Below are 569,675 nucleotides of genomic sequence, written 5' to 3' on the forward strand. Positions count from 1 at the left end.
TCCAGAACAGAACACTTTCCTCTAGGAGTCTCTGGACTAGGACATGGCTAGGGGAAGGGGGACAGGTGAGAGCCTCCTGGCTAGTAGTGCAGCTGGAAAAAAAAGTTCTGTCAGAGTTGCACTTGTTTCTTTCTCTTCAAATTCACAGACAGTGAATATCATTCTCCACATTTATATAGGTTTTAGAGTTCAGAAAGTATGTTCACTTACTGCGTTTGTGTTTTTTTCTCTCTGGAGAGACAGTCACCCTGAGAGGTGCAATTGCTAGATAACTAATTGCAGAGAATAGACCAGAGGCTACTGAAGGGTGAGTTACTCCTTTGGGCAGGAGATGAGTTGATACCTGTGACCATTACAGAGCCCAGGGCAATGATTTGTCTGTCAAAGCTTGGAAGCATAAATGCAGTTATCAAAATAAGCACCAGCCCATATGCATGGGACCAAAAATAAATTAGGACAGGCCTAAAAGAAATCAGGCTGGCTGCCAACTGAAAATCCAGGAGGCCTAAAAGAGAAGTCTATAAATGTGATCCTATTTGTTTTTATGAGGTCCTCAAGGGAAACATTTTTTTTTAGTTGAATTCCGGGTGTTTGTTCTTGATATTTCTTAAAACTAAATCAAATCAACAAATGTGTATTGTGCCTCTATAATGAGTAAGGTGGTGTACTGGGTGCTGTAATTTGGGGGCAAGGAAGAAAAAGAAGGTTTCAGTGATTACTGTGCATGCAACCTAAGTGGAGTCAGGAGGGGGGAGAAGAGGAATGTGAACTACAAGGCTGATAACGGGAGCTATGAAAATGCTAAGAGCCACAGGGGCTAGTAAGCTGGTCTAACACACCTCGGGCATTCCAGAAGAGAAGAGAGCCAATAGGCAGAGCCGATGCCTGAGAATTTTACAGAACTGATGAAAGATATACATTCTGGGATTCAGAAAACGTAACTCCCAAGCAAGATGCATAAAAATAAATCAACACCTCAACACATGGTAGTGAAAAACCATAGTTTACGGAAGACTGAGAGACAATCTTGCGAGCTGTCATCGACCAAAAAACCTGGCTACCTACCATAGAGTGACGGTGACAGCAGACTTCCCAACTGCATGGGAGAATCAAGATGTACGGAATGGCATCTTCAACATGCTGAGTGAAAGGAAAGATCAAAGCACCACTGTTTACTTCGCTAAACCATCGTAAGGAGCAATAATGACATATGGGCATGTTCAAACGGGAACATTTGCCACTAGCAGACCCTTGGCAAAGGAACTAGGAAAGAAGGAAATTCCAAATGGAAGAAATGACAGTCAAAACACGCTGGTGAAAATAAAAAGGTCAATTGCATGAAATTTAATAATACAGAAAACTTATTGGGCAGTTTAAAATCAAGACAGAAACAGAATTCTGGGTGGTGATAACATGTCACATGGGCAATGGGCATTGAAATGGAAGCCATCTAAGGTTAGGAACAGGATGAAGATTCTGGTTAACTTTAGACTTTGTTAATTCAAATATATGTGTTAAAAATTCAATACTCTTAACAAACTACCAGTGTAATTGTACAGTTTACAATTGATTTATGGTTTCATTTTAAGTAACTTTGAGTTAAAAGAAATTGGCTGAGAGACCTAAGCAAATCACAGAGAAACCTCAGCAAGCACAGGTGTTCTGATCTGGGGACAGAGCAGTGAAAGGGATGTGTGAACAACTGGAACTTGGGGGAACCCCACTGCAAGTGACATATCTCAGAGCTTGATTCCAGTTGGAGAAAGACATTGAAGATATTCTCATTTGCATGTTTGGGATATCATCTTTAGTTCTCGTTCTAATATCCCAATAGTACTGAAATCTGTGGGCAGTATTTAAATTGAAGCTACTGTTTAGTGTCCTGGAGATCATCTGACTTTTCTAAACCAAAATGCACAGTTGGGTGCTCCTGTTGCTGCGCTGTTCCCTCACCCAGGCTGCAGGCCATCACTCTAAATGAGCACAGGCAACAAGGGCCTGAGTCCCAGGGGGTGCCACCCTAACCCCATAGAGCCTGACAACACTCAGGAATTCTTGAAAATACTTACTAATTTGAAGCTTGCCAAAACAAACACTGGGCTCATCACCTAGCCCTGCTCCCTAACCAGAGCTTACCTTTATCTGTAGAATCAGAGAGAGCGAGAACTTCATTGTTCCCTGACATGCTTGGCCAGGACGTTGTACACACTGCTCCCCTGGCTGGGGTATGGACATGCCCGAGGGGCATTTGTTCAGCACCCCCTGGCCTGGAAGACTGGGGTCTAAAGCAGAAACAGAGTAGAGTTCTACCTCTGGGTAGGCAGACTGCTCTCCCCTGGGGCTCTGGCTGACCTGATGGCATTTGCTCCATGTTTTATTTATTATTTTGGAGTTCAGAGCAAATTATTTGATTATCTGATATTAAAGCAAATTCAGTCAGCCCAAATAGCTATCAGTGGTACCCACTGTTTTTCTCCCTCATTCTGTGTTATCAGAAAGCATTTATGAGCATTGTAAAATCCAAATTTGATAGGTTTTCCATATATCTGTTCTTTACTGTAACTCGCATAGTCATATTTCATGGTCCCTGTCCCCTTGGATCTAAAGAACAGGTTTTCAGCCCTGGAAAGATAAAAGGCTGCCCCCTTTAGGTTAAATGTCATTTGGCTTCTTTCTGTTGGACATCCCCTTTTGCACAAAACTGTCTAATTTAAATGTTCACATATTAATTAACCATTTTCAGTGGCTCGTCAAGTCAACTTGCAGTAAGTGAAAGCCATTTTACTTTGGTAATTGCACAGTATAAACTCTTTTTCTAGGGTTCCACAAATTTGCATTCTCACCATTGCTAAAAATAAGAAAACCAGGGATCCTCTGTTTTAACTATTTTCTGCACAATGCTACTATTGGGGGCCAGGATGGGGCAGAGAAGCGTGAGCTTCCGTCAACTGGTGCCTCTCAGACCACTGGATCCCCACCCACCACTGCAGCATGAAAGGTCGTGGGCTTTGACGGTGGCAAGGGCAGCAAATCACACTTGCTGAGAGGCCCGTGTGGCGGCCCCACATACAAGGCCCCCTCTAGCTGGACAGACTCGCTGACACAAAGCCAAGACGCCAGTGGACAACCCCACAACCTTTGTTCCCCAAGGCCTCTGTCCCTGACTCCCCAGCAGTAATGACTGATGGAGCCAGGGAGCTTCTGTGCAGGGAGGTTTGTGGCAGTTTCCAGAGGAGAGGTGAGCAAGTGTTATAGCCTGTGTGCTACACTGCTGCAGCCTCTCTTTTGCCAGTATCAGTTGCAAATCTTTTGCTGCAACATCTTTGCACGGAAAGGTTTGTTTGTTTGTTTTTGTCAGTTGACATTAAAAACTAATCTTAAATAGCTGCAAAGTGAAAGGACTCTGAAGTGTGTGGTTGGTATGGAGGTTCTGCATGCGCTGGTGGGGAGGTTTCCTTCGAGCAGGGCCTCCCTGGGAATGGGAGATTGGCAGATTGGGAGCCCTGTGGGACAGACCCACTTCGCGTCTTTACCTTAATTGCTTCCATGTGCCATATGTATCTGGAGCGCTGTATAAACAACAACCCAAAACAACAGGAGGGGGACCACACTTCTTACAGGGAATCTGTGGCAAGTGGGAAAGCCGCCAGCGAAACTCAAGACCCGTGCTCCAGCTTTGGGGCTCCTGGCTGAGTGGGCAGGCCCTCCCCCAGTGCACTCCCACCCTCCTGGCACCCTAAGGCACCACAAACCAGTGCAGCTAGAGGCAAGCAGAGGCTTCTCCTGGTGGGAGGCTACAAGGGAGCAGAGTTCAATGGGGCAGGACCTTTCAAGATCATCAAGCCAGACAAATTAGGTAGGTAAGGAACAGAAGTTAAGCACCTTGAGCCAAATTCACTTTAGAAATACTACTTTTCTAGAATGAAGCTTGACTACTACCTAACACCATGCACAAAAACCAACTCAAAATGGATTGAAGAACTAGACATAAGACCTGAAACCATAAAATACATAGAAGGAAATATAGGCGAAACACTACATGATATGCACATCAAAGACATCTTTACAGACACATCACCCAAAGCAGTGATAGTGAAGGCAAAGATCAACAGCTGGGACTACATCAAACTAAAGAGCTTCTGCACAGCAAAAGAGACAATAACCAAAACAAAGAGAAACCCCACCAACTGGGAGAACATTTTTGCACCCAACACTAATGATAAAGGACTGATCACAAAAATCTACAAAGAGCTGATGAGACTCAACAACAACAAAGAAAATAATCCAGTCAAAAAATGGGCAGAAGAGCTAAAAGAAACTTCTCTGAAGAGGAAATGCAAATGGCCAACAGGCATATGAAAAAAGTTCAACATCACTTGTCATCAGGGAAATGCAAATCAAAACTACCATGAGATACCATCTTACACCAGTGAGAATGGCACATATTAAAAAAACTAGCAACAACAAATGTTGGCGAGGTTGTGGAGAAAAAGGAACTCTCCTGCACTGCTGGTGGGAGTGCAAACTGGTCCAACCACTATGGAGAGCTGTGTGGAGATTTCTGGACCTACTAAACATAGAGCTTCCATATGATCCAGCAATTCCACTCCTAGGTATTTACCCAAAGGACACAGAAACATCAATTCCAAAGGGCACCTGCACCCCTATGTTTATAGCAGCACTGTTTACAATAGCTAAGCTTTGGAAACAACCCAAATGCCCAAAAATAGATGACTGGATCAAGAAGATGTGGTACATATACACCATGGAATATTACTCAGCATTCAAAAAAGATAAACACATGCAATTTGCAGCAACATGGATGGCGCTGGAAGGGATCATGCTCAGCGAAATAAGCCAAAAAGAAAAAGAAAAATACCGGATGGTCTCACTCATAGCAGGAATCTAGAAAACTTAAATAAGGAACCAGGAAAAAGAATAACTATAAGAAAGAAAATATGAAAATCAACAAACAACTATGAACCAGAGACACTCTATGGAGGATGGGGGGGCGGGAAAAGGAGGTATGGGGTCAAAATAAGGGGGTTGTAATTGTATGGGGAATATAAAAATAAAATTTAAATAAAAAAAAGAAATACTACTTTTCTTTGTTCAAAAAAAAGAAAAACCCACAAACACACACACACACACACACACACACACACACAAATACCAACTTGTCTCCGGATTGAAATATCTAGTCTGTAATTTCAGACTCGGCAGCAGATGTCCTGTGTATTACGCCTAAGAAGCTGCTGCTACCCCATAAATATTTATGGGACACCATAATCCTCCCACATTACAAGGATTTCTGTACTCATTTTACTGCCCTAGTTGTGCTCTAGTTTGGGTTAGAAGTCATTTTTCCAAAGTGCATTTGTAACACCGAGAAGCCCTGTTCCTGCCCCGCCTCTGCACGAAGACCAGACGACAGCGGGTTTTGGTAAAAATGCTTAAGCCTGTAGGACACCAGCACCGGCCATGTGGCTGCCCAGCACACTGCGCGGATCTGGTGCCCATCCAGGTGTGTCTGGTAGCCTTTCTTTGTGGGTGAGATTTTTATAAGAAAGTTTGGGATTTCTAGTTCATCCAAACTGGCTGCAGATCTAAGACTGTAGGACAAATCAAGCTGTTTATGTAGCCTCACTACATGTTGAAAGGAATAGAAATATGCACTTAAATTTTAGCCCTGTCTTTAAAGCTGTCAGCATGCATTCCCTCCTTTGCAAGTTGTGAGGTCTCTCCTATATTTTTCATTAGTTGATTTGAGAATAGCTAATTTAATAATTTAACAGCTTTCTACTGGTGAGAGGAATGGGACAAAGTTTCTGACCACATGGAACTTTAGCGGGTAAAAGGTAGAAAGTAAATGTCACTTAAGAAGAGATTGAATGGTATAAACTATGACAAAAATTAAAATACGGTGCTCTGATGGAAAAAAGAAAGGGCTGCAAGCACAGTCGCACTGGGGCAGTGGCCTGAAACTTGATTTCTGCCAGGCAGGGCAGGGGGTCCTGAGGTATCCCTGTGCACACCAACGCGGGCAGGAGAACTAGGGGAGAGCCCGGACCCGAGGGAAGAATGCAGTTCCAACTTTCGATGTGACTGCAGTTTGTACAGCGTTGAGCCTCCTGCTGCTGTCCCACCCCACTGTTCCTAATCACCCTTACATTCACTCTCTAGCCCGGGAGGGCAGCTCATTGAGAAGGTGGATTGGGAAATGTCAGCCACAGTGCTAGTCTCCTCGGAGCAGTGGAAGTCACCAGCCAGAGCTGGAGACCAGATCCGGAGCCTTCAGGAAAGGTGTGTGAGGCTGGAAGGCCACTCCCCTCTGCCGCCGGCCATGTGCTGGAAAAACGCAGGTATTGGACCCGCACCCAATACTGGGCTCTGGCTCCGACATTTCCTAGATGAGACACTGGGGAGAGGCAGGAGGCAACTTGGTGCCTTGGTGCCCCTTCGCCTGAAGACCTTGTGGCTGTAGAATCCTGATGAGGATCTTAAAGTCAGGTACCAGGCTCACAGGGGCCAGGCAGCTAATGAATGTTTGATAAAAGGTAAAAATTGCTGGTATTAGCCAAGTGTGAGTGTTTAAATAAACCATTAGTCATCAGATGCATTTCTTCCCCAAAACTGACACTGTCCAGACTATGCATCTAAACTGAAATTCTCTCTCCATGAACTAGGAAACTCCACAGTGCACACAGGTACTGTAGGTCCTGGGGCAGGTGGGACGTGGCCTGTCTCGGCATCTGGGGGAGGAGTGTGCCCGCCCCCTACATCCTCCCCAGGAAACCCAACTCAGTTCGAATGTGTTCCAGAATACCACTTGGTTTTTATCACATTGCATGCATTTCCAAACACAGATGAATGAAACTGACTAAATAAAAGATTTCAAAATGATCTCCTCTATATCCAGCTGGGCTCCTGGAAGAAATTTCTAACTTATGTAGTCAAGCTTTAACAACGTGATTTTTAGATTTAAAAATCTGTGTTAATCAGCACACAGTTACCTGGGAGGACCCGTGTCCAGGCAAAGTGCCTGCAGGATGCTGAGCCAACGGCTAGCAAACAGTGCCACCCCATGGCACCCGGCTCTGCAACGCTTCGCACGCGGGCTCTGCAAAGCCAGATGTCCTGAGTGAGGGGGAAGGAAGAACACTCCAGAGCTTCCTTGGGTCCCACACAATGTTGCCCAGACCATAGCAGTGCTCATTGGAAATTCAGCTGCTCCCAAGGTACAAGTGACCCCTGCTGTCCATCTTACAGTTATTCTGTGCTGCCTCATTGCTGTGCTGAGACTAAATACTGGGTGCCCTGCAGAACACCCAGCATGGAGCCTTGATACTGGACAGTGGGCACCCTAGGGACCCTTCACACCAAGGCTATGAGGCAGCCACTATTATTGTGATCCCTCTTTTACCAGTGAGGAAACAGGAGCAAAACAATCTCCTAGAGCTGGGAAGTGGCAGAGTCAGGATTCGAATGCAAGCATGTCTGATACCAGAGAGAGGACTCTGATGTGGAGGCTACAAAGATCATGGGCAGAGACTCTGGGGGGACGTGCCACTGCCTAAGGAAAGTGATAAGTACTATGGAGCCCCTTCTTAACACATGCAAGATGTCTAGAAAGGAATGCTTCATGGGAAATTCAATTCACTCATCTATCCGTCCGTCCGTCCATCCATCCATCCATATTTCTACCCATCCATTCAACATTCACAAGTGCCTGTGTATAGGCCTTGGTCAAGGGATGGGGCTGCAGTGATCATGGTAAGGAATTTGGACGATCCTTAGAGCCACTCTGCTTCCTCCTTAATCCCTCCTGTCTAGAGGCGCAAAGGGTTCCTGCTGATGTTATCTGAGTTGCCTCTAGGTTGCCTCACCTCTGTGTAAACAACTCCCTGCCTTAAACTCCCTTGGTTATACACATTTGAAGTTGGGCCTGTTTTCTTGGTTAGACCTTGACTAACGTAAAGCCACTGGGAAGTTATAAATAGGTAAATGACCTGATCTTATTTCTGGTTTTGGTGACTACTGTATAAAAAGATTTTATTAAGGAAAAGTAGAAGCAGGAAGTCCAATGAGGAGGTCTGGGAGAGAGAATGGTGGCGTGGACCAGGGCCACAGTGGGAGGGAGCCTAGGGAGAAGAATTGATTCTTCCTATAAAATTCAGAAGTGTCTTTGAGCAGGGGTCTCCCTCACAGTGGCGACAGAGATGGAGTGGCAGGTTCAGGAGATATGGGGATATTGTCAGTAGGATGTGCTGGCAGATGGACTTAGGGTTTAGTGAGAAAAAGACTCCATATCTCCCGGTATTGGCGAGAGCAGTTGGGCAAATGGGCTACCATTTACTGAGATAGGTTAGAATGGTCAAGAACAGCTTTCAGGAGGAAAACTGAGAATTCTAGTTTGGACATGCTTGGTCCTGGATGCCAAGGAAGCAGCTGGTAATTTGGAACGACTGCTGCCCAAAGGGGAGGGAAGGCCAGCCATGGAAAGCTCACACCCCCACCACATCTGGGATGAAAGCAGACCTCTGCTCAAAGACACTTCTGAATTTTATAGGAAGAATCAGTTCTTCTCCCTAGGCTCCCTCCTGCTGTGGGAGAGATACAGAGGGGGAAAGGGTGTGCTCACTGTTCCCCAGTGGATGCCGAGTCTGCCCAGGCAGTAGAGCCTTTGGAAGTCAAGAAGATTTTGTTGAAAACTTAAAACTAATATATTTCATTCCATCATAAGTACCAGGAAGAATATGACAGGCAGAAAAGACTACTCTATCATATGCATATAGTTCTCTGCACTTAAAAAAAGGCAATGTTTCAAGAAACCACATTTTAACTAGACAGGAATAAATTTCTTAAGTCCATTTCCTAATTGAATGTGCAGGCTAAGGTATGGAAGGCATGACGTGGAACATGGACTAAGATGGGACTGGGATTTGGCATCTGGATGTTCCTCACCAGCAGCAAGTGATGACAACAGACCCATGAGCTCAGAACACACCACGGGGCAAAGCTGGAAGTGAACGCATCATACTGTAACTTACTCTTCTCTCCTCTGGGAATCAGTCTTACTTTGACTTGGTAGCACCTTGACTGGGTTCCCCAAGCACTAGCATTCCACTTGGGTCCCTGCAGGGACAGGTGATGGGGCACTGCAGAACCTTCCAGGGGGTCCGAGGGCCCACCCCAGGCTCTGGAGAGCCCCAGGAACCTGTTCTTTCTCTAGTAAAAACTCCAACCTACTTCTTGTACACCTTGCTGCATTTCAGAAAATTAAGATTTATCCCCTGTGACTACAGGCATCTTTTCCCATTATTCAAAGTAACATATTCATGAAGGAAAAATGGCCCAGAAGAACTTTAAAGAAATGCAGCAGTACTCTGTTCCCCCACCCTTGCTTGTCCCCCCACCCCCGGCCCATCTTCCCACAGTCAACCATTTTTGTGTGCTTCTGTTTCCAGTCTGTGGGGTTCCTGGTCAAAGGGATTCCACCGCTGCCTGGTGACCTGGTGTGACTGCTGACATGGCCAGTGCCTCTCCTGACCATTTGGCGAAGCCATAAAAACCCTGGCACACTCAGGGCCATCAGTTAAGACAAAGAGATTGTGCCAAGAGATTGTTAAAAAAAATAACTTCTTAAAACCCAGGTGGAGTTCAAAGACCCAAGTCATTCCTTTCCCTGCAAAGAGAAGTTTTGCGTGAACATTCCCACTTTCATGCATAAAACTGAGCCAAGCAGCAGCAAAAAAATAAAACTTATTAGGTAGTGCTGTGCTTATTCGATGGAAAAGGAAATCTCTGAGGATTTACTACAGGGTGGTGCCTCCAGAAGATTCTGAAATGAACAGCCAAAAAGTCCATCAAGAGAGTGAAAGGGGGTTGTTTCAATAGCGTTTGTATCGTCATATGCAATAATATTAAGGGGTTATAAGTCATGCTTTCTCATTAGGCCAGGGAAAAAAATTCATAATGAAATGCTAAGTAAGAAATGTGGGAATCAAAGCAGAATATTGCTCTCACCTACACACTTTTTTTAAAGGCAAGGAAATACTCCAAAGTGTTAACCATGGATTTCTTTGGGCAATGGGATACCGAGTGCTTTTCATTTTTATTTTCTTCCATCTGTGTCTCTGAATTTCCAAAATCTCTACGGTACTGAGTGTTTACTACGGCTCCTGTGAGCCAGCCCCTGAGCTGAGAGCTGGGAATACAAGCGAGAGGAGAAACACACACTGGGAGCTGCGGGTCTCCTGAGGGAAGCAGGCTCCGCCCAACACCACATTGTTCCTGGACAACCCAGTATCTCCCCTCCCTCCTCTCCTCTCCTCCCCTCCCCTCCCTCAGGTGAGAGTTCAGCCCTGGCTTTTGATATTCACAACTTCCTCCTTTAGTACTGAAATACAAAACCCAACAAGGAAACAAGAGCAACAGCAGCAACAAATTAACAGTAACAAAACTGGAAATGCTGGCCAAAAATGCTCCCCAAAGTCAGCACTAGAAACATCAGGGAGCTGAGGGAAGGCAGCCTGGGCCCCTGACAGACTTGAAGAAGTTTGCTTGGGTGAGCCAGCAGCCTAGAGAGCGGGTCTCAGGGCACACATAGGACTGCTGTGTCTCAGGTACCATCCCCTCCCCCGAGGGTGCACCCAGAGCAGAACCTGTAGGACCCCGCTCACACGACCTTTTTACCCGGGACGCCCGCTTGATGTGGGTGCCCAAGAGAACTTGGCTCAGAGGTGTTAGTCAGTCATGCCTTTTTAAAATGAAACTTTTTAATGTGAGATAATTGTAGGCTTACATTCAATTTTAAGGACTAATATGGAGAGCTCCACCTCCCATTTACTGAGTTCCCTCAAGAGTAGTATCTTGTAAGACCACAGCATGATACTGTTAGGGGGAAAGGATGTCCTGAGCTAATCCCATGCAGGCTTTGTGGACTCCACCCCCACTCCAGACCAGAGCCATCAAGACATTGGGAAAGACAAATCCCATCACCACCAAAGGGAAGGTGGCTGGGACCTGAGGGTGGAGTTAAGCAGCCAGGTTGGGTATAAAACCAGACACGTGGGTCGTGGGGTCTCTCTCTCGCTGGCCTCCTGGCCTCATGCCTAGTGGCTCGCGGCCAGCTCTCAGAGCGCCATTTGGGATTCCAGATCGGGGGATCGGGTAGGACGCACTTAAGACTTTATCTCCCACTTTTCTCCCTGAGTTGTACATTTCCTCATTTCCCCTTCCCTTGTGAATAAATCTTTTATTCACCTTTTGTGTGTTCCTGCAGCGGAGTATTAAGTCCCTTTTAAGCGCGCGGGTGAGGACACACAGTCAGGCAACCCGTTTTACATCGGGGCTGCCCTGTAACAACACCATGCCTGTGGGACTGACACACAGACATTGAGATGGTCATCTGACATTGACACAATTCACTGATCTTATTCCCACCTGCCCAGTCTCACATCTGCTGTGTGTGTGTGTGTGTGTGTGTGTGTGTGTGTGTGTGTGTGTGTGTGTGTGTGTATGAGAGAGAGAGAGAGAGTGCTCACTGGCACACAACACATGAGGGCTTAGTTCTTTGGATTTTGTCATGTAAGTCCACGCATTTGTCACCACTGCCAAGACTCAAAACATCCCTCACCACCAGGACCTCTTCTTTTATAACCTCCAACCTCCCTCCCTCAAATGCCTAACCCCTGGCAACCACTAATCCATCTCCATTTCTGTAACTTTACCATTTCAAGGATGGTATATAAAAGGTATGTAGCCTTTGGGGATTGGCTTTTTTTTCACTTGGCATAATTCCCTGAAGATTCATGCAAGTTGTTGTGCATATCAATACTTAGTTTTTATTGCTAAATAGTATTTTGTTTGACAAGATTTTAAAGGAAGTTTTTTTTCTTTTTTTTTTTTTTTTGTAAGATTTATTTATTTATACAAGAACCGGGGTATAGGCCAGATGTGTGGGAGGGTGAGAGGATTCACCAAAGACAGAGCGGGGAACAGAACAGGCAGACTGACAAAATACACTGCTGAGGGGAGCAGCAGGCAAGACAGGAGAGGTCTGCTGTGCCATATGGGATTCTCGCCAGCCAGCCAGGATCGATCCTGCCCTGCAGAGGCTGCGGACAGCTTCAGGGTGCTCGGCACTCAACCACCTGCACCACCAGGGAGGCCCTAAAGGAAGTTTTAAAGAGCACTTGCCACCTTTCAGATGAAGGTGGGCATTCAGAGGGCATTGTCCATTGCCCTCTGAAATCAACTGCGTTCAACTGAAAAGAAACTGCTTATCTCCAGAATCTTAAAAATCCTGTAAGATGGTGCTGGCCTATTATGACTTTCTTGAGAAACTCACAGTCCTGATCATGTAAAACTTCAGCTAAACTTATATCACCTCTTATTTTACTGCAATTAAATAATCTTTCCCCAAATATATTAAAAGTTATAGAAGTCATCTTTATTATTTCTCTTTAAAGTTATTTATGCACAGAATATAACTTATATCTTATTTCTATTTTATTTTATTTTCCCCTTGGCTAAAATAATGTTCATTTGTCTCTTATATTGGCTTGTTTTTTATTGTGCTACTGCCATAATATATGGTCTTTAGCTTATTAGTTTATGCCTTATATTAAATTATGCTCACCTAAGATTTGCAAGAAAAATGGTTTTTCAGCTTACTCAGGAATTTAGGTGACTTAATTTGGGGAGGGTGATTCTCAAGAAAAAAAATACAGTCTGAAGTGTAAGTGTCTGAGAAAAATAGGAGGGTCTTTGAAGAGGCCAGCCAGAGCAGCGGGGGACACTGACCTCACTCTTCTCTGAAGACACTGTTTTCCTCCAAGAAAATGGGGGAGACCCAGAGAGCTCCTCTGAGGACCCCAGACCTCCCTCGTGGGGATCTTTGACACGCTTCTGTGTCTGTGTATAGTCTCTCTCTCACAACCGTAAGACTTAGCCATTTGTCCAGACTGGCGCAGGCCCACTCTGGATCTAGGACTGAAAATCTAATCGCTTCTGCGCTCCTCATGGGACCCCTGCCAAGCTTGCAGACTGGCTGCCCATGCCTTGGGGGCCCCCTTAGCTAGTCTATTGCTCTGGGGACAGAGGTTGGGATGGAGAAAGTCAAGACCACGTCAATAGGCTGCAGGTACCAATGAGTGTACATATTGGGAGGCACTATCAGTGCTTGTGGCAGGGAGAGAGATGGAGGCAGGAGAGATGTGAGGCAGGAGAGATGTGCACCTTGAGATGACAGCCTCAGAGGCCTGTGGCCCTCACTTGCAATTTTGCATTTGTTGTTCCCTGCTCTATCCCCCAGGACAGGACCTTGGGTGGCGTGTATTCCCAGTAACAGTGTTGGGTGAGCGAATGCCTGCGTGTGTACTGGTAGGAAGGAGTGAACATGACCACCACCACCAAGGCCGTGGAGCCCACTGGGGAGCAGCAATGGGAAATAACCCAGCTTTTCATCCTTGGTAGGACTGTGACTTGGCTGTGCACTGGAATACTATACAACAATGAAAGAAAGCAAAGCATGCTGTAAGCAGTCAGGGAGATGAAAGGCATAATGTTCAACAAAAGAAGTCACTCAAAAGCTCCACACTGACAGGTCCATTTATGAGAAGTCCAGATATGGAGGATGACTGAGGTCAGACCAATGGTTTCCTCTGGGGGTGGAACTGACCAGACAAGGATCTGGAGTCATCTTGGTTGGGATGGGGAGAGAGAGCTGCAGTGCCAATATGATTGGAGTAGGATTAATGGGTGTATGCATATGTTAAATTTCACTAAGCTGTATATTTAAGATCTGTGTATACTTCATTGTATATAATTTGCTTAAATTCCCAATTGTCTGGTGTTTCAGGGCCCAATACCCACAGGAGTCCTAAGACAAGGGGAGACAAGGGTAAATACTTTCTTTATTCTACAAAGGGCTCAGAAAATCTTCTGGGGTTTTCCTGTGACCTTATTTTTTTTTCCACATTTAAAAAAATATTTATTTGTTTATTTACAAGCACTGGGTACAGTCAGAAGCGTGGGAGGGTGAGAGAATTCACCAGAGCCAGAGTGTAGGGAACAGAACAGGCAGACTGACGAAATACACCGCTGAAGGGAGCAGTGGGCATGGCAGGAGAGGTCGCTGATAGCTTGGGATTGAACCAGCGCTGCAGAGGCTGCGGGCAGCTTCGCAGCCCAGTGCTCAACCGCTGCGCCACCAGGGGAGGCCCACCTGTGACCTTCTTATTAATAGGGTTTTGGATTTGGGGGCCAAGAGTGTTGGCTCACACGCCTGTAAGCAGCAACCTGCCACCATCACCCTTACCCCACCATACTGGAGGCAGGTGGTTGGTATGATATGAACCCCACAGAGATACTAAGATCCTGCAAAGTTTCCCTAGGTGCTGCCAGGATGTGGTGACTCAGCACTTCAAGGCAGTCCAAGGTGAGTGCTCACTGGCAAGACATGGGGGACAAGTGGGTGTTTAGCCCTTTCAAGAAGGATCCTGGACTAGAGTAGGGTTTTGAGGCTAAAATCAAAGCAATTGGAAAAGCTTCAGACAAACAGAGCTTTCTGAAAAGATGTGGGGCCTTTCTCAGGAGCTATATAGCTGAGATTAACTTCTGTATTTCCATAAGCATCACACACTGCCACACATGCTCTTTTATGTCAAACAAAAAACCCTGTGTAGGCTAGATGAGAGTACCCTAGAATGAGCGAGAAAGTCCTTGCCAGATTTGTGCAGAACAAGTCAGTTAACAATCTTGTGTGGCAAATCCTCATTAGTTGACTTTACAGAAGCAGTTGGCACTAAAACTGTTTCACATGTCTGTCCACCAACAGAGGAACAGACAAGCAAATGTGGCCCATTCACACAACAGAATAGTATTCAGGCGAAAAAAGGAGTTGTGAATGTGCAAAATTGAATTGCTCACTTTAAGATGGTGAATTTTATTTTAAAGATTTATGTATTTATGCATACAAGAAATGGGGTGCAGGCCAGAGGTGTGTGTGGGTGTGTGTGTGTGGGAGGATTCACCAGAGACAGAGTGGGGAGCAAAACAGGGGGATCTACTGAAATACACTGCTGAGGGGAGCAGCAGGAGAGACAGGAGAGGTCTGCTGTGCCATGTGGGTCACTTCCCTGGCTGGGGATTGAACTCATGCTGCAGTGGCTGCTGATAGCTTCATAGTGCTGAGACTTAACCTCTTGCACCACCAGGGAGGTCCTAAGATGGTGAATTTTATGTGAACTTCACACCGGTTCTAAAAATTATTTAATAAGCATCTTTACAGTAACAGCCATTCATTTATTCACCAAATCCATTTATTCATTCATCCAACACAGGTACTTTTCATGCGAGGCCTGTGCCAGGAGCAGGCACTACTATGATGAGCAAGACCCACAGAGTCCCATCCCCCTGCACCTTACAGTGCAGCCTGGTGGTTCTTAGCCTGCTGAGATTCTTAAAGTACAGAGGCCTGGCTCAAAAACCCAGAAGTTTTGATTCAGAAGGCTGAGATGGGGCCCTGGTATCTGCATTTTTACTCACAGGTAATTTTGGTGACCAGCAGGTCTAGATTTGAGTAAGTGCCACCTCCAACCAAGCTTATAAAGAGTCCAACTCTAGGTTCTGAAATACCCTAAGCAAAAGCAGGCATAGCAGGCTGAAGAGGAGGTCAGTCTGCTCTACACACAGAAACAGCAGAGCACAGAGTCAGTTTCCTCATCCTTCAGAAGTCTGGTGTCTTGAATTGGTGTCATGCTTGCCTTTTACCACTTGGTGGCGGAAATAAAATGGGTTTGCCTCTAGGTACGTTTGCTCAGAGATTTAGTTCCACTTCCCCAATGTTTTCCAAGAGCAAATCAAAATGGAAAATCAACAACCCTAGTAAAAGAAAACTAGGAGTGACAGCAGCTGGAGAGTAAGTACTTTAGTCTTACAATTTATTGAGAAAGTAGAGCATCAACAGCAAGCCAGGTGTCTATTTCTGAAATAGCAATGAGGTCCTGTCCTTGGATCTTGGTGCCCCAAGTCTGGGGAGAATTAACAAAGGAGGCAAACTTTGATCTGGGTTGGATAAAAGATGGCTCACAGAACCAAATGGAAAGTTGAGGGAGAGAAAGAAATGAAAGACAGATATATTCTTCATGGATGAACTTTGAAAATATTATGCTAAGTGAAGAAGCCAGGCACAAAGGCTACATATTATATGATTCCATTTACATGAATCTAAACAGACAGAAAGTAGATTAGTGGTTGCCTGGGGCTGGGGAACGTGGGATGATACGGGGAGTGACTGCTAATGGATAGGGGATTTCTTTCTGAAATAATAAAATTGTTCTGGAATTAGACAGTGGTGATGGTTGCACAGTCTTGAAAATAAACTAAAAATCACCGAATTACATACTTCAAATGGGTGAAGTGCATGGTGTGTAACTTACATCTCAATAAAACGATAATGAACTAACATTATTTTTGCACATCTCTCTGCCAGGATGTTCAAGGGGCTGGGGATATAGCCGTGAACAAAACAATCAGTCCTATCCTACATTCTGGGGTGGGCGTGGGGGGAGGCCATTCCAGTACACAAGATAAACAAGCACAGGAGACAGTATATTAAGTAGTAAGAAATAGTAGGGGTAAAAATAAAGGGAGAGAGGGAATACTTTGAGGATGGTGATCTATATAGGAAGGCCAAGGGGAATTAGGGTTAGTGTTTAATGGGGACAGAATTTTAGTTTTACAAGAGGTAGAAGATCTGGAGGTGGGTAGTAGCGATGGTTGTATAAAATTATGCATGTATACATTACCATTTATGTGGAGATACAGATCCCTAGTGTTTTCCACTCCACCATCTTCTCAGAATTCTTGAGAAGATAGATTTTTGAGAGAAGACCTGAGGGTGTGAAGGAATGAGTAAGGAGAAAATCCTTCTAGGTAAAGGGAACAGCAAATTCAAAAGCTTGAGGTGGGAATTACAGAATCAGCAACCTGGTTCACTTTCTAAATGGCACTACACTTCTAACTTCAAGTTCTAAATGCTCATTGCTGGTATACAGGAAAGCAGTTAACCTGTGTATATTAACCTTGTATCTTGCAACCCTGCTATAAATGTTCATTAGTTCCAGCGGGTTTTTTGTCAGTTCTTCAGATTTTCTACAATTATGTCATCTACCAACAAAGAGTTCTTATTTCTTCCTTCCCAAACTGTGCCCCTTATAATTTTCTTTTCCTATCTGATTGCTTTAGGACTTCCAGTGTGATGTTGAATAAAAGTGATAAAAGGAGGGATTCTTGTTCCTGATTATGGTTCACTTGGGTGATACAAATTTCTCTTCCATTTCTGACAGTGGGGCCACCTGACTATGCTCACAGGAAGATATGGATCTACTCCTGTGCCCCCTAACAGGACCTCCTACAACTTGTCTTTTTACCATCACTCCCCTGCGTCCTGACTTAGAGAATCTTGGCCACCTGCTGAGTATTCCTGCTCCTATAAACCTAGATCCTGAGGTGCTATCTCCATTCACCCACAGGATCACAGTCCTGCCTCCTGCCACCTCATCTCTACTTTCTACATCTTCATATGCTCCTTGATGAAGGTTTCTTTTGCCCATCAGTGGCTTCAGTGGCTTTGTCTACCCAGGAACATGCACGAGCTACCTCTCCGAAAACCTCACCCCTCAACTAAGGTTTTAACCAAGTTGGTTCTCCTTCATGGAAAGAATTCCTTGCTCTTTCCAATTAAAAGGAAGGATAAGTAGAGTTATTTTATTTTAGTGACATGTCAGAGCTTTCCATTCTTCACTGCTAAGAATTTCTGTTTAAATAGGTGTTGGTGAAACAAGATTAATCCATCCACTCATGCACATGTTAATCAACAACCAAACCCCCTTCGGTGCTAGTTTTCATGCATGGCATGGAGGATAACTAATGAGTCATTTTCACTTTGCTGCCAACATAGCTAGAATGGGCATCTTCGTGAAGATATAGTACTTTGGGAATGCAGTATTTCTTTTTACATCTTTTTCCACTTCTTACCTTCAGAATAAATCTTTAAGCATTATCAAATTCTTCACAGGGCATGGAGGCTACCCAAAACATTCTCATTGTCTTGTCATTAATATCTCAAAAAATCTCCAACACACACACACACAAATAAAATCTCCAACACAACTTTACAGGCATGTTTCCTTTCATAAATCTAAGCTGCCTGTCTCAGATCAAATTCTGCTTTTCAAGCAATTTTACAGCTAAATCCTTCATATAACTTACAATGGTTTCTTTACAAAGGATATGAAGTTGACTATGATCCTTTACTGAATTATGTAGCATTTACCACTTTCCCATTTTTAGAACCCTGATCCCTTTTAAGTGTAATTCTAAATATATCAGTTAAGCCACCAACTAATTTCTAATCCTCAGTTCTGTGAATATTGACAGATGGGCAGTTCATCTCCTAGCCTTTGTTCTTACTTGAATAAGCAGTTTTCATCTTTACCTGACAATCTGACTGTTGACAACATGACCGAGTTTGACCAGAATACCAGACAAGAAGGAATTTTGCCTCCAGAGGTCCTGAGGTTAGTTGAGCCATAGAAAGCCCTGCAGGTAACTCTTCTATCTATTCTTCTACCTTTCCCATTCTCTCTTTGGCCAAGGAAGGAACCACAATTACTATTCTAACTGCTGGGTTATATTTTAGCTCCACAGTGCAGAGATATACCTCCTAATTTTATTAATTTAAAAGGTCTTCTAACTGTGAGGTGACCTGGGTAAACCACATGATCTCAAACTTCATCTATCAATGGAGAAGGCTTTTCTGATAAGTAATGTTTCTGCTGAGATCTGAAAGACAGTGTGGCTGAGGCTGTGGGTACATTGCCCAGAACCGTTCAAGACAGAGGTTTGTCTACTGTGCTGTGTCCCTCTCCAAGAGAACTGCCTTGGGTTAGGAGAACCTCCTCATGTGAGGTCACATTGCTCAAAGGAGCCTAAACAGTGAGTTCATGCAAGGGTACGATGGCCCAGCTCCTTTGCCTCAACTTGGGACTCCTATTAAGGGCTCTGGATGCATACTCTGCTGCCATTATACTGTATTCCGTCTTCTCCCTCTGCCCTGTCCTAATTCCATCACAGTCTTACAGGTGTTGTTCATGGATACACCCCTTAACAGGCGCCTACATAAAACATCTTACAGTCTGTTTCCAAGGAACACCAGTTGGTCCCAGGAGTAAACTCCAATATGGGAACTCAGAGCTGGATCACGTGCCAACAATGAACACCCACTAGTGGTTGCAGGTTGAGCTCTGACAACCCCGGTTTGTAGCAAAAACAATTGTTAAAGCTTTTTTAATATTACCCACTTTAAGACCATAAAGCTACTTTCATCACGACAGAGTGGTATTAACACACGAATAGACTAAAATCCGAAACATGGACAACACTAAATGCTGGTGAAGATACTGAGTGGGAACTCCCATTCATTGCTGGTGGAAGAGAGTTGGCAGTTTCTTACAAAGCTAAACATAATCTTACCAAGTGATCCAGCAATTGCATTCCTAAGTATTTACACAATTGAAATGAAAACATATATCCACATGAAAATCTGCGTACAAATGTTTATAAGGGCTTTGTTCATAATTACCAAGACTTGGAAGCAACCCAGATGTCTTTCAACAGGCAAATGGATAAACAAACTGTGGACAGCAGGTCCTGGCATAATGCTGTTGTTAGTTATCATGTTGATGAGGAATGAAACTGATTCTGGGGGTAGGGAGACCTGTGTGTGTGAAGTGTACATGCTTTCCCTGTGTCTCTGTGGGTTTTCTCCAGATATTCCGATTTCTCCCCACCTCCCAAAGTGCACATTAGGTTAGTCAGCATGTCCACAGTGCTCCGGTCATAGTGAGCATGGGCACGTGTGTATGGGAGTGAGGTCTGCTATGGGAAGGTGTCCTGTCCAGGGTTGTGTCCCACCTGGCATTGTGCGCTTCAGGGATGAGCTCCAGCCATCTGAAATGCAGAAATGAAATAAGCAGATTGGAAAATGAATGAATGAATGAATACAAATGATTGTTTAATATTAGAACTATTTGGGATTCTTCACTTGGGAGTTTATTGGTTTTTGTGAACAGAAATATGCCATAGGAACTTAACTCTTGTTGATATGCTAAAGCTGGTTTCATTATATGTCATTTTACTTAGTGTTACAGTTTCCAAGAACCTATCAACAACATTAAATGAGGATTTACTCTACTTCCAGACAATGAAATATCCAACAATAAAAAGAAATAAGCTTCAAGCCATGAAAAGACACTGAGGAGCCTTAAATGCATATTGCTTTGTGAAAGAAACCAATCTGAAAGTCCACACACTGTATAATTACAACTAGATGACATTCTGGGAAAGGCCATCCTGTCCCATTGTCCTGACAGCAGTGGAATGGGCTCTTAAAGACACAGGCTTGGGGCTGATCCAATAACGTGCCCTTTGCTCTGGAGGGGATGCCACTAGACCACTAGACACGTCTTGGATTATCCTGGAGTATGTAAGAAGTACACTAATAGAGGTATGATCGGTCTTTAGGAAAAGAGCATTAGCTAAATAGAAAGAGAGGTGGAGATATTCCAGAGGGGAGAATAAGTACGGAGGGCCCAGAGGGAACTCCTGCAAGGGCAGTGCCCTGAGCCCCACAATAAACGAGAGAGAGTTCCTACTACTCCAGTGACAGCATGGATCCTCTCTGCTCTGCACCAGGGAATTCTTTATAAAACCAACACTCAAAATTCCAGCCCACCCTATCTTGGCATGTGTTGTGAGCTGGCTGTTTGCTAACGTGGTAGAATTGGCTATAATCCATTATATAACTGCATTTCACTAAATTTGAGATCTCATGAAGCACATAGGAACAAAAAAGGAAAATATGAAAGTAGTTAGTGAGAATCTGGGCTGCAATTAACACTGTGTATTGACTTAGATGAGTCATTTTCCTAGGGCAGCCTGCCACGGTCCCTGGGCCATTTGCTCTAACTTTGGGCCAGAAGAATACTATACATCAAATCAGATGGGCCCTTGCCTTGTATAAACAAGCTGCTTACCAGCTGAGGGTGTTGAGACCCTAGATTCTGGCTGGGGCCCAGAAGTGGACCAGGAGACTCAAGGCTGGGGGGTTCAGCTGAATTTGACAGGGAAGAAGATGAGATGAGATCAGGTTGCTGAGCTGTACCCCCCTGGCCACGCTAGGGTGTTGTGGGCAACATTTGTTCCCTGAATGAAAAGTCCCATGTGCGACACGTCACCTAATAACAGGAGTGCACTAAGCAGGGCAAGTGCGGGGCCCACAGGCTCCAGGCTTACCTCGGCCAGGACCCCTCCCTGCCTCTCCTCCCCTCAGCCTCCTTGAGGACCTGTACCCCAGGAAGGTGCAGCAGGCACAACAACGGGCAACGCTTGCTTCTCTTTTCATCAAATCACCTGCCTACAAGGTTGCTTTTAGGTTCTCAGGAACAAAACTCTTGTCCATTCTTGAGGCCACTGAGAATTTAAAACATGGTTGCCCGAAGCAGTTTATTCTACTTGTCCTGAGTCTAACAGAGGAGACTCTTGTTTTATCTAAAACCACAATAGCATTACCCTGACAAAGTGTTAAAAACATCAGGGGCACGAATGTTGGGTGCCCTCCTTTTACATGTGAGTAATAAAATATTATTACTTAAGAAAGTTCTTACTCAGCTGAGGTTTTTCTTTTAAAAACAAGCAAGTGCGATTTGCACACCCATGTTCAAGCAGCATTACTCACCACAGCTGGGTGGTAGAAGCAACCACAAATGTCCATTTGTGGATGAATAAGCAAAACATGGTCCATGCACACCATGGAATATTATTTGGCCTTGAAAAGGAAGTACTGGGCCTCCCTGGTGGCACAGCAGTTGAGCACTGGGCTGCGAAGCTGCCTGCAGCCTCTGCAGCGCCAGTTCGATTCCTGGCCGCCGGGTGAGGGTCCCACATTGTGCACATACCTCTCCTGCCACCCGCTGCTCCCCTCAGCAGTGTACTTTGTTACTCTGCCTGTTCTGCTCCTGCGCTGGCTCTGGTGAATTCTCTCACTCTCCCGTGCCTCTGACTGTACTCAGTGCTTGTATAAATAAATAAATAAATCTTAAAAAAAAAAGGAAGTACTGACTCGCCTAAGACATGATTGAAACTTGAGATCATTTTGCTAAGAGAAGAGAGTCACCACAAAGGACACACATTTATGATTCTACTCATACGAGGTTCCTAGAAGGGTCAGATTCATCAAGATAGGAAGTAGAACAGTGAGTAGCTGGGAAGGGTGGTTTAATGGGGACAGCATTTCAGTTTTGCCAAATGAAAAAGTTCTAGAGCACTGTGGCTCAACAATGTGCATGTAGTCAGCACTAGTACACTGTACACTTAAACATGTTTAAGATGATAAATTTATGTTATTTTTTTTAACCACAACAAAACAACAGCAAAACCCCAAGTAACTGTGTGCTATTGGTATAAATTCCACGGCCTATAAGATAACGGACAAGCCATCACGTATTGATCTGCTCCCCATATCTACCATCTAGTGAGCTGTGTATCACAGCAACTCTCGACATTCATAACGAGGCCCAGGGTCAGTGCGATCCCACACCGTGGATGCACCCCTCTGAGCACACACATTCCAATTGCCTGTTCAGGAGAAACACGGTTTTTCCACTGTGTGACCAAAATTCAGGTCTAAAGTGGGGGTGATTTTGTCAAGGGCACCCCATTTTATTCTTCACAGTGTCTGTTGATGGTGATGCAGCTAAAGCCAGGGCTTTCTAATGATGGTAACCGAGTCTCCTGGTATGCTCCTTATTTATGACACCCACGGGAGTTGAGTAACTGCCAATTATTATTGCGGGGGAGAAAGTAAAAACCTTAAATGTGTTTTATACCTCTACCCTGAAGCAGCATATCAGGCAAAATGGAAAGGAATGGGATCCTGCGAGCACAGCACTCTATTTCAATGCACTTGTTCACACAGCACCGAAGACCTGTATCCGCCTAATTCCTGCCCGGCGCTGGCGGGTTAGGAAGACTTACAGCTGCTCGTTGAAGTCTGCGCCTGAAGCGCCGGGGGCATAATTACTCATTTCCCTTGTTTGTGCCCGTTCTTACTGAGATCCATGCTCCTCTTGCTGGATCTGTTTACATTCTGTAAAGCTATGCTGCTTCTTTATGGGTCTTGCCATCCTGGCATCTTTGTCCCCTTTCCTGCTCAGAATCATCGGGAATGGATTTCCATCGTGGGGGTTTTAAGGTGTGGGCTGGGCATGCTCCCAGGAGGGCACTCTGGACGCACCAAGTCAATGACAGCGGATGTGACACGTGAAGAGAAGCACGAGGCACACTTGAGCACCGACGTTCTCCGAGAAGAGACAGGTGGTGAGGTCTGGCACTGAGACTGGCCATGCCGCTGACTCTGTCGACCTTAGTGACTGAGTCTTCCGCCCCTACCTGCTGGCGTGCATTTAGGACTGTAAATACCACCATGGACAGAATTTCAGCTCAGGGAAAACCCTACAGAGCCCAGCTGTCTCTCGCTGACGGAAGTTAGCCCACTGGATACACATAGCCACACTCAGGTAGCTGCACGCAGACAACAGCCCTGTCAGGTTTCATGCTTGTAGCACTAAATAGCTCATGCTCACCACTAAATGCTCAAAAGCTTTCAGCGAGCCCCCTCTGCCCTCTCTGGTAGAGAATGAACGGCCTAACGATAACTAGAAAGAAAAGGAACTTGGCCTATGCAGCCAACGAGGAGGAGGTGGTTGGACCATATGGCATTTCCCAACCCACACCCCACCCTGGCCCACTGGCCCATGAAAAAGAAGCAGTGGCACAGAAAGGGGAGATTCCACACGTTCCCTTCAGCTTAATCTGAAGCCACTACAGAAAAGAGTCCAAATTCCTAATCAAATCTGTCTGGTTTGGGAGCATGGTGGGGAGAGGGGAGAGCTCCTCCCTGTGGCTCAGAAGCCTCAGTCAGTCCATTCCCAAAGCAAAAGCCAAGGAGATAAGGTGACGTCGGAGCCCCCATATTCGCACCCATTGTAGGACTCCGGCTGACTCAGCTGGCTGTCCAGATGGATCTGAATGTGTCAGGGATGTGGCACAGGTCACCCTGGTCAACATGGTCCCACACCCTGGCTCTTGCCAGCGGTTCAGGAGAAAACTCGGCAGCTAACTGGCTGGAAATGGCCAGCTGAGCGAGTTGGAGGCCCCTTACAGAACTCTCCTGCCAGGTGAAGTCCAGCCCTTGCTGCCTGGGACGAGAGGCCCGTAGTGAAGGGCCTGGTAATTTATCTCCACAATTATGTCTGTTTTTATCGTTTTAGTTGCTGGCAGAGAAGGACACAGAAGTCCTTTCCAAAGGATAATCTGGAGGGTACTGCTAGGGCCTTGGGGGGCTGGCAGGGGCTGCTGCCTAGGAGGTTTGCACCTGCCTCCCTGCCCTCTCTCCTTGAGTATGTGCTTAGCCCTTCTCTTCCCTTTAAAAGAAATTCCCTTCAGGCAGAACTCTTTAGATCTAATCATAGTGTCATCAGAATGACTAAACTATGTGGTTCAGCTCCATGTGGGGCTTAACTGTCAGCAACAAAAAAGGAGAATGTCTGGCCTTAAAAGAACACGGAAAATGAACCCCAGTCCTTCTGGGAAAGGGTTGAGGGTCAGCCCCTTCATATGAATCTCAGACTCATGATGATTGTTTTCCTCAAAGCTTCCAGTGCCCTGACGACAATAGGTCCCCCGCAGTGAACACCGATGGCTGGCCACACCTACGGCTGGCCACGGACACGGCAAGCTCTGCTAACAGCAGTGTGCCCCTCCCTCTGTCAAGCCCCGCCTACCACTCACGTTCAAGTCCTGTGTCCTTCCAAACACCAACCTCATTCACTCCTCATCCCACAGACAAGCTCTCTGGTGACTCCAGTCAAATATGAGCTCCCCCCTGCAAACAGTTGTTCTCTGTCACTCACCCGTTCTGCCTTTTCAGCACTGGGAAATGCTTGTTTCTTTTAAATATACATGTTTTCACTCACCATATAACTAATACAATAAAGTCTTATGCTTCTTTAGCCCCATCCCCACAGCACCACAGCCAAGTATGTTGCATAAAGCAGGCCTTCCTCTGGCTAGGAAAGCCAGCAAACTGGCTGGGATGTCCCAAATGTCCCTGCTGGGTGGAAGAGAGAAAAAGACATGGGCTGATTTAAAGATCATCTGTCGTGGGTGTCCCCCACTCAGTGTACCATCAAAGAGCCCTCCTCTTCTTCCCTGCTGCATGGGAAATGAAGTCTCCATTTCAAACTAATATCTTTGGGAAAAAGAAACAATAATGCAACGCTAGCCAATATGCATAGATTAAAATAATGAACAGACCTAGCAGCCAACCAATAGGAGTTATTCCACAAAAACTCTGTCTCTGCGTCCAGGATGCAGCCGCCAGGGTACATGGGGCTTTAATATTTAATGCAGAGATTTGAGGGGGTAACAAAGGGGTCTGGCCAGGAATGGAATCTCCAGTCACTGGGAAATCAGAATTCGTATTACTTATTTAGAACCCACTCAAGACCAACACAAAACAGAATAAACTGATGTCTTTGCATTGTTGTTACTTTGTAATGAACTAGATTCTTCACCTAGAGTTCTCACAGATGCAGGTCTAGGAGTCCTGCAGCAGGGATAGGTGGTGGCTCAGGTCAGAACAACATTTTAAAATCAAGAACAACATTTTTGATGTGGAAGTAAAATAAGTGATATAGAGTGAGTATAATCATTCTGAATGGCAAGGGGGCATTTAAATAGACTTCTAAGCCAAAGCAAGAGTAACTGTCCATCCTGGACAAAGATTTACAGGGCAGGAAGACAGTCTCACATCCCATGAGGAAAAAGGTAGCTGCCCTGGCTGCTCTGCTCCAAGATATGACCACTGGGTGCTTTGTCAACAGGCAGGCTTTCAAAACAAATAAAAATAAAAATCCTTGATCACTAGCCAACAGAGCAACTTCTTTTTGAACTTTTTATATTGAAGTCATTTCAGATGGGCAGAGTTGTAAAGGCAGTTCAGAGAATCCCTATGACTAACTTTCCTGAAAACTACGAAATGTGTCAGTCAACACTGCCGACTACTCTACGGATTATGTTTGAAATTCCCAGTTTTTCCACTCAGGGACATCCTCGTGAGGCTCCCCAGGGGCCTGGCACTGCACCCCTGCTTGTCTTCTACTGTCACCGATTCAAGGAGACATGCAGTCTACATCTGAGTCTGCAGGGGATGGAATATGTTTTCTAGAGACTTCCAACTTTGACCGCCCACTGGGCTGAAGCTTCCTCTTGGTGGGAAGAGCACGTTGGATCTATTTCACATCGGTGACCGAGCACCACATGTATAGGATGATACAAAGGCTAAAGGAAATCAATGCACAACCTTGGCTGCTCAGAGTCAATGGAGGAATAGTTCTGACGGGTTTAAAAGTGCTTCCCAGGACGAGTGTTTTCACCATGTCCTCCATGCCATCTCATTTTCCTCTTTTTCTAATTTGGCATTTGCATTTCAGGCTGTAGACAAAACTTTAAATGGACAGTTATCAACAACGAGTGCATCTTATTGTTGGGGACTCAATAGGCGCCGAACAAAGGATTCTCCGAGATTGCCTTTGCTGACAATATTTGGAAGGATATTGAAGCAGAAGCCCCTGCACTGGTTCATTATCAAGTGATGGAGTAAGCAAGAGTCACATGACCCAGATTCTGGGATAAAGGGAGTCCTGTCTACTAGATAACCTCTCATCTCAAAATTAAGAGATGGAAAAAGAAAACATTAGGTCATCTCTACTCCATTCAGCTGCTCCCCGTTCACTTGGGAACCTGAGTACATTTATTTTTATTCCACAGGGCATTGGCTTAGTTAAAAATGTGTTGTGAGGCAAATCATATGCTGCATCTCCTGTAGTTTATCTTATAATCACTTTCCGGAATTAAAATCTCTGTCTTGCTGACTTTGTGTCAATGAAATATTTATGTTATGCATCACACGAGGACACCGTGGAGTCTGAGGGAATACAGTGTTTGATTTCTATTGGCGTCGTCTACTCAGATTTAGAACCCCAAAGCCATGCAGCAAACCAAAGAAGACGTCAGTAAGAGGACACAGTGCTTCATGGGCCGTGGTAGCAGCACAGGGCTGGTAGGGGTTAGTATCCCACCTAACAGGCCTTTGTCCATTAGCAAACAAGTGCTCTCAGGAAGATTCCAGTAGGAAAATTGGCCTATCTAGAGTTTACACTCATCATTATAATCATTAGGAGGCCATAATAGGCAAACTTCTATGGCCACTCAGAATTTAAAGAGACACTTTCCTTCCTTGGAAGCCTGCACTGAAACACTTCTGGTTTTATTGTTCTTCCTGAGCGTCCCTGTGGTAAATCCCTGATGTCCCCTCAGCATCTCTCTCTGTTTCATCACCTGAAGGAGCCTAGCGATCACACGAAGCATAAGCACCCACCTCAAAGGGTTAAAGGCACAGTCTGCATCCTCAGGGACCTTACTACCTAACAGTAAGAATTATGTTACTAAGAGAACAGCTACTGCAACCGAGCATTAAATGAGCAGGTCCTATTTTGTCCTCTTCAGCCTGATGTCCATCCTCCACTACTACTCACATTGAACTTTTCCTGTTCAGCAACTACACATTTCAGTGGGCTTTCTAGCCCCCTTGTGGTTGGGTGTGGAACCTGCAGGCAGGAGGATTTACTTGCCAGTGTGAAGGGCCATTCAGAGGCAACCAGCAACGCTTCTAGAGTGATTGCATTACCTTCCCAGGTCTGAGTGGAGAGGACAACGTGGAGCAGGGCCTGTCTACCTATCATGGACATGAAGAGAGCAAGAAATAAACCTTAACTGTTTTCTGCCACTTTAACTTTGGGGCTATCTGTTACACAGCATAACCCAGCCTATCTTGCATGCTGCGTAATTATACGGAAATCAAAGATACTAAATAGCCTCCTAGTCAAACTTCTTTAAGGACTGTCTGTTCCCATTAGAATTCATCAGAGCACTTGACACTGCATCTTGATACCACAACGGCATTCTTTTTTTTTTTAAGATTTATTTATTTATTTGTTTGTTTATTTATTTATTTATTTATTATTTATACAAGCAGTGGGTACAGTCAGAAGCGCGGGAGGCTGAGAAGATTCACCAGAGCCAGAGTGGGGAACAGAACAGGCAGAGTGACGAAATACACTGCTGAGGGGAGCAGTGGCGCAACAGGAGAGGTCTGCGCACCGTGTGGGACCCTCACCGGTGGCTGGGGATCAAGGCGGCGCTGCAGAGGCTGCGGGCAGCTTCCCAGTCCAGTGCTCAACCGCTGAGCCACCAGGGGAGGCCCCAACGGCATTCTTTTTTAATCTCCTTTTTCTGCTTTGGCTTCCTCCCACTCATCTGCAGACTCAATTGTGACCATCTCCCCATTTCTGGGGAGACTTTGTCCAGTGTTTTGGCTTTAAATATTATTCCAACTCTACTGTGTTTTCTTTATGTATACAACTTCACTAAAACTCAACAGAAGCCCACACTTACCTCATTTCCAAAGAGCTCATCTTAGTAACCTCCTATTCTTTTCAGTTCTTCTGATCCACCAAGCTAGAAATTTGATAAATCCTTCTTCTTCTCTGCCCAATGAGCCAAGAAGTACTACTGAATATATCTCTATCTCCACTGTATTGGTGGAGATTAATACATTCTTATTAATTAATAAGAGATTCTATTAATACATTCTTAGCTTCTCTTTGAACACATCCCCAGATTTGACTCCCAGGCTTATATAGCAATTTCTTGAACAATATCCTGTCTTCTTTACCAATCGAATGAAGTTCTGATTTCCTTGTGTCACATTCTTCTGTCTTTGTCCAGTTAGTTTGTCTTCAAACTTTGTGCTTTATTTACTTTTTGGTCTTCTTCTTTCCTTTTCCCTGAATTGCCAACTGACAGTTTTATGATCCCATCATTTTTAATCCCTCTTTCACCTAATGGAAAACTCTCATTTTGGAAAACTTTCTCTCCCAAATTTGATGTGATTCTGGTAGAGTTCTCGAATACTGGCCAAAGAGAGTAGGTATATGATTATGGTGATCTTATATCCTAGTGTTCTGGAAAAGTCACATTATAACTGTTATCCTAGCAAAATTTACAGCACCCCATTTTCATTCTCAACTGTTTTCAGCTGGGATCATGTGCAGCCACATTACATGGGTTCCCCCAAAAGACCATCAGAGTCCCTCTGTGGGATTATGAAATAAATGCTGGGAAAGAGACACTCTGTTAGTCAACTATGGCCCTGGCTGCTAGCAGCTACTTTTCAGAGGCTGCTCTGCAGTAGAACAGAGAGGTCAGCATTCAGAGAAAAAGCTTTCCAGAACAGCACAGGAGCTCCTGGATCCAGGGATATCTGAAGTCTGAGGGCCAATAAATTTTGGGAAAATCTTTTGGGAAAATCTATTTTGAGGTAAGTTCTTGTCATTTGCAATCAAGAGTTCTGACTGACACATTGTGGGTTCCCATAAGCTGGCTACTAGCTGGCCACTTCCGGGCAACTGTAACCTATTTGCTATCTACAAATCACAGAAGAACATTCCTTGACTACATAGCCCATATCACGAGGCAGGCCCTGAGACACCTCGGCCGCTGATGACCTGATTACGTGACTATCTCCATGGTGGTCTCAGGATAACTGTGCCTGTGAGAACATCAAATACTTTGCTGACGCAAATGTCTTTTTTTTTCTTAAAGTTTTGTTTTTTTTTTTTAAAAAAACATTTTTATGTTTTTTAATGAAAATATTTATTTATTTATTTATACAAGCACTGGGTACAGTCAGATGCGCGGGAAGATGAGAGAATTCACCAGAGCCAGAGCGGGGAACAGAACAGGCAGATTGACGAAATGCACTGCTGAGGGGAGCAGAGGGCGGCAGGAGAGGTCTGCGTGCCATGTGGGACCCTCGCCCAGTGGCCGGGCATCGAACCAGCACCGCAGAGGCTGCGGGCAGCTTTGCAGCCCAGCGCTCAACCTCTGTGCCATTGGGGAGGCCCGCAAATGTCTCTTGATGTATGGTCAAGTTGTCCTCTTCCCTGTCTCTCATAAAACTTTGTCCCCCATTCCTATCCCACCCTCTGGACTCTATCCCTCATACCACTGTCACATGATCAGCTTTTACTAGCCTGTATGGTTTCAATAAATGTCGCAAGAACTTCTGTTCAAGTGTCAGAGTCTTGCCTGGCAAACCTGCTCCACGACTGCTGTGGTCCTCATCACATTCCCGCTGCAAAGTGGCAGCACAATTCTTGTCACAACAACACACAACTTTGGTTTCTGCAGTGCTGCCCTTCTTTAGTCCAAGACCCCCATCTCTAAAGGCCTGCTGGAGCCTTTCTTCACAGTGAAACCTTCATAGATGCTCCAGGGCAACTTTCTCAGACTTGACCTGTGAAATTTTGATAGCTTGAGTTCCAGCAGTGATTACAGTCTCTGCCCCACAATGTTCACACTTCATGTCCAGTTATTTCAGGATGTGGTCTCTTTTGTCTCCAAGAACAAGATGATAAACTCCTGGCAAGAGACGGGGACTCGGTTTAATCTTTTCTTATGGTTTCTCGAGACCTAACAGGATGCTGTCCACACAGCAAGCACCCAATAAATATTTGTTAAGGACATGAATTATAAATGTAAAGATAACATTGACTACGTGTCCAAGCAGAAGAGAGAGAGTGCCCTGAGACATGGGGGGTGGGAAGTCACCTGTTTAACCAGACTGGACAAGGAGGGTGGAGAGGGAAAACACATCTGATCACCTTTCTTTAGTTATAAAGCTTCTCCTGCTTATGTCCCAATTTCTTTCACTCTGGCTTTGTTTCTTCACCCATTTCAGTCTGACTCTGCCCACCTTGGGTACCATTCTAAAGGCAACAGTAATCTCCCTGCCACTAATTCCAGCAGAAACCTTCAGTCTTCATCTTGTTCTCTTAAAGGCAGTAGGCAATTAACCAGCTTTCCCTCTTGAAATCTCTCTATCCTTGACTGAGTGCTGCTCCTCTCTCCTTATTTCCCTCCTAAGTTCTTTGGTTGCTCATTCTCAGTTGAATAGGTCACTTCATCTTTTGCTGATCTTTAAGCGTTGGATTTCCCTGAAGCACAGGCCTGGGTTCTCTTCCCCTTCACATTATAGCCTTTCCCTAGGTGAGCTCATCAACAATTCAATTGCCATCTTTGCGCTGACATTTTCCAACTTTATGTCTCACAGCCACCACAGCAGCAGCTCTGGTCAGCTCTCCTAGTTTCTGCTCCTGCCTGTCTCCACATATTGCAGCAGAACAAATGTTTTATTTTATTTTTTTAAAGATTTATTTATTTATGCATACAAGAGCTGGGGCACAGGCCAGAGATGCAAGGGGGTGAGAGGATTCACCAGAGACAGAGTGGGGAACAGAACAGGCAGACAGACTGAAACATACTGCTGAGGGGAGCAGCAGGCGAGACAGGAGAGGTCTGCTGTGCAATGTGGGTTGCTCCCTGGCCGGACTGGGATTGAACTTGTGCTGCAGAGGCTGCAGATTGCTTCATAGTGCGGTGCTTAACCCCTTGCACTACCAGGGAGGCCCAGAACAAATGTTTTAAAGTACAATGTATGTAGCAGGCATAATGTCAATGTATTTCCTCTTCTCCATAATGGAGAAGCTTTCCACCATCAAGACTAAGCCATGAAATGATATTTGCAGCTGCAGGGAAAAGGAGAGCATGAGAAGGAGTGTCTAGACCAAATAAGTTGTCATTTAGTTTTGAGTTTTAAACTTAAACTTTTAGAGTTCATAGCAGCCCCCTGGACTGGCTCCTCTTGGGCATGTTTCTTAACTGTACCTCGTATATAGACTAGGGGTCCTAGCAGTGGTGAAGAGCACCATGACTTCTTGATAAAGAGTGAAGATACTGCTGGACACAGCCTCTCTCTTTCAAGTGGACTTCTCCAGGTTTGCTAACGAAGGTCTGCCTCCCTGCATGGCAGAGTGTCACAATTGTCATAAGGTCCTTCCATTGTTGATCACAAGGCAATGCTGAGGAAATCTTAGAAGTCCTTAATCTTGACACAGTAAGAAAAGTAGGTGCATGGTGGCCACCTAATTTATGCTATGTGGCACCACACTCTGATTGCAAATGTTCAGTTAATGACCAAAAGTTTCATTTTAAAATTCTGACCAAATAGTCTTTTGTTCCCACAACAACTTGGTGTGGTCTTGGTCAGGACCAAGGACAGCAGATGTGACCCATAGGTGGTGGACCTGTTCCAGCTGGGAGGAGAATGTACTTGCAACCACGGGTAGGATCCTGTAGCGTAAAGGAAAATTACACTTTGTTGACATAGTTGGAAAAATTCAAGTGGGGTCTGCAGATTGGATCTTTACATTGTTTCACTGAGGATTTCTTCACCTGCATGGCTAAAGAGGGGTGTGTCTGCTTTAGGGACATACACACTGAGTATGTGGGCGTGTTGGGGCATTCAACATGTCTGCAAATGGTTCAGAACATGACTAATGAAATGGACACATACATATATAAACACACACAGTCCCTGGACAAGCAGGAGCCCAGGAGTCCTTTATAGACTCCACATTTGTGAATTTACCTACTTGCTAAATTCATTTGTAACTCCAAAATCAATCTTGGGTACTTCCTCGGTTATTCTAAGATGTGTGTAGTGTGGAGAAATACTTCAGTTGCCTGAGGAACACACTTCCTGCAGTGGTCAAACGATATGATGCCTGCCTTTGAAACAGAGCAACCTCGCGCAGGGGAGGGGGATGGACCTGTTGGTGGGTCCTTGACCGAACACTTAACAACTGCAGGACGTGACTCAAAAACAGACTTGCAGGAGAAACAACAGTAACAGGGTTTACTAACAGGGAGTGAGAAAGGGGAGAGCAAAGTGAGACAGAGTGTTTATCCTTTCCAGACAGTGTCCACATTGTAGAGTCCAAGCCAAAAGCCACATGTGGAAGATGGCAGCTGCCCCTGAGCAGAGGTGGGGAGGGCAAGAAAGAACCCAGCTGCACGGAGGAGGTGGCAGCTGGTCCTCCAAAGAGAGCCTGGAGCCAGTTGCACAAATGAAGGAAGAAGGGACAGCCCAAGATCCGCAGTCATGCCAACACCAGATAAAGGCAAAGGGGGAAGAGAGGAGATCAGAATGCAGGGACAAAATGCCAAGCCAATGCCATTCATCGAGACAGATGCCAAAAAGAGAGAAGCAGGTCCAGACACATTGCAGTCCTGCCCCTGTGCCTTCTGACTCTAAACTCCCAAGGGGGCTTGACTCAGCCCCCTTCCCAGAAGTCATCCATCTACCCCCCTCGACACATCAGAGGGAGAGCGCCACCCTTCCTCTAGCGGGAAAAAGTGGAGCAGGGCAGACCTTCCTGCCCCTGCAGGAAGGCTGTGCAGGCTGCCTCCAGGGCCCATGGGTGCAAGGCTTACTCACACTGGGGGCTCCAACACCTTGTTTCATCTCTGAGATTTTAAACAAGGGCCCTTCTCTCACCTACTCAGAGTCATGGTTTGCAAGTTTGCATTTTTGTGCTTTCTGTGCTATTAAAAATGTCCCCCAAGCTGTTGCTCCAGTCAAATCTAGTTTCCTAAGCACAAGAAGTGATGTATCTTATGGAGAAAATACAAGTATCAGGTAAGCTGAGTTCAAGCATGGTTTGCTGGCCATGAGTTCAATAATGAATGAATAATACATATAAGAGGGGCTTCCCTGGTGGCGCAAGGGGTTAAGATGCAACCTATGAAGCTCACCAAAGCCACCACAGCACAAGTTCAATCCCTAGCCAGGGAGGTGACCCACATGGCACACAGACCTCTCCTGACTCACCCGCTGCTCCCCTCAGCAGTGTATTTCAGTCAATCTGCCTGTTCTGCTCCCCACTCTGTCTCTGGTGAATCCTCTCACCCCCCCCCCAAAAAAAAACCAACTCTGGCCTGTACCTCGGTTCATGTATGTATAAATAAATCTTTTAAAAAATTATAATACATATTAAGTAGATGCCGTAAACAGGACACATAAAGTAGGGTTAACAACTGATCACTCGATGAAAAGGTGGGAGTGGCTCTCGAGAAAGGACCTGTATTTGCCAGGGAATATTCCCAATTTGGTGTTGCCTGGGACTTTGTAAGCAGAGAAGGCACAGCACATACATGTACAGAGCAGGGGAGGGTGTGATAAGGTAAATACGGTGGTTATCAATAACTGGGGTACCTAAGAGACGGTGAATAGGAATTTCTGGTATGGTCTTGCAAACTTTCTTAAGTTTTCGAATCACTGCTGTAAAATTTGTTCTTTCTGGGCAGAAAGGGCTTTCAGGCTTCGGAAAGCACCAGAGGGGCGCAGGGGGCCCCTCAACCTCCCTCCTGCTCACTCACCATCTGACAATGCAGGGCGCGACCAGGACGGTCCCTACTTTGCTGAGCCCTTCTCCTGAGGGCCTCCACCTCGCTACCTGGCGCCCCACCCCCTGGCGTCCCACTACCTGGCGCCCCACCCCCTGGCGCCCCACCCCCTGGCGCCCCACCCCCTGGCGCCCCACCCCCTGGCGCCCCACCAGCGGCCAGGCGGCGACCCGGGCCTCTTTGGTCTGGACTCAAATATTCCCGGCCTCGCAGGGGGCCGAGTGCGCCTGCGCAGGGCCGCCTCACCGTGACCAAGCGACTCAGAGAAGCCGCAGGACGGTTCGAGAAGGCCGCGGAGGAGCTAGGAGTGGGCGGGCCGATGGGGCCGCGGCGGAGCGGGATTGGCCGGCTCGGCGATGACGTCGTCGGGCGTCCCGGGCACGCCCGGCGGCGGCGGCGCTCGGATCCCGCGGCTGCGAATAAATGGCCGGGAGCTGCTCGTGGCGCGATGCCGCGCGCTCCCGCCGACTCGGAGGGGCTTCGGCTGCCTCCGGGGTCTGGAGCCCCTCGGCCTTGCCGGCGTGCCCCCCGCGCTGACCACCGCCCGGGAGACCCAGCTTCCTGTCTCCCGCACCTTCTGCTCGCCCCCGCGCCTGCCCGGCTGTCCGTGGCGCGCCAGGTACAGCTTGACCCCGCGGAGCCTGCGGGGTCAGGGTCAGGGTCAGGGGCGGGGGCGGGCGCCTACGGCCGAGGCGGGGAAGTGGGGGGCCGGGTCGGACAGGTCTCAGAGCCCCCCCCCCCACGCCGGGCAGCAGCCCCGCGAGTCCGCCGCCTGCACGCGCGCGGAGAGCTCGAGTGTCCTCGCACAAGGACTGGGGATCCGGGGTGCTCTCGTCTCGCTGGGGTGTGCTTCGCCTCCCGTCAGTTCTGGGTAAGATTTCGGAACACCTGCTCGGGTCGTCGTGAGCTTGTTGGGCTCTCCTGAGGCAGCGGTGGGCGAGCCAGACGGGGCCTCTGTGCCTGCTGAACCCCATAGTAGAGGACGAGCCTGAGGTTGGAGACCAGGGGAGGCCTCGGTGCAGGGGAAGGAACTACGGGATCCTTTAAGGGGTGTGGATTGGTGATGGTGTTAGGAAAGGCCCCTAATTAAGACCCGAGGACAGGAGTAGTTGTTAGCTGGGGCCAGAGTGTGCCAGGCTTAGGGGACAGCGCAGGAGATGTTCCCAGGGCAGGGGATAGAGCTGATGGGAAGATTCGGATAGATGGTGGGGACTCGGATTCTGGGAGGAACTAGAGTTTTGAGGGGTTCAGTGGGTACCAGAACGAGGGGACTTTGTGAGGCGTGCTTTGAACTTAAATTTTCTCTCAAGTGCAGTAGTGATACTGTTATAGGGCAGCCCCGATATTGAACGGGTTGCCTGGCTGTGGGTCCTCACCCGCGCTTAAAAGGGACTTATGAATACTCCACTACAGACACACACAAAAGGTTAATAAAAGGTTTATTTACAAGGGAAAAGGAAATAAGGAAAATGTACAACTCAGGGAGAAAATAGGGAAATAAAGTCTTTAATGCGTCCTACCCTATCCACCAACCTGGAAACCCAAAGGCACTCTCAGAGCTGGCAGGACCCTGCGAGCTGGCGGAGAGCCAAAATGGGGGACCCCTCCAAAGCCCACATGTCTGGCTTTATACCAGCCTGGCTGCTTAACCCCACCCTCAGGTCCCAGCCACCTTCCCTTTGGTGGTGATGGGATTTGGAGTTCCCAGTGTCTTTGGCTTTGGCCTGGGGTGGGGGTGGAGTCCACAAAGCCTGTATGGAATTAGCTTTAGGACATCCTTTTCCCCCTAACAATACCACCTTGTCTATCTGTTTTCTACGGTGAGTTAACATGTTGTGCTTCTCCCTGACCAGCTCCAGCTTGATTGTCATTAAGGAATAAGTTATAAGTGAAGCACAGCGCATAAGGGAGTTACATTAAGAGAGCAGCAAGGGACAGAGTTGAATCTCTGTGGGGTAGTACAGTCAACTAATATGACTCAGCACCTAGTAACAGTTTTGTTTTCATCCACAAGAGTATTCAGCAGATGAATTTGTGAGTTCGACTTCACTGAGACTGATTTTGACTGGTAGTTGTGTAAATTGAATATGGGAACTTTTGTTAATAAAAACCTGAATTGGGGGTGTCCTTTAATGCTGTTGCTTCTGAATAAGCTGGGTTTTGTACAAAAACTTCCATTTCTTTGCTGAAAGTCAAGAGTATGATGCTTTAGTCCCAGGGCCCGATGTGACATGGACATTTAGTGCTCCCTGCAGAGCAAGTGTTTATTTTCATTAGCTGTAAATTATAAATCCTGATGTCTGAAATTAGGGCTCTTATTGCTTTCCTCCTATTTTAATTCTTGTAGGTGATTCTTCATTCTGCCATCTGCATTTTGGACTCTTCTCATAATGGAGTTTCCTGATTTAGGGAAGCATTGTTCAGAAAAAACTTGTAAGCAGCTAGGTAAGCACTTTTAAATGGATATTAATTTTAAAAAATGAGTATTTGTTGCCTGTAAGTTGGGGAGACCTGCCATTATATTACTTAGCTATCTTTATCTGGGTCTTGACTTCAGTTTTGAGAATCTGAATCAGAGTTGTGGGTTCAGTTCAATGCTGTTGATTAGCCTCTAACAAAGGCCAGGTACCACGCTAGCAGCCAGGGCAAGAGGATATACGTAATGTGCTGCTTAAATACTCCTTATGGCCACATGACATGGGTCTCTTTTGAAAAGATAACTTTAAAGATTTTTCAGTGTTGTTGATACTGTGAAGACCATGACCCCCAAAATGTTTTTCTAGTGTGTTGTTCCTCAGGGATGTATTTATCTTGAAAGACATAAAGTGCTTAGTGCAGGTGAATAATTGTATATATGATCTATAGTTCTTTTGTTCTAGTATTTAAAAACACTTTATTCTTTTTTTTTTTAGATTTTCTTCCATTAAAATGTGATTCATGTAAACAAGATTTCTGTAAAGATCATTTCACATATGCTGCACATAAATGTCCTTTTGCATTCAAGAAGGTAATTTAGTATATGTTATTTAAAAGATTCTAATCCTCACCCTCTCAAGCTGCACTGTCTGAAATAGTGGATACAAGCTACATGTCACTTATAACTTAATTAAAATTAAGTTAGACATCAAATCAGTTTTGAAGTCACATTATTTTGAGAGCTCAGGTACTCTCGTGCATGGCTGACTTATTGAACGGGACAGGCGAGAAACCTTTATTTTTTTTTATTTTTTATTTTTTAAATATTTATTTATTTATTTATTTATTTATTTATACAAGCACTGGGTACAGTCAGAAGTGCAGGAGGGTGAGAGAATTCACCAGAGCCAGAGGGGAGAGCAAAGCAGGCAGACTGATGAAATACACTGCTGAGGGGAGCAGCGGGCGGCAGGAGAGGTCTGCGCACCATGTGGGACCCTCACCCGGTGGCCGGGGATCGAACTGGCGCTGCAGAGACTGCAGGCAGCTTCGCAGCCCAGCGCTCAACTGCTGCGCCACTGGGGAGGCCCGAGAAACCTTTACTTGGTCTCAGAAAGTTCTGGACAGCAAGTTTCTTAGATCATTATACTGAGGGAAAATACATGGGTGGAGGAAATAGTTTAATCCTTGACATGGAATCTATTCTGGAAAGTATTCAAAACACAGTGTACCCAGTGCTTGTATAAATAAATAAATAAATCTTTAAAAAAAAAAAAACCCCTGCTTAGTTGGGTAATTTCCCAACCTTGTCATGATAGGTGATTCAGATAGCACATGATACAAACTGGAAAATGACTTTCAGAAACTGAAAGAAAGTCCAAAGCTTTTAAGATGTTTGTTGTGGTGGTTCCCAGCCTGCATTCTTATTGTTTCAGGATGATTCACACATCATGAGTCAACGCTGTGTATCAGCAATCTATTCCTTTGCCATGGGGCAGTTAGAAGCGTGAATGACTTAGCATTCCATGCTTTGACCAGCATTGGCCTGGGTCTGACTTTCCAGCTTTTTCTAGATCATTGTAAGGTGTGGGGAAGGGTGACTCATCCCTTATGTTTACCAAGTACTGATGATTAGGCCAAATTGTCCGGCTTATTTGTTGAGTTGGACTTCCTGTATCCCTAGATAGGGAGAAGCTGCCTAGAGGTCATTTAGCAATACTTTAGTTCTTAAATTTGGCAGATTTGCCCAAGTCCTGGGTCACTTTCCCACTTGACCAGAACATTCTGTGATTACCTGTCATCTCACTTAGCTCATGAATTTCTTCAACTCCTACCCTCGCTAAGAGGTTGTTTTTTTTTTTTTAACTGTTTTGAGCATTCAGCTGCTGGTTTCCCTGTTTCTTCCTTCCCAAGCCCCTGCAGTCTGTCTGGATGATGGTTCTGGGAGTTCAGCCTAACTGTGTGCTGCTCCCTTCCTGGCTAATGAGCGAGTTTCAGTGTGTGGGAAGCCACAGGAGGATCAGAAAGACTACTGGCAATGCAAGTGAGCTGGAGTGTTTTCATGGCCAGTGTTTTCTTCGGCCATCTCCACTATGGAGCTGTCGGACCTAGACGGTGCCTGCCAAATAGCCCCCCTGTCCTGAGATCACGGAGGTTGATTTTCTCCACTCCCTTCCTTCTTGCCTTTTACTGACTGTCCCTGGGTCATTTCTGCAGTTGGCTAGTAGTCCCTGGTGTGTACATTCCCCTAGTCTACTAATCCATGGTACATACCACCAACACTGCCTTCTTGTGAGTGGTCAGAATATCAGTGTTTCTACTTTTATTTTCTTCTGTGAGTTTTGAATGTCTGCATTCTGAAATATCATCTTACATTCATTATTTTTAGGATGTTCGGGTCCCAGTTTGCCCACTTTGTAATAACCCAGTCCCAATAAAAAAGGGAGAGGTGCCGGATGTGGTGGTTGGTGAGCACATGGATAGAGACTGTAAATACCATCCTGGGAAGAAGAAAGAGAAGGTAAGGACAGATTCTGGTCTATTTTCTTTTCATTCTTGGTCCTTGTAGGTTTAGCCTTGTTCAGGAAGTCTCTTATCTACCATAGTCTTAGTTTTTTGGAGGGTCAGAGCCTTTATGTGTGCATAATCCCCTCATCCCCCGTAATCCCCTCACTTCTCCTGAGATAACAGTTTTTCAGAGCTTCTCAGCCCTCTCCCAAGCCCTCCCTGCTGCCTCCTCCCTGAAGGCCCCGTTCTCCCCATGGACCCTTCTGTTCTGTGCTGGTTGTTTTTCTGAGACTGGCTGCTTTCTCAGATGCACTGCTCCCCCATCCTGTCCTGATACTCTTCAAAATAAGTCAGGTGGGCTTTTTTTAAGAGAATTTGTCTGTGGAAAATTGTTTTTTGTCAGTTTAAATCACAACTTCTAGCCATGGATCCTGGTTTGTGGTTACCAATGACTTTACATTAAATACAGGATAGTTAGCTGTATTACAACTAATAAACGTGAGACCCATTGACTCTTCTTTCTGTTCTCCACCTCAAAGTGGAGTTAGCCTACACAGAACCCTTGGGGTAAGCTTACTCCATCCCCCATTCTTGACGCTACTCTTCCATGCTGCTGGTGCCATACATCCCTGCATTTTGCCTCCAAGCCTTCTGGAAATACCTTTAAAACCTCGTCTCTATACAAGACATGTTCCACCTGGCATGCTTCCCTACCAATTTGACACAGTCTTCCTCATTCTCAAGCCAACCCAGATTTACCACTCAGGCACCTTCCCATCCTTTTCACTCCAGAGTACTGACCCCCACACCCCCACCATGTTCCCCTGGAGCATTGCTCTCCACTCTTCGTGCACGCCCAGGTCATTCTGCCCATCTGCCAGAGGGCTGCCTGACTTTATTACCTTCTCAGAAGCCTTCCCCCACCAATAAACACCAGTAACTAGTGGGTGTAGGGGCTATAGATAGATGTTCTAGTTCTCTTGCTTCTGGTGGGGACAGTGTCCTCTGTCCCTGGATCCAGCTGCTCTCTGGAGCTATGTATGAAGCTGCTTGCCTGGCCGCCTCCTCCTCCCCTTCCACATCTCTGGTCCCCACTCCCCAGGTTTGGGGTTTGGTTCTAAGAACAAATTCCCAACTTACTGTGCTACTTTTGTATTTCTCACTTGCCAAAATCTTGCTTTGTCTCCTTAATCAGTATTCATCTCTTTACTGACACAAAACTGTTTAAATGAAACTTTGTGTCTCTGGTTTAAATGTTAATGGTTTTCTTGGGGGTTTGATAAATAATAAGCTTGCTCAAGCAGTTGAATTATCATTTAACTTTTGTATTCTCAGATTTTTTCATACCGGTGTTCCAAAGAAGGATGCAAGAGGAAAGAGATGTTGCAGGTGGCATGTGACCAGTGTCATGGCAATTTCTGTATTCTGCACAGACATCCTTTGGATCACAGCTGCCAACATGGGCTTCCCCCCATCAGCGCAGCCGGGTGAGAAGAATCTTAGCTATAGTGCCTTCAGACTTGAAGCAATAGAGTAGCCTTTGAGCATTGTTCCAGTCTACAGTTGTTAAATTTCTGCTATAGGAGTTTGGATGAATATAAGTTAAATTAAAACTGGATTCTAAATTAACATTGGATTTTAGTTGTATTGTTTCCTGTGTCTGCCATAACAAAGTACCACATTTGGGTGGAACTTAAACAACAGAAATTCATTCTTTCCGAACTTTGGTGGCCAAAAGTCCAAGATCAAGGTATCAGCAAGGTTCGTTCCCCCTGAACGAAGCCTCTCCCAGCTTCTGCTGGCTTGCTCTCTGTTTTTGGTGTTCCTTGGTTTGTAGACACATCGCCCTGATTTCTGCCTCCATGTTCACAAGGCCCCTCTCTCTCTCCCTGTGTGCATTTCTGTCCAAATGTCCCATGTTTATAAGGACCCCCATCGTATTAAACTGTCCTGATTTGCTCCACCCTGACCCCATTTGAACTAATCATGCCTGCAGTGGTCCTGTTTCCAAATGAGGTTACGTTCTCTGGTTTAGGTTTAGGTCTCCAACCTATCTTTTGTAGGGACACAATTCAGCCCCTTACATTAATGTTATTAAACAGGGGTACCTTTATCAACTTGAATAAAAATGGAAGCATAAGTTACTTTTTAATTATATTTGATTGTTTTTCTTGTCTGTATCTGAGTATCTGAGTAATTGTACAGTAACTCTATTTATGTGACTTTCTTGGTAAGCAAAGGAGTGGGTAGAAGTTGATCTAACCTTTCTGTGTAGGTGTTCAGCTGCAAGAGCCTCTGAATCCAAGTCTTCGGGAACTTTACGCAAGCGGACTTGTAGTTGGCTAGCTCAGCGACTCAGGTATTAGTCCACACAGAGTGCATGGATATAGCTGCTTTCGTGTGTGGTATGGTAGTAATCCCTGTTGAAAAGTTGCTACAGTGCAGTTAATAACTGGCCATCTGAGATTACAAGCTCCATTGGCATATAATGTAATCATGGGGGGAGGGCGATTCAGGACTTGAACTGTAGCATTCTCAAACCCCAAATTACAAAGGCAGTTAATTCTAGCATAAAGTGTAGTCAAGCAGTAGTAGTGTGTAGCTGATGGCTGAAATACTTTATTTGGCGTAGATCTGAACTACCACTGTTAGTTCAAGACAAACCTAAAAAAATAAGCTATTTTATTCTCTTTCAGGTGGAAAGTGAAGAGATGACAGGACTGTAGCTGTTCAAACTGACACATTAGCTAAGTTACATTTATTATTTTCACTTTATAGGTAATGTGTGCTATAGTGCTTTCATACTTCCACAGTTGAAAATTTTTTAAAGTGTTTCCAATAAAATGTACAAACTCATCTTGGTAAAATGGACAATCAAAAGGATAGTAATATTTTAAAGTGAGCTAGGCTACTAAAATAACCTTGCCACCCACCCCCCAAATTAGAGACAGTAGCTTGAAGAGCAAAGAATTAGCACCAGAGGCCAAACCTAGACTTCCAGAAGCTTCTTTCACTTAACATACAATAGACAGCTCTATCTTTATCATGTGGCTTGTATAGTGATTGGCCATCTGAGCCCAGAAAAGGGGGTCGTTCTTCTGCCTGTGTTGTCAAGGTTCCTTGTCCAAAGGTGGCCTCATCCGACCTCTCTCATTCGCTGACAGCAGTCCTGTTACCACACTGACACCACGTAGTGGACTTGGGTGGATGAACTCAGTGCAAGTCAGGAAAGCTTTCATTGCCTGGGCCTTGGTGTTAAGAAATGAGCTGAAACAAGGTGTCACACAGGTTGAGTCCTGATCTTAACCCATTGGTAACCCAGCAGTGCATTCCAAACTCTGCTGAGACCATTTATTATACCTGGACTAACAAAAATCTGATTTTATAACCTCAAAATACAATGGTGGGGGAATGAAGCTTGTAGTTTCTACAAACAGTCTTATTGGTCTTATTTGGTGATACTTGGTTTGGACATAGGAATCTGAAACTTGAGCTGCATCAGAGTCCTGTGAGGCCGGGGGGCTTCTTAAACCAGAGTGCAGGGTCCATGCCAGAGTTTCTGATCCTGTGGGTCTGGGGTGGACCCTGAGAATTTAGCTTCAAGGTGAAGCTGATAACTCCTGCTCTGGCCACCACATCTGGACAAACCTTTCTGCCTCTCTGCTGTGCAGTACAGCAGCTAGGAGCCATATGTTATGGAGCGTGAAAAACATAGCCAGCAGTGTGATTCAGTTATTAGAAAACTTTTAAGTATGTTAGGAACTTAGATATGTGAATCTATTGTTTCAACTATAAATTTTATAGACTGCAAATATAGATTAGGTCTTTCTCATGCAAATATAATGTCTAAGTTGAGATGTATCTAAAATGGGGATCTAAAACACCCTGGGCTTTGAAGACGCCAAGAAAAGGTGAAATATGTTTGTCATTGTCTACATGTTGAGATGATAATACTTTGGATATAACATGAAATAAAAACATTAAACTTTCGGGTTTTATTTTTAATTGTACTACTAGAAATTTTAAAAATAGGTAACTTGCATTATATGTTCATTAGATAATGCTGTTCTTGATCATACAACTAAAGGATAGAAAACATCCACATTTTATCAGCAAGGAAAATAATCAATTTAGGAATCTACTCAGATTTGATTGGGATATTTAAGTGTAGTACCTAACAGTCACAGCACTTGGTGTTTTACCATCAGTGCTGTGTTAATAAGCAAATAGTTCAAAGGTATGAAAGGTTAATAGACAAGTAGCTCAAAGGGATGAAAGGTATGAATAGTTCAGTGTCCCCTTGTTCCTGCCTCACACTCCCCAGTATGAAGTCACTGCCCACGATGTCACCTGTATCCAGAAGCTTCTGCATTTACAACAACCTACGTTCCCACACATCAGGGTCCTGCTTGAATGTTCTACTCACTCTACCTGCTTTTTCCTGCGTCTTTGTCACCAACATCTTTCTACACCAGCAGGAGTAGGTCTCATTCATAAGCAGCTACCTGCTCTTCCAGTAAGTTGGACATGCCCTTTCCCTGCAGTCTGCTGGTAATGAACACAGTGATTTCTAGTGTTAGTGTTGCTGTGCTGAAGAGTGCATATATTTTAACTTTTGATGGAAGGTCAGAGCTGCCATGTAGAAAATCATATATCTTCCTGTCCCTGTATTTCCCCATACCCTCATCAACTGTTTTATTGGTTTGTTTTTTTTTCCCCTAATATGATGAAAGCATGGGATTGCCTTACTTTGAATTAGTGCACCTTTAATAAATGAAGTTAAGTATCTCTTACTGATAATTGCACCTTTGAACTTCAACTAAAGGAGTCAGCTGGGATGGATCATGTTGAGGTACTCATGACACAGTTTGAACCTGGCGATGTGCCAGGAGATAGGGACACCACCAGAGTTTTTGAATTTTTTTTAATAGTTCTGAGGGCTTTTTTCATAGGAAATGCCAATATATTATTAGTAGGAATTTTGGAGAGTTGTTTTTAGTGTCAAAAATTTGTATGCAATTTTGAGAGAAGATTGAGCAGCAAGTTTTGTATTCCCCATCTGTCCAGGTAGGAAGGGGGTCACTTCCTTAGCTGCTGGAGTGCTTCAGTGGAAATGTTTGGGAAGCACTGGCAGAAGCAGGAGCATCCATGTTGTGAAACAGAATTAAGTTAGGTCTCACATTTTGGGAGTCCCTTGGAGCTTGCTGTGTGACTGTGGGCTTTCTTTACCCACAAACAGCACCAGAGGGTGTGGCTGAGGCTAATATGCTCCAACAAAATGTGAGCTGATAAAACCTGTCTTTTCCCACCTTCCCTGGCTGCCTGCCTTCCTGGGGCAGAGAAGCCTCCAAACATAGTAAAGTCAGACAAGCCCAAAGCTTCATTGCAAGATGACACAGGCATGTGTGTGGTACCAGGTGCCCAGTCTGTCACCTTCCAACTCCAGTGATGACTAGAGGCAACCTGATGGGGTTGTTGAATTGGGGATCATGGGAGCCCAGGAGAAGTTGAACATTCTCTCGCTGACTGGGACAGACTTGTCAGGTGCTTGTCCTCAGTGTTGCCACCTGACCTTCAGCTAGCAGGAGATGCACGGTTGCCGGGCTGCTTTCTTCCCTTGCTTAAGTTGGGCCCTGTTGGTAGTGCCCAGAGCCAGACTGTGCTTCCATGTTGCATCTCTTCGGACGGACTGCTGACTCTCTGGTTGTGGGCTGCAGTATCAAGACATGTTCACAAGATGTCACCCAAAGGCCTTCTTCTGAATCACCGAGAGGGTGGACTGCTGAGTCATAGTTCTGAGAGAGAAGCTGGGTGCAGAATCCCTAGAGGGGTGGCTCAGTCAGTGTGTGTAGGTTACATGGGATTGCAGAGATTTATAATTACTTTTCTCTTCTCAAGAGCAAAATCCTAGCCTTTTTATTGAGAGAGAAAACGGTGGGTCAAACTGAACACAGGATTTAGGGCTTTAGGGAGGGTTGAGTCTGATAATATCTCCTGACTCCCACCCTGGCTCCAAACTTATTAACAAGGCATTCCACAGATCAGTTCCTGGGATGCAAAGTACATCAGTCATCAGCCCCCTGGGCACTTCCGATCCTACTTTGTCATTAATACCTATTGCCCTGGGGCAGTCAGTCGTCCTGCTCTGGTCTAACTGTACACACACTAGTTATTATAAATAATGCTGCAATAAACATTGTGGAGCATACAGTTTTTTGAGTTGATGGTTTCTGGTTCTCTGAGTAGATACTCAAAAGTGGGATTGATGAGTCATATGGTATTTCCATTTTTCAGTTTTTTAGGATAAGTCCAGACTTCTTTCCAAAATAACTGCACTAGTTTACATTCTACCAACAATGCATTAGTGTTCATCTTTATCCACATCCTCCCTGGCACCTGTTGAGGTGTGAGATGATACCTCATTATGGTTTTGACTTGCATCTCCTTTATTAAAAGAGAATGTGAGCATGTTTCCATATATCTGTGGACCTTCTGTATATCCTTTTTGATAAATTATCTTTTCAGATCTTCCCTCCATTGGAGTTAATTTTTTTAATATGGTGTCACATTAGGGTCCAAGTTCCTCTTTTCCATGTGGACCTCCAGTAATCCTAGCACCATTTCTGTCTCCCTTTGATATATTGCTAACTTTTTTGTTGTAGTTAGCATTTTCTCATCAAATGGCCTGAGAATTCCAGATTTCATCTTGTCTTTTTCTGCCCCTGCCCTAGAATCAGACATATCTCCTCTAAACTCTAAGTTATTCTAATGGGAATGATATTTAGAAACCAGGTCTCTCTGGGTGCTAGAAGCGTTCAGTGCTTCTGAATGTCACTGCTTCTAGGCCCTTTTAACATGCAGAGCTATATTTATTTTCTGTATCCTCTATGACTTGAGATGACTTGAGGACTTGAACATGGTAATGACCTTCAGGAAAGAAGAAGAAGATGCCAAAACTGGCCTGATAGAGTATATAGGAAGGGAAGGGATGCATGCCTCCTAATCTGGTGTGTAATTTTCTGCAACAGAGGCATGGCTGCCCTTCAAACCCCAGGGTCCTGTGCCAGAGGTACCACACAGTCTTCATCTACTACACACATCTCAAAATCTCCTGGATCTTACATATTATGAGGCTCAGTACTACAAACTGCATCTGCTTCAGAGTCCTTTGCTTTGGGCCCCACTCTTCCCCTGCAGACTTCCAAGTTACCCAATAAATGAGTGGTGGCCATGTTAAACAGGATCTGCTGCCTCTCAAATCCCAGGGGCCAGACAAGGGAAGTAGAACTGTTTCTTCCTGACATAAGAATTGTGTTTGTTTTATGTTTATTCATAACAAATTAACATAAAAATTAGCATCTTAAAACATTTACTACCTCACAATCTCTGCTGGTTGGGAATGAGGGTGTGGCTTAGCTCGCTGACAAAACTATAATCAATGTACCTACTGGTGTTTTATGTTTCAACCCATTTCCAATCTTGATCACATGACTAGTAGGAGTCCCTTCTGGAAGGCCACTGGATTAAGGGACTCAGTTCCGGTTAACTGAAGGCCTCCCTCAGCTGCCTGGGCCTCCATGGGCCTCACCAAAGGGCAGTTCCCAACATAACAGCTGGCTTTCATCACGGTATTTGGGGTAGGACACAGAGTCTGAAGTCCAAGCCAAAGCCATATATGAGAAGCTGGTGTCTTCTCCACAGATACCCTCACCAGCAGTTTGCCAAAGCCCCAGTGGTTTAATTACCAAAAATCTTGGCAGCTTTTTTCCCCATAGATTCCTTGCCCCCCACCCCCCTTTTAGGGGGGTAGAGTTTGGAAAGCTCCACCTCCTACCTTATAGTTGGCTATGAGCGCCACCCACTGGCTCAGAGGTTGCTCCTTACTGTTCCTCTTACACTTGGTCCCATAATATTTCACTGTGAAATTAGCACTCTGATGCCATTAAGTTGATTTTTAAAAAATGATTATATTTGACCAGCATTTTAACTTCTCGATGGGAGGCGGAGCTGAATGCCTGACTAGTCATCGGAGCTAAAAGCAAAACTAAACAATATATTATAAATATACTTATATATATTTATTGCTGAAGCGAATGTGTGAATGAAAACTTTTTCTTCGTAAAGCCAGTTTGAAAGCAGTTTGAAAACTAGTTTTTCCCTTAGTGAATAAAATTGACACGCATATATATGTCTGTGGCCCTGCAAATCTGCCTGTACATGCCCACAGACTCGTATCTGTGCAGGATGTTGATTATACATAGTTTGTGATAGCATACAATTAGAAACAAGCTAATTAACCATAAATAATAAAATTAGAACACCGGCTTGTAATAATTCCCTCTTAAAAAGAATCTTCCCTTGATTCCACATTCTCATCTGGATGCCAGCCCAATTCAAGATTCCCTACCTTGAAAGTTAGTTACACAAGCTCCCTTACCGTCCCTTAAAACAAAATATTTCCAAGAACTGAAAAGTGATATAAATCATGAAACCACCCAGATGAATAATTGTACCGATTTTACTTCTGACTTTAAATACACACATTATCTTTTTAGTCTTTAGTACTCAGTGTTTAAAACCTGAGCCTTATGTGTGAGGGACTCAATACGCGGGTCGGGAGAGAGGCCACGGTTCATTCAACGCAGCAAATTCCACGCCCTAACAGGGAGTGCCACTAGCAAGCTGAGGGCCCAGCGTGGGGCAGATGCCTTGGCAACCCGCGGCGTCTACGGATGACGCCACAAGCTCGCGCCGGGACCTGACACTGAGCCTTCCCGATCGCCTCTTGCCATTGGCTAGCGGGTAGACCAGGGTGGGCCTCGGCCAGTGGGCGGCGCCATTGGGGAAGGCGGGACGTGTTACCTGGGCGCCGCGGCTGCCGGAAGCGAGTTCGCTGGCCGCGCGAAGGTAAGCTGGGTTGGGGGGCCAGCGGGGTGGTAGGGGCATTGCTGGTCAGGGGGGATTGGGAGGGCCGTGGAGTGGTGGGGGTCGGAGGTCGGGTATGGGGGCGTCCGGGAGTGCCAGGGTGGCGGGGAATCGCGGGGCTGCCGGGAGTTGAGGGGCCGTAGGGACCGCGGGGGCGGGCCTCCACGTGGGTGCGCGAGGCATGGGATGGCCAGGCGGTGGCGGGATGAGCTGGGGTGTGGGCCTTCGAATGGGCTCTGGGGACCAGGATCTCGGGATGGACGAGGGTCGCGGGGCAGTGGGTGGTGGGCGAATGCGAAAGGTGGCAACCCAATGCTGCCCTGCGGAGCGCGTGCGGATTCTTAGCCGGTTCCCTGTGTCTTGGCATGCGGGCATTGCCTCCCGGCCCTCATTCATTTGTAAAATGCCGGTGGAGTCGTCCTGCGGCCGCACTGTTCAGGACTGACCTCCGGCCTCATGAGCTGACCTTCCGTAGGGGAGGCGAGGGTAAATGAATAGAATGGTGACAAGTACCAGGGAGAAAAGTAGAACTGAGCAGATCGTGGAGAGTAAACCGCGTTGTAGCTGGGGAACCCCGGTAGAGGAAATAGAGTTTGGGGGAGCAGCCAGGAGCCCCGCGTGGCTGGAGCAAATTGAGAGCGGTAGAGATGGAAGATAAGGTTGGGAGTGGGGCCAGTGGCCCTCCGTAGGGCTCTATGACTGTTCAAGTCAACTGGGAAGCTTCCAGCACCACTCACACAGGTATCTTTTTTTTTTTTTAAGATTTATTTATTTTTGCATACAAGAGCTGGGGTACAGGCCAGAGGTGTGGGGGTGAGAAGATTCACCAGAGACAGAGTGGGGAACAGGACAGGCAGATTGATCAAAGTACACTGCTGAGGGGAGCAGCTGGTGAGTCAGAAGAGGTCTGCTGCGCCATGTGGGTAGCTCTCTGGCCGGCCAGGAATCAAACTTGTGCTGCGGAGGCTGTGGACAGCTTTATAGGTTGTGTCTTAACCCCTTGTGCCACCAGGGAGACCCGTCACTTAGAAATCTTAAAAGTCACTGTAGATGCTTTGTTGGATCTGGACTTGAGGGGCAGTGGTCAAGTGTGGAAGCAGATTTTATAATCCAGGTTGGAGAGCTATTTTATAGCTATTGGAAAGCTATTTTATAATCTAGGTTGGAGATGGCCCAGGACACCAATGGTAGAGATAGCGAAAAGTGGTTGGATTCTGGTTGTGTTTTGGAGACAGGACAGAGACAGAGGAGTTGTGGGTGACTCTTAGCAGTCACTGCTTCCTTCTTCCCTGGCCCAGCCCTAAGCAAATACTAATCTTTGTTTCTGTCTATCATTTATTTATATGTATGTTTTATATAATTGGAATTATACATTTTGTGATATTTCATGTTTCACTTTCACTCAACATAATGTCTCAATATTCATCTTTATAGCGTATGTCAGTACTTTATTCCTTTTTTTGACTAAGTAATATTCCATTGCATGGATTGACCACATTTTATTTATCTGTTCATCAGTTGATGGACATTTAAATTGTTTCCATCTTTTAGATGTTATGATTAATACTGCTGTAAACATTAATGTTCACATTTTTATGTGATGTATTTTCTAGAGTGTATATATAGGAGTGAATGCATTATTGGGTCACATGATAACTATATGGAACTCTTTAAGGAACTGCCAGACTGTTTACAAAATGAATGCATCATTCTATATTCCACCAGCAATGAATAAAGTTTCCAGTGTCTGCACATCCTCACAAATATTTATTATTATCTGTCTTTTGATTATTGACATCCAGTGAATATGAAGTGATATGTCATTTTATTTGCATTTCCCTACTGGTGAGCAGTGTCCTCTTTTCATGAGCTTATTGGTTATTTGTATATCTTTGGATATTTCTAAATAAAAAGCCTTGTCCATTTTTAAGTTGTATTATTTGGCCCTTTTTTGTTGAGTTGTAAGAGTTCCTCATATATTCTGAATACAAGTCTCTTGTCAAGATATATGACTTGCAGAGAGTTTCTCCAATTCTGTAGATTGTCATTTTACTTTCTTGCCTGCATCATTTGCAGCATAAAAAATTTTAATTTTGACAAGCACAATTTGTTTTTTCTTTTAATGTTTTCATTTTTGGTGTCATATCTAAGAAATTGTTGCCTGACCCAAGGTCATGAAGACTTTTATGCTTTCATTAAGAGTTATGTAATTTTAGCTCTTACATCTAGGGTTTTTTTTTTAAGATTTATTTATTTATGCATACAAGAACTGGGGTACAGGCTAGAGGTGTGGGGAGTAAGAGGATTCACCAGAGACAGTGGGGAGCAGAACAGGCAGATTGACTGAAATACATTGCTGAGGGGAGAAGCGGGCGAGTCAGGAGAGGTCTGCTGCACCCTGTAGGTAGCTCCCTGCCTGGGGATCGAAGTCATGCTGCAGAGGCTGAGGACAGCTTCATAGGTTGCGTGTTAACCCCTTGCGCCACCAGGGAGGCCCCATATACCTAGGTTTTTGATAAATTTTGAATCAGTTTTTGCATATGATGTGAGGTTGGGCTTAACATTCCTTCTTTCTCACGTGGACAGCCAGTTGTCCCAGCACCATTTGTTAAAAAGACTGTTCTTTCCCATTGAATTGTCTTGGTGTCTCGATAAGAACAATTGAGTATAAATGGGAGGAAATGTCATTTTCTATAACAAACATTCATTGTCTCAGTTATGAGTCGCCATCTCTTAGAATTATTCAAAGACATCTTTTTATAATATGGAAAAATTTTCCACCCTTTTTAGCAAATAGACTTAGTGATTAAACTTTTAATGATAACTTACAGGATGAATATAGATTTGGCTTAACTTTTATAGTACTTAGTATGTAAATATTTGCTAAACTTACTTTTTTTCTCCAACAAGGTAATTGCTGGCAGAGACTTTTGTCTTTCTAAAGCCCCTGTGTCAACAGTCTCTCATTCTTTCAAGATTTCTTATTATACTGCTAATTGAAATTTGTAGCCTCTGGCTTTGGATACTTTTTTTAGATAAGGCTTAATTAAAGAATATGGAACCTGGAACTTTCTGATTTCACAGTAGTAATATTCTCTCCTTGTGTAATCAGTCGCAGTCCCAAATGGGACAGAGGGAGGAGCTCTTCACACTGGCTCTGTGTCCTTTGGATACTACCCAGTGGTTGTCTGGCTTGGTTTCCAGCATAGTGTGATCATTTGCTAGATAGCAGTACCTTAAGTAATGATATTAAATAGAAGCTTAAAGTAATGGTATTAATTTTTTTTCAAGTATAAAACAACAAAAATGAGCTGTTAAAAAAAAGTCCCTTGTAATTTCACCCCTAAATATTAATAAAGGGGAAGGCTTTGTTTATATCTTTGGGCATTTTCTATATATATTTTTTTTTCAGATACACACACACATATATATATGAGCATGCTTTATTATTATTTTTAGTATTATTGTCTTAAAACAATTGTATAATACTACACATGATATCCTATATTTTCTATCCTATACCTGTAACACTATCTCATTTAATTATTGAATGGGATTCCCTTTTATTGGTTTATTCTGATTTATTCTTTTAGTCCTTTATTAATGTATGGTTGAGTTGATTCAACTACAAATGGGTCATGAAAAGCAGAATGTACATGTTTGCACTTGTAGTTACTAAATTAATGTCTCAGTTCTAAAAGCACCTTTTAAACTCCATTGTGATGCTTATAATACAGCTTCTGCCACTGCCAGAAATAACTGTTCTTTCTCAGCTTCTTTGTTGGCTCCATCCAAAGGTGCAATGGGGGTTGGGAGGGGTAGGAGAGGACTGGAGGCAGGTGGGGTTAGGTGGTGTGGGTTTCTTTTTGTTCTTGCTGTTACCTCAGTGCTGTCATGCAGCCTCCATGGCAGCAGTAGATGTTCAGTTCCCACTTCTCTAAGAATTAGCTTATTCTCCTTTCTACTGTCCCCTCAGTCTCCCCTCCACAGGTGAGTCTCATCAGATATCCCAGTCAGATGGCCTCCCCACAGATATTTTCCCTTTGACATCCCCCTTCAGAGATTCCCCTTTCTGATATTTCCCATCATCCTCCATCAGACAGCTCCTTCATCAGATGCCCTCTCAGACAGCCTTCATCAGATGCCCTCTCAGACAGCCTCCCTCAGATTTCTCCCTCAGATGCCACTCCAAGATATCTCCTCTTCAGATTCCCTTATCTAGATGCACCCCCCCCCGAAGGTTCCCTTTTTGAAGATTCACACTCAGATGTACCCCTCAGACTGTTCCCCTCAGGCCTTCCTACAGGAGCTGCAGCAGCCATGTCCCCCTGAGATGGGGCATCACCACCCCAACCCCTTGATATGCTTTCATATTCTGATACCTGGACCATTTCTCTGGTTCTCCATCTTATAATCTTAGAAAGAAAGCTGGCTTTAGAATTTTTGGACTTTTTCTATTGCTTTATGTAGTGTTCTAGATCCTACTGAGATGGAGATAGTAGACGTAATCAGATGCTTCTGGGATTCCTGTCATCCCCTCTATGTGACCCCAGTCAGCTGCTTTTTCAGCCTGTATCTCCACTGTGGGTGACTGAATGCTGTGGAGATGGTATGTGATGGAGCTTGTGTTGTGCTGGCACTTCCCTCATTGATGGCGAAGTCTGAGTACTTGATAGCAGAAAATAAAAATAACCCAGGATATTCAATAATTTGGGAATAGACAAAATTTCATAATTGTCACTTTTGCAAAATTTTGATACTATCACTAAAAATGGCATTTCTCTTAACTTTAAAAGCTTTGTATTCATGTTTGGTTTTGAAGACAGAATATACATTCTATAAATGATTGTGGCTATGTTAATACACTCAGAAAAAAGAAAGATATCAAAATGTTAATTTGCTTTTCTATAGGCAATAAAATAAGGGGAGTTGATGTTCAAAGCTTTGCTGTGCTTTCCATATTTTCTGAAATACCTTTGCATTTATTTTATAATGGTAAAGTATCTCCCACCTTTCTTTAAAAATATTATTTAGCCTAAGATCTTTTATTTCTTATATATTCAGCTATTTTCTCTGTTGCAGGATGGTGAAACGGAAGAGAAAATTTACCGAAGTGAGAGAGAAAAAGAACAAAAAGTTTAAGAAGGTGTCAGCAAAGGAGGCACCTGAGACCCCGCTGGGCACCGAGGAAGCATGCCCCAAGGTAGGTGTCTGCACTGTTTGGGAACCCAGATGGAAGAGAGCTGGATGTCAATTGCTGGCGTCTGGGTAGAGCAGAGAATGGAATAAGTTATATGAGGATGTGCTAGTGTCACTGGAGGCAGTGGTAGGAGAGATCAGAATTTCAGTTAATTTTAGGTCAGAACTGATTTTCTTCAGCCCCCAAACCTATAGATCGTGCTTTGGGGGTCCTGTGGCCAAGGGCACTAAGTGGACTAGATTGGTCCAGTGCAGACACCAGGCTGATGAGAGCCAAGCCTGTGAGCAGTGCTGTTGGGAATGGAACAGGGTATGCAGAGAGGCAGGGATGCGCTTCACACACAGGGGCTAAAAGTGTGTGTTTAAACGCTCACGTCTAAAAATGTTCACATCCAGCATACAGTAATGTATGGAAATGTACATATACTTTAAAAGTTGTTTTCTGTTACTACCAAGTTCTCAATGTTAAAATTTCTCTTCTTGATAGCTCCTACTATGCATTGATCAAATTGTAAAATGTATTACAAATTTTGACACATTCTTCAACCTAAAGTAGAATTTGACTAGGCATGCATCACATAATGGTGTGGCAGGGCTTCTTGTGTTTTGCAGTGAGTTCACAGGTCTGTGGGGGAATGCTGCTTATTGCTTGAGTGATTCTGGCTCTGTTCTGGTTTGTTCTGTTCCTCATGATTGGCTGAGTAACCTGGTTCACATGAATAAGCAAACAAGAACGGAAGTTCCCCTGCAAGGTGTTGCTTAATTCCTTAAGCTCTGAGACCTTTATGTGGGTTTTGGCATGTTACTAACATCTCTTTTTAAAGATCTACCATTAAATGGCAAATTGATTAGGTCCCTCTTCCATTCTTTTCAGAACAAAGAGTTGAAACCACCTGACTTGGTCAAGTGCTTATTGCTATCATTCACTCTAACCAGTACTTCAAACTCTGCCTCTGCTTAGTGCCCTAAAAAGTTTATGGGGCTGGGAGATGAAGGGTGGAGGGTGCAGAGTACCATAGTGCGGTTCAGGGTGACAGTGGCCTTCTATAAAATGGGGAAAGGGCATTGTGCAGAGGGAGGATTGGAAGGAGGGCCTATGTCAACCTTTGGCCATAGTCTAGTCTGAGCCTTTTTCTCAATAGTTTTCAGCAGGCGTGGCACTGGTGCCCTGGGAGTGGTTCCCTGCAAACCTCTGTGCTTCAAATGTCCTCAGGGTTTGATGGCCGGTCTAGTTATCCAGGACTCTGTCCAACTAGGTAGCTCTGTGCTCTTGAGGCCGTGAAGCCACTCATTTGTGTGTGGTGGGCAGTAGAAACAGGTTTTGGTGTGGAGGAAACAGATTGTGTGGCAGGGGGAGTGGGGTGCAATGAGCAGAGAGCAGATGCCCAGCTGAGTCTGGGGGCCATTTCTCAGCTTACATAGGGTGTGGGGGAGAGCTCTGCTGGTCCTGAGCACCCCTCTCCGTGGGTTCTCTGTGGCTCAGAACCCACATGCACTGGCAGTGCCTGGAGGACAAGGACCTTCTCCAGTCCGTGTGGGCTCCATGCAGGGTCCCCTATTCCCTGGCAGCTACTTCAGGGGGCTTCTCTGGACTGAATCTTGAATGTAGAGTCTAAAAATTCCTACAGAGCCTCAATTACATGTGTTTTTTCCAGGCCATTTCTATGGCCACTTCCTGCTCTTCTAGACTTCTCCAATTTCTCTAAAGTGAACTCTACACTGTAATTTTGGGATTTTCAAATTTCCAACTTTCTTTTCTTGATGATCTCCGTTTGCTGGCTGCTGGTCTCTGGCAGGACCCAGAACAGACTGAGTTAGGGTAAGCATTGGCACGGGTAGAAATTTCTGCCTAAGATCAATAGTGATATTCTTTTTGTTGAATTCTGGTAGGTTTTTAAAAGTATGTGATTGTTATTTGCTAGGTACATATTGATCAAAGGAAATTTGGAAAACAAAGGGGGAAAGAAGAAAGCCTTTTGGTATGTTTCTTTTCTGATATCTAGATTTGGTTTGCTTTATAACATAGTGTGCAAGCTTCCTGGTGACTTTTGTTTGGTTTCCGACCATGGGGATGGAGGAGCCAGTCACAGGCAGCGCAGCTGAGGACTGGAGGCAGGACTTCCAACACCTGTAGCCCTTGGAAGGGGTGGACCCTGATTAGTCAAGGGGGGCTGCTTGTGTGGGAATGCATCTGGGTGCTGAGCCAGGCCTGGCCAGCAGGGGTCGCAGCCCCTCTGCCAAAGCTGTTGGCCTTTTTGATTTTCCTGAAGGTGCTCGAAGCCTGGGCAGTTAGAGCACCTGGAGGACATTTGGTTGGTGCTGGGCAGCGGGTGCTGTGCTGGGGAGCATAGGTCCTGAAAACCTGTGGTATTTCTGAAGGCCAGTCTCCCTTGGAGATGGAGTCGTTTCTTCCTCAAGAATACATCCTGGTCTCTGCTAATAAAAACATGTCTTCCCTCACTCTCTGGTTCTCGTGGGAAACTATGAGAAAGAGGTGTGGGGCCTTTTGTTAAGGAAAGAGCATTGAATGCTGTACTGAAGTTGAAGAGGGGGTGTGGGCATCTGGGTCTGGAGAATGGCATTCCTGGGATCTGGTGGAAAAGTACCACATTGTCTAAACCCCCGACCTGACCTCCACTTCCCCTGGTCTCCTGGGTGGACCTCTGGGGTCCACAGGGAGTGGGGAGGACCACTGTATCATCTTCCCGGAAATGTCTGTCTGGGGCCGCCTGCGGGTCCCTGTGCAGTCTCTTCCCACAGCACAGTGCCTGAACCCATGCCAGGACAGCCGAAGTATCCCCAAGCCTGAAGCTTCATGGCCCTGGGGTGGTCTCCACAGAGACTGTGGGGCCGTATGTGTTCATCTCTGTTCTACCCTCCAGCATTGACCTTCCAGAGGCCTCCATTTGCCAAGGTAAAGACTCCTGTGCAGCTCCTGTTCCAGGCAGTTAGGACCTGTCACTTCTCATGCTTTGTTTGCCCAACCCTCTAGCCTGTTCACCTCCCACCTGAAATAACAGAGGGGGGTGGCTTATGATGTCCCCAAGACCAGAATCAGGCCCATGTTTTCCCAGTCCTGTCAGAGGGGCTCATAGTTCGGGGTGGAGTGGACAGGTCTTTCCTCTTGTGGGGATGGTGCTTGACACCCAGGATGGTCACACAGCATGAAACCTCCCCACCAGTCCAGACAGACCCAGGCTCCAATCATCTGCAGTGACTCTTCCAGGACTGATTCCCATGTGAAAAGGATCCCACAGATTAGCAGAGACTGCTGGCTCACTGTCCTCGGGGTTGGTTGACAGGGCAGGTGAGGAGAGTATTGGTCTGTAGCCCCCTCTCTGCCCTCACATGGGAGATACTGAGTGGTTCCCGCTGTCACGCCCAGAGCCAGTTGAGTTTCTGCACTGGTTGGAGGCCCCTAAGACCATTGGCCGCCACTCTGTTGCTGTACGTGTGACTGTGCTGCCTGGAGAGGGGAGCAGCATGCAGCAGGGCTTGGGGCTCTCAGTCCTATTCTGTCCTGTCAGTCAGAATCCTGTGTTTGCAAAGTACTTTTCCTTACAAAAGCACCTCGTACCTGATTCTCAGCAGCCACAAGACATCAGGGCTGAGAGCAGGGATGCCAGCTTCATGGACAAGTCAACCAGGGAGCTTGGGTCACTGGCCCAGTCACCAGTCACCTGGCCAGGTGGTAGTAGACCTCCTGGATAGACACTCACGCCGGGATTCTGTCTGGTAATCTTTCGAAGCTTGAGGAGAGATGAGTGTCACCTGTCCCTACGCCCTTAGTGTAACTGGACTGCGTTTGTTGGTCAGCGGTGTCTCAGCTGTGTAGCATCTGCCTTGCCAAGTTCCATGTAAGGAGGTACCCTGCTCTGTTTGGCATCCACTTTCACACTCACTGTTGATGGTGTTGATGGGAGAAGGCCTCAGTGTGTGGTCCAGACTGTCCTGCATTCAGAGTGCCTGTCTGGAGTGCAGTGACAAGTGACTGTGGAAGGATGACAGCCACTGTGTGCTGTCAGTGAGCTGGCTGTCTCCCAAGTTCCCAAGGGTGGCCTTGCATGTCCCGTGGAACGTGACCAGTGGAACAGCTGGGCTGCAAGTTCAGCCCTTTGCTCTACTTGCCCTCTTGGGGTCATGGAATGTTGTTTATGTGGAAAGGAAGCGCAGCTACTCAACATGGACCATCCTATTCCCATTGTAATCTTGAAAATCAGACAGGAATTACATGGGCATTGAGCCTACAGCACTTTAGAAAACCATCAAGTGAGGTTGTGAACTGCTCAGCCTTGAGAATTCGCTCAGAGCCAAAAGATCTTACTCCAGTGGTATTTGGCCTCAGAAAAACTGCTGACCCAGTGGTGGGTATTTGTTTTTAGACCACTGGGGACAAGGGTTTGCTAATCTTTGCTACCAGCTCCCTAGGAGCCTGAATTTGTTCTTTTGGGCAGAAGTTCCCTCTTCCATCATTTTTGTTTCTACCTTTAAAGTACTGAACGCTAGTTGTCAGCCAACTGGAATTATAAACTGGCAGATAGGTAGGATTAAAGGGGGGCTCAGAGATTGTCATCACCTCACATATGAGAAAGCTGAGGCCTGCAAAACTCAGAGACCTCCCTGAGCCATTTAAGTCTTTGAGACCACTGCTCTGTGTCAGTAAGTGACTGAACTCTGTTGCCCTCTGTGTTCTTTCCTTTTCATGGCTTAGTAATACTCCATAGGATTTATTTTTACATTGGCCACCACACATTTGTTTCCTTACCCCCACCTTTTGGACCTTTGGGTTGTGTCCAGTTTGCTGGGAACATTGTGTATGAGGCTTTCTGTTTTTGTTTCTCTTGGATAAATTACTAGGACTGGGATGGATCGAATGTTAAATGTTTACTTTTCAAAGACAGTGCTAAGCTATTTTCCAAAGTGACTGTACTACTCTGCATTCCCACCAGCAATGGATGAGGTTTCTAAGTGCCCTATGTGTTTGTCAGCATTTGGTGTTATGTTTATTTTAACTTTTGGTCATTCTCATTGGTATATTCATATGGTATGTGGGTTTTTAAAACAGTTTTATTAGGATATATCAGGGTCTACTAGGGAGTAAACTGCATGTATTTAAAACAGAATTTCTTATAGTTTTAATTAACATTTCTGTGGTGATAAATCATGGTGAATGGCTTGTATGCCTTTTGGCTGTTATTTTTGGTGAAGCATCTGTCAGTTCTTTTTCCCCTTCTTACTGGGTTGTTTTCTCAGTGTTGAGTTTTGAAAATTTGTTGCATATTTTGGTGTAAGTCCTTTTTATCCGATTTTTGGTGAAGTTCAATTTATCAGCTTTTCTTTTATGGCTTGCTCTTTTGTTGACATACCATTTTGGAGATATTTCCAAGTTTGCTTTTGGATCTGCCTTATTCATTTTAGCTCCTACTTAATATTTCACTGATGGATGTAACAGCTCATTTAGCCTCATAGTCATTTATCAACTTTTACCCAGTATTTTAATTTGTGTGTGTGAGTGTTTCTCTTGGACATTCCAAATAGAACGTTCTACTTTTGGGTCGTTGGGTAAACCTATAGGTGGATGTGTAAACTACATTTTATCTCTTCATTCATTGGTTTATGGACATTTGGGTTGCTCCTACTATTTGGATATCATGAATAATGCTGCTATGAACTCAAGTTTTTTTATAGGCATCTATGTTCATTTATATTCCCAGGAGAAGAATTTCTGGATCATAGTTCTTCCTCATCCTCACCATGAATGGTTGTTACCGTCTTAGCAGTGTCTCTTTTTGGCTTTGATTTGCATTTCCCCAGTAACTAATGACATTGAACATCTTTGCACACTTAGTGGCTTATTGACCACTTTAACTCTTTTTTGGAGAATTATCTATTCATAGCTCTTTTCCATTTTTAACTGGATTGTTTTTTTAATGTTCATTCGTTAAGACTGAAATGTCTTTTTGGCTTCTGTTTACCTCACTGTGACTCTTAACATCTCTTCATTCATCCTACTCATAACTTAGAGAGTCTCTTTCTAAAGAAGCTAGTCTTGTGTTCTTTCAGAGAAGTTTAGTTTTTTAATGTGCTGAGATTTATTTCATCTTTTTAAAAATCGAATGGAGTGATTGATGTGCAAAGACAGATGCAGCAGTACTTCATTCGTCTGTTTTTGCCTAATAAGACATTAAAGTTCAACTTGTTGATGAGGTTGGCCTGTAAGGAGCTATCATCATAATGTCCCATGGTGGGAAATTTCTTAGGGTTTTGATTCCAAACTCTGGCCTTGCCCTCTATTCTAACTCAGTCACATGGTGTGTCCCTATTCTCTTCTTCTGAACAAATTCTTTCTGCCTCAGATTACTTTTTGAAGTCTATTTTCTTGACTTGGCTAACCTTTAAGTTTCCTTCTACCCCTTATTTCTCACATCTGGACACCTCACATTTCTATAATGGATAAAAGTTAGCAGCAGCTCATTGGAATCAAACTAGGACATTTAATTTGTCCAGCAAATATGTATTAAAAATTGGGGTTTTGTGCTGCTAAAAGTAGAGGTTTTATTTAATGTCGCCTTAATTTATATGGTTAATATATAATAAGTTGTGAGAGTGTTAATTGTGATTTTTTTTTCAATGTATTAGCTTCCAACTTTTCAACTGTGGCTTAGAAGACCTGCACTTGAACTGAACACACAGTTCCCAGTGCTCTGGGAACAGCACGATGCTGCTTAGTACTTGCAGCAGAAAGACATCCAGGATAGGGAACGTGGTCGCGCTGCCAGAGCGGTTACACAGGCTGACTGAGGAGGTGCAGTGCCTCCTGGCTGGGCAGGCTATGCCCTCTATCTGGGAACTCAGGCCCTTCATTCCACCCTGGCCCTGGGAGACCTCCCAGGCCACAGCTCAATTGTCCAGGTACCTGTGAACTGCTTCAGGACAGAGGGCCCTCATCTTGTCATATTTCTGGGGACCCTGGAACCTGGTAATTCCTTACTTTCTTGTCAGATCTTTGATTTTTATGGAAGTGGTTGGTTTTTATCTCAATAAGGGTTTTTGGTCACCATCCCTCTCCCCACTCATCAGAGAGTTGGGCAAAATAGGGTTTGGTAAATTCCTTTGTCAGGGGCCAGCTAGGAAATACCTCAGCCTTTGTGGGCCATGCAGTGTTGTCTCCCGCTCAGCTCTGTCTTGTGGGGCAGACGCAGCTGCAGACATGTAAACTATGGGTGTGGCCACATCCAAATAAAGTTCACTTACCAAAATAGGCCGTGTGAGGATTTGGCCCAGAGTTTGCATTCCCCTGGTTTAAACAATCTAACCCAACAAAGCCAGAAAGTGATCCCTCGCATACACAGCTATGAGAGGTGTGGCCTCCACTGCAGCCTGGCCCCTGCCTTCCCTAACCCAGGTCTATGGCTTGGGCAGTAGGTCCTTCTGCCCCAGGTCCGAGGTAAGCACAGGATGTAAGGAAACCCCACAATTGCACCTCAAGCAAGGGCCATGGTTTTACTGATCTGTGATTGTCCCTGGGGAGGTGTGGGCAGGACCCTGGGTTTATTATGGGAAGTGATGAGGACAAGCCTGCAGCAGGAAGGTTGCCATGGCACACTGCACAAAGGGCTAATTAGGTAAAAATATTGCATTCATGAGCAGCAGGAAAACATTTGGTTTGAAATATAAAATTAGTATCTACATAGATGGAAAATTGAACTACCAGGAGATTTGTGCAAATGTCCCACTTATGCTAGGATCAGACACCTACATTCTCTCATGGGATGCATGCCCTGATAAGAACCTGAGTGGAGCCTCCAGCCTTCCCAGGCCCACTGACCTCTGACCTAGCATCTCTGTCTCATGGGGAGGGCATTGATGGAACCCTTGACTGTAACTTGCTGGGGTGAGTGAGCACAGACCCATGGAACAAAAGCCCTACTGGAAACCCCTGGGCATCTTGTCCCAGGATTTTAAAGGCTGTGGTGATACTGCAGACAAAACCTTTGCTGGTGTTTGGGGCATCTTGGCTCTTGTGTTTAGCCTCCATATGGAGATGATGGGGAGCAAATGTCCTGAGGGCCAGTAGGATGGGAAATTGACTTTAGGGTAGTGGAGGTGGTTGTGGAACAGCCTTTGGGACTATCTGGTCACAGGGGACTCTTTACTGCTCTGTCTTGAAAGGACAGAACTGGGAGATAGAGGTAGTTTTGGAAAAAAGTGGCACTTTTACATATCAGAGCTGGCCAATCGAAGGAGGCAGTGAATTTATCTGTCTTTGGAAACACTTGAGCTGAGATAGTGTAGGTGTTTTAAGGGTGTACTTGAAGGATTCCTGTGGGAAGAGGGACATAGAGTAGCTGACTCTGAACTCCCCTTCTAGCACTCCAGATCCTATGCCATCTACTTGACATCCTAGTGGAGTGTGGTAATTCAACAGCAGCGTTCTGCGAATGCTGCGGGATCTTTTAGTGGGACAGAAACAGATCTTTGCCAACCACTAGTTGAACATACATATTCCAAATGAGGTAACTTTCCTGCTGGAGGGACTCCTGGGTAGGTGGGCTCATAGCATTTTAGTAAATATGGTGGTGTTCCATAGAGGGCTTATAGGAACCATGCCATTGGAGTACTCGCTTATCTGCACACTCCCCCCTAGCTTTATTGAAATACAATTGATGCACAGCTAGTTTTTCTTAAAGAAACTCTATTTTTGTAGTTAGTGTAACTACACAGAAAGTTATAAAAATGTCTTGGGAGTGTCTGTGTGCCCTGCACCCAGTTCCCAAGTTGGTAACCTCTTGTATCCTAGACTCTGGTATCAAAATCTGGAAATACAATATCTGTGCAACCACAGAGCTTGCACAGATGTCCTAGTTTTGTGTTTTTGTGTGTGTGTGTGTGTGTGTGTATAGTTTTATCATAGGTGTAGATTTCTGTAACTACCACCACTGTCAAGATTAAGAAATATTCCATCTCACAAGGCTCCCATACCATACATCCATGAAGGACATGAAGTTTGTCTATGGGTCTTTGTTTCTATGAATGAGACTGCTATGAACCCCAGTTTTATTTCTTGAATAGCTGCCAAACTTTACCAGAGTGGCTGTCCCACCATTGTTCTCACCATCATCAAATGTCAGAGTCACCTTCCTGACATCTTCACCAGCATTTGGTGTCTCACTGTTTTTTTTATTTTAGTCATTCAGATCATGTTTTGAAGAGGGCAGCCAATATTGTCCTGTGACTTAGGAGAGGCAGAAATAAAAATGCTTGCTTTTCCAGGGCTTGGTGATGTGTTCTTGGCTCAATCAGTTCTAGAAACTGCTAGGTGGCCTGATGTTAGGGAGTTTTCCTGCTTGGTGCCAGTGGTCTTGCTGCAGTCATGTTTGATATGGTATTGTCTGCCCTGCCGATGTGTGGCATTCTTGTTTCTTTCTCCAGTGACTTTTTGGGGTTGGCTGCTCCAATTACCTCATTTGCCATCAATCAGAGGAAAAGATGGGGACTGAAATTCTAGGGCACAGGGCTTGTTGCTAGACTGGCCATGAGTGTGTGTTATCTTGCAGTCTCTAAAACGGGTTTTCGCAGCTCGTTTGTCAAATATGAAGAATTGCAGAAAGCTGGAAGCTGTTGAGCTTTTCCTGCTGCCATGGAGATCTGGCGGTCCTCATCTGGGCCAAAGAAAACAGGATCAAACACCACCACCACCATAACCCCCACCCTACCAAGGCTAGCTGTCCTCATGTCAGTATCTAATACTTTAATTGCTGCTGTGGTCAGCTGGGAGACGTTTATAAGCTTTGCTTCCTTGTGGTCTGTAGAAAATAACTCAGTAAAATGTAATTTTAAGAAAGCAGTGATGTTTATTATTTTTCCTGAGTTATACATGCCTGATACGAAAAAAGAGAGAGAGAGAGAGAGAGAGAGAGAGAGAGAGAAAATAAAGGAAAGTATACAGAAGAAACCAGAAAGATTTATTCTATCCCCCCAAGATAACGCTGCTATATTTTGGACTATGTCCTTGACAGTGCAGTAGATAAAGTCTTTTTTTCCTTGTTTGTGATTTCCTATGTCAGCCAGGGGTACTATAATTTTTTTCATGTTTTCCAGTATCACAGAGAGGAAAAGATGACTCTTGGCTGATTTAATTTCAGTTTCTTATGTTACTACTGTGAATGTCCATTTTCGAATACATGCTGGTCTTTTTTTTTTTTGAAAATTGCATGATTGGTTTTTACCATTCTGTTACAACATTTGTCTCTTCTTTGTATTGTGAAAATTCATCTTTTACAGTAAGAGTTCCCTGTCTTTCCTTTGTGTTTCAAATATGTTTCCAGCCCAGTTCCTTTTGTTTAGATGAGACATGGCTGAAGAGAGTGTTAGAAGCTGGAAGACAGAGGTGGGGAAATGACTCATGATATGCACAGTGAGGGGTGGAGAAGCTAGGAGAGATGAAAGTTGATAAAAGACCTAACTTTTATAGGAGTAGAGACTGAATAGAGAAGGTGAAGAAAAAATAGCTGTGCAGCATACTACGTGTGTTGAAGGAGCACGTCCAGTCCCAAACAGAACAAATAAAGACATCCACACCTATATTCATTGAAACAACAGAGTATCAAAGAGAAAGAGCAAAAAAAAAATCATGAGCAAGGCAAGACTGACTAACAGGGAAGGGAAAGACAGTCCTTGGGTTCTCCACTGCCCCCCAGCTATGCAGAGAGCCCCCTTCCATCCCATATGTGACCTGGGTGCTGGACTCTAGTTTATAACAAGAGGCTGGTGGAGGGTAGGACTGTGCCTTTCAGCATGGGGGTGGGGGTGGGGGCGGCTTTGCAAGGGAATAGTTTGCTTCTTAATGCAATTTGTACAAATTACCACAAATTTCAAATAGTGGTCTCTAAAGTTGGAGTGGGAAATGTGTTTAATGGAAAAGGAATATTTGATAATAGTGATTACTGGAAGATTTTAGGTATCTAATGTTTTTTTTTTTTTTTTATGGAAAGCTGAGCTGGGGAAAAGGATGAAAAAGAAAGCAAACCTCGGCATCATTTTTCTATGAGAATTCAATAGCACATACCATGGAAATAAAACAACACGATGTCACTTTCAGAGTCTGAAGTGTGGAAGCTGCTTCTTACACCCAAGCTTTCAGGTCCTTCTGGGGCTTGAGCTCCGGAGATGAACTCAGTGCTAGATGATTCTTCCTGGGACCCCAGGGTTAGAATAGCCTCACACCATGTCACAGAGGTTTTAATGGTCAGAAAACTTTTCCCCAGGCTGCTGATAGGATTCAGGGGAGAAAGCTGTCAGCTACGTGTCAGTGGGTGCTGACCGTCTGATGTTGGGAGCTGTCTCTGCGAGTTGTGTGAAGAATCAGAATAGCTCTCTAGTTGTGGGTCATGTGGGTCCTTGAAAGAGTAGCCCATTTTGTGGCAAGACTGAGTCCACAGTTTTAGCCTGTATATGGCAGGGGAGGAAGAGGTGGCACTCTCCTGTGTTGTGGGGGAGAGCTATGGAACAAGACCAGCAGTTTTGTGCCATAGTCTGTGTGGCAGTTTCTTGGGACATAGTAATTTCTTTCTTGTTGTGAATGGGGCCAGGAATGAGGGCAACATTCAGCCAACAACCAGCGATGGACTGAGTCCTCCAAATGACCGCTCCCTAGCCCAACCTCCAAGTAAGGCTGAAGATCCAGCCAATACCACTCTGCAGCTGCCAGCACGCTGCCACCTGCAAAGGCTTTGAATCTGAAGACTCAGCCAAGACTCAGCCTGATGCATGTAAGCTAGGTTACTTTGAGTCACCAGATTGTGTAGTTACTTGTAAACATCGACAGATAACTAATACAGAGGTTTTATCCAGTAGAGATGAAGATGCCCAAATCTAAGATCCTACCGCTGCACTCCTGGGTATCATGTGCACATGTATGACTGGACATAAGAGCGTTCACTGCAGCATGTTTACAGTTGCCAAAAACTGGGAACAACTCAGAAAACTGTCATAAGGGATAAATTATGACATACCCATATACCAGTAAAAAAATGAACAATCTGGAGTTATGCACAACAGCATGGATATTATTTAAAAAGTTCAGCCAAAAGAGCAAAGACAAAAACAAGATATACTCAAAGAAATATACTACACCATCCACATAAAATTCAAATACAAGAAAGTCAAACTGTTACTTAGGGATGCACGCATGGATACGCATGTAGAAAAGCAAGAGTAGTAAGAGCCAGCAGAGCTAATTTCTTGTAAGTTGTATGTTGTCCCATATTGGTGTATTTTAGAATGAAAAGGGGGAGGAGAGAAAAAGCATGCATCCACCACACATAATATCTGATGTAGCCTTGACAAAACTCTCCTTGTATAGTCACAGCTGTCTGGTCTCAAACTAGAATTTAATACCAAAGTCGCTACCATTTCCCAGATACAATGATCTTACTTCTTCAGTAAAACTGAAGGGCATTTCAAACACCACCCCATGGTCCATGAACCTGTTTATAAACTTAAGTTAAAAAAATGCTAGAAGTTAAAAATGGCTTTCGTAACTTGACACAGAATGAGACGCTTAGAGAGAGAAAGCACTTCTTCCTTGACTCATGGAGGAAGGACATCCCCCAAATGGGAAGGTTGAGAGAAGATGAATGTGAGATGGCTGGAAAGGGCGGGAACATGACAGGGGAGTGGAGGGAAGAAAAGAAACACAACTGCCCTGAAGGTACCTGTCTGTCCCTCAAAGCCCTGGGGATGACCTCCAGGGTGTGTGGTCAGGTGTGGGAGGGACTTTCCCTGTGACCCTCTGGTCCTACTACCACTGGCAACCCACAGGGCACTGGGTAAACGATGCCTCAGGATGGAGGCTGCCCATCAAGCTTATGTGAGTTCATCCCCTGTAAATAGCTTTTTGGCTTTCTGCTTCCCTGACACTTGAGAAGTATACAATTTTGCCTTAGAAATTCTCAAGTGAAGTTTAATCTGTCAGAATGTATATAAATAATCAGACTGAATTATGACTGAATTATCTACAAATAATTTATTCTGAAGCTGGACCTGCCTGCTGGAGATAAATAAATAAATTCCTGTCTACTTTCAGATACTGCCTCTCCGAGACACACTCAGGGCAGCTCCCTGCTGCCAGCTGCCCAGGGTGCCGGCGGGGCTCTTGGTTCCCTAGGTCTCCAATTCCACACAGCTGCAGGGCTCCTGGCTAATAATAAGCCACCCATTATTCAAGCAAGTGCCCCACTCTGAGGAGCACTCCGTGTCTGCTCTTTGGAAGTATAATTCCCTTTCTTTGTTTTTCTGCAATAAAGTTTTCTGTTTGAATCCAAATTCTACAAGGTTGTATAACCTCAGGACAGTTCACATTCTCAGCTTGCTTACTTAGATTGCGTGAGAGCTGTGGGGCTGTTTGTTTTGAGGAAGAGAACACAGGACAGGAAGAAACACAGAAAATGACACTTATGTGCATTTCTTACAAAACACAAGCTACAGGAGAACTCAATTTATATGCATGGGAACATCTCTAATCTCCATTCCTAGTTGTAAATCCATGCTCCCTCTTAGACATACTGGCGGCACCCAGGTCACCAGAGAACCAGATGAGAGCACCAGGCAGCCCACTTGTCCACACCAGCATTGTGGCCAGCAGAGCCAGATACACAGAACTGCTTAGCAGTTCCCACCTTTTCACTCAGCCAGGGGCTAACCTCACCTCTAGGAACAAGTGCAGCCCCAGTTCCCCAATCAGGAACAAGGTACCCGGACTAGGACAGAAGGCAAACCCATGCATAGGAATGACTGCCAAGTGCCAGGGTGCTCTATGAGCATGAGAACCTGTACCCACAAACCCCTAGTCCTGTATGTATCTGTACGTGCATGTTGATGTGTGCGTGCACACGCAGCATGTTCTCACAACCATGTGTATGCACATTCATGCATGTTTACATGTATAGAGACACATGCATGTGCCTATACATGCACTCACACCTGCTTGCACTTGCAAATTCAGACTCACACACAGCTTGCATACATGCAGCCTGCACGTTATCCACCTCCCGGCTGACCTGGGATCCCCTGAGCCTGCCCTCTAGGAGCATTCAACGCCAAGTCTAGCAAAGTATAGAGATGCATCTCCAGACACAAACACTCTGTGAGCAACATTCAGGGAGCTGCCAAAATAAAAGAGCATGGAACCCTCTCCTCTGGCCCTGAGGAGCGGAGCTCTGAACCTCATTCTAAAGGGTTCACCATCACAGAGGAGCCAACTCTGTACTTCGTGACTGCCAGGAATCAGCCATTAAGGCAACAACAACATCTAGCCCATCTGGCTAAAGTTGGCATCTGTGCTGGGCTTGGATGAACATGTCGTCCTCAGAGTGAAGTTTCCTTCAGTTGAAAGTATAAAAGCAGAAGCAGGTATTTATGAAGAAAAAAAAAAAAAACCAGCTGTTCGGTATTATTGGTAGTCATTAGCATGGCATTTTAGAGTGGTCCTCTCGGAACATCGTGGCTGAGAAGGCTGTCGTTGCACAAATCACCCTTTATTTGTGGTTCAGTCTCTAAAACCAGTTGTAATATCAGACATTTACTGATGAAACATCTGATGCAGCTTGACTTCTGGTGTGAGATCTAAGACATAAGAATTCAGGGCATGTTTCATTTATTATTCAAACAATGAATCACTGCAGTCCTTACCGAGTGCTCACCGTGGCCCAGTGCTGTGCCACCTTTCACAGGCGCTGCCTCATGTGTTCTTCCAGCTACTCTGTGATCCAAATTTCTACTCTGTTTTAGGTGCTATGTCAGGCTCCCCTGTCACAGTGGTGAGCCTAATCTTATCTGACACAGGTCTGTATAGCTCTGTATCACATCCTAATTTCTGATTTATTACAAAATACTTAAGAGCCCATCTTGCTTGCTGAGCCACATATTCCCTGGCATTCAGTCCAGACTGCTAGCTCCTACCCTGAACAGTGCTAGAAAAGGACTGGTTACACCAGTCTCATGTGTCCAGCCGGGTTAGTCTAGTGGGTACGTGTGCTTAGCTGCAGGAGCAGAGCTCTATCAGCCCACAGAGGCTTTGGGGATGTGGAGACAGCATCACTCAGACCAAACCTGATGGTCAACAGGGTGTCAGGACCTCAGCCTCCTGACTACAGATTAGCTTTTTAAAATGGTATCTGGGAGCACAAAGTAGTAAGAGCTGGTGGTCTCTGACATGTATACATCTGTTCTGATGTCCACACCTTCACATCTGCACCCAGATATGTATTTGGGCAAATGGAAGTAATGATTTCCTCCGAGTTTGTAAAAGCAGATTCCTGAAAGGGGACAGCGCAGCTTAGACGGGAAAGGCCATCCTAAAACCACTAAAAATTACCACAAGAATAGTAAGCTTAAACTAGACACTGTTTATGCTTCTAACAGCAGGAGACTTGAGCTCTGTGCCTGGGAAAACCATCTTCAAAGCAGCAACTGTTTTCCCAGCTGTGAATACTCCATCCTGGGAACTCTTTTCATACCACTACAAAAATAATTTTGAAAAGACTGAACAAATATTCTGCCCATTCTAGTCATTTTGGCATTTCAGACCCCAAACTAGAGAACTTTCTTGTATATATTGTCTCATTAGCCAGTGACTAATATTCCTTATAAACATTAGTGATGTTATAATGAAATAAGCTTCCTTAAATAAATGTGGTAGCAAGGCACTTAGCTGCACACAATAAATTTAGTGGCTTCCTTTGAATAGCCAGGAAGTGGAGATAATCTTGGCAGGAGAAAGGGCAGAGACAGGAAACTCTCAACTTCTGCGTGTTTTATTTTATTAATATGTACAGGCTAAGGGAAGAAAATGTTAAACAGTTATATTAAAGGGAGAAGACATGGCAGCCGCGGGCAATATTACCAGTGAAGGGACACACACGCACTACAAATAAGCTCTTGGTGCCTCTGGAACAAAATTTCCCTCAAGCTTTAAAATATCCAATTTAGCTATGAACAATAATTTCCAGAGACAGACTACATGACATCCCCTTTCTAAAGCCAGGCACTGGGGCAGAGACCCAGGTCTGGGTGGGCCCTGCCATCAACCATGGGAGGGATTTTCCACTCACCGGGACCACTCCTCCCGGGGCCTCCCTGGAGGGCTGGTACAGGGACAAGCTTGGGCCACCAGAAAGAGAAGGACGAGGCTGCCAAGCCCAGGTGGCCCTATGTTGCCTTGGCTGCTCAAAGTTGGTTCAAACTCAATAAGGGCAAAAGGATAAAGAAACAACAACAACAGTTTAATCACTATTTGTGCTTTATCACAGCTACTTGTGATAAAGCTATGTGGGAAAACCTAAACGCCAACTGTATTTTAAAATATACTTAGTAAAAAATTATAAATATGCCAATATAACAAACATTTCTCTTTCAGCTTCCATATTTCCTATGTTTTTCACAATGCATATGTTTTTTATAAAGAGGGAACGCTTTGGTTTTACGTGTTAAATTAAGGCTGTCATCAAAGATGACATCAAACCTGCATAGAGTTTACCCGCGTCAGAAAGCTGGGTCCTTATAAAAGGGACGGGAAGGACAGAGTGTGACTCTGAGAGAGCAGAAGGGGGTGGCGGGGATCCCTTCTTAAATCTTACTTTTTAATTGTTTTGATGCTATTTATTTGGCAAATAATCAGGCAAAACATTTCTGGGGTGTACTCTGTGTGCCCTTCATTTGACATAGGCTATCTTTTCATTCTGCCAATTCTTGGACACCAGGCATTACTGCTCCCTCACACTAGGAGCTGAGGGTTTTGAGCCCCCGCATGCAGCGTGGCCCCAGGGCTCAGGCCGTCCTGTGCCTGCACAGACAGGGGCTGTTGCAGAGGGGACCCGCTGCCACCTCTGCACACAGACAGGGTGCTGGGTTCTCCCCACAATTCACAGATGTGTCAGGGCATCAGCACACACTCCAGACCCCATCCAGATGGGTCCCCAGAGAGAGTGGGTCAAGAAATATCTAAGCATCTGCCATGCCAGGACAGGTGGGTGCTTCCCGGACAGAGCAGCACTCGGCTAAAGGGACAGGAGCGATGGTCTCTGTTCTACTTGCTGCCAAGTCTGGGTTGCAGGGAAGAGCGTGATCTGTAGTCAGTCCTGGGCCAAGCAGCTGAGTGAAGCTGAAACACCAGTGGCGCTCTTGGTAAAGATGGCGGGGCCTGGACCCACAGTGGTCAACTTGGGGTGTATGTCAGAGGCAGAGAATACAGGCATCCCTGCAAGCATGGAAGAATGAAGGGACTAGAAATGACACCCAGTTAGGGTGAAGGGGTTCAGGGCTGCAGCACAATGTGACACCCGAAGGCAGTGGCCCCTTTGAGTCTCGTATTGCATCTAACGGCAGCTGTGGTGAGTGACTAAGTACCTTCTCGGCCATCAGGGAAGCATCAAGATGTTACATCCTGATCCGGAACTAAATCCCTTTGCTCTGCCATTTCTGTAAGGGGGACAGACTATTCTGGAGAAGGAAGCTCCGGCCACCTCCATCTTGGGCCCCTGGAGGAAGCTGGTCTAACAAATTGCTAGGACAAAAGCAGGTGGTGTGTATGAGTGAGGGTCATGTCCACCCAGGAAAATGGCCCCTTCCCCTCTTCCCAGTCCACTGAAAACAGGCAGAGTGTGAGGGGTGTCCCGTACACATGGCTCTCTGGCGCCTGCCACGCGTGGAGCTTCATCAAAGTGAGAACGCACCAGCCAGCCCAGGAAGTGGGCTGCATCCCAGGGTGGGTTTTTGCCTTCAGCACAGTGTGAACATCAGGGGGCAGGGTCACTGGGGGCCCCTCTAAAGGTAGCCTTTAACCCCAAAGTGTCCCAGGGGTGGCTGCACCATCCACGTTCCCACCAGAGCCGTTGAGATTCCTGGCATGACCTTTTCCTGCTGGCGTCTCCTTGTCGGCTCTCAATTTTTTCTTCCTGTATTTTTTGAGGTAAAATTGCTGTGGCATATGAGGCAGAAGTCCTGGGTTTACAGACTGGAAGCACGTTGATAGATTTGTACGCATTGTGCCATCTCAGTGTCTGCTCCACCCGCACTTGCCCCGGGCACCTCAAGACCACTCAGATGACCTGGTTGCAGCAGACTCCTGCACCTCAGACCTAAATCCATTTGGTGCTCAGCACCCCCTGGATTGTCTATACGTCACTCAAATGTGGTTGTCCAGAATCCAAGTCCTTATTTTCCCCATGGTGTTCTTGCCACAGCCGTCCCCATGGGAATGACAGCAGCGTGCCACCACTGCACTTGCTCTGGCAAAAATCCTTCTATTTGCTCTCCTGTTACTGTGGTAAAACACACATGTATGAAGTAGCTTGGTCAGCCACCTCTGCACGTTACCGTCCAGTTTAGCGGCCTAAGCGCATTCACATGGCTGTGCCAGCACCCAGCGTGTCCGGCTCTAGTTCTTTTCCTCAAGCAAAACGAACTGTCCCCATTAACATCCCTCCCCAGCCCCTGCCCCCCATCTGCCTTCTCTCTCTGGCTCTGACTTCCTGGGACCTTACATGAGTGGGCCTCACGGTGTTAGTTTCTTCTGTCTATTCCTTCTCTCCCCTCCCTTATAACCTCCCCTCTCTCACACCCCATATCAAGCCCATCAGAGAATCCTGTTGACTGAGGACACCCCAGACTTCTCCCACTAAGATCACTCCTATCCTGCCCCCATCAGAGAGTAGCCTCGTCACTGAACTCCCTGTCCCTGCCTCCTTCAGGTTATTCTCACTTGAAGGTCAGATTCCTTCCTATGAACAATCTGGGCTCTCAGTGGGCCTTCCTGATTCAAATGAAAGTCAAGTCTAGAATGTTGATTACCCTTCATTCTTTTTTTTTTTTTTTAAAGATTTATTTATACGTACAAGAACTGGGGTGTCAGTCAGAGGTGTGGGGGTGAGAGGATTCACCAGAAAGAGTGGGAGCAGAACAGGTAGGTCTATTGAAATACACTGCTGATGGGAGCAGCAGGCGAGACAGGAGAGGTCTGGTGCGCCATGTGGGTCAGCTCCCTGGCCAGCCTGGGATCGAACTTGTGCTGCAGTGGCTCGAGATGGCTTGATAGCGCTGTCTTTAACCCCTGCACCACCAGGGAGGCCCTACGTTTATTCTGGAGTCCATATCCATTTTTTCCCACACTGAATAGCTGATCCTCATCAAGCTGAGAGAATTCTCTAGTTTTCCTTTGCTGAGAGTTTTCATCATGAATGGAGATTGAATGTTTGCCAGAACCTTCTCCCTTGTTCTGGTCATGGGATTTTTCTTCTTTAGCCAACAGTGTGTTGTGTTACAATGGTCATTAAAATTTGAGTATCAGTCAACCTTGCGTCCCTGGAGTAAACTACATGGTCCGGGATATAATGATCTGTATATAGTGCTGAATTCTGTTTGCCAATACTTTGTCAAGGATTTTTGTTATCTACATTTATGAAGGCTGTTGGTCTGTAGTTTTCTCTTTTTTGTACTGTCTGTTTTTTGTATAAGGGTAATTAGTGTTGATTCTTCTTTTCTTCTAATGTTTGGTAGAATTTGCCAGTGGAACCATCCGAACCTGGAGACTTCTTTTTTAGGGGCTTTTAAATTATAAGTTAGATTTCCTTAATAGCTATAGTCTATTCAAATTATTTCACATGAGCTGTGTTTTGGGAAGTTCTGTGCTTTTTGAGAATTTGATTCTGTCTTCAGTTTCTTTTTATAGTTTTATGTTCCCTGTAGACATTTTCAAGTTTGACATTTGTTTCTTTAAATGTGATAAGTAAGTTTGTTTCGGGATCCACATTTTATATTCCAACATGATGTCTGTGTGAGTTTGTTTTTGTGTCTGTTGTTTTCTGCTGTTTCTATTGGGTTGTCGGGTAAGTCATGATGCATTTTTGCTTGAAAAACACAGAAAAAAAATAACTTTTCTGACAACCCAATATTTGTGTAGTCTTTTACTGTTTACCTGCTTCTTTTGACTACTTCCTGGTCACTGCTTTTGAAAAAAACTTTGGGGGGTTTCTAAGGCTTGGGGTGACTTTTTCTTTAACAGGGAGCCTTTGTCAGTGCCTGAAGGCATCTGGGTGTAGCTAATGAGGAATCTTGTCCAAAGTGTGTGTGCCGCACCCTAGGACTTATGGGTGTCCACGTCATCGGAGACTATGTTCTCATTGTCACAGGTGACCTGTTTCTGAGCACTTCAGCATCTGTTCTGCTCTGGATGTGTGTGTGTGTGTGTGTGCGTGCACGCACACGCGTGCACATGAGTGCATGCCCACATGTATGTTTGGAGGGTTGGGGAGAAGGGTCACCTGAACATCAGGTGACAGCCCCATGCTGTTCTCTGAGCCCTCACTCACTGCGGCCCTCAGCCACTTATCACTTTCATTTCCAGCCTTACCCTAGAAATTGGTCCAGGAGGCTCCCATTGTTTCAGATGTGACATGCTTCTGAGGTGTTTCATTTTACATGTTGCCTGATGCAGCCATTTCCATTGTGGTCATAGTGAATGGATGGGGATCCTAAGTGACCTCAGTAGACTGTGTGATGGATTTTGGGTACTGCCTTGAAACTGGGTCTTCATGCCCAAGAAAGTTCTGTTGCTATTCTAGAGAGAGTTCTGTATTGAGACTTGAGGACCAGAACCTTCTGCTTTGTAACTGCTGAGGAACATGTAGGCATCGACCACTGTTTCTTGGAAGTAAAAGAATAAACTAATAATTTGAGACAGGTTGCGGTCATTTTCTTTATTTCTGGGCAATTTACATCTTTGAGTCGCAGCTATCTTATTTGCCACGGACTGTGTGGTCCAGCATGGCGGTGGCCAGAAAGGTGACCCTGCCTTTCTGGCTTGTGGAATTGTTTACTATGACTTCCCTGCAAGAGCCCAGGTCTCCAGGATTGATGGGACTCAACCTGTGTTCTCGGGGAAGCTCAGAACATAAGCCATGGTCCTCACCCACCCTGCGATGAGCACTCAGACAGTTGGCCCCACGCAGAGCCCTATTCTGGGACAGGTGGGAGCTGCAGATAAGTATAGTTGAGCACATTTTCTCAAGGAATCCAGCCTCCTCTGGGGAAGCCGGACACGCAGATGAGAAATTGGACCAGGTGGTAGGAGGTGCAAGAGCACTTAATAGCTGTCCTGGCTGGGGAGGGGAAATAGCAACTGTGCGTTAAAAGCTATTCCTTCCATTGTACCCCCCACACCCCTTAAGTGGCCTGTTATCAGTAGCTGTTGGTACTCAACAGCACCAAACCCCTTGAAGAGATTGGAGGAGGGGGCCATTGACTTTCCTAATAATAACTGAAATCTTTCCAGGACTCCTTGCAGATGATTTCTTGTGATAAGTGTTAGATTGATTCTTCCCCAGTTAAAGACTTGGAATTATAGGCAAGCTTGGGTGCATTTTTGTTTTGTGTTCCTTTGGCTTTTAAAACCTTTTTTCCCAGGCGAGACACCCACCCACTGGACAATGGTAAAAATCAGATTAGCTCAGAGCAGCGGACGTGTTTCTGACGACAGAACTGGGTGTGTGGAAACTTAGGGTGTGCACATGCTCCCTCCCACCCCCCTGTAGTTTGTGCAAGGGTCCAGGGCCGTTGAGGATGCCAGGAGCCTTTTGGGGGGCTCTCCCAAATCTCATGCTCCTGGAAGCTGATGCTATTTCAGGGCACCTGGAGCAGTTGTGCAAACCACACTTGATTTTTGAAGGACCTGCTCTGATGCATAGCGTAGACCTACTTCTCTGGGGTTCCCCACTCTTGGCCCTGGAGCCCATTCCCAGAGGACTTCTGAGTGACCATGGGCTGTGGTAGCTCTTTCAGGGGTGTGGTTTGTGCCTGTGGCCACAGTGGGCAAGGTGCTCTGACCAGAAGGCTGACTGTGCATTTGGGCTTGGGATGCTTTGGGTGTTTTACAGATAACACTAGCCCCTCCGGCTGGCAACCCACCAAACCACTGGGAATGCAAAGTGCCGAAATCTCACAGTCCCACACTGTTAGCCTCAGGAAGGGGCAGCAAACATTTCTCAGTGGTCAATCTTTTCAATAAGTAGAAGGTTTTCTTGACCGCATCTCAATTATAAGCTCCGATGGAGAAGATAATTTGGATCCCAAAGGTGTTCTGACCTCTCACTGGGCTGAGAGGAGAGGCACATACCCCTATGGCCAGTCACACCTTCCACTCCCCTTGAGTCTGATTTTTAGTATAAATCATGAAAAAGTGACTTGCAGAATAGCTCAAGTCATAAAGCTTCATTTCCCAGAGTTCTGAGCAAATTGCTCCCGGTAGAAGTGGTGACCTGAAGGTCAGCAGGGTCAACGGTGACAGGGGCCACTGGGCCCACCCTGGCCTGTCTGTGCAGACTCCGGGGTCCTACTGAAATCTCGGTGATGTGAGGAGATCCAAGAACATGATTTAGTAAATTCAGCTTTAATTTTCACTAATGTTCTTCTCTCGTTTTAATTTAAAAGCATATCAAAAGACATGCAGATAATTAGTTTCTCACTGTGGAAAAGAAAATAAAACTTGAATTACTAGGCAGTAAGTAAGATGATAGAACTTTAATTAGAAGAGTTACAGTAAAATTAGAGGACAGCTTCTAGGATTCCTGATGGCTGAAGGCTTTCCATTTTCAGGATATGTTGTGGCTGCTAATGAAGACTGGCAGAGTAGGGGCTGCTCGCTCCCCTTTGTGGGTTATAAACACACGAGTGCTGTCAGACAGGTCCCTTTACCTCAAAAGTAGTGAACTGTTGTGCAGAGACTAGCATGTTTCCACAGAAGGGAACCACCTGTAGGAAAAGTGACGCAGAGCTTGCCTCTTCTTTTTAAACAACATCTTTATTGAGATATAATTTACATGCCGTAAATTCATTCCTTTAAAGGGTCTAAGTCAGTGGTTTTTAGTACAACCATCATTACTATCTAATTTTGGAATTTTTTCTTCACTTCCAAAAGAAACCTGGTCCCCTTTAGCAGTCACCCCATCTCCTCCTCCCCAACTAGTGGAAACCACCATTTATTTCTGTCTCTGTGGATTTGCCTCTTCTGGACATTGCATATAAATGAGCCCTCCATATGCGTGTCTGGCTTCTTTCACTGAGTATCGTATTTTCAAAGTTCGCCCACTTTAAAGCATGTATCAACTCTTCATCCCCTTTTATGGCTGAATTATATTCCGCTGTGCGGATGGACCACATTTTGTCTGTCTGTTGATGGACACTTGGGTGTTTACTCATTGGTGGCTGTGAATCGAGCTACTGTCGACACTGGTGCACAAGTGTCTGTCTGAATGCCTGTTTTCAGTCCTTTTGGCACACACACGGCATGGAATTAGCATTCCACACATTTTGTTGTTGTGTGTGTGCTGACTGCCTTTGTGTGCACATCCCCAAGATGTAGATGCTGTCCCGTGCCTCTCCTAAGAAAAGGAGTCGCATCCTCTCCTAACCACAATACAGTTCTCAGTCTCAGCTTCTAGGGGTTCTGTTTCTGTCTGCTGACTCCTCTACCCTCATAGCTCTTTTCTTCTAGTAAGTCCCCCCATCTGGGGTTGATGCTGCAATTAACTGTGTATTGTTACCTCTCCTCGCTGTGAAGTGCTCCTGCTGCTTGTTCTTTAAGACTTTTATTTTTTGGATGGTTGCACTTTTTTTTCTGATGTTTCTCCCCATTAGACTAGGATGTGGAGACATACCCTTCCCAGGAGTCCTGTTCGGGCGGGCCGTGCTCCTGGCGAGTACTTGGTGTGTGGTCACTGTTTCCTGCTTTAAAGCAATTGGGGGGAGGGATAACAAGGGAGGCTCTGCGGAGCCCCTACCCTGCCCAGTGCCTCAGGCTTCCATTAGTAATTCCATTAGCTTAGTCTGCGCAGGCCAGAGGCAATGTCCCCACTCAGCCCTCCCTCACTGGCACCACAAGCAGTCAGTGCTTTGCCATAAGCCAGAATCCTCCCCATTTGTTCATTTATTAATTTATTCATTCTTTCAGTCCTTGTTATGTGTTTTGTTTATTTTAATATTATTTATATCTGTTTACTATTGGAATGGACTCATAGATCCTTAATTTTCAATAGTTTATAATTATTTACTCTTTCTAATTTTCTTGATGCTCAAATTGGCCCAGATTTGGCCAATGAGAACCCTTTAAGTAGGTCCCGTGTCCTGACATGATCCTGTCATTTTCTTGAAACTTTTCTTACCTTCTGGCAGGACACTATGTTCCTAGGCTCATCATGGGCCTTCCTGCCCCAGTGCCAATTGGCTATTTTTCCAAGGAGCCCTGTCTTTCTGGGGTAATAGTATTAGAGACCAAGTTCTGGTTGCTGGCAGGCCCGCAGCTGGTCAGACAGAGCTAGGGAATATATACATCTGTTCACACACATGTACCCTGTGCACATGTATGCTCACTGCATACACATACACACACAGATACACATGTACACACTGCACACATTCTTGCACATATTGTTATTTTAGAACTCTTGGGTTTAAACAGATACTTCCAGTTCCAGCCCATTCCCAGGGACTGGGCGAAGGGTTCGCAACCCTTGCTTGTATCTCTGTCTACTACTGTGAGAACTCAGACTTTGAGAACATGAGCACACTTACTGTTGCTCAGGTCATGGTACACTGAAGTAGTTTGAGAACTGCTTCCCGCGTCCCCCACCCTTCCTCCAAGGTGGCATGTCTGCACAGAGGAATTGAGTGCCTTAAAGCAGCTGAGTGCCTCTCCCCTCACCTAGGGGACTGTGGTCTGGGGAGGGAAGGACAGGCTGTGTAACCCTGATGATCAAGACTTAATTATTAAGCACAAAGAAAATGATAAAATTGTATTTGGTGCTAGCCCCAGTGTTGCCCATGTGCTTATGCCTCTGTACTTTTGAGCTCTGCGTGGGGTTTAAGGAGCATTAGTGCTCAGGAGAGTTGGGTAACTAGGAAACACAAAGCAATCAAACGCCTTGATTTTTATCTCATGGTGTTTCTGCCAAAAATAATTAAATCAGCCTCAGCTCTTATATAAATGCTTTTGAGAAGAGCCTGTGATTGAATGGGGCTGGCTGTGCACAGAGCCTCAGAGAAGACGCTGATCTTGACTGTGTCTCCCAGACAGGAGCTCTGGGGTCTCAAGGTAAAAAGAGACTTCAGAGGCACTGGTCCAACCTCTGGCCCAGTGAGAACCCCGCTGACAAGTCAGGACCTCTGCCCTGTACCCACATGTTCAGCAGCCCCATCCATTGATAGGACATTCAGTTCTATAGATCGGGATGTGGGTATTGAGAAGCTGGAGACAGGAGCTATGATCCAACCCCATTTGACCTGTGCCCACAGCGTGGGCAAATCGAGAAGGGCCCTGTGGTAGAAGCCCAGCAGCAAGCATGTGTGTGAGAGCCAGGCTGACATTTTCAGGCTTTCAAGGTGCTGTCTGTTATGTGCAAGGAGGGAAGGTTTATTCTGAATGGTTTGTTTGGGAACCCCTGGATGGTAGCTCTCTCAGCTGCAGTTTGGGGAGTGACTCTGCCATTCTCGGCAGCCCCCCGCGAGGAATTCTTCAGAGACTGGGGTCCTGTCCTCTATCCATGTATTGGGACTTTGATCAGATGCAATTCCTGCCCTGGCATCCTTGAAGGGATCTCTTTTCTGCCTCCCCTGAACATCCTGTCTCATGTGCTTTGGAAAAGGATTAGGCCCGTTGACCCTGCTTGACCTCTTGATGCCCCTGGTGCCCTGGCTTCATGTGGGTTGTACAGGATTTGCTTTTGTCTGTGAGATACCAGAGGTTGCCCATGCTATAGAGGAAGGAACATGGACTTTGGAGCTCGAGGCAGGCTTAGTTGCTTTCTGGCTGTGTTAAGATTTTGAGCAGTAATGAACTCTTAGGCATGAGTTTCTTTGTCTGAGTAATGATGGATATGCACCTCCTGCGCTGACTGGATGGATCAGAGATGAGGCTGAATTGCCTTATACATTGTCTCTGTTCCACCCACCCCTCCCCTATGGGAGCTAGAAGTTAAACATTTGGGGTCTCTAATCTCAGCATGTTTGGAAAGCATCTCCTGTCACCACTTTTCCAGCTGGGAGACAGTGAAGCATTTGCTGCTCCCCTTGTGCGTAGTTAGAGCTCCATGATGAAACTTCAGTCTGTGCTGACGTTCTGCGATTTGGAATTGCCAACATTGAGGTCAAAGGGGAACTTAGTAGCAAGCACTCATCCATAAGATGTCCCCCATGGGACTTAACAGATTGCACTGCTCTGGCACATCCTGCTGACCTGGTAGGGGCCTCCGCTGGGCAGAGCACTGTCTCTAGAAGCAGTTCTCAGGGGACAGTCGTTTCACTGGGTGCTCAGAGGACATGGATGGAAAAGCATCTCATTTACAAAGCAAGGCACATAAACGTGGCGTTGCTACCCTTCATGGACTTGGCAACTTTTGGGGGTCTGGAGAGATAAAAAAAAGACTTCTATTCAAGCATCTAAATCATACTCCCCCTCATTTCAGGGGGAGGGCAGATAATCTGCAGGATGCCACCACAGGCAAACCTGTTCAGCCACCCATGGGCACTTTAGACACGTCTCTAGTGGTGCGGAACCACCATCCTAGGAAGGCCATTTACCCTTTGAGTTGGGATGTTTATTTACAAAGTGAGTGTTAAGACTGCAGCCATTGGAGATGGTACCTCTTCAGATTCACAGTTTAGGAAATGCAAATATCTACTTGAGATAAATACTCTCTTTCTTGGAGGAGATTTGCACCCATAAAAATCTATAAAAAACTAAAAATGGCTCATATCCCTATTAGAGGACTGTTCCGGCTGCCTAGTTGATGGGGTGGCTACAATTAGATTAAAAATAAATGGTTCCTCTTTATCACCTAAGCATTATCTAACTGTCCTTCCGGAAGCCCTGCCCATGTAAAGACTCTTAAGGCCTTACCCAAGGTAGCCAGATCCTGTTCTCATTGCCCTTTTGGGGAGATGAACCCCACATGCAGAGCCTGTGCTAGAATCAGACAAGGGAACTCCTAGACTGCTGTTCCGTGAGACATCATTGCATATCCTGAAACAGAGTCTTCTGGAAAAGTGAGAGTTTGTGGGGCACTTCAGTAAAACTTGTGTTGGTGCCCAGTGGCTAGGCAGTAGAAGTTGCGGACATCCTAATCATGCCAGGTTGCATCCCATTGACTCGTTCAGGTATTGGCCTCAGACAGTACGAGGCTAGTGGGTGAGTTTTGGACTCTGGGAGGGTGAGTACCTTTTTTTGTGAGGTAGCAGTGAAAGTGACTGCTACTGAGGCCCCCATCCCCACCCTGTTTCTCACTTGCTTAGGGAACTTCTTAGAGCAGTTAGAAGAATCATCACAGAAGTCAATTTTATTGACAGAGGCTGTGTGCCTCCCAGTGTCCAGCTTACCTTTTTTACATTTTAATGAGAACTTTTTACATTGGCATTGCCACTGTTCCCACTATTATTTTATAGAGGCTAACTCTGCAGCCGCACAGTCTTATATTGTGGTGTCCCTGACCCGCACACTTAGGTCTCAACCTCACATGGAGCCAGAGACACCATGAGTGGACAGTGACCAGATAGGCCTCATGGAGAGGAGAGCAGGGCAGATGTCGTTAGAGACAGGTCATCAGCTAACACGGCTGAGGGCACAGGTATAGTCATGGGTGTCACTCTCAGATATTGGCACAGGTGTCACTCACAGGTGTCAGTGGCACGTGTCACTCAGGTGTTGGCATAGGTGTGGTGAGGTGGCTATTCTGGGAGGTGAAGAGTGCTCCGTGTGTGCATGGAAGAAGCTCTGCCTCACCTTCCTCTTTACCATGTGAGTACTTCTTCACTTGTACCAATGAGATAAGCCATAGATGTGGAAAACATGCCACATTCTGTCTCCAGATTTCATTTTCCTCAGGACTGCAGATCCATGTCAGATTCACCTTGAACTTAAATGCCCTCCTCCTTTTTGTATTTGTTGGCCAACATCAGAAGCGGCTGCTGCACCAGTGTGTGCAGAGGAGCGTGAGTGACGCACTGGTCCTGTGTTTTCCCGTCAATCACGTGATGCCGCTGGGAGCAGGTGGAGAGTTGCAGTCTGTGGAAATGGTGCACAATCATATGGCTCATGGTGAGGGTTCCCTGGAGCCCAGGTGTGGTCAAGGCTGCGGGCTCCCCAAACTTGGGTGTGGTTGTAGCTGAGGGTTCCCTGGAGCCAGGTATGGGCAAGGATGAGGGCTCCCCAGAACTGGGTGTGGTTGCAGCTGAGGGTTCCCCGGAGCCAGGTGTGGTCACAGCTGAAGGTTCTCTAGAGCCAGGTGTGGTTGCAGCTGAGGCACAGTGTCCATGGTGGTGATCCCAGCAAGACTTAGGACGTAACATGGCCGATTCTTTCTCCTACCAGCCTGGGGTGCGGTCCTGTGAGGAACATGATCTTAGCTCTCTGCTGGTGCTGCCCCGGTGGTCTCTACACTGCACTGCTGAACCTCACGTCAGATGGTTCTGTGCTGTCTGGAATGACAGCCTTTAGGGCAGCGTGGCAAAAGCGGTTCAGAGCTGACATGTTTGTCTTCTGCTCAATGTACAACCTCAGTTTGTCCCTGAAGGTCTCCCCAAGGAAGCTGTAGATAAGGGGGTTCAGACAGCTGTTGGAGAAAGCTGCAAGGTTGACAATGTGGCCGGTTAAGGGGTACGCATGGCGGAAAGATTGTTTGCAGGGTGCGGCCCCCGGCTGTGTGCGCTGGAGGAGATGGACACTGATGAAGATATTCTCGGGCAGCCAGCAGATGAAGAAGACAAGGACCACGGCAAAGATCATTCTCAGGGCCTTCTGCCTCCGGGGACGTAAGCCTCGGTGCCTGTGGGCTTTGACAAGAACCCGGATGATGAGTGAATAACAGAGGCCAATGATGGCGAAGGGGATGATGAAGCCCAAAGTAACTTCCAGCCACTGTATCTCCTTGACGTCAGCGAAGCAGAAGCAAACCTCTTCGGTGTGCTGCAGGTGCACAGCCGTGAAGGGCACGAGGGTGGCAGAGACAGAGGCCATCCAGATGAGGCCGCAACTTAGCCTGGCATGGTGTTTTGTGCGGAATAGGCCAGAGCGCATGGCCCTGGCCAAAGCAATGTACCGGTCAAAGCTCATCCATGTGAGGAAGAAGATGCTGCTGTACATGTTAATCTGAAGGAAGAGGGACATGAAGGTGCACAGAACAGTGATGTCATAGTACTGCTCGTCCAGGTTGAACACCTCAATGAGGGAGTCTGCCACCAAGATGAGGTCCGCCGCCGCCAGGTTGATGAAGTAGAGGTCAGGGATGGTCATCTTCTCTCGGAAGCTGATGTTTACCACCAGGATCAAAATGTTACCCACAAAGCCAATGGGGAAGAGGAAGATAGTATAGAGGCACGAGAGGAACAGGCCAATCACATACTGCTGGTGCTCAGAGAGGTCGCCTGAGTGGTTGGTCAGGATGGTGCCCGCCAGCACGTGTGATAGGTTGAACACCGGGAAGGTGCTGTTCTGGGCCACAGACTGTGCGGCGCCCGGGGACAGGGACGGCTCCATGCCAGACACAGGCTTGCAGAGCCACCCACGTCTCCACTGTGTGCCACTTTCAGGATTTGCCGAAAGGTTCACAGAAGTCTGTTTTAAGCAGTAAATCCATCTTTAGAAAGAAAGGCGACTGTCTTTGAAGTGAGCCAGACATCTGTGGAAGCAGAGCTGTCAGGAGCAGCACTCAAGGCAGGGCAGCCCCCGTGGGTTTGCAGAAAATTGAGCAAATGGTCAAGATACGCTTCTGCTGGTCTCGTGGGTATTGGCTGCTGCTCTTGGCACCCGATGCTGCCACACTGCCCAGCACCTGATGTTGCAGTGCCACCTGGGCACTTGATGCCGCTGCACGCCTTGTCTCTGATGTTGCTACACACTTGGGCACCTGGGAGACAAACACGGGACATTTAAGTCTTGTCTGGAAGCCTCAGCTGCTGCAACGCCAGATGCCTCAGCCCAGTCTCTCTGGTCACAGCTTGGCACAAGTATATAGGGGGAAGGCCAGAACTGAATTTTGTCCCCTGGAGAGATGTTGTCCCCGAGTTGAAGGAGAAATATTGTTTTCTCCCAAGGGCTCCCAGAGCTGCTTGGTTTTGTTGGAGGCCGGACATTGAGTCATGCTCATATGCAGGGACGCCTTTTTTTCCCCCCCTTTAGTCAAATAGCAGGCTAATGAAGTAACGGGGATCTTGGGCATGGAAAGCTTAGGAAAACTACTATTTGTCAGGAGAGGAAATCAAATTTATTTCAGCAGCTGTTGAACAGAGAAGTAAGATGGGAAGGGAAAAACCCAACTTTTAGGGAAGATAGTGCATCCAGACCCTTTGTGGAAGCAGGATCTCTTTTCTTACAATAAAATAGATAAATGAAGTCTAACTTTTATGCTACCCCTACTCGGACTATGTTTGGGTGCCGAAAATGAAACTTTTTCCATATTCTAAGATGAAAACGAGTAAATAAGGAATATAAGTGTCATGTGGTTGTTTTAGGAACTAATATGAAAGAGTTGTTTTGACAAATTATTATAAAACCTAAAATATTTTAGTGATACTCATTGAAACCCAGAAACTTGAAGGGGCGGTGTGTGTGGCTTGTCCATGTGGTATGGCTCATCTGCTGTGCTTTAGGCAGGGATCTCTGTCCCTGGCTGTTTCACCTCATGCCCTAGTCATTCCCAGTGGGAACATCCTTGCGGGGGGGAAGGTGCGCCTGGCATGGAATGGGTGGGGCCAGGGTGCTGCTCACCATCCTACAGTGCCCAGGACAGCCCCATGCGAGCAGTGTGAGGAGGCTAGAGAACACGGACTTGTCACATAAATATGGATTTGAGAGTTTTCATTTTACCCTGTGAGGTTATTCGGAATCTTTTTGAAGTGTTGCCAAACCAGACTAGGCATTTATTAACCTGTTGCTTGAAAATCCCACTTTAAAACTAAAACGAAAATAGAAATCATTGTCTTAGTGTCATTATTTAAACACAATTCAATTGCCCTTGCTTTGTTAGGATTGATAAATTTGATTTTATTAGCCTTTTTGGGTAGTCTTTAGTAGATAATCCCAATTTGTACCACATATTAAGTTATTGTTTTCAGATTCTATCTTTCAGGTATAAAGCTCTGTTTCATTTCTTTGTAAAAACTGCTCAGGGACCTCCCTGGTGGCGCAGGCGGTTGAGCGCAGCGCTGTGAAGCTGTCTGCACCTTCTGCAGTGCCAGTTTGATCCCCGCCGGCCATGGAGATACCCATGGTGAGCAGACCTCTCCTGTCTCACCCGCTGCTCCCCTCAGCAGTGTATTTGGGTCAGTCTGCCTGTTCTGTTCCCCACTCTGTCTCTGGTGAATCCTCTTACCCTCCTGCACATCTGGCTTGTACCCCGGTTCTTGTATAAATAAATCTTAAAAAAAAAAAAAGGCTGCTCAGACCATTGGCTTTGCTCTTTAAATGTGGAAATTTTGCAAGGTGTTAGGCTGCATATTTGGAGGAAAACAAAAGGATGAGCAGAGTTGTCCATTTACATGTGTTCTCTTACCTACGTTTGTTAAGGGGACCTGGGGGGAATTTTACTTTCACTTCTATCTCACATAAGTGGAGTCTTTCAATCCTTTACAAATACTTTTTTTTCCCTGACAAATACTTTTATTTTTGTAATGGTCTAACAAAAAGATCTGAAACCCTAATATTACCTTCACTGCGGATGCAGTATCCTCATGAAAGCTGGCCGTGAATTTATAAATATGGAGGTATTAAACAGCTTAATGTCATTTTGTTTCAAATTTCACTGCTTGTCCAGATCTAGAAAAGTAAGACCACATTTTTGGCAGCTCTATTGGGTATGTATCCTATAGAAGAATATTAATTCACCTATTATGTTTGCATTTGCATTGAGAAGGTTAAGCACTGTGATGTAAGATAGTGAGGAAGTATTTTCTTGACGTGAAGCATCACCTCACTTGAACAAATATGATAGAATACTGGATAGTATTTTTTTGACATGTGTTATAAAAAGACCCTTTGTGTAAAACCTCCCTTACTGTAGCCACCTTGAGACTATTAGAGCAAAGTTTGGGTTTTTCTGGAGAGTGGTTGGTGCCTGGCGCTTTTATAGAAACCAGAGGTGCCGTGTTTATGCACATCTGTATGCAGTGAACTAGCACACTGCCCCTTAGGCAAGACCACTGGGCTGTTCCCCTGGCCCATCTCCACTGGGGCATTGACCGAACACAGAACCAGGTCCCATGACTGAGACTTACCTGTGCTGCAGACGCCACCGACTTGGTGTCTCTCGTCCCTGGGAGGTCTCCTTGAGGTCTCCCTGGCCAGCTGAGGGGTTTGTGCTCACCGCAGACTGGAGGGGCAGTTGGAACTTTCCCAAAGGTGGTGGGGACTCTGGACTTGAGGGGTGGAACTCCACCTGTCCGGGAAGCCTGGAGCTCTTGTGGAAACAGGAGTCTGGTGGGAAGGCTGCCCCGAGAGAGCCCCTGTCATTGTCGCTGAGTTGCTGACAGCCAAGGCAAGGCGCCCAGCCAGCAGCAGCCAGCAGGCTTTATAGGCCTGGACTGCACTGGACAGCCTCCTTAGAAGGCTTGCATTAACCATTTTTTTGCTGGCCTTTTTTTCTCCCACCCTTTGGCATTGAACTTGGTACCACTGAATGTTTTTATGGAAGTTTCCAGTTTAACTGCTTTTCTTCACCCATGGATACAAATTTAAGTTTCAAGGGATTGTAATAAGTCTTGTTTATCTTTTAGATAATAACTGTCATCGTTTGTTGAAACTTAAATATTCTTGCCCTTTTTATACCTGACTGGCTTTAAAGCTAAACACTTAGTATCCTAAATTGAGAAAATGGCATGAGGATTGCACAGAGAATTGAACATGGCAATTTCAAAGACATTTGCAGAAAGAAATTGAACCCAACTAATAGCCGATATTTTGAGTAAGTAAATTAGGAATCAAAGAAAGTAGTTTTTCTGCTCCCCATGATAGCCATGCCCAGGTTCCCCCATTGTTGTGCTCCTGAAACCACCTGAGTGCACCTGTGCTACAGGTGTTGGTGACAACTGAAGACCCCTCCTCTCAGCCACCTCCTCCCAGCTGTATCTGAGTGCCTGCCCTGTGTGGTCAGATGAACTTGTCCTTCTGTCTGGCTGCAGGGCCACCTCTGAGCACCACCACCACCCCCACCCTGTGCTGGTGGTAGACTTTAACAGTCGGTTTGAAGAAAGACTGACGAGTTGTCGTGGGCCAGGAGCGCCCCCAAGGGTGCAGCTTAGGTCTAGAAGACCCGCATGGCCTGTGGTGCCTAGAGATGTGGTTTCCGTCATCAACATGACTTTTTAATTGATTTCATTTCTTCTTGGAGTCTTTTTACCTTTCTGCTTTTTTTTGAAGCTGTGGGATTGAACCCCAAGTGATGTTTTGTATTACTACATCTGAATAAAGCACATTGCTGCAGGGTTTGATCACAAGGTCACCCCCGCATGCTCCTGGAGGAGACACATTGATGACAAGTGTGACTAGGCCAAGGTCTGGTGTGACAAGGGCTGTGCCAGATGAGGAGCCTACCTCGCGGATAATAGCCCATGTCACCAGCGTGAATGTTGGTCAGCTTTCTGTTTGTTCCGAATGTTGCAAATGAACATCCAGGATTTCTGGAAGGTCATTTAATGATAAAGCTTCAGATATGTGTTTTGGGAGATGGACACATACTTTTCAACAGAGTACTGTCTTGAGCATTGTATGAAAAATATCTTCCAGCTCTAGAATCCAGCCATGATCTAATATTTTAGCCTTTTAAAACTTTGAGTGCCATGATAACATAAAAGAAGCTGTTTTGATTTTAGACATTTTCTTTGCCAACCTTGAACTCAAGATGATTTCAACAGTAAAAATGCCTGAGACACCATTTTGAAAGAAATGAGTCATGAGAAAGTACAACTTCCTCTTGAGTTAAATAAATAAATAAAGTAAAAATCCAAGCCTTGAAATAGCCGAGACGTATCACTTAAAAATAGCTGCTCCCCACTTGGCCATTCCCCACGGTGCATCCCCACCACTGCCAAGCTGAGAAGCTGAGGCTGGGAGCCATGGACATAGGTGACACCTGTGCATTTTCTGCAGAGTTCACTTCTCGGTGCTTGGTTCTATGGCTGCAAGTGTGGTTTTGTGTCAAAGATTTGAAATTGAAACCAAATTGGGGTTACAAGGTCACAGGCCATAACTGTCAGAGTGCTGGCTGGTTCAGTGATGTGTCAACCCTCACATAGACTGTCAGAACTGCAGTCCACTGAAGCCCATTGACTTTGCGGGGAGGGACTGAAAAGGGCTAAAGACCTCTGTGCATTTTAAACCCAACCTTTAGTGCTCATCCGGTGGCCCTGTGCTGCACTGGCTCTCAGTGGCCCTGGCATAGGGGCTACTCTCCTACTTCATTGATGGGAAAAATGACCTCTTGCGAATGCAGAGGTCTTGTGAATGCAGTCCAGCATGGAGGATGCCCCACAGACTGAGTCCTGCTGAAAGCCCCTACTCCTGGCCTGCTGCTTCCCTGGCTCCCTCATTTGCCGGGAAGTTGAACTTCCCCATTTTCTCCCTGTCTCCTTTTCCTCACTGTTACCCCAATTCTCTTCGGTGGCATGGATTGTCCTGTCACTGTCCACGAGTAACAGACCTTATGTGGGTGTCATCTCTTGGTCCCCCTCACCTCTCCTCAGATAAGATGCGGAGCCAGGATGGGAAGGAGCCTCGTCTACACAGAGCCAGGTTCCATAGTTGATTGCCCTCATGTCTCTTCCGCCTTTCTGAACCTCAGTGCTCATTGTAAAGGGAGTGCATGTATGGGACCATTGTGCTTATGAAGCTACGTGGTGTGTGTGGAGTGTCTGGCACATGGGGTATGCTGTAGTCAAGTGCTCTACCCCTGAGCTGTGCCCCCACTTTAGGTGTTCTGTGGAATTCCAAATACCCTATCTCTCCACTTTTGTGGGAGGTTTTCTCTTCCCACTGCCTCCAGGGCTGTGGAATGAGGCATCCCCTGCCTGAGACAATCCCAGTAGCTGGTGCTTCTCTTTTTGTCAGGCACATCCAGGAAGAGAGCCGGCTGACAGAAGTATGTGTGGGGTTGACTATGGGTGAGGCCTCAGGTCACATGAGTGAGAAGTTTTGAACCAATCCATTCTGGTGAGCACTGCTGCTGAGTGGTGGTCATGGACGGACAAAGGGATGGTGCTCCTGTACCACTCTTGTGAAGGTGGCACCTTGATTTTCTCTAATGACCCGAAATTTGGGGAGAAGCAGAGCATTCCTTTCAAACTGGAGGACGTTGTTTATGGACAGGCACAAAGCACCATCACTGTTTAATCCTCCCTGTAACCCTGCCTGTGAAGGCAAGCACCCACCTTTTATAAAGAACAGCCAAAGACATGGGGTGCTGCACACAGTCAGATGGGAAGCAGGATGTGAACTCCGACAGTGTGTGTGTGTGCACACATGTGTATACAGATGAACAGAAGTGTTGCTGTTTCTGGGGCTCTTCTGCGGTCCTTTTGTCTGGTCTTTTCCATGATGGGAAGTGATTGGAAGTGTATGGATGTTACCATCCAGGTCGGCCTCCAGCGTGGGATACATGCTCACACCCACTTGCCCAGGGTCTTTTAGGATACTCAGAAGGATAGGTGTCACTTTGGACATGTGGGCTTTTTTTGGTTCTTGCAGGGAGCTTTCTGGACATTCTCTAAAGTCCAGACAATGAGGTGCTGATGATACACCAATGTGAGCCAAATGGTGGTACACAGGGTTTTGCCCCAAAGCAGGGAATTTATGGTGGAATATTTAGAAGACTTGGGTGTTTGTCCAGTCCCACTTTAAGAATGATCTCCAGACTTTCCTAGGGAAAGGCTTGGATGCCCAGTTCATCTTCCCAGCTAGTTCTGACTTGTCTTTTCAAACTGAGGATACATATAGACTTTCTTTAAGATTAAGGCATCTACCTGCTGCTAGAAAACTGAAACCCTACATTTCCTTAGTTCTCTGTTGGCTGTAGATCTCTCCTGGTTTTGTCTTGGAAGCTCCTGACCCCAGTGCATCCAGTCTGTTGCAGAACGAAGGGCAGAGCAGAGTCAGGGGTGTGTCTCTACCAGCCTGTCCAGTGTGATTGCTGGGGCAGCTTTTCTCAGCCCCACCAGTCAGACCAGAGCTGCATTCCTGGTTCACATGTTGACACTCGGAGGATCCTACTGCTTAAAAGAAAACGCTTTCAAACCACCCATTTACATTCTTGTGGTTGAGTTTCTAAAATTATTCCTTTAGCAGAAATATGTTGAAACTCAGTAGAATAGAATTCTCTGGCTCCTCTTGTATATTTGCTCTTGCAGACCTAGACTCATCCATTCCTCCAAGGAGCCCAGACCACATGTGAACTTTCAATCACCTCACTGGTCTGAACTAACCAATCATGGCATCTGTTACTGTGTGTTTATAAATTAATTTAGGTCCTTGCACTCCTGGCTGTGAATGAGTAATGCAGGGGAGCTGTGCTCCTGCCAGAGACCATTACGAACCGGGTAAAATACGGGAAACGACTGTTTTCAGATGTTGGGGTGATCAGCAGTGCAGAACTCCAACACCTGAGAGAAGACCCTGCGCTCACCTGGCTCCTGTCTGGGGGCAGATGGGGCCACAGCACAAGGAGGGAGCCCAAGCAGGGCAGAGTGATGCCGCCAGAGTGATGCCACTTGACAGATGCTGGTTTCTGGGAGCGGAGGGTGCTGGAATTGGGGGTGCAGCGCTGAAGAGGACGGAGCCACATGGAGATATGCCTCCTGGTCTGGATAATGGTGCCCTGGAGATCTTAGTGCATCTACACATGTTGCCAAAAATTCTAGACTAACTGAGGACAACTGCTGTGAATTGTCTGCTGACAATGCCGGGAGCTCAGGAGGCTGGCGGTGTTCTGATTCTCCCCAGCCAAACTTCAGCAGCTTCTTTGGACATTTGTGACAATGATGGAGACCCTAGAAAGTGTACCCCTGAGTATTTACTGCCCTGAACACTGACTAACAAAGCTGAAAGTATCTCAAAAGAATCCTGCTGGTCTGCACGTAAAAATTCCTCCCAAAGTCAGCTTCAGTACTCTTTAGAATAAACAACACAACAGAATTAAACTCTCATCAAGGAAAATCTACAAAGTCCAGCAGCTAATAAAAATGACTGTATTGTGCAAGGAACAGCTTTACCTTGTTGGCCTGATGCTGTTTATCTTGCAGATCTTTCCAGGTAGAAGGGAACATGCTTCCTAATTCTCCCAGCTCGTCTGTCCTGTGTGCTCCCTGACAGGCCCTGTGGGTGCGCTGTCAGTCGATCTCTTGCACATACTCCACAATAAAGGCTTTAAGAATATGGGCAAATGAAGAAGAAATAGAAGGGGAGTTCTTGGGAAGGCATTTATCATTTTAATGGCATATTACTAAGCTACTTAAATGTATAAGATAAAAATCTTCTTTCTTCCAAAGAAATCATGGAGATATACAAACACTGAAAAGATAAACTCATAAAAGACATGCTTTTTGTTTAGTTTGCAGATTAACATTAAAATAGTCATTAAAACTGACAATTCAGACAACAGAATATTATTCAACACTAAAAAGAAATGAACTATCAAACTGTGAAAAGACTTGTATTACTAAGTGAAAAAAGCTAATCTGAAGAAGCTACACACTGTATGATTCCAGCTTTAGGACATTATAGGGGAGGTAACACTATCAAGCCAGTAAACAAGATCGGTGGTTGGAAGGAGGGAGGGAAGGAGGGGAGTGAGTGAGTGGTGCCCTGAGATTTTTAGGGCAGTCACACTACTCTGTATAATACTGTGTTGATGGATACATGTCATTATCCATTTGTCCAGATCCGCAGACTGCACAACACCGAGAGTGACTGTAAACTGTGGACTCTGAGTGACAGTGACATGTCGGTGTAGGCTCATCGCTTCTAACAAACATCCCACGATGGTGGGGATGTTAATGATGAGGGAGGCTAGGTGGGCATGGGCAGGGAACATCAGAGAAACCTGTGTCATCTGCTGAATTTTGTTGTGAATCTAAAACTGCCCTAAACAGGTAAATTTTTAAATTCAAAAATAAATGAAGCTGTCAAAGGTATAGCTTTCTGAAAGGCAGAGATATCTTTCCTTTGCATGTCTTTTTTCTCTATTCATCCAAGGAAATGTCAATAATAATTCAGCAAGGATGATGAGTGTAAATTTTGGAATAAGATTAATTACTATGTGTTGTGTTTTACAATTTTTTACAAATTTTTTTACTAATTTATATTTCACAAATATTTTCTGCAAATATTGTCAAAAAGAATAGATAGATAGGGCTTTTCACTGACATGCCCAGAGCCTCTGGAGAGCAGGTCCTAGGAGAGCAGCGCGTGCTATGATAGACTTAAGTCAGTATTTAGCGCATGTACGCATGTGAGTCTCAGACCTGCAATAACGGTGACAAATTTTAAAAAGACAAAACAAATCTTCTTAGCAAGATTTCTGTCACACCAAACTCCTTGTAGTCTTGAGGGTTTACCAACTATGACCATTTGGGACCATATTATAACATGGTCATAGGGTTATTTAAATGTCTTTATCTTCAAGAGTCCCTCTTTTTCTTAGTTGGGGTAGATGCCAACCAGCAGACAGACAAAGCCTAGAATTCCCTCATGGATGTGGATAGGGAATCGGGGCACGTTCTGTCAAAGCCAGGACCATGTCTAGCCAGCGCTGTTCCTACAGTGACCATATCCTTGACTTGCACGTTTTCCAGCAGGTGTAGATATGGGTTTGGGCCAAAATATTATTGTGCTTTGGCATAAATTGAGTTGAATGGCAGAAAGCTGGTTTTTAATAAGCACCTTGCAAACAATCACATAGCCCATTGGTTCTCACCAAGCAGACTTATGTGTTGGCAAACAGAGAGTGTTCCCTGACTGCCCAGGAGACTCCCACTCACTGTCAGGCTTGTCTCTGCAGGCAGGGGCTCCCATTCAACTCAAAGAAATGCTGTTGCCAGCCTCTCCTCTCCTGCACATTTGGGTGAGGCATTCTGGAATGTTCCGAAGGGCAAGCCTACAAGGTGTATGGAGGAGAAGGATGGCGAGAGAATTCATACAGCTCTCTCCAAACAGGACTATCTCTGCTAGGTTCATGAGCAGCTCATCACGCGGCGAGCCCAGGTCCCTCTGCAGCTTCAGCCTGGCCCGCTGTAGCAGTATGACGTTGTAGAAGAGCCGGCAGGCAAATGTGGTCAGGGCCACAGCCAGAACTACCAGATGAGCAGAGGCTGTATTCCTCTGGGGGGAAGTTGTCCGCCAGGCCAGCCTCATGACCAAGAGGATGAAGAAGGCCAGCTCCAGGACCAGGGAAAATCCGAAGCCCAGGCTAAACTTCACTATTTCATACTCTGGCCAGGCAATCAGGAGGTCTAGCTGGCACTGAGTAGTACTGTGCAGCTCCTTGGATATGCCCAGCAGGGCCACCACTGCCAGGGAGCTACAAAGGGCACAGCCCCAGATGGCCACCAGGCCTGCCGCAGGCCTTTGTACCCCCTTTGTGGCCATGCAGAGACAAAATGGGGAGCCTTGCAGCAGGAACACAAAGAGCATCGCCACCTGCACGTACTGAGTATTGAAGTAGCAGAGGTTGAAAAGAAAGGAGAGGACTGCGCAGCTCAGTTTGGTTGTGGCCAGGTAGTGTGGCCGGCTGACAATGGTGAGAGAGAGAAATGTCATCAACACGTTGGTGACAGTGAGGTCTAGGAGGAATGCATCCAAGGCCCCCAGCCTGGCACGGCTTCGGATGAAGGTGGTCAAGTTGAATAGTCCGGTCACCAAGCTCACTGGGGCACACAGAGCCATGTAGACGTGCATGCACCGGGCAATGATGCTCTGTGACGCTATGACATCCTCCACGGCCGTGGACACGTCGTTGGGGTATTGAATCCAGGACATGTTGTGAGAGGTCATCCTGGGCAGCGTCTGGTCTGGAAAAGAAACACATCCTCTGTGCTTACTGGGTCCCTTGTTGGGGGAACCAGCTCTTGCCAAAGGAATGAGGGCAGTGACTATGACCTTTGCCCCAGGTTTGGGAAGCACCTTTTCCCAGGGCCCAAGCCTATAAGTTGGGGCCACTCTGGGACTTTATAAAAGGGGAGGTTTCTAGGCTCAACCTTGATTCCCTGAGGGCAGGTAGTTATGGGAATTGATGTGGTCAACCAGATTCACCAAGAGGAGATTGTGGGACAACTGAGTGGGGTCCCACTGGAGTTTTGAGATTATTTTGCAGGGGTATAGAGGCGAGGGTTGATAAGGCCTTCCCACCCACCTCCTGGACATTCCACCTCTCCTCTTACTCCACACCACACACCACTTGAATCTTATCCCTCATAAAGGAAAACACATTCTGGGAGTGTAGTCATATCTACATGTACATGTGTGTACTGCACGCACCGGTCTTCCCACAGAGGTCAGTGGAAGAGTTCCGGGGAGCCAGTTCTAGGATCCCAAGTCTGAGCCCATTCAGTGCATCCTGCTTATTTCTCTGGGAGTCTCTACCCTCCCAGAGTGAGCTGCCTGGAATCTGCAGGCCCAGTTCCTTTTGCAAGTGCCATTGACTTTGCACCCAGAGAGTCTGACCAATGCTGTCCTATAGGAGGGTCTCTGAGGCCACGAACATACCTGCTGGCCCCAAGGACCCAGGCCTGAAACCGCTGCCCTCCCCAAGGTGCTTGATCACAGCTGAGGTGTGAATTCCTAAAGTTGGGGCTTTAAATACAGGGTGACAGATTTCCCATCTTTTGTCACAAAAATAATTTGTTTCCAAAAGACTGTCCTCTCCCCCATAAACCTTAACTAAGAAGCACTTCAAGCTGAGCGATAGCATTACTATTTTTTTTAAGAGGCATGTATTTTTATTTATTTATGATTTATTTATTTGTTTGTTTGTTTGTTTTGTTTATACATGCACTGGGTACAGTCAGAAGCGCAGGAGGGTGAGAGAATTCACCAGAGCCAGAGGGGGGAACAGAGCAGGCAGAAGGACCGAAGTACACTGCTGAGGGGAGCAGCGGGCGGCAGGAGAGGTCTGCGCGTCATGCAGGACCCTGCTCCGGTGGCCGGGGAGCAGCCTGGGATCGAACCGGAGCCGCAGAAGCCGCGGGCAGCTTCGCAACCCAGCGCTCAACCACTGCGCCACCGGGGAAGCCCTAGCATTACTATTTATTCAAAGGAAATTGAAGATCATATTGGGGACATCATTTTAATAAGAATGTTCCAAGGTGGGCCTGCTGCAAGATAGTTTTTGTTTTCTCCTTCGGGTAGAGATTCTCCCTTGTTCTCACAGGCATGCACACACACACAAGCCCTAGATACTGGCCAGGCTGGCAGTCACATGGCATGAACACAGATTGCAGACACATAATTCAGAAATAGAGAGCAAAAGTGAATGCCCTTTCTTCCAGACATAAAATGAGTGAAATAGTTGTCTGTGTATCCCCTGAGACTTTGCACTTGCCAACTGTTTTCTTTACATACATGGATACATACATGCATGCATACAAACACACACACAAATTTGTCATTGATTTCTCACTTACATATCCTCTACTGCACTGGGATGCTCCTTTCTCCTCAGTCTGACAGCTGTGTGATATGACGTCTCCTGATGTTACTTCTTTTTTTTTTTTTAAGATTTATTTTATTTATTTATACAAGAACCGGGGTACAGGCCAGATTCGCGGGAGGGTGAGAGGATTCACCAGAGACAGAGCGAGGAACAGAACAGGCAGAAGGACCGAAGCACACTGCTGAGGGGAGCAGCGAGCGGCAGGAGAGGTCTGTGCGCCATGCAGGACCCTCCTCCGGTGGCCGGGGAGCAGCAGGGGATGGAACCGGCGCTGCAGAGGCTGCGGGCAGCTTCACAACCCAGCGCTCAACCGCTGCGCCACCAGGGAGGCCCTATTATTACTAGTGTTTTGAACAATCAGGGTTTAGTTAGAGTCACCCAGTATTTACCACTTCCGTTGCTTTTTTTTATTATTATTTTATATATTATTTACATCATTTTTCATTTTTGCACAATGTGTGCATTTTCATCTTGGTTATAGTCCCCATACAATTCCACTCCCCTTGTTTTGATCCTACTCCCTTCTCCCCACCTCACCCCCCGCCCTGTAGTGTGTCTCTGGTTTATAGTTGCTTGTTGATAAGCAAAAATCAAAATCAACAAGCATTTATAAATCCTTCGCTTTTTTATTCTTTTGTGCAATTCTGAGTTTCTAGAATAATCTTCTGCCTTCTGCCTTATGTGCACTCTTAGAATTCTTTTTAATGAAAATCCTTTATATGTGCTGGTGGTGATGACTTAACGTTTGCTTGTCCATAGGTGTGACAGCCTCTTTGTTGGGACTAGAATTCTAGGATGGCTGTTTCTTCATCCCCCTCAGGATGATCAGACTTCTTGAACCTGTGTCTTAATGGCTTTCCTCAGTTATAGGAAAACCGAGCCTTGATGCCTTATTTAAAGGCTGTCCTTGCCTCTTTCCCTCTCCTTCCTTTTAGGATGTGATCAAGTGTGCTGTTGAACTTCCACATGACATGTTTGCCATGTCACCTTTTTTCTCTTTAGCTGTGCCTAATCAGCTCCTAAAGCCATCCCCTTTGTTTTTAAAATTAATTTCTGTGTTTCTTATTTCTAGCCATTCTGGTCTTTTCAAAATCTGGTGCCGTTTTTGTGGATTCCTATTTCTTGCAGATAGCTTCAAGCTTACCTTGTCATTTCTTCAAAGAGGGTGTAATTGTTTATAATCTGGTGATTTCTAGAGTCCAGTTTTCTTGTGTCTCTGGTTATCTTTGAGCTGCATATTGGGATTGTACTTGAAAATGTATATTTGGGGATAATTTCAGGCTCACAATGGGTTCCTGGAGGCTTCTCCATGCGAAGTGCCAAGGTCCTGAACGATGCAGACTCTGGGAACCATGGCTCTTGATGCCCCACTTCCCATCATCCCTCTGTGTGCCCACATCCCAATGTGGGCGATTGATGGACAGATGGATTGACTGAAATACACCGCTGAGGGGAGCAGCAGGCGAGTCAGGAGAGGTCTGCTGTGCCATGTGGGTCACCTCCCTGGCCGAGGATCGAACTCGTGCTGCAGTGGCTGTGAATAGCTTCATAGTGCTGCATCTTAACCCATTGTGCCACCAGGGAGGCCTATAATTCACCTCATTTTAATGAATGCAAGTTACTTGAGGCCAGGCTTCGGGAACTAGCAGACATGGATGCACCATGTCTATGTGGGCAAACACACGTCTGCCGGGATGTCCTGGCTTTATAGGGATGCATAAATGACATTCTGCCCTGCGCTAGCTCTGCAGACCTGCAAATAGAGGTCTCTACCTGCTGATAGAGACCCCTCCCACTTCAGGTGTTTGCCTGGTACTCTTGGTCTGAGAGACACTCTATGAATTGTGATGTTTTCCATCCACTGGTACCTAAGATGATGGGAAACTCCCAGGACACTCGGTGTCAACAAAATTGAGAAGTGTGACCAGACCAAGAAGAAGTGATTTGGAACATTTGTTCAATTAAGCAAATTGGACAGAAGATCTTGTGAGTATTGACCGTGCTCAGGAAATGGCCATAGACTGTCCAGGGCCCACTTCCTGCAGCTAGCCAGTGCTTCAGGCACTTCCTGGACACAGTGTCCTTGCTGGTGGCATGACCGCTCTGTTATGTGGGTTGTTGGCCAGGTCCCTGATCATGCAGCCAGGTGGAGGGGGGTCACGTGTCTGAACTTGGTTCTGTGAGCACAGCCTGGACCCCTCTGACTGAGAGAAGAGGCCGTGGCCTGCTTCTTGCCTTATTGTCTGTTTATAATCAGAGACCTCAGGTTGGAGGGAGCTCAGTTTTGCTGTGCTTTTCTTTCCTTGTGGCATGAACTGTGGCATGCATGAGCCTGTGGCATCTCTTGTGGGCCCACAGACAGGAGGTGGTGTTCTAACGCGCTCACTCATTAGTCGTGGGTGGCCGTGAAGTCTCTACTCTCAGCTCCCCACATGTGCTGGGCACTAGAACAACCCCTTCTAGGCTGGGGAGTGCTAGAGGAGGGGAGGGCCCAGCAGTGCTCCTCCCTGCCACGCTCCAGCACAGCCAGCGGTTCTGCTATGCTAAACCCCACTCTAATCTCCTGTATTCACCTGAGGATATGGCTCCCCTCCTTTTGCTACCTTGTTTCAGCCAAGTGTAGAATTCATAGGCTTAAATACTATGCAAGCGAGACAGCTTTCCCTCCTCCACCTTCCTCACCCTTCAGCAACGGGCAGAGACACCTGATGTTCTCTTGAATTCCTGGTCTTGGTGACCCTGTCTGGTGAAGAGTTGGTCCTGTGCAGATCAGAAGAACTCCAAGCCCTTCTCCCAGCGGTATTTCCTGGTCCACACCCCTTGATGCTTCAGGGTCTGTCACACAGGGCTCCACTCACCCCAGCCCTCAGTGGTGTGTACCCTGCTCCCTGACTCACAACGAGGCCGAGCCCTTCCTGGGAGCAGATGCCACACCTGGCTGGGCTCGCTGTCCACGTCGTCTGCTGTGCCAGGCCACCTCTCTCCTCACAGAGCTTGTGGGGTTTTTAATTGAGAAGATAATACAATAAAACATGAAAGATGTTTCCTTATGAAATTGCTCGTAGTTCCAACTTTCCCATCCAGTCTCCTTCCCCCTCACTGCAGTCAGGACCTTGACTGACAAATTGTTACCACTTACTGTTAACCATGTGGCAGACACTATTTGAAGCCCTTTATGTGTAATAATTTACTGGGACAGTGTGGTTTTTGTGTGGGGTAGGTACTGTTAGGATCCCACTTTGAGGGGGATGAGTGATTTGCTGTGACACTAGGAAATGCTGGCATTGACACCTGAACCTGGATGGTTTGGCCTGAGAACCTGTGCACTTTTAAATTTACGAGTAGTGGGCCTCCCTGGTGCCCAAGGGGTTACGCACAGCACTGTGAAGCTATCCGCAGCCTCTGCAGCACGAGTTCGATCCCCGGCTGGCCAGGGAGCTTCCCACATGGCGCAGCAGACCTCTCCTGTCTCTCCCGCTGCTCCCCTCAGCAGTGTATTTCAGTAGATCCACTGTTCTGCTCCCCACTCTGTCTCTGGTGAATCCTCTCACCTCCCACACCTCTGGCCTGTACCCCAGTTCTTATATGCATAAATAAATAAATCTTTAAAAAAAATAAATTTACAAGTAGTAATGTTTACTCTCTTTGTAAACATCATAGTAAGAATATATTTCATCATGTAAACATCACCATATCCATCACCATGCCTGCAAACCCCAAACTCCTTTGTCCTGGTCCTTGGTGGCAACCTCTCCCTCCATCCCAACTACTGACAGTCCTGTTGGTTTTGGTGCCTGTAATTATAACTTTTCCAGGACATCATGGGAGTGGAATTCATATGTGTGAGGCCTTTTGAATCCAGTGCATTTATCTCCATGTTGTGCCTTTGAGGTCACCTGTGATTGAGCATGCATCCTAGGTGCTACCATTTTAGTGCTGAGTAGCTTTCAACTAGCAATGTGCCAGTTTTGTTTATCCGTTCACCATAAGACTGGTATTTGGACTATTCCCAGGTTTGGACTATTATCAATAAAGATGCTCTAAGTATTTGCATCAGGTTTTTATCTAAGCTTACATTTTCCTTTTTCTTGGGATTGCTGAGTCTTATGATGTGTGTTTAACTTCAGTGAAGCTGCCAATGTTTTCCCGCATGGCTTGCCGTCTTGCATTCTTGCCAGATCCCATGCCATAGCTCTAGCAGAGGCTGAGATCCCCTGGGAGGGTGGGCACCCCTCCAAGGCATACCCCATGCCTTGTTCCGGTGGACAGTTTCAGACCAAGTGGGGCTTCTGAGTCCCTTCCTTGAGACATGCAAAAGGGCTGCCAAGTTCGACTCTGGGGCCCCCTGGGAACTCCCCAAGGCTAGGGCTTGAGAATTCTGTGTTCTTTATAGCTACTCTTGGTTGCAGTTCCTTAAATAGTCGTTCAGAATGGCCTTAGTAAGTGTGGGCCCCACCTTATCCAGGATCGCCTCCACGGAGTTGGAGTGGGGAGGTGACAGCAGCCCCTAATAACGGGGGCCCAGAGGGAAGAGTCAGTGCCTGGGAAGTGCCAGCTTCCTGCAGTTTAGGTGCTTCCTCTCTCCTTCCTAGGACCCTATGCCTTCCCAAGGTGCTCCACGTGGCCCCCAGCCAACTCCTCCCCAGCTCCACTGGCCCCGCCTTTTTCCTTTTTCTCACTAATTGCTTTCTCTTAACAGACCTGGTAAGAGTTCTGCTGATGCCCCTCAGCATGCTGGGTACTCAGTGTGTTCTGTGCTTCTGTGCAGTTTTTGGTTGCTTCTAAATGCATGAGTCATCACATAGTGCTGTGATGATGACGTTCTCTCCATCTCCTACTATTACTTCTGACTATCTGCTATCCTGGGACTTTCTGATTCCCCTTGTTTCACCTGGGACCCCAGGAAGACTCACAAATTATTTTTCTGTGAAAAAGAGCACAAACGTTTGAGGACAGGGTTCTCCCGGGTGCTTCTGCCTAGCCTCAATTTGCCCACCCTCTGCTCTAAGCACTGCCTCTGGGGTCTTGCTTTCTCAGATTTGAATCCTGTGATATTGACTGGGCTCCTTCATTTAGTCCTTCGCTCATTGCTGGTCCCTCGCCCAGTGTTGTTTTCTCCACCACAACTCACCGTGGACAGAGTATGAGAATGGTGGCAGCTAGTCTCTGTGCTGATCTGGTGGCAGGGAGGTGCCCGGGGCTGAGTTGCAGGCCGAGCACATGGAGAGTGTTCACACTCTTCCTGGTTCTGCTCTGTCCGTCTCCGCCAGCTTTCTCCTGCCCGCCGTCCTCTGGCAGGACTCGGCGTTTTTTAGCGCCTTCTGGTCTTTGCTGTGTAAATATTTCCATTCCAGTCTCCTTGTTCCCTGCAGACTGGGAGTCAGCAGCCTGATGAATCACCATGAGCCTCACACAGGACTGGGCCCTGTGCCATCGAGCCCTGGCCAATGTGATGGTGGTGTAGTGTGTAGGGCCTGAGGTTGTGTGGCTGCCAGGCATGGGGGGACAGCCTGGGTCTGGGTGGGGAAGGCAATGGGCAGTGTCATTGGCCTCTGCCTGTCCACACTGTCTTGCTTAGAGTCAGACCCCTTCTTTTCTGCCTGGTGGCCTGAAACAGATTCTTGGGCCTGTTCTGAACATCTTGAATGGGTATTGGGAAAATAACCTCATTGAAGGATAAGCACAAAGAGGCTCCCCATTTTTGCTCTATTTGAGTCTTTTAGAGTAGGCGTGCCTTCTCTCTCCTAGACACAGCATGTGCTCGCTTACACACATGTACTCACACACTTAGACATGTGTGCTTCCAGGAGCACAGCTTAGCCTGGTCTGACTACTTCGGAGCAGCCCGTCTTCACAGAGTGGATGGGACTGCTGTCGACTCCATCTGGCCAAAGGCTCCTGCCTTGCTGGCATCCCCCATAGCTTGCTTCCCTGGGAGGTGAGGAGACTCTGGCATTACTGTGCAAGGGCATACATAGCCTTCTGTGGGGACCTCTGTGTGCATATTCCATCCTCCTGTAACATGGACACGATTCCCAGACTCCCTGTTATAGAGACACAACATCATGTCAACCACATGTTTACTGAGTCCTTGAAGTGCCTGGCCCTGCTCTCTGGGTTGACACTGTCTGTTGAATGGGCTGTCAGGCAGAGGGCATGTGTAGTGGACACCCATGCTGGCTAGTTGTACTATGGTGAGGAAGACCGTGCTCCTTGGGAACATTGGGGCATCTCAGCGAAAAGAGTGTTAAGATAGCCTTGTCAAATTTGAGATTAGGTAGGGGATAGGAAGGGGACCTGAGAAAGTGGGGTTCGATGCTGTCAGAGCAGCTCATCCGTAAATTCACCTGTGGGAGGGTAAGTGGAAGGGGCCAAAGGGAGGGCAGGAGGGCTAGTGGAAGGGGGTGACTGATATAGTGGGTAGCCAGCCATGTGGGAAGTAAGGGAGGGCTAAGTGGGAGCAGCAGTAGCTGATCAGAAACCACCTGACCACAAAAATCAGCTGTCAGGGCCAAGTTAGGTCCAAGCCCTTCCATCTTGCTCCCTTACATAGCTATGGCCTCCTCGTGGTCAGGGGAAGCTATGTGCACCAGCTGGGCCCCCAGTGTCCAGGTTGCTGGCATGAGAAACTCAGCACCTCCCAGTGAAGGCAGGCTCAGAATCGTGTCCTCTTATAGGTCATGTGGTCCTGAGAACATTTGCTATGCTGTTCAGAATATCTTTTCCTCCCATGACACCTTCGGACTCCTGCCTGGCTCTCTACTGCTCTGACCCCCATCCTGGAAGTAGCTGACTCAGCCTCACTGTGTGTCAGTCTTTCACTCGGCCAGGTCTCACTGAACCATACTTAGGCAGGGCAGAGGACCGGCCTGCTCCAGGAAGGGTGTGTGCAGGGTCCACTGGGGACCATTCAGGGCAGCCAATGTGAAGCCCCACCAGGCCTGGGGTTTAATTGCAGGCCCACACATGGTGAGTGGCCAGCAGGTCCAGCCCCTTCTCCAGAGGATTGAAGGTCTGACTCCCACATTTCCCTTGGCAGGACTTCCTGCCAGACCCTTCATAGTCACTATCCATGTCCCAGTGGTAAGTGGGGAGGTAGGGGGAGGAAGGGCAGGTATGCACCCTAGCATGTCATCCTTGGGTCTGCTGCACAGAGGCTTCATTAGACTAGGGAGGCATTCACTTGGCTGTCTCCTGCTGACCAGAGGATTCAGGAGGTCACGGGGCCTTTCCTGCCAGCTCACCACTGCACGCCACACTGGGCTACACCAAGCATTACCTGAACACAGATTTGCCTGTACAGATGGCTGGTGGGACCCTGCATGGTTTGAAAACTGCCACCCCCTTGTTCCCACTTCCTTCCCAGACCCCCCCTAGCCCCCGTCCTCTGGGTGGAAAAAGGATGAGTCTGCACCCCCGCCCCCATCTGCTGTGGTCCTGGAAAGAACCCTTCGTGTTCAGGTTTTGTGCCCATGAAAATATCCACATTCCAGATGTGCCTACTATAAGACATCCATTGTTTCTACTGGACCGAAACCTTTCCGTGTTTGCGCTAGGACGAAAACCCAGCAGCAGTAATTCATCTGCAACTCAGTCAACACTGGCTGTGTTTCCTGACATTGACAAACTCCCCCGCTCCATCTTCAGGAGACAGAATTCCACTCCTATTCATCTTTTCTTAAAGAGGAAGACCTGAACCATCAGCCCAGTCATTTCAGTGAAAACACTAGAAAAATACATTTCATTTTTCGTTGGAGCCAACCCATAGTATAAACAAACTTTAGAATTCAAAGAGAAACTTCCCTCAGCTGTTAGACCGTTCCTGCTTCCCTGTTAGCTTTCAGCGCCTTGAGCCAGAGTGTCAGAGGGCAGACAGGGCCCACGGGGAAGGCAGGAGGATATGGGTAGCACTCACCAGTGGAGGCCCACGCTGAGGGTCTCAGGTCTCACCTGGAGGGCCGGCCTGCCGTGGAGCTGCTGTTTCTTGTTCCTCTCTTACCCTCTCTTTTAGCTGCTCTGTGAAGACTGAAAAGAAGCAAGCACGGAAACTTACAGTTCTGTATAGGAAATAAGAACTTGGTCTTAAGTCATTCAAACCACAAACACTGCATTTTAAACAGTGTATGGTTTAGTCATGTGACCCAGAAAAATTGAAGTGGACCTCGAAAAGAAGTAACTCAGGCTTGCAGACAGAAGTCGTTTCTGTGCTGCCCAGTGTCTGAGGGCACCCAGCCACTTTCCTGTGGATCCCACACACTGGCCCCTTTACAAAACAGCCCCTCCCAGAAAGCAGGCAATGTCTGCAACTTAAAATAGGACTTGAGCCCCACCCGTAAGACAGGAAAAAGTGCTGTTGACCTGTCTAAGCAAAAGAAAGTCCCCTGAGCCGTCCCACAGAGATTGTGGTGCCCCAGATCAGGCGTTGCTGCGCTCTGGTCCTGACGATGGGCTGGATGCCAGGTAGAGGGAGTCCTGGACGCAGAGCCGGTGGTTTCTCTCTCCCCTCACTCCGTGGACCTGTGCCTGGAATGTCACTTGCGTCCAGCGGCGTGGAGAATGGGTCCCCCGGTCGAGGCTGGCAGTGTCTGACACCCGTGCTGAGCGGGCAGGGGCACAGGCATAGAAGAGTTTTGGAGGGAGTGGCCGAGGACAGGTCAGCAAAGTCCTGAGTTGGGAGGGCTGGGAAGTTACTGAAGGAGACGCCTGCCAAAGCAGGGAAAGAAAGTGGAAGTCATTTCCTTGGGCTGGCCTCGTTGGAAGCTTTACAGGGGAAACCAGGAGGAAGTTTGCGCACCATTCCATAGGGGCCGGTCTCCCGTGGACACGGGACCACTGGAGGCACACAGCACTGGTGGGGGCTGGGAGGAGACCAGACTCTCCTGTTGCGAGACTCCTATGGCCACCCCTCAGCCTCAGAGCCTTGTTCCCAGGGAGCCGTGAGTCGTGGACCCTGACCGCAAACTCAGCCAGTATGGGAGGTACAGCCCTGCCGGCCACCGTGGAGCCCTGAGCTACCGTGGATCCCACTGGGAGAATCAGCTTGGATGGTCCCCAGAGGTTCACAGGCCCCTGCTGGCCCCTGAGTGAGCTGGAACAGGAGAGGCATGCGAGGCCCTGGTGAGCTCCCTGGGTTCCATGTCAGAAGATGTGGTCCTGGCCTTGCCTCCCACTTTCAGACTGGTGCAGGCTGCTCTCCCTTCTGCTGGGGCAGGTTGCTGAAATGATAAGAGTACCAGGCTCCATCAGCAGTGGGGCACTCTGGTGGCCACATAGTGGGACCGTGGCACTACTGGGGTGGGAAAGGACCCCCCCCCCCAGGGATGGAGATGCAACAGAGGGTTCACCCTCATAGACAGCCACCTTAAAGGGCACCGAGGCTCTGCTTTGGTACCATGGGACATTGTTCAGAGACATTTCCAAATGTCTGCAAGAGCAACAGTCCCAACTGGTCTGCCCTCCTGCCCTGACTGCTGGTCTTCTGGATCCCTTCAGCCACCTCTGTGGGAGACTTGCTGTGTGACGGGGCTCCTTCTCAGCATCCCGGAAGGAACTGAAAAGACATTCCCTGAGCACTGGCTGCTGTCACGTCTTGGGTTCACCAGCTTAGACTGCAAATGTTGGCTACCAAACCAGCTGGTCAGAACTAGACACAGGCCTGCCTCTGATCTCATGAGCCCCTGGTCTGTCCCCGTGGTCATGTAGCCCTGCCACCGTGACTGCAGCTTAGCTGGTATGTGTACAGGAACAAAGTACTAGACAGACAGCTGCTGGAAGAACCTTCAACTTGTATCTCCTGAATGTCTCATCTTCTCACGAAGGGGACGGGACGAGGGGTCAGGCTTCAGAATAGTGCAGCATTGGGCTAGTCATCCAGCCTCCCAGGGCTTCTGTTTCCCCCATTGCAGCAGCAATACCAGTGTTCATAGTGGTTGGGATTAAATGAACTGACGTAGCTATGAGTGCGGATACCAGGAGGCTTCCCACTAGGCATGTGAACACAGTCACAAAGAAGATCTAAGGTCTGGCCTCTTTAGCCCAGCTCCTGAGGCTGGCCTGGCCTGGCCTTCTCTCCCACCATCCATCCATCCACCATTCCAACATCCCCACCCCTCAGCATCTCCCGAGGTGTCCTGAGAACTCCTGCCACCTTCCGTCACATCCTGGCTTTCTACACTTACTTAGTGTTCATGTCTTCCATCTCCGCAATCTGACTGATTCCCCACTTGGATGTCTGCGCCCCGAGGCCACCTGTTCTGAATCAGGGGCAGGGTACAAGACCAGGGTCCCAGCAGTAGCATCACTGCTGGAGGAAGAGTTAGGTGGCAGGCCGGTAGAAAACTCTTTGTGCAAGGAGCACATGTGTGCACATGAGGGTGTGTACAGAGGTCTTGACATCACTGTCTCCCTCCCGCTTCAGAGCCAGGCTGCCGCAGGTGCTATCTCCCCCATGGGACGTCACCAAGACTGGTTGCCCCTCTGCATGTTCTCATGCCCCCTTGATGTTTGCTGGGGTCCTGTGCTGGGGAGGTAGCTGACAGTGACTCCTCCAGTGACTCCTCCTGTTCTTGGTCTCCAGGGTACTGTTGAGTGTTCTTGTGCTCAAGCTCTGGGCAGTCAGTCTTGATATTCTCTGTAGCAACTGCATCTACCCTTGGCTTTGTCCAGGGGTACCAGCTTATGGATAGCCGCTGGACTGGACCATCTCCCAAAAGGGCCCCTTTCCACATAAAAACTTTGCACCCCATGGTCAAATCTGCATTATTCACAATGGCCACAAAGTAGAAACCACCCAAATGCCCATCATTGGAGAAATGGATAAATAAGATGTACACCTGCACAATGGAACAGCAATCTGCCATAGCCAGGGAGGAAGCCCTGACACGCTGCAGCGTGGGTGAGCCTTGCAAACATGACGCTTGGTGGCAAAAACCATCACAAAGTACACATGTGTGATCCCACTTATGTGACATGTCCAGAAGAGGCAAATCCATAGGGACAGAAATAGATTAGTGGGTGCTGCTGGCTGGCAGCAGTCATGTGTGTGCCATTTCCTATAATACCACTAGTGACCCCCTGTCTTCTGTCACTTATAAGATACCTTTACATATTTAAGAACAACTTCATTTGAGGTATGCTTTACATTCCATATAATTCACTTGTTTTAAAAATGCAGTTCAGGGGCCTCTCTGGTGGTGGAAGGGGTTAAGTCTCAGCACTGTGAAGCTATCCACAGCTACTGCAGGCACAAGTTTCATCTCCAGCCAGGGAGCTACCCACATGGTGCAGCAGACCTTTCCTGTTCGCCCGCTGCTCCCCTCGGCAGTGTATTTCAGTAGATCCACCTGTTCTGCTCCCCACTCTGTCTCTGGTGAATCTTCTCACTCCTGCATCTCTGGCCTGTACCCCAGCTCTTGTATGCATAAATAAATAAATCTTTAAAAAACAATAATAATAAAATAAAAATAAAAATACAGTTCAGTGATTGCAGTAAATGTATGGACTTGTGCAGCCATCACTGCAGTATGCTTGAAGAGCATCTCAAAAGGATCCCCCTGCCCATTTGTCATAGATCCTTGTCCTCCACAACCCACTCCCCTGCCCCCCAGTGTCTGGAAGCCTCTGCTCCATTCTCAGTCTCTCTGTGGTTGTCTCAGCCCTCCTCTCTCTGTCAGTTCTCTGGCTGCTGTGCTGACATCATGCCCCAACCAACATCGCCACCCAAGGGTGCCACAGTGATTCCTGCAGTCAGTCAAATCGAAGTGCTCTGGTTCTAGGGCTGTCCTGACTTGTTGGGACACAGCTAACGTTGCTGGTGGTGGCGCAGGGTGGTAGAGAGGCTTCAATGTCTCCAACAATTTGTCATATGGCTTTGGTCAGCTTATCTGGAGCCAAGGAATGGTGGGCTTTAACAACTCTGTCATTGCTTTTTGGGAGAAGCTTTGCTGAGCTCCTCCCTCAGCTGTTCCAGGAGCTTTGCTCAACACCTTTGCATTTTTGACCCTCCCAAGGGTTCAGCAAGGTAGGGGGACAGGCCTCAGACAAACGGGAGTGAGATTGAGTACTAGGATGCCTTGCTTGTCAGCTTGTGTGGGCCCAGGGCTCAGTTCCTGGGTCCCTTGGTCCAACAGGCTTCCCTTTCCACAACACAAATGCCTCTGCTGCCAAAAGGACACCCCTGCTCCATGTGCATTTTCTGTTTAAAACAGGAAAGATGTCTGGTATGCCTGCTTCTTCTCTGCACTGCGACAGGCCTGGTCAGGAGGGAGCCCTGGGGTTTCTGTCACCACTCGGCATCAAGCATCTGTTGACCTTCCTTGGCCTGCTGCTGTTTAATCACAAGAGGCAGAAAGATTAAGCTGATTATGGACTTATTAATCTTGGTTCCTGCCCAGGCCACTACTTTGGTGTTTTGCTCTGTGGGTGATGTGGGAAAGAGGTGTTGACAGGACCGTGCCTGAGGGCACTCCTACTTACAGGGGATCAAATAAGTCCCCAATAGGAGGTCTTCCGGGTTCCTGCAGTGCTCCTGGCTGCCTCCTGATTTATCTCAGTAGTCTCCTGGCCTCCCATTCCAGTGGGATCTTAGAACACATGGACTCTTGGGAACATGCCATGGCCTTCAGTTGCCTCCTTCCTCAGTGATGGGGCCTGGTTGGACGCTAGAGGGAGTTTTGAGTTCATGGATAAATGATTTCCTGAGGAAAACACTTTAGGGTTTTTTTTCATGTCTCCAATCCCCATGTCTAATTCCCCCTCTTTCCTTTGTCTAAATACTAGTAGCCAAACTCCCCAAGCACTGTGGTTGCTGTGCTATGCGGTACTGCTCGCACAGCTCTTTCTGTGCAGCCCCATCTGGTGGCTCCACTGTGGTTACCCCTTTTTTTTCAGGCCACACAGAGTCATATCTGTTGCAGAAGAGTTTCTTGATCAGGTTCCTGTTTTGGGATTCAGGAGGGCATGAAAGAATTGGTAACCGCAGACCTTGCATCTGTGCTGCCTCACAGGAAGGTGTCAGTGACCTGTCCTGGCAGTGTCAAGCCTAAGAATCACTGTGTGGCCACTTCTTGGCCCCTAGGTGTCACCCCCAGCCTCAGAAACCTCCCTGAGTCATGGTCATACCGTAGTGGCTTCAGTTTTTTATGAGAAACTGAGCTACACATCCCTAATCTCTGAGGTTTTCTAAGGCCATCAGCTTCACCAGTGCCATGAATATTGTGACCACACAATTGAAAGTTAGATGGATATGTAGGCAAACATTAGCTGGCAGGTTGGCTTGACAGCTGGGAGAGTGTGGAAGGAAGCTTCCATAGGGCCCGGGCTCGTGTGGAGAGCCACTGGGGCCAAGAAGAAGGACTTGGAAAGCCCTGATGGCTTATTTCTTGGTTGTATCAACCTGCAATTTGCAAGGACAGAGGCTCACCAGACTGTGTTAGCAATGAGGGCTGTGGGACAGACACCTGTGGGGACACTTTGCCCAGATGCTAGGAATAGAGGCCCAGGCAGCAGGGATGGACTCCAGGTGGAATTCAGGAACTGAACTCGAGCCATTGGGATCTGAGATCAGGATGTCTGGCAGCACCAGCGGCTCACAGATTTCCCTGTGGAGCTCGGCCTCGCTCGTCTCCTTGATTGTGCCCATTGCCACCAATCAGTCATCTCACCCAGCAATCTGTCCTTTTTCCTTTTTTTGCTTAGTTGATGACATCTACCTCTTCTTCTTTCTGGCTTTCTCTGGATTCTGCCCCTAGCTATTCAGCTATGTTTTACATGTGCTTACACCCTATGTGGTTTCCTGGGCCCCCCACAAGGCACTGGCAGGCCTGTTCTTCACCTGCCAGTGGGCCAGGCCGCACTTTTCAGACATCAGCTATGGCCCTTCTGAGGGACCTGAGGCCCCACCTGCCCCAGGTGTAGGTGAGTGAGTGCTTCATGGGTGATGGTGTTCCAAGAGGGGCATGATGTCCGGTGTCTAGGGGACCTGGTTTAAACACTTGGTAAAGACAGCATCGCCCCATGCTCCTTCCTGTTGAGTTGGCAATGTGGGGGATCTTCTGACCACATGAATATCCCGATCTATTCACCCAGCAACCTCTGTCTCTTGATGCTCCTGTCCTGAGTCGTTAGTACACTGGGATTACAAAATAGCCATTTTCGGGCCTCCTCGGTAGCGCAGTGGTTGAGCGCTGGGCTGTGAAGCTGCCCGCAGCCTCTGCAGCGCCAGTTCGATCCCCGGCCGCCGGGCGAGGGTCCCACATGGCACGCAGACATCTTCTGCCTCCTGCTGCTCCCCTCAGCAGTGTATTTCGTCAGTCTCCCTGTTCTGTTCTCTGCTCTGGCTCTGGTGAATTCTCTCACCCTCCCACGCTTCTGACTGTACCCAGTGCTTGTATAAATAAATAAATAAATCTTTAAAACAACAACAAAATAGCCATTTTCTACTTCATTGTTGATCTCCCTCTCTGCCCTTCCTTCTGTTCCCTGCCTTTTTGATCATCACTGTGGACTCATTTTTTTTTTTGTTTTTGTTTTTAATTCAGTGTGTTTTAATTCTTCATTCACTGTCTACTTTAGGATCAAATTGTCCAAATTATGACCAAGAGGAGCTACTTAAATCACCTCCTGCGTCGTATTGAAACCACCCCTAGTCTGCTTGTGTTCTTGCCTGGTACAAGACACCTTTGGTCTGCCCCCAACCAGGAGTCTTTTTATAACTCATCTGTGGGTTTTTGAAACTTGTGTGTGCAGGGGTTAGACCTGTTGGGGTCTTCTCACTGCCCATTTGTGAGCAGACTCGAGGCCACAGCCTGAGCCCCCTCCATGCCACAACTCACCAGTCATCATTGCCCTTATTTGGTAAAAAAATTTTCAAAAACACTGATTTTTTTTAAAGCCATTATTTCTGGCCCTTGCATTCACTCTACTCCCTGACATGTACTGAATGTCTGACTTGATAGGAAATTTCAGTATGATGTCGTCCTACAAACAGCATTATGCTGAGCCTTACTGAACAGAAATCCAGGGTTGCCCCTCCTTGCCCTGGTAGCAGCTGGGCTATGTGATGCAGGCTCCATGGTGCTATCTGGGACTGCGGGCCATGTCGTGGCTAGTATGTGCATGCATGCATGCATGTGTGTGCATATATTCGTGTGTGTGTGCAAGCATGCATGTGCACACATGCACAGCAGCACCTGGTGGATTAAGCTCTTACCTCTGCTGTTGAGAATTTTTGTAAAAGCTGAATTGCTGTGATTTCATGAGCCACGTGGGTTCTGGGCCAGAGTGTCTACTGGGAATAGTTCTGAAGGAAACTCCCTCCCTCTTCTCAGCTGCTCAGGAGCACACGCTAGGCCACTCTGCTCCTCACAGCTGGCTAGGGGTGAAAGCTTCCATAGGAAGTCATTGAATTGTGTCATTTAGTGCAATGCACCTGACAACATGAGCGTAAACCCATTAGAAGCATCTCCTCTGTTCTTGCCAAGTCTGCTCTCCTGGCGGGCTGGGGCTCTCCCAGGGGTGCTCTTGTTCCTGTGGCTAAGGCTTGTCCTCCCAGAAAGCTGAAGGCCCTCTGGTGGCCGCTGGGTGGAGCTCCTTGAACATGCCTGCTCTTGGAGGCACAAATGGGCATTTAACCCTGGAAAGTATTTCTGAATCACAGTATCCTGCTTCTAACTTAACTCTCAGTTTTACTGCATTCTGGACATTAGCATAGGCCATAGGTCTATGGAATGCTAAAGGTGGAAGAGCTGTGAGAGCTCAGGATGGGTGCCTATTCTTGGAGCAATTATTGTGTTGACATAGTTTATACATAGTGCACAAACTTGAACTGTCCGGTTGAATGAGCTATGATAGATGTAAACTAACACCACAATCAAGATGCAGGACATTTCCACCTTACTGGAAAGTTCTGTATACTCACCTATTCTATTTCTGATCTGCTCTGTCACTGTGATTGTTTTCCAGGCCCCACCATGTCGCAGTTCTCTGGACTGCCAGGTGGAGCCTCCACAGTACCTCATTGCCTATTGGGGACACTTGGAACCCCAGCTGGGCTCTCATGAAAAGTGCTGCGTGCAGCTATGCACACGACTTCATTTCTCGTGGGTGATACCAAGGAGTGGACAGCCAGCACAGAGGGAATGTGTCTAATTTTGTAAGTAACCACCAGATGGCTGTCCCTAACACACCCCTCTTCCCTGCATGCAAAAGACTTTGTTCAGGAAGTGTTTCCTGGAAACTGAGTTGTCAGGCAATGCCAGGTGGGCAGGAGGCCTGGCCCCAAGTGTCCAGCACCCACCTGACCACCTTGTCTGCAGATAAGATGCTCAGGAGCAGGGCTTAAATGATGCCCATAGACCCAGAACCAGGCCGGGCAAAGCTGGTTGAAAGCCAGAATTCCTGTCTGTCTTGGACTTCAGTGATTGTCAGACTGATACCATGAAGAGCCTTTGTGGCCTGAGGTGGCCCACAGAGCGGTTGTGATAAGTAAGTTTGCGAATACCACGAGCACTTCCTTCTGGACTCTGCAGTACACGTAGCAAGTGGGAGTGCTGCCACTCCTGTTACGGTGTTTTTTGTGCTATCTCCATCCTTGTTTCTCTCCTTATTCACTTAGACTCACATTTGACCCATGCACCCGGACCTATGTGATGAGGAGAGACTGTGATCTAAATTGGGGCCCTGGTTCTCACACATAGTTATCCTAGGGGGCCACCACCATCAAGCCCCATGAGGACCTGGAGGTACAGAGATGGGGACTTCTTCGCATTAGGGCCCTCAGCAGGTATCCTCCCAGGGCTTCAGTGCTCCCACACACCATGGGGCTGGAAACGTCCCTATGGGCCCCACATGACCGTTCATACCCTGGGAGGGATGGCCAGGGTCCGAGTCCACGCTCTGACCAAGGTTAGAGTGGGCTGTGGGCAGTCCCTCAACTTTCAGCTTCATTTGCCTCCGTGGGGACAAGTTGGCTCTTCCCACATCTTAGAGTAGTGAGGAGTGCTGTTCTGCTTAGGCTCAGGCTGTTCTGCTCTCATGACGTTTGGAACATGTAGCCCATCGCGTTCCCATAACTCCCCTGCCTCCCAGAGCCCTGGCATGCACAGTGTCCTCTGGGGACATAAGGGACATTTCTCCAGGTAATTTAGTCTAGTGAGGAAGTACGTATGTGCCCTAGTGCTGGTCTGGGCACCAAGGTTCAATTCGCTGATTGAAATGATGGTTCCATCCCCTTGCAAGGCTCCCATTCTTGCAATGCGTTGGCATTACTACCACTCCCAACCCCAATCCAGAAGGAAGTGCAGAATGTTTTCTTTTTTCTTTTTATTTATTTTTGAAGAAATATCTGTGCCTTTATTGGCCCAGCAGGCTACTTAGGCAGGGGGGAGTGAAACTGGAGGAGTAAGTGACCCTGATCCTGGGCTGAACAGACTTGACAGGAGTGTAGATGACAAACAACTCACCCAGATGGTGACTGATGCTCTCAGGCTTGATTTCAGATGCCCACCATGCCACCCACCACCTGAGGCAGGTGATGTTGACCCACGGGTATGTCTTTACCACCTTGGGCTTCTCCGTGGTAGCACCTGCTTCTCAGCAGCAAGCACTGCTTTTGCTGCAGGCCCCAGGTCACCACCACTGCCAGTGACATCAGCTGCTCACAGGACCCACAGCTCAGTGAGTGACCCTGTGAGAGGGCTGCTTTTTCTATTGCTCCACGTGCCCATCTCTTTGGTTCTTCAGATTGTTTTCTGCAGTGTCTTTTAGGAACATTGCAGGGATCTTGCTGACTTTCCTACCATGTAACTTGGACTTATCCTTGTGTTGAAGAAGCCTCGAGAAGGGAGGACATGGGTCAGGAGCCAGGGGTGAAGGTTCATGTCCAGAATGGTCCAGAGAATTTCAAATCAATTAAAAAGCAGGCAGAGCACTTGAAGAGCACTTCAGGGAGTGGAAGTACAAATGGCCACAGATCATTGGAAAGGGCCTCAACCTCATGACTACTGGGAAACATTCTCAGCTGATCCCCTAATTTGGCAAAAATCCTAACAGACCAACAATGCCAGGAGTCGGTGAAGACACAAGGCAGCCCTAGGGACACAGCATGTAGCTGTGTTAGAAAGCAGTTTGGGGTATGTGCTGAGGTTGAAGGTGGATGCTGTGTGACTCTTTAGCTGTGCATGTGGGACAGCCCCCTCATACCAGCCTAAACGTCATCAGCAGTAGAAGCGACAACTTGTAAGAATCATTGTGGGCAAAGCAAGTGACAGGGGAAAGTGAGCTGCGTTTCTAGGGACACTTTGTTAGATGTAGATTGAACATCGCGAGCTGACAGCGTGGTTACCTGGCGTGTGCAGCTCAGCTGCCCCCACATCATCTTCACAGACTCTGCCCATTCCTGGTAACGTTGCCGAACCCAGAACACCTTTGCTGTTTGGGAGAACATTTTGCTAGAGGAGCCAGTGCCTTTTCTGGCTGGCTGGGCTCCCTTGGGAACATGTGGGCACTGCCTTCATGTCCCTGCATCAGCTTCTCAGGATGTGAAGAAACCAGACTGGTCAAGCAGGGTGCAGACTGGGTGGGCCTGTGGGTATCATAGCGGCACGAGATTAAAGGAACCCAAAAGGAGAGTGCCGAGCACCTGCCAGTGTTGCTTCCTGGCTCTGCCCACACTAACTGAGTCACGGGGGCAGTCAGTCCCAGTCAGCCCTCACCTGTGCATGCGATAACCTAGAACCTTCTTTCTGGGGAGGAGACAAGGCTGTGGAATGCACTTGGCACAGGTGTGACTGGTTGTCAGTGCCAGTGATGCAGCTGTTGCTGCTTCTGAGTTAACAGGAGCATCTCTGTGGGTCTTTAAAAGCACTGTGTGTGGACAGTGGGTCGCCTCTTTGGAACCCTGGAAACTGGCAGGTGGGAATTCGAAAGGGACAATCTAGCTCCCGGCCAGGGAGACTAGGAGTTAGCGCATGGGACTGATGATGGTTAAGCTCTGGGAGGAAGCCCCCGACCTAATGAAAAATTCTATAATTCCTGTGTTTGCCAGTTGTGAGGTGGGTAGAGAACCATCCCAGAACATATAGTCTTGTTTTGTTAGTCTCTACTTCATACACAGAGATAACCCTTGATAGAAAGTTTAAAAAAAACAAGTGAAGATTCTCTACATTGGAATGACCTTACGTTAAGCTGCATAGCAAGTGAAATTTAGTCCTGGCCTTACTTACCAAAGCACAGGTGGCATCATGGAAAAGGTCAAAAAGCAGGCACTCAACCAATCTCATTACACACATGCTCAAGAAAACAGGACAAATTCATACAAATTCCTTGACCTGCATGTGTTTTATTAATAGAAAATGGGCATGTTCCGATTATTTCATGCCTATTTTTAGCCATTTCTCCATTTATTGAACACTTACTGTGTGCAAAATGATATTAACAATTTGGTGAGACGGGCCCCTTTTGCAAGAGGTGAGGGGGCAGACAAATGGCTCCCACATTTGCTGGAAGCCAGAGTAGAGATGCTGGAGCAATCAGGATACTTGATGGAAGACCTGGGGTGTGGTCAGTAATTTTTTAATGACATCTGCTGAGTTGTGAGGCCTGTTCTCTTGCTTACCTCTGTGGTGAACTTAGGGAAGCATCCAAGTTCACTATTTAGGAACTGCTGGTTCGTCTGGCACCAACGCAGAACCACATGCGTGGAACTGCTTGTTACTCATGGTAACTAGTTAGTAGTGAACTATAGCTAGTAAAGGGGAGTTCTAAGAATGCTGAGATTTGTGTTACGTGGGGAAATGCCAAAGTGATGGTGCTTTCTGTGCTGTTTTCTGATATACGTCACACATCTCTGGGGATACACATTTTAAGAATCAGAAATTGGGCCTCCCTGGTGGCACAGGGGGTTGAGCGCAGCACTGTGAGGCTGTCCGCGGCCTTTGCAGCATGAGTTCGATCCCCAGCCAGCTGGGGAGCAGCCCACATGGCGCGGCAGACCTCTCCTGTCTCTCCTGCTGCTCCCCTCAGCATTGTATTTCAGTACATCTGCCTGTTCTGCTCCCCGCTCTCTCTGATGAATCTTCTCCCCCGCCCCGATTCTAGCCTGTACCCCACTTATTAGGAAAAAAATCAGAAATTGTATAGCAAGTGTCAAATAACATAATAGTCTTCAAATGTGTGGGTTTTTCCTTCAACAGTTTCTTCTTTCTTGTCTTTATAGGCAAACAGGTGCAGCCATTGGGGTGGATTTTACAAATTGGAACTGAGAAAGTCCCCAAATTTCCCAGTTTTAAATTCAAGAACATGACTTGTAAATTTAACTGATTCCTGGTTTATCCTTTGCTAAGCGCTTTTCTGAGTGAATGAATGTTGGTTGATTTCTTGATCTATCTGCCATACTTAGCAATAAATCTGGTTTCTTATAATAAACTTTATAAATACTTCCTGAAGTAAACCCAAAAGTAAACTAAAAATAATGAAGCACGCCAAGGTAGGTGAGTTTTTCTGGACTCACAAAAATATGATCATTTTTAAATTGTAATTGTCAAGAAGTTTTGATAGCAAAGTGATTGACTTTGAAACATAAATTTTGAAAAACTTGAATACTGGTAGCTTGGAAATTCATCCTGAAGAGTTATCATAGGACTGAGTTCACTGTCTCCCTTGACTTTTTCCAAGTAGTTCATTCTCTGAGTAGCTCAAAATTCTTTCCGTTTTTTGGCAGTGTGGTGGTAGTATTAGGACTCAAACATACTGGAGAATTCAGATATGCAAGTTACACCGGATTTAGCAAAGATGAATTTAGCACAAGCATGAGCAAATGTGGGATGGAAAGTAGGATCTGTTGTTGGTGGTGAAAGTGGGTGGGGGTGCGTGCAGTGTAGCAGTGGGGAGGGTCAGTTAGAGGAAAGGGTCTGACTCAGAGACAGGCCTGTGCTGGACTTGTGTTCCACCGAGGAGCACCGCCTGTGCCAGCAGTGTCCTGGGACCGGCCCTCCCCTGCAGACTGGGGGTGGGGGTGGGGGTCAGGATGGGGACGGACTGAGAAATGCATGGCTGCCCTGCTGTGACCCTGCCAGGAACTAGCCAATTTGCAACCAAAGCTACTGAGAAATCGAAAAGAAAACAAAAGTGATTTTAGGCCACCCCCTCTGTTTAGGGAAGGCCAGCTCTGGTGCGGGCCTGCCTCTCAGAGCCGTGCTTTCAGGATTAACCCCTTTCCCAGGATTCTTAGTCCTCCAGTGAAAAGTATAAGCAAGGAAACGGTCTTTTGTTCTAAACAAGAACACCAACACGCAAACCAGCCTCTCACCTGCATCCCGTTTCCCCTGACTGTGGCCCTGACTTCCTGATCCAGAGCCTGCAGGCTGCCTGGTGGACCTTGGCTTGACCTTGGCCCCTGGGCTTGCTAGATAGAAAAGAACTACAGACTGTTAACACAGCTGCCAACACCAGGGTGTCCAAAGGAAGTCAGGGACACAGCGCCCTGGCACAGCCTGGTGTGAGAGAGGGTCAAGCTGAGACTCTGAGGTTTGAAGAGACCAGAGTGGCAGAAGAGTTGCTGTGCCTTTAAGTAGAAATAGCACATTCACCAAAGGAAGCTGCCTGGAAACCTTTCTAGATCAGTCTGGTTTTCTGGCAAGGAAGCAGAGGCTCCACAGAACCTATTCAGGGTTTTGCAGCTGACAGGGTGGGTGGGTTCAGAGCCTCAGTGGCCAGCATATCTGCCTGGGCTGGCTCCGTCTTCTCCACTGGAGGGGACATGCATGTAGCAGGATAATGGCTAACTTTCCCAAGGGGCTGGGGTCAAACAGTGATTTCCCCATGTAGACTGCCCAAATTGGGCCCCACATACTTGTATGTTACAGAATGCCAGTAGGCTGCTGTAGCATCCAGAATCACATGCATCTTTCTTCAGAAAATCACCCTAGAGCACTTCAGGTCAGGGTTGGCTGCCAAATGAATTTGCTGCAAACTTGAAAAGACTTCCAGGGGTCTGTGGCCTGTAAGGTAATCATAAAAGATGTGGGGGGTATGTGGGGACGGTAAGGGGTGTCTGCTAGTTCCACTTTCATAAGTAAGCGTTTATAGAATGGGGCGGGGGCTGAAGGAGGGGCCCTCTGTGCTGGGCAGATGCCTGGTGGAAGGAAGGACTCCACACCCACCATGTTCCTCCGACAGCCAACATCCATGTGCAGCTACTTCTAATTAAGTCAGCCAGTCGGTTACCATGCAACACCAGCTAATGGGGACCTGAAGATCCTGTGGCCCATCCCTATGGCCGCTCCTCCTTGGGCGGTCTGTCAGCTTTGTTAGGTTAGGAGGACTAACAGCATTTTTTCTAATTCAGTTTATTTATATTCTTTAGTTCTGCACACACTTTGGGGGTTGATGTGTAAGGACAGATCTGTACTGAGACAATCAGCTGATGTGTGTGAGCACAGGAAGGAGAGACCTGGTGCTGCTGGACTGTTCCTGTACACCAGCTGCACCTCCCACCCCATCCTCCCTCTGAGGGTTTTAATAACACCCCCATGTGACACCCGCCTTCAGCTCGACGCCAAATGTGACTCTTCAGCCACAGAGTCCATCCACGCACCCTGATGTGTGTTCTTTGTATTGTTTCCTTCATTTTAATACTTTGTGATTTTTCTATCAAATACCTCTTTATAAACAAAAGGGGGAAAATCAAGTATTTTAACATTACAAAGTATAAATACTGGCTTTAGATTTCCATCACTTCATTTAGAGCGTTTATGTCGAGGAGGCTGCAGGTAATGGTTGTCAGGGGCTTGGACTGAGGGTGAGTCTGAAGAAGCAAAGGTCAGCATGGCCGACCTTCAACCAGGCACCTGGTGCTTCAGACAACACACCCGGGGCCTCAAATATCCCTTTTTTTAAAAAACCCAGGAAGCACTGAGAACACGCCTCATGTCACTCCAGCCTTGCTCGGCACATCTTGACATGTGGCAGAGCATGCAGGTGACAAAGTACTTGTACTCAGTTGAACTGTCGGCCACCTCGCCTTGGTCAGGACGTGAGACCCAGAAGGAGGGACGGACAGGCTCAGCATGGTCACTGCAGACTGCACCTAAGTCAGCTGCACAACTGACCTCCCCTCCCCTGTAGTAGGGAGACCTGCGCTTAGCACTGGTGTGGGCTGGCTGTTCATGCCATCACCTGCTGCACCCCTGCTTGGTCCTGGGGGCAGTGCCGGTGCCCACAGTGCATCTTCTTTATTAGCCGCCGGAGCTTGCTGGGGAAGTTCCTGTTGATGTAGCGGTAGAGGAGGGGTGTCACAGAACTACTGGAGAAGGCCAGGAACTTGGACAGATCCTTAGTGAAGAGCAATATCCCCAGGTAGTGCCCATCCACAGGCTTCCCCCGTGATGCAAGCAGTGTATGCCCCAGGAGGCTCAGGTAGTGGGGTGTCCAGAGCCCAAAATGAGTGCACACGGTGGCCACCAGAAGCCTGTGCACTGAGGGGTCCAGCCGCCCTGAGTCCCGGTCGAGAGGCGTGTCCTCCTTCTGCAGTCTTGAGATGAGCACCAGTGCATAGAGCACGGCCAGGGCGGGCACCAGGTACCCAATGAACACCAGGATGGCGTCAGCGGCCTCTGTGTCCTGCATCTTGGTGCACTCAACCATCCTTGCTGCCACGTGGCTGCAGATGTAGAACAGCAGGGAGGAGAAGCTGGTCAGCAGGGCCCCTCCCCAGACAAAGCCACACACGTGCCTGGTGTTGTAGACACTGGACATGTAGGTACGTGGCAGAGCCCGCTCGATGTAGTAATCCAGGCTGAGCAGGGCCGTGGAGTACATGGTCACCAGCGAGGAGACGTTGAACAGCACCAGCAGCGTCACGTGTGCCTCGCTGCTGAGGCCCCACAGGGCCCACCTAGAGGCGGTGGGGCCCAACAGATACACGGGGGCCAGGGCACTAAGGACCAGACCTGCCACGGCCATGTTCACAAAGTAGACATCAGGCATGGTCATGCTGCCCTTGTCACACAGGTTGACCAGGACCAGCAGGGCATTGTAGCTCAGGCCAACCGGAAAGCCAACCACCAGGTAGAGCAGGGAGAGAATGGACAGGACCAGGTGGAAGTGCTGACAGACGAGCGGGTCCTCGCCCCTGCCAGTGCCATTGAGCGGGCCACAGCTCCACATGGCGGGGCGGGCAGGCTGCGCCGGGCTCAGCAGGCTGTGGGGAAGAGCAACGAAAAGTCAGTTCCCTAGAACCCAAGTTGGCCTGTGAATTGCTGAGAAATGTACAGGTTGGTGCGGGAAGAGTGCCCAGCTCCTGGCACTGCACAGGAATAGCCAGAACTATCAACCTTTTAATAAAAGACCTTGTCCTGCATGTGTGCTTTCTGAAGATGAAGTTGTCATTTCAGGATGATGTCCTTAAGCTATGAGCATTGTACCCGGAGGCCTGTGGTGCTACAGTGATCTTCGAGGCAGGGATGGCAGCCACAACCCTCCCTGCACACACTGCTGATTTTCTGCACCTGTCTGGCCCCTTCCTGGCATTCACGGGCATCATACTACCCTTTGCCCTGCCCTTCATACCTGTGTCTGGTGGCCAGAAACTCAACCCTATCTCATGCTGCCTGGGTGACCCCAGAACGCTGCAGCCACCAGCCCTGTGAGCACAGCCCCAAAAACACATGCGCGTGTGCACGGATGTGTGCACACATGGGGGAGTAGAAGGTGTAAAGCCAGGGTGGCTGAGTACCTATTTCTGAAGAAGAGCCACACTGCTTTGGCAAGTCAGGTGACACTTGGGATTGGAGGCCAGAGGCAGGGCCCAGAAGTGTGTGTGAGGCTGTCATGGCACCTCACTTTGCATGGGCTCTCACAGGGCCCAAGTGATGTTAGGTAAAAGAGGGCTTTCAGGCCCTGGGGGCAGATGCTAGTGATGGGCACTGACCCTGCAGACATGGAGAGACCAGGGTACTGAGGCAGGAGTAGGCAGAGAGCCCTGGCCTGTCCCCTCCCCCTTATGGGGGACAGGGACAAAGTGGCCTGTTTGTTCTAGTGCAGGACACCAGGTATCTGGCTAGTCATTAAGCAGCAGAATGGCAACTGGCAGGTGGAGTGTGATATAAAGGACATTCTTCAGAAATGTCAAAATTCTTCAGAGCAAAGCCTACATTCAGAATGTAGTTTGGCCCAGCCAAACCTGCTCTCAGAATAAGAAGTCTTCTCAGGCAAACACAAAACACATGCTTCCCTGACTTAGGGACACAGCAGTGAGCCAGCCCCACTGATGTTGGTGAAGAAGAGGCTACAGTGAGCCTGGCGCAGAGAGGAAACTTGATGTGGAGAGAGGGGTCTCTGTCTTGTATCATCTCTTCAGTCATTTCCCACATTCCAGAACATTTATTGTCTACCCTGTCCTGCCCCTGAGCCAGTTGCTAGGATCATAGCATGAGCAAGAGGGGGCTCTTTGCACAAGGGGCATGCCCTAACATGGGGATTGATGAACAAGGGGAGGAGCCAGGAGCTCAGACACTCCCTCACAATAGGAGTGTCTCCATGTCTGCCCTCAGCATCAGACCACGATGGATGGGGTGATGCCCAAACACCTGTTCAGGTACACACAGGTGGACACTGAGTCTGTGGGAATGATGTGCAATCCTAAGGAAGCCACCCAGCAGGCTTGATGACAAATGTCATGTGGTAGCAAGGGTGACTGGAGTTAGGTGGCACTGGGCGGAGGTACTGGCCACCTCTGCCACCCACATGTCCTAGTTATGTCACTTTCAGAAGTGTTTGCTCTCCTTCACAGCATGACGAGTCCATGATGCTACACTGCTGCCCCTCAACCTCTGACCCTGGGCCCTGAGGGTCCACGGGGAGTGCCAGGCAGGGCACACAGCTCTCTGGGGACCAGATTCTGCCACAGAGATGTGAGCACTGGGCAGGCCCCACTTGATCCTGAGGCAGCCATGGGTCCTTCCCTAGCACCAGCTCCCGCAGGAAGCTGCTGGTTTCCCTGAGCTAAGAGGATTCCCTTTCATGTCACTTTCCAGCTGATTAGACAGCAGTTCCCTTCTGTCTCCTTCCATCCCCACTGGCCTCAGCCTCCTGAGTGCACGGAGCCGCACACAGTGTTGAGGTGCAGCCACCTCTCTGGTCTGCTCCTCCCTGCTTGAGGTCCGCCCTCCTCCTCAGATGGGACAGAGGTGTGGGTTGCAGCGCTCCTGAAAGAGGGCCCTCTGCCTTCTTTATGGCAAGTGCTGCCTTCTGCGGGGTATTTCCCACAGGCTTCTGCCTGCTGGGCTGTGGCTTTGGTGGTAAAGGGGGGCAGTGAGCCAGAGCCCACCTGGGCACACTCATCTGCCAGGCTTCCTAAAACTGTAAGTCTTGTGGCCTCTGTGGACATTTCTCCCCCAAGAGTGCCCTGTCCTTGCCATGCCCATCCACAGCCAAATCCTCTGCTGCTCTGGGGTCACCCCACTCTCATCATGTCCAGGACCCTAGGGTCTATCCAGGACAGACCCACCTCATCTTATTTCAAGCCCTCCTCCTCAGAAGGGACAGAGGCGAGGATTGCCGCACTCCTGAAAGATGCCCTCTGCCTTCCTTATGGCAGGTGCCGCTGTCTGTGGGGTATTTTCCACAGGAAAGAGTCACGAGCCACCAGAGTCTACCATGGCCCAGGATGACTCGCTCAGTCTGACAGACCCAGCTGAGGACCCGGTTCCTACACTCTGTGGGGCTGGGGCAGGTGGTGTGCCCCGTGGACCAGGGTCCTCTCTGCCAGCCCTCTCCCTATCATCATCTAATCCTTGGTCTGGCTCCAGCACACACTGGCAGCACCAGTCCCCCAGCTCCTTACCTTTACTCCGTGCCCCCATCTCTTTATGCCCTGGACACAACCCCATCTATGTCAGTCAGCGCTGCAGGGCAGGGACCCTGGAGAGGGTCTGTGTGTCTTTCCTGGAGACCCCATCTGCTTATCAGCAGTGGTGTGTGCAGGGCTCAGTGCCCAGCATGGAGAGGCGCACCTCTTGTTTTCCTGTAGTGAATTACTCATAGGACTTCTGCCTCCTTGGCAGGCGCAGTGGCTCCTCCCTATCTCTGTTGACAGCGTTTCAAGAAGTGAGAGGTCATGCCTGGATGGCCACACCATGGAGCAGGCGTGCTCCCGCCTTCTCCGTCTTGGTTTAGGGAAGGCCTCGGGTCCCCTGCTGGGCATGACAGCACTCTCCTCTCCTCCGCCGTTCTACCCCCTCTCCCCAGAGCAGTGGGACAAATCTGGTTAGACTTGTCCAGGGTCCATGTGGCTGCTCCTGGCACTGAGAGCAGAGAGGAGCTATATTTTTCCTGAAGGATCTAAACTGAACAGACAGTTGTCTCAAAAACCAAGGATGAAATAGTTGGCCCTCATGCAGAGTCCCATAGAGAATTCCTAGCGGCTGTCATGTCAGCATGGACGCCGGCAGCCCTGAAAGAGCAGCAGTGGTCAAGGGAGGGCTCAGAAGCGAAACAAGAGCAGGTCTAGGTGCATTAGCAGCAAGTAAAGGAGACACCTGCCTGTGTACCTGTGCCCAGCGGGGCCTGGCTCTGCTCTGAGGCCCCTGCCTTGGGTGATGTGTCCTCGGACTGAGCCCAGGGCAGGGACTGTGGATGCCCTGCCCTGGGGAGCCAGCTGGGCTCAGAATGCCTGGATTCTCGGGAAACTACCATGTGGAACAGTCTGTTTAGAATTTCCCGGCTGCGTTCACGTGCCTGGCTCCTCGTTAGAGGGCAGCTCTGTGTGAATGTGTGGGCTGCCCAGACTTGCAGGAGGGCAGCTGGTAACTGTCAGTGTGGCTTCCAGGTGAAAATACACCAAAGCAACTTGCAAAAAGAATCTACCATATAAACTTAAAATTTTTGCAGTTTTCTTGTCAATTGTAAGGATAATTTTGATTTCAAATGCAGATGATAAGTTAAATGATACTAGTTTTCATTTGCTCTCACTTCATTTTGTTTTCTTGTTCCACATTCTTCCTGGGAGGCACCTGGTGCCACCAAGAATTGCTTAGAGATCTCAGGGAAAATGACCAGTGAGACAAACAGCGTCGTTTCACAAACACAGGTGTCCGGCATTTTCTAAAGTTCCATAAAGTTGAAATCTCTTTTCTTTGTGGAAACGAAGGTGAGCAGTGTGGATGGAAAGAGACACCAGGGGAGGGACAGGGGCCACCTGTCAAAACACCCAGCAAAGGCACATACATCCCGTCCTCTCCAGACATTTACCTGCTTTTCTGTACCTGCTGTGGCCCAGGCCTGACACCCCCAGGTCAGCCCCTAAACCTGTCCTCCTGGCTGAAAGGGGCTCTGGGAGCTTGCTGGCCAAGGCAGAGGGCTGCAGAACCCCCTGCCCTCCTTCAGTCAGCTCCCTGCACCCGCCCCACTTCCCTCTATATACTTCCATTTTTTTTTCAAGTCAAGGAACCGAGACTTCCTGTCTGGCTGTTTGGGGAAGAGGGATGGGCCTGAGAACAATAGTTTGGCTTCTCTCTCCATACAAGCCTCAGGCCTGGCTGGCCCATCTTTCCAGTTAGCGCAGCTAACTGGAAACTTCCTTCATGAGAAAGAGGAACTTGGAACACAGATAGTGAGGCCAACAAGGGTTCTGGGAAGGGCCTCTTCTCTGCCCTTCTGCCCCTCTACAGACAGGAGAGAAGGAGCAAGTAGCCCCTGACCCTTTCTCTTGAGTGTCGATGGGCTGATGATCAAAGCCCACCATGTCCTGCCATTTTCATTTGGAAAGCTGCCACCCTTTCCTCAAAAAGCAGTGTTAATAATCCCACTTCTGGCGGCCCAGTCACTTGCTGCAGTGCCCTCAGTTGAGGGGCTGGGACATTGAGGACCACAGTCGGCCTCTGTGTAGGCTGGCAGTCTGTCACCACATCGTGACCCTAGGACCTTCCAGACTCCTACGCAGAGCCACCCATCCTGCCTTACTATACTGCCTCCCTCTTCCAGCCCAGTGGCAGCCTCCTCACCAGGTCTGCCCTTCCTGCCCCCGACCTGCCTCCAGGCTACTCTCCCTCCCATCACGGCCCAACTGCCGTTCCTGGGCCGGCCTGTGGACATACGCTGACTTGTTTGGCCACCTTCCCAGTCTTATCACTGTCTCTCCTACCCTCCGAAACCCTCCCTCAGGCTTCCTTTGGATTGCCACCCACTGCAGTTTCTGCTCCAGATCCCATGTCTGCCCCCAGTGATGGTGTTTCCACATCCTAGGCTCGCTTGGCCTTAGAAGGCCCCTCATCAGACAAGGTCAAGGACCTGGTCCCCATCTCCTGCTACACCACAGTACTGTACCCCAGACCCCTCCATGTCCTCATGACTCCCACCCCCGCTGCCAGCCCTGTTTCTGCCCATGAATCTCTCTCTCCTGCTGGTCGGGGTTTCTCCCTATTCCCTGGACAGGTTTTCTGAGCTGACACCCCTTCCTGACTTCACTCCAGGGGGACCAAGGAGCACACGAGTGTGTGCTGACTTGGGGTGCATATCTTCCCCGACTTGCTTCCCTCCCTGCCCCTCCAGATTCCTGTAAGGGAGAAACCTACTCACCCTCAGGCTCCTGGCTAAAATGCAGTTCGTGGTTGTCTCTCTTCTACACTGTGCATTCTGGCGAGCCAGGAGCTGCAAATCAGCCTTGGCCCACAGAGCAAAGGCACCTGGGTATGCAGATGCAGTGGCCACCTGCTTTGCAATAAAGGCAGTGGTGGGGCTGCCAAGCCCTGACCATCTACTCAGTTGAGAGCAGGGACAAGCCCCGACTGCTAGCCCAGCCAGGAACAAGCCAAGGGCAGGATGTGGTGACGAAGTGATATTTGCCCCAAGCCGGGTGGGGCTTCAGGGGCACCCCCCACTTAGGCCAGCCTCTTTCTGTCAGGCTCTGGATGTCTCTGTTGGAAAAGGAGAGAAGTAGCTATCCAGGTCAGAGGGCCACACATGTGCCTTGGATTGCCCAAGATGGTTCCAGTTTTCATGTTGTTCCTATGAAAGGATTCATTAATGGTCTAAAAGCTAACTCGCATACCTCTCTTTCCAAGAGTGATTGTTTTCTTACAATACTCATAAAGAAGAGCCCCTCCCCTTCTTGGTCCAGGGGTGGCTGGTGTGGAACCAATCTTGTTAGAATGGAACATCGAGGCCCTTACAGCTTCAGGCAGGTGGTTCCAGGCCTGCGGGGCTTGCAGCAGACAGGGAAGAGGAGAGCAGGTGAGTGGATTCATGTCTTTGGGCATAGAGACAGATCTTAGTATGTGAGCCGGCCCAAGACACCAGGAACTGGTGCGTTGACCCCAGTGAACCCCTCTGCTGCCTTGGAGTGCTGGTTCCCAAACACTAAGCAGTCCCACTTGGGTTTCTCTCTTTCTCCAGGCTTGATTATGTGTGTGCACATCACAGAGAGGACAACTTTTAGAGAGGCCCAGGAAGAAGGGGCTGACATCCTGAGGCACCAGGCTGGCCCCAGCCTTGAGGTTTGGAGGGATGTCTTTGTAAATGTGATGGAAAGTGCACAGACCTTCCTGCCACATACTGCTTCTGGGGCTCCGGCACTGTGGGGAGCCTTTACAGGAATTAGTGCTGTGGTTATTTCCTCTGCAGTGTGGAGGGGTTGCCTCCTGGGCCCCAGTAGTCTGGCCTTTTTTTTTTTTTTTTTTTTTTAAAGATTTATTTATTTATTTACACAAGCACTGGGTACAGTCAGAAGCGCGGGAGGGTGAGAGAATCCACCAGAGCCAGAGCGGGGAGCAGAGCAGGCAGAAGGACCGAAGCACACTGCTGAGGGGAGCAGTGGGCGGCAGGAGAGGTCTGCGCGCCATGTGGGACCCTCCTCCGGTGGCCGGGGAGCAGCCGGGGATCGAACCGGCGCTGCAGAGGCTGCGGGCAGCTTCGCAACCCAGCGCTCAACCGCTGCGCCACCGGGGAGGCCCTAGTCTGGCCTTTTAAAAGAAAGCTTGGCTGAAGTTCTTGAGGCCAGACTCCATGCTCAGAAAGCTGGCTCCCACGTGCAGCACTTGGTGCTATGGCATTGCTTGCCATCCAGGGGCAACCTCAATCCACCGCATCAGAGAATACGAAGATGTAGCAGCCACTGCCCAGAGGGCTGGCTGATGCTGAATGAATGCTGTTCAGGCTCGGGAGAGGCCTTAGGCTGCAGGTGGTGGTTTGTTTCTCTGCACCTCCTCTGGGAGGTCCTCAGAAATGGAACCCTTTGGGGATTTCCTGTCTCAGCCCAGTTTCAAAAGACTTAGTTCTTTCCAGGACCCTCTCTTTTCTTGGATCTTCAACTGGATGACAGTCATGCATCCTACATGTTCTTGTGCATAAAAGCATGTTTTCTTTTTCTTTGTTTCCTTCAGAGACCCTCTCTGAACTCCAAATAATTTCTCAAGATACTCTTGTATAATTTCCCAGTTACCCACCCTGCCTCCTAGTCAAACAGGTGTGCCTCCCTCTTCTTGGCTCCCTCCATCTGTGCTGGGTCAGGAGGCTCCTTGGCACATGGGTGCTAAAAAGCTATCTGCTCCCAGCTCAGAGTGGAGAAGGCAGAGAAGCCCAAAGTTGTCTGACTCCCACACGTCTTGGCACTGATTCAGGAGGTTCTTTGGCACATGCCTAGGCACCCTCTGGGCAGCTCTCCCTGCTGCTTGAGAATACCTGGAGGCCCCCTCCCAGGTTGAATGGTCCTTGAGCAAGCGCTGTGGCACTCTCTGGATCTTCTTTATGAATACTGAGCATGCCAGTTCTTAGGACTCACCCTCAGACAGCCAGGAGGCCTTGACCAGCATGCCTAGACCAGGTTTGCCAGCTGAGGAGTCCCTCCCAGGTCCAAGAGCAGGTGCAGGCCTGAGGAAAGCATAAGCTGGATGGGACATGTTTTAATGCAGTGGGCTGCAGAGACTGGGGGTGGCCAGACCACAGGAAAGATGAGCTGACCAGACAGCTGGCAGTACAGATAGGCCATGCCTCTGCTCAGCGGCCTGAGGAGTCCTGAGCAAAGGAGTCTCCTTAATCTTGGGGGAGCAGGGGATGCCTTGGTCAGTAGTTGCCAGGCGCAGGCGATGAGATGTACTAGCCTGGACAGGTGCACAACTGCCATCCTCCCAGCTCCATAGCAGGGACAGGAGAGCCAGGAGTGTGTGTGACATAGGACCCCCTGCAACAGATGACACTAGCCCTTGATAGTTTACTGTGAGAAAATGGTTGATTTTCTCCATGCTGGTCTGGTTCATTCTACCCTACACAAGGGAACCTTAACTCAGGAACTCCCTGACAAATGATGCTGTGGGCGTGAACTCATCTTCTGTAGGTTGCAGAGACAGGGCCGGTAAATGTGTGGGCTGCAGAAGATGCTGGAAGAAGCGCCATGCGGGGCCTCCCCGGTGGCACAGCAGGTTGAGCGCCGCGCTGTGAAGCTGTCCGCAGCCTCTGCGGTGCGGTTCGACCCCCAGCCTGCCAGGGAGCTACCCATATGGCGCGGCAGACCTCTCCTGTCTCAACAACCGCTCCCCTCAGCAGTGTCTTCGGTCTGTCTGCCTGTTCTGCTTCCCTCTCTGTCTCTGGTGAATTCTCTCACCCTCCCGTGCCTCTGACTGTACCCCGGTTCTTGTATAAAGAAATAAATCTTTAAAAAAAAAAAAAAGAAAGAAAAAGAAACGCCGTGCGCCTTAGCTGTGCAGTCTTTCTGTGGAAGTGGGTAGAATGCTGGGCTGCGGGGATGCACACCAGCCTCCCTGCGGACAAGTGGTATGGCTTTGGGCAGACAGGTGACCTGCTTTCTCACTCTCCCTGGGTTAGGGGAATCCTGATGAGGTTATAGGAAGGATGCTGTCTAGTCCACCACTAAAGCACAGACGATGAGTCTTGTTTTGTCCCAGTTATGGGGTCATGACGGGGCAGGTTTTATCTTCCTTCGCAGGGAAACTTATGTGAGAGGAAGCTGCTGTTGGGCTGTCGCTCAGAACCTCCGATAACTGACACGTAGAAAGGGGAACCCAAAAGGGCAAGAAGGGTAATAGCTAAGCACCGGTCACAGCCAAGTGCCAATTCTCATGGGAGGGAACACAAGCAGAACACTCCAGGCTGACCCAGTCGTCTATTTCCCCTCACCCCCTGCCCCAGCACTGCACACCCGGGTGGATCACAGAACCTCAAGTCTTTGTGATGGAGGTTAGGGCTCTGGTAACAACAGACAACGCATTTCCTGGTGCTGCCCCGGTATCTGATACCGGGAGTACAGAAACCCGCACGCCCGCCTACACTCACAGCCTCAGGGAAGCAGGGAATTGGAAGATACCATGCAGGCCTCAGCTCTTTGGGGTTCATAACTTACAACAATTTGAGCCTCCCACAGTAATGCTTGCTCTTGCTAGTCCACTCCTTGGGGACCCACTTCACTCAGTGCAGACAGGCTTTCCATGTCTGGCTAGCTGTTAGAAGCATTTTGAAACTAGATGTCACCACCTTTCTTCCTTTACCTTTTAAAAAAGAGCCCCAAGTGGTATAAACCAGCCGGTCAAAAGTGAATGTCTGTATGCAACTAAAATGAACTTTGCTAAAATCCAAGGCTAAAGTAAATAGTGATTTCCATGGAAAGAGGATGTGAGGACTCAGAGCAGCAGCTTGCAGGGTGAGGGGACGACTGAGGTCATTTGGAAGCATGCTGCTGTGGTGCTGGGCAGGGGCTGTGCCACCCAGATTCCTGGTGTGCATGTGAGAGAGAGAGAGAGAGAGAGAGAGAGAGAGAAAGAGAGCGAGACAGAGACAGAAACAGAGACATATACAGCACCAGCTGAGATGGGGAAAAAAAAAACAGCAGAGCGGAATCATCCTGCTCTAAGGTAGCTGAACTAGTTTCTCTAAAACCTTCCCTTTTTATTTCCCTGCCTCTGTTAATCAGGAAATCCTACCCGCGATGCTCAGGCCACCAGAGCTGGCCTGCTTCCTGCCTGCACCGGTGTGTCCTGCACACACTGGTTCGTTACCTAGAATGCCTTCCTCAATACCCCTCCTTCACCCAGCAAGCACTCACCCTTGAAGTACCAGCACCTTGGGGATCCTTCTCTGACCCTAATCTCTACACCCTGGGCCATGCTGCACCTTTTCCCCACCTACTGAGAGCTCTCAGCGTCGGGGGGCTCTCCTTAATCTGAGCCCCAAATCCTGGTGGGAAGAAGGTGAATTGATAATATCAGGGGCTTTTCCCCAAAGTGAGCGACAGAACCCCACAAGTAGAAAGGACAGAAGAGGAGTCTGGGACTCCATGGGGACTGGGAAGTGAGGGAAAAGGACAGGGAGGCCAGGTCCTTTGTCCTGGAGGCTAACCTGGGGCTGGCCCATGGTCTTGTGGTGGTTTCTATTTGAAACAGACCTGCTAGGCACCGTGAGCCTCCACTTCAGATGAATGTTCTGGAACAATCGAAATGCTTTGAAAATGACTCCTGAATGTTTATTTCCTTTTATAATAATGGGCAGAGGCTTTCGCTACAATTAACATGCAGCTGGCAGGAGCCAGACGCTCCGGAAAGGCTGCTGTTTTCATAGTTTTTCCATGTAGAGAGCTTGCACATACTGATTGCTATCACAAACGCTGTGCCTTCCCAGCTGTGATAAGAAACGGTTCATTATATAGATGGGTGGTTCTGATTTTTGTAGCCTTTTGCTTTTTACAGTTCTAAATTGCACAGTAGTGAGAGTAAACCGAGGAACCTGGCTCAGATGCATAAACAAACATGCTTCTCTCCATGGAACAGAGTAGTATGTTTGCAGCTCAGGAAGGGCCATAGGGCTGAGGTCCCACAGCTGGTTCCTGGCCAGCGGGGTGCCCGAGCCTGTCCACTTCCTCACGAGAAGATGAGACATGTTTTTTGGTTTCTGGAGCACTGGTTACTTTGGCTTTTTGTTTCCTGACTTGGCTTGACGTTAATACTCCTTCCAGGTACACTAGACCAGGGGAAAAGCACAAAGAGAACTCACTCAGAAGTTCAAGGGCCAGACTGAGAAGAGATAAAGTCTCCATTTCAGATTCCAGGCTACCTGGCAGCCTGCCTGGGCTTTCCATCTACCCAGCTCTTAGCTAGGTGTGCTCTTACCTGGGGCACTGCTCAGAGCCACGATCTTATCACCACTGCTTCTTTCTACTTGTCACTTTTGGTCTAATAGCCAACAGTTGCTTCCTTGGTTTGCTCAGTCCTAATTAAAACTAGGAGTCTCCTGGGTGTGCCCTGCTAGAGTGTGGGAGGGAAGGGATCCAGATGAGCCTGCTGGGGGGATGCACAGGATACCAGGCCCATTTCATCCTGTCCCTCTGCTATTCAAGGGGTATCTGTCTACATGGATATGCAAAGGCAACAGACTCTGAAGTTTGCTCCTGGATAGCATCACATTTTGGCATCTAGAGAAAAGTCACCTTTTAACTCTAGATTGAGTTCCCTCAGCTCTTTGATGCCTGGATGGTATTTTGAGGTCTTGGGTCTGTGAGACCCCGTGGACAGACACAGTCTATTGTGGCTCAGTCACACAGTGGCTTTAGCCTTGGAGAGTGGAAGAGACACAAACAAGGAGAAATAACTGAGAAACACTGTCTAAAGTAAAGGCAGCATGATCTTGTCATGTGTACTTACATAGTAGCCTGATTCTCTGGGAGAAGACATGGCCCTGGAGTATAGTTGGGTCCTCAAAGGCCAGGTGGCAGTTATTTTTTTTTTCAAGATCCCAAATGACATCCTAGCAGCTGTGAGTTGGTCGTGACTTTCCCAAGGAGCACCCTTCTCTCCCACCCCAGACACACCCTGTCCCTCTCTGTACCTAGAAATCACACAAGTGTATATTTCCAGCAGTGATGTTTGCAGACATGTCATCTTTTCATTATATAATAAGCATCCCCAGTTTTTACATGCCAACGTAAAACCCCGTATGTATTCACATTAGATAGATGAACATTATCTTTCTCTCATCCTCACCCTACCAGTGGCTTTTGAGTGACTGGGACAAGTCACTGTTGCCATTTACATTTTGCCCTAAAGCTGTGTTCCTTCCTCCTCAGGATATTTCCATACAGCCCAAGATGAAGAGCACAGACCCAAGCCAGATGGCCCCTTAGCAGTGTGACCCTGGGCAATGGGTTTCACTATCCAGCCCCAGTGTCCTATCTGTGGCACTGCACTGTAAGCACTCACCAAATATAAGCGACTATTTTTAAAAGCCAATGACCTTCCGAGGACTTCTGTCAAGACGGCAAAGGTTTGGTTTGGAGAGCTGGACCCAGTAGTTCCTGAGGGAGTTCTTCAGCCAGCAGGTCAGAGAGAGTGACGACACACTCAGTGTAATTATTAATAGTGCCTCTTTCCACTCTCCATTGCGCTCCGTTAGGATGATTGAGTATCTGGTCTCCCTTACGCAGGAGCAGCTGGGAGAACGTGGTCAGAGCTGTTTTAGTCATATTCTTGTATTTGCAGAGGCCTGTAGAGCAAGCTTCTTGCCACTTTGTTATCGAATGCTAGCCTCCACTAGATGCTGGTGATAGGGCAAAAGGTGTCATGCTCAGTTAAGAAATGGCTCTGGTTATTTAAAGGTGGAACAGAGATCTCAAGTGAGCATGCCTACAGGGACTACACTGGACAGTTAATGCAAAATAACCCCCAAGCTGTCACCTCCACGCACTGCAAATGCTAGTTAGATTACCACACTCAGATGAACACCCATTTTAGTGTGTTTATACCAACGAGTGCTGGGGTTTTGGCTGCTGGTAGAAAGGGTGTTTCAGAGGCTGGGGGCACAGCCATCCTCTGACGTTTCCAGGCAGCCTTTTCATGCCCAGAGAGTTTTATATTTTTATCAAGTATCCATACAACTAACAGCAGACTTGGTATCTCCATTTAGGCGCAGTTTCAGAACTGATCAAAAAATGTTGTAATCAAAGAGGACAAAAGTTATAACCATAGTGACCCAAGAGAACATGGTCAGTCCTCTGCAAGACTCACGAGGAACCAGAAGCGCTGCTCAAGCCTCCCAGGCAGGCAGCAGATTTCAGCTGCCCCTTGACAAGTTCATGACAGCGGGGCAGCGGCCATGGCCCCCGGCTGCGCGCCCCAGCTGCCCTGGCCCTTGGCTCAGCGTGGCCCAGAGGGCGATCCTCTACCGGGGACAGCACCCCCGCCCTGCACGGGGATGGTGCCACCGCACGGAGGACAGCGCCCCCACCCCCAACGGGACAGTGCCCCCACCCCGCAAGGGGCAGTGCCACCGTGCGGAGGACAGCGCCCCCACCCCCAGGGGACAGCGCCAGGGCGGGGCCAGGGACCCGAGAGTACAAGCTGGGCGCCCGGTCGCGCGCAGCCAACGCGGCTCCGGGCTGGCCCCCCGCGCGGCCCGAAACCCCGCGTTTGCCCGGCTGCCCCCGCCCCCGGCGGGTGCCCACTCACCGCTGGCTGGGCCGCAGGCCGCGCAGTGGCCGCCGGGCTGGAGTCGGGCTGGAGGAGGCGGCGGGGCTCACGGCGCGCACGCTGCCCGGGCGCTGTGTACACACGTGACCGCCCGCCCCGCCCCCGGGCAGGGCCCGCCCCCGCCTCGCCCCGCCCCCGCCTCGGACCCGCGCCTTCTGCGGCGCTGCTGGGCGGCTCGGTGGGAGCCAGTGGTCAGCCCCGCGCGAGGACGCAACCCCAGCGTTTCTCTGAGGCCCGGTTCGGCTCCTTTTAAAGGTCGTGCCAGTTGTGCTGAGTCAGAACCGAGTCTAATCTGCTGGCACGGCCCCCGCCACCGGAGGTTGTAATCATGGCTTCCAGGTGCACCTGCCTCGCTTCCTCAAGTTCACCCACTCCGCCTGGTTTTAGGAGTTTCTTTGTAAGGAGGAAAACCATTTAAAGAGACAGTGCAATGATGTGTGCAGCCTGATTAACTTTGTAGCTGTTGTTATAATTAAATGTTGGGAAAGTTTAAAGGAAAAGATCATTTACTGTAATTCTTGTGGCGTAATAGTACCTCCAGCAGCACCTTCTGGCCCAGGATCTAAGAACATTTTTCTCTGAAAATTGAAGTGGGCAGGTTGCAGAATTGAATGCACACTTGCTGTGTGACTAGAGCTGGAAGGAGGAACAGCAATAACAACCACCAAGGCTGACCCTCAGCGTGATGGTGTTGCCTCCCTACTCAGGGCTCCACCTGGGGTGTGCGGTTTGACAGATTGGAGGGGAAAGTTGGGACTTAGGAGCCAGGCTCCCTGTGGTAAGGAGCAGGGCAAAATCTCTTTCTGTCCAGGTCATTCATAACCCGGCTGCACCCCACCACTCCGATGCACGGGTGTCAGTATTTCAACCTGCTCCTCAGCGCAGCCCAGGTCCTTGGAGCAGTGTGCATCAGGCAACAGGCCACATCCTCACAAGGCCAAGACCAGTCACAGCCTTCTCTGGTATCTAACATCCAGGGAGGACTTACTCTGTACCAGCTTCTGATCCTCAGCCCTCAGAGCAACCCTTCAAGAATATACACCTGTTTTTCATCAAATCTGGACATTCTTGGTGCTGTGTACACCATTGTGTACATAGTGCCCACTGAAAAGAAAATCTGCCCCCTAAGTTCAGAGACCATTAATTTTAAGAAGCATCCTGATTTTAGAGCTGAAAAATGAGTGAGAGAAAAATGTTATTTTAACATCAATGAATTACAGTAGTCTCCTTATTTTAAGGTTTAGCAAGGCTCAAAAAATGAACAGCTTGCCCAAGGGTCACACAGAAATAGTGGAGCCAGGATTTGACTCCTGATGATCTTTGGCTTTCTAGATCAAAGTTTGGGACTTGGGTTCTTCTTTCAATCTGCCTAAGTAGGTATTGTCATCTTTTTATGAATGACCTCAGACTCTAGAATTCCTAGTCAGAGTCAACTGCACTGACTGCTCCCTGGAATGCCAGACTTCCCAAGATCTTCACAGAGGGCTCTCTGCAGCTCCAGCTCATTGTTACCGCCAGCTAAGCCACTTAGCCGTCCCTTGCCCCAGTTGCCTTATCTGCAAAGAAAGACTTCTACCAAGCAGGCACACAGTGCCAGAAGAATGAGAGTCTGGGTGTGCGTCAGGAAGATCTGCAAAGTAGGACCACCCTCCAGCTGAGCCAAGATCAGCATTTTACAGCTGGGGAATGTAAATATGCTCCAGAGAGCTGTAGCTTTATACCTCACTGCTAACTGCTCCCCAACCAATCCGGTCACCCCCTGCATAAGATACTAATATCTGCAGGGGCAGCCCCACCATCCCGAGTAGACATAGACTGGAGTGTGGGAGATATATGAACTTGAGTTTCTAGTAGCATCATGGTCTAGTATTGGCAGGCTCTTGAAGAGCAGGAATGTGTGCTCCTGGGTCAGGCTGTGCCTTTGTTAACTAGTGCCCTCTGTGCGCTGCATTCAGCAGCATAAGGGAGACCCTAGCCTGGTAACCTGGAGTAACAGAGATGTCTCTCCATGGACTGAAAACATCATAGTTCGTCCTCTGTTTACCACAGTCTTGAGATTTGGCAAGTTGTCTGGTATTTTGAAGTGGCAGTTGATGCAATCAGCTGCATTCCACACCAAGGGGATGCTGGGCTGCTGGGCTGGGACTTGAAAATGGCCCAGCTGGCTTGAGTCTCTTTGCAGTTAGTCTTTCTCTTGGAGGCGGGGTAGGGTGACATGGCGGGTGACAGCTATCTTGGTTGAAAGGCAGGTAAATTTCCCTTTTGAAGATCTACCTTCTTTTATTATTGATGCACTTAAAAGGCAAATGTGATCCTATGTGAAATGTTAATTGGAAGTAAGGGACACTTGAAATTTATCAGTTCATATCAATATATTTTGACTCGTAGATGACTATATTAATATGCTGAATGTCATTCAAGGCCAGTAAATTGTAGTAGGCTTTGATAGGAAGTATGAAAGACTTGGTGAGACCATGTCCTCCTGCCCTAGAGACTCAGTGAGTGATGAGAAGTGTGTGGCTTGTGTCTGTTGCCAGTGCAGAGTTGGGTCTTGTTCTATTTGACCATCACAGGTTATCACCTTTGTCGGTGCTGTTGCCTCCTACACAGTCTGTCCCTTCTTTTCAGATGCTGCCATCCCCCCCTTCTGTCCTGTGGGGGGGAAGACCTTCCTGCTGGTAATATGGCAAGTGCCCAGAATGGGTGTCTGACTATGTGTCAAGCCTTCTGGCCTAATGATGATACAGAGCAGCATTTTCAGCTGGCAGCTGAGGGCTGCCTTCAGGATGCGGGACCGGCCCCCAAGAGACACTCCCAGCCTCATGGAGAGCAGTTGTGTAGTCCTGTGTCTCACACAGAAAAACAGTTTCTTGGAAACACTGCTCTTGTCAGCTTGTCAGAGGGGTGGAAAAGATGTGGGCGTGGGGAGGGGGGGATTCTTCACATTTGTATCTCTCTTTCATCAAAGTGGTAGGGATCATCTCCACGAATTAGGTTAGTCTGATGATCTTTCTAACTCAGTTTAATTGCAGCCTTGGCTCCTGAGCCACATTGACTATTGTATCCAAGAGGTGCTAACTATTGACTGTTGTATCCAGGATAACATTTTCCTAGCCCCACTGGCTGTTGGTTGGCCACACTGGTATAGGTGAATCAGATTCCCCAGAGAACACTTGCTCAGTTAGTCTGGCTGGGGGCCTGGAATAGGACCCCTAATAACTAGCTTCGTGTTGTTTCTCTGAAGCACAATCTGAGCATCTTTAAGGTGTGAATCCTTCCACTTAGGTAGAATCCAAGTGGCTATAAGACTCCCTGACCAGAGCAAGCTCCTCTGGCTCACCTCGTAGGGCCTCTTGGGCAATGTCATCAAGTTTTCCAGCTCTCCCGGTGAAACTTAATAGTACCATTGTGCAGTTGGGGAAACTGAGACTAAAAGATGGCCACCCCAACAACATACAGCTGTCAAGTGTGGCACCTAGGTTGATAGTGTGGGCCTGGTGGACCCACCTGGCCCTGTTCTGGAGGTGAAGGGCAGCCCAGTCAGTGCCTCTATGCTCCACGCTGTGCTGCTGTCTGTAAGTGGACCCCAACCCTGTAGACTTCACCTGGGCCTCCCATACCCTTCATGACATTAATCAGGGGACTTATCCCCCATGGCCATCTGTGCATCTCTCTCAGTGTGAGTGATCATGGGATGAAGAGTTGGGGTGATAACAGGGGCACGTTTGAGCAGCTTTGTTTTCAAGAAGCCTGAGTTCACAATGCAGTGGTGTAAAGTTTGGCTATAGGAATCCAGTGAAACTGCAAGTTGGCCTTTGATCCTGGGAGGCAGCGTTTAATGCAGCAGACCCAGGGGCCTCCCATGATCAAGTTAACATCTTCCTATATAGTCAGAGAACAGGGCACAGCAGGTTGAACGCAGCGCTGTGAAGCTGTCCGCAGCCTCTGCAGCATGGGTTTGATTCCCAGCCAGCCAGGGAGAAACCCACATGGCGCGGAAGACCTCTCCTGTCTCGCCCGCTGCTCCCCTCAGCAGTGTTTTCAGTCCATCTGCCTGTTCTGCTGCCCGCTCTGTGTCTGGTGAATTCTATACCCTCCCATGCCTGTGGCCTGTACCCCAGTTCTTGTATAAATAAAATAAATCTTAAAAAAAAAGATTAGGATTAAAAAAAAAATAAAGTCAGAAAACAACTTGACATTTCGTTGAACTCATTTGGTCAAACTTTTCTGCCACATTTTTTCTTTTAAAGATTTATTTATTTATTTATACAAGCACTGGGTACAGTCAGAAGCACGGGAGGGTGAGAGAATTCACCAGAGCCAGAGCGGGGAGCAGAACAGGCAGAAGGACCCAAGTACACTGCGGAGGGGAGCAGCGGGCGGCAGGAGAGGTCTGCGCGCCATGTGAGACCCTTGCCCGATGGCCGGGGATCTAACCAGCAATGCAGAGGCTGCAGGGAGCTTCGCAGCCCAGCGCTCAACCGCTGTGCCACTAGGGGAGGCCCTCTGCCACATTTTTTAAAACTTTTTTTTTTAAAGATTTATTTATTGGGCCTCCCCTGGTGGCTCAGCAGTTGAGCGCTAGGTTGCGAAGCTGCCCACAGCCTCTGCAGCGCTGGTTCAATCCCCAGCCACCAGGTGAGGGTCCCACATGACGCACAGACCTCTCCTGCCGCCCGCTGCTCCCCTCAGCAGTGTACTTCGGTCCTTCTGCCTGTTCTGCTCCCCACTCTGGCTCTGGTGAATTCTCTTACCCTCCCGCACTTCTGACTGTAACCAATGCTTGTATAAATAAATAAATAAATCTTTTTTTTTAAGAAAAGATTTATTTATTTATGCATACAAGAGCTGGGTACAGGCCAGAGGGGCAGGGGGCGGCTGGATTCACCAGAGACAGAGTGGGGAACAGAACAGGCAGATTGACTGAAGTACACTGCTGAGGGGAGCAGCGGGTGAGCCAGGAGAGGTCTGCTGTGCCATGGTGGTTGCTCCCTGGCTGGTGGGTAATTGAACTCGTGCTGCAGTGGCTGTGGATAGCTTTAGAGGCTGTGTCCCAACCCTTGCGCCACCAGGGAGGCCCTTTTTCTGCCACATTTTTAACCAAGGACTCAGCTTCCAGAGAGTACAATTAAAGTATTCCACTCCTTAGAAAAAGCTGCCCTGCAGTAGTTATGTCCTTTTATTTACATGTATTTTGTATGTGTTTAGTATAAGAAATTGTGCTATAAGCTGATGTGTTTGAATCAAATGCTGAAGAAGTAATTGATGTCTGGGGTTTGCTTCCAAATCATGCAAGGTGAGGGAAGAGGGGAAGAAGGTCTGTACTGCTGAGCAGTTGTTTATTATATCCTCTGCTTTTGTGTATGATGAAATTTCTTCAGTAGCAAGCAGGCAGGCAGCCTGTCTCTTCCTCCCTAGAAATCCAGCTCACGTCACCAGGGAACCTCCCCAGGGGTCCAAGTGGAGCTAAGCTCCATATCTTCATCTCCCAGTTCCAGTAAAGAGAGCTTAGTTTTCCTTTCATTTGACTCATTTGTAAACTTGGTGCTCAGCCAGCTAATGGAGAGGTTGGTGGAGTGGGGTTTTGGTCAGCTCTCTTGACGTGCCTGGTGCCCTTGTTCCACGGAAACCCATGATCTCCCAGAATGAGTGGGGCTGTATTCTTTGAGTCCTCACACACGTGTGATGGGGAATGGATGTGTCAAAGCTATGGTTAGGAGGGGGAAGAACTAGACTCTTTATTCTGGGAGTTTGCCTGTTCTCTTCCCAAACCTTTAATCAAGGTTAAAAATAGTGTGCATGGAAGTGCTCTTTTGAGAGAGAGGGAGTGGGTCTCCAGCACTGTGTTCAGGAGCCGTGCCCATCCAGGTTTGCTTTGAACAGCTTGCTAATGTGCCTGCAGTTTCAGCCTCTTGCTCTTTCAGGCGTGTGCCCAGCTACCCTGGCAATCAAATGAGTGCTGCTATCTTTTCCCCACAAAGCCCTGGAGCTTGAAGCTAGTGGGGCAGCCGTCTCTATAACACCAAGGGATCACAGTCCCCAAGTCTGGCCGAGCTTCTGGGGAAGACAATCAGACGTTCCAGTATCCTCACAGGCCTGAGAGGAGAGTGGGCTTGTTTAACCCAGTGCAAACTGGGAATGTAGGCCAGGGGCCTGCTTGCCTGCACAGAAAACATGGGCTCAGGGCTGGACACTGGGTGTTTGTCCAGGTGATGTCTGAGTTGGCCAGTCCCACCCCGTGGTCTGGCTCCTTCTGCCTTGAGTATGAGGCTGTCACCAAGATAGGTGACTCCTGCTGGCCAGTCCCCTGGGCCACACCACCCACCCAGCTGTAGCCATTGCCCCACCCTCCAACCCCTCACCTTCCCATTAGGGCCACAAACAAGCCACAGTCTTTGCTCCTTAGGTTAGATTTCTGTTCTCTTGTCTTTTTTCCTTTAATTTTTTTTTTTTTTTACTTTTAAATAGAGATTCCCAGGAAGTTGCAAAAAATAGCCCAGAGTTCCCCTTACCCTTCACCCACTTTTCTGGTGGTTACATTTTATATAACTAGTGCTACAACAAACCAGGAAATAGCTTCACATCTAACACTTGAATCTATGATTCATTTGAGTTAATTTTGGGGGGTTTAGGTTGATTTTTTTAAAATAGATTTTATTTTTGTACAGCACTTTTAGGTTTTAGGTTGGCAGCAAAATTGAATGGAAAGTACAGAGATTTGCCTTATACCCCCAGCTCCCACACACATACAGCCGCCCCCATTAACTACATCCTCCACCAGAGTGGGACATTTGTTGTAATAGATGAACCTACATTGACACAGCATAATCACCCAAAGTCCGTGTTTCACTCTTGGTGGTGTACATTCCATGGGTTTTTGACAAATGCATGACATCTGTCCACTATTATAGTGTCAAACAGAGCCATTTCATTGTCTTGAAAATTCACTGCACTCTTCCTGTTCATCTCTCCCTTCCTCCTAACCCCAGGCAAGCATTGATCTTTACTGTCTCCATACTTTTGTCTTTTCCAAAAAGGAAAAGACAACTCATATGGTTGGAGTCATACCATCATACCTACTGAAAAGTATGTGCCTTTTCAGATTGGCTTCTTTTACTTAGTAATATCCATGTCTTTTTTGGAAAGATTTATTTATTTATGCATACAAGAACTGGGGTACAAGCCAGAGGTGCGGGGGCGGGAGCAGTGAGAGGATTCACCAGAGACAGAGTGGGGTGCAGAACAGACAAATCTACTGAAATACACTGCTGAGGGGAGCAGCAGGCAAGACAGGAGAGGTCTGCTGCGCCATGTGGGTAGCTCCCTGACCAGCTAGGGTTCAAACTCAAAGTCGTGCTGCAGAGGCAGCAGACAGCTTCACAGTGTTGTGCTTAACCCCTTGTGCCAACAGGGAGGCCTTTCTCCATGTCTTTTTTGTGGCTTGGTAGCTCATTTCTTTTTAGCACTGAATAATATTCCATTGTCTATTTTAATTTATCGATTCACTTACTGCAGGATATCATGGTTGCTTCCAAGTTTTGGCAGTTAGAAATAAAGCCACAGTCAATATTTGTGTGCAGGTTTTGTGTGGACATAAGCTTTCAGCTCCTTTGGGTGAATATCAGCAGTGTGGTAAGGGTGCTTGGTATTTTAAGAAACGGGCAAAAAGTCTTCCAAAGTGTCTGTACCATTTTGCATTCACACCAGCAACAAATGGAAATTCCTGTTGCTCCACCTTCTTGACAGCTCTTCCGTCTTTGGTGTTCTGGATTTTGGCCATCCTAGTAAATGTGCGGTGGTTTATCATTGTTTTAATTTGCATTTCCCTGATGATATGGTGTGAAACATCTTCTCATTTGCTTACATGCCATTTGTATATCTTCTTTGGTTCAAAGTTTTGTGGTGTTCATTGTTGTTTTGTCCTAGGGATGTCCTATTGCACTAGCACCATTTGTTAAGAGACTCTTCTCCATTGAATTGCTTTTATACCTTCATCAAAAATCAAATTACTGGGCCCCTCCTGGTGGCGCAGCGGTTGAGTGCTGGGCTGCGAGGCTGCCAACAGCCTCTGCAGCGCCAGTTCGATCCCCGGCCGCCAGCGAGGGTCCCACATGGTGCGGCAGACATCTCCTGTTGCGCCTGCTGCTCCCCTCAGCAGTGTATTTCATTAGTCTGCCTGATCTGTTCCCCGCTCTGGCTCTGATGAATTCTCTCACCACCACCCCCCACCCCCCGCACTTCTCACTGTACCCAGTGCTTGTATAAATAAATAAATAAATAAATAAATCTTTAAAAAAAAAATCAGATTACTAGTGTGAGGCAATTTGGGGGTTCTCTATTATTTTCCTGTATGTATCTCTCCCTCCATCAGTACCACACTGACTCGATTACTGTGGCTATATAATAAGTCTTGAAATCAGGTAGAATGGTTCTTTTTACCTATTCTTTTTCAAAAATTTTCTACTGGTTCTAGTTGCATTCTTTTCCATATAAATTTTAGAATAATCTTGTCTATATCTACAAAAAATCTTTTTTGAGATTTTAATGAGAATTGCTTAAACCTGTATGTCAACTTGGGGGAAATTAATGTTTTCACCACATGGTCTTCCAGTGTGTGAACCTGGCCTCTTGTCTCTCCATTTATTTAGATCATCTTTGATTTCTTTTGTAATTGTCGGCACACCCATCCTGTACATGCAATATTGGATATTCAGATACTTATCAACTGAGTATTTCTTAAGAAAAATTCAATGACCTTATATTTTATTTTATTAAGATCACTTTATTTATTTTTATTTTTTATTATTAGTATTTTTTAAAGAGCAGGGAGCAGAACAGGCAGAAGGACCAAAGTACACGGCTAAGGGGAGCAGCGGGTGAGACAGGAGAGGTCTGCCTCACCATGTGGGAATCTCCCTGGCCAGCCGGGAATTGAACCAGCACTGCAGAGGCTGCAGACAGCTTCACAGTGCTGCGCTCAACCCGCTGTGCCACCAGGGAGGCCCTGACCTTGTATTTTAAATTTCAGTTTCAAAGAATTTCTTACTGATGTACAGAAATACAATCGCCTTTTCTATGTTGATCTTGTGTCCTGTAATCTTGCTAAACTCACTCATGAGTTCTAGGAATTATTTTTGTGGATTCGTTAGAATTTTCTATGTTGGCCATCATGCCATACATAATTTTATGTCTTCCTTTTCAATCTGAATGCCTTTGATTAACTTTTCTTGCCTTCCTGCACTGGCTATAACCTCTACTGCTGTGCTAAACAGCAGTGTTAAGAGTGAAATCCTTGCTTTGTTTCTGGTCTTGTCAGGGAGGTGGGACTTGTAGATACTATTTATCAAGTTGAGGAAGCTCTCTCTATTACTAGTTTTGTGATATTCTGTATCATGAATGGGTTTTGAATTTTATTAAATGTTGCATCAATGTATATGAGCAGGTGATATTCTTGAACCTACTAATAGGGTAGATTATGTAGATTGATTCTTAAATGTTAAACCTTGCTTATGTAGAATAAACTCTACTTGGTCATGGTGTAAATTTGTTTATATGTTGCTGAATAGGATTTTTGTATTTATTTTTTGGAAGGATTTTGGTTTATAGTTTTCTTTTGTTTTTGCCTGGGTTTGGTTATCAGGGTAATACTGACTTCACAGAATGAATCAGGAAGTGACCCCCTTCTATTTTCTGGAAGAAATTGTGTAGAATTGCTGTTAATTCTTTAAATGTTTTTAAAATTCTAGTGAAACTATTGGGCTTGGACATGAGGTTTTAGAGTCAGTGACATTGGGGAGACCTCAGTTTACCAAGGTCTTCCACAATTTTAGTGATAACAAGGGCCCAGGATGTCAACGAAAGCAAGGGGTTGAGTTGGTGGAGAGATCTGGTGGGGCAGACAGGCCTGGCTCCTGAAGGCCTTGAGTGGGACTTTGCTTTGATTCTTCTTGTTTAGTGGCTAAAACAAACAGGCCCCACTTCCCTGGAGATGGGACTTTACCCCCCACCCCACACACATATTTTGCATCACAGAGCCCTTAGCTCCCCCAGGGCAGCAGGGCTGAATGGGAGGGAAGTGGGGATGCTATAGCATGGTAGCTGTGAGCAGCTGTCCTTGTCTACCTGGGGCTTTCCAAATTCCCTGTGGCACTTCCTGTGGATTTTACCAGAATGAGTTGGGCGGTGGTATGCTGGGGAAATGGGGCATACTGATCAGCCAAACATTCTGCTTTAAATTAGTCTGTTAGTTATGTTTACTCTTTTCTTAAGGACTCAGAATGAGCCACATGATCTTGGGGTGCCTGGCGCCCTAGTTTTGAAAGCTAACTCATTGCCTCAGGAGAATTGGGTAGAATTTTGTGCTTCTAGAATGCCATTCTGGCCAGGTTGCTCTATGCTTCCAGTCTCCCCCAATTACTCATACCCCCAGCCACTCTGACTGCTCATGTGGGCCTATCTGTGCCCCCTCCCCAGAACTTGGGTACCCTCTGCCTGTACCACCTGTCTCCAAAAAACCCAAGGGTTGTGCACTCACCTCTGAGTCTCCAATCAGGTACTGCCTTCCCAGAAACATATTCCTTGCCCTCCATCTTTCTGCAACCATTTTCAATTACAAAAGGTAAATCTACTCTCTGTGCATTCTATATATATTTTTCTCCTCAGTATTATAGTTGCTAATATAATCTTGCTGTGTGACGGTGTCTTAGTCTGCTCCAGTTGCTCTAACAAAATAGCACTGCCTAGGCGGCTTAAATAACAGATATTTACTTCTCACAATGTGGAGACTGGGAGTTCAAGGTCAAGATGCCAGTTCATAATGTCATCTTCTCACTGTGTCTGCACGTGTGAGTAGGGACAAGCCAGCTCTTTGGGGTCCCTTCTATAAAAGGGGTGATCCCATTCATGAGGACCCACCCCATGACTTAATCAGGTGAAAGGCCCATCTCCTAACACCATCACATTGGGGGTTAGGTTTCAGCATATGAATTTCAGGGGCACACATCACTCAGCCTGTGTCAGCAGGCGTTGTTTGTCTGCTTAGCTCCCCCAGGGCATACTAAACACTTAGAACAGTATCTAGTGTAAGGAAGTTGTGTAACAAGTATTTGTGGAATGCTAAGGTTCCTATCACACACTCCTCTTCCTGAGCTGCAGAGCAAGTTGCCAGGGGATGGTGTGGCTCTAGGGTCTCTCCCCCTGCAGTTCCTGCATGCCTGTCCCACCACCCCTACAGAGCAAGCTTGTTACAGGATATCAGAGAAATGGCCAAGAGCAAACACACACACACACACAAACCCGCATTCTTGGCTCTGGTACTTATGGGATCCTTATCAGATTGGGATGTTAGGACACCCACACCCTAAGCGGGAAGCCCACACCCACTAGCTTGCCGATGCATAGCGGGCGAATGAAGAATGGCTTCTACAGCAGCCAAGTACAGCATGTCCTGGGACGCCTGGCGTGTGGCCGCACCAGCCCTTTGCAACTAGCCCCGCCTCCAGAGCCTGCTGCAGGCCCTGGGGTGGATCTGGCAATCCCCTGGAAGCCAGAATGTGGGTTTTCCTTGGACCATAAAATTGATCTACAGCCTTGGGGGAGAGAACACAAGCCTTAAATTTCAGGTGTTGGCAAGGTGAGGAAAAAGCTGCGTGATTCATTAATGTATTCGGTGAGCCTTTACTGGGCAATGTTAGTGCAGTGGTGAGCACACAGTCCTACCATGGTGGACACCCTGGAGCCCACAGTATAGGAGGACGACTCAAGAGAACTCTAGCGGGTGTGTGTCCCCACTCGGAAGTGCCAGGGCTTTAGCAGTGGGAGGACACTCAGGGAGGGAAGCCAGCGAGGTTTCCCTGAAACTGAGGAGTGACTTGAGAACCGAAGTGAGGGAATGCCCCGAGCAAAGGCGTGCGCCTGTGCTAAGGTCCCGGGGAGAAGAGTGGCCAGCTTCAAGGGACCCACACACCCTTGCTGTGGGTGGAGCGTGGGAGCAGGGGCAGCACGGGAACAAAAACCAGCAGTTAAATAAAGGATCTGGCGCCACGGGCGCCCGACAGCTCGCGGCACCGCGGCAGCCCGCGCGGGTGGGGCCGGGCAGGGCCGGGGCCAGCGGCTGGGGTCGCGCAGCCGGGTGGGATCCGAAACCACGTGCGGCGGCCCGGCCCCGCCCACCGCTGGGGGCCCTGGAGGAGCTCCTCCCACTCGCTGCGCGCCGGCGTGCTTGCGTCACCGCCGAGCCGGCTAGATCTGGTTCCAGCCGAGGCGGGCCAGCCGGACATGCGCAGTGCGCTGGGACTGCGGCGGCGCGGGCGGGGCGGCGGGCCTAGGCAGACGTGGTCTGAAATGTGGGGCTGGTGTGCGAGGTCGGGTCGGGGCGTGTTCCGGGGGCTTCGGCTTTCCCACCTACACTCTAGACCCCGAGAGGACGGCGGGCCCCGAGGTGGCCCCACGCTGCTGCTGAGGTTACGGAAGGGCGCCCCGGCCCGCCTCACACCTGCTTCCCGGTGCCCCTGAGGCCTGGGCCCCCGTTTACAGGTGAGAGAGGGGCGAGCGCCCTGCCCCCGATCTGGGGGTACTGCTCCGTAGGGAAGGGCCTCTGACCCGTGCTGTCCAGCTTGGGGGGTCCTGCACCGTAGGGAGGGGACTTTGAACCTTCTTCCCCATTCTAGGGAGTGGGCTGTGAGCCGAGACCCTGGGGCTGGTGCCCCGGGCTGGAGCCTTTGGCAGTCACGGGTCCAGAGCCCAGGCTTTTGGTCGCAGCTCCACCACCTGTGGGTGCAGGCTCCTCATTGTGAAACCAGGGAGTGGTCTAATCCACGTGCTGCCCTTCCACCCTTCACCTCCCCCCAGACTAAGACTAGCCTGTCATGACTGTCCTACTGCTCTTGCGACCAGTAATTCCCATCACCACCATTCACCACCACCACCACCCCCCAACACACACACACAGAGCACATTAAATATCAATGCATGGGGCCCAAACCCACGCGGATATTTACCACTTTGCTTTTTAAAATTATGAGTAACTCATTACTTGGCTATGTGATTTTTTTTAAGTTCACAATATACATACACACAGGAAAGAAACCATAGTTTCCCAGTGCCTGAAATGTTTTTGAAAATGTCTTTTAACCATTAATGAAAGTGATACATTTTACGTAGACGTTTAATGAAGCATTTGTTTTGAGCTTGCTGCTGTTTCTTTATCTTCTAGTTTATAACTTGTTGTATCCCCCCCCCATTGCTCAGACGTTTTGTAGGCCCTGATCCATGCAGACACGGTGGTCTGACTGCAGGGCCCATAGGACAGGCGAATTTCTTAACCCTGGAGTATGTGGAATAGGAATGGTAACCTCAGATGAGAATTTAGTTTTGCTGTTTTCTCTGTAGGCAAAGTCACAGCAGTATTCCCTTCTAACAACGCAGCACCCAAAGTCATTTAAGAAAAGTAGGGTCCAGAGACTGCTAAATTGAAATGGGATGAAAAGTTCTTGCAAATCTTACTGTGCAAAATTGTTGAAGGACTGTCGGATGTTTCTGCTGGTGCTGCAGGAGACACTGCATTCTGTACAGACCCCCTCTGCGAGTGGAGAAAGTCTGCGGTCTTTGTAACATATTTTTCAAATATCGAGAATTTAATTTTCATTAAAATGGCAAGATCAGCACTGCCAAATTAGGAACACCTGTCAGCTGATTTTTTTTTTTTGCAAGTTGTTGAGAAACATTTTTATGTGTGTTAAATGTTATTTCTAGACTCATTTACAACTTTTATACTTAGCATTCCACTCATTTCTCCCCATGCTGGCCATCAGTCTGCCAGAATTGCATTTCCAAATTAAAAATGCAGCCTTAGATTGATTTCTAGTTAATGTTGCCACAGATTAAATGAAGGCATATTTGAATTTTAATAGGAAGGAAATGGACTTGGCTTGGGATCTGCAGAGCAGGCTGCATTCTGCTAACACACAGAAGCACTGGTGTATGACCTTTGCCTCCAGTCATTTGTGCCTAGAGACTGTAAGGACAATCCATGATAATTAACCATGCGGAGTGCATCTCTGTGGGCAGCAGGTCATGGAGAAAATGGGGAGTGTGAGAAATGATTAGTTAACATCCATATGCCTTAAACCAAGTAAGGGCACTAGGTAGTCCAGTGCTGCCATGTGAAGGGGGGGGGGGCTATCTGCTCCTTTTCTATTTGGGCAAAATTGACTCAAAGGCATAGTCCCAATTCTGGGAGGCAGTGAGGTGAAGGCTTAGCATCAGGGTTGACTGGGTCAGGATGGTCCCAGGGATCTGGACGTTCAGGATCTGGAGCCCCTACTTCTGCTGAGTAGTTAGCAATTGCCCTTAGGGTAGAGGGTCCCACACCATCTCTGTGCAGCTGTAAAGTGCTGTGGGGTCCATCCAGCACCCACATGCTGGACGCAGGCAAAGAAAGGACAGGCCCTGGTAGCCTGTGGGCTATGGACTGTCTCAGGAGGCAGTGAGGGGGTCCAGGCAGCTTCTTCCAGTGACTTGTCTTGTCTCAGAAGTCAAAGGCTGGGTGTGGATGAGCCAGTTTCCTGCTGAGACCCAGTAAGGAAGGTGGCTATCCCATCAATACCTCTTTAGAAGAAACACGATCCCTCAGCTCACCGGGTAAGTGGGACATCTTCTCAGGATGGAAATAATTGCCAAATGCAGCGGTTATCATCTGTTCTCCTCAGACTGGAAGTTTCCGTTGCACCTTCGCTCTCTCCTGCCCTCCTTTGTTTTTGTGTCCTGTGCTCGTGTCTGAAGACCTCATGATCCACAGACTATGTCCCCAAGCTGTGACAACATGTGGCCCTGGCATAATTAGTGCCAAGCTACACTGGGGCCCCCAGCCTAGGGGGACCTATGTTATATTTGTGCATGGTCCTATGAGGTGAGGTACCTGAACCAGTGCCCCCCACTCCTAACCTTTCCAGCACCATCAGTCACAACACAGCTTGTCCTGTTAGTCTCTGTCCTCTCCTGAAGTTCTTGAGGACAGACCTGCTCTTCACTTGTGTTCCCTGAGGGCAAGGCACATGCATTGCCCTAGAGACTTGTCCAGGCAATGATGTGGTGAAGGCTCTAGGATGGGCAGGTTCCACCATGCCAAGCACCTCTACCCACAGGAAAGGGCAGCCTATTCAGATTGCTTCCGGTCAAAGGCTGAGCTGTGTGGAGAAGGGTGGCTATGACTGGTTCCTCTCTAACTTGCAAGATCAAGGGGGAAAGATGATACATCCTAGTTTTCAACCACATTTCCATTTGGTCCTCTTGGCCAAGAATCTTGGCCAAGCATGCGGCCCCTTTCCTCGGGAGGGAGATTCCCCATAGCTCCTCTAGCTCATAGCCTCTGAGAGCCCAAGGGATCTTTCTCTGCCCATCCCTGCCTTTCTTTGCGTCTGTTCATGTGTCCATTTCACTGGGGAGTAAGCACTCGGACGATAGAGCTGGACGTGCTGTGACTGCACTGAGGGTGGATCGCCTTGTCGTAGTTCAGATGTGTCCCAAGTAAAAATAGCCGCTCACAGGATCTCAGGACTTGGTGTTTCCAGAAACCTAATCTGATCTTGTGGCGATCAGGGCCAGCAGGCCAGGCTCACTCTTGTCCTAGAACATTCCTCAGGACAAGACAGTGGGGCTCCTACTGTCTGCAAGCCAAGGGAGGGGCCAAACCCACAGAGCTTTGTGCAGGCACTTTGGTGGGGGAGGGTTGGGTAGAGGATCCAAGAGGGTCCAGTTTGCAGAGGCTGTTCTTGCTGACTCAGCCCGCCCTGTCTCCAGAGGGGCTGAAAAGTTAGTCTTGTCACAGTCCTGGGGGAAGCTAGATGGATTGGTCATCTGCCCCAGGCTGAAGCTCTGGGACATTTAAAGGTTTTGTAGAACTGGTGCCTGGCTTTGCTGCCCAGACCCATACTACTCTGTGTCATCTGGCTGTTCCATTATATGTTGGCATTTCGCAAACTCCGGCAACCACGGACACACTTTAATCCTTTGAGTAAAAGAGAAACAAGAAAAAAGTTCAGTCTTTAGTGTTTTTTCTGCACTTCACTCCCATCGCCAGTGGGCTTGTGCTGGTGTCTTCTGCTTTAGGAGGTGTTTGTAGCTCCCAGCCTGGGTCACAGAGCACAAAGTTGTCCTGGGGGACCACACACTCTGTGATGCTTGGTTCTGAAGCCCTGGCTCTGATAAATGCCAGCATCTCCCTTGCCCCGCCACCTCCAGGAACTGAGAGACTTGGAGTCTGGCTTTTGGGTCTCAACTCCTGGCCAGCTAGTATAGGGAGGCGGGTCCCACTGTTAGTGAAGGCCTCAGGATTTGAAGAAGGTTGGCATGGGAGGCCCTCCCCAGGTTGCTGACCTGGGCCACAAGAGGCAGTGTCCATTGGTGCTATGAGCATCCACAATCCTTTGCCCTTGAAATTCTCCTTATCTAGACCTAGGGAGGTAGTCACCATTGGGTTCTTGAGTGTAAGTGAAGCCTCTCGCTTGTGCTCCTGGGAAAGGGCCCGCAGGTTCTGTCTCACCAGGTGGAGTAAGATAGAGGACAGGTGTATCTGAAAGGGGTGGAATTCCCACCTGTAGAGCCTGGCTCCTGTGTGCTCTGAGCTGAGTCCTGAGGCCAGGCTCTGGATAAGAAAATGTTAACTTTTATTTTCACTACCTCTAACTGAAAATTAGTGTTTCCTTCCTCTATGAATGGCAGTAACAGGATCTGGGGAGGGCCCAGGCACTTTTATTCATGTTACGTTAGGTGGCATGTTTTGTTAGAGCAGTGTCACCTGCTCTCCCTGCCTCCCAGGAAGGGGGTGTCAGGCCTGCTGCGCTACATTAATGAAGCACATAGTCCTGTCTTAAATTCTTATGTCTTGTTTCAATGCATGTCCTCTGTTCCATTTCATGTATTTAAACACCTTTTTCTAAGAAGGGGCCCACAGGCTTCGTCCCACTGCATGGAAGTCTGGACCCAGGAGCCGTGCTTGGCCCGGTGGCCGCCCTGAACAGCCTCTGGACGGGGCAGCCGCGCTCCCTGTCCTCCAGGAGCTCACTCACATCAGCCGTGCGCTCCTTGAGGCCAGAGCCCGCGTCTGCCTCAGCGACAGCACCAGCGCCACCCCAAGACCCGCTCTGCATAGCCGCACTCGATGCCCACTGTGCTTGGTGGAGTCTCCAACGCAGGGGGACTTGACTTTCTTAGCAGTGGCTTACATGATTTATCAAAACAGCAGCTTCCTGGATTTTTGATATGCAAATTTTCTGAAATTATTTGTGTTAATCAGAATATTAACAAAATAAAAGGGGGAAATTGTATTATTGTTCTATTCATGTAGTACAAGGAAGTAACTCAGTAGTACTCTTCATGTTAGTTTAATCGAATATTTGGCAATGGTGAGAGGGAGTCTGGGAGAACTTGCCAACAGAATCCAAAGAATTGTACCTGCACCTGCTGTATCATTAACTGTAACTTAAGTCTGCGGAGTGTTGGCTTTGTCTTTCTTGGTCATCAGCAAGTGACTTTGTAGTTCTGCAAATGTCACTACCAGGGAAACAGTGGGGAAGCAGGATCTGTGGCCCTCAGCCACATGTGCCCAGTTATTTCAAAATAAAACTTCATTTAAAAAATTGTGGAAAACACTCCCTTATTCATTGTTTTTTAGAAAAGGAAAAAGTCATGAAATACTTTTATGAATTTTAACAATTGTGGGGCAGTAAGTCTGAAATCTTCAAATGGAAACAAAGTCTCTGGAGGTACGCGTGGGGGTGGGGGTGTATGTGACTTCCTGACCTCATGCTCCTGGGTTCAGAAGGAAGAGGGACTTCCTTTTAGGTGCATGTCCTTATGCTCTGGACCTTGAGGGCACTGTCCCAAGGGTGGTCTAGATGGTACCTACAGGGTCCCCACCTGTGCCTTGGGCTCTGAGTGGACTGGCTTCAGTATGCCAGTTAAGGAGTCATCAGACCCCACTGTGATTGAGGTGACAGCTGCCGCCGCCCCAGCTACCATTCTGGGTTATGAAAAGACACCCAGTTGTGAAAGTCGCTCCGCCCAAGGCACTCCAGGGCACAACTGCGGAGACCAGCACTTGGAGGACACCTGGATTCTGACCTGTGCCAGCAAGTTGCTATGCCCTTTGGGTTCCCAGGAGGCATCAAAAGGGGCCTACTGTTCTTGCACACCCCAGCACCCACTACCCTGCCTTTTGAGTAACTGTTCTGACAGGTGGTGAGGTGTCACCTGCGCTCCCTGTCTTGCATTTAGGGGGCCTCAGGGCTTGTGAGGATTGTGGAGAGAAGCTCCTCACCCATGTAACCAAAGCTCTATATTCAGTGAGTTTGGGGTTTCTATACAAGAGCTCACTGAGGGGAAAAAATATTGTTGGCTTTTTTAAAAACCTTGTAAGTATTGAGTCTTAGCAACCTGTTTCAGCTCCGGCAGTTTGCCCGGCTCTGCACTGGTGCCAGGGCTGGCCTGCGTGCCTCACTACCACCCTCCACGATTCCTAAATAGACACCTTCCAAGGCACTCAGCCTGTCCTGACGCTGACTGCCAGCTATGCCTTGGGCAGGTCCTGAGACAGCAGCTCCTTCCTATATGTCCTGTGAGCAGCCCCTCTTGAGGACAGGGCCTTGCAGGGGTTACTGGCCCCCTTTTCCCAACTCTGAGTAATGAGAGCATTTTATCTTCACTCCTGGCAGCTCTGGGGAAGACAATGGGCCCTTTCTCTTGGGCACAGAAAGCCGCTGTTGACCCTTATGGAGACGGGGCTCGGGGCAGCTGGGATGGCTGGTTGCCTGGGGTCGGCAGGCTGTAATTCCAGCAGTCTGGGGACCGTACTGCTTGAAGCCTCCCTCCCTCAGACCTGAGGTTTAGAGCACTTGAATGCTTTACCTCGCACCTGAGGCCCTTGGTAAGGGGCCCTTGTACAGTGACAGGAGATCCATAATGCACTATACAGCCTGAATCCCACCAGTGTGCATTTTGGATTTCAGCCTCTGACAGCACCTCTCCCCCCCAGCAAACACTTGTGCTCTCTCTCACTTGCGGAAGTCCCAAAGCCGGCAGTCTGGCTCCAAATGAGACAATGGTGCAGGGTCCCCTTGGAGGGGAGGCCTGGTAGGATTTTGGATGGTCCCTGACCCCTGGCCATGGTTCCCATAGCACCCAAGTTCCAGAGATGGGTCCCTCACTGTGCTGTGGCCTGTCTGCCCCTCAGCATGATCCATACCCTCTGGCTGACCACAAGGTTGAGAATGGATTGTGCCCCCCTGGAATGAATAGTCCTCATTAAAACCCTCACACTAATCCTGGCCTGCCCCCCGCTACCCCACCCCTTATCCTGCAGAGCGGGGACTGGAGGGTTCGCATGGCTACAGCAACCCTTGAGACTCCACTCACAACTCCCACTCTTGACAAGTGCAGAAGGCTTCTTAAGACTCCCTGTCCTGAAATCCACACAGAACCTTGAAAGCCTCATCCCACATGTCTGACACAATAGTTGGAGTGCAAAGTGAACACCAGAGAAAGTGATATCTCTAGTTGACCCCTTGGCTTCTGCATCTCTTGTAAGTTGCCATCCTTTTCCTGTTGGCCACTTGCTTGTTGTCTCATGAAAGTGAGCTGAAGCCAGAGGCATAATGCTATCCTCAACCTATAGCATAGCTCAGGCTTGACCCCCAACCTCTGTGCCACAAGCCCCACAAAGGGCAGAATTGGCCCCACCAGGAGCCATCAAAGAGGCCACTACTTGTTCTGTGGCTTAAAATGCCTCAAGCCCCTTGCAGCCAGCCCCTTGTTCACAACCCAAGTGCTCTATGCAGCTCCCAGAATCAGGGAGTGACTGAGAAAGGATGATCATGGTCAGAGAAGGGGTCAGGCAGATGTGGGGCCTCCCTAGTTTTCAAATCACCCTCAAGCATGTGAGCCCCAAGTGGGTGGCCAGGTGTCTAGGGCAGTGGGCCAGCTCAACTCCTGGTGGAGACAGCTCCTTGGTGCTCTCAGCAGACCAGAGAATGTGGCAGGGTGTCAGCTTCATGTTTTAGGTCTTTGGTGACCTGTAGGGGTAGTCCTTTGCCCAGCACAGTGGCCTTGGTTTCAGTGCTCAGGTGAGCCCTATGAGGCCCAAGACCCATCTACTTGTCTCCTCTGGGGAGATCTCTCCAGGTCCAGAGCCCCAGGTGAGGGTGTTGGCTCTCCCTGTAAAGGAAACAAGGCCCTTCTGGAACATCTCTTCCATTGTACACTGCAGCCCACCCTGGTAAAGGACAGCAGAGCTGGGACCTCAGGGGTGCCCAGTGCTTCCAGCAACCCGCCATTCCTTCCTGTTTGCCCTGACCTAGCTTGGTCTCCTAGAAGAAGTATCGGGAAGCAGTTTTAGATTGTGGGCCAAGGCCACAGACGTTCCAGAGCAGAGCATGTATGTGGGATGTGCCTGCCCAGGTGAGCTGCTTCTCCCTTCCCAAGACTGGAGGGAACAGGAAAAGTCTGGCTGGAATACAGGATCATTTGTAATCTGGAATCTTCAAAGCATGTGGCAATCTGGTTCACTTCTGGGAAGGTGGCCTGGTAGCCAGAGAGAGTATTTGCACAATGTCAAATCTCTGTTTCTTCCAAATCCCTGGTCTTGGAGCCAAGACTTGTTAACCCCGAGCCTGCAATTGGACAAGCCCCAGAGGAGGTGTCACCTGCTCCCACAACTGGGAGGCAGGATGCAGCCTCCATGCCTGTGGTGGCTTCTGTGTTCCTCTTAGCTTTCCAGCCCAGCACAGCTCACTCAGCAGGACCACTTTCCTACCTGGTGTGAGAGCAGAAATGACCTTGGACACCTCTGGCTCCAGTGGGGCTGTCTCTGGGAGTGGAGAGGGGTGGGCAGTGCTGTTGTCCTTCAGGAATGTCACAGCCCCAAAGCAGCCTGGCCAGGCCTAGTATGAGGAGCTGCCAAGATGGCCTTGATCTCAGGGCGAGCTGCTCTCCCCATGAGAGGGTTCCCCAAAAAGCTGCATGGGAGACAAGATTATGTGCAGGAAGTTGATTTGGGGAGATGATTCCAGGAACAGGAGGCGGGTGGGAAGGAATCAAATGTCATCCAGGGTGTGCCATCCCGGGGCGGGGCGGGGGAAGGGGGTGGCCCTCAGGGAACCTGTGGAGTGAGTCTCAGAATGTCCTCAGAAGCATGAGCAGGTGCCCCAGAGCCTGAAGCAAGGCCTCACAGTAGCCAGTGTCAACTCTGTTTCTAGTAGTCTGTTGGTGTCTGTATTCACAGTGGGTTCTTACTGAAGGAGAAATCAGGAAAGTGAAGTCCGCGGACCCAAGTGCCACCTAGGCTCACTTTGATAAGATCGAATGTTCACCAGAGGGAGAGAAATCCCACTGGTGTTTCTCCCATGTTTCCAGTTGGTTTGAATTTGCAAATCACTCCTGGGCTCCCTGGTATCATCCTGTTGGGAAATGATTGTGGGTTTCCACTTTCTAGGTCTGCTGGTTGGTTGTGTCTGGGGAGTATTGTCTTCCGTGGCTTCCTCAAGAAAACCTAGAGCTGTGTGATGAAATCTGGACTGGGGGTACAGAATCTAGCTCATGGACAGGCTGAAGGTGCTTTTCCTGAGTCTGAAAAAAATGCCTGAGTCTCTTCTTATTTAAAACAGTTTCCAGCAGATTTCCTTGGTGGTTTTTCCTGCCTAGCGTTGAATCTATGAATACCTTTCCAAATCAAACTCATGTAATTTCTTCTGTCTCCGAGAACTTTACCCTGAAGTGATCGGGGTAAAGGACAACAATTGTTTATTCTGTGCAGTTACATTTTCTCAGTGTCAACTTTCTGTAAGAAATATCACTGTTTCCTTTGGTTAATTGGCTCCACTCTTTCCAATCTGCAGGACCTGTTCTGGTTTGTTTTCAGTGCGTGCATTGAATATAATGAATGTTTCATTGCCCTGAAAGTTAGTAAGGATTTAATTTTAAAATGCATTTCTAATCATATAAATGCTATTGTACTTAGTATCATTCTTGAAAACATTCATGTTGAAAAATATTGGGACCATGTAGATGAAATCCGAAGTCCTGTGGCCACACCCCCACCCCAGTCCTCAAGGGCAGCTGTGGTTTCTCAGCTTGGAACAGGTCCTGCCTGAAGTTTTCCATGCACTTTGAATTGTTTTTGTGCCTTTTGAAATGTAATCCTGAAGCTATCCAACTGTAGAAGAGAACACACCGCTGGAAGTTTAATGCTGAACTCACTTAATATGAGAGTCTGTATTTCATCCAATTTAAAATGCCAGAGACTGAGTGGCACTATGATATGTCCATTACATTTCTTACAGTTTTGTGTTTGCATTGAGAATTCTGGTTAGAGACCCCATCTGTAAACTTCACATGCCTGTGATAAGCAGATAGGCAGCCAGTGTGGCGGCAGCCACAGCTTCCTTTCCCTCGCTTCTGATCCTATCTGTTTTGGAAAAGCTGCTTGTCTTGCTACCCACGCCTGATCAACTTTGGAGAATAGCCCTGACTGTTGGCGGGGGTCAATGGGGTGAGTGTCTCCAGAGGGACCTTGACCCTCCCCTCCACCCCACCTCACTTTCTCGAGTCCCCAGAGCTGTGGCTTAGCTCTCTACACACGCCTATGTCCTCTGAAATCTTAGTCCCCAGAAGGGACCCTAAACCTTTATGTCAGAATCTTGCATTCATTTTTATTGTCACAGGCTATTTACAAGTCCTTGGTTAACTTCTCTGTGAAATGATTTTGGTAGGTATATGCGATAGTGCAGGCAGGTGAAAACTATTACTTGCTGATTAAAGTCTCATAATTTGGGGGCCTCCCTGGTGGCGCAAGGGGTTAAGCAATGCACTATGAAGCAAACCGCGGCCTTTGCAGCACGAGTTCGATCCCCAGCTGGCCAGGGAGCAACCCACATGGCGCAGCAGACCTCTCCTGTCTCGCCCGCTGCTCCCCTCAGCAGTGTTTTTCAGTCAGTCTGCCTGTTCTGTTCCCCACTCTGTCTTTGGTGAATCCTCTCACCCCCCCACCCCGCATCTCTGACCTGTACCCCAGCTCTTGTATGCATAAATAAATGAATCTTTAAAAAAATAAAATAAAATAAAGTCTCATAATTTGGAGAGTTGTCAGATGAGTGTCAACTGGAGAAAGTTCCTTCCCAATCAGCAGAGAAATTACATTAAACGCTCTACCTCCAGGGGCAGTAGTTCTATAGTTCTTGTAGCTTGTGAGGGCAACTCAGGGTTGAGGTTCAGAAAGCGCTCTTCATGTCTCTGCTTCCTTAGCCCAGCCTACAGGAAGCGGGAGAGATGGGGGTGCCTCCCTCCCCTGTCCTCCTTTCTCCAACACTGGACACTCCCCCTCCTGGCTCCCACAAGGCTCCAACTCAACACCCTTGTAACACATCACTCCAAAATCACTGAAGCCTTTTACTTCCCCTCTTCCTGTAGCTGCTTTCAGTGTCAGGGTGAGCCCTATGTTTGAGGGATGTCCCCATCATGGGGGCAGATGCTTCCTAGACCTTCCCAACCTGCTGGCCTCCCTCATGGTCAGTGCTAACAGACCCTAGGCTGCCCACTGCAGCACCCCTGACCTCACCCCAAGACCTTGGCTGCAGAGGGGCAGAGGGTAGCCTTCACTGGGAAGGTTATTTGCTGCTTTCAGTGCTAGATCTTCTGTGGTTCCCCCCCACCCCCGGTCCTCTCAGCTGGCTCTGGACCCAGGGTGTGGGCACGGCATGGGTGGTCTAGTGGGTAGCTGGTAATGGACAGACTCCCTGGGTGATGTCCATCCCACACTCATCAACACACTCCTCTCCTGACCTCTGCAAACCCACTTAGAAACCAAATGCCCAGGCTTCTGAACCCCTCTGCCCAGGCCCTGGGACTACCCAAGCCTTTCTGACCCCCAGGCGCCACTTCCTCCCTGCCTAGAAGCCAAAGCCAAAGCACAGTGGCAGAGCTGTCTGTATGCACAGCAGCACCCCCTCCCCAAGGATCCTTCCCCAGGGCCCTGTGCTAGAAGCCCCTCCAGGGCAGTGGTCTGGAGGCTGGCATAGCAGGTCCTATAGCCTGCATTTCCCATGCGCATTTCAAATCCAGCAGCCCTCCCCTCAAGACAAGGCTGCCAGAAATGACCCCAGTGTGGGGCCCTGAAACTGCACTGCTGGTAAATTCCAGCTGGCTTTGTAGAGGAGGAAGAGGGAGGCGCTGGAGAGAGTAAGCTTTTGTTTTTAGAAGATTCCGGAAGGAGTGAGGAGTGGGGTGTTGAGTGGGAACACAAAGGTTGTCAAGGGATTGGCATTTTATGAGGGGACCCGTTGAACATCTAGTGAGCAGGGCAGAGGAAGGAAGGGCAGCCTAGCCACTTTACTTTACTTGCTTTCCAGAGCTGGCCGCGCAGGGCAGGAGAGGTCTGGGGGGCCACAGCCAGGTCCCTGACACCAGTCCCTTGCCGGCTCCAGCCTGAGTCAGTCAACACAGGAAAGATGAAATGTTTGGACAGCAGCCGAAACAGTCCTGCACGCAAGCTCCAAGAACACAGGCTGCCCCTTGGTTGTCTTGTTTGGTTTGTTAGTTTGGGCAAAGGGGAACTGCACTTTCTGGGTGAGAGCTCACTGGGAAATATTACATGCCTGCACCATGGCCCCTTTCAAGAGAAGGAGAGACCACCATGTCCTACCCTCTGCCCAGCACCTTAGCCCAGGAGCTGATTCCAGTGCCTCTGCTGTCCTAGTGTATACCAAAGGGGCTCAGTAAAGGCTTGTTGAGGGAAGATTGAATACCCCCATGAGCCAGTCTGTGTTATCCCAGAGGGTGGGGCCTCTTAGGAAAATTTCAAGTAGGGGGCCTGCCAAAACCCCAGAACTCCAGGTCTGAGCTCATGCATGCAGGCACCGGTTCACAAATGGGTCTGTGGTCAGTCAGTTTTGGGACGTGGAGGGGAGGGGGCTTTGAATAGAGTTACACTGAGTACATCCCCGCAGGACTCCCCTTCACCAAGGCCTGGGGTGCAGCTCATTTACCAAGGAAGCACCATCCATAGCCACATGGTCCTGGCAGCAAGGGAGGGCCGGGGAGCCCAGCTATTGTTGTGGGTGTAGCAGAGCCATGGGTCCTCCGGGTCAGAGCCCACCCCCAACCACGTGTCCAGCCCCCTGAGGCAGTAGAGTCCCTGCCAGCTGCACTGTGGCTGCAGCAGTGTACCCCACTGCAAGGAGACTCACCTATTCCTGAATCCCTAAGGTGAGTATTCCCTTGACTTTCAGGGAGAAGCAACTTTCGAGACCTTGCAGGAGTCAGATCCTGAGCTGTCCCCAGAGGAGAGGAGGATCCAAGAAAGGAAGCTGAAGAAGGAACGGAAGAAAGAGGAAAGGAAGCGCCTGCGGGAGGCAGGTATCAAAGCCCAGACCCCACCAGCCCAGCGCTCCGGGGCGGAGCTGGCTCTGGACTACCTCTGTAGGTGAGAAGCTACCCTCTGCGTGGGGAGGGTGGGGGGCTGACTGGGCTGCTCCATGGGTCTTTGGTGCCTGGGGGAGACTCAGCAGTAACATCAGGGGATCTGGTTCAATCCGTTCCCCTGCATCTGGTGTCGTGCTTATACTGCAGAAATGGCCAGCACCGCCAGTGAGCACAGCCAGCGTCACCAGCACAACAATGGCTCTCAGCAGCAGGAACCAGCCAGGTCTGCATTGACCAGCCTCCTGTAGGGTCTGTGTCCTTCTGAGGCCCCAGAAACAGCCTTCACCAGGACAGCGTCTTCTAGTCTGACTCGGGCTTAAGTGGTTCTGGGGCCTTCCGGGCTTCAGCTGCGTGACCTGGCCCTGCCCCACTCTGAGGCAGCCCTTTTTGCAGGAATCCTGTTTACAAGTGTCCATGGGCTCCAGGGAGGGGCCAGGCCAAGATGCTCTTCTCAGAGCTTTTTTTTTTTGTGGGAGAGAGATAGAGCACGTGTTAGAACAAAGGAGTCCCTGGAGAGAAATGCAGGTGGGGAAAAGGCAGACATGCCATGGACCTTGTCATTTTAATTCTGGAAAAGGTGACATCTGGGTGCAGACTATGGACCCAAGAAGAGCAGCCAGGGAGCCAGGAGAGGCCCAGGAGGGGTAGGGTCCATGCAGGGACCTGCAGGGTGGGCTCAGTAGGCCACTAAGACAGTGACTAAGAAGAATGGCAGGCTGAGCAGGACAGAGAAGATGGTGGGAGGGGGTGTACACTCTGCTACAGATAGCTGGCCATCAGCAGTTAAACTTGTTCCTCAATAAGGAGAAAAGCATTTATAAGTCTAAAGCAGAAAGTACTATTTCCACACCACCTGAAGCTTTGAGGTGGGTACAATGTAACTATAGTTACCTGGGTGGTGTGGGCTGCCCCTCCCAGGAGACCAGCACCCCACCTGGGCCACTTCTTGGTGGAGGCTGGGGGACTGTCATGGTGGGGACTTTGGCCAAATAGAATTCCCACTAGGATGAGGGGTTGGGAGTGAAGACTGTGACTGTGTGCTGTGTGACATGGAGCCAGTTAGCTTAGAGCCTCATCCAGAAGAGGGGGTAAAATTCACGCTCACTCAGGGCCATAGGCGTCAGGCATGGGACGTGACACATTGCCAAGGGCTTGAAATCCATGGCCTGTTCCTCTGGCTCCTGAGGTCACTAGCCAGGGTCTGCAGACAGCAGGACCCAACTCATGGGGTCAGGACCAGGTCCCTGCTGTGGGGAGCCAAGAGGAGACAAGGGACCAGCCCACAGACCACCTCTGAGCCCTTCAAAATACCACCTTTCCTGAATAGAAACCTGTTCCCACCCCACAGGATCACAGAGCCCAACCTTGTGAGCTGGGGACACCTCTATGCAACGCGAAGTGGGGCAGCAAGGGCAATAGTATTGTGTGCAGACCCACTGGGGGGGGCGGGGCGGGGATTGCTCCAGTCTTGGAGGGCCAATGAGCTGGTGAAGCAGCCAGAGACCTCCCTCTGACCCCACACCAGACTCAGCCCTCAGCTGTGGCCTGGCTCGCCCCAAACCCTGACTTGAAAGTCCCAGACACCCTCAGCAGGGTTCAGGAGATACTTCTGGGGCTCCCTGGCCAGCACCCAGATACAGGTGACAGGCCTGGGAGGTCAGGGCCCTTGCCCAGGGTCACCCAGCATGTTCCCAGTGAGGAGGACGTACCCTCTTGTCCTTCTCTGGTTTTTGGTGTGGCTCACCCCTAGTTGCAGTTTTTGTGAAGTGACACATTCTAGGCACTTGTGGCTTTGAGCTGGCTCTTAAATCATCTCCACACCAGAGGGTCATCTCCCTTACTTATTTTGGAGGAAGGAGGAATCCTTTTTCTTAAAATCAGAGGTTAAGCAGGATTCTGCTTCACACCCAGTTCATAAATCCCCCAGGAGGCCCTTTTCTCTGAGGACACAGGCATCACCTTATGATACCCCTTTCTCCCATCAAACCCAGGTAAAGGGCAAAGATGATCATGTCATGAGTCTGTTCATTGTCTACAGCTGCTCTGGGAAGATTGGAGGGAGGGGATGCACTGACTTACCCCACAAAACTGCAACTCATCCACTCTGGAGAGTAACATTCAGGGTAACAGTTGAGAGTGTGGCTCCCCACCAGGGTGGCTAGGGTGGTTTCCCTCCACTCTAAGTCCCCAGGGCTGAGAGTAGAATCTCTTCATAAGGATCTGAAGAGGAGAGAGCTGCTCCCCAAAAATGAGCTGCCCACCATGCTTCTTGTTATGGCGAGTACTGAGTACTGTTACTTCATGCTCACCTGTCCCCTCTGTGTGAACGCCGAGTGAGCAGCTGACTGTGTCCTGGACATACGGGTGAGGGGTTAAGATTGGTCACGCTCCAGCTAGGCCACTGTCACAGTAGGGACTGTCCAGCCCGGGAGCCCCTCAGTCAGGGTTCTGGTTCCTGCTCGCTGATGCTCCCTCATCCTCCATACACAGCTCATGTCTGAAGGCCGTGCCCCTGCAGGCAGACAGTCTGCCCCAGCACGCAGTGAATGCTTCTGGAATAGTCACTGCACTCACAAGTCAGAACTTCAAAGTCAAGGATTGTAAAGCACTGCTCATTCCATTCAGGTGCAGGTGTGGGGACAGGCCTGAGGTGGCTGCGACCCAGGACAGGTGTGCAGAGGTGAGGTGTCCTCCCAGCACATGACTCTGAGCCCTTTGCTCTGTCTGCTGCCTCAGGCTACAGAGGGTTCCCCCAGAGCCTGCACCCTCCCCCACCTGCCTACCTAGAAGAAATCACCCAGGCCAGTCAGTACAGATAGACCTGCTGCACCTGGGCTGCCTCTGATGAATGTCATGTCCTTGCTTCCCAGCTGGGCCCAAAAGTGTAAGAACTGGAAATTTCAGAAGACGAGGCAGACCTGGCTCCTACTGAACATGTACGACAGTGACAAGGTCTGTGGGGAGGGGAGAGAATGTCTGTGCACACCAGGTGTGGGGGGAACTGTGCATGCTGTGGGGGAGGATGGGAAGGTCTCTGCACACTAGAGGGCTAGGGAAGGGTCAGGTCCCAGCTCCTCGCCCCCAGCAGCCTGGCCTGGTCAAGCTTATGAAAGAGGCCACAGTATGTGTGGTAGAGATCCAGCACAGGCCTTAATTTTACAGAAATGAAATCTAGACTCAGATTTCAGCTAGTACTGAAATCCAGATCTAGCTTGGGGCTGGGGGAGCAAAAGCCCCTGCCAACCTGCCCCAGAGGGTCCTCCACAACCTCCCTGCTTGGTCCAATAGCCAGGCTCAGGCCTGTGGCTTCTGGGCTCCACAGACTGGGCTGTAAGCCTGCCCGCCCTGAGCACACCCTCCCGAGTAAGTGCCAGGAGTGTCTCAGTGCTTGTCCATCTTGACCCCTTCCCACCTGGGGGCACTGAACTGGTTTTGAGGGTGTGGGACTCCCCCATACCTAGAAGACTCCACATCACCCCCCAAATACCCCAGAGCACAATCCCTATAAACAGTAACCTCAGCAGCCTCAGAACCAACCAGAATCACACTCACTTGTGTGTCCCCTCTCACCTGACCTGTGTGGCCCTGACATGGAGAGGCAGTGGGGTCACGTATCAGGTGGCATGTGCTCCCAGCACAGCGTCCTGTAGCAGGACACGATGAAGGTTTGGTGTGGTGTGGATCTGTGATTCAGGTGTGTCACCGGAATTTCTGTCAAGTCACCTTTTAGTAACTAGCGTGTGACCGTGGAGCTGCTTTGAGATTATGGAAACACCAATTCTTGTCAGTCTTTTACCCTTTAATCTCAGCATCCCTGGTGTGTCTTGTCTGTCAGTTATTACCCAACAGGTTTAATTTTCATGCAGTCTGATCATTCTATGTTTTCCTTTGGTTGCGTGTGATCTTTGGTTTTATAGCTAAGAAATCATTGCCTAACCCAAGGTCATGAGTTACTCCTGGGTTTTCTTTGAAGACATTTGTAGTTTTTAGTTCTATGTGTAGGCCTTTGGTCCATTCCAAGTTCATTTTGTGTGTGGTGTGAGTAGGTTTCTTCTGCATGTGGACATCCAGGTGGGCCCCAGCACCATCTAACAGAAAGACCCGCTGTTCCCCCCAGGGGGGTCTGGGTACTCTTGTTGCATCCTAACACCCTACAGTTTATTATTCAGTCTGCCCCTGCCAGAATGTGAGCGCCATGAGAAGGGGGCTTGTCTCCTTCACTCACCCCTGGATCCTGGGCCTGACACATTGAGAAGGTGCTTCGGAGATCCCTCTGGGGGCCTCCTGTGCCTTCAGAGCCACCCTGGAAAACGGAGCATGTCTCTCTGAATGCCGGGGACAGGGGGCTGATGGAATCCAGCGGCTTTCCAGAGAGGGCACAGTTGCTGTTTTGGAAATGGATAAATGAGGGAATGGAGGAGAGGGCGCATGAAGGAATGGAGGAGGCATGGAGGAGGCAGTGGATGAATGAGGGAGTGGACAAGGGAATGTGTAGGTGTGAGCCTGTGAGCCAGGAATAGTGTCTCCTTTAGGGCCTAGCAGGCAGCGGCAGTTAGCTCTGGAACACAGACTACTCTGGGTCAGAGGGAATGACTGTGTGAGGGGCCCAGGGGAAGCCAGTAGGGGAGGGTGCTAGAAAGGAAGGGAAAGGCTATGCTGGCTGTTTTGGGTCTAAAGTCCTGGGACCTCTGTGTCCTGATAGCAAGAAGTCCCTCCTCCATTCAGCAAATATTTTCTGGCCCATGTGGTTCAGTGAGGTGGGGGGGGAGGCAGGACTGGAGTCTTAGTCAAGGGCTGGGAGGGTTTTAGCTGCTTTGCCCCTGGTCTTCAGGGAGGTGTTCCATGGTTTATACTTAGGGAGCCGTTTAAATAGAACTGGATGTGAGTGTGCGCTCCAAAGACTCTTCTGATCATCAAAACCTCTAGTGGTCTGACTGCCCTTGCATGTCTGCCCCTAATGTCTCTACGACCCACCCACTGGACGGAGGTACTTGGAGCTACTTCCTGGCCCCTTGAGTCTTTGTGGGAGGCCACAGCTCTCCCTTCTTGCCACTCTTGCCTCCCTTTGCACCACACCCACCCCAGATTCACAGCAACCTGCGCAGAGTAAATGTGGAGCTCTGACTGGAGATGGGAGAGCTTGGACTTGCCCCTCCCCACCCACCTCTCAGGAGCCTGGCTCTCTGGATGGCAAATTATAGGTCAGAGATTCTCAGGACCTTCTCCATACAACTCAGACTCTGACTAACAACCTTTGACTAAGACAGCCCAAACCTGTGGTCCCTTTCCAGCTCATCTGGGGAGACCCTGCATTGAGTGACCCCCTGTACATCTGCAGCAGTAATTGGGAACTCTGACTACACATGGCCTCTCTCTACCAGCTCCCTTCTGTTCCAGAGCAGTGATGGGGCTGGCCGCTGGGGCCAGGCAGCAGATCTGTCCTGGACATCCCCCTTCCTGCCATAGGGTCCTATCTTTGGCCTGTGTCCTCTGCCTCCTGGCCTTCTCCTGTGGCCCTGGACCTGCTCCCTTCAAGCATCTGGCCACCATGGAGAGGTGGTTAAGCCGGTCTCTTCAGCTATGTATGCCGCACACCTTGGCCTCTGTGAGTCTCTCCAGGATACCCATCTGGATCCTATAATGCAGCTGCCTGTGACAGCAGAGGCCATGGCCTGAAGCAGGACTGCTCCGGTGGTCTGATGCATGCAGTGCCCAGTCTTCCTATGCAGTTGTTTGAGGAAACTGAGCTGGCATCTGCAGGAGCCTTGCTTCCGTATTCTCAGGCAAAGGCAAACACCGGCGTGACCTCATGGCGGCCGTCTGCCTGTGCAGTGTGCACAAGCATGTGCATGTGTGCTTCTGTGTACCCGAGTGTTCAGAGCATTTCCTTTCAGGAGCAGAACATAAGATTGGGTTTCACAGTGTGAAGAAGGTCTGGAAGCAAAGCCCACAGCTGTGATGTCCTTGCCCAAGTTGCATTGGCCCTGTCCAGCTGAGTCTGCACATTTCTGCCAGGCCAGGTGGCCGTTCTGCTTCCCGCCTCACTGTCCCTTTTATGTCAACATTGGAAGATCCAGACTTATTGGTTGCTCTGTGGGTGTGCTGCTGGGGTGCAGGGGATGAACAGGACAAAGTTGCCTCCCATTTGCCCGTTCCTGCAGCCACAGCAGGTGGGGGGGCATGCCTATTGGTGCTCCCTTGGCCCTAACTCACTGAACCAAGGTGATCCAGGCACAGACCATGACCGCTCTTCTGGATTACGCTTCCTGCACTGGGGCCAAGTGCCAGCACCCAGAATAGCCACAGTCTTAAAATAGGAGAACAGAGTCAGAGGTCTCACACTTCCCAGGTTCAAAAGCCACCATAAAGCTGTATTAGTCAAGACAGTGGGTACTGACGTAAAGACAGACACACAGACCAACAGAGCAGAGTAGAGAGCCCAGAAGTAAAACTTCACATTCACATGAATTGGTCTTCAAGGTGAAAACCAAGACTGTCCAGGGGTAAGAAGTGTCCTCAATGAGTAGTGCTGGGGCAGCTGGTCATCCACACACAAAAGAATGAAAGTAGACCTCAGCCTCACACCTTAAGTGAAAGGGGTGAATCGTGAGTCACAGACCTAGATAGAAAAACTAAAACTAAATCTCTGAGAAGAGGATACAGGCGTGCATTTCATGACCTCAAGTCAGGCAGTGGTATCTCAAATACAACTCTAAAAGTACAGTGACAAAAGAAAATGAATAGGATTCCTTCAAAATTAAAAACTTTACTACAAGCAATACCATCAAGAAAGTGAGATGACAAACCCCTGCAACGGGGAAGATATTTATAAATCATGTGTCTAATAAGGGACTAATGTCTTGAATATACAAAAAACTTTGCTAACTAATAAAAGGATATTTAGTCCAATTTTAAAAGGCAAAGGAGCTAAATAGACATTTTTCCAAAGAAGAGATAAAAATGCCTAGTAAGCTCATGAAAAGATGCTCAAACCACAGCAAGAGATTCTCACATCTACCAAGGTGACCAAACCGGAAAGACAGATAATAAGTGTTGTTGCAGACAGGAAGCTTTTTATTCTCTGACTATACTTCTACTTTTTATTCTCTGAATATGCTTCTCTGAATATACCTCTTATTTTATAAATGCAATATATACCTTCCTATTTGAGGATATTAATAACACATTTTGGTGATTTACTTCTCCCCTATGACCTAAGTTTTATCCAGTTTGCTTTTGGTTTGTTGTTTGGCCTCTGGCTTCAAATATAGAAGCTTTCTTCAGATAGCTTAGTGCCCTATGGTGGCAGAACTTTGTGCTCTTAAGAATTAGAACGAAGGGGCCGTACTCCTCTGGCATCAGCTCAGTGTTGCACCTATGTTAGAAGTGTACAGATGGGAACTCCTGGATTCCTCCTGTAAGATCAGTCACCTAAGGCCACAAAGTAATACCTATGCTGAGCTGCTCTGTCCTAGGCAGTCAACAGAGTAGGTTCCTTTTTGTATATGTGGAAAGCCTTTAAATCTTGGATCCTTGGCGACCCTTAGAGCCACTAGATGCTTCCATCCCAATTTCTCAGCTTCAGCCATTAAACAGTACAAGGCACACACATGGCAGGCAGTTCATCACTGACTGCACTTTGGCAGAGAGTGGTGAGGGGTGCCCCGTTTTGTGTTTTTTGGAAGCATGAGCAGAAAGGGTATTAGGTGAGCTCTCTTTACTTAGGTGCATGGGCTCTTTATTTTCTTCCTTTCCTACATGCTTTTTTTTTTTTTTTTAATAGAGGCATGTTTTATTTATTTGTTTGTTTGTTTGTTTTGTTTATATATGCACTGGGTACAGTCAGAAGTGCGGGAGGGTGAGAGAATTCACCAGAGTCAGAGCAGGGAGCAGAACAGGCAGAAGGACCGAAGTACACTGCTGAGGGGAGCAGCGGGCGGCAGGAGAGGTCTGCGCGCCATGTGGGACCCTCCTCCGGTGGCCGGGGAGCAGCCGGGAATCGAACCGGCGCCGCAGATGCCGCGGGCAGCTTCGCAACCCAACGTTCAACCGCTGCACCACTGGGGAGGCCCTCCTACATGCTTTTTAATGGGCTTCTGACATTTTCACTGTCCTCACTCTTACTAGAAGTGGTTGGCACAGCCAGTACTGGAATTTTGGCGTGGGTAGGGGGATGATCTGCAGCATCATTTGGTTTCGCAGCTTAGGCCTCACCTTCCTCACTGGACTCCAGCAGGCTGGCTCCTCCCTTGTCTCCCTGTCCCTGTCCTGTCATCCAGTAGGACAGAGTGGGAGCAGATGCTTGCCCAGAGACTGGTGTGGTGCCCTCTGCTGCCTGGTTGCCTGAGCTCCTCCGGCCCTGGCAGCAGGATCCTGTGGGATGGACAAGTCTCCTTTCAGGCACAAGAGCAAAACCCGTAGCACTGGCTGCTGGGCCAGGAGCCCTGGGCCTCACACCACAGACATCTTGCTTTCCCACTGTGTCCATGTTTCCCCTGCTACCCCTGCCTGGCCCCAACCCACCCGCTTCTTCTCGTCCTTCCTGGGCAGGTTCCCAGTGAGCACTTTTCCACCCTGCTGGCCTACCTTGAGGGGCTGAAGGGCCAGGCCCGAGAGCTGACTGTGCAGAAGGCTGAAGCCATGATGCAGGAGCTGGACAAGGAGGGCGCCGGCGACCCAGAACCCCTGCTGCTGGAGAAGATGCAGCGCATCCGGCAGGTGCTGCAGCTGCTCTCCTAGGGGTGGCCAGCGGGCAAGGCCACTGCCTGCAGCAGAACCGGGTGGCCCTGGGCCTCTCAGGATTCAGCCCGAATGCCTTCTTCCAGCAGTGGCTAGTGGCCTGGGGGCCTCCAGGTTCAAAGTCATGTACCTCCTGGTCACCAGACACAGGAAGAACTGCCTTTCTCTCCCCTGACCTTCCTTAGCTGGAAACTGTGTATAGATCATGTTGGTTTTCGATGCCTCACTGAAGAACATGGTGACGTAACCTTGAGACACTAGTCCTGCCTCGGTGGCCTTCCATCGCCTGAGGAAACTGCTTTCTGACGGAAATGTTTCTTTCCACCAGGGACGCCTTAGTGATTGATCAGAGGTGGCCTTTCCCACCAACTGCAGTTCATCAATGTTGAGGTGTGAGGGGTCCCCAGAATTTGGGCCTTGCATTTGCCAAAGTGTCCTGACTGTGGCTTGTCCTTTCCCCGGCAACCTCCCCGGGCCATTCCACAGCCTCACTTGACAGGGAAAATCCGGCTGTATTTTCAATAAATCAAGCCTGAGTTGGCTGAGGCGCTTGTTCTATGCAATTCGTTCTCATATGCCTGCAGACTATGTAGCGCTTTTCCTGAGGGTGAGCATGTGTCGGGCCAGGAGGCCACCCACAGCTGTGGCCTCCCTGGGATGGCCCCCGGGCCAGCACCTCCCACACACTTTGGCTGTGGACTGACTGACCACTAACTCGGCAGGCCTGCCACTTCCAAGTATTGGCAGGGAGCATGTTCCAGCCCGGAAATGCCTGCTCTCTGCACAAAAATAGAAGAACACGTGGACCCAGAACCCCACAAGCCCAGGGCTCTGAGTTTCCCAGGCTGCACCAGGGAACAGTGGTCCTTGCTTGTCAGCCAGCAGCTAGGGCCTGAGACACCTTCAGGAAGGCGACCTGCATCATAAAATGGTGGATTTAAAACTGGGCCTTAGGGCCTTTGACACCTCCCCCCTGAGCTCAGGCCCCTCCCAGTGTGGCACAAAGCACAAGTGCCACTCGACTCTCATCACACTCATCCTGGGGATTCAGCCTCTCAACACCCCAGTTGGCACTCAGGCCATGGTAGGTCCTCTGATGGCTGCACTGTGTGCCCCTGCTGCCCCCTAGCAGAGTCAGTGTTATTGGGGTGCAGTAGGCGATCAGAACACTGTGCATCTTGGTTGGTTGGAACACATAGCATAATGTTGTTCACTGCAACGCTAACCATGTGGTACAGGCACAGGCTAGGGTCTCAGGCTTCCCTAGCCTGGCTGGGCCTCCCTGGCTGTGGTCCCCAGGGATACCACCCCAGCACAGTATCCCCAGCCTTGCTTTGGAACCATCGGTACCTGCCGTGACTTTAGCTCCAGTTACGATGAAAAACTTTGTGGACAGATGCTTCTGGTGACGGTAGGTCCCTGTGGTGGGGTGATCTGAGCTCGAGAGCTGGACCCACATGTCCAAAGGGGCTGGGCAGATCCCACCCGCTTCTCGCCTGTAAGAACAGACTCCGAAGATCACACACACACACACACACACAAACATGCTGCCTGTGAACAGGCGTACTGCTGTGTGGTTGTGCTGCTGTGTGGTTGTTTGCCGACCCCATCTCGCACTGCAGGTGCATCTGAAAGCCTCTTCTGTGTGGGAGTGACTGGACCAGCTTCTTCTTTGGCCCAAGGATGGCCATTAGAGACAGAGCGAGGAGGGCAGCTGAGGGCAGAGGAGCTTCTGGAGACCCCTGCCCCTGCCATGCTCTCCAGCCCTGTGTGTGTGCATGTGCCTGCACCCTATGGGTAGCAGCGACAGCGGGTGGCTCTGCTGACTTCCCAGTCCCCAGAAGAATGTCTCCTCTCGGGATGGAACCTGGTGTTCCATCAGGTGACATCATAAATGGGAAAGCACTTGTGAAGCACAAGTCAGTGCAAGTCTGTGAAGTGGGTCAGCAGCCCAGCAGGGCATCCTGGCTCCACGGGTAGTCCATGGACACTGGAGCAGTTGGGGTGCCGCCTCACTGTTCTTCAGCTGTGAAACATCTTAAAAATACACTGAGAATTAGGCATACAGAAGCCCCACAAGATACAAAGAACATGCCTTTGCAGTAATCAGCATCAAGAACCATGGTTCTGTGTTCCCCAGCACCCAAATCGAAAAGGGAAAGTTTCCCTTGTTTTTTCATGGAGAAGGGCCCTGGAGAGCTGGACTCACCCCCTCATTTGAGCACAGACTCCCCTAGACACCAGCTCAAGGAGGGCTCTTCCTCCCCAGGAGATCCCGACAGAACCGAGTACAGTTCCCTTGGTAAGGGGAGATGCTGCAGATGTATCCCATGGGGCAGAACTCAGGAAACAGGCAGCTCCTGGGGGTCCCTATGCCAGCCAGATGTGGCGCTCTGATGAGACCCCAGGGGCAGCCAAGGTGGAAGTATCTGAGGCCTGGGCCAAGCCATGGAAGGCAGGGCAGCGTGCCCAGACTTAGGGCTGGCAGTGAGTCCAACTCACCCAGGCCTGCCTGGGACCTCTGGCCAGCAGCTTCCTCATAATGGCTATTGTTTTTCCTCTCAACATGCCTCCCCAACTGGAAAGAACCCAGCTGCCCATCAGAAAGCGAAGGGATAAACAAAGTAAGCGCTACTGGGAAATAGGAGAGAACTATTGATTCAGGCGACGTCAAGGCTGCATCTCAAAAGCAGCGTGCTGAGAGAAAGGAAAGCAGGCTGCGCAAGAGCATGCGTGGGGTCCCACGTGAATGAAACCCTAAAAACAAGCTGCTCTTGATGACAGAGCACGGCAGTGGCTGGGTTCAGGGGACACAGAGACTCGGGAGGAAACAACTCATGTCTACACGGGTGTGCTGTTCCAGAACACACCACGCTGCACACTCGAGCGACTGTTAATAACAGCACCACAAGGCTGACCAAGGAATCCGGTCCCCAGAGGGGAGCAAGGCAAACCTTTCCCACAAAGCTGGAGGCCAAGCACTTTGCTCCAGAAGGAAAATGTTAAAACAGCATTTTATGTTAAAAACAGGCATGTTGTTGCTTCATGTCCATTCTCATCCTAGCTCTGTGTACCCCTCTCGTAGTCAGGAGTGCTGTTAGGAAGAATGGTGTTCTCTGTGGGGGCATGGGTGGGACAAATTAGGAACCTTCTGGACCGAGGGGCGGTGGGAAGCTCCTCAGCCCTTTGAGGCACAAATCTGAGGGAAGGTGGAAGCGTCCTGCTCAACCCATTGATATGTGCCTTTGTCCTCCAACCAGGAAAATGAGGATTCTTCTACCTCATTTCCCAGCATAGCTCTTCCCCTCAGTTCAGGCCCCCAGTAGAGTCGAGTCTATCTTTATATAAGCATGTATTCTGCCTTACATTCTTCTGGCTCTGTAATGCTTCTCCAGCCAGAATGTCTTTGGGTGGGGGTGAAGGGGTGGAGAGATGGAGGGGGTAGGGCGACCTGCCCTGCCCAGTGACAGGAGGGCGACTAAGAGCAGAGGGACCCCGAGGGCCTGCCCCGACATGATCTTCAGCCCTTGCGTGCATCTGTGTGTGCTTGAGCGCACAGGCACCTACACCCCGCGGGTAGCAGTTTCACTGGTGGCTCCACTGGCTTCCCAGAAGAATGTCTCCTCTTGGAGCCCCATGGGCCTTTGAGCTGAGGCCACAGCAGCCTGTGTTTGTTCAGCAGAGTTTGCTTATGGTTTGGGGGCTGCGTGGTTTTGTTTTTCTTTGACTTAGGAGAGATACTGCAAGGCACATGCGGTGTGGCTGGGGGCCAACCCTGGAGCCGGTGACAGATCTGGAGCCCAGAGCAGCCCCAGAAACTCCCTCCACTCCTGACCCAGTGCAGGATGCAGAAACAGACATCGAGAGAGCCCGTCGCCTCACAGCATCTGGGGAGCCTCGGGTGGATGCTGGCAGAGGCTTCTCCCAGAAGCTGTGCAGTGTGGGGCTGAGCTCACTGGAGGTGCAGCCAGCAGGAGACAGCATCCAGAACTTGGACGTGACCGTCATGGGATGAATGGATAAACACAACGTGGTCCATTCACATCACGGCAGATCATTCAGCCTTAAAAGGAAGGGAATGCCATTGCTACATTCCGGATGATCCTTGAGGACATATGCTGAGTGAAATAAGCCAGACACAAAAGGACAAACGCTGTGTGATTCCACGTATGTGAGGTCCTTAGAGCTGTCAGAGCCACAGAGGCAGAGAATAGACGGTGGGTGCCAGAGGCTGGGGGAGGAGATGGAATAGAACTCTAGATTGGAATGATGAGAAAGTTCTGGTGATGGATGGTGGGGATGACTGCCCGCCAGTGTGAATATTAATGCCCCAAATGGATACTTAAAAAAGGTTAAGATGGTAAATTTTATGCATGTAAATGCATTACAATAAGATATGATAATAGAATAGGAAAAATACAAAAACAGAAGCCACCCAAACCAACTAGGTGGTTGAAGCAGAAATGACAGGTGACCCATCACCACCCAGACTGGGTGTCTGACCCCCTGAAGTTCCGAACAACTGGTCTATGGGTGTGGGGGTGGGTCCTCGTGTGGAGGGCAGGCAGCCCCAGCGTGGGGCCCCCCCACACCCCACTGCTCCATCCTGATGTGTTAAATGCAGCTCTGATAGTTGCTCGCTCTGTTTTTATTAAATTATATTTTTATCACTTGAAGGTGGAGTGTTGATACTGCCTAGTTTGCAGGGGGTCTGGCTTTATCTCCTGTGGAAAGGCTAAGACCTCAGCCTCAGTTTCCTCATGTAAAATGGGATGAGAGGTGGTGAGTCAGGAGGTGGAGTGATGAGCGCGTTCATCTTGGTCTCGTGTGTCAGAAATCGCACACCTTCAGGTTGTTACATGATTTTTGCTTGTCAGCCTCAAGCAGGGAGAGGGATCAGTGCCTCCAGATTGTCTTGATTCTCTGGGAAGGCACCCAGGGCCCTGCTCCCCTCTGGAGCACAAACTCCCTGCCCAGCCTGCCTCAGGTCTTTGTCTGGACTTTGGTGACTGTCCACTGGGGTGGCAGGGGCCCTAGAAGCAGCTGGCATGGGGGGGACCTTGAACCAGATGACCAACATATGCATGCCCACTAGGGCATCAGGCTGTGGCCATCCTGTGGCAGGGACCAGAAGCTTCCTCAATGGGCCACCAGGACACTGAAGTCATTCGTGGACCTGGTTGGCCCAACCCCACCAGAATGTCAGACATGCCTCCTAAAGATCTACCAGAGCTCCCCACCCCAAAACAGGGTTCCTGAACTACACCCGGGTGTACCCCTCACCATGTATGTGGAGACCCTTCAGGGTCCTCCAAGTCTGACAGAGCCCTCACTGCTCAGCCCTGCCCCCGATGCGGTTCAGGGGCACCACTATCCGCTGGTTCTTGCTCTCACCTGCAGGACCTATGGGGATGGGGGGAATCCCAGCCACAAGGACCCAGAGCTGCACATTTTAAAAACTAAACTTTCCCACCAGGATCTCTACCTTCCAACTGAGCACAAAAGCTTTTTAAATTTGTGCTTGGCAAATTAAAACAAGTCCCATAAAATATCCACTAATTCATTGGATTCTTTTGAGAAAACTTAAAAGTCAGCTTTGAACGTAGTTCATTTGGACACCTGTTCTTACAAATTACAAAAGTGTATCTCAGTTTCTGCGTCTTGCTGTTCCGAATGAAGCTCACTCATCCCCAGAGGACCTGAACCTGGCTCCTACTGGGAAGTGACTTTCTTAAACAGGGTTGTGCTGGAATTACAACAAAGTGAAGGTCATTGGTAAAATCAACTCTTTTAAAAGTAATGATTTTAAAAAGGCCTCCACCTCCTCCCTTCAGAGCCCATACCCGGGAGGTGGACTGAGTCTCTTCAAACTACAGTTTCTTGGAAAAGGGTTTTCCGCTGCCATTCTGGAACGTTCCCCTGCATTCCAGGGTGTTCTGAGTTGTTCACCAGGATGAAGTTAGATCAGATTCCTGCCAATTTTGTAGTATGAATTTACCCAAAAGCACCCCCCTATCCAGTCCAGGTGGATCCCCAGCCTTGGGAGGTCCCCTGTGCCCCTTGGTGTTAAAATATTTCAGACAGATAGACGAGAGAAGAGAACAATAAAGCATATGCTTGCCACCCATCCCCACCCAGTTTCCCAGGAAATAAAAGATATATGCACAGTACCTCCTCTGCAGAGCCGCCTCCCCTTTCCCCCGTGGCAGGCCCCTGCCCATAATTACTAGGAAACCTGCCCCACCCCACACCCGACACTTGTCCCAGGTGTTGGAGAAGTCGTGTGTTGAGCAGTTCTGGGTCATTTCATTTTAACCTGTGGACACTGCCCCACCGCGGCGCATGGGTACTTCTCCCTGGATCCCTGGGCCCGAGGACCAACCCTGGCAGTGGCTGCCCTAGGTTTGTCTGTTCACCGATTAGTGCTCCCCTAAGTGCCTGCCCCGCTTCACCACCATGGTCAGGCTTTTCGCTAACCTGACGCTCCCTGAGTCCTCAGGAAGCACCCCAAAAGGGACCCCAACCCGTGCCTCCCTCCATGGAGAAGGCGAGGTATAATCTTAGGGGGCACCACTGTGCAGAATACATCAGCTTTGCTAACTGCTTGCCACACCCCAGCCCCTGCCCGTCGTGCCACCCTCCCACCCCTGTATGCTCTGCCCAGCGAGGACCCCTTTCTCCCACAATGACTCAGTTCTAGGCTTTTGACTGAAAAGCCAAGGCTTTGGTCATGGGAAGGGCCCAGGGGCAGACAAGAGATGTGCAAGAGGGGTGGGGTGGGGGTGGGGGATGTAAAAGTAAATCAGAGAAAAGGCACTCAGAGGCGGCATTTGGCCTGGCTGCTCTCAAAGTCCCCCTCTCCACCCCTAGAAGCTGTGCCAACCCATCTATGGGACAGACTGGCTCCAGGGAGGGCACCAGGACCGGAGGCCCAAGGCTGCAAGTCCCACGCTGGCTCAGGACAGTACCAACACTGCATGGCCAGGTTCCTAGGCCATCTGAGCAGAGGCAGGTTTCCAGGAGGATTGCCAGATACCAGGGACCAGGTAAGTTTCAATTTCAGATAAAAGAGTAGTGTGTATGCGTATGTCCCATGGAGGCCCATGTTGAAGAAACCCCACCACAGGGAGGCTGGCGTAGGTGGATCTTAACTTCCCTGAGTCCCAGCCCTGCACCCAAGCCCGGCCTCCTGGCCTCCCAGCATCTTTGAGTCTAAGGGAAACGTGCCCCTCGGGTATGGAGACTGGGTCTGCTCCCCGCAGGAGGCCCTGCCACAGTGGCAGCCATACATCTTGGGGGGTGGGGTGGATGGAAGCTGCTGAGCTTTGGGTGGCCAGGATCTCAGTTTCCTGGTTTGCATCAAGTCCTAAGAGGCGGACAAGGTCACACCTTGGGGGCTTCTCAGCACCCTCCCTGTAAACTCCCACATCCTTCACATCCAAATTCCACTGTCCACCCTGCAGATCCGAACCTACTGGCAGCTACCTCTCCATTGGCCATCTGCCAATAAGGGCATACCGATTCCCCCAGAGCTCAGGGTCCTGGCTTACAGGCAGAACACCCCTCCCCCAGGGCATGTGTCTTTCTTGAGCTCCAGGGACAGTGGGGTCTGCAGAAGACCTAGCAGATCCCAGAGCCCAGCATGGTGCAAATGGATGCTGCCTCTGGGTGGATATTGTCCCTGGACCCAGCGACCACCTGCTGTCTCCCTGCTCCCCCTACTGCAGGTCAGGAGCCCCCATGCCTGGTGGGAATGCTGGCTAATGCTGGTCCTGGTGGGGAGCTGAATGTGAGAGTGATGTGGAAGGAAAAAACAGGGAAAGGAAGCAGCAGGGGGTCCTGGCTGGGAGAAGGGGCACTGCACCAGTGGGCTGGTGGAGGCTGGGTGCAGTCAGAGCAGTGACTGACAGCTAAGGGTCAGGGTGAAGGGAAGAGGAAGATCAAGGAAGGGAGGTAAGCCCAACTTTGCATTTGGGGGAGGACCGGACCCATAATTCTCAGGGTACTGAGGACCTAGAGAAGATTATGGTGCCTTAGGAAGATGAATCAGACCCAGGTGGTGCTGTTGATTATGGAGAAAGGGAAGGGGTTCTCCTGCCACCCCATGGTGCCCAGATGAGGGTTGTTTTTCAATCCCCACAAGATGGGATTGCTCAGGCCCATAGTGGACACTGTCTCTGGAACGGTCTGTAGAGTCCAGCAAGGGGCTGATGAGGGGCTGTGCGCTGTCCATCCTGCCCCGAGGGGGCATAACTCAGACCCTCCAGGGGAGCTGGGAGCAGTGGCCTTGGGAGGCTGCCACAGTGCATGCTGTACCTCCCGCAGTCAGCACCCCTGGGACCTGGGCACGGCACACAGGGCTTGTGCTGGCGGCCGCATGGTGAAGGCAGGGGCAGGGGTGGTGTTCAGCATAGTGGAGCTGAGGCCAGGTGGGGGCAGCAGGCGGTATCTCTGGAGGAGGCCTGCGAACAGCAGGAACAGTTCCATCCTGGCCAGGCTTTCCCCGACGCATACGCGGCGGCCTGAGGGGGAAACCAAGGCAGGAGTGGGTTCTTCAGACCTGTCCCCTGAGGCAGAGGCATGGGCTGACCCACACGCCCTATGAGTAGGTGGGAGCAGGTCCTGGGACCCTCAGGTGAAGGTAGGGGAGGGGTCCTGCCCACCAGTCTGGAGTCCCTGCGTTCCCCAGGCCACCCATGTCTCCCCCACCTCAAAGCTTCAGGCACCTGCAGAGAAAGGCAAGAAGGCCGCCCGATTCACGAAGCGCCCATCAGCGTCCAGGAAGTGGCCCGGATTGAACTGGCCAGGGGTGTCCCACTGAGTCTTGTCCAGAAGTACAGAGCTCAGCAGAGGAACCACGGTTGTGCCCTGTGGCGGGGCAACAGGTGGGCCAAGCCTGGTTACCCCACCCACCCAGGTGTACTCCACACTGGGAGCACAGAGTGGAGGGGCCCCAAGGAGAAAAGGTAGTTGGGGTGCACCAGTTGTGTTCAGTGTTATCCCCATTTCACTTGTGGCACTCAGCAAGACCAGGTGACACCTTAGTCCTGCTTTGCTGAAGTCCCAGGTTTAAGGGACCTGAGGGGCCAAGGACAGACCCACCTACTCTGGAACCCCCTTTCCTGTTTCCCATGACATCAGGCACCCCAGGGTTCCCAAGACTACCAACCCATCCCTCCCACCCAAAAAAAGGTACGAGTGAGGAGTGCTAGCCCTGTGAGGGGGGTGCAGGGGACGGGCCAGGGCTGTAGGCCCCTCCCACCTTGGGAAGCAGATAGCCACCCAGCTGGGTGTCGGCCGCTGTGCATCGGGGCACATGGGGCAGAAGGGTGATGAATCGCTGGACCTCATGCAGCACAGCGTTGGTGTAAGGCAGTGACCGCTGGTCCTCCGGCCGGGGAAGCCTCCCAGGCCCCAACACACGGTCCAGCTCCTCCTGCACCCGACCTGCGGCAGAGGGTAGCACCAGCATCCCCGGGAACCTTCAGCCCCTCAACTGGGAGGACCCCACCCAGGGCCAGCCTCGGGGCATGGGGTCTTACCCTGCACACTTGGGTGCTTGCCCATCAGGAGGGCGGCCCACTGCAGCGTGGCTGAGGTAGTTTCCGTACCAGCCATGACCATGTCCAGGATACAGGCCACAACATTGGTCTCAGCAAATAGGCCATCTGGATCTTTCCCCTGCAGAAGTGGGTGGGGGGTGGCTCAGCGGGAGGTTGGGATCTGTGGGGCCCCACCCAGCCCTGGGCTTGAGAGGTAGGACCCTGAATTTTGACAGAAAGAACAATTAGGAGCACCCACTCCATCTGGGCTCATGGCATCCTCCCAACCAGGAGGCGGGCACTGTGAATGCCCGTTTCACAGATGAGACTGAGGCCCAGAGAGGTGCCTAGTCAGGAGGTGGAGGAACGAGGTGCAGGACCAACACAGACCCCTTCCCAGCCCAGCTCCTCCTGGGTGGGTCCCTGGGATGCTCCCAGGCCTCCTCAAGGTGGGGGTGGGTCTCCCCCACACCTGGCCCTTCTGCATCAGGGCGTCCATGTAGCTCTGCACAGGACCTCTGGTGGGTGTGGGTGACCGCCTGGCCTGCAGGAGCGTCCTCAAGATGACTCGAACCTCCTCAATCTTTCGCAGCACGGGCTGATGCAGCTGGAACAGGGCCCCAAGCCAGGGGTAGATGTTGAACAGCTGGGGGCAGAGGCGGGGTGGAGATGAGGGTGAGGCCCCGTTCCCCCCAGTGGAGTGAATCATTCCTTGGTTAGGTGTGTTCACATGTCCAGACCCCTCGCGCACCCCAGGCACTAGGCAGACATGCCAGGGGCCCCTCGCCCTCCTGGTGGGGCCAGTGAGACTTAGATGAAACCTTTGGGTGGGGTACGGGAAGGAGGACGCACACCTGCAGGTCCCCTGAAAACCTGGCCCTGCCTCCTCCACCAAAGTGGTGACATGGAGAAGGGAAAGGGTTGCTGCTACAGAAATAATTTTAAATTCTGCTGCAAGTCATTAAAAAAATGGAAGAATTTGCAAACTTCTGGCTCCAGCTCATGCCGCCATGAGCCAGGGTTCACAGCAGTCTGTCTGACACGTCTGCGCGCAGTCAGTGCTCAATAGATGCTACCTGCTATCCCAGCTCAGCCTAGCTCTGCTCTGGCCCCTGAACATTATCGACCCCTGGGAGCAAATCATGTGGAGCTGGTCACAGGAACGGAACAGGATGGAACATTCCCTGGCCCCAGGAGCTGACCCATCTGACTGCACCCTCCTAGTTTCCGCACCAGCCATGACCATATCCAGGACACAGGCCACCACGTTGGTGGCGGGGGCCCCTGGCTGGCCTTGGCAGGACTGGCTTTCTCGCGGAGGCTGAATATTCCTGCCCAGAGGACACCAGAGGTCCCCCACACACACTTGACTATGGCCAGAATTAGGACTCACTTCCTAGGTTCTTCTTATCAGGGGGCCAGCAGCAACCCCACCTGCCCACAGCTTCATGTCAGAGGATCAGGGTGAGAAGGCGTGTGAGCCACGAAGCCACCATAAAGACACAAACCACCCTGAGATGTGGGTGCCTAAGAGAACGGCAGAGTGATCGATGACGGAAGCTACAAAGATGCTTTTACCTTTTGGAAAAGAGTGAATCGCACGCAACCCCAGAGTCTGACAATAGGGGGAACTGGTTCTTATGATTTTCAAGACATCAAGGACTGATGTCGGATGGAAGACCCCTGGGTCCTAAGGACTAGGGAACTTGGGAGACCCGTGTCCCAGGAAGAAACGCCCAGTCTCCAACCCCCACCTTTGAGCATCTGTTGCTGATGGGGAGGTGCAGGAATGGGAGGCAGGACTCCTGCTTAGGCACCCTGCATTTCACAGAGCATGGGACACAGGCCTGAGGTCTCTGGTCAATTGGCGTCAGAGACAGGATGTGCTGCAGGCCCCCTGGATCCATTCCAAGGCTGCCCACCTCTCAAGGGTGTGGGGTGGTGCTGGGCCCCCCACCCAGCCTGTCTCAAGAAGCCAGGGGGCAGTACTCTCTCACCTGCAGGCCAGGGGTCCCCAGCAGGACCATGACCTCATCAATGAGTCCCAGTAGGGACACGAACACGGGGTCCCTGTAGTCGAACCGCTGGCCGAAGAGGAGTGTGAAGGTGATGTTGGAGGGAGCCCAGCCAAGCAGGGTCAGGGGGAAGGGCTGACCTGGGGGACGGGGGACAGAGACAGACTTCAGGGATGAAGACCATTGGGAAGAGGGTGTCCCCAGCCCTCACTCACCTCCATAGCCATCCAGCTGCCCCATGAGGCACCTCAGCTCCTGCAGAACCTTGTCAGCCACAGGCCCCCGCCCCACACCCAGGCTGTGGAGGGTGCGAACGGTGAACTGGCGGGCGGCCCTCCAGTGAGCCCCGGATGAGAAGAAGATGCCTGCAGGCCAGACCATGCCTAGTAAGCACCCACCAGGTGACACATGCAGGGAGCACACTGGGTGGAACCGGGTCAGGACCCTGGCTGGAGCCTCGCCATTCCCAAGATTCTTCTCCTAGAACGATCCTAGGAAATAGCCTCCATTCCTCTTGGTGGGTCCCCAGTTTGCTGCTCCCTGGGGTACTGCCTGCCCGTGGACACCCTGTATTTCCCTGAGAACCACACTTGCCAGGAGGAAAGGACCCTTCTCAGTGCCCCCACCGCTCCAGGGGTCCAGGGGCTCCCATGCCCAGCAGGCCTGCAGGAGCTGAGCCAGTTCCTGCCCCTGCCCTCAGCCAAAGCCACCACCGCCGGCAAATACCTACCCCTGCCGCCCTGTATGAGCTGGAAGATGGCGATGGGGGGCCGGTCAGCCAGCTCCTGTCCGGTGCCCACCAGGGCCTCCTTCACAGCCTCGTAGCCTGTCAGCACCACCATCTTCTGGCGCCCCAAGTGAACAGTGAACACCGGCCCATAGCGTTCTGAGAGCTGGGGGCACAGGCAGGGATCAAGGGGTGGCCCCTCCCTCTGGTTCTGGGATCTCCCCCAGCTGCCTTACCGGGGCAGGGTGAACAAATGCCCCGGTGCCACAGAGGGGAGGTCCATTTGGCCAGAGCAGGTCTGGGGAGCAATGTCTCCAGGAATGTGGGATATGGCTTTTTGGGGAAAAAGGTCTTTTTGGGGAAAAGGAAAGTTTTTCTCACCCTAGCCTGTCCCACCCAGTAGGAGGACAAGAGCCATAGCAGCCCAGTAAGAGCTGGCTGCTGTGGCCTCAGTGTGTGCCATCCCCTTTGCCCCAAAGTGGGGAGGGCTGTCGTGGCCCTGCATCACAGGTGAGGGAGCTGAAGTCTGGAGACAGGGAGTGAGTGGCTGTTCATCGTGTATACTGAGAAGCTGGGATTCAACCTGGCTCTGCCATCCTATCCACTGGCCACTTGCCACCAGCAAGAGAGTCAGTGGTCTCTGGTGCCAGCACTGGACACAGAGCCCTGAGCCCAGTGCCTGCAACTTGGTGGGGAAGTTGCTTCAGTCCAGGGCACTGTGTGGGTCCTCAGCTCCCCTGAGTAGCTGAACCACTGCCCCTCTTCTCCACCCACCTGCCTGGCAGCCCAGGGCAGTACTGGAAGCAGAGATCACAGCAAAGAGCTGGGAGGGGAAGGTTGGCTGGGTGGCCCTCAGGGGCCCAGGGGCTAGGCCTGCACCTCACTTCACCCTTAAGCCAGTAACTCCTAGCTGCGAAGCAAGGCAGCCTGCCTTTAACATGGGATGAGGACCTTCTAGCCTCCTGCCCGGGTCTAGCTACACTTGGACGGCATCTACCTGCCCCATGGTACCTCTGTGAGCAGGTCCTTTTTAGTTCATTGTCCAGCCTCTGCCACACAGGGATGTTCCCAGGAGTGCCTGCCCCTCCCTTCTGGTGCCACAAAGCCTGGCCCTGCAGGCTATCAGCAAATGCTGCCTCCTTCAGGGAGCCCTCCTAGCCTGTCCTTCCTGGCCCACTGCTCCTTGGATGGTGTATCTGCTTTCCTGTGGCCAGGGAGGTACTTGGGCCTTCTGTGTCCCCAGCCAGACCAGTGCCAGGCTCCTACCCCACAGGGGTCCCAGCCAACAGAGTTGGACTTCCCTTGAAATGGGTTAGAGGTGCCACAGTTCTTAAGACTGGGGCTGGTGGGGAGCCTGCTTGGGGCCCAGGATGAGGGAGAAGAGCTGTAGGACCTTTCCTCCCCAACTTACCTCCATCAGCGACCGGTCCTGCTGAGACACCCGCAGCAAGTGCAGGTTCCCGATGAGGGGCAGCGGGCGCGGCCCTGGGGGCCAGTGTGAGTCTGGGGAGGGGGCTCGGGTGCAGACATGGACTAGCCCCCACAGCCCCAGGAACAGCAGGAGCCCCAGGAGCAGCAAGGCCATGAGGACGCAGGCGCGAGGCCCCAGCTCCCTTTCCTGGGCCCACGTCCCCACCCTGTGCCTTATAGGCCTCTGGGCAGGAGGGCGTGCCAGCACCCCACCCACCCCCACCACCCCGAGAATGTGGAACGAGCGGTTTGCAGGGGACAGCCAGGCAGCTTAAAGCGACAGGCGTGTGTGGAATGTGGGGTCGAGCCTGTGGCAGCGAGCAGGGGTCCAGAGACTGTCTGGGGGTATGATGTCTGGGTCCTGTGCTTGGGGCATCCTCGTCCCTGGCCTTGTTGGAGAGAACACACTGTGCTCACTGCTTGCCCCTTCCTGCAGGTCATGGCCCTCTGCCTCAGTCTCCCCATCAGCACAGGGACCTCAGTGCTTTGCAACCCAGTCCTGGCTCTGCAGGGAGGAGCCCCTGCTCTCCCCATGCTCTGGGTCTGGGGCAGGACACCCTCAGCATAGCTCCTGTGTGGGGCAGGAGGATCACGGATCTCTCCCATGCTCACCACCACCTGTGTCTACAAGTGGGAGAATACCAGGTGTGGAGACCACGAGGGTCTGCACAGCAGACACCTCAAATCCCAGGGCCTTCTGAAGCCACCAACTGTTCCCCGCACTGTACAGAGGAGCTCACTCCCAGTGACAGTCTCTGTGGTTGGAACAGGGGTGGGGGGGGGGGTCAGGGCTGCTGCTCAGAGGGGCCCACTGAGGGTGGGGACTGGGCAGGCAGGGTGGGGACTGGGCCAGGCATGCTGGGTGACAGGTGGCCGAGTTTACAAGCCTCTGTCTGTCTGTGCCCCACTTGGGTCTCCAAAACCCTGGTGGTCGACTGGGAGGGGTGGAGGCATCACTTTGAGGGGCAGGCAGGCTGTTGGCACCAGAAGTGGCTGGGCCTGCTTTGCGCCACCTGCCCTGACATGAGGCAGCCGGAGCCCCATCCCTGCCGGCAGGGCCCCTTACCACAGGGCCTGTCTCTTGAGGTGTTGTCCATGTCCTTACACAGACCCCAGAGCTAAGGCAGCCTAAGGAACCTGACCGCCTCCCAGATCTGCACACCTCTTGCCGTGGGGTGCTCACCACCTCCAAGATTGATGTCCTGTTGCACAGCTAAGGGGTGCAGTGGGGTGATAGTTTTCTGACTATCTCCTGCTGAGTCACTTAAGCTGCCTTGGCTGCTCCTGAGTGCAGGGTGGGGGTCCTGTCAGCCCAGGGCAGTTCACGTGACTGATTGCACACGCTTTAATTGAGCACCTGTGTGCGTTGGGCTCTTCCATGGGCCAGGGTTACAGAAATGGATGCTGTAGGACCCTAGAAGGGCCCTCTCAGCCTGGCGGAGAGGTCAGTGTGGCAGAGGGTCACAGAGGAACATGTTAGCAGAGGGCACAGCCTGTGAAAAGCCTGGAAATATGAGCAAGCAAGGTGGGCGGCATGGGGAGAGCTGGGCAGGCTGGTCATCACCCCAGAGTTCGGTCAAGGGATCTCACTAGGAGGGATACCCCTGGCGGCAGGAAAGCATAATGTGGCTGGGGTGCTGGAGGCAAGAATTTGGGGTCCCTGAGGTGGGGGCTCTGTTTCCTCAACCTTCTCCTTGAGGTGGGTACGGCCTGGATGCCAGTAAGCCATGCTGGGCATGAAGCCCAGATCTCAGGGCTGCCAGATTGGGCACCTGCATAGACCCCTCCTTCTCAGGAGCAGGCGTGCCCCCTGTAGGGGTGGTGGTGCGGGTGGGGAGGATCTTCCAGAACTACCCCTGCTGAACCAGTTTCTGGCCTCTCATCTGCAGGACCCTTCATCTCCTTCCCACAGCATTGGGGGACTGCCCCCATTTCACGGAGGAGGAAGTAGGACATTCCAGCACCACAACACTCTGACTGGCATCCCACTGTTTAGCAAGTTGAGCTCAGTAGTGAAGAGCACATGCTGGGAACCATATTCAGGGCAGCCCTGGACTCTGCCCCTTGCTCACAGCCGGGTCCTAGGCAGTACTCCCCCTCTGGAAGCCCCAGATCGCCCAGTCTGCACAGGGGCACCCTATTCCTAGCCATTAGTTGGTGCCCAGGATTTAGTACAGACTGAACAAACAGTGTGTGACTGACAAGGTGGCAAACAGGCTCCCTGAGCACAGTAGGACCCAGCCCCATGGACCGGCCTGAGGAGGCAAGGCAGGCTCCAGAACTGCTCAGTGTCAGATGAGCAAACTTAAGCTCAGGGTTGTCAGGGGCATATCTAGCCAATGAGGGTGGAACTGGGGGCCATGAGCCTCTGCAACAACATGAGTGTCCAGGGCTCCCAATGACGGCTGAGAATCCAGCCTGGGACCTTTAACATGACAGAGCTTACTCTCTCAGAGGAGACCAGATGTCTGTATGATGGATGCAGGCAGAGCTGGCTCCTCCAAGGTGGGGAGGGCCCTTCCTGCCTCTCCCAGCTTCTGCCGGCCTCTTTCCTTGCTGGTGGCCGCATCCTCCATCTCTGCTGCTATTGCCTTGTGCCCTTTCCCTGCACGACCGGGTGCTTCGCTACTTCTGTCTCTTGGAAGCAACCAGCCTAGGATGTAGCTGCCTAGAACAGGAAGATTGCATCTTGAGTACTGACCTCGGTGATTAGATTGACAAAGACCAGTGGGCACATCCAACAGACTATTACATCAGTGCCAGCTTGGATATTTGTCCACTTGATAGACGACACACACCAGTAAGGCCCAGAAGTCCAGGAAAGGCCTTAGTGCAGAATGGGCTCCTTGCCAAATGCCACTTGCTCCAGTTCCTTCCAGGGATACGTGGCACCGTAATGTATGTGACTTTGTTCTTTTTAAAAAAAAAAAAAGATTTATTTATTCATGCAAACAAGAACTGGGGTACAGGCCAGAGGTGCAGGGGGTGAGAGGGTTCCCCAGAGACAGAGTGGGGAGCAGAACAGGCGGATTGACTGAAATATGCTACTGAGGGGAGCAGTGGGTGGGACAGGAGAGGTCTGCTGTGCCTTGTGGGTCACCTCCCTGGCTGGGGATTGAACTCATGCTGTAGTAGCTGCAGACAGCTTCATAGTGTTGCAACTTAACCCCCTGTGCCACCAGGGAGGCCCCTGTGACTTTGTTCTTACAACTTTCACATACAGTGAACTATGCAAGTTCAATTGGACAGTTGGATGAGTTTTGATATGTTTACATTCATGAAACTTTGCCCCATGCCGGACAGTGAGCCTCTCCATCAACTCCAGGTCCCTTCCTGCCCCTGCGCCCCTCCCTCCTCTAAGGTGACAATGTGACTGGGGTCATTCAGCAGCTTCCCATCCTCTGTATCACTTCTTCTCTGGCATGGCTGGCCTTCCCATTGTTTCTGATCTCACATTGTCACAAACATCCTGTTAAAAATATCTGTGTGTGTGTTCCTGTGTGCATAGTTGCAACAGATGATGTCAAATAAGTTCTTAGAAATGAGTCCCTGACCAGAGGATTGACTCCTTGTTAGGTTCCAGCAAACATTCTCAGATGCCCTGTGAAGTCCTTGTACCCACAGGCCCACAAAGGTGAGCCTCTTTCCTCCCACCTCTGGCCAGACATGGAGAAGTTGGCAGGAGCCTTTCACCTCCTGGCTCAATGTTCTCTGGGTGTTCCTGCCTCCCTACTGCTCTCTTTTCTTCCCCTCCCCAATATCTGATGCCAAAGTAGGAGCTTCAGGCTGTCCTGCCCTCTCTTCTCTGCCCACACCTCCTCTTGATGTCAGCACACCCATTTTCTTGGCATCAAGAACAATTTCCAAGGGCCTTCCCGGTGGCGCAGGGGTTGAGCACTGGGCTGCTGTAGCACCGGTTCGATCCCTGGCCACCGGGTAAGGGTCCCACATGGCGCACAGACCTCTCCTGCCGCCCGCTGCTCCCCTCAGCAGTGTTATTTCGTCAGTCTGCCTGCTCTGCTCTCCGCTCTGATTCTGGTGAATTCTCTCACCCTCCCGCGCTTCTGACTGTACCGAGTGTTTGTATAAATAAATAAATAAATCTTTAAAAAAAAAATTTCCAAGCATATAACCCCGAACTTCAGAACTTCAGGGTCCCCTACCTCTTCACTTCCTGAAGGTTCTTCCGGGCATGTATATGGGACTTCTTTCCCTGTCACATGGCATCTGAACCCAACTGCTTTATGCCAGTAGGCATTATTATTAAGGGAAAACCCCAAATTGACTGGAGCAGTACACTGGGTCAAATGGTGTTCATGTTCATCTACAACTTCAGGATATGACCTTATTAGGATATAGGGTCTTTGCAGGTGAAATGAAGTTTAGATGAAGTCATCCTGCATTAGGATGCCCCTAATGCAGTTGAAACAGGGTCAAAATGATCTCAGTTTTCTAAGTTACACAAAACTTGTCTAATTTTCCTTTGAGACTTGCTCACAGACACAGCAGAGACTTGACGCTTATCACCAGGTGATACAATGGGAGCACTCATAGACGTGAAGGACGTGGACCTAAACCCCAAGGAGGTCGAGATTCAGAGACCACCAACATGGGACCAAAAATAACAGGGGTGGAGGGAAGGAAGGGGGCCTACCCAGAGGCAGCAGAATTTATTAAAATGGAAATATGGGCAATACTTACTTTCAGACAAGGATTGATCCAGGGATGGGTGATGTCCTGAGAATCTGGAATAATTCCCCTGGATTCTTGGGTCCACTGGCTTTATTCTCTGTGGGTCCTCGTAAGAGGCTGTCTAGACTGAGCTTCAGTGCTGCCCATGATATGGCATAGGTCTTCTACGTCAAGGTCTGCCTGCTCTGCTCCTTCCTGAGTGCAACAATCACTGAAGCTTCACATACCTGTGTCTGGGCTGTTTGTTGCACGGTGGCAGGTCATTCACATCTCACACGCTGGCTATACAACTGGGCAAGGGACCTGACATCTTTGTGCTTCTCTGCGTGTGAGATGGGGCTGGCCTGCTCTCTGTGTCGGTATCCCTGGGGTGGAGGATGTGGCTGATAGTAATACCCCATAGCCAGGAAATAGAAAATGCTGGGACTTCTTGCTGGATTTGCTTTCCTCACAGGAGTTGGCTTGTGCCCTGCTCTGGCATCAGGCACAGCCACCAACCCCAGCCTCTTTCTCACCCCCGACCTTCCTGGGCACAGCAATGATCTTCACCTGCTTTACCAGAGTTAATCCAGGCCAGGTGCCACTGCTCCCTCCTTCAGGGAGGCATCTTGATGTCAGCCTGATGTGCTTTTCCCTGGGGAACCGTTTCTTTGGATCCATTTGGCTTTTCCAGGCGAACCTGTGCGTGGGACTGGTGCTATGTATGGCTTTGTCCTTTTTGATATTCAACTCATTATTGAAAAGGCTGAAAATGGAGATAAGGATTGTATCTGGCACTGGTTGACCTCTTCCTAGATTTTGTTACTTTCTTCACGATGATCCTGACTATGACTGAGAAGGATAAGAAGAAAGAATAAATGAAACGACCACCTAGCCTTTCCCAATTTGACTTCCCTCCACCCCTTATTTCCTCTTTGCACATATGACAAGCAATCATGTTCTGTCATCATGAAAAGCATCAGAAAAAAAGAACTGAACATCCGCACTGTGCATATAAAGAGGGTTCCAAAAATGTTAGTTCCTCATCCTGCTTTTCGTATATGTGTAAGGCCGATAAAAGTCCTTCCTTTCTCTCCCAGTGAAACATCTTGGATAAAGCAGTAATCATTTGCCAGGTACAGTGTGTCAGTTAAAAGCTGGCTGTCACCTCATGGTCATTGGTTCCTCAGGGCCCCTAGAGTGAGAGGCTGCCAGCAAGCTCTGGGGGTGGGGAGGGCCTGTCCCTTTTATTGCTAAGTGGCATGATCTAGTCAAGTGGAAAGTGCTATTTGCTGGGTAATAACAGCTTCTATTGTTCACAGCCCTGGAAACATATTAATGAATAACCCAGCACAAAGCCCTTGGTTCCAGCCATGTAAAATGGCTGTTTATTTGACAAGAACAAGGTACAGTTTTCCTTTTGTAGTTTTAAGTGGACCCAGAGCCTCAGGCTGATTGAGGCCCCAACAACTGGAATGGGCTTTCCCGGTAGCCCTGAACTCTCCCTGCTGACCCCTGCTGGATGGCCTACCAGCATTTGGTGCCAGCTCTGTGCTGGCACAGGACACACATAGCCCTCAGGCACAGAAACCCAATGGTATGAGCAGGCCTACAGGGATCCAACAAAGGAGGAGCTAGGTGCCTTCCAGATGAGGGTGGAGCCAGGTCTAAAAGAAGGGGCCCAGGGTAGGAACTATTAGGATTTGCTGGCCAGGCCCTTTTCTGCAAGATCCTGGATTGCTAGAATTGACTCGTTTTGACATTAGGAGCAGTGATGTTGGGTCACATCAGCAACCTGGGGCAAGAAGGCTTGACCAGAGGGGCCAGCTGGTGAGGACCCATCTGCTTCTTTCCAGGCCTGGCATGTGGTTGGAGGGTCAGATGAATGGACAGAGTTTGGAGCTCATGGCAACTCATGGCCCACAGTAAGGCCCCCACCTCCAGGCCAAAACCATGGCCTAGGGGTGGGGTACCCAGGCTACAGGGCTGGGAAGAGGCTTTGCCAGGGAGCTGGGGTCTCCACTGAGTCCTTTCACTGTTGTCCTCGATGCTGTAACAATAATAACAAGCACCTGCCAGGGGTATAACTGTTTATTATGCACTTTCACACCATTATGAGTTGAATTGTGTCCCCCCCAAATTCATATGTTGAAACCTTATCCCCAATACCTTAAAGTGTGTCCTTTTGGAAACAGGGTTATTGCAGATATAATTAAATTTAATTAGTTAAATTACAATTTATTAGGGTGTCCCTAACTCAATATGACTGTGCCCTTACACCAAGGAGGTATCTAGATACAGACATGAACACAGGGAGGAACCCAGTGCAGACAGGTAGAGATGGGGTGATGTATCTATAAGACGTGGATTGATGGCATACCAGCAGGAGCTGGGATGTAGCCTCTGGAGCAGCATCTCCCTCAGAGCCTCAGAGGGCACCAACCTACCTGCCCCTTGATCTGGGACTTCCACCTCCAGAAAACCAAGAGAGTACATTTCTGTTGTATTAAGCTGCCCAGTGTGTGGCAGCCCAAGAAAACTAACATCAGCTCCCTTGATGTATTTCTCAACAGGTAAGCACCTGTTGAGATTAGGCCATTGGTGTCCGTGGGGAAAAGCCCTGCAGACCCACTGAGGTGCAGAGACACCTGGACACAGTATTCCAAGAAGTTGGAGTCTGCCTGCCCTTGGTTTCACTGTGGATTGATGCTGTGTGGCCTTGGGTAAGTTGCTGGACCTCTCTGAGCTTCAGTTTCCTCATAAGGAAACAGTGGCTTGGCCGCTGCCGCTGAATGCCTGTGAGGGTCGACAGGGCAAGATTGGAAAGCAGGGAGAAATATGCCAGGTGGAGTCAGGGTTACTCAGAGCTCAGCTGTCGAGGGGGCGGGTTCCGTGGATCGGGGCGGGGCTTTGTGGGGGGGGGCGGGGGGCAGGGCTTTGTGTGGGGGGGCGGGGGGGCGGATCTTGCGGCGAACGGCCGCCCTCCGATCGACGCGCTCGGCGCTCCCAAGGTCGCGCTCGGCGCTCGGCCGGCCGCCTTGCGTATGGCGCGCATCCTGGACGGAGTAACCGGGCGTCGTTATCATGTCGACGGCCATGAATTTCGGGTCCAAGAGCTTCCAGCCACGGGCCCCCGACAAAGGCAGCTTCCCGCTGGATCACTTCGGTGAGCGGTGGGAGCCCCGAGCCGATCTCCGAGCCGCAGTGGTGGGAGGAGGCAGCCAAAACGGCTGCAGTCGGCGGTCACCGGGGACGGGGTCCGGGCCCGCCCCGCGCGGCCTTACCCTGGATTCCAGGCCCCAGCCCCAGCCCCCGGCCCCGGCTCCGGGACTCCTAACTCCCTGGGCCTAGACCTGGGCTGGGTTGGGGCCGCAGCGGCCTGGTGGGGCCACCGGCCTGTACTCTCTGGCTAGTGGAGAAACTGAGGCCCGGGCCCCCACTGTCTGAGCAGAGATGCCCGGGACCGAGAGAGCCTTATTTAGGGAGCAGGGTGTGCCGGGCGCTTTAAAGAAGACGCGGTTAAAAAAGCTCTTTTGCCAGTTACGAAGCTTGTGATTTGTTCAACTTGAGGCTTAAACGGCTCATTATTGGTATTTTAGGCAGAACTGGAAAATGCTCACCGCACGTTTGTGGGCAGACTTGTGGGTTTTGGGTAAACCACAGAGGTGATCTACCATGAATATAAAGATTTCGAAAATTTGAAGATCCCCGCCCCCCGCCCTCTCCCCATTTTACTATGAAAAATTCTGATCACACAGAGAGCGGAATCATAACATGAACACTCATGTATCCCGCCGTGTAGATTCTCCCCTTTTTATCATGTGCTTGCTTTACTACCGTCGTCGATTTGTTTTTCCTGTGTCGTTTTCAGCATGTGTCTGAGGAAACATGTTTCCAAAGGAAAAACAGCTGCTACTCGGGCTGCTGTGTGACCATGTCACGTTTCACTTTAAAAAGAAAACGCTGATTTTCTTTTTTTGTTCTAGGTGAATGTAAAAGCTTTAAAGAGAAATTCATGAAGTGCCTCCGTGACAAAAATTTTGAAAATGCTTTGTGCAGAAATGAATCAAAAGAATATTTAGAATGCAGAATGGAGAGGCAAGTACATGCTGACCATTGTGACTTCTCCCACCAAAACATTTTTTTCCCAAGAAGTCATTGTAATGTGCTTTGTTCAGGTCTTGGGTTCACCTGGTGTAGAATTATTTCACCGTGAAATTGAGGCTTATCAGATTAAGTTGTACTAAAAGTTGTTTAGCAATCATGAGAACCTTTTCTTGAGTGAGGGCATTTATATATGATTGCATATCTCACAGTATTTTCTTTCCAAATTTGGATGCTGCTCACCTGTCATTCAGGTTTCACGATCATACATCATAAAAATGCTGACAGAGTCAAAAGATTTGAAGATTGTGGGTATGCAGTTTATTTCTTTCACATTCTCAGACCATAAAAATATGCACTTTGCAGTTTGTTCCTCTCAGAGCTGCTGGGAATGTGACAGGGAAGACAATAGGCTGTTTAAGAAATGATGAAAGATGAATGATTCTTCCTGTCTTAACCAGAATTCACCAAAGCTGACTTTTCAACAAAGTAAAGTTATTTATAATTACAAGTCCTTGAAATTTTTCTTAAGAAAATAAATTCCAATCCTTAATGGAGAAAACTGTATAATATATAATTATAAGTGGTGGTGGAAATTTTTATTTCTGCCTCCTGAGCCCTTCATTAGCTCACTAAGGAGTCCAGGCTTCACACAGCCTTGTGCTGAAGAAGAACGAATCCAATTTGAGCCCCATTTCCTTTTTCCCATAACAAACTTAGACATTCCCCTCAGCACTGTTGTTTTCCAGGCAGAGGTGTGTTGCGGGCCTGTGGATGGTCATTGGGACTTTGGGGGGGAGCCTTTCTGGCAGTGGGCCTGCTGTGAGGCCCTTTGTGCTGCCATCTCGGGTTCTGGCTCACACAGACTTAAATTTGACAAAAAGCCACACTGAATCTAACTCTTGCCATCTTTATGTAGCACATTGGGCTCCACATGTTAAAGTCACTGTCTTTTTTTTTTTTTTTAATTTTTTTTTTTTTTTAATTTTCTAGAGGCATGTCTTTTTTATTTTTTTTTTATTTATTTATTTGTTTGTTTTTGTTTGGTTTATACATGCACTGGGTACAGTCAGAAGCGCGGGAGGGTGAGAGGATTCACCAGAGCCAGAGTGGGGAGCAGAACAGGCAGACTGACGAAGTACACTGCTGAGGGGAGCAGCGGGCGGCAGGAGAGGTCTGCGCGCCATGTGGGACCCTCCTCCGGTGGCCGGGGAGCAGCTGGGGATCGAACCGCTGCGCCGCAGAGGTCGCCGGCAGCTTCGCAACCCAGCGCTCAACCGCTGCGCCACCGGGGAGGCCCTAAAGTCACTGTCTTTTAATGCATCTTTAATAACTGGAACTAAGTGAGTTTCATGTTGGCACTGCCATACTTTGGAGATGATTTGAGGTTCTCTACCAGGTGAGGTGTGAGCAGGTCACTCACCTCTCTGATGACATTGTCCTTGCTCCAGAAGGTTTGCTCTTTTGGGTTTTCAGAGATTCCTGGCTTTTGAGGCAGAGTAAGCAGGAGGACCCTGTCTCTTCCTGTTTAACCCTGGGAGTGAGCTGCCCAGATGCCTGTGTGGTGCTGTCTTGCTTATCAGTTTCTGGAGACCAACTTGGCCTGCTGAGGATAGGGGGCCGCTGGACAGAGATGCCACTCTGTAGGTTTCATGATTTCAAGTGACTTCACTAGTTGGTCAGACGATGTTGAGGTGACTGCACAGTGTGTATTTGTCTTGGTCAGTTATTTTGATTAGACTTTTGGTTGGTTGGTTTTTAGTGAATATTCTCAAAGGTAGAACATGGTCCAACCTCCTTCACCCAGATTCTGTATCAAGATTTTGCTCTTATCACTCACCCTCTTATACCTTCTTACGATGTGTCCTCATGAGAGTGAGTAAGAACTATGTGTTTAGAAGCACAAAGAAGGAGCCAGGAGGGAAAGACAGTAAGACATGGTTCCAGATAGCCCTTCAACAGATCTGTGAGTCTTCCGTAAAATCTGGCTCCTTCACATGGTCACCAAAAACAACCACTGAGTCCTAAAGCCAAAAGGGAGATTTAAACATCTCCTTAGCATAAGGGAACCAACCATGGAAAACATTCATGGTCAGCATTCAGGACTGAGCCATTCAGATCATCCCAAAAAAATCAAGTGGCGTCTTTGTGGACTGCAGTATTACTCTCAACTTTTGCTGTACAGTACCATCATCTTAGGGGTATTAAATTCATGAATCAGGGCAACAAAGTTTTGATGTGTTTCATATTCATTAGGGCCACATTCCTAGCAATCTCTGTTATTAATCTCAGCCTGATCTGTCCAAGGTCTCCACAAGGATCACCTGCTACCTCTTCCACACCCCACTGAAGAGGTTCCCCATCATGTGTCAGCCCAGTGACCACCCACAGAGTGGAAACTGACATTTAAGTCATTACAGAGGCCATATGTGTATTGCTGTCAATTTTAAGGGCTATTGGCCAGCTCTTTTGTATTCTTTTGTTAAGTTTGCCTAATTTGAGTTTAAGGAGTGTCTTGTATGTTCCAGTGCTTGTAGAATTACTTTAATCTGCTAACTAGATTAAACTGCACTGAAGGTTTTGCAATTCTGGGGACATTTTCCTGAGTGGTAAGTGACAGATCTCTGCATGTGTTATCCTGGAGCTCTACCAACTTCCTGGACATTGTGGAGCCCAAGAAGTTGGGGTGCAGCAGGGGACTGCCTGCTGGGGGCGACCAGCTGCCTACAGCTGTCTGGGCTCTCTCCTGCCTATTGGGGTCTTCTGTTGACTCTTTACCCTGCTAGCATGGAGACTTCAGAGGCCATGTGACAGGGAGGCATTGACAGGAGGTCTCAGTGCACCCACCATCCCAGCCTCAGCCCAAGTGGGCTTTGAGTTGCCCCCCTGCAGGCACTGCTGGTAGGTTGAGTGTACCACGTGTAGGCTCATGCTGCTCTGGAGCCCTCACCTCTTGTCTTAGCTTTTCCTGGGCATTCTCTGCCTTCCTGCCTCCCCTCCCTTTCCTATTTCCCAGTTCCAGACCTAACTGGTGACCTTTTCCATGAAGTTTCCTGGTTTTCCAGACATGAAAGGGAAGCTTATGCAGCATTAGTGTGTGTGGGTCTTGAAGCTGGGGCCCTTGGACGCATCACATCTCCAGAATGTGGTAGCTGGGGAGTCTGTTTGAAGCTCTCCCTTCCTTTCCTGGTCCTGGTTTCTCCCTGAATTTAGAGTTGGGATGGGAGCAGACTTGGTGAATCCTGTGTGGATGCCCCAGTGTGCATGGCAGGCTCTGCCCACACCTTACCTCAGTGACTTGAGCTGAGAGGCACACAAATTACCCCAGGAGGAGCTCAGGTCTCAGGTTTCAGAGAGTGGCCGTTCCTGTTTGTCATGTTAATACCTGGCCTCATGAGTACAGGGGGAGAGTACAACAGGGGGCCCAGGTGTCAAGGTACTGCTGTCAGGGTCTGTCTCACAGACAGAGTGGTGTGAGGTGAGGTGGTAGCAGATGGACAGCTGGGCACCGCCCTTCCCTGGACAACGCTCTTCATATTCTTCCCCATCCACTTTGACAACTTTCCATTTTCTTTTAGGCAACTGATGGCACAAGAACCACTGGAAAAACTGGGATTTGGAGATTTGATAGATGGAAAGTCAGAGACAAAAAAATAAATTTTGATGGGAAGAAGAACACCGGGCTGTGTTGGGGGCTTCTGGGACAGAGCATTTACACTGATCCCCCCGCCGAGTGTACTTACTGGGCAGCGTGACTGGGCAGTGCCCTTGCCAGCCGCACATAGTCAGAGTAGAGAAACCCTGCCTCAGGTGTGTCCAGAGCTAGAGAATTGTTCATTTTCTGAAGCTTCCCACATTATTTTGAAAATTTATTAGTCCTTTGGATTCTCATTTTTCCCCAGGAGTGAGGCTTTCCCCTTAAAGCTGCATGTATAGTAGTTCTGGGGATGCCCCTGACAGAGGTGGTAAGAATGCCAGAGTGACACCTCCCTCAGTAGGTGGGTGCCTTGGGTCTTCTGTAAAACTGCCCTTTTATAGCATCTATAGCATTGTCTGTTTCTTCAGTATTAACTGTCCATGTTCGCAGATTTCGGTCAATTAGATGCTGTCAGAAAGCCATTTCCTTGCAAGATGGTTTCCTTTTTGTACTCAAATATATGCACAGTTTATTTCCTTTGCTTTTATTTGTCTCTTTACAAGGTAGGCTACATCCTAGGAAGTAAGAAATTCTGGCTTTTGACATGTTTGACTATTTTCCTGATGCTCACTGAACCACACACCTTTCTACCAGAGTGCTGTTGTTTGATTTGTACCAGGCCATATTTGTAAAACTAGGTGTTCGAGTTCAAGAACTCATTTATTGTACCTGAAGATTGAATACATTTGTAGTTTGACATTTAAGTGTCCGTTTTCCATGTTCTATAAGAACACACACAGGCATGTGGGCGAGCACTTGCTTCTGGGTTCCCTGAGCACATGCCTGTGCTGGCGCCATAGTGTCCTGTCTCCACCGCTGCCTCTAGAGTAGCTGTGCTCAGCCCCGCACTGCCACAATGGCCTCAGATCATTTCTTCTTCACATGGGTCCAAATCCTTTGCGGGATTTCTGAGCTGGTTTTAATATTTGGCCTGAGTTCAGAACCATGAACAGAACGCTGAGCGCTGTCTAAGTCTGGGCCTACTTGCCCTCTGCCCCTAGTGCTTTGGGGAGGGGCTGGCCCCTATATATTGCCTTCTCCATCAGCTGGCTTTTGTCATGGTGAGAGGAGAATCTGGGCTGTATCCCCACTCAAACCATAACCTAGTTAACTAAGCCTTCTCCAGGTCTTTGCAGATGAGGACCCAGTCCCAATTCCTACTTCTGCTGGGTGACCTAGGCCTGAGCCCCTTGCCAGCAGGAGGTAGAGGCATGTCCACTTCCCTGGCTTCAGTCCTGTATGGTGATTGTCTCCTGGTTAGGTCCTCCCTGAATCAAGTCCCTCTCATGCTGGTTTCATTTCCCTGGTGCCCAGACAGCACCAGTGACCACATGGTTTTGCACCACCGCTACAGTCTACACTTTGGCACTGTCAGTATTCTAAAAACTAGATTCTTTTATATTGCCTGGTTTGTAAAAAGTCTTGGTTTTGATCACCAAACCCAAACATCTGTCAAGATATTTTATATTTTCCAACAGTAAGCATGCAATGCACAGGTTGTTTATTGCAGTTTTGGTTGTAATTACAAAATAGCAAATTGACCCAGATGCCAGCATGTAGGAGTGTGTGAATAAGCCATGCTCATTCCCACAGTAAGCACAGTAAGCACAGCAGGGCCAGGAAAGGGTGGAGAAGCTCTGAGTTCATACCATTGTTACACTATTAGCTAAATAGAAGGAAGTCCAACAGCAACTGGAATATGTTTAAATAAAAGAGCTTTAAGAAGCTCTACACATCTGTACATTTGTACCAAAAAAAAAAAAAAAAAAAATCAAGGTATACACCAGAAACTAATCAGAATGGAGACTTGTGGGTCAGGTGGGCACGTGCAAATGTTTCCTGATGCTGAGCACTGAGGACCTAGAAGCCAGGCTCACGCCAGGCCCAGATCTTGGTTTCTAAGACCACTCTTTATCAGAAGAAATCAGGCTTCCTTGAAAAAATGGCTGTTGCTAGGCCAGGGTAGGGAAAGCCCAAGGTGAACCTGGAACATCTTGTGTCTGAAAGTATTGTTGGGGACTGCACAGCTCCTCCCATCAGTTCTGACTGATGTGGAAGGAATGTTGGGGACAGAACTCATTGGCACATACCACAGTGACAACGGCTGCAGACAGGACCCATGGTGGATTCTGAAATTAGGGGCAAAAGGGGATGTGAAACGGGATGCTCGTCTAGTCTTGAGGTCCCTGAGTCACTGCGTGATTACAGAGGCAACGGTGGAAATGTTATAGTGTGGTCACCCCAGCACATGGCCACCTCCTGGAGTGAAACATCCATACCGCTCTGGCCTTGCGTGATCTCTCGGAAGTACAGCATCACATCTTTGGATTTTGTTGCCAAAATACATATGCTCCATCAATGAGAAAACACAAGATAAATTCAAACCAAGGGACAGTCTGCAAATGAAGGCCAGTGATCAGAAAAGTCAGGGTCCTGGATCGGGCAGCATGGAGACAGGTGGTCCCAAATGGATGAACGTTCCTGGTTGGTGTTTTTGGGGGAATATGGGCATGCTAGCTCTTCTGTCTTATGTTTGCAACTTCCTGGATCTGAAATTATTTAAGAAAAGCTTAAAAACTGCATTAAATTCTCTACAGAAAGTTTACAGAGTTGAGTAAACTCTTGAAATATATATTCAGTGAATTTCAAATAGAGATGGTACAGACACATGACTTCAGCAAGCCAGGAAAAGAGTTGGAGGAGCAGTCCAGAAATAGGCCACAGTGTGGACAGTTCACAAAGCAACAGCATCTTCCAGTATTACCTCTGGTTTTCTGGATCTGAGTTACTGAAAATGCTCACTTAGGAAGATGGGGCCTGTCCTTGCCAAAGCGCCCATACACACTTTTGGTAATCCATCATTTGTCTCACACACATTTGCCATGATAATCCAGAAAAGGTGCCACGGATAAATTATATATTCTCCTTAGGAGAGAAGTCAGGCTTCCGTGGTCAGGTCTTGGGCCCTCAGTGCCTTCCAATCAGGTCTCTAAGCTGCCCTCAGGGGGAGTAGTAATTCATCACAGGTCCAAGCCCGAAGGAAGACCTAGTCTTGCCCCAGGGGACACAGGCACTCACAGACAACTGGGGTTTATCTCTTAATTATCTACAGCAACACAATCATGGCTAGAATTTCTCTCAGAAATGAATGTAAACCTGTATTTTTCTGAAATCCAGTGCTTGCCTCGTGTTACGTCTTGCTGGCTCAGGACAGAGATGGATATGCACTTAATACGCAGAATCAGAAAGTCAGAATCCAGCCAAACCAGCCATTGCGTGTGTGACATGATCCCCCGGCTTGTAAAATGTTGAAGACATTTCCTAATTTTATATAGACACGAGAGAGGTTTGAAATCCTGTACCGTTGAAGTCCGGGAGGCCTGCCCTGGGGCAGCATTGGCTGGTATGCCCCTCATTTTTCTTTGTGACTGTGTTTTATAACAAGCATGCATCCTTTTTACAGAAACAATAAAATCTTTACTTTTAAAAAGCTCATTGTGTGTGTTGTAATTTTATATCATCTATAAATTGTATGCCTGTGGTTATACTGTGTTACATGGGCCATAAATCTAGCTCAGTTTCTTTTTCCTGGTAAGCACTGTGCTGACTGTTTTTGGAATGTGACCCGCTGATGTTCTGCAAACTGCAGGGTTGGCCAAGGGCTGGGCCTGATGGCATGCAGGCCCCTCGATGGAGGGGCTGTTCTGCCGGCTCTCTTTCCTTTGCAGGCAGCCGCAGGCACAGTCCCTGTCCCGCCCTTGATGACCACCCTGGGGAGTAGACCTCCCCGCGCGGCTGCTTCTTCCCTGTGCTCCCTCTGTGTGTCTTCCTGGGAGGGGGAGAGCTGCCTCTGGATGTCATTCCACCCACCTGGCATTTGAAGTGAGTCTTTTAATGAGATAGATATTTATGGATGAGGAAGCAAGGGGGTTATTGCAAGAGGCATGAAAGAACTTTCTACTAAGTACTATAATGCTGTGAATAAATTTGCCAATGTCCCATCTTTTCTGGAGGATGGCTCTGATGACAGCTGCTGCTCATCAAGTTATGTTGGGCCCTAGATTTTGGGCCTTCTGCTCGCAGCCTGAGAAGATGATTTTGTGCCTGTTTCACTGGGCAAACACACTATGTTCCGCACCCGTGACACTTCATGCATTGTTCTGAGGCCATGCCACCATCTTCTAGGGATTTGTGGGCCCTCAGGTGGCGGTCATGGCAATATCTACCTCACTGTGGTGCTGCTCTCCTGCAGGCCCCCTCAGGTGGGCAGGGAGTTTGGATGATGCTCAGAGTGTTCCTGCCATGTCAGCTCTGCTCACAGTGCCCTTCTATGCTGGACTTTGGGGAGCCAGAGTGGTAAGGGTGAGTTTCTAGAGGAATCTCAGGTAGACTCATCTCCTATCTGGATGGCCCTTGCCTCCACCCCCACCCCCCTTGTGAACCAACCCTGCCAGGAGGTGTGAAGTAAAAGTTATGGTCATTGGAAAACCTGTGGACACATCCAACACCCTTCCTCCGGGATTGGATGGATCCCTGTTCCCTACTCTTGAGTTTGGGACTGTTGGTGACTGACCCACCAGGAAGATGGTGGAATCCTGAGGCTGATAGGGAGTGAGGAAATCCCCCCCCTCCACCCAGGAGTCCTGGACAGAAAGAGATAATGCCTGAAACTCCAGCCCCCAATATTACAGCTCCACCTGAAATCCCCTAACCTAGAGACTGCCCTGTCACAGTGTGGCTGTGTGCCTCCAAGACACTGGAGGGCAGTTAGTTGGCTGACAGGAGCAGGGGCTCTGCTGAGGTGGGTCAGGCAGAACAAGGGGAGAAAGGAGAATTCCTCCTTAAACAAGTACAGTAGGTCTATGGATAATTTTGAGTTGTCTTTATTCAAGGACCTGCTTTTACCCTGTATTTTGCTTCAAACCAGTCTCCAGGACCTAAGCTGATGTACCATGAGGACTTGCTGTATTTATAAAGCCCCACCCTCTGACACCTGTGTTCCAGTAGGATGGGTTCACTAGGGGGAGGTGGAGAGCACCTTACTTCTGGGCTGGAGATGCTTGTCCAACTCCCCGGAGAAAATTGAGGTTGGGATGAAACTGGACAACAGCCTGCCTGGCCTGCTCTCTGCAACCCTCTCCACTCAACAGGTGCCTTGCTAACCTTCCAGTGTCGGATCTGCAAATCTAACCATGACCGAGGACTGGGCTCTGAAGGCGCGTCTGCTGTAAAGGGAAGGATGACAGCAGCGTCAGATTACAGAGTGCAAGACAGCCGAGGTCCAGAAGGATGCAGTCCTGGCTGGTGTGGGGGCTGTGACACTCCCTGAGAGGGGCCCTCCACGCATGTGCACTGCCAGAAGCAAAGCCTTCTGAGGATGCTGGAATTGGGATGTCACCGTATTACAAAAGCTTAGTGGGGCTGGAGTAGGGCGGCGGCTCAGAGGAAACCAGCTGCTTTCCTCTTCTGGTTGGTCAGGAGAAGGTCAGGAGCACCTCAGGACAGAATGTGGTGGCATGTTGCCCCCTGCTGGATGGCAGTGGCACCACAGCACCTGGGGATCACCTGAAGGTGGGAGTCTCCTGGGGCACCAGAGGGTACTGTGTGTGCAGCAGCCCCACATTCGTGGAAGTAAAGATAAGGGCCAGGGCTATGTGTTCCTAACACCTCAGGTCTTCCTGACACTAGCCAGACTAGAGGGCTGGGACTCTGAGAGCAGGGTCTCCAACTGAAGACCATCACTACCCATGCCTACAAGCCCCCTGTCCACTATCCATCCACCACTACCCCATCTCAACACCCCAGTTCATGTCAGGGCAGGTGCCTGGCACCACAGGGGAGACAGTGACAGGCCAACAAGAAGCTTGCCGTCCACACCCACAGACCATGTACCCAAGGGATAGATATGGCAGCCAGGGACCTAAAGGTGCTCTATCCAGAAAGGACCTGGGTGGGGCTTACACCAAGTCTTGGGCCTCCCAGCCCTGGAGACCCAGTGTTTGAATGAGGGCACCTGCCTGGAACCACATGGGCTTGTGGGGCATGTGGCCCTTTGGCCCTTGTTTCTTCAGAGAGTGTCTCAAAGACTGAAGGGAGGACGGAGCCACGCGTTCTAGAGACCACCCTTCTGCCAGTTAACCCATTACGTGCTGCAAGCTGCCTCAAACAACAGCATCTCATGGCTACCATTTTCGGCTCTGCAATCGGCTGCGCTCAGCCTGCTGGGCTTGCCAGGCAGGGGTTGCTAGAAGCTGCTGCTCCAAGGCATTGTGCACTCAGGCCGTCTGTGTATCTTCTTCGTGGCACCCGAGCAGGTCAGCTAGGTGACAGCTGGCCTAGGCATCGCTGGTTCTGGGCTTTCTCCCTGTGTTCTCTGCAGTGTGACAGTTTCAGGAGAATCAAACTTCATTCCTGGGGGTTCAGGGTCTCAGAGGTGGGGGAAGGGAAAGATGGAAAGAGATGGGCACAGCCAGAATGATATGCCAGGTGGAAACTGTCATTTGATGACCTATTCTCAGATGTCACATGGCATCTCATAGTAGGACAGTCCCAGCCCACCAGGATTCAAGGTCAGGAGACAGATTTCACTTCCAGGTCACACTATCGGTCACAATCCAGGGAAGATAAAGTTAGGTGATGGATGGATGGATGGACTGATGGTAGATTAGATGGCTAGGAAGGGTGGGGGTGGGGGAGTTAGACAGAAGGACCCTCTCTGGGAATTCTGGCTCCCTCTCAAATGCCCTGTTGCACCTGTCTGAGTCCTGTCCTGACACACTGGTCCATAGTCTCTGTGAAAGCAGGCCCAGTTCAGAGGAAAACATCCTCTGCTTAGTGGAATCACACAACTAAATGCCCTTTGTGACTGGCTTCTGCCACAAACCTCAAGGTTCGTCCACATGTCAGCACTTCCTTTTATGGATGGAAAGCAGGGCCTTTTGCATGTACGCTATGCTTTACCCACCCAGTACTTGGGGTGTCTCTACTTTTGGCTACTGTGAAGAGTGGGGCTGCACATCAGCTCCAAGTTTTTGAGCTAATATATGTTTGTATTTCTCTTGGGTAAACCCCTCAGAGTGGGGTTGCTGGCTTCCATGGCAACTCTGGGTTTACTGAGGACCACCTAGACTGCTGTCCAGCATGGTTGCCCCATTCTACAGCCTGCCCCCCACACCCTAGCTGAAACGCTGGTCAGGGGTGCCAGAGGGGGAGAAGGGGAGATGAGTTGTGTTTCCTTGATAACCAGCACGTTGGCAATTGGTGTGTCTTCTTTGAGGAAACGTCCATTCAGGCCTTTTGCCCATTGTTTAATTGAGTCACTTGTCTTGTTACTATGACTTGAAAAATTTCCTCATAAGTGGATCTTTGTGAGTTGCACTCACTTGTATGTGACTTAAATTCCACGGTGATGGTCATTGGTGAAAGGGGCAGGGCCAAGGAAGGCGAACCAATCCCAGTGTCTGATTTCCAGTCTCTTCCTTCTCCCCAAACCATGTCTGGAGTGGCAGAAAGTATAGCCCTGAGGACCTTTCTCCCTGGTGTCCTGCCCTGTGAGGTGCTGCTTGGGGAAGCCTCAGCTGTGGTGGGGGTGTCCTGCTCAGGCGCGGTGCCAGGCGCTCTGCTTTAGTAGGCCCTTGGGCCTTGGGAACACTCCAAGCCTGAGAGACAGGCAGTGAGCGAAGGGGTGGGGGAGCAATGCTTAAAGATCTGCTCTCTTCTCCTCCTCCGTGTGCTAGATTCCGGTTCTCTTTGGGAAACTCAGAGAAAAATATTTTTATGTGTTCCCTAAACCAAACACAAACTTGAGCACACCCTCCATCTCCATGAAGAGGCCCCACCCAAAATCATCTTTGGGGATATCCCCTACCTTAACACGAGGGTTTGTGCAGCTAGTGCCACTCCCTGAAAAGGGTGACAAAACCCTCTTTGGTCCTCTCTTTGGTCTCTTGTGCTCACCTCTGCTCTTGGGAGCTGGCCTGTGAATTGCTGCTGCCTCTGGCTTTGGGGGCACCATATTTCCCTTCAATTTCTGTTTCTCTTAATGAGAAAAAAAATGATCCTTTTTGTTGGGGGTAGACCAGAGGCTATAGCAGTGGCTGCAGAAATTGCCCCTGGTGATACTGTTTTAAAATGGGAACTGGGGCCTCCCTGGTGGTGCAAGGGGTTAAGACACAGCCTATGAGGCTGTCCCACAGCAGCACGAGTTCGATCCCCAGCCAGGGAGCTACCCACATGGCACAGCAGACCTCTCCTGTCTCGCCCGCTGTTCCCCTCAGCAGTGTATTTCAGTACATCTACCTGTTCTGCTCCCCACTCTGTCTCTGTTGAATCTTCTCACCACCCACACCTCTGGCCTGTACCCCAGTTCTTGTATGCATAAATAAATAAATCTTTTTTAAAACAAAACAAAACAAAAACGGGAACTATTCCTGCCATACCAGGAAGCTGTCCTTGGCCTTGCCGTTTAGTAGCCTTCTCGGTGCAGATTCTGCCCTTCTGGGGCTGGCTCCCTGGCAACCGAGCCTGCCTTTCTTGGCCTTTACTTCTGTCCCTGGCACCTTGCCCATAGATGACACTCAGGCACCCAAGGAAGGCTAACTCCAGAGGACTGACACCAAGACCTCAGCGCCTGCCCCCGCCCCTGCCCATCCTGAGAATATCCATAGAGGTCCCCTTGGGCCAATGTGGCCTGGGTTCCTGCTCTTTCCCTAACATGCCCAGTGCTCAGACCCTGTGCTTGCTCAACCGAAGAGCTATGACTTGTCCAGGAGGAGGGGTCTGGTTCTGGAATGCAGTGTACCACCCCTATGCTGGAGTCGGGGCTAATCCAATCTAAACACATTGGTCTCGTGCCTGGCAGGTGCTGGTCCAGGAGGTGGATACCCTCTCCTCTGCTGGATGCCTTTGGGGTCTTCATCTCATCCCCTAATCAGACAGCAAGCCGCTCCAAGCTGCTAAGGGCTCTCTGCATGCCAGTGGCCATCACTGGGTGCTAGGGAAGGAAGGCCCTCCCTCTCTCTCCCTGCCCAGAAACTTCCTATATCCCTGGCAGCTGGCAGGCATGACTGGGCACCTACTGGGTGCTTGGGCTGTCTTGAGCCATGGGTGGGAGCCATCAGCATTTGCCAGCCACCTCCCTGGGGCTGGCTGTGTCCCTTATCCCAGCAGGGGTGCTAGCCCCACTCCTTTACAGAATTTCCCCAGAATCAGGACGCAGCAGGTATTCAGAGAGAAAAAGAACTGCTGGTGGAAGGCAGGTGCCCACACAGTCAATGCCCCACAGGGGCTCCAGGTGTCTAGGGGAAGGGACTGCCTCTTTGGGGAGGGCCCCCAATGTACCTGGGCCCTGTGCCTCTTCCTTTTCTTGAGGCTGTCCCTTTTCCCCTCATTAATCCCACACCTCCCCCTCTTCAACCTCCAGTTCTGCTCTCTGACCCTCATCTCTGCCTTCCCTGTACTCCCTCTGCCTAGGCTGTGGATGCCCAGGGGGCCCCTTTCTTCAGCCCCTTCAAAGCTCCTGCCCACCACAGCCTCCTTGCTGTCAGACTGCCCAAACTTTGTCCCCAGCCTCGGCCCCAAGTGCACCCTCTGGAATCTTCTGTGGGCTCTGCTGGACCCATGTTCCCTAACACCTCTAGGGGCTACACAGCCCTGAGGCCTGGGCGTTTCTCCCTCTCCCACATGCGTGTGCCTCCACACCCACTCCCCCAGACTCCTACTCCCAGAGCCCCCCAGGGCAAGCCTGACTGGTCATTCTCCTTACTCCTGATCCCCCTCAGGGGAAGGGACCCCAGGATCATATAAGACCTGGGGTCTGACCTTGAGAACCCTCTAGCTCCTCCCAGCAGCATGCTGTGCTCAGCTTTCTTTCTACCGGCTCCCACTCACCCTGGTGGGTTCATCTCCGTGGCCAGCTCCTAGAAGTGTGCGGCTGACCCCTGAGCCAGCTGGCCAGCTTGCCCCTCCCCAGACATGTTGGTTGTACCTCCTCCTGTCTTCCCAACCCCAATTATCAGGGACAGCTCTCCCAGGCACGTAGTAGGTGCTCAGTTTTTGTTGAATGAACAGATTGCCCTGTGGAAACTGTCCTGTCCAAGGTCATGGCAGGAAGGCTTCTGGAAAGGGGAATGGGCGGTCAAAAGTCACCAGGGGCCGCCCTGGGGATCCCTCGGGGTTGCAACCCTTTGGGACTTGGATCAAGGATGGGCAGGCTATTGGGCTAGGGCAGCGCGAGGGGAAGCTGAGGAGGGGGGCATGGGCCAGCCTCAGGGCAATAGGTTTCCTTTGGCTTTGGGGAGCTGAAAATCTGCCTAGACTCGGATGTGGGGCTTCGAGGCCATTGGACCCCACGTCCTTCACTCTCTTCCCTCCCCAAGTTAGACGGTTCCGGACAACCCAGCACCTCTCCTCTCTTGGGGCAGAACCCTCTGAGAATTGAGCTCTATGGGCCAGGAGGTGGCGAGGAGAGGGAAGAGAGACCCCATGTCCCTCTCATCAGTTTCCAGCCTGCTGATGCTCAAGGGGACCCGGTACCACTAGCCAGCAGCTGTGGTTTTCCTGATTGGTGTGAAAAACAGCCAAGAAAATCAATGTCAAACCATGCTAGTTTGCTCAGGCTGCTGTGACAAACCACCCCGCACAGGGAGCGGCGGGGCCGGGGGATGGGGGTGGTTTGGGGCGGAGGGGCCGTGTGGTGAGAACAACAAATACTTATTCTTTCAGTTCTGGAGGCTGGAGCCCAAGATCAAGGTGTCAGCAGCTTGGCCCCTCCTGAGGTTCTGAGGGAGAGTCGGCCCCGAGTCCCCCTCCCTTCTGTGGTCTGTTGGCTTCCTGGGCCTGGAGAGGCATCACCCCATATCTGCCTCCATCGCACAGCTCCTCCCTGTGTGTGCCCAGGTCTCTCTCTTACAAGGACACTGGTCATGGATTAGGGCCACCCTCCTGACCTCATTCTAACTTGCAAGGATCCTGTCTCCAGATAAGGCCACACTCATAGCTATGGAGCTTAGGACTCCGACATGTCTTTTGGGGGGAGGCAAGTCAACCCATATCCTAAACTAGGAAAAATCTCATCCAGCAGTACTGGGTGGGGAGTACTGCCCTTCAGGACTACTGGTGGTCCACAGGCTCTGCAGCGGCCCTCCCCTCTGCCTTGAATCCAGTGTGGCTCCCCTGCCCTGCAGGAAATCTCACTTCCTGTGGGGAGGTGCTCACAGCCCAATGTCCTGCTCTCCAGGTTTTGCTGTCCCTCACACCTACCTTCCCTCTATCAGCAGCCTCAGTTTCTCTATCCTGGTGGCCAGAGCTGTGGCTTCAGCCAAGCCATGCTTTTAGCTTTGGAGCACTGTCCTGTTTCCCAGGCCTGGCTGGGGGAGTCCCTGCTCAGTGCCCAAATTGCATCCTGTGACGACCCCCCTCCCCGGGAAGCCCAGTGGCCCCTCTCCATCAAAGGATTAGGGTGACAAGGCCTGAATGTCAAGCCTAGAGCATCCTGCCATCTCCCTAATCTGCCTCATGCCTGTGGCATGAACCTTGTCAGGCTGTTCGCGGCTGGAAGTATCTGCTGCACTGAGGAGAAATCTCAAGTCATGCTCCTACCTCAGAGTTGCTCACATCCACAGACTTGGAGGAGGAATTCCATGTACCACTCAGGCTTTTTAGGACTCCTACTAATTCTTGCTTTGAATGTCTTAAGAAATCTAGTTAGCAAGATGCCACCTTGTCATAAAAAGAAAGGAGATAATTGAGAGGCAATTTCTTTTGTATTCTCCTCAGGGAGGTATTGATACATGGAACTCTCTGGGCCTGATCATCTCAAGACTCTGACTGACAACTGGAGCTCTGGGGTTCTTGGACAAAGTCCTTACACTTGGAAGATTCTTTTTCCTCTTCTGAGGGCTTCCATCAGGGCAGTCTCCGAGGGCTTCCAGGAGGAGGTGGCAATGGGCTGTTTATGCCAGCAAGGAAGGGATCCTGGCAGTGTCCCTGTCGCTGGCCCATGGAAAGTGGTTGAGGGCAGCGTCTTCCCCTTCCAGTGGACCCAGGCCAACCATGGCTCTAGAAGCCTCAGTGTACTTTACTTCTTCCCTGAGAGAATCATGCCCTTCCTATGGTAAGATACTGCCCCATAGACTATTGGGGAGGGGCCCTGGTCTTACCTGGCAGCTGCAGGCCCATGGATCAATTGCCATCAGAGCTGCCTGTGCAAGTGCTATGTGTTTACTCCCCTGTCCACGCAGAGGTGGAGGAGACAGTGTATGTCCTCAGAACCTCGTCACCCAGGGACTGCTCACCATGGCCAAGTGGTCACCAGGAAGCAGGCACCAGGTCTTGTTTAAGTCCCCTCCAGGATCAGAAAATGTTTGAGTAATTTGGATTGGGAGACCTTTGGTGTGGCCTTGTAGGGATGGCTAGTGAGTGGCAGGAGGCAGTGGGAGCAGGAAGCTCAGAGGCCAGCAGGGCTTGCTGACAGGCCAACCATGAGCAAGAGTGGAGAGGCCACCTGTGCAGACTTCTGGTCAGCTCTCATTGACCCCAAACCGCACTTGACCTGCCCTGGTGTAGGTCTTGCTCATCCTGGGCCACACTCTCACTTTCTAGATTCTGTATGAGCTCTGACAGCAGCCTAGGGACACCACCAGGGAGCCCCTGGATGGCTGTGCTCCAACCTGGAAACCCCGATGGGGCTATAGATACGTGAGAATATTTCCTATCTCTGTATTTGTGTGACCTATACACCTGTATCTTGAACCCTTACTCCCTCCCAATCTCCTGGACAATGTTATTGCCTTGCACAGATGAAAAGACAAGAAAAGGGAAATGACCTTGCACCAAACAGGAGGAGGCTGTCTCTAATGCAGTTCTCTCCTGCTGGAAGCCTCTGCCTGCTGACAGCTGCTTAGATACCTGCCTAACATATCTCTTGTGGCCTTTCTGTCTCTGTGTGCTCTCTTTGCCCCCAGGATGACAATTTCTACCTCTGAGACCTCAGATAACTCTGTCCTGCTAGGGTATATGTCTCTGTTTGATGGTTATACTTCAATCCTGTGTATCAATATATAAGCCACTTATTGCCTTGGGCTAGTGATTGCGCTTCTCCATGCCTCAGTTTCCCCATCTGTAAATTAGGGGGTTAAATAAGAAAATATACATAAGGAATTTCACCTAATGCCTGGTACAGAGTAAGAATTGATGGGTGTTAAATGTTGTTACTAATGTTAGTCTGTCTTTGTTAAGTGACATTCTCCACACTCATGCTTTGTGATGGATTCTGACCCTGGCATGGGGACCCAGGGATGAAAATGCCCCTTATCCCTATTCACAAAGACTCCAGTTCAATGGGGGGAGAAATTCGTGTGACCAATTAAAGCACACAATGCCACAGGACTCATGACTTAGAAATGCAAACCCAAATACATTGTCATGATCTGCCTGAAGATGAAGAAAGCTCTGGAAGCTCCATGGTTCTAGTGTTGGCCAGAGGGCAGGGAAGCAGGCACTTGGTGGGAACAGTGTCAGTGCCGCTTGGATGGAGGGCAAGGTGGCAGGGTACATTGACCTTTCAATTGCCCTGCCCCTGAGATGCCAGTTCTGGATATGAGTCCACCTGAAACTTGCAAAAATGTTGGTTATGTTCAAGGGTTGGGATCCACCATTTTGACTGACCAAAACCACCCTTAATGGGCCCCAGTTGGTGACTGGGTGAATACGTTATGGTGTGACTAAACACAACCTTTATGAAAGAGGTTGAGCTATGTGTGTTGACTTGGAATGTATGTAAAATTTATTAAGTGAAAATAGCCAATCAAAATCCCCAGTGGTGGAACTGAAGGGATAGGGACTCCCTTTGTATTCTAACAGCCTTGGCTGATTCTGGAAGGATACTAAGATCTTTATAGTGGTTGGCTCAGAATTGCCTGGGGCAGGGCGCGATAAGGCTGGGAGGCACAGTTTTCGTTTGTTAGCAGGATGGATTTGTTGCATTCATAATTTGAGAAGAAATAGAGAGTTTGAAAATTGCAGGAGCTGAGGAGGAAGGCACAACATTTTTGTTACCTGTCACCTTCTCTCCCCATGTCACCTCATGCTGGGATTCCTGGCCTCCTGATGTGGGAAGGCTTTACCCAAAGCCCTGTCTTATCCTCACATGGAGGGTGGGGACCCCTATGCTGCCTTAGCACCTACAGACTCTGGGGCTTGTCACCTGCAGGCTGTCCCCTCCAGGGTAGGGACTGCTTGAGACCCCTGCCTCCAGGGCTGGGCAGTACCCCTTCCTTCAACATCACCAGAGTGCCCACTTGGTGTGACCCTCTGCCCGGCACACAGTAGGTGTTCAGGGGTGGTTCCCAGCCCCGCTGCTGCACAGACGACCCACCCAGGCTGCCAGTGTTTGTCTAGGTCAAGCACCTGCCGGTGTGGTTGGTGGTATTGCGCTGGGGCAGGCGGGAAGTTGCGCTGGGGATAGGGGTGTTTGTGGGTGGGCGGCGCCGACACCTCCCCGGGCGGGTCCCTGGGGTGCGCTGACAGGGCGGGTGCCGAGGCCGGCGCCGAAGGAGGCTGCCCGCCCGCCCGCGCCGCTGGGGGCCGCCCGCGGGCCGCCTCGGCCAGAGCGCGCCGTGCGCCCCGGGCCCCGCGCCGGCACACGCTTGGCGGCCGCGGCGGCGACACGCGCGGCGACGGCGGAGCCGGGCCGGGCAGCAGGAATGCGGAACCGGCGCGCGGGCTGAGGCCGCCGAGGATGGCGCAGGGGCGGCGGCGGCGGCGGGCGGCTCGCGCGGGGCCCTAGTGCGGCGGGGCTGACGCTCCCGGCCCCGGCATCGCCAGCGGGCGCATCGCGGCCATGGCCAAGGAGCGGCGGCGGGCTGTGCTGGAGCTGCTGCAGCGGCCGGGGAACGCTCGCTGCGCCGACTGCGGCGCCCCGGGTAGGTGCTGGCCCCGGGTGGGTTCAGTCTGGGGTGCGGCCCGGATGGGTGCAGGCTGGGGTGGGTGCAGGTGCGGGCTGGGTGCGCCCTGCATAGGTGCTGGCTCGTGTGGGTGTGGGACTAGGCTGGACGTGGCCCGGGTCGGTTGGGGCCGGTGCGTGCGCCCAGGGTGGATGCCCTTCTGGGTGGGTGCCGGCCTGGCCGCCAACCTCGGGGATGGGGAGGGGTGCGGCGGCGCCTGCGTGGCTGAGGGACTCGGGCCACACAGCTGGGTCCCTGCTCGGGTGGGGCGCAGGCCCAGCCGGAGTGCACCTGTAGGGACCCGAACGTCGCCCCTGGGCAAGGGCCGCACTGGAGGGCGCCTCCCAAGCCCCTGGCCTGCGTCTCTGTTGCGCTGTCCCCTCCCCCGCCGGGCTGCGTGTGTCGCTGTCACCCGCGGACCACCGCCGCGTTGCGAAACCTCGGACTCCGCAAAAAAAAAAAAAAAAAAAAAAAAGAGGAAATCGCGCAGAGCCTCTGGCTGCAGGGAGAGAACCACAGAGTTCCTGCCGGCTACAGACACTGGCCTGCAGGCTCTGTGCATGAGTGTGGGGGTCCACCTGGCTCGCCACCACCTGGAGGTGACGTCATAGGTCCCCAGCCTGGAGCTATCCTCCTGCACCACGCCCGCCATAGCAGGGAAGAGAGCCCCTGCCACCCACACGTGGACCCTGAGGGAGAGGACTCCCCTCCCCCTTCCCGCAGCTCTGGGGCAGGTGTGGCCAGTTCAGATGGGGGCGGGGTGGGGGGTGCGGGGAGGGCAGGTAGGACTCAGAACAGGCACGGAGCCCAGCTGCACCCTGTCTTCTTACAGGCATCCAGTGGACTTTGTTCTTGGGTGGCCGCTGCTCTGGTGTGATTTTTAGGGCGTTGCAGTGGCCAGGGTGCTTCCTCTCCGTCGGCGGGCTGCTAGTCCTGGGCTTGGCAGGAGGAGGGAAGCCCCAGCAGGCTGCTTCTGAGCTCTAGTTTCCCCTCCCCCAGCGTGTGGGTGGGGCAAGCACAACTTCTAAAGGACCCCTTGCTCAAGCTTCCCAGGGTGGAGGATGGCCCCTCTCAGCAGCTGTCCCCAAGGCGCTGCAGGGGGATATTGGACATACTACCTGGCATTTCTAAGTCTGAACCACTCAGAACGAACCTAACACACCACCGAGTGGTTCATGCCCCCTGAGAGGGTGGGGATATGGGTTTGAGATATGCATCTTCTGGACACCCCTAAAATAGGACCAAGTTCTCAGCTCCCCCTTCCCCCACTTCCTGGCCAAGGGGTCTCTAGCAGCCCCACTCTGGGGAATCTAATGGCCAGTGCAGTGTGGTGAGGAGAGGCCACACCAGGAGGTTGATTGTCTCAGAGGGAGGCAATGGCAGGCTTTCCTGGAGGTCAGGCAGGGCAGAGGTGGCCTCCCCTGGCCCCTGAGCAGGCCACTGCATGGTGCAGCGTCACCACCAGACCCGCACGCTGCTCTAGCTAGCTGGTGGGGCTCACCGCAGTTTCTCCCCCACCTCTTCAAGAGACCTGTATTTCCACTTCTTTACCAAAGCTGGTGGTATCAGGGAGAGGTTGGTGAGAAAGGGCAGTCAGCACTTACACTCTGCCGGGGGTGGGGATAGGCCTGTCCTTCACCTTTCTGGCCACACTGCTTATGGCTGACTTTTTTGGACACAGGGCCTCCCTCCAGCCTGACAGGTGAAAGAAGGTCTTCTTTGGTGTGTCTGGCCTCCAGTGTCTTCTCCCCTCCCATGGGCACTCCCTTCCCCAGCCCATTGGCTGATCCAGGGGCCTTTTCCCTCTCCATTGGCTCTTGAACAGAGCCCGGCACTCCCTGGCACCGGCTACGCTCCTGGTTTTTCAGAACTGCCCATGACATCACCATCATGCCTCAGCTGTCTGACAGTCCCATGGAGCAGGCAAGATATTGTCCCCATTTTACAACTAGGGAAACTGAGACTTTGAGAACTTGAACTGTCTTGGGGGACATGGTACTTCAAATCTGACCAGTCCTTTATACCCAATCTTTGTGCCCCTTTTTAGGCCTCCTGCCCTGCTCCTGGGGTGTCAAAGGCAGGAGATCTACTGCTCAGCTTTCCCCTTAGGGCCTCTGGAAATGCCCACCCAGGCTCTCTGCTTCTTGGCTGAAGCCTGCCTGGCCTCTTTATGTTCTGTGCCACTGTGGGGTGCAGCTGTGGCTTCCCATTCCTGGTGTGGTCCCAGTGGGCATCCAGGGACCACCCTCACATTGATGGGGGCACTGTGTTATGCTGTGGTCAGAATTTCTTCCTAATAGCTACTCTTTCTGACCGCAGCTGGACAGGAGGCCATTGCTGCAGTGAGGGTCCCCACAGCTCTGTCCAGCAGGACACAGGGTAGGCCTGGGCCACTTCTTACCACTAGGTATGGGGATTTGGGTACATATGGGCAGACCTGGTCAGGTGTCCATGCGAGGGCTGCTGGAAGCAAGGCAATCTGGTGGGGGACAGCAGCTCCCTCTGTATCTGGTCCCAGGCCCTTCCAGTAATAGGCTTCCCCTGCCCTGATATCTGGATGTGAGTGGCCTTTGGGGCTAATCCTAGCAGCTCAGCTTAGCCAGGACTGGAGGATGTGCCTGAAAGATAGGTGGCAAACTCAGAACAGGAATAATGTTCAACCCTGGAAGGCTTCAAGGCAGAGATGACTTTCCAGAAATTGCTGTAATTCAGGATAGAAGCACCTTGGTGGGGAGGAATGTAGGAATTGGGCCTAGTTTCAGACAGGGTCCCTTGTGGCAAGGTGGCTGGCAGGGGGCTGCTGAGGAGTGGGTTGGGCTGATAGCCCCTCTTCCTGGGATAGCAGGGACTTAAAAAAAACTTTTTCCTATGGTGTTAAAATATATATAACATACAAATTACCATTTTAACCATTTTTAATGTAGTGTGGTGACATTAAGTTCATTCACACTGCAACCATCAACACCTCTTTTCATCTTGTAAAACTGAAACTCTGTCCCTGTTAGACACTAACTCCCATCCCCTCCCCCAGGCCCTGGCAACCACGATCCACTTCTTGTCTCCAGGGGCCTCATAATTGGAATCACACAGTGTTTGTCCTTTTGTGTCTGGCTTATTTCACTCAGCATGTCTTCAATTATTTATCCATGTTGTAGCAGGTAGCAGAATTCCCTTCCTTTTAAAGTTTGAATAATATTCCCTTATGTGGATGGGCCACATTTTGTTTATCCCTTCATCCCTCGGTGGACACTTGGGTGGCTTCCACCTCTTGGCTGTTGTAAGTCATGCGGCTGTGAACATGGGTACACAAGTGTCTGAGTTCCCACTTTCAGTCTTGGGTTTATATCAAGGAGGGCCATTTTGGATCCATGGAGATGCCGTTTGACTGTTTGGGAAACCACCAGGTTTTCATTACCTGGTTTTGTGCTCGGGCTGCAAGCCAGCAGGACTCTCGTGCCTGCCCATCTGGTATGGAGGGCTGCTGCCAGCAACAAACACGTGCTCAGGGCTAAGGAGAAGCTGGAGACCTTTCCCTCTGCCCATGAACTTGGTGGCCCAGCACCTTTCCCTTCCTGCTCCCCAGCATAGAAGGTATGGTTACCCTGGTCTCAGATGCTGAGGGAGACTCACTCAGCTGAGCTTATCCCAGAGTGAATTCCCCAAGCTGCTGGGTTGACCGGAGGATGGGGTGGCTTCTCCCTGCACATGTGTGTGAGCTGGGCTTCTGCCCCAGATGCATTCTGGGTGGGGCGGTTATACTGCCCCATCCTCTAGCCCCTCACTCCTGGATTGCCACTAGCTTTAGACTCAGGCTAAACTGCCTGTGCCAGGAGCCTGCCAGTGGGTGCTTTACTTACCTGTTCGCTTTTTTCCACACCTGTGAGATGGTGCACCCCCTCCATTTCACAAATGAAAGAATTGGAAGGACTCTATTCCATGACGTCCCACTGTGTGGATGGACCATACTTTGTTTATCAATTCATCTGTTGACAGACACTTGGATCGCTTCCATGTTTGGCTATTGTGAATCATGCTGCACACGGGACAAACAAGTACAAATATCTGTTTGAGTTTCTGCTCCCAGTTCTTTTGGGCCTAGAATCAGAAGTGAATTGTTGGATTGTATGGTCATCTTGTCCTTTCCCCAGTACATATTCTTGGCTTTTTTGTCATAAATTAATTGACTTTCTATGTGGATTATTTCTAGATTCTCTCTTCTGCTGAATTATGTGCGTGTTTGTGCAAATACCATGTTGTTTTGATTACTATACTTTGTAGTACAGTTTGAAATCAGGGAGCATGATGCCTTCAGCTTTGCTTCTCCTTCTCAAAATTATTTTGGCTATTCGTTTTCAAGATTGTTTTGACTACATGAAATCCCTTGACAGTCCATTTGAATTTTAGTATGGATTTTTTTTTTTAATTTCTGCAGAAACTGACATTGGGATTTTTATAGGGATTACATTGAATCTGTAGATCACTTTGAGTATTTTAACAATAATATCAAAATTTTGGGACATTTTAACAATATTAACTTTTCCAATCCATGAACATATTTAATGTTTTTCCATTTATATATGTTTCCATTAATTTCTTCAGCCGTGTCTTATAGTTTTCATTGTACAAATCTTTCATTTCCTTGACTGAGTTAATTCCTTAGTATTTTATTCTTTTTGATGCCCTTTTAAATGGAATTATTTAATCTTCAGATTGTTTATTATTTCTACATAGAAATGCCACTGATTTTTGTGTGTTAACTTGCATGCTCCTACCTTGCTAGATTTGTTTTTAAATTCTAACAGTTATTTTGTGGAATATTTAGAGTTGTCTGCATTTAAGATCATATCGCAAACAGATAATTTTATTTCTTCCTTTCCAATTTGCATATCTTTATTTCTTTTTTTCTTGCCTTGTGCTCTGGCTATAATTTTCAGTACTATGCAGAATAGAAGTTGTGAAAGTGAGCATTCTAGGTTGTCCCTGATCTTAGTGGAAATTTTTTCAGTCTTTAACCATTTGCGTATGCTATTTGATCTGGGATTGCCATATATGGCTTTTTTTATATTAAGGTAGTGTCCTTATATTCCTAGATTCTTGGGTTTTTTTTTTTTAATCATGAAAGGATGTTGAATTTTGTTAAATGTTTTTTTCTGCATCAATTGAGATGGTCATGTGGTGTTTTCCCTTGCCTTTTTTAGGTAGCATATTACATTGATCCATCCTTATATGTTTCAACAGCTTTGCTTTCCCCTTGGTCTTGGCATATCATCCTTTTAACATGCTGCTGACTTCTGTTTCCTAGTATTTTTTTTTAGAGGATTTGCCCTCTCCGAGGTTATTTATTTTTATTTATTTATTTTTTAAAAAGATTTTATTTATTCATGCATACAAGAACTGGGGTACAGGTCAGAGGTATGGGGAGTGAGAGGATTCACCAGAGACAGAGCGGGGAGCAGAACAGGCAGACTGACTGAAATACACTGCTGAGGGGAGCAGTAGGTGAGTCAGGAGAGGTCTTCTGTGCCATATGGGTAGCTCCCTGGCTGGCCGGGGCTCAAACTCATGTTCAGAGGCTATGAATTGCTTCATTATGTGGTGCTTAACCCCTTGTGCCACCAGGGATGCCCTGTTTGCTAGTATTTTGTTGAGGATTTTGCATCAGTGTTCATAAAGGATCTTGATCTGTACTGTTCTCATCTGACTTTGGTATCAGGGTTATATTGGTTTATAGAATAATTTAGGATTTGTTATCTCCTCTGATTTCTTGGAAAAGTTTAAGAAGGATTTATATTGTCGATAGTTCTGAAAATGGTTTAGTAGAATTCACCAGTGAAGCAGTCACATCCAGAACATTTCTTTGTTTGGAGAATTTTGATTACTGATTTAATCTCCTTACTAGTTGTCCATCTATTCATATCGTCTTTTTTTTTTTTGTCATTTAATCTTGGTAGGTTTAGTTTTGATAAGATTTGTGTTTCTAGGAATTTGTCCATTTCCTCTAGGTTATACAATTATTCATAATACACTTGCATTGTCCTTTTTATTTCTATAGTATTCTCAGCCACCTTTTCCTTTCTATAGAATTGATAGTTACGTCTCTCCTTTCATTTTGATTTTGATAATCTGAGTCGTCTCTCCTTTTTTACTCAGTCCATCAATTTTCTTGTTATTTTTTTAAAAAGCAATTTTTGGTTCATTGATTTTTATTTTTTCTTTCTATTTCATTGATCTCTGCCCTAATCTTATTTCCTTCCTTTTGCTAGCTTTGGGTTTAGTTTGTTCTTTTTCTAGTTTCTTAAATTGTAAAGTTAGGTTGTTCGTTTGAGCTCTTTCTTGTTTTTGGATGACGGTATTTATAGTTATAAATTTCCCCTTTAGCACTGCTCTCACTGGGTCCTATAAGTTTGTATGTTATGTTTTCATTTCTTTTTGTCTCTGAGCATTTTCTAATCCCTTGTGGTTTCTCTTAGATTCATTGGTTGTTTAGCTTCCACAATTTTGTGAATTTTCCAGATTTTTTTATTGTTATTGATTTCTAACTTCATCCTGTTGAGGTCAAAGAAGATACTTTATGTGATTCTTTTTTTTAATCTACTGGGACTTAACTTGTGGCTTGACATATGATCTATCCTAGAAAATGTGCCATGTGCTTTAAGAGAAATTATATGTTGTTGCTGTTCAATGGAGTGTTCTATGTATCTCTGTTAGATCTAATTACTTATTGTGTTGTTTAGGTCTTCTAAGTCCTCACTTATTTTTCGTCTGGTTGTTCTGTCCATGTTGTGAGTAGGGTATAAAGTCTAGAAATGTCTGCTTCTCCCTTCAATTGTCAGTTTTTGCTTCTTATAGTTTATTTTATTTTTTAAAAAGATTTATTTATGCATACAAGAACTGGGGTACAGGCCAGAGGTGTGGGGGGGGGGTGAGAGGATTCACCAGAGAGAGTGGGGAACAGAACAGGCAGATTGACCGAAATACATTGGTGAGGGGAGCTGCAGGCGAGTCAGGAGAGATTTACTGTGCCATGTGGGTATCTCCCTGACCAGGGATCAAAATTGTGCTGCAGTGGCTACGGATAGCTTCATAGGCTGCGTCTTGACCCCTTGCGCCACCAGGGAGGCCCCAGCTTCATATAGTTTAATGACCTGTCATTTGGTGTGTAAATGTTGTAATTGTTATTATCTTCTTGCTTCATTGAGCCTTTACATATATCATATCCTTTGTATCTTGTAATTTCTTTTATTTCAAGTCTATTTTGCCTGATATTAGTATAACCAATAATATACTATTGTTATATGCTTTCTTTGGGTTACTATTTGTGTGGAATGTATTTTTCTATCCTTTAAATTGTAACCGTACGATATCTTTTGGATCTCTAGTCAGTCTCTTGAGGATAGCATGTAGTAGGGTTATATGTTTTTATCCATTCTTCTATTCTCTGTCTTTTGGAGAAGTTAATACATTTACATTTAATGTAATTAACTCTAAGAAAGGACTTATTTCTGTCACTGTGCTATTTATTTTCTATATGTGCTATACCTTTTTGTCCTTCATTTCATGCATTTCTGTCTGCTGGATTTAGCTGATTTTGGCAATGCTTATATTCCTTCTTCATTTCCCTTTGTGCATATTCTATAGCTGTTTTCATTGTGGTCATCATGTGGGAATTTCATTTAACATCCTTAAATTATATATTCTAATTTGAATTTATAGTAGCTTAATTTCAATAATATGCAAAGATTCTTCTTTCACAGCTCTACCTTCTCTCCTGCTGGTTGTTGATATCAAAATTATACCTTCATGGGCCTCCCCGGTGGCGCAGCTGTTGAGTGCTGGGTTGTGAAGCTGCCCGCAGCCTCTGCAGCGCCGGTTCGATCCCCGGCTGCTCCCTGGCCACCGGAGGAGGGTCCCACATGGCGCGCAGACCTCTCCTGTCGCCCGCTGCTCCCCTCAGCAGTGTACTTCGGTCCTTCTGCCTGCTCTGCTTCCCGCTCTGGCTCTGGTGAATTCTCTCACCCTCCCCCGCTTCTGACTGTACCCAGTGCTTGTAAAAATAAATAAATAAATCTTTAAAAAAAAAAAAAGTAACATACCATCGCTTTTAAAAAAAAATTATACCTTCATATATTGTATGCACCCAAAACATAAATTAATAATTCTTTTAAATTCATTAGTAATCTTAATTGTGTAGAAAACAAGATTTAGGGCTACAATCCAATGTTAGAGTAATAGTAGCTTTTACATTAATATATATTACAAATATATTAGTCTCTTTTTTAAACAAAGATTTATTTATTTATGCATACAAGAACTGGGGTAAAGGCCAGAGGTGTGGGGAGTAAGAAGATTCACCAGAGACAAAGTGGGGAACAGAACAGGCAGACTTACTGAAATACACTGCTGAGGGGAGCAGCGGGTGAGTCAGGAGAGGTCCGCTGCACCATCTGGGTAGCTCTCTGGCTGGGGATTGAACTCATGCTACAGTGGCTGCAGACAGCTTCATAGTTTGTGTCTTAACCCCTTGCGCCACCAGGGAGACCCTTAGTTTCTTAAATTATATAGAAAACCAAACAAAAAACCAAACCATTGTTTCAATAATACCAGTGCTTATAATTGCTTCTGTATTTACCTTTATTGAATTCTTTACTTCTCCACAAGCTTCAAGTTACTGTCAAGTGTCCTTTCATTTCACCTTGCAGACCTCCCTTGAGCATTTCTTATAAGGCAGTCTTTGTGGTTACAAACTCCCTCAGCTTTTTTTATCTGAGAATGTCTTGAGTTCTCCATCACACTGGAGGGCAGTTTTGCTGAATATAAGATTCTTGGCTGACATTTTTTTCTTTGAAAACTTTATTGTTTCCATCTTCTGATCTCCAGAGTTTCTGATGAGAAATCTGCTGATAATTTTATCGAGGATTGTCTTGTATGTGACTAGTTTCTCCTGTCTCACTGCTTTTAAGATTTGTTCTTTATCTTTTGAAAGCCAATTTTACTGTATCTTGGTGTGGGTCTCTTTGAGTTCATTTACCTGGGATTCATTGCATTTCTTGGATGTTATATAGTCATGTGTCACTTAATGACATCTTGGTCAATGATGGACTGCCTATACAGTGGTGGCGGCAGTAGGTTAAAGCATATTGCCTAGGTTTAGTCTTATTCCATGCAGATTTGTGTAGTTATAACTCTATGATGTTCATACGACGACAAGATCACCATTTCTCAGAATGTAAATTCATTGTTAAGTGACACGTGGCTGTATTCATATCACTCAACAAATTTGGGAAGCTTTCAGTCATTATTTCTTCAAATATCCCCTCTGTTCCTCGTGCCTCCTCCTCCTCCTCTTCCTCTTTCTCCTGGAACTCCTACACATACATACGTTAGTCTGCTTGTTGATATCTCACAGGTCCCTTAGGGTCTGTTCAGTTTTCTTCAAAATTTCATTTTCATTCCGTTCCTCAGACTTTTTGGTCTCCTATCTTTAAGTTCACTGATACTTTCTTCTGCCTGCTCAAATCTGTATTTGAATCCCTCTGTCAATCTTTCAGTTATTGTACTTTTCAGTTACAGAATTTCTTTCAGTTTCTTCCTAGACTTTCTCCCTCTGAATTGATATTTCCAATTTGTTTATGCATTATTTTCTTGGCTTTCTACACCTCTTCCATTCATCCTTTGAGCATCTTTAAGGCCATGTTTTAAAGTCTAATGTATCTGTCATTAAGTCTTTCAAGGACATATCCTGTTGAATTATTATTTTCCTCTGAAAGGGCCATTTCCCCTTTCCTTGTATGCCTTGTGATTTGTTGTTGTTGTTGTTGAACACTGGACATTTGAGTGTAATAATGTGGAAATTCTGGAAATCAGATTCTCCTCCTTTTCCTGGCAATGCTGATTTCTGTTACTTTTATTTATTTATATTTTTTAATATTGTAGGCTATCTTTGTGCTGAGGGTCAGCCTGAGGTATAAATAGTGTCTTCTGTCCTTTATGAATATACCTTTGGGCATGCTTTCTAATTTCCCCTGTATATGTGTCTGTGTTTTTTCAATGTCCCAGTCTTTAATGTCTGGTTCCCAAATAGGTAAAAGTTGAAAAAAAATTCAGGAGGCGGGAAAGGGTGCTAGGTCTTTAAATCCCCTGGAAGTCATGTTAGTTAGTGGGGAGGGATCTGAAACAGGTGAAAACGGTGGGTGCTGCCTCTTTATACCTCTGATCAGAAGTAGCCAGTGGGTGCTGCATTTTTGTACTCCTGATCAGAAGTAGCAATCAGCAATCAGAGCACAGTCCTTGATATTTGGAGAACAGGGTCTTTTTTCCCCACTCTAGTTCCTGCATGCTTGGTATTGGCTGTTCCTACAAACGTGTACATTTGCTTGCCATGTGGCTGGGAGGTGGAGGTGGGTGGTTGCCACTATTGTAGCTAATACTTACACTTGATATTGACCAAAATTAACTATAATTTACTGTCCAAACCTTCCCTTGGGCATCAGTAACCTTCAGCAGAATCCAGAGTTCCAAAATACTCACAGCTGAAAAATTCTGCCAGGGCACTTGTCTGGGTGGGGTGTGCTTCCTGCTCCACCATCTTCCCAGGATGACCAGTCAGTCCAGGCTATCAAGAGTAGTTTGATGGCCCAGAGATGAACAGCAGTGAGCTGGAATCAGGGTAGGGACTGGGACAGACTGGGCCTTCTAATACTGATCTGAAGTGCTTTCCTGGGGAGCATGGCAGCACGGTTGTGCTGATGTCTCTGAGGAACAGAGGTCGCAAGTGAAGAGCCTGCAGTGGGCTGCCCACCTCTTGACTCCAGCACAGGCATGGTGCCTTACTCTACCCCCACGGCAGTGTCCTAAGTGCCCTGTGTGAGCTTAGTAGGAATAAACCAGACCAGGCCTTTGCTCATGTGTGTGCATCCCAGTGAGGGAAGAGATAGGAGCAAGTGGCTGTGTCTAAGACAAAGCAGTGCTGTGATGGAAACAAACAGCGTGACAGTGGTGTGTGATGGCTACCCGGTCGAGCGCAGCCGGAGAAGGTAATGTTTCAGTTGACACCTGAATATGAAAGGAGTCGCATCCACAAAAATCTGGAGGAAGGACATTCCAAACTGATGGAATAGCTATCCAAACACCTCAGATTCAGGTCCAGCAGTTTAAGGAAAAGGAAGGCGTTAAATTGAATGTATAGAAGACTCTTGAACTTAGAGCACAGACAGCATCGAGGCCACCCAGGTTTAATGAAGTCTTGGATAGATAAGCACAGTAACTGGCAGCAGGGCCCAGAGTTGTCCCTCGAGAGGGAGCAGAGACCTGTAGTGAAAGCTGATAGGCACAAAGTGGTTGATGAGAGTGTTATGTTTGACTGTTGCTGTTTTCCTCATGAAGGGCAAGGCCAGATCATTAGCCAAGGGGTGTTGGAGAATACACAGGAGATTGGAGAGGAAGGAAGTACAAAAGGCCATTTTGAGGAGGATCAACATTCAGTGGCCGTGTGGCTCACCCTCTGCCTGCTGTGGCGTGCCCGTAGGATCTGTGGTCCTGGATTAAACAGGCATCTTCTATGTGGTGGGGTGTTTTTCTCTAACATTCAGCTGGCTGGGCACAGACTCAGTGTTGCATGACAGAGGAGGAGTTGGCAAAGTGGGGAGTGAGTGAAGACATGGGGGTGATGAGAGAAAGGTGGGGTAGGCAGCAATGCTGAGTTGGGGAGTATGGAGTTAACGAAGATGACAAGGGTAGGGCATGGCCTTGAGTATGGCTGTGGTCAGGGGAAGGGTCCTTGGAAGTGGGGATATTATTGAAATGTGACTGAGGAGAGGTGGGTAAGAAGTCAGGGTGCTGGGGTATCTGGGGTTGTCTATGGGGGTGGCAGGTGAGGTGACTCAGGGCCACGTGAGATTTTGTGTTGAAGGGAGAGGTCAGGAGGCCACTGTGTCCAGAGCAGAGCAGGGAGATGAGCTGCATGTTTATGCTGGGAAGCCCCCTCTGAGGGAGGAGCGTGAACAACATGGAAGCTTTGGAATCATCCAGAATCACATGGGCGGTTTAGGGTGGCGGTGGTATGGTGGGGAATGGTCAAATCCCGGCGCTGAGGACAGAGGGAGGATACTGGGATTTTAGCCAGTCCTGGAGGGAGGAGGATGACCCACAGAAACAGGCAGGCCGGGAGCAGTCGGAGTGAGGACCAAGCGCTCAGTTGGTGTGGCCTCTAAGTGGGGATGGGAGGGCTCAGGGGAGTCCTGGAGGAGAGAGGCTGGGGGTGGACACCAGGTGGAAAGCTGCTGCCAAGGTGTAAATGTTTATTTTCTTAATTGAGGTGAAATTCACATAAAATAAAATTTGTCCATAAAAATGAATAATTTCGGTGGCACTTAGAGCATTCCCAATGTTGTGTGACCACCTCCTGGATCTAGCCTAAAACAAGGGTGACAACCAGGAGAGCAGAGATCCTAGCAAGGAGAGGCTGCAGGTGCGCCCTGTCCAGGAAGGATGGTGGGGTGGTGGGGATGAAGCAGAAGGGGAGGGGCTGGGGGGCCAGGGCAGAGTCCTTGGGAGGCTACCTGGAAGCTACCTGGAAGGTAATGGGCTCCCGGTAATGGAAATCTGGCAGCATGAATGGGTGCTGACAGGAGTGACCCAGGAGAGGGCCACTGAAAGTGTGGGAGACAAGAAGGAATGTGCTGGAAGGAGGCCCTGGTCCAGGCAGGAGGTAAGGGGTCTGGAGAGCAAGCAGCGTGGGGTCAGGGTCATGTGCTCTCAGTGGAAAGGGAGCCAGGGACCCCTGCTGCGGGGGAGGCAGGTGGGGCGAGAGGGGAAGGTTTGTGCCTCAATCTTTGGGGCCCATCCAGTGTGCAGAGCATGTCTTCAGTGATGGGAACCCTTGGAGCACAGAAGCAAACTGCCCGCCCTGCTGGAGAGTAGCTTCCAGAGGAGGCAGGACTCACAGGCCAGTGAACACCCGCTGTGTTGTTGGGCAGTGATGACGGAGGAAAAGGAGAAAGTACAGGGGCACCCCACCTGGACTGCAGGGTTGGGTGGGTGGGGAAGGGTAACCTTTGGGATAAGTACTTTCTTTGAACCCTACGCCTGTGCCCCACTTCCCCACCATAGCTGTCCATCGGCCTCTGGCCTGGAGCCAGCAGACTGGCTGTCACCCCAGGATCTCAGCCCTGCTCAACACTGGGCCTCAGCCTTGGGAGGGGCAAAGGGCCACGGCACTCTGCCAGAGCTGCAGTTCTATCGCAAGTCCCCTCCACTGGACCTTGGCCGAGGGCACACCCTGACCTGCTGGCTTAGCCCCAGCGTGTTCCTCACCTGCCTGGTGGCTCAGTCCATCTCCCTCTCCCGGAAATGGTGAACGGCTGAGTCACCTCCGAGTGCCCTGGCAGAAGGCAGGACAGATGGAGAGCAGTGACAGCCCCAGGGGAGCCAGGGGGAAGCGAGAGGATGGATGAGGGGCAGGGGGAGGGGCACCCGGAGGGTCTGCCCTTGGGTGGCAGGGGCTGTCACCCCACCTCAGAGAAGGCGCTGCGCATTGATGTTGGTAGGGGCTGGGGCAGGAGTGAACATGGAGACCTGGAAGGAGAGATCTGGACGTGACCCTGAGCTATAGACCCCTTTAAAGTCAGGGTTCTTGATTGAGAAGCTTTCTAAGTCCCAGAGGCACAGGCCCAAGGGTGGCATTTCAGGCATGTAGTGTGTGAACAGTGAGTTCTGAGAGCAGGTGGACTGTGGGCCCAACTGGCGACCCAGGGTGGCCCTGGACTGGCTTCCATCCTTCCACCTTTAGTATTTTTGAAGCACCTTGAGTGGGCGAGACCTGTGGTCACCACATGACATTTGTGCGTTCGGTGCTGTTCTGTGCACTTCATGTGTACTGGGCATCTCAGTGTCCACTTTACAGGGGAGAGACTGGGCACAGAGCAGGTAAGTACTTGCCTTAGGACACACAGCTAGGAAGGATGAGAAAGCTAGGAAGGAATTGGCCCGTCTTCCCTTGCCTTGTTCTGGAAGCTACTGGCTTTCTGTACAGAAACCCATTTGGGGACCTCCTCAGTGGCGCAGCGATTGAGCGCTGGGTTGCGAAGCTGCCCGCAGCCTCTGCAGCGCCAGTTCGATCCCTGGCCACCGGGAGAGGGTCCCACATGGTGCGCAGACCTCTCCTGCTGCCTGCTGCTCCCCTCAGCAGTGTATTTCGTCATTCTGCCTGTTCTGTTCCCCGCTCTGGCTCTGGTGAGTTCTCTCACCCTCCCGCGCTTCTGACTGTACCCGGTGCTTGTATAAATAAATAAATAAATAAATAAATAAATAAATAAATAAATAAATAAATAAATAAATAAATAAAATCTTAAAAAAAAAAAAAAAACCCCATTTGGTTTATGGTCTACGCAGCTCTGGGGAGGAGAGGCTGGGTGGGAATCCTTCCAAGGGCCTCCCCTGTGAGTAAGCAGGGTCTGAGGCAGCTCAGGCTGAACGCGGGCTGGTGCCCAGAATGCTTCCTGTCCTCCCAGCACCCGCAGCCTGAGAGTCTCCAGTGCGGGTAAACACTCGGTCACAGTGGGGTGTTCACTGTCCTTGTCCTGCTGGAAGCCCTGGGCTGGAGGTTGGTCTGTGGCTCTCTGACCCCAGGGTCCTTCTGTCTCCTACCCCCAAGGAGGCTCAGAGCAGGGGATGTGGTCTTCACACCCAAGCCCCCATGCGGCCCGCCCTCCGGGGTCCCCCCCATGCACAGGCTCTGCCTTCTGTTAACCTCAATATGTCAGAGTCCTGACTTCCGGCCACGGCCAAGCCCACAGGTCAAAGTGCCTCCCCATGTCAACCCTCACGGTGGTGGGGGTGGAGGGACTGGTTGTTCCTTTGGTGTTCCTCAAGCAGCCCCCCTGAGTGGGGAGGGACCTTGGAGAAGAGGCTTGTGAAGCGGTGCCGCTGTCTGGGCACCGTGCGTGCATACCAGGTGGCGTACAGCGTGTGTGTGGGGCGGGTATCTTGGCGTTGCATGGTGATAGCAATCCAGCAAGTAAAGGAAAATGGCCAGGACCGGCAGGTGTGGTGAAGAAACATGAGGGGTCTTGTGAATGCGGGCACCTGGGGGGGGTCCCAAGTGAGGGTAACATTGGAGCATGGGAGGATGATGTGCATGGGAGGATGATGCCATGGTGGGGGGCGCCCCCCTGAGGCAGAGAAGTGTTGAGAAGCACTACTAGTTCCAAACAGAAAGTCAGTGTCATGTGCATCTGAAGGTCCTGCCTGGCTTCCGGGCCAGTGGCCTGTGGGCGGGCAGCAGAGGGGTGTGGAGAAAAGTGAGGAAGCCAGATGAACTCATCTGGCTGTGGTGGGCCCCTTCACTCACAGCTCTTCTATGTTGGAAAGGACCCCAAATCAAGGCTCTGAGGCCTCAGGGTCTGGACTGTTTGCCGCCCACCCCTGCTCTCCCTAGCTCTAACTGGGAGCCACTGAAGTCAACCAACGCCAGTGCAGGGAGGAGGCTGGGACGGGGCCTCCTGGTGACCTTGAGGACCAGCCTCCCTGTCCCTTGGCCAGGAACCTATACCTTGGGGGGTACACTCCCCCCCCACCACTAACCCAGACCCACCAGAAGCCTCTTCCTGTACCAGCCAATCTCCATAAATGGCCAGCATGACCCTCCCACACACACACATGGCCATTCACTGCAGGAGGTAGGGGCTTAGGGTGCCACAAGCCCACCACGGAGTTTGCCCGAGTGAGGGCTCAGGGGCCTGGGGAATGACACGGCTGTTTTTCTCCCCAAACTTCTCCATTCTGTGTGCCTCTCAGAAGCCATGTCCCTTTGCTTCCTCCCCTAGAGCCAGTTCCTGGTCCCTGCAGTTGCCACAGGGATGGGACAGTGTGAGCTGGGCTGTCAGGGCGGCAAGTGAGGAGCCTGTACATAGAACCACACACCTCTGCACACGGGTGTGGCCGGGTGCCCCTGGCTGGCTGCCAGTCAGGGAGTGGGAGCAAGGCCACCCCCCAGCCCCTTGGGTTCAGGACCCGGGGTGCTTGCCCCCACTACAGGCCCACACACCCACATATGCACATTCATACTCACATGCCCTTATACACACATGTGCACACTTACAGTGCATGTCCCTACACACTCACCATACACACCCTATATACAGAACCTACACATGTACCCTCTCACATGCACAACCCTCCAAACAGACACACCAGGCACAGCCTGTCTTAGTGTGCACACACTCATGTGTACCTCTGCACACTCACAATGCACCCCTACCTACATATCATGTGCCTGGCTCTACAAACATATCCAAACATACACACCCTAAACACACATTCATGCATGCACACTCCTACGTGCATGCCTCTGCACACATGTACACACTCCTCGCACACTCATGATGTACACACTTGTGCATGCACACCCCACAAACAGACATGCACACTCCAGTGTACACTCTCACAGTGGCCCACAGTGTACACTCTCACAGTTAGCTTCTGAGGAGCGGCTCTGACCTGCCTCGCACTGGGGTGACCTCTTTAGAGGTCCCCGAGGGAGGGGCAGGGCTCCGTTCTCAGGAGGGCAGGGGGCTGGGCTGAGCTGTCCCGCACTGGGACAAGCCACCTGGTAGCTCTGGCTTATCACAGAGGAAAGTTCAGACCCCAGACGGGGCATCCACACAACTGACATGTTCCAGGGTCTGAGGTTCCTGGGCACCTTGGGCTGGAGTGACTTGGGGGGATCAGCACTGTGCTTTTAGATGGATGGGGGGACTATTGGTGTTTTGGGGGTGGGCACAGCCCAGGCTCCCTGGGGCTCCCAGAGAACTCTCCTCAGCCAGAATCATGGGGCAGCCGGATCCAGGGAAACCTTTACTTACTGCGGAAAGTCTTCTGGAGGTGACGCACCCCTGCGGGAGGCTGCGCTCTTTGGGGCTTGTCCCAGCAGCTGCATTCCCCTTCCTTGCGCATCACCCTGGGATTTACAAAACGGGGAGAAAAATACCTCGGTGCCCCCCCCCCCCGCCTATCACCTCAGTTTATTAAGCTCTATCCTCCTCAATGCAAAACATTTCAAACCCGACGTCCCATTTAGATTCAAGATTGTTAGCGTCTTGTTGCGCTGCCACGTCTACAAGCACACAGGGATTTTTGTCGACCCTTTTCAAGTAAAGCCATCAAGATGTATCACCCCTAATTGTGTCCTTGTCACATGGGACAAACTCGACACTTGGGGCTGGCATCTAGCGCCCTGCCCTGTGCATGCTTAGATTTCTGTCATCTCCATTTGTTCCCTCAGGACGTCCAGGGGGCCTCCATCCCCAGGGGCAGCTGGGATGATGGGGTGGGGCTGGTCATTGGAAGCTTAGGGTCTACAGAGTGGAACTTAGTCTCCTGTTGCACAGATGGGGAGACTGAGGCCAGAAAGAGGCCTCTGTGGGGTTCGGGCTTCCCTGGTCCAGTGCTGTCTCCCTCTGGGGTTGACCCTCTGGGTTAGCCCTCTATGGACACCTGATCTTTGCCTTCCAGATCCTGACTGGGCCTCCTACACCCTGGGAGTGTTCATCTGCCTGAGCTGCTCCGGAATCCACCGGAACATCCCCCAGGTCAGCAAGGTGAAGTCTGTCCGCCTGGATGCCTGGGAAGAGGCCCAAGTGGAGGTACTGTGGGCGGGGTGGGGGGGCAGGGGTGGGAGGAGACCTGGCCAGTCCCACTGCCACCTTGGGTGACCTCATTTCTGGCCCTTCTTGGTGGGGGACACCTTGAGGCTCCCTTCATTCCCAGTGCTCCAGACTCACTCCTGACTAACCTCTAAGGGGTCAGCACTGCTCCAGAGGGGTTCAGGCTGGTGGGGACCTGAGGGGAGAGGTGGGCATTGGGAAGCCCAGGGCCAGCTGTCGGGACCTCAGCCCCTCCTATGTTAAACCCCCTGCACCCCATCCTCTGGCTGACTCCTTCCCTGACTCCCTCTTGGGGAGCTGCTGAGCGATAAGCAAGGGAAGGGTCACAGAGGGACGGCTCATCTGTCCTCGCTGGCGGTGCCTGGGGCTCCAGCGCCATCTCCCACACCTGGCATTCAGGGGCCACTGTGTGGAGAAGCGGTGCAGGGTGACAGCCCCTCTCAGTTTCAGGGTTTTATTGCAAATTGCTGTGGGAAGCCCACGGTCACACATGTCAAGCCCTCGCTTTCTACCCACGCGTTTATCCACCTACCCTTCCATCCATCAGCCCATCCTTCTATCCATCCATCCGTTCTTGCACCCTCTTCACTCAGCAGCCGTCCATTATCCATCATCCATCTCGCCCCTGTCTATCGAGCCTGTTTCAGGAGATTTGGTGGGGTCGTTGGCCCGAGAAGGCCGGAGGGAGGGAAGGGAATGAAGCAGACACCAGGTAGCAAGCCACTGGGCAGGGGGTGGTGACTCAGATTGGGGTGGCGGGTGAGGTCCCATGTCCTGAACAAAGTGGAGTGGGACCAGGGCACAGGCTGGGAGACAGCATTCCAAACTGGGGTGTCGCTGTGGAGAATGTGCAGTGGGTGAGTTGGGGAAATCCTGACCCCTGTTGGAGCTGTGGCAGGTGGGGCGAGCTGGGCCAGGAGCCAGCAGCAAAGCCCCCTGCTATTTGAGAGTCAAGGGCCTTAGGAGGCCTGTGGCCACCCAGTGAGACTGACACTGCTATGGAGGTGGGGGCCATTCCCAGGGGACTTGCTAGAATGCAGGGTCTGGCTGAGGCCGACTGCTGGGTCGGAATCCGCATTAACAAGCCACCCAAGCACACAAAACCTTCACTCTCTTGTTGTTGGGAACAGCCAGACTCAAGTGGTCAGGAAAGTGTTGGAGGCCCCCATGGTGGCACGATGGAGGTCCTGGGGCCAGGCTAAAAAAGGACATACCTGGTGTGAAGCCATGTAAGGAAGGGGGGGATGGGACCCCAATGGCATGTGTGGTAGGAAACCCCCCACTCTACCCGTGAACACTCATGAGGAGGTTTGCAGAGAGACTGGGGAGCTGGTGCCAGCAGTGGCTGTGTAGGGAACAGGGAGAAGGTGGGGTGCGGTGGAGGGAGGGCATGGGGACTAGAGCGGGAGAAAGTAGGGGGTGAGGTGGTGGGGCACAGATGGGGTAGGAGGGAGAAGGTAGGGGGAGAGGCAGGGAGGGAAAAGTGGAGCTGAAGGGAGGAGGTAATGGGGAGAGGAGATTGGCTTTGCTTCATTTCCTTTACATTATCAGTCCTTCTACTCTGTATTAAAACACAGGGCGCTCTCCAAGGGGCCTGAGGGTGCTAGACCGCCATGAGAGGCTGGGTCTCTCCCTGCCTTCTGAATGTGTGAAAGGGGGGATTGCTATTCCTGGACTGGGGGAGAGGGACTGTGAGCCCCCTGTGAGACCGGCCCAGGCCCCCACCTCCCCAGAGAGCACAGTGGGAGTGGCTGCAACACCCCGGGCCAAAGGGCTTGCTGGGCTGCACACATGGATTCATGTCTCTTCCCTTCCTGTTTCTTTTTCTTTTTTTAAAAAAAAGATTTATTTATTTATACAAGAACTGGGGTACAGATCAGAGGCGCGGGAGGGTGAGAGGATTCACCAGAGAGAGCGGGGAGCAGAACAGGCAGACGGACCGAAGGGGAGCAGCGGGTGAGACAGGAGAGGTCTGCCACGCCGTGTGGGAATCTCCCTGGCTGGCCGGGAATCGAACCTGCACTGCAGAGGCTGCGGACAGCTTCCCAGCGCTGCGCTCAACCCCCTGTGCCACCAGGGAGGCCCCTTCCTGTTTCTTTTTATGTATTTTTCCCCCCAGAATTTTACATTCTTCTCTAATCTCTTTTTAAAAACAAGCTTTATCGTGCTATAACCCATGTGCCATCCACTTTACCCAGAGTGCCCTACTCAGAGGCGTCCAGTCTCTTCTCTGACCTGCAACCACCCATCACGGTCACTGTGAGAGTTGTCATCCCCCTGGAAGAAGCCTGCCGCCCTCATCTGCCCAGTTTCTGTCCTGGGATCTGCTGGCGGTGGGTGTGAATGTAAACAGGGTTGTAGGATGTGTTTTTCCTGACCGCCCCTACACTGAGTGTTTTCCACATTCTTCCGTGTCATACACGTCAGAGCTCCATGCCTTTGCACACACCGTGCATGGTGGTGATGGAGCGCGTCTTTCTATCAATCACCTCCACCTTGCTCGTGTGTTGGGGTAATTCGGTCGCCTGCACACAGGAGTGGGTGGACAGGGTTGGGAGAGCAGCAGTGAGAGGGGGGTCCCCCGCCCCGGGTTTCCAGATGTGGGCTCCCCTGGGGAGCGAGGACTCTGCTGGTCATCAGCAATGCACAGTGACCTGGTGTGGACACTTCCTCACGGCCCCTCCGCAGCACACGGGCAGGTTAGTCTTTCCCCACCGTGACCTCCGAGCCGTGAGCAGCCTCGCAGATGCTTCATTTCGTCAAGTGGCATTTATTGGAAACCTAAATTCCTAGAAAGTGAAGTACAAGGTCACAGGCTACGAGCCGGTCACCCTTGAGAGTTTGCCAAACTTCCCAGCGGAGCTGCTTCTAGGTCCTCAGTGTGTGACACATGCTCAGGACTTTCTTTACGGACTGAGCGGCGAAAACCCGTGTCCTGTGGAGTCTTCATTCAGCACTTTCTCGTCTCGAATGGAGTCGAGTCTCTCGTGATGTCGGGGAACACTTGTGTTTTTTCCTCTGTGACGAGAAGGTGGCTCCGGGCCGCATTTCACTGAGTGTTAGTTGCTCTTTATCTACCAGGGGGTTTAACCTTTGGAGACAGTAGCTGAAGACTTTTTTTTCTAGATTATTTGTCTGTTGACTCTGGTCAGGGTGGCTTTTGCAATGGAAACTTTGTCACTTTGATGTACTCAAATTGATCAACCTTTTCTTTTGTGGTTTTAGGGGTTCTAGCATGCTCAGGCCTGCTGTACCCTAGGATTTTTTTTCAGACCAGCTTTATTGAGATTTAATTCACATACCATACAGTTCACCCTTTTGAGGAGGACAATTTTAGTATATTCACAGGCCAGCGACCATCACCGCTATCTAATTTCAGAACATTTTCATATCCCCAAATAAACCCTGTCCACGTCCCCAGCCACTCCCCATTTCCCCTCCACCCCAGCCCCGACTCAAGTAGAAAGACCAGTTTCTGTCGCTGTGGACCTGCCCATTCTGGACTTTTCATAGAAATGGGATCACACAACACAGGGCTGCCGTCGTTCACCCAGCGTGGCGTTGTCAAGGTTCCCTGTGCTGCACATGGGTCCTGCTTTGCTCCACTTTTTGGCTGAATAGTCTCTCTTGTGTACACACCAAGTTTTGTTGATCTACTCCGTTGTTTAGGGACATTTGGGTTGTCTTATTTTTTCAGCTATTGTGAATAATGCTGCTGTGAACATTCATTGTGATTTTTAAAGTGGGATTTGTGTTCCCATCGGTGGTATATGAGGATTCCAATTTCTCCACATCTACACTTATTACTGTCTGTCTTTGATTTTAGCCATCCTAGGGGGTGAAATGGTATCTCCTTGTGGTTTGATTTGCAGTTTCCTAATGACTAATGATGTTGAGCATCTTTTCATGTGCTCCTTGGCCTCTTGTATATCTTTGAAGATGTGTTCATTCAAATCCTTTACTCATTTTTAAAATGGCTTAGGTGTCTTTATTATTGAGTTAAGGGGTTTTTTTTAAGGGATATATATATATATATTTAATACATATATAATATATAGACTGGACACTGGTCCCTTATCAGTTACAGTATTTGCAATAGTTTTTCTCATTCTGTGGGTTGTCTTTTAACTTATTTTTTTAATGAAAGAGTACAGATTATATCCTTGTGTGCCCTCTATGTAATTTTCAAAAACATTGAGGTGAAAGTCACATAACATAAATTTACCATTTTAAAGTGAACAATCCAGTGGAATTTAGTGCATTCACAATGTAGTCAACCATCACTTGTATCTAGTTCCAGAACATTCCATTACCTCAGAGGAGACCTGTCCCTACTAGTGTCCCCCCAGCCTGTGGCACTCACCACTCTGCCTCTTCTTTGTGGATTTGCCTGTTCTGGACACATCACAGAGTCACAACTTTTGTGTCTGACTTTTCTCATTGAACATTATGGCTCAGCACACTGCCTTGATGGTATCTTTTCTCTGAAGCACAAAAGTTTTTAATCTTAATGAAGTCCCATGTGTTTCTTTTGTTCTTATGCTTCTGCTTTTGGTGTCATTATCTGAGAATCCATTTCCTAATCTAAAGCCATGAAAACATGCTATTTTTTTTAATGTTATTTAAGATGCTCTATGATTTTTATCAACTGTTTTTATTGTTTAATTTTAGAGATTAAATATTTGATTCAATCGGAATTAATTTTACTGAAAGGCATATCCCACTCAGCTTTTTCTCTGAGGGGGTACCTGTTGTGCCAACCCCACTGATAATCTACAGATGTCCTCCCCTTGATTCGAGACGCAGCATCACTGTGTATGACCCCGCCCATGTCTTTGGAGCCATATCTAGACCTCTGTTTGCTTCACTGAGTTAGGTTTTCTAGTCGGTATCCATTTTATTTGTGATGCCATTCTACCGTGTTGTAATATCTGATGGGGAGTCTTCATTTTTCAGAATTTTCTGGTGTGTATTTTTACTTGTTAGTTTACAATTGAACTTTAAAATCACTGTTAGCTTTCAAATATTCTATTCCTTTTTTTTTTTTTTTTTGAGGACTGCAAGTACATATATAGATTAACATGAGATGACGTATTTCCCATCTCCCCACCAAGAATGTACCAGGTCTTTGAGGTATCTTAGCAATCTTTAGGAGCACATGAAATTCCTCTTCACAGACTTTGAACATTTCTTATTACGCTGATTCTTAGGTAGTTGCCTGGCTGTTATCATACATAGGGTCTTTCCTCTTATGCATATCTCCTAGCTGACTGATGTTCTATATAGAAAAGCCATTGACTTTAGAATTCTAACTCTAAAGAGGCGCCAGCCTTTTGTTGAAGTGTCTTACTGTGATTTTTTTTTTTTTCTAATTGATTTTCTTGGGTCCTTCATGTTCAGGATCCTCTGGTTCTCAACACATGATGACTTTAGAGGGCAGGATTATTTTAGTCAGGTGGAGGGTGGGTTAGGCAGATTGCAGGGTTAAACCCCAGACCCCTCACTCCACCCCTTGCCCTTGAGGCCTCCGTGCAGTCAGGACTTTGGCCTCCCTCCCTTCCACTCCCCACACTCAGCCGCTCTTAGGGCCTCTCCTCCAACATGCCCAAGTGCTCTGACCCCAGGCCCTTTGTACATGCTGTTTCCTATGCTAGAGACACCCTGGCATGTGACCTCCTGAGAGCCTTTCTCCTCTCCCAGGTAGCTCACTTTAACACCAAATGGCATGTTGTTCCTTAGCAGTGTTCACAGTATGTGCTCAAGCCCTTGAGCTCTTGACCTCTGCCATCTGTCTGGGCCTTGCTTGGGTCTCCTTGCTCACAGGTCACTCGTGGTGCCTGGCCCATTAGCTGCAAGCTGCATGAGGCAGAAAAGGGCATCTCAGGCAGCAGGCACAGGTCTGCCCTGGGGTGCCAGCCTTGGGTGATTGGGGGACTGAAGGTGGGACAGAGCTCAGTCACCCTCCCAAGGAGGGGGATATCTTCTTAGTCACTGGCTTTCTGGAGAGACACTGGGCCCCTTCCACCTATCAGGGCTTCCTGGGGGCAGTAGCAGGGAAGCTCTGGGCAGCAGAGGTCAGTCTGTCAGGGTCCTGGGGTCTCCCCTGCCTCGGTGCTGACCAGCACACTCTCTTGTAGTTCATGGCCTCCCATGGGAACAACGCTGCGCGAGCCATTTATGAGTCCAAAGTGCCGTCCTTCTACTACCGGCCCACGTTCACCGACTGTCAGTAAGTAACAAAGGGGCTTTGTCAGAGCTGCTGTTGACAGCCGAGAGCCCTGGAGTCCAGCTGGGTGGCTCCGAAGATGGCTCCAGGACCCGTGGGCAGCAATGGGCAGGGGGCCCAGAGGGCTTGGGTAGGTGGGTTGGCTGGCTCTGCTCTGCTGGGTGTGGTTTCTTGGGGGGTGGCCTGAGGGAGGGAGGGGATGCACATTTTGCAGTCAGTTTGCTGGTCCATGTCTACTATGGCTTAACTGCGGCTTGGAGATGAAACCATTCTGGTTTTTTTGTTTTGTTTTGTTTTTTAATATTTATTTTTATTTGTTTGTTTGTTTATTTATACAAGTACTGATACAGTCAGAAGCACGGGAGGGTGAGAGAATTCACCAGAGCCAGAGCAGGGAACAGAACAGGCAGAGTGACGAAGTACACTGCTGAGGGGAGCAGCGGGCGGCAGGAGAGGTCTGCGTGCCATGTGGGACCCTCCTCCGGTGGCCGGAGAGCAGCCGGGGATCGAACTGGCGCTGCAGAGGCTGCGGGCAGCTTTGCAACCCAGCGCTCAACTGCTGCGCCACCAGGGAGGCCCAGATGAAACCATTCTGTATCCCCCTTTTTGACAAGGTCCCTGAGGGCCAGAGTATGTTTCCCAGAGTGGCAGAGATCCTGATGGACAAGCTGGGAGCTTGTCCGTGGCAGGCAGGGCTCACACTTGCTCCCAGGCAGGCCACTGGGACATTCCTTCTTGGAAGGGGGTGAGGACCCAGTCTGCCCATCTCCCGGCCTGCCATGTCCAAGACCTGGGAGAGAGGTCTCTGGGAGAGAGTTCACTGAGTTTCCATGCCCTGGCTCAGTTCCAGCCTGACCTGTGCAGCACCTGCCTCATGTTGCCTCAGCCTTTGTCTCCTCTTTTTTTTTTTTTTTTTTTTAAGATTTATTTATTTATACATACAAGAGCTGGGGTACAGGCCAGAGATGCAGGGGGTGAGAGGATTCACCAGAGACAGAGTGGGGAACAGAACAGGCAAATTGACCTAAGTACACTGCTGAGGGGAGCAGCGGGCCAGACAGGAGAGGTCTGCTGCACCATGTGGGATTCTCCCTGGCTGGCTGGGGATCAAACTTGTGCTACAGAGGCAGCGGATTGCTTCATACTGTGGTGCTTAACCCCTAGTGCCACCAGGGAGGCCCCTTTGTCTCCTCTTGACTGGCTCTGTAAGCTAACTGCTCCTTGGCCACCCTGTGCATCCCCTGAAACTCCAGGCTGCTGCATGCTCCTGTTTCTCATTCTGCTTAAGTAGGCTGGGGGCTCCCTTTAGCAGGTAGTTTGGGTGCTGGTCAGTGGGGTTCTGGTTGCTGCAAGGGGATGCATGTCCAAATTCCAGGCCACTCCACTGCTTATGTTCGTTTCCTTAAGGATTAGTCACTGTGAGGTTCTTGGCAGGAGTTTTATCCAGGGGCACATGCGAGTTAGGGGACGAGCCAGTTGGGATCACACTTTAGGGACAGGAGATAGGTCTATAGCTCCCTCCAGGGCCTCACCCTCCTTCACTGCGTGTGACCTCCACTCCCTTCCCCACCCCCATAAACACATTCCACCCCTTCCGGACAGGCCCAGGGACCTGCCCACATCCTGAGACGCCCCCAGCTACTGCCCTCGCCACTTCTGGGCTCACAGGGAACCCGGCACCCCAGGCCCAGCTCTCAGTATGAATCAGCCAGGCTGTGGGCAGCTATTCTGAGACAGGATTGTATCGGCTCAGCCGCAGGCTGCTCTGTGGTCTGGGTCATTTGCATGACCTGCATCTCCCTTTCTGAGCGAATGTCTGGCACAGACTGACCACAGGTGCAGGTCCTTGCGGGGATGCTTGGCAGGGCCCTCTGCATCCTGGGCCTGCGTCCTGCTCACAGAGACCATTCCCATTCCCTTCGCGAGTGACCAATGTCTGGATAAGAGCAGATTCTGCCCCCAGGGGACCCCACCTTCCCCTACCCTCATAGCGAACGTTCCAGCACATGACTGCATCACTGACCATGTGCAGAGGCAATCAGCCAAGTAGAGGTAGACCTCAGTCAGGGCGGTGTGGGCCCTGGAGAAGCTCCTCATCTGGCTGGGGGACCCCCAGCAGGCAGCCATGAGACCAGGGAGGTGGGGGGGAACATACCAAGCCCCTGGTTCAGCAGGTTTGAAGGTCGTGGATGGAGCGTGCTTGTCTGTGTACACTGAGGAGCTGCAGAGGGTAGGAGCTGGGCAGGAATCCCCTAGGAAACTCTAGGGAGAAATAGAAGGGTGGGTAGTGGGATGTGAGCCTCCCTGGTCTCACACACTGTGAACAGGGCTCCGCGCAGCAGGCTCCAGAAGGCTAAGACCAGAGGCTTCGGGTTTCCCATCTGTAAATCAGGGAGGACCCGCCTGCACCAGGCATCAAGAGGGTGGGATGAGGCCGTGTGTGCCGTGTGCCGTTGCATGGCCAGAGGGGTGCCCTGGACAGGCGGGTCCCTCCCCACTCTGGTCTGGAGCTCAAAGCTCAAGGGGCAAGCATGGGCATTCAGAGGGTCCAGGCCACATGGCAGTTGTTAGTGGCAGGCTGTTGAGTCAGAGAGGTGGGACCCAGGCAGGTTTCGGTCTCGACTTGGAAAGAAAGTCATAACCTGCTCCTCTTTTACTTCTGAGGGAAACTTCCCCTCCCCGCTTCCTGTGATGGGCCAGCAGTTAGAGGGCGTGCAACCCCTGCTTCCTGGCAGCAGTGGGCACCAGGAGAAGTTCTAGAGCCCAAGGTCCCCCAGCAGGCAGTGTCCCTGGTGAGAGGACGCCGTGTGAGCTTCCTGGGGAGCCTTAGACAGCAGGAATCGACTTCTCACAGGCTGGAGGCTGGAAGTCCAAGGTCAAGGTATCGACTGGGCGGTTTCTCCTGAGGCCTGTATCTGTGGTGTGTGGACACAGTGTTCTCCTTGGGCCTTGTGCGGTCATTCCTCTGCCTGTGTCTGCGCCCTGACCTCTTCCTAGAGGGAGCCAAGTCACACTTGGCTCTTATTAGGCTCCCCTGTCCGTCCCCCACCCGGCCCAGTGTGGCCATCTCCTATTCTTCAGCAACCATCTTGTTTCCAAATAAGGGTGCAGTCTGGATGGCTGGTGGGAGAAAGGCTAGGACTGCAGCATATGTTTTTTTGGGGGGAGAGGGGGAGGCACCACTGACCCACAATAGCCTCAGAAATCATGCAGGTGAAGTGGTAGGAGGCCTGAGTTTACTGCAGGAGAGTGGGGCAGGGCAGCGGGCTAAAAGCTGTGAGGCAGACCCATGGACCCTAGCGCAGAAACCTCACCAGTTTTCCATCGTGAATAAAGAGGAAAGAACCTTTGAACAGGGCTCCGCGCAGCAGCCTCCAGGAGGCGAAGTCCAGAGGCATCGTTTTTTTGGGAAGGTTGCTCACTCTGTAGAAGGCGAAACTGAGGCCTGAGGTGAAACTGAGGGACACTCCCCAAGCAGCAGAGCCCAGTCTCCCAGCCTCTGGGCGGGGTATACACTAGCTGGATCCTAAACAGGTGACCAAGAGACTGACAAAACTGAGGGGAGATGGAGGCGTTCAGCAATGATTGGCAGAGGCCAGCACCCCCAACGTGGCAGAGCTGGCAGGCAGGTGAGCTGGAGACAGGGCCTGCAGCCCAAGGGCTCCCCAAGTAAGCTCCCCGGCCACCTAGGCACGGGCCTCTCCTGTGCCACTTTTTGTGCCCAGGTCACCAGGTCATTTCAGCAGGTCCTCCCCCTGCCCCCCAGGCTGCACCAGCCTTGGGGGATGAAGGGAGTTTGGTGCTGCCTGGGATTGGAGGTGCCCTGTGGAGCCATTATAGGAGGTGGACCCTGGGGTTCAGAGTGGAGCAGCCCCAGGCTAGGCTGGGTGGGAGCTCCCTCCCAAAATCCATACTTGGAGGACGTGGTCACCCCACATGCCTGGCTGCCCCTGCCCTCCCAACTCCCGTCAGCCTTACCCTACCAGCACGCCCCGGCTCATGACTTCTGGCTTGAGGGAACCCCTTTTGACCCCAGATCCCTAGCACTGACTAGGGGGGGCAGCAGGATGCTGTGAAGCCTGCCCTCCTGAGCTTCTGCATGCACAGCACCCATCCCAGGGAGCCCTCCAGATTGGGGGGAGGGGAGTTGTCCCCCCTCGTGGGTACTCCCTCCTACTATGACTTTCTCTGATGCGGGCGACTGAACTGGATAGCCTTGGGAGGTCAGGGCCCCATGCAGCGTGGCCCGGCACCTGACTGCCTTAATGACCCCAGTGACCAAGGGGTCAGTGTGGCTCTTGGGCAGAGGGGGGACTTGGCTCTCTCCCTCTGCTTCTGTTGCCAGGCCTGGGAAGGCCATGTGCACAGGTGAGCCACAGGGCCAGCATCTGTGCCAAGGATGCCGTGTGGAACCCCTACCTGATGGGGTGTGGGCGAGGCTTTGTGGGGCTATCTGCAGACATAGATGTCAGAAGTTTCTTCAAAGGCTGAGTTACAGCGATGTGCCAGGCTCCTGGCTCACAGACATGGCACTGGGTCCTCCCAGCTCTGAGACCGTAGATATAGGAAACTGGGGGCAGGCAGTGCCAACTCCCCAAGACTATACAGCACCCTATAGGGGATTGAGTGTCATCCTCAGCTCAGGACATGTGGGGGTTGGGGGGTTATTTGGAAATGAGGTCTTTGCAAGTGAGATCCCGAGGCTTAGGGTAGCCTCAAGTGCATTGGCTAGTGTCCTTCTAAGAGAAGTGGGAACACAGCTGAGCCCCATGTGCAGGGAGCAGCCACACAAAGATGGGGGCACAGGTGCACCCACAGACCCAGGACTGGGAACAGGCTTCCTCTGAGCTCCGAAAGGAGCCAGCCCATCTGCACTTGACTTAGGCTGGCCCCCCAAAAGAGATATCTCCTATTTTGGGATGCCCAGTTTGGGGTAATTTTTTTACAACAGCCCCAGCAACCTACAGAGGGGTATCCCTAGAGTCCCAGCCAAAGTGGGGGTAGGGGGCTGTAGCAGGAGAACCAGCAGGCCTGGGAGCTTTATGCTGACCACACGGGGCCCTGAGCAAAGCCAGAGATTTCCTGTTTGTTCTGTTCTGTGTGTAACTGACTGGAAACAGAAGCTCCCCAAAGGCGGAGGACTTGTACTGAGGCTGTACCCCACCCTCCACCTGGGGTGAACACACCTGAGTTGTACGTAGTCCAGGGACAAACAGCCTTTCCCAAGTTGTAGTGCAAATCCCTGGGGAAGCGGAGCACACCGAGTCAGGAGAAGAAAGGAAGGCCTTTGGGGACGAGGGGGTTCCTGGGCGCCTCCCCTGACCCCTCCGTCCCTCCTGTCTCAGCTGCATTCAACTCTTTATCCACACTCCCCCGGTAGCCCCCCAGGAGACACCCAGCACGGGCAGGTTAGCAGGAGCTCCCCGCCTTCCCAGAGAGCCTGGCCACGCCTCCGTCTTCCAGCAAAGTGGTGCAAGAAGCGTCTCCCTGTGCAGTGGCAGGGGCTCTGGGCTGGTGCCCTAGGCCAGGAGAGGCCAGAGGGACCAGGCTTGCGAATCCCTACACCCGGACCCCCAGGGTGAAAGGCCGTTGTGTGTGAGGTAGGAAGGTGATGGGGACCTAGCCCGACTTCTGGGTCCTGTGGGGCCCAGGTAGCCCGTCCACCCAGCAGAACCAGAGGGCTCCATCAGCAAAAGGAGGTGGTAACCGTGTTGCAGGGTAAATGAGTTAAAAATCAGGCTTTTCCTGCTCTCCCTCCATTAGCATCTGTGACCGGCACCTGCGGTCTTGCACGCGCACCTGTAATTAGGGGCACCTGGCGCAAAGCACGGGCACGCCTGAGTGGGGACGCCTGTGCCAAGGGGCGGGGGGATTCAAGGGCGGCGTCACTCTGAGGCGGGAGCACAGAACAGACGGGAAGCCAGAGAAATGCTGGGAGAGAAGGCGGCCTGTCCCCTGGTCCAGCATGCAGGCCTGTAAATATCTACCAGAGGCTCCAAAATTATCTTTCGCTGCAAGAACCAACAATGAACCTCCCTGGTCTGGGATGGTTGTGAAACGTGGGCTCAGGGAGCTCGCATCCCAGAGGGGGTCATGGACTGTGAGCCCGCAAGTGGACGGCATCAGAGGGTTGAATGCTGGGCACAACTTCAGTCAGGGGCCTGGGGATGGGGCTTGTGTCAAGGCCAGGGTGCAAGAAAGCCCCACAATGGACTTCTGGGCCAAGCTGAGAGGTGAGGAGGTTTGGGGGCACATGTGGGTGCAGAAGGCTGAGTGGGAAGTAGGGGAGGTGGCAGGTGCTGGGGGGGCGCTGGACATGAGGTTCGTCCGCGGTTCATGGGGTCTTATGGGCACTAGAAGAACCAGGACTGTGAGAGCTGTGAGCAGGGGCAGTTGCCCGCCATGTGCATCGGGCTGCAAGGGGAGGGGGAGGCCCTTGGAGAAGAGGGTGGTAGCCTGGGTCAGGCGAGGGAGGATGGGGGTATGGACGGGGGTGAGGAGCTGGCAGCCTCCCTGGTGGTAAAGGCCGGAGCATGGGGTAGAGGAGCCAGCCCCTCCTTGACCGGCTGTGGCCTCCCCAGACCCAGGCGTGGGCTCCCCGGGAAGGGCACCGCACCCTCTGTGGGCCCCGGGGCAGGAGGGCTGGGTCCTGCCTTCCCCTCTCTAAGGCCCGGGCTGACATCAGTTCCCCTGTAGCCGAGGCACGCGTTCAAGGAGATGGTCAGCGGCCGCCACGGGGAGGAGTGAAGCCCTGGCTCGCGCCACAGCGCAGACCCTCCGTCCCGGCCTGCTCTGCGGCAGCCGGTCACAGAGGGCCACATGCTGTGCGGAGCCGTTCCCTGGACTGTCCAGAACAGGCAAATCCAGAGAGAGGAGCTGGACTCCTGGCTGGGCGGCTGGGGCAGGGCGGCGAACAGGCGCTGGTTTCTGCGCGGGGCGGTGGAAGTGCTGCCGAGGGAGACGGGGGCGGTGGCCGTGGCGGCACAGCCCCGGGAGGTACTAGGAAGCCCTGGATGGGGTACTTCCAGCGGGTAACTTCTATGGTACATAAATTAGGTCTCAACTTTTTAAAAAAGGGGAGATATTAGTGGTGACCAGCACTGCCTGACTAGCAAGTGATTTTAAGAATCAGCTCCCGCTGCTGGGCCCTGCCCTGTGCAAGGTGGCGGGATGCTACCCAACGCCACCCTCATGGCTCACCAGGCCGCGCCCCAGGGGCCCAGGGCCGCCGTGAGCCCAGCAGCCAGGGTTAGGGAGTGTGAGGCTCATTCTCTCTCTTCTCTCTCAGACTCCTGCGGGAGCAGTGGATCCGGGCCAAGTACGAGCGGCAGGAGTTCACCCACCCCGAGAAGCAGGAGCCCTATTCTGCAGGTGAGGGCAGCTTTATGCTTGGCTGTGTCTCGGGCTTTCTCTGTGGGTTGTACAAGAAACAGGGGTGCCTCATTTCAGAGGCAGGTGCGGGCTGGGCTGACATAACCACATCACTGAGTTGCAGGTCTGCTCCTGCAGCAGGGCAGGGTGCTCTTGTTGCAAGCAGAAGAAAAGCCAGCTCACCTGGGGTGGGCGGGGGTGGGGGGAGCGAAAGAGGAGACAGACGGACTCACTGATGGGGCTGACTTCAGGAACAGCTTGATCTAGGCGTTTGGTCAGAGTCGTCAGGACCTGGCTTCCACTTTCCAGCTTCCCTCCTCTGGGTCAGCAGCAACCCTCCTGGTGCTGCCGGGAGCCAGCAGGGGCACGTTTCCCAACCCTTTTCCGGCACCCGAGCACAGGGCAAGCGTGGTCTTCACAGGAGTGGGCGAGAAGCCTCTCGTCTCTGGTTCTGACTGCTCGGGGAGCGGCGTCTGCCCAGTGACCATGACCCGGGAGAGGTGGCGCGTCCTGCTGCGGAACCGGTGGGCCTCCACAGAAACACTGGGATCTGGGTTTCATGCCAGGCAGCAAAACCAACAGACCTTGCCCATTAGAGGTGCTTGGAGAGTGTTTTGGGGGTATGTTTGGGTGTCAGTTGCAGGCATGTAGGTTGGCTTGGGTCAAGTCTCTCCTGCCTCACCCCACACTGTGCTCTGGGGGTGGCAACAACTCCGAAGCCAGGGAGACTCCCCGCCTAAAAGTGCCTCCTTCCCAGGCTGAGGCTCCCCCTTCCGAATCCCACTCTCTCAGGCCCCAGTGCCACAGCTGCTATTCCTCACAAGAAACCTGATACCGGGGTGTTTGAGACGTGGGCCCAGGAAGGGGAGGGCCTGCGGGAGGGCAGAGTTCTCAGCGTCTGAGCAGGTGGTGTTTGAAGGCGCAGCCACTGCACAGATCGGACCCTGGATCTTCCTTAGGTGAGGGGTGAGGGGTACAGCCCCTTCTCTCCGGCCCCTTCACGATGGTGGGAGGCAGCAGCATGCAGCCCAGTGCTGCCACCTCAGGGCACTGCCCTGGCACTGGCTGGGCCTGTGTTTATAGAGGGCAGAGGACCCACGAATGGGCATTGCCTTGTTCTAAAACGGGGAGCAGTGAGGTGGGTGAGCTCAGCAGGGGCCACAGTCAGGGGACTGTGCAGGGCTGCTGAGCAGTGGGGGAAGTGAACTGGGCATGTGGACCACCTGCAGACCACCCTGTCAAGGTGAGGATCCCTGTGTGGCTGGAGCTGACTTGTGTGGAGGGGCTCCCTCAGGCCCTGAAAATGGGGTGCCTCCCAGACCCAAAGGTGGTGTGAGGACGTGGCCAGATAAACTGATGCCTCCTCCACCTGGGACCACCGGCACTGAGAACAACTCCCCAAGTGCCCACGGGAGGGCATGTCCCACAGTGCCGCTGCCCCCTGATCTCTGAGCACCTGGACCCTCAAGACAAGACCCCCAGCAGCAGCAGCACCCACAGGCTCATACTTCATCTCCTGGCCTCCCAGGCTCCCTCCACCAGAGGAGGCGCAGGGCTTCCTCTCTGCTCCCGGCAAAGGGGCAGCTGCTGCCGCTACCAGCAATGGTGGCCCCAGTACGAGGCCTGTATTGAAGCACCAAGGTCACCACTGCCTTAGCCAGCGCCCCCAGACTGTTAATGCTGCTGCCACCTCCCCTGACCCCTCCTTGTTGAGCCCTGAGATTTAACAGGATTTAATAGAATCCTGGGTATGTGGGACTCTGGGAGCCATTACCTTGGCTCCCTGCTGCCACCGAGGCCCCCACCAAGTCCCCCTTGGGGCAAGGTCACACTCACAGTTCTGTGGAGGGGTGTCCAGCTGCTTGCCCAAGACTTTGATGCTCAAAGCACTGGCCACTGAGATCTCCTGGGACCCAGAGGAGTAGCCCTGCCCTCTCCCTCCATTGCCCTGTACCCCACATGCTCTCCTGGAGCTCCTCACAGGCAGGTCCCAGTGGCCCTGGACCAGTCCGTCCCCCACACTGCTGGGGGGAGGGGAGCATGCCCCCAATGCTTCTGCAGAGTCTCCAGATTCTTCTCTCCCACCCCAGCTTTCCCTGTCCCCTCCCGCCCCCCCAGTCCTGTGTCCAGGTGGCGCAGCAGATGGAGCAGGACACCTCCTCACCACCAGGACTGGGGCTGGCAATCCCCTGAACCTCTGTCCCCATGGTCTACCTACCCTTTGAGGACACCCGGGGGGATTCCCATGGGCACTTCCTGCCTGCCCTGGGTTTGCCACAAAAGCACTTTCTCACAACGGAAGGCGAATGCGGAAGTGTCTGGCATGGAGGGGAAATGCAGGGCTTGGGAGAGCGTCCCTCCTGAAATCGAGAGGGGGGAGGCTGAGCTCATTTTGCCCTGTAGAGGACCCCCCTCAACTTGCCCAAAGTGGGCACCTGATGGCCAAGAGGGCTGCTGTCAGGAACCTGCACAGATTTGGGCTGGTGCCAAAAATGCGTAACCTCACCCCCGTGCCGGAGACCCCAGCCAAACCCCACCCGGGCAGGGTGTGAACAGAAAACTGGCCGGCACGCCTCCCAGTGGCAAGGCCCTGAGTTTCCAGGCTGACGGAGGAGCATTAGGTGCAGTCCCTGGGGTGGCACAGTCTGCGGGCGTCACCCGGGCTGGGACCTTCATGGGACCTCTATGAAGGGCGCCGGTCCTTAGGGGTGTCTTAGGTGACCGAATGGGCTTAGATGGTGAGAGCATTCTCAGGCCCCCATCAGCACCCACTGCCCCTCCCTGGCCTGGCCCCGCACCCACTCATCTGTGGATTTGCCTCTTGATTTGTCATCTAACTAGTCACGTGGTTGAGGGTCCCCTGTGCCCGGCTTCCTGTACCCACCTAGTGCCCACCATGCAGTGCATGCAGCAGCAGGCGTCGTTCCGTGGGCATGTGATTCTCTGTACTATTTTTGCAACTTTCCTTTAAGTCTAAAATTAGTTCAGAATAAAAAGCAGCAGAACAGAGGAGCTGGCGCTGGCGGGAGCGGCGTCCGGTACTGCTGGTCCACGCAGGGGCGCCCTCTTGCTCGTTAGCCCCGGTCTGAACCTTCCTGCTGGTCAGCCTCCGGCCCCGTGGAGCTGAGCCCAGCTTCCCCTGCAGGGACATCCCAGGGCCGAGTCGGAGCGGACACACCTGACCTTGTCCACATGGCTGGCAGGGCTGGGCCAGGATAGAAAGGGGTGCTCCTGGGCTGTGCGCCCCAGGGTCTGGTTTTGGAGTAGACTCAGTTTCTGGGAGATCCGTGACCACTGGGTGGTTGAGGGGAGGCAGCCTGAGTTGGGGTCAGGAAGGTGCTGGGAACTCCGAGTTGGTAAGGGTTCCAGTGAGCCCCTCACTTAGAGCACATCCTTTCCCCCCACCCCACATTTGCTAAGGCTGCCTGGAAATGTGACCCCTGGCCAGAAGGGGTGCTACTGGGGACCTGAACATTTTCCCGCCCCTCCCTGCGTGGCCAGAGGATAAGGCTTGGCCATCAGGCTCCCTGGAGGGCTGGGCTGAGGGGCGCTGAGGGCAGACCAGGGTGTAGCAGGTGGCGCTGGCACACAGGCAGTCCCACTGGCGTGCTGGGTCCCGTGGCAGGCCTGCCGACATCTACTTGGTCCCTGCACATACCTCTCCCCTGCGTGAGTGCTGATGGACCCGGCAGGACTTGGCACCTTCGACAGCTCGGTCTTGAAGGACCTGGTGTCAGGGAGTGAAGGGCGTGGGGAGATCTCAGGGCCAGTCTGTGACAGGTGGACTCTGGACAGGCAGTGCCAACCTGGCAACCTCTAACTGCCAAGGTCATGGGAGATGCCTGTACCCTCCCGAGATAAGGGGGTGCCTAGGCCAAGCTGAGCCTCCCACCTACCCTGCCCCAGGCTCCCTGCATGCCCCTGCTTACTGGGGGTGATCCTGGGTAACAGCTGCTCCTGGCTCCCTCCCCAGACTGTCCTCCGCCTTGAGCCCTGGCCTCAATGGCTGCCTTTCATGGGTGGGACAATGCCCCCTGTTGTCCAGAAGGCCAGGGCCAGCCACCCCTGGTGACCAGTCACTGACAGACACAGCACTTCCTGCTGAGGCTTCGGACCCCATTCCTCCCGGGGGGTTTGTCCCATCCGCCTGCCTCCCCTAGCCCTCTCCAGCATGGTGAGGGGTAGCCCCTTCCGAGCTGCCTGCTTCTGCGAAGCGGGGCAGATACCAGAATTGCCACTCTAGCCCCAACTTTGTTCTAAATGTCACAGTGAGCGGAGCCTTCAGGGGGCGGGCGGGGGAGCCCAGAGCCCCTTGAGTGACAGAGTCCCACCCGCTGGCCTTGGCTGCCCCATCTGGGTAGTGCGGGAAGACATGGAGCCAGCTGGGGGTTCCTCGTGCGGCTGGCAGGGGCTGAGCAGAGTGAGTGTTTATGGGGCTTGGCTGGGAGGTGGGGCAGGGCCCTCTTGGTGCCCCCATGGATCTGGGCAGACTCAGGACCGTCTGCCCTCATCTGGCAGCATTTCCCAGGTCAGAGCCGAGTCTGGATTTCTGGGTTCGGCATGTAGAATGGGAAGAGGTGCTGTTGGATCAGTCTGGCCCCGCCCCAGCTCTGCCAGGTTCCAGGACAACCCCGCTAGGTGGCCACACATCTGACCGCAGGAGGGACGATGTTGTGCAGAGACTGAAAGCCCCTTTGTGAATGCAGGGGACCACAAGGAAGGGCAGAAGAGACTACGGGGAGGCCCCGCCCCAGCCTCGCCACCAGCTGCCTTCCTCCTCGGGACCAGGATGTGGTCTCCAATTCCCTGCTGGCCTGTGTGTGACCTTGCAGAAGTCAGGCAGTATCCTGGGGACACAGCTCAGGGCCCCAACAACTGGGATCATGGGCCGGAGTACTGCCCCCTGGCTCCCTGCACTAGCCGGATGGAAGGATGGACCAACAGACACACGGGCGCACACACCAGTGGGGACGAGCCCTGCACGTACCCAGGCCCCAAGAATGTGCGTGCACGGGTGCCTGCTGGCTGTACACTGTGGCCTGTAGCCTGAGAAGGGCCCCCCCTTGGCCAAGGGGTGAGTTGTTCTCCTTGGGACAGACCTTCCCTCACCCCCTGACCTTAGTCCGAGGTGCTGGTCAATGTGGGGAGGGACTGGCTCTGTCTGGACAGCGCTGGGACACGAACACTGTCCCCTCCCACTGATCCTGCCCACACGCAGCCCTTGTATGTCTGAGGACCCTCCCCAGTAGTCAGTGGGGGCAGGGATGAAGGATGGGGCCAGGAGCTCTTCTCAGAATTGGGGGTTGTGGAAGGTGCCAGCTTAGGTCAGAGGTCACCTACTGATCCTTGGCCTCTGACCTTTCCCATCGGCTTCCTTTGGCCTTTTCAGTCAAGGTATCTGGGAATCTGAGGTGGCAGATTGCTGGGGGCCTGCTTGGTGTGGGGTGAGGTTTCTATGGGGTTTGAAGGGCTCCCAGTCAGGAACATACCCCTGTGGGCACAGCCCAGAGCCCCGACTCATAACTGGTGGTGGGTGAACTCAATCGCCAAGGGATGTGCCCCAGCGCCCACACGCAGCACGCCGCCTGGGCCCTGCGCACGGCCACAGCCCTCCAGTGGTTAAGATGCCTGGAGACTTGGCAAGTGCTGTGGAAAGAACAAACTCGGGCGAGCACTGGGAGGGCTTAGGGGGCTGTTTTCCATGTTTGGGCATCAGAGGCGTGGTCCCATGCCTGGGAACTGCAGACACCCATCGGCTCCTCCAGCGGGACGGGCAAGCCAGCAGGAGCAGGGAGAACTGGGTGGGCTGCGGGCCACACCCCTGAGTGGGTACAGTGGCCGGCATGGCTGCTCCGCCCTGGCCATTCTTGCAGGGAAGGGCAGAAGTGGCTGGAATCCCCAGGGACTGGGCCTCCGCTTCCCTGAAGCCTGTTGAGACCGAGGACGTCTCCAACAGGGTCCCCCTCAGGCAGAAGCCAAACGGTGTGCAGGGCACCCTGGGGCCCACCAGCAAGGCTTCCTGCCCCCAGAGCAAGGTGGGTGGTCCTGCCTCCAAAACACGCAGAATGATTCATGTTCAGGGAGTTGTAATTTACATGCTTGCCCCGCAGCGCAGCGCACAGGCCCGCGGCCACGACCAACATGCGATACAGAGACGCTCCTCTCTTAAGCCCTGCCATGCCTCGTGATAGCCAGCACCCCCCCACCCCCCCCACCCCAGGTGCCCACCCCGCTGCTCTGCTCTCTAGCTCTAGAATTTGCCTTTTCTGGAGGGTCGTCAGGGGAACTGCAGTGCGTGGCGCCCGCCTCTGGCCTAGTTGGCGCGGGTCACACAGCTGCCGCTCGGGAGGGCGGCCTGTGCGTGGCCCTTTCTGACATTGCGCCCACAGAAGAGCAGTTTCTCCACCGCCTGTTGAGGTCGGGGCGTATGTCTAGCCTGTGCCGATGATGGTGACAGTGAAGCCACTGTGGACAGGGTGCGCTGGCTTCCTGTGAACACTCTTCCTATTTCTCTCGGGGTCACACGGGCAGCATGTTTCACTTTACAAGAAATCAGCGGACTGCTTTCCAGAGTGCCGCTCCGCGCAGACTTCCTCTGGGGGTGGGGAGCCCGGGCTGCTCCGCGCTCGCCCGTGCCTGGGATGGGCTGGTTTTGTGGGCCGCCTTGGCTTTGCCTTCGTGATGAGTGGTGGATTCTCAGCACCAGGTGCTGAAACTCTGTCTCCAACTGTTCCCGGTGGCTTCAAAGAGGGGCTGCTGGAGAGGGGAGGCGACTGGCTCCTCTGGCTGCCCAGCAGGTGGCACCTGGGTGGGTGGGCACCAGCACACAGCAGGTGTCCACAAACACTGAGCCGGCCACTGCCCTGCTGTGCAGCCTGTGAGGGAAGGGAAGACGGCAAGAAGCTGGGGCCTGAAGTTGGCCGGTATCTCAAAACCCCAAGCTCCCCGGCCATGACTGAGAGGCCACAGCTGGAAAGACCTGGGTGTGGTGGGTTCCCGGGGCACAGGCTGGTGAGGCTATGTCCCCCATCCCAGGCTACTGGTTGACGTGGGGGGTTGCTGACTCCAGGCCTAGGGCCAAATAGCTGTTCATCTGCTTTGGATGGCCAACGCCCATCCAAAATACTGCTGTTGCTGTCCCAATGCCTGACATCAGGCATCCTGGCACACTGGCTAGGGAGCCAGGCAGACCCAGGCAAGCATTTCCCTCCACCCTGTACTTCCCATTCTCATCTGGGCAGGGGGTGTGTTGATGGAGCCAAGACCTGTAGGAATAAGAATAGAGGGGGTCTCTTCTGCCTCACCTGTTCCACTGGATACCTCGAGTGCTGAGGCACTGCTGCCACCTGCTGGCCACCAAGGGCAAGGCAGGCGGGCACCCCGCCTCTGGAAAGCTATTGGTTTCCTGCCCCTGCTGCAGGGTGACCTTGGACCAGGACAGCCCATCTCTAAGCCTCAGTTTTCTTCTCAGGAAATAGGATAACAATAGAATGTGCCATGGAGGTCCTTCTGGAGATTAAATGAGGTATCTATGTAAGGTGTTTAGTGGGGCCTTGCCATGTGGTGATGTTTTGAGTGCTGGTGGGGTCTGTCCTGGCAGATGTCATTACCCTGGCCTGCTGATGATGTGCCTTGGGCCTTTTGTGTTCGCCTTCAGCTGACAGAGAGATCAGCCTTGACCTAAGCCAAGTGGGCTGTCAGCTTGCCCTGTGGCTCGTTTAGCCAGTCAACAAACATTCCAGGTAGGGCCGGGTTTGGCTTGAGAAAGGACATGTGGTGGACTTGTTCCTCCATGCACACAAAGAGGCTCTACCTGCTGTGTTGTGTGCAGGGGGCCGCAAGTCCTCTGAGGGATGCAGGGGATCTGAGTTGTAGAGAAAGCAGGCCCCATCTGGCACTGTCCCACAACAGACCAGGAGGCGCCAGCCGTCATCTCCCCGACGCCAAGCTGAGGTCTTTTTATGGCTGCATGTCTCGAGGGCAAAGAAAATAGCCCTTGTCTCCATGGTATTGGGGATGGGGCTGCCTGGGCAGCTGAGGGGAGGCAGGCAGTGAGGTCAGGGCTGAGCAGTGGCATCGGCAGTGAGTCCAGGCTGCCAGTTTGAGTTCTGGGGGCTGATGTTATTGTGAAGCAGCAGGCACTCTTGCTGGCACTAACAGCACCCTCTCATCATGAAGCAGCTCTGAGGGTGTGGGGTGCTCAGCCCACATGGGCAGCAGGACCTGTTTCTAGAGAAAGCTCGCTTGAAGCCAGGGTATAAGCAGATGAACAGTGCTGGGCAGTTCCAGCTGGCGTTGACCATGGCCTGCCACCCCAACTCCTTGTGTGCCCAGAAGGAAGGTGTCCCCAGAACACACGCCCATGTTGGGCACAGCAGAGCTGCTGTGGAGGCCACTGGGTCCAACCACTGGGCCTGGGTCCACTGCCCAGCACCCACAGGGTCTCACTGGGCGAAAGGAACAATTGCTGATAAGGCCGCAGCATGGCAACCCTGAAGGTGGTGTTGAGTGCAGCAGAGCCGGGGGACATGGCTGCAGGCTGTCTGCACATGGGGCCCCAGGACAGGCCAAGAGTGGGGCCAGAAGGGGACATGATGCTTGGAGAGAAGGGGTGAGGAGATGCTGGGGTGCAGTGTCCTTTCCTATGGCTGCTATAATGAGTGATCAAAATCAGTAACTTCACACAATTTGCAGTTCTGGAGGTCAGGGGTCCAAAAAAATCCTGGGGCCACAACCCCCCACCTTCCTCTAAGGACTTGCGCTGACCCTGGGTCCATCCTGGGCCCGCTCTCCTGCTTCCAAAGAGAAGAGTGTCAAACAGCAGGCAGCCTGGCAGGAGGGGCCCCAGAACTGCAAATTGTATTGTTTTAAGCTACTGATTTTGGTGGGCAGGCCGGTGGTGGCCGCCCCCAGGCCAGGGCAGGCCTGCAGTGAGCTTACATGCAAACTCCTACCCACCCAGCTGCCCACCACCCCGAGGGCTGGCTGCTCCCCTGCAGATGGCAGACCGACAGCTGGAGCTTTGCCTGCCCACGCCCTCACGCACTGGGCAAGACTGGGACAGCAGCCTCTGCCCGAGTCCATTATGACAGCTGACCCCGCTTCTCCCCTTGCTCCCCTAGGATACCGAGAGGGCTATCTCTGGAAGCGTGGCCGGGACAATGGGCAATTTTTAAGCCGGAAGTTTGTGCTCACGGAACGAGAGGGAGCCCTGAAATACTTCAACAGAAATGACGTGAGCCGGGCCCGGGGTGAGGGAGGGGTTCCTGTCCTAGGGCGGCATCCTGGCTGCCCGCAGTGCCTGTGGCAGTTCGACACTAGCCCCTGATGGTGACACCAAGTCGTTGCCCTCATGCAATTCTTAGAGCCATGAGGCCTCCCCGCTTGGGGACACATTATCCCCATGGGGACACCCCAGCCCTGCATGACATCACACCACCTCCAAGGGGGCCATGCCCCATCCACCCCTTCATCAGTCACTCCTGGCTCCAGGCCTGGCTGAGTGATGCTGGGGAATGGATGAGCCTGTCCTGATGGGCACTCCCAGGCCTGAACAGGACAGAGGAATAGCTGCAGCCGGCGGTCACCCCACCTAGCAAGAAAATGTTGAAGTGGCCGTGGGTGCCCCATCAGCATGTGGGGAAGGTGTGGAGAATCTCACCAGCTCCAGGTCAGATACCTGAAGCAACTCATGGCTCACAGCTCCCATCCTGCCAGGGGGCACTGCATGGCAGTCTGCCAGTCCCCACTCAGGAGACAGGACAAGGAGCCAGGAGAGGGAGGGCCCAGTGTGAGGTGGGACCAGAGGAACTGGGTGCTGAGGGCAGAGGAGAGGTCATCTAGGTGTGGGCACCTATCTCCTCATCTCCTAGGAGAGGTGCTTACCGTAGACCTACAGACCAGGGAGCCCAGGCCCAGAGAGACTAAGGAGCTTGCCCAAAGCCACACAGCAGCAAGTCTGCCACTGCCTGGCACTCAGGTCCAGCCTTGCTTCCCAGGCCAAGGAGCCCAAGGCCATGATGAAGATCGAGCATCTGAATGCCACCTTCCAGCCCGCCAAGATTGGTCATCCCCATGGCCTGCAGGTCACCTACCTGAAGGACAACAGCACTCGCAACATTTTCGTCTATCACGAGGATGGCAAGGTGGGTGTAGCAGCTGGTTTTGGGGGTGGGGATGAATGCCCTTGCTGTCTTGGGAGTCCTACAGGTTCCCGAGGGGGGCAGTGGGGCCAAGTGGCTGCCACTGTCCCCCCGTGCCACTACCACCCACCCCTTCATGCCTGGAGCGGGGAACCAGCTGAGCCCTTTGGGGAGGACGGAGCCCATGTGGACAAGGATGTGACAGCTCAGCTTCCGCCACCTACCCAGCACCTGGAGGGTGAGGGTGTGAGACAGCCCCATGCAACTCTCCCCGCCCTCCCAGCACCCATGTCTGTCTGTTGTCCAATGGTGGGTCCCTGGTTTTGTCGCTTTGGTTTTCATTCTATCTTTATCACAAGGTATGTGCACAGGGTTTAAAGAGCTAGGTATTTCTGCAAGGCTTGAGAAATGAGTCTGGGCCGCCTCCTCACCCCTATTTCCTCTCTCCCGGGGCAACCCCCTTTCAAATTCTGTTTCCCTTTTATATTTGGTGACACACATGTAACGTTACCAGCGTAGCCACTTTTAAGTGCTCAGCATAGGGACATTAAGCACGTTAGCTCTGCTGGGAAACCATCAGCCATCCATCCTCAGAACGCTTTCATCTCCCCCATAGGAAAATGTCCCCATTCAACACCCCTCACCCACGCTCCCCAGCCCTGGCTACTTTGTCGCACAGCGCATGTCCTTCTCTGTCTGGCTTTTCCACTGAACAGTGTCCTCCGGGCGCATCCACACCATAGCATGTGTCAGAATCTCCTTCCCTTTCAAGGCCGAGTAACATTCCATTGTCTGGATGGACCATGTTCTCTTTATCCACTGATCCATTTTGGGTACTTGGGAGGGTCCACATTTTAATGGCTGTGAATCACACTGCTGTGACTATGGGGTACATATCCCTCTAAGACCCTGCTTTCAGTTCTTTGGCGTGTACACCCAGAAGTGGAATTGCCAGATCGCTGCTGATCCTGTTGCACATTCTGAAGACTTGCCATACTGTTGTCCTCAGGGTGCAGCATCTTACGCCCCAGCCAGGGATCCGCGGGGTTCCATTCTGTGTCCCTGCTAACACTTGTTTCCTGGCTTCTTGGAAGAGCCGTCCTCCTGGGCTGGGGGTGTTGTCCTCTAACGTAGATATGCATCTCCCCAGCGGCTGTGAGCATCTTTTCACGTGCTTATTGGCCATTCCTGGCTTTGTTCTCTGGAGAAATGGCTATTCAAGTCCTTTGCTCATTTTTCAATTGGGATTTTTTGTGAGGGTTTTAGGAGTTTCTGTATGTTCTAATCACTTATCCGATATATGATGGAGGGATATTTTGCTCATTCTGTGGGCTGCCTTTTTACTTTGTGGACAGTGTCTTTGGATGCACAAAACTTTGAAGAAGTCCAATTTGTCTTGTTTTGTTTTGTTTCCTTTGGTGTCATATCCAAGAAATCTCAGTCAGATGCACAGCCAGACTAGGGCAGCACAGGGGCCATGGCTGCTTTTGCCTTGGGGATCTGGTTAAGGGCTAAAGCAGCATCAGGGCCTGCTTGGTTGTCAGCCCCCACCTGCTCTCCCCCAGCCCATCCTGAACTAGCCACATGCGATGTGGCCACATACCTAATGAGGTTTCTGCCCAGACTGGCCCTTAAACCCACGGATCCCTGTTGCCCCAGGGGCTCTCCTCCAGCTGCCTCTACCAAATGCTGCTGTCCATGCAGCTCTTATCCTGGGAAAGGCCAAAGTGAGGGGTTCTGGCCTGGTCTGATGGGGCTGACAGGAGCCTGTGTCAGCCTTATCTCAGGTGCCCTTTTGCTGAGGGATGTGGTGTCTGGAGGTACCCAAGGAGGTGGAGCTGTGGGGACAGGTGCCCCTCCCTGGGGCACCCCTTCGCCATGTCATTGGCCTTAAGGCCCTATGGCTTGGCCTATGCCCAGTCTCCAACTTCCAGGAAATGGTGGACTGGTTCAACGCGCTCCGTGCTGCACGCTTCCACTACCTACAAGTGGCATTCCCAGGGGCCAGCGACGCAGATGTGAGTGGCTCCTGTTCTCTCCTGGGAGATGTGGCTCCTAGTCTGGGAGGGTGGATCAGGACACCAAGGACCCCACAGAATCCTGCTGCTGACTGCCGGAGGCCTAAGTGACCCTGGCTATCCTCAATTTCTGGGTGTTCAGTGGAGAGAAGGCAGGGAAGGGCTGGGGAAAAAGCCAGGGGGGCCAGGGGCTTGCCTGGGTGACTTACCCACCCACTTGAGTGCTTTCTCTGCCCAGCTGGTGCCGAAGCTCTCCAGGAACTACCTGAAGGAAGGCTACATGGAGAAAACGGGTCCCAAGGTGGGTCTAAGCAGAGTTGGGGGCTATATGTGGCTACCTGGGATTCCTAGGCCTCATGAGATCAGCATTTTGGTTACCTGGGCCAGGTGTGGCTGTGGACACGAGGTGGGTCATCCTGGTGTGGGCAGCCCTGCCTACTACTCTGTTTGCCCCACAGAGCCAGTGTGGTCCATGCCTGCCAATGGGGGATAAAGAGCAGACAAGGGTGACCCACCTCCCAGGACCCAGGCCACCTTGCAGCCCAGACTGAGCTTTGTGGGGGCCTAGGGAGGGGCCTGTAATGGACACTGGGCTCACAGACAAGGGAGGAGCTGGTGCAGAGAGAGAAAAGCATTGAAACAGGAACTGTGTGTAAAGGCCCTTTATGTGGTGGGTGGTGGCCAGAGCAGGCCCAGCATGGCCACAGAAGGCTGAGTGATGAGTGAGATCCTGCCCTCTGGTGGTGAGCTGTGGTCAGCTGGGGACAGGGGCTTGGCTCAGGCCCTCTCTGACCCACAGCACACAGAAGGTTTCCGGAAGCGCTGGTTCACCATGGATGACCGGAGGCTCATGTACTTCAAAGACCCCCTGGTGAGGAAAGGCCGTGGCCCCGGGTCAGCTGGGGTCAGACATGGCAGCCAGGCAGGGCCCTTGCAGGGTGACCAGTGTTTGCTGGACACATGGTGTGACGTGGCTGTCCAGGCTGCCGAGGGAGGGAGGGGGCTGGGTTTCACCAGCTGAATGAAGCTGCCCCTGCCTGGAACGGGCTGGCCCCAGAGGGACCCAGCCCAACTCAGCCTGACACCTGCCCACAGGATGCCTTTGCCCGTGGGGAAGTATTCATTGGTAGCAGGGAGAGCGGCTACACGGTGCTGGATGGGCTCCCGCCATCTACCCAGGGCCACCACTGGCCACACGGCATCACCATTGTCACACCAGAGCGCAGGTTCCTGCTAGCCTGTGAGACCGAGTCAGAGCAGAGGGCGTGGATGGAGGCTTTCCGGAAGGTGGTGGACAGGCCCATGCTGCCCCAGGAATATGCAGGTGAGGGCCAGGTGGGGGTGGCCTGGGAACTGCGCCCAGCGCTAGCGCTACCTGTGTGGCTGTGACAAGTTTGGACATTTGTCCCTTTTCCAGTGGAAGCCCACTTCAAGCATAAACCCTAGCAAGTGGCCCAAGGACTCTGGACTCACTAGACGAGGCTGGCGAGGAGGCAGCAGCCGAATCTTGGGGGCCTTCAGACGGAGGGGGTTGGCAGCCCAGCCCCTGTCCTGCCCTGAGGGGGCAGCCCTGGATATGGTCAGGTGGGGCCTGCGCTCTAACCACTAGGACATGTTTCTCTGGAACCTCATTTTAGCCCATCCTGACCTCTGACCCCATCATGCTGCTGCCCTTTGATGTGACACCACTAGCCCCTCCTTCGTACCCCCCCCCCCAACCCGCACTCCTCACTGGCCAACCCTTCAGCCCCTCACGAATTTGCCCTGTCCAACCCTGACCAGGTGGGCTGTGAGACAGCGGGCTGGCTGCATGCCTCCTCTCCCTTTCCCTCTGCCCCCACTTCCAGGTTCCCTCCCTTACTCCCTACCACCCTCCCCCAACAAGTATTTATTAAGCATCTGCTGTGTGTCAGTTGTAGGGTGCTGGGGGCTGGGGTGGGGAACTTGGCCTGGTCTTCAAGCTGACCTGGCAAATGCAGATGGGTCTTATGGGGCCCTCTGGGGAATGGAGGTTGTCGCCAACTGGGACCTGCACCCTCCAGTGTGTCCCCTACCTTGTGCTGGGAGACTAGAGGGTCAAGCTGCTTGCTGGTACCTCAAGCGCCCAGCCCAGGGCTTGGCACTGACCAGTGACCAATCCCACCTGTCTGACCTCATGGTCTCTTTGAGCACTTGGAGGCTGGGCCCTACTCATGCCCCACAAACTTCAGAGTGCTACTGGCCAAACTGACTACAGCCACGGAGCCCCCACCCCAGGTAACTTGGTTCTGTGCCCCCCGTGGGAGTGTGGAAGTGTGCAGGGAAGGGGTAACCATGTGGGGCAGTGTGTGGTAACCAGGCTGTCAGGCTGGTCCTCTGCTGTCCCAGGCAGCTGATGTATGGTCGGGGGGGGGAGGTCACCCGCTGGGTGAGCAGATGGCCTCCAGCCCTCGCTATTAGCAAGGGACTAGGAAGGGATCCCCAAAGTGTCATGTCCTGAAGCCCCCATCATAGCCTGGAATAAAGTGGGGATTGAGTGTGGCCTCATCTGTGTCTGGCATCTGGGGTGGGGGCTCTGGGCCCCCACAGAGAACTGTCAGGAATGGGTATGCTGCCCTCCCCCTGCCTCTGAGCATGGTGCCCACCAGCTCAACCCTTATAAATCTAGATTCTGAGGGAGGTAAAGGACTGGGGGGCACGAGACACCCCTACTCACAGAAGCTCTGTCCCTGTTGAGGGACAGAGAGGTCTCTAAGGGACAGAGGGGTCTCTAAGATGGTTGAAAGTAAGGACAACACAGTGTGAACCCTCCTCCACCGCCACCTGCAGTGCCCAGGGGGTGTAACAAAGACCCACCTGCCTCAGGCAACCCCCCCAGAAGAGGCTGCCCTCACCCCTTCCTCAGAACTGAGGCCTCCCTCCCCAGTGCCCTAATGCCCTATCTACTACCACTGACCTGTTTTCTACATAAGGAAACTCAAGCCCCAGAGGTAGGACTTGCTCTGCATCAGAAATAAAAAACCCCGTGTCCCCCTGGATTTAAACCCCCCCGTGCAGGGGTCAATCCCACCCATAAGCCCTCTTGGACTGATCTCCTAGATCCTTCTTGGACCCTAGAAGTGCGGGTGTCCATTCTGAGAGCACACGAGCATGCGTATATGCAGACAAGAGCGCACACACGTATGCCCGTGTGAGGGGGCGTGATGGTGCATGTGAGGGTGTACGTACCCTTGCATGTGCACACCCATGTGTTATACAGGAAACAGACAACCTTAACATTTTAAAAGAAAACAACTTGACAACTGGTGGGAACATTTCTTAGGCAAGGCTGGGAGTTATAATCCATAAATGGCTGGTCCTTTTTTCTTACCTTGAAGTTCTTTTAAGGTGCTGTGGCCAGGACCTCCCTCGCAGGGGCCCTGGGAGCCCTCTGGGCACACCTAGTGCTGGTCCTGGGCCATGAGGTCAGTGCAGCTGTCCTGGCCTGCTAGCACTAAGGTGGAGGGGTCGCAGGTACGCTCATGCTCCTAGAAAATGGAAAATGACCGCGCCCTTCAAACCGCACGGTAAAACCACAGGCTTATGGGGTCAGCCACACGCACGTGATGCTCATCCCATCCTAAGTGAACGGCGGGGTTTACATGGTTACGGCAAACACTAGGTAAAGCCTGCACGTCACGAGGTAACTGGGAGCTACCATGAAGGAGGGGAACCTGAAACCTGAGGGGTGACCCACACCAGGACCACGTATGCTGTCCAGCTCAGCTCCTTCGTCCCGTGTCAATTCTGGGCCAAATCACATAAAAATGCACTCTGCTCAAATTGCTCCCTGATAACATCAGCAGAGTGGGTGCAATTTGTGGCTTCAAAACAAGCATCGCGGCAGAAGCAGCATATCCCTACTGGGCTCAGACTCCATCCAGCTTCCCTGTCCAGTCGATGGTCAGGCCTGAGCCCCAAGTCCACTCTCTCCCAAGAACCACCTTGGGCAGTCTGGGGGAGAGGGTGCTCCAGCGGTTTTCCATCTCAGGACAGGTCAGCACAGCCTCTCCTCGATGACTGGAGGCTCATGCTGCTGCCCACACCTCCTGGCTGCTCCAACACCTCAACTTGTTTTATCTAAGACCATGAAACTTTCTCAACATTGGCTACCTGCTGCTGTCCACACCATCCCTCTCAGGCTGGACAACCCTGGAAGCCACTGGTCATAGCACCTGGCCCCTTGCTGGGGCGTCACAGGCCTTTGCTCAGATGCCCACGTCCCAGAGCTCACTCAGAAAGGACCAGTGCTGCAGAGCCCAGTATAAAGGATTTATTTAAACTCAATTAACACAAACCTTCCTTGAAATTCCATTTTTACAGTAAATAAAATTGTTTATTTCCCTCCTTCCCATGCATGATCACTGTGTATTAATCTACAACTCTTAACTGTGAAAAAATAAAGTGTTTCCTGTTCGTAACGATCCTGGTAACACCTGGATAGCATCAGTGAGCCGGGAGAGCCCTGCAAGCTCCTGGACTGGTTATTTGGCTAAAACCTATAATGTCAGCTCAGAGGAAACAATCAACCGATGAAGATAAATATTGCATTAGGAGAGGTGGAAAGTTCTGCAGCATCCCTTTGGAAAGACACCATTTCCAGAGTGACAACGTGACCCTCAGCAGCAGGGCTGTGGCTTCCAGGACCCAGCATGGAACAGCTGCTCTCCAGGCCACAGCAGGACGTCCAAGGGGACAGCTCGCAAGCGCTGTCTGTGCTGGGGGACAGGCACTCGTGACAGTGGTTTCAGGACACTGCCTCGCACACCAGAAGCTGCGCCCATGTCAGCCCTCAGCCCTCCCAAAGCAAAGAGAAACAAAGGACTGGGAAAGGTGGCGCAGCAAGGCCTGTGCTTTATTGGGGTCAATCTGAGGGAACACGGTGTCGGCCTGGTCGGCACAGCGACGCACAGCCCTTGGCCAGCGCACAGACACAGACACCGACACGCAGCCACAGCCTCAGAACCCAGAGCCCGTGGGGCATGAGGACCCCAGGACTCGGCCTCAGGCGTCTGCATGCAGGTCCGGTAGGCGGGCGGCGGCGTCAGTCGAGCTCGATGGGGCTGCTGTCGTCCTGACTGTCCTCACCCTCCTGCTCCGAGGAGCCCATGAGGCTGCTCAGAAGGTTCCCTGGAAGGAAACGCACGGTGGCGTCAGGGCTACAGCAGCTCCTCACAGAGGCCTCCGGCCCAAGAATTCCCACCTCCCACAGCACCACGTCTGGGAGTGTGACAGGATGAGCAGCAGCCTGACATCGCCACGCCTGCAACCAGAAGCCCCAGTGCAGAAGCCACAGGACACAGCAGGTGTGTGGTGCGGGACTAACAACAAGGAGAGCCTGAGTGCCACTGATGGGGACATGGTGCTGTCACCAGGCGGAACCTAAAGCATCATCAGTATCATGGGAGATTACGGTCAACCAAGGAAAGGCGACAACTCACAAAACATGGCACAGTCTTAGAACTATATAGAAAGAAGCCAGATGCACCAAAGTGTCAAAGACAACTCATAAAAACATTAAATGTTTTCACCACTATTTTTCCGCCCTACTTACCTAAGTTTTATCCAAAGAACTATTACGTCAATACAAAGTCTAAAAAGCCCCCTTAAGCCAAACCATAAGGGAATCCCAAGAACAAACGGAAAGGCAGACAATGTTCTTTGAACACACGAACACAGTCATAAAGGTGTTAAAGCTTTCCCTGACACACAACCTGAACTCATCCCAAGAAACACTCCCAGCATGTCTGACATCTCTAGAAAGGCCAGTTCTCAAGTTTGTTCGTGCATGAAGAATCAGGACACTTGTGACGAGTAGGGACCAAGCCTAACAGATGTAAAAACAGGAAACATTTCACACAGCGAACTGAACACACTAAAACGCCACACAATTTTAGATAGACCACAACCCTGTAGACTGGCATACTGGGAACACAGCTGAGGAGAAAGGCCATGGTATTTGCCTCACACCTTCCACTGAGCCAAATTCTAGACAGAGGCAGGTCACAAGTAAAAATTTATGTGTTTAAGGGGAAACAGCTTAAAAAAAACCCAGAGATAGGAACCCCCTACCATACGCACAATTTGGCAAGGCCATTAAAATGACAAAGGCTTACCCCACCCCACCCCAGAGAGCCACAAGGAGAGGGATGCCCAGATTTGGGTATGGGAGGGTGGCACAGACTGCAACAGCACATCAGAGGCACAACCCAGGCTCTGTGGGACAAGCCCTACCAGGGCCTGCCCTGAGTCACATGGAGCAGCCCCCAGCTCCAGCACTAAAAAGATGAGGTGCAGTCGGTGTGCACGATACGATACCGTTTACGTAGAACGAGCCATCTGTGTATTTGCAAAGGTAGCTCAGGAAGGAAGCTCAAGAAGCCTTAACGCTGCCTGGCCCTGCGAGGACTGTGGAACAGCAAGACAGGGCCGGGGGCGTGGATGCTTTTGAATTCTGAACTCCGTGAAATATGATTTACCTATTCAAAAATAAAATTTAAAACATTAAGGATTATAAAAATCACTTTTCAATGAAGGACTATACTGGCCCCTGCCCTGGTAGAAGGGAACAGTTTCTATCAGACCTCAGTGAGAGCAGATGGCCCATGTGGCTGCACCAGATGGGGGCAGGATGCAGGGGAGGCAGCCTGACCTCAAATCTGGCCCCCAACCCTCACCTACCAAATCTAAATCATGAAAAAACAGGCCATATGAATAGACCTATTACTACGAAGGAGATGGAATCAGTAATCAAAATTCTCCAAACAAAGAAGAGCTCTGGGTATTTTCTCTTTCACTGGTGAATTCTATCAAACATTTAAGGAATTGCTATATTTCTCAAACTTTCAAGAAATTAAAGAGGAAGGAATGCTTCCTAACTCATTCTATAAAGCCAGCGTAAGTCTAATACCAAAGCCAAAGACACTACAAGAAATAAAAACCATAAGCCAATAACCTTTATGAACACTGATGTAAAATCCTCAACAAAATACTAGCAAAAAGAATTCAGAAGCATATTGAAAGGAATACACCATGACCAAGTAGGATTTATTCCTGGAATGCAAAGTTTGTCCAACACACAAAAATCAACTGATGTAATATTATGCCACATCAACGAAGTGAAGGAGGAAAACCTACATGATCATCTCATTTGATGCAGAAAAAGCATCTTGACAACATTCAACACTCTTCCATAAAGTACACTCAACAAACTAGGAACAGGAGACTACCTCAATATAGCAACAGGCATATGAAGCCCAAAGCAAATATACTAGAACGGTGAATGACTGAAAGCATTTCTTCTAAGTTCAGGAACAAGTCAAGGATGTTTGCTTTTACCACTTCCGTTCAACATAGGACTGGAAGTCCTAGCCAGAGCAATCAGGCAAGGAAAAGCAATAAAAGGCATATAAATTGAAGAGGAAGAAGTAAAAAGTATCTGTTTGCAGACAACATGATCTTATATGGAGAAAACTGTGAAAGTTCCACAAAATAAAGTTAGAACTAATAAACAAATTCAGCAAGGTAGCAGGAGACAGTCAACATAAGAAGTCAGTTGCATTTCTATATACAGTGAACAATCTCAAAAGGAAAAAAAACAATTCTATTTACAACAGCATCAAAAAAGAATTAACTGAGGAGATAAAAGACTTGTACAACGAAAATTACAAAACACCGTTGAAAAAAATTAAAGACATGAACTAATGGAAACACATTCCATGTTTATGGATTGGAGACTTACTATTAAGATGTCAATGCAACCTCGAACAATCTATAGATCCAATGCATCCCTATGGCATTTTTCACAGAAACACAAAAACCCATTCTAAAATTCACATGCAATCTTGAGGAATCCAAATAGCCACAACAATCCTGAAAAAGAACAATCTGGAGGCCCACACTTCCAACTATGAAAACTTACTATAATGACATAGTAATTTAAATAGTGTATTGGTACAGACACATAAGACCAATGGAATAGATGATGTAGAAATTAACCTCATAATATGATGAAATTATTTTTGACAAAGGTGCCAGGAACATTCAATGGGGAAAAAATCTTTTCAATAAATGGTGCTAGGAAAACTGGATTCCACATACAAAAGAATAAGGTTGGACCCTTACCTCACACCATATACAAAAATTACCTCAAAATGGATCAAAAACCTAAACATGAGACCTAAAACAGTAAAACTCTTAGAACACACAGAGTAAAAGTTGTAGGACAATGAATATGGCAATGACTTCTTAGATATTAACCAAAGGCAGAAGCAACAAAAGGAAAAATAGACAAATTACTTCATCAAAATTTTTAAAATTTATATTATCAAAAGCCCTTAAAAACAGTAAAAATGAGGTGGGGGTAGGATAAACAGGTGAAGCACAGGATTTTTAGGGCACTGAAAATATTATGTATGATACTATAATCACGGATACGTCATTATAAGTATGTATGCAAGTCCACACAATGTACAAAACTGAAAGTGATTCCTAATGTAAACTACAGACTCTGGATGATCATGATGTATTGATCTAAGTTCATCAACTGTAACAAACGTTCTACTCAGCTGTGGGAGACTAATAATGGGTGGGAACAAGGGGACTATGGGAAATCTGTATCATCCTCTTAATTTTGCTGTGACTCTAAAACTGCTTTTAAGAAAATGTTTAAAAAAGGTGGGGAGCCACCTATAGAATGTAAGAATATATCTGCAAATCAAGTATTTGATGAGGAATTAATATCCCAGTATAGAAAACTACTAAAACAACTTGATTAAAAAGTAGGCAAAAACAAATACATAAATATTATAGAGACACGCAGATGGCCAATAAACACAAGCGAAGACACGCAACATCACTAATCCTTAGGAAAGTGCAAAGCAAGATCACAATGAGCTACTACCTCACATCCACTAGGAAGCCTACTATCAAAAACTCAGAAAACTAGTGTTAAGGAGGAAGTAGAGCAACTGGAGCCCTTCTGCACTATTAGTAGGGATATAAAATGGTGCAGCATGTGTGGAAACAGTATGATGGTTCCTTGAAAAAATTAAAGTTATTGTATGACCCAGGATTTCCACTTCTGGGTATATACCTAAAAGAACTGAAGGAAAGAGAGATTTGTGCATCCATGTTCACAGGGCATTATTCGCAATAGCTAAAAAGTGCAAACAACCCCTGTGTCTATGGATGGATGAAGGGATAAGCACAATGTGATATATCCATACATACAACAGAGTATTATTGAGCCTTAAACAGGAAAGAAATCCTCTGACATAAACTACAACATGGATGAACTCTGAGGACTTTATGCTCAGTGAAATAACCCAGTCACAAAAATACAAATATTGTATGATCCTACTCATGAGGTCCCTAGGAGTCGGAGCAATAGAGACCTAAAGTAGACGGTGGGGGCCAGAAGCTGGAGGGAGAGGAATGACAGTTAAGTGTTTATTTGTGATGGACAGTGGTGACGAATGCACAACAATGGGAATGTATTTAATGCCCCTGAACTGTACACCTAAAAATGGTTAAAATGGTATAAAGTTTGTTATGTGTATTTTACCATAATATTAAAAAAAAAGAAAGAAAGAAAGAAATCTGGTGTTGACTCTCTGGCCAACAGGGAGTGGCATGGGGATGATAATGCATCAGTAAGTGACAGTGCCCATTAGCTCTAGGGAATCTGCTGAGAGAAGGACCTAGTGACAGAGCTGAGATGGGGAACACTGGGACGGGAATGTGGGCACCAGCGAGGCGCCCCAGGGGAAGTCTGACCCAGGGCTGCCCTGCCCTCCCTGCACAGCACTGAAAAGCAGAACATGGTGATGCTGCTGCAGGTAGCCTTTGCTCCAGGCCTTACCTAGCAAGCCTCCGTAGGAAGAAGTCTGCTTGGGCGGCACGCCAAAGAAGAGCTGTCCTATCCTGTCGAGGTACTGAAAGAGGAAAAGGGGTCACTGAGGCGGCGGAAAGTGCCAGAGCTGCATGGTGCCCCACAGGAGCCACTGGCCAAGGGCTCCCACCCCTCACCTGCAAGCCCCATCCTAGCATGGGTTGCCACGTGACCCCAGTGCTTCTCTCCACCCCTTTCGCCAGCTGCTGTTGCCCAATATCCACAAGCTTCCATCCCACTTGGGAAGTCCCTCACCTCGTTGTACATGGGATCCCGCCGGAGGGACGGCTGGTACTGCTCACACAACACTGTGAACACGGTCAGTTTGCCTCTGAAACAGGAAGTGTGGGACACAATGCTGCTTATAACTGAAGATCCGAGAAAACAAGAAACACACATATCCTCGTGCTACTCCCCCCCCACACCTATACCACAAATCCTATACACACACACACACACACACACACACACCCCCACCATGGATATACAAACCTATATACACATACACCCCCCCCCACATATCTATACATAGCAAAACACCATTACATATATAACCCACATACCTACACATATCCCCTACACACTGAGACACTCCCCAAACCTACAGACACCCCCCCAGACCTATACACTCCTCATACACCTATATACATAAACCGTCACACCCCCATATTTTCATATACCCATACACTCTCATATACCCACACACTCACACATCCACACACCTCTCTATACAGAGACAGCACACACACAAAACCCACCCGTCTACAGCCAACAACAGAAACCAGATGAAATTTAGCAGGGGCTGCACAAAGGGAGGGCCGTTCTCGATGGATGGGTGTTTCTGTGTGTATGTCGTGAACACCACTGATGCACTGCTTTTGTTTTTTAAACAGAGAAACCTAGAAATAAGAATATATTCATGAGTGGGAATACTGAGGATGGGGACTCCACAAATGTTTATATGATCAGTGTAAGCACAAAAAACTCCTGGTCAACAAAGCTACATGTGTCCTGGGACATCCTCTCCCAGACCCTTTGTGAGCACCGCAAATTTGGATTTTCACATTTTACAGGTAAAGTGACTTAAGCCTAGGAAGGTGACATGTCCAAGTTCAACAGAGCTGTGATACACAGAGCACATGAACTAAAGTCTCTTTCTCCACACTTGTTGGGCACCTGCCTGGGTGGGCAGTCACTACAGGGCCAACAGCAGCAAGACCTATAGGCCAGGACATGTCAGAGGGCGCTAGGTCTGACTCTGGTTTCTACCTGCAGAGGACATGGCCACAAACTGCATTTCACTGAGGTGCAGTCCCTCAAGAATACTTTTTTATAAGGCATCAGGAGGGACTGATGAGAACAGGTTTAGCAATCTCATAACCAGAGTCAAGTTGAGTCCAGAGGAAACACACCATGAGCCAGAGCTGGCACACTTTGGGTTTTAACAGGATTTCCTTTGTAAAGTCACAGATGTCACCAGCACAATTATGTGTGGAGCTCAAAGTTCTGAGGTACTAGGAAGTACAGCAAACATTAGTGACTGTCGCCCTCAATTCAGTCTACCTTATCTTAAGGTCTGGTCTGCCATATCAAAGTGTTTTAAGAAAATCAATCTATCACAAATGAAATGTCTCCATGAGGAAGGAAGGGCTCAAATTTGGAAAAGCAGCACCCAGGAGCTCAGGCAGGTGGCCCTGTTGCGCATGTGCAGTTCAGCACAGACTAGTGATGGCCACAGACCTTGGCTGCCCACGCCTTCCACTTTGTTATATGTTTCAATACTTTCAAAATGTTGGAAAGAAACTAAAAGGTGATGAGGCCTAACTAGAACAGAGGGACAGAGATGTAGGGCTTTGTGGAAATAAAAAGATGTCAGAACACATCACTGTTAACATGTTCAGATGCAGACATATCTGTAAAGACAAACAGCTTTTGTGAACATGCTCACTTCACTGTCAGACAGTCCTTAAAACCCATTAAATACATGAATCCTACAGAAAAAATAGTTGCCTTAAACAGAAAACTGATGGTCATTTAACACATTTCTTTAACCACTCAACTGAAATTTTACAAATGCCTTAGAATTCCAACAGCATAGGGAAGTTGGAGGGAGGTCTGTTTTTCCCAGAGTTCTGCATTAGACCTGGTAAGATGGTATTTTATGTGTGTGATCCTAAGGGACCTCAGTTTGGCCTTCAGTGTGTCCTAGTCAGGGGACAAGGTCATGGCTTAGAGAAGCCGTTTTAGCAAAGATATGACAAAGCAAATATGGAATACCTACTGTAAGACAGCCTGTGCCACGAACATGTCCACCTCACTGCGAAATCCCCTGGAGGTAGAATATTCTACTAACATGTTAGCACATCCTTCTCCATCAGTAGAGTGCAGGAAGTGATACCGAGATTCACAATAATTTTGTTCTACACGGGGAAAAAGAAAAATCTATAAATATGAGCATCTTAGAATGGATTAAAGGATCTTTGAAAGACTACACCTAATCTACCTGTACTCCGCACTACCCTCCCCTGCTTCCAACCAGGCACACTATAGTGCTGTGCGTGTCCATCCTGCACACAGGGGCTCTGCTAACATCTCACTAACTTCCTTAAGGTCCGAATCCAAATGCAAACGGAAGGTGAAAGGTGATGTGGATGAATTCAGCTGAGGGAGGTTGCCCTGCATTCCCACATTTATATTAGCTGCACCGTAAGAAGTAGCCAAAGGGGATCCTATGAACCTATACAAATGGCAATTTCATACAGATACGATGAACACAACGCACAATACGCTCATCCTAATACTCAGCACTTTCAATCTCAAAGTAGCAGCCAGATCCAGCCCGAGGTTGCCTTTCTCCCACAGGCCTTGTTAGTCTGTTGTCCACCCAGAGTCCTGTGGTCCCTGCTAACCTGGGATGCATGAACAGTCCCAGCCCCACCCACTTTCCCTTTTTGAGGTGTTTCCTGCTCCCCTCCCCACAAAAAAGGTGAGAATCAAGAAGTTTTCCTTGATGCAGGCAAGAAGCTGGAAGGACTACATTCCCTGAGGGCTGATAGGTCCCTTGGGTGGTGGGGTGGCACTGAGGGCCATGTCCTTCCATCACTGTTATGTAGAATTTCCAGCTCTGTTGTGTCCCTGTTGACAGTGGGGTTACCAGGCAGCTGGTCAGGCCCCAAACCAGAACCCGCATCCTAACAGTCATTCCTTCTTAGTCCCCAGCCTATGGCTGCATGAGTGAGGAAAGCTCAAGGTCACAGTGCTAACAGAATAAACGGGACCTAGAACATGAGTTCATCAGTGAACATGTCTAATGCTAAGCCAGCTGGTCAACATTTCTACTGTAAACGGGCTATTTAACTAGGTTCCAGTAGCCTGTGGTTTTTTTTTTTTTTTTTGCTTGCTTGTTTGTTTTTCCTAAGAAAATGACTGAAGCTCCACCCTTGCCTGACTCGGGCTATGAATCTGGGCCTCTATCCATCCTAGCGTACTCTCTTCTTTCTGCTGCTACCTTTCACATGACAGTTCTATCCTCTGCCCCAGACACTGGGCAAGGTCTGCAGCACATAGGTTGCCCCAGCCTGGTGCTGCTCAGACACAGCAGCCCCTCCCCAAGATCTGCCTGTCCTCAATACACTCAAGGACCCTCCAGAAAGAAATGGATCACATGCCATGCTGGTTTCTCACTCCTTTAGAATAAAGACCAGCCCCTCAAAAGGCTAGGGTACTCTGCCAGTCTGGCCCTGCTGCCTTCTCAGGCTGCACACCTCATGCTCCTACTTTCTCCCATCTTCTACTGGGAACATGCCTCTTGTTCTAGCCACTGGATCTGGATATGGCAGACCCGCCCTCACCCGGTGGCAGATGCTGGCACCCTATGCGCTGTGTTCAGGATTCAGGATGACGTGAAGTCAGGGTTTCTTTGTTCCGTTTTGTTGTTCATCGCCCCTTTCCCTTCAAATCCTAAAATAATCTGGTTTTAGAGTATCCACATGAAAAAAATAAGGCAAGTAACTAGGTCCTGGCACTCATAAGGCTCCCTCGGAGCTCTGGGATGAAGCTACATGGACGCCACGTGTATGGGAGGGTGTCTGTGTGCAAGTTGTGAAGGGCAGAAGCCAAAGGCAGCACAATCCCAGCAGCGTCATCAGAGCAGGTGGACAGCAGGGACTGGAGCCCACATATGTGCCTGCCTGGGGCCCCATCCTGGTGGGTGGTTTCCTTAGCCTCCTGGCCTTTGAATTCTGTTTCTGTCTGATCCATTCCTCTTGGAATGTCCTCTGCGAGCAGGACCAGCAAGTATGTCAGCACCCAGAGGGACCAGAACCCTCATACCTGCCTGCAGCAAAGGGATGGGGACCCATGAGGGTCAGGGAGGCCTGCTGCATGAGTGGGTCCTCAATTTTGTGTGTCTCTGGATGATGGAAGGGCAGAAGCTTTGGACTTATGAGAATCCAATCCTCAGTCCATCAGAAGTGTTTGGAGGAACACTATTATGGGTATCCTTACAGAGCTCATCTGCACCGTCTAAAATAGTCACCTTCAGCCTAGACCTCCTCAATCTCCACAGCTCCAAATGAAAGAGATGTGCCCTTTGCGCCCCACCCAGGCACCTGCCCCTTGGCACCTCCTTCACCTGAATTACCCAGGTGAGTCCATTACTGGCAGTTCAGCAACAATTGAGATCCACTTGCCATGTGAGACCCATCCTCCCCTCCCCCAGTCCTTGGGGAGGAGCTTTCTGAACAACAGTCCTTCAAATCTTGCAACAAAAATGTACTGAGCCTTCCCTGTGCCTAAGCAGATATACAAAGGTCAGGGCCCAAACACCACTAAGAAAGAGTCATGGTTCCCACTTTCACAAAGTGAGTAATCGTCACAAATGCCTAATCAGAAGATAAGTGGATGCTAAGAAGAAACAGAGCTTGGTGCCAAGAAGCCCTGGACCCTTAGGGAAGGATGGGCTTCATGGGAGGGGCGTGGTGTCCCTGAGGGCTGGAACCACAGTCAGGTCAGCTAGGGGAAGGCTGCCTAGGCCTCCCCTCCTTGGGAAGCACCCTCGTAGAACAAAGGTGCTCACTTAAGAGGAGATTTACTACCAAAGCAGAATGTTTAGCTCTAACTGGACAGAGAACACCAGTTATTTCAAAGACCAAACTCTCCCGTCCCATGGAGTTGTAGCAGACAATTTTATAATTGATTAAAATGGATAATGCAGGTAAAAAGCCATGGGGAACACGAAGAGGACACTTACTGCCTGGATGGGCTCCCTCCCAGGCCCTCGGCATACAGGTTTCCCAGGCCTACCTTTCCACAGGGTGAGGGCCAGCAGCTGGTGGAGCCGGGGATGGCCCAGTTTTCCAGAGCCTCCACTGGACCATTTCAGCGCTCTAGACACAAAAGCCACTCGCTCCGGAGAATTTGGATCCATCATACTGAACAGTTTAGCCAGATTTTCTAAAAACAACACAAACACAGACCCTTATGCACAGGAACATACCACTACTTCAGTTCTTCACATGGTGCATCTTAAAAAAAATTCATTAAAAACAACAGTTATCTACTTCCAAAGAAACCTGAGAAACAACTAGCATGTTGTTGTGTCCCCAGACGACTCATTCCCTTGGGTTCCTGGCATATCCAGGGTGACCCACAACTGACCCGTCTGCTGCAGTGACACGCTGAAGGTGGGTTGTGGTGAGCAGCTGAAGGGCCGAGCCGGGGTGGTAGGGGGTGAAGTTAAGAATGGCAGAGCCAGGAGCAGACTCTCCTTTGTCTCTCCAACTGGGCAGCCACAAGAAGGTCTCTATAACCTCACAAGCCATCATCCATCAGATCCACAGAGAGGCCAATTACTGTGAGGACAGTACGGGGGAGTTCCACTTATAAAACACAGCATCATCCACATCCTGCGACATGCACTGTGTGTGCTCAGGGGTGAGCTGGTCAAGGACTGCTCACAACTAAATTCTCCCAAATCTCAGGAGTCCCTGGGTCATACATACAGATGGAGCTGAGCGACTTGAGAGGCCAAGACTGAAACTGTCCCAGGTGCAAAGGCACTTGGCGCACAGGAAGAAAGCCTCACCCAATAGCTCGTCGGCAACCTCAACTTCTGCCTTCTCCAGCGACTCAAGGACCAACATGGACAAGTCCGCAGCACTATTTTGCTATAAAACATGTAAAAGAACAAGAATCCCACAGTTAGGAAAAATACCACTCATTTGCAGAAGACTCAGTAAAGCTGGGTGGCTGCTCTGGTTTTCCAGATAGAACCTCTGAATAGACAGAGTTATGGAAAGGACTGTTAAGCGCCCAGGTCATGCAGCCCCAACTGCTGAGAACTACTGGCCTGGACGGACTGTGTCAGAGCCCCCACATCTGTGTCCTGAAATACAGAACACTCTTAGTTCTGGCCACCTCAGAATGACATCTCCCTGGTCATTCCAACCCTTCAGTGCCCAGTCCCCAGCGGAGACAGAGATGGTTAGAAGTTGCTACTTACTTGACCGTGGCTGAAGAACAGCAGTGCTCCAGAGCACATGAGCTCCCGCGCCTCTGCATGCTTGTTCTGTGACATGTATCTGTGACAGAGAGAGGGCAGAGCGCCAGTGAGACCTGGCCAAAACATGACAGTTGGCAGCAGATGTCCCCACAGTCTAACTCACCACACCCTCTTATGCCCACCAAGCCCCCCAGTAACAGTTTGCTAAAGATGAGGTGTTTGAGTGAACACAAAAGCTTTGTAAAGCAGACAATTCACATGCATCTATACCGCCTGTGAAGAATGGAAACAAAGTGGGTTTGCCCAGGGCTCTATATCCAGCCTCTGCATTGGGATATCTCACAGTCCAATTTGTCAATGATTTAGGCCTCATGGGACAGCAGACTTGTGCCTCACTGCAGCAGCACGCACCTTGGAACAATACTGGGCATACCCTGTCTGTATCCAAATATGCCAGGGGCCAGAAGGAACATCTCCCTGGAGTAGCTCCAGGGTTTCTAGTAGAAAGGACCACTGAAAGGTTGAGGGTGACATCCACCTTCAAGTACAGGCCTTGCCTTGGTGGCAGGTGCTGCATGAAGGGGCAGGTGATGAACCCTTGTCCATCAGATGGGAACCAAGAGACTGGACCACACAGAGAAGATAGGGACATGGGAACTCCATGACAGTCTTCCCTGGAAACAATGACCTGTGACTGTGCCCCTGCCAAGGTCCCATTCCCGCCTCCAGACCACTGCCTGATTGTGCCACTCTGAATGCATTCTCTCCAATGCAGGACGTAGGAAAGGCTGGCTTCCTGAACTACAGAGGGACAGAGACAGAACCAGGCAGAACCAAGCAGAACCCCACCTATAACAAATTAAAGATGGTGAAGAAAATATTCTCGGCACAAAACCCTGGCCCCAGAGAAGAAAAAGCGTTGAGTGTAGTGGCAGGATGGCCACAGTGCAGGTTTTCTATGACCCGAGCAGATGGGTGAAGGAGGAGTCCTGGAGCCCTTGGTGACTTTTCTTCAGCTTTTCCAGATACACGGCAGGCAGGGGTGCTGGTGTGGGGGGGGCCGGGAGGCTGGTCGTTCCGTTCCTCTGGCGTCCTGGCCTTACATGCCCAGTCTCTTGGCTCAGGTGCGCTCACCTACGCATGCCCACACTCTACGCCAGGTGTCCGCCATCAGGTAGCATTTAATTTAATGGTGGGAAGGTGGAAAAGCCTGATATGTTTTACTTACCCTACAGTGAGATAGCAAGCAATAGCTTCCTACTGACATGGGCCAACATTTCCTAAAGTGTGGCAGGTGCAAGCAGCACAGATCATACCCAGAATATTTAATTCATTGCCTATATACTGATCTCAGTGATCATCAGAAAAGAACCATTAAACCAGTGTAGGGTAAGCAAAAAATGTCAGGCTTTTCTGCCCTCCCGCCATCCCGCCAGGATAGATGATGGATCCTTGCGGTCCTGAATGCATGCCTGATGGCGGGCACCTGGAGTAGGGTGTGGGCATAGGTGGGATGGGATTCACCTGGCTAAGACAGGGCTTTTAAGGGCGGCGCCATGGGGATGCCGAGAGAGAAGCAGAGAGAAGGCCACAGAGCCCAGATAGAGTGAAGACTTGCTGGGGGCTGGGAGGCCTGCCAGCCTCCCCACCCACCCCCCAGTACCCCTGCCTGCTGTGTACCTGGTAAACCCCAATAAAAGCCTGCAAAAGCCACTGAGGGCTCTGACTCCTCCTTTACCCGGTCTGCTGGATCATAGAAAACCTGCACCGTGTCCATTCCTGACCCTACAACCAGTCAAGCAAATTTGTGCCTCCCAGCTGTAATGCCCTAGGACGAAGCCATGTTTCAAAACAAATGACGTAAGAGCAAGATCCCGAGTAAGTGGCAGTGTAGGGGATCTAAATCCATAACACACACCTGGGTGGTGCCGCAAAAGGCTCGAGCCTAGGGCCTCCCCCGTGGTGCAGCAGGTGGAACGTCACTCTGTGAAGCTGTCCGCAGCCTCTGCAGCGTGGGTTCAATTCCCAGCTGGCCAGGGAGAAACCCACATGGCGCAGCAGACCTCTCCTGCCTCGCGCGCTGCTCCCCTCAGCAGAGCCTTTGGTCCGTCTGCCTGTTCTGCTCCCTGCTCTGTCTCTGATGAATTCCCTCACCCCCCTGCACCTCTGGCCTGTACCCCAGTTCTTGTATGCATAAATAAATCTTTAAAAAAAAAAAAAAGGCTCGAGCTTAGAGCGTCCTTCAGCTTATCAGGTTTGACAGGTGGGAAATGTCAACCATGGAAGATCTCTCCCAGAAGAACACATTCACATCCCAGCTGGCCTGCAAAGGCCCCCAAGACACCCCGGCGGCCTGCACAGGGGAGTGAAAGGTGGAAGAAAAAACTTGAAGAGTTTGGAAAACCTCCACCATCCTGTAGGTGACCAGCCTGGGCTGCGGTTCCCGTAAACCACTGTCCAGAGCAGTTTCTTTTTCACACACATGGGTGAACCTGGCTTGAGTGCTCCCAGGTCCTCCACATGACCTGGTGCCCACCACTGCTGCGTGTGTTCTGGAAAAACAGGTGCTTGAAGGTATACAGCCTCATGTTACCACCTGCATGGACAAACTCTTAAGTATTTGTCCTAAGTGATAATCATACAAGCTTGTCTCTGCTTTATTCATAATACAACAGACTAGACTCTTCTATCTGGGGTATTCTTTGTACACCTACTGATTTAAAATTCATGGTCTGAAAGCTTGTTTTGGACAAAGTTGTTTGTGGTATAAATAGGTTTTGAGGAACTTCTTTGGCCGTTTTAAAGCTAGGTATTAGGATTTTCTCATCTAACTCTGGCTCCTGAAGTGGAGAGGACCATGTCATGTCCCCTTAATAACAACATGTCTCGGGCCTCCCCGGTGGCGCAGCGGTTGAGCGCTGGGTTGCAAAGCTGCCCGCGGCCTCTGCGGCGCCTGTTCGATCCCCGGCTGCTCTCTGGCCACCGGAGGAGGGTCCCACATGGCGCGCAGACCTCTCCTGCCACCCGCTGCTCCCCTCAGCAGTGTACTTTGATCCTTCTGCCTGCTCTGTTCCCTGCTCTGGCTCTGGTGAATTCTCTCACCCTCCTGCGCTTCTGACTGTACCCAGTGCATGTATAAACAAAACAAACAAATAAATAAATAAAAATAACATAAAAAAAAATAACAACATGTCTCATGTGATGCACATTTAAACTTTAAAAAACAAGAAGTCTGACCAGCAACCTGGTCTGAGTAAGGCTACTGTGTGCTTTTCTAAATAGCTCTCCAAAGAGCTGAGACACTTGCTTGGCTGAAGCCAGGCTGCTCTTGGTCAGCAATTGTGCTAACCCTTGCAGCAGTCTCAGAAAGAGAAGAGACATGTGGCTCCTGACTTTGGAGACTCTAACAGGCAGTGGCACAAGCTGTGTTACAGCCACTGAGTGATAACCTTCAGGGCACCCCATCCTCCCTGCTCACTACAGTGCCAATGCCCACTAGTTATCTGGATCTAAGCACACGGTGATACCCAGCTTTAGGTGAAAAACTGACTACTGGGAGACAACTTGTAGAAAGGTGCATCATCTTAACTAAATTGGGACTTTCTTTCTTTCATCTCCCCGTCACCTTGAACACCGGTGTAGTTAATCTACCATGGGCTTAGAGTATGTTATTTCTTTACTGGCTTATTAAGAGACCATACCCTATATGGTTATGTTATTATTGCAAATTATAATACCCCCAGTGAACCTGTGTTAAATTATTGGCAAAGACATTCTCTGTTTCTGAACACAATTTGGTAGAGACAAACAGTATAGCAAGAAACTCTCAGGAAACCAGACTGAGGGGAAAAACGCCCCAAAAAGCAGAAAAATCAATTCCTGGGGCAATGCAGCCACTTTCAGGAGCATGACTATAGCAGCACATGGCCACCTGAAGCTCCCCACGTCACCGCCACCTTTCTTCCTCCTCTCAGGTCACAGAGGAAAGACAGAGATGGTACACAGTCTACTGGGCTCATAGAGATGGTACAGTCTTCTGAGCACAGAAAGAAGGCAGAGCTTTACCGAGCATACATTATGATGGCACAGTGTACTGCATGCACACAGTATAAGATTTCCACCAGTCATCTGCCATCTAGCCAGAAACACCTGTTGCAGATCAAAGCAAGCTGGTAAAAGACAAAATACGGACAGGTCACTTTGCAAAATGAATGTGTGCCTTTTGCACTGCAGAATTACAGGAGTGAAAAAGAATTGTGTTCCTAAAAGCAGCTGAAACAGGAAACCTCCAGCTTGGTACCAGCTTGAAGTCCTGACCTCCCCAGCAGGCAGCACCTCACAATGACTAGGACTACGTTGTCCACAGTGGAAGGATCTCCACTTGGCACATGTGGAACTATTTGAAGCCAACACTGACTGAGGTAGCAAATCTGTGTCCATGCAGCACTGTGTCTGTGCAACTATTCTAGTTTATTTTTCTCCCTTAAAACAAAACATAACAAAACAAGCAAGCAGCAAGCAGGCAGAACACAGAAATACACAGAATAAATACTAGTGAAAAACTGTGTGGGTGCCCATGAAGAATGACAGAGCTCATGTCAAAAGTCTTAGAGGCTGAAGCACAACATCTAGAGCTCAGAGGGCTGAGCAACACTTGGCATCAAAGTTGCTGAAAACAAACCTAAACTACAAGGCACAGAGGCCTCGAGTCCCAGCGGTTCCTTTAGGGAACGTTCATCTTCTAAACTGGGAAGCAGAGAACAATTCAGGTATTTTTTTTTTTTTAATTTCTCCATACAATTTAAGATGCAATACTAGGTACAGTCTATGATCAACTATCAACACAAATCTCAGAAGGCCCCCCAGAGTAGAAAGATGCAATTTTCATTAAATCATAAAGGCTGCAGGCTCTGAGGTGATGGCTGTACTGGGCTTCCCTGCAAAACAGTCATCCAAGCACAGAGGCTTACTTAAGGAATACAAATAACCCAACAGGCTTGGAAAGCAGCTCCCTCCTTACCCTGAAGACAAGCCTGCAGAGACAAGGTGATCACTCACAGTCATCAGAGCTGTCCATTGACAAAGCCTCCAACTCAACCAGCCAAACTAGTGAGGACAGCCCACTCCTGCACAGTACACACTGTCAACCCAGTCTGCTGGGCTGCCTAACTCCTTCTCCTTCCTCCAACTGCTATGGGGAAAAGTGATTAAAATAACATAGTTCAGTAAATTTATCCAACAAGTGAACGGATAAACTGTGGTGTATTCACATACAATGGAACACCACTCATCAATGACAATGAACTAACGATATATACCCGAGTCAATCTTGAAATAATCATGCTGAGTGAATAAAAAAATATCAGACCAAAAAAAGAGGACATACAGTATGATTGCATTTATATAAGACTCTAGAAAATGCAAGTCAGTAGTTGTCTGGGGCAGAGGTGGTAGGGGGCTGACCCGGCAAGACTGATTGTATGGAAGAGCAAGAACACTTTAGGGGTGGGGGCAGTGGATATTTTAATATGTTGGCTGGTGGTAATTTCGTGTATTTGTCAAAATTCGTCGAGCTGTACATTTTATCTAAATACTTAAGTATGTGTTTACTAATAGAAATAAAAATTGGTTTTATTTGGTGAATTTGGCTTCTCCAAGGAGCTAACCTAGGTCAAGATCATGGTCTGATCTTGTGGACTTGAGTCTTGGAGAGAAAAGTACAACTCCAGGCTGTTTCAAGTAGGACTTCTGGATGGCCACAACCACCATCTTCAACTGGTTCCACCACATCCCCAACAAGGCCAAGGGCAAGTTCATTTACTTCTCACAACCACAAATGACCCAGGAGGAAGCCAAGACTCAAGAGAGGTTACACTAGTGTCCTGATTCTCAGGTCACAGAACAGAGGTGACAAGTAAGTCCAGGTCAAGGCTGGGCTTGGGGCGAGCCCGCAACAGTATCCTCTCTGTTTGCTCTTGCCATGCAGGTTCATCACTGTCCCCTTGGTGGAAGAACTCCCACTCTAAATTGAAGTTGACAATGTTCCTCATGCAGCAGTCACTGCAGAACTGGCTCAAATCAAAGAACACCATGTTTTTTTTTAGGAAGATCCAGTTTTGCTGATTAACCACTGGGGCCAATATTTATATACAAATACCCAAGAACAGCATACACGAAGGCAAATCTTGAACACTACAATAGTTCTACATTTCAAAGATTCTGGACTGGCTAGTCCACCAGGATGAAGATTCTATATTACAGGGTTAAATGACATTTACATTTCTGCTTTATTCCTTGAAGAACAATCAGTTTGAAGAGGCTATCACAGCCCACACCATTTAGAAGATATTAATGTTTAGTGATAAATTCAGCAAGCACAAAAAACTTAACACTAAATATCAAGCATTAGGACTTGTTTCTGTCAGAACAGCATCTAACTAAAGGCAAATGTGAATTTCTTTCTAAGCCAATAAAACTACTAGGTTTCCAAAAGACAAAGTCATTTTGTGACACAATGATAAAACTAGATGCAACCTGACTAGTTTGGCTGACTATAGAATGTCAGGGGTTAGTAAATAGAAAATTCTGGAAACAAGACTACCCTTCGGAGGTTTAATTCATGGTTCTGGACTCTGGCAACAAAGAAGGGTCTATAAAAGTTACATGAAAAATCTTGAAAACCAAAGATGACAAGGACTCATTCCCGACTGGCCAAGTCATAAAAGTTACATGAAACATCTTGACAACCAAAGATGACAAGGACTCATTCCTGACTGGCCAAGTCAGTAGAGCCTGAACGCCACATTCAAACACCCCTCCCACAATCAGGGTTACAGGCATGGTATCCACCAAGCCGCAAGCTGGAGACCATATATCAACACCTCCCCTGGATTCATCACTGATAATCCAGTCCTACTTGCTACTCTGGGCCACCACTTACATGTTTCATCCAAACAAAGTTCGAGAAACTACAACCAAAGCAGAAAGTGCCTCTAGAGTTCCCAGGATACTGATTCAACTTACTATTTAAAGAAAATTAAAAAAACTTAGGCCTATATGGTGTTAAGGTCCCCTGACTGCCCTTATATATCAAACTAAGGCACTGCTGCTGCCAGTTTAGAAAGAAATGGTACTCCACAGCACAGACTAAATTATCTTTAAAACACCTCCAAGTTCTAATGAATAACTAAATTGTTTTCTGCTTGAACCGTAAAGGATCACAGAATATATATAACTTCAGGGGTGTCTGATACATATACATTTTAAGAAATGTAGGAACTGTATGACAATAAGAATACTGCAGTTCAAGAGAAAATTAACTCAAGATGCACAGAACTTGGAAAATTTCTAGGATCGCGCTGAGAAGATAAAATTGTATTTAATCCAAATATCACTTCAACACAAAACTGTATTTTAAGTCACACGTTTTTTTCTATACTAAGTCTGTGACACCAAGTGTGTGTATCCCATTTGGGACTCACCACATTCCAGAAGCTCAACAGCCACACGTGGCCAAACACTGGGCAGCGCAGGTGGAACAAAAAATACCAGGCTTATAAAAATAGCTAATTTACCAACAACACAAAATGCGAGAGACCAGGGGGGACCCACGACTTTAAAAAAAACTTAAAACCCCTCACGCCGGGAACCCCTGTAGGAGGAAAACCGTGAGGCTTCGCGCGGGGCTCTGAGGGCGCGGGGCGCGGGGGTTGGGGGGCTGGGGGGCGGGGCGGGGCGCGCGCCCGCCGGGGCGGCGGCAGCGAGGTGCGGGGCAGCGCCGGGGAAGGGCCAAGAGGCCGGGGTCCCGGCGGGGGGCGAGGACGCCAGGCTCGGAGCAGGTGGGAACCAGGGCGGAGGGCCTGGGGCGGGCAGAGGCGCGTCCGGGGCCGGAGCCGGGGCTGCGGCGGGCGCCGGATCCGCGGGCCGCCGGGGGCCGGGGTCCGGGGTCCAGCGCCGCCGGGCCGGGCCCGCACCCTCGCGCGGCCGCCGCACAGCCGCCGCTCCGCTCCGCCCGCGGACAGACAGGCGCGCGGGCCAATGGGCGCGCGGGGAGGCGCGGCGCGGCCAATGGGAAGCGGCCGGGGGCAGGGTGCCGGGTTGGGCGTCCGGGCGGAAAGACCTGGAAGGCGGCGGCGCGGCTACCTGAAGAAGAGGGTCCGGTACATCTGGTGAGCCTCGTAGTAGTCGCCCTTCTCGACGCTGGCGCGCAGCTTGCCCTCCACGCGCTGGACGCCGCCGCGATTGCGGGCGCCGTTCCGGGCGCTCTCCTGCTCAGCCATTGCCGCCGCCGCCATCGGGCCGGCGTTCCGCGCAAGGCTGACGCTGTCGCAGGCGCGGTCCGCAGCGCCTCTCGGCTTCCGTCCCGGCGGCGGCTCGACGCCCTCTACGGTGGCCGCGAGGAGCCGTGCAGTTGGGGCGGGCGCCTCGGCGACGGTCACGTGACTGAGGGCGGGGCCGCATGTGACCGGGCGGGGCCTAACGCCACAATGACTGGCAGCCGTGGACGAATGGAGGCGGGCGCGGGGCGGGCTCTTGGCCCACGTGAGTTTGTCCGCAGACCCGCGAGCCGCGCTTCAGCCGTCGTCTCCGCTGTCCCTGCCGCTGGAGGTCACGTAGGGGCGGCGGCAGGCGTCGGGAGGCTCGGTGATGCCACAGCACTCCGGCCCGGTCCGCAAAACAGAGCACCCCAGGCGCGCCAGGGACTGGGCCTCGGGACGTGGTTGCCAAGCTGTGGGTCCTAGGTCCCGCGGGATTTCCATGTCAGCCTCTCAGTTTCATTGACTGCGAACAGCACTGTTTATGGGAGAAGCCAAAGACAACGTGTATGTCCGTATGGGGACTTGCTGAGTAGGGGGGGTATAGGGCGTGTACACCTTTGAGCCACTGAACTCTTCTCAGAGGTAGGGCCAAGTTATTTTCTTAATGGCAAAAAGCAAGGCACAAAACCGGGGAACAGAGTGTGAAGTGTGCCATCCTGTGTAAGAGACTAAGGAGCAAAGGTAAAGGATTGTTTTTGCTTGGTAGGCCCAGTTGTTTCCAGAGAATGAAACCCTGTGGCTGACTTGAGAATCAGCAGAGGATGGGGGCATTTTTGCATGGCCTGCCTCAGCTGGATGGCTGAGGTGCCAGAAGTCTGCTCCTCTTTCACTCTGGCCTGCTGTCCTTGCTTTCCAGGGTGTTCTTTGTGTGTGCCTTACACACAGGTCTTCGGTAAACGTTTACTGAATGAACACATCCTGGGTTTCCATGAGCTCCCACCTCTAGTAGCAGCAGATGTTCCTATGAGGTAATCCAGCTCCTCTTTTCATAATTTTCTTCTTAAGTAACCATCTTTACATTTAGTCTGTTTTCCAAGTGTTTTCCCTACATAAGAGGTATCCAGGGAAAGTCAACACTGGGTAAAAAAGCTATCTAGATCAGGATAGGTCACCATTAACTGGTCAATACAGAGCCCTACAAACAAATGTAGTCGCACCTCCCCAAAACCACTGTGGGCAGAAACAGCACATTGAGAAAAGAAATACACTGTTTATTATTCATTTGAAATATCACATGCACGTTTAAAAATTAAAACTCTTTATTTAAACATTTCAATAGTATCTTATCAATTTGGTGGCAGCAAAAGAAGCTCTACCAAAGACAAATATATTGAAAAGCATTTACAAAAATACATTGCACAAAGTCCTATCTTGCATCTTTAAAAATAAATTAATATTCAAAATATTTCCACCCCAACCCCCAATTTGGTTCTATATAGGAAATTTTGATTTACATATTTATCCTGTAATATATGAAACAGCTGTATACATTTTATCCAACTTAATGCATAGGCATTAGTTCTAATTCTAAGAATGAAAAAAATGCTACTTTATGTAATTTTTGTATATTTGAGGACTGTTGTGCAATATACACAAAACTCTCCAGAAAAACCAGTCAGCACCATCATTTTTTTTCTTTTTCTGAAAATACATTTACAGTATACCAAAAAAACTGTCAACCCAATAAAACTTAAATAATTTTTAAGGTAAAACATCCGTAACACTTTTAGTGCCTCACAGATATCTCATTATAAAGTTTGCTCAGTAAAACTGTCTAAATATTAAATATTGTCATCAAAATTAGTCTCATAGGAATTGAGTGAGAATGGCCAACAGTCATAATAAATGGGAAATCCCAACTAGAGCCAAAGAAAGTGCTGCTATAGGAAAAATTACAATCATAAATGAAACAGCTTCATGAATTTGCCACACTGGACAATCTCCTTTGATAACCATCCATGTAATAAAAATATAAGCCTCTGAAAGATTTAAAGCATGTTAGTGTTCGCTTTTTAGCAAAATTCAAAACGAAACCTGAAAAAGGTTGGATTCCTTGGTTCCTATTCATACTGTCAATTGAGAACTCCAGAGTTATCCCAACAGGGTGTGTGGCTAGGTGGAACCAGAGAACTCCATTTATGTGTTTCGATCCAGACCAGCTCCTTTCAAATCAGACCCACTTCAACCAACAAGGAAATGAGAATTCCCCATTTCCTAAATGGGTATTCCCATACTGGGTCCTGACTGAAAGTTTTTCTAAGAAGTAGGAGCAAACTAAGCAGAAAAACCCTTATTAGTTATTTCCTCACATGGTGACTTAAAATAACAAGTGCTGAGTAAAGGAAATATCTCATTCTGAAGGAAAGGAGTTTAAAACTCTGAAATTTGGTGACTCTTTTTCCCTGAAAGAAATGTGTATTGGATTTAACAGATGAAATATGTATGTGCCCCAAAAGTCCTTAAGAGGTCCAGTGAAAGCTAATTATCAAAATTTCAGGAACACGTCAAACCTTTTTACCTTCATTTGCTTTGTTCCTGATTTTAGGAAAATACAAATAAGAAGAGCTTTATGTTCAAAAACAAATCCTCAAAATAAAGTTAAGTGTCTTGTGAACGATACATTCAAATGAGTTTCCAGAGAATACCTGGCTAACGGGTCCCCGTGAACCAAGTGTTGAGCATGCAGTGTTTCCTATGGACATAACAGCAAGCTGGGCATCAGAGCATTAACACTTCAGTCTCCACACTCTCCTGCTGCCAGTTGGTGACATTTATTTAGGGATGATGTCATCCTGTTATTCTAAACGCCCTCATTCACAAAAGGTTCCAGTGTTTCGGGCTGTCCCATATATACAAAATGTACAACAACAGCGAGGTGCAGCTTTACTTGATAGGTTCTCCATGAACTCGGAACCGGTAGAGACATGTGTATTCAGGATGACCCCAGTTAGAAGAAATCCGAAGTTCCACTACTTGGAAAGCTCTTTCAGGTCTTTTCTGGAATCAAGAAAAAAACATGACACTTATTTTATATTAATACCCTCAAGCCCAATCACTTCCTCAACTATATTCGGAGAATAGTTAAATTTCTAATATGAACTCAATCAGCTATCACAGAACCCAAATCTTAGGTCAAACTCTGAAAACTCTTTATGAGCTAGACTTATTTCAGTTTCGGTACATGTGACATTTATGTGTTGTACACTGTACACTAAAAAGGCTTACTCAGGAGAAGAAAAGCCATGAAACTCAGATTCACTTTTTTCAGATGTTGACCCTCAGGCTTACTTCAAACAGGTTTGTTAATGTTTTGGGTCCTGCTGACACAAAGCAAAGGGACTCAGGACCCACAGATCAGTATAAACCATGGAGATCTTACCAGCACATGGAACATTTGGAGGGATTCTCCTTCTTGATCATATGTAAACTGTCCCAGAAGCTGCCCTTCTTCTTGATACTCATTTTCTAATCCCTAAAACCAAAACCATATAGTTATTAAATAATGGAGAAATGACAATGAATTAATTAGGGTTGTTGTTCTTCAACTTGAGTTTGTGAAATTACTTCACCACTAAAGCAGTGATTAAGATCTTTACTGGAAGACCTGTTATATGCTGGGCATTTTTTTAATAGGCTTTACACAATTCACAACAATCTGGTAAGATATAGATAAGGAAAGCTGAGGCTGAACACAGACAAATCAAGTCACATAGAAGTGATTGCCCAACTGTAGCCCAACATGGCCCTCAACACTTCAAATATCAGCATATTGAAAAATAGTTGATACTCAGCCACTTGAGGAGTAAATGAGAGCTGGCCAGTGGAATGAGGTACCAAGAGGAGGCCCACTTACAGACAGAAAGGAGAAACACAGGGTCTGTTGTTTAACAGGACAGCTTCGGTTTGGGAAGATGAAAAGAGTTCTGGAGATGAGTAGTGATGACTGTTGCACAACAATGCAAATGTACCTGAACTCTACTTTTACAATGGTTAAGATGGTAAGTTCTATATTATATATATATTTGCCACAATAAAAAAGTAAAAACCAATTAGAAATATAGATGACAGATACACAGGGGACAGCCACAGCAGCAGAAGGTGTGGGCAAGACCAGAGACCAGACCATGGAGGGCCAGTGCGACCTCATCTCTAACCACGAGCAGCTGCCCATGCTGGGCCAGCGCCCTGGAGTCCAGGAGAGCAAGTGTAGCGGTGGAGCCCTCTACACAAGCTTTTCTGTGCTGGTGGCTCTGCTCTTAGCCGGCCAGGCCACCTTGGCCTACTTCCTGTACCACCAGCAGGGCCTGCTGGACAAGCTGACAGTCACGTCACAGAACCTGAAGCTGGAGAACCTGCACATGAAGCTTCCCAAGTCTGCCAAGCCTGTGAGCAAGATGCAGATGGCTACCCCCATGCTGATGCAGGCACGTCCCATGGAAGGCCTGCTGCAGGAGCCAATGCAGAATGCCACCAAATACGGCAACACCATACAGGACCATGTGATGCACCTGCTGCTGAGGTCTGACCCCCTCAAGGTATACCCGCACCTGAAGGGGAACTTCCCAGAGAACCTGAAATACCTTAAGAACACCATGCAGGGCCTGGATTGTAAGATTTTTGAGAGCTGGATGCAACAGTGGCTGTTGTTTGAAATGAGCAAGAACTCACTGGAGGAGACACCCACTGAGGCTCCAACCAAAGACCCGCTGGAGATGGAAGAACTGTGGTCTGGGCAGGGAGTGACCAAGCAGGAGCTGGGACTAGGCCCCATGTGAGAACCACAGGCAGAGATCAGCTTCTAGCCAGCCAGGCATGACCACAGCTTCTTCGCTCCCTTAACCTGACACCACAGAAGACCCTCACTCTGCATACACACATGCCATGAACATGCACAAATGCCAAACAGGTGCACACTTGTGTGCTCACTCACACACACACACACACACACCCGCCCCCTACCTTTGAGCTCCAGGTCCTCAGCTTTTCATCCAATTTAACTGGAATAAGAACCACCTTCTTCCTCCCTCAGGAACCACCAGCCTCCCTCCATCTCCTTTTTGTGCCAAACCCCAGTTCCCCCCACCCTTTCACCAAGCTTGTCACCAGTGCTGAGGGCCTCAGCTTGTGTGAGAATAAAAGGTAGTAAGTAGGGGAAAAAAAAAAAAAAAGAAATATAGATGGCTATTTGAATGTCTATTTGATAATGGTTAAGGACTTTCTGGGCATAAAAAGTGCCATGCCATGGAAGAAATAATAGCTAATGAGCAGATATAAATACATAATTAAGACTAACAATGGAAGATATATCTGTAATGGAGTGACATAATTAACATTTAGATATTAAGAAGCTCAAATATTTATAAGGGAACTAAGATCCCAAAAGATAAATGAATAAAAACAAATGTAGAATCTATAAAAATGAAACACAGGAATATAGATTAAAGTGTCATGTCTTTGCCATCAAGTTAACAGAGAATTAAAAAAAAAAAAGACTCAATTCTTGGCAAAGGAACGATGACATCGAGAGATAATAATACTTCTCATATACCACTGGTACAAATGCTGGTAACATACATGACATGATGATCAATGGCCTTAAACATACTCATGCCCTCTTCATACTCCCTGAAACAGTAATGCCACCTTTTGAGGGTGTACTTCAGGGCATAGCTAAAAATGTGATGATATTACACTTACACTGAAAAATGGGAAACTGAAAGATCTGGGATGGAAAACAAGGGTTGAGCTAGTCAACTGTATTTTATGTTGCTATTTAAAGATGTTAACTGCCAGGCCTCCCTGGTGGCACAAGGGGTTAAACACCACACTATGAAGCAATCCCCGGCCAGCCAGGAAGAAACCCACATGGCACAGCAGACCTCTCCTGACTCGCCTGCTGCTCCCCTCAGAAGTGTACTTCAGTCAATCTGCCTGTTCTGTTCCCCACTCTGTCTCTGGTGAATCCTCTCACACCCCGCATCTCTGGCCTGTACCCCAGCTCTTGTATACATAAATAAATAAATCTTAAAAAAAAAAAAAGTCAACTGCCATAGAAAAATATTTATGATAAATCTGTTTTTTTAAAGAGATTGTCTCAACAACTGTATTTTTTAAAAAGAAAAACAGGACACGAAAAATGCTACAATATGAACAATGACTTTCTATATGCTAGAATTCTGGGTGTCTGTTTTCCGAATTCCTTATTCTTTTCTAAAATTCAACATTATAGTTTTGAGAACTGCCTTTATAGCCAACAGACAAGAGAAATGAAGAAACCAATTTCTTCACAGGCTTACCTTGATCTATTAGCACAAGCAATTTGGACATCAGTTAACACAGGCATTATAGGTTACCCACCCTAGGAGAAGTTTCCCTAGATGTATTGTCTGCTCACTCAGGGTGTTACACAGAGAGGAGAGAACCCCCCAGTAAATACACGGAAGTCATGAATGTTAGCATGGTTCATCTTTGGGAGAGTCCCAGAACAGAATGAGGAGGAGAGCTGCTCCAGGTGTCACAGGGGGATAAGAACACTCACATAGACCATGAAATCCTTGGGAGCACTGGTGATGTTCCCTGTGGGTGACAGTGTTTTTGGGATGTGTTCCAGAGTGAAGGTGGTTGGGTAGATGGTCATCGACAGTCTCACCACAAGGTACCCCTGGGAGCCTTTAAATGCCCAGCAGTTACCTGGATATATGTCAGGCTAAGGGAAAAGGCAAAAAATGAACAATTAAAAACCCCCTAATATTTAAAAAACAGAAGCAATAAGGGAAAGACTGATAATATTAACCTTTTTTTAAAGTTTTGCATGGTAAAAAAAAAAATCATCATAAATAAAAGACAAACTGGGAAAGGCATTTATTTGCAAGTTAAATCCCAAGGAGTTACTATCGCCAGTATATAAGTTTATAAGAATTAAGATAATCAGAACCTTAAACAAAAATAAGCAAAACATACAAACACTAAATGAAAAAACACTCTACCTTTCACAATAACAAAAGAAAAACAAATTCAAATGACACAGTGTTAGCATTTCTCTCCTAACAGACCAACAATAATCCAAAAATTAGACATAATCTGCTGCCGATGTTGTTAGGAAAGGCACTCTCATGCACTGCTGGTGAATATACAAAAATGTACCACCTCAGGAAGCATAATTTAGCAGAACTGTTTTATGTATTTACCCTATGACCCAGTAATTCCACTTCTCTTTCTAAGGTGTGGTGGGCAAAAGTACAAAATGACACTTATTGCAAAAGTACTTCTAACAGAAAACGAGGAGCCACACCCCTACTGGGCAGGAGCCTGGCTGAGTAAATAGTTGGAAATTATGGCAAAGGCACAGTAGCTGTGCAGCCACACCAGAGTGCCCACAACACACTGAGTGAGGCAGCCCTGTCTCCACATTCAGCAAGCCACAACTGTACCCTCTACACAAAGGTCAGATCTCGGCCATGGGTGGGGCTGGGGAGGGAGATGTGTTCTTGGGTGACCCTTTTCAGTAGGGTAGGAACTGACCCTTTTATTTGCTATTCCTACATCCTTTAAAATTCTCTTTACCCAATCAGCTATCACTCCACTACCATTACAATTGTTTGATTGACTTCCCCATTTAAAATTACTGCATGATTTCTCCTGAAGCGGTCTGTACCAGAGTGGTCTTGTTTCCCACTCTCTTGTTCACAGACATCTAAGACATCTAAAGTACTTGCTGCTTCCTAATTACAGATCCAGTGGGCACAATGGTGACAGTAAGGACTAGTGTGACAGTTTGGGGAATGTCAAGACTATCAAGACCTCCCAACTATGACATGGTACAGAGGAGGAGACACGGCACAGCTAGAAGAGTACTCTGGAGGAGTACTGTTGGCACCTATAAAAGCAGAGAAAAAGGAACCCATGAACTAGAGGTAGTATGACCTGCAAACAGAATCCACGTCTTCGATGATGAGTGAGTCCAGAAATTCTGCCATCATTCTGCTAGTGGTTAGTGCCCTAACACAGACAGCTTGGTAAGTCTGACAAATGCTGATAGTTGAACGAAAGCCTATCAGATGCTTCAGCCAGGCAACAAAAGGACAAGATAATTACAAGATAGCAGAGAGGTTCCTAAAGCTTAAGTTTCCTGATATTTCATGCTGAACTTAATTATCATGTGGGTGTTTCACATAAAAGGAAATTATTGAATTTTCTTTAAAAAGAAATCAGGTAGCATTTTAGTTCTGAAGTAAAATGAATATATCTGACAATTTAAATTCTTCATCCCTTACTCCTTTAAATCTATACAACCTATAAAATAATCACGGATCATCAGCAAAGTATGCTGAGAGCAGTCAACAAAAGGCACCAGAGAAAGAGAACTCAAAGTCCCTCCAATCCTGCTAGTAGGTACTATGTGACAAGTATACTTTTTAAATGGGAAGTTGTCCTTACTATGGTAATTTGTGCTTATCTCCATCTGTTCTATTTCTTTAAAAAACTGATAAAGCACTACCTACAATCTCATAGTGGAATATCCTTCAATACCGACAGTGAATTCTAACTGCTCGTACACACAGTGGACCTCACAGACCAGGGGGTGAAAACCCAACACCCTGTGGACATGGCATATAATCCCATGGTACCAAATTCAGCACAGATAAAACTGATGGTGTCAGAAGTCACTCTCTGAGATGAGAAGAAGGGGAGCCTGTTGGTGCTGGAATACGGTCTCTTGGTCTGGTACTACTTCCAGATACATTCACTTGGAAAACTTCACTGCACCATGGCAGACCTCTCCTGCCGCCCGCTGCTCCCCTCAGCAGTGTATTTCGTCAGTCTGTCTGTTCTGCTCCCTGCTCTGGCTCTGGTGGATTCTCTCACCCTCCCGCGCTTCTGACTGTACCTAGTGCTTATATAAATAAATAAATAAATAAATCTTTAAAAAAAAAAAGAACAAAAAAAAAACTTCACTGCACCATGTACTTATGATTTTCACACTTTTCTGAATGTATCTTACACTTTATTAAAAAGCTTACCAAAAAAACTTAAATTTATCATTGGCACTTTGATTCTGTTTGAGTCCTCAACAATCATGTGGCAGCCACAAGGCACATGTGAGGTGCATCAACTCTTACCTGGATGACGACTCGGGGAGACTGGGAGTAGTACCACAAAGGGATACCAAACAGGCTGATTAATGCTGTCTTGGTCTCATATGTTTCAGAACATCGAGTACTTAAGATACTACCACCTTAAAGCAGAATTTAAATTTGTTTCAGCATCTGATTCTATCATTTTGGAAGCAGTATCATTACAATCTTCAGGATTTGTTTAAAGTTTTTAAAAATTCTCAAGTTTTTAACTGTTACAAAGAAACTTCTACTTTAAGATCAGTCCCATTCTTTACTTTTCCCAAATGCACTGCTAATGGTGTAGTATAATAATGGCTTTATATACACCATTTGTGTCTACTAAACCTAGAGATTCTTAAAATATTGCCTCCATACACTACACTTTTGGGACAGCAACTCTAAAGAAACTTAAACTTACTGTCCATGTTTTTAAATAAAATAATGAATCCAACCAGCACTGGCATTACTAGAATTGAGTTTTTAAAGTGCCTGCTTAATAGCAAAAGTGATAGAATATTAAATAGTAACCAATTGCTGGAGGAGTGGGAGTATCTAGTAATAAACCATTTGTAATTATGTTCTGGAATTAAATAGTGGTAACTACTGCAGAACAGTGTAAATATACCAAAGACCACTGAATTGTACATTTTTTTCTTTTCTCCCCCAGTTTTATTGAGGAGAAAAGAATTGTAATACATTGTATAAGTTTAAGGTGTATGACAAGTTGACATATGAATATACTACAAGATTAGTTAACAACCATCACCTTATAGTTAAAACTTTTGTTCTTATTAATTTTTAAGATATACTCTTAGCAATTTTAAAATGTTCAATACAATATTTGTTGACTACTGTTACTATACTATACATTACACCCCCAGACTCTAATAATTGGAAGTTTTTACTTCCATCTATTCAACCATCCCTACCCACATTGTATCCCCCTACCCAGAACTGCACACTTTAAAAATGGTAGTTTGTGTTATTGTGAACTATTTCTCAATAACAACAATAATAATAATAATAATGTTTAAAAAGAGTTCAGTTTTCTCCTGAAAAGGAAATAGGGCAGATAGGATGTTGCTGCCAAAGCAAGCCCAAAGCAATCACGTTTGTATTTGAAGTAACAACAAAAAAATAAACTAAAATACAAACGAAAATGTAAAAGTTAGTAGTCTAAGAGGCAATGGTTCCTAAATCTGGCTCGCACCACAACCCCTTAGAGCCACTGTCAAATACTATTTTTGGACCCCTGTTTAGGATTTCGCATTTGGTAATGGATGGAAGTGTTAAACGAGTGGAAATTTATATTGTAAGCATGAAAAATGATTTTATCTAATAAAACAAGAGATCCGATTTCTGAAATATGAATTTGAAAAAATATTCTATTTTGAAAAATGATTTTATCTAACAAAACAAGAGATCCGATTTCTGAAATATGAATTTGAAAAAATATTCTATTTTCATTCTAAAAAAAAAAACCCTTAAGTATGGCTTGCTTTGTTTAGTAATAGAAATTTGAGTTCAGTTCCATTAGGATTGTAGAATTCTGAATTAATGATATACAAATCTATAAGGACTAATTATGTTTCTAAGAAAAAAATGAAAACTATTGCTCATAATTTAGTGGTTAAAATACCAACTGATGGTTCTGACTAAAAATAATTCAAACTATAGAACTAAAATCATTTAATATTCTAAGTTATTCTAAACAAAATATACACTGAGAACAATTAATGGCCTTATTGATATATACCTAACATAAAAAGAAATTGTTGGTTTTTACATGTAGCAGTTATTCAAATCCACCCTGTTAAGATCCCACTGGGGGCCTCCCCGGTGGCGCAGTGGGTTGAGCGCAGCACTGTGAAGCTGTCTGCAGCCTCTCTAGCGTGGGTTCGATTTCCGGCCAGCCAAGGAGATTCCCACATGGTGCGGCAGACCTCTCCTGTCGCACCCGCTGCACCCATCGGCAGTGTTTTCGGTCTGTCTACCTGTTCTGCTCCCTACTCTGTCTCTGGTGAATCCTTTCACCCTCCTATGCCTCCTTTCACCCTCCTGTGCCTCTGGCCTGTACCCCAACTATTGTATAAATAAAAAATACTATCTTTAAAAAAAAAAAAAGATTCTGCAGAATAGTTAAAGATAGGGCACCGGGCTCACTGCTACAGTGGTCACAGGAATGAGACTACTAATATAAACCATATCACCAGATTTACTAAACCACTGGGATGATATAAATAAAGACTATGGGATTTTAAATCACCAACTCCCCTGGAGGATCTTTCATATACTAAGGTTTTTTTTTTTTTAAAAAAAAAACCCTTCCTCTAAAAAATGTTAGTCCACCAGCTCTCAATTACAATTCCTAAATTTTAAAAATTCAGAAAACCAAGATTTTCTGTAGCACCTATGGTGGCAAAGTTGTCCCTATTTACTTACCACCAGATTCCAGAGCAAAGTCCACCATGCCAGTTTTATCTTGGGAATACAGCTTCAATGCATTGTTTACAATGACATGTGCTTGCTGAAGAGAGGCATACACAGAAGTGGAAGACCAAACACCAGAAAAGGCGAGATAAGACTGTGTTAATAATATAAACAAAGGCCAGCCATTTCTAGTATGAATACATTTTCAGCTAACTACATTTGGGGGGGAAATAGGCATGGGGGTATTCTAGCAAATCCAAACTTCAGTCCTGCACCCCAACTGCTATGCCATCAGATGGAGATGAGGGACACCTAAGCCTTCTCACCAAGAATCAGACATAGCCACAACACTCTCTGACCTAGGAACCACCTAGGTGCCACCTAGGTGGATGGAACAAGGACTGTTAAGTTTGAACTGTATTACTAGGAAATTTGAGTCATTTCAGAAAGTATGTGGCTACCCAGTAGATGGGATCTTTGGGACAAAAAGATTAATATTGCTCGTGGGTATGGTGTGGTACCTACATCTGAAGGGTATGATCCTATATGTCTAAATAATATACAGCATTGTAAACAAATGTTGCTTCAATAAAAAACAAGATTAATAAAGTATAAAGTTCTCCCAAGAACAAGAACTTACTGAGCAATCACTTTTAAGCACCTGAATTATGCCAAGAACTTTTATATTATAACCATACCCTGTGACCATTCTTAGAATAAGACATCAAAATTGGCTAGCTTAATGAACTCTTTTCACAATCTACTTACTGCTTCTGTTATTCCAGAAACCCCTGCCTCATTCATAGCAGACACCACAGTTTCAGATGTTGGAATCTGTTTTGTCACAGAAATGTGGTAGGTAATATTCTTTAGTATCCGCAGCTCTAAATCTTGTAATAAAATCTGCAGGTCATCCTTGCTCACAAATTGAGAAGAAAACTTCTGAAGCAGCCATTCAAGAAAGCCATCTTGCTGATCATCAGAAAACATGAGTCTGATAGTTTCTCTGACTTGGGCATCTACCTAGTAAAATCATTAGTAAATACAGCATGAATTTATGTTTTAAATAAATCACTGCAACTCTTTACTTACATTAGATACCTTAGAAGCATCACAGTTTCTCAGAACCCAAAATGTAAATGCCATATATTTCCCGCCCCCCTTCATATCAAGTTAAAAAAAAGAAACCCATCCAAAATGATGGAATACATAGAAAAGAACAGGAATAGAAAAGAGCATGACATAAACTAACTGCCCACAGACCTAAGGAGAGAAAAGCTTTTGTCCACCTCATTTAACCCTCTCAGCACACATTTATTAAGCGCTCATGAGTTATGGGCAGAGAGAAGGAGAACTCTGATTCAATCGAAAGAAACGTCATATAAACAACTTAAAACGTAACTTTATATATGCCAAATATGTCCATGAGCATTATTTCTACACACACACTTAATTATATACATAATCTTCTCTTCTTGCTTCATTAAGAATGGAGTATAGTTGATTGTAAATACATGGAGGAAATTTTTTTATTGAAAAAAGGAGTACAGGAGGACAAGAGAAAGTACAAAATTGTATAATAATATCTATAGATCTAAGTTCTTTTTAAAAATCTCAGTATTGGGCCTCCCTGGTGGCGCAGCGGTTGAGCGCTGGGTTGCAAAGCTGCCCGCAGCCTCTGCAGCGCCGGTTCAATCCCCAGCTGCTCCCCGGCCACCGGAGGAGGGTCCCACATGGCGCGCAGACCCCTCCTGCCACCTGCTGCTCCCCTCAGCAGTGTGCTTCGGTCCTTCTGCCTGCTCTGCTCCCTGCTCTGGCTCTGGTGAATTCTCTCACTCTCCTGCGCTTCTGACTGTACCCAGTGCTTGAATAAATAAATAAATAAAGATAAATCTTTAAAAAAATAATAAATAAAAATGAAAATCTCAGTATTATTCCATAGTATGGATACAGCAAAATTTAGTCAGCCAAGCCCCTGTACATACAATATCTTGCTACTCCCAGCCAGTCCACCCACCCAATACTAACTTTACAGCACTTGGCACATTCCTCCCTTGTATCCATCTGTGCTGGTGTTTTCATTTCTGTGGGGGGAGTCCCGTGAGTGTGGTTGCTAGTTTGAAAGAACGTGTCTTGATGACTGGATAACATCCTAAAATTTCTGTCCCAAAAGGTTGTTTCTTCACAACTCTGCCAGCAACAAGGAGGCACTGGATGAAATTGTTATCATTTATATCTATCTGAGGACTGAATGAGGCTGTTCATTTAACATGAAAATCCTGGTGGCGCAGGTGGTTGAGCACAGCACTGTGAAGCTGTCCACAGCCCCTGCAGTGAGGGTTTGATCTCAGCAGGCCGGTCAGCTGGGGAGATACCCACATGGCGTGGCAGACCTCTCCTGTCTCGCCCGCTGCTCCCCTCAGCAGTGTATTTCAGTCTGCCTGTTCTGTTCCCCTCTGTCTCTGGTGAATCCTTTCACCCTCCCATACCTCTGGCCTGTACCCCGGTTCTCATATGTATAAATACATAAATTGTTAAAAAATAAATAAAATGCAAATCCAATTAATGAGCCAGAGCTACCTGCTTAGGTGCTCTGCCCATGGTCCCCTACACTTTTCCTAGTCAATTCTAATAATTGCTTGCATAGGTGAAGTAACTTTATCACAACTATTTTGATTAAATTTCCCCAACCTGATTTTGACTTATGAAAACTTTTGCCATTCAAATGTTTGCTTTTTCATTTCATGTAGCTGTAAGCGTCTAGATTTCCTCTTGTGTATAAAGATGCAAAGGCCTGAAGCAATGTGTGTGTTATATAATTGAAACAAAGATGCAGAGGACAATGTGAGTATATTCTGGTGAAAAGACATAGAAATTGCCTATTCCCCAATAAATGTTAAACTTAGATGTATGTGCATAAATAAAGTATGGAAAGATACACACCTGAGTTTTAATTTGTTACAATGTAGGAATGGGAGAAATTCAAGGATAGTTGAATTTCTACGAATTGTATTTTAAATGCTTAAAAAACCTCAACTATAGTAAATTAGGTATTTAAAGGAAGTTAAAATTAAGCTACTTAATAAATATCAACAAGACATCAACTCAAGTTTCTATTACTTTCTATGATAAAACAGAATGGAGAAATGGAGAAAACTTACTCTTTCATGTGCTGTGTCTCCATTCTCACAGCTGGTCTTCAAATGCTGCCAATTTGACAACTGCGATTTCAAATGACCAAGCTCCAGCTCAAGATGTTCAACCATGGAAAGCAGGCGCTGTTCTTCACTGATTCCACTAGAAACCAATGGGGAAGGTAAGGAGGAGGAAAGAAGTCATGATATCACCAATCATGTACACTACAGTGAATGCATTTGATAAACACATTTAGGAAAAATACACCACATTCCCAGGTAAGTTGACATGGTTAAAAGAGCAATTTGTCTCACATTAACATGGAAATTTAATGCCAGTTTCAAGTCAAAAATCCTAAAGAGATTTTTTTGCACCTTAGTTTATGCTACACAAATATGCACACCTTCTCAAGTAGGGTATTTAATAAAATGTTATAAACAGTAGTTATCTTTCAGCGGTAGGACTCTCAAAACTTTAATATTTATTCACTGTATCTTCTCAAAATTATAAAAAAGACTTCAAATGAGACAATTTCATTACTGATCATTATAAAGCTGCATATGAATTTTTCATAATGGAAGGGATAACTGAACTAAACATGTACAGTTTTAGTAATTCTGTTTTTATATTATTATATTTATATTTGTTTACAAGTAAGCATAGTTGTTGAGAAACAACAATTTATAACTAAAAAAGTATACTCTATGATAAGCATTTTAGGATCTATACCTGTTTAATGAAATAAAGCTCTGAAAGGAAAGCATGAATATCCCTTATAGAAGGAATATAAGATCTAAAATCATGACATGGAATCCATAAAAATACACAGGAGCTAGAGAACAAGATATGGGGTTACAGCCACCTTGTCCCAATCCAGCCAAAGGAATTATTGGAACAAAAAGGGTAAAGGCTGTCACATTGAGACAAAGGTACACATAGTGTGAAGGGAGTATATGTGGACAAAATTAAAGGTATGAAAAAAGATGCAACTTTGAGAATATTCAGGAAAGAGAAACTCTACTACTTCAGAGGGATTCATGGAAAACAGGTAAATGCGGAGAAGAAAAAAGCAACTAGGGTAGTGAGGAAATAAACAATAAACTTCAGAAAGTGCTGAACAACTGTAAAGATGGCAAAGAAATGGCTCTGAGGAGGCACAGAACCACTACTTCCTGGGATGAGAAGGTTGGCAGCAGTGAGGAGGGAGACCAGCTCCATTATTTTTGGTGAATTGCCTGATATGAAAGGGCTGCTAATTTCAGAAGGCAGGGGTCCTGCCCACTAGGTAGGCTGCTGGGGATGGGAAGAAGCACAGGTCTGAGCATCGACAACCATGGTGCCAGCAGAGGTCCAAGCACAGATGTCCATCTGACACCATGACATAAGTTCTCATTGGGGTCCCACTCATCTGCGTCCTGTGGATCCTCAAGGATACTTAGCTAGTGAGTCTCTCTGGGTCAAAGTAAAGGGTATCACTGTTTTGGGGGTGGTGACCTCACATTCATACTGTGTGAAGATGAACAGTATATAACAAGCCCTTCAACCCTCCCCTACCACCTCATCTGGTGGCTCCAGAGGGTCTCCCAAAAAGATATGCAGCTATGAATATTTCCACCTACAAAGCCCAATTAGGCCAGGTACACACACCAGTGTCCCCTCATTAACAACTGCAGCAGTTCCACATAAAAGGGAAACAGAAAACAAAGTATTTATTTATTTGAAATTATCCTACCTAACGGGTCTTAGCTTGATCTCTTCTAATTCCTTCTGGATGGCCTAAAAAGTATAAGAAACAGTCTGTTTAAATATACAAGTCTATATACTAACTTTTCATAAAATCATACACTTGATTAAATACACACACATGCACACACACATACACACACAAATCCCACACTTATATGGGAATTGTCCCCCTTTTGAATTGCACCCCCTTAATTCCAAGTCCAGACCTGTTTATTGGCTGGCAGGTGGGGTATGTCTATTTTATTTTTCCAAGTAAACTTTAGAAGATACAATATATATTCAGAAAGGCTGACAGGTCACATAAGAACAGCTTGATGGATTTTCAAAACAGTTCCTATTAACGGAAACCCAGGCCAAGAAGGAGAGGTTGCCATCATTTGGGGGAAGTATTTTTTAAATGTGGAAGGACAAGGGAAAGGAAGTAACAACTTTATACATGAAGATAGTATATACTGATATGATCTGCTCGAAGATACAGATGGCAATACTGCACTAAGTTGAATGAATGTGTCTGTTCAAACAGTAACCCAACAGAGGCCAGAATCATCACAGCTTAAATATAGGATACTGCAAGTACAAAATGAAATGAATGCTAGACTCCTAGCAAGTGACTAGCCCTTTCCTTCCCCTCGGTACCATGGAAACATATGATGCACTAATGAAATGAACTCACTGATTTTAACACTGTCAAAACACAGTAGCTAGTCTGAGAGCCCCAAAGAGTAGTACCACGTCTAACCCAGGTCAGTTATGTTTTCCTATTTAGTTCAACAAATACACCATATCTGATGACTGGCTCTGTGTGAAGCATTCATGAAACATGGAGCCTGAATCTAAGCACTCCATAAATCCTATGGCTTAGGTCAGTGCAAACATCTTACACCTCCTTCCTCTGCTTTTACCAACATCTTGTCATAATACACTTTCTTACTAGAAAATTAATCAAGAGGTTCAGATCCTTCATTATCCCTCTAACGACAACCTACAGCCTTTTGTGTAGGTTGTGTGACACTGAGAAGCAAGGACTCTGGAATAGGGCATGGCTAGAGGCTGCCTGAAACCTGGAGAGCTGGCCTCTTGCTCTTGCAGTGAGGCTGACCCCTGACTGACACACGGGCTCAGGCTTTCCTGTCAAAAAGTCACCTCATAACAAGTGAGCCAGAAACATTTTTGAAACATTAAAGCAAGAAAATGGTACTACCAAGGGAAAAAGGCACAGTCAGAAATATATATTTAATTTTATAAAGGAAAGCAGCAAAAACCCTAAAAGAAACACTTTAAAGTTATTAACTTGAAAACATTAACTGCAGTTGACTTTCTCTTATCAAAGAATTCACTCTGCTGGGGATATAATTAATGGGTAAAAAATAATACCTCAGATTTTTCTGTCAGTTTTCTAAGAATATCTTCCACGCTTGAGATGCGCAGCTCATGTTCTTGCTGGAAAGTCATAAAGTCCGCCTTGAAAAGGAAAATAGATGAACAAATGATAAAGTTAAGCAACAAACAAAATCTAGCAAATTAGACCAAGTTATCTCTATATAGACTATCCCAAAATTAGAGATTTGGTTACAACTTGGCATAGCAAACACTCGAGGGAGTAATCCACTCGTGGCTTTATCTTCATTTCTAAAATTAGGGATCTTAAACCTCTGCTGAAATGCACAAATAGCTTTTCTAATTATGTATGAATGTTAATAAAGTCCTATAATGACCAGGAAACAAAATCAATTACTCTTCATAGAAGAAATATTCACTAGGCACCCACTACGTTTAGTGATTTAAAGTAAAAGAACTATGGATATAGATGCATAACATACGTATTCCTATCTCAGTCTATTCATACGAAAAAAGTGATACACAAACATTTATTAGGAACAAATGAACTAGAACATTTACCCAGAACACTTGATAATACCATTCAGAACAGAGTTTATCATATATCAAGTGGTTTATTATGCAATTAAACAGGCAAGTTACTGTTCTGACTTGGTGAGAAAAGCGCTCATCAAATCATCAATAAGGAAAAAAAATCAGCTTTTCAAACATGAGCTGACTATTGGAAAAATAATAGTTTAACATAATTCTACTGATTTCTTCATCAGTTTTCAGAAGACAAAACTACAGTAAGATTATCAGATATATTACCTGGTATGGAAGTGAATACACTCACTAGGAAAGTCTCAGGAAAAAAAAAAAAAATCATCACTGCCAATTATATAATCAAAGGGCAATAATTTAGGTGAGGACAAACATGGCCAAACATATTGTGCATTCTGAATGACTAAAATCCAGATCAGAGATAGAAAGAGAGTAAAATATGTTTATTAAAGGGAATTTCATTTATTAATTTATACCCCATCTTATTCCAAAATATAACCACAATGATTTATAAAAATTCACTTTAAAAGTATGTTTAAAAAAGGATAAGTCAGAGTAAAAAGATAAAGGTCATTTAGAAAGATGAACCCATGATGTTGATATGTGGAAAGAGCAGACACTGAAGTCAGCTGTGAGATTCCTCACTGCCAAGACTCTCCCTCTCTCCAGCTGCATAGTCCTACATAACCCAGTACATAATGAAAGGGGCTATATGTGAGCTGTCCAATATTGTAGTCACCAGCCACATATGTTGCTGAGCCACATATGTTGCTGGCTACTGCAAATGAGAAACTAAATTTTATTTAAATTTACACTAAATTTTTTAACTTTAATTTTAAACTAAATTTTATTTAATTTTAATTTAAATTTACACAGCTACATGTAACTAATGGCATGCTCTACTAGACAATGCAAATATTGTATTATATACACACCAATGGCTCACAGGAGACATTAACAGAATGTGAATTATCGGGTAATTAGAATACTTAACCCTAGTGTGTGGCTGCTTCAGGAGAATTCTGTTCTGCTTGAGGAATACTATCATAATCATACCTGCACACAGGTAAATACTGGAAGATGGTATAAGAGAATGGGTTAAATCCATACTAAGTGAATCTAACTTAGAATCTAATTTTAAAATGCATCCAGGCTGCATAAAACAGAAGGTAAACATTTTCTTTTTCTTAACAAGTGTAATCTGTTTGTAAGAGGGGGCAAATGAACCATAACTAAAGCTGCCAGCTCACAACTATCTTTAAATTTTTTTTTTTTTTTTTTTTTTTTTAATACACATCATCCCCGTTGGGGGTGAGACTATCTCAGGCTGCCTCTGCTAAGAAGTGTTTAATGTCAATGTGCTTCCCGGTGTGACTCCATGCTCTTTCAGCACACTGTTGCCTATTGGGAGAAGACTCAGTGAGCTGTCGCCTCAAGAATTCCAGCAGGGTTCTTTTTTGATCCAGCATCTATTTTTAAGATGGAATAGTTACAATTCTTCCTATTTTGCAATATTTTCAAAGAAACAACAAAGTTCAGATTCACCCTCTCCATATACAAAGTTGTTAAATGGCTAGCTATGTTAACTGGATCGTACTGAAATCATTTCAATTTTATGGCTGAGAAATTTTAAAAAAATAACTATTGAGGAATCAGTACAGAAAACCAAGTGTCTTTTGAGCAGACAGGAAAACTTCAAGCATGTAGATCAGGCAACTATAAGCTCAGAGTCCCTTCATACTATCAGTATATCACAGTGAAAAAAAATAGCCATGTGCCTCAGGCCATCGCAGAGTCATAAATTAATTTATTCAACAAATAATTCAACTATTAAAAGTACAACCAGTCCTCACTGCAGTGCCTCTCCTGCATTTTGTGCCCCAGAGGAAAACAAAACACCCAAGAACCTCTTAGTATTACCTGAGAGCCCAACAGTCCATCAGCATTAATTCCCTTTAGGTGCTGTCTCACCACATCTTTAACCAAGGACAGTGTGCCTTCACTACCACTGTCCATCTGGTCCACCCGCATTTGTAATTTCTGAAGCAAAACTGTCAGTTCTGTAAGTTTCTCCTCATGGTTGTGACACTGTCCATACAAAGACGTCATCCACCTTTCCACTTCACTCATCTGATGCTTGGTAAAAGTCCCACCCTAAAATGGAAAGAAATTAACGACAGCGATACAGATGAGCAATTAGACCCGGACTAAAGTAACCTTAAGCAGAGAATAAGTAAAAATAAAAAACAGAATATTAAGGTAAAATATTAACTACAATGTACACAAACACACTAAAAAAAAAGAAATATTTTCATGTATTAGTGATTTTTCTTGCATGACAATGAGTAGTTTTATTTTTTTCTCTATATTTTCCAAAGAAATTAATACTATGTTTTCAGTTCAAATTTACTTAATAAGATTACTTATAATATGTATTATTTCAACTACTTCAGAATATTTAAGAAGCTGTAAGACTTGCTTATTTGACCTTTAAAAATATTTTCTAAAACAGTATACCCAACTACCCTATTCACTAGTAGTAAGAAAATTTACTCTGAAGAATACATATTTACAATGGAAGGAATGAGAACTTTCTAAGTGATTACCTCTGGAGGCTGGTTCAGGTGAGAAGTGTCTGGTGTGAAAACGTTCCTAGGATCATCTACCCTCTGTGTTCTGTACATGTCTGTCCAGTTTAACACAGGTAGGAATGAAAGGAAACCACTCTGGCCCCACAAGGAAAGGCCTGCACCTTAAAGGAGAGAAAAATTGTGTACACATATACTTACACTGCTTCTCAAAATATATATAAATGCTTCATTCTTTCACTAATGTACACATATATTAAAAATGGTACTAAGACAAAGTTTACGTACCTAGTAAAAGTAACAGTGGAATGAGCAAGATTAGAAACTTGCAAATATTTCGAAGGCACCTAGGAATAAAAAAGAAAACAATAACTTGGAAAAAGTAAAAGGCAGGTTCTACATTCCCTTTTACCCCTCTAGATAATTTTATACAAAATGCCCCTTCACCCCATTTAAAAATGGGAGTCCATAGTATCAGAAATGCAGTTACTGTTTTATGTATAAGGTGAATGAATATACACCTATAAATGCTGTCTCTTGGGTCTACCTCAACCCATGTTAATCAAACATACTTGTATTCTAGGTGTCATGCTAGGAACTACAGGAAGGGCACAAAAAGTCTGGGGAAGTAAACCAGAACAGGAATCCAGGACTGGACTCTAGTCTAGATCATATCCCTTCTTAGCTGAGTAAACTCAATGCATTATTTCACCTCTGCACACTTCTGTTTTCTTTAAGAATGATATCCATCTTTCCTATCTCACAGGAGTGGTTTGAAATTGAACAAGAATATAAAAGCATTTTGAAAAATATGAGGTAATAAATACAACACATTAATATACCAAACTACAAAAACTATTTAAATAACAGCTAAATCATCCTGTAATTAGCAAAAAAGGAAAAAAAATCAGTTCTTTAAAACACCAAGTTGGGGACTCCCCGGTGGCGCAGCGGTTGAGCGCTGGGTTGCGGGGCTGCCCGCGGCCTCTGCAGTGCCGGTTCGATCCCCGGCTGCTCCCCGGCCACCGGAGGAGGGTCCCACATGGCGCGCAGACCTCTCCTGCCGCCCGCTGCTCCCCTCAGCAGTGTACTTCGGTCCCTCTGCCTGCTCTGCTCCCCGCTCTGGCTCTGGTGAATTCTCTCACCCTCCCGCGCTTCTGACTGTACCCAGTGCTTGTATAAATAAATAAATGAATCTTTAAAAAAAAAAAAATTCTAATTAAAAAAAAAAATAAAATAAAACACCAAGTTGATGTGATATCAATTTTCTTACCTAGTAAGAAGAAATACATTCAGCCAAGAAATTAAAGTAACAAACTGGTACCATCCAATCCCTAGCCACCAGAATATTCCAGAGGCTGCCTTCCCTAAAAAAGAAAACACCAAATATTCTAAGGAAATGTTTTTAGGAAACCAAACTCCTAAATGCACTGTTTTTGTGAAGGCCAAGCTAGAAGCACAAGGAAATTTACTAACAGTTATTTTGAAAGTATATTATGACGAAGTTAGGGATGAAGAATGTTAACATAATTCAGTTATTATAGCAGGAATACCCATACACTTAAACACAGAAACATAATACATAAACCACAGAGCAAATGTGATGCTGACAGATGCACAAGAGGAAACACCAAATTCATGCATTCTCAATTACATTAAAATCCAGCAGCTAGCTTCACACAAATACAATACCAAAGAAACAAGAATGTTCATGCAACTGAAAGTATAGTATGTTAGTATTATAAGGAATAAAGAATAAAACATGTTACATCAAGGAGCAAAGTATACAACCCTAAAATGAAAATTTTACTTGGTTAGGTAAGTCATTTATGCAGGTGCTAATAACTGCCCAAAGCCTTGGAGCAAATGTTAACACAGAAAGCCAGATAACCACCTGGAGCCATCATGGCCAACCAGAGAACCGACAGCATCGTCTTCAACATAGACCATCCCGCAGCTCCAATCCTTTGCAGTGTTTGCAGCAAGAAGTAACCTATGACATATTAGATGTGCAGGAGAGGCACACTCAGACACACACACCAGAATGCCAGGTCTCCATTTACAGCAGGAACTCCCATTAGTACACACTACCAAAAATCCTCTCACACTATTAAGTCAAGAGTCTCTTCTCAAAACAAAAATATTCAACAAACTATGTTAGGTCGAAGTAAGATACTAAAATAAGCTTATGAAAACCCAGCTGCACATGTGACTAGTCTTCACTCACCTCTCTCTGCATGAGATATTTAAAACATTAAAAATTAAAACATCAGTCTTACGAAATCCAAAGGCTGGTTGCCAGCAGCTACCCTACACATCTTTCTAGATCATGTTAGCAGAATTTATACTGGAAAGAAATGCAATACTTTGAAACAAATAAAATTCCATAGAAACAGTTAACAAGCTCTAAGTGAGACAATGATTACACACAGACCAAAATGAAAGTCATTTTAACAGTTAATATTTTCTAGGGATGAAGTATTTTGGAATGTTTAATGATAGAACCACTGGATGACACAATTTAACAACAAACTTTATATCAAAATCATACATTATATATAAAGCAAGAAACTGCTTATGAAATCAGTTTTCTTTCTTTTTTTAAGAGTAATTGTTGAAAGTTGTATTAGCACTTGCCTGTTGATTCCTAAGACTATTAAGGAACACCAACATGGCTGATATGCAAAGAAATATATAGTTGAAGAGTTTTTTTTAAAGCTATTGCTTTACATTTAATAATAGTTGAGACAACTATCTTTGAAGCTCAACTTTTTTTACAAAGTCACCTAAAAAGGTACCTCTTTACCAAGAAGCTTACATGTGTAAACTGGAGAACATCTAATGTTTTATGTAAGTCTCCTTGTTGCACAGGTCTAGAGCACACATAACATCACCACAGCAATAAGCAGCAGTGTATTTCCCAGCAACAGGGCACAGGGTCAGGCAGCTTCATGTTGAGGTAACACTCCACAGGAGGGTGACCAGCCTTTTCTAAACGTTTAATTTCACATCAAATAAGCTATTTTTTGTACGTTTAATGTTTACTAAATATATTTACAAAGAACTTTTTCAAAAGAGATACTGTCCATAAATTCAAGTTAGTATCACTCCTCTGTTTTTAAGGAGCACTTGAATTCCAAATACAAACTAAGCAAGGAACAGCAAGCACAGGTGAAGAATGTGATAAAACAAAGTATAATGGTGCAAGAAACAACCTGCATAAGAAAAGATGTGCCAAGTGGCCCCTGCTCCCAGTTTTGGCTGTGAAGACTGCAGGTAGATGGCCGTGTGTGTTTCAAGATGCTTCTGCCCCTTACAGTCATCGCCTGTGGGTGGTGGTGACAAGCAGTTAATTTGACAGATTAATAAGCAAATCTTGTCAATCTCAACTGTGCACAGTAATGGCAGTTTGGAAAAATTAGGAGACTGAATTACACAAAAAAAGCAAACACAATCTGGTGGTTATCAGCTTCTAATACAGAGGGTTTATAAACAGCTCTTCCAGCCTGTCTTAATTGGTACAGGGCCTTGTATTCATGCTAGTCATTCATTCTCTATTATTAACAACCTAATATTACAACCTGTGGGGAACATTTCAAGACCCAGAGTTTCACATGTGAAATGAAGCCATACTTACACAACGACTCCCCATTCACACTGAGGTGGCCTTGCTCTCCGACAAACTCTTTTACATTCATTCTCCCACAGTAATTGGAATGAGCTGCAATACACGCAAAAGAGGCTTAGAAACTCAACAATGCCAAGTTCAAATGCTTCTCAGATTCCAATGAAGCCAGCTTGGTCAAAGAGGAGGCGAGGCTGACCACCTCCACTTTCAGGATAGTTGATGGCACAGACAATGCAGGTGATTATAGGTGACAGAGGCCTGCTTAATATAGTTTGACCCACCTGGCTAAATGCACCCAATTAATACAACACAACGATGGGCCTGTTTAAAATTTTTTGGAAATATCCTCATCAAATGCCATTCAAATAAATTATTTTTTGCTTTAAAAAGATAGGAAGAATCAAAACTTGAGTATATTAACTTTATTTCAAAAGTGACTTAAAGATGTTTAAAAACGGATCAACTTTCACAAAACTGAATTATATACAAAACACATTAAAACTTTCATAAGCGCCCTTCTAGAAAGGTCCAAAGAAAGCAGCCACAGAGAGTCGCATTGAGACCGAAAGAGAAGAAACATAAATCAAGCGCCACATAGGGAAAGTAGTGTTTTCTCCACCTTGAAAGCATTATTTGGTGGAAAAAGGAGGAAAAAATTATTTAAATACCTTTTGATTCATGGCTTTGTGACTTATAGCTTTTTGAGTCACGATCTTTTGATTCATAACTTTTCAATTTGTAATTTTCTGATTCATAATTGAGCTTCATTAAAACCACTTGAAAAAGTTGAACTAAGAATGATGAGAAAGATGACGAAGTGTACTTGGCCAGCCACAAAATCCTATCCATGTAGAAAGATGCACCGCCTATCAAAAAACCGTGAACACAGTTACTTCTTCCCACAGAGCCAACATTTACTTCCCTGGTAAGTCACTCAAATTATTCATTTCAGGCACAGTAGAATCAACTTTTAATATGGACACCAGCGACAACTTGAAAGAGTCATAATGACAATGAATGGCACTCTGCACACATTCCACACTGACAGGCAGAGCTATAAACCGCTACAGACAGCTACCAACACCAAGTCTTTAAACAGCAATCGACAAAATATCCAATTTGAGATCATTTCACCCCAATATTGTTTTCACATACACTACAACATTTAGATACTACCAAACAGTCACTCCCTTACCTGATTCTCTAGCCCTCCTCCCCTCCCTGCACCTCTTTATTGCCCCTCCTGGCAAATTCAGGACATATGCTGCATTTAAAACAGGGAACAACGGAAAACTAAGTGATCATTTGAAGGGCCAGTAAAATTCAGCTGGAAACACAGGACTTGCTGCTAAGATATGGCCCTTCCACTTATTCTCCCAGCTCAGCAAAACTGCAGTGATTTTAGAATATATGGCATAGGCCAGCTTGAACTGGTGAAGTCTGAGTTGGAATATCTTTAAAGAAATAATTCGAAATTTTTTCTCCCCAAATAAACTTAGTGAAGTAGTAAGTTATTTGCAAATTGGAATCTTGTTTCAAAAACATAAACCTGGGGCTATTAGTGCCAAACATTAGTGCCAAATTTGTTCCAAACTCTACACATCTTCGTGTTTCCATTGCAGTATATACTTTATACAGATTGATAAAAATGGGCAAAAAAATCTTTTAAGAGGTAATGCATGGTCAGCTTCACTGATAATCAAAAACAGTGAAATTACATTTCCATCCATCAAAGTAGCAAAATGTTAAAAGAGTAAAAATACAAAGAACAGGGAAGAGTATATAGAACAGGGACATTCATGTTGCTAGAGTGCAGGGGGAAATGTGGGTCTGTTTTTGGAAGTCAACTGGAAGAATTTATTGAAATTGAAATCGCATATAACCTTTGCTCCTTTTTAGCAGTGACAATTATTTATGTAGAAGTTGGTGGTCAGAACAGTTTTAAAAATATATTGTAGCTGCTAGTTATGGTTTCTTCAGGAGAGTAGCCTCAGTCAGAACTGCTCATCCCCAATGCTGATCATTATTAGTATCTTAACCGCTCAAGCTGCTGACCTGCTCATAGTTGTTTCTGCAGTCAAATGGACCTTCCGCAGCTCTTCAGTAACATTTTCCTACATTGGCTGGTTTGCCACATTATTTCCAAAGTCTCTTCATTCATTTACCACAGCAGCAGATACTTACACCTTTATTTTTCTAAAGCTTTAGGCAGGCTCAGTAAGAAAAATTTTGCTCTAAGCCAGCAAAACAGCTGAAAAGTTCTCACAGAAATGACCTGTCTATTTTAAGGTGACTTACATTTCCTTGGGAGTAAGTGCTGCCTCTGGCAGGAAGGAGAATACAGAGAAGCCTGCTTTCCTGCGGGCACTTCTGTGTGAAACGAGCAACTCAGGCCAGTCTCTGGACCCAGTAAGGAAAGGGTGTGTACCTGACAGAGCTGGTCTTCCATGCCTTCAACTTTCATGCATCCTCTAGAGGATCTAATCCTCAAGGGAGAATTTAATTTGTCCATCTGCATACATCTCATCAGCACCCTGCTTTGCTGAGGACTATTCAATGTCCCAAGGACAAGACCTAACATCTTTTAAAGCCTTTTTGATATGAACTAGAAAATCATGTTCTGTCAAGCGTGTACTCAAGCGCAGGGTTCAAGTGGGACACACATTGTAACACATCTATTCTAACCTTGACTCTAGGGGAAGATTTGCATGTGTGCATAAATATACACATGGCAACACACCCAAATAAACAGTCTTTAATAATGTACAAACAGAAAACACTTGAAAGTCCATTTAGACACTGATTTAACCTTAAGACAGGCGCACAATGAAGCTATAACCAGTCACTGCAGCATGAGTTTGATCCCCAGCCAGGGAGATTCCCACATGGCACAGCAGACCTCCCCTGTCTCTCCCACTGCTCCCCTCAGCAGTGTATTTCAGTAGCTCTGCCTGTTCTGCTCCCCACTCTGTCTTTGGTGAATCCTCTCACTGACTCCTCCCCCACACCTCTGGCCTACACCCCAGTTCTTGTATGCATAAATAAAATTTAAAAAATTAAATTTTTTAAAATATTTATTTATTTATACAAGCACTGGGTACAGTCAGAAGTACGGGAGGGTGAGAGAATTCATCAGAACCAGAGCGGGGAGCAGAACAGGCAGACTGACAAAATACACTGCTGAGGGGAGCAGCGGGCAGCAGGAGAGTCTGCGCGCCATGTGGGACCCTTGCCTGGCGGCCAGGGATAGAACTGGCCCTGCAGAGGCTGGGGGCAGCTCCACAACCCAGCGCTCAGATGCTGCGCCACCAGGGGAGGCCCAAAAAAAAAATTAATCTTAACATAATAAAACAGAAGATATTGCAGAACCACATATATACTATGATGGCACTTAAGATAAAAACAAACTACATATTTCCATAGGTAGACAAAAGCAAAATTCAGGTGGCGCTTCATCACACTGTTAATTATATACTTTAAAATGGTTAACTGGTTAATTTTATATTATATGAATTTTATACCTCATTTTAAAAAGTAGGAATAGTATGGAACTACTCCCATTACCAGTGGTTACCTCTGGAAGGGAAACTAAATAAGGATGGGGGAAGGACTTACTTTATCTATTATTTAAAGATTTTGTCAAGAGAACGTAAACACAAAAATAAAGAAAATTTGTGTGTGAGAAAGTTAACTTATGCTTGAGAAAAGCTGTGCATATTTTATCCCATTGATGTTCAAGGATCTGTGAGTATCAGCATTACACCAAGCAACAATTTATGCAAAGTGCTTCATTCTAAGAATGTGATGTTCAACTTAACAATGGCAGAACTCAAAGCAAAGTCTCATAAACCTAATACTGGGAATCTTTGTGCAGATATGCTGACTTTGGTCAGGTGCTGAGCCCCAGGCTCCCCCTAGTCAGTGAGCATGCAGTGAGCAGGGAGCACCTTCGGGGTCAATCACCCTGGACATAAAGACACCTGGGTACAGGTCTGAGCTCCATCACTTCCAGCAAGTCTGTAAGCTCATTAAAACCTGTAAGCTAGTGAAGGCCTGGATGTCAATCTGTAAGCTAGCGAAAGCTCAGAGTGCCAGTCTATAAATGGGACTGCTGTGAGGGTTAATGAAACAAGCATGCAGAAGTGGACGAGTGTCAGTGATGCTGATTTCCACTCAAGCAGGATGCAATCCAGAGAGTGCTATAAAGGAAATGCCACCTCCTCTCCCACCTTTCTACCTTCCAATTTTGTTACACTAATGCCAACATTGTCAATCAACACTATAGGAGACAAAGCCAGAAGTTGTTCTAGTCACAAGGATATGTTAAAATGAAAATAACCCTTAGCACTGGTGTTACCCTTCATTATATCAAAACAGTCATTGAAAAATATTAACAGTCATTGAAAAATATTAACCCTGCCCTCCTGGTGCCTTCCATCCCCAGCTCGTCCATCAGACCAAGCAGGTCTGATGGTCCAGCCAAGATGACTAGTACTAGGATTAAACAGACAAGGTGCAAAGTACTCAAAAACAAGGTGGAGCACATTTCAAACCAAGGGCTCCCCCCTAGCTTCTCTGACTGTCATGGTGGGCAGTGGTCGGGCCAGGAAGTCATGGAAGGACATCCTGGTCATGCAATGGGAACTGGAAGGGGATCTGTAGCTATGCTTTTCCTGGGGACTCAGTAACAAGACCAACTCAGTGCCACCTGAGCAAAGATCAGGCCCCTACAGACCTACCTAGAAGGGCTTAGACAGGCTCCACTCACCCACCTTCAGACCCCGCCTCTGAGGACCTCCATGTTCAAGGACTCTGAAGTCCACCTCTGCCAGTTAATGGGGAACCATGGCTACACTCTGGAACTCTCTCTGCAATGAATTGCCATCCCAGACATTCCCCCACCCAGTCCCTGTACATTCCTGCATCACTATCCCCAAATTTGAAGTCCCCACAGCCATTAATTCTCACGGCAAAAATAAGAGCCCACAGTAATGTTTTCATTGTCATAAACACCTTAGGTGGCAGAAGTCATAGAGTTACTTCTTAGGTATATGTGAATGTGATACTTCATAAAAAGAGGAAGCACCTGAAAGGACTGCACATTCAAGTTTCATTCAATTGGAATTTTCTTATGCTTACCTAAGTTCAAAATTTAAAGTTGAACTATAAAGTTCAAATTTATAGATTTTTAGACACCTCTAGGTATAAAAATACTAACCACATAATATATAAGTTGAAAGAGAACGTGGAGGATCAAAGTTAATTTTTGGTGAATTTCCTCAACTTTTATAGGATAATTTTGAGTTCAAGTCTATGACAGAAGTGGTGCAGATGCTAAGGCTTGCAGAACCAGGTTTATAAAAGGGAAATATTTGGGCACAAAATCTTGTAACTTAAAAAACTGAGACTTACGTTTCTGAGTTCTATCTCTGGAGTAAATTCTGGAAGCCAGTGGGGCATGGGGCGTGGAGTGCACGGTGAGCATGTCCCTGCGCTCAGATAGCATGCTGCAGTCACTGCAGGTGTAGCCATTGCTCTTTGTGGCTGCTGCCCCTGCAGCCAGATCACCATTCCCCTGATTGGCAGCTTTATTTCCACCTAAAGTTTTCAAAAAGTAGGTGGAACCTGTTTATCACAATCTGCAGATACCGAACTACAACTTCTAACTTGAAAGTTAGAAGTCAGAAAGTTAGAAAGAAAAATGACTAAATAATTACCTTTAATATCTCCATCATCATCAAGACCTGAAAAACACACACACACACATTTTGGCTGTTGAGCTCAAATTATCAAGACAAAACCCCCAAACAAACAAAAATAAAGGTTACAGCGTTTAGTCAACCAGCATTATGACATTGGTCAACATTTATTTTACAAAACGCCTAGAGTTTAATGAAAATTTCTCCATATTATTCAGACACTATCTTGTGACTCAAGGTGAAAATATGTCTTCACAAATACTTATACACATGCACATGTGCACACATGGAACTAAGAAGGCAGGCAGAGGATGAGGAGACTGAAGAGAAAAGCAGCAACAGCACCCACTTCCTCTGTTGCCTGGTGACTACTGCTGCTATCTGAGCAAAGCAGAAAGAACGTGAATTCCAATGCTTCCCAAATTAGCACATATAATTTCTGGAACTGATCTGTATCTTCTAATTCTTTCAAAAGGGCCAATCAGAACATGAAGTAAACAGTTCTGTCAAAGCTGTACCCACATCTCCCCTTGAGATGTTTTCAGCAGCAACAACAGGGGATCAATGTTGCTTCTTTAAGTAGAATCAGCTTACAAGTCGCATCATTTCCTAGTGTCAATCTGTCTATAATGGGCACTTTACAATAACTAAAAAAAAAAAAAAACCTGTCTTGTTGCTGAGAGCTTTCTGGAACTTGAAATCACACTGGTAAATTTTTATAAAGTTTGCCTAAACATCCTACAAAAGAAATGTATTTAGAAAAACAGTTATCAGATTACTCCCTGACCCTTAATCCTTCACCTCATAACACAAAACTATGCATTAGCATAGCCAAACAAGGCAACAGTCAGGACCAGCCTCCCTGCACTTCCTATTTGAATCTAGAGGAAAGCCTGGACCTTCCTAGGTTCCTCCCACCCGGTAAGGGGCAAAGGGACAACAACCTGTCCATAATCTCCCTTTTTCTAGAACTATCTGAGAAACAACCAAACCATGGATACAGCTTCTGAATCTCCGGTAACTCACCCCAGAAGTGGGCCACTTTGGTCTGCTCACGGATGAGAGACTCATCCAACACAGGAGGCCGCAGACATGCTTCAGCCTGCAGCCCGCCAGAGCTGCTCTGGCTGACAGCCGAGGACACTGCCCTTCTTGAGGTGTGGTTCATGCTGAAAGGCGTTCTGCCTGCACCTCTGCGCTGTTTTGCTGTTCTAAAAAGAAAGAAATAAGAAACAGCTTTATAAACTTTCTCTAGTAAATAAAAATGCTCCCATTTTGGGCCTCCCCAGTGGCGCAACGGGTTGAGCGCGGCACTGTGGGGCTGTCCGCAGCCTCTGCAGTGCGGGTTTGACTCCTGGACAGCCAGGGAGATTCCCACATGGCACAGCAGCCCTCTGCAGTGTCTTCGGTCCTTATGCCTGTTCTGCTCTCCGCTCTGTCTCTGATGAATCCTCTTACCCTCCCGTGCCTCTGGCCTGTTCTCCAGCTCTTGTACAAAAATAAATAAATCTTAAAAAAAAAAAAAAGTTCCCATTTTATCAATACAAAATCTTTGAGGATAAATACAGAATATTGAAGGTCATCTTTTCTTATGTCTTTTCTGCTATAAGTAAACATGTATTTAATTTAAAAAATGAATTCCTTAGCTGGGGGTCCACAAACTCCTAAAATTGCATACACAGGGCCTCCCTAGTAGTGCAACGGATTAAGCACAGCACTGTGAAGCAATTCACAGCCTCTGCAACATGAGTTCGATCCCCAGTCGGCCAGGGAGCTACCCACATAGCGCAGCAGATCTCTCCTGTCCCACCTACTGCTCCCTGCAGCAGTGTATTTCAGTTGATCTGCCTGGTGAATCCTCTCACCTCCACCACCCCCCGCATCTCTGGCCTGTCTCTCAGTTCTTATATGCATAAGTAAATAAATCTTAAAAAATAATAATAATAAAATTGCACACACAAAATAGTCTCAGGTTTTTGGGCCCCATGACCTAAAAGTGGTTAAAGAATAAAATAATCTGAGAATAAAAAAGATCTAAAAATGAAAAATTACATTATTTATAAATTTAACCCCTTCCCCCTTTTAAAACAAGTAATAGCTCATACCCACATATGTTGTACTATTTCTCAATCTTTAGTAAAATGGAATCACATTCAGTGTAGGAAGGAAAGGGTATAATCTGAAATCACTTCTGCATCTATAAACACCACAAATAACAAAGAGAAAGTCCTCAAAAACAAATACTTTAGGGCCTCCCCTGGTGGAGCAGCAGTTGAGCGCTGGGTTGCGAGGCTGCCCGCAGCCTCTGCAGCACCGGTTCGATCCCCAGCTACCGGGCGAGGGTCCCACATGGCGTGCATACCTCTCCTGCCACTGCTCCCCTCAGCAGTGTACTTCTTCATCAGTCTGCTTGTTCTGCTCCCTGCTCTGAGTCTGGTGAATTCTCTTACCCTCCCGTGCTTCTGACTGTACCCAGTGCTTGTATAAATAAATAAATAAATCTTAAAAAAAAATATTTTATGAAAAATTCAGCATCAAGTTAGGTCATGGGGAGAGACAGGCAGGCTCTTCAAGAGTCTCATCACCAAAGAACAAAAACCAGGATTTCTGTCCTATCTCACCATAGGCAGGGATCGCACACCAAGTTATACCTTGGATTTACTGGATTCTAAAAGAACTCCTTCATGAACCTACTCCAGAGAAACTCCAGGGCTGAGGTCCAGGAATGTAACTGCGTAAACAAACCCTGCAGTTGTCTGTCATTCACAGAAACTATGGTAGGGGCACGGCTACTGACACCTACCTGGTATTACCTAAGTGTCAGGATCCCCCATCCCCACTCCTCCAACTCCATCTTAATAGCCTCCACCCCGTTCTTGACAGAAAGACAACAGTCCAAGATTGGAAATTCATCATTTCTATATGAGCAACAGAAAGTAAAGTTGCTACTTATTTCTAAATGGCACAAAATTTCAGACACTTTTGCTCCTTGAGCACAAAAAGGGTGATGAGTGTATGGGAAATTCGGAAATCCAACAAACACAATAGACATAAGTATTTCATACATATGACAGTTCACAAAGATTTTAATAACACACTTAAATCATTAACAATACAGAGATCTTCTACAATGCCATGTGATTATTTGGTGAGATTCCTTCCCTCAAACAACATTGAGTAGGACAGCAGAAGTTTAATCCCTGCTACAAAGATAAAGCTTTCTACACTGTGAATCTTGCCACTATATATAAAGCTGTGTCCATGCTACAAGTTGTCCACATCCCTCTCTAGTTTGCTCCTAAGCAGAGAACTTGAAAACCTTAACTGCAGAACATCAACACCAAACAATCCAAGAAATAGCTTGCCCTTAGTTATGGCAAAATTATGACTTTATATGTACATCTGTGTTCAAGAGAGTGTGGTTTTACAAATCAAAGAGCTCATGTGCTTGGTTTTAACTGGCCCTAGAATGGATATAATAAAAAGGAAGCAGCGCTCACCTGGTGGTCACTCTGTCCTTGAGAGAGGTGGAGCTGCTAGCATGGGTATGAGCAACCTTAGCCTGGCCATCTTCGGTGGAATATGCTGTGGTGACCAGGCGCAGACTACGGCGAGACATTCTTGGAGAATCAAATACGGGATCCAATTTATGCTCAGTCTCAAAGTCCAGAGCATCAGAAGAATAACTAGAACTAGAAGGGGAAAAAACTTTGTCAGAGAAATGATGCTTGTGGCAGCACTTCTAAAACAAATAGAATAATGAACAGAATGTATAATCTATCATGAACTTAAACAGCCATTACTGCATGAGGAAGCAGAACAGAAGCAGCTTGGTATCCAAATCCATACAGGACTGGAGCTCATTATAAATGTTCTACTTGTTCTGACAAACACAGACATGAAGTCAGGTATTAAAGTGCAGAGTTTACCCTAAAAAGTGCTTTAGGAAATGCCACATTCTTGACAGTTCTTACACTATGCCAACATTATAAAGAAACCAGAATACATTTACTAAGTTCCAGCCATTTATTAAGTGGCTGATAAGACAGCCAATGAGATATGAATGTGACAAGACATTTATTTTGACCAATGGCATGGTGTTAAATGAATCAATGTGAAGAAACAAGAAAAAAGCAATACTATTTTGCATCTAACTTACCATAAAGTAAGACAAACTTGGGACAATGCCTTTCCATGTAATTATCTTTTTTTTTTTAAAGATTTATTTATGTATACAAGAGCTGGGATGCAGGCCAGAGGTGCGGCAGGAGCCAGGGGAGGGGATGAGAGGATTCACCAGAGACAGAGTGGGGAGCAGAACAGGCAGATTGACTGAAATACACTGCTGAGGGATGCAGCAGGAGAGACAGGAGAGGTCTCCTGTGCCATGTGGGTAACTCCCAGGCAAGGGCTCAAACTTGTGCTGCAGTGGCTGCTGATAGCTTCATAGTGCTGAGACTTAACCCCTTGCACTACCAGGGAGGCCGCATGTAATTATCTTAAACTAAAAGATTAATCCTTTTGTGCTGTTAGCAAGTTTTCCAAATCAAGAAACATGAATTAGGCACCTATTTTGTATCTCTGCTGGGGTGAGGATCATACCCTTGATCTGACCAGACAGTCTGGGTGCCCAAGTGGAACTAACTGCATTCCTTTCACTCAAGACACAAATGACTGGATGCCCAGTGAGATATTCCTATCCATGGTGGAGAAGCGCTCACAGTCCAATGGGAAGAGAATGGTGAGTACAAAGCACCAGGAGAAGAGGAAGAAGTTACTCTTTTTTGCCCCACGTGTCCAGGGTGCTGACAGCTGAGGGTTTTCCCGAGACAGTGAGGTGAAACAAGCAGGCAAGAAGACAATATTGCAAATCCAAAGTATAGAGAGGCAACATATGAAATAGGGGCCTGGATACAGAGGGCTTTCATGTGAATTCTGAAGGGAAAGGGGGAATTTCAAAGATCATGCATAGTTTATCCAGGGAGGGCAGGTGCTGTGACCTAGGAGGTAAGTCCATAGACAGTGGGGAATCAGCCTGGGCTATTGATGTGGAACCCAACAGTAGCCAAGAGTATTTGAGTAAATGGGCTTAACAACATTTCTACATTAGTCTATATTGTAAAAATACTTTCAGAATCAAGTTCATCATTAATTTACTAGATCTGACACTAAAAAATATTCACACATGAGTGAGAATGGCCCATATCAAAGAAGAGAAACAAGTACTGTCAAGAGTGTAAAGAAAAAGGGCCTCCCCTGGTGGTGCAGCGGTTGAGCGCTGGGCTGCGAAGCTGCCTGCAGCCTCTGCAGCGCCAGCTCGATCCCCCGGCCCCCAGGGAGGGTCCCACATGGCGCGAAGACCTCTCCTGCCGCCCGCTGCTCCCCTCAGCAGTGTATTTCATCAGTCTGTCTGTTCTGCTCCCTGCTCTGGCTCAGGTGGGTTCTCTCACCCTCCTGCATTTCTGACTGTACCCAGTGCTTGTACAAATAATAATAAAAAAATAAATGGGCCTCCCCGGTGGCGCAGCAGTTGAGCGCTGGGTTGCAAAGCTGCCCGCGGCCTCTGCAGCGCCGGTTCGATCCCCGGCTGCTCCCCGGCCACCGGAGGAAGGTCCCACATGGCGCGCAGACCTCTCCTGCCGCCTGCTGCTCCCCTCAGCAGTGTACTTCGGTTCCTCTGCCTGCTCTGCTCCCTGCTCTGGCTCTGGTGAATTCTCTCACCCTCCCGCGCTTCTGACTGTACCCAGTGCTAGTATGAATAAATAAATAAATCTTTTAAAAAAAAAAGTGTAGAGGGCCTCCCCAGTGGCGCAGCGGTTGAGCGCTGGGTTGCGAAGCTGCCCGCGGCCTCTGCGGCGCCAGTTCGATCCCCGGCTGCTTCCCGGCCACCGGAGGAGGGTCCCACATGGCGCGCAGACCTCTCCTGCCGCCCGCTGCTCCCCTCAGCAGTGTACTTCGGTCCTTCTGCCTGTTCTGCTCCCCGCTCTGGCTCTGGTGGATTCTCTCACCCTCCCGCGCTTCTGACTGTACCCAGTGCTTGTATAAACAAAACAAACAAATAAATAAATAAAAGACTGACACTTTAAAAAAAAAAAAAAAAGGCAACAAAAAAAAAAGTGTAGAGAAAAAGGAACTCTCTTACACTGGTGGTAGAAATATATAATGGTCCAGCTCCTATAGAAAGCAGTATGGAAATGTATCTGTCATACTGTCCAGCAATTCTGCTTCTAGGTATCTATCTAAAAAATATAGAAACACTAATTTGAAAGGAAACTTACGCTCCCATGTTTACTGCAGCAATTTTTACAATGGCCAAGATATGGAAACAACCAAGTACCCAAAAATGAGTAGATCACTTTATAACAAAAATTAATGGTACATGTCCATCAACAGGGGAATGGTTAAAGAAGCTAGGATAATCCATAGTCTATCATGCTTAAGGCTGCTAAAAACATGGATCTAGAATACTGTTATAGAAAGCCCTCTGAGACATACAGTTAAATGAAAAAAGAAAATATTCTATTATTACGGTGTGCTAAAACAAACTATAAAATAAAACCACATATTCTTACAACACTTAAACATGTGAAAGCATAAAAAAATCTGGAGGTTCTTTCCAAACTGGTAACAAGTGTTACCTCTGGAACTGAAAGAAGGTGGGGTCAGTGGTGAACTTTAAATCACAGAAATGCAGTCACATTTAGGAGAGGAAAGGAAGAGAGGAAGGCGGGACAGGCCAGTATTTCTGGGTTCTGACTTCAGCGACCTGAAATGTTTGGGTTCTGCTTGTACCACCATGGGGTGACTTGGACAAGCTACTGCATCGGTGGCTCCTCTGATGCATCAGATGACCTCAGAGGTCTCATCAACCCTCACCCCATGACTACATCAGGGTTGAGATACATCCATGTTCTCAGCTGCTAGACTGGAGCCATGGACATCATTAGTAAGAGAAAGAGTTGAATTTCCTCAGGCAAAGAGAGGTGCCAAACACCTACCCCAGGCGGAATGACCTCATCAGGTATGGGGTATTAAAGTACTTTAGTGTTTCTACAAAGCTGGAGGGTGGATACAAAATTTGAAACTGAAGTGACCAATCTAGGATTGGAGAGAATAAAATGACATACCTAGGCTGTTAAAAAAGATGATAAAGACTCAATAGATAAATTACAGATCTGATTCTTAAGAGTAAGAGATTTTAGCCTAGTTCTCTCAGCAATTATGTAGTGTTATTGTTATGCATTTCTCTTTTTAAAAATTCCATTTCTTAGGGCCTCCCCAGTGGTGCAGCAGGTTGAGTGCAGCTCTGTGAAGCTGTCTGCAGCCTCTGCAGCACAGGTTTGACTCCCGGCTGGCCAGGGAGAAACCCAAATGGCGTGGCAGACGTCTTCTGCCTCCCCCGCTGCTCCCCTCAGCAGTGTCTTCGGTCTGTTCTGTTCCCCGCTCTCTCTGGTGAATTCTCTCACTCTCCCATGCCTCTGACCTGTACCCCAGTTCTTATATAAATAATCTTTAAAAATAAATAAATGAAACTTCCATTACTTAAAGGTTCTTTTTATTAAAAGATTGAAAGAAGTCTACCAACCACAATTGAAAACTGGAAACAGATATGACTACTGGGGAGCAATAAGCTTCAGGAAGTAGTGCACACATGTACGCCTACCAAGTTCTACCTCTACTATGTCATCCCTACTCTGTCAGCTAGCTCTCCTCTCTCCTACTGGTACCCTACCTGATTGAACACACAGACATACTTGTCTACCTGCCATGATAAAAAATAAATAAACCTTTCTCCTTCCTTACCAAAGCAAACTTGTTGAAAAAAGTTGTCTACGCTCACTCTGCAACCCACTTCATTTTGACTTTTGACCCAATGACTATACTAGGACTCTTCTAGTAAAGAGTGAAGAAGTTTTTGGCTCTGTGGAGTTGAATTCACTGGCGAGATCTGACCCTAATCTTGCTTGGTCTTCTAGTAGCATTTGACCTGACTGCTTATTCCCTCCTTGAAACACTCTTCTCTTGGTTTCCATTTCAGATACAAATGTGTTTTTATCCACAGCCAAGTCTCCAACCCTTTCTGTCCTGTTGGCAAAAGCAACTTTTCACAAGAAGCTGAAAAAGTCTGAAACCTATTTTTCCAGTCTCCCTTCCAACTAGAACACAAGTGTACAAACATGACCTACAGTCTACTGGGTCTAGAGGAAGTCTCTTCAGGGCTGGGGAAACTCTTCCTCCATAATCAAGCTATACTCATCATAGGCTGCCATATCACATGTGAGAAGTGCATGGGACTTAATGAGTGGACCGAGCCAACCACACAGATGAACCTCAACAAGTAGATACAGTGAGCCTAAGAAATTATTACAGAAAGTACCATCTATTGTGCAGTCATGCCAATAAATAAAACCCAGAACTGATCAAACCTCTACATCTAACAACCCATCATTTCAGTTTACAGGAAATACAAATTAAAATCTAAGAGACAAATCCCCCAAATAATATGAGAAAACCTTGTTTAGCTTTTTTTTAATGGTTAAAAACAAATGAGAATCTGGAAAATTGGAGCACTGACTAAATATCTGACATACTGGGGCCTCCCCAGTGGCGCAGGGGGTTTAAGCACAGCACTGCGAAGCTATCCACAGCCTCTGCAGCACGAGTTCAATCCCCAGCCTGCAAGGGAGCTACCCACATGGAGCAGCAGACCTCTCCTGTCTCGCCCACTGCTCCCCTCAGCAGTGTATTCAGTCAGTCTGCCTGTTCTGTTCCCCACTCTGTCTCTGGTGAATCCTCTCACCCCCCGTACCTCTGGCCTTTACCACAGTTCTTGTATGCATAAATAATAAATCTTTTTTAAAAAAATCTGACATATTAAAGAGTTTAGATTACTGAGAGCCTTTGGTGTGACACTGGTATTTTGGCTAGGCATTTTAAAAACATAACTATGTTTTCAAGATTTGCTTCAAAGTAAGGTTGAAGCTGAGTGCTATGCAGAAGGGGCTTATTACTATTCTCTAAACTTTCCTACTGTTTGACATTTTCCATGGTAGAAAAAATTTTAATTAAAAAAATTGGAATGACCATTTAGACAATCCTTTATGTGTTTACTGAAAAGTTGCTAAGAACAAAGGCCAGATAGTGACTGAGCAATGAGGCAGGAGCACATCATCAGAAATGAGGGGAGGACTGCCCAGGTAATTAGATGAATGAGAGCAAATGGAAGTTTTACAGAAAGAGGGGGAAAACTGGAATGACAATGAAACAAAAAGGACCACTTCTGCAACCCAAGTCAGGGGCCCAAGGGCTATGGGAGAGCCAAGACTCCACAGACAACCAGTGCCAATAGCAGAGAGGTTTCAGAGAAGTAGAACTCCCAACTCTGCCTTTTGTGTTCCTATCCCAGCTACCCAAACCCAAATGTCTCTTCCATTCTGCCTCCAGTCCATTAGGCACGGCCAGGCAATTTTCCCTACTAAATCCCTCCCCAGCCTGGCCCAGTCCTGCCCTGGTCGAGGTCAGATCCCAGTGTTTTAACTTCTTTCTCTATCCCACAGCATCCTCTGAGCACAAACCTGGTTATGTACAAACCGTTCCCTTACCCTGCCCTTTCTGCTTAATTCTTGCTCCACCAACCAGGTCTCTACTTCCAGATCTAACTGTAGGGAGGTTTGGACTTCATGATATTAACAAGGTAGAAAGTAGACATACACATTCTTTAAAAACTATACTTACTATAGATTATAAAAGCTGAAAATAAATTAGCAATAATAACTATTTGCATGCTTGATAATACAGAATATGCAATAGTTTTACTTGAATTGGTTCACTTTCTTCTAAAATACTATAAGACTCTAACAGAAACTGTTACTAGAAAAAGTATGTCATTTCTGATCTAGAACTGTTAAAAAAAAAAAAAAAACTTATTAAAGGTGAGATATATGGCGGGGCCTCCCCAGTGGCACAGTGTGGTTGAGCGCTGTACTGGGAAGCTATCCGCAGCCTCTACAGCAACAGCGGGGGTTTGATTCCCAGCTGGCTAGGGAGAGTCCCACATGGTGTGGCAGACCTCTCCTGTCACACCCGCTGCTCCCCGCAGGAGTGCTTAAGGTCTGTCCATCTGTTCTGCTCCCCACTCTGTCTCTGGTAAATCCTCTCACCCTCCGGCACCTCTGGCCTGTACCCCCGCTATTGTATAATTTTTTTTTTTTAAAATTAAATAAATAAAAATAAAGGTGAGATATGTTTTACACACTTACTAACCCAATTTTATAATACTTAAGTTTCATTTCAATCATTCTATTTGGTAAACCAGAAATGTAAAGGGCAAGCCAGCAACTTTTAAGGCTCAAAAATCAAGCTTTATTATCCTATCAAAATATGAATAAAAACAGAAAACTTAGCATCTGACAAAAGTTACACTCTTGCAATCTTGGACTTCATCAAAATTCTGTTTATGACACCACCGCTCAAAAGCAAATCATTTACCAGGCTGTTTCTGTGAACTTTAAAATAACCAATCTTTAATACAAATCACAAAACCCTAGGCATAACCACAAAGATTTAGCCTCAAGACCACAGCCGTTTGGGTGGAGTCTAAAACAGCAATTCATGTGCAATGGTTAACCACTGAGTCATCAGAAAAGTAGTTTTAAAAACAATCTCACCAAAAATGCATTTCAGTTTAGTAGTTCGTAAAGACACAGTATAATATAAAGATTACAGATATTTTCACTTTGAAAATGTAACATTTAGTTGCAAGAACCAGAAGCTCCCATTAATTCAATGACATTCAAGAAGTGAAAGGACACCATAAGGATATAGCACATGCACACATGCTCACCTGAGTGCATATGTGTAGCCAGTGTTCTCAGGCACACACTGAGGAGGAGTATACATATGGAGCCGAGAAAAGTCCATGTTCGCGATCTCAAATCATACTGCAGAAAGTGGGGAGAAAGTAATGCAGGGTGTTAAAGGGTTGGAAACATAGAGAAGTCCTGTCTGCTATGGTCAGCCTATATTACTCAACCTGAAGAAGTCACTACTTTAATAAAATCAGTAAAAGTCCTTTGTTTTTAATTTTTAAAAGAGGGAGACAGGTTTTCTTACAGTTACAAATCAAGGAACACTTCTGCTATAGTTAGTTTCCTAAAATATTATCCCCATGAAAGTAAGAAGAAGAAATCCTGGATCAATGAACTTATAATTATGAAAACTGGGGCACTTCAAAAGAAAGTAACCCAGAACCCTTTCTTCTCAAACGTATTTTTAAATTCCTGAAGGTGTTAAAATGTTTTCATTCTTCTGAAATAAGTTTTCACTGTTAACAAAACTAATTCCTATTCCACAGTCAAGAACACTCAGGCTCTCCTAGAGAGTTCACTTTTTCACAAGTATCTCAAAATCAGAACACTTCAGTGTGAACAATAAGTAAGCTTAAGCATTGTTTGTACTTTTGTTTTTCACCAAAAGAAAACATGGGTTACTTTTAAATTAAAAAGTGTAAGCTTATTGTTTTTCATACTGTCGTCTAGACGTCTTTGGAATGACTCAATCTTTCCTAGGCTAAAAACACACACTCACAATCCAAAAAATACCAAAACAAACAAACAAACAAACAAAAAACCAAGCAACAAACCAACACACAGTAATAATGTGAAACATAATGTGTTGTTTAAAAATACCCAAGGAAGATAAAAATAAAGACCATCCTAAACAAAACATGTTTATGTATAAATGACTGATTTCTATCAACTAAGCCAAAGGTACCTCAATTCACATCATCTTCTTTGAAACAGTCTAAATATTCTTTAAAATATTAAAGGATTACATTCTATAATGGGCCTACTAATTTCAACAAACACCACAAAACCCCTGCACTTTAAAAAACATTTTAATATTCCTCAGTTCTTCTCAAGGACATAGCCTACTGATGCAAGAACATACTCAACAAGCACAATTCTTTCCTATTTGTCATCCTATTAATCTACACTTAAGCCTCTTTTTGCAAAAAAAGTGAACTGTAGCTATTTTAATCCATGTATTTGTCTAAAATACCTTTTCAATTGTCTCAATTTCCCTTTTGTCTACTCTAACCAATACCTAAATCTAGATTCAGTCACACAGGGGTGGAGGCCAGAAAAGCAAAGGCAGGAGCTTCAGCAGCCCAAGCTGGCACTGCACGGTCCTGTTTTCTAGCCACAGGCACACAGTTCTCCCAACCCATCAGAATTAGGGCCTCCCTCACACGGAACTGCGGAACTAGAGCCACACCCTAGCAACAGTGTAATAATGGTTCTGACCACACAGTTGTTTTGTAATAACTTACTAGGCAACCATAAATGCTGGGCTGAGTAACAATATTAGTACTCCATCACTGTTCTCATTCTTTAGAGTAGGTAACTAAAGCTTTTTATTCTCTATTAGATAATGACTAACTGACAAAACCCAAACTTCCTAACCTCATTCCCAAAGTGATCTTCCATATTAATATTTTGCTATTCAGTACCTGCATTACTGACCATGCTTAAACCCCAGATTAAAATAGTTATAATCACTGCTAACTAAGTTCTGTCCACTTTTCCATAACTGTGTACTTCTTTCACTAGTTTACTCATCCCTGAGATTTACAAATAGAAATAACACAAATAGAGGTTTGTGTTATGAATGGTAGATGCCCTTGAGGCAAGCACTTCAACACTTAATATAAAAACCTTGACCATGACATGGGAACTCTAGAGCATCCAGTGAGGAATAGGGGCCTACAGGATTTGGGCTCAAATCCCAGTTCCACCCCACCAGCTCACTGCCCCGAGGCCAGAGCCTAATGCAGGAAAGAGCTCTGTCTATTAAGCACAGTGTATGAGTGTTAAGTATTAAGTACAGTGGAGGCTGTGGTGGCACTACCCAACAGGCCGGTGACAGGATTAGGCGTGCGGCCCATGACTCAGCAGACAAGAGCGATTCCAGAGGGCTTATGCAAGAATGCACACTTACAGCCTTTTATTTTAAGAAGTCACATTAATATGATCTCAAATTTTTATCTACCTAAAGGAAAAATAGTGGGTCATTTCTATTGCATAACAGTGTCTTTAAAAGTTAGCAGAGGTGGGCCTCCCCGGTGGCGCAGCGGTTGAGCGCTGGGTTGCGAAGCTGCCTGCGGCCTCTGCGGCGCCGGTTCGATCCCCGGCTGCTCCCCGGCCACCGGAGGAGGGTCCCACATGGTGCGCAGACCTCTCCTGCCGCCCGCTGCTCCCCTCAGCAGTGTGCTTCGGTCCTTCTGCCTGCTCTGCTCCCCGCTCTGGCTCTGGTGAATTCTCTCACCCTCCCGCACTTCTGACTCTACCCAGTGCATGTATAAAAACAAAAACAAACAAACAAATAAATAAATAAAACATGCCTCTATAAAAAAAAAAAAAAAAAAGTTAGCAGAGGTATAGGACAAGTTTTAAACACATTTTCAACCTGGTTCTTCCAATCAATGAGGCAAGCCACCTCTCACAAAGTTTTAACGTAGGCATTATGACGATTTAAGAAGAAACTTCTCTATAATTTAAAATTCTGTTAAAGAACCAGGTGTATATATACATTGGCCATTAGTGCACCCCTATCACTGGCAGGACTACCAGTGACCGAGTGGAAAAACCTAAAGGTTAACCAACACAGAGAGATACAAGCTGACATAGTGGTAGCTTTTTGGTAAAATGCTTAACAAGAGGCACTACAAATATAATAAAATGCCCCAAAACAATATCATTGAGAGAACATCAAGAGTAGATGTGCACTAGATTAGGAAGAGGGCAGTAAGGTCAAGAGCAAAGGAAAGAGGTTCAAGTGGAGATGGAAGACCGAGTCCCAGGGCTAAAACTACAGAGGAAGGGTGAGCCACTGCACATGCAGGTTTTTCCTACTCATTCTGGTTTTACTCCCATAATCACATGAATTCTAGGTTTATATTCTCCAGGGGAATGTATCTAAGTATAAAACTACATGCAATGTCTGATCCTAACTTCATCAGAATCTTGGCCTACACTAATGTTCTGGTCATTACTCCACAAGCCCCTAAAGAGGCATCTCCCCAGAGAAGGGCTGAAGGACCAAACGCATGCGAAGCAGCACTTCTGAAGGAAAGAGACAGAATCAGAGGCTGTAACAAGCTCCACTCAGAATTTCAAAGGGTGAAGGGGGTGATCAGTGTGCTTCTAGGTTTACTGCATCACTCATACAGTATGTGGCTATAGATGTTACTGGAATTTATTTTACTTCTCTCTGCACCTGGGTCTTTCACTCCTTGCACCTATCTCATTTTTTTCCTCCCCCTTATTCTCCCTTAACAGAGCATAATATGCGTTCAGAACACTTTTAAATTAATCTTTAGTTCCTTCTATGAAATGTAAACATTAAATAAAATTGTAGGACAAAATGAAATTGATTTTTTTTAAGGAGTGCTTTTTTTATTTTTAAATTATTTTTTAATTTATACAATAGCTGGGGTACAGGCCAGAGGCGTGGGAGGGTGAGAAGATTCACCAGAGACAGAGCGGGGAACAGAACAGGCAGACTGACCAAAAGCAATGCTGAGGGGAGCAGCGGGTGCAACAGAAGAGGTCTGCCGCGCTATGTGGGAATCTCCCTGGCTGGTCGGGAATTGAACCAGCGCTACAGAGGCTGAGGACAGCTTCACAGTGCTGTGCTCAACATGCTGCGCCACCGGGGAGGCCCCATGAAATCGTTTTTAAAAGGATTAAATGAATTAATGCATTAAAGACAGTCTCTGATGCATAATAAACACTCACATGTTAATTACCTTGTGGAATAAAGTTATCTAACTCATTTTAAATTTTAAAAAGATTTCTTGGGGCCTCCCTGGTGGTGCAAGGGATTAAGCTGCAGCACTATGAAGCTATCGGTAACCACTACAGCACAAGTTTGATCCCCGGCCAGGGAGGTGACCCACATAGTACTGCAGACCTCTCCTGTCTTGCCCACTGCTCCCCTCAACAGTGTATTTCAGTGGATCTGCCTGTTCTGCTCCCCGCTCTGTCTCTGGTGAATCCTGTCCGCTTCCCCCACCCCGCATCTCTGGCCTGCATCCCAGCTCTTGTACGCATAGATAAATAAATCTTTAAAAAAATAAAATAAATTAAAAAAAGATTTCTTTTTCTTCTGACTTAACATAACAATCCCTGAAATTGAAGGCACACTGGCCACTGGCTAAATAAAATCAATGTGGGGCTGTTCTGGACACACAGTTCCCAGGTTAGAGCAGAGTTCCAGGCCCTCAGTGGCCCATCAGCAAAAAATAGAAGAGCCATACTCTACTACTGATAACTAACCATGATTCTCAGCATTTTCAAAGGCTGCCACACTTCCTTTTCATGACTGCTATTTAAGGCCCACCCTGTGAGATTAGAACCTTGCCATGAAGGTGGCCCTGAAGGTGGCCCTGCCTCCACTGGTCTCAGATTGAGGCTCAAGGGAGATCTGATTTGTATTCATAATCTGTCAGGTTTTGAAATAGTAAGTGAGAAACGGATTGAAAACACTTTGCAGTAGCATCAGCAAAGTGAACATCTTGCAAATAGTTGTGTTACAAAGGGGCAGACGGTCCACATTTCACTATCCTCACCTTTCTTAAATACCTTGTAAATGTCATGACTGGTTAACTATAGCTATGGGGGCATCCCTGGTGGCGCAAGGGGTTAAGCACCGAACTATGAAGCAATCCGAGCCTCTGCAGCACGTTCAATCCCTGGCCAGCCAGAGAGACACCCACATGGCAAAGCAGAACTCTCCTGCCTCGCCTGCTGCTCCCCTCAGCAGTGTATTTCAGTCAGTCTGCCTGTTCTGTTCCACACTCTGTCTCTAGTGAATCCTCTCACCACCACCCCCATCCCAGGCCTGTACCCTAGCTCTTGTATGCATAAATAAATCTTCAAATATACATACATACATACATATATATATATATATATATATATATATATATATATTGCCATGGCCAATTTCTGGGAGTACCCTGGGTATAGAAGAGTCTGACTGTACCAAACTCTATACTAGATGCTAAAGAAGGAGTTGAGCTTCCATCAGGCCCACATTCCATCCAATACCCAGAGGCTGGTCAATCCAGCAGATTAGAGCACAGGGAATGAGAGCTCCACAGCATGGGAACACCTCCTGTGCCCCACAAAAAAGAATTATTTCTTCTAAAATTAAAATTCTGAGGTGCTACATTAAAAATTAATACTAAATTTTAACGCAACTATTGTGCTCATATCTTAAACTTGTTGAAACTAAATATAGAAACTAATTAAAAAATCAGTTGTTTTTGCCTATAAAGAAGTATAAACTGGGTTAGAAATTAATGTTTTCCAAAGATTATGTTCAATGTAATTACTTCTACAGAAGTAATAACATAATCTTTGGAAAACATATAATATATGTTATAGAAGTAATTAGTGCTATCAAGGAATTAGTATGGCATCTCTAGTTTCATTTTAAGGAAGCAAAACAATGTTTATGAAAAACTATGATTTATACTAAATAGCTGAGAACTCTTATAAAATGAACTTTTTAAAACAACAAATCAGAAACAAATGACTGTCACCCAAAAATAATTAAAAGGACTTTAAAGAGTGCTACATGTTATAGATATCCCTGGATATGTTTTCAAAACTTCTAGAAAAATACTACATTACTAAATATAATAGTAACTTCTAGAGAATAGAACTTTCACTTTCGCTTATTCCTTTCTGTACCATTTTAACTTTTTTAAGGAGTAGATACTGGTTTTATAATTGAAACAATCCAATAGATATTATATTCCAACAACTATGATTTTCAAAAGGGAAAAAAAAAAAAAGATCTTCATTTGTGAAGAGGTATGGAGCAGACAGACCCAGAGTTCAATTCAGCCTCTTCTACTTAGCTGTGAGACACAGGAGCAGAAAAAAGCAGGATGAAAACATTCAATAACAGTAATTATCAGCAGCAGCAACTCTGTACTGAAAAAGTTTCTAGCCAAGATGTGATGTTCCTTTACTTTTTTTGAAAATGGTGAAAAAACAGAAAGAGGTATAAGTTAGATGGATTTGTTGCCATGAGAAAAGAGCTCTGAGTGTTAGAGAAAGTCTATGTGAAGATCTATTATCAGATGATTACATCTACCAATGTAAGAGATCCAGATCTTTTTAATATAAATCCCCTTTCCTCCTACAATGGTATTTATCGTGATCTTTTAGCAAAAGTCCAAAGTCAAATTATTTATTTTGCACGTTATTGTAAAGGGTCCTTGTTCCTAGAATATAGAAAACAACAATTACATTGTTCCATGGTATTTCTTTCAAACCCAGAGTATGCTGAATTTCCTTACTAGTGCAATTAAGACTGCCCTCCATCATACAGGTGGTTCCCCATTATCCAAAAGTAGACTATTCCTGTGAAACTTTTAAGTCAAAATAGCATAAAGTGAAGAAGCAATTATCATTAATTTTTACAGAAGTTGGGCTGCATTGTCAGTCATATTCCTGCCTCCCATGTCCTGACTTCCTAATGCACGAACACATGAACAGCTGTTACTGATTCTATCACACTTACTGATTTGGCTATCAAATTTCTGTCATATTTAGTTTATCTAATCATCTGTAATTCCTTTGTATATAATGAAGTAAGCCTCTAATTTTACTTTCTGATTATTTCCACCTGGATCATCCACAATAATTGAACTGAACATACCCAAATCACCCCTCTAAATCACCCCTGCAGTGAGCAGCACCTTCCTTCCAGTGGGTCACACATCTTCATTCCTGCTCCCCTGCAGTACCATTTCTTGCTGGATTCCTACAAGTGTCCTTGATCAGTTTCCCTCTCTCCAGTCTTGCCCCTTTAAGACCGGAAACTGTCAGAATGGTCACTTTACAAAGAAATATGACCATCTCACTTCCTTCAGCTCCACACCTAAGTTTCATGAGAATGTGGGATAGGTAACCCTCTCCACTCCCATTACATGTTATTGCTGCACTCTTTCCTATCTGGGCTGTCCTCCTGATTCCCCTTCCTTCGGTCTCATTCTACCCAAAAGACCTGGTTAACTACTTCTCAACCTAAATATTAAGCTGAGATACCACCCTCAGTTCTCCTGAATCACCCCCTGGCCCCAGCCTCTGCCTCCAAGTTCAGTGCCAATTTTAGTGCATTTATCACTTAACAAGAATAGCAACAAGTTTCCTGGTCTCTAACTAGACCCAGAACTCTAAGAACAGGAACTAAACCTCACAACAAGTGAACACTCTGTAGATACCTACAAAAGCAGGGAAAACTCATTGTTAGGCATGTTGCTTGCTTTGATTAAATGAATATGCTCTTGAGTTCCCCTATCACTCTGGGCCTAATCTGACTGCCCTGGAGAAATCACATCCCAAGTGCTATACAAATTCATTGAGAGCAGTAAGGACCAGGCACATTGGGCCCCTCATGCTTTTTCCCAATGGATTCAAAGCGTTCATCATAGTATAGTGTATCAGCTTTGTTTCATGTCCAACTTTAACTGAGAATGATAATTAGGAACAGCAATTATAGGATTTTAGTTGTACTATCAACAGTTACTCCACACCACCATTTCTCAATCACCCTTTTAATGTTCTGTCTTCCCAAGTGTGAAGAGCCTGACTAAAGTGAGTACTTTCCAGTCCTTAAATGTGTAACACAAATAGCAAGAAGTCATTAAATTGATCTGCTTTTCGTATTCTAGATATAGCTCACATCTTCGAATAATATTAACTAAAGATCAAATAAAGTAAACAGAATGACTAAGAACAAAGCAGCCAGGCAAAGCACTGCTTTGTTTTCAAGTTGCACGTGCCCCAGGGAGGGCCCTCTCACTCCCCACTGGGCTCTCAGATCTAGACTGGATTCCCTACTGGGCTCTCTGATGTACACTGGATCACTTTCACCAGCACTCAAGTCTGGGATCTACAGTTTCATTCTACACAGATGTCAAAAGGCATCCTTCACACAGATCCTATCTCTTAAACTAAAAATCACAATAACCATAATAACTAATAACCACTCATTGTGTGGCCCTATGTGACTTCAATGAAAAATAAAACATCCAACAAGCATGCTTAATTACAGACATTATTCAAACTGCAAAATCAACTAATAAAATACACAAGTTACTTAATGAAGTAGTCAATTATACTGTAGTTACAATAAACAGCTATTAAAATTAGTAATATCATGTTCTATGATTTTCATCTGTCGATCCTAGTTACTCTGGCCCAGTGGAGGTAGTTTCCCCTCTCTGAAAATCAAGTGGGGTAAGCAGTCCAAAAATAGTAATGAGTTCCAAGTTTAGGAATCAAGGGAAAGAAGAAAATTAGTGTTCTCAATCAACTAAATAATAATGCAACTCTCCTGCAGGCAGCAATGAGCAGGGCCACCTCTGAACAATTTACAGCAGCAAGTTGAGTCTGGTAACACTGGTGTTTGGCCAATATCAATGTATTATCCCCAACTGCTCTGTGAACCCAGATGGGGGCACTCCCTTTTGCAATGTGCACAGAACTACTTTGTATGCATCAGCAGTGCATCTACCAATGCACCTCAATTCCATAGAAATATGCAGGGAAGGGCAAGAAGAGCTGCAACATTGAAGGATTGGCTGCATCCAAGGAGATCCTATGTCACCATCTCCCCTACTAAAAAAGTTGCTTGGTAACATTTATTTGTTGCAAGCAAATTCAAACTGGTTTTATTTTTAAGAATCCAGAGATCATTTAAGCATCATAAATTCAAGAACAGGAAACAATGGTTATGAGTAGATACTCCATCAAGTACCAGTGTTCTCTGAAAATAGGTCATCCAGGAATTTCCCGTTAAAAATGGTACACTGGGCCTCCCTGGTGGCACAGTGGGTTTAGCACAGCACTGTAAAGCTGTCCGCAGCCTCTGCAGCGGTTCGATTCCGGACCAGCCAGGGAGATTCCCACACAGCGGGGAAGACCTCTCCTGTCTCGCCTGCTGCTCCCCTCAGCAGTGTACTTTGGTCCTTCTGCCTGTTCGGCTCCCTGCTCTGTCTCTGGTGAATTCTCTCACCCTCCCACGCCTCTGGACTGTACCCCAGTTCTTGTATAAATAAATAAATCTTCAAAAAAAATGGTACACTGAGCACAGATGTTAGCTTCCACTCTCTTCCAGAAATCTCTCTTTAAAAATGCTTTTTCAGGCCTCTCTGGTGGCGCAAGGGGTTAAGCACCACACTATGAAGCAATCCATAGCCTCTACAGCACGAGTTGGATCCCCAGCCGGCCAGGGAACAACAGCAGACCTCTCCTGATTTGCCCACTGCTCCCCTCAGCAGTGTACTTCAGTCGATCTGCCTGTTCTGTTCCCCACTCTGTCTCTGGTGAATCCTCTCACCTGCCCCGCCCCCTGCCCCAGCTCTGGCCTGTACCCCAGCTCTTGTATGCATAAATATATCTTAAAATAAATAAATAAATAAAAATAAAAGAATTTTTTTCCCCAAAGGCATCTATCCATAAAAACAAAAAGGGAGAAAAGACAACAGCAAACAAGTGAATGAAAACTGACTTAAGTCAGAAAAAGCTGAATCATAAGCTTACCATAGGGAACAATAAGAAATAATTCCATTTTCATCATGGAACCCCCAAAGCCTTAAGAATTCATGATACCTATGTATTTTGGAAGTAAGGATATACCTGGAAGTAAGGATATACGCTGGAACCAAAATGCAGGAGTAACTAAATGATGAAAGTTTGTTTAAGAAGCAGTTAGGCAAAAACCTCGAGATCATCTAAATTGGTACATAAAAAGCACTTGTCATAACACCCTTTCATGATTAAAAAAAAAAAACAAAAAACTAGGAATACTGGGGAACTTCCTCAACCTAATAAAGGGCATTTACTAAAACCCAGTTAGTATCATTCTCAATGGCAAAAGACCGAAGCTTTCCCTAAGATTAACAACAAGATAATGATGCCTGGCTTCACTACTGCTTTTTAAGATTGTACTGGGAGTTCCAAGGGGGCATCCAAGTAGAAGTTAAATTACCTCTATTCAAAGGTAACATGATCTCATACAATAGCATCAAAAAAATAACATATTTAGGGTAATAACCACATGAAATGAGATTACTACTTCACACTAGGGTGGCCATGGGGTGGGGGGAAACAGAAAATTACAAATGTTGGAGAGGATGTAGAGAAACTGGAAGCCTCTGCACTAGGAATGTAAAATGATACAGTTATTGTGAAAACGTTTGGTGGTTCTGCTGCAAGAATATAACTTAACAACATATGACCCAGCAATTCCAGTCCTAGGTATCTACCCAAAACACTGAAAACAGGGGCTCAAACAAGAACTTGTATACAAGTATTCACAACAGCATTATTCATAAAAGGCAAAAGAGGAAACAACTCAAATATCTACTAATAGATGAATGGATAAAGCAACTGTGATGTATTCATACAATGAATATTACTCAGTCACAAAAAGGCACAGGAATTACATACTACAGGGATGAACCTGGAAAGCATAATGTTAAGTGCAAGAAGCCAGACAGAAGAGAACACATATTGCATCAATTCATCTACATGAAAAATCTAAAAAGGATAAATTCATAGAGAAAGAAAACAGATTATTGCTAGCCAAAGGCTAGGGGGAGTAGATAACGTGGAATGACTGCTAACAGTGAGACAAATGCAGGTAAGCAGAACTCCCAAGTATGTGCAATATCCCATTCTTAGGTGGATGTGTTCAATCATCCCACATTGTAGGAAAAACAGACTAAAGCAAGTAAAACAGGAGGCCACTGAAGGAGAGACTCGACTAATAAAGTAAGATTGTGCTGCTAAATTTTTGAGAAAAACAAAAAATTCTGGAAATTTTAAACTATGATGGCCAAAGTAAAATGCTAAATGGTCGGGGGAGGCTGAGGAAATCTCCTAGAAAGTAGAACTAAAAGTAAGAAAATAGGGCCTCCCCGGTGGCGCAGCGGTTGAGCGCTGGGTTGCGAGGCTGCCCGCGGCCTCTGCGGCAACGGTTCGATCCCCGGCTGCTCCCCAGCCACCGGAGGAGGGTCCCACATGGCGCACAGACCTCTCCTGCCGCCCGCTGCTCCCCTCAGCAGTGTACTTCGGTCCTTCTGCCTGTTCTGCTCCCCGCTCTGGCTCTGGTGGATTCTCTCACCCTCCCGCGCTTCTGACTGTGCCCAGTGCATGTATAAACAAAACAAACAAATATAATAAATAAATGAATAAAAACATGCCTCTATAAAAAAGAAAGAAAAAAAAACTATAAAAAAAAAGAAAAAAAAAAAGTAAGAAAATAGGAGATTTTTAAAAAGGAGAAAGCCAGTCCAAGAAGTCCAATGCCCAAATAACAGTATTTCCAAAACACAACGAAAGGAGAAATCTGAGACAGTTAAAAGGAGGAAATTGCCCAAGAAAATAATTTGAGAAAATTCTCCAGAACTAACCATCCTGAGTTTGCAGACTTCAAGGAACTCTGAAGTAGCGGATGAAATGGATGAAAACAGACCCAAACGCACGCTGTTTCTAAACACTGACAAGGTAAATGTAAAGAGACTGCGTACAAAGGATTCCATAAAAGGATTCAAAAATTCAACAGCAACCCAGGAAGCCCAGACCACCAGAGCAATGCCTGCAAAGTTGGAACTAGTTTCACCCTGGAGATACCAACAAGTAACAAAGCGATAGGGAAGACGAAGGAATCTGGTTCTTTCTCTGAACGTGCCCAAGGAACGGCAGTGGCACCAAGAGGCCACACCTGCTGCGTCGTGCGAGGCTGTACAGGTGTGACAGCCCTGACACGGGAAGGGGGGTTTGGGGGAGGTGGAGGTCGAGGCCCACCTCGGCCCACCTGCAGGAACCTTGCTGGGGCCTCTGAGCCCCTCGCTGAGTTGTCCTGGGGCGAGCACAGCGCCCCAAACGCCCGCCAGCACCTCGAATGCTAAGGAAACCGCTGGGGATCCCCAGTGGTGAGGTGGTGGGGCGGGGTTCTGGTGTCGTAGAGGGGGCGCAGGCTGGTGTTAAGGGTGTCCTGATGTTCAGAAGACGCGGGGCCAGGCTTCCCGGCCCTGGTGAGGAGGAGAGGGCGCGCGGGAGCCGGGTGGAGGGTCCTGGGGCTGTGGAGAGGGAGGGGGTGGGGCTGGGGATCCCGGTGCTAGGGGCGCGGGTCGGGGCTGGGGAGCTGGCGTGGAGAAGCCGGTCGGGTTCAGCAGTCCTGGGGCTCTGCAGGGCGCAAAGGCCGAGGGTGAGCGTCCCGGCGCCTGCGAGGGGGCGCGGGCGGGGTGGGGTTCCTGCCGCCAGGGAGGGAACGCGGGCCGGGCTGGGAGTCCCAGAGCTGAGGAGGGGGCGCGGGCCGGGGGCAGCGACCGTTGGCGGCCCGGGCGGGGCCCGCGGTTGGGCTCGTCCCCGCCACCCCCGGCCCGCGCCCCCAGCCTCCGGGAGACACCAGTCCCAGGCCACACCCTCTGGACCCATCCCTGGCCCCCCCAGAATCCCGACCGCAGCCCCCAGCCCCGCCCGGAGCTCACCTGCCGAGCGCCGCCGCCGCCTGAGGCCTCGTCCGCGCCGCCCTGGCCCACCCCAGGACCGTGCCAACGCCAGCCAATCACGTGCCGCGTTCGGGGTAGGGTCGCGAGCAACGCGGATATCCACCAATCCGGAGAGGACCGCCCGAAACTACTCGACCAATGAGAAAGCGGTCTTCCTGGCATTCTAGCCAATCGCGGGCCGAGGCCGAGACCGAGACCCCCAAGCCGGGGAGGGGGTGGGTGGGGCTCCCGAGCGGCGCGCGCGTCCAGATGGGGGAGGGGCAGGAACGGCTTGGGGGAGGCGGAGACCTCCGCGGGGAGCATGAGCACCCGAATCTCTAGGAGGACCCCAGTTTCCAGGGGGCCTCCCATTTCGGGAGGGTCCCCTGCTTGGGGGGGGCTCCTGCCCCCGAAGGTCACCGTCATCTCCGTGACGGCCCTGGTGTCAGGTCGGCTCCCGCCGGTCCAGGGCGCCCCAGATCCCCGGCGCTGGTCGTCTCCCCGCCTGCGCGCCTTTCCGACCCGTGTCGCTTCCCTGGGGCAGGCTGTGGTGGTCCCTCGGGCCGCGGCTGCCAGACCACCTCTCACGGCCGGACGCTTAGTTATTGCCTCGTGGGTCTCAAAAGCGTCCCCACTTAGGCCGGCCTCTCCTTTGCCCACCTAACCCCCCTCCCTGACCCCGAGTATCTCCTCCCCAATATCTTTACGGATTACTAAACTGTCAGACTTTGCCCGCGGCTGCGGGTAGCGCTTCTCGTTAGTGAGGGCAGGCCAGTCCAGCCAGGCTGCACCCCGGAGGCCTGGTGCTTGCAGAACCCGGCCCCAGGATCCTTCTGCGGGCAGTTTCCCAAGCCTTTCCCCCACCGCCCCATACATAACCCAGCAGCCGTGGACGTGCCTTCTGTTGCTCCAGTTCTGGCTGAATTAGACCCACACCTCCCCGGATCGTCCCTGAGAAGCAGCAGGACACCATATGTGGGTTTTGCGTGTAGAGCCCCGCCCTTTGTTATCTCTCTTGAGCGAGGAAACTATCCTGAGAGCGATAGCGTAAGGAAGAGGAGGCAAGGCTGTCATGGGTGAGAGAGCTGATGAGATCAGGGAAGATTCCCCATGCAGCCATTTCTTAAAATCGAATCCAGGGCTCTTCCAGCCTGCCACACAGCCTCCTGAGGGAGAAAACTTCATCAGGACAAAGAAAAAAAATCCGGTGCACCGGCCATTTTAATGAGAATGTATTTATAGAAATGGCAATGTGTACACTCAGTTCTAGCCGAGACTCTTCGGAGTTTATAGCTATCCTATTTGTTTCTCAAGCATAGGGGTTGTGGGGTTTTGTTTATTTGTTTGTTTTGTTGGCTTATAGAAAGTCTCATCTTCGATGTACATTTTATTAATTTTTTTCCTAAGAGAAATGGGTAGATGTTCCACAGAAGAAGTGACAGAAAGGGAGGAGAAAGAGTTGTCATCTTTCTCAGTGCGGCAGGAAGAGGGAGGAAGATAAAGGTCCCCATTGGTCCAAAAGTGTCTCCTCTAAGGTAAGTGTTACCTCCTACCACAAATAGCCATGTCTAACTATTAAGTGCTAGAGATACTAAGTATGAAATAAAATGTAAAATATCTCACTAATAGTCTTAAATATTGCTTGTGTGTTACATGATGTTTTTGATATATTGTTTAAATAAAATATCAAATTAATTTCATCTTTTTTTTTATGCCTTATTAATGTGGCCAATTTCATAGGTGGCTAGCATATTTCTAACACACACAGGTGTAGATGTTACTGGATACTTCTAGGGAAGGATTCCACACTGAAGACAGATCACAGAACTCTTCTCCCTTCCAATAATTACTAAATGACCAAGAATCATTTTAAAAAAGTTTACCAACACCACCAAAGAACAAGGATACAAACCAAGATCAAAGGACCCCGCTGGGACTTAGTGGGGCCCGCCAGCAGGTGCCAGACAACAAAAGGGAGTCCGCAGAAGAGTCTTTAAGAATAGAAACCCCAACTCTGCGTCTTGGGACAGCGGTGTTTTCTGGGACTGTGGTGTTTTCGAGGCAAGGTCAACGCCATGCCCACACCCAACAGCACCAGCCCTCTCACTGTTTACCCCTCTTAAAACCATTTATAACTCCGCCTGCTCCTATACCTAGCTAGGATTTCTAGAGAAGCTGCTGCCTGGCAGCGTCATGAACAAGCAGAACCATTTTGGTCATCAGGCAGGTGGAAGGGTTAAAAATGTTCCAGGCAAAAACAACAAAAGGAAAGAGGGAGTAAGAAGTGGGGCCTCCCTGGTGGTGCAAGTGGTTATGTCACAGCACTATGAAGCTATCTGCAGCCACTGCAGCACAAGTTCGATCCCTGGCCAGGGAGGTGACCCAAATGGCACAACAGACCTCTCATGTCTCGCCCGCTGCTCCCCTCAGCAGTGTATTTCAGTAGATCTGCCTGTTCTGCTCCCCACTCTGTCTCTGGTGAATCCTCTCACCCCCCAAACCTCTGGCCTGCACCCTAGGTCTTGTATGCATAAATAAAATCTTTTTTAAATTTTTTTTTAAAAAGAGGGAGTAAGAAGCAATTGAGAGCAGTGTAGGTTATTGTTCCCCCTACAACAGCCCCCAATACACTGATGATGGAGAAGATAACCACAACTGTCCTGGCTTTTGTTTCTTCCACCTGGGGCGGGGGATGGTAAACAGATGGGAAAGAAGCTGAGATGTCCCCACAGGTGTTGACTCTGGTGATCACCTGTACTAGGGGACAGCGTCTACCTAGAGTTCCCTCATGAGACTTATACCCATCCTTACTGGCTTCTGTCAGTTTTGTGTTGGCTTCACCAGTGTTCAACTGGTTTGTACTGATATTAGCTGGACTGAACTGGTTTGTACCAGTGAATTGCTTTCAATGAATTCTACATGAGGCCATTGGTACACTGCGAGTACAGAGACAAATACACCGGAGAGTGCCTTGTCCAGCTCCTCAGAGAGAAAATATTGCGTCACCATTGGAGCAATGGTACCTTCTCCATGTGCCTGCCCCTGCTAGCCCCATTGCCTCTTTCCTCTTCCTCTCCTGCTGGCCTACTCTTTCTGTTCTGAGGCCCCACCTACCCCATTCACCTGCCCCTCTGCTCCCTTTATTTCAGAGACCGCCTGTTCTTACCTGGGTAAGAGCTCCTTGGGTATTTAATCCCTCCCTTCTTATTGGGGTTGTGTTGATTTTTTATCTTATTGGGGGTGTCTGCTGTGTGCCAGGTGCTGTATTAAGTCCTGGGGTCCACCTCTGCAAATCAAGCTCCCTGCCCCCCACAGCCTGTATCTGAGAGAGGTCCACAAGGAGGGAGCCAACAGATAACACAGGAAAGAACATTCCAGGTGTAGGGGCCACAAATGCCTACATCCTAAGGCAGGAGTTAAGGACAACTAGGCTTTCATGCACTATTCAAGAAAGCAGAGTGTTTGTGGATTCTGGTTTCTAGATGGAAAAAAAAAAAAAAAGAATTCTCAGGTGACAGCTATCAGTGTGAGACTATCAGAATAAAGGAAGCTGGCCCAGAACTTGATGTCTCATAGTTAAGTTATGGAAGAAGAGACACCACAGAACAAAACTAGCTCTCTTTGAGGGAAAAAACAAAACAAAAAAAAGCAACTTACAGTGTCATGACAATACAGAGACCTGCACTCAGGAAATGGCAAGTTGTTAACTGGAAAATATATGTGCAATGTGAGTCCATGTGTATACACACACACCACTCATAGACATCCACATTAACATAACACATAGCACATGCAAACACACACATGCATGTTCACATAGGATTATACATAGAACATGTGCACATGCATATACACACGTTCACACACAAGGCATAGAAAGTGTTGCTAGTGACTATATCCAAGTAGGGGCATCATAATTGTTTTTCCTTTTTTTATTTGACTTTACTTGCATTTTGTACAATGAAAATATTTTTAGAAATTTTAAAGGTTTAGAAATGTTAAACTGTGGGAAATACAGTAATAGGCATTTTATTTTGCTACCCCAAACTAATAACTACCAATATTTTGTCATATTTTCATGTTGTAGTTGAAGAAATAAAACTAAATCAAAAGGAACACTACAATGTCCAAAGAAGATCATGAAGGAGACTCTTTTCCAGTAGTGGGGAAGGATTTTTTAAACAAAAGCATAAACCTTGAGGCAAAACACTTGTCAATCTGGTTACATCATTGTGAAAGGTATCTGCTCAACAAAAGATAACCTTGAACAAGCCAATAGACAGATCAGTAGATCAGAAGATATTTACCGTGTTGAAAACGGATGAGGGGCTACTGTATAGAATATAGGAGAAGCTCTGGCAAATCAACAACCAAAAGACAGGATTGCAATAGTAAAAGGGGCAAAGAATATAAAGAGGCAATCCACACAAAAAGAAAGGCAAATGCAAAACAACAACAGAAAGAGATATTTAGACCTATTTGTAACCAGAGAGTGCAAATTAAAACATTTCACTGCTTCCCTAGAAAGGGTTAAGAGGAATGAGCAGGAACTGGGGAGCAAACTGCTCTGGTCTTCAGCTAAGATAACCATGGGGAGAGCCAGCTGCTTTCCCTGTAAAACAGGATTAGTATGCCTGCCTAGCGGGATGCTGGTGAAAACAGGAGATACCTGTTTGCAGCATAACGCTGGAAGCACTGGGTAAAAAATACCCCAGCAATTGTTATATAGCGACCAGAGCATGAAATCCTGCCTTCAGCAATGCCATGGCACTTAGGATGAGGGTGGAGGACAGCCAAGGGCCAGCTCTAGAAGCAGAGACCATAGTCTGCAGTCAAAGTGGGCAGGAATCTGGGGACCGGAGGGTCTCAGGACTTCATTGGCTGGATGATGGTAGGTGGCCCACTTGCTCTGCTGGCCCTGAGCTTCCACCTTGTGCTCCTGTGTGTGATACCCATACGTTTTCTGTGTGAAGATAAAGCTTTTGGGAGTGTGGCTCACTGGGGTCCACCTGGAGTGGGAGGTCAATCTCCCTCTGTTGAGGTCCTGTCAAACCATCTGTGCAGCTCCTGGAATGGAGCAGATTATTTCTCTGGCCTTACTTGCCTCCTAGTTGGAGGGTTGCTCCCCCTCTTCCCCCCCCCCCCCCCGCCTTCTAGTGCCCCCTGGAAAGTATCCCAATGGCAGCCTCTTCCCACTGTGATCTCATTTGCTGAGCCAGCAAAAAGACCTGTGGAAGGAGTAACATTGCCTCTGAGTCCCAGTGCACATGCTGGGGACCATACCATGTGTTGCAAATATTGCTTTGCAATATTTTATACACATAATTTACATATAATATAATTAACATACAGTGATATTCATCCTTTTAAAAGTGTTTGGTTCAGCGTGTTTTTGACAAATACATACAGTTGCATAACTATTAACCACAATGAAAAGACAGAATATTCCCAGCACCCCGAAAGTTCCCTCCTGCCTCTTTTCAATAGTGTCCTTTCTCTACCCCTATCAACTGTTCCCTGTTCCCATAGTTCACTTTTCCCTGAAGGTCATGTAAATGGGGTGATACTCTATGAGGTTTCTGAGATGCTTGTGCACTCAGCGGCCTGCTTGAAGTTCATCCATGCTGTTGCCCATTGTTTCTTTTCATAACTGAGTCTGGTTCCATCTAAGGATGTCCCAGACACTATTTATCCATTTGGAGATCAGCCAACTTTCTCTGTAAATGGTCGAGAAAGCGGATATTTTAGGCTTTGCACAATATGTAGTTACAGCATAACTATAGCCACAGACACTAGATAAGAGATTGTACATGGCTGTTTCTCAACAAAACCTTATTTACACAAATTGGCTGCGGGCTGGACAGACCTATGGGCAGAGTTTGCTGAACCCTGGCCCAGTCACTGGACATTTAGGTAATTTCTAGTTTGGGGCTGTAAAATTCATATACAGGTATTTCTGTAGACATTTTTTTTAAGTATAGTTCCGTGGCTTAATTAGCTCATCCTCACTTCTTTCAACAATAGTGTAGATACATGAATTTTTATTTTTTTAGAGTATTTGCCGTTAAAACTTTGAATAATAGCTATTGTTTAAACCATGCATTCTTTTTTTTTAAGATTTATTTATTTATGCATACATGAGCTGGGGTGCTGGCCAGAGATGCGGGGGTGGTGAGAGGATTCACCAGAGACAGAGTGGGGAACAGAACAGGTGGGTTGACTGAGATACACTGCTGAGGAGAGTAGCGGGCAAGACAGGAGAGGTCTGCTGAGCCATGTAGGTCACCTCCCTGGCCAGGGATCAAACTCGTGCTGCAGTGGTTGTGGATAGCTCCGTAGTGCTGCATCTTAACCCCTTGTGCCACCAGGGAGGCCCCCCATCTGTTCTATTTTAAGGAGAGGTATTGACAGATGTTTTTCCTGCTCTGAGACAAGACCTCGCTCCTTGTTTTCTCACTTGAGAAGATAGCATTCAAGCACCATGTCTTGCCCCACAAAGTGCTGGCCACTGTCACCAACTGTGAGGCCTACATCTTAGCAGCATGTTAAGGGAGGGACGGAGGAGAGGCAGGCAGGAGGCCTGGGGAGCCTGTGCCTAGGGCCTCCACTAGAGCACAGCCTTGGCCTGTGTTCTGCTGCCTGGAGTGCCAAAGTATCTGTTTCTGGACTCCCGGTCTTCCCAGTATCAAGGTTGAGGATCAGTATGTTGCTGTTTCACATCTAGGGACACTGAGGCAGAAGCCCACCAGCAGCCTGACTGGATGAGACTGGATAAGACATGGGGATGAGACTCCACGGCCCAGCACAGTGTGCTGTGGCCTGCTCTCTGTCTGAAGGCCAGGGGATGCAGACCAAGGGCAGCACTGCCTTCCGCGCCCAAGCTCTGGGAGCTATTTTTTTTCTCGTGAGCTCACACCTCAAATTTGGCAGCAGGTTCTGTCCTTCAGCTGTAAACAGAACATGACTCCCAAGAGAGGGGTAAGAAAGACTTGCTCTGAAACCCGAACTGGGAGGCTTTGAGCATCTGGATTAGGATGCCAGCACAAGATTAAAAGGCAGGGCCAAAGTGAATTGGTGAAGGAAAACTACCTACTCAGAGGCTTAAGAACCCCTTCCCTTAAGGAAACAATTTGACTTCTGCACATGCTGAGTCTCCTCCTGCTGCCTCTGCTTCCTCCTTTATGGGGCGCACATCACGGGAAGAAGCATCTCCAGAGGAAATGTGGGTTTTTAACGTCTATGTTTATATCCTGTGGTCAGTGAGGGAGGATTCCAGGTCCTGATGTGGTTTTATGGCACGTGATTATAAGGAGTCCTAAAAGGAATATGACAGAGATGGGACAGTCCCAGCCAACTGGTCAGATTTTCCAAGTTCCAGCATCCAAAGATGTACCCGCCCCGTCACTCCAGTCAAGAGCCATGAGGAGCTGTGTGAGGAGTGGCTCTTACCAGATCTTATCAGATGGCTGACTTTACATGGTGGGACCCAGAAAGGCTTTTTTTGGTTTTGTTTTGTTTTTTAAGATTTTTATTTATTTATACAAGCACTGGGTGGGTACAGTCAGAAGCGCGGGAGGGTGAGAGAATTCACCAGAGCCAGAGTGGGGAGCAGAACAGGCAGACTGACGCAATACACTGCTGAGGGGAGCAGCAGGCGGCAGGATCCACGCCTGCACGCCATGTGGGATCCGCGCCTGGGGATCGAACCGGCTCTGCCGAGGCTGCGAGCAGCTTCGCAACCCAGCACTCAACGGCTGCGCCACAGGGGACGCCCCCAGAAAGGCTTTCATGGAGGGTCTGTCTGGTCTTTTTCAGCTTCTGGTGGCTCCTGGTAGTATCCTTTATCTCTGCATCTTTGTCTGGTGTCTCCTGTATCTCGGTGTGTCTCCCTTTCTTTCTCCTCCTTGACAAGGTCATTTGTCATAGGATTTAGAGCCACCCTAATCCAGGATGATCTCATCTCAGGATCTTTACCTTAATTAGATCTACAAAAACCCTAATTCCAAGTAAGTGAAATTTTTCTTGAGATCATGGTAGACTGACAATCATTTGTAAGAAATAATGCACCGTTTCCCAAAAGGCAGTATTTTGCAAAACCATAACATGCTGATGATATGCTAGGGCAACCAGGATATTGGCATTGATACTATGTTCAGGTTCCCCTGTGTCCCACCTACTCCTTTGCATGTGTGCATGAGCATTTGGTGTCATGGATCATGTCACATGAGGTGATACATCCACTGTGAGGATGACTTACATCCCACCCCCATAGGGTCTCTCCTGCTGCCATTTATCATCACATTCCCTTCCTCCCGCAGCACCCCACCCCTCTCCACCTCTTGTCCTAACCCCTGGAAACCACTAACTTGCCTGTTTTTCTTTTTTTTTAAAAAAAGATTTATTTTTATTTATGCATACAAGAACTGGGGTGCAAGCCAGAGGTGCGGGGTGGGGGTGAGAGGATTCACCAGGGACAGAGTAGGGAGCACAATAGATAGATCTACCAAAATACACTGCTGAGAGGAGCAGCAGGTGACACAGGAGAGGTCTGCCTCACCATGTGGGTCAGCTCCCTGGCCAGGATCGAACTAATGCTTCAGTGGCTGCCAATAACTTAATAGCTCTGACTTTAACACCTGCCCTACCAGGGAGGCCCCTGCTAACTTGCCTGTTTTTCTAAAATTTTCTCATTTCAAAAATTATATAAATGGAATCATAAAATATGTAATCTTTTGAAACTGACTTTTTAATCTCATTCCTGGAGACTCATGCAATTTGTTGTATATACACATATTTTGATTTTTTTTAAAATCTTAGACTCCAAAAGAGCAATACAAATATAATAGGACTAATTACATGAATCGTGACATCTTTCTTTCTTCCCATGATACAGTAGGATATTTCCACTCTATTTCCTTTTCTAACACGTCTCTGAACTTTTGGACAGTCTTCTTTTATTTATGCAGTGGGAAACCAAAATGTAGTCAACCATGCAATTCATGGCTATGCATAGTTCTGTTCTTTCATGCACTAACACATGGATTCCTGGTGGCTGTCCAAGGTGATGACATCTTACTAGTGACACTGGGCTTCCAGACTTGTGGCAGTTCCTTTCCAGCTCTTGAACACTATGCACCCACCTTGTATCTTTAGGCATATTTTGGTAGATCAGTTGCTTATTAGTCATGTCCTTTGCATATATAAATTTATCATACAGGCTTTCCATGTCAGAAATGTATACTCCAGGGCCTCTCTGGTGGCACAAGGGGTTAAGTCTCAGCACTATGAAGCTATCCTGCAGCTGCTGAAGCATGAGATTGATCCCGGGATCCCCAGCCAGGGAAGTGACCCACATGGTACAGCAGACCTCTCCTGGCTTGCCTGCTGCTCCCCTCAGCACTGTATTTCAGTAGATCTGTCTGTTCTGTTCCCCACTCTGTCTCTGGCGAATTCTCTCACCCCTGCACTTCTGGCCTGTACCCCAGTTCCTATACGCATAAATAAATAAATCTTAAAAAAAAAAAAGAGAAAGAAACAGCATCTTCAGTGGTAATATCTGAGAGTACAACACTGCACGTAAGGGCACAGCTATCAAAATTTCCTGATTGTTCATCCATAGGGCACTTTAGTTCCAATCTGGGAAAGGATGATGTGACTGTGCATGTTTATTAGCACAGGGTGCCTGGGTTCGCTCAGCAGCCACTCTTCTTTGGGAGACAAAAAAGTTATGGTGACTTGTTTAGAAGTTTCCTATCACCCTGGGATTTCAGTCTAGTTTCCACACCTTCTTGCACTCCCTTCTCCACCACACCCAACCCCCAATTCTCTTCTGCACTTTGTGCTGACACTGTTTGGGTTTTCACCTCTCCCATCCAGGTGTTTGTCCTTCCATGGGTCATTAAGCCCACACAGTCCTTTATTTTTCTTCTCCACTGTGTGTGGGTCATGCTGGAATTAGTAGTGTCCGCGTTCTTTGTTTCATGATCTGAACTTGTAGAAAACCTGCCAGATTGCTCAGGCAGGAGTGAAGGATTAACCCATGTCATAGCAGTACCAAGCATAGTGACTCTGTAAAATCAGGATCACAGCTGCCACGTGCTTAAGTTGAACCCACAATTCACATCTCAGCTATATAATAGTGATGATCTGTTTCTATGAACCACAAGTCATGATTGATAGCACCAACAATAGGGGCTAAGCAGTGTCAGTAACTATGGAAAGCAGATAATCTGGACACTAAAAATGATTTTCCACACCTATTTTGGGGGCCACCATAAAGTTTTGTAACTTCTCCCCAACTTTCCACACCTGGCATGAAAAACCCAGGACTATTTGCAGGCCCTGGTTGGATTTCCTGGATGACAGGGCTTCTAGATCCAGAACCAAGACAGTCCTGAGTAAAATCAGGGTGGTTGACAGTCCTACTAGTCCGCATGGAGATGTGCTGTGTGTGTAAAATACACTTTGGATTTTGAAGACTTAGTATGAAGAATCAGAATATCTCATATTTTACATTGATTGGCTAGTGGAAGAATTTTTTAATATAGTGAGTGAAATAAAATACATTATCCAAATTAATGTCACCAGTTTTATTTTTTTTAATGTAAACATTAGTAACACTTAGATTGCACATGTGTTGGCTTTATATTTCTGTTGGACAGCCAGGTACTACATTCTAAGGTCTGAAAGGCAGGGGCAGGTCTGTTTGGCCATCGAGGGTAACAAGCACGTCTCGCACAAGCCTGGCCTACACCAGCTGCTCAATGTATTCTGTTGCATGAATGGACTCTAGTGTCTATTACCAACCCAATCAAAAGTTTCACATCAGCTTTTGTCCCAACAAGTGCCAGGCTTTCGTTTCTTGTCCAATCCTCGACAAAAGGGCCCCCAGCACAGCTGTTCCACTGTGATCACTTATACACTCCATGCAGAGAAATCTGCCAGGAGTTACTTAAGATAGTTGATTTCAGTTTTTTTAGGAGCTTTTCATTAGCCTTTCATGTCACTTATAGAGTTTATTATAGGACAAGAAATGTGATATACAGAGAAAACCTACATGTTAACCCTCTGCAAGGCTTGGAGCTGGAAAGATGAGCCACTGAGGGATCAGTTATAATCTCTGGCTGTGAGCATGGCAGTGTTATGTTCTCCTACTCAAGGGGTAGGTGTACCTTGGCGATTGATGAACTACCTTAGCTGTGTATCCCTGGCATGAAGTCTTGATGGGCTGTTCTGGAATGACCTCAGTAAACAACTGGTCCAGTATATATCAGTAAAACATCCAGTGCTGACTCTTGTGAAAATAACTTTGTTATCTTCAGCAGACAATCTCCAGAATCTAAGCAATTCCTATAATTAACTACCTTATCCATAGTAGTTCAATGGTCTAATTATCTGGCAGTAACTTTGCAGCTAATTCATCTCAGAAGGTGCCCAGGACAGCTGTTAGCCTGAAGTTGGGCAATTTAAACTGTTTACTGTTTGTTTTTGATCTCAAAACTAATAGAACAATAACAGCCAACATTTACTGAGTTCTGCCTGATGTAAACCTGGCACTCTGACTGGCTCTTGGCAAGTACAATCTATTTAGCTCTCATCGCAGCTATGCAACAAAGGAAAACACCCAAACTAGTTTAATCTGCTCATAAGTAGCAGATCTAACACCTGAAAATCCAGATCCACACCACCTAAGTTTTAAGATAACATTTAAAAGCATTTTTAAAATCCAAGACAAAAAACATAAACACTTTAATCCCATCACCCATCCTATACAGAGGTAACCTCTGCAAACATCTTAATGTCTATTCTGTCACTTTTCTATGTGCATGAACACACATTTTTGTAGAAGTGGACACTGTATATGCTATTTTATGAGCTGTTTTTTCTGCCCAACAGCACACATGGACATTCTTCCAAGCCCAGAGATGGAATCAAGATCTCAGTGAAGAGGTGGAATTGAGCACAGGCAATTGCTTCCTTTCTCACCTAAGGCCTCATTGAGATGATCAGTGGAGAAGAACAAAAAAAGAAAGCAGGTGGGGAGTGGGAGGAGAGGCATCGGATGAGAAATTTCAGAAAATGGGGGAGGTGGAAAGCAGCAGGAGTGGGCGGAAACCATTCCCAGAATAGGCCTGTGGAGAGCTGAGGAAGGCAGGGGTTCATCTTTCCTGTGGTCCTAGAGGCTCTGAGGCCTGCCTCGGGGTAGGGCTGGCACCAAGGGGATTAACTGAAGCTCCAGGCTGGAACAACTGCTCCCTCCTACAGCCAGGCCACAGGGCAACTGGCAGCTGGCTTGGTTCCCTAGTTTAAAAAGTCAGATATCTCTTCTCCAAAGAAATGCAGCAAACAGCTTGGGAGGGATTTTAGAGTGGGTTTGAGCTTCCCGAGTAATTCCTTCTTCAGTCTGGCATCTGGTAAATTTCTCCTATGGCTCTTCTCTTTTCATACCTCACAAAACAAAGCTGGACACCTGGTAAACCCCACCCTTGGACACATCTCCCACCAACCTTTCTATGTAGGAGAGAGACCCATCAAGGAAATTGAGTTACCTGGAAAGATCAAGTAAGTTCTCTCTTCTTAAATGCGAGATACCAGGCAATCCAGCAGAAGAAAGAGGAGGGAGACTAAGAGGTGGAATGATTATTCCCAGAGGGAAGAGGGTGATTACAAAACAATGGAGGATTTTTAAAATGTCCTAATTGGAATCCTCCTAATTGGAGGAAATATGACATTATAAAATAAGAATAGATGCTGTAAAGAAGGAATAACCATATTATAAAAAGGATTTTGAAAAACAAAAGTTGAATGGACATGGGCATAAAGAAGTTGAATTTCATTGAAGTTTTAAAAAGTTATTTTCTTCAGATGACACCATTGAGAGAATGAAAAGACAATGAATAGACAAGCCAGAAACTGGGGGAATATATTCTCAATATATATCTTCTCAAATAACTTGAAAAATGCTTACAACTCAGTAGGTGGACAGCACAGTGAACAAAGCAGTTGGATGGCTTGGGAACAAAACTCTGAACATGATCAAGAACACTGCTGATAGATTTCTAGCCCTTGGTCTACAAGTAAAGCATGAAAAAGTAAAAATCTTAATCTATTCTAACCATAAACAGCAACCTTAACTATGTAAAAGCAAACATCTAGCTGATGTGAGCTGGGAGCCAGGTGGAAGAAGGAGAGGTGGGGAAAGGATGGACTCCCGATCATCTGTGGTGAGGCAAAAAAAAAAAAAAAAAGTGGGCAGGACAAGACTCAGAGGAGTAAGTACTGCAGTTTACTTAAGGCTACACAGGTACTGAAGGAAAGCATAGAAAATAATAAAATTGTAGTAAATGGAAGTGGGAGAAGACATGGCAGGGATGGAGGGTGGATGAGAAGACCTTCTTTAATCTTACCTCATGAGGCCCTAGATATCTGACTCTTGCCACCTGTCCAAACTTGCCCCTTGCCCTCTCCCTCTGGCTCATCTGCTCATCAGTATATTCCCTGACTTGGCCTTGCTGCTGTTCCTTCAACTTGCCAAGCTTGTTCCTGCCCATTTTACTTGTCAAGCCAGTAGAGACAGGTTAGGCAGCTGAGGCTCACAAAGGGCATGCACCCCAGCCTCTCACCAGCTTGCTCCTTTCCGACACAAAGCTCAGCCCTGTAACTGAAAGTCTGTTGCTCACCTAGTCTAGGACAGAGAGGAATTCAGCCTAGTCCACCTGTATTTTGCCAATATAGCCCAGAGAGTTCCCACATATTCTGCCCAGTTTCTTCTAAGGTTAACATTTTATAGAACTGGGGCCTCCCTGGTGGCGCAAGGGGTTAAGACACAGCTTATGAAGCTGTCTGCAGCCTCTGCCACAGGAGTTTGATCCCCGGCTAGGGAGCTATCCTCATGGCACAGCAGACCTCTCCTGTCTCGCCCGCTGCTCCCCTCAGCAGTGTATTTCAGTCAGTCTGCCTGTTCTGTTTCCCACTCTGTCTCTGGTGAATCCTTTCGCCCCCCACACCTCTGGCCTGTACCCCAGCTCTTGTATGCATAAATAAATAAAATCTTAAAAAAATTTTATAGAACTATGGCACAAATATCAAAGCCCGGAAATCAATTCCACTGTAATAGCGTCTTTGTTCACTTAGGGTGTTATGACAAATTACCATACACTAGGTGGCTTAAATAACACTTAATTTTTATAGTTCTGAAGACTGGAAAGTCAGATAAAGCTACCAGCAATATGACAAGCGCAATCTTCCTGGCTCATGGAAGCTGTCTTATTGCTGTGTCCTCACATGACAAAGTGAGGACAAAAGCTCTTTGGAGTCTATTGATGAGGGTACTAATCCCATTCATGAGGGTCCCACCATCATGAACCAATTACCTCCCTAAAGCCCCACCTCAAAATCCCATCACACTGGGGACTATGTTTCAGCATATGAATTTAGCAGGGGGACACCAACATTCAGTCTAGAGCAAATGCTGTCGACTAAACTAGACTTTATTCAAATTTGTTTTTTCCTTTTCAGTTGCCATGTCTCCTAAAGCATCCTCTACTATGGAATGGTTCTCAGAATTTCCTTGTCTTTCAGGAGCTTGGCACTTTTGTAGAGTACTGTTCAGTTATCTTGTAGAATGTCCTGCTTTTGGGTCTGTGTGCTATCGTCCATAATTAGATTAAGATTATGCATTTTTGACAAGTAAAATATAGAAGTGATGTGGGGTTTTCTAAGCATAGCATAGCATTATCTTTTATACTTTGATCACTTGGTAAGGTGTGTTGGCTGAGTTTTTCTACTATAAAGTTATACTTGTAGATTATTAAATAGATTGAGGGGGATATTTGAAACTATGTAAATAAACTGTCACAAAACTTGTGCCCACTAATCTCAGCACCCATCAACAAATCTTGCTTGGAACAATGATTACTGAAATGTTTGCCTTAAGGTGATTTTCTATTTCCCTCCTCCCATCACATCTATTAATTGGAATATTTCCATAGGGAAGAGTTGCCCTTTCTCCCCCACCTACTTAGTCTTTTTTTTTTTTAATTAAAAGGATCACTGATAGATAACATTCTATTTGTTTTGAGTTACAGCATAGTGATTTGACATTTGTATTCAATGCAAAATGATCACCACAATAAGTTTATTTACCACCTATTATTAACAAATATTATTGCTTATGGACCCCATACTGTCCACTATCTCCTGCAACTTTTTTTTATAACTGGAAATTTGTGCCTCTTGATCCTCGTCACCAATTTTCATCATTTTGACTATTCCCCAGTCTCCCTCCCCTCTGGAAACCGCTGATATAGTCTCTATCCATGAGATTAATTTTATTTATTTGTTTAGTTTTTTAGGTTCCACGCATAAGTGAAATCACACATTATTTTTCTTTGTCCATCTGTTTTATTTCACTGAGCACAATACTCTCAAGATCCATCCATGTCGTCACAAATAGCAAGATTTCATTCTATTATGGCTACACAGTATTTGTGTGTGTGTGTGTGTGTGTGTGTGTTCTTTATCCTTTCATCTATCAGTGGGAACTTAGGCTGTTTCCAAATCTTGGCTATTATAAGTAATGCTGCAGTGAACGTAGGGGAGCATATATCTTTTTGAATTTATGTTTTCACTTACTCTGGATAGATACCCAGAAGTGGGTGTGCTGAATCACATGGAAGTTCTATTTTTTATTATTTTGAGGAACTTCCATGCTGTTTTCCATAGTGGCTGTACCAATTTACATTCACAACAGCAGTGCACAAGGCTTCCCTTTTGTTCACATCCTTACCACCACTTTTCTCTCTCTTCTTAAATAACAGCCATCCTCACAGGCGTGAGGCAATATCTCATGTGGTTTTGATTTGCATTTCCCTGATGATAAGTGATGTTGAGCATCTTTTCCTGTGCTTTTTGTCCATTATGTTGCCTTTGCAAAAATGCCCATTCATTCCTCTGCCCATTTTTTAGTTGGATTGCTTTCTTTGTTGTTTTTGTTATTAGCTGCATGATTTCTTTGTATATTTCAGATCTGAACCCCTTGCCAGATAGATAAGGGGAAAATATCTTTTCTCATTCAGTAAATCATCCTTTTATTTGTTATGATTTCTTTCACTGCACAGAAGCGTTTATTCGATGTAGTCTCGAGTTTACTTTGGCTTTTGGAGTAAGAGCCAAAAAACAAAGAAACAAACAGGAGGAACTTACCATCTCTGTTTTCTTTTGGTTTTATGGTTTCAGATCTTACACTCAATTCTTTAATCAATTCTGAGTTAATTTTTGTGCACTGTGAGAGACCGTGGTCCAGTTTCATTCTTTTGCATGTGGCTGTCCCGGCACCATTATCAAAATTTCCATACCACCATTCATTAAAGCGACTGTCCTTTTCCCATTGTATATTCCTGCCTCCTTTGTTGTAACTTATTTATTCTTTATATCACTGTGAACTCATGGATATTTATGTGAGCCTATAAATAATAATGCAATTGTATTAATTATTTTGTTCCTCATATTGTTCTAGCTTTAGCTATTAGAAGATCTTTCAACTTTGTTCTTGATTTCATTTCACATGTCTCCAACCTTTTTTGAGTATTTTCTTCTATTTCTAGCAATATTAGGACTCTCTAGCTCATCTTTTATTTTCCCCGCCCCAAGTCCTGGAATCAACTACTTTTCTAAGATGCTCGGTTAGATGTGTTAGTTGACTTAGAACACAATTTACACCAGCAGGAAAAAGGAGAGGAGGGTGTGGTGAAAAGGGAAGGAAGAACACTCTTTATCTCATCCCTGATCCCAGAAAGGGTTCTCCTCCTCTGTATGTTCTTCCCTGGAGGAAGGATGTTGTTAATCGTAGGTGGAGTGGGCTCTTGTGTGGATCTCACCCAGCCATGCCAGACCCCTGTTGGGGTGATCCAGTGGTGGCATTTAGGGCACTGAGACTGTACTTTTTCATTTTATTCGGGTCATTCTGACCAATATCTTCAATTTTGTTACGAATCTGATGTTTTATTCTTCAAGCAATAGCGTGCCCAGCTCAAAGCGGCTTTAGTGACAGGAGTAACTGCAAAGACTTGGGTGGACTGCAGGGACAACTTGATCAAGGTTCTGGCCGCATTTCTGAGGAAGGGAGAGTAAGACATTTTCTTCTTTCATGCCACCATGAAACGAACAACAACAGCAAACTGCGTTACACTGACTGGACGATCAGTCACTCGGACCAGAAATAGCAGCGGGGTGCAAAACAGGCGTGACGACAGAGGCTTTTCTGAACGCGCCCCACGCCCTCCCTCAGGGGGGGGGAAATCAGCCGAGGCGTGGGCACGTGACTCGTTTCGGCCAATCAGAACCTCCACCGCCGCGGGTGGCACAGAACGCAAACCCCCCCCCCCCCCCCCGGCCGCTTTTGCGCATGCCCCTCCGAGGCCGGCGCGAGAGGCTGTCTGGGTGACGGGCCAGAGCGCTGGCCGCGAGGCTGGCGACCTCTGGGCGCCATAAGCCTCCGCCGCTGCGGAGCGCGGCGGCCTTTGCGGGGCGCGGTCACTCCCTGGCCTCCCACTGCTTGGCCCGCCGGCCCGCGACTGCTGTCGGCAGAGGATGCGGGTGGTTTGGGTCCACACGGCTATGAGTTGCTCGCTACCTGTGCTCACAGGTGTGCCGGCAGCGTGACGGCCGAGAGTGTCCGTCCAGCTTCCACGCCGAGGCCAAACGTGTAGGCGAGAAAGAGCTGCATATCCCGCGTATCTGCCAGGCCTGGGACTCTCACCTTGTCTGGACAGTGGAGGAGAGGGCTGCACGTACCTACTCCAGCCGCCCAGGATCGGGTGTCAAAGCCTGTGTGCATTTAGGAAACCAAGTTGCTAAATGAAATGAGTAGGGGTGCTGGGGACATCTAGACAGAGGAGACAAGTCCGCTCTTGTTTAGTCACTGGGTTGTTAAAAAAAAAAAAAAGATAAAGGTTTTATTCCACAAGAATTTTGGACTCCAAATTAGCAATTCCTAATTTTGGTTTTGCCATTAAGTGTCATCAAGGGTTTCGGGGTGTATGTTAAATGTTCACAGTAGTTTGAAATAATTTCATTCATTAGCTGCAGGCTAAAGCTTTTGATGAAACATGTTCATTGCCAAAGCTCTTGTCTTCCCAGGAAGACCAGGAGCAAGTGAAATCTTACCAGGAAGACCATTTCCAGCAGGTAGTATATCTGCCCTAGCTTTGGTCAGCTGCAGCTATGCAAGCCTGAAGATTGAGGTGTGTACTTATATTAAAATGAAAATACCACCTGCATAGACATAACACCCAAAATAGTTGATTCTAAGGATAAAGCTCTTGAAGACTTGTCATTAGGAGGTTGAAAAATTGTGGTGTTTCTGCACCAAAACCCTGTTTCCTTACATTAGTATAAAAGATTGTTTTCTCCAACCCAAATGCCCCCAAGTAGATGACTGGATCAAGAAGATGTGGTGCATATACACAATGGAATATTACTCAGCAATGAAAAAAAGATAAACTCATGCAATTTGCAGCAACACGGATGGAGCCAGAAGGGATCATGCTCAGCGAAATAAGCCAGAAAGAAAAAGAAAAATACTGGATGGTCTCACTCATACCAGGAATTTAGAAAACCTAAATAAGATACCAGGAAAAAAGGCTAATTATAATAAAGTAAAAATCAAAATCAACAAGCAACTATAAACCAGAGACACAATGTGGGGGGCGGTGAGGAAGGAGTAGGATGAAAACAAGGAGTAGGGGGCTGGGAATTGTATGGGGACTATAACCATGACAAAAATGCATATGTTGTGCAAAAATGAAAAATGATGTACAAATACATAAAATTAAAAAAATACAAAGTAAAAAAAGATTGTTTTCTCCCCCTTTATTCCTAGAGGATGAAAGTGCTAGCAATTAGGCCAGGAAGAGAACACCTAGACTGCAAAATAGATTCTTCTGTCTGCAGTTACCATTGTTGTCCGCCAACAAGGGGCTCTGTCTTGTTGCTTCAAATTGCTTTCCAAGACATCAAGAAAACTCTGAGCAGATGCTAAGAGCAGAAGGTAAGGTGCTTTTGCCTTTGGGACAGATTCCAGACTTGTATCCCAGCTAGACCCTGAAGCCATCATTTGTTTATAGGAAGTCACAATAAAGAGGCTCAATCCCTGGAATACAAGGCCAAGGACACACCTAGGTCAAAAGAGAAACTGAGGGAGTAATTCCTAAGTGGAGACGACAGTCTCATTTGTGAGATACCAGTTGTCTACAGCACCCTGCCTATGGTCTCTTAAAATGTTTTAAAAATAAGTCTGAAATTTCCAAAGTCTGGAAAACAGAAAAAAGGAAGGCACAGCACCCTAAGTAACATCCAATAATTGCTTCACTTATGTCTCAGGCAATGCTAGGATGTAGGGATGACATTGGCTGTTTAGAGAATCCCAGGAAGTGGGAGGAAAGCAGAAAATCTATCTTTAGAGAAAATGTAATTTTGCCAGCTGGTTGTAAGACAACTGGTAGTGGAAAAGGAAGCCGTTGGTAAGGGGACACCATAGTTCCTACACCTGCCTGGTCTTAGCTTTTCCCTTGTTTTTAAAGTTTTTGTGATTGTTTTTAAAGTTTTATTACTCTAAAACTTTATTCTATTTGTGAGTACAAATAGAATATAATGAGCCTCTGAGTATCTGTTATTGATTTAATGATTAAAAGAAATCAGCTAATGCACTCTTTTACATCTGGCTGTTTAATCCAGCTTAATGTCTGTGAAAGCCATCATTTGCAGTGTGTATAAGTTGGTTGTTCCTTTTTATTGCAGTATAGTGTTCTTTTGTATGGATAGTTTGTATATCCATTCATAATTATTGATGGATATTTAGGTTTATTTCTAGTTGGGGCTGGAATAAAGCTGCTGTGAACACATGGATACAAATCTTAGCATTTTTGTCTCTCAATTTTTTTGGGAAACCGTTTGCATTGAGATCCTTCCCTGGGACAGGGTCTTGTTCACTATACAGAAGAAATGAGTGTGCTGATTTTTGAGCTAAGAACCTCCAATGTCAGTTGTTTCTGGTTTATGAATTAGTCTCAGCCAAGATGTATTTCTGAGTAGGTGGTACATGCACTAGAAAATAAATCAAATGTGCGAAAAGGTGTAGACTGACTTCCCACTGAAGTCCTTCAGTCATACAGGTCCCCTCACCAGAGGCCACCACTCTTACCAGAAGTATTTTATGCACATAAAACCAAGTAGAAAGCTCCCTCTCTTCCCCCTTTACATGTGGTGCATTCTCTATAGTGTGCTCCTTGTTTTTTACAATTATTAACACTGGTAAATTTTCCCTACTGGCACATATAGGGGTGCCTTTGGCTATTAAAAGGTGTTTTATCTTGAACCAACCAACTTACCCTAAAGGGATCTCATTTTTCTTTAGGTCACAAAGGGTATTTTAAAAGGAAATGTGACTTGTCTTTGAGCCACAGTGCACAGCAAAGAAATGAACTGAATTTATGAAAATAAAGTTTCTTTATTTGGAGTTTTAAAATTCAGGAAGTGAAACCTTGAGTTAGGCAAATATTTCTTAGATACACTAAAAGCACACCTCATAAAAAAACAAGCACCTTGGGGCCTCCCTCATGGCACAAGGGGTTAAGATGCAAGTATGAAGTTATCCACAGCCTCTGGCAACATGAGTTGGATCCCAGGCCAGGGAGCTGCCCAAATGGTGCAGCAGACCTCTCCTGATTCACCTGCTGCTCACTTCAGCAGTGTATTTCAGTTGATTTGCCTGTTCTGTTCCCTACTCTGTCTCTGGTGAGTCCTCTCACTCCCCACAACTCTGGTCTGTACCCCAGTTCTTGTGTATATAAATAAATAAATCTTAAAAAAAAAAAAAAAAAACAAGCACCAGAATGAGAGAAAATATTACCTAATATGATAACGGACTTTATCCAGAATATATGGAGAATTCTCAATATTCAATAAGAAAATTTTAAAAAGATCAAGACATTTAAAAATATTTCACAATGAAGATAATATACAGATGGCAAGTAAGCATATGAAATGATGTCTAGCATCATTAGATATCAAGGAAATGCAAATTAAAACCATATTGAGATAGCACCACATTCCTATTAGGATGGTTAAAATTAAGAAGTCCTCCTTGATGGTGCAAGGGGTTAACTCACAGGACTATGAAGCTATCTCTAGCCACTACAGCACAAGTTTGAGCCTAGGCCAGGGAGGTGACCCACACGGCACAGCAGACCTCTCCTGTATCACCTGCTGCATCCCTCAGCAGTGTATTTTGGTAGATCCGCCTGTCCTGCTCCCCACTTTGTCTCTGGTGCATCCTGTCACCTCCCCACCTCTGGCCTAAACCCCAGTTTTTGTATGCATAAATAAATAAATCTTTTAAAAAAAAAAAAGAAGGGGGCCTTCCCTGGTGGCGCAGTGGTTGAGTGCTGGGCTGTGAAGCTGCCAGCAGCCCCTGTAGCACCAGTTCGATCCCTGGCCGCCGGCGAGGATCCCACATGGTGTGCAGAACTCTCCTGTCGTGTCCACTGCTCCCCTCAGCAGTGTGTTTCGTCAGTCTGCCTGTTCTGTTCCCCGCTCTGACTCTGGTGAATTCTCTCACCCTCCCATGCTTCTGACTGTACCCAGTGCTTGTATAAATAAATAAATAAATCTTTTAAAAAAATAAAATAATAAAAAAAAAGAAGGCTGATGTATCAAATGTTGGCAAAAATGGGAGGAACTGGGAATGTCATATAGTGCTGATGGGAATATTAAGTTGTGTCATCATTTTGGAAAATAGTTTGACAGTTTCTTAGAACTTGAATATGCATTTACTGTGATTGCCATGCTACTCTTAGCTGTTTGACATAAGAAATGAAAACATATATCCAGAGGTTTATACATCAATGTTCTAAGCAGCTTTATTTGTAAAAACCTGGAAACAAGCATACATTAATATTGTGGCATAGGGATGAACTACTGATGGATACTATCACGTGGCTGACTCTCAAATTATGAGCTAAAGACCACAACAATAACATGGTATAAATCCATTTATATATAATCCTAAGGAATGAAAACTATTGTATAATGGCTAGGAGATCAGTGTTGTCTGGGACAGAGTGGAAGGGGATGAAGGTGGATGAGGGAGCAGGAGGCTGGAATAGCCCTAGGGCAGAAGAAAACTGGTGGTGATAAGAGTTCTACTATCTTGATTGTGGTAGTACTTCCATGGCTGTGTACATTTCAAAACTTAATCAGTTATCCTATTTTCAGTATGTGCAGTTAATTGTAAGTCAAGCATACCTCAATAAAAGTTAAAAATAGGGGCATCCCCTGGTGGAGCAGGCGGTTGAGCACAGTGCTGTGAAGCTGCAGCCTCTGCAGCACGAGTTCCATCCCAGCAGGCTGGCGAGATTCCCACATGGCACGGCAGACTGCTCCTGTCTCGCCCGCTGCTCCCCTCAGCAGTGTATTTCAGTCAGCCTGCCTGCTCTTTTCCCTGCTCTGTCTCTGGTGAATCCTCTCACCCTCCTGCACATGTGGCCTGTGCCCTGGTTCTTGCATGCATGACTAAATAAATCTTTAAAAAAAAAAAAAAGTTAAAAATAGCAATAAACAAACCACGGACTACAAATATATAAAATATGACCTACTAATTCTCCTCAGAGATATTCACCCAGGAGAACTGGAAACATACCCATATGTTTCACAAAACTCAAGAGTTTTATTCCTAATATCCTCAAGCTGCTTGACCTAAGTGTCCATCAACAGATGAACAAAGTCGAATATTTCAGACCCAAAAGGCTAAAATATTTACTAACCGGCTCGTTAAAGAAAGGGATTTTTTTTTGTTTTTTTGTTTTTTTTATAATAAATTTTATTTTTATATTCCCCCATACAATTGCAAACGCCCCATTCTGACCCCAATCCTTCCCCTCCCGCCCCCCACCCCCCAAAAAGTGTCTCTGGTTCATAGTTTTTTGTTGATTTTGATTTTCACTTTAAAGAAAGGGATTGTTGATCCTTGAACTATTGAATGAATAAACAACCTCAAAAGCTTTGTCAGGAGGAAAAAGCCAGATGTGTGAGACATGTCCTGGTCACATGACTCCATTTATATGAAATACCAAGGAAAGAAAATTTAGAGGCAGAAGCAGATCAATGATCGCCTGTGAGTGGAAGTAGGATTAACTGCAAATGGGTTTGAGGGAACTCTTTGGGATAAAATGTTCTAATAGTGGGTTGTGTGGATGGGTGCACAACTCTAAATTTATAAAAACTCACCCACCTAGAATTTTACCATCTGTAAATTATACCCTAATAATGCTGTAAACTTCAGGGACTGTATTTTATTCATTCTTCTCATGGCACTTGGAGGTGAGGGGCACCACAAATATTTGCTGATTGAATCTGAGTGAAGAGTTTACAAGAATTAAAAAAAAAATAAGTGAAGGGACATATTGCTTCTGTTTAGGTTGCTAACCCTTTGTAGGGTGAAGTTTTTTTTTTCTCTGATGTGCTTGTAACATTGTGCCAGGTAGTGCTGATTCACTGTATACTGTACAAAGGTACAGAAACTGAAATGGACTGCTCAGGTTGCCTCCCACAGGGCCATGCTCTCAGTGTGGCAGCCCACATGGCAGCAGGGGGACAGCCACAGATACTGGCACCCCAACCCTCCTGCCTTGCTGGTGGAGTTGGTTATATTCTTCAGCATGTGTTCTCTCAGGAAACTTTCTGCCATTTATTTTTAGTTATAACTTGTGGTAATAAGAGTTTTACTATCTTGATTGTGGTAGTGTTTTCATGGCTGTACATTTCAAAATTTATCAGACACCCTATTTTAAATATGTGCAGTTAATTGTAAGTCAAGCATCTTTCTGTCTATCCTTCTGGATGTGAAAATGTGTGGTCCTCAGGGCAGGGGTCTCACACTTTAGGGGCATCAGAATCTCCTGGAGGGCCTCCCTGGTGTTGCAAGGGGTTAAGCACAGCACTATGAAGCTAGCCGCAGCCTCTGCAGTACAAGTTCAATCCCTGGCCAGCCAGGGAGCAACCCACATGGTGCAGCAGAACTCTCCTGTTTCGCCTGCCCCCCTCAGTAGTGTTTTCAGTTGATCTGCCTGTTTTGCTCCCCACTGTGTCTCTGGTGAATCATCTCACCCTCCCGCACCTCTGGCCTGTACCCCAGTTCTTATATGTATAAATAAATAAATCTTTAAAAAAAAAAAAGAATCTCCTGGAGGCCCTATTGCTGCACCCCATCCTCAGCATCTGATTCAGTAGGTCTGTGCCCATAACTGGAATTTCCAGGTTTCTAGGTGATACTAAGGATCACTGACTTGAAGGTTCTTAAGGTGCCTTTAAGGAAATGGCAGAGAATACAGAGGGCAAAGGGCAAGGAATTGCTGGAGGAGCATATCTAAAGACATCATAAATCCCTATGGCTATTAATTCTTTAGAAACTGGGTTGGGAGAACCCGGTAATGACGTCAGAGTCTCTAAAGGGGACAAAGGGTGATGTTAATGGACATTGGAGATACCTCCCCAAGTCTGTGGTGCAGAAGTAAGTGCCATCCCAACTCCTCCCAAGGTGAGCCAAAGGGCAGTTATGCCCCTATGATTGGCTTCACTTGTTTGGAGCTTCTGCCACCTGGTGTCCACAGAGGACACTACCATGAACCATGTCGAGGCTGGGATCACCCTGAGGGTAAGTAAGGCTAAGGAAAAATGAGCCATTTCTAGAAATGTTGGTTAATTACCCAAAACACACAAAGACAAGTATATAAAATAATTATAATAAATATTTTAATTAAATCTTCAAACACCGAGGCATAAATGTTAACATTTGATTGGTTGGAAAATACACACAACATTTTCTTCCTTCTGTTAATATAAATAATGGGGCTTATGGAAATAGTACTCTCTTAAAATGAAATCTTTTAGGCACTTGGGTATAGAAAGTATTAAAATAGGATTTACTTTACTGCTACTTGTAGGAGTGCAACCAAAATCATATTCAATTAAATATTCTATTTTCAACACTGTTAGCATTACTCACTTAAGAAAAAATACTGTGAATGTTTATATCCATGTAACATTTTAAGTTCCAGTATGTTTTAAATGGAAAAATTTTCACTGATAATTCATAAGATTTCAAATTTCTTTTAAGTCTGTTTACTCAGACTTAAATTTTTACTCAGACTCAAACTTATATACAAGTTTCAGTAGACTGTACCTCCTCCCTCCCCCACATTTATTTTTAATCACTTTGACTTAAAAAAAGTCAAGAACTTTCCTGATGGACATATAAGCAAGGCAGAACCAATAATCCATGAACCTACCAGTGCATGTGAGTCTTTAAAGAAAAAAAGACTAGGGAGCAGCTGACATTTAGTTTTCATTTCAGATTAGTTATAGTTTGGCAGACCTCTCAAGGGAGGTATAAATAAGACATAGAGATATAGAAGTTCTACTGTGAATGTTATCTCAGAGACTGCTGGGTTTGGAAAGCTGTCCCTGGAGAATACTGGGAATATTTTTTACGGAATACATTCTTGCTTTAAGTCTTACGTGTGAGTATTGTAGGCTGTTAAAAAAAAGATGCCCTGTTAAGAGGTTTAAAGGCCACAAATCCTAGTCCAGGTAAGGATGATGGTTTGGTGTTTGCTCCCACCCGTAGATGTTGCAATGAAAGCTCCACTCCTAGAATCTGGTCACTGCGCAGGGGGCAAGGCCTGTATGTGCTGCAGGAGCTGCTCACAGTGCGTGGGAGAGCGATGCTTGTGGATGACAGCCTCCGTCTCTCTCACCAGGAGCTCAGGGAATAGGACACTGCCTGTTTTGAGGACCTCTGTAAAAACAGTAAAACCTCTTTAAAATGCCAGAAATAAATATAAAATCAATTACTGTTATTCAAATAGGCTTCATATTAAAAGTTGAAATAGCTACAAACAGAGCAAATGTCAAAGCAAGAAACATTATTAGGGAATTACATAATGAAACATAAAAATGGTCAATTCTCCAAGAAGACATAACAATCCTTAACATGATGCCCCTAATAAAAGATAATCAAACTGTGTGAGGAAAAATTGATAGAACTACAAGGAGAAAGAGATGAATCCATTATTATAATTGGAGACTTCAATATTTTATCAGAAATGACAGATCCAGCAGGCAGAAAATCAGAACATAGTTAATCAAGAGTATCATCTATCAACTGAGTACTTTGGACTTCTATAGAATCTATAGGTTACTTCATCCATCAACAGAATATATTTATTTTTCTCAAGCTTCCCTGGAACATTCACCAAGACTGACTATATTCTGGGCCATAAAACACATCTGAACACATTTAAAAGAACAGAAATCATAATGACTCTGCTCTCAGACCATAATGGAATTAAACAAGAAATCAGTGACAGAGAGCTAACTGGAAAATCCCAAATTATTTGGAGATTAAACAACACATTTCTAAATAACAAGATATATATATATATATATATATATATATATATATATATATATATATACACACACACACACTTTGCCTTTTTGATTCATTTATCTGTTTTGGAGCATTTAAAGAGTTTCCATATCTTGGCTATTGCAAATAGTGCGGAAGTAAACATAGGACTACAGATTTCCTTTCAAGTTCTTGTTTTTGTGTTCTTTGAGTGAATTCTTAGGGGTGGAATAGCTGGGTTGTATGGCAGATCCATTTTAGTGTTTTGAGGAACCTTCACACAGCTTTCCACAGCGGCTGGACCAGTCTACATTCCCACCAGCAGTGTACGAGGGTTCCTTTTTCTCCACACTCTTGCCAGCACTTGTTTCTGGTGTTTTCAGTATGGGCCATTCTCACAGGTGTGAAGTGGGCGCTCACTGTGATTTTGATTTGCCTTACATGTATATTTTTAAGAGATAAACCAAAAAATCTCTATCCTGATTGATTCCAAATATGTGACATTCTGGAAAAAGCAAAACTATGGAGACAGTAAAAAGATCAGTGAGTGTTTGTCAGGGGTGAGGGCTGAAGTTGAGATGAGAGATGAATACGTGGAGCCCAGAGGATTTTTAGGACAATGAAAACATTCAGTATAATACTACAATGACAAATGCATGTCATTATGTGCTAAGTCTTCACTTAATATTGCTTATAGGTTCTTGGAAACTGCAATTTCAAGCAATAGGACAAATAATATTGTTTTATTCCACAGATTGGTTTTTTCCTCATCAATGTTAGAACAAAAATGGTATTGAATGAAATGAGGTTGAACAAAATGATGCTATTTGATGATTTGCTGTATGTTTTTCCAAACCCATACTTTGTACACCAAGAGCGTAGTGTAAACTTTGGACTTTGGGTGACAGTGCTTCAACCAAAACAATATATATCACAACTGACTGACTGGAAGCAGATACAAAATCTAGTTGTCTTCCATCAAGCTAGACTTTAAGGGATCTGCAAAAATGTACAATGATGTCCTATTTGCTCACTTTGTTTTGGAAAATATTTCTTTCAAAAACATGTTAAACATGTCAATATGTAATGGATTTATTGCTATTTTAAACAAATAGATACTTTTTTTTCCAATTATAATTTGTATTGTGATAATATCAATGGCTATACCCCTCAAAGACAAAAGCTTTTTGGGATCTTCAATATCTCTTGGGGCTCAAAGGGATCCTGAGATTAAGTATTTAAGGCCCCCCAACCACATGCCAGCTGTGTGTGGCTGATGACACAGCTCAGCTGTGAAGATCTACATCAGAATTAATTACAAGCCATCAAACTCTCACCTAAAACTGCGTCCTGGATGGTGCTGTCTGGATCATCGAGGTATATGAGGAGCTCTTTGTAAAGATACTGGATGTTATTCTGGTAATAAGACTTCCCACTGTCATTTCTGATGCACCGTAGCCAGGAAACCAGGGTAGTCGCAGCCACCAGCCTCACTTCATTGGAAACATCATCTAGACGTTTTAACAGTTCTGGAAGGAGGGGCAGAGGAGGGGTGAAGTTGAGACTGGAGCAGACAGCTCACATATGAAGTTCCATCCCAGGCATTTCATTCCAAATCTTTGAGCTCTCCCTTGGGTCACAGGAAGCCCATATCTTGTGTGTGTGGGGGGGGCTTTGTGCGTCCAGAGCTCATATGCAAGGTATCATAGGCCCTGTATATGCTGGGCAAGCCTGGCAGGGCTGAGCTTCTCTGTACCATCTTATCACCTGTGAGCCCTCTGGCTCAAGTCAAAGTCTGTCACTCTCTTGCCACCAGGCCTCCTTGAGGACAGTACAGGAGTAACATCTGCTGACCCTGTCCTCTGCCCACTGTAGGCTCTGAAGAGTTGACAGCTCAGTGACATGGCATCTACCAGCTGTTCTAGGGACCCGACCATTCTGTTGCTGAAGACAGAATAACCATCTTTCCTGATTGGTAGAAACTATTCCTGCTAGAGAATAAGTCTTAACAGATATATGCTTCCTCACACAGTCTTTACAAGATTCTTTGACACCCACAGTTGGATATCTTTTGGAGACTCAGCACACAATTTGGCACACAAAACAAGCATGGCAGGAACAGCAGCTGCCCAGGTGGTGGGATGCCTCCCCCAGACAGATAGCTGTGAGTTCCTGTTGCTTCCACACAAAGAAGTGCACAGGTCTTGTTAAATGAATATAATTCTTTTAGCTTTTTGACAATTTTAAACATACTTTAAAATATAACTTTGAGGTATTTCTATAATTTATATTTCACCTCGACGTTGAGCTATGTCCCCTTTCATGCTGGTTTTTCTTATGTTGGAACTTGAGTCTGCAAGCCCATCCAAATGATGAGTCCCCCGCCTCTCTGCATTACTTCTTTGCTCAGCGGGAATGTTTTGGCTTCTATATCTGGGATTTTGTCTGGTACTTTAGCTCCAAAGAGGCAGTGACACTGGTTTCTGGGTGTGGCTGGGACACATGCCTGTTCTTACCCCTAGGCCCTCGTTACAGTTTTTGCTCTAAGCAGTGGGGTTCCTGCCATGCTATGGGCTGCACTCTTGGGGTCTACGGGCCTGAGCTTCAGCCCTGCTTCTTCTGGCTGTCACCACCCTTCAGCTCTGGTCCACAAGACATCTGTCTTGTTTCTTGATTTGTTTTATTTACTCAGGGATGTCTCATCTGTCATTGCTGTGTTTGGACTCACAGCATCAACATGACCAGAAATCAAAGTAGCATTTTCTATGTTTTCCTATAAAAGAAAACAGCTGTCAAACAAATACATATGCTTTGCAGAAGAAAAAATGTCCTACCAGGATAGATCTTGATGAATTTATCTGGATCAAGAATATCAACAGAGGTTTTTAAAAAGATATCAATAATTCGGCATGACATTAACCGAGTCATCTGAGAATCTTCTTCCAGGGTGGTCAGTATTTGAGGCATTAATGTTTCCTGCACTTCTTGTATCTGCAATTAATAGAAAGACATGGGATGTGGTTCATTATTAGGTCTGCTCTGGTGACAAAGATTGCTGTTTGTTTACTATGTGTGTGTGTTGCCTGTAAAGAGAAAAACTAGGTTTTGCTACAAATATTCTGGAATGTGGAATGCTATTTTGGAATTTGTATGCAAGGGATATATTTGAATCTTTATTTAAAAGTCTAGATAATCTGAATACTTTTGGCTTAACTTGGTCAATTTTGTAAAAAAAAATCCATTACTCATAAAGTCTGAGTGAGACACAAATCCTATGCAGCCTGCGGCCTAGTTGCATGACAGAATATTATGTCCTGTGAAACTTGGGGAGCACTTTAACTTCAATAACAGCACTCAGGAGCCAGGAGGTGGAGCTCACATATTCTGGTGAGTACCTGGGAGGTGTTAGGAGGGCACAGCACAACATAACACCAATCATTTGGGACAACTGTGCTATTTCCTTAATTCCCATGTTCAATGAGATTGATACAAGCAATGTAGAAAGCCAGATCTACCCTTGTCAGATTCTTGTGATCAAACCATTTGTCATGTAAAAGGAATATTCATTTCAGTGTGTAAATCTAAGCAGCCCCTATGATGATCAAAACACAAGTTGTCCCTCCACCACACCCCACCATGCCCCCTCAATGGTATTTGTTAGGCAGCACCAGTGCCGGTCGATTCCCAGAAAGCCAGAGAGACCCTGCTCTCTTCCCCCTGCAGTAGGTCCACGTGGAGGCCTGGGAGGCCCCTCATGGCTGGGGACACGCCCGCCCTACCTGTTGGGCAGACAGGACTTCACTGCTGATGAGCGCCCAGAGGCAAGACACGGCTGCTGTGCGTATGGCGGCGGCTGTCCTCCCTGCATGCCACTGCAGGTTGGGGACCAAGATGTCTTTGATCACTGTGTCAAGGTAGCTATGAAACTGCCTGTGGTGGAAGCAGGAAACAGAGTGAGGATGTAGGGCAGATCAACTTGCCTAGGAAGAAATGAACCGGGCTAGGGGAAGGTGCAGCAGGAAAAAAAAACAGAAATGCAATTGGAACTGGACACCCAAGCAAGAGAACTCTTCCTGGGGAGGAGCTGCTGGAGGGGACTGGTGCTGTTTCCTCTAGTGGGAGATAAAAGTGCAGCAGGTTGGGCTCTGTGGGCCTCCCTCTCCCAGGGCCAGTTGAGGCCCTGAGTCTCCAGAGAACTGTGGGGAGTCCCTTGAAGATATACATTCAGCCTCCTTCCTCATTTTGTCCTCCCTAGCTCTAAGTAGGAGACTTGAATGACACGTGACCACTCTCACCAGAGCATCAATCAGGGAAACAAAGTCTCTCCCATGTGAGGTGGTTTCACAGGAGAGGCCCTAACAAACGCCTGATTACAGGCCCTCCAACATATCGAGGAAAACACTGGTCTACTTCTGACTTTGGAGAGGCAAGTGGGAAGGGATACCAAGATAAGGCCCCAGGGATCTGAATGTAGCAGCACAGGGAGACAGGGAAATTGACCCCCTACCCCTGGTTGTGTGTGTTGACCACAGGTCAACCAGTTCTACCTGTGGTCAAGACAACACCAAAGCATCATCAAACAATAGCCCCAGCCATGCACAGGTTCCACTTTGCCTGCTGGCTCAGTACTGATGAGTTGTATTTAGGACCCCATTAACACTGCACAGAAATGCCTTAATCAGCTGAGGAATCCCACCGGACATACAGGCCTCTACAAATAGATTAGAACATTCCATGGAACAATTCATGAACTTATATCCCAACACTACCCCAGTATATTTCAAAGGTGGTTCACATCCCAAATAGCATCTATTTTCGCAGGATACCAAAACAGCACAAAGACTAGGCAGTGAGACAAAGGTATGCAGGGCACCCTGGTATTCTCTGCTTCCCATTTGCCTGCTTCATCTCTCTCCAAGCTCCCCCCACTTGCTTCCAGCAGGGGGCATTCCAGAACCAACAATGAAGGTAAAGGAGCAAAGCTGCAAAGTGAATTTAGTTTAAGATGATTTACGCTTATTCAATTAGGCTTTCAGCATGCTTTAATTTTTAAGCAAAGAGCTGTTGTTTCCTGAAGTGATTTACAACCTGTCTTGTCTCTTAGACATCCACTAAAATCATCTAGAAAATTCTATTTCCAGGTGCTGGCTGGGCAGTGACCACATGGTGCTATTTTTTTTTTTAAGATTTATTTATTTATGCACACAAGAACTGTGGTACAGGAAAGTGGTGTGGGGGGGTGAGAGGATTCCCCAGAGACAGAGTGGGGAACAGAACAGGCGGATTGACTGAAATACACTGCTGAGGGGAGCAGCGGGCGAGACAGGAAAGGCCTGCTGCGCCATGTGGGTAGTTCCCTGGCTGGGGATCAAACTTGTGCTGCAGTGGCTGTGGATTGCCTCATAGGTTGAGTCTTAACCCCTTGTGCCACTAGGGAGGCCTACATGGTGCTACTTCTGATGTGAGTTAGAACCTGCCCTCCAAAGCATTTAAATGTTGGAGAGAAAAAAAAAAAAAGTATTTTGCTTTCAAGAAATGAATTCTACTGTGTAGAGGAAGACATCTGTTGCAGGTGAGGCGCCTCTGAGAAACAGCAACATTTGGGAGGCTGGCCCAGTCTCCTTCCTTTACACAGACTGAATGGGGAGCTGCTCTTTGGAATCAGGCACTTCAAGGTCCTCATTTTACCCTGAGGTGTTGACATTTCACTGTTCTCAGCCATGATAGGGAATAAGGCACAGCTCTGGGGAGAGAAGGGGCTATGACAAGGCAAGATAACTGGGAGTAAAATGAGAGAATCAAAAAGACAAAGCATCTCCCAATGACAGCAATTATAGAAAGCCCAGAAGCTTGGTAGGCGGGGTCCCAAAGGTGTTGGGCTGTGAGCTGCCCAATTACTTGACTGGGGACATTCAGAGTCCATGTCCTGGGCACTCTGCAACTATGGGGCCTCAAGTCTCCTTGCTGTCCTGAGGCCCTTATCAATGAAGCCTCTGGAAGCCTTCAAGATTGTCAGACGGAAACCCAAGGTGGAAATTTCTGATTCCAGAAGCCCATTCTTAGATATTTGTCCTCTGTCCACTCCAGAGTGGGACCTGCTAGCTGCATGGGCATTCAGTGAAGTGGGCACAAGTTGAACACACTCCAGTCAGGACATTCTCTTCTCAGTTTCTGTGTCAGCAGAACCAATTAGATATTTCATGATTCTACCAATTTATAGTCCTAACAATCAAGTGAGTGGTCTTTTAAAAATCTTTCTTGCTTGTGGGCCTTCCTGGTGGCGCATGTGGTTGAATGCAGCGCTATGAAGCTGTCCACAGCCTCTGCAGCACTGGTTTGATCCTGGCCAGACGGCCAGCAAGGATCCCACATGGCACGGCAGACCTCTCCTGTCTCGTTCGCTGCTCCCCTCAGCAGTGTATTTCATCAGTCTGCCTGTTCTGTTCCCTGCTCTGCCTCTGGTGAATCCTCTCACCCTCCCGCACATCTGGCCTGTACCCCGGTTCTTGTATAAATAAAAAAATCTTTAAAAAAAAACTTTCTTGCTTGTAAAAGTAGCCAAAACTTTCATTAAAATAACTGAATTGAACAACTTACTTCATTTGATACTGATTGCTGTCCACGAGAACCCACAGGTGCGGTTTAGTTGAGAACTCTGTCCAAACCTGGGAGTTGTGCTCTGCAAGGTTAACTGCTGCAGGGTGTGGGGGCTGCCCCAGGAGACGGAGCTGTGCAGCTCTCTGCAGTGCTGACCAGCCTCATTGTAAGGCCTCATTGCCGCAGGTTCTCTAGGAAGCTGTGCCTCCTAGCAGGACAGTGGCCAGGGCTCTACTTAGTATCTCTCTACAGGTCCTTCCAAGTCCTGACATTTCTGCAGTCAAGCAGGAAATAAAGTTTCCCTCAATCTGATGGGCTGGCTAAAGGCCCACAGGCACAGAGGAAACAAGTATCACATGCAGAGAAGGAAAGATTGAACGGCCCAAACATTCCACAGGACACTGACCAGCCAGGCTCCCTTCCTAGGAGATGGGTGCTTGAAATCCATCCAGCTCAGGGCTCCCCTCTTGGGAGATGTGTTCCTCAAGATCACAGGTTCCCAGACAGCCCATTGTGTAGACCATTATATAGGCCTGCTCACTCTGTTTTGCTTTGGGTATTTTCTGCCTTTCTAAGGAAATGGTAGGATCCTGGAGGGCTCTCTCTGCTATCCAGATTCCTCACACAACCTGTTATTGGGGTTTTCCCCTAACACACAGCAAGACTCACATGTCAGTCATGGTGCTGCTGTGGGTGTCAGAGTGGCTCTGACCCCGAGACACTGACTTCTGACCATGGTTTCTCTTTTCTCCTGTTTCTTTGTTCCCCTTTCCTTCAAAGTCATGAAGGTGGAGTCCCTTAATGTGTTATGGCTGCCTAAAAGTTCTTTGATAGAAGAGTTCTCCTCATGCTTTAACCATCAATGGTAATTCAATCAATTCTTTGTTAGGTCTGAAAGGTACCAAAAGGCTTTTAAAACTGAGTACAGCCAACATATAAACCATTAATAGTTAATGTTCCCTGAAACTTTTTCATACAATGGAATTTTAATGACTACCCCCACTGAAATGACTTTGATTTAATGTCTCTGCTCACATTCACTGTCCTGACCGTGCTGTTTACTCAGGGAGGAGGCGTGGAGACAGCAGGCCCTCGCTCAGGGTCACACTGGCTCCACCTGAGACCTCTGTGTGGAGGAAGGGGCCAGGACACTCCACCCCCAACACAGAACAGGATGGGAGTGGTAGGGGGACAGCGTGGGGCCCTTTCGGGGTAGAGGAGACCTACCCCTGGGAGTCCACTGTCTCCTTGGCCTGCAGCAGCACCTGGGACAGAATGGAGAGGAGCTTCAGGCGCATCTGCGGGTCTCTGGTTGGCTGAAGGCAGCCCCTGAGAATGGGGATGAAGTGAGGCAGTGCTTCACCCAGGGCAGGACCTGGAAAAAAAAAAACAAAAACTGGCTCCTATGGGGACCCTGCTATAAGCAAGGGGGTGCATGTTTTTAGCTCTGGGGCCATGATCTGAGCACAGCTCACTGGTTGTGGCCTTCCCATCATACCTCCTTTATGCATCACTGACTCATTATCAAAGAAAATTTAATGCCCCAAATCATTTTAGTGATTCAAACTTTTATCTTTTTTATACTTTCCACATTCTTTTTTTTTTTTTTTTAAAGATTTATTTGTTTATGCATACAAGAGCTGGAGTACAGGTCAGAGATGAGGGGGGGGATGAGAGGATTCACCAGAGACAGAGTGGGGAACAGAACAGGCAGACTGACTGAAACACTGCTGAGGGGAGCAGCAGGCAAGACAGGAGAGGTCTGCTGTGCCATGTGGGTTTCTCTCTGGCTGGCTGGGAATCAAACCTGCACTGCAGAGGTTGCAGATTGCTTCATAGTGTTGTGCTTAACCCCTTGCACCACCAGGGAGGCCCTACTTTGCAAATTCTTAATAGAAAAATTAAAGTCAAGCAATATTTTAAAGACCAACCGAAACTGATTATTCAGAACATGTGAGTTGTTGGAGATTTGCCCCTAAACTTGGTAGCCAGCATCCTTTTCCAAACTTGCTGCTAGACGAAGAAGAAATGAACGCAATTCTCGCTGTACTATAAAGATTCCAAACATAGGTGAAGGTGTTTAGTACTTGCAAACTCTCCGAATCATGATGGAATAGTTGTCCTGGGTCCTGCCATGAGCTGGGACTCACAAGGACAGAAGAGGCTACGTGACAACCCCCTTGTGGCCCTGTGCTGACCAATCAGACCACGAGATTTAGGACCAGTAAAGGATACTATCAGACCATCCTCTCTTGCAAGAATTTGCTAATTCTGTACAGAACAAGGGAAGCAACCTAAATCTCTTAAGATGCCTCATCTCAAACCCAGGCATTGAAACCTCTGGGATAAAAGATGTGGCCCTGAGGGGCGGGGGTGAGAGGGGTAGTTCATGCCTGAAGTATGAGTGGGCCCAGGGAAGAGAACAAACAAAGCCAACAAGAGAGCTGTGGCCTGGAGCAGGACATCTCGGGGAGGGTGTCTAGAGCTCTGACCCCTGGGGTCATGTCCTTTCAACATCACAGAAAATGGATGTGTGACACTTCCCCACAGAGGAGGGGGGCATGTGCATTCAGGGCAAGTATCCCCAGAGATACTTCAGTCACACAGAAGACAGAGAAAATAGAAAAACGGGAGAAGCTGCACCCCAGACGTCCTGCCACCCCATCCTGCATGCCATTGCCCACTTCACACACCGGTACTAAATATGACCTTTTTAAAACCTAAAGCCTGAGTCAAGCAAAAGCTCCCAAATCCCCAAAACTATGGGACATCTGTCAAAATGTATGGCATAAAAAAGGGAAATTTGAGTGGCTGGGGAAATGCGTGACACACCAAGTGTCACAAAAGAATGAAGACTGTCCCGGGGAGGTGCAGCTTTATCACCACAGACGCCGGAAGCAGCCCAGTGAAGGTCAGGTCAGAGGTCGAGGGGGCAACTGGAAATGAGCCCCTTTCAGTGACAAGCAGGCATCACGAGCACACACAAAACTGCAGGCACACAAGTTATACTGTGGGAAGGGAGATTCTTTTAGGAAATGAAGATAGCAAGGTGCACCCGTGGCCAGAGCTGCCCTCCACCCAGCCTGCCTTCCAGGCTCCTGTCAGCGCTGGGAAGAACACAGAGCAGCCTGTCTCCTCCTGGGCCAGCCAACTGAGACATGCCACCAGCATCGAGCATCATGCTGGGTTGCATTGTTAGGACCCTGGGAAGCAGCCTTTGGTTGCCATCTCCTAAGTTGGGTGGAGTGTTAACAGCCAGATCTAAAAACCAGTTTGGATTTTTTTTTCTTTTTAAAAAAGAATTACCTTTCAACAATGAATTATGTCCAGCTAAATACTTTCCTCAGATGGTTCAAGTGAGGAATTTCTCAAGGGCCAGTGAGAGTGTTGGGTTCGATACAGGGCCCACTTCCAAGTCTGTATAAAGTGTGTGCAAATTGGCCCAGATATGCTCTGTGATCCATAGCAGCTCCCGATTTAGGTATGACTTCTTCATTCCTCATGAACAGAACTTACAGAGGGCACAAGTGGGTGGCCGCCAGCAACCTGCACCTTACCGATGTCTCTGAATCTCACTCATACAGCACAGACCCGGAATGCTTCCCACAAACATCTTCTGCATATCCTCCAATGCCAGGTGCTGGGGCTTGGGCTGGAAGGTATAGGGGGTTGGAGGGTGGGGGATGAGGATCCCAGCAGTGAAGGGGACCGGCTATACTACAGGGAGAGAATTTTAAAGAAGGGTAATGAAAGCTTTCTCCTATCAGCACACCCTTCTGAGCACAGCCAAGCTGGAAGCACCAATGTTAGTTCAATGCACCTTGAATTGGGGCTCGGCTCCAAGAGCATCTTCTGTGCCACACACCCCACCTGAGAACCCTGTAAGGCCCTGGAATCCCCACTCAGCACTGAAGTTGATACAGGTCCTTCTCCTTCTCTCCACCTACTGCCTGTGCCAACCACTCGGGTATGGGGGTCCCCTAAGTCAAGGAGCTTCGTGAGTCCTTCCTAGGATACTCTGCCTGAGTGGGAGGATGGCTCTGAGTCCTGATACCAAGTCTGGGGGAGTGCCGTCATCTGGGAAGACCTCTCCATGCTGCCCAGTACTCAAGGCCTGGGAGGCACATGTCTGCTGTGTGTCCAGCAGAGGCTAGACACACTTACCCATCTGGATCGGCAGGTCCCAAATCTTCAGGACTCAGCCTTCCTGGAACCGTTTCTGTGTTTTCACTCTTTTCACATTTTAACAAACTGGATGGAAACACCACATTCTAAGGCTCAAACAGTGAAGAGAACAGGATGCCTCTGGTCGTGCTTTCCCCCAGTGATGACCTCTTCTGGGGATGGAGGGATTTGCTGGTATTTTTTTCAAGTGGGCCACTGGTATTAAAAACATTAACAAAAATCCCCCAAATTTAAACACAATCCTGGGATTGTACCCTGTACCTGCCTTCCCAGCACTGACCTCCACCCACAAAGTATGTGCTTTTGCCTTTAGTCTTCTCTCGCAGGCTTCCCCTACATTGCTCTAAAGGCTTATCACCATTTTTAATGAGGGCCAGGGCCCTCCTTCTATGGAAATGTTATATTGTCATCTTCCAGTTAGGTGTTTGGACCACTTCCAACTTCTGCTACTGAACATGCCCTGCTGAGTATTTTTGGGCACATGGCTTTTTCCACAATTAGAACATTTCCTCAGGACAGATTCTAATAATTTGATTGCTGGATAAAGGGTGTGAATACACTGTTGACTCTATTATAAGTATAATATAAAACTGCCCTCCAAAAAAATGCGCCCCTTCACTGAGCAGCAGGCCGCACCCAGTCCTTCCAGCTTGATGCCACTGCAGACACAGTATTACCTTTAGCCTAACTGGATAGATGGCAAATGGTAACCCCCAGATATAAACCATGTTTCCTTATTATTGAAAGACTGAATTTCTGCTAATACTTGTTCACCAGTAACTATTAACGTTTTCCTTACAACCCAGACAGCCTGCCTGTTAGTGGGCTAATGATTCTAGCCTTGCCAAGGGTGGGTTTTATAAAACAAAGGCCTGACATTGTCATATTTACTGTGAATATTTCCCCAAATCTCCTTCCCTTTTATTTTGGTTTCAAATGTGTACATATAATCAAATCTATTTCTTTCTTTCCTGATCTTTTCAAAGTTTAGAAAGTTATCTGCCTCTGTATATTTAAAATGTTTATAATTAAAGAGACATTTTTTTACAACTTTTATAAATAAGAAATTCAGAAATTTTGGTTTTCTCTGTTCATTACAGCAATACAGGTTCATTATAGAAAACATGGAAAAATAAAAAATAGAGGGAAACAAAAATCATTCAGACTCTCAGAACATTGGGTTGGAAACTTGTGCACAGTGGGGTTTCAGGGTAATAGAGCTGGGCTACACTGCACTTTTAAATCCAGCTCCTGTCCCTTAATATTGTATTGTCAACATTTTCTTGTCTTGAGGTGCATAACATGAGATGCAAATAGCAGGGAGACTGCCTTAGGACCCCTGGCTTTGCTGCTGGGAAGAAGCACAAGGCCAAGCTCTTGGGTTTTCAGGCTCAACTTCCTCAGTTACAAAATAAAGATCAGACCAATTTGATTCATGAAACTGGGTGACATTCAGTAAAATGCAGAATAAAATGCACTGGGCCCTGCCAAGAGTAACGTGGGGTAGGGACTGTTGCTATCAGGGTCATGTCTCAGTTTATGGGCAGTGTGACCCCAAGAAGGTCACTGATGCCATGTATCCTCAATCTCCTCCATGGCATGGGGATGACAGCTCTACACCTGGTTATGAGGATGTGAGCAGCTGATATTTCTAAAGTAATTACAACAGTGCCTGGCACAGCACAGTGAGTACTTCTAGCAATCATCTCCGTTTTTCTTTTTTTTTTTTTTTTTTTGTTTTTTTTTTTTGTTTTTTTTTTCATCTCCGTTTTTCATCTCAAATCTGGAAACATAGTTTAGCACACAAGCAACAAGAGCAGTTTGGATTTCTGTTCCATTACAGATGGCACGGGGTCACCGGGCATCCTCTCACATTGATGATTAATCACTACAGTGCCCAGAGGTCACATGTGAACAATATGTGTCCCTGAAGACCTGTAATTACAGAGAGAAGAGGTGGGGAGGGGAGCAGCACAGGAAAGCTTTGAGAGAGCATGTAACTTAAGCGGAAACAGAATTTGTAATAAATTTAAATGAAGAAAAAGAAACTTGCTTGACAAGTTTATAGTCACCTGGTAAAGTACAGGATATGTACGATAAATCATTGTAATTTCTTTATTGAAAACCTCATTAAAACGTTGAAATGTGCATTCTACACCTGTAACAGGGTATTTTAAAGCGATAGTGCTCATTTTAGGACAGTGCCCAAATTTGGAGACTTACGGAGAGCAGATAAAACTGAAGTCTCTGCAGGGCTGGCTTGAGACTAGTTACACACTCAAAATACCAATTTGAGGGCCTCCCCGGTGGCTCAGCGGTTGAGCACTGTGTTGCGAAGCTGCCCGCAGCCTCTGCTGCGCCGGTTCCATACCCGGCTGCTCCCCGGCCACCGGAGGAGGATCCCACATGGTGCGCAGACCTCTCCTGCCGCCCGCTGCTCCCCTCAGCAGTGTACTTCGGTCCTTCTGCCTGTTCTGCTCCCCGCTCTGGCTCTGGTGAATTCTCTCACTCTCCCGCACTTCTGACTGTACCCAGTGCTTGTATAAATAAATAAACAAATAAATCTTTAAAAAAAAAAAAAACCAATTTGATTGGATAGTCTAAATTTTGCAGTAACATTTAACATTTGAAAAATAAAAGCTACAAAACAGGGCAGGTAAAATCACATTTTCAAAGTTCAACATAAAAAATGTGTGCCTGGGCCTCCCCGGTGGTGCAGCGGTTGAGTGCTGGGCTGCGAAGCTGCCCGCAGCCCCTGCAGCGCCAGTTTGATCCCTGACCACCGGGTGAGAGTCCCACATGGCGCGCAGACCTCTCCTGCCATGCCCCCTGCTCCCCTCAGCAGTGTACTTCGTCCGTCTGCCTGCTCTGCTCTCCCCTCTGGCTCTGGTGATTTCTCTCACCCTCCCGTGCTTCTGACTGTACCCAGTGCTTGTATAAAAAAATAAAATCTTAAAAAAAAAAAAAATATGTGTGCCTGAGCTGACTTTAAAGAGTTATGTTACACAAAGTCTTCAATATAATGTTCTCAGTATTTTAAAAATTAAGGTATTGTTCCTTAAAATGCATAGTCACTATAGGGAAGAGTGAATTAGTTACATTAAAAAAAATACATCTCAGTTACATATAGCTAGGTCTGTGGCATTCTGGCTCATGCTACAACCTCCTAACCTCCATCATGGGGTTAGCAGTGACTAGCCCAGGGGAGGGGGGCTCACCTGATTGTGTAACGACCACATTAAACTGCAGGAGTTCTGCAGAGTGGATGGTCCATTCATGGTGTGACCCCGCCAGCCACTCCATAAGGGGGCTCAGGTGCTTTCCGTAGAGACCTTGGCTGCCATCAACGCCCTCCACCTTGGCCAGCGAGTCCATGGTCTCCTGGATCTGGAAGCGCAAGCAATGAGCTGAGATACTCCCCACTCTTTAGGTACAAAACCACCACCAGAGCCTGGTCTCCATCATCTGGGAGAGTAAAAACCACCTGGGGACATGGCTGCTTGAATAACCAGGTTAGTTGTGCACATTGAACAGGTGAGGGAATGTAACAATATGGAAATCTGTGGAAAATCATGCTGGGAGCTCCAATTGCACATGCCCATTGACAACTCTGATTTCCATTCATGTTATGTCAACACTGCCTGCACCACAAACGCTAGAACTACAGATGTACATTTCCCAAGAAGTTCAGCAACAGTGTCCCCTAGGTGTGCACAAAAGCAGGGAGGCTTCCTTGGAGAGGTGGCTTTCTCCAAGCCGTCCTGATGATTCTCCTGCCGGTGGGAGGGCTGGGGGCCAGCTAGGGCTTGGACTCTGAAGGAGAAGGGGACCAAGTGGTTTCGGGGAATTAAACTGAATAAACAAATTGTGTCTTGCATCCTCTCTTACTTAGTTCTTTCACCCCGCCCACACCTTCAGGTGAAAATACCTCTGCTGCTCTGGAGGGAAGAGGAGGGTAAGGGAAGATGAAGTGATAAAGCTGGCAGCCACCTTCTAACCTGAGCCATTTTCCTTGGGATTTGGAACTCAGGAGGTGCTGGAGATTCTGGGAGGCCTAAGACTGTTCTGCACACTCACCTGTAACCTGAGGGTGGTCCAGTTTCGTTCCCTGGCACTCCTGGAGCGCTTTTGCTAGTATTTACGGCCCTATAAGTGACAAACTGCCTGCTAAGACATATGCCCTTTGGTAAGGTTGTTTTCAAAGGGGTCATGAAAAGGGGTGAAGGTGTGGAGATGGAGCCATGAGGCTCTCAAACCTTCCAGGACGGCCACCAAGTAGCCAACGTAGAGAGAGCAAGCAGTCAAAGGGCTGGCAAGAGAACTAGAAGGAGAAACTAAGTTTTCGGCTTTTGGAGAAGCAGCCAGACAACCCGGTCACCATATGGCCCCGGGTCCACGGGGAATTGTAGGTCAGGAGAGTTTAAGCCTAAATATAGAGCCAATGGAACAGAAACAATTTTTTAAAAGTTGGGCGGCAATTAAATAAGAAAAGTATATTATTTTCTTTTCAGACCTTCAATTGTATGTGCATGTTTTTATCCACACTGAAACACACAAATTTAAGACAAGGATGGGACCACTCCTTCTTTGTTTCTTTGCCATGGACTCCAAGATGAAATACCTGTCTTCACTCTGAGATATTAAATTGGCAGTTGGAGGGGACTAAGATTTTGTGCACCCCCTAAGGCCACCTCATGAGTGACTCATCCCAAATGTTCTAAATTCTTTCATCTTTGCTAATCAGCTTGAGTCAGGCATGCCTGAGGCTAGGAATTCAAGAGCAGAGTTACAGACATTTAGAGGAGAGCCTTCCTAGGCATAAGCTCCATCTCACCACAGCCGACAGCAGATACCCCACCAATCTTACCTTGTCACCAAGGCCTGAGGCACCCCAGAGAGCCATTATGGTCACCAGCACCTCCATGAGCTGTAAGCTGAAGTCTCTGCAGTCTCCCTGGCAGGCTGCCACCAGAGCCTGCACGCAGAGCAGCAGGTGCCCCCCGTACAGCTGCTGTGGAGAGAGCGGGGCAGCCACTGTCAGCCGGCTCTCCACCTCCTATCCCCCAGTGAGTCTTCATAGGAGGCCACTGACCTCGACATGGAGTGTTAGGGCGACTAAATGGAGTGGATATTGGGTCACGGACTCCAACACACACACCGTACAACACGGGAGGACTGAACACACACACGGGGAACTAGGAATTGGTGCTGATTTTGCTAAATGCTCACTGGCATTTCAGGTGTTTAAAAACAGTTCTTATAGGTTAGTGATACACACTGGAGTATTTACACAAGAAATGACTGAATCTCTTGAATCTGAAATACCTTAGCTATTCTCACCCACCCCCAAAGATAAGAAAAAAAGGGAGAAAGGTAAATAAGACCAAAGGAGTATGGAACCCTTGAAGTTGGGTGACAGCTGCATGGGGGTTCATTCTGCTATTCTCTCTACTTTTGTGCATTTTGGCATTTTTATAATACTAAGTTTTAACAAATATAAAATTTTATGGTTCAAAAATGCTTCCTGATTGATGGGGGGATGACAAGGTGCTATATCAGTTGGGTTGAGCCCATTGATTACCCCCAGGGCTCAGCCTCATCAACTATAAAATGGGGGCCAGGAGCAGGTGTGCCATTGGGGGTGGCAGTGTATAAATATAGTGCATATCTATATTTACTGCTTATAAAGTCCTCTAACATGTCTCTTACATATATGCTTCATAAGATACAGAACGTGTAAATATAACTCATAAATAAATGGGCACATATATATTAGAGGTATATGCTTAAGCTGTTTTACTAATTGGGGCATGAGTTCAAAAAAGTTTTGGATTGGTTGGCTAGCTAATGGATTGGTTTTAAATTCTGAATCAGTTCTAAAATTTCATGGCTCATACATAAGTGGTATAAATCATGACAGTTTAAACACACACACACACAAATCACACTAGACCTCAGAAGAGTTGGCCCTGGCATCCCTAGACACTCCCAAGCCTGACCAGGAGAGACCCAGAACTGCTGGGCATATGCCTACGCCTAGAGGAGTTGGCTGGGATCCACAGATTGATGTTTTTATTCTAATCCTTACTTTTCCTATGGCCCAATTTCTTTTAGACCTGGATTGATTTTTAAGGACATGATTTCAGCTAATTTCTGAAATGACCTCTAATATATATTTAAGGAGCCATTATCTAAAAATTAAAAATGAATTTAACCTCTTTAAAAGATGTGTCACTACTATCAATAGCTTTTGTTGAGTTGTCTTGTGACAGGTCCAAAGAGCCCTGTGCCCTTTCCAGCACCACCTGCCTGCTATGAATAGGGCACCATCTCTGAGGAAATGAGGTCTTATCATAAATATATGGGTTTCTCTATATTGAACCAGAGAATTCTCAACATCTACCGACACAGAATGAAATAGAAAAAAAAAAAGTAGTAAATGCTACTCAATAGTTTTTTGCTCCTGAAACAATGTTATCTCAGATTGCAAAGCCTTTACCAGAGAAAGTGCTAGAGGCTCTTAGTTTCAGAAACAGTTAAACAGGAAAAACTGAGCTATCCTTGAGTCATCTAACAGTTTCCTTGTTTCATTACCTGTCACTGAACAGACATATTTCACAGAGGAGGATCAGGTTCCCCACAGCTAAGCTCCAGGTGTGGCACTGTCCAGACACCTGGGAAAGTACCTTCCACTATGATCAGATCCTCCTCCCTCTCCCCCCATCCCCACACCCACATAACAAAGGTGCTTCAGGGCTCAGAAAACATCCCCATGGACTTTTTTTTTTAATATTTATTTATGCATACAAGAACTGGGGTGCAGGCCAGAGATGGGGGGGAGTGGTGAGAGTATTCACCAGAGACAGAGTGGGGAGCAGAACCGGCAGACTGACTGAAATACACTGCTGAGGGGAGCAGTGGGAGAGACAGGAGAGGTCTGCTGCACCACGTGGGTCAGCTCCCTGGAAAAGAAATTGAACTCATGCTTCAGTGGTTGCGGATAGCTTCAGAGTGCTGTGCTTAACCCCATGCGCCACCAGGGAAGCCCCCTACGGACTTCTTTAACATGAGAGTTTTAAAATTTTGAATTTGTCCTCGAAAGACACTTGTGGCCTATTCTTACAGTTATAAAGCATAACCTAAAGCACATGACACTAACTGGGCGTGTGACACACCCCACCATGGGGAGAAGATGTGAATCTGTCAGAAAGGTGCAGAATGTGTGTCAGGTTTTTATGACTGGATCACTGGTTGGACCAAGGGCTGGAACATGTGCAAATGAGGATGAGGGATGGCTCCATAGAGACACCTATGTGGGATTCGATATTGCATAAAAAACTGTCTCTTTAAAAGATCATCAAGGAAATTTTCCCACATGAAAATTAGTAGATGAGGCAGTAAACAATATGAACTTGAAGGATTAGGGGTGAAAGTTTTCAATAACCAACACAAAGATAAGAATGAGATTTTCTTTGTTTGCTATAAGGTGTCTAATATGTGTACCATGTACCTATACAAACTTTGAGTTATACTCTTCTAGATATGCTTCTGGCATGCATATCTGTCTAGAACAATCAAAATCGTTCTCAGAGAACTTGTGAGTAAACATACCTCACTTACATAGATTTAATGATTATGTTAAATATGGATTTTGGAAAAAGTTGAAATGTGGTTGAAAACACCAAGAACAGAAGAGACAGCCAATCAACATGCCTGTTCCTGGACTTCGGCTCTATTCCTCCCCCTCTGTACTATAAAAACTGCCTTAGAGGTTTACTGAAATGCTGGAGAAAGGTGGTGACAAAGGACGGACACCAGCTGAAAGCAGAGGGCACTGGTGCTTGGTCAGGCCCTGAGTCATAGCTGGTCCTTTCCTCTGCCCAGCTTTATGGCCATAATGGCTGCTGCAAAGTATCAAGTCTTGCAAAGTGCAAAGACTCACAGGTTTTAAGCCTATCACAGCCAAACAAAAACAGGTATTTTTTTCTGCAACAGAAAACAATGATAAATTATTCCAAATGATTAAACCTAACTACTTAGATTGTTTCAGCTTCAGATGTTATACACTTACTGCTCAATTAAAATAAATTTGTAATAGCTAAGCAAAGACTCCAGTAAGAGTTTGCTAAATCATCAAGCAAACTAAAGCTTATTTTAGGCACAAAACAAATGATGCGGATGAAGAATGAACTTGTGGCAATACCACAGATGTGTACCTGTAATAAGTACAGCTGACTGATGAGTGGGCTGGGGGGCCTTCATCTTCATCTCAAGGGAGCAGGAGAAGTGGACCCCGCCACAGCGGCAGACCGTGCAACTTCTCCAACAGAACTTTCCTTGAGAATGGGTGTGCTCTATGCTGCTAAGTCCAACAGAGCAGCTACTGGCCACACGTTGCTGTTTGGGTCTAACAGGACCAGTGAGATTGAGGATCTGCATTTTAAATTGATTTAACTTTAATTTAAATAACAACCATTAGAGCAGACTGCAACAGGAAGCACATGAGTTCCAACAAGACTATGTCAGTGGCAGCATCTTGGCTGCCAATTGGTTGGGCATCTCTGTTGGCCTCTTGAAATGGATCCTATATTGGATTTACTCATAATTGTCAATACTTATATGCAGACAGCAACAGGCAGGGGACACGCCTACCTTTATAACACTGACAGGTTGATCACATTTCCCACCTTTTCCACCCTTCCCTATGGACTTACCTTCTCAGACCCTTGGCAGATATGAGTCTGGGTCAGTTCCATGGCAATGACCTTTAGGTGTGGCTGGAGGGCTTCCCTCGGGCAGCCTCGGATGACTGCAGCAAGGACCAGGAGGCTGGAGGAGGAGGGTGACTTTTTCAGCATTGACAAGATCAACTTCAGAAACACCTCTGGGCTGACAAATGTCCCGATGAACTCTGCGGATCTTGTGCACTGTAAGAGAAACTCAGGGTAAGGGCTGCCTGTATTCCTGTGTCTACCTCATGGGGTTTTCTGGCCCTGGCTGGCAGGACAAAGTCCCTTCTTGGCATGGGCTCAGGACTCACATGAAAAGCAGGAATGTCTTCTTGTGAGATCTTTCCCCCCATTTCCATAGGAGAAATCTGTGGCAGCGAGTGGGATATCTGACTCACAGGGATCTAAGTTCTTGGGGGTTCCTGCCTCGTACCCTTCGTCAGCAACCAGTGACCTAAGCTTACTGACAGTGGTTAAACACAAATGGTCTCCAGGCTATGGGACACTACTTGGCAATAAAAAGGATTGTTATGCTCACAGCAACTCTGGGAACTCAGGGCATAAGGGTGGGTAAAAAACTTAAATCCCCGAAGGTCGTACCATGTCATTCCTTTTACACAACATCTTCAAAATGACATGAGGATAGACTTGGAGAATTTCAATGGTGCCAGTAGGGATTCGGGGTGGAGTGGTAAGGTTTGGGGGTGATTATAGGAAGGGGAAGTCCAACAGCCCAAAGGAGGTGTCTGTGGAGGAGCAGTTATGGGTCTTGACTGCATCCACATAACATGTACCACACACGTGGCACTGCTGTCTGTCTCCAAGTTCTGACACTGCCTGGTGGTTATGTGAAATGTGACATGGGGGGACAATAGAGAACACAGGACCTCTCTGGGTCATCTTTGCACCTTCCTGTAAATCTATACTGATTTCAAAGTAAGAAAAAAAACCCAAAATTCAAAACTCAGGCACCTACATCTGGCCCCTTCCACCAGACTCCACTTGTTGGGGAGCTAGGCTCACTGATCTGGCAAGGTAAACTGCGGCTCCTCTGGGAGGCCATCTGGGAAGGGGTCTCCTCATCCCACCCCATTCAGTCTCAGCAGAGAGCAGGGCACATCGTGCACTGTCTGACAACAGAGACAGTTGACAATGCATGGCAAGGTAAGCCACCTAATACCCAGACTGGTGTGAGAGGAAATTCAGCCATGAGAGAAAAGCCCAGCTTACAGCCTGATCGAGACACTAGACTAACCTTGGCTGGGTTCTAATATGAATGACCTGCTGCCCAAGGCCACATCTGAGGCTACTAAGATGGGTGCAGGGACATGAAGGGAGACTGTGCTTGGCTGAGAAGAAGCATTAGAATGAGGCACTCACATTGCTGACCACAGCCTTCTCCTCATCGGTACAGGCATGCTGCAGGGTTCGGAGCAGGATCTCCAGGTGCTGTGTGATGTGGTCCTCGGCGTGCAGCAACAGCACGGCCAGCAGCTGAGCGGCCTTCACTCTGGTCCCCACCACCCAGTCAGTGATGTCATGACAGATGGCAGGAAGGATCTTCGAGAGGTTTCTGAAGATGAGCTCACGACAACCCAATGGCGGACGATTCTCTGAGGATTAAAAAGATCAACTATGAAACATAAAACTCATAAATAATCTCTTAATGATTCATATGGAAAGGAATTTATTATACATTTCGTATTTAAGGTACATCTATCTACAGGCTTTATTCTGAGATCTTAAAAATTCAAACCAGGGCCTCCCTGGTGGTGCAAGGGGTTAAACACCGCACTATGAAGCAATCTTCAGCCTCTGCAGCACAAGTTCTATCCCCAGCTGGCCAGGAAGCAACCCACATGTTGAGGCAGACCTCTCCTGTCTCGCCCGCTGCTCTCCTCAGCAGTGCATTTCAGTCAGTCTGCCTGTTCTGTTCCCCACTCTGTCGCTGCTGAACCCTCTCACCCCCCACACCTCTGGCCTGTACCCCAGTTCTTGCCTGCATAAATAAATAAATCTTAAAAAAAAATTCAAACCAGCTCTGATGTTGGTTTGATGAATAAGATGAAGCATCATTTACTTAAAAAATTTTTTTGCAATAACATTAAGTTGTATACGATGTAATAAACTACTCATACTTAAAATGTACAATTTGATAAGTTGACATATGGATACATTTGCAAAACCATCACTGCAATCAAGATAATAAATACATGGGCCTCCCCGGTAGCGCAGCGGTTGAGCGCTGGGTTGCGAAGCTGCCCGCAGCCTCTTCAGCACTGGTTCGATCCCCAGCTGCTCCCCGGCCACTGGAGGAGGGTCCCACATGGTGCGCAGACCTCTCCTGCCGCCCGTTACTCCCCTCAGCAGTGTACTTCGGTCCTTCTGCCTGCTCTGCTCCCCGCTCTGGCTCTGGTGAATTCTCTCACCCTCCCGCGCTTCTGACTGTACCCAGTGCTTGTATAAATAAATAAATAAATAAATAAATAAATAAATAAATAAATAAATCTTAAAAAAAAAAAAAAAAGATAATAAATACATCCATCACCCAAGTTTCCTGTGTTTATTGCAATGCCTCCCCTCACCCCCAGGCAACCATGGGTCTGCTGTCATTATGGATGAACTGCATTTTCTAGAATTTTCTGTAAGTGGAACTGTACAGTATTGTCTTTCTTGTCTGACTTCTTTCACTCTACAAAATCATTTTGAGATCCATCCAGCCATTCATTCCTTTTTATTGCTGTGCAGTGTTTCACTGCATGGAGAGAATACCATTTGTCCATTCACCTGTTGTTAGACATCTAAGTTGTTTCCAGAATTGGGCTGTTACAAATAATATAAAATGGACACATGCTCTTCTCTCCTGGGCTGGTACCTAAAGGGGAATAGCTAGAACAGTGACCTGTTTTCTGTGTGTAGAGTTCTGTCTTTTCTAGAAATGTCCTAAATAAGCTTCTTTCACTAAATTTGATGTTTTTGAGATTTATTTATGTTGCATGTGTATCAGAACTTCATTCCTTTACATGGCTGAATAACATTCCATTCTATGACCCTTACACCATTTGTTTATCTAGTCATCAGCTGATAGATAGGGGCTGGATCCAGTGTGGAGATGTTATGAATGTGCATGTATGAATCTGTCTGTGGAGTACATGTATCCACTGGTGGGCTGGCTACATCTCTAATATTTCAAGAAATCGCCAAACTGTTTTCTATAGTGGCTCCACCATTTTGCCTTTCCACCAGCAATACAAAAGCACTCCAGTTTCTCCACATCCAAATTCTTTTCCAGATTCAATTATTTTTGATTCACCAAATGCCGAGAATGGAAAGTCTGAGAAAGCGTCTGACATCAGAGCAATAAGCAATGATTAACTTAAGTCCAGAGTCCAAACCACTGGTCAGGTGCCAGAGAGCTCAGCCATCACCTATTAATCTTTTTGAAAACAGTTGCAGTACCTTAGTACTAGAAAGACAATTTAAATGGCTATGGTGAAAAAAGAGTAGAAAGGCAAACTGTGTTTTGGTTCAAATTTTATAGAACACACAAACAAAGACTTACTTAATACAAAACATGAAATTTAAGTATTTATTTTCATAACTGAAGCAAAATTAAATATAATGGGAATGAGGAATTGCTTAACTTTGCTAAAAATCAGTTGGTAAGTTGTAGAAGCAAAGTGAGGAAGCAAAGTGATAACCCCAGGCAAGGAAGAAGGGATGTATAATAAAGGGATGTCCTTTGTAAAAAGCGGGACTTGGGAAGGAGTTGGGTGAGGATGAGGATCAGGACCCTGCAGTGATGTCAGGGACACGGTTTCTGTATCAGCAAGGTGGTCTCACTTGGGGTCATGGCTTAGAGGAGGAGCTTTGTCTCGCCTGTGGTCAATGCTGATTCTCACACCAAGGCTAGCAGTACTAAGGCTGACTGATCTCCAGGCGAGAGTACTACCTCAGTAATCAAACCAACAAGGGACTCATGGCTGACATTTTCAACTATTGTGGGAACATATGGATACACTTGGTGTGCAGGGTGCTGCCCTCTGCTCTGGATTAGACATTAAACAGTAACTTACTCTTCACCACTAAACTTCTCCAGGAAGAAAGACTAGAATACTTAAAAAAAAAGCCTGGCACAGATTCAAGTAACTTTGCTGTGAAGAAACTACCTTTTGATCATGTTCTTGTCTACAAGTGAAGGTGATGCCAAAGAGTAGGACCAGCTACCTGTCTAGCTCACACCTAGGACAGAGCACTTAAGGTGGGCAGATGGAGGGGAATCTCACTGAGTGCTTGCCTACCTCTTCATGACCTCAAAACCTGTGTACTTTGCTTGCTTGACAACCTCACGAGGCTCTGGCACTGAGTAGCTGCAATGTGTGCCGTGCCTGGTGTGCACATATGTCTTACACACGTCTCACACACACATAGAGGCACAGAGGAAGTGCTAACATCTGTTTTTTGCCTGGTACTCTGGTGTAGGCAGGTGAGGCTCCTGTCAAGATTCTAGGGTGACTCCCCTATTTGTAATTTTCCACCTCATTTTTACTGCTACCTTACACTTTCTAATCCAAAAGTCAATTTTTCAAACACCCGATGTGTGGGTACCTGCGCTTCTGCACGGGGTCTGCATGTGCCTCACTCAAGGGATCGCTGAGAGCACAGGCAAACAGCAAGCAGATAAGGAGTAGCCTAAGAGCTCAGCTGGGGCTTGGTCCTGAAACAGGCAAGGTGCCTCCTGCCTGGGCTTCTTTCTTTTTAAACACTAGTCTCCCTGCTCTGAAGTCAAGGAGTGGTCAGCAGAAAAGCCAGACAAAGGGTGGTCCCAAGTACATGGAATGTTAAATCAGCCTGATTTTTGCACAATTAGACTAAGAGTCACTTAACTGCAAGTAGAAAACTAGTTCATTGACTTCTCAATGTGTTCACCCAAGTGTGGGGGCAAGTCTATTCACTCTGGGTGTTTATAAAGCATCACCACCAGAAAGGCTGACACTCCGTGTTCCTCACAGTTTGGGCTGTTCACAAAGGCAGAGTGATAAGAAGTGACTAGAGGCTGGTCTTCTTGCAGAAATTGAGACCCCCTCAGTGCAGGGGACTTAGAGGTCAGTGAGAAGGAAGTGGGGGAAGGTCACTAAGGAATACCACACTCCTGGAATGTGAGGATTCAGTTAGTTCAGGTCCCAACTTGCCAACTATGGACAAGGCCCTTTTCCTCTGGGCGCAGCAGGCCTTCATCTGTGGCAGAACCAGGCCTTCTGTCCCTGTAATTGTGGTGCATGTTCTCCATCCCCAGCCAGATAATGAGAAGTGCTCCCACCTCAGCACTCAGAGGCACTTAGGGGAAGGCCCTGCCTCTAGGCACCTTCTCTCTGTCCACAGTTTTCTCTGCACAATGTATCACTTCTGACAACATTCATTCAAGTCTGCCAATTCCAAACACTCTGATGAAACACAAGCAAAGCAGAGCAAGCTGAGCGCTCAGGGAGAACATGAAAACACAGAGGGCATTATCCAGAGAAGTTACATGACAGTGGCATGGATTCAAAGGAAACTCTACTTATTTCTAAAATAGGTGGGAAAAAAAAAGCCACCTCTATTACCTTATGTTGAAAGATCTAGGAGAGCCCTTCACCACATGAAGAGGTGCCTCCCTTCTCACTCAAACATCACCAAGGAAAACAACTTTAACAGAAAATGAATCTCAAAGCAGAAAAGACCAAGAGCCTGCTGTCACCACCAAGCTTGTTGCTGGCGGTTTGCAGTGCGACTGGCAGACACAGGTCATGCAGGAACTTGCATTACTCTGAAAGAGAGCACTTAGTTCAGGTGAAAAACTTAATTCAGGATGAGAAATGAGATCCTTCCAACCTCCCCATACATGGCTTCATTTTAAAAGTGAAGATTTATTTCAGTGCTGTAATAGGAACCTTACTTTGTGATGCAAAGCTGACGATTGTGCAGTGTATATGCTTCTACGCTAGGCATTCCTGGTCTTCTTAGGACAGGGGGAAATCCAGGAGTGACTTACCTGAATTCTTATTTGGTGAGGCATTATGCCTGAACAGTGTCAATGGCTGTCAATTGTGAATCTTTGCAAATCCTGTCCACATACTCAGATCTGTGATTTAGGTATACAATTAAAGTCCAAGTCTTACAGAGGATACATTCTAAGAGGAACAATGAGGAGTAAACTCCTGTGTGAATGCTGCTGGAAGGTGCTCACAGCCAACTCAATGGCAGAAGGTGGACCTTTCCAGATTCCACCCCTGAGCAGGGGCCAATGGGAAAAAGGGGCAAAACTGGGGCTTTGGCAGTGAAACCACTGTGAGAAAGGATGTCTGTGGAAGAGCTGCTGGATTGCTACATGTGGCTTCAGCTTGGACCTTGGTATCTGCTTGGCAGATGCTTTCTGGCCACATATCAGCCTATAAATACACTTTCTCTCTCTCAGCTCTCTCCTTTCTTACTCTGTGTGTAAATAAATCCTATTACTGTTGTTTCTCACCAAGTGTCTGCTTAGGGGTTGTGTCCTGCAGTTCCTAAGTATGCAAGTGAAGACCCACTAACTAGATCAAACTGGTTTCCCCCAGTTTGTTCCCTTTCAACACCACCCACTTATTCATCTGAGACTTGTTGAGCAGATCTGTACCTGGAACACCTGTTCCAGGTGCTGGATGGAGACACAGACAATTTTGTCCTCTTGGGGCCAGAAATAATGTAAATAAACACTGGACCCAGAGCACCATGATGCCAGCAGAAGTAAGTTGCAGGGAGAAGGGAGGCTGTGATTCTGAGTGCTAAAGCAGGAACTGAACCCCTTGATAAAGAGGAGCACAACATACACATATAGAGAATTCTACAAACTCCTTAAGAAAACAGACAACCCAACTTAAAATATGGGTAAAAGATCTGAACAGACACTTAACCAAAGAAATGCAGGTAGGCACTGTGCTGGGTTCTTAGACCCAATTTCAACAGGTATGTGGGTGGTGAGGCTTCCCCCCACCAAGAAGCAATTCTTGGAATCCAGCAGGGTATCTGACAATTCAACTCAATCCTGACACTATCTGGAAATAGCTCAGATCCCCCAGGTTAAAGTCTCAGTCTCCCAAGACCACTTTCCATTTCAAACAATGGCTGCAAGTCCCAGACAAGCCCTTACTTCTGACCAAACAGAGATAGATTAGAAGCTCCCAGGTCACTCATCTCAGGTTCAATTAATTTGCTAGAGTGGCATGCAGTACTCAGGAAACCCGTTTACTCACTAGATCACTTATTCATTACAATGGTTACTATAGATGCGAATCAGCGGGCAGATGAAAGACACATAGGGCACGGAACTTTGTGCCCTCTCCAGGCTCATCGTTCTTCACCAAATTTTCATGTGTTCACCAACCCGGAAGCTCTCCCAAAGCCCCTTCTTGGGCTTTTATGGAGGCTTCATTACATAGGCATGCATGATTAAATCACTGGCTGTTGCCAATGTGACCTCTGCCTCAAGCCCCTCTCCCCTGAAAGTCTCACGTCTATTCCTGGGGCAACCAGCCTAACAAGAGATACCTTTTTGTCATTCGAAACACTTAGGAAATTCCAAGAGGAACTGTGAGACAGGAACTGTGGATGAAGATCAAGTAAGTATAAGAAATATATTTTGATCATCTGAATGACCAAATACATATTTCCTATAAATCACATCATCACAAGGACATGAAATCAACACATTAAAAGATGATCAGTATCGGGGCCTCCCAGGTGGTGCAGTGGTTGAGCGCTGGGCTGTGAAGCTGCCCACAGCCTCTGCAGCACTGGTTCGATCCCCGGCCACCGGGGAGGGTCCCACATGGTGCACAGACCTCTCCCGCCACACCCGCTGCTCCCCTCAGCAGTGTGCTTCGTCAGTTTGCCTGTTTTGCTCCCCTCTCTGGCTCTTGTGAATTCTCTCACCCTTCCGTGCTTCTGACTGTACCCAGTGCTTGTGTAAATAAATAAATAAATCTTAAAAAAAAAAAACCAAAAACCAAAAAGATGATCAGTATCATCTCTCACTAGGGATTACATATTAATACCTCCATTTGACAACACTATTCACCAACAGGGGGTTACAGATAGCAGCACCCCACAGCCCAGTGCCATCAGGGGAGTTGCCTCACTGGAGGCAGCATTCACAGCCACTCCTACAAGTTCAAGATGGCAGCAGCACCAGTATCCTACCCCCAGGCAGTTCTCTGAAAGAATGAGAATACACATCCACACCAACCTATGTGTCAATGCTGATAGCAGCCTTATTTGAAATCACCCCAAACTGGAAATGACAAGCCATGGGACGTCTACAGAAAGGAAGTAAGAGACATGCAGACACGGAGCCTAGGCTGCCGTGAGTGGAGAGACAACGAGGCTCCCTCCAGGTGAGTCATCCCTGAGTGGCATGGAGGCAGAGTACAGGGAGGGCCTGAAGCAGCAGCTACAAGGGAGGGGAGAGAGTCGGGGCATTTTGGGGTGAGGGGTGCTGGGTCTTAATTAGAGTGGTGGTCACATGACTGTGTGTCAGCACACCTGCAGCACTCCATGCAAAGGGCAAGTTCACTAAAAATTATGTTACAACTTAAAAGGTAGACTGTTCCCAAGGGCTGGGGACACGGGACACTCAGGATACAAGCGTGGGGGTTCTGGGAGTGTCCAGTAGGTCAATGTGCTCAGCAAAGGAGCAACAGCAAGGTGAGAGAAGACAAACATAATCTGCCATATGGAATGGTGGGGGGAAAAAAAAAGTTAAAGTTCAGATTTTAAAGAAAATAAGTAATGTCAAAAATCTAATGAAATCTGGCACTTATGCCACTAACTTTGTAATTCAATTTTAAATTTATTTTTCTTTCACTGAAGCACACCACATTCTCCAAGCCCCGAGGCTCTGTGCATAGTAGGCCCTCACTGCTCTCTCCTTGGTGACCACAAGGTCCAGGGCTTTCCAGTCACCGGCACCCAAGCCCTTTCATAGTGTGACCTGTAAGGACAGTTAGACCCTGAGTTAGCATCGGGAGGATTGGGCTTCACCCAGCAGTGCAGCTGGTGCATTCAGATTGAGGGTCCACAGACCCTGCATGGTGACCCCACAACAGTGAGATGCAAAGACCTACTGGAAACGGTCTCAGGTCTTGTGCAGTTAGGTGGAGATCCTGGATTGCCCACCTGCAGAGAATTATTGTCTCCTAATTATGATCAGAACCCAGCCGAAAGTGCCATAAACACATGCGCCCACCGTTCAGGAGGCCTAAGAGGTGGAAGAGTGAACGCTGGGAGCAGAGAAAAGAAAGCACTAAGAGCATAAAACCACCCTTCAGAATTCTACTTCCTTCATAAAAATACAATCATAAATGTCCTTTATGTCCAGGTTCTACATTTGTTATGTGTTCTCAAACTGACTTTACAAAATCAGGAAGAAAAAAATCTTGCTAGCAACTACTTTTATACCTTTTCCAAAATAGGTATGATTTCCTCTCAAGCCAGTGTGGGAGGTAAAGCTGCATAAGCAGAAATGTTGATCTCCCCCCTTCCCCCTGAAAAAGGCATCTGATTCATGGGTTCAACAAGGAAAGAGTTCCTCTGCTGGTCTCAAATCACACCAAATACAACTACAAGTACACGTCAGGAAGCCCACAGGCCTCTCTAGGAGAGGGCTGTTCCGGGACACCATGAGGGTGCGGCTGGATCTCCAGCAACACGAGACCCAAGGACACACATCTTCCACAGTCCGGGCACATTTGGGCGTGGGCATTTCTTCTTGCAGGTCTTTCCGCTCATGGGCTGGTCACAGCAGCGCTCTGAGTGGAGGGATGGCTCTCCAGTGTGAGGACAGCCCCTCCTCAGTCCTCTTCCAGATTAGCAGCTATCCTGGTCTCCATGGAGCTCAGGAGTTCTTCCCCCTGAGTGGTGACTCACTTGCAACCCCCCCCACCCCCCGCCATACACACACACACATATACACACACACAGCACTGTCCTAGGAGGGGTCCACACACTCACCTGGGAAAGGGTAGTGGGCTGGAGGGGGTGAGGCAAAGTCAAGCTTGTCCTTCAGGTCTTGCTCATTCTCCTGCTGCCACTGCAGGCCCACCTGCTCCCAGAGGCTTGTAGCCGAGCGCCTGTAGGACAACAAACACAGAGCACGGCTCAGGGAGGTCCTGCAGGTGCTTCCCATTCAGTCAGGATGTGGTACTGTCTCCCTGAGAGAAGGTACCAGAAGTCCTGGGGGGCTTTTGATCACTAAATGGTGATTGATTTCTATGCATGTGCCCAATCAAAGCATCAAAAATGCCAACATGACACTTTAAAAACCAAGGAGACTTTCAGATTGCTATGTGGTCTCACAGTACTGTCTGTGAGGGGTACAGGGTGGGCTTGTAGCGGAGACTTGGAAGCAAAGAGAAAAAACTACTGCTATAAGTGACAATTTAAGAAAAAGCAAGTCCTTGATACACCAGAAAACAAAGAAATCCCCTGGTGCATATGGAACCTTATAACCAGGCCACAGAGTGGCCTCCAAAGCTGAAAACACAAGGCCCTGCAGCACTTACGAAATCTCAGGTACATCGTCACTGAGACTGCTCAGCAGTAGTGGGATGAGCTTGTGGAAGAAGGAGTATCGGTCCCGAAGATTCAGCAGCCAGCCCCCCACCACAGAAGTCACTGCTTGTCGAACCTGCCGCAAAAGAAAACAGAACAGCTTCACATGGGCAAAGAAACACTAAAGGCATTGTCATGGAAACAAATAATGTTCCATAGCTCGGCTCTGCTACCTAGGGTCCCACAGCTGGACCCCTGGAGCTGTGTCCACTCTGTTCTAAAAAGGGAGCTTCTTGGTGGCTCTAGCATATCCTCTGGAAATGAATCAGACTCTTTGCTGGGGAAGGTGGGTCCCCAGGCTGCTGCCCTGAAGTATCTGTGTGTGAAGCTCACAGATGGGGGATGCCTTATGTCTAACTAAGTGGTTGGTTGGCAGAGGCCACAGTGGTCTGCGGGGCTGAGGATCAGCCCAGTACCTGTGAAGTCCCAGGAAACATCAGCACAAGTGCAGGATGGCAAGGGCCCATTTTGGACATAAGAGTAAAGAGGCAGCACTGGACTTCACATAACTTGCCATGGAGGACTCTGTGTCCAGCCTATTAACATGACTAGTATGATTGCAGGAGAATGAAGGGCTGACTTTGGAATCCCACCTCAATCAGCCCTGGAGTGGGATGGTGGAAAGCAGATCCCATTGGGAGAAATGAAAGACAAAAGTAATTGTGATAATGGAGAGCATTTGTTTTTGAAATATCAGATAATAAAAGTCATGGAAGGAAGATCTGGAAAAGTGTGTCACCAAAGAAAACACAGGATGTTGCCCTTGATGGCACCAAAGAGAAAGCAATCAACTGTGACTCCTCTACTTTCTGTGGAAGTGCTAGAGGCCTTGAAAGCCAGGCGTGATTAAGCTGTGTCCCAATTAGTTAAGAGCTATTGATACACAGTTATACTGTTTCCAGAGAGTTTTGGCTACATAGTTGTTGCACCAGCTTCATCTGCCCCACAGGGAGCCACTTGCTTCAAGGTCCTGACATCACCTGAAGGAAATTGAGAATGCTCAGGGTATGGGTACTGGCAGCTCACTTTCTGGAGCTACTGTTCTCTGCAGGCAGGTTCCTGGTTGGTGGGTCAGTGCCTGTCGCATGTGCCAAGCACTGCTGGTACTGACCCTGTCCACCCCTTTCTCCCTTGGCAGTCTGACTCTAATCCCCAGTTCTAGAAGGGGTCAATGGTGGAATAATCACTCCACGTAGGCTGGTCTCACTGAACTGAGGGGACAGATTCCATTTCCCAGATGGAGGAAGGTTCCCTATGTCTCTACATTAGCCCCCAAAGGCAATATTGCTGCAGCTCAGGGAGACAGTCTGAGGATGAAACCCAGGCAGCAGAGAAGCAGACACCTGGGCAGGTGCTGTGCACTTCAGGACACCCCCACAAAATATCCCACATCTGAGTCAGGCTTTTGTCACAGCCTCCAAAAGCCTGCAGGGACACCCTCATCCTGTCACCTTCAGGACACTTCCCTCATGAAAGCCCATCTTCTGCCCAGAGACATGGAATCTTAAAGTAAAGCCCTCTAATTCTCCCACCTTCCTTAGAATGAAAGCAGGGAGGGAGTGGCTCTTACCACTTCCATAAGTGACAGGAAACTTGAACCTTTCCATACAATTAGAAAGGGCGTCTTGACCTTCTTCAGTCTGGTTGCACACACATTAACAGAACAGACTGTATGGTGAGTCATACAAGCGGAATGTTAAGGCACATGAAAAAAATAATTTGGCATAAGCACATAAAAGCGACGGAAATGGAAATCAAAACCACAATGAGATACTGCCTCACACCCGCTAGGATGTTATAAACAAAGAGAAAGTAACAAGGGTTGTGAGAACATTGAGAAATTGGAACCCTCTACTGAGGGAAATGGTTTGGTAGTTCTTCAGTAAGTTCAACACTTAACCACACGGCCCAGCAATTCCACTCCTTGGTGTATGCCCAAAAATGTGAAAGCAGGGAGTTGAGCTGATACTTGTACACACATATTCACAACCTTACTCATGACTGTCAAAAGGTGGGAATAATCCAATTGTTCTACTGCCCCTACTTCTGTAGTCCAGTTTATTTCTATTCAATTTGGCAATGTTCTGGAGAAAGGAGAGCCCATCCACATACACCCAGCCCCATCCCAAGCCCCGGGACATCACTAATCTCTTCCCCATCTCTATGTTATTTCATGAATGTTGTATAAATGGAATCTTGCTATAGGTATCCTTTCTATGATTGCATTTCCTCACTCAGTATAACCTACTGCTGAATCAGTAGTTTGTTCCTTTTTATTTCTGAGATCAGCTTTTTCATTTCCACAATTGAAAAAATCCCTGTTGCCTGTTGTTAGTAATTTTTAGTTTGATTCCATTATTGTCAGAGCACATGTCCTGTATGACTTCAATTCTTTGACATTTGTTGAGGCTTGTTGTATGGCCCACGAAATACTCTATCTTGGAATATGTTCCATGTTGACTTTAACAGGATGTGTAGTCCGCTCTAGGTGGGTGGAGTGTCCCATAAATGAACAGGAGTCTGGTCTGCTGATGGTGTTCTCCTTGCTAAAGGTCTCTCTGGTTGTCCTGTAACTGCTAAGGGTAGAAGCTGAAGTCCTCAATTATAATTGTGGGTTTCTATCTTTCTCCTTTCAGTTCTAGTAGTTTTTGCATTATATATTTGAAAGACCATGGTTTGGGGCGTACATATTTGAGATTACTATATATCATTCTAATGAATTGATCCTCTTATTATTATGTCTCTTCCCTTTGAAATTTTCCTTAGAAAATTCCCTTGGAAATTTCCTTTGCAATTGTCCACTGGCAGATGAATGGATAAGCAAAATGTAGTCCATCCACAGACACACGGAATACCATTCAATCTTCAAAAGAAATGAAGCACTGAAACATTTGATGGCATAGATGAACCCCAAACACAGGCTCAATCAAAGAGGCCACACCACATTTGGTTCCACTTCTATGAAAAACCTAGTACCAACAAATTTCTAGAGGCTGAAAGATGAGAGGTTATCAGAAGTCGGGGAAGAGGAAGTAAGAGTTACTGCTTAATGATTATAGTTTCTGTTTGTGATGATAAAATATTTTGGATGGTAGTGATGGTTGCGTAACAATGTAAATGTACTTAATGCCTCTGAACTTGTACACTTAAAAATGGCAAAGCTGGTAAATGGCAAAGCTGGTAAAAAATGGCAAAGCTGGCTGCATATGTTTTGGTAAACCAATGTTCAATTAATAATGAAATATATCAAAAACATTGAGTTGAATACTTTTTAATGTGGTGACTCATATGGTATGTGAATTACATCTCAATTAAATTGCTTTAAAACATAACACAAAATAAACAAAGCAACATAGAGGAAACCTAGTGCATGTGCTCAGAAGGCGTTTGCTAGTGGTATAGGCCTGGCCGGGAGGCTGGCTCCATCTGGGCGACCTTGAGCACATTAAGTTGCCTTCAAGTCTCAGGGTAAGTGAAAGTACTGACAGGACAGGTTCCTGGGAGAACTGAAGGAGCTGGGGTGTGGACAGGCCAAGGGCTCCATGCATGTGGCTAACACTTTCCCCATCAGAACAGCAGGGGCCAGACCACCACACCCACAATGCTGCAGGTGTGAATGGCCTCAGGGCAGGGACATCTTCTAACCACTCTGGAGGACTCTGTCAGAGACCACTACTCCTCCTACCCTACCTGACCAAGAAGACTTGCTCCTCCTTCATCCCTTTCCTCCCTGTAGAAGAGAGCCCACTGCAAGTCCCTTCCCGTGTTAAGGTTTGTGAAGTTTTATAAGCCAACCATGAGCTCAGATCCACAACATGCCCTCCAAGCTGGCTTCTGCTTATAGAAGTCAGTAATCCATCTGTGCTCTGTCTGCCTCAGTGGGTCCCAAGGCCCACCAGAATGGATTATCCCACACAAACCCAACCCTGTTACATCTTCCTCCTCCCCCGGGGCCAGATCGACCTGCATGTGAAAGATGGGTCTGCAAACTGCAGAAAAGGCAGTGGAGATGTTTTCCAAAGAGGAGGTCCTCTTCCATATTTTCTGGAATTAAGGGTAACGACTATATCCAAACAACTCGGCTTTTCCCTCATTTCCTGAAGATGTGAGAGAGGAGTATCTTGTGATGCACTTGAGTCTGTGGCGATCATGGTGCTCTGTTTTTCTTGTTATAACAGCAAGGCAGGCTTGCAAGAATGAAACAATGGGACAAACTATCCCTACCTATTTTATGAGAAAACAAATTTTTCATAAGTCAACAAATTGTGTTTCAGGCCCAGAAGAGTGTTCACTGCCCTCTAGGTGATTTGTCATTGCTTGAACAGCAAAACAGCCATGAAAGAAGGGACAAAGCTGCCCTGGCTCATGGCTAAATGTACAATATTTAGTAGCAAGCTTGGTTTTGTTGCAATTCTAAACCCAAAATCATTACACCATTATTCAAGATGAAGCAACCAGTCAGACTCTACCAAATTGCATTTGTGTAATACTTTAACTCAACTCTATAAATACTGTGCAAAACCCCATCCCTAAGGAGACTGATTTAAGAGACTTCTAGTCTCCTGCCAAGGAAAAGTGATAAACTAGTTGTTTTTTCAAAAGCTGGTGGCATGGTTTTTGGTTTCTATGCTATTGGGTAGCAGGCTCACATTCAGAGCAGAAAGATGGAGGGACAATAAAAGAGTGAGTTAACAATGTCACATGGTAGAGAGAAGCCACCGCCAGAGGAGAAACTACCTTACCTGAGGGACGTCATCAAAGAGCCGCTGAGCAAAGTGAGAAAGCACATCATCCACAGACTTCCCGTTGCCAAATTGGATCACTGTGCCTGTGGCCTCGATGACAGCCACCCGAACCTTCCAGTGCTGATGGGATATGGTCTGCATCAGGGGGCTGATCAGAGACTCCGACTGCATGTGGAAGTGATCTGTGGGATGGGGAGGCCACCCATTACCAGGGGTCCTCCCTGGGGGTCCTCTCTTGGACCCTGTTCTTGGAGTCCCTGGGGGCCGAGCCAGCAACCTTTGTGCTTCTCTCTTCTGCCCACCCAAGGAATCAGAAACAGGAAGCACAGGGTTCAGGGTTGCCAAGCCTGGCTTTGTGCCCCAGCACTGGCAGAGCTCAGGATGAGTACAAATAGCACCTATAGGTCTTGGAGGACTTGAGGCAATAGGGACCAAAGGAAAAAGGCTGGGGACTTGGTAACACTGCAGCTAAACACAGGAGCTATAAGAAGGTCTGGAGCTGTTGACAGTAACACAGAGAGCCTGCAGGGAGGGACACTAACAAGCGAGAGAAATTGGCCCAGAGGTTGCTATGTAAGACCCCACATCCAGCAGTGTGGAATCAGGTACCCAGAAAGACTTCCGAAGCAGGGCATCATTGCTCTAGACTTAGTCTCCACTTCCTATTTGTAAGGTCCTCATAGAAAGTCTGAACAAGGGTCTTCATGACAGCGAAGCTCAATAGCTAGTTTTGGAGCTCTGGCTCAGGTCTGCTAGTGCCTGGGACATAACTGCATGGCTATTTCAACTCACTTTAAGTGAGTTCTTTTACCTCTCAGGTCTCCTCAGATCAAGATAGATCTTGATCTACTACCTGGTGTGATACGGAACTTCAGGAGAGGTCCCTCACCTGGGAGTGGGCAGGGAGAATGAATGATGTTGGATAAGCTGATGCTTCAGTAGAAGAAACAGTTGACTCAACAGTCAGTGAGCACCCACTAGGTGGTAGGCTCCATGCTATATGTGTGGGTTATACGGAGGCACAGTCATGCTCTTCCAGAATTCAGTCTTGTGAGGGGACACACAAAGGCTGGAAGGCACATGAAAGACTCCATCTGGCTGATGCATAGACCAGGCAGAGAGGTGGTTAAGGTGGATAAGAAGTGCATTAAAAGCTTGTAATTTCACATAGCTTTTTTCAACCCTAGCCTCTTTTCTAAGCTCTGCCAGAGCTTGCACTATCTAAATCCAAACTCAACCCAAAATGGAATGACCCCAAATGGAAACCTCAACATTATCCTAAGACCTGTATTGCCCTCCCCCCAAACTTTCGCCTCCCTCCTCTCTCACCCAGTACAACAGGAAATCCTGCCAGCTCTACCTTAACATAACTAACCATTCATTTCCCTCCATCTCTATTAGAAACCCAACCCCCAAGTCTAACCCAGCATCATCTAAACACGGATGTTATGAGTCCCTCCTGGTTTCCTCATTTCCACTCTTGCCACCTCTGTAATCTGTTCTCTACAGAGCACCAGAAGGATCTTTAAAAACCTGAAGATGAGCCTATCACTGCCCTTAACACCTTCTACTGCCTTCCAGTTGCATTTAATGCTAAACGTATGCCTCCACCAGGACTTGTTCCTGGATCCACTTCTACCCCCCTCAGATTTGCAAAGCTTATTCCTCAAAGGGAACTCTCCAGCGACCACAAACCTTTAGCCATCTGAGACAGCAAAGAGGAGTAACTCGGGCAAGATTCTGCAGAAAATGCAACTTGGTCAGATCTGTTATTAAAATGGGGGAGAGTGGACTAAATGAATTCAAGAGAGTACAGGCCTCCTTCCACTTGGAGGACAGTGGTCTGAGAAAACCGGTGGATTCCGCAGAGAAATGGAGATGAAAAGAGGTGAAAAAGTTGGAGAGGTGTTTCTGAAAGTGTGTTCACCCTGGCGAAGGGCATTATCAGAACACCACCATGCCAGATCCACTTAGAAACACTTTCTGTGGGGTCTGCAGGGATCCAGGAAGCGACCATAGCCCCCAAGCCTTGGCTCCTCCACCCGCCTCTAGCCACTTCCCAGCACTAGATTACCTGGCGTGGCGCGCGCCAGACTGGCTGCGCACTCGCAACTCTCGCGGCGCACGGCGGCGAAGGGGTCCAGCAGCGTGCAGCGCAGCACACGCACTGCGTCGTCCAGGTGGGGTGCAAGCGCAGGGCCGCCCAGGCGCACAGCCAAGCCGAGCAGCTCCACGAGAGCCAGGCGCAGTTCCTCGCAAGGCTCTGGCGGCTGGCGACGCGTGGGCTCCGGCCCCGCTAGGCGAGCAGCGAGCGCCGGCACCAGACGCGGCAGGGCGTCGCGGGGCCGCGCGGCGCGGCTCAAGCCTAGGCTCAGCAGGTGAGCGGCCAGCGCGCGGCAGCCCTCAGCCGGGTCGGTCAGGCAGCGCAGCAGGCGCGGCAGCAGCAGGCGCGCCCACGGACCCTGGAAGGCGGCTGCCGCCGCGGCAGGGTCGGTTTCGGGCGCCTCGGGCCCCGCCGACTCCAGTGCGCGCTGTAGCGCCTCTAGTGCGCGCCGCCGGCTCAGCTTGCTGTCGGCCTCCAGCCCGGGCAGCAGGCGACTCAACGCACGGCTCAGCTCCGCCGCCTCGGCCGTCTCAGCCACTTCGGCTGGGCCGGGGGGCGCCGCGGATGCTGCGGCCTCAGCCGCCACCAGCGCCGCCATGTTCCCCGCGTTGCCCGTCGCTAGGGGAAACCGGCACTTTTACGACGCCGCGACGCGAATTACGGCTCGCCTTCCGGCCGGCTCGGAGTACAACTTTATTGGATCCTTGATGGGGGCGTCGGTTGGTTGACGCAACGGGGCGGGGCAAGTGGGCGGGGCGAAGTGCGCGTAAAAGGTGGGACGCCGCGGCGGGGCGGGAGGAGTTGCTTGCTCTCCTCGGGCGGGGTCGCGGGTAACTGTTCTTGCTAGAACGGAGGCGTTCTGGGAAGGTCCCGCGCGGGTTAGCCCCAGGCCCGGCCCCCTGAGGCCCCGGGCCGAAGGGATAGGAGAGGGGGTGGGTGACCCCTCTTTGCAGGCTCACGTCCCTGCGCTGCGACGTCATTCGAGCCGGTTCTGCGCACGAGGTCAGCACTGTGGTCCTGGCATACAGAGGTCTGTCCAGAACAGCTGACCCTGGGCCGTTAGCAGGGATGCGGGGCCTGCCCCAGAAAGGGACCCGGAAAAGCTACTCTTTAAAGCCTGTGGAAGGTTAGGCTAGACCACGAGTTGGATAGAACTCACTGTGCAACCGGGGTCCACTGTGCAATCGGGGTCCCCAAATATGGTCAATCGGGCAGTTCCTGTCTATGTCAGTGCACCCAATGAGTTTTCAAAACGTGAAATGTCCTTGGTTTTAGATATCAAACTTTATTTGTTTGGTGAAGTGGTGGTGGTAATAGACGATTGTTGTGTTTTATGAGTATACATGATAACCACCCCCTCCCATCCATTCTTCCCTTCAAGAGGCTCTCTAAAGCGCCTGGAATAGGACCACGTGCAAATGCTGGTTAGTCCCTGCTGTCATAAGGCTTACAGTCTCATGAGACGGGATAGGACTGTTAATGAAATGAATGTGTTATTAAGTGTACAGTTGCAACAGTCTTGAGGGAATGCATGGCAAAGGAACTGGATCTAGACAGGTAAGCTTCCCGAGGAAATGATGTTGCATGGAATGAGAATAATAAGTAACAGTTGATGAGGTGAGGGGCCTTCCTGGGGGTGCAAGGGCTTAAGACACAGAATTCTGAAGATATCTTCAGCCACTGCAGCATGAATTATATCCCCAGCCAGGGAGCTGACCCACATGGTGCAACAGACCTTTCCTGCCTCACCCACTGCTCCCCTCAGCAGTGTATTTCAGTACATCTGCCTGTTCTGCTCCCCACTCTGTCTCTCTGGTGAATCTTCTCCCCACCCTATCTCTGGCCTGCACCCCAACTCTTGTATGCATAAATAAATAAATCTTTAAAATAAAAACAGTTGATGAGATGAAATGAGGCACAAAAGGAGTAATAGCATTTGCAAAGGGCCTGTGACGAGAGTGATAAAGGTGGAATTGTGTCCCCTTAGAGTTCAGGTATTGAAGTCCTACCACCCCCCCCCAGGATCTCAGAATGTGACCTTATTTAGAGATAGCACCTTTACAGAGGTAATGTAGTCATTACCTACATCAGGGTGTCTCCTATCCAGTATGAGTGGTGTCCTTATAAAAGGGAAGTTTGGAGAGAGGGTACACGGGAGAACCGGTGTGAATATGAGGATGGCCGTCTGCAGCCCAAGGAGAGGCGTGGAGCATTCTAGCTCTGACAGCCTCAAAAGAAACCATCCTGCTAACAGTGTGATCTTGGATTTCAGGCCTCCAGAACTGTGAGAGAGTGAATTTCTGTTGTTTAATCTGCCCAGTCTGTGCTGCTTTGTTTAGGTAGCCAGAGGAAGCTAATACAGGGAGGGGCCGGATGCTGTTCCTGGTAACAAGACAAACTCTCTGTGGCTGCAGTCCAGGGAGCAAGGAGAAGAATGGGGGAAGTGGGTGGGGCCAGACTAGAGTGGGGGGCGGTATCTCTGAACAACAGGGACCAAGGAAGGATTTTAAGGTGGGAGAGCTGGCACCATTGGAGTTGCATTTTTAAAAGACAACTTTAGCTATTGTTGAAGAGCAGGTCAGAGTGAGTCATGGTGGAAAGTGGGTGAGGCCATTCTGAAGGCCAGGGCCATGGTCAAGATGAGAAATAATGAGCACTGAGATTAGGATAGTGCAACTTCCTGCTCTAGGAAAAGTTGGTGCAAACTCACTTTTTCCTCCTCCTACCCTCTCAATAAATTCTTTGCAAAGAGTTCAACAGGCAGCAGGGGAAAGACTGAGCTAGAAGGAAGAAGAGAGACTAGTTAGGGACCATGTGGGCCTTGGTAGTGTGGTAATTCCCTGCATTTTCATTTTCTCACATATTTCCAGAATAAATGTCAAGAGGCCTGCAACCCAAACTGCAGGTGGGATGTGGAGAGTGGCCAAGCTATTCTCTAATGCTTCTGCTTCAGTTACCCATTTTGTGGGGCCAGTTGATCTCCAGAGCCTTGAACTGACACTAACCTCACTCTTGAGTGCATGCCCTACATAACAGCCTGTGGAGTCACAAGAAAATGTAAGTTCCTGATATGATTTCCCCAGTGTCCCCTCCTGCCCACAGCTGACCCCTTAGATAAGACCCTTGTGAAGCTTATCAACCCCCCCCCCCTTTTGGTTTGAATTGACCCATCCAACTTTAGCCTGGGGACCCTAAACATTCACCCACAGATAAAGGCTTGTGTCTGGCCCTGTGTGCATTCTACCTACCCCTTCCTTGACCTCCCATGTGGGTACACATCCTGCAAGACTTATGAGTAGTAAGCATCTCTATTCCACTTCACCTGTGGTCTTCTGTTGAAACATCCAACAACTTGAGCGCTACTTAACAGTGTTAACAAAGTCATAACAGCATAGGCAAGAAACACTGCAAGATAAGTCACCTACCTCTGCTTAAAAGCATGAAAAAGAGGTGGCCCTACAGAGAACTAGGGGGGTACTCTGCCCCCACCCCACAGTCTGCCTACCACAAAAGCACAAGAGCCCTACAGGCCAACTTGGCCATGGCATGTGACTACTGTGGCACAGGTGGGTAGTCTTCCCTGCAGAGGCAGCATCAGGGGAACGCAGTATCTTCTGTCCTACCACCTCTGACTCAAGGAAATCCAGGACCAGGAGGTGCTGTCCTTTCCTGACCAAGTAGCAGTACTGACAACAGGCAGCACTCAGACATGCCTTATGACCCTTCAGGCAGCATGGACAGGGATTGAGTGACAGCCCCAGATGCACCAGGAGAGCAAAACAGACCAGGAGGGCCTCATGAGGCTAGGAAAGAAAAACTCACTGGAGCTACAGCCTGCAAAAGTAGGCTGGAACCAACATGCAAAAACCTAAACAGGGTAACTTCCTGCTAAAATGAAAGATTTAAATAACACTAGGTGTTTCTTACCCAGAATCCCCAGTATACATTCAAAAATCACTTGTCTGGAACCAGGAAAACCCTCATTTGAATGTGAAAAGATCACTGTCACAAATTCCAAGATGAATCAAATTTGGATTTATCTGGCAAGGATTTTAAAGCAATCATAAAGATGCTTTAAAATGTAAATTCTTTTGAAACTAATGGAAAAATAGAAAATCCAGCATAGAAATGGAAGTTATAAAAAGAACCAAGTGAAAATTTAAGAACCGAAAAATACAATAACCAAAATAACATCATGTTCGTCACTGTTCATCAACAGTAGAGGGGAAGTGACAGTAGAAAATCAGGGAACTCAAAGAGGAGTAGAACTTCTCAAAGCTACAGAGAGAAAATAGACAGAAAAAAGTGAACAGAACCTCAAAGGCCTAGGGGACAGCAGTTCAAGCCACCAGAGTCCCAGAACAAGGAAGAGAGTGGGACTGGAAAAATATTTAAAGGAATAATGGCTGAAGACTTCCTAAATTTGGTGAAAGACACAAATGTCCAGGTACAAAAAGCAAACCGAGCCCTAAATAGAAGAAGCTCTCTAAAAACCCACACCAAGACACTTAATGAAATTCCTCAAAACTAAAGACAGAGGGAAAACTATTAAAAATAAAAATAGCACAGTGCATTGCCTAGAGAGGAATACTAATTTAGATGACAGCAGACTTTTCATATAAAGTCAGAGACTGGAGGAATTTTTTTTTTTTTTTTGAGTATTGAAAGAAGAGAACTATCAACTGAATCCTCTCCCAGCAAAGTATCCTTTGGGGGTAGAGAAGGAAAAAAAATTCTCATGTGAAGGCAGACTCACAGTTTTGTTAACAGATTTACCCTTGAGTAATGGCTAAAGGACACTCTCTAAACAGAAAACTGTAACAGAATAAAGCTGCTACCTTCAGAAAGTTAGGAACAACACAAGTGTAAAAATAGAGGCAAATATAACTAACCATCTTTCTCCTCATGAGTATTTTTATTTTTTTAATTTTTTAAAAGAATTTATTTATTTATACAAGCAATGGGTACAGTCAGGAGTGCAGGAGGGTGAGAGAATTCACCAGAGCCAGAGCAGGGAACAGAACAGGCAGAAGGACCGAAGCACACTGCTGAGGGGAGCAGCGGGTGTGGCAGTAGAGGTCTGCACACCATGTGGGACCCTTGCCGGTGGCCAGGGATCGACCTGGCGTTGCAGAGGCTGCGGGCAGCTTAGCAGCCCATCGCTCAACCACTGTGCCACCAGGGAGGCCCACCTCATGAGTATTTTTAATCATATCTAATTAATGGTTGAAGCAAACATAACCCTGAGGTGGTACTCAGTGTGTATAGAGGAAATATTCATAATAATTGTTTTTGAAAAATGCGAAGAGGGGGGCCTCCCCTGGTGGTGCATGGTTGAGCGCTGGGCTGCGAAGCTGCCGGCAGCCTCTGCAGTGCTGGTTCGATCCCTGGCCACCGGCAAGGGTCCCACATGGTGTGCAGACCTCTACTGCCACGCCCGCTGCTCCCCTCAGCAGTGTACTTCATCAGTCTGCTTGCTCTGCTCTCCGCTTTGACTCTGGTAAATTCTCTCACCCTCCCGCACTTCTTGACTGTGCCCAGTGCTCGTATAAATAAATAAATCTTAAAAAAAAAAAAAAAAGAAAAATGAGAAGGGTACAAATCTTCTACACGGCATTGGATGAGGTAAAACATGGATACTAGTAGGCTGATAAGTTGCACATCTGGTGATGTCTAGAGTAGCCACTAAGAAAACTTAGTGATATACTCAAAAAAAAAACCCAAAAAACAATAGGTGGAATTCCAACAATAAGGCGTAAAAGAGGGAACAAGCAATAAAATGACAGACTTAAGCCCTAATAAATGTTAATGGCCTAAGCACAGCAATTTGAAGACAGACCGGTAAAGTGAATTTAAAAAGTAACCCAACTCTATGTTGCCTACTTTATGCTGAAGGTCACTTCAAATATAATGACATAGGTAGACTAAAAATTAATGGGGGGAAAGATATATCATTTAAACATTTCTTTTTATTTTTTTTAAGATTTATTTATTTATGCATACAAGAGCTGGGGCACAGACCAGAGATGCAGGGGGTAGGGGGCTGTGTGTGAAAGAATTCACCAGAGTGGGGAACAGAACAGGCAGACTGACTGAAATACATTGCTGAGGGGTAAACATTTCTTTTTAAAAGCAGAATGATTATATTAATATCAGAGCAAGTAGACAATTGCAAAGGAAATTTCCAAGGGAATTTTCTAAGGAAAATTTCAAAGGGAAGAGACATAATAATAAGAGGATCAATTCATTAGAATGATATATAGTAATCTCAAATATGTATGCCCCAGACCATGGTCTTTCAAATATATAATGCAAAAACTACTAGAACTGAAAGGAGAAAGATATAAACCCACAATTATAATTGACTTCAGCTTCTACCCTTAGCAGTTACAGGACAACCAGAGAGACCTTTAGCAAGGAGAACACCATCAACAGACCAGACTCCTGTTCATTTATGGAACACTCCACCCACCTAGAGCAGAATACATATCCTGTTAAAGTCAACATGGAACATATTCCAAGATAGAGTATTTCGTGGGCCATACAACAAGCCTCAACAAATGTCAAAGAATTGAAGTCATACAGGACATGTGCTCTGACAATAATGGAATCAAACTAAAAATTACTAACAACAGGCAACAGGGATTTTTTCAATTGTGGAAATGAAAAAGCTGATCTCAGAAATAAAAAGGAACAAACTACTGATTCAGCAGTAGGTTATACTGAGTGAGGAAATGCAATCATAGAAAGGATACCTATAGCAAGATTCCATTTATACAACATTCATGAAATAACATAGAGATGGGGAAGAGATTAGTGATGTCCCGGGGCTTGGGATGGGGCTGGGTGTATGTGGATGGGCTCTCCTTTCTCCAGAACATTGCCAAATTGAATAGAAATAAACTGGATTACAGAAGCAGGGGCAGTAGAACAGAAGGACCAATATATTAACATAAATGAAACATGCCTATAAAAGAGAGAAATGTTCTTAGAATGAGAAAAAAATTTAAAAGTAAGAATTATGGTGACAGAAGCAAAAAACCTAATACCTGGTTGATTGCTGTCCTAGAAAAAGAGGAAATAAAAATGGGGAGTGGGGGATATTTGAAGCAATAATGGAGACATGTTTTCCAGAGTTAAAGAAAAATGAAAGACCTTTAGATTAAAGGGCGCACCCAAATAGGCACACATCTTGACATTTTACAAAATTTAAAAATATCAAAGACAAACTTTAAAAAAGACAAATTTACACAAGTTTGTCAGAAAAAAAAGACTACCCTTAAAAGAACAATAGTCAAATTGATTTCAGACTTTTTTCTTTAATTCTACAAATACCTTTACAATCGCTTCTAGTTATCTAGGATAAAAAAATGCTAATTTTTTTCTCAATAGAAGAATACAGACAAATCCAAACACAATAAAAGAAAGGGAATAATAAAGGCTATAGCAAGAATTACTTAAATAGGAAAACAAACACACAATGAAGTGTAACAATATACCCATATATTTGTTCTTTTAAAAGGCTAATTGACAACCCCCTCTTAAGACTGACAAGGAAAAAAAAAAAACACACAAAATGCATAAGGAGTGAAAAAGCAGTACCACTACAGGTTCTTAACACACAAGATACTAAAAGAATGATATGAAGTGCTTTATGCCAACAAAGTTTCTGAAATAGAGAAATCCTAGGAAAAATAATTAAAACTTCCACAAGCAGAAATAGAAAGTCAGAAGGAGCTGATGCCTATTAAGGAAATTGAATTTCTCACTTAAAAACTTCCCACAATGATGTCTGTTGATGGATGACTTTACTGGCAAATACTAAAGAAATAACTCCAACCTTAAATAGAGATATTTCCCAACTTGTTTGATGAGGCCAGCATCATGTTCCTGGCCCCAAAAGATGACAAGGACACTACTGAAAGGAACATGAAAGGACCACTTCTTTCATTGAATGCAAATGCAAAAAAATCCTAAATAAAGCATTAACATATTGTCTGGATATGAAGGGATTTTTATTTATTTTTATTTTTTTTTACATGGTTCCCTTTTTTTTTTTTTTTTAAAGATTCATTTATTTATGCACACAAGTACTGGGCAGTCAGAAGCATGGGAGGGCGAGAGAGTTCACCAGAGCCAGAGCGGGGAGCAGAACAGGCAGACTGACAAGTACACCGCTGAGGGGAGCATCAGCCTAGGCAGGAGAGGTCTGCCCGCCATGTGGGACCCTCGCCGGTGACTGGGGATTGAACCGGCGCCGCAGAGGCTGCGGGCAGCCTCGCAGCCCAGGGCTCAACCGCTGCACCACCGGGGAGGCCCATATTTTTTTTTTATTTTTGGAAGATTTATTTATTTAAGCATGCAAGAGCTGGAGTTTAGGCCAGAGGTTCAGGGGGGTGAGAGGATTCACCAAAGACAAAGTGGGGAACAGAACAGGCTGATGGACTGAAATGCACTGCTGAGGGGAGCAGCAGGTGAGGCAGGAGAGGTATGCTGTACCACGTGGTTTCACCCCCTGGTAGAGGATTGAACTCCTGCTGCAGTAGTTGTGGATTGCTTCGCAGTGCTGATGCTTAACCTCTTGCGCCACTAGGGAGGCCCCCCAGAAGGGAGTTTTAAAAGGACAATACATTGTGAGCCAGATTGAGTCTATTCCAGGAATGCAAATTAATTTAACATAAAAAAAAGATACTTTGCCACATTAAAAAAAAAAAAAAGGGGAGAAAAATCATGATGATCATAGTAGTTGCTGAAAAAGCATTTGGTGAATTGACACCTATTTATGATAAATTTAAAAATAAATGAGAAGAGGGGGCGGAGCAACATGGCGGCGAGGAGACGCTGCGAGTAAGATCTCCCATTAAAAAAAGTTAATAGGGAGGAAAAGCGGCAGGTCCCAGTGAGAACTGGGACACGGAAGATAAACGGGTGACTCCAACAAACTACCCGAAGAAGAAAGTGGCCATAAAAGAGGACTAGAAGGGAGGGAAGCGCAGAACCCTGCTCCCCTCCCCCGCCCACAGAGGCGGCACTCTCCGACGGCAGAGAGGAGGAAAACAACAAACCAAAACGGCCCACAAGAACAAACGACGCAGCAAGCGGGACTGTGAGTGGAAAGGAACTATTGCAGTCACCACACTCCGTGAACGGGAGCTGAGGCGAACCCTGCAGGATCCGCCGCGGCGGTGAGCGAACGGCTCCGGGCGCCATTAGAGAAGAACAAAGACCCCGGGAGACGCGCACACAGCCCGGGCTGCCGGTAAGCTGGCGCGGAAACGCGGCGCGCTTGGCGCGCTTGAAAAGCAAGTGCAGACCGGGATCGCGGCTGCCCAGGTCCCCGCGCCTGCGACCTAGGCTTGGGAGACGACCTAGGCTTGCGGGGAGATGCGCGGAGGTCCTCACTGAGGTGAAGGTCCCTCCCTGAGTGAGCAGGAACCAGGCGCCCAGGCACGGGAGCGGTGCAAAAGGCGCCATTCCCGCGCCACTGAACTGGGCTACAGCCCGCGTCCTGGAACTGAGGGCTTTGGAACTGAGACCCGGGGCACGAAATTAGGGGCGTGGGTTCCCCACGACGGTGGGGCACAAGGCAGACACAGCACCCCAAAGCCGTTGAGGTGTACCCTACCATCCCCGCTCTGCTCCCTGTCCCACGGGGTGGAAAAATCAGCTCCCCAAGGGCTCTAGGAGAGATCTCTGGCGCCACCTAGCGACTTGAAGCCAGCACAGGCTCCTGAAGGAGCTAGTGGCCAGCTGGGGAGTTAGCCCACACTGGGCCCCTTCCGAACAAGTAGTCTGAGCCCACAGGGAGAGCGAGCACCCACAGCCGGGGCAGACCAGGCGCGCAGAAGAGTGTGCCTGAGACTGGACGCGCAGGGAGTGTGTCCCACATCACCATTTTAGAACAGGGACATTTCTTCAGTAAAGACTACCTGCACAAGGTTCCCTCAGGAGCCAGAGGTGAGCAGGGGAAGTTCGCCCACGCCAGACCCCCTCTGGCCTGCAGTCCAAGCCCAGAGGGTGAACAGGAACCCACCGCTGGGGCAGACCAGGTGCACAGGGGAGTGTGTCCCCACATCGGCATTTTAGGACAGGGACCTTTCTCCAATAAAGACTGCTTGAAACTGACAGATGACTCCTGGAGGAACCAGAGGGGAGCAGAGAAGCCCACCCAAGATGCCGGCCAGTCCCAACAACACAGTGTCCCAACGCATACAGCAAATTAGAAAACAGACAGTAGGGAGGAGAAGAACCACACGCAACCTAGCAACTCTCCAGAGAAAAAGCACACCACAAAAAGAAAACCAGCCCCCAGATTGCAACGACAGTAACTTGGAAGAACTCCTGAGCCTTCCAGAAAGAGAATTTAAAATTGCCGTGATTAAAAAACTGACAGAAGTCATAAAGGAAAACAATGATAAGGGAAAATTAATCAACGATCAGAAGAATGAAATTGAGTCCCTAAAGAGGGAAGTAAAAGAAATGCAGGAGATCAAAGAATTAGTGGAAGAACTAAAGAATTCTGGGAAAGCAATGAAAGCAGAATTGATGAAATGGAAGAACGAATAAGTGCTCTTGAAGACACAGAAATAAAAAGAACCAAAACAGAAAAGGAAAGAGAAGTACGAAGGAAAAAGAATGAAGAAAGACTTCGGGAACTATCTGACTCCATGAGGAAAGGAAATATAAGAGTTATAGGAATACCAGAAGGAGAGGAGAGAGAAGTAGGAACAGAGAAAATATTCAAAGAGATAATTGAAGAGAACTTCCCAAATGTGAAGAAGGAGCTGAAAATTGATATACAAGAAGCAAGAAGAACACCAAACTTCCACGATGAAAGAAAAAATACAGCAAGACACATAATAGTAAAGCTCCCTAGAATCCAGGACAAGGAAAAAATAATGAAGCTGGCAAGAGGGAAGAAACAGATAACATTCAAAGGAAAGCCAATCAGGCTGACATCAGACTTCTCCAAAGAAACACTACGGGCAAGGAGAGAGTGGTGGGACATAGTCAACAGACTCCAAGAAAACAGATGCCAACCAAAAATACTCTATCCCGCAAAGCTCTCCTTCCTCTTTGAAGAAAGAATATGGACCTTCCCAGACAAACAGAAACTCCGGAATTTCATTGCAACTAAACCCCCACTCCAAAAAATACTACAAGGAGTCCTAAAGCCAGAACCTCAGAGGGACGAATAACAATGAAAGAAGGCCAAAAAAAAAAAAGTTATTAAAAGAATAAATAAATAAAATCAAAGGAAAGACAAACACAATGGCAAATACAGATGTTAACATATCAATATTAACTCTAAATGTAAATGGACTAAACTCTTCAATAAAAAGACACAGAGTTGCAGCCTGGATTAAGAAACAAAACCCAACCTTTTGCTGTCTACAGGAAACACATTTAGCTACAAAAGATAAAAATAGGCTCAAAGTTAAAGGATGGAAAACAATCCTACAAGCAAATGGACCAAAAAAGAAAGCAGGAACAGCTATACTTATATCAGATAAAACAGATTTCAAACTCAAAAAGATAAAAAGAGACCCCAATGGTCACTACATTATGATCAAGGGGACAATACTTCAAGAAGAAATAACACTCATTAACATATACTCACCAAACGAAGGAGCACCAAAATATATCAGACAACTGTTGTCCTCTCTGAAAACAGACATCGGAGAAAACACATACGTAGTGGGAGACTTCAACACACCACTATCAACAATGGATAGATCAACAAGACAAAAAAGTAAAGAAACCAAAGCTCTAAATAAGGACCTAGAGCAATTGGGCTTAACAGACATCTATAGAACACTAAACCCCAAAAAAACGGAGTACACATTTTTCTCAAGCGCACACGGATCATTCTCCAGGATCGATCACATACTGGGGCACAAGACAAACATCAACAGATACACCAAGATTGAAATCATATCAACCATCTTTTCTGACCATGAAGGCATCAAACTAGAAATAAACCATAAAAAGAAGGCAAGGAACTTTCCTACCTCATGGAGATTAAAAACCACACTACTGGAAGACCACTGGACTAATGAGGAGATCAAAGAAGAAATTAAAAAATTTTTTGAATTGAACGACAAGGAGGACACCAATATCCTAAATGTATGGGATGCAGCAAAAGCAGTAATAAGAGGAAAATATATAGCAATAGAAGCTCACATCAAGAAACAAGAAAGAACTCAAAGAAACAACCTAATCTCGAAGCTCAAAGATCTAGAAAAAGAACAACAAAAAAACCCAAAACCAGTAGAAGAAAAGAAATAATAAAAACCAAAGCAGAAATAGGGCCTCCCCAGTGGCGCAGTGGTTGAGCGCTGGGTTGCGAAGCTGCTCGCGGCCTCTGCAGCGCTGGTTCGATCCCCGGCTGCTCCCCGGCCACCGGAGGAGGGTCCCACATGGCGCGCAGACCTCTCCTGCCGCCCGCTGCTCCCCTCAGCAGTGTACTTCGGTCCTTCTGCCTGCTCTGCTCCCCGCTCTGGCTCTGGTGAATTCTCTCACCCTCCCGCGCTTCTGACTGTACCCAGTGCATGTATAAACAAAAAACAAACAAACAAACAAACAAATAAATAAATAAAACATGCCTCTATTAAAAAAAAAAAAAAAAAAACCAAAGCAGAAATAAATGAAATTGAAACTAAAAAAAACAATCCAAAAGATCAATGAAACCAAAAGCTGGTTCTTTGAAAAAATCAATAAAATAGACAAACCCCTAGCCAGGCTCACAAAGGAAAAAAGGGAGAAAGCACAAATAAACAGGATCATCAATGAAAGAGGAGAAATCACAACGGACACAGCAGAAATCAAAAGAATAATCAGTAACTACTATGAACAGTTATATGGAAACAAGTTTAACAATCTAGAGGAGATGGACAAATTCCTACAACTCTACAATCACCCAAAGCTAGATAAAGAAGAAATAGAACACCTAAACAGACCAATTACAATTAGCGAAATTGAAATGGTAATCAAAAACCTCCCAAAAACAAAAGCCCAGGACCTGATGGATTTACAAATGAATTCTACCAAACATTCAGAGACGAATTAGTGCCTATCCTTCACAAACTCTTCCAAAAAATTGAGAAGGAAGGGACAATACCAAACACGTTCTATGAAGCCAACATTACACTAATACCAAAACCGAACAAGGACAACACAAAAAAGGAAAACTACAGGCCAATCTCCCTAATGAACACTGATGCAAAAATCCTCAATAAAATTTTAGCCATCAGAATCCAACAATGTATCCATAAGATAATTCACCACGACCAAGTAGGATTCATTCCAGGGGCACAAGGATGGTTTAACATCCGAAAATCAATCAACGTTATCCAACACATCAACAAAAAGAAATATAAAAACCATATGATAATATCAATAGATGCTGAGAAAGCTTTCGACAAAGTGCAACACCCATTCATGATAAAAGCCCTTGAAATTCTTGGGATACAAGGAACATACCTCAACATCATAAAGGCCATCTATGACAAGCCAACAGCCAGTATCATTCTCAATGGTGAAAAGCTGAAAGCAATTCCATTAAGATCTGGAACAAGACAAGGATGTCCACTCTCACCACTGCTTTTCAATATAATACTGGAAGTCCTAGCCAGGGCAATAAGACAAGAGAAAGACATCCAAGGAATCCAAATAGGAAAAGAAGAAGTCAAACTATCACTATTTGCAGACGATATGATATTATACATAGAGAACCCCAAAAACTCCACAGAAAAGCTAATTCAACTCATCAATCAGTTCAGTAAAGTGGCAGGATACAAAATCAACACGCAAAAGTCAGTAGCCTTCCTATACACAAACAATAAATCTGAAGAAGAAGAAATCAGAAAAACCATCCCTTTTGTTATTGAAACAAAAAAAATCAAATATTTGGGAATAAATCTAACAAAACAGGTAAAGGACCTATACAAAGAAAACTATAAAACACTGTTAAAAGAAATAGAAGAAGACACAAAGAAATGGAGAGACATCCCCTGCTCGTGGATTGGAAGAATAAACATTATTAAAATGGCCATTCTTCCAAAAGCAATATACAGATTCAATGCTATTCCAATCAAAATTTCAATGTCATTCTTCAAAGAAATAGAACAATTATTGATGAAATTCATATGGAATCACAAAAAACCCCGAATAGCCAAAGCTCTCCTGAAAAAAAAAGAAGGGAATGGAGGCATTACACTCCCAGACTTCAAACTATACTACAAAGCCATAATCATCAAAACTGCATGGTATTGGAACAAGAACAGACATACAGACCAATGGAATCGAATAGAAAATCCAGAAATAAACCCACAGATTTATGGTCAACTAATCTTTGACAAAGGAGCAAAGACTATGCATTGGAGCAAAGAAAGTTTGTTCAATAAATGGTGCTGGGAAAACTGGGTCGCTACATGCAAAAGAATGAAGCTTGACCACTACCTCACACCATACACAAAAATCAACTCAAAATGGATTAAAGAACTAGACATAATACCTGAAACCATAAAATATATAGAAGGAAATATAGGCGAAACACTACGTGATTTGCACATCAAAGACATCTTTACAGACACATCACCCAAAGCAGTGATAGTGAAGGCAAAGATAAACAGCTGGGACTACATCAAATTAAAGAGCTTCTGCACAGCAAAAGAGACAATAACAAAAACAAAGAGAAACCCCACCAACTGGGAGAACATTTTTGCACCCAACACTGATCACAAAAATCTGCAAAGAGCTGATGAGACTCAACAACAACAAAGAAAATAATCCAGTCAAAAAATGGGCAGAAGAGCTAAAAAGAAACTTCTCTGAAGAGGAAATGCAAATGGCCAACAGGCATATGAAAAAATGTTCAACATCACTTGTAATCAGGGAAATGCAAATCAAAACTACCATGAGATACCATCTTACACCAGTGAGAATGGCACATATTAAAAAAACTAGCAACAACAAATGCTGGCGAGGGTGTGGAGAAAAAGGAACTCTTCTGCACTGTTGGTGGGAGTGCAAACTGGTCCAACCACTGTGGAAAGCTGTGTGGAGATTTCTGGACCCACTAAACATAGAGCTTCCATATGATCCAGCAATTCCACTCCTAGGTATTTACCCAAAGGACACAGAAACATCAATTCCAAAGAACACCTGCACCCCTATGTTTATAGCAGCACTGTTTACAATAGCTAAGCTTTGGAAACAACCCAAATGCCCAAAAATAGATGACTGGATCAAGAAGATGTGGTACATATATACCATGGAATATTACTCAGCATTCAAAAAAGATAAACACATGCAATTTGCAGCAACATGGATGGCGCTGGAAGGGATCATGCTCAGCGAAATAAGCCAAAAAGAAAAAGAAAAATACCGGATGGTCTCACTCATAGCAGGAATCTAGAAAACTTAAATAAGGGACCAGGAAAATGAATAACTATAAGAAAGTGAAAATCAAAATCAACAAAAAACTATGAACCAGAGACACTTTTTGGGGGGTGGGGGGTGGGAGGGGAGGGATTGGGGTCAGAATGGGGGGGCTGCAATTGTATGGGGAATATAACAATAAAATTTATTATTAAAAAAATAAATAAATAAATAAAAATAAATGAGAAATAGAAGGGAACTTCTATATCTACAAATAGCCTATAACATAGTAAATGTAGATGATAGCTTCCAAATATAGCCAGTGACATTTCTCTCCATCCCTGCACACATTGTCTATTTCCCCAAGTATTGAATTTGAACTGGCCTTGTAACTTGCCTTGACCATTTGAATGTGGCAGAAATGATGCCTAGCTATTTCCATGCCTACTGCTGAAGCGTTCTGGCAATCACACCCATAGGATGACTATTATAAATAATGAGGAGCTCATAAGTGTTGACAAGGTTGTGGAGAAAATTAGGATTCTTGTGCATTGCTGGTGGGAATGTAAAATGGTGTGGTCATGGTGGGAAATAATACAGTGTTAATAAAAAATAGGGAATTCCCACTTGAGCCAGCAAGTCCACGTTTGGATATATAGTTAAAAGAAATGATAGCAGGGACTTGACCATGGTCACAGCAGCATTATTTACCATAGCCAAAAGGTATCGACAATCAAAGTGTCCATCAACAGATGAATGGACAAACTGTGATCCATTATACAATGGGATGGTATTTGTCCTTAAAAATGGGACCAAGTACTGCCACTACAACACAGATGCACCTAGAAACCATTATGTAAAGTTAAAGAAGGCAGGTTAAAGAACATATATTGTGTTATTTCGCTCATATGAGGTCCGTGGTGTTGACACAGTGGCCTGGGGAGTGACTTCTGTGGGGAATGGTGGATGGGAGAGCAAGAAGGGGAGAAAGCAAATAGATCTCTCTCTCCTTTCCCAGTCTGCCCCCACAGAAGGACCTCACAAAACAAGTTTGGAGCTTTAATTATTTCGCAGCGCTGGTTACTTATGACTCAACTAACATGGGTTTATATTTTAACTGTACAGCTTTGAAATTCTTTACATTTGTGCCGAAATCTGACAGAGCTATGCAAATATATATCTAGGGGCTGAGAAAGCACTTCCTCCACTGAATAGACACCAGAGATAGGAAAGGAAAAAGCGATTCCCAAGTCTATTCCAGGAAGCCTGTTCCAAGTCATTCTCACTTGTTCAGTGTTCTGGGTACATATATTTTAAAGTGTGTCATTTAACAAACTGTGTAATATACTGATTTTGCAAATAACACTTGGTTGGTTTGTTCATTATTTCATCCAACAAATATGTGACACTTTTGGGTGTCCTGGGACAGAGGTGGCTTCCAGCTGAGGCAGCTCCCTCCTCTCACAGAGCTGATGGTCAGGTGGGGAGATGGTCACTCAGGCAACACAAAGAGACGGTCATGATGTGAGTGATGGCGGATTCTCAGGAGTAGCTGGAAGTGGGATCTGAAGAGTGAAGAGACTTGGCACAGGGGAAGGGTGTCATCTGGGAGAGGAGACATGGCTCTGTGGGGGAAGGGAGAGGGTGTGAGCAATTTCAAGATAACACTGGCAAAACTTGTCAACGATAGGGAGGGAGGGAGCTAGCTGTTGAGGACTCCTGGGCTTCTGGCTTGGATAATTGGACAGAAGGTGGTGCTTTCACACAGAGAAAACCCTTGAAGATGCAGGCATTGCAGGGATAGCATATCACTGGCTGAGGGATTGGTCCTAGGCAGGTTCCAGTTAATGCCATGCAGGGGAACTGCTCGCCCCAAAACTTATTGGCTTCCAGCAATGGCATTTACCAAGTAAGCAGATACTGTGAGTCAGGACTAAACTGATCCCAGCTCGACAGCCAGTCTCTGCTCTGGCCTTGGGGTTGGAGCCATCCAGATACTGGTCACTCCGGTTGCCAGGGCCTCACCTCCTCCAACATGTGGGCATCCTCATAGCATGGCATGAGTGAGAGAAATTGGGGCAAAGCCTTGTGGCCTTTCCATCTAGCCTAGGGAGAGGATTGGGAGCTTGGAGATGTGGGAGGTCACTGTGCTCTGAGCTTTGCTGTTGGGAGATGTTGGGGAGCCCTTAAAGACAGTGTCTCTAGGAACTGCTGTTTAGAGAAGCTGACCAGTGGCCTGGACAGGGCAGAGGTTTGTTCCTTGGTATTCTGGGAGCCGAACAGGGTGGGTTGCTGGGCATCTGGTGTGCTGACCCTCACTTTCTCTCTTGTCTTTGGCTTGGTTCTCCCTTCCTCAACTACTGTGTCCTAGGTGGAGTCTTCTGTTTTATTTCATGTAGAGAGTAAGTGGCCAGCACTCTCCTAGGTAGGAGAGAGACAGTCACTCTGAGCATGAGGCCAATCCCTCACATCTACTCACTCCCTCCCAGGTCTCTGGTAAATTCCACTGCTGAGGCTTTGGAGGATTCAGTGGGATGAATCGGGCTGTCCTCAAGGATCCCACCTACTGCCAGTTCATAGCTCAGTTTCCTTGGTTCCCATAAATCAGTGGGAACCACTACTTTCAGGATCCCAGATTTTTTTTGGGGTCTTCTCTAGTTCTCCCAGTTCTTAGGGGGATGATGCTTTCAAACACAAAATCTCTTTATTGTGGCTTTGTTTGGTTTTGGATGAGAGTGAAAATAATGAAAATGTTGAATTCTCCATCTTTCCAGAAAATTATTTTTGTACAGGTAATGCATGAATATAGTATAAAATTTAAAAGGACACATTAACCAACAAGTCTCCTGATTCTGCAGACACACAGATGCCATCTCAAAGCAGCCTCTATCACTAGTGCTATCAGTACTCTGCAGAGATAGTTGCTGCCTCAGTAATTACCCACCGATATGCAATGTCACCTTTTAATTAATAGCAACCTATGCAAAGTTTCAGACCATGTTTTGGTTTTGTTTTGCTTAAGAACATACTTTGGAGATGGTTTAATATTAGTTCATACAGAGTTGCTGTGTCTTTATTAACCGCTGCATAGTATTCCACTGTCTGGATATGCAATAGTATTTTTCATCAGGCCCCTATTGATGGATATTTAGTTTTTTCTTCTTTATGTTTTATTTCATTCATTTTTTGTGCACTTGAAAAAGTATACAGATATATAGATAAATTTGTCTATATGTAGCACTGATACATTTTTACCAAGTTATTGATAACATCCAATAAAGCTGCATTGCCAAGACCTGTGCATTTAATTTTCGGTGAGAGTTTTTCCAAATTGGTCTCCATAGAGGCTGTATCAGTTCCCACCAACAATGTATGAAAGTGTTATTTCCCACATCCTTACCAAAAGAATATTGTTGGACTTTCAGATTTTTCCTGATCTGGCAGGTAAAGAATAGTATCCCTATAATTTTAATTTGCATTGTTCTCATTTTGAGTGAACTTGGGTATCATGCTAAGGAAAGTAACCCTTTGAAATGTATATTATAAACATATTTCTTGTTTTGGCTTTTGAATGTATATTTTAACATGGAAAATTTTCATTTTTAAAGATTTTTTTTATTAAAGATTTATTTATTTATTTATTTATTTATACATTTATTTATTTATACAAGCACTGGGTACAGTCAGAGGCACGGGAGGGTGAGAGAATTCACCAGAGCCAGAGGGGAGAGCAGAGCAGACAGACTGATGAAGTACACTGCTGAGGGGAGCAGTGGGCGGCAGGAGAGGTATGTCACGCCATGTGGGACCCTCGCCCGGCAGCCAGGGATCGAACCGGTGCTGCGGAGGCTGCGGGCAGCTTTGCAACCCAGCGCTCAACTGCTGCGCCACCGGGGAGGCCCAGAAAAATTTTCATTTTTATATAGCTGAATATATGCATTTTTAATTGAAAGCTCCTGGGTTTTTGTTAGGTTTAAAAAGGCTTCCTCTGCCCAAGATGATAAAATATTTTCCCAAGTTTTCTTCTATTACTTTTATAGTCTCACTTTTTATATTTAAATCTTTGATCTGAAATTTACCTATATAAAGAGGGTGATAAGAATCCAGCTTATTTTTTCCCCAGTTGACTTTTTATTATCTGTAAACTATTTATTGAACATTATTTTCCCCACTGATATATAATACAGTCTTTATCACATATAAAATTCCTGTAAATATTTGGGTTTATTTCTGGACTATGTTTATTTCTGATCTCTAATGTTCATACATATTTACATGTCGGATTCACAATTTAATTCTTTTATCCCTGTAATATACTTTATTTATGACATTGCTTAATATTTCATGCTTCTAGTTGTCTTAGTCTATTTAGGCTGCTATAGCAAAATACCCTGGCTTAGGTGACTTAAACAACAGATACTCATTTCTCAAATTTGGAGGCTGGGAATCCAAGATCAAGGCACCAGCATATCTGGTATTGGGTGAGGATTCACTTCCTGGATTATAGAAGCACTTTCTTGTGTGTCCTCAAATGGTAGAAGGGCAAGGTGGCTCTTTGAGGTCTCTCTATAGGGGCACTAATCCCTTATAGAGGGCTCCACCCTCTGACCTAAGCATCCTCAAAGCCCCACCTCCCCTTTTGGGGGAGACACAGACATTTAGTCCATAGCACTCCTGCAGCTGTTTTATTCTTGTCTTGCACCAGCTTTCCCGTAAAACTGGGCCTCTTTCCCTGTACTCTCCTCTTAGATAAGTTATCAATTGCTGTGTAAGGAATTACTGCAAACAGAATAACTGAAAACAACACACAATGATTCACCCCCAGTGTCTGTGGGTCAGAAGTCCAGATGTAGCTTACCTGAGGAGGCTGAGCTGGCTTCTCACCTGAGGATGGCCAGGAAGCATGTGTTTCTGACTGCAAGTGGGTTTTGGTAGCCCTTGAGGCCTGGTTTTCTTTCTGGCTGCTGCCTGGGGCCACCCTCAGCTCATGCGTTGCCTGCTACACCCCCAAGACCAAACCAGGGAGAAATGCCTAGAGCAGACTTCATTGACATTTTGTGGCAAAATTTGTGTGAAATTTCACACCCCAGACCTACACAGTGAAGAATCTAAAAGTCAACTATTAGAGAAAGCTGTTGTTATAAAGGCTTCCTGATACCTCCTGGTGGGGGGTGGAGGGTAGGGGCCGTGGTTCTCATTCAGGAAGTTTTTCAGAAGCTCCTGGCAGCCACTCTGTGGCTCTCCCCCTCTTCCTAGTCTCTGATTCCTCAGTTTACCTCGCTTTTCCAGTGGTCTCAGCTTTTGAATCCCTACAGGGTCCCTGGCATGGCTGCTCCAGAGAGGAGCCAGGTGAGTTCGAGGAGATGTACCTGGAGTAATCATTATGCTGTTGAGTCTTTGGACTCTTGCCATGTGCTTTGCTCCATTCTTAGTCTGTTGCCCTTAGTTCTCACCTGTCTCAACCACTCTCAATCACCACCATCCACAGCCTCTCCTCCAGCCACCCCCACACCATCTTATTCACCCTGGTGTAAGGGACAGGTCAGGCATGGCTGGTGTGAGGGACAGGTCAGGACGACACCAGGAAGTCTGCTGCAGTCCTCTCAGACCACAGAGCTCCATGGCCACTCCAGAGCCAGGGTGGGACCTGAAAGCTTCCTTCCTGCTCCCCAGAAAATGTTTCCTCTCCCTTGTCAAGCAGAATGAATAAAAGATAAGGCAAACACTATCCATGCCTGTTGGTTCTTTGACATGGCAAGCTTAATAGCCTCTCCTGTTTCGCCGTCCCGCTGTGATGAGAGCTGCAAAGGATAGGGAATGCCTCTCGTGGAGATGCAGTACCTAGGGAGGCATCCCTCAGAAGTCACACTTAAGTTGAATCTTGGTGGGTAAATTGAGTTGACAGAGCCTAGAGTTTGGGGTGGCTGATGATTGGGAAAAGAATGTGACGTTGAAGTTGGATTTTTTAGAGGCTTGGTCACCCAGGTCTTCAGTCCTCAGTTCTGGGGGTTAAGTAAGGACCCCTAGAGCTGGGGAATATGAATACCTTTATTCCATAGGTGGGTCCTTCTCAATGGGTGAAGGGGACAATTTCAGACAAGCACAATTTACTGGGATTTGTGAATGGATAATGTGATCACTAGTTGTATGTTTTCAGAAGAAGGACATGGCTGCTTGGACACCCTCTGAGAACCAGAATTTAAACTGTCCAGCGGGGTAACAATCCATGTATTGAATATTAGGGTCCACATGGATTCACGACCCAGCTCTGAATTCATGACTCACATAAAGGCACTGATCATCCAGTTAGCTTCCCTAACTCGAAGTCTACCTACCAACTCCTCCTTATCAAGGACCATTTTCTGAGGTTATCTATGCAGGTAAATTGTGTATATCAGCAGGTATATTCTCAGTTGCAACCAACAAAGAGCACAGCAGCAACTGTGTATGAAATCAAAGGGATATACTGGTTGACCCAGTTGGAAAGCCTGGATACAGGGTGCACTTCAGGCAGGTTTGGCAAGGCCCTGACTCCCTTACTTTGTAATGCTGGGCCTGTGGCTGCCTCTGTGTTGGTTTATCTTTGGGATTGAGCAGTGAGCCAGCAGGACATTTGAAAAGCTTTTCCCCTCCACACACACCGCAATGATGGGAGCTTAAAGTAGAAAATATAAGGTGGAAGCTTCACAAGGCCAGAAACTAGAGGTGGGGGTAGAAATGATTAATGAGTCATTAAACTGGCTATGGAAAAATCCTGACTCATGGACTGTCATGGAAAATCTATAGGCACAGACTGGAGGTGGGGATACAGAGAACTGCCGATAGTTACAAAGAAATACCCATCCTAAAGATTTACCCAACCAGATCTTACAAGTGATAGATTTCACAACAGAATGAATAGATGGATTGAAAATTCCACAAAAGAATGAATCTCCCCAAAGGACACTATAGAAAGAGACCCATGACTCTGGCGAAACACAGCCCTCTGCCCACCTGTGTCTATGCAGGTGCCTCTTTTTTCTTTTCTCTTTCTTCCTAATAAACCTGTCTTTTAAAAATGCAACCTTTGCCTCTTTTTGTCTTTTTCCTTAGTAAACTTGCCTTGTGCTGCTGAATGGAAACTCTGTCGAAACTTTTCTCAGAGGGAACCCAAAGGCCCCATTCACTCACTGAACCCCTCATCTGAACCCCATCAACATGAGAGGTCAGCCAGAGAGATGGGGAGGCTTGTCTACAGACTGGGGCAACTGGCCTCATGCCCTATACTGCTGCTGGAGTGAATTGGGATCAAATTCTCTGGGGTATCTGTCCTATGCCCCTCAAAGGTAGGGAAGTCCCTGAAATAGGGACCTGAAAGGCCTGGTAAGACTGGGGGCAGGTGCCACCTTGTGATGTGAGGATAGAAGCTCCATAGAAGTCACAGCTGGGGCTTTGTGCACCTGCTGACATTCTGCCCCCTGAGCCTGGGAAGTCCTTGTCATGCAAGCCAGCTCTTGAGCAGCTACCCCCACATCTTTCAGATGAAACTTGACCTCCTTTGTCATCCTTCCCCTCTTAGCCATCCTGGTGGAGCCTGAAGCATTGGCTTCAGGAGGGCGAGAAGTGAGAGATGAAGGGAGGAGGACTCACTGGAGAAAGGTGTCTGCAGCTAAAGAGTCAAAGGCTGAACTTGGCGGTGGGATGGATTTTTTTCTTCAGGTGAACATGGAATCACATTCCTAAAAAACGAGCCTCTTCTGATAGTTATGGCTAGGACAGGAGTGAGTGTGCCGACACAGGATGGGGGGAGGAGGGTGGCAAGTAGAAGGGAGCTCTTAGTTTGACTACCTGTTTAGTTTACTTTCACTCTGGCAGGAAAAAGTCACACCAGGTGAGCCCTGCTCGGGAGCGGGAGCAAGGCTCCTCTGCCATGCTTATGTGACAGGTGAGTAGGAATAGGTGAGTGTGGACAGATGAATGTAGACAGGTGAGCAGAGACAGGTAAGTGGGAGACAGGGGAGCGTGAATGGGAGTACATGGACAGATGAGCAGATAGATGTCTTTCCCCCATGGAGATGAAGTTTCTGCCACCATCCTGGTAGAATGGGAGCAAAACACAATGGTGGGCAACAGAAAAATTCTCTTTTCTGCAGACCTGGGCTTGTGGATTAAGAATTACCTAGAGGCCCTGCAGGTCTCAGTGACCCAAAGATGGTGGAAGGGATTTAGGGTGACTCTGTGATTTCCTACTGGGGCATCTGGGGGAACCTGGAGCCCTAAACCAAGAAAATGAATTCAATTCCTCTCTTCCTGGTGTGGCCTGGGGCCACCTGGCCACCCCTCTGGCCTTGGGTTAGACAGACTGTGGAGAATGGTGTGCTTGCTGGAACTGCGCAGATGTGACATACCAGGTGTGAGCAGTGTGGGGGTGGAGGGCCCTGTGGGCTGCAGTCAGTCAGGGTGGGCACTTTCAGGGTGTGCACCCTGAAAGGGTGGCGGTGGTAGATGATCTACAGGTGTCCAACTAGAGGCCTGTTCATACTGTGGAGGTGGGGAGCGCTAGAGGTATGAGGGGGAGGGGGCCAGAGAGAAGGCCCTCAGGAGGACGAGTAGGAGGACCAGGAGGGGAAATGGGGGTAGACTAGGGGGTGAGGAAGAACTGAGGGGGAGGGGAACTGGGAGGGAAGCCAGAGTGTGGGAGGTGGGGCAGAGTGAGGGGTGAGGTGGAAGCCAGGGAGGGTGGGGGGGGTAGGGATGGGGATGAGAGGTAGGGGGTGGGGTATGGGCATGGGAGTGGGGGTGGTGCAGGAACGAGGGTGGGGGTTTGACTGCAAAGTGGGGAGCGGGGAGAGGCGGGTCAGTGCGGGAGGAGGTGGGAGTGGGGGAGGGGGAGAGAGGGTCGGGTGGGGGTGGCCGTGCCGCGCGGGGGCGGGCGCGGAGGGCGGCGCCGCTGCAGTGCGGGACCCGCTTGTCCAACGTCCCCGCGTCGCCGCGTCCCCACGCAGCTGTCTCTGCCTCGGGCGCCGCGCAACCAGGTACGCCAGGGGCTGGACTGGGGTCCGCGCCGGATCCCCGGCCGGTTCCGGAAGGGGCTGTGGCCCACTGGGAGGCCCCCGAGAATGCGGGCCTTGGGGGAGTTCCTGCTCCCTGGGCTGGTCTGGGGAGGGTCGCGCCGCGTCCAGACGCAGAGGCCAGCCGGGGCCTCCGGGAGCCCGCGGCCAGAGCCTGGGCGCTGGGGCTGCTTCCAGGCTGGATCTCCAGGCGGGTCTCCAGGCTGGTCCCCGGGCCTGGCACCCTGCCGGGCCGGCTCCGCCGACCGCGTTGTGAATTAGCCCGGAGAGCGGGGCCGGGAACGCGGCGGCCCTGTCATTGTTCTCCATATTCCATCCTCCTGAGGGCCCCTCTGCTGGACTTCAGTTGTTTCCCACGTTTGCTTTATTTTCCTGCGAAGCAGGCCACGCCACCCCCCAGCAGCAGCTCTCCATCCCCCCGTGGGGGGATCTCCAGCTGGGGCCGCGGGTGTGACTCTTTCACCTTTCCCAGAGTTGTCCTTACAAAAGGGGGAAGGGAGGGTGAAAGCCAGACCACAAAACCAGCTGCCGGGGCCCCAACTGTCCCTATGTCGCCCACCACGGGAGAGACTGAGGGTCTGCAGCACCAGCCCATTCTGTTTGCCCTCCCACTGCCTGCCAGTGTCTCTTTAGAAGGAAGACTGCTGGTATATGTTAACAACTCATCTGGCCCCTCAAAATGAGAGGGCCTTGACAAGTGCCAAATAAACCCTGTGCCCCTGTACTGTGCAATCTTGTCACATGGCTCGTTGGCTTTGACCAGGACGCTAAACCTTGTGCTGTGTGTAAAAGGTGTATTTTGGGGGCAGGGAGGCCGCCCTTGGTCTGGCAGCTCAGCCAGGCAGTGGTTTGTGTTTTATTGCAGGAACCAGGACTGGTGGCCATGGCTTCCCCATCCTCTCACCAGCTGGATGAGGATGAGAGTCTCAAGGGGTGTGAACTGTATGTGCAGAAGCACAGCGTCCAGCAGGTCCTCAAGGACTGCATCGTGCATCTCTGCATCACCAAGCCAGAGCGCCCCATGAAGTTCCTCCGAGAGTACTTCGAAAAGCTGGAGAAGGTCAGTGCTCCTGGTCTGGACCCCCTTGGCAGATGCTGGGTCAGATGGCCCACCTGTGCCTGTTGTCTGAAACTCTTCAGGAGTTTGTGGGGAGAAACTGAGCAGGGTTGACTTCCTATATGCAGGCCAGGGCACGTCCTGCTGTCCCTCTCTCCTGGGTGGTCTCAAGGAATGAGTGTTAGGAACAGCTGCTGTGACAATAGCTTATGGGACTCACTGAGTGTTCAGTCTGGGACAGAGGTGGGGACTGGGTCCCACATGGGCATGTGGGACAAAAGAATAGCTCTGGTAACTATGTGATGTGGGGCATTTGAGATTGGATGCCACTTTAATCTGTTTCTGAGACTTGGCAGACTGCTGGAGGAAAATCCCCTCGAGGGGATTGTGCAGGGGAGTGAGAGGAGAAGCATACAATATTGCCCTCCCCTCCTCTGAGGCCAGGTAGTCACACCTTCTCATCCCTTACCCGCTTCATGGTGCATATTATAGGAGGCTGGCACCAAGAGGGCAAGCTGGGCGAACCCTCCTATACAGACTCCCTTCTCTCTGTCTCGTTGGAACTCTCTGGCATCACTTGGGCCTTTCTCTGTCCTTTTCATCACAATTTAATTGTCCCTGTCCCCATATGGGGGTGTGTGTGAGTGGACATGGGGTATGTGTGAGTCCCTCTGGGCCTGATGCCAACTAGCTATGTTCACTTTGATAGGGGCCTCTGAGGATATGGCCTTAGCCCAAAGGAGTAGATAGATTCATTTATTCCTTTGAAACAACTCATTAAAAAAAAATTTTAAAGTAATGTCTGCCTTTTGAAGAAAATTTGAAAAGTTTAGAAGAAATAAAAGTCATTTGTAGTCTCTTCTACTTGTTTTTCTATTACTATGTTTTTTAAAACTCCTTTTCCCCTATTTTTCCTCATTATGTGTTTTGAAAACAGTTGTAAATGTTGTAGAGGCAATTTTGTATTTTTCATTTATTTTATATTACTTATAGACTTCACTTCTGTGGAGATGCTACATTAAAGTTTTCTCAACCTTTTTTTCATAACTGAACTATTAAATCGTTTCCAGTTTTTTCTTTGAGGATATTAAGTATGTGCCATGTAACATATCACTTTAACATATTTGCACATAGATTTTTTTTTCCTCCTTTGTGTGGTGGTGTTTGTTCAGTATAGCTCTTCAGAAATGGAATTGTTAAATTCCAAATGGAGTGTTGGGTGGGGGGGTCTTATTGGTATTATCAAGGAGCTTCCTAAACGGTGGCCTCAAGGTACTTTCCCACCAGCAGAACATAGGATGGTTTACTTACCATCCCAGTCAACTTTTTTTTTTTTAAAAGATTTATTTATTTATACAAGCACTGGGTATAGTCAGAAGCGCGGGAGGGTGAGAGAATCCACCAGAGCCAGAGCAGGAAACAGAACAGGCAGACTGACGAAATACACTGCTGAGGGGAGCAGCGGGCGGCAGGAGGGGTCTACAAGCCATGTGGGACCCTCGCCTGCGGCCGGGGACTGAACCTGCGCTTCAGAGGCTGCGGGCAGCCCCGCAGCCCAGCGCTCAACCACTGCGCCACCAGGGGAGGCCCACCAGTCAACTTTTAAGGCAGTTTTTAAATTAATAGGTGGAAATGATCATGTGGCCTTGGTCCATTTTTCTTTGGTTACTTTTGGGGTCACATTCAGGAGAGGAGTCCCATCTCCATGCACACACACATAGAGTGAGGGGTGTTGTAGTGCTTGTGTCCTTTCTCATCTCAAACCATGCCTCCATTACAACTGGAATTTTTTTTTTTTTTGTAAGAACTGTGTATTAACTTGGTTTGTTCGTGGGTGATTCCCAGCCAGATGATCCCAGGTGGGTTAGGGTCAGAACCGGAGGCAGGGACCCCATAGGAAGCTGAGGTAACCTCTCCAGCTTAGACCTCAGCTATAGCAGCAGGGTGACAACAGGCGGTTAATCTCACTTGGGGACTTTTGCCCATAGGGGATGTTCAGCAATGGCTGGGGTCATTTTTGGTTGTTACACTTGTCTGGAGAAGGGTTGCTTTGTCATTGGGGGTGATAGGGATGGAGTGACATGGTTATTATGGCCATTGGCTTTGGTGGGACATGCCAGATCTTGCTCGAGGATTACCAGTAGGGGACAGAGACATGAAGCATGACACCTGAGTTGGGTCTAAGTCCCAGTGGATACCCCTTTCCAAGTGGCAGGGCTGGATGGAAAAAGTAAGCATTTTTCTTTAGATGCGTCAGGTTTGAGTTGTCAAGGAGGCCTGTAGTTTGGAGTTTGGTAGAGGGGTCAGGGTGAAGACAGAAGTTTGGAAGGATTAGTGATCACTCCTGTCCTGGGAGTTGATTTGTTGCCTGCCAGGTGTGGATTAAGGTTCAGAGAGATGGGTGATGTGGCCACAGTAGGTGACAAAAGCCTAGGTTTCAGGTCTAAATTGAGCATTTGGTTCTACATGAGTTTTTCCCTAATGTTTAACAATAAGGGAATTGAGTTCTTGTTTTCTAAATTACGGTCACTGATGGCTGCTACATTAGTTTGCCAGGACTGTCTTGGGCTTGTAGACACATCACCCTGTCTCTGCCTTGTCCTCACATGGGGTCTCTCTTTTTATCAGGACATAGTCATACTGGATTGGTGTCTACTCTTATGACCTCATTTTGACTTGAGTACATCTACAAAGATCCTGTTTCCAGACAAAGCCACCTCCTGAGATCCTGGGGGTTAAGACACCAACTGACCTATTTTGGTGGACGCTATTCACCCACATAGTTGCCTTCATAGGTAGTGGCCAGGGTGGTTCTGCTTAGGCCTCCTGCTGACAGCAAGTCATTGCTAAATGAAAACAGCAGATTTCAAAATACCATGTATGGCACAGTTCCATTTTTGTCAGACAATGCCAACAATAACCCATGTGCAAAGACAAAGTCTGAACGGTGCACACCACAGTACTGACAATAGAAGCATCTAGGGGCAAGATTGCAGGCTATTTTTGTTTCTTTTTTTCTGTCACAGCTAATCTGCATGGGCTTTTATGATAATTTGTGAATTCTCTGAAATTGTATGCATGCTTCTATGTGTGGGTGCACTTCACTGGGGAGAACATCCCTTAGCTTGTGATGGACTCTTTTTTTTTTTTTTTTTTTTTTTTTTTTTTTTTTTAATAGAGGCATGTTTTTATTTTTATTTGTTTGTTTGTTTGTTTTGTTAATACATGCACTGGGTACAGTCAGAAGCGCGGGAGGGTGAAAGAATTCACCAGAGCCAGAATAGGGAGCAGAGCAGGCAGAAGGACTGAAGTACACTGCTGAGGGGAGCAGTGGGCGGCAGGAGAGGTCTGCGCGCCATGTGGGACCCTCCTCCGGTGGCCGGAGAGCAGCCGGGGATCGAACCGGCGCCACAGAGGCTGCGGGCAGCTTCGCAACCCAGCGCTCTACCGTTGCGCCACCTGGGAGGCCCAGCTTGTGATGGACTCTTAAATGAATTTGAGATCCTGCAAATATAAAGTACCTGACAGTCTTAAAACCCTTTGGAACTTCATTCCCCACTACACTTGCTTGACCCATGACTGAATGGCTGTGAAATATTTGTAACATGGGACCAGGACACGCTTTTGGCTCCAAGAGGGCTCTGTCCGGTGGAGGGATAGTGTCCCCTCCCCTGTGGGGCCAGCTTTGTGGGGGCAGTGGGCAGAAGCCCAGGGAAGGAATCTTTCTCAGCTTGTCCAAAGCAGGAAACCTTGATAAATTGCCTAGCGTTGTAGTAACCCCTGCGCAGACCCACACAGACCCATGGATGGCCCAGTCCTCCAAGTGCTGTCCTGACTGGCTGACCAGGGAGGATTCACAAGGGAAAGGGGAGTGGTCAAGTCATCCAAACAAAACCCTGAAACATGTGAGTGCCACAGGCAGGAGCTGGGTTTCTGGTTCTTTTTAATTAGAAAACCAAACAGAACACTTTTTTTAAAAAAAACCAAAAAAGTGATATATACATAAAGTGAAACTTCAAGAATGATTAAGGAGCATAGGATGAAAATCAAGTTTCTCTTGCCTTGTTATTGTTGTCATGTGTTTCATCTGCAGACACTACAGACACTGGAGTACTCCGCACCCCCATTATGTTATCATTTCTGTTTTTAGTACTTCTGATGTTTTAAATGACATCAGAGGGGAAATTGTCCACTATGCATCAGGTATTTATTATTATTCCTGGATTCTATTTCTCTTTGGGATCATTTAGTATTTCTCAGAGCCCATCTATTAGTTTCCCTTAATCTGAGGATACCTTTATATTGCTTTCATTTCTGAAGGAAATTTTTTCTTGATAAAGATTCTGGTTGGCAGCTATTCCCTTTTAACATTTTAAAGATGTTTTTGCCACTGTCTTTTGACTGCAAGAGTGTCTGGTGATGAATTTAGTCTTTTGTATCCTTGTTCAATCATTTTATGTATTTGCTCTGACAGCTTTCATGGTTTTTAGCTTTTGATTATGTGTCTGAGTGTGGATTTCTTTGAGTTTATCCTGTTTGCTGATCTTGAATCTGTAAATTTATATCTTTCAGTAAATTCAGATTTTTTTTTTCTGCACCAGTCACTTTATCCTCTTTTTCTGGGGCTCCAGTAACACAAATGTTAGATCTTTTGATGTTTTTCCATTATTCCCTGAGTCTCTGTTAATTTTTTTTTCAATCTTTTCTCCTCTGTCCTTCCGATTGAATAATTTTTGTTGCTCTGTTGATCTGTGTTCAAGTTTACAATTCTGCTCTTGAGTCCATCTAGTGAATTTTTAATGTTTTGTTTTTCACTTACAAATTTTTTTTGGGTTCTTTAAAATTTTTCTATTTCTCTGCTGAGAATTTTTCCATTACTTTCAAGAATATTCATCTTCATTTCATAAGAATGGTGATAATAACTGATAATGTGCACAGCTGAATCTTCTTGGGGTTGTCATTCATGATTGTTCTTTACCTTGAGAATGTGTCAGTTTCCTACTTCTTGGTATATTGAGTGATTTTGGATTACATTTTGGAAGTTATTAGTTACTGGGGAGTCTGGGGTGCCTATTCACCCATTAGAACTATTCTGTTGCCTCATTTGGACTGTTTCCCCCCATGTTTACGTACATCTCACTTTCATGGACTTGTGAGTCAGGTATGAATTCAGCTTTGTTTCTTCCCCTTCTCAACTTTATGCACAAGGCCACATGGAACCTGCTTCTGCAACTGAGGGGATGGAGGACTGCTGTGTTCCTCCTACTCTTCATTATCTTGAGCTTAGCACCTGGTGTGGGCCTTGCTCTCACAACAAAGGTGACTTCATGCCCAACAGCTCAGCAGCGTTCATTTCTCTAGGTCTGTGTCTCTGTGAAAGGAAGCTCAAAACCAGAACCAATGAGTAGCTGTTTATACATTGATCAAATTTTTTTTTATTTGTTTATAAGATTTATTTATTTATACAAGAACCGGGGTATAGGTCAGAGGCACAGGAGGGTGAGAGAATTCACCAGAGACAGAGCGGGGAGCAGAATAGGCAGACTGACGAAATACACTGCTGAGGGGAGCAGCGGGTGAGACAGGAGAGGTCTGCCACGCCATGTGGGTTTCTCCCTGGCCGGCCGGGAATCGAACCCATGCTGCAGAGGCTGCAGACAGCTTCACAGCCCTGTGCTCAACCTGCTGCGCCACCGGGGAAGCCCCTGATCAAATTATTTTAATGCCCTGAGTATAACTGACTGACATGAACATAGAACTTAAAGCAGTTGTTCAAAGATTTAAACCTTTTAGAAATTACCCAATAATATAAAGATTGATTCCACAAAATCTTGGGAAATTAAGAAATGACTGAGGAGGATAAAGAAACAAAAGAGTCTCACTGTCACATCTCTCAAGAGAGTAACTTTCAGTATTTGGTATGTTTCCTTGGAATTGTTCTTTTCAGTACTTTATCTCTTTATGCTCATGTAATAAAGTTTATAACTTACTATAAATAAATTTTTAAAGCAATGTACATATTTTTAGAAAAGTTTTAGGTTTACAAAAAAATGGAGCAGGAAATACAGAATTCTTGTACCTCTTTTGTCATGATCATCTGGTTTAGTTAGTGGGGTGCATAGTGTTGATGAACCAGCAGGCTCCTAGTCTTGGGGACACTATGAACACACTGGGGAGTACAGGGCTTTCCAGATGCACCACAGGGCAATATGGCATCTGTGCACTCCAGTTATAAGGGGTGGTGGGGCTCTGACTAGTAAGGTGCCCAGGTCTGGGCTTGCTGCTGAAGAGGGGGACAGGGACTGTGTCCTCTCTCGAATTGTACTGAGCTCAGTTTATTCAGTCCCTCAGAGCATGATCAGAAATTTTAGAAAGGTGTGTGTTAACCAGATTTTAGAATTTTAGAACCAAGAGCACAGTGGGACATACTATTAAAAGGGATCCTGGGATGAGTTTAAGTCTTTTTTTTTTTCACTCAAAAACTATGTTCTTTGATTATAATCTAATGAAGTTGCAAGTCATTAATAAAAAGTCAGGAAAAAAGATGTCCCCCATCCCACCCATTTGGAAAACAGTAATAAGTTTCTGCATAATTTATTAGTTAAAGAAGATTATCATAGTAAAACATTATGAAATATTTAGAATTGAGTGACAATAAAAGCATGACATGTTAGAATCATGTCATGAGGGGAGCAGCGGGCAGGACAGGGGACGTCTGCTGCACCATGTGGGAATCTCCCTGGCCGGCTGGGAATCGAATCGGCACTGTAGAGTCTGCAGATAGCTTCATAGCACTGTGCTCAACCCGCTGCGCCACCGGGGAGGCCTGAGAGGGAAGTTTTTAGTTGTATCAGAAGTAAGATTGGAAATGAGTGAGCCCTGTTCGCCATAGCAGTGATCACACACTGGGTGTGAAACAGTAAGTTTTCTCTTACCATTCTGGGGACTGAAGTCCAAGATCAAGGCATTGGCAGGGCCATTCCTTCTGGGCCTCTGAGGATGCGTGTCTCAGGCCTGGATTACAGCTTATGGCATCTGCTGGTGCTCCTGATGCCCCTTGTCTTGTGGCCTTGTCTCCCCTCTACTTTTGTCCTCAGACTATCCTTCCCTCTTCTTATAAGGACACAGCATTGGACTTGTCCCTGCCCTCCTCCAGGGTCACCTTGTATTAACTGGATCATGCTTGCAGAGATCCTATCTGCAACTAAAGCCATTCTCTAAGGTTCCAGATGGTTGGAGGTCTGAGAAGGGCTCAGTTCACCCTATTGCAGTGTGCAACCTGAGACTCGGGAATGAGTAATAAAGCAAGAAAAATTTAAAAAGAAGGAAAAAATGAAGATGAAAGCAGAATGAACAGAAATCAAGGGGATGTTAGCATCAGTAAAGCCAGGCTGACTTACTTTCTTTCTTTTTTTTTTTTTAAATGACCAACTGATTTGGCAATGTGGGCCATTTTTTTTTTTTTTAAGATTTATTATTTATACAAGAACCAGGGTACAGACCAGATGTGTGGAAGGGTGAGAGGATTCACCAGAGACAGAGCGGGGAACAGAACAGGCAGACTGACTGAAATACACTGCTGAGGGGAGCAGCAGGTGAGACAGGAGAGGTCTGCTGTGCCATGTGAGTTTCTCCCCGGCTGGCTGGGATCGAACCCGTGCTGCAGAGGCTGCGGACAGCTTCACAGTGCGGCACTCAACCATGTGTGCCACCAGGGAGGCTCATGACTTTCTGCAGAGATGAAGTAGACTGGCCTCTGAGCAGGCTGGCACTGAAGAGATGACACTTGCCCATAATTGTATCATGATCATTCACCTCTTTCCTGTTTGATTGAGACCTCCCTCACGACAGAACTATTGTGCCTTTTTCCTCTACTGTATTCTCTGTATGAGACCAGGTATACAGAAGGGATCAATAAATGGTTGACACTCTGCTTTCTCTTTTCACCCTGCTGCTGAATGTTTGGGTGCCCCTGGACAGTGCTTTACAGCCTCCTACCTTCTTCTCTGAGACCCACAGCTCTGAGAGAAGGGCTCATGTTTCCTGACTGGGGGCTGGTGACCACCTGATCCCTTGACTGGGGAGCCCAGACCTTCTAGATCATGGATTTCAGAGTGCCAAGGAGCGGCTTGGTTGGGTGCAGAGACCTCTTAACTGGGAGAAGAGCCAGAAATGCAGCTATTTCATGCTCGTCTAGAACTTGAAGTCTGGATACTGCACCATGCCCCACTCTGCCATGTTTCAGGCCAACATGAAAAATGAGGCTAGCATGTTAACTGTCCCTTGGAAATATCTTTAAGGAACAGGCTGACTTTGTCCTCATCTAGTGAGACAGGGAGTTGAGCAGAAGCAGGAATTCCATCTTCCCCAGAGTATGGATTTCTCTTGGAGGCCAAGCCCACATCCAGAAAATCTGTGTTGATGCTGCACTTCTGCTACTCAGTATCTTCTCTTCTCAGACCAGATGGAGTGTGTGGGTCCTCACCACTGATATTGGAACCTTCACTTACAACCAGGGCACCGCTTGGCCCTGAGCAGGATGGGACAGCCCTTGGAGCTGTGTTACAAGTTTCAGAGGGCAGATTCTGGTGCAGTTTTCTGGGAACCCTGTTCCCACACTGTTGTTATGAAGATTCCTTTGGCCTGGAAAGCCTGTCCTGACCCTGTGGCCTCCATCATCCTGCACCTCCAGACAGCTCATCAGCATGAAAACAGGAGACAGGAAGCTGGTATCTGAAGAATGAGAGGTTTCCTGGAATCCTGAAAGGAAGGGAAGGTGTCCCATCCCAGAATAAAGGTCTGGCATTGTGGTGGCAGTGCCAGGAGTGTCACCCCGCTGGGGCCTGGAGGCCTTGGCCCCAGCCCCCCACACGTTTCCTCTTGATGCCTCATAAAGTGGTTGTCATTGAACTACCTGTATCCTGCTTGATTTGGCCCTTTGCCCAACTTTCCAAAGAGGGAAAAGCATCCCTGTGCCAAGGCAGACATGTTAGTCCAAGAAAACAAGGCCCAGACTCCAGCTTTTTTGAAGGGCAGTGGTTTCTGGGTGGCACAGGGAAACCTGTGTGACCCCTGGCCCCCCCTTGACTGAAAAATGAGCACAGATCTCTAGGGCCATGCTGTGGTCTGTGCACCTTCAAAACCGCCTAACCCGAAGCCTCATTGGATCAGAAGTGCTGTTGCAAGTGCTTTGTTTGATCACAGTCCCTTTAGCTGCTGACTCTCAAGGGCTCCTGCCTGGCCTCCCACTCCCCCAAGCCTTCCCCCATGTAGCAGAGGCACTTAGACGGTGCTCCCCAAGCCTCAGGTCTGAAGGGCATTGCTGACCCTCAGGAGCTGTCTCCGGAGTGGTTCTGTATGCAGCGTCAATCTCAACTTCCTGATTGCGCCACCCTTTTCTATCCAGAAGCTGTGAGTAACTGTTATCTCAGTCAGACCACACTGAAAAAACAAGCTGTGGGCCTCCCTGATAGCCCAGGAGTTAAAGCCTCAGTGCTATCAAGCCATCACCAGCCACTGCAGCATGAGTTCAATCCTGGGCCAGGGAGTTAACCCACATGGCGCAGCAGACCTCTCCTGTGTCATCTGCTGCTCCCCTCAGCAGTATATTTCAGTAGATCTGCCGGTTCTGTTCCCCACTCTGTCTCTGGTGAATCCTCCCACCCCCCCATATCTCTGGCCTATACCCTAGTTCTTGTATGCATAAATAAATAAAGAAATCTTTTTAAAAAAGGGAAAAGAAGCTAAAACCAGAAAATAACAAGTATTGGTAAAAATGTGGAGAAATTGTAACTCTTGCACATTGTTGGTGTGTATGGACCAGTCCAAACTGGTCCTGATTGGATAAAATTGGTCCATACTGGTTCTGACTGGATAAAAATGGCTCAAACTGATGCTGACCATATAAAATCCGTTCTGACTGTATAAAACTGTTCTAACCAGTTCAAACTGACTTTGAGGTTCCTGACTGGATAAAACCAGTTTTGACTGGGTAAAACACAGTGAGACTGGTTCCGACTGGTTCAAACCATCACAAACCCATTCTGACAGGATAAAACAAGTTCAAACTGGTTCTGACTAGATAAAACTAGCTTTTCCAATTCAAACTGGTTCAAATGGGCTCAGATGGGTCCCAACCAGATAAAACCAGTTCAAACCCATCCTGACTGGATAAAACCAAGTCAAACCAGTTCTGACTGGTTCAAGCTGGCACAAACTGGTTCTGACTGACACAAACCAATTCTGATGGAACACCTCAATTTTGACCTCGAGCTCTGCCCTCTTATAGGCTTTGGTCCTCACCTGTGCCTGGCTCTGCAGTACACGGCCCCATGTCTCACCCTGCTTGGCTACCTGGGTGGTGTAGGGCTGGTGTCACATAACCACTTGTCTATAGTGAGGGGCTTTTCTTTTAGCTCATCTCTCCAAAAGCCCAGTTTTCAAGTCCCCAACAACTCACTTGTGCCTATATTATTGTTCTTTAATGATTCCTAAAAACAAAGGTCCAAGTCTATCAGTTGAGCTACAACTCACATTTCTAGTCAGAATTCTTGATTCGCGTAGGAATGGCCAATGATGTATGATAATTTCCATAAAACATCTCTAATGTTGAGTAAAATGACCTTTTCCTTGCATGTCGAAGTGGTTCATCTGTCTCCCAGGAATTAGCAATGGTATGGAATGTAAAAAAGGAACTCCAGGGAACTGTGTCATTCTCAGACATTATGAGATGACCCATTGTCATGGAAACAAGAGTGGTTGGGTGTTCACTTAAAAGGGGGCTTTGGAGCCATCTGCCAACTCCTGGGTTTTTAAAGCTGCTGCCCACCCACCACCACCGCTGATCTGCATGACACCAGAGTGGGTCCCACATCAGGCTTTGTTAAGGGAAGCATTGGAATTTTAATAGCTCCATCCAGACCTGGAGCAAAAACCACATATGTTGATGTTAGCCCATGACACAGCTTCTGTCCTACTTTTGTGTGCTCACAAAGGTCATGTGAAAATTGAAGAGCTTGTCGGAATGAACTAATCAATAATGCTCAATTTTATCTCTATGCAACTTTCCTGGATGGGTGTGGTGGTGAGGAGGGAAACTGTGGCCGGAGTCTCCTTCGTGGAGCCAGCTGCTTGGGTCTCATCATGGCACTGGGTGCAGATTCAGAATCTAGCCCTTTACTGGACAAGGAGTGTCTGCTGTGCGAGAGCTCCTGCTCTTTGCCTGGCTTGGTTTGGCCCTACTTGGCATGTTCATTTTGTTTCTTGAACCATTTCCATTTGCCAGTTCAGGATGGGATGGAAGGATCTGGATCCTGGAGAGAGGTGGTGGCTCCCAAGCACAGCTTGAGGGAAGCTGGTGGCATGGCTGGCATGGCTCTGTGCCAGTGAGGACCATGGAGTAGATGGTCCTGGGGGCAGTGCTCCCTCTGATGGGACTTGACAACGAGTCTTCAGACCTTGCGTTACTGTCCATTCTGGGCCTCTTACCTTTGGAGAGCTTGATAAATGCAGCCCTTGTCCGAGGAATCCCTCTTTTTTTAAAAAAAAAATTATTTGTGCATACAAGGTGAGCTGGGGTACAGGCCAGAGATGCGGGGCGTGAGAGGATCTACCAGAGACAGAGCAGGGAACAGGCAGACTGACGAAATACACTGCTGAGGGGAGCAGCAGGTGAGACAGGAGAGGTCTGCTGTGCCATGTGGGTTTCTCCCTGGCTGGCCGGGGATCGAACTTGTGCTGCAGAGGCTGCAGATTGCTTCATAGTATGGTGCTTAACCCATTGCGCCACCAGGGAGGCCCCCGAGGAGTCCCTCTTTATGGGTGTGTGGTAGTGAGGAATTTATTCATTTGTCATTTTAGTGGTATTTATGACTACTCAGTGGGAAACAAATGTTTTATTTTTATTATGACATAATTGTGCCTTCCAGTTTATTTGTGTTGTGTTACTGTTACAGCACCATGAAGGAAGTTGAAGAAATTCGACCCCAGTCCTAATTCCTTAGCACTTCTATAAATGTTTTCCCTTTCACCTTTTTTCCACATGCAGGCATCTCCCCACCACCTTCATAGTTGTCATCAAAGTCATATACAATGTCAAGTAAGAGAAGTAGGAGAATGTTTAGAGTTTTGTGTTCTGGGTTACTGGGGCTTCCAAGATACGTTTTTTCCCTTTAGAAATTAAAAAAGATGGCATTTGTTCATTTCGCAAATATTTGTGAAGCATCAGCCAAACTGTAGGTGATCAGAGACAGTGCTGGCAGGAGTAGCCAAGAGAGGAGGAGGCCCAGCGGGTCTGCGGTAGGGGGTGTGGATACTTTCCCTCACTGAGAAGGTGGCATTTGGATGGAGAGAGCAAAGCCTCGAGAATCTGGGGAAGAGAACTCAGGCAGAGGGAACAGCATCAGGAGGGAGGGCAGGGTAGAGGGAGGAACCTGTTTGGACTGTTGAGGGAACAGCACAGAGCCAGTGTGTCTGGAGGCGAGGAAGCTCAAGGGTGGCTGTGGCCTCAGTGCCACCAGTGGGCGTGAGTGGCACGGCCTGTCTGATAGTCCACATGACCAACACTATGCCTTCATCTTTTTTAATTCCTTTATTGTTTCTCATCTAAAATTTGAAAGATCTCTAAAATGCTAGCTACTTAATTTATAGCTTTTTAGGAGCATTTTTTGATCTTCCACGTTGTAAGATCAAGATGTTAGCACATCTGCCCTATTTAGCTTCCCTCTCCAAAATCCCACTGCTTTTGGTATCTGCACATGTTGTTTTGCATGTTGTATACTGATAATATATTTCTTCAAAAATCATAGTGATACTTTTTCTGATTTGGCTATAGGTTTATAATAAAAGTGGGAAATTAGCACTCAGGTACATCCTTCAGCACACCTACAAATATGAATGATGGGTTGGTTAGCTGGGTTACAGCTGTGGGTTGGAAGCAAATTTCCTGCAGAAAGTTGGAGGTTTGCTTCACTGCTTTCTGGTACAGGGCTTTCTTTCTTTCTTTCTTTTTTTTTTTTAAAAAGATGTATTTATTTATACAAGAACCGGGGTGTAGTCCAGATGTGCAGGAAGGGGAGAGAATTCACCAGAGACAGAGTGGGGAACAGAACAGGCAGACTGACTGAAACACACTGCTGAGGGGAGCAGCAGGTGAGACAGGAGAGGTCTGCCACACCATGTGGGTTGCTCCGTGGCCGGCAGGGATCAAACTGGCACTGCAGAGGCTACGGACAGCTTCACAGCGCTGCACTCAACCCACTGCGCCACCGGGGAGGCCCTGGTACAGGACTTTCTGTTGAGAAGTCTGAGCTGTAGGGATTGGCCCATGACCCAGTATCTCTCTGAAAGCTTTAGAGGTGTTCTCATCCCTGGACCTTTCACTGTGTAATCTTCCCCCAATCACTAGACTAATCATTCTGAGGATGCCCACCAAGGGACTTCTTTGATTTTTTTTTTAAAGATTTATTTATTTATACAAGCACTGGGTACAGTCAGAAGCGTGGGAGGGTGAGAGAATTCACCAGAGCCAGAGCGGGGAACAGAAGAGGAAGACTGATGAAGTACACTGCTGAGGGGAGCAGCGGGCAGCAGGAGAGGTCTGCGTGCCAAGTGGGACCCTCCTCCGGTGGCCGGGGAGCAGCCAGGGATCGAACCGGCGCTGCAGAGACTGCGGGCAGCTTCGCAACCCCGCACTCAACCGCTGCGCCATGGGGGAGGCCCGAGACTTCTTTGATTTTGGGAAGTTACCTTTGGCTCCTGACAATTTCCTCTCCTTTGTCTTATCAACTGAAAATCTATTAATTAGATCTTAAGACTCCTGAATTGTTTTTGGCAACTTTTAAATTTTTCTTACACATTTTCTACCTTTTTGTTTCCTTTTTCAGTTATTTCCATGATTTATGTTTGTGTTGTTAGGTGTCACAGATGTAACTCATGTGTAATATGTATCATGTTCAATATAAACTATAACTCATGCTTGGTATTTATATAAAATATACTGATTATCAGTAAACACGTATGTATTTAATCTTAGCAGTTTTCTTTTTAAAGGAAACTTTTCTATTTTCATAATATCCTATTTATGTTCTGTGGATATAATTTCTTGTAAGATCTATTGAGTGCAGTATAGACACTCATTTGAAGTTGTTTTCTCTTTCCTAATTGTTTTTGTTTCCACCAAAATCACATTTTTCCTTTTTGTTTATCCTGGTCTCCACTTTTGTACTGAACAGTTTCCTCACTGTCAAATAACTTTATCTGCTTACATGTAAAAATTAAACAGTAGTCTCGCTTAGGTTCTGGTTAGAATAAAGAAAAATGAAAAAAAAATGGAGACAGGAATTTCAACACTGATGCATATTTGATGATATTAAGGAATAAATATTAATTTCTTAAAATGACAATAGTGTTGTGGTTATTTTTCGTGTCATTTTTTTAGAGATACATACTAAAGTACTTAAAATGGAATTATAAAATATATGAGATTTGCTTTAACCCTGTGCATGTGTGTTATGCGTGTGTAGCTATATGTATGTATTATCTGTGTATGTTTGTGTGCACTGTGTGTTTGTGCCTATTTATATGCCTTTGTGTCTCTGGGTATATGGGTTTACATGTGTATGTTTGTATATGTCTGTGTGTATGTGTGCTGTGTGCGTGAGTGTGGTTGTGTGTTTGTGAAAGAGGATGTAAGTGAGATGAAATAGGATGGACTCTTGATAATTGTTCATGTTGGATGATGGGCATTTGATCATTCATTATATTGATATTATTCTACTTTGTATAGCTTTGAGAGTTGCTATATTAAAAAGCAAAGCCTGAGTGGGGTGCCAGACTCAGGAATCTTAGTTGTTTTTTTTTTTTTAAAGATTTATTTAATTTATGCATACAAGAGCTGGGGTGTAGACCAGAGGTGTGGGGGGTGAGAGGATTCACCAGAGACAGAGTGGGGAGCAGAACAGGCAGATCTACTGAAATACACTGCTGAGGGGAGCAGCGGGTGCGACAGGAGAGGTCTGCTGCACCATTTGGGTAGCTCCATGGCCAAGGATCGAACTTACGTCTCAGTGGCAGCTGATAGCTTGATAGTGCTGAAACCTACCCCTTGTACCACCACGGAGGGCTTCAGGAATTTTGTTCTTGATTCTCATTGTACCTGCACTCTGCCCTCTCTGTGGTTCCCTACAGGCTTTGCTTGCATGTCAAACACCATGGTTCAAATGGCTGTCCACGTTCCAGATTCTGTTGAATCTTTCCATAGCATTGCTGACCTGGGCAAGTGGAGGGGGCCGGGGGAGGAGGGTGTCAATGCAAAGAGCCATGGAAAGCACTAGAGAGGGAAGAGGGCCAGGGGGGAAGGCTGGTGGAAGGGACCTTGACTGGCTCCCCTTGTCTTCTTGAAACCCCTCTAGAGACCTCACCTGCAAGCTGGCAGACTGGGGATTTGTTCTCATCCTACTCTCCTTCTCTCCTCCCCTTACCCAGGAAGAAAACAGGCAGATTTTAGCCCAGCAGAAGTCATCCTCCCAGTCAGACTCACACGATGAGGAGGTCTCCCCAATACCACCCAACCCTGTGGTGAAAGCCCGCCACCGCCGAGGCGGCGTGAGCGCTGAGGTGTACACCGAGGAGGATGCCGTGTCCTATGTGAGGAAGGTGAGTGATGGGCTTTGGGTCTCCCTTCCAGTTGGAGGGAGCGGGGAGGGTGCCTGCCAAATATGCATTAGCTTGTGGGACTCTTGGGGCTTCTCCACCACACACCAGTTTGTGCTCCTGCAGGCTCAGGGAGGGATGGACTATGGCTTGCTTGTGTCGGTGGAGGAGTGGCTGTGCTGGGCCGGGCGGTTTCTGTTCTCCTGGCTTTTGGACCGGAACCCTGACCTCAGACCTGCCCAGTGGGAAATTTCCCTCCACCCAACATCCACGCCTCCTCTCTCCGTGCTTCCGCAGGCCTGTGTCATGGGCACCGTGCAGCTGTTCTCACCTGGGACCTACCTCCTGCCTTGCCCTTTGAATGTGGGGCCTTTCATCCCTGTCTTATGCATTTCTACAGCTGGTTTTTAATAAGTACTTACCGCTTCTTTTTTGGTATTTTTAGTTTTTGACCTACTTTTTTAAAGCTCCTTTTTCAGTGATGGCAAAATATGCTTAACACAAATTGTACCATCTTTATTGGTCAGCTTAACCACAATCAGAGAACGCCACAGATGGGAAGGGGAGGGAGGTGCTCACACGACAGAAATATTGTTTCTCATGGTCCTGAAGTTCTAGGAGTTGAGGTCAAGGTATTGGCAGGTTGGTGTCTGGTGAGGACCCTCTTTGACGCCTATAGATGACCACCTTCTTGTTGTGCCCTCACCTGCTGAGGGGAGAGACAAAGAGACGAGACAGGGAGACAGGAAGAGACACAGAGTGCTTACTCTCAGGTCCCTTCTCACAGTGTACTGAGCATGTTGCAGGTCCCTCTCTCATAACTTCATCTAAACCTGATCACGCCCAAAGGCCCCACATTACCTCATCGCACGCTGGAGGTTAGGGCTTTAACACATGGATATGGGGGGCACAGTCCAGTCCATAGAACCATCTTAGGCATTTTTTTTTATGCATAGAAGAGCTGGGGTATAGGCCAGAAGTGTGGGTGGTGAGAGGATTCATCAGAGACATAGTGGGGAGCAGAACAGGCAGACTGACTGAAACACACTGCTTAGGGGAGCAGTGGGTGAGTCAGGAGAGGTCTACTGCTCCCTGGCTGGGGATCGAGCCCATGGCACAGTGTCTGCAGCTAGCCTCATAGGTTGCATCTTAACCCCTTGCGCCACCAGGGTGGCCATCTGAGGCTTTTTTAAATGGACAGTTCAATGACATTAAGTACATTCAAGTTGCTTTACAACCATTACCACCACCCACAGAAACTTCTTATCTTATAAAGCTGAAATTGTGTCCCCATTAAACAACCCTCCTCCCCAATATTTAATACTTTCATATGCAGATAATAAAACCCAGCAAAATAGTATTTATAAATCTAGGGCACTCCACTCCTGTGGTCTTTCTTCCCTAAACCCAGAACCCCACTCTGACCGTGAGAAGATACTTAGATCCAAATTGGGGGGCATCTGCCAAATACCTGAGTAGCCCTCGTCAGACTTGCCAAGGTCATCGAAGCAAAGGACTTCTTGGGACTGCGTTCAGCTAGGACTGCCACCAGCTGGAGGACTCGGGGGGCACAACTGTGTGTGGCCTTGGTAAGATTCTGGGACAGAACAAGGCCTTTGATGTGAAACAAAGGAAATGTGGAACATTCAGGATTTGTCACTGGTTATTTGCTAAGGCTGGTCCCTGGTTGTGGCAGATGCCAGCATCACCTATGACATCAACCACAGGACGACTGGGTGAGAGCATATGTGTTCTGTCTCTTCTGAAATCTAAACTACTCTAAAAGAAAAATATTACTTAAAAAAGTGGGGTCCAATTACTTATAATTGGGGTGGTTTTTTAGGGCCCTCAGACCTGTTCCCAGAAAGGTCCCCTTATAAAGGATTCTTTGGTATTAAAGATAATGCACACCCCCAGCAGGGTAAGCATCTCTGAGCAGCTGAGGTGGGGTCCTATTACTGCCAGGTAGCCTCTCCTCAGCATCACTTAAGGGAACTGGTGTTCAAGACACTCATGCCTTGAGATGCAGGTGCTTGCCAACACTTGGTGATGGATTCCCTGGGCACAGTCACTGAAAGCTCCCACCACGCATCCCTCCCCTGACTGGAGCTCAGCATGGCTCATGGGCCTTTCCCTCACTCTGTTGACAGTCCGACAGACAGAAGGTCTTCTCTTCCTCTATCCTCATCATCAAGCTTGGGTCATGTCTTTTTTTTTTTGCTCTTCAGGTTTCAAATTTTTTTTTAAAGATTTATTTATTTTTATACAACAGTTGGGGTACAGGCCAGAGGCGCAGGAGGGTGAGAGAATTCACCAGAGACAGAGTGGGAAGCAGAACAGGCAGACGGACCAAAGACACTGCTGAGGGGAGCAGTGGGCAAGGCAGGAGAAGTCTGCCACGCCATGTGGGTAGCTCCCTGGCTGTCCGGGATCGAACCTGCACTGCAGAGGCTGTGGACAGCTTCACAGCGTTGCGCTCAACCTCCTGCACCACCGGGGAGGCCCAGGTTTCAAATTTTTAATGGAGTGTTCATTATCTTTTTAAGACTTCAGTGAAATAAAAAAATTAAAGAAGACCCAAGAAGCTGAAGGTCTTTTAGCATCTTCAAGGAGGCCCTGAAGCCCACCAGAGCCAGTCTGTCAGGACCCCAACTTCTAGGTGGCACTTAAACCAGCCCTTGGGTCACTCTGGGTTCCTCATCTTTTCTTTTCTTTTTAAATTTAAACTTATTATGACATAACATTGACATTGTCTGTCTTTATTCTTATCTGACACAACTTGAACTTTGTACAGTTCGATCTTGAGCTGCATCATTACTTCTCTGGCCAAACAGATGCTGGCTTTTGAAAGGTCAGCACTTGTTCCGGGCAGGTGCTGATTTTCGTGTCTTCCCCTGCAGGTGATCCCCAAGGACTATAAGACCATGACAGCGCTGGCCAAAGCCATCTCCAAGAACGTGCTGTTTGCTCACCTGGATGACAACGAGAGAAGGTAGAAGTCAGAAGGTTGCTGGGAGGGCCTTGTTTTGTTTTTTTTTTTTTAAATAATAAATTTTATTTTTATATTCCCCCATACAATTGCAAACCCCCATTCTGACCCCAATCTGGGAGGGCCTTGTTGGTTGTGGGTGGTGAGTCAAGGTGATGCTCGGCTTGAGGGGAAGTGTGCCACAGCTTTAGGAAGTGGACACATGGCACAGGAAACAACTTCCAGAAACAGCACTGTGTGTGTAACTGGGCAGCCCAGGAGAGGTGTGTCTGGTAGGGGGTAGGTAATCAGAACTGCCCCCATCAAATACTGGGTCAGAACAGAGGATTCCCACCACCAGATCTCATCATAGAAATACACATGTTGCCTCCTTTTGTCCAGATCACTGTGGGCTTGATTTCCCAGCATCTTCTATAAGCAAGGCCCACCTTGTTTATGTTGAACTTGCCTGGTGGGAGCTGAAATGACATGCTGATGTGTTGCTTCTCCCTGTCTCAGTAGCTTGGAGTCTAGAAGGAGGTGACTGAGCCAGAAATGATAAAGGCATGGTCCAGGGCAAACTTCTGATGAAGTTGATGTGGGAGGTGAAGGTTCTTCCAGGGAGAGGGGCCTGTGAGTTGTGAAGGGGCCATAATTGGAAAGAATTTTGATGACAAAAAGGAAAAATACTGCCATTATCTGACTTCCAGAGATAATCATTGAGAATATTTTGGAAAATTCCTTTTGGATTTATTTTACATGAATTGTCACAGAGTGCCACCACGTGCTACACACATGATTTCAGAGGTGGTAAGCATCTGTCTTTGCCAGTAAAGACTTGTCAGGCTTGTAGTATCAGCATCTGTGGAGTTGCTATCTGTCCGCAGCCCCTCCTTCTATATCTACCCCCTCCCCACCATTGCTAATCCACTTTCTGTTTCTGTGGGTATTTGACCTTTAGTGAGGCTTACTTTACTCAGCATAATGTTTTCAAGATTCTTCTTTATTGGGTCTGAATTTCATTTCTTTGAACTATGCATTGCTATTTTTATTATTTTTATAATTAAATTTATCTTCTTACATTGTTTTTCAATTTTGCCACAGTATTTGATTTTCTCTTCAAGGAATGAGTTTTGTTACTCCCTCGTGGATATTGTACAGTTTGCTTTTCCATTCAGCTGTTGGTGGACATGCAGTTGTTTTCTACCTTTGGTCCTTGTGACTAGTGCTGCTGTAGACATGAGTGTCTGTGTCTTTGGGGCATATACTGAGGAGTGGAATGGCTGAATCACTACCAAGTAACCTTTTTTTTTTTTTAAGAGGCATGTTCTATTTATTTATTTATTTATTTGTTTGTTTTGTTTATACATGCACTGGGTACAGTCAGAAGTGCGGGAGGGTGAGAGAATTCACCAGAGCCAGAGCGGGGAGCAGAGCAGGCAGAAGGACCGAAGCACACTGCTGAGGGGAGCAGCGGGCGGCAGGAGAGGTCTGCGCGCCATGTGGGACCCTCCTCCAGTGGCCGGGGAGCAGCCGGGGATCGAACCGGCGCCGCGGAGGTCGCAACCCAGTGCTCAACCGCTGCGCCACCGGGGAGGCCCCCAAGTAACCTTTTGAGGAACCACCACACTCAGTGTCTGTTTTGACCCCACTGACTTCTAGCCTTCTCTCTGCAGTCCCGGAGCTGCAGAGGGTTTAAGCCACGTTCCTCACACCCTCTCAGAACCTCTGTCCTCCTCAAGTACTGGCAGGTTCCACGAAGCTCTTATATTAGGGCCAACTTGGCCTCTGACTGCAAGCTGATCTAAAGGGTATCTCTAGACTACCCCAGCCTTGTGTGTCCAGGAAACATCTGTGCTGGGGTCCTGTGCCCTCAACACCAAGTTTCCAGAACCACCCGACTCTCTCAGCTTGGACTTTTCTGGGTCAAGAGTCAGGTGGACAAGATGTGGAGGAAGCAGATGGTTGGATGAAAAATTCCTCTTTTCAAGGCTGACTTGGAAAGAAAACTTTCACACAGAGCGTGTGTCTGTGTTTCATGTCTTTTGTTTTGCACGTTGGAAAACTCACTTTCCATATTAAGAACACCATGGGCTCCTTTTTCTGGCCACCACTCCTGAAAAGACAGGCGGATGGTTCAGGAAACAACTTCTAGAGGGAGTGGGCTGGAGACACAGTCTCCTGACCTTTCATTTGAGGTGTCCCTCTGTGTTGTATCCAAATACTTTCCTTTTCTGGTTTACTAGAAGTCAGGCTTAGCAGCTTTGTGTCGGCTCAACTGTGGTTTGGGGAATGCAGCACCGATCTTTCTCAATCTGCAGGATGTCTGGCCCTGCTCAGCTTAGAGCCTGCCTGCTGCTCCCTCTGTTTCTCCAAGATGGTAGAGTAAAGCAGAACATTCCCTTGCAAATAAATCACTTGTAGGGTGGACACAACTTTGTGCTTAATGACCCCCTTCTGCTAAATTCAGACTTAAGGAATCCTGTTGTCATGGGCTAGGTAGTTTTGTGGTTGTCAATTTATAATGGTGTCTTTCCTTCAGGCCACTCCATGATGTCATTATCTTCTCCACACAGGGCCCTGACCCATAGCAGGAAGGTCTCTGGGATGTCAACTGGGCCTTCTGCCTCGGTGTTTAGGCCCAGTGAGGAGAAGGCCCTTGTTCCTTGCTCCTGGCCAGGTGGCAAGTGTCCCTGCAAGCTGGTCCTCGTGTCCTGCACATCCCATTAAAGCCTCTCCTCAATGTTGAGTTACTCATGCAGGTTCCAGGGAGACAGTGCATGCAGCCTCCTCTCTCAGTATCAGCCACTGTGGGGAAAGGCAGATCCTGTGCCCCTTCTGCGGACCCTGGGGGCAATTGCTCTCTGGTCAGGGGCTCCAATAGCCTTGGAAGGCAGCCTCAGAGTGCTCTGGAGCCCTGGAATGTGCTGTGAATCAGGGCCTGGCCCCTGGGGCGGGGTGTGTGTGTGTGTCCTGGGCCTGGGAGGGAGCTGGGAGCCCTGGAGTTCAATTGGGGCCCTTCCCAACTTGCCTGGCCTAGAGCGCCTTGAGGTGAGCATCACCACGCCCCTGGGAGCCAAGAAGTATGGTTAATTAGGAGGTACCTTATGTGTACAGGCAGCGGAGTGTGCTTTGGGTCCTGGCTGGGGCCTCATTACCAGAGCCGCCAGACGGGCAAGGGCGTCTCAGCCTGGGGCAGCTTTCCGGGCAGTGCAGGGCTCTCTGTGCCTCTAATGAGAACAGGCCTCTGGCTGGAGTGCCGCACTGCTGGCACGCAGCTTCTCCTGTTATCTGTCGCTGACTCTCCTCCCACCCGTGTATCTTTGCAGTCTGTTTTTCCACAAATTGGCTCAGATCCCCAGGTGATGGGAAAAACATTCCTGTCTGCTGAAGCCACATGCGGCCTAGGGGGTGGGCTCTGCTCCTGGAGTCTTTGGTCTCCCCCCCTCTCCAGCCTGGCTCCTGCTTGGGGACTTGCTGCTTCCTTTTCAGGCAAACTGAAAAACAAAATTAGCATTTTGGAAAATACAGGACCTCATTCGAGGAGATGCTTAATGGTTTGAACATGCAAAGAATTTGATTTTCATTTTGCACAAAGCCAGGCTTGCTCTGGGCAGCGAGATCTCAAGGTTAGCAAATTGTGGATCATGTGAACCAGGATCTGGAAGGCTGTATTCAGTGGGAGGCTGAAATCTGGGACCCTGGCGCTTGCATCACAAGACAATGAGTTCTGGGCCAGTCCCTGGCCCTTGGGGTCCATATGTATCATCTGTTAGAACAATGCAGGCAGCAGTGTTGATGGAGGCACAGAGAGGTTAATGGGCTGCCAAGGGCCACCCAGCCAGGACTAGGAGAAGTTGGATTTGTACCAGGAGAAGGCTGCACTAGGCTGCCTTGTCTCTACCACCATTATGCTGCCCAACTTGTCTACCTTCCAAGGAAAGGTGGCAGCCTTTTAAAGAGAATTATTTCCCATAGGCCCAGATTTCCCAGTTAATAAAATAACCCTGTGGTTCTAAAAGTGGAACTTTGGTGTGGTTTCTGTTCTCTGGGGAGTCTTCGAAAGACTTTGAAAGGATAGCCAGGGCTTATATTACCTGGAACACAGGACCATTACAATTCAGCTTATCTGATTCTGGGGTTTATGGGGAGAGCCTTGGGGCTGTCTTATCTAGGAGTGTCTGCTGGTGGCCTGTGGTGCATCTTGCCTCTGGTCTTGGTTGTTTGGTGCTACAGTGTTTTAAAAATTCTGGAATTTGATGGTTGTGTGTCTGCAGGATGCCACAGCCCCACAATTCCCATTTTCTTATACGCAACTAGTTTACAGTTTGTCACCTGCCCCACCCCTGAACACAGGTGATTTATTTTGCCCTATGGCTTGCTGCTTCTAGCACCACTTATATGGGGGGGGGGGTGGGCACTGAGATTCAGAAGGGTGGGATGGCCCAGCCACCCTAATGCTTAGAGGAAGGAGGGGGCTATTTCTTCAGAGTACTGCCTGGAGCCAGGGTCCCTGAGGGACACTCAACACAGTGCCCCCTGGTGGTGAGCTGACCTGCTCTCCTATCCGCCAATGGTGACATGGCCCCAGGAAGGAAGGATGTGTTAACTTTTAGACCCCATGGGTGTCTCACATCCTGAATTGGCTCTCTTCTTGAGCCTGGGTAACCTAAAAATAGTTGTGTTGCCTGCCAGCTAGGCTGTGAGGAATTCACAGCTGGCTAGGGGGCAGGGGCAGGGTGTGGAAGAGGCCTGGGTGAGAAACTGTGGCACACATCACCTCAGAGACGTGGGTATCCCTGCCATTTGTCAGGCAGAGAAACTGAGGCTCAGAGAAGGCAGGTGACTGAGCACACATTTTCTCTGGGCAGTGATCCATCTTCCTGAGAGAAAGTCCCGTACACCTCACCACTCTCTGAGTGAGAAAGCCCTGGCACTTGTGAGGTCATTCTAGGTACCACTTCCCACACTCCACTGAGAGCTCTGAGTCCTCTCCTGACTCAGCAATCTTGTGAGAGTAAGTGATGAGGTCACTCAATTCTCGGTAAGGACGAGTCTAGGTGCCCCGCGTCCCTTAACTGGCATCCAGACCAGACTGTGAACCCTGATGGCACTGTGCTGTGCGTGTGGCACCTGGGGCCCTGGGACACAGCCTCCCCCACTCGCCTGTCTGAATGACTTTACAAGTGGGGGTCAGTATATGGTGATGCATTCTAGGCAGTGACAAGGGGCGTCTGTTAGATGCTATGGGGTCACAGAGGAGAGGACCCATCCTCTTTTGGGGTGGGGGTGCTGGACAGGTACTGGGCAGAAGAGTGATGGGCAGGGGGCCTTTTGGGGGAAGGGCGCCCTGTGGCCAAAGGAAATGGTAGGCTGTGTTGGTGGAGATGTAGAGGCCTCTGGGTTGCTTTCAGTCTAGACCACACGTTCAGTGGAAGGCCACTACTTTTAAATAAAAGCACAAAGGGGAAACCAGGAAGCTCTGGGTGACTTCCCACATGGACAGTTTCTGGTGTAAACATTTGGACTGAAGGATATTTCTTTGGGTGGATGGACCACATTCACTCATCCATTTATCTGTTGGTGGACCAGAGTTAGTTTTTATGTAGCTGGATCATCAATCCTTTCCTTTATGACTTCTTCTCAGGAAGGCCTTCTGCACTTCAAGACAATTAAATATGCTTAAGATCCTTTCTAGATACTTATTGGTTTATTTCTTTCTCTTAATGATTATAATTGATTCATCAGGAAATTTGGTTTGAGAACATAAAACCCAGTTTAGGATTTTTCCTCAAACAATTGTGCCCATATTACTCACTGAAGTGAACAATCTCTTTTTGCCCACTGATTTGACTGGCTTCTTTTAAAAACAGTGTCCTGGTCTATTTCAGCACTCTGTTCATGGTACAACCATTTAGGAGGGAGAGGGTGACCCGGCCAGGATTGTGTTTTCTGAAGACCTCTGGAAGGAAAACACAGGCCTGAAGACCCTAGAAGGCAGTGGCCTCTCTCTGGGTGAGATCGGCATGGACCACGGGGTGCAGGTTGGGGAAGCTTTCCAGGGGGTGGGCCAGGGACTGAGCAGGTACTGGGGACTGTGTGGGTCATGCACTCAGGTTTCTGTTAAGGGGGTGTCCATTGGGGAGTTGGAAGGGAGAGCAGACTCAGGTGTGAATCTGCCCAGGTGGGGTATAATTGAGGTCCCAGAGGTGTGTATGTGTGTGTACGTTGTGTGTCAGTGTGTGTGTGATGTGTGTTTTTGTGTCTTTTTTTTCCCTTATTATTAGAGAGCTTTCTATTCATCTGGTATCATGAAAAGCATTTTGATGATTCTTAGGTAAAAATGATTGCAAGATACTATTTAAAAATTTTCTTTCTCTTGGGAAGTCTCGAAGTTACACAATAGAAGAGAGAGTGGTATAAAGAACCACCCACATCACAGGGATATCAGTTCATGTTCAGTTTGATTTCATCTCTATTCCTACCCACTCCCCTGACCTTGGACTATTTGAAGCAATTGGATAATTTCATGTTAATATTTCAGTACAAGACACTAATTTTTACCCATTGCCTGTTTTCATGTTCCCCCTCATCTGATATGGCAGTGGGGCAGCTTTTTCTCATCCACAGTTATGCTTGGGGCTGCTGTTTACATTTGTGTTTCTGAAATGGGCCCTCCCTATTGGATTTGCATTCCTCTCTCCTCTGATCTGGTGTCTACAAGGCCATGGCTGTCGCTGCTGGAGGGTGGGAATTATGCACTGTAAAAGGAAAGAACTCTCCTAAGTCTAGAAAATCACTGTTTTCTTGTTTTACAAGTCATTACTGAAGATCAACCTTCCCTGCTGTATCCTGTGAGCTGACAGCTGGTTCATGCTTGTCCTTCAGAAAAAGCAACAGTTGCTAAGAGTCAGGCAAACAAAGATGTGTTTTGAGTCCCAGGAACAGCTGTAGGAGGATGTACTATCAGCTGCTAGATCCCAATTTTCAGAACATCTGAAACGGAACTCTTTAACCCTTTGGTACCACCAGGCACTCACTGCGTCCCCTCCCTTCCTTCCCTGTCCCCATGACTTAGTTCTTACAGTGAGAAAATGATTTCTTGTTTCTTGACTTGTTCTTTAAAGTCCTCTGATTTGATTGAGGCTAAATCTTGGCTGTTGAAGGCGAGATCAGCATGAGTCTTTCCTTCATCCATCCATCCATCCATCCATCCCCACCCCCCACCCACTCATCAACATTCACTAAATACTGTGTGTGACTCTGTGCCAGGTACTGGGGAACCAGGTGAGGAGAGGATGCTGTTGCTGCTCTTTTTTCCAAGGAGAAAATGACCCATGGTGTATGCTTCTCTGGGTGGGAAAGTAGAGGTCACTTTAGAAAACTTTGTGCCAGTCAATATTGGTTCTTTGCGTTTCAAAGGCAAGTGAACCCATTGCCTGACTCAAGAATTTCGACCACTCACAGCAGTGGACTTGTTACTTCAACAAGCAACCTTATGTGCCATATTGTGAACGCCCCATAGGAACCCATGAGTTAGGATTACCATTACTTATAGTACACCGAGTAAGGAAACTGAGGCTGGAGAGACTCAGGCATGCGCTCAACCTCCCAGAGCTCTGTCTCAATCATGAATGGAAATTGGTGAGGTGCTGCCGAGATGATAGTCCATTCACTCTCCCATTTCACTAGCATTTTGGGATTATCTCTATGATAGGATCTGTTCCAGGGGCCAGAGAAGCGATGTGATAAAGATGATGAAGATGGACACAATGGTGATAGTGATGATGGTGAGGTGGTGGTGATGGTGGTGATGATAATCATGGTGATGGTGAACACTAAAGACCATCCAGGAGCACCTTTGATCTTGAAGAGTGCTTTTCTAGAAATCTCATGTGATGAGTGCTGTGGTGTACTCTCCAGTATTCTGGCCTTACCCCATGGTGTGGCATCATGTCTGGGAAGGGGTAGGGTCTACCATGACCTTTAAGAGTGAACCTTGTTTTTTATCCAATTTGAGCCCACATCAGCTCACTGTGACTCGATGGGTCACCCAAGACTAAGCCGATGGCTGAGGACAGTCCCTGAGGTCCTGCACCATTGGTCAAAGAACTGGATTAGCAATGGTCACCTGAGACTCAAAGAGACTTCTGGGGATGGAGTCATGCTCTTTGAGAATAGTGGGAGCCAGCCCTCACTTTCCTCTGGACAGTGAAGCATATGACTGTGCGCTTGGGAGCAGCTTAAGAATGAGGCTGCCATTGCAGAGGACAGAAGTGGACCAGAACTGGGCCCTTGAATACAGGGGTGGATTCATTGCCACCAGAAGTCTCCTGAAGTCAACTGGACACTTGACCACAGCTCCTGAGGTGGCTCCTGTGTGGTTTCCTCCCACTCAAGCTGGCCTGGCTATGTGACGTTAACAAGTATTCGTCAGTGGGATGTTAACAAGTATGTCTGTATATTGGGGATGGTCCTTGACATGCTGTGAGGAAGCCCACGTGGTCACATGGCAAACAGTGACCACCTTCTAAGGCTAGGTGTGGAAAGGAAGGAACCAGCCTCCAGTGACACCAGTGACAGAATCCTGAGGAGTAGTGAATTGTTGTGCTAAATCGCTCCATTTTGGGTGCCTGTTACATAACAGATAATAAGTGCGCCAATAAATGAGTTGGACTTTTTCCCTCTGGCTTGCAACTCTGTTTTTCACAGCAAGCAGGTAGGTGTGACGCTCCCTGCTTTCGAAGGGGGCCAGGGCAGACTGCTCCAGTCTCAGCTGGGAGAGCCAGGCTGTAGACCACAGGCAGAAGCTCAAGTATGTGTTGGACAAGTGAGGTTTGCATGATAAAATGACTTGGGGCCTTGGCAGCCACGGTCATGCTTTCCTAAAGACTAGTTCCAGGGCCCTGGGAGGGACACTGCCTGTGTCGGGGTCCTTTCCAAAGAGGAGGCAGCTTGTATTGACTCTTCCCTGTGTCTCCTATCAGTCAGCGTCAGTCAGGGCTTCCTCTGTGCAGCACCCGAGGAGCGCTTGGAGTCCGTGATTTCCTACATCTCTTGCCCTGGCCCCCAATGGTGAGTCTTATCCTATGTCTGTTCTAGAGGTGAAACAGGGCTTGAGGGTGAAGCACCTCACATGTCGTCATGAATTGACCAGGCTAAGTGAGGGTCCAGTCTGGCCCAAGGCGCTCTTGCTCACTTTGGGTGATAGAACCCCCTTATGGGCTTCAGGCCACAAACCCTTCTAAGCTTGGTTGGGTGCCACTTCTAGGGTTGGGTGCCCTGGGGGGGCGGGCATGGATGGGCACAGAGCAATGGAGTTTTGCTACCTACTTTTCAAGCTCCCAAATTTCAGGCCTAGAGGGTTTCAGTACCACACCTCAGGGAAGTTTCCGAAGGTGGCAGAGCTTGAAATGGCTGTTCACCCCAGAGCCTCTGAGCATCTTTGCCCAGAGAAGTGGTGATGCTGTTGGGGGTGCCAATCAGTGGGATGGGGAGCACTGGCTAGGTTAGATGACCTTGGGCTTGGCCTTACTGTTTGCTGGCTCAGTGACCTTGGCAAATGATAGAAGCTCAGTGATTTTTCAGGAGCCTATTCCCCTGTCCTTGAAGGCAGGGATGTGCCTGTCCCCTGGGTGGCAGCTTGCGGTCTACTTTCTCATCCAGCATGAGGGCTCAGAATCACCTTGGCCTCTCGCCTCACTCATCCCCTTGGTGCTCTGTCCATTTGCTCCTGCTGGTGCTGAGCTCAGGTAATGTACCTTTTTTGGGTTTGATCCCTTTTCCTGTTGTTTTTGGGCTAATGGCCAATGTAAGCATTTAAATCTTGGCTTTGATTTAGTTTGTTTAACATGGTTATTCTTAATTACCTTTGCAGTAATGGCTCATGATACGAAGCCTGTCTCTTGGAGCATTTCCTCCTCATGCAGTTTTACATGGCTCTTTGTTAGGGGGTCAGGACTGAGAAGAAGAGACCATTTCCAAGTGATGCTTTCATGGAAAACAAGGTTTAATTGTGTGGAAAGAGCAGTGATTCTGCAAGTAGCTCTATTAGGGAAGTGTTTTTGCTCTTCTTTCCAGTAACTTTATAGCTGTCATTAGCTAGAACCCAAGAAGGAGACACAAAGCTTGCCTGTGCCCTCTGTCCACCATTTTGCCACTTGGCAATTTGAGTTGCAAAACCAGAAAAGTTCATGAATTTAGACAGTTTCAGAACTTATGTACCATGGGCCCAGCACAAAATTATTCTCTTAAAAAGCACCGTGAGGTTGAGGTTGCCCAGGGGATGGTCAAGTGCTTGCCATCTAGGTCTCGGGTCCTTCTGCCTTGTTGGGTCAGGTGTGAATTTGGCCCTTTCCTAGAGGTGTGTCTGCAGACAGGTGCCAGAGCTTGTATCCTCCACTGTCAGAGGGCACCCACAGTGGGGATGTCATTGGGGTCTGTGATGGGGTTGAAGGGAACAAGGTTTGTTCACCCGTGTGTCATATATTTACATAGAAAAGCTACGAAGGTGTTCTTGGGCCTTTGAGGCCCTGGGTCCCAACAACACATTTGTGTGTTGTTAGTCATGTGCCTCCTGTGACACAGAGTGGATGGTGGGTTCCAGCTCCTCTTCCTGTAGCCCAGTGGAAGCCTCGTTGGAAGTAGCATTACATTTCCTAAGATGAATTAGGGTTTGGGTGTTCGAGTAGATTAAGGTGATCTTCCAAAAAATCTGCATCCTTGACATTTTAGAAACATGCCTGAACTTTTCTGGCTAAGACAGCTCCCTGGTTTCTCCTGCACTTTTTGCCCTCTGTGTGCTGCGGTGGGGACTTGGGGAGGGAGAGCCCTGTGGCTTGGAGATGTATAATGGGTTTTGGGCCATCCAGCAGCCACTGAATGACTATGGGGCCCTCTCTGGCCTTCCAGAGGAGGTAAGGAGGGCGTGGGTAGAAGAGGAAATGCATGAAGGAGGTCTCCCTGCCGGATTTCTCCTCTGTGTTTCTAAATCAAGGATCCTCAGTGAATCTGAGTCACAGGACCTCCAGCCCTGACTTGTCCAGCTGCACCTTATTTATAGAGGCTGAGACAGACTCTCTAGGCAGAGGCCTGTCCCCAGTCACCTTCATGAACTCTGTCCTCTGTCCATGTGCTTCTTAGCCATTTGTGCAACTTCTTTGGCAAAATGTCAACTAAAATCTTATGCTCATTTTAAACTTTTCTTACTGTTGACATCTTTATATATTGTGGACCTAATTCTCTTCCTCAAATATGTGGTTTAAAATGTTTTCTCCCAATTTGTGGTTTGATCTTTTCATTTTCTTCTTTCTTTCTTTTTTCTTAAATAATCCAGCGGTTAACCCTTTCTCCCCAGCCCATGCACACCTCTGTCACATCATGAATCCACAGGGAGTGGGTTCCAGCAGCTCAGACTCCATAGGTTCTTACAAAGTCTGCCACTCCAGGTGGAGTGGTCCTGTGCTTCTGTTGAACCAAGTACCTTCCTCTTTGACTTCGTTTTTTGTCTGGTCATTTTCTTTCAGGTGTTTCAGGAAGCTATCTTGGCTATTTCATTGCTTAGTATGCTCAAGACGAACATGAATTCTCTGGGCAAGAATCCTGCCTTTTATTTGTTTATAACAGTGTCAGATGCATGCTGGGTAATGAAAGGTTCAGAGCGGTAAAGAAAAGGAGAGCCAGGCTAAATTTCTCAAACAAAGGGAAAATTTATTGCACCCCGGGCGGACCTCATGGACCCAAGATGGGGGTCAGTGAAGCCGTGCACGTTGTCAGGGGGAGGCAGGCTTTTATAAGGTGAGGAGAGGTCAGGTGGGAGACTGGGTTCGTATGGCGGGAAAAAGTTTGTAGGGCGGAGGGTGGGTGGGGAGTTTCTTTGTCTGAGAAAAGATTTGTAGGGAGGTGGAAGGTTCATTGTCTGAATCCTCTAGGCAGGCTTCCGCATTCCTGTTCCCATGTGGGCTTCCTGGTGGGTTTTTGCATTCCGGCCTTCTGCATGGACCTTTCAGGTAACATTATAGACTCTTCCAGTGTTGTCATGGTAACGTGTGGGCATTCCATTTTGAACAGCGCCCATACCCTTGATGTCCACAATATCACCTTTCTTGTAGATTGGCATGTGTGTGGCCAAAGGCATGGCTCCATGTTTTCTAGAAGGTCTAGAGAACATACCGCAGGTGCCTCTCACCTTTCCCTTTGTATTGGTTGTCTTTGCGACTTATTGGAAGATGGCAGTTCCAGACAAATGGCCTTCTCATCTTCTCAATGTCTTTTAACATTGGTAAGTTTTAAAATTTAGGTGAAACCACTTTATCATGTTTTTTCTTTTTTTTATGAACCATGCTTGTATTGTTTTAGGAACTTGTTGCCTAATTCATGTTGGTGATGCTCTTCTGTACTTTCTCCTATAAGTTTATAGCCTTAGGTCTCCCATTTATGTTTATGGTCCATTTGGAATTACTTTTTTGTACGGTGTGAGATAAGGGTCTCAGCTCATTTTTCTTATGTGTCCCGTTGTCCCAGCACCATTTGTGGAAGGGACAATTCTTTCCCTAGTGAATGATTTTGGCTTCCTTGTTGATAGTCAATTGACCATAAATTGAAAGACATTTCTAGACTTTCACTTCCGTTCTTTCGCTCTTTATGTCCATCATTGCGCTAATAACACACTTTTCTAATGTCAGTGGCTTTGTGTAAGTACTGAAATCAAGTCATGTAACTCTCTTATGTTCTTCTTTTTTTCAAAATTGTCTTGGCTATTATAGTCATTTCCATATGAATTTTAGACAGTTTTCTACTTACATAGTCTGCGTTGAATTTATAGATCAATTTGACATAGAACTGGCATGTTGTCAATATCGAGACTTCTAAGTTGTGAATGTGAAATGTCTCTCCATTTGTTTAGCTCTTTCGTTTCTCAGCACTATTTCATATTTTATGGTAGACAAGTCTTGCACTTCTTTTGGTAAGTGTGTCCTACAGTGTGCCTGTCTTTTCAATAGCAGACGGCATTCTTAGCAGGGTGGGGGCTTTAGTTTTGAGTGAATGTGGTTGTGGAGCCTAGTCAGGGGTCTCTGATGGGCAGGAGTGGTGGGAGGCACCGCTACAGCAGGAAGGGAGCCCCTGCCTGGGTGCCAGGCACTGCTCTTCTCGAGGGCTGTGCACTGAAGACGCTAGGCTTTGCTGTGCGGTCTTTGCCTGTTCTGAAGCCCTAGGAGGCAGGGGGTGGGGGTGGGGGAGCACTCTGTCAGTCACAACTACCCGTGTTATCTCCAGCCAGGGACCTGGGTGAGATCTCCAAACTGGCTTTTAATTATGTGAGGTGTGTTCACTGACTTCTGCAAGATGCCTCTGGGACCAGTTTGGGGAAAAGCTATTCCATGGCTAAACATTCACTGCATTGTTTATCTGGGCACAGGGCTGAAATTTAAATTAAAATGTGCCAAGTTGAGGAACTCATAGGAGTTTCTAAAGGTATTTTAGCTCTCATTCACAGGTTCATTCCAAGGTGTTTATTAAGTGCCTGCTGTGTGCCTGTGCCAGTCTGGCCCCGTGGCACTTAGATACTGCCAATGTTTGCAAGGTTGGCAGATACCAGGTCACCCCACGGGCCTTCTTCTCCAGGGGCTGGATGAGACTTGTGGAACAGGAAAGACAGAATGGACTTTCCTCTGCTGTGAGCTTATGCAGCTTCAGGAAAGAAGCTGCGAGTGTCCATATCAAACCCTCAACATTTTGGGCTTCTATTCTCCAGCGTAAGGTCTGTGTGGCCAATTTTAGCATTCCCTCCTGTTTTTTTGTTCTCTATTCTTCTAAATATGCATTTCAGGTTTACAAACATTAGGGTGGATGCCATTTTCTTTTTTCCTTAAATTCAAAGGCACATAATGCACTTTAAAGCAGTATTTCTATTGGTGCAAACTGAAGCCATGGTCCAAGTTAACCAGAAAAGTCAGCATCATTTTGGGGGATCATTTCCTGCTTTGCTTTATAACATTACCCCTTATATTGGCTTTCCTGAATAATGTGTTCTTAGTTTTGTTCATTTTGGAGCTTTATATAAATGGGCTAATTCTCTTTGTGTATTTTTTTTTTTTTGGTGGGACCCTCATCAGTGGCTGGGGATTGAACCGGCACTGCAGAGGCTGCGGGCAGCCTCGCAACCCAGTGCTCAACCGCTGCGCCACCAGGGGAGGCCCTTTCTTTGTATTTTTTTTAATGTATGAATTTTTTTATTCAGCTTTTTTTTTTCCCTTCGGCTTTATGCTTTGGGTTCATTTACATTGAAGAATGTAGCTGTAGTTCATTCAGTTTTTAAAATTGAGCTGAAATTCACATAAGATAAAAGTCACTATTTTTAAAGTCAACTGTTCAATGACATTTTGTGCATTCTCCGTGTTGTGCAGTCATCACCAGCATCAAGTCTCCCCCATCACTCTCTCTGCCCCAGCTTCTGTGAATCTGCTTTCTGTCTCTATGGATTCACCTGCTACTTAAAATCTAAAAGGAATCATATGGCATGTGATCTTTCAGGTCTGGCTTCTGTCATTTAACATAATGTTTTCAAGGTTCATTGACACCATAATAGATATCAGAACTTCATTCCTTTTTGTGATTGAATAATATTCCATGTATGGGTGGGTCATTTTTTGTTTGTCCATTCATTGCCAAGCATTGGGTGTTTCCATCTTCTGATTATTGTGAGTACAGCTTTTCTGAACATCTTGCTTGTGTGTTTGATCACTGTGTTCACTTCTCTTGGGTCACATGGTAAACTCAATGCTTAATCTTTTGAGAGAATGTCTCCTTCATTTTTTATAGATTCTAGCATTTGATTGTTTGACCATGCCATGCCTTACTGCTGTTGATAGGCACTTGGGTTGATCCTGGGCTTTGGCTGCTGTGAACATTCAGGTTTCTCTAGGTGGCACACTGGGTATGGGCCTCCTGGGTTGTCAGCTCTGAACAGCTTCAGTTCACAGGGACAGTCTACCTTGTTTTCCAGAGTGGCTGAGCCTCCCAGCTGGGGCTGGGCTCCACATCCCCGCATCTTCCCAGACACTGGGTAGTAGATTTCTCAGCTGTCATTTTGGTGGACTTGCTGTCACCTCCTTGTGGTTTAAATTTGCATTTCCTTGATGACTAATTAAGATTGAGCATCTTGATAGTTTTATTACCTGCCTTATACCCATTTTAGGTTTAAGTAGTTTGTCCAATTCACTTTATGAGTTCTTTACACACTCTAGATTCTAAACCCTTATTTACATTTAACACATATCCTCTCCTTGTTCGTGTCTTGTCTTCACTTCTCTTTCATGCACCTTTTGATGAATCGCATTTTTTTTTACTTTTTTCAAGATAGATGGATACATTACCTTTTCCTCTTATGGTTTGTGTTTTTTGTTAAAGGGAAACCCTGTCCTCTTCTGAGATCATGAAGATGATCTCAATCCATAATGTTAGACCTTCTAATTCTTTCTTTCTTACTTGGGTTTTATGCTCCTGCGCTAATAATGTTTTCTTGTTAGTGGCTTTGTGAAGGAGGGTAATCAGCTTTGCCCTCTTATGTGGGTGGTCTTTTTTCCAAAGATTTCTAGTGCTATTGTAGTCCTGCCATATGAATTTTAAGTTTTCTCTTCATGTCAGCGTTGAATGTATAGATCAATTTGACATAGAACTGGCATGTTGTCAATATCGAGACTTCTAAGTTGTGAATGTGAAATGTCTCTCCATTTGTTTAGCTCTTTCGTTTCTCAGCACTATTTCATATTTTATGGTAGACAAGTCTTGCACTTCTTTTGGTAAGTGTGTCCTACAGTGTGCCTGTCTTTTCAATAGCAGACGGCATTCTTAGCAGGGTGGGGGCTTTAGTTTTGAGTGAATGTGGTTGTGGAGCCTAGTCAGGGGTCTCTGATGGGCAGGAGTGGTGGGAGGCACCGCTACAGCAGGAAGGGAGCCCCTGCCTGGGTGCCAGGCACTGCTCTTCTCGAGGGCTGTGCACTGAAGACGCTAGGCTTTGCTGTGCGGTCTTTGCCTGTTCTGAAGCCCTAGGAGGCAGGGGGTGGGGGTGGGGGAGCACTCTGTCAGTCACAACTACCCGTGTTATCTCCAGCCAGGGACCTGGGTGAGATCTCCAAACTGGCTTTTAATTATGTGAGGTGTGTTCACTGACTTCTGCAAGATGCCTCTGGGACCAGTTTGGGGAAAAGCTATTCCATGGCTAAACATTCACTGCATTGTTTATCTGGGCACAGGGCTGAAATTTAAATTAAAATGTGCCAAGTTGAGGAACTCATAGGAGTTTCTAAAGGTATTTTAGGCTCTCATTCACAGGTTCATTCCAAGGTGTTTATTAAGTGCCTGCTGTGTGCCTGTGCCAGTCTGGCCCCGTGGCACTTAGATACTGCCAATGTTTGCAAGGTTGGCAGATACCAGGTCACCCCACGGGCCTTCTTCTCCAGGGGGCTGGATGAGACTTGTGGAACAGGAAAGACAGAATGGACTTTCCTCTGCTGTGAGCTTATGCAGCTTCAGGAAAGAAGCTGCGAGTGTCCATATCAAACCCTCAACATTTTGGGCTTCTATTCTCCAGCGTAAGGTCTGTGTGGCCAATTTTAGCATTCCCTCCTGTTTTTTTGTTCTCTATTCTTCTAAATATGCATTTCAGGTTTACAAACATTAGGGTGGATGCCATTTTCTTTTTTCCTTAAATTCAAAGGCACATAATGCACTTTAAAGCAGTATTTCTATTGGTGCAAACTGAAGCCATGGTCCAAGTTAACCAGAAAAGTCAGCATCATTTTGGGGGATCATTTCCTGCTTTGCTTTATAACATTACCCCTTATATTGGCTTTCCTGAATAATGTGTTCTTAGTTTTGTCCATTTTGGAGCTTTATATAAATGGGCTAATTCTCTTTGTGTATTTTTTTTTTTTTTTTGGGACCCTCACCAGTGGCTGGGGATTGAACCGGCACTGCAGAGGCTGCGGGCAGCCTCGCAACCCAGTGCTCAACCGCTGCGCCACCAGGGGAGGCCCTTTCTTTGTATTTTTTTTAATGTATGAATTTTTTTATTCAGCTTTTTTTTTTCCCTTCGGCTTTATGCTTTGGGTTCATTTACATTGAAGAATGTAGCTGTAGTTCATTCAGTTTTTAAAATTGAGCTGAAATTCACATAAGATAAAAGTCACTATTTTTAAAGTCAACTGTTCAATGACATTTTGTGCATTCTCCGTGTTGTGCAGTCATCACCAGCATCAAGTCTCCCCCATCACTCTCTCTGCCCCAGCTTCTGTGAATCTGCTTTCTGTCTCTATGGATTCACCTGCTACTTAAAATCTAAAAGGAATCATATGGCATGTGATCTTTCAGGTCTGGCTTCTGTCATTTAACATAATGTTTTCAAGGTTCATTGACACCATAATAGATATCAGATATCAGAGAGAGAACGAAACTTAGACACAGAGGGGAGTGATGGAGATTTGGGAAATCAGAGCAAGCTGAAGTGGGGCTGAAGGCTTCTGAGATATTTCCCCCATTCTTGAAATAAAGAACTTGGGGCCTAGAGCAGTGAGGTCCTCCTGCCTGGAAATGGTGGGGTCTGACCACACCACTCTGTCACCCCCAGACCCAAGCCTTTCTTTCCACTGACAGATGCCTCCCCTACTCTGGATCCATGTCATACCTGAGAAAAGCAAGACTCTGAGCAGTTGGCCACTGGCCCAGGGCCATTGACACCATATCATTGACACCATAATAGATATCAGAACTTCATTCCTTTTTGTGATTGAATAATATTCCATGTATGGGTGGGTCATTTTTTGTTTGTCCATTCACTTGCCCAAGGACATTGGGTGTTTCCATCTTCTGATTATTGTGAGTACAGCTTTTATGAACATCTGTGCTTGTGTGTTTGATCACTGTGTTCACTTCTCTTGGGTCACATGGTAAACTCAATGCTTAATCTTTTGAGAGAATGTCTCCTTCATTTTTTATAGATTCTAGCATTTGATTGTTTGACCATGCCATGCCTTACTGCTGTTGATAGGCACTTGGGTTGATCCTGGGCTTTGGCTGCTGTGAACATTCAGGTTTCTCTAGGTGGCACACTGGGTATGGGCCTCCTGGGTTGTCAGCTCTGAACAGCTTCAGTTCACAGGGACAGTCTACCTTGTTTTCCAGAGTGGCTGAGCCTCCCAGCTGGGGCTGGGCTCCACATCCCCGCATCTTCCCAGACACTGGGTAGTAGATTTCTCAGCTGTCATTTTGGTGGACTTGCTGTCACCTCCTTGTGGTTTAAATTTGCATTTCCTTGATGACTAATTAAGATTGAGCATCTTGATAGTTTTATTACCTGCCTTATACCCATTTTAGGTTTAAGTAGTTTGTCCAATTCACTTTATGAGTTCTTTACACACTCTAGATTCTAAACCCTTATTTACATTTAACACATATCCTCTCCTTGTTCGTGTCTTGTCTTCACTTCTCTTTCATGGCACCTTTTGATGAATCGCATTTTTTTTTTAATTTTTCAAGATAGATGGATACATTACCTTTTCCTCTTAAGGTTTGTGTTTTTAGTTAAAAAGAAACCCTGTCCTCTTCTGAGATCATGAAGATGATCTCCTCCATTATGTTAGAAACCTTCTAATTCTTTCTTTCTTACTTGGGTTTCTGATGCTCCTGGAATGATGTTTTCTATGGGTGAAGGAGGGTACAGCTTTGCTTTCTCATGTGGGTGGTCTCTTTTCCCAGATCTTCTAGTGCTCTTGTTTCCTGCCACGAATATAAGCCTCCTCTGTCATGTCAGGTGTGTCACCCCATACCTATCAGAATGGCAGAAGTGAAAAATAGTGACAATACCCAGTGCTGGTGAGGATGCAGAGGAAATGGGTAGCATCCATTGCTGGCAGAATGGCAAAAGTTACAGCCTAGAAAACATGGGGGCAGTTTCTTAAAGAACTAACAGGAACCACTGTGTGACCCAGTGGTCGCACTCTGGGGCATTTATCCCAGAGAAATGGAAACTTAGGTTCACACAAAAACCTGTTTGTTCATTTTGTAACTGGATGCAACCCAGATGTCCTTCAGTGGGTGCGTGGTTAAACAAAGCACAGCCCATCCATTTCACATGGACTCGGCAGGAAAGAGGAACCAACTATTGATACAGCAGCAACTTGATGAATCTCTAGGGGATTATGCTGAGTGCAAAACACCAATCCCAAAAGCTTACAGGCTGTATGAGTCTGTTTAAATAACCTTCTTGAAATGACCAAATTTTAGAAATGGAGGACAGATTAGTGACTACCCGGGTGTAGCCCATGGTAGGGGAGCAGGGAGGAGGGAGCAGGGAGGAACCTGTGGGGATGGATGTTCCCTTGTGTCTCTGTTAGCACCTGACACTATACCAGGTTATGCAAGATGTACTCTTTGAGGAAAACAGGTAAAAGGCACGGGGTACTCTCTGTATTATTTCCTACAATTTCATATGAATCTGTGATTATCTCAAGGTGAAAAGCTTAATTCAAAAATAGCTGATTGATAATAGGTCCCACATTGTACCGTGTTCTGCTACTTGAAACCAGTGCAAATGAGGTCATGGTGGCATTTTCTCTACAGTGGTTCGTGAGGATGCACCTTTTCTACGGGAGCTAATGGGTAGTGACCTCTCTCCTCCTGAGTGTCTTCATGCTGGGTGGTGACTTGCTCCTTTTAGTACTTACTCCTCCCACCTCTATCCTTTTGATAACCATTTTATACTTTCAAACAAATGTTTTTTATTATCACATATTTACACTGATTCTCATTGTAGCTAGCCATAACCTTATCTTCCAGCTGGAACAGGATGTGCCTGCCATTCCGTTTTCACATTTGATTGGATTTTCTCTTCTCATGTGTTTTTCCCACAAGGAATAAGATGTGTTTTCTCCTCCTTACATTCACAGTATCATTGAGGAGGGCCCACTTGCATGCTCACATGTGCCTGTGTTATGAATACACATTTACAGTTTTTCTTCTATGTCAGGCACTTATGTATTAATCAGTTAAACTCACAGTAACCCCAGAAGACTGTTGTTCACCATCCCCCTGTTACAGATAAGGGAACTGAGGCTGGGACTGGACAGGTACTGGCTCGAGGTATGTGACTGAGAAGCAGGGCTGAGATTTAAATCATGTTCTGAGGACCCTAGAAGCTGTGGCAATGGATGGGGTGGGCAACATGGTGGCGTTGCCTGGCTGAGCCCAGTGCTGGGTGGTCTAGGCTTCCCACTGCAGAAGCAGATTCCAGAAGCTACAGCTCAGCCTCAGTAGGACCTCTGCTGGAGCAGGTCTCGCCTGAGAGTCACAGGACACTGGCTTGACAGCATTGGAGGTCTCCAGTGGGTGTGGAGAGCAGAAGATAGTGTGGGAGGGCGAGGGACAGGCCTGGCCAGGTGGCAAGGGTGAGGGCAGGCCCACACTGACCTGGTGAGTAGTTGTGCTGTCTTCATGGGAATAACCTCGAGGGCTTGAATGGGGGCACCTCTGGCTGGAGTTCTGGTGCTGGCTGACACCTCCAGCAAGAGCTGACCCTCAAGCAGCCTGGAGGCTGGAGTGGCTGAGGACCTCCAAATTGCCTGCCCCCAGGGAAGGGCAGGGGTGAAGGAAGGCAAGATTTACATGAGGAATCCACACAGGTAAGGCTGGTGTCTGGGGTCTCAGTCATGAGGGGTGAGCACCTGGAGGTGCTGGAAGATCCTGTGGGGGACCTGGTCCCATGGCAAGGTGGTGGGGAGGGCCGGAGGTCCCTGAAGTCCCACAGGAAGCTCCCTGCCTGGCCCTGCTCTCTCTTGGGAATGGGTTACCTAGTCATAATGATAATACAGTTATTTATGAGTCAATAGTTTTGAGGCTCTGTCTGCAAGCTGTTGTCTCCTTAGTAATCACTGTGTGCTCGGCAGGGGTGGAAGAGATGAGCAGGCAGCAGTGCCTGCCCATGAGCAGATTGCTGTCCTCTGGTGCCCTCATGTCCTCAATGACAGGTGGAGCTGACCAGGAAGGCAGCAGCTTGGCCACAGCTACATGAGGGTGCAGAGGGGCCTGACTGTGGGTTCTCCCACTGACAGGGGGGACTCCCACTGTCACCCCGAGTTCTGACTCACTCTGAATCCAGACATATAGTTTGACTCCCTCCAGTCCTTGCAAAGGGGAGACCCCTCATTTCTTTCATTGATGTGGAGCCTCAGGGCTTGGGAGAGGGACACAAGCCTTATAGTTGCCCCTGCACTGTCTAGAAACTTCTTCTGGCAGAGATCTACACCTGTAGACAGAGGCACATGCAGACAGACACACAGACAATCAGGGTGCTGTCCTGCTCTCTCTGCCCTGCTCCTGGCCAGCCATGCTGTCCAGTAAACTAGCAGAAGAATGTTCTGTCTGTGCTGTCTGTTTCTGTAGCCATTGCTGGCGGTCTGGCCACCTGGGGTCACTGTGCTCCAGCTCTTGGAGACTGGACCTTGGGCTGGGACAAGGGACTGTCCTGGTGAGGCAGGAGGGGTTGCAGGGTCAGCCTTTTTTTGTCGGGAGGAAAGTAGGCCTCCTGCCTGGACTTGGAGACACCTGGGCATGGGAGAGTGTCCTGTGTGGCAGGGGGCATTACGGAATGCAGTGAACACATGATACATCCTTCCACCCCCACTCTCCCACCCCAAGAGTTGTCTGCCAGTGCAAGACAGTTGTGATTTGGACCTTCTTCCTGGGGTCAGAGCCATGAACCTGCAGGCCTCGCAGTGCTGAGCCCCTGAAAGGTCCCCTCTTGAAAGCCTTCTGTTACCCTCATGCGGGACACCAGTTTCTCTGAGGCTGCTCACAGGACAGAGACTTTGGGGGTGGCAGACATGCCACCTCAGTCTTCATGTCCAGCTGCCTTCCAGCATCCTGGGGGCAGCTGTGCTGCCAAGGGCTCCAGTGCCCACAGCCCCTGTGGCACGGCTGTGAAGGTTGGGCCTCATGTGCGGGCACCTTGAATCCATTCTCTGTCGGGTCCTCTCTGATACTCTGGCCTGATCCCCTGGGATCCCTGTGTTAGAGAAGGACATCACCGGTGTCTGCCCAGAATCCGTACTATCCAGGGCAGCAGGGAAACTGTCTGGGGAGACTGGCCTTCCAGGAGCCAGGGGCCAGCTCTGCAGCCTTGGCCCTGCGGGGCTGGCTGAAGCGAAAGGGAAGATTTCCAGATAGTTCCAGAGAACCTGAAAGTCCAGATCTTTCTGTGAAATATAATTTTTCCCTCTTGACTTAATTTTTTTTTTTTTGCTTTTATTTTGAAAATATTTCAAACAGAAAAATTACCCAGAGAGCACACCCTTCACCTAGATCACCAGTTAACCTCTGGGATGTATTTTGCTGTAGGTGCTACAGGAGGCTACTTCCTCCTCCTCTTATCATCATTGTTGTTCCTCTTCTCCTTGTGCAGGACATTTGGGAGTAACGTGCCCCCTTATACCTCCCCATGTGCCCTAGCAGCAGGGACCTGCGGAGGAGAGTTGTGTGTGTGGACACCCACTTTAGGGTCAGACTCTGTCAGTTTCTGAGGTGCCCAGAGCAGCTCTGACAGTTACTCATTTTGACAGGAAAACCACCGTATCACATCCCTGACTCTTTCAAAGGAGGATGGCAAATGTTAGCATTTTAGGGACACCAGGAGACCTGGAGGAGACCGATCTGTGTTCTGAATCCTGTCTCGGGCTGGTGTGGGCCTCAGTCCTGTATGACCCTCGGGGCAAGCGCAGGGCCTGGCTGTGCAGGTCCTGCTTGAACTGGGGATCCCAGTCCTGCCTGGCCCACAGGAGGCTGTAGGGTCTGGAATCTATGAGCATGAAGCCCAGCTCACCCGGGACCTGACTGGGGAACCCATGGCTGCATGGTTTCCCTGAGTGCCTGTTTTCAGCTTTAACCCTCTCAAGAAGTGAACAACAGGTGAGAAACACCTGTCATGATTTCTGGAATGGTGCTTTACCCACCATGGTGACACACACTCAGGGCGCCCCCAGCTTCCATCCGGCAATGCCTTGTTGGTCCATACCCCTTTCCTTCCTCCCCACTCCCCCTCCTCTCCCTCCCTCCTTCTTCCCCCTTCTCCCCTCCAGCAGATCTGACCTAGTAGCCCTCTGAGCTGAGCCATCCTAGGGGTGAGCCTTGGGAATAACCAAGACTGCGTCTGTCCTGGAGGAGTGCAGGGTTATAGTGGTGCAGGAGGCAGGCGTACGTAGAGTGCACTGTTCAAGCACAGCGCAGGAGCAGCGGGCCCATCGCTGCAGTGTGCAGAAGGCTTCCTGGGGGAGGAGGCATCTGGACTGGGTCCGGAGGAGTGAGCGGAGCATGTGTAGCAGCTTGTCCCTGCAGACGGGCCAAGGCCAGGAAGGAACTTATGGTGTGCAATAGTGCTGATGCCTCAGGGACAATAGGGGGAGACTTTAAAAATAGAATGCAGAGACCAGAGGCCAACCTGCCCTGATGCACCCACACTTAAGGCCAGGGGAGGGCGTATAGACAGAAAGGGCCTGTCTGAATGGGGCGATCATGTGACCACTTGAGGAGGGGACTCCAGCAAAGGAACCTGGTCAGAAGGGGAATGCATGTCCGTGCATGTACAAGTGTACTCATACACGTGCATGAGCATGTGTGTGGGTGTTCTCACATGCAAGTGCACATGTGTGTAAGTGCATGTGCAAGCATGGGTGTAAGTGTGAATGTGTATGCAGCATGGGTGTGGGTATGTGTATGTGAATGTGTACAACTGCGATGGTGTGTGTGCCCATGTTGGCATGTCAGCACACATGTGCACATGTGCACACATGTATGTCTATGTGAGTGCATGTACGAACACGTATAGGGGGTCAGCTTTGGAGGATGACTTTTGGGTTGTGTTCTTGGTCTGCAGATGGTGGGGCTCTGGTGGGACTTGGACCCTGACCGGCCACAGTGCTGGAGGGGTGTGAGGCCCGGGGAGAGGAGCGGGGGCTGTTAGCGGGTTTAGGGGCTAGGCCTGATAGCGCCATGAAAAGGCTGGGAGATGAGAGTGGCTGCTGCACAGAGAACAGTCGGTGGCCCCAGCAATGGCGCTCAGGTGGTGCCACAGCTTCTGCACACAGCATCGCAATGGGCATGTGGATGCGCCTGTTTCTCCCTCCTTGGGTGTATGCGGGGCTGTGGGCACACAGACTGTATGAGGCCATGGGGTTGTTTTCTGTCTTCAGGTCAGGCACTTGCTGACCCTGGAACTGGCCTGGCCTGTGACGGGCTTTACGTATTTTAGTTCTCTGCACTGGTCTTTGTGCCAGGTAATTGTCTGGACCTTAGGCTCTGTAGCTGCAAGCAACTCCAAAGGTGGGTTGTGTCTGTGTCTGCGTGTGGCCAGACACAGTTCTGTTTGACTAACAGAGACTGTTAAAAACCAGAATCTCTCGTCACATAAACCAGGAGGCAGCAAGGAAACTTCTGGGTGTCTGTGTTCTTTTGGGTCCTGGAACGTGATGATGCCCGGGGCCTGCATTCCATGTGTGGGTACTGCTCTCTACAGACAGGGTGGGTACTCCTGGCCCCCCGACCTGCGGGGCCTCTAGGTGGATGAGTTTTTGAATTTGCAAATCCGGCCTATCTCCCTCATGCAAGGGCACTCCTGAGAGCCGTGGGCCGCTTTGGCAGCACACTCAAGCCCGGCGGCCTATGCCTTGTCTCCTGTGCCTTTAACATAAAACCATTAGGTCAGGAGGGAAGAGTGTCTGATTCCTTGGGGCCAGCCTTTTAAAAGCTGTGTTTTCACTCAGGGTAAAGGTTGGAGCAGATTAAAATAATAACGAATCAGATGACTCTGGGTTGGCCACATTCCCGCCTGTGCGGGAGCCACAGGGCTCCAAAGGCCTCAGTAGACACCACTCACTGGCTGTTTATGGGCTTGCGCTCAAGTTAATTGGACGTCTCTGTCAGAACCCCTTGAGCAGGGCATGAACCAGCCCTCCCCTCATGCAGTATTTGCTCCAACCCCTCACTTTTCACAGGAAAGCTGACCACTGACTGGGGTTCCCCTCCACTCACTTGTGGGGATCTGCTTCACCCTCACCTGGCTGAACCCCTCTTGCTCCTCTGAAGCTGTCTGGGGATGGGGGGTGTGTCTGCTGTGCCCACTTTCATGGCGTGGGCTGGTCCTCTTTAAGCAGCACCCCCAACCCCTGCCCCCCGACACACTGATGGGCTTAGCAGCCATAGAAGAAGAGCTGGCCCAGCCCACAGAGCCCGGGATGGGACAGTTCCAGGGATCCTGCAGACTCACTGCTTTCTCCAGCCCACGCACCTGGAGAGGTCTGGTGGTTCTAACAGCGACACAATCTGATCTTGTGATCACACCACAGGCCATGGGTGTAAAATAAGCAAGGTGCCCTTAACCTTCCTTATCCTGGGAGCAATGAGGGAGGACGCAGGCAGCTAAGCCCCCAGAATCCCTTGTTGACACTCGTGACCTCTGACGTGGCCTGCACTCTGAGCACTTCGGCAGGGGGCTCTCTCTGTCAACTTAACCTCTGGGGTCCCACCTGTGCTGTGGTGACAGCATCATGAGTGACAGACAGCTTGGGATTTCCATCTGGGATCAGCCCCTACCCTCCGGATGCCAGCGTTGGGCGGGTGCCTTGTGGTGATGGAGGAGAAATAGGAGGGTTTCCTGGAGGCGATGAGGATAGGATCTGTCAGGTGGAAGAGAGGGCAAGGCCCAGAGTGGATGTGCTTGCCCACTGTCCCCAGCTGACCAGCGGGGAAGGCAGACTGACCCAACCTGACCCTAGAAAGAGTCTTGGAGAAGGCCCGCTTTTTCAGTGATCCCAGCAACCCCTTTGTGTGTTCTTTCTCACTGGCCTTGGAGCCAAACACCTCCCGGACAGCCCAACTTGGCAGAGGGCAGCTGCGTCTCTTTCTTTCCTCCAGCAATGGAATCCGTGAAGAGTTGACTCCACCGACCTCTGCTGGTCCTGGGCGTCTTTGTTGTTGCGGGGGCCTCTCCCTTGGCTGGAAGCCTCGTTGCCCAGCTGCTGGTGGGAGGTGGCAATGAGGTTTCCAGCCCTGAACTTGGTTACAGTGTGTGGGCTTTGGGTCCCCCTCCGGGTGCCTTTGGTGCCCATGCTCTGTCTTTGGTTGGCCATCCGTAAAAGCCATTTGCTGCTTCTAAGATGTTTTGACTGCCCGGCCTGGGGCTGAGTAAGACACATCACTGCTAATGGCTGTTCAGGAAGTGGCCTGGGTCCCTGTGCACAGCTTTTGCCAGGTGACCAGGAGGTTTGTTCCTCCCTGTTGCCCCGACCACATCTGTTAACTGCAATGGGGTAAACAGGAGGATTCTGGTCCAGCATCAGTCCCAGAATGTTTGTTGAATGAATAAGTGACAGCTAGAGGACCCACCTGTGTGGTGTCTACACTGTTGTGGCTTTTCAAGTGCCTCATCCCTAGTGTCTCACCACTGAGTGTGGCCCAATTGGCTGGGAGCTTGAAGCCCTTGCTGTTCTCCCCCTCCCCAATAATGCTGGTGGGGAGATGTAAGTTGGGGTGTGGAGCTCTCAGGCTGCAGCTCAGAGGGCATGGTACCCTACTGCAAAGGAATCTGGAGGGGGCCAGGCTTCCATGCAGGGGTGCCCCAGCCAGTAATATGTTGGTCCTTGCCCTCTGGGTGCTGGGCAGTTGAGTGGAGCACAGCCTCAGATCAGATCTGCTGCTGCCTGACCAGTGGGGTTCAAGGTCTGCCTCCTTTGTCAGTCACGGCCTCATCACAGCCTTCGTCCCATCTCAAAGTGGGGGTGTTAAGAATGTTCAGAATGAGAAACAAAGTCCAGGAGCATCCAGATTCTCTTAACAAAGGCTCCCGCCAGCCCCACTGCTTCCCTGCTGCCAGCTTTCTTTAAAAAGTTCACCTTTCCATGCCTTCTTTTTAAAGAAAACTCTAATCTTTATTGAAGAAAATGAATTAAGGTATGAAAAATAACAAGCCATATCCATGTTCTTAGCTGAGAAGGATTGAATATAATAAAAATTTGAATTCTCCCCAAATTGAAATATAAATATAATGCAAGTCCAGTTAAGATAGTGAATCTTAGTTTTTAAGCCTCAGATCAAATCTTGTCTCTTCTTGCTAGCTCTACTTTAAAAAGCCAGTCTGGTACTCTAGTTACTCTCTACAATAATTGTCATGATTTTTTGTTTGTTTGTTTAATTATAGAATTACAACTGTATTTTTATAAGCAAGTGAATTTGGGGACCACTGTGTATTCATGCATATGATATAGAGCACCAAATGAATTCCTAGATTAGCAGTTCATATATATAGACATCCAGATGGCTTTCCAGAATCATTGTACCAATTTACATTCCACCAACACTGCAATAGAGTTCCTTTGTCTCTGTATTCTCTCCAGCACTTGTTGTTGGGGGTCTTTTTAATATGCCTTTTCAGGAGTATGACATTGTATCTCATTATGGTTTTGACCTGCATCTCCTGTATTAAAAACAATGATGAACGTTTTCTCATGTACCTATTAGCCTTCAGGATCTCCTCTTTGGTGACTTGTCTGTTCAGATCTGCCACTCATTAATTAAGTGGGGTGATTGTTTCCCTATTGTTAAATTTAATAATTTTTTGTATGTTTTGAGTATTAACCCCTTGTCAGTTGTGTAAAGTGATCATGAATGAGTGTTGGATTTTGTAAAATGCTTTTCTTACATATATTGAGTTGATTCCCCCCCTCCCCTTCACCTTTTGATTTGTTGGATGACATTGGTTTTTGAAAGTTGAATCATTCTCATATACCTGAATCTTCACCATTTCGTTATGGTGTATAATTCTTTTTATACAGTGTTGGATTTGATTTCCTTATATTTGCTGGGGATTTTTACCTGTTATGATATATTGGTCTGTAATTTTCTTTTCTTACAGTGTCTTTGTTTTTGGTGTTAGGTTAATGCTGGTCTCATAAAATGAGTTATTAAGTTTTACTCTGCTTCTGTTTATTGGAGATTATAAAGTACTATATAATTTCCTCTTAAATATTTGTTAGAATTTACCAGTGAACCTATCTGGACCTCTGGTGCTTTCTGTTTGGGAAGGTTAATAGTTATTGATTCAAAATCTTTAATAGATTATATTACCTGTTTCCCCTTGTGTGAATCTTGGTAGACTATCTTTCAAGAAATTAGTTTCATTCATCTAGGTTGTCAAATTAATAGGCATAGAATTGTTCATAGTATTTATTATCCTTTTAATGTCGAGGGTCTCTGAAGTGATGCCTTCTCTTCCATTTCTGACATTGGTTACTTGTGTCTTCTCTTTTTTCCTTCGTTAATCTGCCTATGAATCTGTAGGTTTTCTTGATCTTTTCAAAGAAACAGTTTTGGTTTTGTTGATTTTCTCTATTAATTTCCTATTTTATATATCATTTATTTCTGCTCTTATTTTTATATTTCTTCTCTTTTGTTTGTTTTATATTTGATTTGATCTTGTTTTTCTAGTTTCCTAAGGTGGCAATTTAGATTATTGATTTTGAATATTTCTTCTTTGCTAATATAAGCAGTCAATATCATAAATTTCCTTCCACATAGCTTTTACTGCATCCCACAGATTTGAATACGTTATAGTTTTATTTTCATTTAGCTAAGGATAATTTCAGTATCTCTTTATTTTCATTGACTTTTTTTTGAAGTATTTTGCTTGCTTTCGGGATTTAGGGAAAATTTAGGGATTTTCAAGTTACTTTTCTGTTACTGATTTCTAGTTAATTCCATTGTAGTCAGAGAGGAGATACCATATGATCTGTGTTCTTTTAAATTTGCTCAGATATATTTTATGATGCAGGATATGGTTTATCTTGGTAAATATTTCATGTGAGTTTTGAGAAGGATATGTATTCTTCTGTCGTGTGATGAAGTATTCTATAAATGTCAACTAGATCCTGTTAATTAATGGTGCTATTCAGGTGAGCTATGTCCTTACTGATTTTCTGACTGCCGGATCTGTCAACAACTGGTAGAGGTGTGTTGAAGTTTCCAGCTATAATTTGATTTACCTACTTCTTGCAATTTTATAACCCACTTTTAAAATTTAGAAGACCCTGTAAGAACATTATTCAGTCTCCATAGGTGTATCTCTGCAGTGCCATTTTATAACACCATTGTATTCCACCCTGTTATCTAATTACCCAACCCCCAACTATTAGGCCTTTTGACTTCCCATGACTACAAGAACACTGTAATAAACAGTCAAGTAGCCGTATCATATTTATGTGATTAAACTTGTTTCTGTAATGAAGTTGCTAAGGAGCATTAATTAGAACAACCTTGCTGATTCATAAGGCATGCATTTTTTTAAAAGATTTATTTATTTATGCATACATGCCAAAGGTGCAGGGGATGAGAGGATTCACCAGAGACAGAGTGAGGAGCAGAACAGGCAGATTGACTGAAATACACTGCTGAGGGGAGCAGTGGGAGAGACAGGAGAGGTCTGCTGTACCAGACCTCTGGGGATCGAACTTGTGCTGCAGAGGCTGTGGATAGCTTCACAGTGCTGTGCTTAACCCCTTATGCCACCAGGGAGGCCCTGCATGCATATTTTTATGAGAAAAAGTCACTTACATCTGCAAGTGCTGTCTTCCACCCTAGGTGGACTCTCATTTAGCAGTTTGTGGTTGGCCTAGGCTTCTGGGGACACTGTAAACACCAGACCAGAGGTGTGCACGATCTACAAGGTGGAGCAGAGACTTGACTAGCTTCACCCTACCAGGACGTCATGGGTGCACGCCCCACTTAGGATCCTGGGCATCTGTGCTTCTTTCTGGGGTCCAGGCTTTGGTGGATGAGGAGCCACCCCACAGACGAGATGGCACCTGAGAGTTTATAAACATGGTGCTCTTGATGCTCCAGTGAGGGGCAGGCAGCCTGGTTCCCAACATAGTATAGGCTTTGCTTGACTTATTACTGTTTAGAGAAAATTATTTGGAAACTTACAGTCAATAGAGAAACATAGCAAGCTTTCACCCAAACAGTCGAAAAGCCTAAACAGAAGTTGGGGACACTGTGTCTGGGACACTAGGCTCATGGCAGACAGAGGCCCTATCCCTTGGGCTGTGACAGGATGTTGCCATGGCACCCAGTGTACCATGGTTGGCCTGGGGTCCAGGTTCAGCCTGCTTCCTCTCTCTGACCACCTCAACCTGCAAGTCCAAACAGTAATAGACAAATTCCAACAAAATGAAGGCAGCAGGCTTGGGTCTTTAAGAACATTTCAGAAAGGCGATGAGACTGGATGTCAGTTGTACTTTTTTTCCCTTTATAGCATCATTTTGAGTCAGATAAACACATTAGTATGCACTTGAACACGTTTTCTGAATTCAGTGGGTCTTTTTTTTTAATGTTCTGTTTTCATCACTCACAATCCCCTTCTGCTCCCTGTCAATACACATATGTACGCTTCCCTGCAGCCCGAGGTCGGTGCATATGTGCTGGTCGCTGTTCTGCTCTCTGACATCACCAGCTGGGTGTAAACATGCATCCCGGCTCCAACATCCCTCCACATGCTTCTGAAATGTGAAAAATTTCAAAATAAGGCATTTAATGAAATAAAGATAAAGAAGGTTGAAAGTGCTACCCAGTTTACTTTATTATGAGAGGTGTTCTCCCCTTCTTGATGTCATGGCACCTTTGCAGAAAATCCCAAGAATTACCTCCCCTTCTCCAAAGGGCTGTTTCCAAAATGCAGGATGCCAATTGTTGGGGAGAATGGAGGTTACCTGTGTGACTGTGGCAGTGGTTCTTGTCACCCCAAGCCCTCTGCAGCCTCAGCTTTGGTTGGGGTCAAGTGCTTGGATCCAGATCAGTTACGATTGACCCCTGAGTCCCCCTCCTTGTCCTCCACCCAACTCAGTGGCCAGGGCTCTGAGAACTGGCTGAACTGGTTTTCTTCCACAGCTTGCTGTGCTGAGAACGCTAATAATTATTATGAGTGTTCACCAGGGTTGCTGTGAGCTCTGCCTTCAGAAATTAATATCAAGAAGCCCAAGGGACCAGTTGGGTGAAGGAAATGAGTGAAGTGGGGGTAGGGGTGGGGATGAGGGACTAGAGAAAGCACGCAGGAGTTAACTAGAAAATACAAAAAAGAGATGTCATTCCTGAGAGCAAAAGCCAATAAGAAGTATCTAGAATTCATGTAATAAAGGTTGTGTAAAACTCAAAGGAGATGAAAACTTCTATGAAGACATACAGAAGATGTAAGTAAATGGACAGACATCTCTATTCTTGGATAGAATGACTTAATATAATGATGTCATTCTCCCTCAAATTGAGGTCTATAAATTCAAAGAAATCCCAATTAAAATCCCAGCTGGATTACTGTGAGGCAGTAGATAAACATTTTCAAATGTAAATTAAAAAATCAAGTTTGCAAATAGCTAAGACAGAAGACAGAAGACAGAGAATAGGACCTTATGCCGCCCCTGAGGCAATGATGATGGAGTGTGGCCCGTTGTGAGGAGGGAGCAGAGGGCCAAGAAGTTGGGGTGCATGGGGGAGTTGATAGTAAACAGGTAGTTTCACATATTCTTAGGAGCAGGGACTCAGAGCCAGATACCTGGCTTTGAATCCTCCCATGGCCACTTAGTAGCTGTGTGACTTTGGGCACATTCCTTAGCCTCTCTGTGTCTCTGTCTGCCTCTCACCTGTAAGTCAGGTAATGAGAATACTGATAATAAAATATCACAAGGTGGTTGTGAGAGTTCAATAAGTGAATACATGTAAAACACTCTGTGAGTCTGCTCAGGCTGTCCCAGCAAAGTGGGTGGCTTACAAGACAGGATTCACTCTCTCAGCTCTGGAGACTGAACTCCAAGACTAGGGTATTGGAGGTTGGTTCATTCTGAGGTTCTGAGGAAGAGTCTGCCACAGACCTCTCTTCCTGGCTTGTAGGCAGCCATTTCCTCCATTTCTTCACACCGTCTTCCCTCTGACCTCCCCCTTTTTATGTATCTGGGCCCAAATGTTACCTTTGTGTAAGGACATTGGTCATATTGCATTAGGGCCACCCTACGCCAGTGTGACCTCATCTTAAGTGAAATCTGCAACAACCTTATTTCTATTTTTTTTTTTAAATAATAAATTTTATTTTTATATTCCCCCATACAATTGCAAACGCCCCATTCTGACCCCAATCCTTCCCCTCCCGCCCCCCACCCCCAAAAAGTGTCTCTGGTTCATAGTTTTTTAACAACCTTATTTCTAAATAAGGCCACATTCAGAGGCACTGGGCTTAGAATTAACACATATGACTTTTTGGAGGGCAGAATTCAACCTCCAACAAAGAGAGTTCTGCTGGGTGCGTAATACGTGCTGTCTAAGTGTAGTGTGAGAGTGAATGATTAGTAGATGTTGGGAGGTTGTCTGACTATCTGGGGAAAAACAAAACCAGACCCCCTACCTCATGGATGAAAGACCTAAATATGAACATGGAAACTATGTATTTAGCAGAAGGTAATTGCTATGGGCTGAATTACCTACACCCCTTTCCCCTCGCCTCATTCATTTCTTGAAACCCTAAACCCCAGTTTGGAGGTGGGGCCTTTGGATGGTGATTCTGTTTGGAAGAAGCCATGAAGCTGGAGCTCCCATGAAGAATCAGTGCCCCTATAAGAAGAGACCTCAGAAAGCTTGCCCTCTTCTGTCTCTGCCCGTGAGGACACGTGAAAAGATGGCCGTCTGCGAGCCAGGAAGTGGGCACTCACCAGGAACCCAATTGGCCAGCAACTTGCTCTTGGACTTCCAGCCTCCAAACTGTGAGAAATGAATATATGTCATTTAAGCTGCCCGTTTGTGGTGTTCTGTTACAGCAGCCTGAGCTGAGACAGTAATATAGAGGAGTATTTTGTTACTTGCTTGTGAGGAAGTACTTTTCATATACAAACCACAAAGCTCTAGACCATAAAGCAAAAAAGAGATTCCATTAAATGAAAGATGTCTACTAAATTAAGGACATCAAAGAAAAGTTAACCGATACATGATTGATTGCAAGAAGGTAATTGCAGTGTCTCAAACTGCCAAGCACCAATATCTAAAACACTCAAGGATCTCCTGCAAATCAGCAAGATTTCAAGCCCAACATGGACATGGGTGAAGGACAAGACAGGGAATTTACCAATGAGGAAGGAACAAGTGAACAAGCCCTGGAGAGATGCTCAGGGCTCAGGGAAATGCAAACACCTTGCCCAGAGCCGCAGCCTGATGAGCCACAGCCTGATGCATTGTCCGTCCTTGGTGAAAAAGGGGAGACGCAGAAGGATCTGCAGCGTGATATCATTCCAAGGGTGAATTTAAAATACATGCTTGAAGCTAAGATCCTATTTTTCAAGAGAAAATACACACAGAAGTCCTTGCCTCACACAACTTAGAATAATCCTCATGAACAGGAGATAGCAAAGAGAGGGACTTCTCCCAGGAGACAGGTTCTTCATTCTGAGAGAGAGAGAGATCAAAGAAGGCCCCTGGTTATCTCCTATTCACGCCCCAGGGGCTCAGGAGGGGACAGTAGGTAACAGGGAAGAGTCATCACACCCTCCATCACTGTGACCCGCGTGGGAGCCAAGAGCCAGGCACGCCCAGGGCTGGGCTGCATCTGACGGTGTGGGTGGCCTGGGCTTTCTCCTGCCTTAGGATTTGTGTTCTATGTTCAGAGGCTGTCTGACTAGCACCAACTAAAGGTCAGGTGGGCTTGGCCGCTTGGCTTTAATAAAGCTTGGAAAGTTTATTTTCAAGGTCCAAACAAGGAACTTACCAAGTCATGTTCTAAACATTTACTTGTAAATCAAGAATTCACCTTATTTTTCATTGGCACTGGGGCATGTTTGTGTGTATGCTATTTTTTAGATTGAAAAATGAGGAAAGAATCTAATCATAAACTAATTTAAATAATTTTTTAGGGCCTCCCTGGTGGCACAGCTGGTTGAGTGCAGCACTGTGAGGCTGTTTGCAGCTTCTGCAGCACAGGTTCGATTCCAGGCCGGCCAGGGATATTCCCACATGGAGCAGTGGACCTCTCCAGTCTCTCCCGTTGCCCCCTCAGCAGTGTCTTTGGTCCGTCTGTCTGTTCTGCTCCCCGCTCTGTCTCTGGTGAATCCTCTCACCCTCCCACGCCTCTGGCCTGTACCCCAGTTCTTGTATAAATAAATAAAATCTTTTAAAATAATAATAAAAAATAAAAATAAGTCTTTTTAAAAAAAGATGTGGAAATGACCAAATAAAATTACAAAAGTTGCTTTTTTAAAAAAAAAATTTTTTTAAACCAGAACTTCTATGCTGTTGGACTTACCTATGATGAATATTTAAATGACTTCTATTGGGTGGGGAATAACAAACTCAAGATCGAACAGCTCTGTTTGCATTTTTTTTTTTTTGAAAGAGTGTAAATTTTTTTTAATTATTTATTTATTCAAGCACTGGGTACAGTCAGAAGTGCGGGAGGGTGAGAGAATTCACCAGAGCCAGAGCGGGGAGCAGAGCAGGCAGAAGGACCGAAGTACACTGCTGAGGGGAGCAGTGGGCGTGGCAGGAGAGGTCTGCGCGCCATGTGGGACCCTCGCTGGCGGCTGGGGTTCCAATTGGCACTGCAGAGGCTGTGGGCAGCTTTGCAGCCCAGCGTTCAACCGCTGCGCCACCAGGGGAGGGCCTGCATTATTTTTTTCCAGAAATATATCAGGATTCATGGATGGCATTTTGACTTTCAGGGTCAGACTGCATCATGAATGTGTCATCTCCATATAGCAGTTGGAAAGTCACCCCTAGAGAGTCAGGTGTGAAGGGAAAACTACTTGACTTTGAAGTTGATGCATATGTTTGGAAGACTGAGATGCTTAGGAGGCTGTCTGATGGCGGCCAAGTTACCTGTTATCTGATGCTTGTGACCCACGTCTGCGGAACGGGGGAAAGGCCTAATCAGACATCTGATTGGTGGCCAGACCCAAGAAATCTGGGATAAGGCCGCTAGCTTGCAGGATAAGGCTCTTTCCGGGAAGACAGCTGGATTATATTGTTTCACAGGGATCAAGGGAGCCAGCGGCTGGCGGGGTTCCATGGCAGTCAGGTGTGCCTGGGAGCTTGACCTGGACAGGTACAGAGGGAAAATCTCCTTCCCTCAAAGCTCTGAGGGTGGAGAGAGCACCTGACCTTCCCAGGCCCTGAGGTATCTCAGCGGGACTTTGTCTTGCCAGCAATTCAGAGGCTGCCTTCATTGTGGAGGCCTCGACCTTTGGCGTGGGCTTACCCCAAAGGGCAGGACCTGGATATGTGCAGAGACAGCCCAGTGTATTCTGATGTGCATCCTCTGAGGCCTGCATGCATGAGGGATTCCTGGTGGTGGTCGGCCTCAGCCCAGCCAGCCGTGTGACCCTGAGCACGTCAGTCTTTCTTAGTTTAAGTTTTCCTGTCTGTGCAGTGGGAGCAGTAATGTGGCCAGTGCCTTCCCGTGGTTGTGAGCTTCAAATGAGTGTATATTCATGAGGCTTGGGTGGAGGGTGCTGGCCCTTTGTGAGGACTTAAGAACAGCGGCTAACATTTTGATAGAGAATGCTTTAAGAAGCAGGGACTTTGTCAGGAGACCCACAAACCGTAGCTAATCTCCTGTCTTGTAGCTGCCTATTAAAGCTTTATATTGTGTAGTATTATGTTCTGTCATTTATATTTACATTTATATGTGTAGTGTTTTTATGTGGCGCTCATCCTTACTGACTGAAGCTTGAGAACTTGCAACCTCAGGGCCAAGTGAGGTTTCCTGGGGTCTCCTGAGCTGTTTCCCCCTGTACTGACCCAGCGCAGAAGGCCCATGGTTAACTGGAGAGGAGTCTGCACTGTGTGCTGAGCCCCCACTTCTTCCACAGTGAATAGAGCATGGTCCAGTGTCCCCACCCTGGCTCCTTTTCCCATCCTCATGCCATCCACATCCCCCCTTCTGAAAACGTATTCTCAGGTATTGACTCCTGAATGTGCTGCCTGCCCTCTTCAACACCTGCTGATGCATATTTAACCTTCTAAGGATGGAAGCATATTGCCCAGACCTTTACTTCCAGCTCTTTTGATGACAGATAATGAAGGTTCTCACTGTACTTTTTGGAGGTGCATTTTGGTCCGTCTGTTTGACTTTCACTTTTGAAAGTGTGGTTTGACTGTGAATAAAGCTGTTGGTTTCTATCCCGTGTGCATCTCCCTCGGGTTTTGGAGTTTGGAACCTACCATACCGGGGAAAGTATGTTTTAACATTTTCAAGTCTAAATTTTGTCTTTTTTCAATGCTTTAAAAATGTTGAGCTGTGAGTCTGTGAGTGAGTGGGGCCCACGTGCACAGTTGATAAGCCAGTAGCCTTGGTGGCGCTGTGCTCTGGTCAGGAGGAAGCTGGGGTGTGTTTCCCTACCACCTCCTGGCTGGTGCAGGGACCTGGAGCAGTGGCTCATGGAGGTCACTTCTTCACAATTTGGATGGTTATTGGCCCTGCCCCCTGTACTCGCCACATCGTGCAGTAACACAAAGGCATCGGTGTCACCATGCTGCAAACTAACTTTTTAGACAGTTTGATAACTGTGTTTCAATATCGTTGATTTCATTTGTTTTTCTAGTTATTTCATTTTATGCATTTGAAGCCCCTATAACCGACTGGGGCTGCAAAGGCAGAACCAGAAGCCTAGCTTCCATGGAACAAAAGTGTTGAGAAGCAACCCCTGACCTAAAATTACAAAAGCAACGGTGCCCATAGATAATAATTACAAGAACCACAAAAAAGATTCCACTCGTGACCCTGTTACCCCATGGTACCCCTCGAGAGACCTCGTTGCCCTCAAGATTATGTCTGAACTCTTGGGGCCAACTCTGGGGGGCCTTCTGGTGGAAGCACCTAGGAGACTGCAGAGACTGTGCAGTGTGGCAAGTGGGTGCCCCTTGTCTGCTCCCCCGGTCAGAAGACTGGCCTCTCAGGAGTCTGAGGCCCACCTTCATACCCAGTGCTGAGGACAGAGTGGCCATTATCTCACTGTGGCGAGAAACTGCCTTTATTCGGGGATAAAGCCCAGAGATGCTTTCTCCTGACTGGGCTCTCGGGACCTAGATGCATCTGCCTCCTAGGGAGGATCCAAGGTCCTCTAGGGCATGCTTTGAGAGACTTCCTGAGACCTGGCCCTGTGTCTCTGCACCTGGAAACTGCTCAGGCTGTGCCTGCAGGGGCCCCATCCTCCCATGATTACCTTAGAACTGCATTAGTTGAAAGGGTGGGTGGGATGGGGCGAGGGTCTGTGTGAGTGTTTGTGTGTGGGGGGATGTTTGCAGCCTGGCCTCACTTCTTCCCAGCTGCCTGACCTTGGGCAAAGCTACTTAGTTTCTCTGGTTTCCTTATCTGAATAAAGGAGCTAACTGTAGCCTGACCTCATCGGGATGAGCGATGATGGAGCAAACGCAGGGATAAACCACCACAGAACTGCAGTGATCACTGTAAAGTCTTCTCATCAACCTTGAGCATGGGGGACTTTCTGTTCTCTCCAAACAAGGCACAGCCCCTGATGCCTAAATGGAGTTTGCGTGCCTAGGTTGTGGGCAGGGACCTGCATGGGCAACTGTCTAAGATATGTGCTGGCAGCAATAGTAAAACTGTCCAGAGGCAACTTCCAGATTAGAATAGAAAATGTTTTCTTTTTCCGTACAGACGCAGCTGATGCCTTTTAATGCCATTAAGTGCTAAGAGGGAGGAAGGGATCAGTTTGTTTGAAAGGATATAGAAGATGGAAGAGGAGGGGGAGCCTTCAGCAGAGGATAGGCCAGTCCATTGTCTGGACACCGTCCGGTTCAAGCCTTGGTCCGTAGTGAGAGGAGGGGTGTTGTAGGGGTTAGTTTCTTCCCAAGAAGGATGGGGCTGGCACATCTTTGGATAAATGAGACTAGGCTCTCCATGCCTTGCTGTTCACAGAGTTGGGAATTCTTTACTCCCCCGGGGAGCTACCTGTGCACCTGGGGCATTACTTGTGTGCTTAGGAGACACCTGACACCTGGGGAGATACTTGTGTACCTGAGACCCATGTACCTGGGGAGCTACCTGTGTGCTCAGTGGGGAAACACAGCAAGGACCATAGAATAGGTGCTGCCCAGGGCACCTGGGTATGTAGGTAGGGCTGTTTGGTGTGATATAAGCCCTAAAGACCCCATTTAGGAATCTACATCTTCAAAAGGGGTTTCAGCCTCTCCTACCCTCCACTGGGCCAGGTGGGAGCACACAAGTGGGGTGAGAGTCACAGGTTATGGAGGGTAGGGTACTTACCTACCTCCCTCTTCTTGGGGAGCTCTGACCTGTGACTGGCCCGTGGTTTCAGAAACATCAAAACGTCCTTCAGAACAGGTGTGTAAGTGGAAGAAGGCCAGGCAGCCTAGAAGCATTAATGTCCCAGGTTAGCTTGTCCTCACTCGACAAATTTCAGAAAACACAGAAGGGAGAATAGAGTTGCCAATGGTACTTTCATGTGAACGATAAAGGAGCCAAGTCATAAAGGACCCTTTTCTTGGATGAACATCTGTGAAGTGAAAAGACCAAGTCCAGGCACTGCCTCCCACACCCCAGGCCACGGCCGGAGCCCTACTTTGAGAGTTGATCACTTTCCAGAAGAAAGCGACCATCTGTCTAAGCTGGCGTGTGTGTAGGGGGGGTGCTCAGGGGGCTGACTAATAAGGCATTCTTGGAAATATTTCACCTTTATGAGTTAAAATATTTTAAAAACAAGAAAGAACTGTAAAGTCATTCTTTTAAAGTCATTTTAAGAGCCCTGTTGTCGTGGGTTTGAAATGTGTTTAAACGACGTAGTTAAAACTTGAAGAAACGCAGTAAGCCAGGGTGTGCCTGTGGACGATGCTCCCCAGGGTTGCTGTGGCTGAGAAGTGCAGACAGGCCAGGGGCCCCCTCAGGGCTGTGGGCCAGCCCCTAGGTGAGCTGGAGAAGGAGCCCCCCAACCTCCCTGAACTTCCTGCTAACCACACCACTGGCTCCCTTTGGGGTGCTCGCCTCCTCAGAGAGAGAGAGAGAGAGAAAGATGTTTATAAACAGAAAAAAAGCTATTTTAAGAATTATTTATATTTTCTGGATCCTGGAGATGAAGCACTGAGCTCTTTAGGCCTCTGATTTTGCATTTGCTCTTGGGGCCCTCGACACCCATCAGGCTTGCTCACCCTGACTAGTGCATGAGGGTTTCCAAAGACCCCCATTTAAAATAGCAGGGTGGGAAGTAAAATGGCCACCCTGAGCGCTGCAACTCACCTGAGGGGTCGGCATCACACTTCTCTTTTGGGGAGCCATGTGTTTGTGGGTGGGCACAGTTTCTGAGGTTGGTTTTTGGTTTTGGCATGGACATGCTGAGCTGCACACTGCTCTGGTTGCAGCCCATCCTGCTTGTAGGGTCCACTTCACAACCAAATGTAGGAAATAAAAAGTCATGGCAGGCCTGGTGTGTCAGCCTCACTGACTTCCCAGTGCAGGGAGTCACCAGGGTGCAGAGGGCTGCAGTCATAAGGAGAGGCCGAGCCCACCGTTCCTGCAGTTGGCGTCCCAGGACATCCCTTAGGCTAACAGTACTTTCTTTGGGGGAAAAATACAGAAAACCAATTTGCAAGACTGGTGGCCTGTTCTAGTACAATTATAGTGAGAAATGTTCACTATCTATTATTACTTTAGTTCTTTGAGTGAGATCCCAGTTTTGAAAAACTCAAACAGCAAACGTTTGGAGGCACAGAAATGGGTCAACAAGGTTGAGTCTTGGCAGTGGGATGCTGAAGGGTTTTTATTTCCCTTTTTTTTTTTTTTTTTTTCACTTACGTGGGCTCTCATTTCCCTGGTGAACACGCATTGTTGCTAAACAAAGCGGAGTTGCTCCTTGGGAAGCGGAGACAGGTTCAGGCAAGGGCACTTCCCACACCGGTGTGCTTTCTTTTCCAGTGACATATTCGATGCCATGTTCCCTGTCACTCACATTGCCGGGGAGACTGTCATACAGCAAGGTACGTCCCCTTCTCTTTCTCTGAGCAAAGCCAATCTGGGAATCACAGACTATTCACTGAAAAATACATTAACATAAAACTCTCATTGTCCTTGACGAAAGTCACTGTGAGCGCTTAACAAGTCAACCCGATATGTTTCCGTAATCTTGTCAATCAAAAATGTTGAACTGTATTGGAAGCTGGAAATGTGCTAAGGGGGCAGATGAGGTGCCCTTCTGCAAAGCCTTGGTGGACAGGTGAGGAGCTCCTGTCACTGGCTTGACCGCATTAACTGTTTTCACTGTGTCTGTCTAGCAGATGGTCCCTGTTGTGTTCCTTAAATACGTTCAGTTTCTATTTATTTATTTATTTTTAAAAGGCTTTTTTTTTTTTTAAAAAGATTTATTATTTATTTATGCATACGAGAGCTGGGATACAAGCCAGAGTTGGGGGTGGTGGTGAGAGAATTCACCAGAGACAGAGTAGGGAACAGAACAGGCAGACTGACTGAAATACACTGCTGAGGGGAGCACCGGGCGAGACAGGAGAGGTCTGCTACGCCGTGTGGGTTGCTACCTGGCCGGCCGGGGATTGAACCCATGCTGCAGAGGCTGCAAACAGCCCCACAGGCTGCGTCCCAACCCCTTGTGCCACCAGGGAGGCCCTCAGTTTCTATTTAAAAAATTTAAATAAGCAGATGAGACCCACGGTTGGCCGTGGTCTATGTCAAATAGCAATGCAGAATTATTGTCTACGAGAAAAACAGCAATGCTGAGATTCATCTTTGCAATACATGCTTGTATTTTTTGTTTTGCTACAGGGGATGAAGGAGATAACTTCTACGTCATTGATCAAGGAGAAGTAGATGTAAGTATCTCTGAACTGTTTTTGGGAAGTGGCTCTTCTGCGCCTGTCTGGTTTTAAAGACTTTGCAGTCTCTGACAAGCTCTGGTCGAGAAGAACTTCTGAGTGATATGTTTCTAATGTTTTAATCCAGAAAGAAGTATATTGCATTTAAAAGATAACGTCAAAATACCACAGCATGGTTTGAAGTTGGTTCTGCTCCCCCCACTGCAGCCCTGGGTGGTACTGCTTGACCACACTCTGTGTGAATCAGCACCTGTGACCCCCAAGCTTGCCCACGTGGATGTCAGCGCTTTTCAAAGTAGGCAGGAGTTAGATGTCTGATACCCAGAGCTGCTGACTTCTGTACCCAGCATAAGCTCCTATTCTCAGAATGCCTGAGTTTTACTGCCTCTCTTGCAGAATACTGTGTTCTCCTGTCCCTTCAACCTGCCTCTGTTGGCTTTTTTTCACCTGTCTTGACTCTTCTGTGGGGCCGCTGAGATGGTAAAGTCATGCAGGTTCAGAAAGGGGTACCTCTCCTTCAAGCGCCTGTACCAAGTCAGGCCCCTGATGGATAGCTTTGGGCATGCTCCTTCCCGGCCTCTGACTGCTCTCCCAGTGGAACCTGAGTGTATCAGCCTCTTGCTTAGAACCCTTGGAGCCACCACCATAGGAAAGGGCTTTGGTTCCAGGAATGTGCTGGTGCTTTGCTGTCACAGGGCCTTTGCCTATACTGTCCCCTCTGCAGCCTCATGGTTTTCCCTGTGGCCCCAGTGTACAGACTGGAGACCTCTAAGGGCAGGGGCTGTGTCTTCTCTGGCATCAGTGAGGTCTGGCATACAGTCAGCCTATGTCTTCCAGGCCCCACACGCTGCCAGATCCAGTTGCCTCCAAGTTCTGTCCAGGCCTCAGGCACCAGCACTGGGACAGGGCATTAGTAGACTCCACACCCTGCCTTTACAGAGCCCTGTAAAGTAGGGCCTCTCATCTTGCCTCCTGCTGTGGCCTCACCTGCTGCTGTCCGATGATGCCACCCTAATTGTGCTGCCCAGAGAGTTATTTCTGGTCCTGTCCTGTGTCATAGGCTGAACTATTTTGGGAGTGGGCATTTCTTATTGATTTCCCAGCAGCCCACCTGTGTTCACTATCATGCCTGTGTTCTGGAAACCAGAGGAGACCTGAGGTCAGAATCTAGATGGAAGCACAGGAAATGACTCAGCTGGGACCTTAAGGCACATGTCAAGTCACTTGAGGGCTCTCCATTCTAAGCTCCATCCTGAGCCTGAGCCACAGGAACAGACATTTGTGTTGGGTGGAGTGTCTGTCTCGCACCAAAGAAGGAAACTGAGGCAGGAGCTGAAGGCTGGGGCTGCCTGCAGCTGCAGAGGAAGTGTGCGGAGGAGGGAGAATTAGAAGGCAGTGATGGTTCCAGCCCTGGGTGCAGACTGCCAGCCCACAAAGTCAACTCCGGCTGGCTTTGCTTTGGGTTAAAAAAAAAATACCAGCCCAGGAAATAGAGAAGACAGACTGGATGTGGCCAGCATCCTGCTGGGCATTGTCCTTGGACCTGGCCGTTACTGGAGCTTCTCCTGCTTTCAGAGCTCAGGGAGAGAGCTGGCCCCTGGGATATTGTGGGGTCAGATGCTTCCTGGTTCTAAACCAGGTCTTCCTACCTGGCTCCCATCTCTCATGATGTGACCCTTTTCCACCTTTTTCTCGATCCTTCATTGTTCTCCAACTTCACCCTCTGCCTCCTTCCCTTTGTTTTCTTGCACAAATGTTTATTGAGCTCTTGCTGTATGCTTGGCTCCAAAAACACCTATGGGTAAGTGTGTGTGTAAGTAATATGGCCCCTGCTCTCAGTGGGGTCATAGGTAGTCGGGGAGATGGACAATAAGCAGGAAATTCAAAGATGAGTGTCTTGCCTCCAGTTCTTCTTTTTTTCATTTCTGTCCTGTGCTGCAGACTCCTATTCATGCTTCAAGACCCTGCCTGGCCTCAGCCCCTCCCCTCCAGGTGGAACCACATCCAGCTCTCCCTCCTACTGCTCCCCTACTGACACGTTCCCCTCAGCCAGGAACACCACTCAGATTTTGGCTCTTGCATTTTGTCCCTCACAGGTTCTTTCCTTTCTATGTTTAATTAAGTTATATGAATCTTCAAATTAAATTCCAAAGACATCTTCAAAATGCCAGCTAGAATCACCGTTTGGAGCAGAAAGTTGGCACTTTGAAGAATTGACCAGGGACAGCCAGGATGGGTGGGTTGGGAATAGTGCAGGGAGGCATGCCTTTTGTTCATTTGGGGATGGTGCCCTGAAATCTCCCTTCTTTCCTTGCCTTGGTATGACTTAGTGTCTTCTTATGGGCTGTCCCACCTCCTCACATGTTCTGAACCTATCCTGGCATCTGTCCAGACTTACTCAGGCCCAAAAAGATGGCACGTTCCTTGTAAACTATAAAGTACCCCATTGTCCCACCCCACTGACCCCCAGTACCCTCATCTGTCACTGGAAGAAAGTGGCTGGCTTGGTCTCCTAAGGACAGGAGTGGCTCATCCCAGCAGCACCCCTCCTAGTCCTGATGGAACCTTACAGAGCCAGGCCCTGGGGCCTCACTAGGATAAGGATCAGGGCTGATGCCTGAGTCAAAGGGCAGTTCCAGCCTCCCTTTTAGCCAACTGCCCGTCCCTGGCTGCCTTTCAATGCCGAAGTGTTGTAGCTGGCTTCTCTCCAGGCCAGGGATTTGTGGAGGCAGTTTTGGAAGGGAAAAAGTGAAGTCACCTTCTCCAAACCAGAATCCCCCAAATATATTGTCTTGGCAGATCCAGGCTCCCCCCTCCCTCTACCCCCGGCCCCATCCCTGCAGCAGCAGTTCACGTACAAAGGCAGCTTGAAGGCTCCCTGAACCCAGCTTGCTTGAGCCAGGATGTCTAGGCACCGTGGGCAGACCCCCTACTTCCTGGCTGCTGTCTCAATTCGGGACAGTCAGGCCCCCAAATGGAACAAGGCAATGACTTATGGGGCCATCCTTTGATGCCCACCTATGCCATGCACCTCCATCAATCTCTGTGGATTTTCCAGCCGGGACGGGTGGGCGTCAGGGAGTGCCTGGGGGGGTGCTGAGTAAAGGGGGCACTCCTGTGATGTGGGAGGCACTGGGAACACAGGATAAACACCCGGGGTCAGCAGAGCAGCAGTGTGGGTGAAGGCCACATTTAAAGGAATCAAAGATGCTCAGTAAGGAATCTGGAATGAAAAAGTGGCATGTTGGCTCGCCGGGTGAGTTATGGGGATATATATTATAATAATGACTGTTATTACTGCTCCCGGGTAGGAAATTGCAGCAGCTCCTCTGAGGCCCGCGAGCGCATGTTTGCTCATTTCTGTAAACTACTTTCCAGGGGGCAGGGGATGACCTGGCCAGGGCATGTGGACCATCGAGGCCTATTGTGAGGCTTCTGAACATGGCTTTTAGGGCTAGAGTGATACCAGTTTCATTAGGGCAGGAGGGAGGGGAGCTCATGCCCAGCCTCATTATTGCCCCAACAGGCCCACAACCCAGCAGAAGGTAGGGCCCTTCCAGGAACACACCTTCTGGCCCTGTAAGGCTGGGGTTTGGTGTGGACACCCTGAGCATCCCTCCCCTTCTGCAGATGCACATTGCCCTAAGATCAGGGGTACCCTAAGAGGCAGCCCGGTGACCGAATGCCAAAAGTATCAGGTTCGGTTCAAATTATGGTTTTCCAGAGAGACGCAGAAAGTGCCTGCTGCAGTGTGTGTGTGTGTGTGTGTGTGTGTGTGTGTGTGTCTGTGTGTGTGGCCAAGGGCTATAATCCATTTCTCTAAATATAAAAATATCTTCCAACTTGTTTTATTCGTGGAACATAGCATTTTTACTTGAAAGGATACTCAGCTGCCCATTTCATGACTCAGGAACTGAGCTCCCTTTAAGGCTGGTTCCTTCCTAATCCTGCCAGGCCTTTGTTGGGCAGGGCCTTTCCTTACTGCGGGATCGCCCCATCCCAGCCCCGCCCCTGCACAGCTCTAGGTTGCACACCAGGCCTCTGTTCCCAACCTTCAAAGGTGGGAGTGACCTCTGAGCTGCCCAGCGTCCTCAGGGACAGGATGTTCAGGGCTTGGCCATCTGGCTCCATAGTTGAGGCCCTTTGTTATTCAGTGTGTGCCCGGGGCTCTTTGGTTTTTTTGTTTTCTGAATTGGTAAAATATAGCAAAATGTTCACGCCACTGTTCTGAAGTACAGTTCTCTGGTATTAAGTACGTTCAGATTGCTGCGTAGCCGTCTCCACTTTTCATCTGCAGAACTGTTTCTGTCTTCCCAAAATGAAACATCAAGCATGAACTCCTCACTTCCCTCCCCCAGCCCCTGGTGCTTACTGTCCATTTTCTGTCTCTGAGTTTGGTAACCCCGGAGACCACATCTGAGTGGAATCATACAGAGCTTGTCCTCTTCTGTCTGGTTTATTTCTCTGAGCACATGTCTTCAGTTATTCATCCATGTTGTAGCTGTGTCAGAATTTCCTTCCTTTTTAAGGCTGAATAATATTCCATTGTATGACCGGACCACATTTCCTTTATCCATTCATCCACCAGTGGACATTGTGTTATTTCCACCTTTTGGCAATTGTGACCAGTGCTGTTGTGAATGTGGATGTGCCAGTTTCTGTGCTGTACAAGAAGGTCCTGCTTCCAGGGTGTTCTCTGGTAACTAGTCATTTTAGGGGTACTGTGTGGGCCAGAGCTGGCTGTGAAGTTTTTCTCCTGTACTGTGGAGCCCCCCAAACACCATCTTACTCCAAACTTAGGTGAGGATCCTGTCAGAATCTTGCCTTGTAGGAGGTCTATGGGATTGGGGCTAAGGGCAGAAGGAGGGCATGGTGGTGATGGATTTGGGGTTCTGCAGGTCTGCCTGGGAGGTGAAATAGAACCCACATGGTTGTTCTACATGACCCGGTTCAGGGGAGAAGTGGAATTTCCAGACTGAGCAGGGAGAGGCAGGTGGACTTGGCCGTGCCGTCCAGGGTAGACATGGGGAAGCTGATTTACCTGGTCACAGGTGCTCACTCACCTGCACAGGTGCTCTCCTGCTCTTCGTCGCAGGAGCCTGGGAATCCAGGAGGGGATGGGCCATTAGCTTTTTCTCACCATCTCTGCAGCAAAAACAACAGTCTTATAGCATGCTTGAGTTACTTCTCTGTGCAGGCTGTGACAAGTCAGCTTTGGGCCAAGTGTGAAACGAATGTGGGGTGCCGAGGCCACACAGCCCCTCTGTCTCCATTAACTGGGTAACTCAGGTGACTGGGCTTTTGTCTTCACTAACCCAGAATGTTCTTTCCATACCCTGTAGCTTTTCTGTGCAGTCACGTTTGTTGAGCTCAAATGCCCCAGGTTGGGGGGCAGCTGTGGCCACTAGTCTGAGCACAGGGTAGAGGTTCAGCCCCAGCTGCCTGTCTGTTGGATTTTGGTAGGGGGGGACATGGCTGAGTGGATGATGTTCACTCAGCTCTGGTCTATATCTGAAGTCCTTGTAGTAATAATATCCAGTCTACCTTTGACCACAATGCTGGGGTTTTGTGTTTTGTTTTTTTTTAAGATATATTTATTTATTTATACAAGAACCGGGGTATAGGCCAGGTGCGTGGGAGGGTGAGAGGATTCACCATAGACAGAGTGGGGAACAGAACGGGCAGACTGACGAAATACACTGCTGAGGGGAGCAGCGGGCCCGACAGGAGAGGTCTGCAGCGCCATGTGGGACCCTTGCCATCCGGCCGGGATCGAACCGGCGCTGCAGAGGCTGCGGACAGCTTCACAGCACTGCGCTCAACTGCCTACGCCACCAGGGGAGGCCCATTGTTAAGCAGCTGCTACATATGCCTTTAATCCAGTCACTGTCCCCACCTCCATCCCTGCCAAAGCTGGAGTCAGAGCTCTGCAGCTTGGCTCTGTGTCCAAATCACCTGTGAAAATACCCCAACCCCGGGGAGTCTGATTCAGGAGATAGATTAGCATTCTGCTAGTTCTGGTGCCAGGTCTACACACCACCTGTTGGGTGACCGGGTCAAGGGCTGTGTCTCTTGAGCACTTGGACATTCGTCTCTTCCTCTATGCTTCCCTCCAGCTGCCCTGGGCTGGGCTCCACACTGCACCAGAGGGAGCATCACATGTGAGCAGATGACATCAGTCTCCGGGGACCTCCTTAGCTTCCAGAATTACATCTACTCCTTCCTTTCTTCCTGCCCCATTGGCACCTCTTCCCCTTGGTCTTCTTGCTGCATCCGATACCCTCCAATTACCAGTCCTACCATGGGACCTTTGCTCGTCCAGACATCCTGTCTTACTGCCTGACACTTTTTTCCCCCAAATCTCTGCACTGATGGCCTCTGGCCATTCAAGGTTGGGCTCAAACTCAGCTCCTTGGAAGGGGAGCACTCTGAACCCCATCTCTGTGGTGGCTTTTTCTCCAGAATTCTCTGCCCCACTCTCTCAAAGGCTTAGAGGTTTTACCATGTGTCTGTGTGGTGATTTGCCTCCAGCTCATCCCTTGGTTGTTGATAAGTCCCCTATAAATAGGAACTCTTATTGCTGAACCCCAGCAGTTAGAACCATGTGGCACTGAGGGGCACTCAGCACACACGGGGTGAACGAGTGAATACACAGCAGTGGAGAAACTGCAGTCCATGGTAGGGATGAATGTAGCCTGGTTGGGGGGGGGGTAACCATTTTGCTTTAAAAAAAGAAGAAGAAAAAACAAAAAAACGAGACAAAGCAAGAAGTAGCCCCTTTGGGTACCAGCTGGGGTGGGGCTAACTACGCGCCAGAGTGGTGACAGAGGCCAGTGTCCTGAGAAGGATGGGCCCTTTGTGTTCTGTGGGTCAGCCCTGCCTGGCTGAGGCTCTGCACAATGGTTTTCTCTGACACCGCAGAGGGAGCCAGGCTTCTTGGAGAGGAAGGGGGTTCTCATGGCCCCCACGCCATGCACTCTGGGCCTCAGGACCCCTTGGCCATGCCCACAGCAGCAGTCCCCTCCCCCCTTTGGTGCCTTAGTGAAGTTGGGGATTCAGCCACCAGGGCTGGGCGCTGAGAAGACATCCTCCGCTCTTTCCTGAGTCCTCATGCTCTGGAAGGGGGTTGGGAGTCCGGTCTGCTCCCCGCAGCCCAGCCATTCAAGGGCGTGGCTTCCCCATTTCCCTAAAGTGCGAGTGGAGAGACTTCGCAATCCTTTTCAGTGCCTCGCAGGGCCTCCGTGGATGTAGACCTGTGGTGGGTGTTGGCGGAGGGCTGTTTGTACCAGGGCTGGACCCCCAGCGCTGCGGTGTTTAGCACAACCTGCTGAGGCTGAGCCAATGCGTGCACCCTGCACCAAGCAGATGCCACCCAGACATTTGTCTGGAGTTGAGGGCATGTAACCCTCACCAGACAGTGTTGGTGGCAGCTGTGACACAGTCCCATGGCCTGTGACATCCAGAATGGATTTCTGTTACATGGCCACCATGAAAACCTAAGCTGACAGCCCACAGACACATCGAATAAAAGAAGGGTGTGTGATTCCCCTGAGAACTGGGGTGATTAATCTTCAGGGCCCTGTCACCTGGGACGGCAACAGGAACCTTTAGTTCCTTGATCTGAATGGTGAAAACCCTTAGGATCTGAGCCTGTAATGAGCTTTACTGACAGGATTTTACAAACACCCAAGCACAGCAGGCAGAGGGCCGGCTGTGAGCCAGGGATAGCAGAAGGCAAGAAACAGAAGTTCCCCATGAACATTCTGGGGGAGCCGGCCCTCTCTGCACATCCCTCCGTGTCTGTGGCACAGCCGGATGGACAGGACACAGGTTTTCTGGTTCCTGAGGGCGTTGTCCACGGAAAGCTGGGTTTCTTTTCAAGTCTACCTGACTTCCTTCCAGGAACATTTGGCTGGCGGCGATGAGATGAAGAAGGAGCCGGGCCACCCCGGGCTAAGCCTGGGCAGTGGAGCTGGCAGGCTCCTTGGGTAGGCAGAGGCAGTTAAAGGTAGACACAGGTGCTTCTAGGTTGGGCTCTGCCTTTGCACACCTGTCATCTCCATTTCCCTTGAGACTTTGTGGTCGACGACGTCTTCCCTGACCCTCGCTTGCACAAGTGATGGAGTTATCACCTGCATGGTATTTGCTTGCAGAGGCAATTCTGTACATCAGTTATTATCAAGATAATGAGTCATTGATTTCAATAAGAATTGCTTCCATGATTCATCGCAATCCATTCTTTCCTGATATGGACCCATTTTGCCAATGGGAACTATTCTTTAAGCTCATTGACTTGCTGAGAGGATAAAGAGAGCTTTGTGTCAATTATAGTAACCGAATCTGCATCAGCATGGCATAATAAACAATCTGCAGTATTCTTGCACGGATCCGGAACGTGCACCGTCAATGCATAGTAGGCACACTTGACGGGGGGGAGGGCGCAGCCCACGCAGGCTGAAAGGGAATCTTGTCCTGGGTGATTCTCTACACAGCAACTCAGCAGTGCGGGCTTTACTCCCATTGACTCTGGTCCCAGGCTGCCTGGGAGCTGTCCAGTTAGCATGGTGTCTTCTGGACCTGGAGCAGGGTGTGCTGGTAGTGGTAGGGGTGAGGGGCCCACGCTGCTCAGGTGGAGGTATTGAGTGGCCAGAAGAAGGGGCAGTTTGTGAATGAAGAAGGCAGACATGGAGGTGCTGCTTGTGTGGGAGCAGAGACCAGAGCAGGGATGCTCATGGAAAGTGTCAAGCCCAACTCACTGGTGCAGTTAGAGAAACTGATCCCCATCAGCAAGGTCTAAGGTTGACAAGGAATCATATTAAAGGCCCACCAGGGAGGCAGACAGGGCTTGCTCTGCCAGGAGACCAGGACAGTGCTTCCATCTTCATCCTTGGCCAGTCTCATTGGCACTGACAGTGGAGGACCCATCTGTCTTTGAGGGTTTTTTTTATGCATACAAGAACTGGGGTACAGGCTAGAGGTGCGGGGCGTGAGAAGATTCACCTGAGACAGAGTGGGGAACAGAACAGGTGAATTGACTGAAGTACACTGCTGAGGGGAGCAGCGGGCGAGTCAGGAGAGGTCTCTCTGCACAGACGCCATGTGGGCAGCTCTCTGGCCGGGGATCAAACTTGTGCCGCAGTGGCTGTGAACAGCCTCATAGGTTTCGTCTTAACCCCTTGCGCCACCAGGGAGGCCCTGTCTTTGAGGTTTTGACATAAGGACTAGAAGGTGCCACTGGCCTGTCCAGCTGCAGCTCTGGAGAAGGCTTGAGGTGAGGGGTGCACAATGGCTGACAGATTCAGACCCTGCCAGGGCAAGCAAGGGGGAGGCTTGGGAGTTCTGCCCACAAGCAGGGAGCCCAGGGGCTGCAGTGGGGCCTGCCCTTCTTGCAGGAGCCCTTCTGAACAGCACTGAGGGAAACGACCATGTGACCTACATGCCCCCTGACCTTTCTCTTTCTGTTGCCTGAAGGTATATGTGAATGGAGAGTGGGTGACTAGCATCAGCGAGGGAGGCAGTTTTGGGGAGCTGGCTCTGATCTACGGCACCCCCAGGGCAGCGACGGTGAAAGCCAAGACCGACCTCAAGCTCTGGGGCATCGACCGGGACAGCTACCGGCGCATTCTCATGGTGAGCACCCCTGCAGCCTGTGCCTGCCACGCCTGCTCCCTATAGAGGGCATGTGAGGTGGGTGGAAAGTGTGGGAAGGATTCTGGAAACTTCTTAAAAGGCAGCTAGATTCCTGGGAAGTCCCTTTTACCCTCCTCCCCTATCCCCTTCCAACTTTCTGGAATGGGGTATGGTCTCCATGATTAGAACTCCAGCTGCATCAGGGACCATCTTGTGCTCGGACTAGAACAGCAAAGAGGGCTGTGGTGTAGACCTAGAAAGCCCAAGAAGTGGTCTCCTTGGAAGTGAGTCAGCCTGCTAGGGCCAGGGGACAACACCGTGAGCAGGTCATACTGGTGGGGCTAGATCCCAAGCTGGGCCCATCCTGGAAGGATTCTTAGGAAACCAGGCTTTGAGAGTGAAACCCATTCATTCATTCATTCATTCAGACCAGTGGGTGGTGGAGCAAAGAGATGCTTGCAGCCTGGCTCCCTGGTGGCCTGGAGGATACTGTACCAGGCTGGACTACTTGCCTGTGCACTTCCTGCTGTGGGGACTGACCCTGGGTGTTTTAAACCACATCGGCTTAGGTTTCCTCTCTCAGCTGGTGCGGAGTGTCAGTGGGCACACACAGGCAGGTCCACTGCAGCTTGTTAGGATGGTCCCAAAGGCCCCAGGGGCACGAACTTGTTGGAATGCTTGTGGATGGCAGGGAGGCTGTTATGGGTGGGGAGCACCCCAGGGGTCACCGTTGTCACAGGGGCCTCAGTCCCAACTGTGCGCATACTGGGGCGTCTGTGCAGAGAGTGACATGATTCTTTGAAAACCAGCTGGTGGTGGAGCAGATCTCAGAGCCCCGCGGGCTGCCCTGCTGGAGGGATGACCCGGCTTCAGGCCTGGGGCCCCCTCCCCTGCTGCCTTGTGGAAATAAAACATACAAATCTGGAAAAGGCAAAGTTTGGGGCAGTTTGGGGCCGCCCTGTGAGGGGGAGAGAGTCCCACAGTGACTCACTCTGGAAGGATAGGGAGGAAAATAAAAATTCTACGCTGCCCACGCTGTCTGGAGGAATCCCCTCACAGGTCACCGGGCAGAGACTGGGGAGGCGTGTGCCTCTCTTTTGGGAAGTCATGCTCCTTGGCCTTCTGTGCTCACCCAGTGGTGGCGGGTCCTGGCCTGTTCTGAGGTGACTGGGTGGTCTGGGGTGCCTGGTAGTGGTGGGCTGTTGCTGATGGCAGAGCCAGGGGTGCACTCTGATGGTGGTGTTCGCACAGAGCCAGCGCCTTTGGGCTTGGGCTTGGAACAGGAGTCGGACAGCAGGACCCTGGTGACAGGCTAGCATGTGACCTGAGACCTTTGGCCTCTCCTCATTCCCATCCCTGGGGCCAGTCCCATGCCGGGGACGGAACTTGAACCTCTCTGTGCTCGCTGCCACCTGTCCAGCAGAGCCTTGTTTGTCTCTTGAAGGTCAGCCTGGGGGTACAGTGTGCAAAAAGAGGGCTGTGGTTTGAGCTTGCTGGATGGGAGGCCGGTGAAAATTCAGGGTATGAGCTCAGTCATCGGTGAGTCTGAAGAACAAGTCCTGTCCCACTGGCCCCATCCAAGCATACCAAAGGGAGCCAGGGAGTGGTTTGTGTCCTGGTGGCTGTGATGCCTGGGGCTTTCGTGATGCAGGCTCAGGGGGACTACCTCATTGGGCTTCTTGCTCCTGCACTTAGCCAGCATGGATATCACCCACCATGTGCCAGGCCTTTCAAGTTTCTGGATGCAGTAGGGAAAAGCAGTGCAACATCCCTACCCCCTTGGAGAAAGAATTCTAGTGCAGTGCATGTTCTGTCTCAGACCTGCTAACCCCATACTCACTGCTGGGAGAGACACTGTCTGTCCCGTGGGAGGGGTATGGGCAGTTTTGGGACAATGAAGAGGAGGCAGCACTTCCTGCATCCTCTGGATGCACCTGGTCCTGGGTTCCATAATCCCCTATTTCTCTCCATTGTCCACACTGAGTCCATCTTGATTGTGGGATTTTTGTGGTTGGAACCTTATATTTGGGGACGTTCCCAAACCACTGAGGGAGCAGGCGCTTCCTCTGTTTTAATTCTGGATCCCTGTGCACTAAGAATAGTGGTGACTGTGCTCATAGTCTGCAGAGCCCCATGTGTCTTGGGAGAGAAAATGACAGAGCGGCCACCTCGGAAGGGTGTGTCTTGCAAGAATGCATCCGTTTTTACATCAGTCCTTGATTTTGGCAGATTTGGTGCCTTATCCTGCCAATGGACCTGCCATGTGTCCACTTAGCACTCAACTGGAAGATGCCACTAGTGTCTCCAGAGGGAGGGTCATCTCCCAAGATATTTGCTCAGACTCAAGTTGTTGGAATCCCAGAAGATTCTCCCTTCCATTGCTCTGGGTTGTACAGAGGCCAGGATGGGGCTCGGTGAGGTTAAAACCCTTGCTCACCTTCCCCAAAGGAGCCAAAAACGGTCATTGAGCTGACATTGGTCAGATGACACAGCAATGTGTCACCAGATGACACAGCAATGTGTCATCCCTGCGCCCCCAACCCTCCCTGATTTCTCCCACCTCAGCTTTTTTTTTTTTTTTTTTTTTTTTTTGAGCTCTCTGTGGCTTTAGGCTAGGCTTGTGATAAAACAGTTGCAAGTTTCAATTTTATAATCTATAAGGTATTTTATCTACCAGAACAAAAACCCAAAGACTCAAGACCACCTAATACCTGGGCCAAGGCGACAGAAGCTTCTGCACTATGATTAGATGGCGGCCATGGCGTGGGCATCCAGTTTCTGCACTGCCTAGAAGGGACTCCAGTTTCTGCACTGCCTAGACTCTGTGTTCACTGCCACTATCATCTTCATTACCATCACCACCACTATCACCACCACCTCAACACTACCACCATCAGCACCACTACTTCACCACCACCCTCACTATTACCACCAGCAGCAGCAGAACAGAAGGGATTTGTTCAGAGATTGCATACATCCTTCCATTTATCTCCCATTTGTTCATCATGGTGTTCTGTCTTGAGGTGTTGCAGGAATTCAAAAATAATACACCAGGAAGGTGGTACTTTGATATTGTAGAGCCTAGTCTGGGTTTCTATTCCTGCTTCCCTGATTCCTGTCCGGGGTGATCACTTGGTGATAACTTGAGCCTCTGTGGCCTCTGGGGTGAGGGTCAGAGCAGCTCACCACCAGGACTTTTGCCAGCTTGATGCCAGTTGGAGTGAGTGTCTGAAACACAAAGTCACTCTGACTTGGGTATGTTTTCATCATGCTGTTCCTCCCCTGCCTCCTTCCCCAAGGCCACTGGTGGATCTTGCCTCTTTATCCTGTTCACATTCCAGGTGAACCAGGAGCCATTTAAAAAAATTTTTTTAACGATTTATTTACTTGTACAAGCACTGGGTACAGTCAGAAGCGCGGGAGGGTGAGAGAACTCACCAGAGCCAGAGCAGGGAGCAGAACAGGCAGACGGACGAAGCACACTGCTGAGGGGAGCAGCGGGCGGCAGGAGAGGTCTGCGCACCACGTGGGACTCTTGCCTGGTGGCCTGGGATCGAACCTCTGCCCTGCAGAGGCTGCGGGCAGCTTTACAACCCAGCGCTCAACCGCTGTGCCACCAGGGAGGCCCCGCCATTCGAATTTTTAACAAACCAGGCTTGCTGCTCTACTGCACACCTGTTTCCTGTATGTGCAGTGCTTAATCACACGCATCAGTGGATTTTCGTGTGCATGATGAGGTTTGTACATGGTACACACCGTGCACAGTGGGGCAAGAGGAGCCAGGATCCAGACTCCTCTCTGCCCACAGGCTGTGTGGCCAAGAGCAGGGCTGCACTCTGCTTGGCACAAGGGCCTGCCAGCGTGCTGAGATGCATGTTTGGGAGGGCTGCCCTTTCTACTTTTCATTTCTAATTCTAGTTTCTGCAATGAGTGCTCATTTCTAATTCACATGAAGGCAAAAGGAGCCCTGTTCACTGGTTTTGTATTATTCAGCAAGCTTTTGATTGGGGAAAAGTCCTTCAGTGTCTCTTTTCACTGAGAACCAGCATCAGGCAGTTGGATCCAGGGACATTAGCCCGTGTTGGCACTCTCCCTTCCACATCACACACTTGATTCTGTGTGTTGGCCCTGGTGTCTCTTCATACAGGTGTGTGGGGAGGGGAGTTGTGAGGGATCCAGCACTGACCATCCACCTCCTGGACACCCCTATTTAGCATGTAGAAACCCCAGTTCGGGGCTCTGATGGACTGGGTGCTCGAGAAAGGTGTGACTGGCGGAGGGAGGCGGAGCTGGGCCTCACAAAAGAGACAGCTCATTCAGACCAGGGCCACTTGAGGGGCTTCTGGGACATGGAGTGCTCGAAGGGTGTCCTTTTAAGAGTTACTCATTTGGGAAATGTGGAAATGATTCAGGTACGCAGACCCACTTTCTTTGTGTTTTCCTTTCTCCCACACAGGGCAGCACACTGAGGAAGCGCAAGATGTATGAGGAGTTCCTAAGCAAGGTCTCCATCCTGGGTCAGTGTCATATCCCTTGCTCCCACTTGGCCATCTGTCCCCAGGTGGCCTCCTCTGGTCTCATCTGAGCACCACCTGCCAACCAGTCTCAACCGTTCCCACATTTCCTATCTGGCTGGCAGGTTGAGTGTTCTTGGTGTATGCAGGTTTGGTATACAAACACAGGTATGTACCCACACAGGGACACACACACACATGCATGTATGCACACACAATACAATTACATGCCTATACACACGTGCATACACAGCACACATGTGTCTGCACATGTGTGTACATGGTAAGCATGCGTGCACACATGCATGCAAGTATATATGAACTTCACATACGCCTACATGCTTGCACACACATAAACACTGTTGGTAGAACTCAGAAGTCTGTGTCCACCCCTCCAGAGCACCAGGTATCTTTCGTGGGGTGTCTGTTCTCCATCTGTGTGCTTTGCTTGTCCATTGCTCCCTCCACCACAATGCCATTCTCCCCACATTGCCCCATGTCGGTTGGCTTTGAGATACAAGTTCACTTTGGGCTCTAGTCAGTGTGACCAGCTGTGCTGAACTCTTTCCTGATCTGTTTTGGTTTTTCTCAGCCTAGTTTCTCCTGATGCCATCCCCATCATTCTTTTCCTGAGGTCTGATATACACACTGGCTACATTTGTATTGATTTCCAGGAATGTCAACACAGCTCTCCAACCATAGTTTTTGGGTGTTATGAAATCGCTGGAACGACATGACAGTGCCATGTATTGTTTTACACCAGCCATATCCAGAACTTCCAGTGACTATGAAGTTGTTCCACATCTGTGTTGAGCATTTGCAATGTGGCAAGTGGGATCCAGAGACTGAATTTTAATTTTATTTCATGTAATCAATTTAAATATGCATAGACCCATGTGGCCAGTAGCTCCACATTGGGCAAAGCTCCTCCTGACCATGGGAGGGTCACCTACCCCACACAGGGAGTGACAGAGCCTGAGTGGTCAAGCTCTGGAACCACTGGAAATTGCCATCCAACCTTTTTGCAATATCATTCCCAACCTTAAACATCCTTAGCCAGACTTCTGGGACAAGATGGTGAGTAAGGCATAAGCTCATTTTCTCAGACCCTAATGGAGTGAAGAGAAAAAGATATAGAGACAGATACACAACCTTGGGTGTGAAAGGTGTCATCCCCTGGCACTCATCTTCCTGGATGATGGCAGGAGATCGGACTGCATCGGGATCATGGCAGTTCCCAGGCTGTTCCACATGTCGTTGGGACAGCCCCCTTCTAGGTGCATGATCCTGGAAGACACTGTCTCAGCCCTGGAGCAGCCTGTTTTTAGCTCCCCTACCCAACCCCTCAGCTCGGGTTACAGAGATGTGGAAAGTACTCACTGCCTACCCTTCAAACTGAATGTCAGAGGGAAGGGGACGAACTTCCCAGCCAAACTGCCTTGTCAAACTTCAACCAGCTGGAAAGAATGAAAAAATGACCTGATCACTGTGCAACCCAGCCCCAGTGCAAGAACTAAAAGAAGCAAACAATAGATGGGAAAGAACTCAGTCAGCAAGAAATGATAGCCAAAGAAACAGAAACAAATTCCAATATAGAACTTATTAAGAACACAAATTCAATAGAACAAGAACAGAGGCCTAAAGAGAAAACTAATAGAGCGAGATTAAAAATTAGATGGAATAGCTAAGGAGACAACTCAAGGACCCCAATAAAACCTCGGGAATAAATTAGGGTTGTTAAAACAGGATAGATGTAACTGATGCTGGGAAGTCTAGATCTTTACTTTGAGAGTTTTTCACAGGGATGTGAAGTGATGCAGATATGGATGTTCACACCAGCAATTCTTTTTCCAATTAAAAAAATGGAAACAACCAAAAATTCTTATTAGAGATCCTGCATGTTTGTGTGATGCAGTTTTTATAGCCATTAAAGTGAATAAACTAGATCAACACATTTCTCAGACACAATAAATGGCTCACACAGGTGCTACATGTTCAGCATTTTGGCAGCACGATACAGCCTTTGTGAAATTACGAAGGAATCAGCTCACCCATCGGAAGGGAATCCCGAAATCTTTTCTTTAATGAAAAACAGGGTTTTGTGGGTTTTTTTTTTTTTTCCCAACAAACCCTTGAGCCATAGCTTCTAGGGTAAGAAAAATCAGTTTGAAAGTGATATAAGGGGTCCTTGATTTTATCAGGAATAATATTTGCTTTTAAAATGGATCTGAAGCAATTACGACAAAGTCTTCCTATAGCTTGATTCAGTACAGATGTTGGTTATATTATTCTGTCTTCTATTCTGATTTTTTTTTCCCAAATTAAAAAAATTGGAGATGACTACAAATGGAATTAGTGACTTGGAGAAGTGTCGGGAGGTGCTGTGGAAGGCAGAGGGGAGCCAGACATGGCAGAGCCGGAGAGAAGGCATAGCAGACGTGGCTCACTGTGGACCAGGCCTGATGTGGACAGGACGGAATCCTCACAGAGGAAGCCTCCCCCTGTTCCATACACAGAACTGAGCCAGCAGAAGGCAGGACTGAGCTTCAAAGAGAGGGCCAGAGACTCCTGACTTCTGAAGTACTGAAGACAGAGCTCAGGAGGGGAAGAAGAAGCATGCAGCCTTGAGGGGCGGGGTGCTTGCAGGCCAGACCAGGTTCAAGTTGCTGAAAGCAAAGGTCACAGGAGTTCAGGGGACCCAGCACTTAACTGATGTTCAGCTCTTAGGAGACAGATGAAATTCAAAGGAAATCAGGGCAAAGGATGAATTTTCCACAGGGGAGGCCTGGCCATATAGCTTTACTTATTTGTTAGCAGCACCTAAGAATGTAGCAAATATGGGACAACAGAAACCTGGCTGCTCGGTTCCATACGGGGCGTAAATAAGCCTGACCTAAAACTCCAATATCTATCATATTAATTGAGCCCTGTGAAACGGCCCAGTTTCTACCCTTCGAGCCCAGTACGAACGGGTGGAGCAGGTGGAGTGGTGTCCCTCAGTAGACCCTCAGGCCCATTCCCATATGATTGTCACCCCAAAGCTGGCAACTCCCCTTCTTGGGAAGAATCTCTCTGAGCCCAGTCCTCTCTGAATCCTCCCTGAAATAAGAGAAAGCCATGACTCTTATTTCGTAAAATGTGCACTAGCCACATTTAACCACTTTCACATGCAGGGCATGAAGTACATTCACGGTGTTGTGTATGCATTGCCAGTGTCTACTTCCAGAATTTTCTCATCACCCCATCCCCATGAACAGTCATTCCCTCTCTTCCCCCCTGGGCCCTGGACCCCCACTCTCTGCTGCTTCTCCCTGCATTGTACCTATTCAGGACATGGCACAGGAATAGAATCCTACACTTTCGTGGCCTTTTGTGTCTGGCTCTTTCTGGTATTTCTCTTTTAAAGTCTACTTGGCTAAAAAAAATATTGGCCACCTCATGGGTTAGTCCCCAAGGTCTTGCAGGGGCTGAAGGAAGGGGTATTTTAGCTCCATGTTAAAATCCCAAACTCTGGGACCTTTGCAGTCTTCTCCTATCTCCTATTTGCTTTCAGCCAGAGCAGGGAGGGCGAGGTCCTGGCCCAAGTGTCACCAGCATGCATTGGTCACCTTCCCAAATTTGTCACCCACCCGGTCACCCCAGATCCAATGATGACAGCACCTGGAAGGTGCTCTGCACCTGGAAGGCAAGAGTGGTGTAGAAACCAGCTCTGAAGTGACAACTGTGACAACTGCACCTGGAAGGCAAGAGTGGTGTAGAAACCAGCTCTGAACTAAGCAGATGAGGCTTCTCTGTGGAGTAGGCAGAGTCCAGGCTGGAGGGGTTTCTTCTAACATTGTGGCTTTCGTGGGCCTGTCAGATGTTCTTACAGCTTCTGGTCAGCCTCTCTCTCAGGATCTGTTTCCCCCGGAGTGCCACCTGCCACTAGCTTCTCCGTGGCCTTGGGAAGGAGTGACAATCAGACTCATCTCTTCATCCATTCAGTCACATTAGCTGCACAATGTCCTCAAAAAAGCAGCCAGCGTCTGGCCTTGGTAGGCGGGAATCCTTTCTCAGCACCTGGTGGAGGATGTGACCTTGGTGTTTCTTCCCTCCAGTTAAATGTTGGCAGTGGTCATTGTGTGTTTTGTGTCTGAGGTTCTGGCATTTCCTCATAAACCTGGACGGTTAGTCACATGATGGGCACTGAGCTTGGAGGTGGTGCTGCTGCAGGGCAACTGGTGCCAGGTGAGGTGTGAACCCCAGGATTCTACTTCCAAGGTTTGTGCGGTTGATTCCCCTTTCCCAGGAGCTGCGTCGAGGACCTCCTTTTTCATGCTTACCCACTTTGCTTTGTCTTGTCTTCGTACTATAGGCTGGCTTCTATGCGAGGCTTTGGGGACCCTGGCTGGAATTTACCCTGCATCCTTTCTGTGGTGTGGAATCGAAAATCCCTCTCTGAACAGGGTTTATTAAAGCGGAACCACCCACAGCGGGTTGCATGGAGCTGACCTTTGGCATCTGGAACTCAAGGGCACAGGAATTTGAATTGCAATAAAAATGGCCCAAATGTTGCTGTGTTTCCTGAGTTGAAACCCAAGTCAGGGATTTGCAACATTTGAAAAACGGGCCAATAAATTGCCATTTCCCCCCAGTTTCTCCTGACATTTCTCTCCTCAGATTTGTGTTGTCAGGGAATATCTTGCTTTTTATTTTATTTTTTTTTTAAAGATTTATTTATTTATTTATACAAGCACTGGGTACAGTCAGAAGTGCGGGAGGGTGAGAGAATTCACCAGAGCCAGAGCGGGGAGCAGAGCAGGCAGAAGGACCGAAGTACACTGCTGAGGGGAGCAGCGGGCGGCAGGAGAGGTCTGCGCGCCATGTGGGACCCTCCTCCGGTGGCCGGGGAGCAGCCGGGGATCGAACCGGCGCCGCAGAGGCCGCGGGCAGCTTCGCAACCCAGCGCTCAACCGCTGCGCCACCGGGGAGGCCCTATCTTGCTTTTTAGACCTCAGAATAGTACCCATTTCCAATGTGTCAGGAAAAATCTGCTTATCAAATTTGTAGGGCTGAACTTTCTCTCTCGCTGCAGCAGGACTTGTGAAATCAAACACCTCTTATCATCCTTGTAAGGAGACCAGTAGCAAACACTGGTGTTGATGTGCCAGGCTGAGCACCAGTTCCCTCTTTAATAAGCCTGCAATCTTGCTCCTGGGTTACCTGCACTATTTGCAGACTCGGAGGTTACCCCCATTATTGGCTGAGGTTGCCACGGTGCTGAGTTGGTGAGCAGCTTCCACCTACAACTTTTCTTCTAAGAAAGATGGAGGGCAGCTGTGCGTGGAACCACCTCCCCCTACCCAGAATTTGTTCATCCTGGGGTTGTTCAAAAATTTGTCCTCTGCAACACATAGTGTCGACAGGAGTTTTAAAGGAGAGAAATCCCTTCTAACCTAGATCAGAAATAAATGCTTTGCTTTTTATTTTTAGCAGCTAACCTACATAAGCAGCATCTGATAAGTACAGGCCAGAAAAGTTCCTTTTGCCAAAAAAAAAAATAATCAGGCAATTATTATTTTCCTATAAAGGGAGCACATTTTTTTTTCCTTCCTGGGGTTAAGCATAGGTATTGACAGGGAAGGGAAGATGTGAGGAAGAATGAAGAGATACATAGACTCTGGAAGCATTTAAAGATAAACTGGGAACTGGAGTTAAGTATTAGGAACTAAAATAATGGCATGTACGTTATGCCTTAATATTGCAACATAAATACAGTTACATATTCTTTGAATGGCAATGAATGGTGTTTCTTTTGAACAGATAATTGCCTGAACTACTCTGGATTATTTCAAACCACTCAGTAGCCCTAGTGCTTTGCTGTGATTCAGTGTTTTTGCAAAATTATAGGAGATTCTATTATATTTTGAAGGTAACAAAAATATTTTCACACTAAGTTAACAGACTCAATTTTCAGTGCCCATTATTTGTGTTAAACCAGTGGCGTGTCTTGAAATCGCTCCCTGTTCAGACTCTCCACCTGCTGAGGATTACTGTGTACTCCTAGGGCGCAGCTTACCTGTAGAAATACCTGCCCCTTAGCACAGAAATATGCTTTCTGTGTCAGTAAATTACTCCTCTATGGTGGCAAAGCCTACTCATGATGGTTGACTGTGGGTGCTTTCAGAGGGAGCCTTCTGAGGTGAAGAGGAGGGCTTTGTGGTTTCCATGGGTGAGGACCCCACCGTGACTTGGCCCTTGTTCCACCTGCCCTAGAGTCCCTGGAGAAGTGGGAGCGCCTGACAGTAGCTGATGCCCTGGAGCCCGTCCAGTTTGAAGATGGAGAGAAAATCGTAGTTCAGGGAGAACCTGGGGATGACTTCTTCATCATCACGGAGGTAAACCCTGGGCATGCCACACTCAGATGGGGCTCCGGGTTCAGGTGGGGCTCTTGGACTTAGGTGGTATTCTGGAGCTCAGTGGGAGCTCAGGTAGGGCTCTGGGGCTCTGAGGCTCTGGGTTCAGGTAGGGTTCATGTGGGACTCAGGCAGGGCAGGCCTTTGGGGTTCAGGTGAGTCTCTGGACTCTGGTGGGCATTTGGAGCACACATGGAGTTCAGGTAGGATTCTGGGGCTGAGAGTTCAGGTGGGGCTTGGGGTGATTGTGGGCAGTAGTGCTTGCTTAGAATGGGTGGGAAGGATGGCTGCCTGCTCCGTGAGGATGTGTTCCCCTCCCACTGGAAAGAGAGTGACCAACGAGCCCATGCGTCCGCTGTGCCCCATACCAGCTTCAGCGTGAAGCTATATGGGGTCATAGTCTCACATTCCAGTGTGTCTTTTAATCTTTGCGATTGGAACTTTTTCTTAAAAATGGCGTAGGGCCCCTTGATCCACATTGATGAGGTTGCACATGCAGGAATTCAGGTAGAGGTGGAAAAGGTGAAGAAGGTGGGTGGATGGGGCCCACGTCAGTACCCTGGTGTGATCTGCACTCAGAGTTTTGCAGCCTGTTACCGTTGGGGAAATGCATACATTTAGGGCACATGTGCGCTCGTTTTATTTTTTACAACTTCATGCAAATCTGTAATGTTCTCAAATTAAAAGTTGAACTTTAAAAATGGGGCCAGACCTCTCAACCTGAACCCATAAGTCACTTCTCGTTCGAGCCACACCTCCACCCCTCTGCAGGGCAGGCGACAGCTGACTCCAGCCCATAATCCATGGCCCACACTTGAGCCATTGCTGAAGGCAAGCAGCTGTTGTGGCCAGCCCTTCAGCTCCAGGGCTGTGCCTCACCAGCCCCCCACCCCGAGAGAACCCCTGCTCCACAGCTGCCCAGGAATGGGTGAGTGGCCAGTCTTGCTGGTTTGGTCACCCTGCTGATGACACAGAGCCAGTACTATGTCACTGTTTGCTGGGCTTACTTTCTGCTTCTCTGGTCCTCAAGTGGGAAGGATTTCACATGCTCATTAAAGACATTCCTCAGCTCTGTGCTCGCTATTGGGAGGGGGATCCCTGCAGCATGGCAGAGTTTGGGCACTGCAGGCTGAATGCTTGTCCTGGCCCAGAGCAAAGTGGTCACTGTGCTGTTGCTGCCTTGGGAATATCGGAAAGAATGGAAGAGCACAAAGAGCTCAAACCCTGGTCGACATTTGACACACCAAATTTGGGGTTCACTTTCTTGGTTTAAAATAACAACAGATGCAACAGTAAAACCACCCAGGGAGCAGATGTCAGTAAGAAATTCCAGAATTCTCTGTGCCTGTGAGCACTGTGACATGGACCATACAGCATGGCTGTGTGCATAAGATCTCCAGGTAGGAAACGTGAATTTCATTTGAGACAAGCGTGGGGCTTGTGCAGATGCCCTTCCCAGGAGGTGTGTGTAGGTTCTCTCTCCATTGCCTCTCCCTGTAGCCCTCCCGCAGGGCAGTCTGGAGGGCTGTGGAGGTGAGCAGACAGAGGTGAGACCAATGGTCTGGAGTACTGGGAAGGGTCTCCCAGCCCCCCACCCCAAGGTTGCAATGTGTACTTGGGGCTCTGGACCTCATTCTGCCTCCCTCTCCATCGCCACGCGGAGCAGTACAAGCGCTGAGTGAGTGAGGGGGTGAGTGCATTAGTGAGGAGGTCTCCAACCTGAGCTGTCCTAGGGGTTGCTGAATAGTCTGAAGGAATCCCCTGCCGGGAGGAATTCTCAGGCAGTATAACTTGCCCTGTAGGTTGGAGGTGCTTTTAACCGTAATATTTCCTTGATAAGTGTAAAGGAAGAAAGAAAGACTAAAATAGGCAGAACAAAGTTTGGTCTAGGCAGTGCTAAATGAGGTCTTGGCTCAACAGACTGGAGAGGGGGATGAACCCACATTTTCAGCTCCTTGCCTTGTAGCCATAACCCCAGAAGTGAACCTTTCCAAAGACTCACGCCCTGAACTTGCCCAGAAGCTGCGTGCCTCCCTGCCAAAGGCCCAGGTGAGCCTTATGTAATTGCTCCTTAAGTCAAATCATTTCCAAGCCTTGATTTTGGAACTTTAAGGGAACAGTGGACCCCAAAGCCTGCATTTTTTAATATCCTCCTTAAGTCTGAAAGGAGCTGGGGGGGTTTCTCTGTGGTTATCTAAAGAAGTTTCCACAGAAGGTATTAAACTCTCAAACCCATGGCGGGAAGGCGGTGGTGTTTTCTCTGAGGGTGGCCGTGGGGGCTGTGCCGACACCTGCATGAGCTGGTCTGGACACCCCTCAGCCATAGTCACATTCTCTGCCGGCTGGTTTCCTGCCCCGGATGCTCCACTCCTCACCTCAACTGCCCGCATTCCATCAGGACAGCGGCCTCCGTGGAGACACCCTCTCTGGGCATCTGTGTGCCTGGCACTTTCCAGTTTGGAAGATGATGATTTCTACTGAGGTAGAGGGCAGATTCTTCAACCATCAGCATTAGAACAGCCCTGCCCCGCAAACCCACGGTATCATTACAAGTGACTGCAGCCTGTTGCTGTGCTCTCCCTGGAAAAGTGGAGTTGAATCCTCCCCTGAAGCTGGTCCAGACTCAGTTACTTCCTTGACCAATAGGACGTGGCAGAAATGACGTGGGAGGGTCACAGGAAGGCTGGCAGCTCCCACATGGGCTTTGAGACCTTGTTCTTGGGATGGGTTTGGAACCCAGCAGTTATGCTCAGAGGCACCCACATGATGTAGCTGTGGCAATGACTGCTCTGTGCTCCAGGTTCAACAGTTCACCTCAGATAATAGCCCCGCCACCACCACCCGCGACAGCGCCATAGTCCTGGCCAGAGCCGCCCACCCAGGCCCAGAACCATGAGTGTTGGTTTTAACTTCTGGAATTTCTTGTCAGTTTTCACCACTGAAGTGAATATAGAGCTGGAGTTCCCCCCCATCCCCACCTCCCTTGGACAGGGGGCTGTCCTGATGACCACGGTACCCCGGAAAGTATAAATTGCTGCTGTTCTTCTAGGCTTTACACTTGTTAATAAGAAAATGGTGCTCACAGGTCCCGTCTGACTGGGAGGTGAGTGTATATTGTCCTGTGCAGCGTTTTTATTAACCAATTACTGATCAAGCTTTAAAAAATCAGGAGATTTCAGGGGAACACCTGGATCTTTAATTTCTCTTGAAAAGTCTAGTGTCTGGCTGCAATTGACCTGAATCCACCTAGCATCCCATGAAGCTGAGAGTCAGGTGCCATGTTGCCATGTGCTCTGTTAGCCTCAGTCCTCACCCAGCCCTCTTGCCCCCTTGGTGATCTCAGCAGGTACCTTCAGGTGTGTGTTGGCCACATTAGTTCCAGTCATGAGCTGAGAGGATGACACCTCTGGTGATGCAGACAGTTGTCCAGCTGGGCTAACTTCCCTCCCAGCTGGTCCAAGGCTCTGGGTAGAAAAAATCATAAAAATGTGTGTGAAAGGCATGGATCAGCAAGGGACTCTCACAGAACACAGAGTTGTCACTAGCTGTGTGATTAATGATGAAAACTTGAACTGGCATTCTGAGCTTAGGCTGTGCCAGGCATTGTGGGAACACTGACATCAATGTAACCCAACCGCACCCATGAGGGAGCCCTGCTCAGGCTCCTGTCTAGTCAGGGACACCCAGCTTTGCCCAAGGACACACAGCACCTAAGTGATGGACCCAAGACTCAGTCTCTACATCCATGGCTCTGATCCTGTGCTCTTTGTGTGTGGTATGTATCCAAGTGTTTTACCGTTTCTCTCCTTAGAGCTTTTCCCAGAGTGTCACAGATTTCTCCATGCCCCTCTCCCTTTGGGTGGTGGTAGGGATCTGACCCTGTCATGTTTTGCCCACCCTGGGCCCAGATGTTGCGTTGCCTCCCACGAAGACTGTCAGAGAAAATTCTCACGATTTTTGTTGAGGGTGTACCTGCACCAAGGCTGTGGTTTTGTGTTGTTAACAGCCAATTCTCAGAGATCCCATCCCCTGCAGAATCACCAGCAGATGGTGCCAAGGGTGGGGTTGGGGGTGGGGAGGTGGGGGGCAATGACTGCCCATAGCCAAGAGCTCCTAATGCCCTCAGCAAAGAAAGACTTCAGAAGATTCTTCAGAGAACAATTCTATCAAGAGATTTTGACTTTGTGGCAGGAACGTCCTCCCCCTATTGATGGAATATGCATGCTGGTTGGGGGTTGAGGGGCCAGAGAGTGGGGTTGGGGCAGACCCACATAAACCAAGTATTGTACAGGCCTCTGGAATGTAACCCAACCCTCTCGGAAGGTATAGTTTTCACAGTGTTGTAAAATGTATTTGAAGTGGTCTCCTTGGCAACTTGAATTCTTTTCCCTTTTCCTCTGTGATCAACCAAATTTGGTAAGTCGCATTGGGATCCCAGGGTTCACGGGAATCAGACACTCTCAGAATGAAATGCAACCTAGCAGACTTGTAGCTTCAATTGCTATTTTCCCACATAGTCAGAAGCCATCTACAGCCCGCTACCCATTCCCGCCTGGTGCCCAGTGAGCCTTCCAATACCCCAAGGTCTTCTCCATGGTTCTGGGGATTAGTTGGGAGACAAGCAAGGCAGGAGGCTGCAGTCTTTGGTTCAGGAAGGACCTGGACATTGGTGATTCTGGGTGGTGTGTCTGAATGGGGAAGTGGGGCCTGTTGATTGACCTTGGGGGGCAAATGGAGAAGTCAGCTAAGGGAATGTTGTGTAGGTTTTTTTTTTTAATTTTTAAACTTTTTTTTTTAAAGATTGATTTATTTATTTATACAAGCACTGGGTACAGTCAGAAGCGCGGGAAGATGAGAGAAGTCACCAGAGCCAGAGGGGAGAGCAGACCAGGCAGACTGACGAAGTACACTGCTGAGGGGAGCAGCAGGCGGCAGGAGAGGTCTGCGCGCCATGTGGGACCCTCGCCTGGCGGCCGGGGATTGAACTGGTGCTGCAGAGGCTGTGGGCAGCTTCACAACCCAGCGCTCAACCACTGCGCCACCGGGGAGGCCCTGTTGTGTAGTTTTTTAAAGCTAGAATCTGCCTCCACCCCCACCACCACCAAGGAACATCCCATTGATGTGTGCTTCTGAGTGAAGATCTTAGTGACAATTTGGTTGTCAGTTTAGTAAGAGGTGAGAGTGCGTGGCAGGACAACAAGGGGCATACACAGCGATCGTGGTTCTTTTAAAAGACTTTTCAAAAAATATTCTGGTGTGACTGCTCCGGTAGGAGTTGTTTTTATGGGCTAGTTGAACATTTCTATATTTAACGCATTACTTACCCCCAGTTCTTGTGATGCTCATGGATTCAATTGTACAGTAAAATACAGTGGAGACAGCCCACGTGGCTGGACCACGGTGCCCAGCATTTGGTCTAACACCAGTCTAGATGTTTCTCTGAAGGTGTTTTTCAGATGTGATTAACATTTCTATCAGTTTGAGGAAAGCAGATGCCCCTTCATGACACTATGGTTATTCTTCATCCTATTAGTTGAAGGTTTTTCTTAAGAAACAAAAGACCAAGGTCCCCCAAGGAAGGGGGACTTTGCCTGTAGGTGTCCTCTGGACTCTTCCCTGCTGCCCACCCTACAGATTTTGGACTGGCTGCCCCCACAATCATGTGAGACAGTTCCTTAATATAAATTTCTCTTTCTATATGTACCCTAATGGTTCAGTTTCTCTGGAAGAATCCCACTAATATACCTGCTTTCTGACTCTTCCTAAATGGTCAGGCATCTGTGCAAGTGGGTATGAGGCCAATACCTGCTGGGATGGTCATTTGCTCACAGGGACCATCACAGCACTCTGACCCCTTAGGGTTGGACCCTATAGGACTGGGCAGCTGCCTGCCCTCTGTGCTTCTACTTGGGGGGAGTAGGACCTGCAAGACATGGGCCAGTGGGGGGCCTCCATTTGGCTGACAGTTTTGGTGCTTGTTCTTTTCCTTGAAGCCACAAGTGGAGAAGAAATCTGGGGCCTTTGGAGTCAAGGCTATTTCCTTGAGCTGTTATCCCCAGGGTCCCCAAATGAGTGTCCTGTTCTGCTTAGCATGCTCATGTCACTTTCTTGTGCCCATTCTTGCCTATGTGGATTTCTACAACAAATTGTTTTGTCATCTGTGCTTGTGGCTGGTTCCAGACACACCTCTGCATTCTCCCAGGTGGACATCAGTGTCCTGGAACCTTAGGGGAGCCTGCACACCTGTGCCCTGGCAGCTTGTGGGTGGGAAGCCTTGCTCTGCTGGAAGATTTGATTGTTGGAGGGCTGGCTTCCCCAGATGTTGGGGGCCTGCACAGATGTGGAAGGTGACAAGGCAGATACTTAATGAGTCATTAACACCTGCAGCACTCTGGAGTCAATGTGGGAAGGCAGAACCTGGTTATAGGACGCCCCTACCTCACGTGACCCTGAAGGGGCTGTGCTGAAGCAGAGTCCTCCTGCTTCTGTAGCTCTGCACGTTGTCTCTGAGCTGTGGGGGCTATGCACCCTGATACCTGAGTCTCAAGTTCTTGGAAAGTATTCCCAGTAGATCTTTAAACCTGGGCCTGACACACACAGGTGTGGACAGTGCAGAGGGTGTGGTCCTGTGCATCCTTCATCTTGGAGACCCCAACCTGCCTCAGCCTGTGGGGTGGGAGGTGGCTGCATATCTGGGACTCCTCTCAGGTACAGAGTCCTGTAGGTGCCTGTGGCTGAGGATTCTCATTGATGCCAGCCAGTGGGACCCACAGGGGTTGCTGCTGGGCTGGGCTGGGCTGGCCTGGCCTGGCCTTGGCTGGTCCACCCCCAGGGAGAGGGCATTTGAACCTGGCAGAGAGATGACAGAATGTGGAGAATGTGCCAGGCTCTATGAGGCATGCAGACGGCCCAGCTGTTCCCTAGTCCCCATCAAGACTGACGTCTTCCTGGATGGTGCTCTCCAGGAAAACCTTAGAAGAGGATTTGGGGGGTCGGGGTGACTGCTGTGGATCTCAGGTTCCTTCTGCCACATTCCTCATAGTAGGCCCCGCCCTCACGCCCTGCCTAGAATTCCCCTGTGGCCAGAGCAGCTGCACACTGAGAGTGGAATCCCAACTTGCTCCCACACCAGGCTGTACAGCCTGGGAGGTGTTGCCATGGAAACTCTAGATTGGATTTATCTACTCTCTTAACAAATTAATTTTATGAATGTCCACAATGTTGAAGCAACTGCAAAGCAACATATTTTGGGCTGCCTCTGAAGCTGGGAGTCTTCCCTACTCATCATAGTGCCTTCCACTCATGCCCGCAGATATTACAACCTGGATACGTTGGGGAGTTCTTAGGGAGAAGACCCTCATGAGTCTTCTTTGCTAAGGGCCTTTTATGACTCAGCTGTGGTACATCTCTACCCTGTATCATGCTGGAGCTTAAAGATACTGCCAGGGTGATGGCACCTGATGTTTGCTGGCAGAGGAGAGAAGTTGTTGACTCATTTGCCACTGAAACCCTGGTTCCCATGGAGAAATGTCCAGCTAAAGCAGGAGAACAGGAAGGTGGGACAATTATCCTGGTGGGTGGGCTCAGGAGGTAATAGGGATGGTCCCAACCAATGGGGAAGATATAGGTGGACAAGTGGGTGGTTGGGTATTGAAGTATGAGTAGAAGTTCTCCAGGTGGTAAGTAGGTGGGGAAAGAGCATCCAGATAAACAACACCAAAGGCAGACATGGAAACACAGAGGCAAAAGGGTGTCCAGTGTGGTGGGCAGAAGGCCAGGCTGGACAGGACACACTCCTGTATCCCAAAACAAGGAGTCACAAGTAGCTACTGTCATCTTTCTGTGGATAGTGATAGGACTTTTCTGTTGTGACATCCAGCCATGCTCACTGCTGCTGAGTCCTCTGGCTGAGGTCAGTGTTGTGGGACAAAGTTTTTGGGTCCAGCCTTCACAAGCAGAAAAGAACAACTTTCTGGGCTGAATTGGAAGAAGCACTTTTCAGAAACTCCTAGGTGGGAACCAAGGAGACCAAGATTAAGTTGTTCGCCATGGGCCTGGGTAGACTCTGTCTTCATGCTCAGATACTTCCTGGCATGGAGGTGCCCTTGTTAGTGATATTGACTGCCTTGGCAACCTCATCATTGACAGTAGGGGCGACCAGGATCTCAGAGGAGTTTTTTCTACTTTTAAAGACTTTTCCCCCCATCGCTACACCTTATACCCCTTTGACTCTTTCTCCCCCCTTTCTCTTAATTTCAGAAGTCTATTTCATGTGGTAGTATCCACTAGTTTTTATGGGTATTTTGCTTTGCTGAATCATCTGCTATGCAAATGTTCCTTGTTTGTCATCCTGACTTGCTTTGCTATACACAATTCTCTCAAACTTTTTCCTTTTTGTGGTAAATGGCAACATCTTGTCTTTCTTTATGGCTGAATACTATTCCACAATGAAGATATACCACATCTTCTTGATCCAGTCCTCTGTCAGTGAGCACTTAGATTGTTTCTGTGGCCTAGATATTATAAATAATGTTGTACAACATATAGTTTTTTGAGTTGATGGTTTCACTCAAAACCATTTTTTGGATAGATGCCCAAGAGTGGGATTGCTTGGGGTCATGTGATGTTTTCATTTTTAGCTTTTTAAAGTAAATCCAGATTTCTTTCCAAAATGGCTGCACCAGTTTACATTCCCCTCAGCAGTATAATAGGGTTCCTCTTTCTCTGCATCCTCTCCAGCACTTGTTGGGAGGCTCATGGGTGTGGAATTATATCTCATTGTAATTTTTATCTGCATCTCCCTTATTAGGAGTGATGATGAACATTTTTCCATATATCTCTCGGCCTTCTGGATATCCTTTTGGTGAATTGTCTCTTTAGGTGTGCTGCCCATTTATTAAGTGGGGTGTTTGTTTTTATTAAATTTAGTAATTTTTAAATATGTCTTGGACATTGACCTTGTGTCGGTTGTATAATGTGTGAATATTTTCTCCCACTCAGTCAGGTGTCTTTTTAATCTACTTATATTTTCTTTCCCTATGTCAAAACTTTTAATTTGAGGTAATCCCAATTCCTTATTTTTCTTTTATTTCCCTTGCTATGCAAGAGGTTGAGTCTCAAAAAACATCTTTATCATTGATGTCACAAACCAAATTGCCAGTCTTTTCTTTTTTTATATTTTATTACTACAGGCCTTATATCTAAGTCTTTAACCCCTTTTGATTTTATTTTTGTGCATGGAGATAGTGATCTAACTTCATTCTTTTATATGGTCCTTCCAGTTTTCCCAGCATCATTTATTAAAGAAATTCTCCTTTCTTAATTGTATGAGTATAGCTGCTTTATGATGAATTAAGTATCGATATATTTACATGGGTTTATGTCTGGACTTTCAGGTCTCTTCCACTGATCTATGTGTCTTTTTATTCCAATACTACATTGTTATAACTACTTCTTTTTTATGGTATAAAAGCAGGTAATGTTGTGTCTCTGTTTCTTTTTTCCCTCAGGGCTATTGTAGCTATTTGAGACCTTTTATTTTCCCATATAAATTTTAATCTTTTGTTCAATTTATTTGAAGAGTATTGTTGGTATTTTGAAGAGGTTGTATTAATTTTATATATTACTTTTGGTTGAACAGTCATTTTGACGATATTAATTCTTCCCATTTATGAGCATGGAATGTATTTCTATCTCCTTATGTAGTGATTTAGATCCTTTAATAAAATTCTGTAGTTTTCATTGTATACGTCCTTTGCTTCCTTGTTTAGGTTAATTCCTAGATAGTTTAATTTTTTTTGAAGTGATTGTGAATGGAATTATTTTCCTAATTTTTCTTCTCATTCATTGTATATAAAAATGCAACACATTCTGCATTCTTCCTTCTATTAACATTAGATCTTGTTTGGTCCTCTTTATCAAGTTGCTTTAGGTCTAATATTAAATTGTTTATTTGGGATTTTCTTGCCCCTTAATGTGAGCTTGTATTGCAATTATCTTCCCTCTTGAGACCACTTTTGCTGCATCCCATAAATTCTGATAGCTTGTACCCTCATTTTCATTAGTCTCAAGGTATTTCTTGATTAAACATTTTATTTTTTTAGCTTGATTTTAGGTTCAGCAAAATTGAAGTTGAAAGTACACATTTCCCATATATCTCCAGCCCCCCAACCTGCTTAGCCTCCCCCCTTATCAGTCTTCCCACCAGAGGTACATGGTTGCCATTGATGAACTGACATTGACATGTCATCAGAATCCAAAGTCCATACTTTACATTAGAGTAATTCCTGTTGCTGTACAGTCTATTTATTTTGATGAATGTGTAACAACATGTATCCACTGTAGTACCATCATGCTGAGTAATTTCACTGCCCTAAATATCCGCTGTTCTCCACCTATTCACCCCTCCCTTCCTAAATCTCTTGTCACGTCTGATATTTTACTGTCTCTATAAGTTCTGCCTTCTCCAGAATGCCATGTACTTAGGAATCATACAGTATGTACCTTTTTAGATTTTTTTTTTTAATTTAGTAATATGCATTTAAGGTTTCTCCATGTCTTTTTATGACTTGATAGCTTAGTAATATCAAATAATATTCCACTGTCTGGAAGAACTGCAATTTATCCATTCACCAACTAAAATGCATCTTGGTTGCATTTTGGGCAAATTTTGGCAGTTATGAATGAAAGCTGTTAAAAACACCTGTGAGCAGGTTTCTGTATGGACATATTTTCAGCTCCTTTGGATAAAATACCCAGGGGTGTGGTCATTGAATCTCAGGGGTTTGAGTTCACTCATGCTTGGTGTGTGCTTGGTGTGACCAGCCCAGCCCCTCTCCAGTGACCTTGTGCTCTGCTCTCACAGTGGATCCTCCCAGGCCAGGTCTTGGGAGCTCTGATGCCCACTTTGAGGGTCACGGAAGTTCAAGGGACTCCCAGCCACAGTTCTGACATTGCCTTCCTGTCACAGGACATCCTTGCCATCTGGGGACCAGAGATTGTGTGTTCCCTCCAAGTCCCCTTTTATGAGTGAGAAACCTCTGGACTGTGCAGGGAAGGCCACTCCCAGCACATCAGTCAACTGGACAGGCAAGGAAGCCCCAGACTAGCCAAGGTGGGCATGACACATGGACTGGAGGGTAGATAAACCATCTTCCACATGTGGATTCTACAAGTTGCCCCTAGATTAGGTGCTTCCATGTCACCTGCGGCCTTCTTACTGGCTGTCCCCTGAGAGCATTCTGTGGATGAGGAGATAGTGAAAGTCTGGACAACCTGGAGCTCAGCGTTCCTGTATTTGGAGATACAAGCCTTTAAAAAAATTATTTTTAAATTACGCAATAAAAAGGTCCCTTGCCGGAATCAGACCAGTGGCACAGAATTATCTTCAAAAAAGGAAAATACTACAGGACAATTGTGTGGATTTCTGGTGATTTCTTTTTCATGTTTTAAATTAATGTTAGAAACATTGAAAGTTTAACACATTCCTCTCAAAAGTATAAAAAGCACCGTCTTCCTCCCTCCCCCTGAGCCCCCAGAGAGGCCAGTGGGAGCAGGGCCACACTCGTTTTCCATTTCCAGATCTGGTTTCCTGCTGGTACCTTCACATGGCGTAGTTGTTCCAGACCAGACAGATGTGGAATGTTTGCTGGATTCCGCGGTCCTGCCTGATCCCGTGGAGATTGCTGGCACCGAGGGAGGAGAATTAAGCAGCGTGCAGAGACCGTTGCCATAAAGACGGATGTTTTGGCCCGGAAAATCCTAACAGATGTGCAGTTCTGGACAAATCAATTTGTGGGGGTGTCCCCTCCCATTGCCCACCAGCCAGGAGCTGAGCCAGCCCAGGGTGGCTTACGTCTTGGTGGGACTGACAGCTGTGTGCTCCTCTGCTCCCATAGGTGGCAGTGATTGAGCCCCATCCCCCCAGCCTTTCTGGAAGCCCAAGCATGAGAGCAAATAATGAGCTTCTTGAGGAGACTGGCCTCCCGTGGTCTTATTGAGCTGTCTGTATTGCTCTGATTCACTGTCCAGGTAGTGGTCAACAACTGTGACACAGGGCCCTGACATCCTCCCCAGAGACCACTGGCCCCAGCAGAGTGTGGAGTGTGTGGAGGTGACCAAGGAGCCCTGTTCTGAAGAGAGGGATAAGTGGGGAGCTCAGAGGAATCCCTCAGGAGAGAAGTGCCACCCATGAGACTGACTGGAGGGTTGCCTCGCTGGCTTTGGGTATTCAGGATCACAAAGCTCCCTGGGATGTCTGGAGCGTCGGTTGGAATTATTCCTGGGCGTGATCATGAGCTTCTGTTTTATTCCCACCTTTTGCTAAACGGTAAAGGAACAAAAAGAAACCTGCACTTAGATTTACCAGCTTTCTTCTCTTGAGCAAGTCCAAATGGTTCCCTCAGGAAGGCACCAGACACATGAACCCAGCACCCTGTGTTCCAAGAGGGTGCATCCCTGGACCTGGTGGCTCAAGAAATCACCCCAGGGTTGGAGAAGTGCCAGTGGGCTCCCTTTCTGGGTATAGAGTCAGGGACGTATCAAGAACACCTCTGCTTTCTTGGATCATTTTGGAGGTACCCTCCAGGTGCCAGCCCTGTCCAGTCCTGGGCATACAGCAGAACCCACTTCCCTTGGCCTGTCACTATTTGGAGATACCTGTAGGTCCCTACCAGACTGAGTACCCTGTACCTGGGGCAGCTGATAGGAGACTCACGGGCAGAGATCCAGGGATGGCCTTTGGGTGGAGGGAACAGTTTGTGCAAATGCTTGGAAGTCTGTCATACCAGAACTTAGTGTCCAAGCAGAGGTTTGTCAAGGAGGAAGTGCCAAGTCTGCCTGACCAGAGGATTAGGATATAGACTCTTTTGGAAGGCAATAAAAAAATAACCAGAGTTGTTGGGACACAGTGTCCTCTAGGGCGGAGGTGGGGGCATGGGGCAAAATCCAGGAGCCAGGAAGGGGGCACTGGGCACTCGTTCTGAGCCCCATGTTGCGCTTTGCCCCATGTCCTGCCCTTGACTTATGAGTCTCAGGTTCCTACAGAGGGACTGGGAACCAGTGACCTGCAAGTCCTACTTGGGGTGGCGTGCCGGAGGAATTTAGGAGAGTGCTGGGTCTCTGGTTGGATCCCACATGACTAGAGGAAGGCAGGGTTGGGGTGATTGGATGACAGGTCAGTGATGGCAGAGAGTGTGAATGGGGCTGGGGATGTGAACTGGAGATTGTGGAAGGAGTCAGGGGACCCACAGTCAGTTTCATGTCAGAACCAGTGGCAGGGGTGGGAGCTGCTGAGCAGTCAATGGAGGAGGACTGTGGGGGCAAGACTGTAGGACCAGCACCTTGCTCTCGATTTTCCACTTATTGAAAAGGTAACTGATATGTATACACACACATGCATGCATATGCATACAAGTACTTTTGCACACACACCAGCACTCCTAGAATGGTAGAGCAGCTGGGGGGCTGAGCCAAGGTATGTCTCAGATCACTGTGGTAGGAACTTTTATCTCATGGGCTTTGGTCTAAGCAAGGGGTCCTTTGGCAGAAGGACAGGGTCTGGAGAGGCCCCATGTCGGGGGGGCTGCGCACTGGGGGGGTATGGGTGAGGCAGCACAGAGGCTGGTCTGGTTAGGGTCACAGCGTAGTGGCTAGCATGTGGAGGGAGCACCTCTGCTATTATCAAATGGGGTGCATTGAGTGATGGATCTGGTAACCTGAGATGGGCTAGTGGGGAACCCAGGCACAGGGCGGAGGTGGTAACTGTCCACACAGATGGGCGGTGGTGGGTGGGGTGGAGGGAAGGCCTGGGGCTGAGGTTCTGACTGCAACACAGGCAGAGGGATGGGCGGAGGGGCAGTTCCAGCACTGTGACCCATCGGGAGGGAGAGGCAGGGGAGGTGTTGAGCTAGGAACCCACTGTCAAACACTGTCCATGATGTGGGGCCCTGTGGATGGAGATGCATAGAGGCTGGGGCAGGTGATGAGTAGCTCTGTGTCTCTGGAGCTAGGGCACCTGGGGGACCTCACTCATTGCTTGACCTTGAGCACCAGAAACCACGTTGACCTCAGAGTGGACAACACGCAGCTGCCAGCAATCCCCACCCACCCTGGGAGGCAGAAGGAGCCCTGGGTGGCTGCGCCTTAGGCATGGTCCAGAAGTGGCTACTCTCCCACCCTGGCTGCAGCAAAACATCCTGGTTGCAATGCTCTGGGCCATGCTCCTGCGGTCCCCAAATCTGCAGAAGGCAGGAAGGGACCTGGGCCATGGAAGGGCACTGGAAGCAGTGCCAGAGGCCCAGCTAAGGCTTATGACCTGCATCCTCTCTGTCCTGAGCTGGTGTGACCACATGCCCACCCCAGGAGGGCCTGCTGAGCACTGTCATCCATCACCATCATTTCATATCCCGAGGCACTGTCTCACTGCCAAGAGCACCGAGACATAACTGTGTTTGGAGAGAATCCTCACTGAGCGGTGCTTCCCTGGCCTCACACCCTGGGGCCACCTGCTCCCTTCTCTTAGCTGGCGCCGGAATCCACATTAATTCTGTTGTTTTCCCACGGAAGCTGCTGGTTTGTACCTTTGCCAAGGCCCCGACCTCATGGATGATCCATTAAATGTTGGCACAAAACCCACCCGGGGCTGGTCACCAACGAAAGTGTGTTTGCAGTTGTTTCAGGGACGGTTTGCTGCCTGAAGTGTGTGATGGAGGAGCAGCAGGGAGGCCAGATGGGGGCTGTTGCAGAGAACTGGTGTGGGCACCTTGTAACAAATACATGAGAGGCAGCTCGACACAACCCCAAAACATTTGGAAAAACAGTTAGTCTGGGAGCCTGCAGAGAAGTCGCCATCTGAAGGAGCAGAAATGGAAGGGAGTTGCAGTGAAGATCCTGAAATTGTCTTCCCCAAGCCGAAAATAGTTCTGTAGCAATGATGGCTTTTTAAAAAAGTAGGTGCACAGGTTTATTTACTCAGAAGAGATCACAGAGCTTCCTGGGAGGTGTTTATTAGAATGAGCTGATTTAATCCTGTGTGCGTGTGTGTGTGTGTGTGTGTGTGTGTGTGTGTGTACACAAGCACAGACATGTAAGATTCTGCTTAAGCAGAGAAACACATGGGCAAAGTAAGTAAAGTTTTAATTTTTCAGGTTTTGAGGAATTTCATTAGGTAGAAGTTTCTCATGAGGGCTGAGCCCTGGGAACGAGCATTTTATGTTTTGTCCACCTTTACATCTAGTCCTGTCTGCCTCCCTCATCACAGCTAATTGAATTTGACAAGCGTGAAACTTTTCTGAAGTGGGGACTCCTTGACCTGCTGCCAGCGCTCTCTGGTGACCAGTGTTGTACCCATTTCACAGGGAGGCCGCAGCGCTGCTAGCACCTCCAGGGCCAACAGCCGGACTTGAGCTCGGAGACCCGGGGCGCGGCAGATCTCAGGCTCACGCCCCCTTGGTCTCCTGGGCTCCAGGCATGTCAAGGCTCTGCCGGCGGTGGGTGGGACCGTCTCAACACCTTTCCAGCACCTGCCATGTGTTTCATTGCTTAGTTGCCTTTTAATTTATGGAAAGTGTTACTGTTTCCATTTGTGGCAGTGATATTTTCTTTCAAAATATGACTATTCCAATGGGCTAATTTTTCCTCTTGTAGAACTTCGTATAAACGGGCTCACAGTGTGTGTTGCGTCTGCCTCTTCTCTCCACTGCGGGTCTTTGCACTCAGGGCCTCTCCTTTCTCCATGCGGGCAGAGCTGGCGCTGCCCACACACCCTCCTGCTCTGTGGGCATTGGGTGGGTGGTTTCCCGTCTGGATGGCTGTGAACATCGGCTCTTGTACCAGGTCTGCGACGAGTACCCCATAGGTCCTGCTTTCATTAGGATGGTCTGCTGAAGTCCCTGCACCTCTGGGGACTGTGCCAGGCACAGGGTGGGGGGCATGGGAGGTGCCACCCGCCCTGCTCTGAGTTGAATGATTACAGCCGTGGTCCCACCAGGATGCTGGTTCCCCGAGGGCAGCCCGGGTCTGACCATTCTCGGGCTGGCCCCGAGTGCTGGTTCTGTGAGCACTGAGTGAGTGGGGGAGGGTGTGCCTACAAGGGTAGGTGAAAGGGGAAGCATCAGGAGTTCCAGGGGAGGCAAAGGGCACACGTCTGTGAGGAAGGGCACTGATGCAGGGTCATCTTCCCTACCTGGGTGCGTCGTCTTCCCGGAGGGCTGCCCCTCAGCTGGGACCCCATCTTCCGCCCCTCCCGGCTCTGTCATCTGGCTGACCAGCTCGGGGGGCCTTTGAGCCCAAAGCTTCAGGGCTTAATGCCAGGCCAGAGGGGCCGTTCCAGGCAACGGGAAGCCCAGCGGCCCTGCCTTCAAGGAGCATTCTCCACCATGACCTCGCTCTGTTTTCTTTCTGTGAAACATCATACTCGCCCATAGCAGAAAACCAAGAAGTCGATTTTGTTATTTATTTTGTAGAAAATTTTTGAAAATCCAAAATGTTGAAAGGAAAATGGATCGTTTATAATCCTCTCCACTCGGAGACACTGGTAGTAACATTCTTCTCGCGCCCCCTCCGAGCCATTTCTCTGGGTGTGTGACCTGATTTATTTTTAGAGTTGGGTCAGAATCAATAAGTAAGAAATTTGGGGAATATGATCTAGAGTTTTGGCAAGTCTGTTTTTCCAGCCCAAAAAATTCCGCTCGCAGTCCCCCGAGGCTGTCTGTTCTGCCTCACTGTGTCTGGGAAAGGGGCTCGGGCAGGAGCTTCACTCCAGCGCCCGGCCATGGCCCCCCAGCCCGGAAAGCCCAGGGCCTGTGGTGATCAGGCCTGTTGCTCATGTTGTGGGAACTCAGCTCTGCTAGTGGGGGGCCCACACCCCTTCTGCTCCCTCTGCCCGTTTTTCTCCGTCTGCTGTGTCTTGCTCCCGTTCTTGGGTTTGGCATCTTGTTCTGAGGTGGAGCAGACAGGGACGGCCGCCGTCTTGCCATTGCGTCAGTCCCCTGAAAACCTGAACCCCTGTAGCAACGAGCTCCCGTGCGATGCAGCTGAAAGAAGAGGTGTCTGTCTGTGTGGCTCTGTCCCACGTGGCCCTCTCATGTCTGTCCACACTGCCCCTTGGTGCTCTACTGCAGTAACAAATCACACCCCGAGCTGGACTGCAGCACGGGTGAGGAGCCGGTGCCCAGTCTCCGTGGTGGCATGGCCGCACAGAGGAATGGAGAAGGGGTTGCGTGGATGACCTTAGTTCTTGTTTGTTGAGCGTCTTCCATCCTAACTGCTTTCCACATGTCCATCTTTTTTTTAATAAAAGGTATATTAAAAGGTACAACTGTAAAAGATAATTAGGGCACCACCATGGGTGTCACGAGAGGACTGTCCCTCTCAGCGGTGCTTATCTATCAGCCCCATCTGCTCCAGGGGGCCCGAGCACCACAAGGTTTGCCAATGGCACTCACGGCGGCAGCCAGTCTAGGGAAGCTGAAGTTCAGACCATCCACTGGAAAGAGAGAGACCAAGGGACTTCGGGTGCCAGCGTGGCCATGGAGCTCAGAGCTGTGCCTCAGACTCGTGAATGGCAGGTGGCCTGAGTTTGTGGGTGCTCAGCCCAGGGAGCACTTCCTGGCCTGCGTGAGGGGGGGCGGGGAGGCAGCCATGCTCAGCTCAAGTAGGGAGCCGGTTGTTTAGATGTCCTGCTCCACCCGTCAGCTGGCCTCGTAAACGCCCAGATGCGCAGGAGCCAAGTGGCCCCGTGGCGAAGTGGGGGCCCTGGGGGAACCGGCTGGAAGGGGCTGCCAAGTGGTGCCCAGAGATTCCAGCAGAGTCTCCTGACCTGCATCTCCCCCAGACTGTGGCGAGGTGGGGGTTACATATTAACTTGGGCACAGCCTGTCGGCGTTTACGAGGCTGGGTCTGGGTGACAGGGTGATGGGAGCCCACTTTGAAAAGAGGTTTTGTTCGCTGGTGCTGAAAGGGCATTGGGGTGCACTGCCGTCTAGTGCTGTGGACTTCAAGGCCCCAGGGACTGAGTGGGTTCTGAGTCCCTTGGGGAATTCAGAGGATCCTACTGCCACAGGCTCCTCAGCTGCAAAGTGGGCAGTGGCATCCTCATGAGAAAGGGGCAGGTGACCTCCCTGTGCAGCTCAGTTACATTGGAGGCCTCTAGACGGGCTGGCTGGTGGTGGGACTCCTGTGTCGTGTGTGGACACCGGCTGGCTACGGGCCCTAGGCAGTTTAAAGAAAGCCTCCTTTTAACCCTGACGAGGTTCTGTGAATGGTGGAAATGGATTCCTGGTGGTGGACGAACATGTGTTGGGTTCCTCCAACCTAGGGACTTTCCCAGATTTATATGGCAGGCAGGAGGGTCCTAGTGTGGTACCCTCTGCTTGGCACCAAGGGCATTCCGACTGCAGCTGGTGGGGTCTTTAATGTGTAAAGCGTTCCCGGGTATGCCATTCTGCCCAAGCTCTTGTTAATCATTGAGCTGACTGTGCCTCAGACACCCCACCTCTGTTTAGGGGTCAGAAGGAAGCCACATTGCTGAGTGGGTGCGTGACCCTGAGCCCATGCCGCTCCTGCTTGGCTGGCAAGCTGGACATGCTCCAGTCCTTGAGAGTTGGCCCAAGGTCACTGGAAATAGTACAGAGACAGAACTGCTGCTTGGAGGGAGACCGCCAGGTTCTCCGCCTGGGCCTGCAGGGGTGTTCAGAGCCTCCTGAGTCCCTGCTGGGGAAGAGGCTCCTGGGTCAGAAACACATGGGAGCTGGGCTGGAGAGGAGGGTGGGCCCTGGATGGTGCCATAGCTCTGTTCCCCATGACCTTATATCCAGGAGGAGGAAAGTGGGAATTCGGTTTAGAAGGGGCAGGGGCACTTGGAAGGGAGCTGGTGGGAGGTGGACTGGGATAGTGCCCCATTGCTGGGGACCCCCTCACGGAACCCCTTCACATGTCTCCCTCTCATGTGACCGTCATATGCGACTCCCTCTTACATAACCCCATTGCTGGGTGGCTCTTTCATGTGCGACCTCCGCGCCCCACTGTAACCTCCCGACACGATCCCCTTGCTGGTCAGCCCCTGCCCCACCCTTGCTTGTCCTGCTCCAGTAGCCAAATCTCTTGTGTCCCTTGCTGTCCACAGGGCACGGCTTCCGTCCTCCAGCGCCGGTCCCCCAATGAGGAGTATGTGGAGGTGGGGCGCCTCGGGCCTTCCGACTACTTTGGTGAGTGGGAGTCCCTTCCCTCATGAGCTGCAGTCATCTTGTGGGATCCCGGGAGGGAATCTGAGCAGGGAGGCCCATGGGAGGGGCCGGGGGGGCATTCCTGGCTCCACACACACAGCCTGCTGCCGCGGGATGAGGCCCAGGCGTGTGTGAGCTTCAGATGGACCATCAGTGACATGTTAGTATAAGCGTCTCTCCAACCACCAGTCACGCTTACTCTTTTAAGGATTTTGTTTGAGATTCAAATTAAATGAAGTGTCCTGGGGTTGGTTCTTCCTAAATCTGCTGCCCTGGCTGCACCCAGCCCAGGAGCAGCCACCTGCCCCAGGTTGGGCCCTGACCAGTCTGTCTTGGCCCCCAGGGGAGATCGCGCTGCTGCTGAACCGGCCCCGGGCAGCCACTGTGGTGGCGCGGGGACCCCTCAAGTGTGTCAAGTTGGACCGGCCCCGCTTCGAGCGTGTGCTGGGTCCTTGCTCCGAGATCCTCAAGAGGAACATCCAGCGCTACAACAGCTTCATCTCCCTCACCGTCTGAGTCCCTCCACTTCCTGCCCTGCTTCCCATGTGCTGGCGTGTTCGTCTGTGTCAGGAGGCCTTGGTGGGGGGCTGGTGTCCCAGCATGGGGGGACTGTCCCCTCCAGCGGACTCACCTTTGGAATAAAATAGTCACCTCATGCATTTCAACACAACAACCAAGGGTGTCTACACCTCACCCTCTTCTCCCTGCTCCATGGGCTTGTCTTATGGGACCCATCCTCATCTCCCCACATCTTCTGGGGCACATGGGGGTGTGCCCACCCCCAGGGGCCAAAGGCCCCAGCTATGAGTCCATGTTGACCAGACCTGCTGATGGCTCTCTTTGCCAGAGTTGGGCCAGGTCACCAGGTGTGGGTCTGAGTGTGGAGCTGGTGACAACACCAGGGATGTCCCACAACCACCCTTGGGCTTCGAGCCATAAGTTGAGGTTAGAGAAAGGGAGGGTCTTGGCCCCTCCCTCAGACACTCCTGCCCAGTCTGAGAGGGTCCTGTCCAGCGTGCCAGGGTGGGAGAGCCCTGCCTTGGAGCAAGAGAGGGTGGCTGGCCCAGTATGGCGGGGGGTCCTGGCTCAGGTGAGGCCATGCTACTGAAAGTGAACCCACACAGTGGGGTCTGGCCTTGCATTGGAATGTTTAAAGGTGTGGTCCTTTTTTGGAAAGGCCATCTTGGGCGAGCTTTGACAGGAAGTCAGGGGCAGCTGGTCACCTTGCTGGATTGAGATGGCTAGGATGGGGAGGAAACAGTGTGAGTTTGGGACTTTCCAAGATCCAGTGAGTGCTGTTCTCTTGGATTTGGGGGGAACCCAAACAATGTCTCCTATTATTGCAAAGTAGCTTATTAGAGACCTTGCAAGGAAGAGGAGGGAGGGGTTCCTCGAACCTGTTCTGGGTAAAGTTGTGAGAACCAGGCCAGGTCCCTTCTGCGTTATTCTCCAGATGATGTGCCTCCAGTTGGGGCCTTTGCCCTGGGAAAGAAAATGTGCAGCTCCCAAACTGAGCCTCCATTCTCACGTCAGAAAAAAAATTCAGTCAAACCAGCTGTGGGTCCCCCACACCCAAGTCATCCATTGATTGATTTCCCCTGAAAAATATCTTCACTCCAACACTAATGTGAGAGACAGACCTGGGGGGACTGGGCAAGGGTGGACAGAGAGCCTCGTGTGACTTCTGGGGACCTGAATGCTATCGAGATGGTGCAGTTAACCCGACTTTGCTTCTGCCTGTGCACGTCGGGAGGGGGGCTGCCCAGTCTTGGGGACCCTTGCCAGCCCTGTCTTTCCCTGTGGATGTGTCTGTGATGTGTGAACCCCACCCCTATTTATTGCAATGTTTTGAGTGCTGCATGTACTATTAAATGTGCAATGAAGTACCTCTTCTCGACTTGGGGGTTTTGGTCTGAAATCTTTAATAGATGGTTTCTTTTTCCTTTTTTTTTTAATAGTGGTAAAATGTAACAAATTTACTATCTTAACCATTTTTAGGTGTATGGTTCAGAGGCACCAAGCACACTCACACGTGCAAACATCACCATCATCCATCCCCAGAAGTTTCTCATCTTCCCAAATTAAACTCTGTCCACATTAACCTCTGACTCTCACCACTGCTCCCCACCTCCCAACACCCACCATCCACTCTCTGTCTCAATGGACCTGACTCCTCCAGGGAGTCACTTAAGTGGAATCACTCAGCATTTGTCCTTTTGCGTCTGGCTTGTTTCACCTGGCACAGTGTCCTCAGGTACCACAGGTGTCCTCAGGTACCCACCCATGATATATCAGACTCTCCTTTTTAAGGTGAAGGATACATGGGCCACATCATGTTGATCCATTTATGAGTCAATAGATAGGGTTTTCTTCTCTTTCTGGACTGAGTTGCATCTGCCCTCCATCAATGTACTGTGGGAGCTCCAGTGCTGAGTGCAGCATGGAAGGAAATAGGCAACAACCTACCTTGGGGGACCACACTTTGATGGTCCAGTGGGAAGCGGAAAGGGTGATTAAGGGGAGGTACATTTCTCAGTCCTGGTGTTCAGACTTTGGGAAGCAGAGTTTCATCCAATGCTGTAGCCCCTTCCTGGCCTCCTAGAAAGGCTTTCCATGAGGCCAAGGAATGGGCAGCCAGAGGCAGCCTCTGCCTTGTGTTGGGGAGACTTCAACCACCAGAAGAAAATGGGCCCACCACCATCAGCGGGTCTTAAAAGCTCTCACGGGCAGCATAGATCCAGGCGGTTCTGCTGTGGGGGCTGGGAAGGCCCATGAGAGGAGGGTGCAGCCTGCCAAGTCCCTCCTCTCTCAGCTGGAGAGGATCCAAGATCCTTGGGAAAGTCACAGTTGAGCCAGGAGACAGGACGCCGCCCTTCACTGCAGGGAGCCTACCCTGCTCCAGCAGCGTGGGGGCTCCGGAATAAGCAACAGGGTGACCTTGACTCACAGAAGGTCACTACAGATGACCAAGCAGTGGCTCCAGATGGGTGAGGAACCTGCATGCACCTTCCCTTGGGGAGTGAGAGGTGTTTCCTCTGGGTAAGAGGTACAGTTCTCAGTCCTGGGGGCCGGCACAGCCATTGCTTTGAGGGGTCTGCTGTGAACACTGTTGGCTCAAAGTCTGGCCAGAGCTGAGGTGCTAGAAGCTCTCTGGGGAGGTTGGGCCTGGAGGCCAGTACTCAAAGGGGTTTTGCCCCTCTGTGCACAGCTGGGGAGATGTGCCTCCAGTGCCCGAGCTGGGCTTGGGTGCTGGTCTTCCATGCTGGAGCCCATTGTCTTTCCTGAGAAGCTCTCCTGGGCTGGGCTGGGCTTACTGCCCTGCTCTGAGGTCCCACCACCCCTCCACTCTTCCCAAGGACGGCGAGAACCAGCCACAGTTGACTTCCCAGACTCCTCCACAGACGCAGGTGGGGAGCTGGCGCTCTCTGGGTTGTGTGGTCTAGGCTGCCCGGCACCTGGATTGTGGAGGAAGCTGAATGTCTTGGTTGTCACGAGGAGGGGGCAGGCCACGGGTCAAGCAGTGGTTTCAAACTGCTTTTCAGCATCATCTTAGGAATTCCATTCATTTCTTTCTTAAAATATCAATGTGATAATCAAAAATCATCGGCATACTGCAAAGCCCTGAGCCATGTGTGTAATTTTAAGTGTTCTAGCGGCCACCCCCAAAATAAAAGTAACAGGTGAAATTCTTTTCTTTATGGTCATTACCACACTGACCATGTTTAGATGTGCAGCCTGTGGCACTTAGAACATCACCCTGTCGTGCACTCATCTCTCTCATCTCCAGAGCTTTCTATCTTCCCAGCATGGAACTACCTCCCCTGCCCCTTCGCTCAGTCCCTGGCACCCACTATCTACTTTCTGTTTCTATGAAGAAATAGCCTTTAATAATTTATTTTACCCAATATATCCAAAATATTCTCATTTCTGCATGTAAATCAATATGAGAACTGTTGATGAGAGGTTTACAAGTCTTGGCAGCGAGTCTTAGGAATCAGTGTGGATTTACACTTGGAGAGCAGCTCAGTCTGCTCATAAGTGATGCGTGGCCAGTGGCTGCTGTGCTGGACCTAGGTCCACAGGAAATGGAGCAGGTGCATGGGCTGCAGGCCCTGGTTCTGAGCAGACCTCAGCATAGTCCCTCTGGCCCTCTGGCTTGGAAAAGGGTCCTGGGACCACAGGCGGTTTGGCTGCTGCCCCATTTGTGAGATCCTGGGATGATGAACACACCGCAAACATGGTACCTGCTGGATGCCAAGGTTGATGCCCCAACATTCATCTGTAAACCAGACTTCAGTTTTATCTTCATCTTGACCTCTTGATTGGCTCAAAGTTATAAATTTGACCCTATGAAATATAGAGTTATAAAGTAATGGCTATCTTTCCAATCCCATTTTAAATCTGCCAAAGACTTCGCCAGAGTTCTGTGGCTTAAGATGAGAGATCCTGGCTTGAGGCTGTAGCCACCCAGAGGGAAGGCGGTTGGGATCCTCACATTGCCTGTCAGTCAGGGCTGGAAGAGGGGCAGGTAGACAGACCTGGAGGTGTCTGGTTTGAGCTCCTGGGTGGGGGGGTGGGGGAGGGGTAGGAGCCAAAGACTCCTAAGACTGGAGGGGAGGTAGTTATTGAGCAACATACTTTAAAGAATCAGAACTGGGATTCAAACCTAGAGCCTGTAGCCTAGAGCCATAACAAAGCATACCCGTATGACCTCACAGTTCCCGGGGTAGGGAATCTGTAGCAGCCTAGTTAGGTAGCCCTGCTTGGGGTTTCTCATAGGGCTGCAGTCACTTGTGTGACTGGGGCCACATCATCTGAAGGTTGGACTGGGGTCTCACTCTTGGGGGCACCTCTGTGGCTGCGAGAGGGAGGCCTCAGTTCCTCACATGGGTACCTCGCCTTGGACTGCAGGGACAGCTGGTCCCCCAGAGCAAGCGACCCTGAGAACAAGGTGGAAACTTAGAATCCGCACACTATCTCTTTGGCCACATTCTCACCAACAGGAGCAGGTCACCAAGTCCTGCCCACACTTGGGAGGGGACAGGGCTGTGTGATGGGAGGCACATCAGCGAGTCTACACACTGACCCTGGATGTACCGCCTTCTGCTGGATGGCTGATGTGAGGAGCAGTGAGTGTGCCAGAAAACCATCTCTGTCCCCTGTGGGTTTCCATGCCACCACACAAGTGGGCAGCCAAACATTTGGAAGTTGAGGGGATCACGGTGAACCTCAGGGTCCCATTTTACAGGTGACAAACTTGAGGCTAAAGAGGGAGGTCGCTGGGCCTCCCCCATGGCGCAAGGTGTTGACCACAGGACTATGAAGCTATCCGCAGCCTCTGCAGCATGAGTTCAATCCCCCGTCAGCCAGGGAGCTACCCACATGGCACAGCAGACCTCTCCTGTCTCGCCCACTGCTCCCCTCAGCAGCGTATTTCAGTAGATCTGCCTTTTCTGCTCCCGCTGTCTCTGCTGAATCCTCTCACCCCCCACACCTCTGGCTTACACCCCTGTTCTTGTATGCATAGATAAATAAATCTTTAAAAAAAAAAAAAAAGAGGGTGGTCGCTGCTGGTTGCTCTCCGGACACAGCCCACCCTCTTGTTGGGGCAACCCCGTGGAGTGGACCTCACCCCTCTCTCCATGTGCAGCGCTGTGGGATGGACCCCTCCTCCTCTGAGGGTAGCTCTGTGGGTGGAACCCTTGATCTGAAAGTCTGGGCCCTAACTGTCCAGATTGACATCTCCTGTGTCCTCAGGAGTAGTCAGCCTGAAGGGAAAGAAAAGTGCAGAAAGACAGAGGTGAGTCCCCAGGGGAACCCCAAAACCACTCTTGCTTAGGACTTTGAAATCTCCCCTTTTTAAAGCTAGGTAGTTGAGGGTTCTGTCTCTTGCAGTCAAAAGCACCTGACAGACACATTTGGTGGTAATCTGTGTTAATTAAATCTACTGAGTCAAGCAGAGACTTGTTGAGTAGAAAAGGGGGCTTGATGGATGAGTGGATTCCCAGGCTCTGGCCTAGCAGAAACTAGGGTGCCCAGGGCATCCTCATATCTCATATGACTCATCTGGAGAACCATATCCCATGGTCCCAAACTTCCCAAGCTGGGGAAGCAACAGGTGTCCCCCTTGGTCAGTCAGTGATGGGACAAAATGGAGTCTGCCCACAAGGTTAGTGGGGACACCTTAGGTTTCTGGGTCATTTCTAGGGAAGGCAGCTCCATCCTAAATCTGCACAGGGGGCTCCTCTGCCCTGTGGCTGTGCTCAGGGATCCAACCTGATGCCCCCAGACTCCAGTTGGTTTATTCCCAGGTTCATTATGAGAGCACTGAGGGCTGTGTGTGCTGAGATCCCACACTCTGTCCTCAGAACCTGTGAGTCTATGACCTCACATGGTAAGAGGGACTCAGTAGATCTTAAGGGTCTTGAGATGTGAGATGATTCTGGGTCATGATGGGGGCGGGTAGTGTCCTCACCAGGGTCCTGAACGGATGGGGCAGGAAGGTCTGAGACAGAGAAGGAGCCCTGAGGATGGAAGCAGAGGGAGAGATTGATGCTGACTGAAAGGTGAAGAAGGGGTCACAGGCCAAGGAACGTGGGCACCTGTGAATGCAGAAAAGGAAGCAGACCCTCCAGGGTGCCCGCAGAGGAGTGCAGCCCTTCGGGCACAACAGACACTGATCTCAGGCTGGAAGTAATACATTTGGCGAGTTTTGTTACAGCCACCTTAGGAAACTCACAAGGAACCCACCGGTATTCCGACCCTGCTCTGCCCATCTCCATGCTGGATTGGGCCACCATGCTGTGTTGCTTCCAGAGTCCTGGGTCTGCCCGGGCTGTGAGCAGCAGGGCAGCCTTTTCTGGAGGGTGGGCTCTGATCCCCTGCTACCCACACAGCGGTCTGCTGCAGGCAGTGGCTGGTGGCTGAAGGAAGTGGCTACGTGATGCCCGTTGGGGGAGGCCGGGGGCTGCAGCAGCATCTTCCCCAGCTGGGCACTGGGCCTGTTCCCTCTGGCACCAGGCAGGCACAGACCCGGTCTTGTGGGGCTCATGAAAGCGTGCTTGTGTGCGCCTAAGTCTACACGCCAAGCAATTGTTCCTGCCTCATCATGGCCCCCAGGGCAGTGCCAGGGGTGCTGTCCACAATGGCATGCAGGGAAGGGGCCCAGGCTGGTGGGGCCCATCCACTATCGGTTGCCAGGGGTGTAGCCACATACCCCAATTCTGGGATATTGGGGCTCATAGCTTCGTTGGTCCTAAAGTGGCATCCTGATCCAGGGCAGCTTTGGGAAAGGGTCAGATTTGTTCAAGAACGCCAAGGGGCAGTTGTGGGTCTACATCATCCATCTGTGCTCTTCTAGGATGTCACTGGGTTGGCACTCAGCCCATTTGAATACATAAACTAAAGGGAAGAATCTGAGGGCTGAGGAAAAGAAACTTCGGAGTCCAGTCCTGGTTTCCAAAGGCAAAAAAAAAAGGAAAAAAGAAAAGGAAAGGAAACTGATTCAAAACTCCATGTTACACAACATTAACTCAGAATGGATTGTAATTATGGATCAGAGACTCATGTGTGATCATAAAACTATGAAACTTTTAGGTAAAAAACAAAACACGAGAAAGTCCTTGGGATTTCGGACTAGGCCAGCTGTGCTTAGACTTGAAAAGTGTGATCCATAAAACGAAAATTGAATCAATTGGAATTCATCAAAATTAAAACTTCTGCTCTCCAAAAGCCCCTGTGAAGGTGAAGAGACAAGCTGCAGCCTGGGAAGATATAGTTCCAAATCTTATCTTCCACAAAGGAGTAATATCCAGAATATACAAAGGTCTTTCAAAACAACGATAAAAAGCAATAAAAACAACTGAATTAGAGCAGGACCAGATATTTCGCTAAAGAGGGCGTATGGGTGGCAAACGCACAGGTGAAAAGGAGCACAAATCATAAACCCCTAGGGAATGTAAATTAAGCCACAGTGAGACAGCACTCCACACCTATCAGCACGGCTGAAATAAAATATAGTGACAGGGCCTACCCAGTGGCGCAGTGGCTGAGCACTGGGTTGCAAAGCTGCCCGCAGCCTCTGCAGCGCCGGTTCGATCCCCGGCTGCTCCCCGGCCACCGGAGGAGGGTCCCACATGGCGCACAGACCTCTCCTGCCGCCCGCTGCTCCCCTCAGCAGTGTACTTCGGTCCTCCTGCCTGTTCTGCTCCCCGCTCTGGCTCTGGTGAATTCTCTCACCCTCCCGCGCTTCTGACTGTACCCAGTGCATGTATAAATAAATAAATAAATAAATCTTTAAAGAAATAAATAAATAAAATATAGTGACAACCGAGGGCCAGGGAGGCTGTGGGGAATTGGGGCTATTCACACATTGCTGGTGGGAATGCACAATGGAAAACGTATGCATTCTTAAAAATATATATAAATAAAAACAAGCTGTAAACATGTGTAATTGCACTCTTGGTCTGCATCCCAGAGATGTGAGCACCTGTTTACACACAAAGCCTGTGCGTGAAGGTTCCAGCAGCTTTGTTCACATAGCTCCAAGCTGGTAAGACCCGGAAGTGAGGAGAGAACTGGCCGGGGAGCACCTGCACCAGGGACATAACTCAGCTGCAGAAGGACTACCTGGTGGTGCCTGGAGGTGCTTGGACAGGATGATGACACTGAGGAGCAGAAAAGCAAGCCTAGCAGGTGGCATGCTGCTGCGGTTCCAGGTATAACACATCCTTGAAATAACAAGGTCAGAGCTAAGAAGCAGGGTAGGTGGAGGCATGGGGGTGACGGTATCCTGGCATGGGAATGCCCTGTGTCAGGGGGGCTGTGGTCAGATCCTGGTAAAGGTTGCATTAGGGTTTCACAAGATATTACCTAGCACCGGAGAAAGGTGGGGGGCGTGTAAACCTGATATCTCTTTCACTATCTGACCAAGAGAGAGGGCAACTGGGTATCTAAGAGGATAGCAATAGGAAATCAGAGCGCTAGTGTGTGGGGGCAAGTGGGAGAGGGAGCAGAGACCCCGAGGGGAGAAAGTCCTGGAGAACTTGGAATCCCAGAGTGAAACTTGACTTGCCTTGGGCAGCAAGTGGAGGGATGGCCAGGGAGACCCTGCAGCTGCCCTACAAGGACTTTCCTCAGACAGGGCAGGGCAGAGAGGCCTCAGGAGGTCTTCACTGCCCCTTATACCTAAGCAGCACCTCCCTCCTACCCCTGCTCCTGGCCTCACCCACCCAGAGGAGAGCCCTGTAGAACTGCTCTGTCATTGGCTGTGTGACCTTGTACACGTCTCTTGACATCTCTGGGTCTCGTGCTCCTCTCTCGGAAATAGCTTAGGAATGAAACTTCTCCCCACCCCTGCAATATATCTGGAAGAGTACAAAGTGGTTCAGAAGCCCCTTTCTGACCTGGGATGGGCCCGGGAACCCCAGGCAAGGGCTGAGGCTCGGGGGTGGGATGGGGTGGTGGTGGGATGGGAAGCACTGGATGACCTGAGGTGGGCCAGCCCCAGAGAGATAGAGGTTGCCCTTGCCATGGGATGTAGACCAGGAGACTTGGCTCCCTACACTATTCATTTTACAGTTCCTGCACCCTCTTTGTACTGTTCCCGCTAGTGGGAGGTGCTTGGCTTCCTCAGAAAGACCGTTTCCTGGAGGCTGGAACTCCGGTCAAAGGAGTCCAAGGGACAGACCTCTGTTGAGTCCAGAAACCAGCAAGGGGTCAGCAGCCCCTTTTGCTATGGGACCTCATGAGCCTCACGTTTCCTACCTGTCATATGGGGGTGTCAGCCATCAAAGTCCAGGGTGAAATTAGACCTACTGGCAAGAAAAAACTTGGAAGACCCTGAGTGCATGGTGGTGCTGCGCCCCCATGCCCCAGGGAGTAGGCCTCTGGTGGCCAGCTTGGCCGTGGACAGTTCTGGCCTCACTTCACCCTTCTCGGTGGCTGAATCAGCTGGGTGGGTGGTGACTCACTTGGAGGTCTGGCGGTTTTTTCTTGGTCCCCATCCCCCCACCCGCCACCCTCGCTGCCATGCTGGGGGCCTAGCAGGCCCTACCACACAGGCCTACAGGGGAGGGGTGACTTCATGTCTGAGAGGCTCTTGCGGTGGCCCTGTCAGCCTGAGCTGACTTGGGCAATCCTGGCCTGCCATTCAAAATCTTCCTGGAGCTGCTAAGTTCCTGAGACCCCAGTCCAGACAGCGTATGCCCTTGCTATGTGAGAGTCAGGATCCTCCTCCCCTTCCAGGAAGCCTGTCCTGATGCCTACAAATGCACTGACCTCTCTCTCCCATCTTGGACCTCTCTTGCCTTCTGGGATGTGCTCAAATTAGGAAGTGAACTCCCCTGAACTCTTTCCTGTCCTTGCCCTTCAATACCCGCTAGCACTTACCCTCCTGAATATACCGTGTGAGTGTCCTCCCTCCCTCCAAAACCTCCCTGGTCTGGCCTGCCTCTGATGATGTCTTGGTGCTGCTGAGGCCTCTAGTTTTGTGGAGATGACAAATACTTCCAGCTGCTTGTCTCTGCTCCATAGGGTCTGGGCCTTAGCTGGGTGGACTTGATTGAGCGGGGCCTGGGGACAAGTGGAGCTTCCTTGGGCCCTGACCCTAGACCCTAGGCTGTGTCCAACGGACTGAACCTGAGGCCTCGCTTGGCACAGCCGGGGGCCTCTGCTCAGGCTCCACATGCGCTGTAAGTTCAGAGGCAGCTCAATGAACCCATTCCGTGCAAGCAGCCAACTTACCTCTTAATCCGGGTCTCAGAAGTCACAAAGCAGCTTCCACTGTCTCCTATGTATCCCCATCCACCTGGACTATGGTGGGGGGGCATAGACCCTACTTCTCTACAGGAGGAAGATCAAAGATTCGTGGTCATGTTTTGAAATCACCTTGTCCCATTTCTAGCAACATCGACCTGCCCCAAGGGGGCGCTGGCAGTGGGGGTGGGGGTCCACAGGGGAGCATATACCTTGCCTTGTGTTTCTTTAGGGCCTGGGGAGGGAGCCCCTCCTGCAGTCTGGGGTCCCGCTGTGCATGCAGATTAATGCATAAGTCCACAGGACCTGTGTACCCCAGCACAGGGTCTTATCAGCTGTCCTCGGCTGTCACCCCAGTCCCATGCACACAGTAGGCATATAAATGTTTGTGGAGAGAATGTATGATCAATTCTAAAACCCAGCAAAGCTCTTGCAGGGACAGCTTGGGCTGGAATGAACTGAACGGCTGATGGGGAGCCCTGGACACTTAGATGGGTTGGGGACACTAGAGCCTGAGACAGGGGACTTCACCAGGTCATGGCAGAGATGTCCCCTGGGCCCCACATTACTCCTCGAAGCAACCCAAGCCTGGAGAAAATGTTTGTTATTTTGCCTTTGGTGGGCTTCTCGTTGCTCCCAAACAATTTTACATGCTTCAGAAGGAAAGAGTGAGCATACCTCCTGTGTTTCATTTTTTCTATAGACTAAATAAACATGACTGGAAAAAGACACAAATTTAGATAACCCAGTATAAATTCTCTGTGGTGGCCTATCCAGTGCTGCCTGCAAATGGCTCCTCTGAGGGCGTGAAGGTGGCCAGGCACTGCTTTGAGGATTACTGGCCTGGATGAAGACGTGAGGGGATGAGCCCCTTGGTGCTCTGGCCCTAGACTGAGGCCACACCCCGAAGACTGGATGTGGGGGTGGGAGGCTGGCCAGAGGGCAGGTTGGGAGGTGGGACCAGGGGCAGTGGCAGACCCTGCCACCCTCTGAGCTAGAGAAGGTTTTGCCAGGTCACCCCTCTCCCAGCTGTGGGAACCTCCCCCAGGCAGGCTGTCCTGGCAAACTGCACCTGTGCCCCACCCACCCCCACATTCACATACATCCTATTCCCCATGGTTTGCCTTGAGCTCCCTTCTCTCCATCTCCATGGATACCCCCAAAGCCCAAAGCCCCTTATTCATCTGTCACCAGTCTCCCGATATCTTTCAGCTCCTCCTTTCCTCCTTAGAGTCCAGCCCTAGAAGGTCACAAGGAGTCTGTAGAGATAGGGACCAGCACAGGGACCTTCGAGCCTGTAATCCACCCACTCCAGACCTGGGAGGGCCTGACTCATCTCTTTGGCCACCCTGTGTCTACATCTGGTGCAGAGCCTGGCACATAGCCGCGTACCCAGAGGGATCTGTGGCATCAAAAAAAAAGGAGGGAATCTCTGGCCTTCAAGGGAGTTTCTGGGTTGCTGGTGTCCCTGCGTGTGTCAGTCTGCACTTATAGGGACCCAGGCTCACTTCATTGCACATGCCTGGGTGGGTGGAGGGAGGTTCTAGACTCAGGCTCCAGAATGCGGCTGTGGGACTCAAGAACGAAGCCCAGCTTATGCATATTGAGCTCTTCCTGTGTGGGGAACCTTCCTTTATGGTTCCTACCTGTTGTGGAGCTCAAGAAAGAGGGTGTTGGACCAATGGGCCCCCATGGGCTGAGGGTTTCTGGGAGAAGAGGACAGGGATCCCATGGCTGTTGTCTTGGCTGAGGAGGACCCTGGGAGAAGGGCGTCTGTCTCTGGACCTGGCACGTCTCTGTGTCCAGGACCCCCTGTTCATCAGCGTCATTGCCAAGGGGGAATGGCAAGATTCTGGTACTCCCAGGTCCTTCAGGCGGACATCTGCATCTGCATCCTGGCCAGGATGCCCCTGGGCCCTGGCTGGTGGGCCCAGGGTACTGTCAGAGCTGCCTCAGGAGGAGGCCACACATCAGAAGAGGCTGGAGCCAAGGGGAGGCCAAGGAGCCATCTTTCACTGCTTTGTCCTCTTCTTCTCTTCCTATGTCATGTACTCACTCAGTCACTCACTTACTCATCCGTCATTTACTCACTCACTCACTCACTCAGTACTCACTCACACAAATACTCACTCCCTTACTCACTCATTCACTCACATACTCACACATCACTGATTAGCTCAGTACTCACTTACTTGTGAGCATGTTTGACTGGGGCTGAGAGGGGCTTGGGATGGACCCTCTCCATTCCTGGCCTCCCTGGCACGGAGACCCAGTGACAACTTGAGGTGCCTGCCGTTAAGGAGGGGCTGACATGCCCTAGACAGACCATGAACAAAGCACAGCCACCGAGCATAACCTCCCCCACAGTGCAGTGCAGCCACATGTGCCCCAGGCCCCATCACACGATCTCCCCACAGTTTCTCGGGACCCATTTCCACAGATGAGTTGAGAGGAGTGAAGAACTCGGCAGGCCACACAGCAGCGGAGCTGATCTGCTGGGATGACTCTCAGTCAGAGAGTGGGCCCTGCCCACTTTCCCCACACCAGTGCTCCCTATCCGCCTCAGGCGTGGTCTTCTCCACCCAGAAGCTGGACTGGGATCTGTGCTTGTCACTGATCATAAAACCCTCCTGTTTATGGGCCAGGTCACCGCCCAGGACAGCTGGCCACGTTCCTCCCAGAGGGTGACCACACCTCCCCTGGGTATCCCTTCATTCCCACACAGGACAGGCCTCCTGAGGCCTAATGGAGAACCCCTGGGGCTGTGGGGAGGCAGTGTGGAGCAGGGGGCAGTGCCCCGAATGGCAGCACAGCTGTGTGTCCTTGGAGGCTGCTCTTCTTCCCAGGCCTGGTGTCTTCCATCCTGCCGGAGCTCCGCAGTCCTGCGCCTGGCCACAGCAGAGACTGTCCTTGACCCACCTGGCTGTCCACTTCCACTTCTTCACACTTACATGGAGAAAATATAAGCAGGTCATGGCTTCAACAGGGGGGAGCAGAGGCCCATGAGGGTATGCGGAGCTGGTGACTTTGGGAAGCAGGCAGGAAGGGCAGGGCTGCAGGGGTGAAGGAGGCTGGGCTCCTCTGGACTCTGTCCTGCTCTCAGCACCTCAGGCCACACCTCGTCCAGCCCCTTTTGGGCTACAGCTGAGCCAAGGGAGGAGGGAGGCTGTGCCTAAACAGAGGCTGGAAGGGCTACCACGGGGAGAGGATTTGGTATCACCAGCTCCCCGACACTGGCCTGGCGGGACAGAGTGGGCAGGATGCTTGGAGAGGCCTGAAGTCAGAACACCATGAACAGAGGATCTGAGGTGTAGAGGAGGGCGCCAGGGCAGCCCTGGTTGACTGACATTTTCAGGGGCCCCATGGCTGGTCTTGCACCCCTGGGTCAAGAATTGATGGAAGGTGGGGGCACTGGAGAGGCGAGGGGGGGGGAGGGGGGGAGGGACGGGGACAGGGAGGAGGGAGAATAAGAGGGAGATTAAGCGAGGAGAGGAGAGGGAGAGAGGGGGACACAGCGAAGGGGTTTCTTAGAGAAGGAAGGGAAGGGAGGAGCGGGCAAAGGGGGAGGGAAGAGAGGGGAAGGGAGGAGGGGCAGGGACAGTGAGGAAGGGGATGAGCGGGAGCAAGAGTGAAAGGAGAAGCAGGGGGGGAAGGGGGAGGGGAGGCGGGAATCGAAAGTACATTCCATACTGTTGACTGTAGCATGTGGGGCAGAGAGGCCCCCCCCACCCCCAGTTGCCTTCTCAGGAAGGTCCCTGGGACCAGCTCCCCTGAGAGGGAGATAAGATGGGTGGGGCAATTCAAAGGGAAAATTCCTGGCCCAGGAGCCTTGCAGCTGCTTGCTATCCTTGCAGACAAGTTCAAAAGCCACCTCCTCCTTGGAGCCTTCTCAGATTCCTGCTGGGCTCCCTCAGGGGGACTGGCTTCCTCCCACTCCCTTGTTCAGGCCTGGATTGGCCCAGGAACTCTTGGGGCAGGGTCCAGGTTGGGTCTTCTGGTGATCCGTCACGGGTGTGCACACACCTGCAGTGTGCCAGAGCACCTAAGGCAGAGCCTCAGAGCCTGTCCATTCTTACTGGCCGGCCTTCGTCTGCACCCCCAAGCCCTAGCAGTGCTTTCCTCAGAGTGGGGGCAGGGAGCCCTGAGTGGGAACCTTGAAGGCTTGCTATGCTGGTGTTTCTGGGGGATGAGCCAGGCACTGTCCTCAGTGCCTCCACAGACCTGCCCCTTCACCTCTCCTGACACTCCTTTGCTGTCAGTACTGCCATCGCATTCACAGATGAGGAAACTGAGGCACAGTGAAGCTCAAGACATGCCCAACGCCACATGGAGTTGAGTAGAAGAACAGCTCAGGCCTGCCCAGAAGGCCACCTCTGCAGGTGAGTCCCACTTGCTGGAAGCTGTGCCAGGCTGGAGGCAGGACAGGGGGGCTGGGAGTGAGGGGTGGATATTTGGGGGGATCCTACAGAAAGGTGATAAACCAAGCCCCCAGAGCATGTCTATCACCAGAGGGCTGCCTCTCGCCTTCTCTCCTGCACAGCACAGCTGTTAACTGCTGCTTCCCTCTAAATCAGGAAGGCCTGGGGCTCTTTCTGAAGCTGTGCTGGCCAACATGTTGCTGAGAAGAGGCCAACAGGGCGGCCAATGCTGACCCCCATGTATGGACATCGGTGGGCACCTCTCAACATTGGCTTGTTTACCCTCATGTCAGCAGGGCAGCCTGCCCCTCCGTGCCCTGTAACTCCACAGCTCCCAGGTTCACACCCTTGTTGCCCCTGCCTCCTGGACAGGCTGGTGTAAGTAGCCAATGGATGTTGTGGCCACAATGGAGAGGACTCCAGGACTCTGCTCCTTGCAGTGACCGGATGCCATGCTGTGAGGATGCTCAAGCAGCCTTGAGCTGGAAAGGAGTCAACCTGGCAGGGGTCCCTTCACTTCCGGGCCAGTCTTCAGGGGCCCACTGACAGAACCATCCAGCTAAGCTAGACCTAAGTTCCTAGCTACAGAAACCATGAAGAAAGACATCATTATGATTATTTTGATCTCTAAGTTTTAGGGTAACTTGTGTAGCAACAGAGAACCACAGCAAATATTTCAATTCCTGGGAAATTGGGGTTTAGAGTGGTTGTATGACTAATCCATGGAACATGCTAGAAAGAAGCATAGCCTAGATTTGGACCAGGATGCCTGGGTGCTGAGCTTCCGCATCCACAGAAGGAGTTGTTCTTAGACACTTGGACAGCCTGGGCCTCTGGGGGCCTCTCAGCCTGGGAGGACAAGGCCCAGAGTCTGGATTCACGCAGCCCCCTGGGCTACACTGCTCCCTGAAGGGGGCAAAAGTCTCCGTACCAATCAGAAGGACTTCATGGCTTTGAAAGTGGGCGGTTCTGATACCCAGGACTGTAGCCAAACCCCCAGGTTTGCTGATGGAAAGTGTTCCAAAGTGCCAGTGCTGCTTCTTTCCCTGGACAGCTCCTGCTTTCACCCACATCAGCTGTGCCAGCGGGAGCCCGAGTGGGGGGAGGAGGACAGAATTATTTATAACCTGTTACTGCCGGGAAATGCTCTGTGATTCAGGGAGAGCCCAGGGACTGGGTGGGGGAGGCGCTGTCACCCGACTGGGTCGACTGGGTTGGTAGACCCACCCCAGAGCCTGGCTGAGCACTTGAATTCACATGAGGTTGGGCACCCTTTAAGTATCTCTGGGGGATCCCTTACCCCCAGAGCTAGTAGGAAACTCTGTTGCAGAGAAGTACCTGACTGACATATGTTTCAGAGGGAATCTGACTGTGAAATTAAGAACAGGCTGCTATTAGGGGGTTGGGGAGCACAGAACGATCGTCCTGCAGGAAGGGGCGGGTCTGGGACCAGGCATTGGGGATTGGTCAGGTTCTAGAGGTATTTTGAGGGTGAATCCACAAAATTTCCTGATAGGGATGTACGGCATGAGCACAGGTTTCAAAGTTGGCTCTGAGATAGCTGGTTTGAGTGCTGGGGTACAGCGTCCCCAGGAATAGAGATCCCCGTTCTGGACATGTGAAGGGTGCAATGGCTATTGGAACCCTAAGTGGAGGCACTGGGTGCATGTTGGGCCCGTGAGTCAGGGGTTCAGGAGAGAGCTCTGGGCTCTGCATCCCTTTGCTGAATTGTAAGCCTGCAGACTCGGCTCCTCACGGGGAGAAGGGGGATCAGGGGCAGGTTCTGGCTGGCTCGTGGGGCAGCAGGGGTGGGGAGTGGACACAGGAGGTGGGAGCAGGTGGCCAGGAAGGATACCAGGTTGGGGGTGCCCGGAAGCCTAGAGGGAAGCATGTCGATGTGGAAGTGTGTGACCCTCTGTGTGAAGCCTGCCCTAAGCAGGTGGGGACTGTTGCCTTAGTGCTTAAGAGTCATGGAGACTTGGGCCTCCCCAGTGGCGCAGCGGTTGAGCGCTGGGTTGTGAAACTGCCTGCAGCCTCTGCAGTGCCGGATCGATTCCCGGGCTGCTCCTCGGCCACCGGAGGAGGGTCCCACATGGCGCGCAGACCTCTCCTGCCGCCCGCTGCTCCCCTCAGCAGTGTGCTTCGGTCCTTCTGCTCCCCGCTCTGGCTCTGGTGAATTCTCTCTCACCCTCCCGCGATTCTGACTGTACCCAGTGCTTGTATAAATAAATAAATAAATAAATCTTTAAAAAAAAAAAAAAGAGTCATGGAGACTTGACAGTGGGACATAATGAACTGGATCCAGGAAGGGGCCTTTCTGACCAAGGAGCCCATTCTTCACTTTTTTTTAAAAAAGATTTATTTATTTATACAAGCACTGGGTACAGTCAGAAGCGCGGGAGGGTGAGAGAATTCACCAGAGCCAGAGCGGGCAGCAGAACAGGCAGAAGGACTGAAGTACACTGCTGAGGGGAGCAGCGGGCTACGCGCCATGTGGGACTCTCCTCCTCCGGTGGCTGGGGAGCAGCTGGGGATTGAACTGGAGCTGCAGAGGCTGCTGGCAGCTTCGCAACCCAGTGCTCAACCACTGCGCCACCGGGGAGGCCCTCTTCATTTTTTTTTTAAGATTCATTTTTATTTATTTATGTGTACAAGAGCTGGGGGGTAGGTCAGAGGTGCGGCGGGGGTGGGGGTGTGTGTGAAAGGATTTACTAGAGACAGAGTGGGGAGCAGAACAGGCAGGTCTACTGAAATACACTGCTGAGGGGAGCAGCAGGTGAGACAGAAGAGGTCTGCTGTGCCATGTGGGTAGCTCCCTGACCGGGGATCAAACTCATGCCACTGTGACTATAGCTCGAGAGTACTGAGACTTAACCCCTTGCGCCACCAGGGAGGGCCTTAAGGACCCATTCTTAGCATGCTTTTTTGCTCCCTGTGAAGGAGGAAACCCAGGAATCAGTCAAAAGCAGAGCTGGAAAGGAAGGGGACCATAAGAACTCACCCTGCCTAAACAGCCTCTGGACTTCCCACTTAGTCTCCTTATTGCCATGCCAGTGTGGGCGAGTGCATGTTCCCCAAAACTCCCCACAACCAGCTGAGAGCCAACCTGACAACATGTGTCCACCGTCTCCACCTTCCAGAAGGTCAGCTCCCTGAGGGGGAATGATCGTGTCTCTAGTGACCAGAATGGGGCCCTCAGAGAGCACATAGTAGGCAAATAATAAATGTGTGCTGCTGAAGAATGTGTCTATCAGAGCAGGAAAGAGACAGAGGAGACAAGCTAACTTTGGTAAACACATGCAGAAGTTCACAATGAGCAGCTGTAAAAATAATCGCAGCGCACACCAGAGTTTGGGATGCTGGCTTGTTTTATTTCGGATTTCACCGGGTAGGGCGTGCACTGTAATCCTGGCAGCACTTGGGGACTGTGCTGTGTCGCCCAGGGTAAATGGGAACTGGCGCACAGGTACAGGGGGGCCTGGTATCCTTAACCTATCAGGTGCAGCCTGGTACTGGGCAGGGGCCACATTCATTGTCCATGGCTCCCGGCCCAGGGGCCCCATCATAGGCCACCAGTGCAGGGGGTGGGGGGTGTCCTGTGCTGAAGGAGGAATGGCTCCTGTATTGAATGCCTGCTGCATGCCAGACACTGTGTGTATACAATTATCGCTGTAGAGTCCTCTCCATACTGGGTAGTGAACACCAGCTGCATTTAGGGTACACAGCAAGCTCCTGCTAAACGCCTCTTGGGTATTACCTTAAGGAACCCAAATCGGCAGCTACGTCTGCTTTTATATCCCCCTATTGTCTTTGAGACCACTGAAGCTCAGAGAGACAAAGCAACTTGCCAAAGGTTGCCCAGCCAGTGGGCAGTAGAGCTGACCTCAAACCCACGATGGACTCCCCCTGGTCCCTGGACCTGGTCTCTGACTTGCCTGTGATATGTTTGCAAGAGTGGACCCACCAGTAGACGGGTGTGTAGTAGTGCTCAGGGAAGCCAAGGGGCCTGTGATCATTTACCTCGTGTGCTGTGCCACCCGAGGGAAATGGTTGGCTTCAGAGATGCTGGTGGCTCTCCACACCCTCAGAGACACCTGTGGGTCACAGCAGGACGGGGGGAAGTTTATCTGACTGTACTTTGCTCTCTCCTGTCAAGAAAAACAGCCACATGTGAAATGGCTTCCCCAGCCTGCTCTGACAGGGAGGTATTTCTAAACTCACCCACCATGGAGTCCAAACCACATGTCTAAGTGCAGACTTCAAGTCCTCAAGAAGGAAGGAGATTGTCAGAACCACTCAGAGCAGACATGAGCCCTGAATTCCATCACCGAGGGCAGGGATCCCTCTCAGGCAGGTGTGGCGTGGGGAGGGGGTATGCTGGTCTCGACTACCTGGAGGGCTGATGGTGACCCAACGAGGCTGGGCATGGGTTCCAGCCTGGCCAGTCTGAGCACTGCATTCCCACCCAGGCCACACTGGAGACTGCACCTCTCAAGGCCTGGAGGAGCTGCAGTCTGAAAAGTAAAAATTTGGGGCTGGAAGGGAGTCAGACAGGAGCTGCTGCCTGCGGTCTTCCACTCCAGAGGCTGAGTGGGCTGACCAGGCCACTCCTGAAGCTGCTCGGTGTGAGCCTGGTGGTTACATGGTCCAACACCATTGAGATGGACCACTTTGAATGGGCTTCTTGTGATGATAGCCAAGAGTCCTGAAGACTGAAGAATTGGAAGGTGGAGGTGGGCTGGGACTTACTCTCTCTGCCTAGAATCTGTCATACCTGGGAATGATGGGGAGAGTGTGTGTGTGTGTGTGTGTGTGTGTGTGCGTGTGTGTGTAGGGGTGTTCTCCCGGTGGGTCTCTGACCAAGACTTCCTTGACAAGGACACAGGGGGCTTTCCCGCCTGACTCTTCTTCCAATGAGCTCACAGGCAGATCTTGTCTAGGTCTGAGATTGGGGTCAAACCTTTAGGGGTAGGGTTGTCTGGGAAGTCCTGCTTGGTTTAAAACACCTGCACATATCTGTGTCCTGATTTGGCAGTCAGGACAGGTAGCACCTTCATGTTCCCAACTGCCTGGCTCAGCGCCATTAGCAGAATGAACATCTTTTAAAATGAAATAACTGAGGTTGTAAAATTGAATAGTAGCAACCATCCTAGCTTCCCAGAGGCTGACAGGTAAAGAAAAAAGGCTTGAAGCCACAAAGTGAACCAGGCTTGGGGGTTGAGACTTTATTTTCTTTCTGTTCTCTCTTCTCCCCCCTTTTGTCTGCCCCCTGCCATCTCTGTTTCTCTTTCCTCTTCATTCCCTTTTCTTCCTCTCTTGTTTATTCTCTCCCAGTCACTTTTTTCTGTCTGTATTTCCTGGGTTCCTCATCTTCCTCCCCAAGCCATGTCCTGACCTTAGGGAAGCCAGACATCCATTTCCAGAAAACTGGTTGCTCCTTGTCCTGGAGCCATGCCCACAGGGGTGTAGAAGTCTCTTTTACTAGAAAGTCATTTGCCTCTAGGCCTTGCTTGGCCCCTGAAGGCAGCAGTGCGAGATCCAGTCCACCTGAGTGCAAGGACACCTGCCCCCCAGGAAGAGCCAGGGAGTCACATCCATTGGCCAAGCCTGGTCTCTCTCCCAGGTGTCAGCCCTCCAGGTGTGTGCACTGCTGTGCACAGTCCTCCCTTGTGACACCTGCTTGACCTTTGGTACCTGGACCCCTGGTTCCCAGGCTCCTGGCTGGAGGTGCAACAGCTGAGAGGCCATGTGCTCCCTGCTTTTTCTGTCACTTCTACTTTTTATTTCCATGACAACCCTGGAACACAAGTGTCACTAATTGCTTTTCTAGGTAGGGAAACTGAAGCTTGGCACCTCCAGCTTAGTTACCTGAGGTCACAGAGTAAGCAAGATGGTGGATGGGAAGCCAACTCCAAGATAACTGGAGCTGCCAGCCTGCCTCTCAGACCATGGAGGCCGAGGGGCCTGGGCTGCTGGCCTCCCTGTGGAGAGTCACCTGGCATCACCTCTGGCTTGAGGGAACTCTGAGACAAGTACTGTGAACACATTGCAGATCACCTGCTTGGGCAGCAAGATCAAAACCAGAGGGTCCACTTGCACTCCAACCCCTTTGACAGTATCTGTCTCAATGCTGAGAAAAGCATAGCTGGTTCTTTCTTTGGAAAGAACCCCACCTGTTTTCACACTATGCTCTCCACAATCATTCACCCAAATGGACCAATAACAAGGTGTAATGGCAGGATGGGCACAGATCAGGTTTTCTATGATTGGAGCAGATGGATAAAGGAGAGGTCCCGGAGCCCTCGGTGGCTTTTTCCAGGCTTTTATTGGGATTTTGGCAGGTACCAGCGAGTCTTCACTCTTTCTGGGCTCTCCGGCATTTTCTTGTGGTCTTGTTCTTTCTCTTCTGCTCATTCTTTTTCATTCTCTGTTGCTGACGTCCCCGTGATGCTGCCCTTATAAGCCTCATCTCTGCCAGGTGTACCCACCTACATATGCCCACACCCCACTCCAGGTGCCCACCATCAGGCATGCATTCAGGACCTCAGGGATCCATCATTATTGCTAATGGTGGGAGGGCAGAAAAGCCTGATAATCACTTACCCTACACAGGGGAAGGATTAAGAAAACAAGGTCTCTTCCCACCTGATACTTCAGGTTGTTTCCAATTTTCATGATTCCAAGTTGGGTTGCTCAGACCCCTTTGAGGGAATAGTATTTCCATATTTGGGTCATTTTCTTAGGGTAGGTGCTCTGATGTGGAATTATGGGGTTGGGGCCATGGCCACTTTTGTGGCTTCTGATGCCAAATTGCCACCTACTCTCACTGCCATCCATGGGAGCCCCGGAAGCAGCACACCCCACAGCCGCCTCTAGCCCTCCCTGCCCCCTGAGGGACACCTACCTTGTGCATTTGAGTTTTTCTTGACTGGGAGTAAAGCAAATGTACTCCACGCACTTGTCAATCTTTTGTGTGTTGTATGTGACTTTCTGATGAGACAACTTAAACAAAGACTCTGTTAGATAAATGTTTTTTAAAACTTTGGTCAATATATCCTATGCTGAAAAAAAAATCACAGGAAACACACAAAAAGTACACAGGAAAACATACCCGAAACACAACTATCACACATAACCGAAGGGTTTGTTTTTCAGATTTTAAAGTTTTTACCATGTTTTAAATTTTTATGCTGCCTGGGCCTCCCTGGTGGCGCAGCAGTTGAGCGCTGGGTTGCGAAGCTGCCCACAGCCTCTACAGTGCTGGTTCGATCCCCAGCCGCTGGGCGAGGGTCCCGCATGGGTGCAGACCTCTCCTGCTCCTGCTGCCCACTGCTCCCCTCAGCAGTGTACTTCATCAGTCTGCCTGTTCTGTTCCCTACTCTGGCTCTGGTGAATTCTCTCACCCTCCTGAGCCTCTGACTGTATCCAGTGCCTGTATAAATAAATAAATAAATAAATAAATAAATCTTTAAAAAAAATTTATGCTGTCAAATCTGACAGTCTTTTTTTGAACTTAAAGTATATGAAATAGAACACCCCTGCTAATCTTTTGTGATTTGGTCTGTCTTGTGGAAGTTTGATAAACTGGGGGGGAAATTAGAAAATAGGAATTAACATTTTCATCACTTTTTATCTTGACAACTTTCCATCTTACAGAAAAGTTAAGAATAGTACATGCACACCCTTCATCTCAATTCACCAGTCACCCACATTTTTCCACCTGTGCTGTCATCTAGCCATCTATCTATATTTGTATCTATCTATCTATCTATCTATCTATCTATCTATCTATCTATCATCATCATCATCATCATCATCTTTATCTCTCTATCATCTCTCTATCTTGTATACTCCCTTCACCCTGTAACACCAAGCATTTGAGAATTAAGCTGCAGATATCATGACTTCCCCCCATTTACCATGGCATCTCCCAGGAATAAGGAACCCCTTCCTATAACCCATTAATACACCCAAGGAATTTACCATCAACAAAACAACCTAATATTTCTCCCGTGGTCCTAATTATGTCCTGTGAGCCTCTTGCTACTTTGGATGTAGGAGTCAATCAAGGGTCAAGCATTTCACTGAGCTGTCCTGTTCTTTTGTTTTTTGTTTTTTAATCTCCTTTAGTCTAGAGCAACCACTCTCTGATGTTCTCTTCATGGCAATGCCAGTTCTCAGGGATCAGGGGCAGCTGTTTTGTGGAATGTGCTCAACCTGGATGTGTCTCCTGCTTTCTCAAGATTAGATCAAGATTAAACATTTTTGGCAAGAAAGCTGCAGGGACTGGCGTGAGCTTCTCCTTGCAACACACCAACAAGCACATGGTACAAGTTTGTTCCTAAACATTCTTCAACACCCTAATTTCTGAATCCATCTGAAATGTATTTAGTATTGGAGGCAACATAATTGAATTGTTTTTTGAGATGGTTTCAATGCATTGGATAAATAATCCTTTCAATATCTTTCAAACATTTTTGTGTATAACAGATTGTTTTGGACTCTGTTCTCATCTGTCTCCTGTCATAGGAGTGCCACCTTATTCTGATGACTGTGGCTCTGCATGTTTATTAGTTTGCATACTCATATACTTACATGCTCTTTTTTTTAAAAAGATTTATTTATTTATGCATACAAGAAATGGGGTATAGGCAAGACAGGAGAGGTCCGCTGTGCCATGTGGGCCAGCTCCCTGGCCAGCCGGGGATCAAACTTGTGTAGTTCTGCAGAGGCTGCAGATAACTTCGTAGTGCTGCGACTTAACCCCTGGCACCACGAGGGAAGACCTCCAGCTCTTCTTTGTTCTAGAAGTTTCTGTGCTCTCTTAGCACACTTTTATGTGACTCCCAGGTAGTTCCTTAGCCTCTACAGTCATTTCCAGATTTTCTTCATTGTGTGAGGTGAGGCTACCGCCAAATGGACCCTACTGACTCTGGCCTGATATGCGCTTTCCCTCAAGGGAGGTGCTAGCCTCCCCAATGGGGAAAGCCTTTAAATCTGACAAGTCCACATCTCTGTAGGACGGCTCACACCGTCTTCCTTCAGGGAGGTGTAGAAGGCCATCCTAGTGTGTTCCCAGCCATCCCCAATACATGGGGGTTTAGTCCCATGCTCCCATCTATGCCTTTGCCTGGGACTGACTCCCCTTTAAATCTGGTGGTTAAGGAGAACATCAGATTTCTCCTGTCCCATCCAAGGCATGGGCCTGAGAGGGACAGGGTCTGGGGACAGCACCCAGGGCAGAGCCAAGGGTGGCTCTGGGTCCAAAGCAGCCAGCCAGCCAGACAACTCAGGCTGGTGCCCACTCTGTCCTACTTCCAGGATGCAGGAACTTGGCTGTGAGTCCTGAAGACCGTGGGAGGCTAGGATTTGCTGCTTTGGCCTAGGATGCTGGCAGGCTGTGTGGTTTAAATGTCCTGTTTATGCCACTATATTTTGTACTTCCTGGCCAAAGCCTGCCAATGGCTTCTATCTCCCAAGAATAAATCCAAATTCTTTACTTTGGTCTACATAATCTGCCCTACTGCATACCTCTCCTGTGCATCTCCTCCTGTCAGCCCCACCCCTGTGGTTCCTTGAACTAGCCAAGCTGGTTCCTGCCTCAGGGCCTTTGTGCCTACTATTGTATTCTCTGCCTAGAATGCATGATTCCGATCTCTTGATCAGTTTCTTCTCATACTTTCCTGACCACCAAAATTTGTTAGCTGAGATTGTTTACCAGTATTTATCACTTGCTTGTTGACTCTCCCTCTCCCACCATTACCATGAGCTCCATGAAGGATTGTTTCAGCAAGTGTCCCCAGTGTTGAATGAATGAGTGAATAGTTCCGAATGTAACCCTCTGGGCTGGCTGTTACTTAGAGGAGGAAGCTGAGGTGCCAAGATGCTCACACAATGGTGAGCTGGGTACGGTGAGAACTGAACCCTGGCCCCTGGTGATGTGGAACTCCAGGGGCCTCTGCTGAACTCCAGATTTCAGAGCAATTTATAATTTCAGAGCAATCTGTAATCTCTGAGATGTCAGAGCTCTGCTATTTCAGCCCCACTCACCCAGTTCACTTTGCCACTTGGGTATGAACTGTGTCTAGAGCTGTCCACTGGAACTATCATCAGAGCCACAGGTGGCATTTAAAAATTTCTAGTGGCCACATTAAACAAAAACAAACACATGAAATTAATTGTAATCACATAGTTTAACTCACTATCTTAACAATATTATCATTTCAATATGTAATTAATATAAAAATTGCTAATGAGAAATGTTACATCCTTTACTTCATATGAAGTTTGCTAAAGGCAGTGTGTATTTTACATAGACAGGTGTCAGTTTGGACCAGCCTCATTTTAAATGCCCAGTGGCCACAGGTGGACCAGGGGCTCCTGTGCTGGACAGCCCAGCTCTATCTAATTTTCCTTTCTCGAAGCCACCAAATGTTCTTTAACACAAAGGTCTTCGTTCACAAAATATTCACAAAATGGATTGTGGTCTCATATGCAATTTTAAACATCATCTCTGTTTGTGTATTTTAAAAAGAAAATAAAAATATTTAATAGGGAGTTAAAAACAACATTGAAAATGCCTTCCCAGCTTACTGGCAGGCTTATCTGCTCTTCTGGGGAGCCTGAACTGGAAAGGCCAGATCCCTAGCCACTGGGGGCCCGAGGCGGCTGAGATAATGACTTAATTAACGCCTGCACCGGGCACTTTTGATCTTCAAGGAGCGGTGCCCACTCGGCTGCGGCTGCTCTGGATTAAGAAAGCCTTGCCCAGAGATAAAGGGAAATGTGGTGTTTCGTCATTACAAATTGCTCTGAAATCTGCTCTGGCACCCAGCAGAGGCCTGGTTTGGATGCCCAGCTGGCCTCCACCTGCACAACCCAGGCAGGCAACGGGCAGCTGTGCTTTGGCCTGGGGCACCCTGGCTCTACAGGTGTGTGTACACTGCTTTTCCGGGGCTGGAGAGAGGATCCCTGACAGGGAGACAGCCTTGTATAGGAAGGGTTATTGCCCCCATTTTCCGGATGAATGAACTGAGACTCAGAGCAGTCTAGGGACAAATAACATTAGCAAGACCAAGGTCAAAGGCAGAGGACAACCAGAACCTGGGTGTGCCCTCCCTTGCCTCCTGCACCTTGGGACCAGGGATCAGGTGGGTGTGGGCTCCGGTCCTTTATTACCCGCTGGCCACATCATCCTTCGTTCTCCTACCCATAAACCTTAGAACAGGCTCCTTGTGTAATTCTGCTTTGGCTATTAATAGGGCCTGCTGGGAGGAACCCAGCATGGGGAACAGGTGCCCAGGACTGTGTTACTCACCAGCACTGGACTGTGAGCAAAAGACCTGATGCGCCGCCATCTGTAAATGGGAGGTAGGCAAGGTGTCCAAGTTTGAGATCTGTGTGGTTGAAGTAAAAACCTCACTGGGACAGTTCGGTTCATAAGAGGAGCTCAGTAGATGCCATCAATTCACTGGTGCCTAGCTCCAGACAGGTACTGGCTGATGTGGCATCTGGGATGGGATGAGGTAGGTTTTGAGGTGAAGGGCTGACTGCATACCACACAAAATACGGGCCTTGTGATACCGTAATAAAGGTGAGTTCTCTCCTCCATCCCCCTATTCTGCCCTGCATAGTGGCCAAGGGCCACTTTCCGCTCCTCTCTGGGTGGGCAGAACCCACAGGGAACCATAGAGGGGGATGCTACCTGCAATGGTCCCAGCAGCGCACAGCTCCCCCACCTCTTCGGCCTATTTGGAGCACCTGACTCACCTTAATTACACGCCCGCGGGCACGTTGGGGCGCGCCTGGACGCCAGAGATAGCCCGGAAGCACCCCGCTGCAGGGACTACAGAACCTGAGCCACCTTAACCTCCCACCAGCACACCCTGGAGATCCCTGCAGCGGCCGGGTCTTCCGCTGGGGGCCCTCCAGGCCTGTCTGGGCGCTTGTAGTCTCCTGGCACCGTGCCGGCGGCTTAGGGTCCTAATTGTCCCTGACAGATTGCACAGGTCTGGTCTCCATCGTGCGTAAGTCGGGAATCAATCGGGGGTCCTTGCAGTGCTCTCAGGACCTGGGTGGGGATGCCCGGCAGAGCCTGGGAGCCGCGCCTACGCTCCAGGGCCGCCCACGTCTCCAACTCCGAGGTATATTTAGCTTCATTATCAAATGTTTGCACTGAACCGTGTGAACCGCCTAATAGCGGCTGGAAGTGAAACTCGATTCCTGAGCAGAAAGAAGCATGTGACCACGCCTAATCAGTAAGGATCACCGACGGGGCGCCCGGCAGGTGCCGCAGCCCCCGGGCGCCCGGCCTCCGTGCGCGCTGTCCCTTCTTCTGCCTCCCGAAACCCACCTCCTCACTCAGCTTCCTTCTCCAGGGTGGGAAATTAGGACAATTTGGGGGGAAAGGAGGAAGCAGGGCCGGGAGGGAATCCATGAGGGCGGGGCTTGCCACTCAAGTTGGTGGCCTGCTGGGCAAGTCAGTCCTAGGTTTCCATTTCCAGTTCGCAGGAACAGCTTCTGGGGGTCTATTTCTGCTGGTGTCTTGTGAGGATGGTGAGGGCTGATGGGGGCGGGGAGCCCTGTCTGGCCCCAGGGCGGGCCTAGGACGCGCAGCCTGACCCTAGCCTCTCCCGAACACGGCTGTCGCGGCTGCAGAAGTTTTTGCCACCCTCGCGCGGCCGCTGTTGTCGTGGTCGCTATGACGACGGGCCATGGTTTTATTTTTAATAGCGGCCGGCGATTAGAGAGATGCCTGCGCTTCTCCCCCTAACCCCAGCCCCCGCAGTTCTCCAGTCACCGCGGGGGTGCACTAGGGTCTCTCCTCTGCTCCCCACCCTCACTCTGGACTGACTCCAGTGGTAGGAACCACCCTCTCGGGTACCCAGATCTCTCCTATTGGCCCCAAGCTCCCGAATTGGGCATTCCCCGGAAATGCTAGGCCCAGACCGGTTCAGAGCAGGTGGGGATCCCCAGGAACTGGAGAATCCTGGAAGATGCCAGGTCCCGGCAATACGACGATCTTTCCTCCATTCTTACACCACTATCAAATAGAGCCCTTTACCCCCTTTGGGGGGGGAGGGCCCTTGGGGACCAAAGAAGTGCCCTTGGGTCCCCTAGCCCTAGAGGAATCCTAGAGGCTTATTAACTTGGGGTGATAGAGTCCATTCTCAGGACTAGTGGGATACAGGTTCTACCCAGGTTTAGCCCAAGACCTGATAGTAGATGTTTGGGTTCCTTTGGGCACCGTCCAGCGCATCTCCCTCTCCAATTCAGTAGAAGGTTCCACTTGGGTGGACAAGGACTGGCTTTCACAGGATTCTGAATGTTTCCAAGTTTTCCCAACTTCCGCCTCGGTCCTCCTTTTCGCTCCTGCCTGATCACCTGGAGAGCATGCTTGAAGGCGGGGGTCGCAGCAAGGGGCTGCAGCCGGGTAGGCTGGGACGTTGGGGGGACGGAAGGTGTGTGGAAGCTTGTGCAAATGCGTGCAGACCCGGGTCCTCTGGCAAAGGCTGGAGAGGCCCCGCTCCCCTCCACCCCCCAACAAGGTATTTTTGGGAAGGCGAGCGCCCCCGGACTCGGCTTTGAAATGCCGAAGCCTGCCTAGCTGAGGATGAAAGACCGCCCGCGGGGCTGCGCCTTTACTGCCTTTGTCTGGCGGGAGGGCAGGCGCGGCGGGGGCGCGGGCCTAATCCATAGAATCGGGGCCGAGGGCTGAGCCCCGCGAAATTCTCCTGGGCCACCCACCCATCCATCCACCGGGCGTCTCCCAGCCTCCAAGGGTGTCGGCCGTCAAGGTTTGGGGTCGTACAGCCCGTCTCCCCTCCAGCCCAGGCACCAGGGTTCGTGCGCCCCCTCTAGGGGAGGGTCACCTCTAGGCGGGTGACCAGGCCCGCAGCCAGGGGCCGATCCCACCAGATCTAGGCAGGCGGAATTCACCCAGCCCGGGCGAGCACGCCCTGTCGTGGCGGGGAAGAGCGGTCCAGCCGCGATCAGACCTCGGCCTCCCGGCGCGCGGCTCCCCCGCGTAGCTCTCCGTGCCGCGCCTTGGCCGGAGGTGGCGCTCTGTGCGCCCTGCGGATCTGGACGCGCGAGGCTCAGACTCCGTGGGTTCCTCACGAATCGCTCCTTTCTCATCCTTCCCTTCCACCCCTCGAATTTCCTACTCAGGCCCCGGCTTGGCCTTTCACGAGGGAGTGGGGGCGCAGGGACCCAGGGTGGGTACGAGGCACGCTGCAGCCCCCTTCTCCGACTTGGGCACACTCCCATCTCGGAATGTGGGTGGAGGTTCCTCTTTCAGACGCCTCAGGCATCGGATTCTGGGCGGGGGCGCGTGGCAGCCGCCAGGTGAGTGCCCCAGACGCGCCCCTAAACCCGCCCCACCTCTCACCACTCACTCCCCCTCCTTTTATGGAGAGGGGGAGCCAGGGGCCCCGCATCCACACGGTGGAAAGAGGCCCGAGCGCTGGGGCGGGGGCCGGTTCTCTTTTGCCCTTTTTGGCGTAGTCGCGCCGGGCGCTGCCCTCCGCCGCCGCTGAGGCCCGAGAGAGGCGAGCCGACGACGGCGGCGCTTCTGCGGCGGCCTCCCCCCTCCCTGTCCGGTGCCGCAGGATTGCAGCTGGCACGGGAGGGTGGGCAAGCTCAAGGGAGGAGCACGCCGGGAGCCCCGGGCGGGCGCGCGGAGCCCCGGCGGCCGTGCTGAGCCCTGCGCGGGGATTTGATGGATCTAACTGCCCGCGGGCGCGCGTGTGTGTGCTCACTGCGGCGCCGGCGGCCGGGCCCTGCCGGGCCCCTGCGGCCCCCGCGCGCTTCCGAGGTGCGGGTCCGGGGCCCGGAATCCGGGGGAGGCGAGGGGGGAGGGGCGGGGGAGGGGCGCGGCGGCGGCGACGCTATAACCCCCTCCCCGCCGCCGGCCGGCTCCACACGCGCGCCCCGCGGAGCCCGCACAACTCCGGCGAGCCGGGCCTGCCCACGCCTCCTCCTCCTGCTCTCCCGGCGGCGGCGGCGCCGGCCCGGCCCTGCGCCCGCCCTCAGGCCAGGGCGGGTGGCGCGGCGAGGCCCCCGGCGGGCCGTGGGCTGCTCGGCGGCGCGGCTGCGGGCGCTGCCCGGCTTCGGCCAGCGGAGGGCGGAGCGCGGCGCCGGAGCCGAGGGCGCGCCGCGGAGGGGCGCACGCAGGCCGCCGGGCCGCGCCGTGCTGGGCCGCGCCGTGCCCTGCCTGGCGGCGGCGGCAAGGAAAAACCAGAGGCGAGCGCGGGGCCGGCGGTGGGCGCGCAGGGCCACCCGCAGCCCGCGGGGAGAGCGCGAGCCCGCGGCCGGGGCCCGGCCGGGCGTCCAGACAGGTGATGGGTGGTGCGGCCGCGGCGGCTCCAGCCTCGCTCCGGGGTCCCTCTCGGGGCTGATGCCCGCAAATATGCAGAATTACCGGCCGGGTCGCTCCTAAAGCCAGCGCTGGGGAGCGAGCGCGGCGGCGGCCAGCACCGGGAAGGCACCAAGGAAGAGGCCCAGCCCCCGCCCTCCGCCCCTTCCGTCCCCACCCCCTACCCGGCGGCCCAGGAGGCTCCCCGCGCAGCGGGTGCGGCGGGCGCGCTCTCCTGCTCCTCCTCCTCGTCGGCTCCGTCTGCGTCTCCGCACTCACTGCTCGCGCCCGGCGCGCTCCGCTGGCTCCCTGCTCTCCGCGCCACCCTCCTCCGGGCCGCGCTCCCTGAGGGATGGTACTGAATTTCGCCGCCACAGGAGCCCGGCTGGAGCGCCCGCCCCGCGGCCTCGCCTCCCCGCCGAGCTGCCAGCGCCTCGGGACGCGATGAGGACCTGGGCTTGCCTGCTGCTCCTCGCCTGCGGATACCTCGCCCATGCCCTGGCCGAGGTGGGTGCCACCCCCGCGCCCGTTCCCTCTCCGCCACCCCGGCGCACGCCCCCTGCGGCTGCCCGCGGGCCAGGGCGCCCCGAGGTCTGGGACTCTGCAGAGCGCATTTCGGTTTCTGCTAGGGAGGTCGTTTTTTTAATTTTCCCAACTGGGTTCTATTTTCTGCCATGCCTAAACGTCTGGTGAGTTTCCAGCGTGTTGCGTCGCTGCCGTGGAGGGACGGGGCGCTGCGGGGTGGATGAGTGGGGAGAAACTTCGGGGGGCGCGGGGTCCTGCGGAGAGGGGAAACCGGGACGCTGCGGGCAATGCAGTATCGGGGCGTGGGGAGCACAGAAAGGGGGTGTGTGAACCGGTGGAGTCCGGGGAGGGGAGGAGACTGCGATAAACAGCTAGGGGCGGCAGTGGCCAGAAGCCCACCAAGGGCAGGGTGGGCAGACGGAGCCACAGCACCCAGGCTGCCTGTCCCCCACCCAGCCAGGCCGAGTGGCTGGGCCGGCGCGGTCCCACCCGCCCCGGCCTGCTTACAGGTGGCTGAGCGAGGAGCCCCTGCCGGGCCAGACGGCCCTGCCCTCCGCCAGCGGCATCCCCCTACCCCATCTCGAATTCCGAATATGGGGAGCTCTGCTGTGATGAATGACTTTATACACCCCCTCCCCGTCGTGGGAACTTAGTGATTGAGGACCCCCCCCTGGCGACCCCCGACTCCTTTTAGAAATCTGGAAGGCGTGTGGGGAGACCAGGTGATGGGGGGTGGTCTGGGCTGGGACCCGGGAGCTTCTAGAGGTGGGTTTTTAACCCTCACGTTTCCTGCCAGCCTCTCCCATGCGCCCCGCTGGATTTGGGCAGTCCTAGTCGGCGCTAGGGCCGCGGCTGGGCCGGAGCCCGGGTGGGGCCAGTGTGGGTGTGTGCGCGCGCGCGTGTTTGCCAGACGAGACCCTCTCCCCCGCAGGTTGGGCCCGGGGTTCCGGGAGGTGAAATTTAAGCCCCCGACTGGATTAAAGTGTTAGGACTGCGTGACTTTCATCGCCGATCCATGACGCATTTCAACTTGATCTTTCTAGATGTTGATTTCACTATTAAATCAAGACTCCTGGCCCCTGCCTGGCCCCAGACCTCCTGTAACTGACACCGGGGCAGAGAGGCCGGAGTGCTGGGCTTTTGTTTGAAAATTTGAAGGTGGGGGGCGGGGGTCAGGTTTTTTGTTTGTTTGTTCAAAGCAAAGGGCAGGCGGCACGGATGGGGAAAGAGCATTTGGGGGGTCTCACCCCATCCCCATCCCGGCCTCTGGCTGCAGGCCCGGGCCGGGGGTCTGGCGGCTGGCGTGCCAGGTGCCCTCGTGGGGCGGGGCTGGGTTCGGGGGCAGCCTCGGGGGCTCCGAAGGAGGCGCTTTCGGCGGCTGGGGGCGCGAGCCGACGGGGCCGGGCCGCGGGCGCTGACCGTGTGGCTCTGCTTGCAGGAAGCCGAGATCCCCCGCGAGGTAATTGAGAGGCTGGCACACAGTCAGATCCACAGCATCCGGGACCTCCAGCGACTCCTGGAGATAGACTCCGTAGGTAAATCGCGCCCCTTCCCTCGGAGCGCGGGGCGGGCGCGGGCGGGCGGGCGGGGAGTATGTGCGCCTTGAGCCGCCTCCCGTGCTCGGGCCGGCCGGGCGCCGCGCAGGAGCGCACCGAAAGGTCAGAATCCAATCCCGGGCCATAAAAGCCCAGGCGGATGAGTCAGGAGTTTCTCTTCCAATCACCACTTTCTCTCGCGGCTGCGGCCGAGGACTGCTCCCTTGCCCGGGGATTGTTTTTGCATTTAAGGAAAACGCCGCGTGTGTCACAGAAAGTTCAGCCACATAGAGGGCGCCGGTGCCCCAGCCAGGTGTGCGGCTGAGCAGGCCCAGGCCCCGGGCACAGAGCCCTGGCCTGGTGTCCGGCCCGGCGGGTGCGAGGGAGGAGCCGTGCGCCCGGGTCAGGGCCCCTTTGTCATCCTGGCAAGCTCGTGCCCGCTTCTGCGCCAGCCCGGCCTTTGCGATTGCAGAGGGCCCATGCCTTTCTCTTTTCAGATCCAATAAAAAGGTCCCCTTGGACACATCAGCTATTTGGGGACTGATTGTCAGGCCCAGAAGCCGTTAGAAAAACAGTTTGTGTATAAAGTGAAGTTTTTGAAACTGGAGTGGCTCATGCTTGGTGGGGTCTGCAGTGGTGGAGGGTGGGGTTCAGCCAAGTCATGTTGGGTGACTGCCCACTGGTGTGGAACAGGAGCCCCTTCCTGAAAAATAAGGGTTCTGATGTACATACATCCTGTGGCGTCCTTTTGAAAATTAGTATTTGGCATGGGAACGCCGGCATGAGTTAACTGGTGAAATATACATCCAGGAAAGCCTTTTCATTGACTGGTAAAAATGTGGCCCCAAATGAATTTGTCAAACAAAGTAAAGGTGGCAGAACTTGGAAGAGTTTTAAGTGAAATGAAGATTTTTTTCTCTCACTGCAAACTACTCTAAAAAGGGGGGGTGATGGTGGTGGGAGAATTAAGTAAAATCACATGGTCTAGTCACTTGGAAATTTGTACCTAATTATGGTGGTGGGGAGGCCTGAACTATTTTCATTTCATGCCAAAACCATTTTCTAGCAAGGCCGATGGTTTCTGTAGTTTCTTGACCCAGGAAATCCTTTGGCTGATCCTTATCGGGAAGGGGGTAGAATTTCACTTGGAGATCAGAGTTGGGCCAGAGGAGGATTTTAATCTGGTTCCTTGATGTGTAACCCTGGGGAGAAGGATTTGGCTTTGGTTAGCTGAGAACATTCGCCTGCATCCTGATGGTCCCTGGTGGATTTGGGAAAGTGGGGAGGCTGCCTCCCAGAAAAGGTTTTAGGGTACTTTTTTTTTTTTACTGGCTTGCAGAAGTCAGGCCTGAGAAGAGCTTGGCCTCCCAGCACACCCGGCATTTGGACGCCAGAGGGAAATGGGCCATTCACTTTCTGCTGGGACCATTCTTATTCTAGTCTGTGTGCCCCGCCTCCCCTGCCCCCCACCATTAACACTTTTAGCTTTGCAGCTCTGCCGAGTTATGCTGATGACATTCCTGGCCTGAGGCTTTCTGGGCCCTTGAGCCTTATTGGAAGGGTCCAGCAGTAAAAAGCTGGGTATCCCCTCAGTTTTCCAGGTAGATTTCACTTTACCCCCGTAGGGATATGTTCGGGGATCTCCCTCTCCCCCTGCCCCTGTCTACCTGTCAGACATTTTGGGGTCTGAATATGATTCTTAGGCTGGGACTTCTAGTGTCTGAAAACTTTTAGGGTGAGAATGGAGCAGGGACCTCTAGGGTTTTCTTGCTTACTCACCTTGCCCCTAGGGGGACCCTTTGTGACACAAACCCCAGAGTGGGCTTCTTCATCTTAGCCCAGCCCCCCCTTCACAGGTGTGGAAGCTGAGAACCAGAGGATTCCACGGTCTCTGGCTGAGGACAGGAGTTGCACCGGTTGCTTCTAGAGCTTGTATTGGGGGTCTTTCTTCCAACTCCTGTTCCCACCCGAAGTGAAGAGTGGAAATAACAGACTGGTCGGGAAGGTTGTAAACAACTGGGGTCAATTCTCTGCCTTCAGGTCCTGGACTCCCTGTTAGGACTAGTCAGAGGTCCCCGCTGGGATCAGTGAGGGAGGGCCTGGGTGTGGAAAAGCCTGGGGGAGTCGTTCCTTTATCCCTCTCCAGGACTCCAAGGAAGCAGTAAGGAGGTGTTTTAAAACGGGCTGGTTTCCCCCTCCAGATGGGCAGGGGTTTGTGATTGGCAAGTGGGATTCAGACTCCTCCCAATTTTACAGATGAGGAAACTGAGCGAGGTCTAACTTAGCATCTTCTGTGTGCCTGTGACACCCTGGTACCTGAGTCCATGCACGAATCCCAGAGTCTAAGGAGTGGAGAGTAAAGGGAGTCACTTCCTCACATGGGGCTTTTGGGTTGAGACCAGCTTGTGGTACTGTTATGACCAGTGGCATGGAGTTGGGACCTGTCTGTCATGTGTGATGAGAGCAAACCAGTGACTGGAGTGGCAGTGGGGGAGCTTTGTTCCCTGTATGGTCTGGCCCAGTGCCCTGGTCACTGAGTAGCTGATCCATAAATATTCGCATCTCAGGCCATTAACGCTCCACCAGTGCTGATGCTGGAGGACTTCTCCAGCTCTGCATCACTGGGGCATCTGTGCATAAAAGACAAAAGGGAAACCACTTGATTAACTGTCCTGAGAGCACTTTTTGGGCGTGATTCCCGCTGGGCCTTTGTTAGTCTCTGCTGGGGTTACTGCTCAGCCACCATCAATCAGACAGCCGCTCCCCCATCAGCTGGGTTGACTTGGCTCAGTGATCACCCTTCTTGGTCCCTGTAAAGGATGTTTAGGACGAGCTCTTTCTACTATCTCTTGTCTGTCAATAACTTCCTGGTTCAGATTTCAGCACAAGGGATAAGATGTGAGGACAGTTGTCTTCTGTTTATGAAGACAGCCAGTGGGGTCAGGGCGGGAGAGTAGTCTGAGTCTGGGCACAACCTCCATCTCTGTGCCTCAGTTTCCTCAGATGTAAAGAGGCAGTTGGACCTGCTGTATACACATAAGGATGAATCAGGAGCCAAGCTGTTATCGTCTAGCTGTAGTAAGACACTGGGAATGGTCGCCGATGTCAGATTTCCTCTTAGGAGTTAAGAGTGGACCAGCTGCTCCCGGGTTTAGTGATGGCAAGATGGCCACCACTGGCACATGACTCATAAATGTCATTTTTTGTGAGAAAATGCTTCTTCTAACAGTTGGTTGATGGGAAATACTTATTGCATGAGTAGTTCTGTTCTGATCTTATTTTGGGCCTCAAAAATTAGTGGCATTGGAACATTGAGTCATTTGAAGTAAAAAGTTGGGCTCTGCTCAGGCTTCTGTATTCTACGAGAACACATCTTTACCATCCACACTTGACACATGGTATAGGTTTTTCTTTTTAAACAAATGCAGGTTATAGACTTGTCTGGAGGGGAGAAAGTGAGGTTTCTCCAGTTGGTTTGTGGGGTCAGTGGTACTGACATTTGTCAGGTGCTGAGGAGGGGACCTCTGGTGTGAGCTAGTGGTCACAAGACCACACGGGCATGCTTCTTGGAAGAGGAGACTGCAAATTGGGAGATCATTGCACAGCTGTTGGAGTTCCTGGCTGTTGGAGCTGCTGGTTATCTATTGGGAGACAGGGATGGAGGGGGAGGAACAGGTGTCTGGGGCCGAGGAATGGAGGCTGGGTGTGACCTACCGCATCCAGAGGTGGGCCGTGTCATTGTTAGTCTCTGCTGGGGTTGCTGCTCAGCCACCATCAATCAGACAGCCGCTCCCCATCAGCTGCTAGAGTTGGTATAGATGACCGTCCACCCCATCTCTTTTTCTTCTAGGAATTGGAGAGACCTGAGAGGCTCCTTGTCTGTCTGGGGGCACTAGCGAGGAATGGGTAGTGTTACGTGTACTGGGGGACTGTAGCCAACCTGGGGGAATGGTGTCCTGTTCTGATCTCAGCTCTTGGGTCTTGCTCTTCAACCAAAGGACCACCCTCTCCCCACCCTCTCCTGGCTGCTCTCAGTTACTTGGGTGCAGTGTGCCTTTCTTTCTGCAAGTTGCTTCCGCTCTTCACCCAGACCAGGACTCCTGTCTCAGGCCATGGCCACTCCTTGCTTTACACTGAACACCAGCCCGTGCTCCCTGCTGAGAGCCCCAGAGTGGACTGGTTTCAGGACAGATGGGGTCAGATTTTCAGCCCCATCTGCCCTCTAAGGCCTTGCCCCTCAAAGGCTAGGGTGCTCCGTCAGGGCTGGTTTAATAAGAAGGATGGGAGGAGATGCATGTTCACCTAAGAGTCCAGCTGCAGTATCTGATGATCCTTGGGTTTAGCCTGTTATTTGGGGGCCCTGTCAGGGTGGGGTCCTGTCTGAGGTGTCTTGCCCAGGGGAACCGTTTGTGAGGTATTTTGTCCAGGAGGGATCCTTTCTAAGGACTCTGTCAGAGGAGCCCTGTCCACGTTGGGGGATCCTCAGGGGCCCTGTCCTATCCAGGGGCCCCGTCCAAGGGACCTTATCAGGGGGGCCCTGTCTGAGGAGCCAGGCTACACACAGTAGGCCTGTTAGTTTTGGGTCTTATGGACAGGGATGACGGCCTCAGGGTCTTCCTTACTGGTTCAGCCCTCACTTGGTCTTCCTTGGAGGATGCACTGTAGGAGACATCCCACAGGTACACGAAGCAGCAAGGGTGCCACATTTGGGGGGTCCCCATGTAGGCCTTGCAGGCTTAGTGGATTGTTTTTGGCAGTTGTGAGTCTTTGATCTTCTGCACATTTGGAGACTCCTGGTGTATGTGGAAAGTCTCCAAATAGCCCGTCTGGGAGAAGGGTGGTCTGATCTTCAATCTGAGTGCTGATCTGTAGGATGGGCTGTAGACAGTCCTTGAGAGCCCCACACAGGTGAGGGTGAGCTGTTTGCCATTTTCTTCTTCTACCTGTAGGGGCTGAGGATGCTTTGGAAACCAGCCTGAAAGCCCATGGGGGCCGTGCCACCAAGCATGCACCTGAGAAGCAGCCTGTGCCCATTCGGAGGAAAAGAAGCATTGGTAAGCCCTGGGGGTGGGGGCAGGGAGGTAGGTTCTGGGGGAACCAGCTTGCTGTCCTCCAGCTATGACTTCAGGGTAGTCACCCCTTTCTTCCTCCATAAAACAAAAGGTGTAGCCTGCTTGGGGCCCAGTACCTTCAGCTCTGGCCACCCGAGTTCTAAGGCCTCTTTCTTGTCAGGTATCTCCCTGCCCCAGCCCCCCTGCTCCTTGCTGCAGGCCTGGCCTGGGCTGAGTTTCCAGGAGAGACGAGCGTCATAAATTCCTTAAGTGCCCTGTCTTGTTGGGGCCTGTTCTCCAGGAGGCCTTGCTTGAAAACGTGGTCGTGTTTAATTTCCAATTCGTCATGTGGAGCACTGAGCGCTCCCAGCTAGAGCTGCAGAACAGGGGGTACAGACTCCCTCCCTTCCCATGACCTCCACCCCATGCACACTTGCCTGAGGGCTCCACCTGGGTGGGTCTGTACCTCTCGCAGACCCCTTTGTCTGACCTCTTGAGGAAGGACCAGTGGGGTCTTCAGGGCCTTGGCTCAGCATTGAAGAGGGGTTGTGGCCTGCATGTTCCTGCCTCTAGAATGGGTTTGATCCACCTGGTCCCATGCCATCTGGGGGCCTGCCTGCTTGTCATAGCTGCCTGAGTTTCAGGTTAGACATTACTTATTGGCTGTGTGACCTTGGGCAAGTGAATCTCACTCTTTGAGCTATAGATAGGTCTTACAGCTTTTGCCTTTGAGTGGCAATATGTGGGTGAATGATTCATGGTCAAGACAAGCAGACCCTTCCCAGATGATGTTTACTGTTATGACCATATGTTTCATGTCCTTCATGCTAATGTCAAAGGCCCAACACTCTAGTAAATGCTGCAGATTGTCCTGTGTCAGACAGGGGAGGAAGTATCTAAGAGTTGGACTGAAGGCCTTTCTCCCTGACTTCACCCCTGACCTCCACCTCGTAGGTACAGACTAGGTGTTGTGGATGGAGCCCCATCCCTACTTTATCTTAGGGTGGTCTGGAGTGGCTATACCTCTAGTGCCCAGTCTTCTTTCTTTGGCCTGGGGGTGAGAATGGGGGGCTTGTCTGGTGCTCCTAGAGGCCACAGACTGCTGAGGTCCTCTGGCCCCCAGAGGAAGGGGACAGGGGGACACTGATGCCCTCCCTACTTGTGGGGCAAGGCGAGGTTTGGTCCTTCACTCACATTTCAGTCTCTTGGCTCTACTCTTTGCTGGCTGCTGGGGTTATCTGAGTCCTGATTGTGGGGTGCTGATACCCTTTGTTCCTAGTATGCTGGGTTGATTCTGGTTCCCTCCAGCTCTGTGGTTTATTTGGGGTCCTACAGTGCTGCAGCTCTATCTAGTAAATGGCCCCTTAGCTTGCTGACCAGGCTCCCTGGAGATGTGTTTGGCTGGTGGGGCTTTGCGTTGGCCAGTCCATGTGGCTGGATGTTGCCAAGCGGCCATTGCATAATGCCCAGCCTGGAAAATGGTCTTGCCACATAAGGCAGTGTATGGGGAGAGAGGTGTGGGGTCCAGTGAGGATTTCTTGTCCCTCAGTCATACCCTGGCATCCACAGGGAGTTTCCTCGGTGTTTGTTACATGCTGGATGGATAGGCAAGGAATAGAAAATAACCTCTCTCCTCCTTGGTGGGGGGCTTCTGGCCTTGGTGTGGTTTCTTGGGGACCTTTGATGAGCAGCTCCCTGGGCAGGGTTGGGGAGTTAGTGCTGTGTCCATACTCCCATGTCTCTGCCTGTGTGCAAGGCCTGCTGTGACACCCTCTTCCTTTCCTGGGCCTTCTGGCTCTAGTTCCTGAGGGAGCCACAGCAAAGCAGCCCTGCTTGCCCAGAGCATCCTGGGCCAAAGTGGCTATGCCTGGGGGTTGCGGGTTCCAAGTCCTGAAGGTAATGACCAGGTCTTGTGTGGGTTTCATTCCTGATTCGTGCTGCAGCAGAAGCAGGCTGTGGGGAAAAAGTTTTTCCCTATGGGGAAAAAGTTGGCTGCATGACCAGCTACCTTCTTATTTTCAGAGCCTTCCAGCCTTGCTTCTCCCCATCCTCCATCAGCCCCAGGTGCCCCCGATGCATAGATGAGGCAGATTCTTGGGCTCCCCAGCCCCGCTTGCCTCAGTTTCCATCTTTACCCTGGCCATGTGCTTGGGGAGCTCCATACCCCATGGGCCACATCAGAACTCCTTGTGCCTTGGCTTCCAGTGTCACTTGGTCCCTTTGCCAGCAGCCCCTTCCCTGTGCCTGACTCTGGAGCTCTTGCTTCTGCTTTGCTCAGCATAGCTGACTCTGGTCGGGGGAGCTTCCCACCTTTGCCGGGCCCGCACTGTGTGAAACACCTCACGTTGAAGGAAGCAGCAGCTGTATGGGGAAGGCTCCTGCCTGGACTGGACACCCAGTGCCCCCTGGCCTGGCAGCCCTGGGGGGTTACAGAGGCATGGGGGTGGGGAGTGGAGTGTGGGCATAGGTTTGGGGTGGGACGTGGCCTCTGCACTCACAGGCCCTTGCCTCTGCAGAGGAAGCCATACCTGCAGTCTGCAAGACCAGGACGGTCATTTACGAGATACCTCGGAGCCAGGTGGACCCCACGTCTGCCAACTTCCTGATCTGGCCCCCGTGTGTGGAGGTGAAGCGCTGTACCGGCTGCTGCAACACCAGCAGCGTCAAGTGCCAGCCCTCCCGCATCCACCACCGCAGTGTCAAGGTGAGCCCTCCTCCTCGTCCCCATCCCTGGGGTTCCCACGACCTCTACCCACTGGCAGCTGGGCTCCGTGGCTAAGGTCTCAGTCAGCAGCCATGAGCGCATCTCCCTGACAAGCACACTAAGACCCAGGGACGGGGAGGGGGGGACTGGACAGGGGTTTCAGTCATGATTCAGGTGGGTGTCTGGTGTCCCGTGTACTGGCCACACACGGCACAGCCTCCCACGTGGAACAACTGTTTGGAAGGGCTGTGAGGAAGGAAAGCTCATGACGACGGTGATTTGTCTGCCCCCTGTGCCTTGATCATGGGCCTTGCAAGGCGTGGAAGCACGTCGTTGGAGAGTGCTGGCATCTCCTCTGGCCCGGGAGGGTTCTCACAGGCACTTCAGTGGCACTGGGGCTGCAGTGTGTGGCAGGAGAGGGTGAGTTTCCTCGGAGCCAGCATTGCTTCCTGTCTCTCCCTGGAAAGACTCAGAAGAACCAGGAAAGTGAGGCAAGGTCCAGATACTGACGTTCACCCCCCGTTCAGAGCTCTGATTGTGGGGCCCTGGACATAGGGCATCCTAGTCCATTGGGAGGGATGTGCTGTTTGTTGATGGTTCTCTGGAAGGACCCTCTGGGCTCCCTCCTCAGCACCTCCCCTTGTTTCAGAATGTGCTTGCTGCTCACCACTTGCAGGGTGGTGTGGGCTGTGGTGGTCTTTGCCGTCCAATATCCAGCCGCAAAGCCCTCTACTGGGAGGGAGCTGGTTGAGGTGACTCCAAAGATGGTGCTGGGGGCTGAGGGGGGGTCATGGTCAGATGGCACCTGTGGGGGCTACTTGTCTTCCCTGCCTGTGTCCTTGGGGAGTCTGCTTTTTCAGATCACTGCGAGAGTCGAGTCAGGGCTTAATTTTTGGCCTAGTGGTGGGAAGTGTCTCTCAGGTTGTGACTGATGTCAGGGTAAAGGGAGCTTTCCTGAGCCCAAGTGCATAGTCCCTGTCAGTCTCTCTTTCTCAAAAGACTGTTGGAAGGATGATTTAGGAGCCTCCTGATCTCTCTGAGGTATGACAGAGGCTGGAAAGTCCTGGGTGCTCTCTGTTGGAGGTGAAAGCTTCCTCTCCTTGGGGACTGGCTCTGGGTGGTTAAGACAATTTAGGGTCCCACATGACCCCCGGGGGTGTGAATTTGGTCAACAGGAACCTTCCACGTGCCTGTCTCAACTGAACTGGGGGCCAGGGGCTGTTTTTCCCAGTATGATTTCATTTTGAGACTGAATTAGACCCACTTCTTGACAAGACACCATTTCGATCCCCTTACCCTGCCTGAACTCCAGGCAGTTCATGTCGGCCTGCAGCCCAGAAGGACAAAGCACAGCCAGCCGGGCCACTTCTCACGAGAAGGCACTTTAGACCCAGCACTGGGACTGCCCTGACCCGGGACTTGGGCCTCTGCCGTGCTTCGGGGGTTGAGTAAGCAAATTCCACACTTACTGCCCCATGTCTCCCCAGTGGACACTCCCCTTGAATCTCTGAGGTGTTCCCAGAGTGCTGGTCTGGGCACTGTCTCAGGCTGCTTTGATTGGGGGTTGTTGTGTGGGCCAAGGGACCTGACTACACCCCCACCCCCAGGTCCTGGGCCCAGCACTTTATGCCAATTTCTTACTCCTTGTTAAAGGAGGAAGCTGAGGCCTGAGTGCACAGACCTATGCAGTGCATCTCCAGGATGCCTTGCCCTGCCCCAGCCCTGCTGCAGGCCCTTGCCAGTCTCTGCTGCTTTTGTCCTCATGTGGTTGGGGGGAGTCTCATGAACCCCAAGAATCTGGGTACCTGAGCTGCTTTACTCTTGGGCATTAGGGTGGGGCGCTCCAGACTGAATCGCTCCACATTTGTGTGCTGCTGCTGAGGAGTTGCTCATTAGTGTCTGGGATAGGGTACCCTGGGAAGTACAGGGGTGCTGGGATGAAATGGGGTTCTCCAAGGAGCCCCCACTGTTCCCACTCTCCCTTCCCATGTGTGAGAATGGAGTGTGCAGTCCTGTATCCCTCCCCTGGTCTATCCTGAGGAGAGGGTCTAGAGACCATCAAAGCCCCAAGGCCAGGGGTTCCATCAGGGTCCTGGCAGCATGGTGGGGAGATCCATCTCTGCCTTTGACCCGATGGGCTCGCTGCAGTGCAGTTGGTAGACCTGACCTGAACGAGGGCTTTCTACCATGGGCCTTCATATGGCCAGATAGGATCACGATCATCTGGAGAAGCTGAGACGGGCAAGAGACATGGTGCCTGAGCCCAGTCAGCCAGCTTCCTCGGACCCAGTCTTCCATGTCCCCCCTCTTCAGGGAAAGCATCTCCTCCCTGCCCACCCATCAGAGGGTTGGCAGGAAAACATCCGGCCCCAGACACTGGGGGTTCTGGCAGAGAGGGGACAAAAGGTCACTGGGAACAGGAGGCCCATTGTGGAGGCCAGCCTGGGCGCCCCATGCTTGGCCAGGAAGCTGCTTCTGCTCCCGCTCCATTTGGGGTTGAGTTCAGAGCTGCGAGATGGGCCCCTTGGAATCCCAGACAGAGCGTGTGGGAGTGGATGCTGGGGTCAGCAGGGACCAACGTTGCTGCGCTGGTGGGGGGGCGTGGCTCCCCTGCCTGTCCTGACTGAGGATGGGACCGCCCCTAGGTTTCCGGGTTTTACGGCCTTGATTTTAAGTTCTTTCATTACAAGAAGATAGCAGTAAGCCTGAGAGTCACCAGCCCTGGCGGGTGAACTGTCCAGCTTGTGCTTTGTCTAAAGGCCACCTGGTGGCCCCCAGGCCCCGGTATCTGCATGTGCTGGGGTCAGTGGCAGCCCACACTGCCTCTGTGACCATGGAAGGTGGCCAGAGGCTTTTTTCCCCAGTCCAGCCATGAGTCTCAGGTGCAGGGCCTTTGACCTGTGGACTCTGGGGCTGGACTCTCCCACCCTCGGGATGGCCGCTAGACCAGGAGGCCTCATCCTGGACCAACACTCTCCGAGGCTCCTTGCCGGTGTTGCCAGGGAGTGGCTGCCACAGGCCTGGGAGAGGTGGGCAAGGGTCCTGGGCAGGTGGCTTCCCTGTGCTGTTTGTCACGGTTAGCATGTGGCATGTGCCCCAGGCAGGGCTGAGCACGCTCCCTGATTTGTCTCAAAGGTGCGTCCTTTCTTGAACCCCCACATGCTGCCTGACACCTGGACCCTGACTCTGTCCCTCAGACATAATAAGCACCAGGGTGTGAAAGAAGGTTGGGAGAGAGAATGCTGGAATCAGGTGTGGATGGTGGTAGCTGTAACCCTAATGGAGTCACCATTGTCTCAGACTCACTGGGCTCAATAGGCTGGCTGTGGGGGTGAGGGTGGAGGAACAGAATTCAGGCTGTCACTGCTAGTGGGAGAAACCCTGGACAGTGGAAGTTTGGGACTGCCATTGTATTTCAGGCCATTCTGTGAGCAGGAACCAAAATAATTGGTAAGGCCCCCAGGTCTCTAGCAACCAGGATGCATTTGTACTGTATCCCATAAATGGAGTTCAGGCTACTTTGGGTCCTGTTGTCATTGGTAAGTAGGGGACCCAGTTGAGGGACTTTGAGAGAAAGCAGTACTCTGGCAGCCAGGATCTGAACCCCCGCAACAGGTAGGGATGCCCTGTCCCACCTGGGGAGACCCCACCATGTAGGAGGCCAGGTTCCTTCTACCCTGCCTGTTAAGCCAATCTGAGGTCTGATTTTGGAAATTGGCTTCAGTTCTAGATGATGTGGGGTTCGGAGGCTAAGGAATAATGTCTCTGGAGCACTAGGGTTTTGTGCCCCCATGTTCAAGGACACGTTGCCTTGGCTTAGGAAGTCCTTGGTTAAGGGAGGCATTCAGGGTCTGCTTAGAGTCAGGAACTGGGCCTCTGCTGTTTCCAAGTCCAGGCCTCTTCTTTGCTGCCTCAGTGTCCTTATCTATAAAATGGACCGTGATTGTACCCTCACAGGGTGACTGAACACGAGTGGTTGGCATATGGGCTTCTGTAACAGGTGGTGTTCATTACGCACAATACTCTTCCATGAGCTCTGGAGTGGTCAGGCCATGGCTTGGGGGTGTCCCCTGCAGCTTTCCTGGGGACATCTGCAGCAGCAGCCTGGGCATGGGGTCATCTGTGCTTGGCATCCCTTATCTATAAAGTGGTGACGTTGCTGGGTTATATTCTTGCGTGGATTTGTCCTCGGTTATGATCTGGTTGTTTGTGATGCAGGGTAACCTAAGGTGGGGGGGGTGGGAACGTCTGGTTTATAGGGCCCAGATATGGAGACATAAAACAACAGAGGAATTGAAGGAGGCATGTGCGCGCCCCCACTTGGGCTCCAGAGTGGGCCCAGGGGCGAGGCAACATGAGTTGAGGTTCCAAGGATGTCAGTGTCTCTGTTCTTTGGACTTGGCTAGCATGGAGGAGCTTTTGAGAATTTAACATTCATGGCATGTTTTTGGGAGAAAAATGTGGCCATTTCCTGGCCAGACAGAGGTGGTAGAACGGCCTGGAATCCTTGCATACCCAGAAGCAGGTGCAATCATAAATCCCTGTTTGTTTTTCTTTGATAAATAACAGGCCTGTCTGAAGGGAAAGTGGGCCTGCAGACAGCAGCCATGCCGTGTGCCCTTTCATGGAGGGGGATGCGTTTCTTGATTGTCCACCCCCCGTGGCAATCTGTAGTTCTTGGGTAGAGAATGAGCCTGGTTCCCCTGCCGAGGAATCGGTGGTCTCAGTGGAGCCCACATCCTGGCATCTGCTCTGCAGAGGGAACTAGGTGAGGTGTTTGTTGACTAAAGAGGCTGTGCCGTCCAGGGGCCGGGCCTGAGACCAGGACAGCTGCCCTGCCCCCTGTGCACTGCCTGCCTGCCCATGTCCCCCAGCCAAAGCTGGGGCATGTGGAGGGTGTTTGGGTGCTCGGAGCTGGGAGCCATAGCAGCCTCTGGGGTAGGCCCCCTGTCCCACCTACTAGGGTCCCAGGGAGGAGAGCAGATGGCTCCTCAGAGGCTGGAGGGAGCTGACCCATGGTGTGCAGCAGCCAGAGAGGACCCAGGTTCTGCCGATGCAGGACTTGGACATCCCATTCTTAAGGCACTGGTGGAACCCCCCCACCTTGGGAGATCTGCCAGAGTGTCCCTCATGCCCTGAGCTGCCTGTGGTAGGTAGGGGTCTAGCCTCACCTGACTCAGAGCCTGGGCTGATTCCCTGAGATGAGAATGCTTGGAAGAATGTCCAAGAATCCCTCACTCCCGAGTTTCGGGTACTTCTTCATCCTTTGCCGTGATTCTGGATGGTCCCATTTTGCAGCCAGGAAGTCTGAGACTGCCTGCATGGCCCTCAGAGTCTTCTATTGGGCTTATGGTGGGTGGGAGGGACAAAAGCGGAATGGCCACCCCAGGCACTGGGCCTTCTGGGTTGCAGTTGCCTGGCAGAGCAGAAGCCTTCCAAGACAACTTTCTCTCCCACTTCTTGACATAAGAGACCTCCTAGCCGGGCCCCCACTGCTCTGGCTCCTGGCCCCTCCTCTGAGCTCATACCTGGCAGCCTGAGCTCACACTCAGGGCCACATACCACTTCACATGGCTGCTGGGCGCCTGCACCCTTTGCACCTCAGGTTAAACATTAATACGGCCGGCAGCCCCAGCAGAGTCTGGACAAGCCTGAGGGCTGGCTTACCTATGGGGTGTGTAGCCCAGCTGCCAGGGAGCTGGGGCTGATCCCATTCCTGGGGCTTCCCTGGCTCTGGACTGCTGTCCTTATGAGAAGAGCTTGGAAAATGACCGCTCCTCCTTCTGCTTCTCCCCCTCTCTACCCCTCTACCTGGCCCCAGCTGAGGGCACCTGCTTCTAGTCTTGAGTCTCTTCTACCTCCTTCCAGTTCCAGATGACTCAACTCTGGGGTTTGACCAGGGCTGGTGCTGTTCTCTGCCTCAGTTTCCCCAGATGATCAGTGAGGGGAGGAGTGTTCTGAGAACCATTCCTAGACCGAGCACTTGGGCCAGGCTGCAGGCTGGGCTCTGGCTTGGTGGTACAGGAGAGGCCAACTTGTACCCACCTCCACAGGACCTGGGGAGGAGCGGAAAGATGGTAGTCATGGAGTGGGCCAGCCGCATGGGCTGCAGGTGTGAGGGAGGAGAGCCCACCAGGCTCAGGATATGTTTGGGCAAGGAGTTGGGCTCTTAGAGGTGTGAGGTCAGAGCAAGTTGACCATGGGGCTCAGGGAAGCAACAGTGGTGGTGGGTACTTAGTAATGGGCCTTGCCAAGAACAGGCATATACCTAGTGTTAGGGACTTGTCCCCAGAGCCAGGCGCCACTCACACCATTTGCCTCCCCCATGCCTCAGTTTCCTTTTCTGTAATTTGGAGTGACAGCCCTGCTCCTCTCTGGCCCATAGAAGGATTGGTATTTGGACTTACCCCACATAAGGTGCTGAAAGAACATCCCATTTCCTTGTCCATCAATGGGGTGAAGTGAGAGAGGCACATGGAGTCTGGATAGTCCTTGATGGTGCAATTGGGACTTGTGTGACATGTCTACAGATGCCAGTGTGTGTGTATGTGCATGCACATGTGGGTGTGCATATACATGAATGTGAGTGTGGGGTGGGGCTGTTTTCCAAGGATAGGCCATGTTTTTGTACCACTGTGTGTACTATGTGCTGGTACACACACTGTGCATATGTGTATGCATGCATGTTTGTGCATGTATGTGTGTGGATATGCTGTGCATGTGTGTGTGTGTGCATGCATATACATGTGTGGAGGGCGAAGTTGTGTTCCCAGAACATAATGTCCTGGTGCCCAGGGCCTAATGTGGGGTCCGTGGGGATTTGATTTCTCGAATTCCTTGACTTATTTTCTGGCCTCTTGGGACTGTTCGGGGTCATTTCAGACACAGAGCCAGGTCTACCTTGTGGTTCTGTGTCCAGAGAATTTCCATCTGGCAAGGCCAGTGGATCGGTGGTGGTGTCTCTGCATGACTGAAGAGGAGGCTTTTGCTTATCTGAGCCCTCAATATCTCTCCTGGACCCCCCGGTGTGTTTGCTGGATGGCCTGGCATCCTCATCTGTGTTTCTGAAAGGCTGGCTTCCTCTGAGTGCAAGGAGAGCCATAGCCTGGAAACCATGAGAGGACCTCGCATGTGGCACCAAGGCTGTCAGGTGGCCGTCAGTCCAGCCTGGCTGCCTTGGGGGAGAAGTCCTCATAGGGCCAGCAGTGTGGCTCGGGCCCATGGGGTTGTCATGAGGACTTGAGTCCCTGCCTGTCAGCATCCACATCCAGGGCAATGGCCTCCTTGTGGATCCTTGGGATTGTTCTTATTTCTTCTGTGGCCACCAGAGTAGATGGGCAGGAGGGGAGGGGTTGGGCTGTTGTCCAGGTCACAAACCTCATGCAGCAGCAGCAAACCCTGTCCACACTTGTGACTGTTTCCCCTTTAATAATCAAAGCACACATTTGAAAACATTGTCTGTTATTTCATTGTCTGTTATAAAATGTAAAAGTAAACATCTTTCCTCACCTACACCCCTCAGCTCCTACCTTGAGCTTCATCCTTTAGACCACCTTAGGGGCATGTGTGTACCTTTTGGGTTTGTTTGTTTTTTTTTTTTTTTTCCTTCCCAAACAGAAACGGGACCAAACTGCAAATACTGTAGAGCAGTTTGTTATTTCCCCCAGGGCTCTTACCTTCCCCACTGGAAGGAGGTGAAGGGTCAGAGGTCAGCTGTCTATGCTACTGCCTTTCCTGCCTGGGGTGGGGCTGCACTTGTTCCTCTCCAGACGCTCATGACTCGTGAGGCGTGGCTGAGATGTTCATGGTAGGGCCATTGTCTTGGCAGGTGGCCAAGGTGGAATACATCAGGAAGAAGCCAAAGTTAAAAGAGGTCCAGGTGCGGCTGGAGGAGCACCTGGAGTGCGCGTGCACGAGTGCCAGCCCGAACCCCGATCACCGAGAGGAGGAGGCCGGTGAGTACTACCTCCACTATTTTTGTCCTGTATGCGGATGGAGGCTCCGAACCTGCTGCTGCAGCCCGAGGCAGGGCACAGGGGCTGGGTGGCACACCTGGGACCTACTGCTGCCACGGGCATCAGGTGGGAGGGGGCTGAGCTGTGAGTCTGGCAGGAGCGCATCCTCCACCCTGGTCAGTCCCTTGGTGGGGGCAGTGACAGTGAGATGTGACTGTGGAAAGGACCCCTGGCCAGGCGGCCCTCTCCCAAAAGTAGTTTGGCATCTGTGACCTGCTGTGTTGGGCCAGCTCTGAAGACAGAAGGGCACCAGAAGGGCCTCCGTGCAGCGATAACTGAGTTTTCTTTCAGAAAGATAAACACCTCCAGTTTTCACCTGACAGCCTCCCTTTAGGCCCGCTCACCCTCCCTGCCCTTCTATTAACAGGAAGGCGTAGGGAGTCAGGTAAAAAACGGAAAAGAAAAAGGTTAAAGCCCACCTAACGCAGCCAACCAGGTAGGAGCTGTCACTGGACATGCCCTAATCCTGCGGGTGGGCGCGCTGACTGATCACATATGAATCACTCTCCAGCTGGGTGGGCGCGAGGACGGGCCCTGATTGGCCTTGATCATCTGCGAGCTTCCGGGGTCAGCTGGGTCTCCTTGCTCCCATCCCAACTCTTCCCTTCCAGCCTCACAGGAAGCCTCATCATGGCTCCCCTCTGTCTGGAATCCCTGCCCTGGCTTTGGTCTTTTTCGTTGATTGGGGAGTAGTTGGGTTTCCTGAAAAGCAGTGGGGTAGCTCTGACTTTTATTAGCTGGGATCATCTTGGGCAAGTTACCTACCCCACTTGACAGATGGAAAAACTGAGGCTTACAGAGATTATAGGCTGAATAGATCCCTGTCTGGAAATGTTTTATAAATGTGTAGGGCTTCTGGCTCTTTTATTGGAAATTGTGTTTGGTTGCTAGTAGCATACAAGAAACAGAAAGGGGGAGGGAAGGTGGGCATTTGTCATTATCACTTAAAGCCAGGGGCACTAGAGCAGGTTACAGCAGTCTTGAGTGATATGTCACCAGGGACTCCCTTCTATCCATGACTGGTGGCATCTATCCTTAGTTGTCTCATGGCCCAAGATAGCTGCTAAAGTTCCAGAAATCACACCTGTGATTCAGGCTTGAAAGAAAGAGTGAAGAGGGTAAAAGAACTCTGAGAAATCCACTCCCCACCCACCCCAGTGACTTTCATTTTTATCTCATGGGCCACCCCTCGGCTACAAGGGAAATACAGTCATTTAGAGAGACATTGCTCCCAAAAGAATTTAGGTAACCGTGCTCTGTATGGAGGAAGCAGTTTCAAGCCTTCCTGGTTCTTGGGGTTGGCCTGACTGGCTCTTGAAGCACCTCCCTGGGCCTTGCCTCCAGGCATGCAGGAGCCCAGAGCGTCCAAAACAAATACTGTTGAGAGGAGTTCTTCAGAGCTAGGAGTCTGCGAGCCCAGGCTCTGGTTGGGCAGTGTGTGACTGTAGAATACTTCCAGTAAGGAGCCTTGAGATGTCTGATCGTGAGGGTCCATTCCATTCATGAGGTTACTTTGGGGAGAAAAGGGTCACATGGGTGGGCCCCAGAAGCAGTCCCTACACAATTTCTCAGTCGTGGCTTTTGCTAGCCTGACTGTGCCTCAACTATACCTCCATTCTCTGCAGACCGCTGGGCTCCAGCTTCCATGTACCAGTTGATGATAGGGCCCCCAAAGTCAGAGCCGGGCACCCCTGTCTGGCTTGCTTTCAGGTCTTAGGCATGTGAAGGTACAAACACTGGGATGTAGGAAGGGAAGAGCCGCCTTTCCCCAGAGCTCAGTGTAGATCTACCTGGTCACAGAGACCCCTTTTTTCTGGCTGGAAGCATCCTCAGGGTCCCCCATGGCCCAAGCTAGCTGCCAGAGTTCTTGAAATCCACCCTTCGACTGGAAGAAAGAGGAAGGTGAGGAGAAAGCAAAAGACTCTTTTGGGCCTCAGTTTTCCACATCTGTACAATGGGAGAATGGGGCTTGCCCTCGAGCCATGTTCTGTGAGATCCTGGGAGCCTAGTACTAATTCTGGTCAGGATATTACAGAAAGAGTTCCAAGGCAATTTGATTTGAAAATCCTAACATGTGCCTGTGTGTCTGTGTGTGTGTGTGTGCACGTGTGCGCGTGCTTACGTGTGCCTGCTTGGGTTAAACATTGCGCTCTGGTTGCCATCTACATGGTGGTGCGCGTGCCTGGTGGCCCTGCAGCTCAGTAGTGTCTCTCTCCTCTCCCCGCAGATGTGAGGTGAGGATAAGCCAGCAGCCCTTTCCCGGGACACGGATGTACATGGCGTGTTACATTCCTGAACCTACTATGTACGGTGCTTACTGCCAGCGTGTGCTTTGTTCTCCTCTGTGAAAAACTGTCCCCATCACACTCTGGAGAACAAAGAGACAGTATACATTTGTTTAATGTGACATCAAAGCAAGTATTGTAGCACTCGGTGAAACAATAAGAAGCTTCCTTGTCAAAAAAAAAAAAGAGAGAGAGAACAAACAAAACCACAAAACATGAAAAACAAAACTGACTCACAAAAATGTCTGAACAGCTGCCGGATAGAGGGCGCGCCCCCATGGGATGGAGGTGACAGACGTCTCAGCGGACTGGATTTCTGTCCAGGGTGGTCACAGGTGCTTTTGCCAAGGACACGGAGCCTGCTTTCTAGACGACTCCGATGGATGCCGACGGGCTCTGCAGGGGCACGCAGGAGCCAGAAATGTCTGGGAAACCGCCACGGGAACTGTAGAACCAATCTCCCTGCTGTAGTGTTTAAGTCTATACAGAAACCTTCCTGAGAGCCTTAAGTGGATTTTTTTTTTTACACCATAAAGTGATTATTAAGCTTTCCTTTTTACTCTTTGCCTAGGTTTTTTTTTTTTTTTTTTTTTTTTTTAATTATCTCTTGGATGACATTTACACGGATAACCTGAGGCTGCTGTAACAGGACAGTGGGACGGTATTCTTCCTAGCAGGATGCAAACA

At 48.4% G+C, this 569,675-nt stretch overlaps 14 protein-coding genes and 2 long non-coding RNA genes across 39 annotated transcripts in view; 9 read left to right on the forward strand and 7 right to left on the reverse strand.

Annotated features, from left to right (window-relative positions):
* The first annotated feature begins 35,069 nt into the window (after positions 1–35,069).
* ZFAND2A (zinc finger AN1-type containing 2A) lies at positions 35,070–43,477 on the forward strand. 2 transcript variants are annotated; one of them, XM_037506726.2, is made up of 7 exons: positions 35,070–35,176; positions 36,905–37,002; positions 37,470–37,564; positions 39,362–39,493; positions 40,816–40,967; positions 41,756–41,839; positions 42,177–43,477. In XM_037506726.2, exons 2-7 carry the CDS (start codon positions 36,948–36,950, stop codon positions 42,193–42,195), a joined length of 537 nt encoding a protein of 178 aa, XP_037362623.1. In that variant the 5' UTR covers positions 35,070–35,176; positions 36,905–36,947; the 3' UTR covers positions 42,196–43,477. The 2 variants fall into 2 exon arrangements, with proteins under 2 accessions (XP_037362623.1, XP_037362624.1); XM_037506727.2 differs by lacking the exon at positions 35,070–35,176 and adding an exon at positions 35,348–35,428.
* Positions 43,478–52,145: 8,668 nt separating this feature from the next.
* Positions 52,146–168,080, forward strand: CUNH7orf50 (chromosome unknown C7orf50 homolog). The gene is made up of 6 exons (XM_054693560.1): positions 52,146–52,202; positions 52,382–52,395; positions 53,488–53,608; positions 158,065–158,258; positions 161,128–161,209; positions 166,808–168,080. Exons 3-6 carry the CDS (start codon positions 53,489–53,491, stop codon positions 166,994–166,996), a joined length of 585 nt encoding a protein of 194 aa, XP_054549535.1. The 5' UTR covers positions 52,146–52,202; positions 52,382–52,395; position 53,488; the 3' UTR covers positions 166,997–168,080.
* GPER1 (G protein-coupled estrogen receptor 1) lies at positions 81,080–83,492 on the reverse strand. The gene has a single exon (XM_037506728.2). It carries the CDS (start codon positions 83,177–83,179, stop codon positions 82,079–82,081), a length of 1,101 nt encoding a protein of 366 aa, XP_037362625.1. The 5' UTR covers positions 83,180–83,492; the 3' UTR covers positions 81,080–82,078.
* Positions 92,060–103,844, reverse strand: LOC119241437 (uncharacterized). The gene is made up of 3 exons (XM_037506729.2): positions 103,692–103,844; positions 103,249–103,358; positions 92,060–93,693 (listed from the first exon to the last, which is right to left on the reverse strand). Exon 3 carries the CDS (start codon positions 93,674–93,676, stop codon positions 92,699–92,701), a length of 978 nt encoding a protein of 325 aa, XP_037362626.1. The 5' UTR covers positions 93,677–93,693; positions 103,249–103,358; positions 103,692–103,844; the 3' UTR covers positions 92,060–92,698.
* On the reverse strand, positions 116,385–126,001 carry GPR146 (G protein-coupled receptor 146). Its single transcript, XM_037506730.2, has 2 exons — positions 124,905–126,001; positions 116,385–119,529 (listed from the first exon to the last, which is right to left on the reverse strand). Exon 2 carries the CDS (start codon positions 119,493–119,495, stop codon positions 118,494–118,496), a length of 1,002 nt encoding a protein of 333 aa, XP_037362627.1. The 5' UTR covers positions 119,496–119,529; positions 124,905–126,001; the 3' UTR covers positions 116,385–118,493.
* Positions 168,081–175,244: 7,164 nt separating the features above from the next.
* Positions 175,245–180,884, reverse strand: LOC119241440 (cytochrome P450 2W1). The gene is made up of 9 exons (XM_037506732.2): positions 180,692–180,884; positions 179,284–179,446; positions 178,769–178,918; positions 178,536–178,693; positions 177,011–177,184; positions 176,539–176,677; positions 176,259–176,443; positions 175,723–175,864; positions 175,245–175,518 (listed from the first exon to the last, which is right to left on the reverse strand). The coding sequence occupies exons 1-9, from the start codon at positions 180,863–180,865 to the stop codon at positions 175,322–175,324; spliced, it is 1,482 nt and encodes a 493-aa protein (XP_037362629.1). The 5' UTR covers positions 180,866–180,884; the 3' UTR covers positions 175,245–175,321.
* Positions 180,885–188,444: 7,560 nt separating this feature from the next.
* Positions 188,445–199,152, forward strand: LOC119241441 (cytochrome c oxidase assembly protein COX19). The gene is made up of 3 exons (XM_037506733.2): positions 188,445–188,587; positions 189,408–189,519; positions 193,104–199,152. The coding sequence occupies exons 1-3, from the start codon at positions 188,506–188,508 to the stop codon at positions 193,180–193,182; spliced, it is 273 nt and encodes a 90-aa protein (XP_037362630.1). The 5' UTR covers positions 188,445–188,505; the 3' UTR covers positions 193,183–199,152.
* An 8,717-nt stretch (positions 199,153–207,869) lies between these two features.
* On the forward strand, positions 207,870–256,589 carry ADAP1 (ArfGAP with dual PH domains 1). Of its 2 annotated transcripts, XM_037506742.2 has the most exons (11): positions 207,870–208,143; positions 225,673–225,803; positions 231,962–232,053; positions 239,339–239,421; positions 248,544–248,656; positions 249,420–249,566; positions 251,498–251,581; positions 251,820–251,882; positions 252,381–252,452; positions 252,677–252,905; positions 252,999–256,589. In XM_037506742.2, exons 1-11 carry the CDS (start codon positions 208,062–208,064, stop codon positions 253,025–253,027), a joined length of 1,125 nt encoding a protein of 374 aa, XP_037362639.1. In that variant the 5' UTR covers positions 207,870–208,061; the 3' UTR covers positions 253,028–256,589. The 2 variants fall into 2 exon arrangements, with proteins under 2 accessions (XP_037362639.1, XP_037362640.1); XM_037506743.2 differs by lacking the exons at positions 207,870–208,143; positions 225,673–225,803; positions 231,962–232,053 and adding an exon at positions 237,923–238,283.
* Positions 255,107–276,316, reverse strand: GET4 (guided entry of tail-anchored proteins factor 4). 3 transcript variants are annotated; one of them, XM_037506745.2, is made up of 10 exons: positions 275,475–275,701; positions 267,994–268,072; positions 267,577–267,658; positions 266,796–266,945; positions 263,773–263,911; positions 262,250–262,390; positions 261,747–261,822; positions 261,462–261,534; positions 257,918–258,078; positions 256,689–256,729 (listed from the first exon to the last, which is right to left on the reverse strand). In XM_037506745.2, the coding sequence occupies exons 2-9, from the start codon at positions 268,066–268,068 to the stop codon at positions 257,960–257,962; spliced, it is 855 nt and encodes a 284-aa protein (XP_037362642.1). In that variant the 5' UTR covers positions 268,069–268,072; positions 275,475–275,701; the 3' UTR covers positions 256,689–256,729; positions 257,918–257,959. The 3 variants fall into 3 exon arrangements, with proteins under 3 accessions (XP_037362641.1, XP_037362642.1, XP_054549544.1); XM_054693569.1 differs by lacking the exon at positions 275,475–275,701 and adding an exon at positions 268,843–269,533; XM_037506744.2 differs by lacking the exons at positions 257,918–258,078; positions 275,475–275,701 and adding an exon at positions 276,136–276,316 and having other exon boundaries at positions 255,107–256,729.
* A 234-nt stretch (positions 276,317–276,550) lies between these two features.
* LOC119241448 (uncharacterized) lies at positions 276,551–349,468 on the forward strand. 5 transcript variants are annotated; one of them, XR_008551190.1, is made up of 10 exons: positions 276,551–276,815; positions 277,168–277,279; positions 290,608–290,701; positions 291,050–291,173; positions 331,520–331,647; positions 334,200–334,351; positions 342,008–342,147; positions 342,574–342,673; positions 348,993–349,160; positions 349,237–349,468. It is a non-coding gene; the product is annotated as an uncharacterized LOC119241448 (long non-coding RNA). The 5 variants fall into 5 exon arrangements; XR_008551189.1 differs by having other exon boundaries at positions 342,008–342,673; XR_008551192.1 differs by lacking the exon at positions 276,551–276,815 and adding an exon at positions 276,824–276,992 and having other exon boundaries at positions 342,008–342,673.
* Positions 277,498–330,169, reverse strand: SUN1 (Sad1 and UNC84 domain containing 1). Of its 13 annotated transcripts, none has more exons than XM_037506734.2 (23): positions 330,113–330,169; positions 317,378–317,474; positions 310,035–310,226; positions 307,561–307,745; positions 306,553–306,579; positions 306,248–306,433; positions 301,504–301,701; positions 300,845–300,928; positions 300,423–300,533; positions 299,102–299,200; positions 298,481–298,574; positions 297,496–297,554; positions 297,226–297,371; positions 296,540–296,773; positions 294,113–294,199; positions 292,725–292,768; positions 291,019–291,154; positions 288,626–288,880; positions 287,870–287,954; positions 285,431–285,546; positions 282,850–283,017; positions 279,691–279,783; positions 277,498–279,308 (listed from the first exon to the last, which is right to left on the reverse strand). In XM_037506734.2, exons 2-23 carry the CDS (start codon positions 317,452–317,454, stop codon positions 279,195–279,197), a joined length of 2,790 nt encoding a protein of 929 aa, XP_037362631.1. In that variant the 5' UTR covers positions 317,455–317,474; positions 330,113–330,169; the 3' UTR covers positions 277,498–279,194. The 13 variants fall into 13 exon arrangements, with proteins under 13 accessions (XP_037362631.1, XP_037362632.1, XP_037362633.1 ...); XM_037506735.2 differs by lacking the exon at positions 330,113–330,169 and adding an exon at positions 318,640–318,796; XM_037506736.2 differs by lacking the exon at positions 330,113–330,169 and adding an exon at positions 318,595–318,634.
* LOC119241446 (HLA class II histocompatibility antigen gamma chain-like) lies at positions 280,318–281,477 on the forward strand. Its single transcript, XM_037506746.2, has one exon. It carries the CDS (start codon positions 280,373–280,375, stop codon positions 281,084–281,086), a length of 714 nt encoding a protein of 237 aa, XP_037362643.1. The 5' UTR covers positions 280,318–280,372; the 3' UTR covers positions 281,087–281,477.
* Positions 349,469–354,935: 5,467 nt separating the features above from the next.
* Positions 354,936–394,157, reverse strand: DNAAF5 (dynein axonemal assembly factor 5). Its single transcript, XM_037506747.2, has 13 exons — positions 393,530–394,157; positions 391,453–391,637; positions 386,662–386,786; positions 386,111–386,229; positions 377,468–377,700; positions 376,073–376,285; positions 372,226–372,369; positions 370,577–370,745; positions 364,401–364,548; positions 360,356–360,506; positions 359,411–359,567; positions 357,914–358,105; positions 354,936–355,964 (listed from the first exon to the last, which is right to left on the reverse strand). The coding sequence occupies exons 1-13, from the start codon at positions 394,155–394,157 to the stop codon at positions 355,828–355,830; spliced, it is 2,601 nt and encodes an 866-aa protein (XP_037362644.1). The 3' UTR covers positions 354,936–355,827.
* A 281-nt stretch (positions 394,158–394,438) lies between these two features.
* Positions 394,439–400,493, forward strand: LOC129145512 (uncharacterized). The gene is made up of 3 exons (XR_008551193.1): positions 394,439–395,116; positions 396,430–396,616; positions 399,944–400,493. It is a non-coding gene; the product is annotated as an uncharacterized LOC129145512 (long non-coding RNA).
* A 17,393-nt stretch (positions 400,494–417,886) lies between these two features.
* On the forward strand, positions 417,887–520,242 carry PRKAR1B (protein kinase cAMP-dependent type I regulatory subunit beta). Of its 3 annotated transcripts, XM_037506748.2 has the most exons (11): positions 417,887–417,954; positions 418,856–419,050; positions 434,531–434,701; positions 437,599–437,690; positions 477,673–477,734; positions 478,534–478,580; positions 488,055–488,213; positions 492,670–492,730; positions 498,983–499,104; positions 518,246–518,327; positions 518,689–520,242. In XM_037506748.2, the coding sequence occupies exons 2-11, from the start codon at positions 418,874–418,876 to the stop codon at positions 518,859–518,861; spliced, it is 1,146 nt and encodes a 381-aa protein (XP_037362645.1). In that variant the 5' UTR covers positions 417,887–417,954; positions 418,856–418,873; the 3' UTR covers positions 518,862–520,242. The 3 variants fall into 3 exon arrangements, with proteins under 3 accessions (XP_037362645.1, XP_037362648.1, XP_037362646.1); XM_037506749.2 differs by lacking the exons at positions 417,887–417,954; positions 418,856–419,050 and adding an exon at positions 428,266–428,458; XM_037506751.2 differs by lacking the exons at positions 417,887–417,954; positions 518,246–518,327; positions 518,689–520,242 and adding an exon at positions 510,703–511,573.
* A 28,897-nt stretch (positions 520,243–549,139) lies between these two features.
* The window catches only part of PDGFA (platelet derived growth factor subunit A), a 22,061-nt gene continuing 1,525 nt past the window's right edge, over positions 549,140–569,675 (forward strand). Inside the window, exons 1-7 of one of the 2 annotated variants that reach the window (XM_037506752.2) lie at positions 549,140–549,380; positions 550,837–550,933; positions 555,883–555,987; positions 558,501–558,688; positions 566,517–566,643; positions 567,071–567,139; positions 568,931–569,675. The exon at positions 568,931–569,675 is cut by the window's right edge and continues 1,525 nt beyond it. In XM_037506752.2, the coding sequence (XP_037362649.1) occupies positions 549,318–549,380; positions 550,837–550,933; positions 555,883–555,987; positions 558,501–558,688; positions 566,517–566,643; positions 567,071–567,126 (636 nt within the window). In that variant the 5' untranslated portion in view covers positions 549,140–549,317 and the 3' untranslated portion in view covers positions 567,127–567,139; positions 568,931–569,675. The remainder of the gene's footprint in view (positions 549,381–550,836; positions 550,934–555,882; positions 555,988–558,500; positions 558,689–566,516; positions 566,644–567,070; positions 567,140–568,930) is intronic. The other variant, XM_037506753.2, reaches the window with a different exon arrangement.

This window comes from Talpa occidentalis, unplaced genomic scaffold (genome assembly GCF_014898055.3).
Source record: "Talpa occidentalis isolate TD23 unplaced genomic scaffold, MPIMG_talOcc4v2.1 talOcc4.12, whole genome shotgun sequence".
NCBI lineage: Eukaryota > Metazoa > Chordata > Mammalia > Eulipotyphla > Talpidae > Talpa > Talpa occidentalis.

What these genes read in the sequence shown, in the direction of transcription:
- PRKAR1B (XM_037506748.2), top strand. Translation starts at nt 418,874, where the DNA reads ATGGCTTCCCCATCCTCTCACCAGCTGGATGAGGATGAGAGTCTCAAG. An exon ending in ACTTCGAAAAGCTGGAGAAG is followed by an intron (nt 419,051 to 434,530) that starts GTCAGTGCTCCT and finishes CCCCTTACCCAG; the next exon opens with GAAGAAAACAGGCAGATTTT. An exon ending in GCTACCGGCGCATTCTCATG is followed by an intron (nt 488,214 to 492,669) that starts GTGAGCACCCCT and finishes TCTCCCACACAG; the next exon opens with GGCAGCACACTGAGGAAGCG.
- SUN1 (XM_037506734.2), bottom strand. Translation starts at nt 317,454, where the DNA reads ATGGACTTTTCTCGGCTCCATATGTATACTCCTCCTCAGTGTGTGCCT. An exon ending in AATGTATTTCTTCTTACTAG is followed by an intron (nt 297,555 to 298,480) that starts GTAAGAAAATTG and finishes TTTTATTCCTAG; the next exon opens with GTGCCTTCGAAATATTTGCA. An exon ending in TCCACTGTTACTTTTACTAG is followed by an intron (nt 297,372 to 297,495) that starts GTACGTAAACTT and finishes CTCTCCTTTAAG; the next exon opens with GTGCAGGCCTTTCCTTGTGG.
- LOC119241441 (XM_037506733.2), top strand. Translation starts at nt 188,506, where the DNA reads ATGTCGACGGCCATGAATTTCGGGTCCAAGAGCTTCCAGCCACGGGCC. An exon ending in CTTCCCGCTGGATCACTTCG is followed by an intron (nt 188,588 to 189,407) that starts GTGAGCGGTGGG and finishes TTTTTGTTCTAG; the next exon opens with GTGAATGTAAAAGCTTTAAA. An exon ending in TTAGAATGCAGAATGGAGAG is followed by an intron (nt 189,520 to 193,103) that starts GCAAGTACATGC and finishes ATTTTCTTTTAG; the next exon opens with GCAACTGATGGCACAAGAAC.
- LOC119241446 (XM_037506746.2), top strand. Translation starts at nt 280,373, where the DNA reads ATGACAGATACACAGGGGACAGCCACAGCAGCAGAAGGTGTGGGCAAG.
- GPER1 (XM_037506728.2), bottom strand. Translation starts at nt 83,179, where the DNA reads ATGGAGCCGTCCCTGTCCCCGGGCGCCGCACAGTCTGTGGCCCAGAAC.
- GPR146 (XM_037506730.2), bottom strand. Translation starts at nt 119,495, where the DNA reads ATGTGGAGCTGTGGCCCGCTCAATGGCACTGGCAGGGGCGAGGACCCG.
- ZFAND2A (XM_037506726.2), top strand. Translation starts at nt 36,948, where the DNA reads ATGGAGTTTCCTGATTTAGGGAAGCATTGTTCAGAAAAAACTTGTAAG. An exon ending in GTCCTTTTGCATTCAAGAAG is followed by an intron (nt 37,565 to 39,361) that starts GTAATTTAGTAT and finishes CATTATTTTTAG; the next exon opens with GATGTTCGGGTCCCAGTTTG. An exon ending in CTGGGAAGAAGAAAGAGAAG is followed by an intron (nt 39,494 to 40,815) that starts GTAAGGACAGAT and finishes TTGTATTCTCAG; the next exon opens with ATTTTTTCATACCGGTGTTC.
- ADAP1 (XM_037506742.2), top strand. Translation starts at nt 208,062, where the DNA reads ATGGCCAAGGAGCGGCGGCGGGCTGTGCTGGAGCTGCTGCAGCGGCCG. An exon ending in CGCCGACTGCGGCGCCCCGG is followed by an intron (nt 208,144 to 225,672) that starts GTAGGTGCTGGC and finishes TTTGCCTTCCAG; the next exon opens with ATCCTGACTGGGCCTCCTAC. An exon ending in TGGAGAAAACGGGTCCCAAG is followed by an intron (nt 251,883 to 252,380) that starts GTGGGTCTAAGC and finishes TCTGACCCACAG; the next exon opens with CACACAGAAGGTTTCCGGAA.
- GET4 (XM_037506744.2), bottom strand. Translation starts at nt 276,287, where the DNA reads ATGGCGGCGGCGGCAATGGCTGAGCAGGAGAGCGCCCGGAACGGCGCC. An exon ending in TACCGGACCCTCTTCTTCAG is followed by an intron (nt 268,073 to 276,135) that starts GTAGCCGCGCCG and finishes TCTCTGTCACAG; the next exon opens with ATACATGTCACAGAACAAGC. An exon ending in TTCCTACGGAGGCTTGCTAG is followed by an intron (nt 256,730 to 261,461) that starts GTAAGGCCTGGA and finishes GTTTCCTTCCAG; the next exon opens with GGAACCTTCTGAGCAGCCTC.
- LOC119241437 (XM_037506729.2), bottom strand. Translation starts at nt 93,676, where the DNA reads ATGACCTCTCACAACATGTCCTGGATTCAATACCCCAACGACGTGTCC.
- LOC119241440 (XM_037506732.2), bottom strand. Translation starts at nt 180,865, where the DNA reads ATGGCCTTGCTGCTCCTGGGGCTCCTGCTGTTCCTGGGGCTGTGGGGG. An exon ending in GCTCATACAGGGCGGCAGGG is followed by an intron (nt 178,919 to 179,283) that starts GTAGGTATTTGC and finishes TCTGGCCTGCAG; the next exon opens with GCATCTTCTTCTCATCCGGG. An exon ending in CTTCTTGCCTTTCTCTGCAG is followed by an intron (nt 175,519 to 175,722) that starts GTGCCTGAAGCT and finishes TTTCCCCCTCAG; the next exon opens with GCCGCCGCGTATGCGTCGGG.
- DNAAF5 (XM_037506747.2), bottom strand. Translation starts at nt 394,157, where the DNA reads ATGGCGGCGCTGGTGGCGGCTGAGGCCGCAGCATCCGCGGCGCCCCCC. An exon ending in AGAAGGCTGTGGTCAGCAAT is followed by an intron (nt 376,286 to 377,467) that starts GTGAGTGCCTCA and finishes TTTCTCTTACAG; the next exon opens with TGCACAAGATCCGCAGAGTT. An exon ending in ATTCATCAAGATCTATCCTG is followed by an intron (nt 358,106 to 359,410) that starts GTAGGACATTTT and finishes CCCTCCTTCCAG; the next exon opens with AACTGTTAAAACGTCTAGAT.
- CUNH7orf50 (XM_054693560.1), top strand. Translation starts at nt 53,489, where the DNA reads ATGGTGAAACGGAAGAGAAAATTTACCGAAGTGAGAGAGAAAAAGAAC. An exon ending in GCTCTGGACTACCTCTGTAG is followed by an intron (nt 158,259 to 161,127) that starts GTGAGAAGCTAC and finishes CTTGCTTCCCAG; the next exon opens with CTGGGCCCAAAAGTGTAAGA. An exon ending in ACATGTACGACAGTGACAAG is followed by an intron (nt 161,210 to 166,807) that starts GTCTGTGGGGAG and finishes CTTCCTGGGCAG; the next exon opens with GTTCCCAGTGAGCACTTTTC.